Source organism: Scyliorhinus torazame, chromosome 8, assembly GCF_047496885.1.
Source record: "Scyliorhinus torazame isolate Kashiwa2021f chromosome 8, sScyTor2.1, whole genome shotgun sequence".
Classification (NCBI taxonomy): Eukaryota; Metazoa; Chordata; class Chondrichthyes; order Carcharhiniformes; family Scyliorhinidae; genus Scyliorhinus; species Scyliorhinus torazame.
Window position 1 is genome coordinate 115,831,678 of NC_092714.1, and position 576,716 is coordinate 116,408,393.

Sequence of the window (576,716 nt, forward strand, 5' to 3'; positions counted from 1 at the left end):
GACCTCTGCATCGGCAACCTCCCGGTCCTCAGGTCCGCCAGCCAGTTCCAGGGCCCTTTCCTCGTGTACGGTCAGTGGCCTCTCATCAGCGGGCCCTCCTCCAGTCCTCACATGCTCCCTATTGTTGTGTGCGCGCTTCTCCTGTGGGGGGGGGGGGGGGCAGGGGTAAAAGGCAACAGTGTTAGGCAGGTATATGAATGCACGCCATCGGTTGCGCGTGCATTGCAGAGGTTAAGGTTAGGGCTGGATTCACTTGGGGATATGGGGGATATGGGGGATATAGGGGAGGGGGGATATGGGGGAGGGGGGATATGGGGGAGGGGGGTTATATGGGGAGGGGGGATATGGGGGATATGGGGGAGGGGGGATATGGGGGATATGGAGGAGGGGGGATATGGGGGAGGGGGGATATGGGGGATATGGAGGAGAGGGGATATGGGGGAGGGGGGATATGGGGGAGGGGGGATATGGGGGATATGGGGGAGGGGGGATATGGGGGGGATATGGGGGAGGGAGTTATGGGGGAGGGGGGTTATGGGGGATATGGGGGAGGGGGGATATGGGGGGATATGGGGAGGGGGTTATGGGGAGGGGGGATATGGGGGAGGGGGGATATGGGGGATATGGGGGAGGGGGGATATGGATATTGGGCAGGAGGGGGAGGCTCACCCTGCCTGCTCTGACGAGGTCGTTCACCTTCTTGTGGCACTGGGTGCCTGTCCGTGGTGTCAGGGCCACAGCGGTGACGGCCTCTGCCACTTCCCTCCACAGACGCCGGCTGTGGCGTGGGGCAACTCTGCGGCCGTGCCCGGGATACAGGGCGTCCCTCCTCTGCTCCACCGCGTCCAGGAGTGCCTCCACATCGCGTGACTCGAACCTCGGGGCTGAGCGACGGCCAGCCATCCAGTCGGGTGTTGCGGTCGGGTGTTCCGGTCGGGTGGGGGGGAGCAGCGCGGCCTTATGAGCCGTCACGCTGTGCAGCGCGTATGGCGGCGTGAGCCACTGCGCAAGCGCGGATCCCGTAACGTCGCTGCTAGCCCATTTCGGGCCGGAGACTATCGACCCATTTTTCCGACGTGATGCAAGTCGGATTTGCGCCGTTTTTTGCGCCGATCGGCGGACTTTCCGCCGATAACGGAGAATTTCGCCCCAGTTTAGGAGCTGTATTTCAGTCTCCAACACTAAAACTGAATCATTATTTAGCAGCCAGCCAAGGCAATGCTGCAAGATTTATGGCTACAGTCTCCTTCGGTAAAAGGCTTGAAAAGGAATCTAGCACATTTCAATTTTACTCAGACTTCAGGGTTAGTTGAATTCCTATCTGACAATTCCTTTTTGAATCTGAATGGCGAGCTATTCATAATCCATGCAGACTGTGTCTGTAACTCTTTTCCTGAATATAAGTGAGAACATTCTTTGAATCAGTGGCAGATGCAAGATTCTCTGTCAGAAAGCAGTAGCGAGGAAGATTCTATGAGTAAGGCAGTTAGCTGAAGAATCTCAAGGCAGCTTGAAAATCCCAGTACTGAGAAGTTTATATTCCTGAAGAGAGAATTTCAACCAGAGTGGAGAGGGTGTGGTGGGGAGGGGATAGATGTTGTAGAAGGGAGTGGAGTGAGCACCAAACATGTCTAATGTTGGCAGCTTGAACCAAGGGTGAGTTTAGCTCCCAAGCATCATCTGTTACAGGAATTAGTTCAGAAAGCGAAGACGGTTCAAAGTATATAGTGAGCACCAGAACGTGTATGGATAATAATGAGGAAGACAATGATGAAGCAGCAGATTTAAATGGTGAAAGCACAACTCCATTCTGAGTAGCAATTCATTTAGAATAATGTCTCCTTTCTGGGTTCCCTGACTCTGGTGGATTCCTTACTATCAATCTCTCAATGTACTGAATGTTCATTGTTCCCTGGGATAGAGAATTCCAAAGATTCACAACGCTTTGAATGAAGAGATTTCTTGACATTTCTGTCCTAATTTTGAGACTATCAGTCACAGGGAGTGCTTGAATAGTATAGACATAGTTAAGGGGACACTAGGCAAAAATGTGAAGGAGAAGGAAATAGGTGGTTATTTAGATGAGAAATGTTGAGAGGAGGCTTGAGTGGAGCATAAACATCAATATTGACAGGTTGGGCCAAATGGCTTATTTCTGTGCTATATCCAATATGATCCATTATTTTAAAAAACAGTCTTTGATGATATAATTGGATTCTAACTTGTATATTTCAAGAAGGCTTCATCACTTTCAGGCTGCCTGACGAGAAGAGCAGGTCAAAATCAGAACTGTTACAAAATAGGTGGCAAATTGGTGGGTAACTAAAGCTTGTCTCTTCAGTCACACTAAATCTTCTGGTTCAACAGTCAACTGTACTTTGAGGAAGTTGCCAAGTGGAGGACCATAATTGACATTTCCTCACAGGTTTAGGTGTGGATTTGTGCATCAGTGAGTATTATTCTCGCTTTGTGTTGTTCAACTACTCACAACATTAGGCTGAAAGTTTAATGCTGATGTTTTTTGCCTCCACTACCCTGCTTGAAGTCTGACGAGGAAATGAGGGAAGAAAGCTCACTACTAAAGGAAACCGTGAAGGGGATAGTTAAAATAAGTAATACAAAAAAAGAGAGCAAAATAGAAAAAGTATATCATTGTTGCTTTCCAAATACTTTAGCAAATCATAGAATCATAGAAGGAGTGCAGAAGGAGGCCATTCGGCCCATCGAGTCTGCACCGGCCCTTGGAAGGAGCACCCTACCAAGCCCACACCTCAACCCTATCCCCGTAACCCAGTAACCCCACCCCACCCCACTTTTTTGGATACTAAGGGCAATTTAGCATGGCCAATCCACCTAACCTGCACATCTTTGGACAGTGAGAGGAAACCGGAGCACCCGGAGGAAACCCACGCAGACACGGCGAGAACGTGCAGACTCCGCACAGACAGTGACCCAAGTGGGGAATCGAACCTGGGACCCTGGAGCTGTGAAGCAACTGCGCTCACCACTCTTCTACCGTACTGCCCAATGAATTAGAATTGGTAGATGTTCACACTGCCCATTGTCAGTCAGACAACATTCTGATTTAGAACCATTTGTCCAATGTAAACTGTGATCTGGTGGTGCATTGTATTAGATGTCTATCTTGTGCAATCGAATGATCATCGTAGATATGTTCTTTGTATTTTCCTACATAATATGTGTGGTGGTATGTATTAGGGGTAATACGGTACACCAGGAATGCCAAGGAGCTATTGGAGGACAGATGCTGGATCCCGATTGGATCCTCCACCTACTGGGCTCCACCCAGATAGGAGGGGTATAAGAACCTGGGTTTAATCCCCGCAGCTGCATTCTGTGACTGAGCTGCTGGGGAACGTGTCTGAACAAGTCTGCTCAATAAAGCCTCGATTGAAGTTCTTTACGTCTCGCCTCGTGTGTGATCAATGGTGCTACAATTTATTGAGCAGACGTAAAAAGGAATATGGAGCTCCGGATCACCCCGGAGTGCCTGCGAATCAGCCCCCACGCAGCAAACGCAACATCCGCGTTTAAGCACTGGCTGGCGTGCTTTGAGGGATACCTCCGAATGCCCCCGGCAGACCAACAGAAGACCAGAAGATGCAGGTCCTGCATTCCCGGGTGAGTCCCGAAATCTACTCACTCATCGAGGGCGCGGAAGAATTCCCAGAGGCGATCAACTTGCTGAAGGAGATCTACATTAAGCCCGTCAACCAGGTCTACGCACGCTACCAGCTCGCGACGAGACGACAAATCCCCGGGGAATCGCTAGACGATTTCTTCAACGCTCTAACGATCCTGGGACGAAACTGCAACTGCCCAGCGGTTACGGCGAACGAACATACGGACCTCCTGATCAGAGACGCTTACGTAGCAGGTTTGGCATCATCGCAAATTCGCCAGAGACTTTTAGAGAAAGACTCTCTCGGACTCACAGAGGCACGGGCCCTCGCAGCCTCCCTCGACGTGGCCTCCCAAAACGCCCGCACCTATGCCCCCGACCGCGCTGCAGCCCCTTGGGCTCCGTGGACCCCCGCCGCGACCGACCCCCCGGCAACCCCAACCCCTCCGCAAGCGTGCGCAGCCAGAATCCCAGACCACCCGGGGGGTCCCCGCTGCTACTTTTGCGGGCAGTCAAAACACCCCCGCCAGCGCTGCCCGGCCCGCTCGGCCACCTACAAAAGCTGCGGTAAAAAGGGGCACTATGCAGCGGTGTGCCAGTCCCGTGGGGTCGCCGCTATCTCCGGGGAACAAATGGGACCATGGGCTCCACCCCCCCAGCGACCCACGGGTGGCCAACGGGCGCCGCCATTTTGGACCTCGGACACCACGAGCGGGGGACGGGCGCCGCCATCTTCCTACCCACAGGCCGCGTGCGATCCATGGGAGCGGCCATTTTGTCCACCCCCGGCCGCGTGCGACCCATGGGAGCGGCCATTTTGTCCACCCCCAGCGGCGTGCGACTCATGGGAGCGGCCATTTTGTCCACCCCCGACTGCGTGCGATCCATGGACGCCGCCATCTTGGCTGACAGACAAGGACCCCGGCGTGGACGGCTCCACATTGCCTGAAGACAAGGGTCTGATACACCAACCACGTTTGGCATCGGTGACCCTTGACCAGTCGCGGCCCCGGACGCTCCAGACGACAACGACAAAGGTGCTGGTGAACGGCCATGAAACGCCGTGTTTGATCGACTCGGGGAGCATGGAGAGTTTTATTCACCCGGACACGGTAAGACGCTGTTCCCTTGAGGAAGGAGCAGCGCTCCGAAAGCTAGTGACATCGAAACAAACCTGTTGGACTTTAATCTGGTGTTGTAAGACTTCGTACTGTGCTCACCCCAGTCCAACGCCGGCATCTCCACATCATGGCCCTTGTAATTCGGCCAAGCACCCAAAAAATGTTCCTGGCGGCGGGGTCCCACTCCATTGAAATCAAAGGGTTCTGCATCGCAAACCTAACGGTGCAGGGGAGAGAGTTCAAAAATTACCGGCTGTACGTCCTTCCCCACCTCTGCGCTCCCACCCTCCTGGGGTTGGACTTCCAATGCAACCTCCAGAGCTTAACATTCAAATTTGGTGGCCCTATACCCCCACTGACTATCTGCGGCCTCGCGACACTCAAGGTCGAACCGCCCTCCCTGTTTGCGAACCTCACCCCGGATTGCAAACCCGCCGCCACTAGGAGCAGACGGTACAGTACCCAGGACCGGACGTTTATCAGGCCCGAAGTCCAGCGGCTGCTGAAGGAAGGCATAATCCAGGCCAGCAATAGTCCCTGGAGAGCCCAGGTGGTAGTAGTGAAGACAGGGGAGAAGCAAAGGATGGTCGTAGACTACAGTCAGACCATCAACAGGTACACGCAGCTAGATGCGTACCCTCTTCCCCGCATATCCGACATGGTCAATCGGATTGCACAGTACAAGGTCTTCTCCACCGTGGACCTTAAGTCCGCCTACCACCAGCTCCCCATTCGCCCAAGTGACCGCAAGTACACTGCCTTCGAAGCAGACGGGCGGCTATACCACTTCTTAAGGGTTCCATTCGGCGTCACGAACGGAGTCTCGGTCTTCCAACGAGAGATGGACTGAATGGTCGACCAGCACGGTTTACGGGCCACGTTCCCGTACCTCGACAACGTCACCATCTGCGGCCACGATCAGCAGGACCAACCACGACGCCAACCTCCAAAAATTCCTCCAGACCGCTAACGCCCTCAACCTCACCTACAATGAGGAAAAATGTGCGTTTAGCACCGACCGTTTAGCCAACCTGGGCTATGTAGTGCGTAATGGAGTAATAGGCCCCGACCCCGAACGCATGCGCCCCCTTATGGAGTTCCCTCTCCCCCACTGTACCAAAGCCCTGAAACGCTGCCTGGGCTTCTTTTCTTATTATGCCCAGTGGGTCCCCCAGTACGCAGAAAAGGCCCGCACACTAATCCAGTCCACTACTTTTCCCCTGTCGACAGAGGCCCGCCAGGCCTTCAGCCGCATCAAAACGGATATCGCAAAGGCCACGATGCGCGCCATCGACGAGTCCCTCCCCTTCCAAGTCGAGAGCGACGCGTCCGACGTAGCTCTGGCGGCCACGCTCAACCAAGCAGGCAGACCCGTGGCCTTTTTCTCCCGGATCCTACACGCTTCGGAAATTTGCCACTCCTCAGTAGAAAAGGAGGCCCAAGCCATAGTGGAAGCTGTGTGACATTGGAGGCATTACCTAGTCGGTAGGAGATTCACTCTCCTCACTGACCAACGGTCGGTAGCCTTCATGTTCGATAATGCACAGCGGGGCAAGATAAAAAACGACAAGATCCTGCGGTGGAGGATCAAACTCTCCACCTACAACTACGAGAACTACGTCCCGGAAAGCTGAACGAGCCGTCCGATGCCCTATCTCGCGGCACTTGTGCCAACGCACAAGTGGACCGTCTCCAAGCCCTCCACGAGGACCTCTGTCACCCGGTGGTCACTCGTTTCTACCACTTCATAAAGGCTCGCAACCTCCCTTACTCCGTCGAGGACGTCCGAACAGTCACCAGGAACTGCCAAATCTGCGCAGAATGCAAACCGCATTTTTTCAGGCCAGATAGAGCGCACCTGATAAAGGCTTCCCATCCCTTTGAACGCCTCAGTTTGGATTTCAAAGGCCCCCTCCCCTCCACCGATCGCAACACGTACTTTCTTAACGTCGTTGACGAGTACTCCCGCTTCCCCTTCGCCATCCCCTGCCCCGACATGACCGCGGCCACGGTCATTAAAGCCCTCGGCACCATCTTTACCCTGTTCAGTTTCCCCGCCTACATCCATAGCGACAGGGGGTCCTCCTTCATGAGTGACGAGCTGCGTCAATTCCTGCTCAGCAAGGGCATAGCCTCGAGCAGGACGACCAGCTACAACCCCCAGGGGAACGGGCAGGTAGAGAGGGAGAACGGAACGGTCTGGAAGGCTGTCCTACTGGCCCTACGGTCTAGGAGTCTCCCAACTTCCCGCTGGCAGGAAGTCCTCCCGGATGCCCTTCATTCTATCCGGTCCCTGCTGTGTACCACCACTAACCAAACGCCTCACGAGCGCCTCCGTGTCTTCTCTAGGAGGTCCGCTTCTGGAACGTCACTTCCGACCTGGCTGGCGGCCCCGGGACCCATCCTGCTCCGGAAACATGTGTGGGCGCACAAATCAGACCCGCTGGTGGAAAAGGCACATCTACTCCACGCAAACCCGCAGTACGCCTGCGTGGCGTACCCAGACGGCCGACAGGACACGGTCTCTCTGCGGGACCTGGCACCCGCCGGAGCTCCCCACCCCCCCCCCCCAACACAAATCACCTCCCCCTCACTCCCGCCGGTGCACCCCACAGCCACCCCCTTCCTAAGGGGGATCGGTCCTCCTCCCAGGCCCCTCCAGGAGTAAGGAAACAGAAGGGGACAGCGCGATGCTCCCAGAGTCGACCGGACCCGAGACAGCACCACCACCACCACCCGGGCTGAGACGATCGGAAAGGGCGACCAGAGCACCATCTCGACTCATCAAATCGACTTAAGATGTATATAATTCAGTGGCCCAGTGAAGCGGCATTGTTGTAAATAGTTAACGCTGCAAATCGGGTAAAATGTGAATAATTTGGTGGCCCAGTAAAAGCGGCATGATTGTATATAGTTCAATGGTTAAGGCACCGACCCTGTAAACCCCTACCACCATACCACCCACCACCCCGCTGGGTTCTTTTTTAACAAGGGGAGAATGTGGTGGTATGTATTAGGGGTAATACGGTACACCAGGAATGCCGAGATGCTATTGGAGGACAGATGCTGGATCCCGATTGGATCCTCCACCTACTGGGCTCCACCCAGATAGGAGGGATATAAGAACCTGGGTTTAATCCCCGCAGCTGCATTCTGTGACTGAGCTGCTGGGGGAACGTGTCTGAACAAGTCTGCTCAATAAAGCCTCGATTGAAGTTCTTTACGTCTCGCCTCGTGTGTGATCAATGGTGCTACAATATGTTTCTCAAATTAATTGGGCAGTCACAGGGAGGTTCCAGGTGGTTTACACCAAATGGAAACTGTAGACTGAGTGGTCACATGATGATGTGCTGATGTGGTTACTTACGAGGTCATGTGATGGAAGCGAGGGAGTTTTCCCCGGAGAGCAGGCAGAGTACGAACGTGAAGTAGCTGCTTAGCTAGTGAATTAAATATTGTTTGTTACAAATCCTTGGTCGCCAGTCTTTGGAACCCCAGCACTTCTACAGAAATGTTCTTGAGGAGGAAAGGTTAATCAGAAGAAGAGTTTAGCGTTGTATTGTTCACCCACGAATGACTGGCGTTAAAGCTTTCTCTGTGTTCCAATAACTGATGCTCAAGAATGACAACGAAGCCAATGTAATTTGAGAAGCCAAAATGTCTCTGAGTGAAGAAACTATAAATTTTCCCACCACTGTCTCTTTGAGCAATAAAAAGGCTTTTAACGGAATTGAATGATTCAGTGTAATGTAACTACTTTGTGTGATCTCTCAGAAATATGTGTACAATCAGAAGGACATTAATAAAGACTCAGAAGGGCAATTTTCACCTTCACTGGCTCCGTGGTAATCTGACAGAATGAATTGCCACCTTGCTGTAGTATCTTCCTGACTTTCACCCTATTATTTCCATGCACACAGAGTAGACATTCTTCCCTTAACTTCTTGATTAAAAAGTAATTTTACTCCAAAGAAATGTGTCTAAATCGTAGTTAAACATATCATTTTTCTTTTGTTACTGTGGTATTATCAGGTATTACGGTACCTGAGAGGCTGAAGTGCCATTGGTTAAACCTAGGGGTTTTACCATTGGCCGTAGAGTATAGTAGCTCTGTCCCGATAGGTGGGATATAAGAACCCGTGCTGCCCCAACAGCCCTCATTCTGTACCTGAGCTGCTGGGGAACACTTCTAGCTTATTAAAGCCTTCAGTTGTACTACAATCTTGTTTTAGTAGTTATTGATCGTGCATCAATTTAATAAGCTAGATTTAAGTAGAAAGGATGGACCTCCGAATCAAGTCGGAGTGTCTGCAACTCAGTCCCCACGCGACGAACTCAGCGGCGATCTTTAAGCACTGGCTGGCGTGATTTAAAGGCTACCTGGAGACGGCTGAAGGCACACCCTCGGGGGAGCAGAAATTGCACGTCCTGCACTCAAGGGTAAGCCCAGAGATCTACACCCTCATCGAGGAGATGGAAGACTTTGATGCAGCAATCGAACTTTTAAAAGGACACTATATTCGCCCAGTAAACCAGGTCTACACTCGTCACCTGCTTGCAACAAGACGACAAACCCCCGGGGAATCGTCGGAGGAATACTACTGCGCGCTACTGGTGCTGGGCAGAAGCTGTGGCTGCCCGCACGTTTCGGCGAGCGAGCACACGGAACTCCTAGTCCGGGACGCCTTTATAGCAGGTATGAGTTCTTCACTAATCCGCCAGCGTCTTTTAGAAAAAGACACCCTGGAACTGAGGGAGGCACAGGCCCTTTCAGGGTCCATGGATGTGGCCTCCAGGAACGCACGAGCCTACGTGCCCAACCGCACGGCGGCCCCCTGGGCAGCGTGGAATCCCGCAGCGGCCGTCCCAGAGACCTTCCCCGTTTCCCCGCAGGCCTGCACTGTAAGGTGGCCTGCCAACCCCGATAGGCCCCGCTGTTTTTTTTGTGGGCAGGAAAAGCACCCCCGCCAGTGCGGCCCGGCCAGCACATCCATCTGCAAAAAGGACCATTTCGTGGGGGTCTGCCAGGCACGAGCGGTGGCTGCGGTCCCCAGCGGCGAGTCCAGAACACCACAGCGAACATCTCCACGGGCCCCGTGCGGATAGCGTTCGCCGCCACCCCCATATACAAGGGCCACATGCGGACCCCGGGCGCCGCCATCTTGTCCCTCGGACACCACGCTGGAAGGATGGGCACCCCCAATTTTGTGCACCCCCCGGCCACCCTGTGCGATCAATGGGAGACGCCATCTTGGATGGGGCCCCAGGACCCAAGCTCGGCTGACCACGCACTGCCTGAACAAAATCCACAACTACTGCGTCTGGCCTCGGTGACTCTGGACTAAACCCGACCTCGAACACTCTCAACAGCAACGACGACTGTCTTCATCGACGGCCACGAGACGTCCTGCCTGATCGACCCTGGGAGCATGGAGAGCTTTATACACCCCGATACAGTAAGGCGCTGTTCCCTCCTTATCCACCCTGTTAATCAAAGAATCTCACTGGCCTCTGGTTCCCACTCAGTGGAGATAAAGGGGTTCTGTCTAGCAAACCTCACAGTCCAGGGAAGAGAATTCAAAAATTTCCACCTCTATGCACTTCCCCACCTCTGCGCGGCTACACTCCTGGGTTTAGATTTTCAGTGTAACCTGCAAAGTCTGACCTTCCAATTCGGCGGCCCTATACCCCCCCCTTACTGTCTGCGGCCTCACGACCCTTAAGGTCGACCCGCCTTCCCTGTTTGCGAACCTCACCCCGGATTGCAAACCCGTCTCCACCAGGAGCAGACGGTACAGTGCCCAGGACCGGATCTTTATTAGGTCAGAGGTCCAAAGGCTGCTGCGGGAAGGGGTCATTGAAGCCTGTAACAGGCCCTGGAGAGCTCAAGTAGTGGTGGTAAAGACCGGGGAGAAGCATAGGATGGTCATTAACTACAGTCAGACCATCAACAGGTTTACGCAGCTGGACGCGTACCCTCTCCCCCGTATATCCGACCTGGTAAACAGGATTGCGCATTTTAAAGTCTTCTCCACGGTGGATCTCACGTCCGCCTACCACCAGCTCCCCATCTGCACTAGTGGCCGCAAATACACTGCTTTCGAGGCAGACGGGCGGCTCTATCACTTCTTAAGGGTTCCCTTCGGTGTCACTAACGGGGTCTCGGTCTTCCAGCGCGAGATGGCCAAATGGTTGACCGGTACGGTCTACGGGCAACATTCCCGTATCTCGGTAATGTCACCATCTGCAGCCACAACCAGCAGGACCACGACACCAACCTCCAAAAATTTCTCCAGACCTCTAAAATCCTTAACCTAACATACAGTAAGGATAAATGCGTGTTTAGCACCGACCCCCTAGCCATCCTCGACTACGTAGTGCGAAATGGAGTTATAGGCCCGACCCTGAAAGCATGCGCCCCCTTATGGAGTTCCCCCTCCCTCACTGCCCCAAGGCCCTGAAGCGCTGAGTAGGGTTTTTGAGTTACTACGCCCAGTGGGTCCCCAACTATGCAGACAAAGCCCGTCCCCTGATCCAATCCACAACTTTCCCTCTGTCGATAGAGGCCCGCCAGGCCTTCAGCCGCATCAAAGCAGACATTGCAAAGGCCACGATGCGCGCCATCGATGAGTCCCTCCCCTTCCAGGTCGAGAGCGATGCGTCCGACGTAGCTCTGGCGGCCACCCTCAACCAAGCGGGCAGACCCGTGGCCTTCTTCTCACATACCCTCCATGCTTCCGAAATTCGCCACTCCTCAGTCGAGAAGGAGGCCCAGGCCATATTAGAAGCTGTGCGATATTGGAGGCATTACCTGGCCGGCAGGAGATTCACTCTCCACACTGACCAACGGTCGGTGGCCTTCATGTTTGATAATGCACAGCGGGGCAAGATAAAAAACGACAAGATCTTGAGGTGGAGGATCGAACTCTCCGCCTACAACTATGAGATCTTGTACCATCCCGGGAAGCTAAACGAGACCCCTGACGCCCTGTCCCGCGGCACATGTGCCACCGCACAAGTGGACTGCCTCCGAGCCCTCCACGAGGACCTCTGCCACCCGGGGGTCACTCGCTTTTTCCATTTCGTTAAGACCCGGAACCTGCTCTACTATAATATTATCAGGTATTACGGTACCTGAGAGGCTGAAGTGCCATTGGTTAAACCTAGGGGTTTTACCATTGGCTGTAGAGTATAGTAGCTCCGCCCCGATAGGCGGGGTATAAGAACCCGTGCCGTCCCAGCAGCCCTCATTCTGTACCTGAGCTGCTGGGGAACACTTCTAGCTTATTAAAGCCTTCAGTTGTACTACAACCTCGTTTTAGTAATTATTGATCGTGCATCAGTTACATTTCCGACACTTGTTGTTAGCGCTAAATTATACTAACACTGGGAAAATTTACACCGATTTACTCTCTCTTAGGAGCTCCAAACTTACAGGATTGTTTCCTCCAAGATTGTTTCTAATTCACTCTCTGATACAAATGATATGGCTCCTTCCACATTCCAGAGCTAACAGTTAGTGGGTTTCCTAAATTGAATTTTAAGAAGGAGCTATGCAAACTGAATCAATCACAGAGTGATGATATCCCCCTCTCAAACCTCAAACTACATTTGCAAGATGATGTCAAGTTACTTTTGGCACGATAATTTGAATTGCAAAAGAAGCTGCTTATGAACTCTGGCCATTTTTAAAGGACCCCAAAGCCAGTCAGATAAAAATGTTACATTTTTTCTTAGGTACAGTGTGACTTTTAATCAATATTAAATTTTTTAAACCCATACTTTATTCTTGAAGTAGAGTGTAAGGATTGCGTTAATACCAAATTAAGCATCATATCCCCAGAAAACTATCACTTCAGACTAGACAGTTTTCTGGGAAAGGACTCATAAAAGCATAACTTTGTTTGGCCCACACAATGATGGTCCGAGAGTACTCCAGGGCATGCCTTCCCTTTTTAAAGGTGCAGTCCCATACAAGGAGAAGCAAGGCTGTATGCTGCTGGTTAAAGCGTTTGTCCAAACAGGGACAAGGTATGGCATATGGTAGAAAGGAGAGTGCTACCTACTTTAGTGATATCACCCTGAACGTACTGTGTAAAGAGGTCAAAGCCAGCAAAGAGACCATGATCATGTTTTCCAATGTCGGAGGTGGTTCGGCATTGTCTGCCTGCAGGATCTTCTGGTCCCACCGGCTGCCAGGGAACCCACTGCAGGGGGTTACCTTCGATGGGTCCCGGAAATTCCACCAGCGGGAAGCGCATGAAAATCTCACCGGCGGGAAGGGTTGGAAAATCTGGCGCCATGTTTCTGATGTGGGGCAGTCACTGATATTCTGCGCTCTCTTTTGTAGGAGAAAGTTTCTCGAAACAGGAGTGAGAGGCAGATAGCTGCGGAGGAGCACCCTGACTCCAGCCCACAACACCCTCGAGCAGATAGTCCACAGAATCATCGGCACCAATGCCCCGGAACCAGTCATTTTACTAACTGCTTCGATAGTGAGAAAGAAAAGGATGTACTCCTGCTTGAGAAAATATAGGGCCGGATATTGCTTGAAAATATAATGAATTAACCAGAGATTTCAGGGAACTAACTCGTACTTTAATTGGCTCTTGATTAAGCAAAGCCTTGATTTTAAAATTCTCAGCCTTGTTTTCAAATCTTTTCAATCACATGTCCCTCCTTATCTCCGTAATCCCTTCCAGTTCTCACAACCCTCTGAGATATTAGTACTCTCGAATTCTGGCCTCTTGAGCTTTGCCAATTTTAATTGCTCCACCATTGATGGCCATACCTGAAGCTGCCAGGACCTTAAGCACTGGAAATCTCTCCTGTCATAATATACACCAGTATATCATGGTGCAGACACACACTGATGGACATACAGTGGGACCAATCAACATACACAACACCGCAGCCAATCACCAGTGAGAGCACACGCACTATAAAGACAGGGGGATTCAGAGTTCCCGCTCATTCGAGTTGCAGCTAGCTAGGAGGACAGAGCTCACAGCCTGCAACACAGACATTCACCATGTGCTGAGTGCATCGACTGGTTAGGACAAGGCAAAGGTCTTTAGTTAAAGCTAGTATCATATTAACTCACAGTCTAAGTAAGTTTAAACAGTTAATGATTCAATAAAATAGTGTTGCACTATTTCAAGTGTTGGTGACCTGTATGTGATCCAGAACACCCAACACATCATGATACCAGGCGTGTGGGATACTAGCACTTCTTAGACCTACCTGCAAGTGATCTGCCTTCCGCCAGCATTCCGTCATCCTGCGGCATGGACAACATCTGCCCGCTGCCGCCGCTCCGCATCGCCGGCAACCTCGGGCCAACTGGAAGATTTTCAAACAGCACTTCCAGCTCTTCCTCAAATCCACAGCCAGGGAGGGCGCCTCGGACACCAGAAAGATTGCTCTTCTCCTCTCCACGGCCGTGGTCCATGCCATTCACATTTTCAACTCTCTTACCTTTGCAGATGATGAAGACAAGACGAAGTTCAAGACGGTCCTCCTCAAGTTTGACACTCACTGCAGCGTATAGGTGAATGAAAGTTTTGAACGCTACGTGTTCCAGCAGGGTAAGGATGAACCTTTCCAATCCTTTCTTATGCTCCTCCGCATCATAGAACATAGAAAATAGAAAAATACAGCACAGAACAGGCCCTTCGGCCCACGATGTTGTGCCGAACCTTTGTCCTAGATTAATCATAGATTATCATTGCATTTACAGTGCAGAAGGAGGCCATTCGGCCCATTGTGTCTGCACCGGCTCTTGGAAAGAGCACCCTACCCAAAGTCAACACCTCCACCCAACACTATGGGCAGTTTTGGACACTAAGGGCAATTTATCATGGCCAATCCACCTAACCTGCACATCTTTGGACTGTGGGAGGAAACCGGAGCACCCGGAGGAAACCCACGCAGACACGGGGAGGATGTGCAGACTCCGCACAGACAGTGACCCAAGCCGGAATGGAACATGGGACCCTGGAGCTGTGAAGCAATTGTGCTATCCACAATGCTACCGTGCTGCATCCTTGCACAATCTTGCAGCTACGGGCCCACCTTCGACTCCATGATACCCGAGCAGATCGTTTTCGGTCCTCAAAGTAAAGCAACTCGCCCTAGCGACCACCATCGAGACCTGTGTCTTACATGAAAATGCCACGAGTTGGTATTCCCATATACAAGCGGCTGAAAAGGCGCGGCAAGGTCCCCACGAGGTGGAACGGGTCCAAGTGATTGAGCACCTCCAAGGCCTCAGCCTGGATGAAGGCGGCCATTTTGCGCGCTTTTCGCAGACTTCCGCGCTTGTACGCACCAAACGAGGGGACAGCGACGTTGAGGAACGTAATGCGCAGGCGCGCACGGCCGCACCGCACATGCGCGGTGGCATAGTGACCGTGCTGACATTATGACTTGCGGCAACTGTGGCTCCGCCCATTTAAAGCGGCAATGCCCCGCAAAATCTCGACAATGTCTACGATGTGGAAGACTTGGCCACTATGCTGCATGCTGTCGAGCAGCTCAGCCTTCCAATTCATATCGCTTCAGCCAGCCTCGCAGGAATATTCGGGCAATTCAACCCACGGTCACCGAGTCCGATGTGGACCTCCCACACAGCAGTGACACCGAGGACCCGAAGGCGCCTTTTCGAGTCGTCGTCGGAACGTAAAACAGGCTGTCCCTGAAGCAAAGACACCAGCCGCTGTCGGTATACAGCATCGATCCAGACGATGATGGGTGTGCCACCCTGACGGTCAACTGGTCCCAAATACGATTCCGCCTGGACACTGGTGCCTCCGCCAATCTCATGGCGTGGTCTGCTTTCCAAAGCCTTTGTGTCAAACCAGTCATCCTTCCATCGGCCTGCCAGCTATTGGACTACAATGGCAACATCATTCCTGCTACCGGCTCGTGCCAACTTGAAGTGACGCACAAGTCACGGAAAGCCATCCTTCCTTTCGAGATCGTGGGCTCCTCGAAGGACTCCCTGCTTGGCGCACAGGCGTGCAAGCTGTTGAACCTCATTCAAAGAGTTCACTCTCTCTCCTGATGACACGCCCGCCTTCCAGGACGCTGACTTCTGGGCGCAACTCGACGCCATCATCGACCAGCACCGCGACGTCTTCGAAGGCATAGGCACGCTCCCATATACTTACAAGATCCTACTCAAATAGAACGCCACGCCTGTGGTGCTGCACCTCACAGAGTCCCAGCACCTCTCAAGGACCGCCTCAAGCAGCAGCTGCAGGACCTCCAAGAACAAGGAGTGATCTCCAGAGTTACGGAACCAACCGACTGGGTCAGTTCCATGGTGTGCGTAAAAATGCCTTCCGACGGGCTGAAAATTTGCATTGATCCCAAGGATCTGAATCGCAATATCATGAGGGAGCATTATCCAATTCCCAAGCGCAAAGAGATCCCATGCGAGATGGCTCGCCCCAAGCTCTTCACCAAACTTGACGCCTCGAAAGGATTCTGGCAAATACAGCTCGACAAATCCAGCAGGAAACTGTGTACCTTTAACACCCCCTTTGGCAGATATTGTTACAACAGGATGCCGTTTGGGATCATATCGGCTTCAGAAGTGTTCCACAGTATCATGGACCAAATGATGGAAGGCATTAAAAGTAGAACCCTCAAGAGTATTGAAAGTCAAAGAGATCTAGGAGTACAGGTCCACAGGTCATTGAAAGGGGCAACACAGGTGGAGAAGGTAGTCAAGAAGGCATACGGCATGCTTGCCTTCATTGGCCGGGGCATTGAGTATAAGAATTGGCAAGTCATGTTTCAGCTGTATAGAACCTTAGTTAGGCCACACTTGGAGTATAGTGTTCAATTCTGGTCGCCACACTACCAGAAGGATGTGGAGGCTTTAGAGAGGGTGCAGAAGAGATTTACCAGAATGTTGCCTGGTATGGAGGGCATTAGCTATGAGGAGCAGTTGAATAAACTCGGTTTGTTCTCACTGGAACGAAGGAGGTTGAGGGGAGACCTGATAGAGGTCTACAAAATGATGAGGGGCATAGACAGAGTGGATAGTCAGAGGCTATTCCCCAGGGTAGAGGGGTCAATTACGAGGGGGCATAGGTTTAGGGTGAGAGGGGCAAGGTTTAGAGTAGATGTACGAGGCAAGTTTTTTACGCAGAGGGTAGTGGGTGCCTGGAACTCGCAACCGGAGGAGGTGGTGGAAGCAGGGACGATAGTGACATTTAAGGGGCATCTTGACAAATACATGAATAGGATGGGAATAGAGGGATACGGTCCCAGGAAGTGTAGAAGATTGTAGTTTAGTCGGGCAGCATGGTCGGCACGGGCTTGGAGGGCCAAAGGGCCTGTTCCTGTGCTGTACATTTCTTTGTTCTTTGTTCGCGTTTATGTCGACAACATAATCATTTGGCCCGCAGGAGCATGTCAGTCGCCTCCAGCGCGTGTTCAAACGCATACGGGAGCAGGGCCTACGCCTCATCAGAGCCAAATGCTCCTTTGGCCAGACGGAACTCAATTTCCTAGGGGACCACATCTCCCAGTTGGGTGTGCGGCTGGATGCGGACAAGGTGGCCTCGCCTCCAGCGTATTCTGCTCAAGCTCCGGCGATATGACTTCCAGCTGGCACACACCCCGGGCAAAGACCTAATCATCACCGACGCTCTCTCCAAGGCAGTCAACACTCCATGTGACCCAGCGGGATTCATCTGCCAGGTTGACGCCCATGTGGCCTTCGTGGCCTCCAATCTACCTGCCACGGATGAACGCCTCATCCAAATTTGCCGCGAGACAGCGACTGGCCCTTTGCTACAGCATGTCATGCGCCACCTAGCAGGCGGGTGTCTCAAGGGCCAATGCCCGCAGTTTCTACAACATCAGAGATGATCTGGCGGTAGTCGATGGTGTTGTCCTGAAACTGGACAGCATTGTCATCCCGCACAGCATGCGCCAGCTCGTCTTGGAACAGCTACACGAGGGCCATCTTGGCATGGAGAAGTGCCGCCGACGGGCCCAAGAGGCAGTGTACTGGCCCGGCATCAATGAAGAAATCGGCAACACAGTGCTCAACTGCCCCACTTGTCAGCGCTTCCAGCCGGCCCAACCACGTGAGACCCTACAGCCCCATGAGTTGGTCACGTCCCCTTGGTCCAAGGTGGGCATCGACCTGTTCCACGCGCTGAGCAGGGACTATGTCCTGATTGTAGACTATTTTTCAAACCACCCGGAGGTGGTACGTTTACACAACATCACATTGTCTGCAGTCATCCGTGCCTGTAAGGCCACCTTTGCTCGACACGGCATCCCACTCACTGTCATGTCGGACAATGGCCCCTGTTTCGCAAGCCAGGAATGGTCCAACTTTGCCAGGAGGTACAACTTTGTGCATGTGACATCCAGTCCCCTGTAGCCCCAATCCAATGGCAAAGCGTAGAAGGGCGTCCACATAGTCAAACGGCTCCTCTGCAAAGCTGCCGATGCTCGGTCCGATTTCTACCTCGCCCTGCTGGCCTATCGCTCGGCCCCACTGTCCACTGGCCTGTCGCCAGCCCAGCTGCTCATGGGACGTACCCTGAGGACGACGGTGCCGTCCATTCATGTCCCAGACCTTGACCACGTTCCGGTCCTTCAACGAATGTAACTGTCTCGTGCACAGCACAAGGCGGCTCATGACTCCCGTGCAGCTGATCTCCCTGTTCTGGCTCCAGATGACAACGTCCGCATCCATCTTCCGGATGGTGGCTGGTCTGCAACTGCTGTGGTTCTTCGGCAGGTGGCTCCCCGCTTGTTCCTGGTTCGTCTACCGGATGGCTCCATTCTGCGCCGCAATCGACATGCCCTTCGTCTCGTTCCGCACTCGCTACGTGATCCTCCACCATTGCCACGCCCTCCTGTTGACCCTGACCTGGACTATGCAGAGATTCCGGTCACTCTGCATCCTCCTCACTCTGACGCAGTCCAGCCCGCTCCTCAGCCGGCGGCTCCCGACCCACCCTTGAGGCGGTCAACCAGAATTCATCGCCCACCTCAGAGACTTAATTTGTGAACTTTGTGGACTTATGGACTTTCTGATTTGTTCTGTTCTTCCGTTTAATCGTTCAAGTGGTTTGTATGTAGTGTTCATCTCGTTATTCTTGTAACACACTGTTTTTCGGCACCAGGCACCTTCCATGTAAATAGCTTAGTTTTTATGTACATAGTCCTGTAAATATTTTGCACACACATAGTCAGGAACATTCACCATACACTATATATTGCCACGCAGGTACATTTTTTATAAAAGGGGGGATGTCATAATATACACCAGTATATCATGGTGGAGACACACACTGATGGACACACAGTGGGACCAATCAACACACACAACACCACAGCCAATCACCAGTGAGAGGACATGCACTATAAAGACAGGGGGCATCAGAGTTCCCGCTCATTCGAGTTGCAGCTAGCTAGGAGGACAGAGCTCACAGCCTGCAACACAGACATTCACCATGTGCTGAGTGCATCGACTGGTTTGGACAAGGCAAAGTTCTTTAGTTAAAGCTAGTATCGTATTAACCCACAGTCTAAGTAAGTTTAAACAGTTAATGATTCAATAAAATAGTGTTGCACTATTTCAAGTGTTGGTGACCTGTATGTGATCCAGAACACCCAACACATCATCTCCCTAAACATCCTTGCCTTCCTACCACTCTCTCCTTCTTTAAGATCCTTAAATTACAGAATTGTTAGGATGCAGAAGGAGGCAATTTGGCATTTCATATGTGCACCGGCTCTCCAGACAAGCATCATGATTAGTGCTATTCCCCTGCCTTTTCCCCGTGCCCCTGTACATTGTTAAAACCCACCTCTTTGTCCAAGCTTTCCATTATCAGCCTGTGTCTCCTGTGAAATGTTGCCTTATATCTCTTCTGTGAAGTGAATTTGACGGTTTTCTTAGTTTGAAGCTGCTTTATAAATTGTTGTCTTTTTGTATGCTGCAAGTTGCGAATTTGCAGAATTTGCCAGTTGATTAAGAATGCTTTGCTATTTGTTTTGCACAAACGTCATCTCACGTTCACTAAAATAAGACATAACCGTTGCAACACAGAATGCCAATCAACCCAACCAATAACTTGAACTCTGTAACAATGTGAAGAGAAGTAAATGACAATACACGTCAGTAAAAAGAAAGTTATGACATTTATACATTTTCCAGCTCCCCAAACACAGTCCACAGTCTCTCTTCCAGCTCCTCTCCTCACGTCTGTCCCAAGCCTTCCGCCCTCACAAACGCCTCAGCCACTTCCACTGTCTCAAAATAAAAGTCTTTGGCATCATACGTCACCCTCAGCTTTGTCGGGTATACCATACCCCCTTTTTGTACAGTGCCTCCTTCACCCGCCCGAACGCCGCTCGTCTTTTTGCCAACTCCACCATCAAGTCCTGATAGATCCGAACTCCAGCACCGTCCCACTGCACCTCGTGCTTCTGCTTTACCCACCTTAACACCTTCTCCTTCATGCAGTACTTATGGAAGCAGATAATTACTGCTCTTTGTGCCTCATTCACCTTGGGCTTCGGCCTTAATGACCGATGAGCTTGGTCCAGCTCGTACCGGGAGGAGTTCTCACCCTCCCCCATCAGCTCCGCCAGCATCTTAGCGAAGTACTCTGTTGGCCTTGGGCTCTCTGTCCCTTCGGGCAAGCCCACAATTCTCAAATTGTGCCATCTCGAGCAGTTCTCCAAGCCATTGAGCTTTGCTCGGAGTCCTCTGTTGACCTCCACCATGTTTTGTTATGCTCTTGACGTAGCATAAGCTGCTTCCTTGATGTGCACTCTGACAAAGGAAGGTTCAGACTTGGAGATAGCTTTAACACGATTATTAAACTATTAACAATTCTCCTACTTGGATTCAACTCCACTGTTAATCCTTCTATAGCTACTCAGACTGACGAACCAGTCTGCTACAATCTACATGATGGGAGTGATGTGTTTTAAATCAACCCTGTGTACACACTGAGTGTCTCCACTGGAAAGAGGAAGATCATGTGTGCTGTGTCCTTATATATGTTGGTGTAATGCCCTCCTGTGGCAGTGTCACCTCCGTGTGTATCGTGAATGCCCATTGGTCGTGTCCTATCTTACTGACCTATTGGTTGAATGTCTGTGTGTCATGTCTCTGGTGCTCCCTCTGGTGTTTATCTAGTCTACGTGTATTTACATTAACCCCTTGTGTACTTACAGTGATCACCACATCCCCCTTTTTATCGTGTTACATATTTTCTGTACAGTGTTAAAGAAAATTGAACAAAAACAGGTAAATAAGTGATGCTCTGTACAAGTTATGATAACAGTGATCATTAAACAATAAGTCCAGAAGTAACCTGGTGTCACTGGAGTCGCCAGTAGTCTCACTGTGATTGTCGAGTGCCTCTGTACATTCTAGCTGAGGTCTGTCACGTTGCACATCTGGTATGGGAAGTGGGATGCCATCGTCACTTGTCGCACATACAGTGGGTAGAGCCTCAGAATCTTCTTGTCTTTCACTTGAGCTGGTTAGACTGTCAGAGTCTTCTTCTGGTGGCTCAAACAATCTGGGTGGACTGTCATAGTCGCTTTGTTGTTCACTGGAGCATGGTAGACTGTCATAGTCTTCTTGCTGTGCACTTGAGTGTGGCAGACCTGCATCGTCTGCTGCTGGTTGCTCAGAGGAGGTTGCTAGACCCTCATGGTCTTGTTCATGCAAGGACTCGAGTCCTTATTATTTTGACTTTGTCACATTATCCACATGACTTTGGAGTCTTGTGTTCCTTTGATCGTGGAGTCCGTCCACGAGCTCGCTGTGGACGCCTGTGTCACTCCCTCTGTGGAGTCTTGCAGCGTTCCTTGTGTGGAATTGTGCATTGGTCTCGCTGTGGAGACTGTCATCACTTCTTGTTCATGCAAGGACTGTGCCCTGGAGTCTTGTGTTGCTTCTATCGTGGAGTCTGTCCACGAGCTCGTTGTGGAGGCTTGTGTCACTGGAGTCACTTTTTGTGTCTATCTAGTCTACGTGTATTTACATTAACCCCTTGTGTCCTTACAGTGATGCATATCACCACACACCACTCTCCGCAGCTTGTCCCCCATCGAGGTGGTCGCTGTGCTGCGACACGGCCTCCTCCACTTCCTTCATCTTCTCGCCCTGCACTCTCACCTCGGCCGATGTCTTTGCCACAGCTACCCTCACCGGGGCGATTGCCTCCTCCACCAATGACTTCAATGCGACAGCCGTCTCCTTCCTCAAAGCCTCCATGTGCCTCGCAAACTGCTTTTCCAGCTCCACCGCCATCACCTCGGTCATCTTTTCCACCGTAAGTAGTGCGGCCCCACCATGCGATCCAGCATCTGCCATCTTGTCAGCACTTTTGCTGGCCTTCTCATTCAACGGCAAACCCAGGTTTTCTCCCTTCTTCCCAGCTGCTTTTCACATCCTCTAACGACTTATTATTTTTTCTTTCTTTCTTCAATCCGAAAATAAATAAATAAGTATTTTCAAAAAGGTTTTCCAAAAATTCCAAAATCAAAGAATCTCTTCCCACCGGGACCGGACTTCAAACTCCTCAAAGATCCATTTTCAGTGGGAGCCACCCAATGTGCTCTGTCCCCCTCTACATCATGTTCTGGACTCGGGCCTGCCACCTCGATTGCCTCGCCTCGTGTCCCTATTCCTGTTAATCTAATCTTTCTTTCCCTCTCTTTATTTCTCTTTCTTTACATGATTTAACATGAATTCATGCATTCTAATTCAAGCTCCTTTCCCATCATTCCCATGTTTATTCCTCAATCCTTAGGGAAGAATCAATGAAGGTCCTTCTGTTCATTATGACCCTAGATGACTTGTTGTCCTCACTGTGCTGTTATCAGGTACCACTTCCAGAAAGTTATGTAAAAAAGATTTTGGCAGAAGAAGACACATATGTTGGGCTTTGCTGTGGTTAAGAATGGGTTTGTGCATGGAGCCATCTCCTCCTTTTCATTGCCTTCTCTATTACCGTTCCTGAATGTATACGGTAAGGTTACAACAATAACTTAGACAAGCCATGTGGACACACTGGCTAAAGAGCAGCTCAAAAAGCCTTGCTATCATCGACACAGTGTTACAAATACGAAGTGTATAAGTTTGTTATGTTTTGGGATAGTCTGTTTAATTTAAGGTAAAATGGAATACAGCGAGCCCTTGCTTTAAGATATTCAGTTTAAGTCATTTTGCTGTAATGTGTTTTAATGGGGCCGGTATTCGAGTTTTGCCTTGTGGAGTTGCAAGAACATCATTTGGCGCTGGTTGTGTGGTAGACTAGCCTCATCTGATTGGAGTCGTTTTGGAGCAGTGAGGAGAAGAGAAAGAAAGGAAGAGAAAGCCTGGAGAGGTAGAGATGGCCTATCTCTATTGGTCATCAAGCAGGAAGTTCATGAGAATTTAAACAAGACTGAAATGTTTGCCTATGTTTGGTTAGAGGAAGGAATATCCAGGATAACCCTCACAAAGTCACGTTGGGGATTAGAAGTTATCCAACTGGAAAAGTGAAAAGAAAGCAAACCATTGGGTGTTGAAAATGGATTTGAACTAGTCCCTGGAAAATGCAATGTCTACTGAAAGGACTGGATTAAGTACAACTGTGGAGCGGGATTTTTAAAACAAATTTGAATGGGGAAGCTTTTTTGCAGTTTAGATTGCCTGTTGAAATGTTAAGTAAAGGTTGCTTTTAATTTGTTACATTAAAAGTCATGAAACTTGAAATCTTGTCATGTGATCCTTCAGTCAATCACTGAAAATTCAAATTTCTTTTTACAAGTTAGGGAATCATGAGAAAGACACTAGTTAGGAATGAGATGAAATAGTCCCCAATTGCCTGAATCAATGCAGCTCGAACAACACTCAAGCTCAACAACACTCAGGGCAAAGCAGCCCCACTTGATCGACACCCCATTCAGCAGTTTAAGCATTTACTGTTTCTCCTTGCTGCAGTGGGTACCATCTACAGGATACAGTACAGCAAGGATATAGGCCATGGTTTCTTTAACAGCACCTCCCCAATGCACAAACCTGACCATCTAGAAGACACGGAGCAGCAGGTGCATGGAAACATCACCACCTGCAGGTTCCCATGTTACTCACATTTCTGATCACTAGTCCTGTACCATTGCGAGGTCAAAATCCGAACAGCAGGGCCATTGGGAATGGACAATAAATTCTGGCTTTGCCAGAATGCTTTTAAGCTCGTAAAATATCCCAAGGGTTGCTATAAGACAAAACTGGACTTTGAGCTTCGTAAAGAGATCTGAAATCAAGGGACCATAGAGATTTTATGATGTCTTTCACAGAAGAGAAAGGTAGAGAGTTGGAGAGCTTTAAAAATGGAATTCCAAAGATTAGGACTGAGGCAGCTGTAGTGCTTTCCTTTGATTCCTTGAGTACTGGACCATTAAACTAATCTCTGTTTATAACCTACTGTTTTGGTATTTAGTGTGCATGTAGTTCACTGTAGTAACTTCATTAGGTTTGTGCCCAATTCTAAAATATGCCTGCTCTTGCATTCTGCATTAAATCAGAGTGTCTTGGGATTATGGTAATCAAGGACTGAGAGATGTGCCAGATAATAAGGTTAGGTATGAATGTTCATGTACAATTCTGTTTTCCCAAAGTGTGCATGGTTACCTGGTGTTGGGCTGATGATGCATACTTAGTCTGTCTCCTGTTGCAGTTGCTTACATGCCATGACTTTTTTTATTTAGAGAATCAGCTAATGGTATAGTTTGGCTTCATCAGAAGGACCAGCTACTTGTTATTCTCTTTAGCAGCTTAAAAAGTTATCTAGATAAATGTTATTATTTCTTATAATTTTATTTTGCCGAAGAACAGACCTTAAAGTGCAAGTATTTAATAGTGAACAGTAATCTCCATGGCAATGTGAAAATAAAGCTATTATGTTAAAAACTAGAAAAAAATAAACCACATTAAATCAGACTTCGCTGAATCTTCGCAGCCCTGAGGCTTAGATAGTAACAGTGCCATTTGCTTTACCAGTCACTCTTTGAAATCACAAAAGCAGCACCATGGATGAAGTTTTGTGTCTTGTGAGTAATCTCAGATGATAATAATAATATTTTATTGTCACACGTGTGAAGTTACTGTGAGAAGCCCCTAGTCGCCACATTCCGGCGCTTGTTCGGGTAAGCCGATACAGGAATTGAACCCCCGCTGCTGGCCTTGTTCTGCCTTCCAAATCAGCTGTCTAGCCCACTGAGCTAAACCAGTCACCACACACTAGACATCGTTAGAATGCATTCCTGATGTGATTCCAAATTTAAGGGCTATAATACTTCACAGATTTGACGTGGAACATGTAAAAGGAATAAATGATGTTCACACTGGTTCAGGTACTCATCTTCAAGATGTTGAGAATGATCTTCCTGGGCAGCTCTAAGTACATTCCTTCTGGAGTATAAATTCCTTATTCTTTTACAGCATTTTTTACTTTCTGCAGCTTCCTACATGGATTAAGTTCTTATCCACAAAAATGCTCTTCACCGATACTGACTACACTAAGTCAATGATTGAACTTGTATTCCCATGATTAAAGGAGGAGCTATTAGAATGTGTTACAATCTCGTGACAGGCAAGGGATATCTAAATCTTTCCACAATTCAAGTTACACTTTTATAAAACATCACAGGGACAACAGCTCCCTTAGCATCTTGATCAATAGGATTTCACAATGACGTGAAAATGATCTGAGATTTTGGCAGAATTTTAACTGCTGAGAGGAGGTGGGTTTGGGTGTGGGGGTGGGTGGGAATTTGAAGTTCTGAAAATTGATGTTGGGTCAAGGACCTGATATAAGCCCACCTACTTTTGAGTTTAACACAGAAGCACTTTAATTTAATAATCATTATTGTCACAAGTAGGCTTATATTAACACTGCAATGAAGTTACTTGATATACGTGAAAAGCCCCTAGTCACCACATTCCGGCGCCGGTTAAAGTAAACAGAGGGAGAATTCAGAATGTCCAATTCACCGAACAGCACGTCTTTTGGGACTTGTGGGAGGAAACCGAAGCATCCGGAGGAAACCCACGGAGTCACGGGGAGAACGTGCAGACTCCGCACAGACAGCGACCCAAGCCGGGAATCGAACCTGGGACCCTGGAGCTGTGAAGCAACAATGCTAACCACTGTGCACCAAGTGGGGAATCTGTGGGGAACCAATTAACATATTCAAATAAGAATCACTTAGAATTCACTTAGAATTTAACCCAGCATTCTGGCTTTAATAGCTAGCAAGCAACTTCCCGAGCTGTTTGTGCCTTGCCAGGGTCAATGAGATGAGAGCAGAGGAGGGACTCATTAGAAAATAAAACTTGAGCAGTGGGAAGCCTTTAAAAAGTGAAACTGCAAAGCTTATGCTCAGCTTTGGTGAAAGGCTTGTGCTCACAGAACTTGAATGGAGAAATCGATTTCACTGCTTTGTGGATTATTTTCAACTCTTTGGAAGTACTTTCATCTACTTTGGAGGTTACTTACTCTGATCTCACATCCCTGCTGTCAGCCTTCACTACAGACTGGGAGAATTTTATGCAGCACTAGCCCAGATGTTTAATAAGGAGCAGCAGCTACACTAACAGCTCCAGCACACTTAGCTGCACCAACAGTATCAAGAGCCACATCAAAAACTGCAGCAGGAGCAGCAACAACAGCAACCTCAGCTACATTCACATGCTGCACACATGACAAGAGGGGATGGACACAGAGCTGCAGCTCGAAGGAGGTCTTCAAAGAAATGGGCAGGGATTCACTGATATCGCAGCCAAGTTTGATGCCAGCGTCAAAACCGGCGGGAACAACGCCGTCGTCAACGGGCCTTCAGGCCCAGTAATTCTCCTCTTCTTCCTGGGCTAGAACGGTGCCGGAGTGCTGTGCGCTTCTCCGGCGCTGAAAGCCAGCCCTACACGGCCCGAGTGGATCCGTGCATGCGCGCCACTGCCGTCATTGCTTTTGTGATGCTCTGCCCCCTCCAAAGCGGCATTCTTGGAGAGTACACTGCACGCCTTATCGATGGCCTCAGAACGTTGCCTGAGGCCCACACCTCGTGCTCCGCCTCCGACTGGCCGAGATCCCAATGGCGTTGGTCGCGTGTGGTCTCATACGTCGGGAACTCGGCGTGGCGGCTGCGGACTCAGTCCAGGGCCGCCACAGTCGGAGGAGGGCTGGTCCTCGGGCAGGGGGACTTTGTCAGGGACTTGGGGCACTATTGGTGGATGGTCCGGGGCTCATGAGCAGGCCAAGTGGGGGGCTCTATTTTGCAGGCCGGGTCCACGAGCAGCTGGCAAGGCGCAGCCTCTTCAGGCCACCACTGTGCGCATGAGTGGCCACAGACTCGGCAATTCTCTGGGCCATATCGGCAGCTAGACCCGGGTGCTCTACGCTGCCTTGGTCCTAGCCCCCAGCTAAATGGAGGATCGGTGGCCATTTTACACCATTTGTTCTATTCTAAAATGCCACCGTTCCCACGCCAGCCTGCGACATAGCCTCAAAATCGGCGAATCCAGCCCATTTCTTCCAAGACCGCCACTTAATATACACTTTGCCATGGATGAAGCTCGTGAAACATTCAGAGGGTGCCGATTTTGCTGCAACTGTTCCCATAGGTACAGGGAATTATTGATTGCACGCATGGGGCAATTAAAACATTCTGTAATCAATCAGGCATCTTCATCAGTCACAAAGGAGCCCACATCTTCAATGTCCAGTTAGTTTGCAGTCAGTGGAATGGTATCTCATGTATGTGTTGATAACTGAGACGCTTACATGATTAATTTTTTCTGCAGCAGTGATATTTCCATTGCTGTTCACTCCTCTACATAGCCTCAGAGGCTGCCTATGAGGAGACAAGGTAATTGACTCTGATAAGAATCCTACCAGTGTGCCAGAGAAGAGATGCAACATGACCCAGTCACCACAAGGGCAATAATAGAGTACGCTATTCTGTTATTTATGATGTACTGCAGGTGCCGTGACAATTCTGGAGGTGCCCTTCAGTGTACCCGATCAAGGGTCTCCAAGATTATCATTAACTGCTGTGCCCTTCATACTGCAGAGAGCAATGGAACTGAAAGAAGAACAAGTTTCACATCTATTGGCATCCAAGCCAGATGTGGCCGTAGTGCGTGCAGCTGCACATCTGGCTGATAGAGAAGTCTATAACTGCCTGGAGTTCACTTTAGGTCCACTTTACCTAATTAGAGTGCATGAGGTCATTTGACAGTGCCATCAGATCCAGTGCCCCTGCCCTTCCGTCTCCGCTATCTCCCCTCCTCCTCAAAAACAATCCTTTCCAACAGTCAACAATCCAACCATCATATGCATCCACTTCCTTCTCATAAAGACTATTCATACCATTTGGGGTTAGTTAGCTCAGTTGGCTGGAAGACCTTTGTGATGCAGACGACACCAACAATTTTCGTACCTGCTGAGGTTACTCATGAAGGCCCCGACTCCTCAACCTTGCCCCTCACTGAGGTGTGGTGACCCTCTGGTTAAATCATCACCAGCCAGCTTTTCCCCTCAAAGGGGAAAGCAGCCTATGGTCCTCTGGTATGAGAAAGGGGAGTGACTCAAGAAGCGTTGCTGCTTCTATGTTTCCTTTCTTCATCTTCCCTCCCATGGTGCATGTGCACCTGCTGGCCAAAAGCTGGAGGACACTTGGCTGCATTTCACTGAGACCCTGTGGTGCAGCTTCACTCAGTTCGGTGGAAGGTGGCAGGCACAGCATACAATCCATTGGCCTGGGCCAGCATGCCCTTGACCACCTGCCGCATTTGATGTTCTATGCAGGTGTCCACTCTTTCCACAGACATGGATATCAGAGCACGTGCCTGAGACATCATGACACTCATGCAATAGCTGGACTCCTCTAATATCTCTCCAAGGCGTCTGTCCCTGGGAACACTGACAGAAAGGTTGATATTTCCCATTTCTACCTCACATTTTCTCATTTTCACAGATAACCCCCGAGATTCGGCAAATGTGTACAGCTGAGTAGATCTTTCAGAGTCTTGTGCCCTCCAATGGGGTCTTTCCACTGTCATCCATATTTCCCAGCATAAACACCCACTCTCGAGATGTGTGTCTCACCATGTGATAACCTAGCTATCCCTGTTCTAGTACCCACCGAACTGAGTGTACTTGCGCTGATGGAGGACGCCAGGAACAATGTGAGAGGGCATCCTAAGAGTACTCACTCTCCTTTGAGTGTTCCTCAGGTTCTCCTCACAGCCGCTCCTCCATCACCAATGAAAGAGCTGTGGGAAATCAAAGACATGAGTAAGCGCTGACACTGGGAGAGGATTCAAACTCAACATATTCCATATCATGACATTTCAAGTAATGGTGATCTCAATTCAACAGGAGTTACTGCCAACCAGTAGTGTGATATCTAATGCTGTCATCAGCACGTGGGCCGCTGCCACCTCTTCCTTGTCAATGCATAATGTGTATGCCACCCTGCTGATTGCCAAGCACTCTCTTCCAATGTAGTCGGAGTGCCAATGGCTGCAGATCCTTCTCCAGTTACATCTCTTTCTTGTGTTGTGCACTCTCCTCCTGTAATGAGAGAAGGCAGAGAATTAGGAGTGCGAGAGGTGGAAAATGTGTTGAGGATGGAATGAGAACATTTGAGGAGGGTAACTGTGTGGAATGGAAACAAGATGGTAATAGGGTGAGGGCAGGTGTGAGTGTTGGCTGTTGAGGTGGGGAGTTGAGGAGGTGTATAGAAAGAAGCGAGTGTGTGAAACAACATGCTGTGTGAATAGAGGAGTGATGGATGCGAGGGAATTCAGACAGTGATGGACATCACCTGAAAGTTATTTAATACTCATGTTGCTGGACCTAATAAGGTCACTAAATCTATTGCGGCACTGGATCCAGTTCCTGAGCACTCCTGCTACTCATGGTTTTTGCTATCTCTAGCCATGGCTGCTCTGTTTGGGTGGCTGGCCTCATCCTCCCATCTACATCTACTCTCACTGCTCCCAGCAAGACGTCCAGGGAAGAATTAGAGGACTGGTCAGGGCAGGGGCTGGTGGGGATGGCGCGCAGACTTTCCAAACATCTTACTTCCATATCCTTGTCTTGATGCCCTTCACAAACAACGGTCGCGATTTAACAAATGGGAATAAAGTCCCAAAGCGAGCGCGTTTGGACACGTGTTTCCCGGCGCTCGCAGTGCCGAGAAGCACCCCACTATTTAACGCACCTCTGGCTACACAGGGGGCCTCAGCAAGGAACGTACGGCAGAGGTCACACAGCCCCGTTTTCTACACTGAGGAACTCCGCTCGCCGAATCTCCTCCGTGTAGCGAGAGATCGGGACACCATTCTTATATGGCATCCCGATCTCTGGAGACCCTGACGAACCCTGACCAACCCCCACCCCAAAAAAAAACTTACTATGAGGGGGTCCTCAGGCCCCCTGCACCCTCCTCAACACCCACATTTGGCACCCTGGCCCAAGGGCCGCTGCATGAAAAATGCAAGCTTGGCAGCACCAACCTGGCAGTACCCCATGAGCTGACAGTGACACCCAGGCACCTTGGCAGTGCCAGGCTGACAACCAGGTGGCAACAGCAGTCCAGGGTGCCACTCTGCCCAGAGGACAAACACCTGGGGGCCTCCGATCCCCTCGGAGACCCCCACAGGTGCTGTTCCATTTGGTCTCCTTTTGTGGAGACCAGTACTGAACGGCACTTGCCCGAAGTCTCTGAGGCAGAGGGGATCGATCCCAACTCCTGAAGTGTCTCAGGAAAATGCATATTAAAGTGAGACTAGCTGTCTCGCTCTAATGTGCAGATATGCCAAAAGATGATCCCACCCACAATGGGCGGAATTCACAGCACAGCATCTCGTGAGATCTAATGCGATCTTGCGAGGCGTTGGGAGCTGGGTAGATCCTGGGAACAAGTTCTCCCGGCTTCTATTGGCTATGTTGTGCCACAGCTAACTGTTTTTCAGATGCAAATTGGCCATTCGATTATGCCCAAGGGTTTCCTGCAGCTATTTTGAACCCTGACGGAGTATCCTTAAATGGAGGGCCTTTGTTGACAGAGTGTGAGTCACGTCTGCACTTTGTAGTTGGTTGAGAAACCCGGAAGTGGAATACTGTTATATTCCGCATGGGTCTTACAGGGTAGGGATGATTAACTACCCCCATTATCTTGCAGAATACGAGCTCCCCCAATAAGGCGGCGGGGGACTGGTAACAATCTCTGGTTATGTATAAATAGAGTCAGCCAGTAAGGCACTGACTAGAGAAGACCCAGAAGGGAACTACTGGAGCTGTATATAATAGTAATTATAAAATAAAGTAAGTTTTTGTTCTGACCTACTCAGTGTGGACTCTTCGTTGCTCATTATAAAAAATACTAATGCTGTGTCTAAGTAAAAGAGCCGTGCAAAAGTGTCTAAGTAAAAGAGCCGTGCAAAATCCCACTGAGAGAACAAATGAACTCTTGATCCCGTTACTGGTTTCCATACTGTGTGCGGGTCTGTTAATATAAAACTCTGCCCTTTGAGTGGAGTGCCCTCTCAGGCAAAGTTATGTTTCATGAAGCATTGTCAGTTTTTAGTATTATTATGTAAGCATTAAAGCAACATATTTATTTCCCTGGATATGTTGCCCCTTACCACAATGCCCTAGAATAAAAATCAAATGGAGAAAAAAGGAAGATAATTACAGGTAGGTGCCTGTCAATCAAACTTTTTCCATATTTCAGTTCATTACTCGAATGAGCAGTGAAGCTTTGTCCAAGAAACCTGATGTTCTATTTTTAGCTGGTGGAGCTGGGAAAGAAGGAAAGCTGACAATCTCTCCCTCGGCGATAATGAACTGTGCTGCTTCTTGTAAGGTCATTGGAAACAACTTAGAAAGTGTAAGTGCTGGAGCTGAAGATTTTCCCTCCACTTGCTCTTACATTTACAGCTGGATATGAAGACCAAAGAACCAAAGCCTGTGATGTGTTGGGTACTCTGCTACATAGACAAACCAACACGGTTGCGAATGGTACAACTCAGTTTTATTACTAACATTTATTTACAGTGGTAAACTGGTTACTGAGGTTCGATCATAACCCTAGAATGTGGACCTATTCCTAACACTATCTTGTAGTGGCACTCAGCACATGGTGGATGTCTGAGTGGCTTGCTATGAGCTCTGTGCCCTGAGCTGTCTCCTGCTGGAATGCTCAGGAAGTGTCGTGTTCCCTGTTTTGTAGTGTGTATGCTCTTGCCTGTGATTGGCTGTGGTGTTGTGTGTGTGTTGATTGGTCCGTTGATCTGTCCATCAGTATGTATGTGCTGTGATGTTTACCTGAATATCATGACATCCCCCCTTTTGTACAAGAACATGTGCCTATGTGGTTATAAATAGAGATGTGTACTGAGTGCAGCTGAATGTGTGTGTGTGTAATATCTGCAGCATGTACATGGGGCTAAATTATATACAAGGAGCGATGTCGGGTGCGACATAACAACGAGGTTGTACCATAAACAAAGAACGGGGAAATGTTGAACGACAAAAACGAACTCCTGTAACGACAGGGAAGAACAGAAACATATTAACACAGTGGTATTATGAGTTCAATGTACAAACAGGCTCATAAGTCCAATCTAGTAGGTGGGCGACGAATTCGGGTTGACCGCCTCAAGGGTGGGTCTGGATCCACCGGCTGAGGAATGGGCCTGGCCACGGGCGATGACGGAAGGGGCATGGTGGCAGGAAGCTCCACGAAGTCGATATCAGAAACAACAGGAGGGCGCGGTGTCGGTGTAAGTTCCCGTAGCGAGCGTGGAAGTAGGCGAAGAGCCTGGCAATTGCGCCTACGAATGGAGCAATCAAGCATGCGAACCAGGAACGAGCGGGGAGCCACGCGTCGGAGAACTTCGGCAGGTGCTGACCAGCCACCTTCTGGAAGGTGGATGCGGACGTCGTCTCCAGGCGCCAGGGCGGGAAGATCAGTTGTCCGTGTGTCATATGCCATCTTCTGGCGAACGCGCTGCTGTTGCATTCTGTGTAGTACAGGAGCATGGTTGGTTGTGGGTACTAGAATGGATGGCACAGTGGTCCTGAGGGCGCGACCCATCAACAGCTGGGCTGGTGAGAGACCTGTGGCTAGTGGGGCCGAGCGATAGGCCATCAGGGCTAGGCAGAAATCTGATCCGGCAGCAGCAGCCTTGCAGAGGAGCCACTTGACGATGTGAACGCCCTTTTCCGCCTTTCCATTGGACTGGGGATGCAGAGGGCTGGACGTCACGTGTGTGAAGCCATACGAAGCAGCAAAGGATGACCATTCCTGGCTGGCAAAACAGGGCCCACTGTCCGACATGACAGTAATCGGAATGCCGTGGCGAGCGAAGGTGTCTTTGCAGGCCCTTATGACAGCGGACGATGTTAAATCGTGCAGGCGTATGACCTCTGGATAGGTGGAAAAGTAATCAATGATGATTACATAGTCCCTGCCAAGCGCGTGAAAAAGGTCCACACCCACCTTCGCCCAGGGGGACGTCACCAGCTCATGGGGCAGAAGCGTCTCAGGAGGTTGCGCCGGTTGAAACCTTTGGCAGGTGGGGCAGTTGAGCACCATATTGGCAATGTCATCACTGATGCCCGGCCAGTATACCACCTCTCTGGCCCTCCGTCTGTACTTCTCGACCCCCAGATGGCCTTCGTGTAGTTGGTCGAGGACCAGCTTGTGCATGCTGTGCGGAATCACAATCCGGTCCAGCTTTAGAAGGACACCATCAATGACGGCCAAGTCGTCTCGGACATTGTAGAACTGCAGGCACTGTCCTCTGAGCCACCCACCTGTCATGTGGCGCATCACCCGTTGTAGAAGGGGGTCAGCCGCAGTTTCCCGGCGAATACGGGCCAGACTGGGGTCGTCAGCTGGCAGATTTGCCAATGTGAAGGCCACCTGCGCTTCGACCTGACAGACGAACCCCTCTGAATCGGGCGGTGTGCTCACTGCTCTGGATAGTGTTGCGGTCATTGATGGGAACCGGATGTCTCCAGCCAGGACCCACCAGCCGTTGCAAGTGAACACTGTCGCTCCGGGTGATGAATTGATAATATCTGATGCATTGGGTGCTCTGGATCCGTGGAACATATACAGGCCACCAACACTTAAAATAGTGCAACACTATTTTATTAAGTTAGAAACTGTTGAACATACTTTCACTGTGGGTTAACACGATGTTAGATTAAACTAAAGACCTATGCCTGTCCGAACTAGTCTATGCACTCAGCACATGGTGACGATCTGTGCTGTAAGCTGTAAGCTCTGTCCTTGTAGGAGGCTGTATCCCGAATGAGCGGAAACTCTGATGCCCCCTGTCTTTATAGTGCGTGTGCTCTAACTGGTGATTGGCTGCGGTGTTGTGTGTGTTGATTGGTATTGCTGTGTGTCCATCAGTGTGTGTGTATCTGCACCATGATATACTGGTGTATATTATGACAATATCTGGACAGAAGAAGTATAATATTTTGAAAGGCCATAATTCTCCATCCCAAACAAGGATTTTCACATGTCATCATCATTAAAAATCATTGGGCTAATCTTCCTTTGACCATATGCCGGGAAACCAATGCAATTTGGGTCAGGAAGGAGAAAATATGGTAGATTATGCTGATGCATTGTTTCTTAGTTCCTTTTAAAAGGCTGGCTACCCTGGTGACCCTAAAGGTCAGCCCAAGTTCAGGAAAGCATGATTCAAAGTATACGTGGCAACTGAAGAGAAAGGGCAGGTGCTAGAATGTTATGTTGGATGTATATTTAACGTGAAGGATCACCTTTTTATTTTGTGTTCCCTCTTATGGGTATCCCTTTCTCTACTTTTGCCTCTTAAGCAACAAAGGAAGCTAGAGCTTAGTGGGAATTTGGTGACAGAGTTATGCCGTCTCTCAGAGCCAAGGCCTATTATATAATGTGGCAGTTGCCGTCAATCCCACTGTGACTGATGAGTTTCTTCGATCACTGTGGGATCCTTGCACACATGAAGAGAGTGTAGGAGGCTTATAATTCCCTTGGATCAAAGGTAGCATTGGCAGAGGCTAGGGAGCAGGTCAGCCACCTACATATTTAACAAATGAATGATTCATGTTGTACAAGAAAGAGATAGTAAAGAAGAAAAGATTGTAAAATGGGGCGGAGGCATGAATAGAAATAGAAATTAAAATAAGCCTGACATGAAAAACATATCTGTAAATGGGTCTGAGAAGCACATAATTTAAATGACTTGGAATTTCTTGTGGAAGTGAAGCCACCTATTCACCATTAGTCATAGTCTGTATTTTCAATGTTGAACAGATGATGTGACAGCAGACTTAACTAATATTTTTTATAAATGGTGTTGTCATGGTTACAGTTCAACTACATAAATGAACATTAAGCCTTGTGCACATTGCAAACTAATAACATATTGTAGAACATCGGAGCACAAATTTATCATAGCTGATAGCAGCCAGCTGAGCAGGTTTCAAAATGAGTTTAGCCCAAGCTTAATTTGAAATGAAGTGTCTGATACCAGTTTATTCCTGGCGTCACCATTACCAGCACTCATGGTCTTGAGGAAGGCTTTTGGCTTGCAACTGAGGTGTCTGTTTGTGGGTATTGCTATTTATGGACTCTCTTCATTTTGTAAGCATGAACATTGATGAAATCTTACCAGTCAGTCCCATGCTCAACACAATCTACATTCGCAATGTGTAAATGTTACAGTTTACTTCCTCACTGCTTTCTTATGCCTATAAGACCAGAAATATATTGAAAATATCTGTGAATTCAGAGATTCAAAAATCCTGCACAGCTTATAAATAAGTATAACAATTTATTTTCTGCCAAGCTAGGTTATTAATACGCCACAAAAGAATATTTAAAAAATACAGTAACATCTACATCCGGACTGATTTTTGTCAACCATTTCTAAATTATGTAAAGTGTTTCAATGTATTACAGAAAGAAAGAAAGAATATTTTGGGCTGGATTCTCCCGCCCCGCCCACCACAAGAGCGCCATGGGCGAACCGCGTAAATTGGAGAACTCCATTGAGCGCGGGCGTGATTCTCCAGTTGCCGGGCGGACGCGGCCGGAGAATCACGCCCATCATTTTTCATGACTTCAAGATGTTCCAAAGTGCCATCTAACCAATGAAGGTATTCTTTTGAAATGTAGTCACTGGTGTATTGTCGGAAACATGCATTCAATTAGCACATTTCCAACAATACAGTAATGAGCTAATTAACCAGACACTTGTTTGTGATGTTGGTTCAGGAATAAATATTGGTTGGAAAGCTGGGGAAACATCCTTGCCCTTCTTTGAATAATGCCATGGGATATTTCACATGAAAAAGCAGATGTGATCTTGGTTTAATGTCTCACCTGGCAGTGTAGACCTGCACAGTAGAATACTGCACTTGAGTATCAATCTAGGTTGTGTGCTCACATATAGGGAGTGGAGCTTGGATATATAATGCTCTGATTCAGAGATAACAGTGCGACCACTGGGCCCATAACTGAACGGCTCCTTGAGAAATGTAAAACTGTCTTCGGTTTGTCAGTTTTCTATTATTTGCTGAGTGTGGCCCCAGGAGCAGCATGATGACATCAACATGAACCAATTCTTTCACGGGACTATTTTTGGCAGCAATGAGATACACCAGGTGGATTGCTAAAGAAGTGTAAAAAGTAGCTCAGTAATCTAGAAAGCATATCAGCTTAAATAAGTAGGTTATCAAAAAACTTATAAAACAAGAGATACACTCAAAAACCATACTCACATCCACCACACAATCCAAATGCTAGTAATCTTAACCACACGATTTCATCCTTTCTCACTGATGTCCTTTAGCAAAAAATAGATCCATCATTTCTTCACGCTTTCTATCCTTGAACAAAGTTTAAAAATGCAGTGCCATACTTTATTAGTGTTGATCAGTTATAAACACAATATTACAAGATTACAGTGTGGTATCACTTTTGAATAGCTTATGAACCTTATCAAAAATACTAATAAGTGACACAGTTCAGCCCAACTGTTATTTACGCAGAGGTATCAATCTGGACATTTGTACTGACTTCTGTCTCTAAATAAACCTGACCTGAAATATCAACCTTCAGCAACAGACTTCACTATTTATTACGTAACAGGTCAATGCTAAAAAGATAAACTGTGGTAAGAGCCAGTTAAAAAAAAAAGGAATATTTAAATAGTATTAAAATGGCAATCCATGCTTGAATGTGTGTTAGTCACCAGCACGATGAAAGGTCTTTATCTCCCAGCTATTTTCAGTAATTTGCTGAAGGGTTGTAGCGCTCAACGACTGACAAGAGAAATGTTACTGACAAAATTCAGGCATTTGCTATCAATATCGAATACTGTGTAAGAGGCAGCAGAGCTATCATTGGAAAAGCTGTTCTGTAACTTGGATCACAGGGAAATGACTGACAGGAAAAGCTTTGTCATTGCATTAAGCAAACATAACAATATCAAGCAGTTTAATAGTGAGGTAATATACTAACTGCAGGATGTGTTCAGGGCACTGATGTTTCTCTGCACCGTGCAGTATCAAAACATATCCCTGCTCATTATCCACATGGTCATTTCAATTCAGGCGAGGTGCAAAAAGCAACTCGAGCCAGTCATCATTTAGAAACTGGGACTGCCGTGAGTGACAATGTTCTCCTCATACTTTAAGGAACCGGTTAAGGAAAAGATGGAAATAATTGCAGGGCTACCTATGCAGACAATGTGTAACTTCACTTTCAATACTGTCCTGAAGAAAGACCCAGAAAATGTAATTCTGCAGCATTTACCGATACAGAAATTAATTGTTAAGAGTGAAGAGGGAATAAATTGAATGGCTCACAGTTTTCTCAGATCAAATATGACAGCACAGTCACTTGCTTGACACATACACAGTGTATTCTCTATATGTGCCATCCCTCCCACTTTGTGCTCACACTTACACCACCCACACACTTATTCTTCCACTGCCTGCATGTAAATTATCATTCTCATGATAATTACCTGGGTATAATGATTCACACAGGCAGATGACGCACAAAACCCTTTATCATCATGGTAATTGTAGTTCATTGGATTTGCAATCTGGAAGAAGAGCAAACAAATGAGGGTGACCAAAATGCATTTGCCAAAGTGTGCCAGAAACGGCAATATAGATGATTTGTGGACTGCATTTATTTCATTAAAATGTCTTTTTCATGAGTTTAAATGTCGGGTAAGCTATGTCGCATTGTGCACCTCCCACTTGCTTGATTGAAATTGGTATCATGCATATCTGCACTTTCCTGTCAAAGCACTTTTGTCTCAAACAGCACACTGCTGATATTTGCACTCATTCAAGATGAACTATTCATAAATTCTGGCTTCTAATATCAGTGGGAGATTGAGGGAGGGGAGGAGGAAGAGGGGAGGTTACTATTGGCAACTACTACAGAGTTTGCCTTCCATTTTAGTTTCCTTTATATGTTGTGCTTTCAAAATTCCTTCAATAAATACTCAACGACAAGTGTGTCAAATACAATTCCTTCAGTAGCATGACAAGCACTACAAGTACATGAGGAGGAATAAATCAAAGGAAAACGTTTTTGCACTGTTACATTTTGGAAATTATGTAAAGCTGAAACTGTAATGTCTTTACCTGGGGAGAGACAATTTAACGTGGCAATCCACCTACACTGCACATCTTTTTGTCTTGTGGGGGTGAGACCCACGCAGAAACAGGGGAGAATGTGTAAACTCCACATGGACAGTGACCCAGAGCCGGGATCAAACCCAGGTCCTCGATGCCGTGAGGCAGATGTGCTAACCACTGCGCCACCGTGCTGCACCATCCCAGTTATTAGTGATATCCCTGTGAGAATATGTAATGGTGCTGACTGCTGCTCACATTCAGTGTTCTACTGCATAAAATATATTGAGGATGTTTCACTTAACTATTTTTAGTGTCTATTTAGTGTCATGTGACATGGTAAATGCATTGCAGAATGTTCTAAACCATATACTCTGAACCTTTAGCACATTCTGTGTATTTTTAAAGCTGTATTATATTATTTCATAAAATAGAACCAGATATGAATGTGATTTTTGAAATTCGGAAATTTGCCCATAAACGTTCTCGATATCGCAAAGGGGCTCATCTTAAAATGTGTTTTGCATGTGAAAAAGTCAAAAGATGTGTTTATAGAATTTTAGAAAGCCAATTGCTAAGGTGTTACATTTGCAATCAAATTTTTTCCTCTCCTTGCCTCTATTACATGGAATTTACAGTACGGAGCCAAGCCATTTGGCCCCAATGGTCAATGTTCTTCACAGGCTCCTCCCATTTTACTTCAGCTAACTCTACCTCCGCTTTTCATTTCTGAATTAACTTCCCCTTAAATGTATCAATGCTGTTCACTTAATTCCATGAGGTAGCATTTTGCATGTTTTAAGCACACTCTGGATAGAGAGGTTTCTCCTGAATTCCTCATTGGATTTGTCAGTGATCATCTTGTAATTTTGACTCCTATTTTTTGGGATGCATTCATTTATGATTCTGATCTATGGGGCGTGAATCCCGCCCCCGCCGGCTGCTGAATTCTCGGCGTCGGGAATTTGGCGGGGGCAGGAATCGTGCCGCACTGATCTGCGGCTGCTAGCAGCGGCCTCCGTGGTGGTTCCCCGGCCCGCGATGGGCCGAGTGGCCGTTCATTTCCGGCGGGCCCCGCCGGTGTATGTTACGACAGGTACTTACTGGCGGGACCTGCTGGCTCCGCGGCGGCCTCCGGGGTCCTCGGCGGGGGTGCGGGGGATCTGGCCCCGGCCTAGCCCCTGAAGGTGCGGAGGATTCCGCACCTTCGGGGCGGCCTGAATCCTGAATGGTTCACGCCACTCCTTCGCCCGGAGTTGCCCGCCCTGCCGGTTTCCGAAGAATCCCGCCCATGATGTCTCACATCTGTTGTTTACTCTTACTTTCTGTCCTTCAGTGTTTCCCAGTTTTCTAGGACTGCAATATCTGGCGGGGAATGTTATTTTTTTCTAAATATTTTATTCAGACATTTGTATAAACAAACAACAAACAGAACAGATAAGTGCAGAAGTAAAATTGTACAACATAATAAATAAACAATACCTACTCCCCCCCCCCCCCGGCCTTATCCCCTCCTCCCATCCTGCCTGCCCCCTGTTTAATCCCTTTAATCCCCGCCCCCTCTGCTGACACCTCAATCCTCCTCAAAGAGGTCTTCCACCTTCAAGCAAACCCATCGACCGAACCCCTCAAGACGAACTTGACCTTTCCAACCTCAGGAATTCTGCCAGGTCACTCACCCACACTCCCGCTTTTGACAGCTCTGAGTCCCACCACCCAAGCAAAGTCTGTCTCTGGGTTATCAGGGAGGCAAATGCCAAGACATCGGCCTCTCTCACCCCTGGACTCCCGGGTCTTCTGACACCCTGAATATTGCTACCTCTGGACTTGGGGGTCACCTTACCTTCACTCCCAACAACTCAGATATTACATCCGCAAACCCCTGCCAGAACCCCATCAGGTTTGACATGCCCAAAACATGTGGACATGATTCATGGGCCTCCTCACGCACCACCCACACCTGTCCTCTGCTCTCTCAAAGAACCTACTCATCCTTGCCACCAGCTCCTCCTCCCACTTCCATTTAATGTCTCCCCTCGGGGCCCTCTCCCAATCCATCAGTCCCTTGTAAACCTCAACACCTTCCCCTCCCCTACCCCCTCCCTCGACAACACCTTGTTCTGCAGCCCCAAGGGTGGCAACCCAGGAAAAGAAGGCACCTCCCTCCTCACAAAGTCCCGGACATGTAAGTACCGAAAACCATTCCCCCTTGGCAGCTCGTATTCCTTCTCCACATTCTCTAATTTCACAAAGCTGCCCCCTACGAACAGGTCCCCGAATAGCTCGATCCCTGCCTGCCGCCACTCCCAAACCCTTACGCCATCCCTCCCCCTGTGCAAACCTATGATTATCACAGATCGGTGCCCACACTGAAGCACCTCCAGTCTCAAACGCTGCCTCCACTGCCCCCATACCCTCAAGGCCAACACCACCACTGAGCTCACTAAGTATCTGGCTAGTGAGAGCGGCAGAGGCGCTGTTAGCAATATCCTTCAGCTCGTTCCCGTACAAGAAGCTGCCTCCATCCACCCCATACCGACCCCACCCCACTACCCATTTCCTGACCATGACGATATTAGCCGCCCAGTAATAATTCATTATGTTCGGCAGAACCAACCCCACACCCACTCCTCGCCACTGCTCAAAAAAAAAAACTCTTCACCCGTGGGGTCTTCCCCGCTGTTATGGGCCAAGGTTTAGAGAACCCCAAAGTGTATCATGGAGTTCACCTGACCCACAACTTTTAATAGATTGTGGTAAGGGGAGCACACGGCCCACTCTACAGGTGTGGTACAGCAGAAATGGAAAAGTATTTTTTTAAGAAAAACACTGTTTATTCTGTGAATTCAAGTTAACCTTTTTAAAACAAACAGTGAACAACTTAGCAACCATTAATTCAAATACAACCCCCAAAGAATACAACACTAAGTAATCCATAAGCTGTCCTTTTAACATCCAGAGGACTTTTTAAAAAAAATCTTTAAACAGAAGCACATCAGGTTAAAGTCACTACTGAAAACATTTATAATTCTGAATTCACCAAATGATCAAGAGATAGTCTTTTCATGGCAGAGAGATCAACAGTACTGCTGCTCTGTCTGGCTTCAGCTACCACACTGAAACAAAACTAAAACACACCCTGCAGCAAACAGCCTCAAAAGAAAGTAGAAAATTGACAGACTGCCCAGCTCCACCCACACTCTGACATCACTGCAGTAATATGAGCAGCCAAACATTTCTTAAAGGTACTCTCACTACAGATATTTATATACACACGCATTTATAAACACCCATTTCTTAAAGGTACTCTCACATGACACCCGCCCATACAAACCCCAAGTTCAATGCGTTAATCTTCTTAAAGAATGACTTCAGGACAAAGATCAGGAGGTTTTGAAATATAAATAGGAGCCTTGGCAGCACCGTCATCTTTACTGCCTGCACGTGTCCCACCAACACCAGTGGCAGCCCGTCCTACCTCTTAAAGTCCCCCTTCATCTGCTCCACCTGGCGAGTCAAGTTTAACTTAAGTAATTGTGCCCAAACCCGCGTCACCTGGATGCCCAAGTATCTGAAGCTTGCCCCCACCATCTTAAATGGTAGCTCTCCCAAACTCTTCTTCTGGCCTCTGGTCTCAATCAGGAACACTTCGCTCTTTCCCAAGTTCAACTTGTCCTGGAGAGCCGACCAAACTCCTCCAAAATCCTCATAACGCTGCCAATGCCCCCCAATGGGTCTGAAATATAGATAACAGCAGGTCGTCCGCATACAACGAGACCCTGTGCTCAACACCATCCCCCCTGCCCCACATTATCCCTTTCCAATCTTTCAATGTTCTAAGTGCCATAGCTAATGGCTCTATAGCCAAGGCAAAAAAGTAACAGGGAGAGCGGGCAACCCTGCCGTGTCGCAATATATCCCAAACTCACCTGGTTCGCCCGCACACTTGGCAACAGTGCCTTGTACATCAACTGGGTCTGGTCCATAATCCCCTGCCCAAACCCAAACCAGCCCAGCACCTCCCACAGTTATTCCCACTCCACCCAGTCGAAAACCTTCTCCGCATCCCTCGCCACTGCCACTTCCACTTCCTGCTCCTCCGGGGGCATCAGAATGACGTTAAGCAGCCTCCTCACATTTGCAGACAACTGTCTCTCTTTCACAAACCCCATTTGGTCCTCACCTATCACCCCCGGGACTCAGTCCTCAATTCGCAAAGCCAACACCTTCGCCAACAACTTAGCATCCACATTAAGCAACAATATCGGCCGGTACGATCCACACTGCTCCGGATCCTTACCTTTCACAGTTTCAGGGAGATGGATGCCTGCGACAGTGTAAGGGGGAGTTCCCTCCCTCTCCCTAGCCTCATTGTATGCACTCAACAGCAACGGCCCCAGGCCCCCCCCAAACATTTTAATAAACTTCACCAGGAACCCATCCAGGCCCGGGGCCTTCCTTGCCTGCATCACCCCCATACTCTCCACCACCTCCCTCAGCCCAAAAGCAGCCCCCAAACCTTACACCTAAACTCCTGGGAAATTCCAACCCATCCAGGAACCATCACACTTCCTCCCCAACCACCCCTCCCGGCCAGGGGTTCCGACTCACACAACCTCCTGTAAAATTCCTGACACACCCCATTCACCCGACCAGGTCCAGCACCATCCGTCATGTCCCGTCCTTCACTCTAGCAACCTTCCTCACCGCCTCCTGTTTCGTTAGCTGGTGGGTCAGCATCCCACTCGCCTTCTCCACTCGCCTTCTTCCCATACTCGTATATTGGCCCCCCGGCCCTCCTCAACTACCCTACCACCTTCCCCGTGGACCCCAATCCAAACTCCATCTAGAGCCTCTGCTTCTCTCTCAACAACCCTGCCTCTGGGGCCTTCGAGTACCGCCTGTCCACCGTCAAAATCTCTTCCACCAGCCTTGCCACCTCTGCCCATTCCGCCTTCTCCCTTTGTGCCCAAATCGAAGTAAACACCCCCGGACCACCGCCTTGAGTACCTCCCACAGTGTGGCCGCCGTGACCTCCCCCATGTCGTTCGGCTTCATGTATTCCCCGAATGGCGGCACTCACCCACTCACCACCTCCTCATCTGCCAGCAGCCTCATATCCAGCCTCCATGACCAACCTGTGTGAGTCCAGGTCAGGAATCTTTACCAGCACCCACCTCATAAACGCCACATCCTCCCAATTTGGGGCACAAACATTTACTAGGACCACCGGCATCCCCTCCAGCTTCCCACTAACCATCACAAATCCCCCCCCCGCCCCGCTGAATCTGCCTCAATGTTCCCCACCTCGAACGCTATCCGCTTATTCACCAGTACTGCCCCCCCCACCCCCCCGTCTTCATGCCCAGACCCGAGTGAAGCACTTGCCCCATCCATCCTTTCCTCAACCTTGTCTGATCCTCGAACTTTAAATGCTTCTCCTGCAGAAAAGCCATATCCGCCTTCAGTCTCCTCAGGTACATGAAAACATGTGACCGTTTGACCAGCCCATTCAGCCCCCTTACGTTTCACGTAACCAGCCTGGTTGGGGGGGGGGGGGGGGGGGGGGGGGAGAGGCTCCCTGCCCCCCCTCCCCTCCCCTACCAATCAATCATATTCCTTTTTGGACCAGCCCCCAGCCATTGTCACGTGTCACTCCAAGTCCACCCTCGGATGTCCCCCGCTCATCGCTCCCTTTCGAACTGTGCCACACCAACCACCCCCTTGTCAGCAATCCTTCGCCTCCCTCCACCAAACAATACAACAACCCCATCCCCCTCCCATGTACCAACCACCTGACCAACCCCCCACTGTGCTCCTGTTAACTAGCCCACCAGCTAGCACGGCAGCCCCCACCCAAGGCCTCCAAACCTCCTACCCCCCCCCCCCCCCCCCGATTCCCCTCCCCCCGCAATCCACATTCCCCACAAGAAACAAAGAAACAGAAAAAGGTGCACTCACCCTTGCTGCTCCCCAAGCACCCAGCCACCAAACCCAACAAAAGGCTGAAAGGAGAAAAAGCTCTCCAAAAACAACCAACAGAAAACACCTCCTCACACCTCCTCAAAAGTTCAATGTCCTCCTCCTGCCCATCAATTGTCCCTCAAAAACTCCGTCACCTCCTCTGGCATACCAAAATAGTACTCTCGATTCTGGAAAGTCACCCAGAGGCAGGCCGGTTACAGAACTCCAAACTTCATCCCCTCCTTGAAGATGGCAACCTTGACCCGATTATACCCGGTCCTCCTCTTCGCCAGCTCTGCACCCAGGTCTTGGTACACCTGCAGCTCGTTCCCTTCCCATGTCTATCTTCTGGTCTGCCCCGCCCACCGAAGAATCTTCTCCTTCTCCAAGAAGCGGTGCAACCGCACCTCCATCGCCCTCGGCGACTCGCCCACCTGTGGCCTTCTCATCAGCACCATGTGCGCTCGGTCGACCTCCAGGGGCTGGTCAAAGGCCCCATCCCCAATCAGCTTTTCCAGCATTTTGGCCACATAAGTGCCGGCCTCCACTCCTTTGATGCCTTCGGGCATCCCCACGATCCGCACATATTGCCGTCTGGAGCGGTTCTTCAGATCCCCCTTCTTCTCCTTCAGCCTCTTTTGGGTCTACCGCATTACCCCCACCTTGGCCAGCAATGAGACCAACTGCTCCTCATGCTTCCCCATCGCCATCTCCACTTTCTGGATCACCTGACCCTGGGACTCCAGCCTCTGCTCCACTCGGTCAGTAGCTGCTTTGAGCAGCCCCACTACCTTGACCAGGTCCACCAGGTCTCCCCTTCTCTGTTGGCTGACCTTCTCATTTCAGAAGTCCGGCAGCTGTTCTGTTGACCAATGGGTGGGCAGAACTGCCCTTTGCCCTCCACGATTTTGACCTGTGGCGCAAAAAGACTCTCCTTTTCTAGCAGTTCCCTTCTGCTCGACCCACTTCTAGTTCCTGGATCCATCCACCAGCCACACCAGAGGAGGTACACCTTCTCCTGGCACTCTGACACCTCTTTCCATCCAAAATGCCACTCCTCAGATGGGGAAAGGACCGAAAAATTAAACCTTGAGTGGGAGCTACCAAATATGCAGCCATTCACTCCATGGCTGCCACTGGAAGTCCCTGAGGGTGAATGTTAGGCATGGGTGAGGGTATTGCTGCCCTCCCACACCACTTGGTAGAAATGTTGGCTAGCAGTTCACTGATGCACGATCAATGACCACTAAAGTGAGGTTGTAGTCCAACTGAAGGCTTTAATAAGCTAGACGTTTCCCCCAGCAGCTCAGGTACAGAATGAAGGCTGCTGGGGCGGCACGGGCTCTTATACCCTGCCTAGCAGGGCGGAGCTACCATACATCCTAACCAATAGAAAGCATACAGTTTCCACCAATGGCGCTCCAGTCTATCAGGGACTGTAATACCTCTAATACCACATTCACCAACTTAAAAAGGACTGCCTGACAGGGCTAATACACTAGGGAAAGTCTTAATAAGCTGAGAGTGGGACTTCCAACACTGGGGGTCAGGAAGTCCCACTCTCGAGAGTGTCAATCAGCAGTGCCAGAGCATTGTAGTGGCCACTGCTAGGGTGCTAAGGGAGTCCTGAGAAGGAAGATCATGGAAGTTGACCTTAAGTCAAGGGTTTTTGGTGTGGTCTGGGGCCCGAATGATGGAAGAGGTTAGGGGGTCAGATTTGAGGGAAATATCGGGTTACTAGGTGAAGTGAGAGTGACTGCCCTTGACATCAAGGCAGCATCTGACTGGGTATGGTATCAAGGAGCCCGCGCAAAACTGGAGTCGATGGGAATCAGGAAGCAAACCATCCGCTGGTTAGAGTCATACCTGGCACAAAGGAGATGGTTGTGGTAGTTGGACGTCAATCATCTTAGCTCCAGGACATCACTGCAGGAGTTCCTCAGGGTTATGTCCTAGGTTCAACCATCTCAGCTTCTTCATCAATATCCTTCCCTCCATCATAATGGGCAGCACGGTAGCATTGTGGATAGCACGATTGCTTCACAGCTCCAGGGTCCCAGGTTCCATTCCGGCTTGGGTCACTGTCTGTGCGGAGTCTGCACATCCTCCCCGTGTGTGCGTGGGTTTCCTCCGGGTGCTCCGGTTTCCTCCCACAGTCCAAAGATGTGCAGGTTAGGTGGATTGGCCATGATAAATTGCCCTTAGTGTCCAAAATTGCCCTTAGCGTTGGGTGGGGTTACTGGGTTATGGAAATAGGGTGGAGGTGTTGACCTTGGGTAGGGTGCTCTTTCCAAGAGCCGGTGCCGACTCGATGGGCCGAATGGCCTCCTTCTGCACTGTAAATTCTATGATAATCTATGATAAGGTCAGCAGTGGGTATGTTTGCTGATGACTACACAATGTTCAGCATCATTCGGGGCTCCTCAGATACTGAAGCAGCCCATGTTCAAATGATGCAGAACCTGGGCAATATCTAGGCTTGGGCTGGGAAGTGACATGTAACTTCACACCACACAAGTGCCAGGCAATGACCATCTCTAACAAGAGAGGATCTAACCATTGCCGCTTGACATTCAATGGCATTACCATTGCTGAATCCCCCACTAATAACATCCGTTGGGGGATTACCATTGATCAGAAACTGAACTGGACTAGCCATATAAATAATGTGGTTACCAGAGCAGATCAAATGCTGGTATTCCTACCATAAGTAACTCACCTCCTGACCCCCCAAAACCTGTCCACCACCTACAAGGCACAAGTCAGGAGTGTAATGAAATACACCCCACTTTCTTGGATGAGTGCAGCTTCAATAACAGTTAAAAAGCTGGACACCATCCAGGACAAAGCAACCGGCTTGATTGCTTCCCCTTGCACAAACATTCAATCCCTCCACCACCGAAGAACTATGGCAGCAGTGTGTACCATCTTCAAGATGTACTGCAGGAACATACCAAGATTCCTTAGACAGCACCTTAGAAACCAATGACCACAACCATCCAGAAGGACAAGAGCAGCAGATACTGGGTACACCACCACCTAATAATATAATAATAATAATCGCTTATTGTCACAAGTAGCCTTCAAATGAAGTTACTGTGAAAAGCCCCTAGTCGCAACATTCCGGTGCCTGTTCGGGGAGGCCAGTACAGGAATTGAAACCGCGCTGCATTACAAGCCACTGTGCTAAACCAGCCCCTAGAGGTTCACCTCCAAGTCACTCACCACCCTGACTTGGAAATAAATCGCTGTTCCTTCACTATCGATGGGTCAAAACCGTCCCCTCTTTAACAGGACTGTGGGTGTACCTACACCTCAGGGACTGCAGCTGTTCAAGAAGGTAGTGCACCACCACCTTCTGAAGGGCAACTAGGGATGGGCAATAAATGCTGGTCTAGCCAGTGACACCCATATCCCCTAATGAATAAAGAAAATATGGGACAAAATACAGTTCCGTCCACACAGGGATGGAAGAAAGCATATGACCCACACCCAGCGTCAGCTCCGTGCTGGATAAAGTTGGGTGCATTAGCAAGCATGGATACAGTACACCTCGCTGTATCCTTCACTGTATATTTGTAAATAGTTGTCAGAGCCCATAAAGGTTTACTGTTAACCTAAGTAGGCCTACAAAGACTTCTACAGATATACTGAACTGTAGCCAATACCCTACTGCAACAATGGGCATGATTTACCGGCCTCGTCGTGCCTGACTTGGTGATGCAACAAGGCTATTTAATCTTGCGAGAGGCGTCTCGTGTGATTTACGACGCATGAAACGTCTGCCGAGATTCAACAGAATCTTGCAAGACGTTGTGATCTGGATCTCATTCTTGATGGTCGAGCCTAATGACTCATTGAAATATATTTGAATCGGATTGTCCCAGTGCCAGGGAACCAATGGCCATGCCTGGGAGACCTAACCAGGCCGCTGTTAAACATAAAACAAACAGGGACTAGTCATAATGGCACCCTGGGGCGATTCCCAGGCCATTGGCGGCCTCTGGGTGGTCAGGCATTGGGCAAGGTGGCACCCTGAAACTCCTGCTGGCACCTGGGCACCTTGGCACTGTGAGCCTGGGACCTTGACACTACCACTTGGTAATCCTGGCAGTGCAACCCTGGCACTGCCCTAGTGGTGCTGCTGGTAGTCCAGGCGGTCAGGCACCGGAGACAGCGGCAGCAGTAGTGTCTGCAGATGCTCAAAGCGGGGGCCCATGTGCCGGACCCCACCCCACACCCTGGGAACCCAACCGCCCATCAGGCCAGGATGGGATCCAGAGGGGGAGTCCCCCGACAGCCCAGGCTGAATAGGCTTTGCTGGTCATTCGTCCAGATGATGGGAAGCAAGGTAGCACAGTGGTTAGCAAAGTTGCTTCACAGCTCCAGTGTCCCAGGTTCAATTCGGGCTTGGGTCACTGTCTGTGCGGAGTCTGCACATTCTCCCCAAGTCTGCATGAGTTTCCTCCGGGTGCTCTGGTTTCCTCCCACAGTCCAATGATGTGCAGGTTAGGTGGATTGGCCATGATAAATTGCCCTTAGTGTCCAAAAAAAAGGTTAGCTAGGGTTACTGGGTTACGGGGATAGGGTGAAGGTGTGGGCTTGGGTAGGGTGCTCTTTCCAAGAGTCGGTGCAGACTCGATGGGCCGAATGGCCTCCTTCTGCACTGTAAATTTCATGATTCTGTGATGGTCAGTGTAGGTAGACTATCATCAGGTCTTAGTGAGGCCACACCTGGAGTATAGTGTTCAGTTTTGGTCTCCTTACCTGAGAAAGGACGTACTGGCGCTGGATGGTGTGCAGAGGAGATTCACTAGGTTAATCCCAGAGTTGAGGGGGTTGGATTACGAGGAAGGGTAGAGTAGACTGGGACTGCACTTGTTGCAATTTAGAAGGATGCGGGAGGATCTTAATGAAACATATAAAATTATGAAGGGAATAGGTAGGATAGATGCAGGTAGGTTGCTTCCACTGGCGGTTGAAAGCAGAACTAGGGAGCATAGCCTCAAAATAAGGGGAAGTAGATTTAGGAGGAACTTCTTCACCCAAAGGGTTGTGAATCTATGGAATTCCCTGCCCAGTGAAGCAGTTGAGGCTCCTTCATTAAATATTTTCAAGATAAAGATAGTTTTTTGAAGAATAAAGGAATAAAGGGCTATGGTGTTCGGATGGGAAAGTGGAGCTGAGTCCACAAAAAAATCAGCTATGATCTCATTCAATGGCGGAGCAGGCTCAAAGGGCCAGATGGCCTACTCCTGCTCTATGTTCTTATCATCTACATATAATACAATATAATACGTATTAATAATATGTATTATAAACTGTATGTTTTACTGTTGTAGTTCTAGCATCGGACCAGCAGGTGGTGTAAGTATGCAGGCACATGACCCGACATACCATGGGCTGGATTCGCCATTATTGGGACTCTGTCCCCATGCCAGCGCCAAAATGGTAGGGTTTTACTCCTGAAAATCCTGGATTAAAGGGTTACGAATTCCCAGCCCTGCAGGGGGCGGGCAGGGACCCAGAGTAAATCACGCCGCTTTTGCTGCAGATATGAGCCCCCGCACTTCCGGGTCAGAAGCCATGCGAGACAACGGCGGCAGACTCCAGCAGCCATGCCGTGTTCCATGGCGGACCCAGACCGCGGAGCCAGACCCAAGAAAGAGACCCCCCGATCGGCCGTGCGCCCGAGCCTCAAGCCCTGCACAAGCACTCCCTGACTGCCTGTAAGGCCCCCCTTGGCCTCCTATCTGCCCACCACCGAATATCCTGACCGGCTGGAGCACATTAGTTCCATGCCGTCAGGATTTCGGCCAGTCGGGGGCGGAGAATTGCTGAGTGGGCCTCTGGCAATGGTCCCAGGCAGCGCGGTATACTCCCTGAGTACGTCGCTCTTCGGGGCCCGCAGAATTGGTGACCCGGCGCCGGTCCCGATTTTGTGCGGGAACATCGATTCTCCGCCCCGCGCCTGCTGCGATTGGTGCAAAGAATTCAGCCCTCATGTTCCAGAACAAGGTGTTAGTAAGGAGTTAATAGAAGTTGCATATTCGAGTGGCTCTGTAGTATCTTAGCGTAAGTTAGTGTAAGATCATTATTTCCAACTGTATTAATCATAGACATAATAGTAATCCTTCAGTGTAGTGTTAGTAATCAATAATTTTGTTGTAAAACAAAGTCTAATGTTCTTTGTTAACACTACCACATCAAGATTCAACATGAGCCTAATCAAAGAACATTACAGTCAACACGTGCCACAGGAGGCTCCACCTCAAGAAAGTCCTGAGTGGTTCTTCCATCTGCAGGGGGCTGGCAGGGCTCCGGAGTGCTTCTCGCAGCTCTGGCTGTGGATTTGGGGCACCGCACTTCCGGTCAGGAGTCCGCGCATGCGCACGGCGGCTGCCTGCAGCGGCGTCCCCGTGCGACATGATGGACTCGGACTGCGGAACTGCACCAAAAATGTAGGTGTGTGGTTGCCAGATGAAGATCATATACGTGTGTGCCCGCTCCCCGGTGAGTGAGCATGATAGATACATCCTGGGGCAATCGCTCAACCCCGGCCTCTTTGAGGAGCACCCCAGTATGGGCGGCTGGGACTTGGGGGATAAGGGGTACCCGCTGAGGACCTGGCTAATGATGTCAGTATGGAGGCTGGAGACCGAGGCGGAGACCCGGTACAAGGAGGGATATGTGGCCCCCCCAGGCTGTCATTGAGTGGTGCATCGGACTCCTCAAGATACGGTTCCCCCAGGGGGTTGCCCGCTTTGTGGTGGTCTGCTGTGTCCTCCACAGCCTCACACAGTAGCGGGGGCGACAAGCTCGAGGTTGGTGATGAGCAACATGTGACCACCTCCGAGGAGGATGAGGACGAGGAGGACAAGGATGATAAGGTGGCACCAGAGCAGTAGCGGTTAGAGACGAGGCTGGGGAGGAATCTGAGGACCAATCGGAGGCTGCTGGATAGGCGGGAGCAGCGAGGGTCCGGCAAGTCCACTTCACATAGGATGTGGCCTGGTCCGTCACCTCCACTCCCATTTCTCACCCTCCCAGGGTCTGTGTCACCACGCCAGGGTGCTGGGACTGTGTCGGTACCGTCAGTGGGTCACTGTCGAGGGCAGGAGGGTGATGATAACCTGCAGAGATGAGCACCAGTGCTCCTCAATCTATGCTATAGTCTGACCCCTGCCTGTCTCCTGAAGTTGCCGCTACCCTCCCACCCCCTCCCTACACATCCCCGCCCCGTCTCTTCAGTGATCCTCGATGTGCTTTGCCTTCCTAACTCTACCGCTACGTCTGGTTGTGTCTCAGGATACACATCAGAGGTGGAGGCAGCCAGCTGCTACCTCGTCCCGTAGTCTTCGATGCTCCTGGCGGGTGTCCCCTGGGGACTCACTTGTCCCCTGGGCTCACTTGTCGTGCCGCCTTGCCCCGTGTGCTGGCTGCGAGATGCGGCCTCATCAGAGGGGTGGAATCCGGGGTAGCTGATGGCCACGTCGCCACTCCCTGGGAAGGGTGCGGGTTGTCACCCAGCACTCCTTCCTCCCAGTCGGTGCCCATAGGGCCCCGGGGTTCACCTTTGGACAGAAAGGCAGCTGTTTCGAGCCCGGGCTGTCCCTCCCTGCATCATCTGGCTCTGCCAGCCCTGGCGGTTCCCCAATGTCTGCACCATGGTGTCACGCCCTCGCCAAAGTTATTCAGTGATTCGGCCATGCTCTGCAGAGCCTCAGCAATGCCCACCTGCGGCTGGGACAAGCTCCGCAGCACCTCGGCCATTCCCATCTGAGAGTGGGACATGTCCCACAGAACCTCAACAAGGTCAGCCTGGTACTGGGTGACATCCTCCAGCGAGTCGGACATTCTTTCAAGACCCTCAACAATGGCCATTAGCGTCTGGGCGGCGCCTTCACTAATGGTGCCGCGTCATGCACTAGGCTCTCCACTGAGGTTGCAATGTTGGCCTCGGTGCCACGGGTTGGCGGCGACATCTGCTGCGCCCATAGCCTCTGGGACTCCTCTAAGTGGCTATGGATCTGCTCGAGTGTCGCTGACATCTCCCTCTGAATGTCCCTGCTGCACCCTAATGGCTCCATCAGCTCGGGGATGACCTCTTCCACAGGCTCAGCATCAGGCTGGGACCCAGCTAGGTCCTGGGATCCATCAAACCTCTCGCCTGGGGGTTCCTGCCTCCACCTGATGTGCATCAGTAGCTGTGTGGTATTCACCAGATTGTGCCCCAAAATCCTGACCACTAACATTTCCCACCGAGGTGTGTGTATCTGCGCTGGTGGACGGCGGGGATGATAGCTGTGCCGCGACTATTATGATGGCATTCTTGGAATTCTCCTCCGAGGTGGCCTCCTGGGAGGCTGGAGAGGGTGCCTCCCGGGAAGGGCCGGCACTGTATGCTGGATAACCTGTGGGAGAATGGACATGTGGTCAGTGGGAGGGATGGGTCAGTCAGTCAGGCAATAACAACTCACCTTTGACAGGTTCTTCGGGTGGGACCCAGTGGTTCCTCATCTCTGCGACGTCTGCCAGACCCCGTGTTGGTGACCACTCTGTCCTCAACCACATCATTCACCTTCAGGCCCACTCCTCGAAGGAGGTGAGGATTCTTATGTCTAGCACACCACCGCCAGTCTGGGCCCTCTCCTGGCGATTGTGGGAGCGTTTCCTGAGGATACACAGAGAGGGTATCATTAGCCAGAGAAGTGATTTGCAGAGGTTGGGGGGGGGGGGTTAGTGGGAAGGGTTTGGGAGGGTTGAAGGGGGAAGGGGATTGGAGGGAGGGTTGGGGGTAGCCTGGAGAATTGGGGGGTTGTTGCTCACGTGGGGGTGGAAAGGTCTCGGGCGGGGGGGTGTTGTTGGTGGGCATTGGTCTCTACTCACTCGTACCCCTGATGAAGGTTGTTGACCTTTTTCCTGCACTGGAGGCCAGTCCTCCTGGTCACACTCTGGCCCTTACAGCCGCCACCACCTCATCCCAGGCAGCACTGGCTGCCTTGTGGCTGACCCTCCGGGACCCTCGCGTGAACAGGACATCCCTCCAGGCCTCTACTGCACCTAGCAGCCTCCCCAGGTCTACATCCCCGAATCTTGGGGCTGGTGTCCTCGGTGCCATTTTTGCGAGCTGGCTGGGGTTGGCTGAGCAAGTGCAGCTGAAGAGCTGCTCAACCTTGTTAGCGGGGCTGGCGAGCGCGGTGCCGGAAAATCGTCTGGCAAGTCTTCATTTGCGTGAGAAGCCGGTGGGGCCTCGTTAAGTGGATCAATTAACGTCGAATAGCGTTTCCGACCTCGCTGGGCCGAGCGCCAGGAAACCCGCAGCAGTTACCGCTCGGTACCACACTGAGAAATCTTTCAGGATGATCACGCCCTCTATTTGTCAGGGGGATGGGAAAACGAGCTGTAGTCCAGACGCCAGTGTTGAGAGTAGTGAGGTACTGAGGAGGGTATCAAGGTCGCAGGAGTGTACCGGCAGACAGGAAGGCGGGTTGAAGTGTGTCTACTTCAATGCAAGGAGCATCCGGAATAAGGTAGGTGAATGTGGAGCGTCGATTGGTACCTGGGACTACGATGTTTTGGGCATTACGGAGACATGGTTAGATCAGGGACAGGAATGGTTGCTGGAAGTTCTGGGGTATAGATGTTTCAGTAAGAGTAGGGAAGGTGGTAAAAGAGGTGGAGGAGTAGCATTGTTAATCAAGAATAGTTTAACGGCTGCAGAAAGGCAGTTTAAAGGGGATCTACCTACTGAGGTAATATGGGCCAAAGTTAGAAATAGGAAAGGAACGGTCACATTGTTAGGAGTTTTCTATAGACCCCCAAACAGTAATAGAGATGTGGAGGAAGAAATTGCAAAACAGATTATGGATAGGTGTGGAGGTCTCAGGGTAGTTGTCATGGGTGACTTTAACTTTCCAAATATTGATTGGAACCTCTATAGGTCGAACAGTTCGGATGGGGCAGTTTTTGTACGGTGTGTGCAGGTGGGTTTCCTGACACAATATGTGGATAGGCCGACGAGGTGGGGCCTCATTGGGTTTGGTACTGGATAATGAACCGGGCCAAGCGTTAGATTTGTTTGTGGGAGAGCACTTTGGAGATAGTGACCACAATTCGGTGTCTTTCACTATTGCAATGGAGAGGGATAGGGCGATATGGCAGGACAAGGTTTATAATTGGGGGAGGGGTAATTATGAGGTGATTAGGCAAGAATTAGGGAGCATAAGATGTGTACAGAAACTGTCAGGGAAAGGCACAAATGAAAGGTGGAGCTTGTTCAAGGAACAAATATTGTGTGTCCTTGATAGATATGTCTCTGTCAGAAAGGGAGGAAACGGCCGTGTGATGGGATCATGGTTCACAAAAGAGGTTGAATGTCTTGTCAAGAGGAAAAAGGAAGCGTATGTAAAGATGAGAAAACAAGGTTCAGTTGGGTCGTTTGAGAGTTACAAGGTAGCAAGGAATGAGCTCAAAAAAAGGGCTTAGGAGAGCAAGGAGGGGGCATGAGAAGTCCTTGGCGGGTCGGATCAAGGAAAACCCCAAGGCTTTTTACTCTTATGTGAGAAATAAAAGAATGACCATGGTGAGGTTAGGGCCGGTCAAGGACAGTAGTGGGAACTTGTGCATGGAGTCCGAAGAGATAGGAGAGGTGTTGAATGAATACTTTTCTTCAGTGTTCACCAAGGAGAGGGGCCATGTTTTAGAGGATGAGAGTGTGATACAGGCGGGTAGGCTGGAGGAGGTAGATGTTCTGAGGAAACATGTATTAGCAATTTTGAAAAACCTTAGGGTCGACAAGTTCCCTGGGCCAGATGGGATATATACTAGGATTCTTTGGGAGGCAAGGGATGAGATTGCAGAGCCTTTGGCTTTGATCTTTGGGTCCTCACTGTCCACGGGGATAGTGCCAGAGGACTGGAGAGTGGTGAATGTTGTTCCTCTGTTTAAGAAAGGGAATAGGAATGACCCTGGTAATTGTAGGCCGGTTAGTCTTACTTCGGTGGTCGGTAAGTTAATGGAAAAGGTCCTGAAGGATAGGATTTATGACCATTTGGAAAGATGCAGCTTAATCCGGGATAGTCAACACGGATTCGTGAAGGGTAAGTCTTGCTCACAAATTTGATTGAATTCTTTGAGGAGGTAACTAAGTGTGCAGATAAAGGTAGAGCAGTTGATGTCGTATACATGGATTTTAGTAAGGCGTTGGATAAGGTTCCCCATGGTCGGCTCATGAAGAAAGTAAGGAAGTGTGGGAGAGAGGGAAATTTGGCCAACTGGATAAGTAACTGGCTATCACATAGAAGACAGAGGGTGGTGGTGGATTGCAAATTTTCAGAGTGGAGACCAGTTACTGATGTGTTGGGTGTTCTGGATCACACACAGGTCACCAACACTTGAAGTAGCGCAACACTATTTTATTAAATGGTTAACTATTTAAACATACTTGAACTGTGGGTAAATATGATACCAGCTTTAACTAAAGACCTTTGCCTTGTCCTAACCAGTTGATGCACTCAGCACATGGTGAATGTCTGTGTTGCAGGCTGTGAGCTCTGTGCTCCTAGCTAGCTGCTACTCGAATGAGCGGGAACTCAGATGCCCCCTGTCTTTATAGTGTGTGTGCTCTCACTGGTGATTGGCTGTGGTGTTGTGTATGTTGATTGGTCCCACTGTGTGTCCATCAGTGTGTGTCTGCACCATGATATACTGGTGTATATTATGACAGTTACCAGCGGTGTACCACAGGGATCAGTGTTGTGTCCTCTGCTATTTGTGATTTTTATCAATGACTTGGAGGAGGGGGCTGAAGGGTCGGCCAGTAAATTTGCTGATGACACCAAGATTGGTGGAGTAGTGGATGAGGTGGAGGGCTGTTGTAGGCTGCAAAGAGACATTGATAGGATGCAGAGCTGGGCCGAAAAATGGCAGATGGAGTTTAACCCTGATAAGTGCGAGGTGATTAATTTTGGTAGGAAAAATTTGAATGCGGATTACAGGGTCAACGGCAGGGTTCTGAGGAATGTGGAGGAACAGAGAGATCTTGGGGTTCATGTCCACAGATCTCTGAAGGTTGCCATTCAAGTGGATAGAGCCATGAAGAAGATCTATAGTGCGCTAGCGTTTATTAACAGGGGGCTTGAGTTTAAGAGCCGGGGGGTTATGCTGTAACTGTACATGACCCTGGTAAGACCACATTTGGAGTATCGTGTGCAGTTCTGGTCACCTCACTATGGGAAGGATGTGGAAGCATTGGAAAGGGTGCAAAGGAGATTTACCAGGATGCTGCCTGGTTTGGAGGATAGGTCTTATGAGGAAAGGTTGAGGGAGCTAGGGCTTTTCTCTTTGGAGTGGAGGAGGATGAGAGGCGACTTAATAGAGGTTTATAAGATGATGCGGGGGATAGATAGAGTGGATGTTCAGAGACTATTTCCTCGAGTGGATGTAACTGTTACAAGGGGGCATAACTATAAGATTCAGGGTGGGGCATATAGAAGGGATGTCCGAGGTAGGTTCTTTACTCAGAGACTGGTTAGGGTGTGGAATGGACTGCCTGCTGTGATAGTGAAGTTGGACACTTTAGGAACTTTCAAGCGTTTTTTGGATAGGCACATGGAGCACACCAGAATGACAGGGAGTGGGATAGCTTGATCTTGGTTTCGGACAAGGCTCGGCACAACATCGAGGGCCGAAGGACCTGTTGTGTGCTGTACTATTCTGTGTTCTATGTTCTATTTTCTTTGTACTGCTTCATATGCTAAGTGCATTTTAAAATGAATCTTTACACAGGAGTATGCAAGTAGGTTCAATTTAGTTGATGAAAAAGAGAATAAAGTGTAGTGAGAGGACCAGAACAAGGGCATCTGGTGTGGACTATGAACACCTACATGGACTGATATGGCAGAATGGTCAATTTCTCTGAATGCACAGAAAATTCTGTATTAACATAGGTTTTAAATTAATTATCTTCTTGAGAGTTTAAATTATTCTTTAATTCAAAACCAGTGTACAAGCTACATATGCATTTTGTGCTTGAGCATTAATAGAGCAATATTGCATTTTTGTCCACATCACTCGGCTATCTCCCAAATAGCAGTTTTCCTACAATAAGGCACAATCCAGTATGTTACTAGGTAATAATTAATTTAGTCACGAATGAACATTCCTCCATCTTTTTAAAGGAAAAGAAAGACAGAAAGAATTTCAATTCTCTTCTTTCAATGATGCTGCAAAACACTTTGACCGTTAAATTGTTGTTGTTAATGGTTTCTGCCGGAAAATCGGGACAGTCAAATCAGGATTTCGCAAATATCAATGAAATAAATCATTGATTTACCTGCTTTTGTTCAGTGTTGGTGGAGAGATAAAGGTTGTTCAGGACACCAGGAGAATCCCGAGATGAATTTTAATTAGGCAGGTATTTATGAGGTTAATCCAGTATGACCCCATTTATCTCCATTTGCTTAAGTGGGTCTCTGGTCTATTTTTTAACAATGCTATGGAATCTGTGTCCACCTAACCTGATAGGGCTTCAGTTCCTCTGAAAGATAGCACTATTGATAATGAAACACTCTCTCACTGCTCCACTACATTGGCAACCTAGATTATATTCTCAAGTTCTGGAACAGGTCTTAAATTCCACTAACGTCTGAAGCAGATGTTCCACGGGGTGAGCAAAGGGCGAATCCTACTTACTGTGGTTCTGCATTAATTATTCCTTGTTAAAACTGACCTTTTACATTCAGTGGGGCATCATGGTTTGATCTCCTGTTAACAAAGCTGCCGTGCTAAGGATTTCTGCCTGGGTAGTTTGCCATGTTTCCCTGGGACATTTTGCACACTGTTATATTTCTTTGTTGCGGCAAACTCTGTACCCACACTCTGGATTCTGTGGAACACAATGAGAGGTTTATTAAGGGAGTTGCTCAGTACAATCAAAGTGGTGATCTGCTCAAAGCCTGCGCAAACACTCTGCTGACGTCACTATACATCACGTGATGCAGAATCAGCAGGAATGTGTTCGCGGATACATAATCCACACACTCTATCTCTCATTGAAAGTTACTTCAACTGGGAGATAGTGTGAGTTCCCTGGTAAGAAGACCTGAGAGGAAGGTGACTCCCTGGAGAGAATAACGCATTCCCTTTTTAAACAATCCTTGGCTCCCCTCACAGCTGAACCCACTTCTTTTTTATGCCACTTTTTGCCAGATATGCTCCTCCAGTGGAGCTTAATGTGGTTTTGGAGATAGATCAAGACATGTGACACATAAGCACAACACCGGCACAATGCATCCAGCCTAGTCAAGTGAACGACCTCAGGCGCAGGATTTTGGACCAGCACTTTAGCCAGGAACTAGGTTGGGAGCACAGACCATTCCACATCTGTGACATTGAAGGCTGGAGGAAATATTGCAGCCACTGACTCAGGCTGACAGGATGGTAGATCAGCTTACAAGGTGAAGGCAGTGGCATAGTGGTATTGTCACTGGACTAGTAATCCAGACACCAGGGTAATCCTCCAGGGACCCAGGTTCGAATCCCACAAAGGCAGACTGTGAAATTTGAATTCAATAAAAATCTGGAATTAAAAGTCTAATGATGACCATGAAACCATTGTCAATTGTTGTAAAAACCCATCTGGTTTATTAATGTCCTTACCTGGTCTGGCCTGCTGACTCCAGACTCACAGCAATGTGGTTGACTCTTAAATGCCCTCAGGGATGGGCAATAACTGCTGGCCCAGCCAATGATGCCACATCCCATGAATAAAAAAAAAGAGGCTGCTTTTAACCCAGTCTCAATGTGCCTATTGGTAACCTCCTCAGCCCTCAACTAAAGGACCTACACCAATGTAGATTGAAATAGATTAGTTTTTTAAAATAAATTTAGAGTACCTAATTAATTTTTTCCAATTAAGGGCAATTTAGCGTGGCCAATCCACCTAGCCCGCACATCTTTGGGTTGTGGGGGCGAAATCCACGCAAACACGGGGAGAATGTGAAAACTCCACACGGAAAGTGACCCAGAGCCGGGATCGAACCTGGGACCTCAGCGCCGTGAGGCAGCAGTGCTAACCACTGCGCCACCATGCTGCCCAGAAATAGATTAGTTTGCCACCCTCCCAAACTGTGGGCTAGATATGACACTCTCCCACTGGCAAATTTGTAGGTGGCCTACACACCTGTCTGGAATTTTACGGAGGTGCAGGGGGATGGTCCACCCATCCTTGTGGCCACTTAGGGATCTCAGATCTCATCCCGCACCATAAGTATTTTATGCACTAGCTGTGGGTGAGGCCCAGGCCCAGGTTATGAAGTCTGCCTGTCAGCTTTAGCTGCATGGACTGGTGTTGGACAAGGGGAGAGGTGGGGTGTTACCCTTTTTTGTGGTTCCTCTGACCCCATCGGAGGCACCCCTCCACAAATTGCCCTTTTTAATGCCCACCCTCCTTTGTCTCTTGGGTCCCACTTCCAAACCCTTATGAAAGGTAAATCATGCTTGACATATCTACTGGAATTCTTTGAAGATGTAACTTTGAAGAGTTGACCAGGGTAACCGGTAAATGTGGTCTATTTAGACTTTCGGAAGGCTTTTGACAAGGTTTCAATTATCAGATTACTATGTAAAGTTAAAGTGCATGGGATTGCGAGTAGGGTCTTGAGATGGATAGAATGCTGATTAGCAGGTGGAACATAGAAATTTCAGATATATTATATTATATGTATTTGGTGAACTCAAGGTTAAATCCTGGAATAGTATGTGACCGCTGCAGTCATGTTTTGAAAAATCCTGGTTTGAAAGACAGCTAGACTTTTTGGAGATAGGAGTGCAAGTAAAGCATCATAAAAGATTGGGCTAATGTACTTTTATTTATATTGTCTAAGATGGTTCCCTTGCAAATAGGCAATTAGAGACAGTGGGCTGGATTCTCCTTCGGTGGGATCTTCCACTTCGCCGGCAGCGCACTATGAGGGTGCTCACAATGACGGGTGCAGTAGGATTGAGAATGTTCAGCCTCGTAAGATGATGTTGTTAATGGGAGTAGCCAAGGGCTGAAGCAATTTCTGGATTTTCAGTTCAGTGTTGGCTCTGCCTGTGAACAGATTAGTTTCTTTTCTCCCAGCAGTTTAGTTAAAAAAGATTTTTGCCTATGAACAGAACAACAGTTTCTGAAAAGGCAAGACACCGCTAACTGTTTCTTCATGATACAATCTCTTAGCATCTGCCTTTATATTTCTAGCTAGTTTTTCCTCGTACTCTAATTTTTTCCTTCCACATTGAACTTTTGGTCGTTCTTTGTTGTTTTTTCATATTCTGTCCAGTCTTCTGACCTTCCACCCATCTTTGTGCAATTATATGCTTTTTCTTTAAATCTGACACAATATTTAACTTTTTCAAGTAACGACAGATGGTGGGTCCTCCCTTCGGAATTTTTCTTTCTGGTATGCATCTATTCTGTATATTCTGAAATATCCTCTTAAATGTAGGCTAGCACATCGCTATTAACCAATCCCTTAACCTAATTTGCCAGTCCACAATCTTATAATGGGGCAGCATGGTAGTACAGTGGTTAGCACTACTGCCTCACAGTGTAAAGGCACCGGGTTCAATTCCGGCCTTGGGTGACTGTCTGTGTGGAGTTTGCACATTTTCCCCATGTCTGCATGGGTTTCCCCCCACAGTCCAAAGATATGCAGGTCAGGTGGATTGGCCATGCTAAAATGGTCCCTTAATGTCCAGAGATGTGCAGGTTATGTGGGGTTACGGGGGTAGGGTGGGGGAGTGGGCCTAGACAGGGTGTTCTTTCAGAGTGTCACAGCATACTTGATGGACCAAATGGCCTCTTTCTGCACTGCAGGGATTCTATGATAATTGTCCTTCTTCAAGTTTAAAATACTAGTCTTGGACGCACTCTTCTTTCCCTCAAACTGAATATCAATTTCAATCACATTATAATCACTGCTCCCTCGTGGTGCCGTCCCTATGAAGTTATCAATTGATCCTATCTCATTGTACAATACCAGGTCTAGTTTCGCCTGCTGTCTGGTTGACTCCAGAATGTGCTGTTCTATAAAACTATCCCGAAAACATTCTATGAACTCCTCATTGAGGCTACCTTTATCCATCTGATTTTCCCAGTACATATGTAAATTAAAATCCCCCATGATTATCTCTGTACCTTTCTGGTGAGTTCCCATCATTTCCTACTTTATACATGTTCAACCAAATAGTTACTGTCAGGTGGCCTGTACACCACTCCTACAAGTGACTTCTTGCCTGTATCATTTCTCATCCATACCCAAACTGTTTCTACTGAACTTAGGTCATTCTTCTCTATTGCGCAAATCAGCAGACATAGTCTCAGTGAACTTATAAAGAGAGCCTTATTCTTGCAATGACATATTTTTGTTACCATTCTGCCCTGACCTGTGATGATTCCTTGTGAGGCAGAAAGTGGACAGGGATTGGAGGTGCTGACTTGCAACAGCCTGAACCAAAGTCATCTGCTGCATGTGCGAACTGAGGTGCAGAAGCACCTGAACCCCAGGAGGCATATACAAGCATGTGGAAAAGTATCAGAGTGCATCATATTTCAAGATGGATATATACAAACAGGGGGCTTGTTAGTTCAGCTGACCTGATGACTAGTGGGTGGTTCAGAATAATGGCAACAGCATTGGTTCAATTCCCATGCCAACTGCAGTAGACTTTGGTGGTGCCTCCTTGCGCTGCCGCTGAAACAGGAAGGACATGGCAAATCACTACTGACAAAAACTGCCACAGATAAAAAGCACAGGATGAAGCATCAATGGACAATGAGCTAAGGTTGTGCATTCAGGCAGAGTACAGATGAATGAAAACACCAAGCGCGAGCAAAGTAACTTCAAAGGAGGCAGAAGTATGGCAAAGGACAGAAGTATGATGTGTGAAACATTACCCTTCGGCCTCAATGAACTGAAGGAAATTGGCAATTTCACACAGGTTGACTGATGTGGGCACTAAAACACTGTTACTTTGGCACAGTTGTAGCCCTTTTCTGAGAGCGAGGGTGATTTTCTTTTCATTTGTGATGAATATTACACTGACCACAGAGTCTGGTAAAGTAAAAAGTCTATGTAAGAATCAAACTCCTGGCCAGGAGTTGAACCTGGCACACAGTGTATAACACAAGTAAAGTAAAATAAATATAATATAAGTGTCTTTCAGAATCCATCATACCCATTCACATAGAAACATAATAGATAGAATTATGAATAAGTTCAAACTACTCCAAACACCAAATGAAACAAAGAGAATGTATTGTACTCCAGGATCAGGAATATAAAATTCTTCTGAATATCATCAGTAAAAGCTTAAGCGAGAGCCCTACAGAGATAACATGGTGATCAAACCCATTTGCCTTGTCATATTTCAAGATGTATTATACAAACACCGCAATTAAACACTGAGATAACGGGTGGGATTCTCCATTTGGGCGACTAGAAATTTGGCATGTCCTGCACCAGTTTTACGATCCCCTTGCGGTTGTAAAGCAGGATGCAATTAAGTGTTCCATGTCATGCATCAATTTTCATGGCATGGAATACCAGGGATTCCCAGGGAATCCCAATATCGGGCCACCATCTTGAGCGAGCTGATAGCGAGGACCCATGGCTGGCTACCTCACCCCACCACCGCAAATCGGCCCTGACCCCTCCCCTCACCACACAGCAGCCCCCACCCCTAAGATTGCCTGGGTGCCACTCCACCCCCAAGTACAGGGGTGACACAACCCATCCCCTCCCTGTAATAGGGGGACCCCCAGAGACCCCTGAGATATGGGGATCCCCAGGGACCCCTGTAATAGGGGTACCCCCCCAGGGACGCCTGGAATAGGGATTTACCCCCCAGGGTCCCGGTAATAGGTGGATCCTCCAGCGGGAACGCCCACAAGTGTACTGATATGTATATAGGTACACAGTGAAGGGTTAATTATTACATCTCAGTGTAATTCAAACACTAGACGGTACCACCAGTTTGCAGTATAAATATCAGACCTCAGGTAATGCTGGGTAGTTAGCAAAGGAGACAGATTGATCACAGCACAAGGAGTAGTTTAGATTAGACAGAGTTAACACGAGGACGTCATTTGTAATTACTAGATTATAGATTACTGCTAGACAGATTCAACTTTACTTTATTATTAGTTATAGCTCAGTAGTGAGTGTGTGCGAACTTCATTTAATTAATCGTTATCCAATAAATTAATAAATTAGTTTTCATTCAATCTAAAGATTGGTGGTTTCTTTGTCATCAACTCAATGGACCATTCTGGATCAAAAGGCAAAGAATAACGACATATTACCACCAAAGGTAATATAATAACAAGGGGCCCATGCCTGATGGACCCCCTACACAGACGTGCCCCCCGCCCCCCTCCAGAAAAGGGACCCCTATTTGGAAGCTAGAGAGTAGTCCAGACAGGGGCAGTGGGAAGCATTGTAGTTGTAAAGTCTGTGTGTGGGGGGCTGTCTGTGTGTGTGTGTGGGGGGGGGGGGGGTTCTGTGGAGGGGGTTTCTATAGGCAGGGATCCCTGTGGCGGTTCCCCTATTCACAGGGTTCGCTGTGAGGTCCCCGTATTACAGCGGTCCCTGTGGGAGGTCCTCTATTACAGAGGTCCCGGGGGGGGTTCCCTATTAAAGGGTTCCCTGAGTTTATCTCCCAATTATAGGGGCCTCTGTGGGGGGTCCCCTTAATACTTAGGTCCCTGCGGAGTCCCTTTATTACAGGAGTCCCTGTGGGGTGTCCCCTTATTTAACAGGTCTCTGGGGTCCCCGTATTACAGAGGTCCTTGCGGGCTCCCTCTATTACAAGAGTGCCTGTGCGGGGTCCCCCTATTACAGGAGTGCATAGGGGGTCACCCTATTTCAGGGGTTCCTGTGGGGGGGGGAGGGTTTGGCGGGGCCTGTTAGAGAAAGCATGGGCAGGCAGTGCATTGTTAAGGGGTGAGTGGCCCTTGGATGGGCTCAAATGGACCCTACTATTTGTCTACTTGGCCCACCGCAAGGCCCACCATATTAGGGCCACACTGGCAAACACCATAAGTGATCCACGCCCATGGGACGCCCGGCCACAGGGACTGGTGAATCACGAGAGGCCAGAGCACAGGGTGTCAGGCCCGCTAAATAGATGCAAATAGGTCATTAAGATCAATTTGCATTTATTTATATACCCCCGTCAGCATGCATCGTGGACCCTGTTCACGCCGCCAGCAGGGGGTCAGTGTATCACGTTCAGATCGGCACCGGGCGCCAATCCCGAGTTTCTCCCAACCCCATTCCATTGGGGAATGCATTCTGGGTATCCCGGGATGGAGAATATCTATGTTTAAGTACCTTTCTCTCTTAATAATGACAAACTGTTAACAGACTTACATTAAAAGTAAAGTCGCCATAGTTCTAGATGACCGTAGGCTGCTTTCCCCTTCAAGGCGGAATGCTGACTGGTGGTGATTTAACCTGAGGATCATCACACTTCAGGCAAGAGGCAAGATTGAGAAGGCGGGACCTTTGTGAATATCCTCAGCCGATACGGGGATTAAACCTTGTTCTGCATTACAAACCAGCTGCTCAGCCAACTGAGTTAAACTGGCCCCCATTAATGACAAACTATTGACAGTTACCTTTTGTAGACTCTGCAACTCTATTTTATACTTTGAAATGTTTGTAATAAAACCCCAGTAAAAATATAACTGTGGATGTATTACTTTGAAAGTTTAAAGTTCCTAGATGCTCATCAGGAAGAGTCCGAAGCGACAACGCTCCACGTTGAAAAAGTAATGATTTAGATGGAGCGACTTACTTAGCGAATCTCCCCAGAACGTAATTGAAAGCTGCTTAAATGTTTGAAAGCTGGAAGAGTAATCGCCCTCTAGTGAGAGCTGTTCCTATTCTATATTGGAAGATAACTTTCCCTTTTTCGGTGGCTGAATCATAAGTAGACTATTAAGATCAATCATCCAGTTCAGAAATCAGTCACCCATTTGGAAAAATAACTGTTGAGCGTATCCAAAGTTAACAAATAATTGAAGTTATTGTTCGAATGAACATTTTGTACAAAAGCCAGGGGCATTATAGTGTAGCTACTTAAAATGGCTAACTCCCGATTCAAAATGGCGAACGGCAAAGGCTGATGGGAAAGTCAGCCAACAAGACAAAAACGAGCAGCTGCAGGTTGACTGTGTATTTACCTCTGGAAAGACCAGACAAGATCGATACCAGCAACCATCAGCATAACAGAACACCAGACATCTGCATACTAATGAGCAATCCCCGGGAACAATAAGCAACATTTAGACACACAAAGCAAAACCAGACTCTTCGGCGCCAGCAGGAGCCTACACAAAAGGAGGTGAACGAGCACCTCAAGACCGCCCATCGATCAGGGAACCGCTCCAGCATTGGAGAAAATCGAACCAAGCGATTGGGACAAAGTCCAATCACTTGGGACCAGGTACAGGGTCCGCCCCGAAAGGTGGGAAGCCCCTGGGAACTATAAGAATTGAGCCCCAAGTTCAAATCGCTCTCTTCTCCACCGCTTCTCCAGCTCTTCACTCGTCAGCAGCTAATCAAAACTGTAAGTCTTACTTCAATGCTCGCTACGAGATAGGCACTCCTAGCTATCAATCTATACCAACTTTGAATCCCGCAGGCTCAGAACCCGTACAAAAGGCCACTTGTTTCCCTGACCTGGTGGGCCAGTTCCAAGTTAAGTATAGGCCTGTTAGTTGTAGAAGTAGCTTAAACGTAGAATTTGTGCATGAGTAGTGATTACTGTGTATAATAAATGTGCTTTGATTTAAATCTTACTAATCGGTGTAATGGATTATTGATCATTACTCGGACTTGAACCACGTGGCGGTATCATAAAGATACCTGGCGACTCAAGAGCAAAGGTGATAAAACAGAGCAATTAAACTAAGGCAAAGTTAGCAACAATAGTCAATATGGGTTACATCTAATGAAAGGAATCACTTTTTCACAGGTAGAATTGTTCATTTTTAAGCTAGATTGCCAATTGGTAACATGAATATAGGTTCAATTTAAGTTTGTAAAGTAGAGTGTGACAGATTTCAGATTTAGCATTTAAGAGGTTGGGGAAAGGAGGGAGAGAGTGAAAATTTGGAAAAAGAAAGGAGAGAAGTAGCGGTGGATGGTAAGAGAGGGAGAGGAGAGTGGTACAGTAAGATGGATTGAAGCTCAGTGAATGGTACCAAAGTATAGTGCACAATTTGATTCACATTTGCATACATTTAGTGCACAAAATCTGAATACCCTCTGTACTGCTCCGTGCTGCTTGTCTAGATTGGGTGAGCAGTTTTTAGTTTGTTGCTTGATTCATACAATGTGCCATTTTGTGACCAGAAGCTGTTTTCTGTGCAGAGGCTATGTTGACAGCTTCAATAAGTCCCTCAGTTCTAAGCCGACACTCGGAGCAGGTACAACGATAGCTGGAATAGGGAGGGACATTATTCATACTGTGATTGTGGCTGTGAAACATTATTGGCGAAGGGCAGAGTGAACTTTACTCTGCACTCAGCCTTGCTTCACCTGTCCTGGCTGTGAATGATGCTGACACTGTGTGACTGAAGTGGAAACATATTCCATATCCAGCTCTGACATTTCTCACATTTGTCGAAAAATATGAGGTGCAATTGTGGCTTAAATCTAGCAGGTGTGTGCAAAAATGTGTTGATGATTACTTGCTGAGTCAGGGATAATATGTTGAACTATGTAAGCATTAAGCAAGAGTTGTTTTAATGGATAAAAGTGCTTTAAAATTTAAGCTCAAATTAGGAGAGTGACTCAACTTAATACAGTGGTGCAATACGTACTGATGTTAAAATGATCACTTGAACCACCTGCCATGTAATTTTATAAAACTGAAGGAGGCCTGTAAAGGTTTGGTGACTTGGGGCTTGGCGAAGTCTGCTTTAAATAATGAATTTGCTAAAGTCATTGATTTTCTCTTTACAGCACTAATAACATAATAAAACCTTCATGGCTTCAATCGAATGAACATCAAGGGTGATTGCAAGGAAGATCTATATTATACTTTTTAAAAAAATATATTTTACTGAAAATTTTTGGTCAACCAACACAGTACATTGTGCATCCTTTACACAATATTATAACAACACAAATAACAATGACCTATTTTATAAACAGAAAATGAATAAATAATAAATAACAAAAATGAAAACTAACCCTAATTGGCAACTGCCTTATCACAAGTAACACTCTCCAAAAATATAATTTAACAGTCCAATATATAATTATCTGTAGCAACGACCTATTCATATTATACAGTATATATTAACAACCCTGAGAGTCCTTCTGGTTCCTCCTTCCCCTCCCCCCCCCCCCCCCCCCCCCCGATCCTGGGCTGCTGCTGCTGCCTTCTTTTTCCATTCTATCTATCTTTCTGCGAGGTATTCGACGAACGGTTGCCACCGCCTGGTGAACCCTTGAGCCGACCCCCTTAGGACAAACTTAATCCGCTCTAGCTTTATAAACCCTGCCATGTCATTTATCCAGGTCTCCACCCCCGGGGGCCTGGCTTCTTTCCACATTAACAATATCCTGCGCCGGGCTACTAGGGACGCAAAGGCCAAAACATCGGCCTCTCTCGCCTCCTGCACTCCCGGCTCTTGTGCAACCCCAAATATAGCCAACCCCCAGCTTGGTTCGACCCGGACCCCCACTACTTTTGAAAGCACCTTTGTCACCCCCCTCCAAAACCCCTGTAGTGCCGGGCATGACCAAAACATATGGGTATGATTCGCTGGGCTTCTGGAGCACCTCGCACACCTATCCTCCACCCCAAAAAATTTACTGAGCCGTGCTCCAGTCATATGCGCCCTGTGTAATACCTTAAACTGAATCAGGCTTAGCCTGGCACACGAGGACGACGAGTTTACCCTGCTTAGGGCATCTGCCCACAGCCCCTCCTCGATCTCCTCCCCCAGCTCTTCTTCCCATTTCCCTTTTAGTTCATCTACCATAGTCTCCCCTTCGTCCCTCATTTCCCTATATATATCTGACACCTTACCATCCCCCACCCATGTCTTTGAGATCACTCTGTCCTGCACCTCTTGTGTCGGGAGCTGCGGGAATTCCCTCACCTGTTGCCTCGCAAAAGCCCTCAGTTGCATATACCTGAATGCATTCCCTTGGGGCAACCCATATTTCTCGGTCAGCGCTCCCAGACTCGCGAACTTCCCATCCACAAACAGATCTTTCAGTTGCGTTATTCCTGCTCTTTGCCACATTCCATATCCCCCATCCATTCCCCCCCGGGGCAAACCTATGGTTGTTTCTTATCGGGGACCCCCCCAAGGCTCCAGTCTTTCCCCTATGCCGTCTCCACTGTCCCCAAATCTTCAGTGTAGCCACCACCACCGGGCTTGTGGTGTAGTTCCTCGGTGACAACGGCAATGGGGCTGTCACCATAGCCTGTAGGCTAGTCCCCCTACAGGACGCCCTCTCTAATCTCTTCCACGCCGCTCCCTCCTCCTCTCCCATCCACTTACTCACCATTGAAATATTAGCGGCCCAATAATACTCACTTAGGCTCGGTAGTGCCAGCCTCCCCCTATCCCTGCTACGCTGTAAGAATCCCTTCCTCACTCTCGGGGTCTTCCCGGCCCACACAAAACCCATGATGCTCTTTTCAATCCTTTAAAAAAAAGCCTTTGTGATCACCACCGGGAGGCACTGAAACACAAAGAGGAATCTCGGGAGGACCACCATCTTAACCGCCTGCACCCTCCCTGCCAGTGACAGGGATACCATATCCCATCTCTTGAAATCCTCCTCCATTTGTTCCACCAACCGCGTTAAATTTAACCTATGCAATGTGCCCCAATTCTTGGCTATCTAGATCCCCAGGTAACGAAAGTCCCTTGTTACCCTCCTCAATGGTAGGTCCTCTATTTCTCTACTCTGCTCCCCTGGATGCACCACAAACAACTCACTTTTCCCCATATTCAATTTATACCCTGAAAAATCCCCAAACTCCCCAAGTATCCGCATTATTTCTGGCATCCCCGCCGCTGGGTCTGCCACATATAGTAACAAATCGTCCGCATACAAAGATACCCGGTGTTCTTCTCCTCCTCTAAGTACTCCCCTCCACTTCTTGGAACCCCTCAACGCTATCGCCAGGGGCTCAATCGCCAGTGCAAACAATAATGAGGACAGAGGGCATCCCTGCCTTGTCCCTCTATGGAGCCGAAAATATGCAGATCCCCGTCCATTCGTGACCACGCTCGCCATCGGGGCCCTATACAACAGCTGCACCCATCTAACATACCCCTCTCCAAAACCAAATCTCCTCAACACCTCCCACAAATAATCCCACTCCACTCTATCAAATGCTTTCTCGGCATCCATCGCCACTACTATCTCCGTTTCCCCCTCTGGTGGGGGCATCATCATTACCCCTAACAGCCTCCGTATATTTGATTCAGCTGTCTCCCCTTCACAAACCCAGTTTGGTCCTCGTGGACCACCCCCGGGACACATTCCTCTATTCTCATTGCCATTACCTTGGCCAGGATCTTGGCATCTACATTTAGGAGGGAAATAGGTCTATAGGACCCGCATTGTAGCGGGTCCTTTTCCTTCTTTAAGAGAAGCGATATTGTTGCTTCAGACATAGTCGGGGGCAGTTGTCCCCTTTCCTTTGCCTCATTAAAGGTCCTCGTCAATACCGGGGCGAGCAAGTCCACATATTTTCTATAGAATTCGACTGGGAATCCATCCGGTCCCGGGGCCTTTCCCGCCTGCATGCTCGTAATTCCTTTCACCACTTCTTCTACCTCGATCTGTGCTCCCAGTCCCACCCTTTCCTGCTCTTCCACCTTGGGAAATTCCAGCCGATCCAAAAAGCCCATCATTCTCTCCCTCCCATCCGGGGGTTGAGCTTCATATAATTTTTAATAAAATGTCTTGAACACTCCATTCACTCTCTCCGCTCCCCGCTCCATCTCTCCTTCCTCATCCCTCACTCCCCCTATTTCCCTCGCTGCTCCCCTTTTCCTCAATTGGTGTGCCAGCAACCTGCTCGCCTTCTCCCCATATTCGTACTGTACTCCCTGTGCCTTCCTCCATTGTGCCTCTGCAGTGCCCGTAGTCAGCAAGTCAAATTCTACATGTAGCCTTTGCCTTTCCCTGTACAGTCCCTCCTCCGGTGCTTCCGCATATTGTCTGTCCACCCTCAAAAGTTCTTGCAGCAACCGCTCCCGTTCCTTACTCTCCTGCTTCCCTTTATGTGCCCTTATTGATATCAGCTCCCCTCTAACCACCGCCTTCAGCGCCTCCCAGACCACTCCCACCTGGACCTCCCCATTATCATTGAGTTCCAAGTACTTTTCAATGCACCCCCTCACCCTTAGACACACCCCCTCATCTGCCATTAGTCCCATGTCCATTCTCCAGGGTGGGCGCCCTCCTGTTTCCTCCCCTATCTCCAAGTCTACCCAGTGTGGAGCGTGATCTGAAATGGCTATAGCCGTATACTCCGTTCCCCTCACCTTCGGGATCAATGCCCTTCCCAGCACAAAAAAGTCTATTCGCGAGTAGACTTTATGGACATAGGAGAAAAACGAGAACTCCTTACTCCTAGGTCTGCTAAATCTCCACGGGTGTACACCTCCCATCTGCTCCATAAAATCTTTAAGTACCTTGGCTGCTGCCGGCCTCCTTCCAGTCCTGGACTTCGACCTATCCAGCCCTGGTTCCAACACCGTATTAAAATCTCCCCCCATTATCAGCTTTCCCATCTCTAGGTCCGGAATGCGTCCTAGCATCCGCCTCATAAAATTGGCATCATCCCAGTTCGGGGCATATACGTTTACCAAAACCACCGTCTCCCCCTGTAGTTTGCCACTCACCATCACGTATCTGCTCCCGTTATCCGCCACTATAGTCTTTGCCTCGAACATTACCCGCTTACCCACTAATATAGCCACCCTCCTGTTTTTCGCATCTAGCCCCGAATGGAACACCTGCCCCACCCATCCTTTGCGTAGCCTAACCTGGTCTATCAGTTTCAGGTGCGTTTCCTGTAACATAACCACATCTGCCTTAAGTTTCTTAAGGTGTGCGAGTACCCGTGCCCTCTTTATCGGCCCGTTCAGCCCTCTCACGTTCCACGTGATCAGCCGGGTTGGGGGGCTTCCTACTCCCCCCCCCCCCTTGTCGATTAGCCATCCCCTTTTTCCAGCTCCTCACCCGGTTCCCACGCAGCTGTATCTCCCCCAGGCGGTGCCCCCCCGCCCATCCCCTCCCGTACCAGCTCCCCCCTCTCCCCAACAGCAGCAACCCAGTAATTCCCCCCTCCCACCCCCCCGCTAGATCCCCCGCTAGCATAATTACTCCCCCCATGTTGCTCCCAGAAGTCAGCAAACTCTGGCCGACCTCGGCTTCCCCCCGTGACCTCGGCTCGCACCGTGCGACGCCCCCTCCTTCCTGCTTCTCTATTCCCGCCATGATTATCATAGCGCGGGAACCAAGCCCGCGCTTCTCCCTTGGCCCCGCCCCCAATGGCCAACGCCCCATCTCCTCCACCTCCCCTCCTCCCCCCTTCACCACCTGTGGAAGAGAGAAAAGTTACCACATCGCAGGATTAGTACATAAAACTCCTCTTTCCCCCCTCTTCGCCCCCCACATTCGCCCCACCACTTTGTTCAAACGTTCTTTTTAATAACCCGCTCATTCCAGTTTTTCTTCCACAATAAAAGTCCACGCTTCATCCGCCGTCTCAAAGTAGTGGTGCCTCCCTCGATATGTGACCCACAGTCTTGCCGGTTGCAGCATTCCAAATTTTATCTTCTTTTTATGAAGCACCGCCTTGGCCCGATTAAAGCTCGCCCTCCTTCTCGCCACCTCCGCACTCCAGTCTTGATAAACGCGGATCACCGCGTTCTCCCATTTACTGCTCCGAGTTTTCTTTGCCCATCTAAGGACCATTTCTCTATCCTTAAAACGGAGGAATCTCACCACTATGGCTCTGGGAATTTCTCCTGCTCTCGGTCCTCGCGCCATCACTCGGTATGCTCCCTCCACCTCCAACGGACCCGCCGGGGCCTCCGCTCCCATTAACGAGTGCAGCATCGTGCTCACATATGCCCCGACGTCCGCTCCCTCCGCACCTTCAGGAAGACCAAGAATCCTCAGGTTGTTCCTCCTTGCGTTGTTCTCCAGTGCCTCCAACCTTTCCACACATCGTTTCTGATGTGCCTCATGCATCTCCGTCTTCACCACCAGGCCCTGTATGTCGTCCTCATTCTCGGCTGCCTTTGCCTTCACGACCCGAAGCTCCCGCTCCTGGGTCTTTTGTTCCTCCTTTAGCCCTTCGATCGCCTGTAGTATCGGGGCCAACAGCTCTTTCTTCATTTCCTTTTTGAGCTCTTCCACACAGCATTTCAAGAACTCTTGTTGTTCAGGGCCCCATGTTAAACTGCCACCTTCCGACGCCATCTTGGTTTTTGCTTGCCTTCCTTGCCGCTGTTCTAAAGGATCCACTGCAATCCGGCCACTTTCACCTCCTTTTTTCATCCGTATCCAGGGGGTATTCCCTTCTGGTTTACCGCACAGTGTTTTTAGCCGTCAAAATTGCCGTTGGGGCTCCTATCAAGAGCCCATAAGTCCGTTTCACCGGGAGCTGCCGAAACGTGCGACTCAGCTGGTCATCGCCGCACCCGGAAGTCTATCTATATTATACTTAGAATCATAGAATCCCTACAGTGCAGAAGGAGGTCATTCAGCACATCGAGTCTGCACCGAAACTCTGAAAGAGCACCCTACCTAGGGCCCTATCCCCATTACTCCATCGAAGCTTTGGACTCTAAGAGTCAATTTAGCATGCCCAATCCACCCAACTTGCACATCTTTGGACTGTGGGAGGAAACCAGAGCACTCGGAGGAAACCCACGCAGACACGAGGGGAACATACAAACTCCAGACAGACAGTGACCCAAGGTCAGAATTGAACCCGGTGTGTGTGAGGCAGCATTGCTAACCGATGTGCCACCATGTCACCCACCTTGTTATACTTGTAGCACATTCTAGAGTAAATCAGCATAGCAAAGCTCTTAGTAAATTAGGTAGCTTTACTTCAGATCTAAGTTGCAAATTAATCATGTTTTATTACGTTTTGTTTAAATTTTCCAATTAAGTAATAATTTAGCGTGGCCAATCCTCCTAACCTGCACATCTTTGGTTTGTGGGGGTGAGACTCACGCAGACATGGGAAGAATGTGCAAACTCTACAAGGACGATGACCCGGAGCCAGGATCGAACCTGAGTCCTCGTCGTCGTGAGGTAGCAGTGCGCGACCGTTCCACCGATGTATTATTAAATCTCAAATAAAACTGGCATTTAAGGGGCAGCACGGTGGCACAATGGTTAGCATTGCTGCCTCACGGCACCGAGGTCCCAGGTTCGATCCCGGCTCTGGGTCACTGTCCGTGTGGAGTTTGTATATTCTCCCTGTGTTTGCGTGGGTTTCACCCCCGCAACCCAAAGATGTGCAAGGTAGGTCAATTGGCCACAGTAAATTGCCCCTTAATTGGGAAAAATGAATTGGGTGCTCTAAATTTAAAAACTGGCATTTAAGTAAGATGTATCTATCAATCTAATGATTGCCTCTAAATCACTCACTATTCCATCATTTTAGATGATGGCCCTTGGTTATTTAATTCTTTGTAAAACTCTTAATTGTTTTGAATCTCTCTATCAGTCACATCTTTAATACATACGGCAGTGGGCAGCACTTGTGAAAACTCTGTGCTGTTAAACAAAGGAGACACGACCATTGTAATTTCCATTCATTCACAGACAGGATCAAGGTTTTTCAATAAGATCTGGATCGATCTCAAATGCAACTTGTAATTTAGTATATTCTCGTTGCAGGATGTTATCTGGATGTATGGTGCGTTAAGAAATTCAGAAATGCTCATTAACTGAATAGAATCAACAAGCGAGAGATTATTTTGTAACAGAATAGTTTTGGTTGTTGAGAATTGTGTGTGCTATGTAGCCTGTATTATGTCAATAAATTCAGCATATAACATTCTCAAACCTTGCATCAAGTTGCACAATTATTTTACCTGAATATGGAGTTCTTCACATTGTAAAATGAACACACATGCTATAGAGAACATTAATAAAATTCCAGTGTGAAAGGGATAAATGCCATGAACTTATCAAAACCCACTGGGAGATTTTGATTAAAATTATGAAAATGAAATTAAAATCACTTATTGTCACAAGTAGGCTTCAATGAAGTTACTGTGAAAAGCCCCTAGTCGCCACATTCCAGCGCCTGTTCAGGGAGGCTGGTACGGGAATTGAACCGTGCTGCTGGCCTGCCTTGGTCTGCTTTAAAAGCCAGCTATTTAGCCCAGTGTGCTAAACCAGCCCCTGGAAATTACTTCCAATATTTTTGCATGCACATCAATTTATGAAACCACACACTTCGTGTTGTTACATTTTTTTCACACTTCCTACATCCATACTTGTAAATATCTACTCCCGGAGGATTCTTTAGTTCAGCAAAAGAACTATATTTACAAGGTTGCATCATGAGCTGCATGCTTGCAGCTGGTCCATAGTACACTTTGGGTAATATCCATATGCATAGCAATTTACCTAGTTGCCCATACCACCTCCGACCAGGAGATGGCGATAGAGATCCACCATGTGTCGCCAAAGATCCAGCAGTTGGTAGTAAGTCGTACTAGTGGACAGTCACACTTGAAGTTGCTCCAGGAGAATTCACTGAATTCATTTATTTTGTTACCGTTTGTATTGTAGTTTGTTACTTATCTTTCCACATATTTATCTTGTTAATAAAACTATCTTACTAGTCAAAGAACTAGACATTCAGTGTGCATCTATGCTATGGCCACAACACAGAACATAACATGGTACCAAGAGTGTTGAACCGTTGAAAATAACAACGGAGAAGATGGGACGAAACAGGCTGAAGAAAGACAAAAGGAAAGAAAATTATTTCGCCTATTTGGTAAACTATGGCCAACTGGAGCTCAATGCATGGAAAAACTGTGAAGTTAGAGATGCAAGGTTTGAAAGTAGCCCACCAGCTTCAAGTCACCAGTAATGTGGATGAGAATCAATGTGTTTTTAAGCAGCAATTCAGACTCTATGTTGCAGCCCTTGGCTTGCAGGCACAGGCTGACGAGAGGCTCATTGCATTGCTGCTCAGTGTAGCAGGTCCTCAAGCAATAGAAATTGGCAATACCTTCGCGTTCGACAGCGAAGAGGAAAGCAAGAGCATCAATGAAGTAATAAAGTACTTTGATCAGCATTGCTCTCCATAGAAAAATGAAACGTTTGAACGTTATATATTTTGTACGCATACCAAGAAGGCAGGATAATCTTTTGATAGTTTTTGAACCAACTTGCGATTGAAGGCACAGTCGTGCAATTCTAGTACATTAAAGTCATCAATGATCCGCGATCAGATAGCGTTCGGGATATCGAATGATAAAATACGTGTGAGGCTATTGAGGGAAGAAGAGCTTCAATTAGAAAACGCTATCAAGATTTGTCATGCAAGCGAGCTAGCTGCACAGCAGATTAGGAGGCTCAACCTGAAACATGTTGACACCAATCTGGAAGAAGACACCAGCACCATCAGCACTGTGATGCAGTTCAATAAGAAACATGGTCTCAATGCGGGTGGCCATTTTAAGCGGCCACCTGGATCCGCCATATTATGCCAGCGACACGGCAATCGATATGGGCACCGAAAATGTCCAACAGTCGGGAAGGTGTGTTCCAAGTGCGGCAGAAAAAATCACTTTGCCAAGCATTGCTTTTCACATTCAACTGTGGACCAAACAGGATCAGTCAACGCGATTGAAGAGATTTCCATTGAAGACCTGTTTTTCGTTGATCTGATTTCGACTAAGGACACGATGAGTCCAAATATGCAGAACGAAGAAGTCTTCCTGACCAGTTGCGGCAATAGTGATGGTGATGCTGATACCATCGAAGACAGATGGACAATTCCAGTGATGCTGAATGCCGCATTGATTAAATGCAAGCTCGACAAAGGAGCGAGGGTCAACCTTCTCAGTTTGTCCGATTTGAATGGGCTACGGGTTAAACTGAAAATCGTCAATCAAACAAGACTGCCAAAAGACTATAATGGGAGTAAGATTGCGACACTGGGAGCATCTACAACAGAAGTCACATCATACCATTTTCCATTCTGGACATGGAACGTGAGTCCATTATAGGAGCAGACACGTGTGAGGCCCTGAACCTAGTTGAGCGGCTGTACATTCCAGACTGCACTGTGACAGAGGATCATTGCAGCTGGGGATAAGATGACGTGGAGCAGTTATCCGATGAGGTAAGTGCAAAAGTCAAGGTGGAGGAAGATAAACCAGGTGAAGGAGGAGCGAAAGGAAGTTCCAGAATTCTGGCTGACATTCTTAAAAAATGTGGATGGGTTCAGTGACATCATGCAGGAGCATGACGAGCCTATCTTAAAGCATCTACAAGATGTAAAGGTACAATTTTCAGATCGAGGACAGCCAATGTGTTTTACTCTGGAGTTTAAGTTTGAGGTAAATGAGTATTTCACAAATGAACCAGTGACAAAAATATACCAGATGGAGTTGCAGCCTGATGGGTCAGACTTTTTTGTTTTTGAAATCACGGGATGCTCAGGGTGCCAGATCGTCTGGAAGAAAGAAAAAAACATCACATTGAAAACCATTAAAATGAAGCACAAGCATTAGGGTTTGGGCACTGGTAGAACGGTTACGAAAACTGTACTCTTTCTTTCATTTTTTTTAGTCCTCCTGAAGTTCCAGAACATGGAGAGCTGGATGAAGGTTCTGCAGCCAGACTCACTGCTGACTTGGAAATTGGCCACTTCTTCCATGAACACACAATTCCATGAGCAGTGTTACGCTTCACAGGAGAAGCTAATGATTACGATGATCATGATTACGATGAGGAAAGTGAAGAATGAGATGATGAGCCAGAAGGAGAAGACTATGAAAGTTTATGTCGTTTATTTGGTATTGTTGGCGAGGTGGTAACATGTCGCATCCAATCTGTGCAGGACAACAAAATTTAGAGGACCCAATTATTTTTTTCAATTCAGGGGCAATTTAGCGTGGCCAATCCACCTACACTGCACATCTTTGGGTTGTGGGGGCGAAACCCATGCAAACACGGGGAGAATGTGCAAGCTTCACACGGACAGTGACCCAGAGCTGGGATCAAACCTGGGCCCTTGGCACCATGAGGCATCAATGCTAACCACTGTGCCTCCGTGCTGCCCTGATGACCCACTAGTTGAGGCTAAAACACAAAGTGAAGAAGCCATGCCTAATGTTGAGGACATTGATCCAGCTGAGATACCGGAATGCGAGGGTTTGCAGATCATTCCTGAAGTCACAAACTTGCCTGCAACTGTGTAAGTGTCCAAACGTTTGCCGACATTGGATGCCTCACCAGTTGATGGGCATGCAGTACAGCGTTCGAGCGCAAGCACCTTGGAGCAACCAAAACTTTTCACTCCAGCAAAGGCTCCAGCAACAGCCATTACAGCAAAGGATCCCTTGGCTGAGACCAGTAGCAAGAATGATGCTCTAGGTGCACAGGCAGGTGTGAGTGTGATCCGCACCAACTTCACGGATGATGCCACTAAAGCTAAGACGAAAAGGAGAAGGAAAGAGCTGATTATAAAAAAGAGAAGGGAGGGTAAGAAAAGAGTCAAGGATACAGTTGGTCGACCGGGTAGCAGCCGTAACGGTGAAGACACAAGCATCGGCAAAAGGCCAATGTACAAGAACACACACTGAGTATGACGCATCGCTTCAAAAGGCCGAAAGGGCTGGTGACTCAAAGACCAGTCAGAAAACCGGTCTTTCAAAAGATGAAACAAGATCACTTATTCGGTCAAGGTTCAGGAGACCAACAAGAAGATGTCGTCAATCTGAAAGACTGAACGTGTAATGAACTGTGTATAAGGCTCATGTTTGAAATTGTTATGCATATCATGTTTTGTAAAGTAAAATTAGATTTGTATATGTGACATGTTTGAAATTATTATGTATATCATGTTTTGCAAAGCATAGTTATATTTGTGAAACATTCACATTTCCAAAGGGAGGGGGATGTGGTGATATGCATCTGCATAGCAATGAACATAGTTGTCCATCTGACCTCCAATCAGCAGGTAGCGAAAGAGATCCACCATGTGACTCCTTACTTGCAGAAGAATTTGGTGGCATTGAGGCAATTCAGAGGAGGTTCAGCAGATTGATTCTGGGGATGAAAAGGTTACGTATGGAAGAGATTAACCAGTTTGGACTCGCTGGCGTTTAGAAGGATGAGCGGGGATCTGATTGAGGTATATAAGATACTAAATGGGATTGACAAAGTAAACGTAGACCAATTGTAGGGCAATCTAGAATGAGAGGTCACAGATATAGATTGAGAGGTAGTAGATTTAGAACTGAAATGAGGAGGAACTACTTCTCGCAGAGGGTTGTGAATTTGTGGAACTTGCTGCCCATAGTACGGTGGAATCTGAGTCATTAAATGGGTTCAAAAACCAGGAAGAGATTAGCCATTGTCTGACTGAATGGCAGGGCAGGCAGAAAGGGCTGAATTGCTTACATCTGCACCTAATTGCAATGTTCATGACCTCTTACCTTTCCTTTGACCTCTCCTCTGACATCAATCACCTCCCCGGAGGCGGATTTACAATGAAACATACCATGCCGAGACACGGAGTCCTGTCCGGGGAGGGGCCCTGTGCCGGAGCCAGTAAATGTCAGCTTGATATGGCCAGAGTCGACAGTTAGCAGGGCATCCAATTGGAGGCTGATTACTCTGCATTTGTTGCTGATAGGCTCAAACAAATGCACAGCAAAATCAGACTGATTGGATGAGCCTCAAATAGGGGAAAACATAGCAGTTGCTGTCAGCAGTTGCAGTTGCAGCGGAGCAGAGCAGAGTGGACCCCCCCCCCCCCCAGGCTAGTAACAGGCACACGATGACACCCTGAAAACAAGCCACGAGCAGTCGAGCAAATTTGCGCATGCAGCGGAGCGGAACCCCCCATCCACCTGCCCCAGGCCAGCAACAGGCACGCGATGGCACCCTGAGGGGAGGGGGAGGTGCAGTGGTCACAACAAAAACACAGATAGGTGAGACTGCCTTTTAGACCCAGGGCATGAGAATGACGGAGTGTGGGGGTGGGGGGTAGACTGTGAGGGAATGGGCTACTAGGGGGAAGAAGAGCATGAGGATGTGGGGGAGGGAGAGTGTGTGAGGAGGTTGGTTGCAGATTTCCAAGGAGAGAGTGTGCGAGGGCCGGGTTGCCTTGAGGGAGAGTTTGTGATGGGAGTGCAGGATCGACGGGGAGAGTGAGTTTGTAAGGGGGAAATGGGCAGGAAGAAAGTAGAGTGAGTGTTGTTTGAAATCCATGATTAGATTCACATCTTCATAATTGAAAGATGAATCTCATTTTTACAGAGGTTGAACCTGAATGGTGGACTGACAGAACAAAACGCACTTTATTAGCTGCCAAAAATCAAGATCAGTTTCTTTAGCAATATGAAGCATCACTAACAATCTGGCAGTCAAAAATACAGAAAATTGAAGGCGAGGCAAGGGGATGAAGCAAGACAAAAAGACAGTTTGTCATTTTACTTTAAACAGTTGAAAATATTGAACAGTGCACATTCACCGCTGTACTGTACAATTTTTTACTTTGCTCGGAACATGTATGCCTTTTTTTCAGTTTCCAAGCAATTGGTGCAATATCTTGCAGTCAACATTGTGAAAACAAACATTTGACAATGTTAGAGGTGAAAATATTCACACGAAGGCCTGAGTATAAGTAAAAAAAGCAGTTTATTATATCAGAATTCTGGGAGGAAAGGCCTGAGACTCCGCAGCCTTTGACAGCACTTTTTCTCACTTGAGCCATGGCTCACATGGGTTAATATACAGATTCAAGGGGCGGAATTAGTTGTATTCTCATTTACGTACAATCAATCAACTATATTCGCGTCACACTTCATTACATGCAGTCAATCAATTTTCCTAGCATCCCAGTTATCACATATATGGTTAAAGTGGGTGTTGTCTTACCCGCCCCTAACTTCATACAGAAGTCATTCAAAACTAACATAATGATGTCCTATCAGCAACTGGGGTCCTTGATCTTATCAAGGACCCATAGCATTTCTTTATTTGGGAAGCTGTTATCAGCGGGTGTTGAAATACTCCCGAGGTTCTCATGAGGTAGTTTACACAGTTTGTAACTTAACATTAAAGGAAAGTGGCTAGTTCAGCCATTTTGTGTCTTTAGTATTGCTAAAATAGTTAACAGCCATTGTGTGTCCTTTCTGATATTAACAAGCATTGTGTATACACGATCTATTTCTACAAATTACCTCTTCTAAACAGGCATCTAAACCAATGAGTACCTTTTGTCTCATCAGAACTATTCAAAAGTAATATAGGAGCACAAATGTAGTTACCGGCCACCTATAATTTATATCATAGTCCAGTATCACAAAATGCCCTCCAACAACGTATTACCAGGGACTTTATCAGGCAGACCCAGGAGGAGAGGAGGGGGACATGGGGTGGTTTCTGGACGAGCTGAAATTTCCCCAGGTGGAGGAAGCAAAGAGGCAGGCACTGAGGAGCACCTAGGGCTGAGGGAGGTACTGGATTGTATCAGGGGTATTAAGTCGGAGAAGGCCCTTGGGCCGGATGGATACCCAGCAGAAATTTTAAGGAATTTGTGGCGGACATGGCACCACATCTGTTGGGGGTGTTTAATGAAGCACTGGAGAAGGGGGAGTTGCCGGAGGCGATGACGCAGGCAGTAATCACATTAATCCCCAAAAAAGGGAAGGATCCGGTGGAATATGGGTCTTTAAGACCCATATCACTATTGAACACAGATGTGACAGTATTGGCTAAGTTGTCAGCAGGGAGGATGGAGGATTGTGTGCCGGGGGTGGTTGCAGAAGATCAAACAGGCTTTGTGAAGGGCAGGCAGCTCATGAATAATATAAGACGGCTGTTGAATGTGGTGATGAGTCCATCGAGAGCTCTGGTACCGGAGGTGGTGGTGTCCATGGACGCGGAGAAAGCATTTGATCAGGTGGAGTGGCGGTACTTGTTCGAAGTTTTGGGAAGGTTTGGGTTTGGGCCGAGATTTGTGGCATGGGTGCGGTTGCTGTATGTGGCGCCAAGAGCGAGGGTGAGGACAAATGGTATGAGCTCACAAAGCTTTGACTTACACAGGGATACGAGGCAGGGGTGCCCACTGTCGCCGCTGCTGTTTGCGCTGGCCATATAGCCATTGGCGATTGCTCTCAGGGGGTCTGCAGTATGGCAGGGGATAATGAGGGGACAGAGGGAGCATCGGGTGTTGCTCTATGCCGATGACGTCTTGCTGTATGTTTCGGATCCGTTGGAGACTATGGGAAGGGTTATGGGCCTGCTGGGGAGGTTTGGAGGGATCTCAGGATACAAGCTGAATGTAGGGAAAAGCGAGTTATTCCCAGTGAATGAGCTGGCATAGCGGGCTAATTTAGGGGGATGCCATTTACGGTAGCGAGGGATAGGTTTAGGTACTTGGGGATTCAGGGAGCGAGGGAATGGACGGGGCTCCATAAGTGGAACTTAACAAAGCTGGTGGAGGAGGCCAGGGAGGATCTTAAGAGGTGGGATACACTGCACTTAATGTCGGCGAGGAGGGTCCAAGTGGTGAAAATGAATGTTATACCGAGGATCTTGTTTATCTTTCAGGCTCTCCCGATCTTTATACGGAAAGTGGACGCAATCATATCTGACTTTGTATGGGCAGGGAAGGTGCCGAGGGTGGGGAGGACCCTGCTACAGAGGCAGATGCAGCAGGGGTGGTTGGCGTTGTCAAACTTGCTTCATTATTATTGGGTGGCGAATGTGTACACGGTGCGGCGGTGGTGGGAAGGAGAAGGGTAGAGTGGGTTAGGATGGAGGAGGAATCTTGTAAAGGGGTCTAGTTTGAGGGCTATGGTGATGACAGCATTGCCAATGGCTCCGAGTAGGTATTCAGGAAGATATGGAATCAGCTGAGGAGGCATTTTAGGGTGGAAAGGATGTCGGTGCTAACGCCGCTGTGCGAGAATCATGGGTTTGAGCCGGGGGGATGGACAGTGTATACAGGAGGTGGAGGGAAGTGGGGCTGGTCAAGGTGAGGGATTTGGATTTGGAAGAAGAGTTCGCCAGTTTGGAGGAGCTAAGGGAGAGGGTAGAGCTGCCGAGGGGGAGTGAGTTCAAGTATCTACAGGTTAGGGACTTTGCACGAAAGTTCTGGAAGGGGTTTCCTAGATTGCCAGGATACACCTGCTGGAGCGACTACTGCTTCCGGATGTGGAAGAGGAGGGAAGAATTGGGGATATATGTAAGTGGCTGGGGAGCAGGGAGGCGAGTGGGTGGTGAAGATCAAGGAGAAATGGGAAGTGGAGTTGGGAATGGAGATCAATTGGGGAGTATGGAGTGAAGCACTGCGAAGGGTAAACGGGACCTTGTCTTGTGCAAGGATGAGCCTGATATAGTTTAAGGTGGTGCACAGGGTACATATGACTCGGGCGAGAATGAGTGGGTTCTTTCAGGGGCTAGCAGAAGAGTGTGAGAGGTGTGGCCGGGGGCCAGCGAATCATGCGCACATGTTTTGGGGTTGTAAAAAATTGGGAAGATTCTGGGCGGGAGTATTCGCGGTCTTAGCCAGGGTAGTGGAGGAGGGAGTGGACCCGGACCCTTTGGTGGCAATATTTGGGGTTTCAGAGAAGCCAGAGCTCATAGAGAGGAGGAAGGCCGATGTCTTGGCCTTCGCCTCTCTGATTGCACGGCGCCGAATTTTGCTGGAGTGGCGGTCGGCATCGCCACTGGGGGTAGCAGCTTGGTTGGGTGACCTTTATAACTTCCTGCGGTTGGAGAAGATAAAGTATGAGTTAAGGGGCTCAGCAGGGGAGTTTGAGAAAAGGTGGGGGATGTTTGTGACCATGTTTGAGGAGCTGTTCGGCGCAGGTGGGTGATGAGGGGGGGGTGAAAAAGGAGAAAAATCTGTACAAACTGTACAGTTGATTGCTGGGAAGAATGTTTCCCGGGGTGTTTATTTGCTGTAACCTACTTTGATACAAGTTTGAATAAAATGCATTTGGAACAAAAACATTTGACAGTCAAGGATTTGTGACACCAGGGGCGGGGATCATGTCATGTCGGTCGGGGGCCGACAGCGGCCCCCCCCGGCAATTCTCCGGGCCCCGATGGGCTGAGCGGCCGTCGGTTTCTGGCCAGTCCTGCCGGCGTGGATTGGACATGGTCCCACATGGGGGGGAGCACGGGGGGATCCTCCCTGGGGGGGGCCCCCACGATGGCCTGGCCTGCGATTGGGGCCCATCGATCTGCAGGCGGGCCTGTGCTGTGGGGGCACTCCTTCCTTCCGCGCCGGCCCCTGTAGGGCTCCGCCATGGCCGGCGTGGAGAAGAAACCCCCTGCGCATGCAGCAGAATACGCCAGCCGGTCTGCGCATGTGCTAAACCACGCTGGTGGTCCTGCGCATGCGTTGACTCGCGGTGGCCATTTGGCGCCGGCTGGCGCGGCACCAACCCCTCCAGCGCCAGCCTAGCCCCCGGAATTGCGGAGGATTCCACAACTTCCGGTGGCCTGACGCCGGAGTGGTTTGCGCCGTTTTTTTCGCCAGCGTCGGGCCATCACGGGGATTCTGGAGAATCCCGCTGCAGGTGTTTGCTGGTGCAGGTACTGTTTGGCTTTGAAAATGAACTTTGCTGATATAAAGAGAATATTATTCGGCACAGCCACTTGAAATCCACATCTGAAAGCTGAAATAAAATCCTTAGCAGTGATGTTTGAAATGTACAATATTGCTTTTTTACTTATTTGCGCAACCGCTTACTTCAAAGAATTACTGCCTTTAGCGAATCGCTGCAAAATATGGATGCAAATTTATTAAATTTTTCACAATTTCACAAAGTTTTGTCGCAGATGTTCAAAATGACTGTAGCTCATTGGAAGTAGAGGCACTAACATTCACAAAAAATAAAGGTCCTTTTAACAGATCGGATTATATCCGTACAAGAAGCAGAAAATTATTTTTTGATGAAACGAGAGACAATTAAATCAATTTAAAAAGTAAAGTGAAGATCAATATTGAGACTGTCAATAGTATTTATGACACAATAAAATATGCTGCAATTGCAGAGAAGAAGTGAATCTCTGAAGAAAACTTTTGATTTATTTTGAGTGCTTTTTGACAGAGATTTGGCCGAAAATGCGAAAACCATTGCAGTAAGAAATTAATTGAATTCTATTGGGAGGACATAGACACAATTTGTTTTGAGGATGAAGTGAAACAATTCCTTCATTTTATCGATAATGATTAGCTCTGTGCTTTGAGATCACCAGGTGATTTGTGCAGACTTGTACAAGGTGGTATGCAGGCAATCTCTCTAAATGTGGAAACCAGTCTGAAAATATTTTTAACAATACCTGTAAATGTTTTTGGTGACTGTTCTTTTTCTGAATTAACAAGAGTTAAAAATTATTTAAGAAGTACGATGAGTCAGGGACATTTGACAAGTTGAGCACTGTTGATGATTGAAAGTGAGTCTTTACAAGATTTTACTTACGATGATGTAATTGATGATCTTGTAAAGAAAACATGTAGAGACTTCCAATGGTGGCCATGGGGTGAATGGTTTCACATTTGGTGGCTCCCGCTCAAGGTGGATTATTTTGATCTTTTCCTGCCTGAAGGGCATGGCATTTGAGGCCAAAGGATACAGGAGGGCTTGGAGGAAGGTAATAATCCTCTGGCATGGCTGGCAATATGGATCGACAGACAAGGAGTGGTGCAAGAAAGAAAAAGCAGCAGAAGCATGGGAGTCTTTCTGGTGTGCCACAGGTAAAGATGGTGGAGGACAAGGGAGGGTATGCTGCCTGCCCAGTGACGGACAGAGCAGTTGGTAGTGTTCCTGAACAATACGTTCCTGCAACAGAGGAAAGAGGCCCTGGAAGACCTGGCCAAGGTGGTGGAACCGCTGAGACCTGGCATCGAGTGAGTTGAGCAGGCTGGAGTCTCAAAGCCTGCTGATCCAGAAAGTGGAGGAGGTGGGGGGGGGGGGGGAGCACGAGGAGCACTGGGCCTCTTTGGTGGCAGAGGTGGCAGCGATGTGGGAAAGCCAGAAAAGGCTGAGGGAGAAGATGGAGGATTTGGAGAATCGCTCCAGAAGGCAAAATTTAAGGATTGTTGGGATGCCTGAAGGCATTGAAGGTGCGGAGGCGGCTGTGTATGCGGCAATGATGCTGGAGAAATTGATGGGGGAGGGGGCGTTCGATCGGCCCCTGGAGGTGGACCGAGCGCAATGGGTGCTGGGAAGGAGGCCACAGGCAGGCAAGCCTCCAAGGGTGATGGTGGTGTGGTTGCACTGCTTTCTGTACAAGAAGATCCGTTGATGGGCGAGGCAGACCAGGAAATGTACCTGGGAAGGGAGTGAGCTGCATGTGTACCAACACCTAGGAGCAGAGCTGGCAAAGAGGAAGGTTGGGTTTAAGTGGATTAAGGCCACCCTTTTTGAAAAAGGGGTAATGTTTGGGGTAATATACCCGGCCCGTCTGTAGGTGACTTTCCAGAAACGAGAGCTTTATTTCAACGAGCCGGAGGACGTGATGGGATTTATCAGGGACAATGAACTGGGAGGAGTGAGAGGACATTGAACTTTGGAGGAGTTTTGTGTGCTTTTTAAAGTGTTTTGCATCACCAGGTTATAGTCCAACAGGTTTGTTTCGAATCACTAGCTTTTGGAGCGCAGCTCCTTCATCAGGTGCGCTCCAAAAGCTGGTGGGTCAAAACAAACCTGTTGGACTTTAACCTGGTGTGTAAAATTCTTACTGTGCCCTCCCCAGTCCAACGCCAGCATCTCCACATCTATAAAGTGTTTGGTGGTGGGTTCTCCAGCGCAGGTCTTTGCAAGGGAGCACTGATAGTGAGTGTGCCTTTTGGTACTCTTTGGGTGTCGATGGTTGGGATGGTCGGGAGGGGGGATTGAGTTGAATTGGAGGGAGGAGGGGTGGTTGGATTCCTTGGGAGGGAGCCACCATGCTAATTGGTGGGGCTAGTTAATGGGGGTGAAGTGGGGTGTTGCCTAGAGGAAGATGTGGCCGGGGGTGGTGGGGGGGGGGGGATGGGATTGTTTCATTGTTTGAGGGTGGTGGGAGTGAGGGAGGTTTGCTGATATGGGTGCGGTTGGTGTGGCACAGTTGGGAAGAGATGTGACGGTGGACATCTGGGGGTGACCCTGGAGGGTTGCGTGATGCGGGCAGGGGGCTGGCCCAGAAAGTGGCTGATCGGCAGGAGAAGGGGGCGGAAAGTCACGTTCAAAGAACAAAGAACAAAGAAATGTACAGCACAGGAACAGGCCCTTCGGCCCTCCAAGCCCGTGCCGACCATACTGCCCGACTAAACTACAATCTTCTACACTTCCTGGGTCCGTATCCTTCTATTCCCATCCTATTCATATATTTGTCAAGATGCCCCTTAAATGTCCCTATCGTCCCTGCTTCCACTACCTCCTCCGGTAGTGAGTTCCAGGCACCCACTACCCTCTGCGTAAAAAACTTGCCTCGTACATCTACTCTAAACCTTGCCCCTCTCACCTTAAACCTATGCCCCCTAGTAATTGACCCCTCTACCCTGGGGAAAAGCCTCTGACTATCCACTCTGTCTATGCCCCTCATAATTTTGTATACCTCTATCAGGTCGCCCCTCAACCTCCTTCGTTCCAGTGAGAACAAACCGAGTTTATTCAATCGCTCCTCATAGCTTATGCCCTCCATACCAGGCAACATTCTGGTAAATCTCTTCTGCACCCTCTCTGAAGCCTCCACATCCTTCTGGTAGTGTGGCGACCAGAATTGAACACTATACTCCAAGTGTGGCCTAACTAAGGTTCCTGAGGGAACGAAGGATAAGTATGGGAAGTTTAGGGAGCCTTGGATAACGAGAGATATTGTGAACCTCGTCAAAGTTAAAAAGGAGACTTTTGTATGGTCTAGAAGGGTGGGGACAGCCAAAACCCTTGAGGTGTATAAAGAAAGTAGTAAGGTACTGAAGCAGGAAATTTGGAGGGCTAGGAGTGGTCATGAAAAAGTCCTTGGCAAGTAGGTTTAAGGTGAATCCCAAAGCTTTTTATTCATATGTAAAAAGCAAGAGGGTGGCCAGGGAAAGGATTGGACCACTTAAAGACAGTGGGGGGGGGAATCTATGTGGTGAGCCAGAGGAAATGGACAAGGTACTAAATGAGTACTTTGCATCAGTGTTCACCAAAGAAAGGGACTTTATGGAAGATGATTCATGGGTAGGGTGTGTGGATGGTCTGAATCAGTTTAACATCGGAAAGGAGGAGGTATTGGGTCTTTTAAAAGACATAAAGTTAGATAAGTCTCCTGGGCTGGATGGGATTTACCCCAGAATACTGAGGGAAGCAAGAGAGGAAATTGCTGAGGCCTTGACTGACATCTTTGTATCTTCATTGGCTACAGGTGGTGTACCAGAGGGCCGGATAATAGCTAATGTGGTACAGCTGTTTAACAAAGGTAGCAGGGATAATCCTGGAAACTATGGGCCGGTGAGCCTCGCATTGGTAGTGATAAATTATTGGAGAGATTTCTCAGGGACTGGATTTATGCCTATTTGGAAACAAATGGACTCATAAGCGATAGACAGCATGGTTTTGTCAAGGGGAGGTCGTGCCTCACTAACTTGATTGAGTTTTTTGAGGAGGTGATGAAGATAATTGATGAGGGGAGGGTGGTGGATGTTGTTTATATGGACTTCAGTAAAGCCTTCAACAAGGTGCCTCATGGAAGACTGGTGCAAAAGGTGAAGTCACACGGGAACAGAGGTTAGTTGGTAAGATGGATACAGAACTGGCCCGGTCACAGAGGGCAAAGGGTAGCAGTAGAAGGGTGTTTTTATGAATGGAAGGTTGTGACTAGTGGTGTTCCACAGGGATCTGTGTTGGACCTCTGTTGTTTGTCGTGTACATAAACGATTTGGCGGAAGATGTAGCTGGTCAGTAAGTTAGCGGATGACACCAAGGTTGGTGGAGTGGCAGATTGTGTTGAGGATTGTCAGAAGATACAGCAGGACATAGGTTGGAGACTTGGGCAGAGAAATGACAAATGGAGTTTAATCTGGACAAATATGAGGTAATGCATCTTGGTAGGCCTGACATAGAGGGGAAATATACCATAAATGGCATAATTCTGAGGAATGTAGAAAGTCAGAGAGATCTGGGCGTGCAGGTCCACAGATCTTTGAAGGTGGCAACACATGTGGACAAGGTAGTCAAGAAAGCATACGGAATGCTTTTCTTCATTGGGTGGGGCATCAAGTAGAAAGACTGGCAAGTCGCGCTACAGTTGTATAGAACCTTGGTAAGGCCGCACTTGGAAGATGATGCACAATTCTGGTCGCCACACTACTAGAAGGATATGGAGGCTTTGGAGAGGGTGCAGAGGCGGTTTACCAGGATGTTGCCTGGACTGGAGGGTGTTAGCTATGTGGAGAGGTTGTATAGACTTAGACTATTTTCATTAGAAAGACGGAGGTTGAGGGGTGACCTGATTGAGGTCGACAAGATTATGAGGGGCATGGATAGAATGGATGGGTAGGCACTCCTTCCCAGGGTGGAGGGGTCAGTCATCAGGGAGCATAGGTTTAAGGTCCGTGGAGCAAAGTTTAGAGGAGATGTGCAAGGCACGTATTTTACGCAGAGGGTGGTGAGTGCCTGGAACGCGTTGCCAGGGGAGGTTGTGGAAGCAGATACATTAACGGCGTTCAAAAGGCATCTTGACAAACACATGGATAGGTTGGGTATAGAAGGATATGGCACAAGGAAGTGCTGAGGGTTTGGGCAAAGATTGATATCATGACCGGTACAGGCTTGGAGGGTCGAAGGGCCTATTCCTGTGCTGTATTGTTCTTTATTCTTTGGAGCCCCCAACCAGGCTGGTCACATGAAACATGAGGGGATGGAATGGGGGTTAAACGGTCACGTGTGTTCACGCATCCCAGGAGTTTGAAGATGGACGTGGCTTTTTTGCAGGAGCTGCACCTGAATCTGGGGGACCAGACAAGGTTGAGGAAGGGATGGATGGGGCAGGTGTTCCATTTGGGGCTGGACATAAAGATGAGGGGAGTGGCAGTGTTGGTCACTAAGTGGGTTGCATTCCAGATGGGGAACATTGGGCGTTCCGGGGTAACATATGTGATGGTTCGTGGGAAGTTGGAGCGGATGCCAATTGTTCTGTTAAACGTTTATGCCCCGAATTGGAATGACGTAGATTTTATGAGGCGGATGTTGGGGAACGTTTGGGACTTGAACTCGTGTTGGTTGATCATGGGGAATGATTTTAACACGATCATAAATCCGAGCTTGGACTGGTCGAGTCCCAAGTCATCGAGGGTGTTGGCAGTGGCGAAGGAGCTGAGGGAATTTCTGGAGCGTACTGGGGGGGGTGGGGTTGTCCCATGGAGGTTTGGAAGGCCGAGGGCAAAGGCATTTTCATACTTCTCCCATGTGCACCATGTGTACACCCGGATTGACTTTTTTGTGATGGACAAGGCACTGCTGGCTGGGGTGGCCGCTTTGCAGTGCTCAGCGATTGTGGTTTCTGACCAAGCGCCACATTGGGTGGATTTGCCGGTGCTTCAGGGGGAGACCCAACGGCCACAGTGAAGGTTAGATATGGGGATGCTGGCGGGTGAGGAGGTGTGTGAGCCAATTGGGGCTACATGGAACTGAATGACACGGGGGACGTCACAGCCGCCACGATGTGGAAGGCACTCAAGGCGGTAGTCGGAGGGGGTAGTTCATATCAACTCGGGTGCATTAGGAGAAAATGGAACAGGGGGAGAGGGCAAAGTTAGTGGCTGAGATTTTAAGGGAGGACAGGAGATATTCGGCGGCGCCGGAGGTGGGGTTGTTGAAGGAGAGACAGAGGCTCCAGATGGATTTTGGGCTAGTTCTGCGGAGAAGGCGGTGGGGCAGCTGTGGAGCGCTAAAGTGGCTGTGTATGAGTATGGGGATGAGGTGAGTAGGATGTTGGCCCATCAGCTAAGAAAGCAGAAGGTGGGTGAGCGAGATCGCTAGAGTCCAGGATGATAAGGGTGAAGTGATATGGACCCAGAGGGGGTGAATGGGATGTTCGAGCCTTTTTATAGGAGGCTTTACGAGTCAGAGCCCCCTATTGGGAGGAGGGGATGCGGCGTTTCCTGGATGAGTTAGAGTTTCCCAAAGTTGAGGAGGGGCTGGTTCAGGGACTGCGGGCCCCAATTGGGCTGAGGAAGGTGATGGATGGTAGTGGGACGGCGCAGACAGGTAAGGCCCCAGGGTCAGTTGGGTTCCTCATGGAGTTTTATAAGGAATTTGGGGCGGACCTGGGGCCAGTGCTGGTGGGGGCGTATAATGAGCGAGGGAGAGAGGGGGAACTCTCCCTTATATTATAGTAGGTTTCCATCTCTCTGATTTTGAAGAGGGACAAAGACCCGGAGCATTGTGTGTCTTAACCCCTCGATATTGTAAATGTGGACAGCAAGTTATTGGCAAAGGTGCTGGCATCATGAATTGACTGTGTGCCAGAGGTCATAGGTGAGGATCAAATGGGTTTTGTAAAAAGGAGGCAGTTGTCGGCAAATGTGAGGAAGCTGCTCAATGTAATTATGATGCCTTCGGAAGTGGAAGTAGTGGTGGCAATGGTCGCAAAGAAGGCGTTCGCTTGGGTGGGTGGGTGTATTTTTTGGAGGTGCTGTGATGGTTCGGACCAGGGTTTGTGGACTGGGCCCGGCTGCTATATAAGGTGCCACTCGCAAGCATGCGAAAGAACCAAATGAGTTTGGGGTACTTTAGATTACACCGGGGACGAAGCGGGGTGCCCGCTCTCCCCATTGCTCTTCACCTTGGCGATTGAGCCACTGGCAATTGTGCTGAGGGCATCGATGGACTGGAGGGGAATTAAGCAGGGGAGTACTGAGCACAGGGTTTCTTTGTATGTGGATAGCCTGTTATATATTTTGGAACTGGTGTTCAGCATCAGAGGGATCATGGAGATCCTGGGGGAGTTTAGCTGGTTTTCGGTATGCAAATTGAAAGTGGGTAAGAGCGAGGTGTTCCCAATTGAGGCCAGTGGGCAGGAAAGAAGGCTAGGGGAGTTGCCGTTGAGGGTGGTGGGGATGAGTTTCAGGTATTTGGGTGTCCAGATAGTGCGAAGTTCGGCACCGTTGCATTAACTGAATTTGGCTCAGCGGGTGGAGCAGATTTCAGAGGTGGGATGTGCTGCCACTGTCGCTGGCAGGGCGGGTGCTGACAGTGAAAATGATGGTGCTGCCGAGATTTCTGTTTGTATTTCAGAACCTCCCAAATTTTATTCCTGAGTCATTGTTCAGGAAGGCCAATGAGCTGATCTGGGGGTTTGTGTGGGCGGGGAAGACTCCACGGCTCCTGCGGGCTTTCCCGGAGCAGGGGAGGGAGGGGCTGGCATTGCCGAACATGATGAACTATTATTGGGCAGCGAACATTGCATTGATGAGCAAATGGGCCATGCGGGCTGGTGGAGGTGGCATCATGCAGGGGTACGTGTTTGAGGGATTTGTTGTTGGCGCCTTTTTTGTTCTCGCCGACCAGCTACCCCCCGAGCCCAGTGGTGGTGTCGGCCCTCAGGGTGTGGGGACAGGGGAGGCAGCATTTTGGGCTGGAGGGTGTCTCGGTGTTGGCTCCAATCTGTAATAACCATAGGTTTGCGCCAGCGGGGCTGGATGCAAGGTTTCGGGGTGGCGGCAGGCAGGGATTGAGCGCTTCGGTGACTTGTTAATAGGGGGTTAATTTGTGAGGCTGGAGGATCTGTTGGAAGTGTATTAGTTGCTCAGGGGGAATAGCTTTAGGTAACTGCAAGTTCGCATTTTGTAAGGAGAGATGTGCCGTCCTTTCCTGGGCTGCCGCCTCTGGGATTCCAGGACAAGGTGCGGTCGAAGGACGAAATAGGGGAGGGTAAGGTGTCAGATGTCTATTAGGAATTGATGGAGTAGGAGAGAGTCCTAGAGGGGATATAAAACATAAATGGGAGGAGGAGCTGGGCGGGGGGGTGGAGGCCATGACGTCGACGGAGGCATGTGCGAGATTACGCCTCATCCAGTTTAAAGTGGTGCACAGAGCTCATATGACGGTGACATGGATGAATAGATTCTTTGTAGGGGAGAGGATAGGTGAGGGCGGTGTACGTGGGGGGGAGGGGGGGGAGGGGTGGTGGCACATATCACATCCACATGTTCTCTGCATGTCCAAGACTGAGGGTGTTCTGGCAGGGAATCTCGGACATGATGTGGAGGTGGTCCCAAGTACGTAGGTGTCGATATTTGGGGTGTTGGAAGACCCAGGTGTCCAGGAGGCGAGAGAGGCCGATGTCTTGGCCTTTGCCCCCCTGATAGCCCGGAGGAGGGTTTTGATAGGGTGGAGGGACTTGGAGCTGCCGAAAGTGGGAGTGTGGGTGAGCGACCTGGCAGAATTCCTGTGGCTGGAAAAGGGCGAGCTCGCTTTGAGGGGGTCGGCAGAGGGGTTCACCCAGAGGTGGAAGCCGTTTATCGATTTCTTCAAGGCGGATTGAGGGGTCAGCGTGGGGGGGTTTGTGGTGGGGGGGGTGTTTTTTGGGGGGGATCAAGGAGGGTCAAAATTGGGAAGGTGAGGTGGGTGAGGGTTGATGTCAGGGGGCAGGTGGGTATGGTTCTTCATTGAGTTGTGGAAAAAAAGCTATCTAAATTGACATGCCAACAATCTTAAAAATCTGTCCCCCTTCCATGTTCTGTTGTTTAAATTCTGTTTTCAAAATGGACCATTGCTGGTCTGATATAATGTTTGCAGCTGGTCACATGCTGTAGTTGTAACAACCGTCGTTCTTGAAATCGGCCTTCAGAAAGTTTCTCGGACAAAGTACAGAATCCTGCCATACAATGCCACCTGATATTGGACTTGGTGTGGTAGTCACCACTGTTTGTATAATACATTTGATCTGCAAGGCCAGTTTTACATCCAGACAGCAAGTTGAAAAGCTACCCAAAATAAACATAACAAGAATAAGTTCAGCTGAATAAGAAAGTTGGAGGTTCAAATCCTCCTCCAGTACTTGGACCAATAAGCTAAGTTGACGTTTGACTGCAGTGTCAGAGACACTTAGGCCATAAGGCCATAAGACATAGGAGCAGAATTAGGCCATTCGGCCCATCGAGTATAATCTGCCATTCAATCATGGCTGATATGTTTCTGATCCCCATTCCTCTGCCTTCTCCCCTTTACCCCTGATTCCCCTTCCTCCAGATGAAATGCTGAACCATCTGCCCGTTCCCATAAAGCCTTGGTACTATTTGAAGAAGAGCGGGATGTTCGTCCAGTATCCTAGCCAAGATTCTTCCCTTATCCAATAATTTTGTTATCTGTGGGGCAATATAACTGATGTGTTTACCTACTCAGCAACAGTGATTTAATTGCAATGTACTGAACTTGCAACCTTCTGGAAACCATGAGATGGGATCCAAAATCACTTCATTGTTCTTTTTGTGCTAAAAATAGAACATATAGGAAATTAAACTGTTGCCATTAGTTGACTCCTGAACTTCAGATGAAAATGACATCTGTGAATGAAGGAACACAATGGCCCTTCCCGCTTATGGCATCTTCTGGTCTTGCCGAAGTCAACCCACTGTGGCACATACCCCGGCATTGGGACGGGCACTCTACACAAAATATCATAGACATTGGTGGGACTGGAAGATCCCACCGGTGACCAGTGGTGAGCCGCCTCCACCGCCGACCAGTGGTGAGCCGCCTCCACCGCCAGAAATCACACCACGCAGGGTGGGGAGGGTGGAAAATCCTGTCCATTGTCAATTGGAATCTGACAGTGATACTGGGACAAGATTAAAAACTAATAAAAATTACATTTAGAATGAATTTCTGGAAGAATATGTTCATGCAAAGAATTGCCAGTCATATGCCAGGAAGGGTACTAGATAAAAACCTTTGGTTTATTCAGGGTTCAAATGAGTTGTCTCTTGTTTTTTCTTTGAATGGCTAAGGTAAATGGAATGAATGTCTTTGCTCTATATATCTTGTGACGATTTAGCACATAGGACAGAATTAAATACCTCACTCCCCATCCACCCTTTCCCCTATCTCATTTAGTCCTTCCCCTTCCCTCCTCACCCGGCAATGAACAGCTCCTCAAATATAGTCATGAATGGCTTCCAACGCACCTCAAAACCGTCTTCTGACCCTTCAACTCAAACTTAATCTTCTCCAGCCAGAGAAAGTCTGACAAGTCGCCCAGCCAGGCCACTCCCTGCCCCCAGCGGCGTATCCAATCTCCAATTCAACAGGGTCCTTAGCCGAGCAATCAGCGGGGTGAAGGGCACTACATCTGCCTACTTCCCCTCCAGCAGCTCCAGCTCCTCCGAAACCTCAAAGATCATCACCATAGGATCCGGCCTCGCCTCAAACCCCATTATCCTAGATAACGTCCCAAACAACATCTCCCAAAAGCTCTCCAGTTTCTCACACCCATCGGTCACCCCCTGGAAGAACCCACTGATCCTTGCCTGAGTCGTGTGCACCCTGTGCACTACCTTGAACTGAATCAAGCTCATCCTCCCGCTGGGAGAGGTTGAGTTCATCCTCTGCGTCGTCTCACACCAGAGTCCCCGACCTATTTCCCTCCGCAACTCCAGCTTCACTTACACTTTATCCTCACCACCTGTGCCTTGACCTGTTTCCCCAACCACCCATATATGTCCCCAATCATATCCTCCCCGAAATTGTCAGGAAGCAGCATTTGCTCCAGCTACAGTCTATACTCCGGCAACTGGGGAAATATCTGCCACTCCTTTCACGCAAAATCCCACACCTGCATACACATAAACTCGCTACCCCTCGGCAGAGCAAACCTCTCCCTCAGCACGTCAAGTTCCACAAACTTTCCCTCTGAGAACATATCCCTAACCCGCTCCAGCCCCTCCTCCCTCCACTTCCCATATAATCCATCCGGATTAAACCTGTGGTCTGCACACAGCGGCATCAGCACTGACGTTTTATCCAATTTAAAATGCCTCCACAACTGGTTCCATATCCTAATAGTCAACTGTGTTACGTTCTAGTGCGTTGCAATGATTGAAACAGGGCACCAAAGAATGTCTAGTCTGTGACTAGTTAAGACTTATTAAATTACAATAATGTGGGTAGAAAATAATACTAATACTACTAACGAACTGTAAACTGTTAACAGCTAGATTACGGGAGCTAATACTAAACATGACTATCCACGACGACTCCTCACCCAGACTCCTCGAGGACGGCATGGTAACACAGTGATTAGCACTGCTGCTTCACAGCTCCAGGATCCCAGGTTCGATTCCCAGCTTGGGTCACTGTCTGTGCGGAGTCTGCATGTTCTCCCTGTGTCTGCTTGGGTTTCCTCCGGGTGCTCTGGTTTCCTCCCACAGTCCAAAGATGTGCAGGTTAGGTGGATTGACTATGCCAAATTACCCGTGAATGTCTAAAAAGGTTAGGTGGGGTTACTGGGTTACGGGGATAGGGTGGAGGTGTGGGCTTAAGTAGGGTGTTCTTTCCAAGGGCCAGTGCAGACTTGAACTTCATCTTTTTTGGTTTCTGCTACTATTAGTTTTGATTTTTCATCAGACACTGGCAGTGTCTTTGTTAGCAGATTGACACGCACTTGCACATCTTCTTCAATATGATTGTCTTCCCGCACAGCTGTAGCTCTTAATAGTGCATCTGCAATGACAATGTGCTTGCCTGGAGTGTATATTAGATCAAAATCATACCGCTGGAGCTTCATCATCATTCTCTGGATGCGTGGTGACATCTCACTTGTTTTTTTTTTATGATGATGGCTGATGCACGATCAATGACCACAAAAGCGAGGTTGTAGTCCAACTGAAGGCTTTAATACACTAGATGTTTCCCCCAGCAGCTCAGGTACAGAATGAAGGCTGCTGGGATGGCACGGGCTCTTATACCCCGCCTTGCAGGGCGGAGCTACCATACAGCTTGACCAATAAGAAACATACAATATCTATCAATGGTGTTCCAGCATTACCAGGTGCCGTAAGACCTCTGCACAGAATACCACAATGGCTACCAATGGTCTGTGATCTGTTTCTACCAGAAAGGTTGGTAGGCCATACACGTGGCTTTGAAACTTTTCCAAGCCATTAACTAGTCCAAGACATTCCTCCTCAATTTGAGCGTATCGACACTCAGAGTTGATCATGGACCAAGACACATAGTAAACTGGCTTCCAATCCTCTCCAACTGCCTGCTGTAACAAAACTGCACCGAACCCATCCTTCGACGTATCAGTCGAGATTTTTCTTTTCTTGGTCGGGTCGAAAAATGCTACCACTGGAGCTGTTGTCAAAGCTGTCTTCAGAGTAAGCCATTCTTGCTCATGCTTAGCTGTCTAGTCAAAGGCAGCACAGTAGCACAGTGGGTAGCACTGTTGCTTCACAGCACCAGGGTCCCCGGTTCGATTCCCAGTGACTTGGGTCATTGTCTGTGTGGAGTCTGCACGTTCTTCCTATGTCTGCGTGGAATTCCTCTGGGTGCTCCGGTTTCCTCCCACAAGTCCCGAAAGACATGCTGTTCAGTGAATTGGACATTCTGAATTCACACTCTGTGTACCTGAACAGGTGCCGGGATGTAGCGACCAGGGACTTTTCACAGTAACTTCATTGCAATGTTAATGTAATCCTACTTGGGACAATAGAGATTATTTAAAAAATGTAATTAAAAATATTTATCTTCTTGATAACTTCTCTCAGACAAGTTGTTTTGGCTGACAAATTAGGAATAAATTTACCTGTAAAGTTGATCATTCCAAATATCCTCAGCATGGTAGCATTGTGGATAGCACAATTGCTTCACAGCACCAGGGTCCCAGGTTCGATTCCGGCTCGGGTCACTGTCTGTGCGGAGTCTGAACATCCTCCCCGTGTGTGCGTGGGTTTCCTCCCACAGTCCAAAGATGTGCAGGTTAGGTGGATTGGCCATGATAAATTACCCTTAGTGTCCAAAATTTCCCTTAGTGTTGGGTGGGGTTACTGGGTTATGGGGATAGGGTGGGGTGTTGACCTTGAGTAGGGTGCTCTTTCCAAGAGCCGGTGCAGACTCGATGGGCCGAATGGCCTCCTTCTGCACTGTAAATTCTATGATAATCTATGAACTCCTTTCTTGTCTGACAGTTGTGGCATATTCATTATTGCCTGTATTTTCATTTGATCGGATTGTACGCCTTGAGCGTAACAATTTGCTCCCAGAAACGTGATTTCTTTAACTCCAAATTGACACTTGGCTTTGTTCAACCTTAGCCTATATTTCTTAACACTCTGTAGTACTTTGATGAGTCGGTCATTGTGTTCTTCCTTCGGAGAACCCCATACTATTATATCGTCAACATGCACACAAACTCCTTGAATACTTTCCGCAATGTGCTCCATTGCCCTATGAAAGATTTCAGATGCGAATATTATCCCAAAAGGCATTTGATGAAAACAGAAGCTCCCACATGGAGTGGCAAACGTACAATACTTTGTCCTCTCTTCATCCAATTTGAGTTGCCTAAAAACCTGCAATGCATCTACTTTACTGAAACACATCACACCTGACATTTCGCTCGTTATTTCTCCAGGTTTTGGTATTGGATAATGTTCTCATTTGATGTTGGCATTGAGGTCTTTAGGATCCATGCATATTCTTAAATCATTATTGCGTACCTGAACACGCACCATTGAATTTACCCAATCTGTTGGTTCTTCAATTTTCTTAATGACCCCCAGATTCATCATTCTATCAAGTTCAGCTTTCAACCAATCCCTTAATGGTGCTGGCACTCTCTGAGGAGCATGTATTGCGGGTTGCGCGTTATCCTTTAGTTGAATTCGGCAAGTAAATGGCAAGACACCAAAACCTTGAAAAATCTCAGGAAATGCTGGTATCCACCCATCCACCGTGCGCATTCAAAGCATAGTCAGCACTATATATACTGCCTTGACTAACTGAAGAGTTTCACAAGCTTCCACACCGAGTAACGATTCACGATCTTTGGCTACAACTGAAAATTTAACTTTATGGATTCTATCTTTGACTTGAACTTCAAGTTCACACATGCCTAAAGAATTAATCCTTTGAACATTGTAATCTTTAAAAAATATTGGTCTGTTCAAAATCATGGGCTTGATTTTCAACGCTTCTATTCCGTGATACTGATGAGATGCGCTCTCGCGCCTGTGTCGAGTTTGACATTTCTAAACATTTGATTTGTGAGTAAAGAAACTGTCCAGTTATCTTTATTTACAGAATGTATTTCATTATTACTATTTCTTATGTTTGTCAAAGACATTTCATTTTGCTCGGCTACGTTGTCCCTGTCTTCATTAGTAATGACATCAATGAAGAATGTATCCTCTAAATTAATTTCTTCAATAGTGTTTATCGATTTTTCTGAGTCAACTTCTTTGTTGGAAAAACATTGCTTGGCAAATTGGTTTTTGCCTTTGCACTTTGCACAAATGTTCCCAAAGGCAGGACATTGCCTCTGTAAGTGTCTATTTCCACACCGCTTACACAAAATGGTGGCATCTGGCAATCGCTTAAAATGGCCGCCGCTGTTGAGACCACATGAATGAAATGAAAATGAAAATCGCTTATTGTTACAAGTAGGCTTCAAATGAAGTTACTGTGAAAAGCCCCTAGTCGCCACATTCCGGTGCCTGTTCGGGGAGGCTGGTACAGGATTTGAACCGTGCTGCTGGCTTGCCTTGGTCTGCTTTAAAAGCCAGCTCTTTAGCCCTGTGCTAAACCAGTCCCAGAAACATTTTCCTTTTCGATGCACCACAACATCTATGGTGTTGGCTTCATTCTTGATTTATGTGCCTAATCCTCTCATATTTAACGTGTTGATTTGCTGTGCAGTGAACTTGCCGGCATGGCAATTTTTTATTGTGTCTTCGAGCTAGAGCACATTCTCCCTCAAAAGACGTTCATGCACTTTATCGTTTTTTGCGCCAAATACGATTTGATCCCTGATAATTGATGATTTTAATGTGGCAAAATTACAAGTCTGAGCCTTTAATTTTAGATGCATGAGTGAACTGTCGAAAGACTTGCCAGTCTGCTGCGTGCGCGTTCTGAAAATGTACCTTTCAAAAGCTTCGTTCTTCTTTGGGGTACAAAGCTCATCAAACTTTATAACGATGGCATCAAAGTTCTCACTATCTAGGGCAGCACGGTGACGCAGTTGTTAGCCTGCTGCCTCACGGCGCCGAGGTCCCAGGTTCGATCCCGGCTCTGGGTCACTGTCCATGTGGAGTTTGCACGTTTTCCCCGTGTCTGCATGGGTTTCGCCCTCACAACCCAAAGATGTGCAGGGTAGGTGGATTGGCCACGCTAAATTGCCCCTTAATTGGAAAAGAATGAATTGGGCATTCTAAATTCGTTTTAAAAAAAGAAGAAAAAAAAGTTCTCACTATCTGCTTCTCGCTCAAATACAAACGTGTTAAAGATTTCAATCACATGTGGACCTGCTACATTGAGCAGCAAAGCTATTTTTCGTTCATCAGGCTGTGCCTGTAAACCTAGAGCCGCTATGTGCAAGATAAACTGCTACTTAAAAGCATGCCAATTTGCATCTATGTTACCAGTCACACAAAGACTTTGTAGTGTTTTCGAGCTAAGCATCTTTTTCTTCAGTGACCGGTTGGCCGTTGGGATGTGTTTTTTGGTGCTCTTCGTTGATTAGTAGATTTTTTGTTAGTCGTACCATTTCCTAAGTTCTTTACATCAGATCTTCAATTCGTAGATCATGACTTATGACCATGTTACGTTCTAGTGAGTTGCAATGATTGAGTCAGTGCACCAAAGAACTTCTAGTTTGTGACTAGTTAAGATTTATTAAATTAAAATAATGCGGGTAGAAAACAATACTAATACTAGTAACGAACTGTAAACTGTTAACAACTAGAATACGAGAACTAATACGAAACACGCCTATCCACGAAGACTCCTCTCCCAGACTCCTCGAGGTTGCGGTGTCACGTGGTGTAGTTCTACTGCCACCTGCTGGTTGGAGGTCTAACATATTAACATACCAATTGTCCTGGCTTGACACAATTCACACCTCTTTAACCTGGGGTTACCCCATCTCTGGATCTGTAAAGATTTAATCACCTGCTAATGCTCGCATTCCAAGCATTGTCTGGCATCTTTGAATCTGTTCATATATATGTTTCTGGAACATACCTCTTCATTCACCTGAGGAAGGAGCAGCGCTCCGAAAGCTAGTGACATCGAAACAAACCTGTTGGACTTTAACCTGGTGTTGTAAAACTTCTTACTATAATAACATACAGAATTGCTTATGCATATCATTACAGACTGCACCTCCGGACTCTTCGTATACTTCCCCGAGCCCTATTCACCCATATAAACTCTGAAGTCAGTGTCTCCATCTTCTGGAAGAAGGCCGTCAGGAGAAAGATTGGGAGGGTCTGAAAGACAAACAGGCACCTTGGCAGCACATTCATCTTTACCAACTGCACTCTCCCAGCCAACGTCAAGTGCAAATCATCCCACCTCTGAAATTCCCCTTAACCTCCTCTACTAATACTGTCAAGTTTCACATGCGCATCGTGGCCCATTCATGCGTCACCTGAGTCCCCAAAAACCTAAATCGCTCTCTTTCCACCTTAAGTGGTAGTACCCCAAAATTGACCCCCCCCCCCCCCCCGTCGTCGCATTCACCGAGAACACCTTGCTCTTCCCATCGTTCAGCTTATTCCAGGAGAAGCCCCAAACCTCCCAGCAGGCCCATATTTCTGCCCATATTCTTCGGAGGGTCCGACACAAACAACAGCAGGTCACCTGCGTGCAATGACACCCAATTCTCCCTGCCCCCCCCCCCTCACAATTCTGCGAAGGGACATCGCCAAGGGCTCAATCCTCAGCACACACAACAACGGCAATAGCGGGCACCCCTGCCTCATTCCCCTGTGCAGCCCAAAATATCCTGAACTCGTGCCGTTCGTATGCACGCTTGCCACTGGGGACACATATAAAAGATGCACCCATGCCACCAACTTCGGCCCGAACCCAAACCTATCCAGAATTTCGAACAGGCTCCTCCACTCTACCTTCTCCGTGTCCATGGATACAATACCCTCCAGTTCCTGCCCCCCAGACTGAGACATAACTACATTTAACAGCCTCCTAATGTTGCTGGAGAGCTACTTACCCTTCACAAAACCCCTTTGGTCCTTGGAGACCACTTCTGGCACATACCCCTCCAACCTACATGCCAACACCTTTGGCAGTACCTTTACATCTGTGTTCAACAAAAGTGATGGGCCTGTAGGTCCCACACTTCATTGGGTCCTTCCCCTTCTTCGGGGTCAGCGAAATGGACGCCTGAGACAATGATGCTAGAAACTCACCCGTCCGCCTTACTAAACACCCCGTACAGGTGAGGGGCCAACTCTGTCACAAACTGCTTATAAAACTCCATCGGAAAGCCATCCGACCCCGAGGCCTTCCTTAACTGCACTCCCCTGATACTATCCATTACCTCCCTCAGCCCCAACAGCTCCTCCAATGCCTGCCTCTTCCCCTCCTCCAGCTCTGGGAACCCCAAACCCATCCAGAAACTGTCCCGTATCCCCCACCTCTTCCCCCGACTCGGCCTTCTACAACTTCTCGTAGTACCTCCTGAACACCTTTTTTATCTTTTCTGGCTCCGACACCAGCTCCCCCTTCTCTGTGCAAAATATCCCTAGATGCCAACTGCCACCACAATTGGTGGGCCCACATACAGTTTGCATTCTCTCCATACTCATACTGCACCCCCCTCGCCCTCCACAGCTGCCCCACCGCCTTGCCTGTCGTTAACCTATCAAACTGCCCCTGCAACCGCTTCCTCGTGCCAAACAACTCCTTTGTGGGGGCCGCTGAGTATCTCCTATCCACGTCGACTATCTCGTCCAATGGCCGCCAACACCGCCCTCCTTCTCCTATCCCTATTTGCCTTAAAACGGAGCATCCCGCCGGCGGGGTGAAACAGAAATGTGGCGTGGCGGGACAGAGAATCCAGCCCCTTGTCAGTCAGAAGTCCCGAATCCAACCTCCACCCCAGCCTCCGCACCTGCCCCGAACTAAGCCTCACATCCAGCCAATGCGTCACGTGGTCCGAAATCACAATTCCCACATGTTCCGCCCCTACCACCCCCACCAGCACCCCACGACTCACCACGAAAAAATAAATTCTAGATTACACCTTGTACACACGTGAGAAGAAGGAGTACTCCCTCCCTCCCAGGTTTCGGAGCCTCCACGGATCCACAATCCTCATTCCATCCATAAGCCCCCCCAGTCTCTCACCATCCTCAACCTTCCCATCAACCTGGGGCCTGATATATCCACCTTCGGTGCCATCACACAGTTAAAATCCCTTCCCATGATCAACTGCTGCGAATCCCAAATCCGGGATTGCCCATAGTACCCTCTTTACAAACTCCGCATCATCCCAGTTAGGTGCATAAACATTGACTAACACCAGCGGCGTCCCCTCTAACATTCCACTGATGGTCACAAACCTCCCCTGGATCTCACACCTCCCTGACCCCCATAAACCCCATTTTCTTGCTCAACAAAATGGCCACTCCCTTCAACATCGAGTCAAACAGCGAGTGGAATACTTGTCCCACCCATCCCTTCCTCAGCCTGACCTGATCCTTTACCCGGAGATGTGTCTCCTGCAAGAAAATCACCTCCGCTCTCAAACCCCTCAGGTGTGCAAAAACCCGGGACTCCTTGACCGGTCTGTTTCGTCCACAGATAATCCATGTCACAATTCTTACTGGAGGCTTGCACCTCCACTGCCCCTCTATTATCCGTCATCACCCCTCTTCGGCTCTGCCTCGCCCAATATCACTCTGAACCGGGCCCATCATAAACGGCACCCCACGTAGCCCATCAACGCGCTCATCCTCCAAACCTAACATATTGCTCTCCCCCCCTCCCTGATTCCCCCCACCCCTCATACCCCACCGTACCCCCCCCCAAACCTGGCCAACCCTCGCGGCCTGCACCCCACCACACTCCCATTCATTAGCATTGCTTGCTAGCATGGTGACTCCCACCCGAAGGACTCCTTACACACCCCCATCCCTCCCTTCCACCAACCCCACCTTAGCCTGTGCAACAGGCCCCAGCCACCCTACATAATGCCAAAACCATCAACACAACCCAAAGGGCCCCACCACACACACCCCCGACACAAAAAAACACCCAAATTCCAAAGTTCACAAATAAGCCCCTCCCAAAAAGCAAAAGGTGGGAGGGGGGAATGATTGCCCCCCCCTTAAAATCTTACAGCTTCTGAAAATCCTGCCCCCACATTCGTAATCCAGAACAAGAGAAACTCCCAACCTTCATGGACATAACTCCTCCTTTCAATACCATCCCCAGTTCTCCCCAGCTTCTGGTCCCTTATAAAGTCATGCGCCTCCTCCAGATACCCTCGGCCATTATGAGTTACCCAGAGTCCGGCCAGGAACAGCACCCAAACCTAATCTGCCATCTGTACAACACTGTTTTGGCCTTGTTGAACCCCGCACGCCTTTTAGCCAGCTCTGCACACAGAGTCAGAGATGTTTACAGCATGAAAACAGACCCTTTAGCCCAGCTTGTCCATGCCGCCCAGTTTCTATCACTAAGCTAGTCCCACTTGCCTGCATTTGGCCTATATCCCTCTATACCCACCCTGCCCATGTAACTGTCCAACTGTTTTTTAAAGGATAAAATTGTACCCACCTCTACCACTGCCTCTGCCAGCTCGTTCCAGATGCTCACCACCCTCTGTGTGAAGAAATTTCCCCTCTGGTCCCTTTTGTATCTCTTCCCTCTCACCTTAAACCTATGCCTTCTAGTATTAGACTCCTCAACCTTTGGGAAAAGATGTTGATTATCTACCTTATCTATGCCCCTCACTATTTCATAGACCTCTATAAGATCACACCTAAGCCTCCTACGCTCCCGGGGAAAACGTCCCAGCCTATCCAGCCTCTCCTTATAGCTCAGACCATCAAGTCCTGGGAGCATCCTCGTTAATCTCTTCTGCACTCTTTCTAGTTTAATAATATCCTTCCCAAAAGAGGGTGACCAGAACTGAACACAATGTTCCAAGTGTGGTCTTACTACAGTTTTGTACAACTTCAACAAGACGTCCCAACTCCTGTATTCAATATTCTGACCAATAAAACCTAGCATGCCGAATGCCTTCTTCATCACTCTGACCACCTGCGACTCCACCTTCAAGAAGCTATGAACCTGTACTCCTAAATCTCTTTGTCTGTAACTCTCCCCAACTCCCGACCATTAACTGAGTAGGTTCTGGTAGATCTGGGTTCAATTGCCCTCCCATTCACGGACTCACTGCGCTCTGGCCCACCTCAGGATCTTCTCCTTGTCCCAAAACCTTTGGATCTGCGCAATCACCGCCAGAGGTGGCTCCCCTGCACTTGGCTTCTGCCTCAAGGACCTATGGGCCTGGTCCACCTCTTGGACCTTCTCCAGCACCTTATCCTCCACCAACCCAGCTAACAACCTCGAAACATTCTTTGTGGTGCTTGTTCCTTCCACACTCACCGGAAGACACACAATCTGCAATTTCTGTCATCTGGACCTGTTCTCCTGCTCCTCCATCTTCAACCACAGTAACTTGCATAGATCCCCCAGGATCCCCACCTCCACCTCCAAGGATATAATATGTCATTCTGGTTGGACTCCACCTTTTCCACTTCCCGGATCATCGCCCATTGTGCTTCGAGACACATTTCCACCCAATTCAAAGACCCATGACGAGGTGCCACTGCTCCCTCATTCACCTTTGACCAGTCACTGAATATCTTCCTCCGCTGTAAAATTCCTCCTTGATGAAGACCATAAGACCATAAGACATAGGAGCAGAATTAGGCCACTCTGCCCATCAAGTTTGCTCCACCATTCAATCATGGCTGACATATTTCTCATCCCCATTCTGCTGCCTTCTCGCCATAACCACTGATCCCCTTTTTGATCGCTGTCTTAAAGACATTCAATGATTTGGCCTCCACAGCCTTCTGCGATAAAGAGTTCCACAGATTCACCATCCTCCGGCTGAAGAAATTCCTCCTCCTCTCTGTTTTAAAGGGTCATCCGTTTAGTCTGAGATTGTGTCCTCTGCTTCTAGTCTTTCCTACAAGTGGAAATATCCTCTCCACATCCACTCTATCCACTCGCAGTATCCTATAAGTTTCAATAAGATCCCCCCTCATCCCTTCTAAATCCAAAGAGTACAGACCCAGTTTCCTCAACCGTTCCTCATATGATAAGCTCTTCATTCCAGAGATCATTCTTGTGAACCTTCTTTGGACCCTTTCCAAGGCCAGCAGATCCTTCCTTAGAAACGGGGTCCAAAATTGTTCACAAAAACTCCCAATGGGGTCCGACCAGAGTCTTATACAGCCTCAGAAGTACATCCCTGGTCTTGTATTCTAGCCCTCTCGACATGAATGCTAACATTGCATTTGCTTTCCTAACTACCGACTGAACCTGCACGTTAACCGTAAGAGAATCACGAACATGGACTCCCAATTCCCGTTGTGATTCTGATTTCATATGCATTTCCCCATTTAGAAAATAATCTATGCCTCCATTCCTCCTTCCAAAGTGCATAACCTCACACTTTTCCACATTGTATTGCATCTGCCACTTCTTTGCCCACTCCCATAGCCTGTCCAAATCTTTCGGCAGTCCGCCTGCTTCCTCAATACTACCTGTCCCTCTACAGATCTTTGCATCATATGCAAACTAAGCACCAGTGCCTTCAGTTCCTTCTTCCAGTTTATTAATGTATATTGTGAAAATTTGTGGTCCCAGCACAGACCCCTGAGGCACACCATTAGTCACCGGCTGCCATCACGAAAAAGAACCTTTCATCCCCACCCTCTGCCTTCTGCCAGTCAGCCAATCCTCTATCCATGCCAGGATATTACCCTTAACACTATGGGCTTAGAAACTCCAAAGTGTATTATGAAGTTCACCCGACCTACAACCATTATGTTGAATTTGGCGAGGATGAGCACAAAAACTTTCGCTGCAGGTGTGATTCATCAGACTTCCCAGACACTTTAATCCAAACAAGGTTTATTCTAAAAATGTAGTTAACATATATATCTATAATATATATGTATAAAAACACAGCAAGAGATTTTATCAATTACATATGTCATGTGAGAGTACCTTTAAGAAATGGATGTTTATAAATGGGTGTGTATATAAATATCTGTAGTGAGAGTACCTTTAAGAAATGGGTGTTTACTACTGCAGTGATGTCAGAGAGTGGGTGGAGCTGGCCTGACTGTCAGCTTTTTACTTTAGTTTTAGGCTGTTTGCTGCAGGGTGTGTTTTAGTTTTGTTTTCAGTGTTGGAGCCGAATCCAGACCAAGCAGGTGTACTGCTGTTCTCTCTGCCATCAAGAGACTATCTCTTGATCATTTGGTGCATTCAGAATTATAAATGTTTTCAGTAGTGACTTTAACCTGATGTGCTTCTGATAAAGGTTTTGTTTTTAAGTCGAATGGATGTTAATAAGGAAAGCTTAAAGGTTTACTTAGTGTTGTAGTCTTTGGAGATTGTATTTGAATTAATGGTTGCTAAAATGTTCACTGTATGTTTTAAAAAGATTAACTTGAGTTCATAGAATAACCATTGTTTTGCTTTAAAAAAGACTTTTCCATTTCTGCTGTACCACACCTGTAGAGTGGGCCGTGTGCTCCCCATACCACGATCTATTAAAAGTTGTGGGTCAGGTGAACTCCATGATACACTTTGGGGTTCTCTAAACCCTGGCCCATAACACGAACAGAAAGACACCACACAGCTACAGTAATGTATGTATAACACTTAATGAATTCCCCCTTAGCTGTTCCAATTCAATAACAAAATCCAATTAAACCAAAACTCCTTTTCAAGGATGTGGCCCAGCACACTATTCTCGCTTGAATGGGACTGGTCCTTTTCCTGAATATCTGATCCAGTTCCAGACAGCAGATTCAAACTCCATCCGGAAAACAACTATGACTTTAAAGTAAATAAGGCAGTTAACCACACCCAATGTGCTTTTACTGGAACATCTTTTAAAATGAAAACAGAGAGAAACAGGCAAAACATTTCTTTTCACTTTCTGTAGTCCACAGCAGTCAAACTGAAACTCAAACCCCCTCTCACCTCACATGACAGGAGGCACAACATAAATTCATCCCAAGGAGGAGGAGACATGCTAAGGGGAGGACACGGCATCCCTATCTGACGAGGGAAATCAAGGACAGCATAAAAACAAAAGAAAAAGCATATAAAGTGGTGAGGATTAGTGGGAAGCCAGACGATTGGGAAGCCTTTAAAAAAGAGCAGAGGACAGCTAAAAAAAGCAATAAGTGGGGAGAAGATGAAATATGAGTGAAAACTAGCTAGTAATATAAAAGAAGATAGGAAGAGTTTTTTTCAATATATAAAAGGTAAAAGAGAGAGGCAAAAATAGACATTGGACCACTGGAAAATGTGGCAGGCGGTGTAATGATAGGAAACAAATAAATAGCAGAGGAACTGAATAGTTACTTTGCATCAGTCCTCACGGTGGAAGACACCAGTGGGATGCCACAGCTCCAGGAGAACCAGGGGGCAGAGGTGAGTTCAGTGGCCTTTACTATGGAGAAGGTTCTGGGGAAACTGAAGGGTCTGAAGGTGGATAAGTCACCTGGACCAGATGGACAACACCCCAGGATTCTAAAAAAGATAGCTGAGGAGATTGTGGAGGCATTGGTGGTGATCTTTCAGGAGTCACTGGAGGCAGGGAGGGTCCCAGAGGACTGAAAAGTGGCTAATGTAACACCGCTGTTTAAGAAGGGAGGGAGGCAGACGACGGGAAATTAAAGGCCGATTAGCCTGACTTTGGCCATTGCTAAGATTTTAGAGTCCATTATTAAAGATGAGATCGCTGAGTAGTTGGAAGTGCATGATATAGCGATATATCTTGCAAAGGCACATTTCGGCAAAGAGAATACTTCATTAGGTTTTCGTCTCATGATTTGTGGCATCTCAGACCCTTCAGGTGTCTTGTGATTTTATTGCAGACTGCATGTTATCATATTTCACATAAATTTTGTAGGCAAACTCAGAATGGTCGTAACCATTTTCTTTTTCTTAATTTTCTGACAAGTTGACAATATTCAGTTGTTTAACCTTTTAAAAATAGCACAAAATCATGAAGTTGTGGTGCAACATCCAAAGTTGTGAGTAGAAATTGAACATTCTGTCTGTAATTGCAAAATAACCAACTCAACTCCTGATTGAACACTAGAGGGAAAATGTCTAAATACTGCCATTTTTTAAATAAAGAAGAAAACATTAGGGGTCATGTGAAGTTTAACACAGTGACCAAAAACATGTTTGTCAAGTTTTGCTTTGTAAATAGAGGTTAAACATAAATCAGGTGTGGAAGCTTTTTCCTCTCATTTTTGCTGGGCAGAGCTCTGGGGTAAGTGAATCAGGAATGCAATAAACCTCAAATGAAAAGGTATTAGTGGGAGAATAGTGTAAAAAGAGACAAAGCTCACGTACAAATATCACATAACTCTTATCCTTTCTCACAAAGGGGAAAAGACAAAAGGTGTGACATTCTTTTAATGGGCTCCTTGTACTGTAAAATAACTCACCTACTCAACCTGGGAGTTCAACTGTTTACTGAATTTGCCAGATTACTGACACAGGACTTCATATTCCATGACAGATTCTTGATTGATACTAAAGTCCCTGGAGGAAAATATAACAACTGAATGAATAGCAAAAAAAAAAACTGACTTCTTCACTGTTATTGGAAGCTATCAATTATACCACCTTTATAAAAGGGTCATGATTTTTTTTTCATTCACTGTTTTTCTTCACGATTAATGTGATTTCTACCATTTTAATGTAAAGGAATCAACGGTAGATGAATTCTTTTTAAGATCACGGTCTCTGAAAAATCATAACTCCATCATCTCAAAATGTCACCCTCCAAAATCACAATGGTGACTTTGAGTTCCCCAACCTTGTTCTTGAGAAGAAGATCCAATATGACAGCAGTGTCCAGTTAATTATTAACAACGAGTTTGGATTTTTATACTGTCAAGCCAATTTTCAACAATTGCTATCGAAGACTCTATTGTTAGCCAAACGTCCTTCTATCCATGAGTAATTCTGTATGTTGGATATGCAGGTAAAAACAATTTGATTTCAGATCATATTTTAGGTTGCCCAGAATACACTGTTGCATCCAATGTGGAAGTGGTGAGAGCATTTAGCTGATCCGTGAAAGATTTTCGCAGCTTGTCGAAGGGCACCCACCCAGTCAAATAATTTGAAAAATGTAGCTTCCGTTTTAAATGTTCAGTGCTGACAATTGTTTAATCTCCATGATAAGCAGCTATAGTGTTAGGCCTGTGCTTCTCTAGTCAAGGTATCATAGCAGTTCATGTCTAAATGCAGCAAGGTCAAGATACTATTCAGGCTTGGGCTGACAAGTGGCAAGTTACATTTACCCTACACAAGTGCCAGGCAATGACCATCTCCAACAATAGAGGATCTAACCATCGCCCCATGACATCTAATGGCATTACCATCGCTGAATCCCCCACTATCAACATCCTGGGGGTTACCATTGAGCAGAAAATGAACTGGACTAACCATAAATATATTGTGGCAACTAGAGCAGGTCAAAGGCTAGGAATGTTTTGGCAAGTGAGACACTTCCTGACCCCCCCAAAGCCTGCCCGCGATTTACAAGGCACATATCAGGAGCATAATGTAATACTCTCCAATTGCCTGATGTGTGTAGCTCCAAAGACACACAAGAAGCTTGACAAAGCAGCCCACTTGATTCCTACCCATTCCACAAACATTCAATCCCTCCACTACCTATTAACAGTGGTAATCGTGTGTACCATCTCCAAGATTCACTGCAGAAACTCACCAGCGTTCCTTAGATAGCACCTTCTAAACCTCAGACCACTACCATGTAGAAGGAGAACAGCAGCAGATTCCTGGGAACACCACCACCAGGGACGTCCCCTCCAAGCCTCTCACCATCCTGATTTGGAAATATATTATCGTTACTTCACTGTCGCTGGGTCAAAATCCTGGAATTCCCTCTCTGACAGCACTCTGGGTGCACACACACCTCAGCGACAGCAGCAATTCAAGAATTCTGTTCACCACCACCTTCTGAAGGGAAACTAGGGATGGGCAACAAATGCTGACCCATCCAATGACACCCACATTCCGCAAATGAATAATTTAAAAAAAGTTGAATCAGTCTTGCAATAGGTACTGGTACACGTTCAGACGCTCCTGTAGAAAACAATGTAAATTAGGGCCAGGCAATTAAAACCAGGTCAGAGCTCTGTTTTTGCTGCTGCTTTGTTGATGGAAGAAGGTGGACTGTGTTCTTCAGCTTCATGGGGAAATATTGCAGGTTCTAACAATGTTTGGCAGGGAGTGGGTTGGTTCATGTGACATAACTCCCATCTCTTCCCCTTGGTTTGGACAGAGGACATTTTTGTGGTCACAGAGGGGTCAGGTACGAGCGTATAATGGAAACGATTTATTGTTAAAGCAAACTATTTACAGGTCACAATACAGGTTGCAGTCGGGACTTCTCTGCCTACGCTCCTATCAGGGCCAGTTTTTATGTCCGCAGTCAATTCCCCTGCTGATGGCCCCCCCCCCCCCCCTCCCCCCCGCCGCTCATTGTGGGGGGGAGCTCTTATTCCATGAGGCTTACAGGGAGGTTTATAACACACAAGTATTCCTGTCTGGTTTCTTGAGATCTTTAATGTTCATCCAGTAACACGTTTCAGATGGTTTCAGGGCCCCTTTGTCCTCACAGATGCATTGTCTTCATTGGCCATAGCTTTGCCATAGAAATGTAAAGGGTTTTTGTGCATTTCCTTGGAATATGATTTCTGCAGCCACAGGGAACCTTAATACCTCTTTTGAGATAATGAGATCCTTGCTGTGTTCTGAAGGCTGAAAATTCCTTTTGTGTGAATTGTAGCTCGCGAGGCTTTCAGTCAAATGGCCTTTGTCCATTTAAGGAAATAATACTTTATAAAGTAGCAAGGATGATATCGACATATACATATTTTTTTCTTCATATCTTCTGAGCATGATACTTGGTAAGGGAAGGGAGAGTGATATATGGACCACAGCCCACTCCACATTACACCCCATCTGGCAGAGGGCAGTAGAGCAGAGCTGCTGATTGGTCGTTGCGGGGGAAATTTGCATACGTCCGTTGTGGTCACCCTAACTTGAAGGTGGTTTGTGGAGGAGCTGTTGTCAAGTGACACTTAAACCCGAAACACTTCTTCAGTGTTTCCCTCCCTACCCCCTCCTCTAACAAAAAAAAACAACCGCTGTAAAGATCAAGAGGAAGGCTCGAGGGCAGGTAGAAGTAGAAAGAAGTTGAACCGTGATGTCACAGCCTGCAAATAATGGATTGGCTGGTGACTGGTAAATCGTTTTTTTTAATTTTCCCTCAGGTGTTATCGTGCGGGGCGCAGAGGTTGCTGAGTGAGTGCTTGCTGAGAGAGGAGTGAATAACAGGTAAGCTCATTCTTTTTCTTTTTTTATCTCGAGGGGATGGCAGGGAAGGTAGTGCAATGTTCCTTCTGTAGAATGTTCGAGGTGAGGGACGCCATCAGTGTCCCTGCAGATTTCATCTGTGGGAAGTGCACCCATCTCCAGCTCCTCAGAAACCGCGTTAGGGAACTGGAGCTGGAGCTGGATGAACTTCGGATCATTCGGGAGGCAGAAGTGGTCATAGATAGAAGCTTCAGGGATGTAGTTACTCCGAAGAATAAAGATAGATGGGTGACGGTGAGAGGGGCTGGGAGGAAGCAGTCAGTACAGGGATCCCCTGTGGTCATTCCCCTTAGTAACAAGTATACTGCTTTGGATAATGTTGGGGGGGGGCTTACCAGGGATAAGCCATGGGGTGCAGGTCTCTGGCACAGAGTCTGTCCCTGTTCCTCAGAAGGGAAGGGGGGGAGAGGAGTAGACCATTAGCCATTGGAGACTCCATAGTTAGGGGGATAGATAGGAGATTCTGGGGGAACGAGAGAGACCCGTGGTTGGTGTGTTGCCTCCCAGGTGCCAGGGTGCGTGATGTCTTGGATCGTGATTTCAGGATGCTTAAGGGGGAAGGGGAGCAGCCCCAAGTCATGGTCCACATAGGTAATAACGACATAGGTAGGAAAAGGGACAGGGATGTAAGGCATGAATTCAAGGAGCTAGGGTGGAAACATAGATCTAGGACAAACAGAGTTATTATCTCTGGGTTGTTACCTGTGCCACGTGCTAGCGAGACGAGGAATAGGAAGAGAGAGGAGTTGAACATGTGGCTACAGGGATGGTGCAGGAGGGAGGGTTCCGATTTCTGGATAATTGGGGCTCATTCTGGGGTCGGTGGGACCTCTACAAACGGGATGGTCTACACCTGGACCAGAGGGGTACCAATATCCTGGGGGGGAAATTTGCTAATGCTCTTCGAGAGGGTTTAAACTAGTTCAGCAGGGGCTTGGGAACCTAAATTGTAGCTCCAGTATACAGGAGGTTGAGAGTAGTGAGGTCATGAGTAAGGTTTCAAAGTTGCAGGAGTGTACCGGCAGGCAGGAAGGTGGTTTAAAGTGTGTCTTCTTCAATGCCAGGAGCATCCGGAATAAGGTGGGTGAACTTGCGACATGGGTTGGTTCCTGCGACTTCGATGTTGTGGACATTTCGGAGACATGGATAGAGCAGGGACAGGAATGGTTGTTGCAGGTGCCAGGGTTTAGATATTTCAGTAAGCTCAGGGAAGGTGGTAAAAGAGGGGGAGGGGTGGCATTGTTAGTCAAGGACAGTATTACAGTGGCAGAAAGGATGTTTGATGAGGACTCGTCTACTGAGGTAGTATGGGCTGAGGTTAGAAACAGGAAAGGAGAGGTCACCCTGTTAGGGGTTTTCTATAGGCCTCCGAAAAGTTCCAGAGATGTAGAGGAAAGGATTGCAAAGATGATTCTGGATAGGAGCGAATGCAACAGGGTAGTTGTTATGGGGGACTTTAACTTTCCAAATATTGACTGAAAACACTATAGTTCGAGTACTTTAGATGGGTCTGTTTTTTGTCCAATGTGTACAGGAGGGTTTCCTGACACAGTATGTAGATAGGCCAACGAGAGGCGAGGCCATATTGGATTTGGTACTGGGTAATGAACCAGGACAGGTGTTAGATTTGGAGATAGGTGAGCACTTTGGTGATAGTGAACACAATTCGATTACGTTTACTTTAGTGATGGAAAGGGATAGGTATATACCGCAGGGCAAGAGTTATATCTGGGGGGAAAGGCAATTATGATGCGATGAGGCAAGACTTAGGATGCCTCGGATGGAGAGGAAAACTGCAGGAGATGGGCACAATGGAAATGTGGAGCTTGTTCAAGGAACAGCTACTGCGTGTCCTTGATAAGTATGTACCTGTCAGGCAGGGAGGAAGTGGACAAGCAAGGGAACCGTGGTTTACTAAAGCAGTCAAAACACTTGTCAAGAGGAAGAAGGAGGCTTATGTAAAGATGAGACATGAAGGTTCAGTTAGGGCGCTCGAGAGTTACAAGTTAGCTAGGAAGGACCTAAAGAGAGCTAAGAAGAGCCAGGAGGGGACATGAGAAGTATTTGGCAGGTAGGATCAAGGATAACCCTAAAGCTTTCTATAGATATGTCAGGAATAAAAGAATGACTAGGGTAAGAGTAGGGCCAGTCAAGGACAGTAGTGGGAAGTTGTGCTTAGAGTCCGAGGAGATAGGAGAGGTGCTAAATGAATATTTTTTGTCAGTATTCGCACAGGAAAAAGACAATGTTGTCGAGGAGAATACTGAGATTCAGGCTACTAGACTAGAAGGGCTTGAGGTTCATAAGGAGGAGGTGATATCAATTCTGGAAAGTGTGAAAATAGATAAGTCCCCTGGGCCGGATGGGATTTATCCTAGGATTCTTTGGGAAGCTAGGGAGGAGATTGCTGAGCCTTTGGCTTTGATCTTTAAGTCATCTTTGTCTACAGGAATAGTGCCAGAAGACTGGAGGATAGCAAATGTTATCCCCTTGTTCAAGAAGGGGAGTAGAGAGAGCCCCGGTAACTATAGACCAGTGAGCCTTACTTCTGTTGTGGGCAAAATCTTGGAAAGGTTTATAAGAGATCGGATGTGTAATCATCTGGAAAGAAATAATTTGATTAGAGATAGTCAACACGGTTTTGCGAAGGGTAGGTCGTGCCTCACACACCTTATTGAGTTCTTTGAGAAGGTGACCAAACAGGTGGATGAGGGTAAAGCAGTTGATGTGGTGTATATGGATTTCAGTGAAGCGTATGATAAGTTCCCCACGGTAGGCTACTGCAGAAAATATGGAGGCATGGGATTCAGGGTGATTTAGCAGTTTGGATCAGGAATTGGCTAGCTGGAAGAAGACAAAGGGTGGTGGTTGATGGGAAATGTTCAGACTGGAGTCCAGTTACTAGTGGTGTACCACAAGGATCTGTTTTGGGGCCACTGTTGTTTGTCATTTTTATTAATGACCTGGATGGGTGAGTAAATTTGCAGATGGCACTAAAGTCGGTGGAGTTGTGGACAGTGCGGAAGGATGTTACAAGTTACAGACGGACATAGATAAGTTGCAGCGCTGGGCTGAGAGGTGGCAAATGGAATTTAATGCAGAAAAGTGTGAAGTGATTCATTTTGGAAGGAATAACAGGAAGACAGAGTACCGGGCTAATGGTAAGATTCTTGGCAGTGTGGATGAGCAGAGAGATCTCGGTGTCCATGTACATAGATCCCTGAAAATTGCCACCCAGGTTGAGAGGGTTGTTAAGAAGGCGTACGGTGTGTTAGCTTTTATTGGTAGAGGGATTGAGTTTCGGAGCCATGAGGTCATGTTGCAGCTGCACAAAGCTCTGGTGCGGCCGCATTTGGAGTATTGCGTGCAATTCTGGTCGCCGCATTATAGGAAGGATGTGGAAGTATTGGAAAGGGTGCAGAGGAGATTTACCAGGATGTTGGCTGGTATGGAGGGAAGATCTTATGAGGAAAGGCTGCGGGACTTGAGGCTGTATTCATTAGAGAGAAGAAGGTTAAGAGGTGACTTAATTGAGGCATACAAGATGATCAGAGGATTGGATAGGGTGGACAGTGAGAGCCTTTTTCCTCGGATGGTGATGTCTAGCACGAGGGGACATACCTTTAAATTGAGGGGAGATAGATATAAGACAGATGTCAGAGGTAAGTTCGTTACTCAGAGAGTAGTAAGGGCGTGAAATGCCCTGCCTGCAACAGTAATGGACTCGCCAACACTAAGGGCATTCAAATGGTCATTGGATAGACATATGGACAATAAGGGAATAGTGTAGATGGGCTTTGGAGTGGTTTCACAGGTTGGCGCAACATCGAGGGCCGAAGGGCCTGTTCTGCGCTGTAATGTTCTATGTTCTACCTCCAAGCTCCCACTTACTGTATTGATGACTTTGTTTCTGAAAAAGTGTACTTGTTGTCAGGACTTATGCCACCAATACAAGTTTGGGCACCTTTATGATCCCCAATTTATCCGTGTTACTTAGATACAGCTCATCTGACTGGGATGTTACCTCTGGCTCATGCATGTTCTATGAAAGCCCTGTGATATGGGAACTCATGTCATAAGGAATTCCTTTCCACATCCCTGCCTCCTCCTATGTCAATGTTCTTATTTTGGATAAGTAGAGGTGTTCCTCCTCCCCGACACAATTGTCTATGTTTTTTCATGCAAGGCTAGAATCTGCCATATCCAAGTCACAGTTTCCAGCCAGACTAGTATACTTCAGTCAAACAGCACAGAACTGCAGAATGGCAATAGATTTTCATGGTCATTATTTGGCACTGAATTTTGATTAAAAGACTGAAGTAGAATCATTATCACTGTAGAGACATATAACTTTTGAAAAAGAAAGGAATCCCCGCCATGCCAACAGAAATAAAACCACTGGCCAAGATTTCAGTTTTTAAAACTTTTACTGTAATAAACTAACTAAAATCAACATAATCCAATTGGTAAGGCTGTTCCTTTTTACATTTCAGGAGTTTAAATTAATCTAGAATTGTGCAGTGAAGATAAACAAGGGCTGCCCCACCCACCCACATAACTGGTTGGCAGTTAAGTGTCAGTCACCTGAATCTACTTTGATCTAAAAGTAGGTGGGGGGGGGTGGGGGAGTCAACTCAGGCCAATTTAAAAGAGCAACTTGTAACTGAGTTTTCCCAGTGAGCCAGAGAAGACACAGCCAGAGTGAGACAGCAAAGAGTGAGTTTGGGAATTTGAAGCTAGGTGGGAATTCGAAGCTGGGTGGGGAGGAGGTGCTTTTTTACCCTGGTAAGTGACTGGTAAGTCGTTTTTCTTTTCATTGTCTAATTTATTTATTTATTTTTTCTTTTGTTTCTCGGAATTGTAGCTGTATAAGTTAACCTAAGGTTTAAGACATGGCAGGAGATCCCAGACCCATGTCATGCTCCTCGTGTGTGATGTGGGAGCTCAAAGACACGTCCACTGTCCCGGGCTCCTTCACATGCAAAAAGTGTGTCCAGTTGCAGCTCCTGTTAGACGACTTGATGTCTCTGGAGCTGCGGATGGACTCACTTTGGAGCATCCGCAATGCTGAGGATGTCGTGGATAGCACGTTTAGTGTGTTGGTCACACCCGCTAAACGTGAAAGTGAAGGTTTCTGAGGGAGATAGAAAATGGGTGACCAAAAGACAGAGCAAGAGTAGGAAGGCAGTGCAGGTGTCCCCTGCGGCAATCTCCCTGCAAAACAGATATACCGCTTTGGATACTGTTGAGGGAGATGGCTCACCAGGGGAAGGCAGCAGCAACCAGGTTCATGGCACCGTGGCTGGCTTTGCTGCACAGCAGGGCAGGAAGAAGAATGGCAGGGCTATAGTGATAGGGGACTCAATCGTAAGGGGAATAGACAGGCGGTTCTGCGGACGCAATTGAGACTCCAGGATGGTATGTTGCCTCCCTGGTGCAAAGGTCAAGCATATTTCGGAGAGGCTGCAGGACATTCTGGGGGGGAAGGTGAACAGCCAGCTGTCGAGGTGCACATAGGCACCAACTATATAGGTAAAAAACGGGACAAGGTCCTACAAGCTGAATTCAGGGAGTTAGGAGTTAAACTAAAAAGTAGGACCTCAAAGGTAATAATCTCAGGATTGCTACCAGTGCCACGAGCTAGTCAGAGTAGGAATGTCAGGATAGATAGGATGAATGCGTGGCTCGAGAGATGATGCAAGAGGGAGAGATTCAAATTCCTGGGGCATTGGAATCGGTTCTGGGGAGGTGGACCAGTACAAACCGGACGGTCTGCACCTGGGCAGGACTGGAACCGATGTCCTGGGGGGGTGTTTGCTCGGGCTGTTGTGGAGGGTTTAAACTAATGTGGCAGGGGGATGGGAAGCGATGCAGGAAGTTGGAAGGTAGTAAAACAGGGACAGAAACAAAAGGCAGTAAGGGGGAAAGTGCAAGGCAGAGAAGCCATAGTCAAAAATCAAAAAGGGCGACAGTACAAGGTACTGTGACTGAGGGGAGCTCAGTGAATAGGCCCAGTAATACTAAAAGGAATAAAACGGGAAGTAAAACCATAAATGGTAAGCAACGTGGCAGGTTGTTACATGAAGATATGGGTTCAACGACAAGGAAAATTAGGAGAAAAGTTAAGAGGAAATATAACTTAGGAGAGGTTACTGATCGAGGTGTTAAGATTCAAAACAGAAGTATAAAAGCCAACATAAGTGTACTTTACCTGAATGCTCGTAGTATTCAGAATAAGGTAAGAGAGGTGGTGTAGCTCTGTTATTTCAGGATGACATCCGGGCAATAGTAAGGGATGACATCGGTGCTATGGAGGATAAGGTTGAATCCATTTGGGTGGAAATCAGGAATAGTAAGGCGACAAAGTCACTGATAGGAGTAGTCTATAGACCACCAAATAGTAACATTATGGTGGGGCAGGCAATAAACAAAGAAATAACTGGTGCATGTAGAAATGGTACAGCAGTTATCATGGGGAATTTTAATCTACATGTCAATTGGTTTAACCAGGTCGGTCAAGGCAGCTTTGAGGAGGAGTTTATAGAATGTATCTGCGATAGTTTCCTCGAACAGTATGTAATGGAACCTACAAGGGAACAAGCGGTCCTAGATCTGGCCCTGTGTAATGAGACAGGATTGATTGATGATCTCGTGGTTGGGGATCCTCTCGGAAGGAGCAATCACAATATGGTGGGATTTAAAATACAGGTGGGGGTGGGAGGGTGGAATCAAACACTAGTGTTTTGTGCTTAGACAGGGGAGATTGCAATGAGATGAGAGAGGAACTGGCTGGGGTGGACTGGGTGGTGGGGTAGTTGAGGAACGGTGGAGAACCTTCCGGGCGATTTTTCACAGTGCTTAGCAGAGGTTTGTGCCAATGGTGAGGAAGGATGGTAGAAAGAGGGAAAATCGACCGTGGATATCTAAGGAAATAAGGGAGAGTATCAAATTGAAGGAAAAAGCATACAAAGTGGCAAAGATTAGTGGGAGACTAGAGGACTGGGAAATCTTTAGGGGGCAACAGAAAGCTACTAAAAAAGCTATAAAGAAGAGTAAGATAGATTATGAGAGTAAACTTGCTCAGAATATAAAAACAGATAGTAAAAGTTTCTACAAATACATATAACAAAAAAGAGTGGCTCAGGTAAATATTGGTCCTTTAGAGGATGAGAAGGGAGATTTAATAATGGGAGATGAGGAAATGGCTGAGGAACTGAACAGGTTTTTTGGGTCGGCCTTCACAGTGGAAGACACAAATAACATGCCAGTGACTGATGGAAATGAGGCTATGACAGGAGAGGACCTTGAAATGATTGTTATCACGAAGGAGGTAGTGATGGGCAAGCTAATGGGGCTAAAAGTAGACAAGTCTCCTGGCCCTGATGGAATGCATCCCAGAGTGCTAAAGGAGATGGCTAGGGAAATTGCAAATGCACTAGTAATAATTTACCAAAATTCACTAGACCCTGGGGTGGTCCCGGCAGATTGGAAAATAGCAAACGTGACACCACTGTTTAAAAAAGGAGGTAGGCAGAAAGCGGGTAATTATAGGCCAGTGAGCTTAACTTTGGTAGTAGGGAAGATGCTGGAATCTATCATCAAGGAAGAAATAGCAAGGCAAGGATGGAAACTGTCCCATTGGGCAGACGCAGCATGGGTTCACAAAGGGTAGGTCGTGCCTAACTAATTTAGTGGAATTTTTTGAGGGCATTACCAGTGCGGTAGATAACGGGGAGCCAATGGATGTGGTATATCTGGATTTCCAGAAAGCCTTTGACAAGGTGCCACACAAAAGGTTGCTGCATAAGATAAAGATGCATGGCATTAAGGGTAAAGTAGTAGCATGGAGAGAGGATTGGTTAATTAATAGAAAGCAAAGAGTGGGGATTAATGGGTGTTTCTCTGGTTGGCATTCAGTAGCTAGTGGTGTCCCTCACGGATCAGTGTTGGGCCCACAATTGTTCACAATTTACATGGATGATTTGGAGTTGGGGACCAAGGGCAATGTGTCCAAGTTTGTAGAAGACACTAAGATGAGTGGTAAAGCAAAAAGTGCAGAGGATACTGAAAGTCTGCAGAGGGATTTGGATAGGTTAAGTGAATGGGCTAGGGTCTGGCAGATGGAATACAATGTTGACAAACGTGAGGTTATCCATTTTGCTGGGAATAACAGCAAAAGAGATTATTATTTAAATGATAAAATATTAAAACATGCTGCTGTGCAGAGAGACCTGGGTGCGCTAGTGCATGAGTCGCAAAAAGTTGGTTTTCAGGTGTAACAGGTGATTAAGAAGGCAAATGGAATTTTGTCCTTAATTGCTAGAGGGATGGAGTTTAAGACTAGGGAGGTTATGCTGCAATTGTATAAGGTGTTAGTGAGCCCACACCTGGAGTATTGTGTTCAGTTTTGGTCTCCTTACCTGAGAAAGGACGTACTGGTGCTGGAGAGTGTGCAGAGGAGATTCACTAGGTTAATCCCAGAGCTGAAGGGGTTGGATTACGAGGAGAGATTGAGTAGACTGGGACTGTACTCGTCAGAATTTAGAAGAATGAGGGGGGATCTTACAGAAACATATAAAATTATGAAGGGAATGGATAGGATAGAAGCGGGCAGGTTGTTTCCACTGGCAGATGAAAGCAGAACGAGGGGGCATAGCCTCAAAATAAGGGGAAGTAGATTTAGGACTGAGTTTAGGAGGAACTTCTTCACCCAAAGGGTTGGGAATCTATGGAATTCCTTGCCCAGTGAAGCAGTTGAGGCTCCTTCATTCAATGTTTTTAAGATAAAGATAGATAGTTTTTTGAAGAATAAAGGGATTAAGGGTTATGGTGTTCGGGCCGGAAAGTGGAGCTGAGTCCACAAAAGATCACCCATTATCTCATTGAATGGCGGAGCAGGCTCGAGGGGCCAGATGGCCTACTCATGTTCCTAGTTCTTATGTTCTTAGAATTCAAGCATTAATTAACAGGTGACCGAGAGTTCAAATAAAAGGTGAATTTTACTTTAAATAGTTGATGGAACAAAGCTACATCTCACATAATAATCTTTATTAGTTTTACAAATAGACTTACATTAACACTGCATGAAGTTACCGTGAAAATCCCCTAGTCACCACACTCCGGCACCTGTTCGGGTACACAGAGGGAGAATTCAGAATGTCCAATTCACCTAACAAGCACGTCTTTCGGGACTTGTGGGAGGAAACCGGAGCAAACCCACGCAGACAAGGGGAGAACGTGCAGACTCTGCACAGACAGTGACCCAAGCCAGGAATTGAACCCCGGTCCCTGGCACTGTGAAGCAACTCTGCTAACCACTGTGCTACGTGCCGATAAGTATTCACATTACTTCTTGCACAAAAGTGGATCTCTTTCCAACTCAGCCTTCATTTTGTAGGATCTCTCACTCCCCCACCCAAGGTGCCCATCGATAAACGCTCTCTAAATGGTTCATGATGGCACAGAATTACCTGAGATTCTCTTCTCCAATCCTTGTTTCTTCCCTCACTCTTTCTGTCTTCGGCGACAGGGAACATGGCATATTGCAAAATATGGCAGTTAGTGCTCCAATTTTCTTATAGGGAACTCGTGAAATATGCTGATAACTTCAAGGTGTGTTATTGAGTAGTCAATTGGAAATTGAAGTAACTTTTTTCATGTAGTGCTGTTAACTTGGGTGTCTGCGAATTAATTGGGCCAAAGAGCCCAATAATGGAGGAGCCCAGAACATCAATGCAAAGGCTGAACCATTTGTAACCATCTTCAGCTAGAATTATCGAGTGGATAAATTATCTTGGCCTGCTCCTAAGGCCCTCGTATCACAGGTGCCAGTCTTCTGCCAATTTGATTGACTTCACATGATATCAAGAAATGCTGAACGTAGTGGATACGGCAAAGGCTATGGGCCCTGACAGTGTTCCAGCAATAGTAGTCAAAATTTGTGTTCCAAAATGGGTTGTGCCCCTGGCCAAGCTGTTCCAGCACAGTTACAACAATGGCATCTACCTGGCAATATGAAAAATGTCTTGCCCAGAAAAAGCTGGCCAAATTCAACCCAGCCAATTACTGCCCCATCTGTCTATTCTTAGAAAATGATGGAAGGTGTCAAGAGAGTGATATTAAGTGGCACTTACTCAGCAATAACCTGATCAATGATGTTTAGTTTGGGTCCCCCCAGGGCCACTCAGCTCCTGACCTCATTACAGCCGTGTTACAAAAAGAGCTGAACACAGTAGGGGAGTCACTGCTCTTGACATCAAGGTAGAATGGGACCAAGAATGGCATCAAGAAGCCTAAAAAAATTGAAGTCAATTGGAATCAGGAAAAAGTCTCTATGCATTGGAGTCATATCCAGCACAAAGGAGTATGGTTGTTGGAAGTCAATCATCTCAGTTCCAGGACATCACTGCAGTGGTTTCTCAAGGTAGTGTTCTCGGTCCAATCATCTTCCATTACTTCATCAGTGACCTTCCCTCCATCGTAAGATCAGACATGGTGATGTTCATTAATGATTTAGCACCATGTTCAGTCCCATTTGAGACTTTTGAGATACTGAAGCAATTAGCATCCGTGTGGTGCAAGACTTGGACAGCATTCAGGCTTGGGCTGAAAAGTGGCGATTAACATCCACAGCATACAAGTGCCAGACAATAACCACCTTCAGTGAGAGAGAATTTAACCATCTCCCATCGACGTTTAATGTCATTACCATCACAGAATCCCCCACTATCAACATCCTAGGGTTACCATTGACCAGAAACTGAACTGGACCAGCCATTTAAATATTGTGGCTACCAGAACAAGTCAGAGGCTGGGAATTCTGTTGCAAGCAGGGTAGCACATGATAGGCAGGCGGCAGGGTGGCACAGTGGTTAGCACTACTGCCAAACAACGCCAGGGCCCCGGGTTCAAATACTGTTTGGGTGACTGTGTGGAGTTTGCTCTTTCTCGACAGTCATCAAATGTGGCCAACACTTTGTGACTGTATCAATGACATAATCAAAGAGTACAAAAATCATATTATTTCCCTGGTCTGTTTTTAAAATTGATAAATTACTGTACAATACCCAACCAATTGGATGGAGTTGGCTTTGTCAGTAATTACTACTCAGGGTTCAAAATTAATCTTTAATTTATCATTAGAAATGTGAAATCAATAATAGAAAAGTAATGATAATGCTAAGTACAGTTGCGATTTGCAAATGCTCACTGAGGATTGCTCAATTATAAACAACATGCTGGAGATAACAACAAATGCACTTTGACGATTACACAAGGCACTTTGATGTGAGATCATTTCGAAGGTCTGCTGTGTTCTTACATATTATATGGAGGAGCAATGGGATCCCCTTGAATGATGGATGCCATGGCTCCACATGAACCCTGTCCTGGCATACAGTTGACCCACTTCTCAGGTGGAACTATTTCCAAGATATTTGGATTACCACAATTATTATTGTGGCAGTCCCAATGTTCACCATTATTGATGTACACATCAGCCAGCAAGCTCAACAGAGGAGATACACCGTGAGTTGCAGATCTTCAGAACTGCTGTTTGATTTGCTGTTTGCCTCATGGCATTAGCCTCCGCATTATTTTTAAGAACTTGCTGAATTATTACATTATTTGCCTTTAAAGGCAATGCACAAAGTTGGGCTCAAAAATAATTAACGGAAATATCCCATTTATGTTGTTATAATTGTTAATGCAATGCCAATCAATCTTGCCGGTCTATAAAGGGAACAACTTAAACTGTTGACTCACATTCTTTGCCTGTATTAAATACATTGTTGAGATTTTAAAACATTTTAATTTAAATTTATATTATTTTCCCTTTATTGTCACTTGTCTCTCTTTCTTAATCCTTCCTTCTCTGTCACCGGAACTTTCCAGCACCGCCACAGTGGGTTTTCCTGTGGCGGATGCGGCAATCCATTCAAATCCCCTTTGACTTCAGTGGGACCGAATGATCCTTCCAGCAAGAGGACCTGGAAAATTCTACCCTGAGTTTTTCCTCTGAATCTGATTTAACATTGAAGTCACCTACTTTAATTCACCCCCTTTCTCAATCCTCATATCTCATTGGTTAAGGAATTGCACTGTTAGTCCGATTGTTCACTAAATATGCCAGATGCACTGTTGAGCTTGCCGTGCATTGATCAACTCACACTCCCAGCAAGTTATGGTGTGAATTATCTTCAAGCTGAAGCATGCAGGGGAAAGTCTAGCTCAGGACGCATGCCTTGAGGTGCCCTACTTCCTCATGATTTGGCCCAATGTGATTCAGTGTTGGAAGTTCTGTGTCAACACCGGTCTCAGGGAAGCCATCACCAATAACATTGGTGCAGCAAATTACAGGCTAATATCGGCAACTCAAAATAAAAACATGTATCAAATTCTTGTGGGAGATGAAAGGAACACACAAAATGATTTTGGAAAGCTGCTTAGTTGTCAGTGAACGATTGTAGTACATATAAAGATCTTGATGGCAAATTCTATTTGCCTTCTGTGCACTTCCTTATTTCTGCATCTTTTGCAATTTCAAATAAATGTATAAATAACTTCATTGAAATAATGGACAAAGGAACATCATTCAAACACATGAAGTGTTCAGACATTCAGATTGCAAAATGCCATTCTGAATCTCTGTGACAAACAGTAGGTTTGTGTGAGCTGATGACAAATTGTTAAAACTAACAGGAAAATGACAGCAAATGGAGATGACTCAACTCTGGCAAGAAGCATGAGCATTGTGGCAAGGTCTTCCAAATGGTGAAAACATTGTCTGAGTCCTTGTGAAAAATGAGTGTCGCGTCTGCGTGAGAAACAAAAGCTTTGTGGTAGGTTCTTGAACAAGTGACAGTTCCTGTGAATTCTAAGAAAGTAGCGTTGTTGCAAGTCAGACTGAACTGTGAGTCATTGCAAGAAGTGAACACAACACGCTGAAACAAAGGCATTCCAATGAATCACAAAACAAAAAAAGTTTTGCAATGAGTCATTGAGATGGTCGCCCAGCTCTAGATAATATCAGTATTGAGAGAAGGGACCAAACCAAAACAATATGTGGAGCCAAAGGAAGGACCCTTTCAATGAAAGATCATACATAGGCAACAGAAACAGGGCAAATAGTCAGTAAGAACATCACTGCATACAGAAGGAATATATGAAGAATTGTGCGATTTAAATTATATTTTCCATCAACCAATATAATACTAATCTTTATTATTGCCACAAGTAGGCTTACATTAACACTGCAATGAAGTTACTGTGAAAATCCCCTAGTCGCCACATTCTGGATCCTGTTCAGGTACACAGAGTGAGAATTCAGAATGTCTAATTCACCTAACAGCACATCTTTCGGGCCTTGTGGGAGGAAACCCAGGGAGAACATGCAGACTCCGCACAGACAGTGACCCAAGTTGGGAATTGAACCTGGGACCCTGGCGCTGTGAAGCAACAGTGCTAACCACTGTGCTACCGTGCCGCCTATATCACAAGTTATGATTACAGTCACGTGTAGGATATGGATAACAACCCTTAGGTTTCCATTAATTGAAATTTAGCCATAACATTCGAGTAAGACATGATGGCAAGTGCTGTAACATTCATTTGCTGATGAACCTAGGATCCAAATGATGAAAACATTGTCTGAGTCCTTGTGAAAAATGAGTGTTGCGTCTGTGTGAGAAACAAAAGCTTTGTGGAGGGCTGTAAAAATAATAAGAGGGTCATTATATTAGATGATTTCAATTTTCCCAAAATGAATTGGGATAGCCATCACATTAAGGGCTTAGATGGAGTGGAGTTCTTAAAGCGTATACAGCAGAACTTTTTAGTTCAATATGTAGAGGGTCCAACAAGTGATGGTGCAATGCTGGATCTTGTTCTGGGGAATGAAGCCGGACGGGTGGGTGATGTGATTGTAGGGGAGCATTTTAGTGACAGCGACCACAACATGGTGCAATTTAAATTTGTTATGGACAAAGAAATATACAAGTTGCCAAAAAAGGTTTTGGATTGGGAGAGAGTAGATTTTAACAAAATATCGAATCTGGGACCCTGGAGCTGTGAAGCAACTGCGCTAACCACTGTGCTACCATGCCGCCCCTTGTGCTTGTATATATGGACCAGTGCACTGACTTCAAGCAGTCGCGTATGAGCTCTTCTGTTGCCTCGGACCAGCGTTGCACGATCTTCTTGACCAGATACTCATGCTTAAGTTTCTGCTTGTATGCCGGGAGAAGGAGCAACTTCTTATAGTATGAATTTCCGAAGGGTGATCTTGGGATTGATTGGTAGGTGCCCTTGATGTTTGTGTAACAGTGGTCAATGATGTTGGTGCTTCTGGTATGACAGGAGATGGTGGAAATTTGGCAGTACATTCTAGAGATTGAAGTCCCAGGCCATGATGAACAAGGCCTCTGGGTATTCTGTTTCACTGTTATTAATAGCGGTGTACAATTCATCAAGCACCTTCCTCACTTCCACCTGGGGTGGGATGTAGACCGCCGTGATGATGGCAGAAGTGAACTCCCGTGAAAGGGAGTATGTGCAGCACTTCACAGTCAGGTATTCCAGGTTCGGAGGGCGGTAGTTCACCAGGGTCACCACGTCTGAGCACCAGGAGGAGTAGACGAGGAGTTAAACCCCTCAACCCTTCGCTTTGCCCAATGATGCCATGCAGTCCATCCAGTGTATTGAGAAGCCGTCAGGTTCTGTGGTGCAGTCCGGTGAGGCAGGAATGAGCCATGTCTCTGTGAAACAGCACACAGCGGTCTCTTACTTCCCTCTGAGAGGCACGTCTTGTGTAAGCTCATCCAGCTTGATTTCGATCACTTAGACATTTATCAGAAGTATGCTGGAGAGAGGGGACTTGAAGCCCCAATGTTTTACTCCCACCTGCAGACCGCCGTGTTTCCCTTGCTTCCTCGGTTGGCAGCTGTTTCTGGATGGTCCCGGGACCTGATGGGAGGAGTCTGACCTTGCGGAAGGTAAGTGATCGGGTCTGGCGGGGTCTCGGCATTGGTTTCGATTTCAGGGTCACTTCCGGTGGGGTCCTTGGCACTGGCTGTGATTTCAGGGTCGCCGAGGGGGGCATGTTTGCGATCCGATCGGGCCCTGGTGTTCCACGGGGACGGGCCTACCTTTCGGCGCGTTCGGATCCTCGCGTGGGGTCTCTGCCATTTTGGGGTCTTTAGTTTGGGTTTAGGTCACCGGCAGGGGCTTCCTGGGTCAGGTTGGGTCGGGTCTCGTGTTCGGTTGCAGCATTGGTGGTCTGGTCAGGGGTTCCTGAAATCGGGCCTTGAAATTGACCTGGTCGGGCCTTCACGTGGTTTCTCCTTCTTTCCTCAATCTGCTGGTAAGTCGTGGCGCTGGGCGGCCCCCTCTGGCTTGGGTCGGGCAGGGTCTCATAGTCAGGAGCTGGATCGGGTGCTCCGGAGTCACTTCCCAGGCCAGGTTGGCGCTCCGAGAGGCGAGTCGTGCTCTTCGCGAGGTCGGGGTCAGATGTCCGGGTCGGGCCTTATCCGCCTCCAGGTCGATACCAGGGTCGGGTCGTTGGGGGAGTTCTCGCGTGTCTGGTCGGGTCATGTGGCCGGTCCACGGACGTCGAAGGATCTTCAGAACTGCAACAGAACATAAAAGAGAAAGGTTAGAGATAGTGTTAAAATTAAAATTTAAAAGGTCAGTACGGTTATAAGAGATGTAGGAAGATGATCTGTGGGAGAGAGCCCGCAGAGAGTCACTATGCTCCGCCGGCATCTTGGAACTGAGAGAATAGCAAGACCAAGGCCACAATGGGAGTTACATGTGACCCGGACTTCGGTCTAGTGATGGCGAATAATTGAACCTTGCATTAAAAAGGCATTGTGACACTAATCTGAGCACTGGTGCTGCATTGATGTTGTTAACATTCTCCACATCTTCCTCCATCCTCTTTGTAGTGATATCATGGTTGTGTTGTAATTCACTGACTGCCCACCAAGAGTCTCATTATTATATAAGTGAATGTTAGAGTCAGGTGACCTCAGACTGACTGGAGAGCTGGAAGAGAGAAGTTGCTTGTGCATGATCATGCTGTTATTCATCTGTTGTTTTGTATATAGTTGACCCACAGTTACTGTTCATAAATAGTTTATAGCTTTAGCTACAAGTTCTTGCAATATAAATCAGGCCATCTGACAAGAACATTATACTCTTGAAATCATCCAAAGAGGATCTGATTTGTGTGCTTCCTTCCTCCAGCAGCTCCAAGACTTTCTGCTGAGCAATGTCACACAGAATGCAGAACACCACAGTTATCCAGGTTGATATGACTGAAGGTACTTGCAGGTGGTGGTGTTCCCATGCATCTGCTGCCCTCATACTTCTGGCTAATAGATATCACAGGTTTTGAAGGTGCTGTTGAAGAAGACTTGAAGAGTTGATGTAGTGCATCTTGTGTGTGGTATTTAATGCTGCCACTGTTATTGGTGGTAGAGAATTGAATTTACAATGGTGGATTGTGTGCTAATCAAGTGGCCTTTTTGTCCTGGATAGTGTTAAGCTTTTTGAATGTTTTTGAAACACACTCACCCAGCCAAGTGGAGATTATTCCATCACACTCTGGACTTGTGCCTTGTAGCTGAACGGCAGGCTTTGGGAGTCAGGAGATGAATTCCTCACCACAGGATTCCTAGCCTCTGACATGCGCTTGAAGCTATATTATTTATACGGCTATTCCAGTTCAGTTTCTGGGCAACGGTAAACCCAGGATGTTGACAGTGGAGGATTCAGTGATGGTAATACCAATGAACGTCAAGGGGAGATGGTTAGATTCTCACTTGTTGGAAGTGATCATTGCCTTGCCTTGCCATTGTTGGGCTTGAATGTTACTTGCCACTTAGCAGCCTGAATATTATCTCGGCCTTACTGCACTTGGCATGGACTGCTTCAGTATCTTAAGAGCTACAAATGCTGCTTAACACTTCACAATCATCAATGAAACTCCCCACCATTGACTTTATGATGGAGTGATGCTCATTGATGAAACAGCTGAAGATGCTTGGGTCTAGAACGTTATTCCAAGTAACCCCTGTAGCGATGACATGGGACTGAGATGATTGATCTTCAAGAAGCACATCCATCTTCCTTTTTGATAGGCATGACTCCAAAAAGTGGAGAGTTTTCACCCTGATTCCCATTGACTGGAATTTTGATGGGGCTACTTGATGTCACACTCGCTCATATGCAGCCTTGATATCAAGGGCAGTCAATCCCATCATACATCTGGAGTTCAGCCCTTTGCGCATGTTTGGACCAAGACCAAAATGAGGTCAGAACTTAATGGTACACCAGGGATGTACTTCTCAGGCTGTACAAAGCCCCATTTGGAGTATTGTGAGTAGATTTGGGCCCCGTATCTAAGGAAGGATGTACTGGCCTTGGAAAGGGACGAGAGAAGGTTCACAAGAATGACCCCTGGAATGAAGAACTTGTCGTATGAGGAACGGTTGAGAACTCTGGGTCTGTACTCATTGGAGTTTAGAACAATGAGGGGGGATCTTATTGAAACTTACAGGATACTGCGAGGCCTGGATAGAGTGGATGTGGAGAGGATGTTTCCACTTGCAGGAAAAACTGGAACCAGAGGACACCATCTCAGACTAAAGGGACGATCCTTTAAAACTGAGATGAGGAGGAATTCCTTCAGCCAGAGGTGGTAAATCTGTGGAACTCTTTACCGCAGAAGGCTATGGAGGCCAAATCACTAAGTGTCTTTAAGATAGAGATAGATAGGTTCTTGATTAATAAGGGGATCAGGAGTTATGGGGAGAAGGTAGGAGAATGGGGATAAGAAAATGTCAGCCATGATTGAATGGCGGAGCAGATCCAATGGGCCGAGAGGCATAATTCTGCTCCTCTGTCTTCTGGTCTTATAGTCTTAATGATCTTGGCAGAATCCGAATTGGGTGTGTGATTAGGTTATTGTTGTGTAGCTGCAGGTTGATAACACTGTCGACCACACCTTCTATCACTATGCTGATGTTCATGAGTAGACTGAGCAGTAATTAGCCGGGTTGGACTTGTCCTGCATTTTGTGGATAGGACATATGTGAGCAGTTTTCCATATTTTTGGGTAGATGCCAGTGTTATATATGTACTGATGTGGAGATGCCGGCATTGGACTGGGGTGGGCACAGTAAGAAGTATTACAACACCAGGTTAAAGTCCAACAGGTTTGTTTCAAATCACCAGCTTTCCGAGCGCAGCTCCTTCATCAGGTGAGTGAAGAGGTGGGTTCCAGAAACACATGTGAAACTCACGTCTTCACTCACCTGATGAAGGAACTGCACTCCGCAAGCTAGTGATTTGAAACAAACCTGTTGTATTTTAACCTGATGTTGTAAGACTTCTTACTGTATCTGTACTGGAACAACCTGTTTAGAGATGCGGCTAGATCTGGAGCACAAGTTTTCTGTACTATTGCTGGAATATAGTCAGGACCATAGCCTTTTCAGTATCCAGTGCATCCAACTGTTCTTGGTACCACATAGAGTAAATAGAATTGGATGAAGACTGGCAACTGGGGCCCTCAGGAGAAGGCCGAGATAGATCAGATAAGTTAATCCCAGTTGTCCTGTTTGTAGCTTCACCAGGTTGACACCTCACTTATTAGTATGCCTGGTGCTGCTCCTGCACGCTCTCCTCCACTATTCATCAAATGAGGGTTGATCCACCAGCCTGCCTGTTGGTAGAGTGAAGGATATGTCGGGCCATGCGGTGTCAGATTGTGGTTGTATTCAATTCTGCTGGTGCCTCTGACCCACAATGCCTCAATGATACTAGATCAGTTCAAAATTGATCTAATTTAGTACGGTTGTAGTGCTGCATGGCCCGACATATCCTTCACTCTACCAACAGGCAGGCTGGTGGATCAACCCTCATTTGATGAATAGTGGAGGAGAGCGTGCAGGAGCAGCACCAGGCATACTAATAAGTGAGGTGTCAACCTGGTAAAGCTACAAACAGGACAACTGGGATTAACTTATCTGATCTATCTCGGCCTTCTCCTGAGGGCCCCAGTTGCCAGTCTTCATCCAATTCTATTTACTCAATGTGGTACCAAGAACAGTTGGATGCACTGGATACTGAAAAAGCTTGTTCCTAGATCATCGATGGGGCCTCTTCAAGACATTTGCATTCCCTCTGTTCCAGCTCCACCACAGGAGCTCTGGTCCTGCCTGCTAGCTAGAGATTGTGGTCCCCCGGCTTCTCACGTGGCCAACGTGTTTATGTACTGTCCTGCCATTAAATCCGACATGTACGTGACAGGTCCTGACTTGGACACAATTCGGCCTGGTAGCCATAGTGGACCTGTGGTAAAGTTTCTGATGAAAACCATGTTGCCCATTTGGAAAGATCTGTCCACTTTTCGCAAAATATGCTGTTTCCTGTGGAAGGCCTGCCATAGCTCCACCCTCTCCGCCAAATCCAGGAAATCCAAGTCCAAAAGGGTCCAGACGACGGCCCATAAGTAATTCTGCTAGTGTGACACCTCCAGTGGCATGGGGGTTTGTAATATAAGACAAAAGAAAGTTGTCCAACCTAAGACGTAGCGGTCTACTGGATTAGTTTTTCACAGCTGCCTTGAACGTTTGCACAGCTCTTTCCACTAACCCGTTTGAAGCAGGGTGATAGGAGGCTGCCCTTGTATAACGAATGCCATTCATTCTGACAAAGTGCTGAAAGTCCTCACCAGCGAAAGGAGTGCCATTGTCACACACTATTATTTTTGGGAGGCCATGTGTAGCAAAGGCCCTGTGCAGGGCCGCTACTGTGGCCACCGAGGTCATCCTTCCATCTCTTGAACATCAAGCCACTTTGAATGGGAGTCGACCAAAATGAGGAGCATCTTGCCCAGGAAAGGACCAGCAAACTCCACGTGTAGCCTCATCTAAAGGCGGCCAGGTCACTCCCAAATGTGGAGGTTGGTTGTAGGAGCAGTGTCTGCTGTATCTGGCAAGGGCCACACTGGTACACCATGTGTTCAATGTCATTATTTGTAGCTCTGAGCAAACATTTTCTTTTTTGTCTGGCCCAAATGGGCACAAGACAATTCTTGCAACAACGGCACTCGGGCTGGGGTTGGTACTACCACACGGAATCCCCAAAGTATGACTCTATACTCACATCTGAGTTTGTTCTTATGAGTAATGTAAGGTCTTAATTGGTCAGTTTTATTGTGGCACCATCCAGTTAAGATCATGCGTTTCACTTGGGACAGGACTGGATCGCATTGTATCCAGTTCTTTAAGTGGCCAGTCAAAACTGGCATGGTATCCAAAGAACTCAATGCCAAGATGATTCCTTGTTGCAGTGATGGGATTCCCAATTCTTTGGAAGTGGGAACTGACTCAACGCATCATTATGTGAAATTTGTGTACCAAGCCTATGCTGAAAGATGTAGTCATAGGGCGTGATTCTCCGCCCATGGTGCGCTCAAAGAGCATAAAGCGGCTGGAGAATCCCAGGAGAGACTTCCTGCAAGCCTTACGACAGTCTCTGCGCCTTGCTAGATTCTACAAAGTCCGGCGAGACGTCAGGGTCGGAACTCCGCCCCAAATGGGCATGACCGAACACCACTCCCAGAGGTAGGTCATAAACCTACTTATGAGCAACTCACGTGGGATCCACCGGCCTCCCCAGGGAAGCTGCAGCTGGGTGCTAATCAGTGCTGATCCGCACAAACGTGGACCAGGTGGAACAGCACCCTGGGAGTTCTCCTGGGCCATCGGAGACCCCTGGGTTGTCAGGGTCAGTGCAGGGTGGGCCAAGCTGGCAGGAGCACTACCAGTGTGCTAGAGTGGCAGCACAAGGATGCCCGAGTGCCAGGGTTGCACGGCCAAGGGGCGAGGGGGGCCATGCCCATAAAATTATGGGGGGGGGGGAGGAGGAAGTTTTAAAAGTGGAAGAGTGCAGGGCAGGTAAGTAGGGGCCACTGGGAGGTTGGGGAGGTGATGGGTGGGGGCCCTAGAAGAGAGGGGGTGCTGTAAGGGAGCTTGGGGGAGGCCTGAAGAAGGGGAACCCCCAGTGACCTCATTGCAGGGTGTCCTCACTTGGAGGGTGTGGGTTAGTGTCCATGTGTGTGGGGGTGACATTGCCCATGGGTGGGGGGGTGTGGGGGATACTCAAGCTTACTTAGAGATCGGGGCACCCTTTCCAAATGACGGCCCAATCTCTGAATTCAGCTTCCCAGTGCTAAAAAAAAACTAAGTGTGGCCTAAACCAGTGAGAAACTCCCAAGGACCCAGAAAAGTGAATAAGTGTCATTGAATAGTGATGGGGAACTCACTGGCAGAGCCAGCGGAAAACCGTTGTACTCTGGCAGAGGCAGTTTGGTGGTATCAGCTTATCTTCATGAAGGAAGCCCAGCAGGAACTTGTGGTCCGTTATTATTGTGTAGTGTCGCCCATAGACATAGTGGTGACATTTCTTGATGCTGGAGATTATGTTGAGGCCTTCCTTCTCAAATTGCACGTATTTACGCTCAGCATCTGAAAGTGTTCTAGTGGTCAACCTCTCTGAGCCATCCTCCATTTTATGGGATATGACCGCCTCTATCCCATACAGCGATGCATCGCAGTTCAGAATAATGGGTCAAAGTGAATCGATAGGCCCGATGACTGTAAGACCTGCTTAAAGTGTTGGAAGGTATGCTCCTGCGATTCCCTCCAATGCTGGTGTTTTCTTCAAGGCAAGTGTAAATACTGCCAATGTCGTTGCTAGGCTAGGAATAAAACAACAATAATAGATCAGCACCCCTAAGAAATACTTTAATTGTGCCGCTTTCTTAGGCCGGGACTTCTCTTCTGGCTCTTCCTTGTTTTTAAGTGGGTGCAGGCCTTTTGATTCCACTTTGAGCTCTACTTAAGTGACCTCTCGTATTTCAGTCAGATTCCCACCAGGTGCTATTCATGGGGTGCTCATGTTGCTAGGATGTCATCCACAACATTCGGCATGCCCTGGAGTAGATTCTCCATTGTGCGCTGGAATATTACACATGCTGAGGCGATGCCAAAAGGTAGTCTGGTGCAATGAAACTGGTCTTAATGCGTGTTAATTAGCGCAAACTTTAGGAAATCGTGATCCAGTTCTCGCTGCTAGTAAGCATGACTGAGGTCTGAGGTCGGGTTTGATGTACATGAGCCCCCCACCCCCGACCACCAACTTCACATAAAGGTCTTCAATTTATGGAATTGGATATTTATCTCCATGGGCTGCCTGGTGGTTTGTCACAAGTAGGCTTCAAATGAAGTTACTGTGAAAAGCCCTTGTCACCACATTCCGGCGCCTGTTCGGGGAGGTTGGTACGAGGTGGCTCTGCTAATGGTTTCTCCCCCCCCCCTCATTGGGGAAGCTCATACTCACTAAGGATTGTGGGATTGCCATTAATCCCCAGCCAGTGGTAAGCAGGCAGGTTATAACATCTCTCCCCCCCCCCAAAGTCCAAGGAATCCACCGAAGACCCTGGCGAAGGAGGGCATCGGACTCGTTTTGTCACAGGCCGGACACCATTTGCACAAGGCGCAGGATCGGGCGGCGTGTAACGAGAAGGAGAACGGCGCTTCCGCGATGAACGGTGTACCAGGTGTACATCCACTGGCCATGGGACTGAGGACTCCCCCTCAGAGGCATCCTGTGTCTCCATCTCGAAGTCGGAGTCCACTGCCTCCATCACCTTGGCGTCCCTATGTCCACGCGGTTCTGCAAACACCTATGCAAGCTTTGAGTGTGGCATCAGAGGAAGATCGTGAGGATGATCCTCCACTGTGTCTGGTCTCTGTGGCTGTTGTAGAAGTCAGCTCCGGGTACGGGGAATTGTTGACAGAGGCGGCCTTCTGGACTGAACGTGGTCTACATGCTTGCGCTGGAGATCACCCTGGGCTTGCACATGGTAAGAGATGAGGCCCGTTCATCAAAAGATAATGCCAGGGACCCACTGGGCACCACCAGCAAAATTTCGAAAGAATACCGGGTCACCAGGCGCAAACTGCCGAAGTCAAGAAAGGCCATGCCCCTGCCGTTTATGAGTGTGGCGTACTTTTGTGCCAATGTGCGGGAAAATCATGCTAAGCCGGGTGCAAAGTCTCCGGCCCATTAAGAGTTCCATGGGAGCTACCCCAGTCACCACATTGTGACGGATTTAGGTTATTCTGGACCTGATAATACTTTATTATTAACCTATGCTTTAGGTGAACCCACCAAATGAGGGAAATCCGTTTCTCTGCTATTTAGATGTTTCAGGCAGGATAGAGGGGGATGTAAAAGGGCTGGCGGAGTTGCTCTACTGGTTAGGGAGAATATCACAGCTGTTCTATGGGAGGACACCTCAGAGGGCAGTGAGGCTATAAGGGTAGAGATCAGTAATAAGAAGGGTGCAGTCACAATGTTGGGGCTTCACAATGTACAGGCCTCCCAACAGCCAGCAGGAGATAGGTAGACAGATTTTGGAAAAGAGTAAAAACAACAGGGTTGTTGCGATGGGAGACTTAAACTTCCCCAGTATTGACTGGGACTCACTTAGTGCCAGGGGCTTAGACGGGGCAGAGTTTGTAAGGAGCATCCAGGAGGGCTTCTTAAAACAATATGCAGACAGTCCAACTAGGGAAGGGGCTGTACTGGACTTGGTATTGGGGAATGAGCCCAGCCAGGTGGTAGATGTTTCAGTCGGGGAGCATTTCGGGAACAGTGACCACAATTCAGTAAGATTTAAAGTGCTGGTGGACAAGGATAAGAGTGGTCCTAGGGTGAATGTACTAAATTGGAGGAAGGCTAATTATAGCAATATTAGGCGGGAACTGAAGAACCTAGATTGGGGGCGGATGTTTGAGGGTAAATCAACATCTGACATGTGGGAGGCTTTCAAATGTCAGTTGAAACGAATTCAGGACCGGTATGTTCCTGTAAGGAAGAAGGATAAATACGGCAAATTTCGGGAACCTTGGATAACGAGAGATATTGTAGTCCTCGTCAAAAAGAAAAAGGAGGCATTTGTCAGGGCTAGAAGGCTGGGAATAGACAAAGCCTGTGTGGAATATAAGGAAAGTAGGAAGGAACTTAAGCAAGGAGTCAGGACGGCTGGATGGGGTCACGAAAAGTCATTGGCAAATAGAGTTAAGGAGAATCCCAAGGCTTTTTACACGTACATAAAAAGCAAGAGGGTAGCCAGGGAAAGGGTTGGCCCACTGAAGGATAGGCAAGGGAATCTATGTGTGGAGCCAGAGGAAATGGGCGAGGTACTAAATGAATACTTTGCATCAGTATTCACCATAGAGAAGGAATTGGTGGATGTTGAATCTGGAGAAGGGTGTGTAGATAGCCTGGGTCACATTGGGATCCAAAAAGACGAGGTGTTGGGCGTCTTGAAAAATATTAAGGCAGAAAAGTCCCCAGGGCCTGATGGGGTCCATCCCAGAATACTGAAGGAAGCGAGAGAAGAAATTGCTGAGGCCTTGACAGAAATTGTTGGATCATCACTGTCTTCAGGTGATGTCCCGGAGGACTGGAGAATAGCCAATGTTGTTCCTCTGTTTAAGAAGGGTAGCAAGGATAATCCATGGAACTACAGGCCGGTGAGCCTTACGTCAGTGGTAGGGAAATTACTGGAGAGAATTCTTCGAAATAGGATCTACCCCCATTTGGAAGCAAATGGACGTATTAGTGAGAGGCAGCATGGTTTTGTGAAGGGGAGGTCATGTCTCACTAACTTGATAGAGTTTTTCAAAGAAAAAATGAAAATCGCTTATTGTCACGAGTAGGCTTCAATGAAGTTACTATGAAAAGCCCCTAGTCGCCACATTCTGGCGCCTGTTCGGGGAGGCTGGTACGGGAATTATGATTGATGCATGTAGGGCCGTGGATGTTGTCTATATGGACTTCAGTAAGGCCTTTGACAAGGTCCTTCATGGTAGACTGGTACAAAAGGTGAAGTCACACAGGATCAGGGGTGAGCTGGCAAGGTGGATACAGAACTGGCCAAGTCATAGAAGGCAGAGAGTAGCAATGGGAGGATGCTTTTCTAATTGGAGGGCTGTGACAAGAGGTGTTCCGCAGGGATCAGTGCTGGGACCTTTGCTGTTTGTAGTATATATAAATGACTTGGAGGAAAATGTAACTGGTCTGGTTGGTGGAATTGCGGATAGCGATGAGGACTGTCAGAGGATACAGCAGGATTTAGATTGTTTGGAGGCTTGGGCGGAGAGATGGCAGACGGAGTTTAATCCGGACAAATGTGAGGTAATGCATTTTGGAAGGTCTATTGCAGGTAGGGAATGGTAGAACCCTCAAGAGTATTGAAAGTCAGAGAGATCTATGTGTACAGGTCCACAGGTCATTGAAAGGGGCAACACAGATGGAGAAGGTAGTCAAGAAGGCATACGGCATGCTTGCCTTCATTGGCCGGGGCATTGAGTACAAGAATTGGCAAGTCATGTTCCAGCTGTATAGAATCTTAGTTAGGCCACACTTGGAGTATAGTGTTCAATTCTGGTCGCCACACTACCAGAAGGATGTGGAGGCTTTAGAGAGGGTGCAGAAGAGATTTACCAGGATGTTGCCTGGTATGGAGGGCATTAGCTATGAGGAGCGGTTGAATAAACTCAGTTTGTTCTCACTGGAATGACGGAGGTTGAGGGGCGACCTAATAGAGGTCTCCAAAATTATGAGGGGCATAGACAGAGTGGATAGTCGGAGGTTTTTCCCCAGGCTAGAGGGGTCAATTACTAGGGGGCATAGGTTTAAGGTGCGAGGGGCAAAGTTTAGAGGCGATGTACGAGGCAAGTTTTTTTACACAGAAGGTAGTGGGTGCCTGGAACTTGCTGCCGGACGAGGTGGTGGAAGCAGGGACGATAGTGACATTTAAGGGGCATCTTGACAAATACATGAATAGGATGGGAATAGAGGGATATGGACACAGGAAGTGTAGAATATTGTAGTTTAGTCGGGCAGCATGGTCGGCACGGGCTTGAAGGGCCGAAGGGCCTGTTCCTGTGCTGTACTTTTCTTGTTCTTTGTTCTTTGTTATTTGTTCTTTGTTCTTTGCAAGACTCAAAATAGATCTCACGAAGGGAGAATGCATTTCCAGGTCCCAAGACAGTTAAACAGGATCTCAGTTACTTTTTACGTGAAAAGTTCAGATGCGTCACTCATAACTAAATCGTTACCTCTGTCATCGTGGGTCCTAGTCATTTAAGACTTCCTAAATGAGTGTCTAGGATTTTAAACTTTGAGAGTAAGTCTACACAGTATAATTTTAATAAAAGTATTTTTATTGTAAAATACTCTCAATTGGTACATCCAGAATTGCAGAGTTAAAAATGTAAATTGATTAACAGTCTTTAATTATCTGTTAATATAAAAACCTGTTAAAAGTCCTTTGTTATCTGCTAACACACTAACTTCTCTTAAGAGAATGAGATATCTAAAACATGGAAAATCCTAAAGTATCGCCTATCAATTTCTAATATATTTCTAAGAAGTTTAACAGAAACATACTTACAGAACCATGATGGTCTTTGTCTGACGAGACAAGCTTGAAGAACAGAGCTTTGACCCAATCCCGTAGGGGAGTAACAAGGTACCTCTCTGCCAAAATGCCCCTCTTTTTATACATAAAATCTTCTAATTGGTCAAGTACTGTCTCTGTTGGTTTATCATTTATTGTGGTTAATTGCCTATAGCCAAATGGCTAATTTGATGTATTATCATCAATATATGTTTTAAAGATGTTAGTGTCTGCGTGTATGTCAGGTGTCTTAAGATATATTGGCAAAGAGGGACCCGGATAGAGATCTGTCTCTTTTCAGTTTTGCCATGTTTCTTAGATACGTAGATTGTCAAACAGACACTTCTTTCAGGGTATTATTCTAAATGTCAAGAGTTATATAATTAAGGAAGGATTTGTGTATTGTTTATCTGAAGAACGTTCCTGTCCTAATGGTTTGAATAATTATAGGTGTAGGGAAGTGATCTAGAGAATTTAAGGTGTGTCAATGCAAGGATTTACTTATCCTGTATTTGTTTGAAATGTATTAATGATCCTTGAAGTCAGCTAGGAGTTTCTCCCTTCAAATGGTGACTTCTGGACGATCTTTTGCTGAAGTGGTTTTATTCCATTTTGAATTAAAATACTGGTCTTATTAATTTCTGTTGCCTTATTTCAAACCAAATTCTGCAGCGAACGTGATATTCATCACAGCATGTAGAGTGGTCCAATACAAAAACAAAAAACGAGCCAGTCTAGTGTCAATAGACCCAAAAGACTGTTTCTTTATGCCTCGTTTGAACATCAATACTGCGCGCTCCGCCAACCCATTGGAAGCCGGGTGGTATGGAGCGGTGCGGATATGGCATATGCCGTTCATCTTCATGAACCTCGCAAACCCCTCACTTGTGAAAGGAGTGCTGTTGTCGGCGATGAGCACCTCGGGGGAGGCCATGTGTACTGAAAGACAAATGCATCTTCTTGATCATTGCGCAGGACATTGCGCCTACCATCTTATGCTCCTCTAGCCATTTAGATTGGGCATCGATTAATAAAAAGGAACATGGGTCCTTGAAAAGGGCCGGCAAAATCCGCATGCAAGCATGTCCAAGGCCGCCCTGGCCATTCCCAGCGATGTTGGGGTGCAGCCAGCGGAATCTTCTGATGCTCCTGAAAATGGAGCAGTTTTGGGCCACCTTCTCAATGTTGCCGTCAAAGCTTGGCCACCAGACATAGCTCCGGGCCAACATTTTCATTTTGTTCACACCTGGATGCCCATTGTGCAAGTCCTGGAGCATCAGCCCGTGTCCTTTTTCTGGGACGAGCACTCGCGTCCCCCACAAGAGGATACTGTCTTCCACGCTAAATTCTGACAGCTTGGAGGAAAATGCCTGCAACGCGCCTAGGAACTATCTAAATAAAAGCAAATTACTGCAGATGCTGGAATCTGAAAAGAAAGAGAAAATGCTGGAAAATCTCAGCAAGTCTGGCATCATCCGTAGGGAGGGAAAAGAGCTAACGTTTCGAGTCCGATGACTCTTTGTCAAAGCTGTCCACCATACAGGACTATGTGCCGAACCTTTGACAGGAGTGGATCTGCCTGGGTTCACTCACAGATCTGCGATGCTGCGACAGGCAAGGAGTCCATAAAAATTAGGGTTGCGACCACCTCACTGGTCATGGAGGTCGACAAAGGCAATCGGCTCGGTGCATCGGCATTCGCTATCTGGGTCCCTGGTTTATGCTGTAGAGAATACTCGTAGGTAGTGAGCCCAACAAAGCCCAGTGCTGGATCATGTGGAAGCAATAGGCGGAATTTGCTTATCCTCTCGTTAAAGTCCAAGCAGAGGTTTATGATTAGTCACGACAGTGAAGTGGCGGCCATACACATACTAGGTGGAAGCCTTTCACCGCAAAGACCAGCACCAGGCCCTCCTTCTCGATCTGCGTGTACTTCTTTTCCGCTGTACGAATGTGCGGGTGGCGAAAGCGATCGGCTGCTCATCTCCATTCTCCATCTTGTGGGAGAGGATGGCCCCAATACCATATGGGGATACATCACACACGATGAGGAAAGGCTTTTCAGGATCATAGTATGTTAGTAACCCAGATGACGACAATTGTTGTTTTACCTGATGGAAAGCAGTCTTTTGCGGCTGACCCCAAACCCAGGTGTGATTCTTCTTTAACAGAAGATGTAATGGGGCCAGCATAGTTGCAAGATTGGGGAGGAACTTCCCGTAATAGTTTACGAGGCCGAGAAAAGAACAAAGATGCGAAGTGTCAGTCGGGGTGGGGGCCATTCGAACTGCGCGCACCTTCTCTGCGACAGGGTGCAAACCTTCGCGCTCCACCGATAACCCAGGTAGACCACTTCCTTCACCTGAAAGGCACACTTTGTATGACGTAAATGGACTCCAGCCTCTGAGAAGCGTCTAAGGACAGCCTCCAAATTTTCCAAATGTTCCTGCTCCGAAGTCCCTGTAATCAAAACGTCGTCTAAGTAAACAGCGAAAGTGGTAAACCTTTCAAGATGCCCTCCATGACATGTTGAAAGATAGAGCAGGCAGAGGTTACTCCAAAGGGCAATCGTGTATATTCATACAGGCCTCTGTGTGTAATAATAGTTATATATGACCAGGAGGCAGGGTCCAGCTCCAACTGTAGGTAGGCGTGACTCATATCTAATTTCGTGAATGAGAGTCCGCCTGTAAGATTAGCGTAGAGATTTTTTATGCGGGGCATTGGATATCGGTCGAGCTGGGAAGCTGTATTCACTAAGTTTTAGTTGCCCCACAAGCGAACTGTGGTATCTGGCTTCATTACAGGTACAATTGGCGCTGCCCAGTCAGTGAAACAGACTGATAATACCCAAGGACTCTAAACGAGTCAGCTCCACTTCTACCTTCTCGAGCAAGGCGCAAGGCACCGGACGTGCCCGGAAATAGCGCAGCGTGGCTCCCGGTGATGTGTTGGGTACTCTGGATCTGTGGAGACTGCTTTTACCTTAGCAGTAACATAGACAGGCTACCAACACTTGTAATAGTACAACTTTATTTTATTTAACTAAGAGCTGTTAAACATACTTGCACTGTGGGTCGACACTATGGTAGATTGACTGAACACCTATGCCTAACCTGACCAGCCTATACTGCTAGCACATGGTGGATGTTTGTGCTACTGACTGCGGGCTCTGTCTGTCTCAGAGGCTGCATCCCGAATGAGCGGGAAAACTAGTGCCCTCTGTCTTTATTGTGACCGTGCCCTAACTGGTGATTGGCTGCTGTGTTGTGTGTGTTGATTGGTCTTGCAGTGTGTCAGTCAGTGTGTGTCTCTGCACCATCATATACTGATGTGTATATTATGACACCCCGTTCAACCTGGATTCAGGCTATGGCCCCTTTTAACTTCTCCAAACTGGGGTGAAATACATCTGGGTACCGTCCTAGTACCTCCGTCAACCCTCCAGAACCTGTTTGAAGGATGGGCTGCCACTGCAGCTGCAAATGGCGCAACCAGTCCCAACCCAACATGGCTGCGCACCATGATAAGTGGGAAACGCCCCTCCTGGCATCCACAAACAACAGTGGTCATCGTAGTTCCAGCAATGTCCAATGGTCCCCCGTATAGGTGGCCAACCTGACCTGTTAATGTAAGGGTCTATATACTCTGCTTGATCTGGTCGAATATCCTCTGGACAATCACGGAGACCACTGCACCAGTGTCTAACTCCATCTCAAGCGGGTGGCCATTGACCCGTACCGTTACCTTAATAGGGGCCGCACGGGGAGCTGCCACATAATGCAGCTGCAGGCAGTCATCCTCCGTCTCCACTTCCTGGGGAGTAGTCACCGCAGGTTCATCTAAATGGAAGGTGCAGCCGCTGGGATGGCCCCAGTTTCTGTCGAAACGACTGCACTTCTGATGCCCCCAGGACTGGTGTTCCCAATGGGGTCGGCACTGGTGTTCCCAATGGGGTCGGCACTCATATGTCCGACACTGACATGGCTCCTCATCCATCGGTTCTGGAGAAGGCTCCCTTCGGGGAGGAAAGTCCGGCAGCCACTGGCATCGATCCGGACACCGCCCACCCCAAGGTACGGGAGGGGTGCGGGGAGACGCTTTTGAATGGAAGGGGTTGCGCCCCAAGACATGCACCTCCATTCCCTGTAGCTCCTGCACTCCCCGTTCTGCGCTCCCTCAGGACATTATTATCTGAGTGGCCTGTTGAAAAGTCAATGTTGGCTCGGCTAACAACTTTCTCTGGGTGGCCGCGTTGTTCATACCGCAAACCAAATGGTTGCGTAACATTTCTGACAAGGTCTCACCATAGTCACAGTACTCAGCAATCCTGCGTAGCCTGGATAGAAAATCGGCAAGAGATTCTCCTGGGGTCCACCAGCCAGTAATAATCAAGCAGGTTATAACAATTGGCAACTAATAATGGTAGCTTATATACAGGCACAGAGTCTCTATACAGGTGTTCATATTCTGGCTCCCGGGTTCACTTTGACCAGAACATCGCTCCCCAAGTCCCGTACTTTTTCCTCACTGGTCGAGGTTTGTGCGCTCCTACACGATAGGCCCTGAGCCAGTCACATGGACTGCGAGGAAATGCCCTTTAAAGGGGCCGCACTATCACTATAAGGTTTTTGTTCCTCTTGTTCAACACCTGTTCCAGGTCCGGCCTTGCAGTTGTGTCCTTTAGGACGCAGTCAGCTTGGTCAGTAGTGATGCTACCACACCAGCTCATTCCGAATGTTAAAAATCAGCTCGCAACGTTGAACTCCATTGTCTGTGGGCAAAGGGCGGGGGGGCAGATTGCATGGGAGCTGAAGGTGTAAATTGGATCTGCTGTCACTCTGTCACACACAACCAGTTCTGTTCGAGGTTCCTTGCCTGTAATATAACACTTAGCCTAGGGAGTAGACAGGATGAATTATGAAATGATAGCACAAACTGTAAAAGTACCACTTAATTCTCAGTCGCCAGCAACACAGCTTGCTTTAGATTGCAAGTCACATTGTAATTCTTTTCAAATCTCAAGAATTGTCTATTTCCTCAGGGAATATTTCTGGAAGATTTAATGCTTCTGTTTGCCCTAGAAATTAAATTCTAGCCTTTAAACTCACTTTACACATCAATTTTTAATGATCTGGGAGACAATTACTTTAATGTAACTTACTGTAAACATAGCAAGGGCAACCAAGGAAGATCTCTACTCAGAAGTATTTCTTTCTGCTATTTGAGTTCTAACGTATTTAAACTAAATGGGTTAATGTGGTGGAAAGAATAATTTTGGAAATATATGTTGAGCACTTGTGCATTAACACCGGATTCTGTCATTTGAAAGACGGCCATATGAGGACATTTTAACATTTTTCACAGCAAAAGTTACTGCCAAAATTTAACAGATAGAGGTTTTTGAGTTGTGTCATCATGGATGGGTGAGTTACACCATTCGACTTCTCACCTGTGGAGTCCTGATCGCACAGCGCCCTGCCTTTGCAAATTCACAAGGAGAACTTACTGGAATTTCTATGTGCTGCCGCAGTTATTTAAAGGGGTGTATCTTCCATTTACAGGGAAGCACAGCTGGTTTTCCTTCCAACTATAGAGCTAAGTACTAACAGATGCATTACTCATTGAATAAGCTCCCTGCAACTTATTTATTTTGTGAATGTAAAGTTTCTAAGCCAGGCAGTTTCTTCCGGTCCTGTCGTGTTGAGTACAGATAGGCCTCCACTGAGTCTGTGGATTAGACATTCGTCTATAATGTGGTGCATAGTTTGCTCCCTTCAATAGGCTGGCTCTAATGCCCCATCTGTGGAGGTTGGCCAACCAGGGATTATGGCCTGTCCTGAACATGTTCAGCGTGGACCATTCTTTCCTTGGAAGGTTGAAACCTGGCAGCTGTTAGGTTGGGTTTGAGACCAGGTACTTGTTTGTCATGGCAAGTCTGCTCCGACGGGGTGCACAATTCAACCCATAGTTTCTGCTTTAACTATTAATGCTGGAAATAAATTACTCAGTCTCACAGTGCACCATTCCCTCTTGTACCTCATATTGTAGGTGTTATGCTTATGGCTATAATTCTAGGAGGTTTTTTGACAGTCTCACTGAGGATTTGACTTTAATGTCCATGTAATCAATATAACCAAATCCCTTTGATCTTCCACAGCACCAAGCTTACTTATATTCAACGCATACTGCTGCCTCATGCTGCCGAGGACCCGGGTTCGATCCCAGCTGTCCGCGTGGAGTTTACACATTCTCCCCGTGTCTGTGTGGGTCTTACCCCCACAACCCAAAGATGTGTAGGGTAGGTAGATTGGCCACACTAAATTGCCCCTGAATTGGAAAAAAACAATTGGGTACTCTCAATTTATTTTTTTTAGAAATAATAAACATTTTATTGAATTACCAAATATAAAAGTAATACACATATAGCCAAAAATACACACTCAATATAATTTTCATAAACAACCAAATACTAACCTACCCCCTCTCTACTTCCACCGCCCCCCTCCCCCTCCCATCCCCAGCCTTCTAACGAGTCCAGGTCTTTAAAGAAATAAATGAATGGCCTCCATCTCTGGTAGAACCTCCCCATGAGCCTCTGATGTTTACTTGACTTTCTCCAGATGCAAGACCGATATCAACTTTTCCATTCAGGCCTTGGGTGGAGAGGGAGATCTCCAGTTGAGCAACATACGCCTCCTGGCTATACATGAATTTTATTTGTGTCACAGGTAGGCTTACATTAACACTGCAATGAAGTTACTGTGAAAAGCCCCTAGTCGCCACATTCCGGCATCTGTTCGGGTACACAGAGGGAGAATTCAGAATGTCCAATTCACCTAAGAAGCAGGGGCGAAATTCTCCGGTATCGGCGCGATGTCCGCCGACCGGCGCCAAAAATGGCGCAAATCAGTCAGGCATCACGCCGCCCCTCAGGTGCGGAATCCTCTGCATCTTGGGGGGCCGAACCCCAACCTTGAGGGGCTAGGCCCGCCGCGGACTGATTTCCGCCTCGCCAGCTGGCGCGGAAATGACATTGCCGGGCGGCGCATGCGCGGGAGCGTCAGCGGGCGCTCACGGCATCCCCGCGCATGCGCTGTGGAGGGAGTCTCTTCCGCCTCCACTATGGTGGAGACCGTGGCGAAGGCGGAAGGAAAAGAATGCCCCCACGGCACAGGCCCGCCCGCGGATCGGTGGGCCCCGATCGCAGGCCAGGCCACCGTGGGGGCACCCCCCTGGGGCCAGATCGCCCCCCCCCCCCCCAGGACCCCGGAGCCCGCCCGCACCGCCTTGTCCCGCCGGTAAGAGAGGTGGTTTAATCCACGCCGGCGGGACAGGCATCCTAGCAGCGGGACTTCGGCCCATCCGGGCCAGCAAATCGCGGGGGGGGGGGGGGGGGGCCCGCCAACCGGTGCGGCATGATTCCCGCCCCTGCCGATTCTCCGGTGCCGGAGAATTCGGCAACCGGCGGGGGCGGGATTCACGCCAGCCCCAGGCGAATCTCCGACCCGGCGGGGAGGTCGGAGAATCTCGCCCCAGGTCTTTCGGGACTTGTGGGAGGAAACCAGAGCACCCAAAGGAAACTAACACAGACACAGGGAGAACGTGCAGACTCCATACAGACAGTGACACAAGCCAGTTATTCAACCCGGGCGCTGTGAATCAACAGTGCTAACCGCTGTATGACCGTGCCGCACTAAGGAGGCGAAGGCAAGGATATCTGCCCTCACTCCCGAGCAGAAAGACAGGCAGCCGGGTTCCCGTTCCTGAGACTAAGTGAGTGTTGACACCGGGGCAGGATTAGTGATGTCCTGCAACAGCAAAACTGGCGCCACACCTGAACAAATTCAGTGACCATTAAGGGGTTAGCACCTGCACCATGTGGAACACGATCGATTCTAATGAGAAACGATACGGGATTTGCCGGGTTCAGGATTGACACTCAGGAGGCTGACAAGTTGCAGCCACATATACATACTTCACGCCCCACATACACCATCCCAGCCAACAAGATGACAGCAAAATGTGCGACCCCAAGATTAACCAAAGTGGAACTGGAGACCCTGCTGGATGCTGTGGAGGAGAGGTGGGTGGCCCTGTACCCCGGGGTGGGAAGGATGCTGACAGTCGCTGCCGTTCACTGGGCCTGGGCACAGGTGGCAGATGATATCAGCACCGTGGGCAACATGTTTCGGACCAGTCAGCATGCCGGAAAAAACTGCACAACCTCCTCAGGGCGGCCAAGGTGAGTAAGCAGCACTGTGCCCCTGGCACTAACCCCGGTGCCACACACGCGTAACCCAACCCCCGTACCAGGAGGGCGGCCAATCCCCCACTATGCATCGCATGCCGGCATCCATACTGGCCGCCATGACCGGGTGCCCTGGCCACTGAAGCCACCATGTACCCACTCCCTGGGCTGCATGCATCAGACTGTCTAACTGTCGAACGCTGTGCATTTTCTGTTCCACATTTATAAACACCGATTTCTTAAAGGTACTCTCACATGACACCCTAGACCCGGGGCATCTCAGCAATGGCAGCGAACGTCACTGCCCAGGCATCTCGGTGGGCTCGGTCCACATATAAATGGATGTATTGTGCCGACCGGGCATATAGGGTCTCCGTGATGCACGCAGGCACCCAAGCTCTGTGAGATTCTGGCCGGGTTCCCACTCGGCGCCTGCCAGGTCCCCGTGGAGTAAAGATTCAGGGCAACCATCCCCTTGACGGCCACCAGGAGTGGGTGTCCTCCACCATTCCCCCGCAGTGCGAGGTGCGCCACAGTCTGGCGGATATGTCACACTGTCCCCCTTCTCAGCTGAAGCCTTTATCGGGATGCCCGGTCGGGCAGGACCTCGAATGACAGGCGCTGGAGGTATACGCGAGGCCTCATAATAATGCAATCAGTGGGCACGGTTCTAAGGTTGACTGCAAAATCTTGGATATTTTGTCAAAAAGGAGGCTCAGAATCCAGCAAGCTTAGGACAAGATGAAAATGCATGCATGTGGTTAGCCGGTGTAAATGAACAGCTTTCACACTGTGATCCACGTCTTGAAAGAATCCACTCATCCTTGCCTTCGTCCTATCCGTTCTATGTAACACTTTAAACTGAACCAAGCTCAGTCTGGCACAGGATGAAGTGGAATTCACTCTGTAGAGGGTTTCTCTCCAAACCTCCTCAGTAAGCACCCATTTCTCATATAGAATGAGTTTGTACTGATTTGAAATTGACCCTCTCCTCTGCTGTGTCAAGGCCAGCAGGGGAGATGTGGGGGTGGGGGGGAGGGGGGGGGGAGCAGGGGAAAGACGCAAAAAACTTACATGAGAAATCCCAAAATGTTGGGACTGTGATATTATCATAAATGTAAGAATGGCAAGGGTTAATGAAATGTCTAGAGCAGCCAGTAGAGGGAGCTACAATTACAAGTATATAAGACGTTGATGCTAAGCCTTGTGAGAGTTAGGAAGTAATAGAAGATGGTGAGGCACAGAAGCAGTTGTGTATTTGAGAGTTCTGTGGTTAGAGATAGCATCGTTTAACATAGTAACCTTGTACTTTAGGAATGCGTATGGATTCCATCTGACGGCAGAGTGTTGACGCCGTCGGAAAAACTGGAAAGTTTAACGATGGTGTCATCGGACCACGAAGTGTAGTGATCCTCTGCCCTACAGGAGGCCGGCACGGCACTGGAGCGACCTACGCCGCTCCAGCTGCCGATACCAGCGTCAAATGGGCGCCGCCCATCTGCGCATCCGCTTCCTTCTCCGCGCTGGCCCCGACAAAAAAACAAAAAAAGAACAAAAACCTAGGTTACACATTCACCTGAACATTCACTTTGAATCCTGCCTGCTAGAGTCAGGGGGAGGTTATTCCACCTCTACGTCCATTTTGATCTTGCTGATGAAGCTTGAAACGTTCAGTTTGGGTTAAGGCCCAGTTATGGGCCACGTGGATCCCCAGATATCAAAAATTAGAGGGTGAGGGTCAAAACAGCAGCAAACCAAGCTGAGCCCCTCTGCCCTTTTGAGTTCAATGGGAACCATTCACATTTAGTGATGTTTAATTTATAGCCTGAGAATGTGCAAAATATTGTGAGTACCTTCATGATGTCTTCTATTGAGGCGATCGGATCCGTAATATATAAAAGTAGGTCATCTGCGAAAAATAAGTCATCTGCGAATAGGTCAGTGTTCCTCCCCCCTAGGTGTATTCTCCTCCATTTCTCTGAAGACCTCAATGCTATCACCAAAGGCTCAATGGCCATTGCGAAGCGCAATGGAGGAAGGGGACAACCCTGTCTAGTGCCCCGACCTAATGGAAAGTATTCGGAGAAGCTCATATTTGTGCAGATGTTGGCTTTCAGGGAATTGTACATCAAACAAACCCAGGAGGAGAATTTAGGGCCTAAATCGGATCTTTCCAAAATCTCAAAAAGGTAGTTCCACTCCACCCTATCAAACGCCTTTTCTGCATCCAAAGACACAACAACTTCAGGTTCCTGAGCAGATGAGAGGGATAGGACAATATTCAAGAGACGTCGGACATTGGCCGAAATCTCTACCTTTGATAAAGCCTGTCTAATCCTGCAAAATTATATCAGGAAGCCATGATTCCATCCGGGTTGCCAGGACTTTCGCCAGCATCTTAACATCCGTGTTAAGGAGTGAAATGGGTCGGTATGACCCACATTACCCTCTTTCAGGAGCACCAAGATTGTGGCTTAGTCCAAGGACAGGGGTAATGATCCCCCAGACAGTGAATCATTGAGCAAGTCCAAAATTAAAGGTATTAGTTGCTCTGAGAACATCTCATAAAATTTGGGTGGGAAGATGTCAGGACTGGGGGTTTTGCCAATTGCAGCCGACCGATACATTTCTGTATATCTGCTGGTGTTAAGGGGGATTCCAATTCCCATTTCCTGCCTTCCTCAATGGCCGGGATGTGCAAATCATCTAGAAACCTCATCATGTTTGAAGTATCTGAAGGAGGTTCTGACTCATATAGTCACAGTAAAGCTTACTGAAATTTACCTGGAGAGGGGCTGAGACTAGATTACCTTCTTTACTCCGAATCTGAGGAACCTCTTGGGAGGCTGCCTGCTTCGTGAGTAGATGCGTAAGAAGAAAGCCCGCCTTCTCCCCATGTTCTCGAAGGTGTCATGTTCATAGAATGTCTTAACAGATGCACCGCTTTGTTTGTGGAGATCAATTCAAATTGCAGTTGCATGTTTTTTCTGTGCATCAGTAATTCTGGAGTTGGGGCAGAAGAATATTGGAGGGCAACCTCCAAGATGGAGTCCACCAGCCTTTGTCATTCCTCTTTCTCATTTTTCACAATGTGAGCTTTATATGAGATAATTTCCCTCCGTTATGATGGCCTTTAAGTTTTCCCATACTGTTGACTGAGAAATTGATTCTGTTTTGTTGAGTTTGATGAAGTCTGCTATAGCAGCAATCAATTACTCACAAAATTGGCATTAGACTGTAAGGTGGTATCTAGTCTCCAGGGCTGGCACTCAGGCAGGCCAAAATCAAAGCAAAATTCAACAAGATGAGGGGCATGGTCCGAGATGACAATTGCCGAGTATTCAGATGTTCTCTCCGAGGGGAGGAGGGATTTGTCAACAACTAAAAAAAATCAATTCTGGAGTAGGGGCGGTTACCATGTGAAAAAGAAGAAAATTCTTTACTTTTTGGATTTCGAAAACGCCACGGGGTAACTTCTCCAACTGTCTCCATGAAAGAGGTCAATGCCCAAGACATCTCAGTTTGGGACTGGGATTTGGACATGGAGCGGTAGTTAAATCTCCTCCCAGCATCATCTGATGTGAGTCTAAATCTGGGAGGGCATTCACCAGGAAGTTTATGAAACTTGGGACATCCCAATTGGGAGCATAAATATTCACCAAAATATCTGGAGTGTTTTCCAGTGAACCACAGACAATAATGTAGCGACCATTGGGGGTCATCCATAATCTGGGAGGGAGTAATTGTATTTTTTGTGGATTAGTATTGCCGTGCCTCTGACCCTACCAGTAAAGCCTGAGTGAAAGGCTTCTCCCACCCAATTTCTGAAAAGCCTCATTTGGTCCTTCAACCACAAGTGGGTCTCCTGTAGGAACACAACATTCGGGACCAGTCCCTATGCCTGCTTCACTGGTCCATTCAAATCCCCCATGTTCCAATAATAAGGTGGAGAGGAGTAATTCTACTGCCTCTCCCACCATGATCAGCCATTACAACTGTAGTTGAGCAGGCAAGAAACTTTGTAGTGCCACAATGAGGAGATCCTACCAAGACAGTGGACTGTACCGGTCCTAAGGCTGGACAAGTACAATTTAGTGGACAACGTCAGACTACCAGCTGTGCCACTCCACCCCCCCTATCCCCCCACTAATCCCGCAATCCCTAACAAAGACATCAAATTTATATAAAACCTAAACTCTCTAACATGAAAGTCTAAGCTCCCCTCGCCGAATATATGTGAGTGGAAGCTGGAGAATGCCTATGCTTACAATTTCCCTTCTCTAGGCCCATTTCCAGCTTTAGCTGAGAGACTCCCAACCGACCCTATATTAAAAGTTAAGAAACTTCATTAACATTATTCAAAAACTAGAATTTAACATATAACAATCCCGTGGTAACAACCACACTATAGGAACAATGGGCTGGATTCTCCGACTTCCAGACTAAGTGCTGACGCTGGCATGGGAACAATAGTGTTTTACGGCAGAAGAAACAGTGCAAAAGCTGCACCGATCCTCTGTCCGGTGGGAGGCTAGCAGCCGTGCAGCGTAAAGCCCCCTGCTTTACCTACGGATACGGCCAGAGAATGGCCGGGACGTGGCCGGGCTTTTGTGCACGGTGGCGGCCTGCGGTAGCCATGCCGTGCAACATGACGCCGGCCGCGCGAGGACCTGGCCTGCCAAAAACTGACCCCTGTAAATCCCTCGCCATCTCCAGACCACCCCCCACCAGACCCCCAGACCCCACCGAAGCTCCCCCGGCCAGCGTCCCCCCTGACTGTGGCAACGCTGGACATAGTCCGCAGCTGCCACGTGAGGTCCACAAAAAAAAAATCATACTTGTTCCACGCCATCGGGCACTCGGCCCATCGGGTGCGGAGCATCGGGGGAGGGCCGTCCCGACGGCTTGCGGCGTACTCCTCGAGTACGCAATTTCAACGTCGGCGACCGGAGAATCCCGCCCAATATATATAACACTAGCATAATGAGAAAAAAGTAAGGGAACACTTCAAGTATTTACCTCATCTGGGGAATAAAAGAAGTGGTCCTTTCCCTTGACCAAAACTCAAACAAAGAACAAAGAAAAGTACAGCACAGGAACAGGCCCTTCGGCCCTCCAAGCCTGCGCCGACAATGCTGCCCGCCTAAACTAAAATCTTCTACACTTCCGGGTTCGTATCCCTCTATTCCCATCCTATTCATGTATTTGTCAAGATGCCCCTTAAACGTCACTATCGTCCCTGCTTCCACCACCTCCTCCGGCAGCGAGTTTCAGGCACCCACTACCCTCTGTGTAAAAAACTTACCTCGTACATCTCCTCTAAACTTTGCCCCTCGCACCTTAAACTTATGCCCCCTAGTAATTGACCCCTCTACCCTGGGAAAAAGTCTCTAACTATCCACTCTGTAGACCTCTATCAGGTTGCCCCTCAACCTCCTTCATTCCAGTGAGAATAAACCAAGTGAATTCAACCTCTCCTCATAGCTAATGCCCTCCATACCAGGAAACATCCTGGTAAATCTCTTTTGCACCCTCCATAAAGCTTCCACATCCTTCGAGTAGTGTGGCGACCAGAATTGAACACTGTATTCCAAGTGTGGCCTAACTAAGGTTCTATTCAGCTGCAACATGACTTGCCAATTTTTATACTCAATGCCCCAGCCAATGAAGGCAAGCATGCCGTATGCCTTCTTGACTACCTTCTCCACCTGTGTTGCCCCTTTGAGTGACCTGTGGACCTGTACACCTAGATCTCTCTGACTTTCAATACTCTTGAGGGTTCTACCATTCACTGTATATTCCCTACCTGCATTAGACCTTCCAAAATGCATTACCTCACATTTGTCCGGATTAAACTCCATCTGCCATCTCTCCGCCCAAGTCTCCAAACAACCTAAATCCTGCTGTATCCTCTGACAGTCCTCATCGCTATCCGCCCAAGTCTCCAAACGATCGAAGATGGACCGGGTAATGTAGCCCAAACTAGATACCCTTCTTGAAGAGGGCAGATTTTGCCCCATTAAATGCTGCTCTTTTCTTCACTAATTCCACGCTAGATTCCTGGTTAAGCCGGATCAAGTGACCCCCCCCCCCACCATCATTTAATGTTGTGGTGTTCCCTGACCCATCGCAGGATCTGCTTTTTTACTTTGAAGTTATGGGACTTCAAAATCGTCTCTCAAGGATGTTCCTCTGCATGAGGTCTTGGTTGCAGTGTGCAGTGAGCCCGATCCAGCTTCAGGGGGGATTTAAGCACCTTCTTGCCCACCATGTTACAGAGCACGTCGGCTATGAATTCTGTGGGGGTGTTGCTCTCCGTTCCCTCCGGCAGACCCACGAGGCAGATGTTTAGCCTTCGAGACCTGTTCTCCAGGTCAATTACTTTATTCTTTAGAAAATTAGTCACGTCCAGGACTGAAGGCAGTTTTTTTTCCGTCACCGTGATCCGCTCACTGTGAGGCCCACCTCCATATTTTGGACCATACCACCCCACGCTTCCATTTTTATACCCATCCCCTCCACCTTGCTCGAGATTTGGCTAAGGGACTCGTCCACTGACTGTTTTATTTCTCCGGCCAGGTCACAATGGTGTTTTTCCAATTCAGCCGCCACAATGCGGCTGTTGGTCATGCGGGAAGCGGGGAGTGGGGGAGGGGGGGGGACGACACGAGGAGGAGCACATTGTCTGCATTTTGTCTCCTGCCGACTCCAATGAAGCCTTTGAGTCTGGCTTCCCATTCTCTTGCTCCTATTGTTTTGGGATGTGTTGAGGTGCTGTATGAAGCCTCTGAGTCTGGCTCCCCATTCTCTTGCTCCTATTGTTTTGGGGTGTGTTGAGCTGCTGTATGTTTCCCCTGATCTTCTGTTTACATTTTTTTCCCAGCTAGCACTGCTTATTATGCGCTTTGCCAGTCGGGTCAGGTTGGAGCGTCTCCCGGTACGTGTCCTCCGTTCACATCCGCCGTCGGAAGTCACTGCTGGTTTTGTAACGACAATGGGGTGAATCCTCTGCCAGAGGGATGAGGTGGATGAAATGGGAGAACCCCTTGGCCAGCCGCTGGATCAGAGAATCCCCTTGCCAGTGACGGCGCGCTGCCGAGAACCCCACAGCTGGGGAGGCCGAGAATTCACCCCTATGTCTCACCCGTTGACATTGATTTCCCTCTGTCACTTATTTTAGCCCATTTGTCCACCTGATGACTGTCCCTTTGTGCTTCTTTGGACTTCAGCAGAATATTTATTATTTTGGTATCATCTGGAAATTCCCTCTAGGCCTACATCCAAATCATTGATATAGACAGGAAATAGAAGTGTCCCAGGACTGAACCCTCTGGGACACCACTTTTCACTAACCCCCCCCCCCACTCAAAAGAATTGCCATTAACTCCTACTCTGTCTTTCCCCCTCTAATCAATGTTAATCTATTTCCTATCCTCACTCTAATTCTGTACCATTAATCTTCTCCTGTCATTTTGGATGTGGTACCTTGTCAAAAGGTTTTCCTAAATTCCATGCATATAGTACCCATTAAATGTCCCTTATTTACCAATTCTGTTACATCCACAAAGAACTCTATGAAGTTTGCGCAGCACAATTGTCCTCTTTGATTACTTTAAAAGTATTTTACTCTTTATCAAGATAAATGTTAATTTATCCTTAATTATAGACTTTATAAATTTGATTTGTTCCAAATGGAAAACTAGTTGACCTGTAATTATCTCTATTAGCACTGTGTTCCTTTAAAAAAGAGTATGGCAATGTTTATTTTCCAGCCCTCCGCCACATAACCACGCTCAGTGGAGCCTTGAAATAAAAATTATTAAATTGGGCTCTGTAGTGCCGGACTTTTTTGAGGTGCTACAAAGCAACCTATTGCTTGGAAACAGAGTCGAAGGTGTGTGTGTATACAATTGGTTGGAAGTCTGGGGGCTGGTTTAGCACACTGGGCTAAATCGCTGGCTTTTAAAGCAGACCAAGGCGGGCCAGCAGCACGGTTCAAATCCCATACCAGCCCCTCCGAACAGGTGCTGGAATGTAGCGACTAGGGGCTTTTCACAGTAACTTCATTTGAAGCCTACTTGTGACAATAAGCAATTTTCATTCATTTCATTTCAAATGTGTCGGGATTTGTGCGCACAGACCCGGTGACTGCCAGCAGCATGCAGGCTATGATGCCACTCATATTGAAAGGCTGATTTGACATTTGTGTCATTTTCAAATCTCACACTTCAACAGCCAGTAATGCCGAATTCAGCTGAACACAATGTTAAACATTGATCACAATGCCCACGGTGCTACTCCAAGAATTCATCAACTGTTCACAGTTTAGTTTCTGGATTATTTCTTGCAACTCGAAGAAGGAAGAGTGGCCACAGAAAGTAGAACAAGCTGTTGGAAGTTCTGGGGGTTCAGGTGGAGCGGCGGGGAGGGTGGGGGGCAGGGATAAGGGGGAGAAGAGCTCTCAGCATAAGACCATATCCTCTCAATGTCTTTAAAGATAAATTGTCTTACCATATTACCATAGCATCAGTATAAAAACAATGCATGTTCTGGATTCACAAGTAAATTGTGAACGAAATCTGTAACCAAAGTTGCAACCTCAAAGCTGTCAATATACAGCAATGCCCATAGCTGTCAAGGTCATGTATTGCAATGGTCCTGAGCTTTGTGTCCACTTCTAGGCTGGCACTGCAAGTAAAAGCAACCATCTCCCAATGTGCAGTATACTGCTGCATTGAATGTCAATGAGGCTTCCTATGATCAGAGAAACAGCTTAACCTCATTCCCCTAGCCTGAGAAAAGCTGGCTGAGTGAGCACGAGCGTTGGAATGGATTGCAGACTTTCTCATGGTCCAGGCTGCCATTGACAACCTGACCATGGACACATGTGAATGCAGCCATTTTCACAAACAGAATTGGATTCCGCTCCTTCAATGTGGAGCTGGTGTGCGACCACGGGCAGCTCACCATGCAGTTAAATGCTGTTGTCCTGTTAGCAGTCATGATTCTTTCAATCTGTGACATCCGCTGTCTGCGGAATCTAAAAAAAAAAAAATTTTTTAATTTAAAAAAAGTGAATCTATGGAATTCCTTGCCCAGTGAAGCAGTAGAGGCTCCTTCATTAAATGTTTTTAAGATAAAGATAGATAGTTTTTTGAAGAATAAAGGGATTAAGGGTTATGGTGTTCGGGCCGGAAAGTGGAGCTGAGTCCACAAAGATCAGCCATGATCTCATTGAATGGTGGAGCAGGCTCGAGGGGCCAGATGGCCTACTCCTGCTCCTAGTTCTTATGTTCTTATGTTCGTATGTCTGCCAACTGTGTTTGACCCACCATATCTGCCGATGTCGTGCACCAGGCTCACCACTGCGGCCGCCGCCCCAGCAGTGATGGTCTTGGTGCTACGCATTGCCGGCGCCATCTCCTGCACCCGTAGCCTCTGGGACTCTCCAATCGGCCATGCACTTGCTGGAGTGTCTCTGACATCCTGCTCTGAATATTATGGCTGCACCCTATCATCTGCATCAGCTCCGGGTAAACCTGGTCCAGAGGCTCAGCATCTGACTGAGATCCAGCTGGGTCCTAGGATCCAGCAGACCTCTGACTGCTGTCTTGCCTGGACATTCCTGCCTCCACCTGATGTACATCAGCAATTGTGTGGTGCTCACCAGATTGTGATCCAGAGGCCTGACCACTACTATTGCCCACCGACATGCGTGTCTCTGATGATAGCTGTGACACATCGATGGTGGCATTGTCGAAGCTCTCCTCCAAGGTGTTCTCATGGGAGGCTGTTGGGGGTGGGGCGGGGAAATGGGAGCGGGGGTGAGGGGACCATCCCGGATGGGATGGCATCATCGGCTGGAGGTCCTGCGGGAGAATGGACATGTGGTCAGTGGATGGAATGAGTCAGTCTGTATGCATTAACAACTCACGTTTAGCAGTCCATCTTAATGGGGCCTGGTGGATCCTCACCTCTGTGTCATGTGCCAACCACTACGTTGGTGACTGCACTGTCCTCGGCCACACCTGCAACACCCATTCCTCGAAGGTGGTGAGGATTCTGATGCCTGGCACCCGCTGCCCGCCTGGGCCTCTCCTGAAGGTTGTGGATTACAGAGATGGCACTAATAGCTACACGCGTGGTGCATCATGGGGGGAGCTAGGTGGTTGGGGGGCCAGGGGGGAGGGGGCTTCGGATGGGGGGGGGGATCGTTGGCGTTGGAGGCGGGGGAAGGTTTTGGGGGGGGGCAGTGCAGCTGGCATGGGTGGGCCTGGGTGGTCGTCGTGGGCGTGGGTGGGGGCGGTGCCAGGCGCATTCCCATGGCGGAGGTGTGGGGGCTCCGATGACAACTCACTCATGCCTGCGGTATAGGTCATTGACCTTCTGGCGGCACTGAGTGCCGGTCCTCCTGGTTGTGATGATATCCATAAGTAATCATGTATATAATGATGTAAACGACCTCCGACCATGTAGATGAGAATTGGCGTGTATTCAAACAGAAATTCAAACTCTACATTACAGCCCTTGGTCTGCAGGCACAGCCTGACGAGAGGCACAGGACATTGCTGCTCACATAGCAGGTCCACAAATGATACGTTCGTTTTCGATAACAAGGCAGATAGCAAGAACCTCGAGGAAGTTGTAAAGCAATTTGATCAGCATTGCACTCACAATAAAATGGGATGTTCGAGTGCTACATACTTCACACGCGCACCCAGAAGGCAAGCAAATTGTTTGATAGTGTTATGGGCCAGGGTTTAGAGAACCCCAAAGTGTATCATAGAGTTCCCCTGACCCACAACTTTTAATAGATTGTGGTATGGGGAGCATACGGCCCACTCTACAGGTGTGGTACAGCAGAAATGGAAAAGTATTTTTTTAAAGCAAAACAATGTTTATTCTATGAGCTCAAGTTAATCTTTTTAAAACATACAGTGAACATCTTAACAACCATCAATTCAAATACAACCCCCAAAGAATACAACACAAAGTAATCCTTAATAACTTCCCAAACAACATCCAGAAGACAGAAGAAACACCTTTCAACAGAAGCACATTAGGTTTACATTCACTACTGAGAACATTTATAATTCTGAATTCACCAAATGATCAAGAAATTGTCTTTTGATGGCAGAGAGAACAGCAGTATACCTTCTTGGGCTGGTTTCAGCTCCAACACTGAAAACAAAACTAAAACCCACCCTGCAGCAAACAGCCTAAAACGAAAGTAAAAAGCTGACAGATAGCCCAGCTCCACCCACACTCTGACATCACTGCAGTAGTAAACACCCATTTCTTAAAGGTACTCTCACTACAGATATTTATATACACACCCATTTATAAACACCCATTTCTTAAAGGTACTCTCACATGACGATAGTTTTGTGACCGATTTACGATTGAAGGTGCAGTCATGCAATTTTGCTACCCTACAGTCGTTGTTGATCTGCGATCAGATTGTGTTTTGGATTTTTAACGACAAGAGAGTCTGTGAAGAGAAAATGAGCTCCAGCTTGATGATGCTATTAAAATTTGTCATGCCAATGAGCTAGCTGCACAGCAGATTAGCACTTTGAATCTCAATGATTTTGGTGTGAAGATAGGAGAAGCAGCTGACGTCATTAGTGTAGTGACGTACTCGAGTATAAAATGTGGTCCCAGCACCGGCAGCTATTTTAAGCGACCGACCGAATCCACCATTTCATGCAAGCGATGCGGCAAGCGACATTTGCCATGATAATGTCCAGCGTTTGGAAAGGTATGCTCCAAATGTAAAAGTAAAGGTCATTTTGCTAAGAATGCTTTACCAGTTAAATAGTGGAACAAACAAAAATCAATCAACATGGTTGATGAAGTATGCCTCAAAGACACGTTCTTCATTGACATGATTTCTGGTGGGGACAAGGATCGTCCAGATATGCAAAATAATAATGTTTTCATGATGATTTGCAGCAACAGTGAAGTAAATGCAGGAACTCCAAAAGACAAATGGACAGTTCCATTAATGATTAATGACACATTAATTAACTCAAACTCGACATGGGAGCGAGGGCCAACCTTATCAATTTTTCAGATTTAAAAGAACTGAGAATTAAACTGCAAGTGTTAAATAAAGCAGTAATACTGAAAGACTGCAATGGACATTAAATTACTATGCTCGGAGCATGCAAGCTCAATGTAACTGTGAAGAACAAAGTTGACTCAGTGAAGTTTTCCATTGCGAGTCGGACCGTGAGTCTTTACTAGGAGTGGAAGCTAGTTAAGCAAGTTTACAGTGCATGCTATAACCATACAACATACATCAGTAGATTCTATATTTAAGGAATTTCCTGGGATATTTCAAGCCTTTGGCATTTTACCTTTCACATATCATATCCAGTTAAAAGAGAATGCGTAACCAGTAATACAGGCACCAAGACATGTACCAGCGCCATTGAAAGACAGATTGAAGGATGACTAGAAAGGATGATGGCTTTAGGCGTAATCAAATGCACAGAAGAACCTACAGATTGGGTACTCTCGATGGTCTGCGTCAAGAAGAGAGATAACGACCTGCGAATCTGTATGGACCCCAAAGATCTGAACCTCAGCATTAAAAGAGAACATTATATGTTTCCAAAGAGGGAAGAAATCACAAATGAGATGTCAGGAGCAACATGTTTCAGTAAGCTAGATGCTTCACAAGGTTTCTGGCAGCTCAAGTTAGACAAATATAGCATGAAGCAATGTATTTTCAACACTCCATTCGGGCGATATTGTTTCTCAAGGATGCCATTTGGTATAACTTCCTTCGGATAATGGAGCACATCATTGAAGGCATTCCAGGAATCAAAGCTTATATTGATGACATAATCATCTGGGAAGCAATACTGGAAGAACATGACTAATGGCTTCTCAAGGTGCTGAAGAGCATTAAGAAGAATGGCTTAAAGTTGAATAAAGCCAAATGTTAATTTGGTGTTGGCAATATCACGTTCTTGGGAGATAAGCTTTCTGCAAAAGCTTTCTACATCTTGATCAAGTAAAAATGAAGGCAATCTTGAATATGCCACGTCCCAATGTCAAAAAAGGTATACTTAGAACGTTAGGAATGATCAACTTTGTAGTAAAATTTATTCCTGATCTCACAGCAAAAACTTTACACCTCAGAGAAATAATCAAGAAAGACACGATATTCCAATTGTCTACAAGACATGAATAGGAATGGCAAGCATTACAAGAAGCATTGTCGACAGTGCCAGTGCTGCCATTTTTTGACCCAACGAAGAAGATATCGACAGATGTGTTTAAAAATGGGTTAGGAGGGTTCTATTGCAACAAGACAATGAAGAAAATTGGCTTCCGATTGCCGATGTTTCCAGGTCAATGTCGGACACAGAGCGACGTTATGCTCAAATTGTAAAAGAATGCTTAAGTTTAATTAATGGTCTTGCTAAGTTCCATGACTATGTATATGGTCTACCAACTTTTATAGTGGAAACTGACCACAGACCACTGGTCACAATAGTTTTTAAAAAATCTGAATGAGATGTCCCCCAGGATTCAGCGCATGATGATGAAGCTACAAAAATATGATTTTGATCTAATCTACATGCCAGGCAAGCATCTCATCATAGCTGATGCACTATCTCGAGCCACAGGCATGGAAGAGATACACCAAGTGGATGAGGATGTTCAAGTCCATGTGAATCTTGTCACTGAGTATCTTCCAGTATCTGATAACGCATCAAGATTGATAAAGAAAGAAACAACCAAAGACAGTCAAGCAAAAGATCTCCAAGAGGGATGGCCTAAAGGTTCCTGCTCCAGCTATTATAATGAATTAAATGATGTAAATGGTTTTTTGCTTCAACAACAAAGAATTGTAATTCTACAATCATTAAGGTTGATAATCCTTGAAAGAATCCATGAAGGGCACTTGGAAATAGAGAAGTGCATGAGAAGAGCCAAGAACATGGCTTACTGGCCGGGCATCCACCGAGATATTCAAGTAACGGTAAAAAAAACTGCACACAGTGTAAGAAGATGAACAACTGCATACGGTGTAGGAAGCTAAAAAACTGTACACAGTGTCGGAAGCTTTGGTTCATGCTGTCAGAAGAACCAGTTATTCGAAGGTTATAGAGGAAACTAATTTTTCAAAAAAGGAGGCAACAGAGATTTTATGACAAATCTACAAGAAGGCTTCAGCCATTGCAAACAGATGAACACAGTCAGGCTGGAAGATCCAAATGGAAACAGATGGCTAAAGTATACAAAGGTACTGTAACAGGCAGGCCCTCATTCATATCTGATCATCACTGATGACGGAATAGTCTTAAGGAGAAACAGGAGAACTCTGCTGATGGTTCAGCAACCTTTTGTTATGAAACCACAAGAAGACATTCTGAGCAATCCTCAGACAGGTGAAAAAGATACATTTCAGCATACAGATTCAGACCTATGTAAGAATGCACAAATTCAAGAAGAACAACAAGAAAGAACTGCAACAGGGCGGCATGTGACACAGTGGTTAGCACTGCTGCCTATGGTGCTGAGGACCTGGGTTCGAATCCCGGCCCTGTGTCACTGTCCGTGTGGAGTTTACACATTCTCCCCGTGTCTGCATGGGTTTCACCCCACAACCCAAAGATGTGCAGATTAGATGGATTGGCCATGCTTAATTGCCCCTTAATTGAAAAAAATAATAATTGGGTACTCTAAATTTTAAAAAAAAGAAAGAACTGCAACAACAAATGAAGATAAAACATTGTCACAAGTTCAATCACTGCTCAGGATGTTAACAAGATAAAGACGTAAACCTGAGAGTCTGAAATTGTGATGAACTGTAAATAGTTAAATGTTCTAAAGAATGATGAATATCATATTGTATTGTAAAACAAAGACATGAATGTAAATCGTTACATTTCCAAAGGAAAGGGAATGTGATGATAAGCAATCATGTGTATAATGATGTAAATGACCTCTGACCAGCAGGTCACAGTGTAAAACTACCATGTGACTCTGTAGCTCGAGGAGTTGGTAATTAGTCGTGTTAGTAAATAGTAGCTCTAGGATAATTTATCAGTATTAATAGTTTGGAATACATTTCTTATAGTTATATTTACCATGCATTTATTTTATAATAAAATACTTTAACTAGTCAAGAACTAGACGTTCTACTGTGCATCATTCCTACCTGCCAAGCACCAGAATGTAACACTGTCACTCTGCCCGAGCTTATGGCTGCTGCTATTTCCTCCCGGGCAACACTGTCTTCCCTGTGGCTGACCCTCCGGGACGCTCGGGGGAACAGGACATCACTGCTGGCCTCGACCGCCTCTAGGGGCCTCTCCATGTCTGTATTTCCGATACATGGGGCTGGTCACCTCAACATCACGGCTGTGAACTGAGTGGGGTTGGCTGTGCAAGAACAGTTTATGTGCTGCTCTACCTTGTAACCAGGGGGCTGGCGAGTGTGGTCCTGGCGAATCAGCTGGCCAGCTACAATTTTCTAGCATGAAGCCCTTGGGACCTCCTTAAGTGGACCAATTAACATTGGATTGCAGTGCTGGTCTCACCGGGCTGAGCACTGGGAAGCTCATGGCAGTTCCCGCTCACAGCCCCACTAAGGAACCTTTTCATTGAATTGCACTCTTTAGGTCCTCTTCACTACCTGTTTTCCCACCTATTTTAGTATCATCCACAAATTTTGCTATGTTACACTCTGTCCATGCTTGCAAATCATCTATATAGATCATAAACAGTTGAGGTCCGAGGATTGATCCCTGCGGAACCCCTCTAATTTACATCCACAGGTTCCCCATTATTCACCTTGCTGGTTACGTCCTCAAAGATCTCAAGCAAGTTTGTCAAGCATGGCTTACCTTTCATAAAACCAATCTGACAATGGTGGATTGAGCTTTGTCTTTCCAAATGTTCAGTCATCTCCTCCTTAATGATTGATTCCAGTAACTTCCCAACCACAGAGGTCAATCTAACCAGTACATAGTTTCGTTCTTTTTGCCGCTCTCCCTTTTTGTATAGGGGCATGTCATGTGAGAGTACCTTTAAGAAATGGATGTTTAAGCAATGTATCTTTACAAACAAATGAAATGGCCACAGGGCATGTGGGTATTACTGATTCAAACAAAGCTGGTAGGTAGAGCTAGTGAAGTCTTTGCATCACTACCGGGGGAGGTATCTGGGACGTATGAGGGGGTGAAAAAATCCATCTTAGGTGCATATGAACTAGTGCCTGAAGCCTACAGACAAAGGTTTAGAAATTTAAGGAAAGAATTTGGTCAAACATACATGGAGTTTGAAAGGCACAAACAGAGTAATTTTGATAGATGGATAAGGGCTTTGAAAATAGATCAAATGTATGAAGCTCTAAGAGAAATTATACTTTTGGAGGAGTTTAAAAATTCAATTCCTGATGTAGTGATAACTCATATGGAAGAGCAGAGGGTTAAAACTGCGCGATTAGCAGCAGAAATGGCAGATGATTATTAATTAGTTCATAAATCAAAGCTTGGTTTCAGATATCAGTTTCAGCCGGTGAGGGATAGAAACTGGGGACATGAGAAATACTCAAGTGGTAAAGGTAAAGCTGATCTGATGGGAGATAATAAATAGAGTGTACCTCAGGTTAAAAAAGAGATCCAGGAGGGTGGAAAGAAATGAAAAGTTTCAAATGTTTTCACTGTAATAAACTAGGCCATGTAAAGTCACAGTGTTGGTGGTTGAAGAAAAGCACTGGGAAGGCTGATGTGGTAAAACAGGATGAGACAGTGGGGCTTGTAAAAGTGGTAAAGGAAAGCCCAAGTGAAGCGAAGGACGTGCAAAAGATTGTACAGCCTGATCAAGAGGTGATTGATAAGAAGATACCAGATGTCTTTAAAGAATTTACTTGTGTGGGTAAAGTTTACTCATGCGTATCAGGAGGAGCAGGTAAAGAAGTTACAATTTTAAGAGATACAGGAGCTAGTCAATCTTCAATGGTAAGAGGTGAGGAATTATGTAGTTTGGGAAGAATGTTGCCAGAAAAGGTGGTAATCTGTGGAATTCAGAATGAGAGGAGTAGCGTTCCATTATATAAGGTAAGGTTGGAAAGTACAGTGAAGAGTGGTGAAGTGGTATTAGGAGTAATAGATAAACTATCTTGTCCAGGAATACAGTTTATCTTGGGTAATGATATAGCTGGATCACAGGTGGGGGTGATGCCTACTGAGGCTATGGCAGGTGAGGACCTTGAGAGGATTGTTATCACTAAGGAGGTAGTGATGGGCAAGCTAATGGGGCTAAAGGTAGACAAGTCTCCTGGCCCTGATGGAATGCATCCCAGAGTGCTAAAAGAGATGGCTAGGGAAATTGCAAATGCACTAGTGCTAATTTACCAAAATTCACCAGACTCTGGGGTGGTCCCAGCGGATTGGAAATTAGCAAACGTGACACCACTGTTTAAAAAAGGAGGTAGGCAGAAAGCGGGTAATTATAGGCCAGTGAGCTTAACTTCGGTAGTAGGGAAGATGCTGGAATCTATCATCAAGGAAGAAATAGCGAGGCATCTGGATGGAAATTGTCCCATTGGACAGACGCAGCCTGGGTTCATAAAGGGCAGGTCGTGCCTAACTAATTTAGTGGAATTTTTTGAGGACATTAACAGTGCGGTAGATAACGGGAAGCCAATGGATGTGGTATATCTGGATTTCCAGAAAGCCTTTGACAAGGTGCCACACAAAAGGTTGTTGCATAAGATAAAGATGCATGGCATTAAGGGGAAAGTAGTAGCATGGATAGAGGATTGGTTAATTAATAGAAAGCAAAGAGTGGGGATTAATGGGTGTTTCTCTGGTTGGCAATCAGTAGCTAGTGGTGTCCCTCAGGGATCAGTGTTGGGCCCACAACTGTTCACAATTTACATCGATGATTTGGAGTTGGGGACCAAGGGCAATGTGTCCAAGTTTGCAGACGACACTAAGATAAGTGGTAAAGCAAAAAGTGCAGAGGATACTGGAAGTCTGCAGAGGGATTTGGATAGGCTAAGTGAATGGGCTAGGGTCTGGCAGATGGAATACAATGTTGACAAATGTGAGGTTATCCATTTTGGTAGGAATAACAGCAAAAGGGATTATTATTTAAATGATAAAATATTAAAACATGCTGCTGTGCAAAGAGACCTGGGTGTGCTAGTGCATGAGTCGCAAAACGTTAGTTTTCAGGTGCAACAGGTGATTAAGAAGGCAAATGGAATTTTGTCCTTCATTGCTAGAGGGATGGAGTTTAAGACTAGGGAGGTTCTGCTGCAATTGTATAAGGTGTTAGTGAGGCCACACCTGGAGTATTGTGTTCAGTTTTGGTCTCCTTACTTGAGAAAGGACGTACTGGCACTGGAGAGTGTGCAGAGGAGATTCACTAGGTTAATCCCAGAGCTGAAGGGGTTGGATTACGAGGAGAGGTTGAGTAGACTGGGACTGTACTCGTTGGCATTTAGAAGGATGAGGGGGGATCTTATAGAAACATATAAGATTATGAAGGGAATAGATAGGATAGATGCGGGCAGGTTGTTTCCACTGGCGGGTGAAAGCAGAACTAGGGGGCATAGCCTCAAAATAAGGGGAAGTAGATTTAGGGCTGAGTTTAGGAGGAACTTCTTCACCCAAAGGGCTGTGAATCTATGGAATTCCTTGCCCAGTGAAGCAGTAGAGGCTCCTTCATTAAATGTTTTTAAGATAAAGATAGATCGTTTTTTGAAGAATAAAGCGATTAAGGGTTATGGTGTTCGGGCCGGAAAGTGGAGCTGAGCACACAAAAGATCAGCCATGATCTCATTGAATGGTGGAGCAGGCTCGAGGGGCCAGATGGCCTACTCCTGCTCCTAGTTCTTATGTTCTTATGTGATTGATAAGCCAGTGGAAAATCAGACAACTGAAGTGTTGAAGGACGAATATCCTGGAATTTTTCCGGATTGTGTAGTAACAAAGTCGCAAAGTCACAGGTTAAGACAGGAGGGGAAATCAAAGAGTGAAGATGAAGTTGAAGTGCAATTATCAGAAACAATTTTTCATCAGATGGTTGAAAAAGAACAAGAACAGGTGGAGGATGAGGCAGATATTTTTCATTCAGGAAAATTGGCGGAGTTACAACAGAAAGATGTAGAAATAAAACGGATTTTTCAGAAAGCATATAAGGAAGAGGAATCTGAGAGTATACCAGAGTGTTATTACAGTAAAAGTGATGTCTTGATGAGAAAATGGAGACCTGTACATATGCAGGCGGATGAAAAGTGGGCAGAAGTTCATCAAGGAATATTGCCGGTAGGGTATAGAAAGGAGGTGTTGCGAGTGGCACATGAGGTACCAGTGGGAGGTCATTTGGGGATAAGAAAAACTCAAGCTAAAATCCAGAAACATTCTTATTGGCCTGGACTTCATAAAGATGTAGTTAAATTTTGTCAATCATGTCACACATGTCAAGTGATAGGGAAACCTCAAGCAGTGATTAAATCAGCACCCTTAATACCCATTCCAGCGGGAGACTTCCGGTGACGGCGGGCGGGAGGCGGCCGCACAATGGAGGGCTCCCGTCGGGAAAGTCATTTTCGGGGCTTTAAGCCCTGTCCCAGGGTCCACGGAGGCGGCAAAAGCAGGTGGAAGGCACAGAGGCGGCACAGTGCAGAAAAATGTCGAGGGTGAACAAAAAATTGTCTGTAAAGAAAACAGCTGAAGGTCCGTCGGGGAGTGGAAAGGTCACCACGGGGTCACCAAGGAAAATGGAGGCTGGAGCACCAGAGGAGGCCGCATTGCTTACGGCTGAAGAAATAACTAAAGTGATGGCTGCGGAATTCGAAAGGCAGTTTACAAGATACATGGAGACAATGAGGAAGGAGATGAGGGCGGTTTTGAGTGCGTTGGTGGAGGAGGCGATTTCCCCGGTGATGACGGCGGTAGCGAGCGCAGTGGCGGAGGTGCGAGAGCAAGGGGAGGCGCTGAAGGAAGTGGAGGAGACGTTATTGCAGCACGGTGATCAATTTGCCTCGATGGGGAAGGAGATGCGGAAGGTAATGGACATTAACAAGGATCTGCGAGGAAAAATGGAAGACCTGGAAAACAGATCCAGGCGACAGAATTTGAGGATTGTGGGGCTACCCGAAGGAGTTGAAGGACCGAGGCCGATTGAGTATTTTGCCGTGATGCTGGCGAAACTATTGGGGAAGGGGGAGGATCCCTCCTGATATGAACTGGATTGGGCTCATCGGTCGTGGAGGCCTGTACCAATGGTGAGTGAGCCGCCAAGGGTAGTGACTCTGTGCTTCCGTAGGTACAGTGTGAAGGAGAAGGTCCTGAGCTGGGCCAAGCAGAAGCGGGTGGTGCAGTGGGCTGGAGCTGGTATACGTGTATACCAGGACTTTATGGTGGAGCAGACGAGGAGGCGGGCTGCCTTCAACCGGGTGAAGAGGACACTGTACATTAGTAAGGTGCAGTGCGTCATTGTATATCAAGCGAAGCTGAGGGTGACTTACAAGCTCAGGGACATTTATTTTGGAACGGCGGAAGCAGCGGAGGAGTTTGCGAAGGCAGAAGGACTGTGGCAGAACTGAGAAATTGAGAAATGGACATGTGCCGATGTGACCTCATGACTGACTGTATTTTTTTGTTTCACTGCGTGCAGGTGTATGGGCGAAAGGAGCCAATGTTGTATATATTGGGACACGGGAAGTGATGGGACTTTCACTCGAAATGAGGGCTCTTTGGGGTGTAGGTGGATATGCGGGGTTTGTGTGCTAAAAGGGGATTTCTGGGATTTCCTAGGGCCGGGCAAGGGGGAAAGGGACCCGGGCGGGGTCCTCCACGCTGGCCGGTTTAAGCCGGCCAGTGAACAGGGGTGAGGTGGGGGAGGGCTGCGGCCATCGGAGCCTGGCAGAACGGGTCCGAGTGGTCTAGCCGGGGTGGAAAGTTGGGGGGGAAGGAACCGAGGTTGGGGGGAGGAGTTTTACAAGAGGCAGTGGATGGGAGGAGTTGGAGACTGGGGGGGGGGTGGGGTACAACTCTTGGGTATCATGTCCTGTACTCTTTCAGAGGTTGGATGGCGTTGAGTGTAGGGGGGGAGGGGGAGTGGACTCTATAGGTCAATGGTGACCATGGGCGGTCCCGGACTCCTTTTTCTTTTTCTCTTTTGTTTTTTGTTTCCACCGTGGGAGGATTTGTTTTATTGGATGCATATATTGACAGGTGGGCCGTTGTTTGGGATGGTGGGAGGATGGGATCGTTGGTATTGTTAAGGGGATTGATTTTGTATTTGTTACCGTTTACTGTTTGTGGGTGGGGTGTAAATTTTGAAGGAAAATGTGAAAATGGAGAAGAAAAACATTTTAAAAATATATATAATAATACCCATTCCAGCATTGGACGAACCTTTTACAAGGGTCCTAATTGATTGTGTAGGACCGCTTCCTAAAACAAAAAGTGGGAATCAATATCTTGACTATAATGGATGTGTCTACTAGGTTTCCAGAGGCCATTCCAGTACGTAATATTACAGCTAAAAAGATTGTGGAGGAGTTACTTAAATTCTTTACTAGGTATGGACTACCCACAGAAATTCAATCGGATCAAGGATCAAATTTTACCTCAAAGTTATTCAAAGAAGTTATGGATAGCTTAGGAATAAAACAATTTAAATCAATTGCGTACTGTCCAGAATCGCAGGGAGTGTTAGAAAGGTGGCATCAGACATTAAAGACAATGTTGAGGGCTTATTGTCAAGATTATCCAGAGGATTGGGATAAAGGAATTCCATTCGTACTGTTTGCAATTAGGGATGCACCTATGAGTCAACCAAATTTAGTCCTTTTGAACTAATTTTTGGTCATGAGGTAAGAGGACCACTTAAATTGATTAAAGAAAAATTGGTGGGTGAGAAATCGGAAATTACACTATTGGATTACATGTCAAATTTTAGGGAATGATTAAATAGAGCAGGTGAATTGGCTAGACAACATTTAAATGTTGCACAACATGTGATGAAACGGGTCACGGACATGAAATCCAAAGTTCGTAGTTTTGCCAGTGGAGATAAAGTTTTAGTGTTGCTACCAGTGGGAGGTGAACCTTTAAAAGCTAGGTTTTGTGGATGTGATAAGATTGAAAGAAAATTAAGTGAGGTGAATTATGTGGTAAAAATACCAGATAGAAGGAAGACTCACCGAGTGTGTCATGTGAATATGCTTAAAAGATACTTTGAAAGGGAAGGAGAGAAAAAGGAGGTTTTAATGATTCTGACTCAAAGTGACAAACCTAATCCAGATAACTGTGAATTTGACATACCTCAAATTAAATTGGAAAATGTGGATGTTCTTAAAAATTGGGATAAATTGTTGAGTTATCATCCAGAGGAAAAACAAACTGACCTGAAAGAGTTATTGATATCACATGGGCATATTTGTGGCGATAAATTGGGAAGTACTAAAATGGCTATACATGATGTAGATGTGGGAAATGCTGTTCCAATCAAACAACATCCATATCGACTTAATCCTTTAAAATTGGCACAGGTTAACAAAGAGATTGAGAGTATGCTTAAAAATGGCATAATTGAAGTGGGTTGCAGCCAATGGAGCTCACCCATAGTGATAGTACCTAAACCAGACGGTACCCAACGGTTGTGTGTGGACTATAGAAACGTGAATGCAGTTACAAGAACGGACTCTTATCCTATCCCACGTTTGAAGGATTGCATTGAGAAAGTGGGACAATCTGCTTTTATTTTCGACTTCCAGACATGGAAAGAACATTTAAAACATTGTATGCAGTTCTTCGATCGACTTTAGGTGGCGGGTTTGGTGCTGAACCTAGCCGAAAGTGAATTTGGAGAAGCCTGAATCACTTTCCTTGAGGAGTTTCCGATACCCTCAAGACGAAGGGAAATAATGCGATCTCTTAGCATGAATGAATTTGATCGAACCTTTGTGCAAAAGATGTGTAGCGTGTTGCTCCACTGATGGAATTGCTGAAGAAACGTAAAAAATGTAAATGGACAGGGGATTTTCAACAGGCTTTTGTCTGCCTGAAAGCTGTGATCACCAATGTTCCTGTATTGGAGAATTGCAAGGGGCTGTGTGGTCAGATGGAACTACAGTATCTGATTCTAAAGAGAAATGCCGAGGAGTAGAGTAATGGATGGATCGTGCAGAGACTTTCTTGTTCAACGAGACTGTCAATCGAGAAGGTTTTCGGTTAGAGAAAGAAGAACGTGTACAATGGACTATATTATTATGCCTGTTTGTGTGTGTTGGGTTTTGTTTAAACAAAAAAGTATTTTTACTGTGTACATTTCTTAATTGATGGTACAAGGTTAAAAATGAAAGCATCTTGAAGTTGATGGTTTATTTTTTTTCTTGGGGGAGGTGTCATGTGAGAGTACCTTTAAGAAAGGGATGTTTAAGCAATGTACCTTTAAGAAGTGGAGCTGATCATATTACTGAAATGATGTCAGAGGGTGGGGGGAGCTGAGCTGAGCTCACTTCTGCTTTTAGTTTCAGTTTGAGGAGAAAGCTGGGAGTGTCCATGTGTTTTGCTGAGAGCTGCAGGAAGAAAACACAGAGCTTGCTGAGAGCTGCAGGAAAAAAACAGAGCTGGTCTGTTGATGTCTGCAAATCCAAAGACTATAAATATATTGAATGTAACCTCATGTCTGCTTTGAAGGTTTGAAGCCTTTTGGATGTTTAAAGGAACAGTTTGAAGGATTATTTAGTGTTGTAGTCTTTTGGGATTATCTTTGAAGTAATGGGTGTTACGGTTTTCAATGTTTGTTTTTAAAGGTTAAATTGAGTTCATAGAATAAACATTTTTTTGTTTTAAAAACCATTTGTCCATAATTGCTGTATCACGCCTGGAGAGTACGCCGTGTTCTTCCCACACCACAATCTATTACAAGTTGTGTCACATTAATGAGTTTCCAATCCAGTGGGACTCTTCCAGAATCCAGGGAATTCTGAAATATTATAACCAATACATCCACTATTTCCACTGCCACCTCCCTTAATACCCTAGGTTGCAGATTATCAGGTCCCAGAGACTTAACTGCCTTTAATCCCATTAGTTTATTAAAACCATCTCCCTAACGATGGTTATTGCATCAAGTTCCTCTGCATTAAATGCCATTTTTTGACTTTTTTTATTATCCTCTACCATGAAGAAAGAGGCAAAATATTGGTTCAGTGCCTCCACCATCTCGGTGTTCTCCATTATTTCTTCATCTCTAAAGGGCCAACATTTACTTAAGCTATTCTCTTCATCGTTATATACTTATCGAAGCTTTTGGTATCAGTGTTTATGTTTTCTGTGAGTTTCCTTTCATTGTTCGTCTTAGCTCTTTTGATTTTATTTTTAGTAGCCTCTTGCCGAACCCTAAAATTCTCCCAATCCTCCAACTTACAACAAATTTTGCAGTATGGTGTACCCTAGTTTTTGCCTTAATGTCTTCCTTGACTTTCTTGTTTAGCCAGGGAACGTTTTTCTCCCTTTTATAATTTCTCTTCCTCTCAGAAATATTCTTTAATTGAGGCATATTTAATATCTCCCTGAACATCTGCCATTGTTCTTCAACTGTCCTACCCTTAATTATTTGTGCCAAGTCTACTTGGGCCAACCTTTCCTCATTCCTGGACAATGACCTCTGCCAATGCTAAAACCCTTATATGGCTCTCTGTCTTCTCTCGCTCAATCTGAGTTTGAAATTCTAGCATGCTGTGATCACTCCTTCTAAGAGGATCCTTAACGACAAGACTATTTATCAACCCTTCTTCATTACATAATACTAAATCTAAAATAGCCTGTTCCCTGGTTGGTCCATAACATATTGCTCCAATAAACAATCCCTCATATACTCAATGAAATCTCTCTCGAGGCTACCTTTGCCAATTTGATTAATCCAGTCATTACCTTCATTATTTATTGCTTTTTACTATGTCCCAATTTGGAAGCATTGCTCAGAGGCCTGTAAATTACTCCTACCAAGGAGCTGTTCCCCTTGTTTTTTTTATTTCCACCCAGATCGATTTAACATTCTGCCCCTTAGTGCCAATATAAATTCTTAACACAGTCTTGATGTCATCTTTAACCAATAAGGCAACTCCACCTCCTGTCCCATCCTGTCTATCCTTTGAGAATACTGAGTAACCTTGGACATTCAACTCCCAGTCCTGGTCCTCCAGCAACCATGTTTCAGTAATCCCCACCAAATGATACCCTTTGTCTCTATTTGTGCCGTCAGCTCATTGACCTTATTCCAAATACTGTGGGCATTCAGGTACAAGATTTTTAAATATGTCCGACTGATTGACTTTCCCTTGCAAGATTTTCTTGTGCACTATGCTTTTCATACATCCTGACCTCCTTTTACTCTCTGATAACACTCAGCCTCATCCCCAACTTTCACTCCCAAAGTCACCTTGCATTTTGATTTTTTATGTTACCTTTCCCCTCCATAGTCATTGGACTGGCCCTGCCTCTTATATTTCTTTGTTGCCGCAAAGAGAAAAGGTATGGAGGTGCCCACACTCTGGATTCTTGTCAAACATGATGAAAGGTTTATTATGGGTGTTGCTTTTCCAATCAAGATGGAGATCTGCTCATTTGATGCAGAACCAGCAACAACGTATTCCCAGATACATAACATCATTCTCTCTTTATTTTATTAGTGCACTGACAACAATTAACATTTATACAACAGATCCCTTGATATATTGTCCGGGATTCTCCGAGCCCGCGACGGGTTGGAGAATCGCTGGGGGTGCAGGTAATTCCCACCATGCCACTCCAACGCCGGGCTGCCAATTCTCCGGCGACCGGGGAATCGGCGGCAATCGCGCCTGCGCGGTCGCCATGGCGCCGGTCGAGGGAAGCTGAAATAGGCCATCGTGGCGATTCTCCGCAGGCAACGGGCTGAACTCCCACCGAGTTCCGCCGAGTCCGGCCGGCGTGGTTCAAACCTGGTACCACCCAGCGGGAGCTCGGACCCGCGGCCACTGTGGACATCCTGGTGGGGGGATCTGACTACGGGGGGTCCTCCACGGGGTCCAGGCCTGCGATCGTGGGCTTCCGATTGGCGGTTGGCCGCAATCTGGAGGGGGCCTACATCCTTCCGCACGAATGATATGACCAAGGTAATTTGTGGATAGTTTGAAAAAGGCACACTTTCCCTTAACTCTCAGGTAACCACTCTGGGGGAGTTTCCAAATTCCCAAGTGTTCCTGTTCACTCAAACCGGTGATGAGTCTGTCATCGAAATAACATTGTACTCCATTCAATCCACTTAGAATTTGATCCATGGATCTTTGAAAAAGAGCAGGCGCAGATGTTATTCCAAAAGGAAGTCTTCTGTAACAAAACAGAGTTTTGCGTGTTTTGATGGTGACGAGCGGCTGTGATTTGTCAACACATTTATCTGCAGATACACCTGTGAAAGATCAATTTTACTGCATTCCTGTCCTCCAGAATGTGCAGAGAACAAGTCTTCTGTGGGAGTATCTGTGGGAAGTGCTGGGCCGGTTTGGGTTCGGACGGGGGCCCAATTGCTATACAGGGCGGCGGCGGCGAATGTAAGGACAAATCGGGTGAGTTCGGACTACACAGTGGGACCAGGCAAGGGTGCCCTCTCTCCCTGTTGCTTTTTGCCTTGGCGATAGAGCCACTGGCTTAGGGCGTCTGGGAGTTGAAGAGGGATAGTGCAGGAGGTTGGAGCATAAGGTCTCGCTATATGTGGATGATCTGCTGCTTTACATATCGGATCCACTGGGAGGCATTGGGGTTATCATGAATATTTTGGAGGAATATGGCCAGTTTTCCGGATATTAGTTAAACACGGGAAGAGTGAGGTCTTCCCGATCCAGGCAAGGGGGCAGGAGAGGAGGAGGTTGGGTGAGCCTCCGTTTAAAGTGGTGGGGGTGACTTTTAGGTATCTGGGCACCCAGGTGGCGCAGCGATGGGATCAACGACATAAATTGGCATCTGTGGAAATCATAGATACCTAAAGGTCACCCCCACGATTTTAAACGGCAGCTCATCCAACCTCCTCCTCTCCTGTCCCCTTGCCTGGATCGGGAGGACCTCACTCTTCCCGTGTTTAACTTATATCCGGAAAACTGGCCAAATTCCTCCAAAATATTCATGATAACCCCAATGCCTCCCAGTGGATTCCATATGTAAAGCAGCAGATCGTCCACATATAACGAGACCTTATGCTCCAACCTCCTGCACTATCCCTCTCCAACTCCCAGACGCCCTAAGCGCCATTGTCAGTGGCTCTATCGCCAAGGCAAAAAGCAACAGGGAGAGTGGGCACCCTTGCCTGGTCCCACTGTGTAGTCCAAACTCACCCGATTTGTCCTTACATTCGCCGCCGCCCTGTATAGCAATTGGGCCCCCGTCCGAACCCAAACCGTCCAAAGCCGGGAGTGTGGGTGAGCGACCTGGCGGAGTTCCTTCGGTTGGAAAAAGTTAAGTTCGCCTTAAGAGGATCAGTGGATGGGTTTGATCCGGAGGTGGAAACCGTTTATTGACTTCTCCGAGGATAATTAAGATGTCAGCAGAGGAGTGCAGGGAGGGGGGGGGGGGGATAAGGGGGTAACATGGGGAAGGCAGGATGATCTGAAGGGAATGGCGGGGAGGGTGCGGCAGATGGGTGTTATTTGTTTTTTGTTATGAGTTTTCCTTTTTGTTCTCATTCAGATTTTGACTGTGTTCATTGTACAGACAAAATGCCTTAATAAAAATATATACTTTTAAAATTTCATGCGATAAGCAGGAGAACCTCTTTTCTTTTAAAAAAAAAAAATTTGTATTAAGTTTTTAACATTTTATACGTAACTAACAGTCAGACAATAAAGCAGATATCAACAATCCCAACAAACTATAGCAACCAAAAACAATCCCGCCCAACAATTATAACCTCCCCCCTTCCCAACAGAACACACCCCCCAACAGTAACCAGACCCTTGAATTGCAATATAAACGGATGCCATCTGCGGTAGAATCCGTTGATCGCTCCCCTCAACATGAACGTAACTTTCTCGAGATGCAAAAGCTCCATCAAGTCACCCAGCCATGCTGAGGCACTGGCCGTTGCTGCCTACGTCCAACACAGTAGGACCTTCTGCAGAGGGAGAACCCTTTTTCAACCCATGTCTCTAAAGGTCTTCTGCGGGATCCTCTACCAAAGTGTAATGCACTATCTCACTTGATCAATTCCCTTAAATAGCTCATTCACTTTTTTGCATCTAATTTTTTTAAAGTTCCCTTCCTGACTCCTGAACCTCCAGTTCACAGTGGTATTCTGTGGTCACTCAGCCCAAAGGATGCTATGTCTTCAAATCTTCATAAGTTGTCTCGTTTGTTTATAACACCAGATCAAGATCAGCAATGTTTTCCTGACTGACTGGGTCAAGAAACAGCCATGCTGTACAACAGCCAATCTTTAACTGTAAGCTACTTGGGCTTTCTCAATTTATATTCAGTCAATGGAAAAAGCTGATCAAAATACTTTCCTGCTCTGTCAACCTCTTCCTACCTCTTCTTAAAGCAAACTTTCTTCCCTCTTATGTTGACGTGGAGGCTTGTGGAATACCTTTGATGCATTCTTGAATTTTCTTTGCAGTAGAGATGTTTGTCTGGTTAAAATATGCATTGATTATACGTCTTACCAGTACAGGCATTATATTCATGAATATTAGTGTGCAACACTTCAAGAGGATTACACATTTAAAATATATCTGACATGATTATGGTTTGTTGGAAAGTCTGGTTGAACACTTTACATGTTAACCTCACCCACGGGGTCGTTAAATTTGGAAAAATTCCGACTTTACAATTTCATCTCAGCACTGTCTTTTAAAAAGCTTTCTGAATCATTAAGAGGAATTCCTTTAGCCCACATAACCTGTGAACACCCATTTTAGGCTGACAGGAATATTCAGTCGGATAAAAATTGACAAATAAAACTTTTACCTCTTTCAGCTGGTTATTGTCAAGTGCTTATTCACAACTACCTTTTCATTCAAGTTATTACCCAAAGGGAAATAACACCCCATGAGGTTTGTCTGTGTCATGAGTACTGCAGAGCTTTTGACCACGACTCGAACCAGAAAAGCATTCCAAGCAACCGCAGCCTTCAATTTGTGGAGCAACTTTGCTTGTTCGATTTTATGCAAATACAGCTACACTACATTATAGAGATTTCCAAACTCATCTCTTCTTGGGGAAAAAAGAATGAATCCGGTCTTTGTGCAGTGGTATAACAGTGACTCCAAAGGGCATAAAAAGAAAATCAGGAGAGATGTAAAGCAAATCTGCTACCTCACTGTCATCTGTTTGACACCACTGCACAAAGTCAAGAGGCTGGATTCTCCGCACCCCGACGGCGGGGCGGAGAATCCAGTTTAACGTCGAAATCGGCGCCGTGGCGGAGAATCCAGGATCTGATTTTTTTGCAGAAATCAGGATCGGCGCCGGTTCACCGATTCTGCGGGTCGCCAAGAAGCAACGTACTCAGGGAGTACGCTGTGCCTTCTGGGGCCATTGCCAGAGGCCTGCTCAGCAATTCTCCACCCCGCCTGGCCCAAGTCCCGATGGCGTAGAACTAATGTGCTTCAGCCAGTCGGGATACTCGTGTGGCGGCTGCAAACTCAGTCCATGGCCGCCCTGATTGGGGGCGGGCAGATCGGAGGCCAGGCGGGGCCTTATATGCGGCCGGGGAATGTTCGTGCGGGGGTTGAGGGTCGGGTCCGCAGCCGATCGGGGGTTCTCTTTCATGGGTCTGGCTCCGCGGTCCGAGTCCGCCAGGGAGCACAGCGTGGCCGCTGGAGGTCGCCGCCGTGCGCATGTGTGGCCTTTGACCTGGAGGTATGGGGGGGCCATATCTGCAGAAAAAGCTGCGAGATTCACTCCGGGTCCCTGCTAGCCTCCTGCGGGGCTTAGAATTAGTGGTCCATATCACGCCAGTTTTCCTGGCGTGAAACTCCACCGTTTTGATGCTGGCTTCAGCACTTTGTCTCAAAATCGGAGATTCCAGCCCAAGATCTATCTGAAAGTGACGAACACTGAAAGTTAAATCTTTCACAACTCTTTCACAGATGTAAAGACGTTAACTGTAAAAATGAACTAAACAGTAATAAAGACGGTGACACTAAAACCAAAGAGTAATATAATTATTGGAGCAAATCATCACCTTAAGTAATTGCGGTCCAGAATTTCACATGCCAGGAACTCATATCAATAGTTTGGCCAAAGGCTTGCCGTGGGAAATTATTGCTTGATCTCATTAAGGATGAGAACATAACGTTCTTAAGGATTGCCTGGAGAGAAGAGTATTTCAAAAACAGTTATTGAAAACACGATTGGTCTCAAAAGTTCAAAGAACTAAAGATAATGTTGTTTGACTTGTGTTCATGGAAGCCTGTATGCAATAACGTTTGGCAGAAATTTACATGTTGCAGATTTATTAAAAGCTTTTAATTAGTTGAGCTGTACAAATCGGTGTGCAAAAAAAATAATTAGCACCAATTCAATGCTGTTTGGATAAATTGGGTGTAACTATTAATAGGTGCAAAAACAAGCCATGGAGCTTAATTTACAATGTACTTTCTTTATTGGTTCTTTTCGTGTTCTATTGCCATAGAAAATTATTCTTAGATTGAGTATTTTTTTCTTAATTGTAGGCTCAGCACAGGAATAAAGTGATCGGAACTGCTGACATAATTGCTTGGGAGACCAATGGTACTCGAACCAAACTCATTAAAAATCATTTTTAAATCATCTTTAATGTATTTGCACCTTGTGGGATTCAACACTCAGTATTATGATAAAAGTTTAACTATGCTTATTTTTAAAAGAGGTTATTCTGCTTAACCCTCAACTTTCTGAATAAACGGGATGGTTTCACAAGTAGATTCCCCCATGCCCTTGTTCAAAGACAACAAATTAACCGTATTGATAGAAATAGAAATGTTGAGCAACATATTCAGTAATCACACCAAGTAACGTGAAAGGTTGGATCCCATGTTTTAGGTGCTCTATACCTTTATTACCATAAAATATAGCTCCTTTAAATATTATGGCCAGTTAGGGGTTAATTGCAGTCAATGAGAGAAATTTGTAGATTACAGCTGCATGTATACATCAAGTTGGAAGATAGAATATACTCACAAAAATTAAATCAACTTCTTCTGGTTCAAGCTTTCTTTTCACAATTTTAAGTGGGACTCACGTGTATATGATGCAAGATATTTATGTAGATAGATACACAATACCTTTTACGAATCATTCGGGAAAGTCTCCGGAATATGGATATTCAAATTAAATGAAACTCTGGAGCACTTATCCAACACAGTTATTTTTTCTCCTGCCCCACAATTAGTCTTGGCACCAGAGCCAATAGAACAGGCAGTCTCATGTAAAGTTTGTCCCTCCTGAATTCGTGAGATGAAGCGTTGAAAGAGGATGTGAAGAAATTTGACCCATTTTTACTCTGCATTCAATTGGTATGTGGTTCATAGATTGGTGATGATAAAGAGACCGATTTTTCTACTTGTATTCTTGTTGTGAGTAACTTGGTGCCATCTTGAAAAAATCAGCCTGTCATTAGGTTTACATCAGTAACACAACAAAATCTGAAGAAACACAGATTTGAACGCGAGATAAGAAAGTAACTGCCTTTGGCATCAAGATGGTTCCTCACCTGGTTGAATACTGAGGAACTTGAAGCAAAACAGAGGTCATTGGGAAAATGTCACAGCTGCTGATGTTCAGTCTTACACAAAGGACAATGGAAATGGTAGTTGATGTAATTATTGCAGCTTCACAGTATTGCAGCAGCATTCCTCATGACAGTATCCTGAATGCTGCTTCATCTTCAGTTGCTTCATTCATTACCTCCCTTCCATCATAAAGTCAGCGGTGTTCATTGTTGATTCCATCATGCTCATAATTTCTCCAGTAAATGTGTAGCCTATAGCAAGATTAGATCTCATTTTGACAAGTGTGAAATAACCACACAAGTGCTGTGCAATGACCATCATCAATAAGGAAAATTCTATCTGCTGTCTTCTGACCTTCAAAGGCCCCAACAACACGGGGGTCATCAATAGCTAAGTGCTTAATAGGACAAACACCATTACTGCACACACCCTGTGATAACTGGCTGCTGACTTCTCCTGTCTAGCATCTAGAATGCTGAAATCAATAGTGTGATGCAATAACAATCATTCACCTGGACGTGTGCAGCTACATCAATACCCAAGAACCTGAAGAACAGTCAGTCAACTTTTAAAACATTTTTCCAATTAAGGGGCAATTTAGCGTGGCCAGTCCACCTACCTGCATATCTTTGGGTTGTGGGGGTAAGACCCACGCAGACACGGGGAGAATGTGAAAACTCCACAGAGGCCAGGATCGAACCCAGGGTCCTTGGTACCGTGAGGCAACAGTGAATAGTCAGTCAACTTGATTGGTGCTCTGCTACTGGATTCAACATCTACCCTCTGCACTACTGGTGCACTGCAGCTGCAGCATGTGGTGCTATCCACAGAATACATTGCAGCAACTCATTAAGCTAACTTTAGTTTCAGCTCCCAGGCCTGCGTCTCCAGAGCAGCGACATCAAAAACAGCAGGTCAGCAACCATTGCGACTGGAATATATATCACCATTCTTTAACCAGCTTGTTATTTCCTGCCTAATGCAATCAGCTCAAGTAATGCAGGGATTTAATGAGAAAGCACACCATCACCTCTTCAGGGCTATTTTTGCAGGAGAGAATTTCAGAGACCTTTTTGGCCATATGTTTGGTCACCTAACCTAATTACAACAACAACAACAACTACATTTTATAGAGCACCTTTAGCATAATAAATTAACAAAAACATTGCAAAGTGTTTCACGGGAGCATTATCTGATCAATAGCTTTGTGAAATTAGCACAGAAACATGCCATTCAGCCCATCAGCTCTGGCATGTGTCATTGCTCCACATGACCCGCCTCCCAAGTTACTTTACCTCACCCATTCAATATTTCCTTCTATTTTGTTCACCCCATGTTCTTATCTAGCTTCCTGTTCAGTGTCTATTTGCGATTCACCTCAACTACTGCAAGTGGTGAGATCTCACCATGGTTCGAGTAAAGGCATTTCTCCTGAGTTCCTTATTGGATTTATTAGTGACTATTATATATTTATGGCCTCTAGTTTTGGACATCCCCAGAAGTAGAAACTGATGTGTTATATGAGTTGGTTTAACACTGACTGCAACTGGATGCAGTAAGACGAGAAACAGGCTTCCGACACAGGAGATGGTTCAACACTGTTTTATTGAACCTGCTGATTGCTGTACATAATCTGCTGTGGGTTGACACTCTATTAATCTAAACTGATAACCTCTGACTGGCTTGACCAGGCTGGCTCTCTGTCACATGGAGACGGTGCTCACTGCACTGTGCACCCTGACTATCTCTGTAGCTGTATCCAGTAAGAAGAGGCAGAATCTTGATGCCTCGTGTGTTTTATAGTGGTGGTGACCCCTGCAGTGTCCTGTCTGGTGATTGGTTATTCTGTGTGTCAGTCATTGCCTGTCTGTATCTCATTATATACATGAGTGGATATTATGACAGAAACACCTTCTCTACTTTTAACCTATCGAGTCCCAACATATTTTAAAAATTCCTGTCAGGTATCACTCTCTTTTTGAGAAAGGCCTAGCTTGTTTGGATTTCACTGGTAGTTGTAACCTCTCAGTTCTGATATTCTCCTTATAAAAATAGTTTTTTGACATTTTCATCGGTGCTCCTATATCCTTTTTGTAGCATGGAGACCAGAAATATGCACAGTGTTCCGAGGGTGCCCTGACCAAGGCTCCACACAAGTCCAATTTTTGTAGAAACAAACCCCATGGCTTTGGTTGCACTTTTCCAAATGACTTTGATAACCTGTATTGCCACTTTGAATGATTTGTGAATATGGACATCTAGATTCCCTTGCACATGTACAGCATTTATATTCTTATCCTAAAAGGCTAAAGGTGTCTCCTACTCCTCCTACTGCAAAGGTATCCAGATGGCACCAGCAGTGCCAGGACACCACCCTTCCCAAAGGGCATGCAGCTGGGGGGGCTCCGATCCCCTTGGAGCCCCGCATGAGTGTCGTTCTGTCTGGTCTCCCTTTGTGGGGACCAGTACCAAACGTTGCTCGCCCGAGGCCTCGGGAATCTGCTATTAGAATATGGCTTACTGCATCGCTCTAATATGCAAATTTGCTAAAATGTGAACCGGCCAATTGTGGGTAGAATTAACCTTACAACGTTTCGCAAGGTTGCGTTGAATCTCGTCCTGGGAGCCGGGTCTCCCGGCTTTCACTGGCTACGCTGCACCGCAGCGAGAGAGATTCCCTCTTTGGGCGCATTTAGCGCCGAGTTAGAATGAGACCGCTACTTAATGGCACTTTGCCACGGCGAGGAATGCCCCACCGAGGCCACAGTTTACATAATTTCTTGCACTGACAAGCTCAGCTCACAGATGCAGGAAGAGTATTTGCGGATTGTGGCGCCATTTTTAAACGTCGCCCCAATATTTTGACCCCCCCTCAGCCACCCCCTGCAGCCTCTGAACCCCCCCCCCCAATTCACCCACTTTACCGCTTACGGAGTCCTCAAGCCCTCACCACATCTCTTAAGGCAAGGCACCCCCCTGGCCCGAGCCCTGGCATGGGTAGCCTGGTACCTGGGCACCTTGGCACTGTCAGCCTGGCACCCTGCCAGTGCCCCTGTCAGATTGGCACTGCCAAGGGACTGGTTGGCAGTGCGAAGGTGCCTAGGTGTCAGCAGGAATGCGACTGTACTACCCTGCCCAGAGCCTGACCGCCCAAGGGTCCCTGATGACCTGGGAGAGTCCCCAGGAGACGTTATGCCTGCTCCATGCTTGTGTGGACCAGTACGAAACAGGGCAGTGGTGAGGCCATCAGTTCCTGGGCCACAGGGGAATATGGTACAGACATAGCCTAATGACCAAGACGGGTGCGAAAGGCCATTAAATTGCGCCCTATGTTTTGCTGCCGGGACTGAATTAGGAGTCAGAACATGAAAATGGGCGAGCATTCTGCTGACATGAATTCAGAACAATTTCTGGCTCAGCAGTATTCTGACCACTGGGCTGGAGTTAGCAGTGAAGAGGCTGGCAGTTGGAGCTGTTTTTAGACGCTCCACTCACCACACACTCACTGCAGCCATGAAGATGGCTTAAGGAAAACCTCCCCCCCACCCCCTCCAAAGTCGGGGGTCCATGATGGGCCCACAGCTTGAGTGAGGAGAGGAGGGACACCCTCTTCCCCAGGGTGGGCCACAGACTCTTGTGCTATCCTGAATATCGCCTGGGATGTGGAGGCAGAGGATGTCAGCCTCACCAGGAGGAAACAGCTGATGATCTAGAGGGGTGGGGGTCACTGAAATGGCCTTTGACCCCAACACCAGCCCTCCGGCCGAGACTAGGACAACCTGGAGCTTGGGTTGGAGGAGGACACCGACTTTCCGTCACAGCTGTCTCCAACACCCTCCAGCCTCCCAGGGACTATCACCTCGGTTGGGCACATTCGTGAAGAGGCTCCTTAGACACTCTGGTGGGCACCACACATTGCATCCGGTCCAGCAGGTGGAGGTAGGAGAAGCCAAGGGGCTGGACGGTTTGAGGGCAGCCCAGCCCCAGCAACCAGCTACCGTCCAGACGAGTCCCGGGTTTCTGGAACAACCAGTCCCAGCCACAGTGGAGGTGCAGGTAGAGACCATGGGACCACAAGAGGGGATGATGGCGGACATCCAGCACCTGCAGGCGCAGATGGACAAGTCCATCCGCGTGCAGGAGCAGGGGGTGGTGCCGGTCATGCGTGCCACCGCACGGGTGGCATCCGTGGTGGATGCATTGGTGGCGACGTTGCCGGCTATGGGTCAGTGTGTCTAAGGTCTGGGGAATTTTGTGCAGGCGGGGGCCGAGGCCCAGGACAGGGCTGCCCTCTCCCAGGCACCCATGTGCCAGAGCCACCTGGACATTGCAGCAGCGCTCCTCAGCATGGCCCAATCACAGCAGGTCATGATTGAGAGCATCGGCGGCATTGCCTAGGCGTAGGCCAGCATTGTGCAGATACTGAGCGAGGTGGCCCAGTCCCAGACGGAGGTGGCCCAGTCACTGGCTGATGTGGCACAAAACCTCAGGGTGGTGGCACAGTCGCAGTGTGATGTGGCACAGTTCCAAATGCAGAAGGAGATGGTCCACTCCCCGTGCTCCATTGCCGTGAGCGCGCAAGCCCTGATCAAGACCAGAGTTGGCCTCCAGGACTGGCAGCGCCAGGTGGCAGGGGGACCTCAGGGGATGGGTCCGCTCGCACAACCATCCCATGGAGTAGCCCGGGGACTATCGCACATCCGAGGGAGGAGGCGATGATGGGGCCCGTGCCAGTGACTCCCACAGGGGAGGTACCTGAACAGCGCAACACCCTGTATTCCTCCCATCGCATTCCTGGTACATCTGTTGGACAGCGGGCAGAACAGGATGGCACCACACCACCCGGGACACCCGAGCAATGGCCGGGTCCATCCAGACCGGTCGCCTCAGGAGACCCGTGCCAACGGGGACCCATGTCGCGGGTCAGGAGTCACAGAAGGCTGCCCCACTCCTGCTGTACCGAGTGGGGAACCACCCAGGCGTAGTGTTAGGGCCCGTAAGGCCAGAAAATTAGACACCAGTTAAGTTGGCATGGGTGCAGGGCACAGTTTCGTTATAGGGGCTAGGGCATATACTGTATATATTTCCACACAATAATAATAATAAACACCCATAACCACTGTTAAAACCTACCTCGGTGCTCTGTCTGCTGTGTGTGGGGGTGGGCTGGTCAGGGCTGGCCGGGGGGGGCGGGGTGAGGGGGACCAATGCAGGCCCCGTTGATGGGCCATTCTCCCCTCTTTCCTCTCCCCCCCCCCACCCCCGCCACGTGCCCCGACCGTCCCCTGCACCCTCATCCCAGAGATCCAATGGGACAATGTGATGGATTGGCCAGATCGCATGCATGGATCACCCAGGTGGAAGGTGCTGCTGTGGGCATGAGTCAGACATTGTCATATGATGTGGAGCACCAGAGCTTATCACAGAGGGAGTTGTCATCATCCTCCATCTCATGGACCAGATCCGCTGTCACCACCAATCCAGGGCCCCCAGCTCGTAGCGCCGCAGTTATGTATAACGGAGGGGGGGTGCATGCGGGCCGTGTGGTGGTGTGGGGGGTGAGGGGGAGTTTCGGTCTGGGATGTGGTGTCCATGCCGCTGGCCAGCAACGATCACCCCCAGCCCCTCCCTCCCCCTCCCTCCTAGTCGGTGAACCTAGGCGATCAGAGCGTCCCGTGCGGGCTGGTCCTGGTGATAACGTCATGCGGGCTCCCATGCCTGCCTGGGCCCATGTCCTGCATCATACTGGAGGCCCCCTCCAGAGCGGTCCAGGCACCTGATGCGCATCTTCAGGATGCCAAGCACTGCTCGATCACACAGGTCGTTGTATGGGCATCATTGTAGTGGGTATCCGCGTCGGCCTGTGGCCCTCGAATAGATATCATCAGCCACGGCCGCAGAGGATAAACCCTGCCGCCCAGAAGCCAGCCTTCTCAGCCGGGATTGGGGGGGGGGGGGGGGGGGGGGGGCGGAGACCCTCGAACATTTCAGGGATCACTGAGTGTGCCAGGATGAAGGAGTCGTGCACACTGCCCGGGTATCGGGCGCAGAGGTGAATGATGCACAGCTGATGGTCACAGACCAGCTGGAAGTTCATCAAGTGGCAAGTACCCCTTTCAGTTAATGTATGGCCAGCGGCCTGTTGTCGGCCATTTGCGCTTTTTTGGGAGCATCCCGATTTGGCGTCAAACCGCCGTCTACCTCGATTCTCCACCCAATCTCGTTTCGCGATTTGGCCGTCGGCAAGTGGAGAATCCCGCCCATGGTGTCAGAATCTCGATTTTTCAATTCTGCACGACTCTCCACCCAGCCGAATTCACATTTTCAGCAGGGCGAAAGGGAGAACTCAGCCCAAGTTTCTGGAGTGAGATTTTAAACCCACAGCCTGCTGATTCAGAGTGTTGGTACAGCTAAAGCTCATGTCCTACATGTATTCTGTTGAGATTTAGAGTAAATAGATCACGGACGGGATTCTTCGTTGGCTGACACCGAAATCGCGAAATGCGATTGGGTGGATAATAGGTTCCGACACCAAATTCGTGGCGGGCGCCGATTTGACGCCAAAATGCAATTTTCCGTCACCTCGACAATTTCAATGCGTTCCGGAACACATGTACAGTAAACACCATTTGCATGTCATTAGCGGGCCTGACCCGATATTCTCCAGCGCCTCCGTGATGCTCCGCCTACGATGGGCCGAGTTCCCGGTGGCGCGGTTCACTTGTGCTTTTACAAACCATGAGACCGGCATCATGGCTGACAAGGGAGAGAGAGAGAGGAGGTAGGACACAGAGGCGTTACTGTGGGCTGCCAGGTTGAACACTGGCCGGGCTGGTTGGGGTGGGGGGGGCTCTTCCAGGGCTGGGAGGAGGAAGTGACGGTGGAACAGGCCGAGTGGCTGGGGTGACCACCACGGGATGGGGCAGAATCCAGTCGTGGATCGCCATTGCCGCAGCCTGCAAGGCAGCCATCTTGTTGCACAACCCAGTGACCTTGGCCCCTGGTTCTGCAGAGTGACACCGGCCCTATGGGTGCCCCAGCCCCCACAACCCTGCACTCAAGCCTCTGCCATTCCCCTCCCCACACCCAGTCACCACCCCCCCGGGGCCCACCCAGGGCAACTCCCACAGTAGCTCCTATGTGGGGGCGCCAAGAGGGGGCTGCGAGCATACCACTGGCATGGGCAGTGAAACTGATGGTACCCCTGGCATTAGGGACTGCACCAGGGCCAGAGGCCCCCACAATGCTGGCCACTGACTGGGCCAAGGGTACGGATGTGGGATGTGGGGGGGGGGGGGGGCTGGGTTATGCGGGTCAGAGCCTGCAGTGCCAACATGTAGCCCGTTGGACCTGGTTGGGCAACGGGTATGCATCATGCTAACATGTCGATTTTTCACCCCCTGCAGACAATGGATATTGAAATTCAACCAGCAATGGTGGCCTTCCTGCTGGTCGCCATAGCCCTGGGCGATGCTAGGAGGCTGTATGAGCTGGAGCTGTATGAACTGCTCAAGGAGGAGGAATCTGCAGCAGCGGAGCATAAGACCATAAGACATAGGAGCGGAAGTAAGGCCATTCGGCCCATCAAGTCCACTCCACCATTCAATCATGGCTAATTTCAACTCCATTTACCCGCTCTCTCTCCATAGCCCTTAATTCCTCGAGAAATCAAGAATTTATCAACTTCTGTCTTAAAGACACTCAACGTCCCGGCCTCCACCGCCCTCTGTGGCAATGAATTCCACAGACCCACCACACTCTGGCTGAAGAAATTTCTCCTTATCTCTGTTCCAAAGTGACTCCCTTTTATTCTAAGGCTGTGCCCCCGGGTCCTAGTCTCCCCTGCTAATGGAAACAACTTCCCTACGTCCACCCTATCTAAGCCATTCATTATCTTGTGAGTATCTATTAGATCTCCCCTCAACTGCCTAAATTCCAATGAATATAATCCCAGGATCCTCAGATGTTCATCGTATGTTAGGCCTACCATTCCTGGGATCATCCGTGTGAATCTCCGCTGGACCCGCTCCAGTGCCAGTATGTCCTTCCTGAGGTGTGGGGCCCAAAATTGCGCACAGTATTCTAAATGGGGCCTAACTAATGCTTTATAAAGCTTCAGAAGTACATCCCTGCTTTTATAATCCAAGCCTCTTGAGATAAATGACAACATTGCATTTGCTTTCTTAATTACGGACTCAACCTGCAAGTTTACCTTTAGAGAATCCTGGACTAGGACTCCCAAATCCCTTTGCACTTCAGCATTATGAATTTTGTCACCGTTTAGAAAATAGTCCATGCCTCTATTCTTTTTTCCAAAGTGCAAGACCTCGCACTTGCCCACGTTGAATTTCATCAGCCATTTCTTGGACCACTCTCCTAAACTGTCTAAATCTTTCTGCAGCCTCCCCACCTCCTCCATACTACCTACCCCTCCACCTATCTTTGTATCATCGGCAAACCTAGCCAGAATGCCCCCAGTCCCGTCTAGATCGTTAATATATAAAGAGAACAGCTGTGGCCCCAACACTGAACCCTGCGGGACACCACTCGTCACCGGTTGCCATTCCGAAAAAGAACCTTTTATCCCAACTCTCTGCCTTCTGCCTGACAGCCAATTGTCAATCCATGTTAGTACCTTGCCTCGAATACCATGTGCCCTTATTTTACTCAGCAGTCTCCCATGAGGCACCTTATCAAAGGCCTTTTGGAAGTCAAGATAGATAACATCCATTGGCTCTCCTTGGTCTAACCTATTTGTTATCTCTTCAAAGAACTCTAACAGGTTTGTCAGGCACGACCTCCCCTTACTAAATCCATGCTGACTTGTCCTAATCCGACCCTGCACTTCCAAGAATTTAGAAATCTCATCCTTAACAATAGATTCTAGAATCTTGCCAACAACCGAGGTTAGGCTAATTGGCCTATAATTTTCCATCTACTTCCTTGTTCCCTTCTTGAACAGGGGGGTTACAACAGTGATTTTCCAATCCTCTGGGGCTTTCCCTGACTCCAGTGACTTTTGAAAGATCATAACTAATGCCTCCACTATTTCTTCAGCTATCTCCTTTAGAACTCTAGGATGTAGCTCATCTGCGCCCCGAGATTTATCAATTTTTCGACCTCTTAGTTTCTCTAGCACTTTCTCCTTTGTGATGGCTACCATATTCAACTCTGCCCCCTGACTCTCCTGAATTGTTGGGATATTACTCACGTCTTCTACTGTGAAGACTGACACAAAGTACTTATTTAGTTCCTCAGCTATTTCCTTGTCTCCCATCACTAGATTACCAGCGTCATTTTGGAGCGGCCCAATGTCTACCTTTGCCTCCCGTTTGTTTTTAATGTATTTAAATAAACTTTTACTATCATTCCTAATGTTACTGGCTAGCCTACCTTCATAATTGATCCTCTCTTTCCTTAATTCTCTCTTTTTTATCCTCTGTTTGTTTTTGTAGCCTTCCCAATCTTCTGACTTCCCACTACTCTTTGCCACATTATAGGCTTTCTCTTTTGCTTTGATGCATTCCCTAACTTCCTTTGTCAGCCATGGCTGCCTAATCCCCCCTCTGATAACCTTTCTTTTCTTTGGGATGAACCTCTGTACTGTGTCCTCAATTACTCCCAGAAACTCCTGCCATTGCTGTTCTACTGTCTTTCCCACTAGGCTCTGCTCCAAGTCGATTTTCGTCAGTTCCTCCCTCATGCCCCTGTAGTTACCTTTATTTAACTGTAACACCTTTACATCTGATTCTACCTTCTTTCTTTCAAATTGGAGATTGAATTCTACCATATTATGATCAATGCCTCCTAAGTGTTCCCTTACTTTAAGATCCTTAATCAAGTCTGGCTCATTACATAACACTAAGTCCAGAATGGCCTGTTCCCTCGTGGGCTCCATCACAAGTTGTTCCAAAAAGCCCTCCTGTAAACATTCAATTCCCTTTCCTTGGGTCCACTGGCAGCATTATTTACCCAGTCCACCTGCATATTGAAGTCCCCCATGATCACTGTGACCTTGCCTTTCTGACATGCACTTTCTATTTCGTGGTGCATTTTGTGCCCCTGGTCCTGACCACTGTTAGGAGGCCTGTACATAACTCTCATTATGGTTTTTTTGCCTTTGTGGTTCCTCAACTCTACCCACACAGACTCCACATCATCTGACCCTATGTCGTTTAGTGCTATTGATTTAATTTCATTCCTAATTAACAAGGCAACCCCGCCCCCTCTGCCCACCTCTCTGTCTTTTCGATAGGTTGTGAATCCCTGGATGTTTAAATGCCAGTCCTGAACCCCCTGCAACCACGTCTCTCTGATGCCTACCACATCATACCTGCCAGTCACAATCTGGGCCACAAGCTCATCTACCTTGTTCCGTACACTGCGCACATTTAAATATAGCACCTTTAATTCTCTATTGACCGTCCCTTTTTGTTTCCTTAGTGTGGTGGACCTTGGTTTACTGAGCCTTTCCATACACTGAGTCATATTTTGTGGGATGGGGACTATTGTAACCTCTCCTGAGTTCTGTCTTTTCGTGCTTTTTTGTATTCCTAAGCAGCTACGCTTCCCACTGATTACTTCACCTCTTGGTTCCATGACTTTCCCTTCCCCCCCCAATCTCTAGTTTAAAATCCTATTGACCACCCTATTTACTCATTTCGCCAGAACATTGGTCCCAGCTCAGTTCAGGTGGAGACCATCCCAACGGTATAGGTCCCCCCTGTCCCAAAACTGATGCCAGTGTCCCATGAAAAGGAACCCCTCTTTCCCACACCACTCTTTCAGCCACGTGTTAACTTCCCTTCTTCTTGCCTCCCTATGCCAATTTGCATGTGGCTCGGGCAGTAATCCGGAGATTATGACCCTTGAGGACCTGTTTTTTAATTTGAATCCTAGCTCTTTATAATCTCTAAACAGGTCCTCTTTCCTAGACTTGCCTATGTTGTTGGTACCGACATGGACCACAACAACTGGATCCTCCCCCTCCCTCTCCAGTATCCTTTCAAGCCGGTCAGAGATGTCCCGCACCCTAGCACCGGGCAGGCAACATACCATGCGGGACTCTTTATCCTGCTCACAAAGGATACTATCTGTCCCCCTGATAATAGAATCCCCTACAACTACAACTTGCCTATTTACTCCCTCCCCTTGAATGGCCTGCTGAATTATGGTGCCTTGGTCAGCTGACTCATCCTTCCTGCAGCCTTGTTCGCCATCCACACAGGGAGCAAGTGCCTCATACCTGTTGGACAGGGTCAAGGGCTGAGGCTCCTGAGTTCCTGACTGCTGGTTCCCTTTACCTGCCTGACTTGCAGTCACACCCTGCTGTCCCTGGCCACTGGCAGGATTTAAACTACTTACTTTGACAGGTGTGACTGCCTCCTGAAACATAGTGTCCAGGTAAGTCTCCCCCTCCCGGATGCGCTTCAATGTTTGAAGCTCAGACTCCAGCTCATCGACACTGAGCAGGAGCTCTTCGAGCAGCCAACACTTACTGCAGATGTGGTCGCTGCATCTCGCAATGGGATCTGCCAGCTCCCACATCAAGCAGCTCAAGCACATCACCTGACCAGCCATGACTAATTAATTAATTAGGTTAAAGTTTACGAGTTTAGCTGTGTTTTTTTTTAAATTTGGGGCAGATTTGCTATCAACCAATCAGATCACAGCTCTGACATTACTTTTGGGGGGAAAAAATGGAAAACAGGAAGTTACCGTTAGGTTTTTACACTCACAGAGACTGCTCCTCCTCCTCCGAAAGGCTCCCAAAATTAGGTCCGAAGAAAGAGAGAGAACAAAACAGTCGGGAAAAAGCACTTTCTCCCACTCTTCACCGAATTACCTCACTGCACCAAATTACCAAATTCTCACTCTGTCTGTGTCTCACTCACTCAGGCTGTGTCTCCTTGACCAGCATGCCCAAGAGGGACAGGGGGCAGCCTCCCAGGATGGAGAGCTGGTCGCCCAACATGCCGAGGAGGAGGAGATGCCAAGGAGGGTCCGCATGAGGCCTCCTGTGTACCGGCAGCACCTGTCATTCGAGGACCTGCTGGACCGGGCATGCAGTCGAAGACGCCGGCTGAGCAGGGACACAGTACGACATATCTGCCAGATCATGGCACATCTGGCACTGTGGGAGTATGGGGGGATACCCGCTCCCAGTGGCTGTTAAGGAGACGGTCGCCTGAACTTTTACACCACGGGGTCCTTCCAGGCGCCGAGTGGGGACCTGTCCGGGATCTCACAGACCTCGGAGCACAGGGGAATATGTGTCGTTACGGAGGCCCAATATTCCCAGGTGGTTCAACACATCCATTTCATTGTGGACCGAGTCCACCAGGATATCAGGCAGCGGGGTTCGCCCCCATCGCCGAGATTCCCGGGATCCAGGGGGTGATTGATGGGATGCATGTCCCGTCACCAGCTCCTGCAGGTGACAGGCCGCTCTACACAAACTGCTCTAGGGATGCATGGTAGCACAGTGGTTAGCACAGTTGCCTTGCAGCTCCAGGGTCCCAGGTTCGATTCCCGGCTTGGGTCACTGTCTGTGCGAAGTCTGCACGTTCTCTCTGTCTCTGCGTGGGTTTCCTCCGGGTGCTCTGGTTTCTTCCCCCAGTCTAAAGATGTGCAGGTTAGGTGGGCTGGCCTTGATAAATTCCCCTTAGTATCCAAAATGGTTAGGTGGGGTTACTGGGTTATGTGGTAAATGTAAATACAGTTAATTCACCAGTTGTGTTCTATGTTTGTAAATACAGTTAATTCACCAGTTGTGTTCTATGTTTGTAAATACAGTTAATTCACCAGTTGTGTTCTATGTTTGTAAATACAGTTAATTCACCAGTTATGTTCTATGTTATTAACCGTGTGGGTTTTATCTGTGGGCCATTGTATGGCTTCACCCACAGGTGGAGATGTTGGAGGATGTTGGAGCATGTACGGGCTCTGCCCATGGCTCCGCCCCTTTGAAGGAGTATAAGAGGAGCTGGCCTGTGGGACTGTCCTCAGTATGTACCAGTCGCAGGCAGGCAAACTTGATAGTTAATTAAAACCACTGTTTTACTCCGACACGAGTCCTTGAGTGAATTGATGGTCGCATCAATTTAATTAACTATCTGAACAAAAGCGATTATGGAGTCAGCCCTCAAACCTGACAGACTGGAGCTTGATCCACAGGCCGCAGAGGCGAAGGAAATGTTTTCACACTGGCTGCGGTGTTTCAAGGCCTATCTTGCCGCGTCGTCGACGCCATCCATCACGGACGAACAAAAATTGAGTCTCCTCCACACATGTGTAAGTCACCGCATTTCTGTGCAACTCGAAGAGGCCGCCTCATATACCGCCGCTCTCGCAATCCTCGAGCGCATCTACGTGCGGCCTGTGAACGAGGTCTATGCGCGACATATTCTCACTACTTGACGCCAGCGCCCCGGGGAGTCACTCGACGACTATCTGCGCAACCTCAAAGCCCTCGCGCGCAACTGCAACAATCAGGCTGTTACGGCCTCTTAGCACATGGAGCTCGCCGTCCGAGATGTGTACGTTGTGGGGGTCAGATCAAATTACGTGCGGCAGCGACTGCTCGAGAAAGGGGCCCAGGACCTGGATGAGACGGTGAAACTGGCGACTTCACAGGAGGTCGCTTTCCAGAGCCTCACTGCATTTCCGGCTGAACACTCGACCCCCTCGTTGGCTCCCGACCAGAGACTACCCCAGGCCTGTGCTGCCCGCCCACTCTCTCATCATGGGGGATTGCCTTATTATTTTTGCGGCCTGCCTCAACACCCTCGACAGCACTGCCCGGCCTGCAACACGCACTGCAACAGTTGCGGCTGAAAAGGGCACTTCGCCAAGGTCTGCCTAGCCAAGCCTAAGCACGCAAACTCTCAGACCCGGACTACCGACTCTCAGGCCCGCAGACCTCGCAATGTGGCAGTGTGCCTGCCGACTCCGACTCCGCCCAGCACGTGCGACTCACGGGGGCCGCCACTTTGGCTATCCTCCCCCACGGGGCCGGCCATGTGCGATCACCGGGGGCCGCCATCTTGGACACCATCTGCTACGCCACTCGACGCGTACGACCTGCTCGGACAGTCACCGGGGGGCCGCCCCAGCACAGCCGACCACACCGCCGGTTACCCTCAACTCAGCGCAGTCACCTTGGATCAGTCGCGACCCAAGCACCTCAAGAGCTCAAAGATGCTCAGTAAAGGCATCGCCTCGAGCAGGACTACCAGTTACAACCCCCGGGGAAACGGACAGGGGGAGAGGGAGAACGCGACGGTCTGGAAGACCGTCCTACTGACCCTACAGTCCAAGAATCTTCTGGTTTCCCACTGGCAGGAGGTCCTCCCCGATGCGCTCCATGCCATTAGGTCCCTCCTTTGCACGGCCACAAACCAGACTCCTCATGACCGCTTGTTTATTTTCCCTAGGGGGACTACCTCAGGGGCCTCGTTCCCACTCTGGCTGATGACACCGGGTCCGGTTCTCCTCCGGAAATATGTTCGGACCCATAAGACCGATCCCCTGGTAGAGAGGGTCCAGCTCCTACACTCAAACCCGCACTACGCATATGTTGAGCAGGTACCGTCTCCCTCCGAGACCTTGCGCCCGCAGGCTCCGCCACCACTACTTCCACAGTACCCCCCGCGCTGTACCCCGCTCTTTCTCCCATGCCCAGCTCTCCCGCGCCCATTTGGCTCTGGCGCTCCCTTCCACCCGGCACACCAGTCCGTAGGAATGAAGCTCAGGAAGAGCCGCTCCCGGAGTCCACCCCCTGGGGCTGCACCGGACCCACTTCCCCAGCCACCTGAAGTGGCTGCAACACCAGAGCTTCGGCAGTTGCAGCGTACGATCTGGGCGCCGGACCGGCTGAACTTGTGACCCATCACCCCCGCCGGACTTTATTTTTTTACAGGGGGGTGAATGTGGTGAATGTAAATACAGTTAACTCACCAGTTATGTTCTATGTTTGCAAATACAGTTAATTCACCAGTTATGTTCTATGTTATTAACCCTGTGGGTTTTATCTGTGGGCCATTGTATGGCTTCACCCACAGGGGAGATGTTGGAGGATGTTGGAGCATGTATGGGCTCCGTCCATGGCTCCGCCCCTTTGAAGGAGTATAAGAGTAGCAGGCCTGTGGGACCTATGAGCAGAGGGATCTAGGTGTCCATGTACATAGATCCCTGAAAGTTGCCACCCAGGTTGATAGGGTTGTGAAGAAGGCCTATGGAGTGTTGGCCTTTATTGGTAGAGGGATTGAGTTTCGGAGTCATGAGGTCATGTTGCAGCTGTACAAGAGTAGCAAACCTTATCGAGTTCTTTGAGAAGGTGACTGAACAGGTAGACGAGGGTAGAGCAGTTGATGTGGTGTATATGGATTTCAGTAAAGCGTTTGATAAGGTTCCCCACGGTAGGCTATTGCAGAAAATACGGAGGCTGGGGATTGAGGGTGATTTAGAGATGTGGATCAGAAATTGGCTAGCTGAAAGAAGACAGAGGGTGGTGGTTGATGGGAAATGTTCAGAATGGAGTTCAGTTACAAGTGGCGTACCACAAGGATCTGTTCTGGGGCCGTTGCTGTTTGTCATTTTTATCAATGACCTAGAGGAGGGTGCAGAAGGGTGGGTGAGTAAATTTGCAGACGACACTAAAGTCGGTGGTGTTGTCAACAGTGCAGAAGGATGTAGCAGATTAGAGAGGGACATAGATAAGCTGCAGAGCTGGGCTGAGAGGTGGCAAACGGAGTTTAGTGTAGAGAAGTGTGAGGTGATTCACTTTGGAAGGAATAACAGGAATGCGGAATATTTGGTTAATGGTAAAGTTCTTGGAAGTGTGGATGAGCAGAGGGATCTAGGTGTCCATGTACATAGATCCCTGAAAGTTGCCACCCAGGTTGATGGGGTTGTGAAGAAGGCCTATGGAGTGTTGGCCTTTATTGGTAGAGGGATTGAGTTCCGGAGTCATGAGGTCATGTTGCAGCTGTACAAAACTCTGGTACGGCCGCATTTGGAGTATTGCGTACAGTTCTGGTCACCGTATTATAGGAAGGACGTGGAAGCTTTGGAGCGGGTGCAGGGGAGATTTACCAGAATGTTGCCTGGTATGGAGGGAAAATTTTATGAGGAAAGGCTGATGGACTTGAGGTTGTTTTCGTTAGAGAGAAGAAGGTTAAGAGGAGACGTAATAGAGGCATACAAAATGATCAGGGGGTTAGATAGGGTGGACAGTGAGAGCCTTCTCCTGCGGATGGAAATGGCTAGCACGAGGGGACATAGCTTTAAACTGAGGGGTAATAGATATAGGACAGAGGTCAGAGGTAGGTTCTTTACGCAAAGAGTGGTGAGGCCGTGGAATGCCCTACCTGCAACAGTAGTGAACTCGCCAACATTGAGGGCATTTAAAAGTTTATTGGATAAGCATATGGATGATAATGGCATAGAGTAGGCTAGATGGCTTTTGTTTTGGTGCAACATCGTGGGCCGAAGGGCCTGTACTGCGCTGTATCGTTCTATGTTCTATGTTCTATGACTGTCCTCAGTATGTACCAGACGCAGGCAGGCAAAGTTGATAGTTAATTAAAACCACTGTTTTACTCCGACACGAGTCCTTGAGTGAATTCATGGTCGCATCAGGTTACAGGGATAGCGTGGGCTAAAGTGGGGTGCTCTTTCCAAGGACCGGTGCAGACTCGATGGGCTGAATAACCTCCTTCTGCATTGTAAATTCTATGATAAATTCTATGAAAGGGGGTCCACTCGATGAACGTGCAGCTGATATGTGACCATCAGCTTTGCACTGTGACCGATACCCGGGCATTGTGCACGACGCTTTCAACCTGGCACACTCAACGATTCCTGACATGACATGTGTGTGCTCCCCCCCCCCCCCCCTCCACCCCCTAGGGCCTGGCTGAGGAGTTGGCTCCTGGGTGACAGGGGTTATCCGCAGCGGTCGTGGCTGATGACGCCTATCTGGAGGCCACAGACCGACGTGCGACCCGCTACAATGACTCCCATACAGCGGCCAGGAACGTGATCGAGCGGTGCTTCGGCATCTTGAAGATGCAGTTCAAGTGCCTGGACTGCTCTGAAGGGGCCCCCCCAGTATGTTGTTGAGAGGATCGCCAGGATCACAACGGCCTGCTGCGTCCTGCACAACATGGCGCAGCCGAGGGGCGACGTGCTGGAGGAGGAGGGTGAACGGCAGGCCTCCTCTGATGAGGAGGATGTGGGGAGGGGGAGGATGGGCAGGACATGGGGCACAGACGCCGAACCCCAACCCCACACACATGACCACCCACCTCTCCCCTTGGCCGCCACCTCGCCTGCAGCCCCCTCTGTGACACATACCTGCCGCACTACGCAGTGTGGGCCCTGGGTTGGCAGTAACAGTGGGTCTGCTCCATGGGATGGAGGTTGATGACAACCCACTCTGCAATGAGCTCCGGTACTCCACATCATTTGACAATATCTGACTCCTGCCCACGGTAGCACTTTCCATTGTCCACCTGGGTGATCCCTGCATGTGAGCTGGCCATTCCATCACACGGTCCTATCAAATCCCTGGGGTGCTGATGGTGGGGGGGTCGGGAGGGGTGGGTGGGAAGGTCAGGCTACCCACGCCATCCGCCCATTCCTCCCCTCTCTGGCCAGCCCAGACCAGCCCACCCCTCACACTCATCTGACACAGCACGGAGACAGGTTGTAACAGTGTGATCAGGTTTTTAATGTGACAATATTGTTATGGGCGAGATGTTTTCAGAACTCCAAAATGTATCATGGAGTTCAACCAACCTCCCCCTTTAATGGATTGTTGCTTTTGAAGCACACGGCTGGTTCCCCAGGTGTGGTATTACAATTATGGACACGTGGTTTTTAACACAAAACCATGTTTATTCCATGAACTCACCTTAACCTTTTAAATAAACATTGGATCCCTTAACACACCTTACTTCAAAGTTAACCCCAAAAATAATACAACACTAAATAATCCCTCAAAATGTTCCTTCAAACATCCAAAAGGCTTCAAACCTTCAAAACAGTAACACACCAGGTCACAGTTAATATATATTTTCTGTTGGATGGCAGAGATATATCAGCTTGGTTGACTTCAGCTCCAGCACCTTGCTTTTCTTCCTGCAGCTCTCTGGAAACACACAGACACACCCAAACTGCTTTCTCAAACTGGCTTTCTCCCTTCAAGCAGCTCACAGCAAACCAGAACTTCTCAAGCTGCTGTCTCAATCTGGCTTTCTCCGTTTAAGCAGCTCACAGCAAAACAGCCAGGCACTTTTAAGCTGTTCTCAGCAAAACTGAAACCAAAAGCAGAAGTGAGCTCAGCTCCCCCAACCTCTGACATCACTTCAGTGATATGATAAGCTCCATTCCTTAAAGGTACATTGCTTAAACATCCATTTCTTAAAGGTACTCTCACATGACAACATGTATACAGATCTGTGCTTCAGCCCCTATAACTAAACTGTGCCCTGCACCCATGCCAACCTAAAAGGTGTCTAACTTTCTGGCCTTTTGGGCCATAACATAACTTTTGGCCTTATGGGCCCTAACCTATGTCTAGGTGGAGCCTCAGGTGGTACATCAGGCATGGAGGCGGCCTGCTGTGATTTCCGCCTTGAGACCTGGATCTCCGTTGGCGGGTGTCTTCTGGGCAGACCTGGGCTGGATGGGCACGGCCGTTGCTCGGGTGTCCTGGGGGGCGTGGTGCCGCCCTGTTATGTCCACTGCCGACCAGATGCGCCAGGGACAGAGGGGTTGGGGGGAGTCTGAGGTCCTGCGGTATTCTAGCACCTCCCCTGCGGGAGGCACCGGCACAGACCCCATTACTCCTCCGCCCTCCTGGTGCCCGGTGGTGTCATAATATCCACGCATGTATCTAATGAAGTGCAGACAGGCAGTGATTGACACACAGGATGACCAGTAAGCACACAGCACAGTGCAGCCAATCACCAGACAGGACACCACCACTATAAAGCCAAAGGGCATTAGGTTTCCCGTTCTCTCGGGACCCAGCCACTGAGACAGTCAGAGTCCACGAGCTAGCACAGTGCAAACACCATGCGGTAGCTAATAAGTCTGGTCAGGTTAGTACAAGGTCTCCAGTCAGTTCAGTATAGTGTCGGCCCACAGTTAAATATGAATGTTAGTTCTATCGTTCAATAAAACCGTGTTGGATCTTTTACAGTGTTAGAGGTCTGTTTCTCGCATCGCTGCATCAAGTGCAGTCCACACCGAACCAATCTGCCTAACACATCATGGTACCACGGAGTGATACTGAAAATTGATGGACCTACCTCGAGTGAATCAGCATTGACCAGCAAGCAGCCATCTGGTGACATGGAAAACATCCAGCCTCCTCTGCAGCTCCGCATCTCCGGCAACCTCGGCGCAAATTGGAAGCTCTTCAAGCAAAAGTTCCTCTGGTACATCGAGGCCTCCGACCTCGAAGCAGCATCGGATGCCAGAAAGATCGCGTTATTTCTCTCCATCAGGGGGGACCACGCGATCCACATCTACAACTCCCTCACGTTTGCTGACGGTGAAGACAAAATGAAATTCAAAACAGTCCTGCTGAAGATTGACAGCCACTGTGACATTGAGGTAAATGAGAGCTTTGAACGGTACATTTTCCAGCAGAGGCTTCAGGGTAAGGATGAACCTTTTCAGTCCTTCATCACCCATCTCCGCATCCTAGCGCAGTCATGTAACTATGACTCGACGGCTGATTCCATGATCCGGGATCAGATCGTTTTCGGGGTCCACTCCGACTCCCTTCGGCAGCAGCTCCTGACAGTCAAACAGTTGACCCTCTCTGTCGCTATCAAGACGTGCGTTGTCGATGAGCATGCTAAGAATCGTTACTCCCACATCAGGGCGGCAGAAACTGTGAAGCTGGCCTCCCACGAGGCGGAACGGGTGCAGGACATTGCACAAATGCAGGGCCTGAGCATCGAGGAGAGTGGCCGTTTCACACGCTTTTCCCGGGTCCCAACGCATGCACACCACGACCGAGTGGACGACGAACCCGACAACCCGACTGCGCAGGTGCGTACATCGACCGACGGCACTGCGCATGCACGATGGCGCACGGAACACGCTGACGTCGGCGTCATGACATGTCTGAATTGTGGCTCCGCCCACTTAAAGCGGCAATATCCGGCAAAAGGACGCCGGTGTCTACAGTGTGGCGAGCTTGGCCACTACACAGCCCTTTGCAGATCTGCTCCACCGCTCAGCAGCCAGCGATCCCAGCTGAGGCGCAGAAGTGTCCGCTCAATACAACAAGGCATGCCAGATTCCGATCCCGACAGCCCAACTGACCCTGATGCTGAGTGCCTCAAGTCCCCGGGTGGGCATCACAACGACACACGCGCTGCCTTCTACCACACCTACGCAACGCCTCTCGATCCTCAGTGTGGATCCAGACAATGAGTGGTCTGCTGTCCTCACAGTGAACAAGGCCCGCATCCGGTTCAAACTGGACACCGGCGCATCGACGAACTTCATCTCGAAATCTGACCTCGACACCATCCGCACCAAACCAAGCATTCTTCCACCGGCCTGCCAGCTCCTTGACTACAATGTCAACGCTATAGCTGCCAGTGGCTCGTGTCAGCTGTGGGTATCCAATAAGGCGATCAAGGCAACGCTGCGGTTTGAAATCGTCGGGCCTGACAGAACATCTCTGCTCGGTGCTCGTGCCTGCAAGCTCCTGAACCTTGTTCAACACGTCCACACCATGTCATCATCACCGGCGACGGCCTCGCCCGATGGAAACTTGCAAGCCGACATAGATGACATCATCACGCAGTAACACAGCGTATTCGACGGAATGGGCACGCTCCCATACCGATACAAAATCCTGCTCAAGCCGAACGCCACCCCTGTAATTCATGCACCTCGCCAGGTGCCGGCGCCCCTCAAGAAGCAATTACAGGACCTCCAAGACCAGGGGATCATATCAAAAGTTACAGAGCCCACAGACTGGGTCAGCTCCATGGTCTGCGTCAAGAAGCCGTCAGGGGAGCTTCGCATTTGCTTTGACCCTAAGGATCTAAACCGAAATATCATGAGGGAGCATTACCCGATACCAAAACGAGAAGAGTTGACCAGTGAGATGGCTCATGCCAAATTTTTTGCTAAGCTCGACGCCTCCAAGGGTTTTGGGCAAATACAACTGGACGCGTCCAGTCGCAAGTTGTGCACGTTCAACACCCCGTTTGGTCGTTACTGCTACAACCGGATGCCTTTTGGCATCATATCTGCCTCCAAAGTATTTCATCGCATCATGGAACAGATGATGGAGGGCATCGAGGGGGTGCGAGTGTGCGTTGACGATGTCATTATCTGGTCCACAACGCCCCAGGAACACATCGCTCGCCTCAAGAAGGTATTCCAAAGAATCCATGAACATAGTCTTCAGCTCAGCAGGGCCAAGTGCTCATTTGGTCAATCGTAGATCAAATTCCTAGGTGACCACATCTCGCAGCAGGGCGTATGGCCAGACGCCGACAAAGTCTCGGCGATCAACGCCTTGAAGACCCCGGAGGACAAAAAGGCGGTCCTCCGCTTGCTCGGAATGGTCAACTTCCTCGGGAAATTCATTCCCAATGTGGCATCCCACACCACGGCCCTCCGCCATCTCGTAAAAAAGTTGACGGAATTCCAGTGGCTGCCCACCATGAAGAGGAATGGCACGAGCTGAAAGCAAAACTCACGACAGCCCTGGTCCTCGCGTTCTTCGACTCAACCAAGGAAACCAAGATATCAACTGATGCAAGCCAGGACTGCATTGGGGCGGTGCTCCTTCAGCGGGATGACTCCGCGTCCTGGGCTCCACTGGCGTATGCCTCCAGGGCCATGATGCCCACTGAGCAACGGTACGCTCAGATTGAGACGGAGTGCCTGGGCCTCCTAACAGGGATAGTCAAGTTCCACGACTATGTTTATGGCCTGCCGAAATTCATGGTAGAGATGGACCACAGGCCTCTAGTCCACATCATCCAGAAGGATTTAAACGACATGACACCTCGGTTACAGCTTATTCTTCTAAAGCTACGCCGCTACGACTTCGAACTGGTCTACACGCCAGGTAAAGAGCTGATCGTTGCAGATGCCCTGTCCAGGTCCAATACTACACCGCATGAGCAAAGTGACTTCATCTGCCACATAGAAGCCCAAGTGCAGTTGTGTGCCTCGAACCTTCCGGTCTCCGCCGAACGGGTGGTCCAAATTCGTGAGGAGACAGCCAAGGATCCTCTGCTGCAGCGCGTGATGCAGCACCTCAGCAATGGCTGGCAGAAGGGACAATGTCCCCAGTTCTGTAACATAAAAGACGACCTGACGGTGGTGGAGGGAATCCTTCTGAAACTCGACAGAATCGTAATTCCTCAGAGTATGCGTGCTATGGTGCTGGGCCAACTCCATGAGGGTCACCTTGGGGTCGAGAAATGCCGGCGAAGAGCTCAGGAGGCGGTCTATTGGCCGGGCATCAGCCAGGACATTGCTGACACAGTCCTCAATTGCCCTACCTGTCAGAAGTTTCAGCCAACTCAACCCAAAGAAACGTTGCAGCAGCACGAGATCGTGACCTCTCCATGGTCCAAAGTAGGTGTAGACCTTTGCCATGCCAAGGGGCGTGACTACGTACTCCTGGTTGACTACTTCTCCAGTTACCCAGAAGTAGTGAAACTGTCCGACCTCACGTCGAAGGCGATAATCAAAGCCTGCAAAGAAACGTTCGCCAGGCATGGGATACCGCTCACGGTAATGAGCGACAACGGTCCTTGCTTTTACAGCCAGGAATGGTCTGACTTTGCACAGTCCTACATCGTCCGCCATGTTACCTCCAGTCCCCACTACCCGTAGTCAAACGGGAAGCCGAAAAAGGGGTCCACATTGTAAAGCGGCTGCTGTGCAAAGCTGCAGATTCAGGCTCCGATTTTAACCTGGCGATGCTGGCATACAGGGCGACTCCACTGTCCACTGGATTGTCTCCAGCCCAGATGCTCATGAATTGCACTCCGAGGACCACAGTTCCATGCATCCACGTTCCCGACCTTGACCACCTCACGGTCCTACAGAAAGTGCAGCAGTCACGGGACCAACAGAAGGCAACGTACGATGCCCATGCCACGGATCTGCCCGAGCTGGCCCCAACTGATCATGTTCGCGTACAGTTGCCTGAGGGCGGCTGGTCAGCCACAGCTGTTGTGCTCAAACAAGTGGCCCCAAGATCATTCCTTGTCCGCATGGCTGATGGCTCCCTGCTATGGCGCAACAGACGGGCGCTGCGAAGAGTTCCACGCCCGCTACCTGACCGGCGTGCCCCGCCGCCTACGATGCCTCCTCCGGATGTACCCTACCACGAGGCCACCGATCTACCAGCAACCCTGCGGTCCACGCGCCCACCGCGATGCCAGCGATTCCGCCTCTCCAAGCGCAGGCGGCTCCTAATCTGCCTCTGCGGCGATCAACAAGAATTCGTCGCCCGCCACAAAGACTAAATCTATTGACTGAGTTTTTGTACATTTTTGTGACTTCACCAATTGGACCTCTGTAAATATTGTTTTGTTTGCCAGGTATCTGCACTATCGCAACCTTCCTATGTATATACGTTCGTTTAGACATCTTTCTGTATATAGTCAGGTACATATATATATATATATCTACATATATATATATATATATATATTTATAAGCATCCACACCTTAGTTTTTTTTTAAAAGGGGGGAGATGGCATAATATCCACGCATGTATGTAATGAAGTGCAGACAGGCAGTGATTGACACACAGGATGACCAGTAAGCACACAGCACTGTGCAGCCAATCACCAGACAGGACACCACCACTATAAAGCCAGAGGGCACTAGGTTTCCCGCTCTCCCGGGACTCAGCCACTGAGACAGTCAGAGTCCACGAGCTAGCACAGTGCAAGCACCATGCGGTAGCTAGTAAGTCTGGTCAGGCTAGAACAAGGTCTCCAGTCAGTTCAGTATAATGTCGACCCACAGTTAAATATGTATGTTAGTTCTATCGTTCAATAAAACCGTGTTGGATCTTCTACAGTGTTCACAGAATTTACAGTGCAGAAGGAGGCCATTTGGCCCATCGAGTCTGCACCGGCTCTTGGAAAGAGCACCCTACCCAAGGTCCACACCTCCACCCTATCCCCGTAACCCAGTAACCCCACCCAACACTAAGGGCAATTTTGAACACTATGGGCAATTTAGCATGGCCAATCCACCTAACCTGCACATCTTTGGACTGTGGGAGGAAACCGGAGCACCCGGAGGAAACCCACGCACAAATGGGGAGGATGTGCAGACTCCGCACAGACAGTGACCCAAGCCGGAATCGAACCTGGGACCCTGGAGCTGTGAAGTAATTGTGCTATCCACAATGCTACCGTGCTGCCGTCTGTTAGAGGTCTGTTAGTCGCATCGATGCATCAAGTGCAGTCCACACCGAACCGACCTGCCTAACACATCAGGTGGCTCCCATGGGACAGGGGTGTGAGCGGAGCTATCTCCTGAGGCTCCTCTGAGGCTCATCTGGCACTGCCATTCCTGGAGGTTAGCTCTGGTCTCGACCAGGGTCTGCATGCTTGGGGCCATGAAGCACAGGGAGTGGACCATCTCCATCTGCGACTGCGTCACCCATTGACTGTGCCACCACCTTCTGAGTTTGCATCACACCAGCCAGTGACTGGGCGATCTCCCTCTGGGACTGGGCCACCTCCCTCTGTGGCTGTACCACGCAGCCAGCGCCTGGGCAATGCCATTAATGTTCTCAGCCATGGCCTGCGGTGACCGGGCCACGCTCAGAAGTGCCGCTGGATGTCCAGATGGCTCTGGCACATGGTTGCCTGTGAGGCATTGAACCTGTCCTGCGCCTCGGCCAGCATCCGCACAGAATGCCGCAGGCCTTGGACATGCGAACACCGTCATCCCCAATGCCTCCAACGTGGACACCATGCGGTGTTGGCCTGGGTGGCATGCATGGTCGGCGCCACCACCTATTCTTTCACACGGTTGGACTCCTGCAACTGCATCTGGAGTAGCTGGATGCTCGCCGACATGCCCTCATGTCGTCCCTGACTCTGTGACTGCATCTCCATAATCAATGGAGACCCGTCTGGACGGCAGCTAGTCCTGTGGTTAGCCGACTTCCGGTTGCGGCTATGCCTGGGCAGGTCGCACGTTCGGCAGCTCCCGCCCTGAACGGACTTTTGGGATCTTTGAAGGAGCCCCAGCGGCACTTAGATGATGAATCCCGGTGTGGGAAGGCAGCATTGAGGTTCCCCCAGCACTGTATGGGGTGGACCAGGAGCGGAGCAGTCAGAAAAGTGGCATTAGAGAAGAGAGGAGAACGGGCGTGAAAAAGCAAGATGATGGCGGACAGAGACCAGGCAGCGTGGGCTCAGTGGTCGCTGGAGCAGCAGGAGTTTTTGAAAAGCTGCTTTGCGGAATTGAAGGCGGAGATATTGGCCCCTATGACGGCGTCGATCGAGAGGCTGGTGGCGACCCAGAGGATGCAGATTAAGGAGGTGCAGCAGAAGGCCTCAGATAACGAGGATGAGATCCTGGGCCTGGCGGTGAAAGTGGAGGCGCGCGAGGCGCTGCATAAAAAATGGCAGGAGAAATTCGAGGATCTGGAGAACAGTTCGAGGAGGAAGAATCTGCGGATTCTGTGTCTCCCTGAAGGCGTGGAGGGGTTGGATGCTGGGGCGTATGTGGCTGCGATACTGGGTACGCTGATGGGTGCGGGAGCCTTCCCGAGGCCCCTGGAGCTGGATGGGGTGCATAGAGTCCTGGCGAGGAGGCCGAGGGCGAATGAGCCGCCGAGGGCTGTGGTGGTGAGGTTTCACCGTTTCACCGACAGGGAGTGTGTCCTGAGATGGACGAAGAAGAAGCAGAGCAGCAGGTGGGAAAATGCTGAAATCCGCATCTACCAGGACTGGAGTGCAGAGCTGGCCAAGAAAAGGGCAGGATTCAACCGGGCCAAGGCGATTCTCCACCGAAAGGGGGTGAAGTTCGGGCTGTTGCAGCCAGCGCGGTTGTGGGTCACGTATCAGGACCGACACCACGACTTTGATACGCCGGATGAGGCGTGGACCTTTATCAAAAATGAGAAGCTAGACTCAAATTAGTGATTTGTAGCATGTTACAGAGGATGTTGGGGAGTGTGAGGCGGCGATTTTTGTGTTTTCTCGGTATGTGTACTGGTTTGGGAGGGGTCGTTCCCCGCGTTTGATGGGGGAGTGTGGGCCGGAGGCCCTGGGCCTATGGGGATCGGGGCGAGGCTGCAGGAGAAAGGAGCTGCGCGACAGGGGGCGGGGTCGGCCCAGGCAGGGAACGCAGGCTTTTTCCCGCGGAAAGGGGGGGGGTCCTGATGCGGGGGGTGGTACCGGACTGGAGCCCACACTGGTTTGTAGGGGGAGTGGAGGGAGAGACTTGGGCCACCCCACTTTGATGGGGGAGGGTGGGGGACTTTGAGGGGGAATCCAACTTAGGGATCGCCGGCAGAGGCGGGAGCGGCCGGGTCAGCAGTAGTCAGCTGACTTACGGGAGTGCAATGGGGGGAGCAGGGGGGTTAAGCAATTGCTTGGCCGGGGGGGGGGGGGGGGGGGGGTTGGGGGGGGGGGGGGAAGTGGATTGCTGCTGTACTGACTGAGGGGGAGCTGGAGGTAAGAGGGAGAGTCGGGGCGGGGAGCCTTACTGGGGGGCTGGAGAGTGCGGGAGGCGCGGGCACGTGGCTGGCCTAAAAAAGGGGATGGCTTGTCGGCAGTGGGGGGGGGGGGGGGGGGGGGGGGTGGGTAGTCCCCCGATCCGGCTGATCACGTGGAGCGTGAGAGACATGAATGGGCCGGTCAAGAGGGCCCGGGTGTTTGCGCACTTAAAGGGACTAAAGGCAGACGTAGCCATGTTACAGGAGACACACCTGAAGGTGGCGGATCAGACCAGGCTGAGGAAGGGATGGGTTGGGCAGATCTTTCACTGTGGGCTGGATGCGAAGAACAGGGGGGTCACAATCTTGGTGAGCAAGACGGGTGACTTTTGAGGCAGTGGGGGTATCGTGGCGGATAAAGGGGGCTGATATGTGTTGGTGAGTGGTAGGCTGCAGGGGGCCCGGGTGGTGTTGGTGAATGGTTATGCCCCAAATTGGGACGATGCGGGGTTCATGAAGCGCATGTTAAGCCGGATCCCGGATCTGGAGGCATGGAATCTGATATTGGGGGGGGTGGGACTTTAATACGGTACTGGACCCAGCACTGGATCGGTCTAGGTCGAGATCGAGCAAGAGGTCGGCTGCGGCTATGGTCCTGTGGGGGTTTATGGATCAGATGGGGGGAGTAGACCCGTGGAGGTTTGCTAGGCCAAGGGCGAGGGAGTTCTCCTTCTTCTCCCACGTGCACAAGGCCTACTCACGGATAGACTTTATCGTGGTGAGCAGGGCGCTGATCCCGAGAGTGGAGGGGATGGAGTATTCGGCCATTGCGATTTCGGATTATGCCCCACACTGTGTGGAACGGGAGTTGGGGGAAGAGAGGGGCCAGCGCCTGCTGTGGCGCATGGACGTGGGATTGTTGGCGGATGAGGAGGTCTGTGGGTGGGTCTGGAGGTGCATTCAAAGGTATATGAAGGCCAATGATAATGGGGAGGTATCGGTGAGTGTGGTCTGGGAGGCGCTGAAGGCAGTGGTCGGGGGGAGCTAATTTCAATCAGGGCTCACAGGGAGAAGAGGGAGAGGATGGAGAGGGAGAGATTGATGGGGGTGACACTGAGGGTGGATAGGAGATACGCGGAATCCCCTGAAGGGGGGCTGCTGAAGGAGCGCCGGAGCCTCCAAACAGAGTTTGACTTGCTGACTACAGGGAAAGCTGAGGCCCAGTGGAGAAAGGTGCAGGGTGCAGCATACGAGTATGGGGAAAAGGCGAGTCGGATGCTGATGCATCAACTACGAAGGAAGGAGGCGGCTAGGGAAATTGGGGGAATCAGGGACAGGGGGGGGAACACGGTGCAGAGCCCAGCCAAAATAAATGAGGTCATTAGGGACTTCTATGGGAACTTGCACAAGGTCCTGGCCACTAGGATTGAGGATTGTGTCCCGGGGAGTGATACATGAGGATCAGATGGGGTTTTGTGAAGGGCAGGCAGCTGAATGCAAATGTGCGGAGGGCTCCTGAAATGGGATTATGATGCCCTCGGAGGGGGGGGGGGGGGGGAGGCGGAAGTAGTGGCGGCAATGGACGCGGAGAAGATCTTTGATCGGGTGGAGTGGGAGTACCTGTGGGAGGTGGTGGGCAGGTTTGGGTTCGGGGAGGGGTTCATAGGGTGGGTTAAATTGTTGTACCAGGCCCCGGTAGCGAGTGTATCGACGAACCGGCTTGTGATCAGAGTACTTCAGATTGTACCGTGGAACGAGGCAGGGGTGGCCCCCTGTCCCCCCTCCTGTTTGCCCTGGCGATTGAGCCGCTGGCCATGGCGCTGAGGGAGTCCAGAAACTGGAGGGGGTTGATCCTGGAGGAGGGGGGGGGGGGGGGGGAGCACCGTGTCTCACTATACGCGGATGACTTGTTTCTGTACAGCCATCCGGTAGACGAACCAGGAACGAGCGGGGGGCCACCTGCCGAAGGACAACAGCGGTTGCAGACCAGCCACCATCCAGAAGATGGACGCGGATGTTGTCATCTGGAGACAGAGCAGGGAGATCAGCTGCACGGGAGGTCATGAGCCGCCTTGTGCTGTGCACGAGGACAGCTGCATCCGGTGAAGGACTGGAACGTGGTCGAGGTCTGGGAATATGGATGGACGGCACCGTCGTCCTCAGAGTGCGACTCATGTGAGTAACTGGGCTGGCGACTGACCAGTGGACAATGGGGCGGAGCGATAGGCTAGCAAGGCAAGGTATAGAATCAGACCCAGCATCGGCTGCTTTGCATAGGAGCCGTTTGACGATATGTACTCCCTTCACTGCTTTGCCGTTGGATTGGGGGGTACAGGGGACTGGGACGTCACATGGGCAAAATTGTACCGCCTGGCCAAAATTTGGACCATTCTTGGCTTGCGGAGCAGGGGCCATTGTCCGACGTAACCGTGAGTGGGATGCCGTGTCGAGCAAAGGTTTCTTTACATTCACGAATGACTGCAGACGAGGTGAGGTCGTTGCAACCGTATCACCTCCGGGTAATTCGAAAAGTAGTCCATGATCAGGATCATTAGTATCTATCCAGCGCGTTGGAACAGGTCGATGCCACCTTGGTCCATGGTGACGTGACCAACTCATGGGGCTGCAGGGGTCTCAAGTGGTTGGGCCGGTTGGAAGCGCTGACAAGCGGGCAGTTGAGCACTGTGTTGGCTATGTCCTCATTTTTAAAAAAAATATATTTTATTCAAGTTTTTTTGGCCAAACATAACAATACGTAGTGTTTCTTTTACACAACAATAAAGCAATATAAATAACCGTGGCCAGTTTTAAACAAATAAATAAGTAATATATATACAAAAACAAAAAGCAAAACTAAATGGGCAACTGCCTTGTCCAAAATAAATACTCTCCAAAAATACAATCCAACAATCCAATATACAATTATATGTACCAAATACCTATACATATACAATAACATCCCTGAGAGTCCGTCCGATTCCTCCCCCCCGCCCTCGTCGCCCGCCCCCCCCCCCCCCCCCCCCTCCCTGGGTTGCTGCTGTTGTCTACTTCTTTTACATTCCCTCTATCTTTCTGTGAGGTAGTCGACGAACGGTTGCCACGCCTGGTGAAACCCCTGAGCCGAACCCCTTAAGCAACGAACTTAATCCGTTCTAACTTTATAAACCCTGCCATATCGTTTATCCAGGTCTCCACACCCGGGGGGTTTGGCTTCCTTCCACATTAACAATATCCTGCGGCGGGCTACTAGGGACGCAAAGGGCCAACACGTCAGCCTCTCTGTCGTCTCCTGCACTCCCGGCTCTACATGCAACCCCAAATATAGCCAACCCCCAGCTTGGTTCGACCTGGACCCCCACCACCTTCAAAAGCACCTTTGCCACCGCCCACCCAGAACCCCTGTAGTGCCGGGGCATGACCAGAACATGTGGGTTGTGATTCTCTGGGCCTCTCGAGCATCTCGCACACCTATCCTCTACCCCAAAAAATTTACTGAGCCGTGCTCCAGTCATATGCGCCCTGTGTAGCACCTTAAATTGTATCAGGCTTAGCCTGGCACACGAGGACGATGAGTTTACCCTACGTAGGGCATCAGCCCACAGCCCCTCCTCAATCTCCTCCCCCAGTTCTTCTTCCCATTTCCCTTTCAGCTCATCTACCATGATCTCCCTCTCGTCCCTCATCTCCCTGTATATGTCCGCCACCTTACCGTCCCCCACCCATGTCTCTGAGATCACTCTATCTTGCACTTCCTGCGTCGGGAGCTGCGGGAATTCCCTCACCTGTTGCCTCGCATAAGCCCTCAATTGCATATACCGAAATGCATTCCCTTGGGGCAACCCATATTTCTCCGTCAGGCTCCCAGACTCGCAAACGTCCCATCTACAAATAGATCTCTTAGTTGTACTACCCCAGCTCTTTGCCATGCTCCAAATCCCCCATCCATTTCTCCCGGAACGAACCTATGATTGTTTCTTATCGGGGGACCGCACCAAAAGCTCCCATCCCTCCCCTATGCCGTCTCCACTGCCCCCAAATTTTCAATGTAGCCACCACCCACCTGGCTTGTGGTGTATTTCTTTGGTGAGAACGGCAACGGCGCCGTCACCATTGCTTGCAGGCTAGTCCCCCTGCAGGACGCCCTCTCCAATCTCTTCCACGCCGCTTCCCTCCCCTTCTCCCATCCACTTACACACCATTGAAACATTGGCGGCCCAGTAGTACTCACTTAGGCTCGGTAGTGCCAGCCCCCCCCTGTCCCTACTACGCTGCAAGAATCCCCGCCTCACTCTCGGGGTCTTCCAGCCCACACAAAACTCATAATGCTCATCAATTCTTTTGAAAAAAGCCTTCGTGATCACCACCGGGAGGCACTGGAACACAAAAAGGAATCTCGGGAGGACCACCATTTTAACCGCCTGCACCCTACCTGCCAATGACAGGGACACCATGTCCCATCTCTTGAAATCCTCCTCCATCTGTTCCACCAACCGTGTTAAATTAAGCCTATGTAATGTACCCCAATTCTTGGCTATCTGGATCCCCAGGTACCGGAAGTACCTTGTTACCTTCCCCAACGGTAAATCCTCTATCTCTCTGCTCTGCTCCCCCGGATGCACCACAAATAACTCACTTTTCCCCATGTTCAGTTTATACCCAGTGAAAAATCCCCAAACTCCCCAAGTATCCGCATTATCTCTGGCATCCCCTCCGCCGGGTCCGCCACATATAGCAACAAATCATCCACATACAGAGCTACCCGCTGTTCTTCTCCCCCCCTAAGTACTCCCCTCCACTTCCTGGAACCCCTCAGTGCTATGGCCAGGGGTTCAATCGCCAATGCAAACAATAACGGGGACAGAGGACATCCCTGCCTCGTCCCTCTATGGAGCCGAAAATAGTCAGACCCCCGTCCATTCGTGACCACGCTCGCACATCGGGGCCCTATACAGCAACTGTACCCACCTGACATACCCGTCCCCAAAGCCAAATCTCCTCAACACCTCCCCACAAATAATCCCACTCCACTCTATCAAATGCTTTCTCGGCATCCATCGCCACCACTATCTCCGCTTCCCCCTCTGGGTGGGGGCATCATCATTACCCCTAGCAGCCTCCGTATATTTGTATTTAGCTGTCTCCCCTTCACAAACCCAGTTTGGTCCTCATGGACCACCCCCGGGACACAATCCTCTATCCTCATTGCCATTACCTTGGCCAGAATCTTAGCATCCACATTCAGGAGGGAAATGGGCCTGTATGACCCGCATTGTAGCGGGTCTTTTTCCTTCTTTAGGAGGAGCGATATCGTTTGCCTCTGACATAGTCGGGGGCAGCTGCCCCCCTTTCCCTCGCCTCATTAAAGGTTCTCATCAGTAGCGGGGCCAGCAAGTCCAAATATTTCTTATAGAATTCAACTGGGAATCCGTCTGGTCCCGGGGCCTTCCCCGCCTGCATGCTCCCAATCCCTTTCACTACTTCCTCCGTCTCGATCTGTGCTCCCAGCCCCACTCTCTCCTGCTCCTCCACCTTAGGAAATTCCAGCTGATCCAGAAAGCACATCATTCTCTCCTTCCCGTCCGGGAGCTGCGCTTCATATAATCTTTCATAAAATGCCTTGAACACTCCATTCACTCTCTCCGCTCCCCGCTCCATCTCTCCCTCCTCATCTCTCACCCCCCCCTATCTCCCTGGCTGCTCCCCTTTTCTTCAGTTGGTGGGCCAACAACCTACTCGCCTTCTCCCCATATTCGTACTGTACACCCTGTGCCTTCCTCCATTGTGCCTCTGCATTACCCATAGTCAACAAGTCAAATTCTACATGTAGCCTTTGCCTTTCCCTGTACAGTCCCTCCTCCGGTGCCTCCGCGTATTGTCTGTCCACGTCTGTCCACCCTCAGAAGTTCTTTCAACAACCGCTCCCTTTCCCTACACTCCTGCTTTCCTTTATGTGCCCTAATAGATATCAGCTCCCCTCTAACCACTGCCTTCAGTGCCTCCCAGACCACTCCCACCTGTACCTCCCCATTATCATTAAGTTCCAAGTACCTTTCAATACACCCCCTCACCCTTAAACACACCCCCTCATCTGCCAATAATCCCATGTCCATTCTCCAGGGTGGAAGCTGTTGTTTTTCGTCCCCTATCTCCAGGTCCACCCAGTGTGGAGCATGATCCGAAATGGCTATAGCCGTGTACTCCGTCCCCGTCACCTTTGGGATCAGTGCTCTTCCCAAAACAAAAAAATCTATTCGTGAAAATACTTTGTGTACATAGGAGAAAAACGAAAACTCCTTACTCCTAGGTCTACTAAATCTCCAGGGATCTACTCCTCCCATCTGCTCCATAAAATCCTTAAGCACCCTAGCTGCAGCCGGCCTCCTTCCGGTCCTGGACCTCGATCTGTCCAGCCTGGGTACAGCACCGTATTAAAGTCTCCCCCCATTACCAACTTCCCCACTTCTAGGTCCGAGATTCGTCCTAACATACGCCTCATAAAATTGGCATCATCCCAGTTCGGGGCATACACGTTCACTAATACCACCGCCTCCCCTTGCAGTTTGCCACTCACCATCACGTATCTGCCCCCACTTTCCGCCACTATAGTCCTTTGCCTCAAACATTACCCGCTTCCCCACTAGTATGGCCACCCCCCTGTTTTTTGCATCTAGCCCCGAATGAAACACCTGCCCCACCCATCCTTTGCGAAGTCTAACCTGGTCTATCAGCTTCAGATGCGTCTCCTGAAGCATAACCACATCTGCCTTAAGTTTCTTTAGGTGTGCGAGTACCTGTGCCCTCTTAATCGGCCCGTTCAGCCCTCTCACATTCCACGTGATCAACCGGGTTGGGGGGCTCTTTACCCCCCCCCCCCCCTTGACGACTAGTCATTTCCTTTTTCAATCCAGCTCCTCACCCAGTTCCCACGTAGCTGTATCCCCCCCAGGCGGCGCCCCCCCCGCCCCGACCCCCCCCCCTCCCATACCAGCTCCCCCTTCTCCCCAGCAGCAGCAACCCAGTTAACCCCCCCCCCGCAAGATCCCAAACTAGCGTAATTGCACCCCCCCATGTTGCTCCCAGAAGTCAGCAAACTCTGGCCGACCTCGGCTTCCCCCCGTAACCTCGGCTCACACTGTGCAAGGCCCCCTCCTTCCTGCTTTCCTGTTCCCGCCATGATTACCATAACGCGGGAACAAAGCCTGCGCTTCCCTTTTGGCCCCGCCCCCAATGGCTGGCGCCCTCAGCTCCTCATCCTCCCTCACCCCCTCCCCCACGACATGGGGAAGAGAGAGAAGTTACAGGGTCACAGGTTTAACAACTTGGGAAGTCCTCTCTTCCCCCTTTTCCCCCCTTCATCCCACAAGTTCACCCCCCCACTTTTGTCCCAAACGTTCTTTTTCTGGCCCGCTCACTCCAGCTTCTCCTCGACAATAAATGTCCACGCCTCATCTGCCGTTTCGAAGTAGTGGTGTTTCCCTCGATGTGTGACCCACAGTCTTGCCGGTTGCAGCATTCCGAATTTGGCCTTCCTTTTATGCAACACCGCCTTGGCCCGATTAAAGCTTGCCCTCCTTCTCGCCACCTCCGCACTCCAATCTTGATATACGCGGATCACCGCATTCTCCCACCTACTGCTCCGAGTTTTCTTTGACCATCTGAGGACCACCTCTCTGTCCTTATATCGGAGAAATCTCACCACTATTGCTCGAGGAATTTCTCCAGCCCTCGGTCTTCGCGCCATAACCCGATAGGCTCCCTCCACCTCCAGTGGACCCGTCGGGGCCTCCGATCCCATTAACGAGTGCAGCATCGTGCTCACATATGCCCCGACGTCCGCCCCTTCTGCACCTTCGGGAAGACCTAGAATCCTTAGGTTCTTCCTCCTCGCATTATTCTCCAGCACCTCCAGCCTTTCCACACATCTTTTGTGTTGTGCCTCGTGGATCTCCGTTTTCACCACCAGGCCCTGCATGTCGTCCTCATTCTCACCAGCCTTTGCCTTCATGACCCGAAGCTCCTGTTCCTGGGTCTTTTGCTCCTCCTTTAGCCCCTCAATCGCTTGTAATATCGGGGCCAACAGCTCCTTCTTCATCTCCTTTTTGAGTTCATCTACGCAACGCCGCAGGAACTCTTGTTGGTCAGGGCCCCATATTAAACTGCCTCCTTCCGACGCCATCTTGCTTTGTGCCTGCCTTCCTGGCCGCTGCTCTAGAGGATCCACCGCAATCCGGCTACTTTCCTCTCTTTTTTCCATCCGTTTCCAGGGGGGATTCCCTTCTGGATTACCGCACAGTGTTATTTGCCGTTAAAATTGCCGATGGGGCTCCTATTAAGAGCCCAAACGTCCGTTCCACCGGGAGCTGCCGAAACGTGCGACTCAGCTGGTCATCGCCGCACCCGGAAGTCCGGCTATGTCCTCATTAATGCCGGGCCAGTACACTGCCTCTCGTGCCCGTCGGCGGCACTTTTCCACGCCAAGGTGGCCCTCGTGTAGTTGTTCCAGGACAAGCTGGCGCATGCTATGCAGGATGACAATGCAGTCCAGTTTTAGAAGAACCCGGTCTACTACCACCAGATCATCTCTGACATTATAGAATTGAGGGCATTGGCCCTTGAGCCACCCGTCCGTTAGGTGGCGCATGACACGCTGTAGCAAGGGGTCAGCCGCCGTCTCGCGGCAAATTTGGACGAGGCATTCATCCGAGGCAGGTAGATTGGAGGCCGCGAATGCCACATGGGCGTCAACCTGGCAAACAAATCCCGCTGTGTCACATGGAGTGTTGACTGCCCTGGAGAGAGCATCAGCAATGATGAGGTCCTGGCCTGGGGTGTATACCAGCTGGAAGTCGTATCGCCGGAGCTTGAGAAGAATACGCTGGAGGCGAGGCGTCATGTCGTTCAAGTCTTTCTGTATTATATTGACCAGCGGGTGATGGTCGGTCTCGACGGTGAATTGAGTAAGTCCGTAGACATAATCGTGAAACTTAACCACACCGGTCAGAAGGCCCAGGCACTCCTTTTCTATCTGCGCGTAGCGCTGCTCCGTGGGGGTCATCGCACGTGACACATATGCAACTGGGGCCCATGATGAGGTCTCATCACGTTGAAGGAGCACTCACCAATGCCGGATTGACTGGCATTGGTCGAACTTTTGGTCTCCTTTGCTGGATCAAAGAAAGCTAAGACCGGGGCCGTGGTCAGTTTTGCCTTGAGTTCTCTCCATTCACGCTCGCGGGCAGGGAGCCATTGGAAGTCTGTCGTCTTCCTGACCAGGTTCCTGAGAGCCGTGGTATGAGAGGCGAGGTTAATGATGAATTTCCCTAAAAAATTGACCATGCCCAGAAATCGGAGGACCGCCTTCTTGTCCTCTGGTGTTTTCATAGCTGTGATGTCTTGTCCGCATCCAGCTGCACACCCAATTGGGAGATGTGGTCCCCGAGGAACTTAAGTTCTGTCTGACCAAAAGAGCATTTGGCCCTATTGAGGCGGAGGCCATGCTCATGTGTACGTCTGAATATGCGCTGGAGGCGACTAACATGCTCCTGCAGGGTGGTGGACCAAATGATATTTCATCGACATCGACGCGAACGCCTTCAATACCTTCCATCATTTGTTCCATAATCCTATGGAACACTTCTGATGCAGATATGATCCCAAACGGCATCCTGTTGTAACAATATCTTCCAAAGTGGGTGTTCAATGTGCAGAGTTTCCTGCTGGATTTATCGAGCTGGATTTGCCAGAATCCTTTTGAGGCGCGGGTTTGGTAAAGAGCTTGGCGCGAGCCATCTCACATGTGAGCTCTTCGCGCTTGGGAATTGGATAGTGCTCTCTCATAATATGGAGCAGCACGGTAGCATTGTGAATAGTACAATTGCTTCACAGCTCCAGGGTCCCAGGTTCGATTCTGGCTTGGGTCACCGTCTGTGCGGAGTCTGCACGTTCTCCCCTTGTGTGCGTGGGTTTCCTCCGGGTGCTCCGGTTTCCTCCCACAGTCCAAAGATGTACAGGTTAGGTGGATTGGCCATGATAAATTGCCCTTAGTGTCCAGAATTGCCCTTAGTGTTGGGTGGGGTTACTGGGTTATGGGGATAGGGTGGAGGTGTTGACCTTGGGTAGGGTGCTCTTTCCAAGAGCCGGTGCAGACTCGATGGGCCAAATGGCCTCCTTCTGCACTGTAAATTCTATGATAATCTAATATTGCGATTTAGATCCTTGGGATCAATGCAAATTCTCAATTCGCCGGAAGGCTTTTTTACACATGAAAAATGAAAATCGCTTATTGTCACAAGTAGGCTTCAAATGAAGTTACTGTGAAAAGCCATGGAACATGGACATACCATGGAACTGACCCAGTCGGTCGGTTCCGTGACTTTGGAAATCACGCCTTGGTTCCGGAGGTACTGCAGCTGCTGCTTGAGGCGGTCCTTAAGGGGTACTGGGACCCTGCGAGGTGCGTGTACCACAGGCATGGCATTCGGTTTTAATAAAATCTTGTAGGTGTACGGGAGCGTGCCCATGCCCTCGAAGACGTCGTGGTACTGGTTGATAATGGCGTCGAGCTGCGCCCTGAAGTCAGTGTCCTGAAAGGCAGACGCGTCAGCAGGAGAGAGAGAGTGAACTCTCTGAACTAGGTTCAACAGCTTGCATGCCTGCGCGCCAAGCAGGGAGTCTTTCGAGGAGCCCACGATTTCAAAGGGAAGGATGGCTTTGCGTGATCTGTGCGTCACTTCAAGTTGGCACGAGCCGCTGGCAGCATGGCAGGATGGCTGGTTTGACACGAAGGCTTTGGAGGTCAGACCGCACAATGAGATTGGCGGAGGCACCAGTGTCCAGGCGGAATCGTATTTGGGACCGGTTGACCGTAAGCGTGGCACACCACTCATCGTCCGGATCGATGCTGTATACCGATAGAGGCTGGATTCTTTGCTTCGGGGACACCCTGTTTTTTGTAATGATGCCGACTCGAAAAGGTGCCTTCGGGTCCTCGGTGTCAATATCGGGTAGCAGGTCCGAATCGGGCTTGGTGACCGTGGGTTGAATGGACCGGACATTCCTGCAGGGCTGGCTGGAGCGACGAGAGTTGGCAGGCTGAGCTGATCTGCATAAAGCAACATAGTGGCCAAGTTTGCCACATCGCAGGCATCGTCGGGATTTGGCAGGACATTGCCGCTTTAAGTGGGCAGAGCCACAGTTGCCGCACGTTGTAGCGTCAGTACGTTCGCTGCGCCACCGCGCATGCGCAGTGCGGTTGTACGTGGTGCGTGCCTGCGCAGTATGTTCGTCGACGTCCCCTCGTTTGGTGCGCACAAACGCGGGAGTCCACGAAAAGCACGCAAAATGGCCGCCTTCATCCAGGCTGAGGCCCTGGAGTTGCTCGATTGCTTGGACCCGTTCTGTCTCGTGGGGACCTTGCCGTGCCGTTTCAGCCGCTTGGATGTGGGAATACCGACTAGTGGCGTGTTGATGTAGCACGCAGGTCTCGATGGCAATCGCTTGGGTGAGCTGCTTTACCTTAAGGAGCTGCTGACTGAACACCGAAAACTATCTGGTCGCGTATCATGGAGTCGGAGGTGGGCCCGTAATTACAGGACTGCGAAAGGATGCGGAGGTGGGTGAGAAAGGACTGGAAAGATTCATCCTTACCCTGCAAACGCTGTTGGAATACATAGCGCTCAAAACTTTCATTCACCTCGATGTCGCAGTGACTGTCAAACTTAAGGAGGACTGTCTTGAATTTTGATTTATCTTCACCATCAGCAAAGGTGAGAGAATTGAAAATGTGGATGGCATGTTCCCCGGCCGTGGATAGGAAGAGAGCGATCTTCCTGGTGTCTGAGGCATATTCCCGGTCTGTGAATTCAAGGTAGAGCTGGAAGCGTTGTTTGAAAATCTTCCAGTTGGCTCCTAGGTTACCGGTGATGCGGAGCGGCGGCGGCGGGCGGACGCTGTCCATTTTGCAGGATGACTGTATGCTGGTGGAAGGCAGATCACTTGCAGGTAGGTCTAAGAAGTTCTAACATCCCTCAACTACTGGTACCATGATGTGTTGAGTGCTCTGGATCCGTGGAACACATACAGGCCACCAACACTTAAAATAGTACAACATTATTTTATTAAGTTAGAAACTGTTGAACATACTTTCACTGTGGGTTAACACGATGCTAGATTAAACTAAAGACCTATGCCTGTCCTAACCAGTCTATGCACTCAGTACATGGTGAAGATCTGTGCTGTAAGCTGTAAGCTCTGTCTTTCTGAGAGGCTGCATCCCGAATGAGCGGGAACTCTGATGCCCTCTGTCTATACAGTGAGTGTGCCCTAACTGGTGGTTGGCTGCGGTGTGTGTGTGTTGAGTGGTCCCGCTGTGTGTCCATCAGTGTGTGTGTCTGCACCATGATATACTGGTGTATATTATGACAGACATGGCAGGGTTTCTTAGGTTGGAGAAGATAAAGTTTGCCTTGCGAGGATCCTTTCAGGGGTTCTCCAGGCGGTGGCAACCGTTCCTTGACTTTCTCGTGGAACGTTAGGTGGAGGTCAACAGCAGCAGCAACCCCGGGGTGGGTGGGGGGGGGTACTTTTCTTTTTTATGAGGGGCGTATGCCCCATTCTGTTCTGAGTTGGGTGTTAATTTGTTAAACTTTTTATCGTTTAGAGGATTAAGTTGTTTTGTTTTGTTGGCATGTTGCCCTTCTTTCTATGTATTATTTTCCTTTTTGGAGTGTTTTGTAAAATTGTTGAAAAACTTTGAATAAATACATTTTTTTTTTAAATGTCCTGTGGTTATCCTGCCCTGTGACCATCTCCCCCTCTTGGGTGTTCCTACTTCCACCTGCTGTACCGGATCAGCTATATGGTGTAAATCAGAGTGTCCCAGAGCCTCTTCACTCAAGTGCCCAACCGAGGTGAGTGTCTCTGGGATGGTGGAGGGTGTTGGAGACAGCTGTGATGGGAAATCAGTGTCATCCTGAGACTCGAGCCCCGGGGTTTCCTGCATCTCAAGTAGAGGCCTGGCTGCTCTCAGCGTCACTGCTCGGCTCGGGGCGGGGGCTCCGTCTGTGACTGGGGCGGTGGATGCCAGGTAGGCTGCAGCATCTCAGGCAGGTCCTGCCAGACACTAGACAAGACGCATGATTAGACTGCGTGCTGGGATGTGGCGGGAGGCGGGCGATGGAGTGTGGGGGGGGGGGGGGTGAGGCTGGTGTGGGGGTGAGGGTAGTGGGGGGGTGAGGGTGGTGTGGGGGTGAGGGTGGTGGGTGAGGATGAGGGTGGTGTGGGGGAGCATTGTCACACGTGTTATGGGGGGACCGCAACTCAGCGGGGTCTCACTTCCTCCCCGAAGCCGAGCTCCACCCTGGCGATGTCCTTTCCTCAGGCACGCCGGCCACATCCTGGGCACTCTGCTCTGCCATGTTTTCGAGCCGGAGATCTGACGGTCCCCCTCCATTATTTTCCTGCTCCTGGCATTTGTAAGCAGCCTTCACCTGGGCGGGGTCAAACAAAGAACAACAGTGTTAGACAGTCCGACGCATGCAGTCCAGGAGGTGGGTAGCTGGTGGCCCCAGTGTCCTTGGCACCCGGCCATGGTGCTGGTATGTGTGCTGGGTGGGGGGGGTTAGGGTTACAGGTGTGTGGGACGTGGGTTAGAGTCAGGGGCACAGTGCTGTTACTCACCCTGGCCGCAATTTTTTCCGGCACTGCTGGCCGGTCCTGACAGTGTTGCCCACGGTGCTTACCACCCTGCCACCTGTGCCCAGGCATGGTTAACAGCAGAGGCTGGCAGCCTCCTTCCCAGGCCGGGGTACAGGGTCTTCTGTCTCTACTCCACCACATCCAGGAGGGTCTCCAGCTCGGCAACCATGAAACATGGGGCCACACGCCTTGCTGCCACCTTGTTGGCTGGGGTGGAGTGTGTGGGGAGTGCAGTGTGTATACGCAGCTGCAGCTTGTCAACCTCCTGAGTGTCAATTGTGAAACCAGCGAATCCCGCACCATTTCTCATTGGAATCGATTGTGTTCCTCGTGATGCCGGTGCTAGCCCCTTAACAGTAGCGGAATTGGTCCAGGTGCGGCAGCAGTTTTGCTGTCGTGGAAGTCCATGAATCCTGCGCCAGAGTCAACAGAGTCTCAGGAATGGAGAATCCTGCTGCATGGCTTTCAAAACATGTAACTAGTTTAATACCTTGAGGGAGAATATACAAAAATCTCCTTCTGCTGGCTTTTTCTTACTTCTCTTATAAGGCAATTGTATTACTCTGGTTCAAAATTATTTCAGGAGGATAAAGGCTACCTTTACTCAAAAAATACATTTGTGGCAGCCTAGTATTCTCAGCCACTGTCACGTACCTCATTAGAGCTTGAATCTGGATGAGACTTGCAGGATGATAAAGGCTGTGAACCTCAATTCACTGCAGTTTTTGGAATAAAGGATTACTTTTGCTTTGTTCCCACAGCACTGACAGTTTGGAATTTCATCTGTTTCTTAGCTTACTGGGCTTGGTGTGGGTCAAAATCAAATTCACCCAAAGACGATGTTAGGCTCAAATTACCATCTTGGGCAAAGCGACTTATTATGTGTCGAGGGTAATTCAATCGACAAGCTCCCTGTGAAACGCTTTTGTTCAACACAATCATGGCATTTCGCACCTCACAACTATATGCTGTCATTAGCCTTTAACAAATGGCTATCCAATCTATTTTAAGACTGCGATAATATGCCAATTTGGACTTCATGGGCGGGAATCTCGAACCAGTGGCGGCGGAATCGCGAAGCGCGATCGGGTGGAGAATCGCCCATCTGCCGCATATCGAGGCTGGCACCGCTTATCACATGGAATGCCATGTTCTGGTATCTGGTACTTTGACAGTGGCGTGAATGCATTCTCGACCACACACCGGCATGGGCATGCAAGTCATACAGTAAACACAGATGGCATATCATTAATGGGTGCACCCAGGAATTCTCCGGGCCTCCAGCGATGCTCCCCCTCCACGAGGAGGAATTATTGACGGCAAGGATCACTTGTGGTATTTAAAATCGGGAAACAGGCGTCATGGCTGCTGAAGGAGAGAGAGAAGGTAAGGCATGTTCCCAAAGGCGTAGCCGTAGGCTGCCAGCCCTGCTGCCTGCCAGGGGGGCGGATGTGAGACCACCAGGACTGGGGACAGTAGTGGGGGCCAACCAGGTGATGGTCTGTGGGGTCAGTGTGACCCCCGGGATCGGGGTGGTCAAGCACAAACCATCATTGCCATGGCCTGCAGGGCACCGTGTGGCCCACCCAAGGGAGACACCCACAGTAGATCCCAGAGGAGGGTGCAGGACCGGGACCGCAGAGCATACTACTGATGGGGCCAGGTTTGCGGTGCGGAGGGCCATGTGCCCGGGGAATTGCTGGGATGGGGATGGGAGGGGAAGGGAATGGGAGGGGGACATGCGGAGGCAGGACTGCAGTGCAGGACAAGGCCACTGTGCAGCCCGTTGGACCTTGTTGGGCACAGGGGTAACCACCATGCGAACATGTCTTCCTTTCACCTGCTTCAGGCAATGGATTTCGGTATCCAAACAGGAATGGTTGGCATGTGCCTGGCCGCTGCTGCCCTGGCGGATACCATGAGACTGTACAAGTAGGAGCTGCCCAGGAATGACCTTGAAGAACAGGAGCCTGCCCCAGAGGAGCAGGGGCCAGCCAGTGAGGATGGAGAGCCAGCCATCCAACAGGCCGAGGAGTAGGGAAGGAGATATTGCATCAGGCCTCGTGTGCATCGGCAGCGCCTGTCAGTCAAGACCTGCCGGACCGAGCCTATCGCCAAAGACTCTGGCTGAGCAGGGGGACGATGCGACATCTCTGCTGCTTCATGGCACACCTGGAATCAAGGGGATATGGATGAGGACACTCATTCCCAGTGGCCGTTAAGGTGATAGTCGCCTGAATTTTTACCCGACGGGGTCCTTCCGGGCTCCGAGTGGAGACCTGGCTGAGATCTTGCAAACTTCCGTGTGCAGGTGCATCCGCGCCATTACGGAGGTTCTGTAATACGGTAGCGCAATATATCAAGCTGAATATGGCCCGAGCCCAACAGGTTGCCGAGCAGCGATGTTCACCACCCAGGTCCAAGGAGTGATCGACGGGACGCATGTCCCTCTACGAGTGCTGCCGCTTGAGGGGGTGGCCTTCACAAACCGAGAGGGGTTCCACTCAATGAACATGCAGCTGGAGTGTGACCACCAGCTGTTCATCATGCACGTCTGCGCCCGAAAGCCAGACAGTGTGCACAACGCCTTCATCCTGCTACACTCAACGGTACCCAACACCTTTGAGGCGAACCCCTGGGCGAGGGGTTGGCTCTTGGGTGACAGGTGTTATCCGCTATGACCGTTGCTGATGATGCCTGGCCGGAAGTCTCAGATTGACATGGAGATCCCGTTAAAACAATGCCCAAGCAGCGACCAGGGGCATCACGAGCAGTGCATCAGTGTGCTGAAGATGGCTGGTTCAGGTGGCTGGACCGCACTGGATGGGCCGTCAAGTATAGCGTGAGGAGGGTCTCCCACATCGTGGTGGCCTGTTGCGTCCTCCACATGATGAAGGAGAAGGATAAGTGCCAGGCCCAGTCCAATGAGGAGTGTCAGGATGGACAGGGCATGTGGTCTGGGCAGCCACTGGAGGCCGCACAACGTGTGTGCCTGGGCCACCACGCACGGGATGCTCTCATCGTCACCAGGGTCACCGACTAGGGCCCTGGTCACCGGCGACTCGACCGTCCTGTCCCACCCCCATTTAATCGCCCGCTCCCTTGTGCACACACCCTGCACCACCCCCCCCCCCGCCCCCCCCCTTGTCTAAGCACCCCATTCCCTATGCACCTTTCCTACATGGACCCAACCACCCCCCCCCCCCCCCAACCTGCCCCCCCAACCCCTGGCACCTGCACCCCCTCCGTGCTTCCGACCTGCTGAACTACAGGGTGCAGGCCCTGGGTTTGCAGTATCAGTAGGTCCGGTCAATGGTTTGGAGGATGAATATGACCCGCTCCACGATGAGCCTTGGTGTTCCACATTGTGGGAAGCAGTCTGACTCCTGCCCTCGGTAGCACTCTCCACCATCCACCTAGGTGATCCTTGCATGTGTGCTGGCCATTCCATCTCACAGTCTCATCGAACCCCTCGGATGGTGGGGGTGGGAATGGGGTCCGGGGGTGGGCAAGTGGGAGGGGTGGGGCAGGCCGGGTAATGGGCAGAGTGTGGTGGCCACCGTGGGGGCCCTGGCCCATATCCACCTCCAATGCCTGTGCTCTACATCAGCGGGCTCCCACCAGCCACAACCCTCCACCTGGCACCCCCTTTGCTTCTATCCCTCATACCCTTCTGACAGAGCACCGAGGCAGTTTGGAACATGAGTGAACAGGTCTTTATTGTGCTATGTTCAGGGATTGTGCCCTAGCCCATATCGGTAATCTATGTGCTGCACTCATGCCATCTTAACTGGTGTCTACGTTTCTGGCTTTAGGAGCCCTAACGCTCCCTCTAGGTGGTACCCCAGGCGGTACATCAGGAATGGAGGCAGCCTGCTGCAATTCCCGCCCTGTGTCCTGGGCAACCCCGGCCTCTGGGGCGACCGGGCCTGGATGGGCCCGGCTGTCTTCTAGGTGTCACAGGTGGTGTGGTGCCAGCCTGTTCTGCCAGTTGCCCATCGAATGTGGCAAGGACAGGTGGGGCAGGATTCAGAGGGGCTGGGTGTCCCAGCAACTCCTCTGCAGGAGTCACCAGCATGTACCCCATCACCTACTCCCCCCTCGGGGTACCCAATGGCTCCTGGGCTATTCCTTGGTATGGGGGACTTTCCAGAGCGAGGTCTGGGGGCTCTGCCATCACTTGGCGCTGCCAGTCCTGGGGGCCCGTTCTCGTGTCAACCAGGTTCTCCATACTTACGGCCATGGAGAACAAGGACCGTACCATGATTCTCTGGGACTGTGCCACGTCACTCAGGGACCATGCCAGGTCCCACTATGACTGGTTCAGGTTAGCCCCACTCCAGATCAATGCCATGGACGCCCGGAGCTCGTTGTGATTGGGCCAAGCTCTGGAGCACCGTTGCAATGTCCATATGGCCCTGGTACACGGCTGCTTGTGGCAAGGCTGCCCTGTCCTGTGCTTTGGCCACCGCCCTCAGAGAGAGGCCCAGTCCCTGGAAATCCTGACCCATGGCTGATACCATTGCACCCAAAGCCTCTACAACAGATACCACCCGTGCAGCGTTGGCCTGGGTGGCAAGCATGGTTGGCACCACCTCCTGCCCCTGCAGGAGGCTGGACTCCTCCAACTGCACCTGCAGGCACTGAATGGTTGCTGACACCCCCTCATGTAGTCCCCGGCTCTGCGCCTACATCTCCAATGGTGGAGGGGGGTGCCATATGTGCCGTATGGACACCGCAATTCATTGGGGGCTCACTTGCTTCCCCGATTCTGACCTCTGCCTTGGCGACTGTCCGCTGTCCGAGCCCACCGACCAAGTCCAATGACCTCTGCTCTGCAGCGGTGAGGGGCCATAGGTCTGGTGGGCCCCCTCCGGTCTCCTTTCTCTCCCTGCAGTTTTGGTTGCCTTCTCCTGTGGGAGGAGGGTGGGGTGGGGGAAGCAGAAAAATGCACAGTATGAGACACTCGGATACGGGCAGCAGAGGGATCTGCAGCTAATGGCCTGTGTCTGCAGGGCACCCAGCCATCGTGGCATATGATGCAGGGTGAGGTGCGTGCGGACTGCCGGCGGGTGATGTTCAATCGCCTCCTAAGGGGGGGGGGGGGCTACAGGTGTGTCAACGGAGGTTGGTGCCAGGATATGATGGTAGAGGTGGCTCACCCTGTTTGGCCTGGGGGGTTGCTTACCCTCACCCAGCGCTGTCTGCTGGTCCGCCTGGTCCACGGTTTGGGTGTGGGAGATGTGGGACAGGTGTGATACCGGGGGGTACGGAGGTGGTGACTCGCCGGGGTCCCCCTGAGGAGGTCGTGCAGCTTCTTCCTACACTGCTGTCTGGTCCTGGCGGTGGAACCACTGCACTCACAAATTCTGCCACCTGTCCCCAGACCGGTATATGTCCACAGGTTTCAGCCTCCTTCCCACCCTGGGGAACAGTGTGTCTCACCTCTCCTCCATGCCATCCAACAATGTCTCCAGCTTCGCATCTGCAAATCTCGGGGCCACTCTTCTTGGTGGCATAATCTTGGCTGGAATGAGTGTGAGTTTGATGGGGTGCTTATATACCGCTGCAGCCTATCAGGTTCACCAGTGCCACTACCGACCTTGGCAAATTAGGTTATGCATCAGTTATACAGGACATTGGTGAGTCTTGGATTTTGGATGCCAGATACAGGGGGGGCTACACTTTCCTTCATTTGTTGAGAAGATTAAAGCCAACAGCCACGATTCACCCAAAAAATGAAGTGTCATTTTGGGCGGCTTTGGCAGGGTGTTTTGCACTGGCTGTAATGGCGAGATCGCAACCCGTATTCATCCCACGTGAATTTCACCGCGCCTAACCATCTCACCGTCCGATTCATCCAACTCATGCCTCAGTTGCTCACCACTTTCAAGGGGAGTTGCTTTTAAACGCTCCCTCACCACTCACCCAGCGTCAAGATACAAGGATAGCAGTGCGGAGACCTGCTATTGGGGATGCCAATCTGCCTGGCCATGGCAGAAGCTACCACCTCTCTCCTGGCATCAGTCCCACCTGCCACCCTTTAAATTTCCAACCCTCTCCCCACAAATCATCGGCTGACACCTCACCCCCCCCCCCCCCCCCCCCCAGCACAACCTCTTCATGTCTAGATGCGTTGCCCACACATGCCACCTGCCATAGATCCTCCCCCCAGTCCGACCAATCAAGCTCACAGCTCACAATGCCCTCCCTGTATCCCCTAGGAGAAGATAGCTCATAATAAGAGGGAAAGGTTGAAGCCTAGGTCGGGATGCCAATGATCTGAGTCCTCCATCAATGTGAGGAACTGGCCCTGGAGATCATGGGATTGTTGATGAGAGAGCAGTGACCGACAGCGAGGTTGTTCTACAGCAGAGAAGTGGGGATCCACTGTCCCTTCATCGAGTTGACCTGTCCCAAGTGAGTTGTTGATGTCCCACAAAATTATCCTTCCCTCTCATTGGCCACATGTTTATTCTCTAGCAGGATCACCCATCTGATGAGGCCGGGCCATTCAAAGTCAGACCCCCCCCCCCCCACTACCATCCAAGAGACCATCTCGGAGGAGAGCTCAGAGGAGAGCATTGGCAATGCATCACAGCTACCACCAGTACCTTCCACCAGCGCAGAAACATACACCTCAGTGAGCAACATCAGTGGACAGGCCTCGGGGGCACGATGTGATAAGAACCACACAGCTGCAGATGCACATGCACATCATGTGGAGGCTGGAACACAGGTGGACATTGCCGAGTCATTCCAGAGTGTGGGGGGCCCTGTCACTGAGGACCATCACTGAGGCCGTTGACAACATGCTGTCGACGATGGGGAGCGTCCAGGGCTCGCAGAGCCAGATAACACAGAGGCTCCAGAGATGACTTCTGCCGCCCTTCTGACCCATGGAGTCACCCAGTGCCCTACCAGCACTCTCCGGGAGGAGGAAGCGCTGGAGCCCATCACAGGGCCTTCCATCAGGAGACAATTCTTCGGAGTGCCCCATTCCTGACACTAGCGCATCTCAAGGGCAGTGGGCAGAACAGGGTGCACGGAGACGCCTGTGACACCGGCAAGTCAGCTGGGTCCCTTCAGCTCCAGGTCCTCCAGAGGATGTCGGCCAAGATCATCAAAGGCCACAGGGTGTGGAAATTAGCAAGCTGCTTCCATCTCTGATGTGCATTCTGGGGACACACCAGTGTTGACCACGGAGGATCAAGAAGAGTGAGCAGCACTGACTGGGCACTGGTGAGGTCACGATCCATAATTAGGGGGAATGGAAACCTGTCACATTAAAATGTTCACCATTAAAACATTTCACACCTGATACATGTGAGGCCCCTGTCACTTTAGTCTTCACAATGGCCCTGCCCATACCGCCAGACCCGAGACCCCCCTCGCCACCAGCCCCCGGCATAGTGGTCCAAGATCTCAAGTCCCTGATACAGACTTTGCCATGAGGAAGGGTGTGAGCACGCTGTCAGCAGAAACTCAGGAGTCAGACTTAAACATAACCTGAGGAGCACCAGAGCTTTCCTCACAGAAAGATGCTATCACTCCCCTGCCTTGTATAGAGACCCACTGTCAATGCCAACACAGGCCTATCACCCTGGAGTGATGTTATCCAGACCCTTGGAGGGGGGAGAGTGTTGAGCTGACAGACTCAGTCTTGTCTCACGGGAATCTGGAGACAATCAAGGCCTCCCTGGTTCTCCAGACATGCCGGACTCTTGCTGCCACCTGCCTTCCAACCTCCGGCTCCTTCTCAGACTCGTCCTCCAGACCCTTCTGGTCCTCCTCCGCCTCCTCCACCTCATCAGGCGAGGCTGCATTTTTTTCCTCCTCCTCCTCCTCATCCAGTTTGTCGCCCCACTGATGTGCCAGATTGTGGAAGGCACAGCAGATCACCACAAAGAGGAACTCCCTCTAGGGGGTGTCCTGTAGAGCCCCACCAGAGTGATCCAGACAGTAGAACTGAATTTTGAGCAGCTCAAGGCACCGCTCAATGATAGCACGGGTTGCATTGTAACGCATTTCCGCCTCAGTCTCTGCCTCTTGGCATCATCAGCTATGACCTCAGCGTGCATCCCTTGTCCCCACGAGCCAACCTGTCATTTTGGGGTGATCCTCGAAGACACTGGGGATCTCCGAATGCCCCAGGCTGGAGCTGTAATGCATGCTCGCAGGATAGCGCACACACGCGTATATGATTCTGAGACAGTGGTCGCATACGATCTGAAAATTCAGCATGGAACTCCTTCCTGTTAATATAGAGCACTCCCTGATGCCCTGGTGCTCGCAGCGTGACATGCGAGCCGTCTATGGCTTCCTGGACGTACGGCACCCTGGCGCAGGTGGCAAATCCTGCAGCCCAGGGATTTTGATGGGCCTGGTCCAGGTCGCAGTTGATATAGTCAGATGCCTGGGCATGCAGAGCATCTGTCACCTCCAGCAATGCACCTGTGGGCATTTGACTGTGAAATGCCACGCAGGTCCCTGCTTGAGCCCTGGAATGACTCGGTGAAAGTTCGGGCTGCAGTGACCTTCATGGCCACCGGGAGCGGGTGCCCTCCTCCTCCGCGGGTGCCGCACGGTCTCTCTGTTGAGACGTAGTCTTCTGTGGCATATGCCACAGCTCTATCAAGGAGCAAAGACTATTATACACCGAGGTGTGTTGCTGGCCTCCCCTTCTGGCCCCCTGCTCAGCCTATTCGGTAGCCAGGTCTGGAGGGTGTGAAGTGGCCCCCTGCACATGTGGTGCGGTCTCCTGCCTGTGTTGGTTTTACAGCCTTCTTTGGCGTCTGCCTGCCTCGGCTGCGACAAGCCCAGCGAGGGCAGCCTCCGCGGGATCTACACCAGCAAACATTTTTGTATCTGGAAGGAATTGAAGAAGGAGAGAGTCTGACAATCAGTTAGGGCTTCCATCCCTGAACCCTCATATCTCCCAGCCTCCCCCACCCTTACCAAGTCTGTCATACTTTCTCTCAGAGTGCCATTTAGTGAGCCAGTTGTGCTGGCAAACCTTACTCTGCACAGTCACTCCTTGCCAGATCATGAACTTCTAGGCCACAGGCCTCTGCCAGCAACATTAGAGAGGCCATGCTCAGCTGTCCTCTGCTCATCGAGACATTTACCTTTTGGCTGCGAGAGGGGCCTCAGTGGTGAAATCCTGCTCTTTATTGTTTGATTGTTGGCAGCTGCCTCTGACCTCTGACACTCCGATGCTAGAGACGAATTGTTCAGGCACCAAAGGTTGCAGGACATCCAGTCCACTAATCGTCCTCTCAGAAAGGGCACCTGCGGCTTTGAGGAGGCACTTTTGAGCAGCACGGTAGCACAGTGCCTCGCACTGTTGCTTCACAGCTCCAGCGTCCCAGGTTCGATTCCCGGATTGGGTCACTGTCTGTGCGGAGTCTGCATGTTCTCCCCGTGTCTGCGTGGATTTTCTCTGGGTTCTCCAGACTCTTCCATCAGGCAGAAGATACAGAAGTCTGAAGACCCGCACATCCAGACATAGAATCAGCTTCTTCCCCACAGCTACAAGACTCCTCAACAACTCCCCCTCGGACTGATCTGTTCCCTGTAAGAACACTATTCACGACGCCCTATGCTGCTCTTGCTCATGCATTTGCTTTGTTTGGCCCCTTGTTCCGCACTGTAACCAATCACTGTTTGTCGATGTACCATTTGTCAATGTACTCTGTTGATTATTCTTTTGTCTACTATGTACGTACAGTGTACGTTCCCTTGGCCGCAGAAAAATACTTTTCACTGTACTTCGGTACATGTGACAATAAATCAAATCAAATCAAAATCAATATTTCCTATTTTGGCTTGAGGTGCCTGCATTGAAAGATACAATTATTATTTGATGTCCGTTTATTCATATCCTACTTTAGATTATGATTAAATATGTGGATGGTAATGTAGATGTAACTGGAAAAATGCCTTTTTGCTGACTTTGGTAAAAAAGATGCCTTTGCTCCTGTCCCACGCTGATCTTGATACACTGGTGCGCCTTCCCATCGAGAGCAGCAGTCATACCGGAAATGTGCCACTGTTTTGCATTGTGGCTGATTTCTCAAGTCTACAGTGGGGCCATTGAAAAGCCAATGATGCAGAAATTCAGTGCAGCAGTTACTTATATATTAATGATTTGGACGAGGGAACAAAATGTAACATCTCAAAGTTTGCAGATGATACCAGGTTGGGTGGGAGGGTAAACAGTGACCAGGATGCAGAGATCCCTCAGCATGATCTGGACAGGTTGGGCGAGTGGTCAAATCAATGGCAGATGCAGTATAATTTAGATAAGTGTGAGGTTATTCACTTTGGAAGCAAAAACAGGAAGGCAGATTACTACCTGAATGGTTGTAAATTGGGAGAGGGGAGTGTGCAGCGGGACCTGTGTGTCCTTGTGCACCAGTCACCGAAGGTAAGCATGCAGGTGCAGCAGGCAGTAAAGAATATTGTAAGAAGATAGTATATTGGCTTTCATTGCGAGAGGTTTCGAGTACAGGAGCATCGATGTGTTGTTGCAATTATACAGGGCCTTGATGAGGCCATACCTAGAATATTGTGTGCAGTTTTGCTCTCCTTTTCTGCAGAATGATGTTCTTGCTCTCGAGGGAGTGCAGTGAAGGTCACCAGACTGATTCCAGGGATGGCGGACTGTCTTATGAGGAGAGATTGACTAGGTTAGGATTGTTCTCGCTGAAGTTCAGAAGAATGAGGTGGGATCTCATAGAGACTTATAAAATTCTAACAGGACTAGAAAGGTGCACAATGGTGGGTGCATCCAAAACCAAGGGTCACAGTCTGAGGATTCAGGATAAACCATTTCGGACAAAGTTGAGGAGACATTTCTTCACTCAAAGAGTGGTGAGCCTGTGGAATTCATTACCACAGGAGGTAGTTGATGCGAAAACAGTGAATATATTCAAGAGGTGGCTAGATAATGCACTTGGGGCGAATGGGATCAAAGGTTCTGGGGAGAAAGCAGGATTAGGCTATTGAGTTGGATGATCAGCCTGATCGTGATGAATGGCGGAGCAGGCTCGAAGAGCCAAAAGGCCTCCTCCTGCTCCAATCTTCTATGTATATGAATCTTATACTCGGAATGTCCACAGGATTTCTCCTGAACCACCCCTGTAATTTTGGCAGGCATTTGGCAGATAGTCAGTTGTACATAACTGAACCATTTTCTGACAAAGTTGCTGCGGCAGAATGTTAAGCCCCCCACGAAGTTGCCCCCATTAATCTCCATTGGCAGTGTTGTTCCTCACTTTGATCTTGACTGCAGAGCTTCCCATGACACGGGGAATAGGTTCTGTGCTGCCAGTTGAGCTTCAGGTGGTTATGCATGCTTCAGAAACTTCAGGACTTGATGATTGGTAGGCTTTTTACTGAGCTGCAAATGGTTTCCCATTTTGCATTCTCTCTTTATCCACTATTTTAGAGCTCAGAATTGGTCCTGTACCCTTCAGCTTGCTGCCAGCGAGTATGCAGTGGAACATAATGCTGGCACATCATGCACAACACCCATAGCTGCAGCTAGTATATACTTTGCTTACATCCTGAAGAAGTGCCTCAAACATTTTCACGTGCTGAGTACAATTACGTTATTCAAATGAAATGAAATTGTATCTGATACATAATGATATATTGTGTGAAGCAATTTTTAAATTTCATTCGCTCAACTGGATTCAGAAACTTGGCCCTGACGTCATTTGGGTGGCAAAGCTTATATTTGGCATTTAAATCAAGTTGTTGCACTTCTTCGTGAAATTGAACACACAGAATAGTGCAGTGATACATTTTGGTAGGAAGAATGAGGAATATAAACTAATGGTACGATATTTAATGAGGGGTGGGGGAGGGGTCGAGAGACCTGGGATGTATGTACGCAATTGTTGAAGGTGACAGGGCATGCTGAGAAGACTGTTAAAAATGTATATAGGATCCTTGGCTTTATAAATAGAGTAAGAAGTGTTCCAACACCAGGTTAAAGTCCAACAGGTTTGTTTTGAATCACTAGCTTTTGGAGCACAGCTCCTTCCTCAGGTTCCTCCTTCCTCCCACCTGATGAAGGAGCAGTGCTCCGAAAGCTAGTGATTCGAAACAAACCTGTTGGACTTTAACCTGGTGTTGTAAGACTTCTTACTGTGCTCACCCCAGTCCAACGCCGGCATCTCCACATCATTGATAAATAGAGGCAGAGCACAAAAGTTTGGATGTTAAAACCTCTATAAAACTCTGGTTGGGCCTTAGCTGGAGTATTATACTCAATTCTGGACACCACACTTTGGAACAAATGTAAACCCTTGGATTCTGGACGGATTGATACCAAGGGTGGGGGACTTCAATTTTATGGGGAGATTGGGAAAGCTGAGGTTGTTCTCCTTAGAGTACAGAAGATTAATAGAATATTATTAGAGGGGTTTGAAATCTTGATGAGAGTAGGAGATTCTAACTCTTGATATTAAGGTAGGTAACCATGAGGATACCGATTTAAAGTTATCGATAAAAAGACCAGAGGCATCAAAAACGTATTTAAATAACGGCATTGAGTCGGTGGGGCGAAAGAGAAAATGCTGTAAAATCTCAGCAGGTCTGGCAGCATCTGTAGGGAGAGGAAAGAGCTAATGTTTCGAGTCCGATGACTCTTTGTCAAAGCTAACAGACAGAGAAAGTGGGAAATATTTATACTGTGGAGTGAGAATGAAAGATGAGTCACAGCCACAGAAACCCAGGGAAACCGGGTGCTAATGGCCACAGAAACCAAAGGGAAAGAGTGCTAATGGCAGTCCCCAGAGAGGACAAAAGATGTGAAAGGCCAAACAGCGGAGAAATTAACATCACAGGATGATCTGTAAATGTGGGGGGAGGGGAAGGGGAAGCAAAGAGGAGAGAGGCGAAGGAAAGGTGGATATGATTGGGGGGGGGGGGGGGGAATTAAATATATATTACGAAAGAAAGAAATGGTAAAAGACAGTTAAAATGAAATGAAAACAAATGGGTCGAAGTGGAGTAGAGCTGATCATCTGAAGTTGTTGAATTCGATGTTCAGGCCGAAAGGCTGCAACGTGCCTAACCGGAGGATGAGATGTTGTTCCTCCAGTTTGCGTTGCGCTTCACTGGAACATTGCAGCAGGCCAAGCACAGATATGTGGGAATGGGAGCAGGGTCTTTTGTTAAAATGGCAAGCAACAGGAAGGTCCTGAATATGCACAGATCGAAGATGCACAGCAAAGCGATCACCCAGTCTGCATTTGGTCTCTCCGATATAGAGGAGACCACATTGGGAGCAGCGAATGCAGTAGACCAAATTGGAAGAGATGCAAGTGAAACGCTGCTTAACCTGGAATGTGTGTTTTGGGCCTGGAATGTTAAGCATGGAAGAGGTAAAGGGGCAGGTGTTACACCTTCTGCGATTGCATGGGAAGGTGCCATGGGTGATGGGAGAGGTACTGGGTATGCTGGAGGAGTGGACTAGGTTGTCTCGGAGGGAACGGTCTCTGTTGAATGCTGACAGAGGGAGTGAAGGGAAGATGTGTTTGGTGGTGGCATCACGCTGGAGTTGGCGAAAATGGCGGAGGATTATGCTTTGCATATGGAGGCTGGTGGGATGAAATGTGAGAATGAGGGGGACTCTATCCTTGCTCTGGGAGGGAGTGGAGGGGGTGAGGGTAGTGGCGTGGGAGATGGACCGCACTCTGTTGAGGGCCCTGTCCACAACTGTAGGTGGGAAATCACGGTTGAGGAAGAAGGAACACATTTTCGAAGCACCATTTTGGAAAGTGGCGTCATCGGAACAAATGCGACGGAGACAAAAGGGTTGAGAGAAAGAGTTGGAGTCCTTACAGGGTGTAGGATGCGAAGAGCTGTAGTCCAGATAGCTGTGCGAGTCAGTGGGCTTGTAGTGGATATTAGTGGAAAGTCTATTGCCGGAAATGGAGTTAGAAAGATCAAGGAAGGGAAGGGAAGTGTCTGAAATGGACCAGGTGAAAGTGATGGATGGGGTGGAAACTGGAAGCGAAGTTGATGAATTTTTCCAGGTCCGAGCAAGAGCATGACGCGGCACCAAAATAATCATCAATGTATCGGTAAAGGAGTTGTGGGAGGGGGCCCGGATAGGCCTGGAACAAGAAATGCTCCACATACCCCATAAAAAGGCAAGCGTAGCTAGGACCCATGCGGGTACCCATTGCTACACCTTTGATTTGGAGAAAGTGAGATGAGTTAAAGGAGTAGTTGTTGAGGTTTTTGTTCCAGGTTAAGCAGCGTTTCACTTGCATCTCTTCCAATTTGGTCTACTGCATTCGCTGCTCCCAATGTGGTCTCCTCTGTATCGGAGAGACCAAAGGCAGACTGGGTGATCGCTTTGCGGAGCATCTTCGTCTGTGCGCATTCAGGACCTTGACCTTCCTGTTGCTTGCCATTTTAACAAAAGACCCTGCTCCCATGCCCACATGTCTGTTCTTGGCCCACTGCAATGTTCCAGTGAAGCTCAACGCAAACTGGAGGAACAACATCTCATCTTCCGGTTAGGCACGCGACAGCCTTCCGGCCTGAACATCGAATTCAACAACTTCAGGTGATCAGCTCTACCCCACCTCGACCCATTTGTTTTCATTTCATTTTAACTGTCTTTTACCATTTCTTTCTTTCTTAATATATATTTAATTCCCCCCCCCGCAATCATATCCACCTTTCCTTCACCTTTCTCCTTTTTGCTTCCCCCTTCCCCTCCCCCCACATCTACAGTTCATCCTCTGATGTTAGTTTCCCTGCTTTTTGGCCTTTCACATCTTTTGTTCTTTCTGGGGACTGCCATTAGCACTCTTTCCCCTTGGTTTCTGTGGCCATTAGCACCCGGTTTCCCTGGGTTTCTGTGGCTATGGCTCATCTTTCACTCCACAGTATAAATATTCCCACTTTCTCTGTCTGTTAGCTTTGACAAAGAGTCATCGGACTCGAAACATTCGCTCTTTTCTCTCCCTACAGATGCTGCCAGACCTGCTGAGATTTTCCAGCATTTTCTCTTTCGTTTCAGATTCCAGCATCCGCAGTAATTTGCTTTCATTTGAATCGCTGGGAAATGGAATTCATTGAAGAGGGTGGTTGATGTATATTCAATAATGATTTCAAAGGGCAGCACGGTGGTCCAGTGGTTAGCACTGCTGCCTATGGCGCTGAGGACTGTCTGTGTGGCGTTTGCACTTTCTCCCCGTGTCTACGTGGGTTTACCCCCACAACTTAAAGATGTGCAGATTGGGTGGATTGCCCCTTATTTGGAAAAAACAGTAATTGGGTGCTCTAAATTTATTTTAAAAAAAAGAAAAATAATGTTTTCAAAAGGGAATTTGATAAATACATAAAGCGAAAAAGAATTGCAGGTCTATGGGGAAATATCAAAGGATTGGGATGAATTGATAGGTCCACCAAAGATCTGGCACGGATACAATTGGTTGAATATCTGATTGGGAGACTGTGAGGCATGGAACCATTAAATTCTGGGATTTTCCTGTTCCTATTATATATAAATAGCATTTATTGTAATCTCAATGAAAATTAACTAAATTGACAAGATTCACCCAGTGGAACTGCGGCCTCAGAGGAGGTTGAGGAGGTTACTTAAATCTCACAACAAGCAGAGCTCAACTGGGTTTGTATAAATAGGACCTCGTGAAAAACTCATGAAATAGGAGGAACGTCTGTTAAACCCAACTCTCGAACACAAAAAAATACATCTCAGGGAGATCTTTGTTGAGGTGCACATATTCTTCATGGAATAGAAACGCCCCCAAAAAAGCCCTCCAAAATGCTAGAAAGCAGCAAGGCAAAATGGTGCCAGTTTAAGGGTGTGAAGAGAAGATCTAGGACAGGTAGGTATCAGGGAGTATTTCAGTGCACAGAAGCTGTTCAATAATTGTAATGGAAGGCTGGACAAACTCATTTCAGGACAGTGGAGGTATTTATTAAAGAAAACATCTAGATGCTGCAATGGTAAGGCTGTAAAAGATTGCGGTTCTGGATCAAATGGGCAGAGCCTTTTTAATCTGAGACAGTTTTGTTACCAATAATTAGATGACATTAGATTACATATTTCTCTGCTTATTTCCTTTTTGCCAAATGCTGAACTGCTGTTCAATAGCTCTCATTCCACAGCTCTTTAAGCATGCAGAGTTGGCAGTCATTCCTTATCATTCCTACATATGGTGCAATTAGGTCATTCACAGTAATAGAAATTACATTTCTTTAGAATTATCCCAAGATCAGTCATCTTCATCCAAATTTATTTTCTGACTTGGTTACTTCTTGCTCTGCCTCTTGGACACTTTATTTCTGGGTAAGGTGGTTGTCAGTTTTTTTAATTAGGAACCTTCAGTGATTTATGTCAGTGTTTTTCTGTTTTCCCCAGGACCCAGTTTTGCCAACCAGCCGATCTTCGGGACCCACGCCAGCCAACCTTCTTGACCCACGCGGTCGAACTTCAGGACCCACGCCAGCCAACCTTCTTGACCACGCGGCCAACCTTCGAGATCCATGCCGGCCAACCCTCTTGACCCACACGGCTGACCTGTGGTAGCCACACCGGCCACCGTTCCTGAGCCAAGCGGCTGACCTTCGTGACTCACGCTGGCTTACCTTCGCGACAAAATCTGCTGGCGTCCCCAACAATGTCATGTTCGCTCACCTTTAATGCGATGGAGAGCCTGTTGGTTTTCACAATCTCAGTTGAATCAGGGTCACAGGAGGAGAGGGCAATGAACGCAACAGGTGCAGACTTCAGCCAGTCCCTTTGTGCCATCTTCATCTTTCTGAAAATGGAAAATGCAACCTCGCACATGTAATAATAATAATATTCTTTATTGTCACAAGTAGGCTTACATTAACACTGCAATGAAGTTATTGAGAAAAGCCCCAAGTTGCCACATTTTGGCGCCTGTTCGAGTACACAGAGGGAGAATTCAGAATGTCCAAATTATCTAACAGCATGTCTTTCGGGACTTGTGGGAGGAAACCGGAGCACCCGGAAGAAACCCACGCAGACACGGGGAGAATGTGCAGACTCCACACAGACAGTGACCCAAATCAGGAATCAAACCTGGACCCTGGAGCTGTGAAGCAACAGTGTTACCGACTGTGCTACCATGCTGCCCCACATGTAGGTAATTGTGAAGCGTACTAGCAACAATGCATGTTTTACTCAGCATTGGATACTTCTCAGAGATGGTACTCCAGAATGTTGAAAACCTCATGGGCTTTTGGTGTGTTTTTAATGTGATTATCATAGAATTTACAGTGCAGAAGGAGGCCATTCGGCCCATCGAGTCTGCACCAGCTCTTGGAAAGAGCACCCCACCCAAGGTCAACACCTCCACTCTATCCCCATAACCCAGCCCACCCAACACTAAGGGCAATTTTGGACACTAAGGGCAATTTATCATGGCCAATCCACCTAACCTGCACATCTTTGGACTGTGGGAGGAAACCGGAGCACCCGGAGGAAACCCACGCACACACGGGGAGGATGTGCAGACTCCGCACAGACAGTGACCCAAGCTGGAATCGAACCTGGGACCCTGGAGCTGTGAAGCAATTGTGCTATCCACAATGCTACCGTGCTGCCCAGGTCACAGGTCAGGTACAGCAGCACTGTCTTTTAATTTGGAGTCAGCTGTAAGTTGATAACTGACTCTGGGGTCTCAATGTCAAAAGGAATTTGTAACCTGTGGTAGTCTGTGTAGAGGTATTATGGTACCTGGTAATGCTGGAACACCATTGGTAGATATTGTATGTTTCCTTTTGGTCAAGCTGTATGGTAGCTCCGCCCTGAAAGGCAGGGTATAAGAGCCCGTGCCACCCCAGCAGCCTTCATTCTGTACCTGAGCTGCTGGAGGAAACATCTAGCTTATTAAAGCCTTCAGTTGGACTACAACCTCGCTTTAGTGGTCATTGATTGTGCATCAATTTAATAAGCTAGATTTAAAAGGATGGAAATCCGAATCAAGCCGGAGTGTCTGCAACTCAGCCCACACGTGGCGAACTCAGCGGCAATCTTCAAGCACGGGCTGGCGTGTTTTAAAGGACATCTCGGAACAGCCGAAAACACACCCACGGGAGAACAGAAATGCAAGTCCTACACTCGAGGGTGAGCCCGGAAATTTAAACCCTCATCGAGGATGCGGAAGACTTCGATGCAGCACTAGAGCTGCTAAAAGGACATTATATTCGCCCGGTAAATCAGGTCTACACCCGACACCTGCTAGCAACGAGGTGACAAATCCCTGGGGAATTGCTGGAAGAATTCTACCGTGCGCTCTTGGTGTTGGGGAGAAACTGCAGCCCGCAAGTTTCGTCGGGCGACCACACAGAACTCTTGATCCGGGACGCTTTTGTGGCAGGTATGCTGTCTTCCCAAATCCACCAGTGATTGCTGGAAAAAGACACCCTAGGCCTCAAGGAGGCACGGACCATTGCAGGTTCCCTGGATGTGGCCTCCAGAAACGCCCGCGCTTATGTTCCCGACCGTTCGGCAGCCCACTGGGCATCGTGGAACCACTCCGCAGCCGACCCCGAGACATCCCCCATCCCCCCACAAGCTTGTGCTGCAAGGTGGCCTGGCAAAGCCGGGGGGCCCCGCTGCTACTTTTGCGGGCAGGCCAAGCACCCCCGGCAGCGCTGCCCGGCCCGCCCATCCACCTGCAAGGGATACGGTAAAAAGGGCCATTTCGTGGTGGTATGCCAGCCCCGTGCGGTCGCTGTGGCCTCCGGCAGCGAATGCGGACCGCCACCACAAACCTCTCCACAGTCCCTGTGCGGCCCCAAGCCATCCTCGGCTATGTAGTGCGAAATGGAGTTATAGGCCCCGACCCTGAATGCATGCGCCACCTTATGGAGTTCCCCCTCCCTCACTGCTCCAAAGCCCTGAAGCGCTGCCTAGGGTTTTCTCTTACTATGCCCAGTGGGTCCCCAACTATGCGGACAAGGCCCGTCACCTGATCCAATCCACAGCTTTTCCCCTGTCGATAGAGGCCCGCCAGGCCTTCAACTGCATCAAAGCACCACGATGCACGCCATCGACGAATCCCTCCCCTTCCAGGTCGAGAGCGACGCGTCTGACGTAGCTCTGGCGGTCACCCTCACCAAGCGGGCAGACCCGTGGCCTTCTTCTCATGTACCCTCCATGCTTCCGAAATCCGCCACCCCTCAGTCGAAAAGGAGGCCCAGGCCATAGTAGAAGTTGAGTAGAAGGAGGCATTACCTGGCCGGCAGGAGATTCACTCTCCTCACTGACCAACGGTCGGTTGCTTTCCTGTTCGATAATGCACAGCGGGGCAAGATAAAAAACGATAAGATCTTGCGGTGGAAGATCGAACTCTCCACCTACAACTACGAGATCTTGTATCGTCCCGGGAAGCTAAACGAGCCTCCTGATGCCCTGTCCCGCGGCACATGTGCCAACACACAAGTGGACCGCCTCCGAGCCCTCCACGAGGACCTCTGCCACCCGGGGGTCACTCGCTTTTTCCACTTTATCAAGATCCGCAACCTGCCCTACTCCATCGAGGAGGTCAGGACAGCCACCAGGGACTGCCAAATCTGCGCGGAGTGTAAACCGCACTTCTACCGGCCAGAGAAAGCGCACCTGATAAAGGCTTCCCGTCCCTTTGAACGCCTCTGCATGGACTTCAAAGGACCCCTCCGCTCCACCGACCGCAACACGTACTCCCTGAAATTGATTGACGAGTACTCTATTCACCATCCCCTGGCCCGACATGACCGCAACCACCGTCATCAAGGCCCTCCATAGTATCTTTGCACTGTTTGGGTTCCCCACTTACATACATAGTGATAGGGGGTCCTCCTTTATGAGCGACAAACTGTCAATTCCAGCTCAGCAAGGGCATCGCCTCGAGCAGGACGACCAGTTACAACCCCCAGGGTAACGGACAGGTAGAGAGGGAGAATGGAACGGTCTGGAAGACCATCCTACAGGCCCTACGGTCCAGGAATCTCCCAGTCTCCTGCTGGCAGGAAGTCTTCCCGGATGCCCTCCACTCCATCCGGTCACTGCTTTGTACCACAACCAACCAAACAACTCACGAACATCTCCTTCCCCAGGAAGTCCTCCTCTGGGACCTCGCTCCCAACCTGGCTGGAGGCTCCTGGACACATCCTGCACCGAAAACACGTGCGGGCACACAAGAGAGTCGAGAGGGTCCATCTTCTCCACGCCAACCCCCAGTACGTCTACGTGGCGTACCCCGACGGCAGACAAGATATGGTCTCCCTACGAGACCTGGCGCCCGCTGGAGCCCCACGCACACCCCAGCCACCAGTCCCACCCTCCCACCACCAGTGCACCTTACAGGAGGATCGGTCCTTCCGCCGGCCCCGTCTAGGCCCCCCCACCCACCGACGCACCCCGCAGACGCTCCCTTCCCAGGTCAACCGTTTTTCCCACCAGCGCCGTCTAGGGGTGTTGAAGCTGCCACAGAGATCGACGTCACGCTCCCGGAGTCACAGACGCCCGAGCCTCCACCGGAGTCACCACCGAAGCTTCGACAATCACAGAGGGCGACCAGGGCCCCCGATCGACCGATTGCTTCATTTTAAAGTGTATAGTTAATTATGAATCATAAATTATAAATAGTAAATAGAATTGTAAATAGTTACAAATTGCTGTACGGAGGTATTACGGTACCTCCATAACTATAATTTCTACCACGTAACCATGTGGTAATGTCAGGCCACCACCCCCGTCGGACTCTTTTTTAACAGGGGGTGAATGTGGTAGTCTGTGTAGAGGTATTACGGTACCTGGTAATGCTGGAACACCATTGGTAGATATTGTATGTTTCCTATTGGTCAAGCTGTAAGGTAGCTCCTCCCTGAAAGGTGGGGTATAAGAGCCCGTGCCGCCCTAGCAGCCTTCGTTCTGTACCTGAGCTGCTGGGGGAAACATCTAGCTTATTAAAGCCTTCAGTTGGACTACAACCTCGCTTTAGTGGTCATTAATTGTGCATCATAACCCAATTTCTCTTTCAAAATTGAAACTTCTCCTCTCATTTGCCAATACTTCCCTGCATATAACACGCATGGGGTTTGCATCCTTATTTGCATTGGCTCAATTGACAAAACCGTACTTCAAGAAATCATCTTTATACTGCTTTGTTTCCAAGTTATGTTTCTTCTTTGTTAACCAGAGATTCTGGAGCTCTATACAGAGCTAACACTAGCACTGGTCTGTCCTGCTCTGGACTCTCCTGATCAACTCTCTCTAGCAGATTCTGTTTTGAGATCCTGTCGTTGCTGTATGTCACCGGGCCAAGGGTTGCTATAAAGCTTCCCCCAATAATCTGTGGCAGTTTAGAGCAAGCAAAATAGCTGTGGCTGTGCTGCACCACAGTGAGGTGAGCTTAACCCCACAGAGAATAATTTTCTTCACATGCTGGCTTAGATGTGATAACTCAGGATACGACTGCCCAAGAACAGCCTTAATTGTTAAAGCTGAGGCTCGCCCCCACTTAACTAAAATGGCAAATACGTACTTCAGGCATGGTGCAGTTTGCAATTTTGTGCCAACGCTTGGATCTTTGCACAGCTGTCATTCGGACAAGGGGGAAATGTCCTTGACCCACTCGAATGGTCATGAAGAAAGGAAACTCGATGAACATCTATCAAGAGCCTTACATCCCTCAAGGGTGGTATGACAGATGGAAGTTGGTGTCCCTTCCAGTTCCATGGAGGCTGTTCTGCAGTGGAATTTCTGGCGATGAGCACAGGAATTGGTTCACAGGAAAAAAAAGACTTTTTCCAGACATGACAGAGATGGTCTTGATCCCCATGTGTGTTGTGCGGATTTGTTTACCTTACTTAGAATTTTGGTGGTTCTTGTTGTCACTTGAGTGCTGTTGCATGCATAACTAGTAAAATATCATGATTAGATAATGTGATTATGCCACAGCCCAACCCTGCACACGGTTGTGGTTATTCCTGGACATAGTTTGAACAGCGACAAGCGACATTAAAACTCAGATTGGGCACCTCCAGGCATAGTAAAATATCAGCTTTGTTGCATTATCACAGCTGTATTCTAATTGTTTATTTTGTTCTTCCTAATAACTCAGTGTTATAAAGAATTATTTTGGGCACAATGTTATCAGAAACTGCTTGATCATGATAAAACACAAATAGCAAACATTACACATCTGAGTGAAAACATTGGCCAAGATTCCTTTTTCAATTGCTGAGACATTAGTCTTTTTGACTGCAACTCTGAAGATAATTATAGCAAGTGTTTTTAAAAACTTTTATTCTCTCTCTCCCTCTCAATCCAGTCTTTCTTTCCCATGCTTTATTTTATTTTCGAAGCCTGATTTTACCTGGAACTCAATAATCCAGTTTCTGGTTCAGGTTCTGAATCATTTCCCCTGTTAACACAGGTCCCTGATACTCTGTAGAACACACTGTTCTTTTTGAATGGCTCACAAGTACTTGTCATGTAAACATACATAGAGGGCGTGATTTAATGGAAAAGTTTCTAAGTGTGGTAGTGAGCGGGAACTGCTGGGAGTTTCCCGACACTTGACCCGGCAAGGCCATCACTGGTATGAAACATTAATTGGTCCACTTAAAAAGGCCCATGGGCTTCACACCAAAATTGATGGTCCCGCCTGCCAGCTCCGCGCTAACATGGGTGAGCTGCACTTAAACCGACCCTGCAGAGCAAGCCCCACACAGCTTGCAGCCAAGCCAAAGAGGAGACCAGTATCACAATTCAGGGTGCCGACATTGGATGCGGACGAGACCGGACGGGATGCCCTGTTCCCCAAGGGGCTCGGAGGGTCAGCCACAGGACACCCAGTGCCGCCAGGGAGGAAGTAGCAGCAACTGTCAGCTCCCAGGGACGGTCACCAGGGGGACCGCCACCCAGTGCCATAAGATCAATGCCCTTCACCAGGCCGCAGGGGCGGGTTGACACCCCATCCAGATGACCTATCACACATAAGTTGTTAATGCCATACAGACTGACCCATCCATCCCACTGACCAGATGTCCATTCTCCCGCAGGATCTCCATCCGATGGCCCATTCAGGGTGGTCCCCTCCCCTGCCTCTAATGAGAACACCTTGGAGGGGAGCTCCGAGGAGACCACTGTATTCACCATTGGGGGCTAGAGGCAGTACGGGACATATATGTACAGTATTAATAAACGTTGTACTCGAGAAATATGATGCCTCTGGCACTTCCTTCTGCAATGCGGGCTGACCATCAATCCACTGCCCTTAGCCCCTGGGCATGCAGGTCCTGGACACAGTCCCATCACCCTGGAGTGATGTTGCGCAGACCCTGGGAGGGTGGAGGGGGAAGTGAGAGGAAGGGGGGAGGGGGAAATGGAAGGTGTGAGATAGAAGAAGGCAAGGATGAGGGCTTCCTTTGCACTCCGGGCTTGCTGGACCCTCGCTGCAGCCACGTGCCCTCCATCCTCCGGCTGGTCCCATGGGTCCTCCTTGTCCTCCTCCTCAGTGGTGGACACATGTTCCATCCCCTCCGCCTCCAGCGTTTCTCCCCACTGCTGTGCCAGGCGGTGGAGGGCAGAGCAGACCACCATAAAGCGAGCAACCCTCTGGGATGTGTCCTGCAGTGCACCACTAGAGCGGTCGAGGCATCGGAACCCCATTTTGAGGAGCCCAATGCACCGCTCAATGACAGCCTGAGTAGCCGAATGGGCCTTGTTGTATTGGGTCTCCACATCATTCACCAGCCTCCACACCAGTGTCATTAGCCAGGTCCTCAGCTGGTACTCGTTATTCCTGAAGAGCCAACCTGCCATCCTGGGTAGTTTCTCGAAGAGGCCGGGAATGTCCAACTGCCCCAGGATGTAGCTGTCTTGCACACTTCCTGGGAAGCGTGCACACAGGTGCATGATCTTCAGGTGGCGGTTGCACACAAGTTGGACATTCATGGAGTGGAATCCTTTCCTGTTGATCCCTGATGGCCCAGTGAGTGCATGGCGACATGCGTGCCATCTATTACCCACTGGGCCTGGGGTCCTGACGATAGCGGAGAATTCTGCTGCCCGGGCATCTTGTTGGGCCTGGTCCATGTCAAAGTTTACATAGTTAGCTGCCCGGACAAACAGAGCATCCATGACCTCATGGATGCACTTGTGGGCTGTAGCTTGTGAAATGGTGCACAAGTCCCCCGCTCGAGCCCTGGAATGACACTGAGACCTAGAAGTTCAGGGTTGCGGTGACCTTGACGGCCACCAGGAGCGGGTATCCTCCTCCTCCACGTAGTGCCACATCCATAAGGACATGGCACAGGAACTGCACCATCTCCTTGTTGAGGCCTCCTGCGGCACACGCTATCCGTCATCTGTTCGAAAGACCAGCGACGCCTGGACAACTTGGGCTGTCTCCCCCTTTGGGTCCCTCTGGGTACTCAGTGCCATGGGCATGGCCCTGCGCATAGGCCGCCAACTTGAGCCTCTGTCGACACTGCTGCCTCCCTCAGGGGTTTCCCCACCATTTCCCCACCCCCCCTCATGCCAGCACCAGGGCAGCAACCCCAATGCCCTGGGCTCATTGCCTAGGAGTGGAAATGGCTCCTCACCTCCTCAAATCCCAACAGCAGCCATTCTGCCAGTATCACGTTTTTAAAAGGGTGCACTAATCGGCACCACGTGACCACTTGCTGGGGAGGCAGTTAGATCACTGGAGGCCATTGGATGGGTGGTTGTTCCCTTTAATTATATTGTGATTATTGGTTTCTCGCCATGCCTAAGCAGGATCCTGATTTCACCAAGGGAGCGGCTGGTTTGATCGCAAATCAATCAGCGCCCAGCATGGTTCCTGATTTTGATCTCTCCCATGAGCTAATGACTTTGTCATGCTCTCGCTCAAGCACAACGTGGCCATTAAATCGATTCCAGAAAGTCTGTGGACAGGTGCATATCCAACCAACAACTAGCACCATTTGATTGCTGTTCACCACAAAACCCACCCCATTATCCTTTCAAACAGTACACAATCTAACTTGCTGTTATTCCTAGATTACTCAACGCCGCTTTAACAATATGCCTTCAGATGGAACCAAGTACAAAGAGGAAGACAGGAGAAATTATTTTGAACGAAGCTTAATAGAACTGACTGACGTTTGATAACAAATCAATGTTTATTGTGAACCCCTCCCCAACAAACATTGTAACTTTAATGCAACATATTAAAAGTTAAAATGAACAAGTGCAGAGAAATGTCATGCCCATCCACATATTCTGCTCCACCTAATTGTCTATCAGCACTATTTCATTTCATTAAGACAATATAATTTCTAATTAGACAACCAAATCCCTGAACTACTATCCAATCTGATATCTTGAGCCTTACCCTGTAGTCATTTTACTGCCTGAAATAAATTAAGAAATATTAATAACTGAATGGGCAGCCAATGTAGCTTCAAACCCTGAGCAATGATTCTCACTTTGTGTGAATATAATTATAATAAGAAAAAATATATTCTGAAACTGATAACTCAGAAAATGTATCTATCACCTTGTTTAGTACTGAGGCAGAGACCAAGATTTGACCTGATTTGATTCCCTGCCTACTGCTAAATTAGCTAATCTTATCTTGAATAGTTGATAATGACACAATTAACTGGAATGCCCTTAGATAGGGAAGAGGGAGGGAGGGAAACAACAGCCAATTATCCAGTGACTCCTCCTGGAAACCGCATATGGACATCAACAAGGGTCAGGATTTGGCTCAGCTGTGGCATTTTTCATGTTGAATTGGTCTTTTTCTCTGTCCAAAGGCAGGTCTCACCCATAGTGCCGTGATCTTCTCCATGGATAGAGCAAGGGGGCAGGTCCCAAATCCGCCCAGCCAGAATGGGGAGCGAACCCCATGGTGTTGGCAGCCCAATCTGATCTACACTGGTCATCCAGCTGACTCAGCCAGTTGGCCCCTCCGAGCTTACTTGCATGTTGTGGTTTGGAGCTATGAATACTGATGGTAGAGGCTCCAACTTTCCTTTCCATCAGGTAGCTGACCTCGATGACCCGCTCTTACCGCCTTCCATTGGTGTGTATTGGAAGGATTTACAGATTGATTCTCAACTTGTTTGGCCACGTTATGAATGCACTTTCCTTGGCCATGAAGTCTGGGAGTGGAACTTGAACTTGGAGCTCAGAAGCAGGAACGTTACCCACTGCAACACAAGACCTCTCCAACAGGTCCACTAACATTAATTTTAGAAGCTGCCACATGAAGAGCAGCTATTTGGTGAAATACAAAAGGGCTACCAACACCCCAAGTGTTTAATTAAGGGGGGAAGGAGAGAACAGAAATGTAAAAAGCTCTTGAGAAAATTAAACATCACCATTATATTTACAGATCAGTTGACATCATTTATAATAGAAATGTGTGAATGTGTTTGCTACTGCCAGAGACAGGAAACTGCCAGTTGTGCAACAGCTATTGCAAATAATGAAAGAAAGACTCACTTTATGTAGCGTCATTCGTGGTATAAGGATGTCTCAAAGTGATACACAGCCAATGAAATACTTTTGAAATGTTGTTATAATGTATGAAATGTGGCAATCAATATGCCCACAATAAGGGTTCACAAATAGGAATGAGATAAATGAGCAGATTATCTGTTTTAGTGGTTCTGGCTGAGAGGTAAATATTGTCCGGAACACTGGCGAGAACTCTCCTGCTCTTTCAAACCACGCCATGGAATTGTTCACAACTACCTGAGGGGAGTAACTGGGCTGTGATTTAACATCATGTCTGAAAGAGAGTGCGTCGGAGTGCTGCACTGAGCCTAGAATTTGTGATCAAGGCTCTGGAGTGGGATTTGAATCTGCAACTATCTGAGTCAGAGATGAGAGCTGTTACCAATGAAGTAATCATTGCATTCAGTTAAAACATATACTTTTTTGGCGATGCCTTTAATCAGAGCACTGTCTCGGCCTTGAATATTGGCAGACAAATAGCATGCGAACTGAGACAAAAGCAACCAAAAGAAATGCCTGCCAAGGGTTGAAGTTCTCTTTTCTGCCTTGTTGCAGGAAGTGGACAGACTATCCCCAGAAATTGGGGGAAATGGTGCCATGACATATAAACAGCAGTTTTCAAGCATGCTTAGGATAGCTTGTGAATTAAGTGGCTTAAATCTGATTTGATGAAAAGCTTCCCTGCGAGATAAATAGGACAGACTATCACAACACCAAGAGCTGGCAAAAAACAATGACTTTAGGAAACCCTTCTCCAATATTTAAGGGCCATTGCATTCTTATTGAAGCATGTCTTTCTCAAATGGCTGGTGCAGTAGCAGCTGTTTACCAATAAAGAGAACTTAGAAGGCCTGGGTGAAATGGGAAGCTGTAAATGAAAGTCATGATTAACGTACTTGGAGTTGAATAGATAAATCCTGAAAATATTATGCCAGGGAGCATAGAATGAATTATCCCCATTGATAAAAATTTGACATACAGTATTTCCTTTATTCATTGATGGGATGTGGCATCGTTGGCTAGGCCAGCATTTATTGCCCATCCTTGAGGGCATCTAAGAGTCAACCACATTGCTGTGGATCTGGAGTCACATGTAGGCCAGACAGGGTAAGGATGGCAAGTTTCCTTCCCTAAAGGATATTACTGAACCAGGTGGGTTTTTACAACAATCGACCTTGGTTTCATGGCCATCTTTAGACTTTGAATTCCAGATTTTTGTTGAATTCAAATCTCACCACCTACCATGGCAGGATTCAAACCCCAGTTCCCAGAGCATGATTATGGGTCTCTGGATTATGCACCCAGTGACAATACCACCATGCCAATGCTTGTTGGATTTTGGAGATGCTGTCTGGTGGCAGGAAGGCCAAAGGAATTTTCTGCCCTCTGAAGATAAAGCTTGCTTGAGTTATGGTGACTATAGTTGCAGTCCCTCTTGGGCTTCAACATGACAGGGATGTCATAATATACACCAATATATCATGGTGCAGGTACACACACACTGATGGACACACAGCGGGACCAATCAACACACACAACACCGCAGCCAATCACCAGTTAGAGCACACGCACTATAAAGACAGGGGGCATCAGAGTTCCCGCTCATTCGAGATGCAGCCTCCTAGTAGTACAGAGCTTACAGCTTGCAGCACAGATCTTCACCATGTGCTGAGTGCATAGATTGGTTAGGACAAGGCGTAGGTCTTTAGTTCAATCTAATATCATGTTAACCCACAGTGAAAGTATGTTCAACAGTTTCTGACTTAATAAAATCGTGTTGCACTATTTTAAGTGTTGGTGGCCTGTATGTGTTCCACGGATCCCGAGCACCCAACACATCATGATATCAGGAGTTGAGGGATATTAGAACTTCTTAGACCTACCTGCAAGTGATCTGCCTTCCACCAGCATACAGTCATCCTGCAAAATGGACAGCGTCTGCCCGCAGCAGCTTTATGCAGAGCAGCTCAGCCTGCCATCTCATATCGCTTCCGCCAGCCTCGCAGGAATGTCCGGGCCATTCAACCCATGGTCACCAAATCCGATGCGGATCTGCTACCCAACATTGACACCGAGGACCCGAAGGCGCCTTTTCGAGTCGGTATCGTTACAAAAAACAGGGTGTCCCCGAAGCAAAGAATCCAGCCTCTATCGGTATACAGCATCGATCCAGATGATGTGTGGTGTGCCACCCTTACGGTCAACCGGTCCCAAATACGATTCCGCCTGGACACTGGTGCCTCCGCCAATCTCATTGTCTGACCTCCAAAGCCTTCGTGTCAAACCAGCCACCCTTCCATCAGCCTGCCAGCTATTAGATTACAATGGCAATGCCATTGCTGCCAGCGGCTCATGCCAACTTGAAGTGACGCACAGGTGACGCAAAGCCATCCTTCCCTTTGAAATCGTGGGCTCCTCGAATACCTCCCTGCTTGGCACGCAGGCATGCAAGCTGTTGAACCTAGTTCAGAGAGTTCACTCCCTCTCTCCTGCTGACACGTCTGCCTTTCAGGACACTGACTTCAGGGCGCAACTCGACGCCATTATCAACCAGCACCACGATGTCTTCGAGGGCATGGGCACGCTCCCATACACCTACAATATCTTATTAAAACAGAATGCCATGCCTGTGGTGCACGCACCTCGCAGGGTCCCAGCACCCCTTAAGGACCGCCTCAAGCAGCAGCTGCAGGACCTCCAGAACCAAGGAGTGATTTCCAAAGTCACGGAACCAACCGACTGGGTCAATTCCATGGTATGTGTAAAAAAGCCTTCCGGCGAATTGAGAATTTGCACTGATCCCAAGGATCTAAATCGCAATATCGTGAGGGAGCATTATCCAATTCCCAAGCGCGAAGAGCTCACTTGTGAGATGGCTCACGCCAAGCTCGTCACCAAACTCGATGCCTCAAAAGGATTCTGGCAAATCCAGCAGGAAACTTTGCACATTCAATACCCCCTTTGGCAGATATTGTTACAACAGGATGCCGTTTGGGTTCATCTCTGCATCAGAAGTGTTCCATAGGATTATGGAACAAATAATGGAAGGCATTGAAGGTGTTCGCGTCTATGTCGACGACATAATCATTTGGTCCACCACCCCGCAGGAGCATGTTAGTCGCCTCCAGCACGTATTTGGCCTCAACAGGGCCAAATGCTCTTTTGGTCAGATGGAACTTAAGTTCCTCAGGGACCACATCTACCAATTGGGTGTGCAGCCGGATGCGGACAAGGTAGCTGCTATAACAGCTATGAAAACACCAGAGGACAAGAAGGCGGTCCTCCGATTTCTGGGCATGGTCAATTTTTTAGGGAAATTTATCCCTAACCTCACCTCTCATACCACGGCTCTCAGGAACCTGGTCAGGAACTCAACAGACTTCCAGTGGCTCCCTGCCCACGAGCGCGAATGGAGAGAACTCAAAGCAAAACTGACCACGGCCCCGGTCTTAGCCTTCTTTGATCCAGCAAAGGAGACCAAAATTTCGACCGATGCCAGTCAATCCGGCATTGGGGCAGTGCTCCTGCAACATGATGAGGCCTCAGCATGGGCCCCCGTTGCATATGCATCACGGGCCATGACCCCCACGAAGCAGCGCTATGCGCAGATAGAAAAGGAGTGCCTGGGCCTTCTGACCGGTGTGGTTAAGTTTCACGATTATGTCTTCGGACTTCCTCAATTCACCGTCGAGACCGACCATCTCACGCTGGTCAAAATAATACAGATAGGCTTGAACGACATGACGCCTCGCCTCCAGCGTATTCTTCTCAAGCTCCGGCGATATGACTTCCAGCTGGTATACACCCCAGGCAAAGACCTCATCATTGCTGACGCTCTCCAGGGCAGTCAACACTCCATGTGACCCAGCGGGATTTGTCTGCCAGGTTGACGCCCATGTGGCATTCGCGGCCTCCAATTTACCTGCCACGGATGAACGCCTCGTCCAAATTCGCCGCGAGACGGCGGCTGACCCTTTGCTACAGCGTGTCATGCGCCACCTAACAGACGGGTGGCTCAAAGGCCAATGCCCTCAGTTCTATAATGTCAGAGATGATCTGGCGGTAGTAGACGGGATTCTTCTAAAACTGGACTGCATTGTCATCCCGCATAGCATGCGCCAGCTTGTCCTGGAACAACTACATGAGGGCCACCTTGGCGTAGAAAAGTGCCGCCGACTGGCCCGAGAGGCAGTGTAGTGGCCCGGCATTAATGAGGACATAGCCAACACAGTGGCAAATGTGGCAAACTGGGTAAAAAGTTGGCTTAGTAACAGGAAACAAAGTGTAATGGCCGATGGATGCCCTTGCAATTGGAAAGTTGTGTCAAGTAGTGTTCCACAGGGCTCGGTATTGGGACTCTTTCTGTTTCTGTTATATATTAATGATTTGGATATGAATGTGGGAGGCACAATTGGGAAATTTGCAGATGACACAAATATTGTCTGAGGAGTAGATAGTGTAGAGGATAGCTATAATCTCCAAAATGATATAGATTTGTTGGTGGAGTAGGCGATAAAGTGGCAGATCAATTTTAACACAAAAGTTTGAGGTCATGCAGTTAGAGAGGTCAAACTTCTAGGGAGTGCACAATAAATACTAAGAGGGATAGATGAAGTGAGCGATCTTGGCATATAGTTACACAGGTCCCTAAAGGCAACAGTTCAAGTAGACAAGGTTGTAAAGAAGACGTATGGAATGCTCTCCTTCATTGGCAGAGGTATAGAATATCAAAGTAAGGATATAATGTTGGAATTGTGTAAAACACTGGCGAGGCAACAACTAGGGTATTGTGTGCAGTTCTGGTCACTACATTACAGGAAGGATGTAATTTATCTGGAAAGAGTGAAGAGGAGGCTTACAAGAGAGCTGTCAGGGCTAGAAAAGTGTGTCGACGAAGAGCGATTGGATAGGTTGTGATTATTTTCCTTGGAACATAAAAGACTGAGGGGTGACTTGATTGTACAAAATTATGAGGGGAATAGGGCAGCATGATGTTGCAGTGGTTAGCACAGCTGCCTCATGGCGCCGATGTCCCAGGTTCTATCCCGGCTCTGGGTCACTGTCCGTGTGGAATTTGCACATTCTTCCCGTGTTTCTGTGGATTTCGCCCCCACAACCCAAGGATGTGCAGGGTAGGTGGATTGGACACGCTAAATTGCCCCTTAGTTGGAAAAAATGAATTGGCAACTCGAAATTTAAAAAAAATAAAAATTTAAAATTTAAAAAATTATGAGGGGAAGAGATAGAGTGGACAGGATAAAAATGTTTCCCTTGGCAGAGAATTCTCAAACCAGGCGACATTATATGCATTTTAGAGTCCATTATTAAAGATGAGATTGCGAAGTACTTGGAAGTGCATGATAAAATAGGATTGAGTCAGCACGACTTTCTCAAAGGCAGGTCATGTCTGACAAATTTGTTAGAGTTCTTTGAGGAGGTAACAGAAAGTTAGACAAAGAAGCACCAATGGATGCGATTTATTTAGATTTCCAGATGCCTTTGACAAGGTGCCGCATAGGAGACTGTCAAATAAGTTAAGAGCCCATGGTGTTAAGGGTAAGAGCCTGGCATGGATAGAGGATTGGCTGACTGGCAGAAGGCAGACGGTGGGAATAAAGGGGTCTTTTTCAGGATGGCAGCTGGTGACTAGTGGTGTGCCTCAGGGGTCTGTGCTGGGACCACAACTTTTCACAATATACGTTAATGATCTGGAAGAAGGAACTGAAGGTACTGTTGCTAAGTTTGCAGATGATACAAAGATCTGTCGAGGGACAGGTAGTATTGAGGAAGCAGGGGGACTGCAGAAGAATTTGGACAAGCTAAGAGAGTGAGCAAAGAAGTGGGAGATGGAATACAATGTGGAAAAGTGCGAGGTCATGCACTTTGGAAAGAGGAATGGAGACATAGACTATTTTCTAAACGCTTATGAAATCAGAATCACAAAGGGACTTGGAAGTCCTTGTTGATGATTCTCTGAAGGTTAACGTACAGGTTCAGTCGGCAGTTAAGAAGGCAAATGCAATGTTAGCATTCATGTCGAGAGGTCTAGACTACAATACCAGGGATGTACTTCTGAGGCTGTATACGGCTTTGGTCAGTCCCCATTTGGAGTATTGTGAGAGGTTTTGGGCCCCGTCTCTAAGGAAGGATGTTCTGGCCTTGAAAAGGGTCCAGAGGAGGTTCACAAGAATAATCCTTGGAATGAAGAGCTTGTCGTAGGAGGAATGGTGGAGGACTCTGGGTCTGTACTCGTTGGAGTTTAGAAGGGATGAGGGGGGATCTTATTGAAACTTACAGGATACTGCGAGGGCTGGATTGAGTGGGCATGGAGAGGATGTTTCCACTTGTAGGAAAAACTAGAACCAGAGGACACCATCTCAGACAAAAGGGACGATCCTTTAAAACAGGGAGGAGGAGGACTTTCTTCAGCCAGAGGGTGGTTAACCTGTGAAACACTTTGCCACAGAAGGCTGTGGAGGCCAAATCACTGAGTGTCTTTAAGACAGAGGTAGATAGCTTCTTGATTAATAAGGGGATCAGAGGTTATGGGAGAAGGCAGGAGAATGGGGATGAGAAAAATATTAGCCATGATTGAATGGCGGAGCAGACTTGATGGGCCAAGTGGCCTCATTCTGCTCCTATGTCTAATGGTCTTATGGTCTTATAGATAAAGATAAGTGGCAGAAGGTGTTGAGGGGACATGAGGAAGAATCTTTTTATGCAGAGGGTAGTTGGAGTCTGGAATTCGCTGGCCGCATTGGTGGTGGAGGCAAGACTCTAAACTTTTTTTTAAAGTACTTGGATCTGCATCTTAGGTTCTGCAGTTGCAGGGCTATGGGCTGGATGCAGCAAGGTAGAATGAGAAAGGACACCTGGGTGTCCTCTGGGCTGACATGGACAAGATGGGCCAAATCTGTCTCCTCCTGTGCTGCAACCTTTTTATGATTCGATGTAAAACTGAAACTTCGATGTGATCTCTAAATGACTTTCTCCACTTGCATTCCTGCTTTTCAGTCTTGACTACCCGCAGTCCCAGATCTCTCTTTTCCTCCTCCACCATAGGCATTGTACCATTTAGAATATATTTTCATTGTCTGTTCATCTCCTCAAACTATCTATCTGCATTGAACTACATTTCTTCCATGTCTGCCTGCTCTCTGATTCTCCATGATGTTCCTCATAGATCCTTATAGATCGGTGTGTCATGCCACTTTGGGGAATGTTCTGAGTCCAACAAAGCTAAACAAATCATGCTCATCATACTCATCTATTGGGTATTCAGTGAATCTTATGTAATTCTTTGCCATTGATTACCCATGTAACTGCTGTTGACAGACTAATCTCGCAGCAGATTGTAAATACAGTGCAAAGCAATTCTTTCAGAAAACTCTGCAATTTTGTGGACTTGCGCTTTGTGTTATTTCTGAGAAGACCTGCTATTTTGGGGTTTGGTGTAAACCCTAAAATTTGGCGTGGAAAATTTCAACCTCCACCTAAAATGGGCAAGACTTTGGTAGTATGGTTGCTCTGTGTTGTAGCATGCCCCTTTAAGGGGGTGAGTTCTTGGAGGACCATGTGACCCATTCAGGCTGGAGTGCGCGAATCCTGGGGCTAAGCGCGAGTTTTACTGTTAGTTAGGAGTTTAGAGTCGTGGCGTGTGGTAGTCTTTATCTCACTCTCTACAAATAGCAATCTGCCTCAATAAGTTGCTTATTTGTTAATCTATTTGCACATCACCATTCTTTCAAGATACTACATTCAGCGATGACTATCAATTGGAGTGCCTTCCTACTGTTCGAGAAATCAGGAGAGCAGATTTCATGTGGAAGCTTTTCCTTTAAAGCAAACTCGTTCAGCAGCCTGTGAGTCAAGGTGCCCTTTTTGGGAAACTTGAGGCATTCGGTCCGAACATGGAGCAATGGATTCTTGATGCACGATCAATTGCACAGAGACGAGAGTTGAATACAACGGAGGCTTAATTACTCTAAGATGTGTGGCCTCCTACAGCAGCTGGCGAAATGGCTGCTGTATGTGGAGCACACATATTTATACTCCGCCTACTGGGCAGAGCCAGGAGGCAGGGACTACCACCGTATCTGTAGTACAGGGTCTTACCACACATCTTCTAATATGTACAACAGTGGTGATTACCACATTCACCCACTGTTAAAATTGAGTCCGGCAGGGGTGGTGGAGAACAATAAACAGAGCAAATTTAATATACAGAAGCAAAAAAAAATTTTTATTTCTGAAGTCCAGTTTAAGGTGGTTTGATAGTCCTGAACCAATTATAGATTTAGCCGGAGCTCGATCCTCCACCTCAAGATTTTATCATTTTTGATCTTACCCCGTTGTGTGTTATTGAACATGAAGGCTACTGACCGTTGGTCAGTGAGGAGAGTGAATCTCCTGCCGGCCAGGTAATGCCTCCAATGCCGCACAGCTTTAATGATGGCTTGGGCCTCTTTTTCGATGGAGGAGTGCCGAATTTCAGAGGCATGAAGGGTTCGTGGAAAGAATGCCACGGGCCTGCCTGCCTGATTGAGCGTGGCGGCTAGGGCGACGTCTGATGCATCGCTCTCCACTTGAAAGGGCAGCGTCTCGTCTACTGCATGCATCGCGGCCTTGGCGATATAGGCTCTAATACGGTTGAAGGCCTGTTGAGCCTTGGCTGTCAGGGGGATAAGGGTGGACTGGATAAGTGGGCGGGCCTTGTCCACATAGTTTGGGACCCACTGGGCGTAGTATGAAAAGAACCCCAGGCAGCATTTGAGGGCCTTAGGGCAGTGGGGAAGGGGGAGCTCCATGAGGGGGCGCATGCGGTCGGGATCGGGCCCCAGAACTCCGTTCTGGACCACATAGCCTAGGATGGCTAAGCGGTTCGTGCTGAATATGCACTTCTCCTTGTTATAGGTGAGGTTTAGGAGAGTAGCGGTGTGGAGAAATTTGGCAAGATTGGCATTGTGGTCCTGCTGATTGTGACCGCAGATGGTGACATTGTCTAGGTACGAGAAGGTGGCCCGCAACCCGTACCGGTCGACCATTCAGTCCATCTCCCTTTGGAAGACCGAGACCTCGTTGGTGACGCCGAAGGGAACCCTGAGAAAATGGTAGAGGCGGCCATCTGCCTTGAAGGCAGTGTATGGGCGGTCCGCCTTACGGATGGGGAGCTGGTGGTAGGCAGATTTGAGGTCCACAGTTGAGAAGACCCGGTACTGTGCAATCTGATTGACTATATCAGATATGCGTGGGAGGGGGTACGCTTCGAGCTGCCTGTACCTATTGATGGTCTGGCTGTAGTCTACGACCATTCTGTGTTTCTCCCCAGTTTTCACCGCAACCACTTGGGCTCTCCTTGGCTGTTGCTGGCCTCGATGATGCCTTCCCGAAGCAGCCGCTGGACCTTGGACCTGATGAAGGTCCTGTCCTGGGTGCTGTACCGTCTGCTCCTGGTGGCGACAGGTTTGCAATCCGGGGTTAGGTTTGCGAATACGGAAGGTGGGTCGACCTTTAGGGTCGCGAGGCCGCACACAGTAAGGGGTGGTAGGTGCCCGCCGAATTTAAAGGTTAGGCTCTGGAGGTTACACTGGAAGTCCAGGCTGAGTAGCAGGGCAGCGCAGAGGTTGGGGAGGACATAGAGGTGGAAGCCACTGAATTCTACGCCCTGGACCATGAGTATGACTATACAGTACCCCCGGATCACCACAGAATGGGATCCCGAGGCCAGGGAGATTCTTTGATTGGCGGGGTGTATCTCAGGGGAGCAGGGCAATACAATATCTGGATGGATGAAGCTTTCGGTGCTCCCGGAGTCCAGCAGGCAAGAGGTCTCGTGCCCATCGATCTTCACGCTTGTCGAGGCTGTGGCTAGATTGTGCGGGCGAGACTGGTCGATCGTGACCGAGGCGAGTCGTGGCTGGTCGTCGCTATTGTCGAACGATGGAGTGCCCGGGGGGCACGGGTCCTGGAACAATGGTGGTGCCCATGTGCCGTGGGGAAGACAAGATGGCGGCGCCTGATGATCTTGGGGTGGACAAGATGGTGGCGCACGTGGCGGGTGTTGAAAAAGATGGCGGCACCATGGGCTGCACGTGGTCCGAGAAGGGGAAGATGGCGGCACCCATTGGCCGCGCGTGGTCTGAGGGGGAGAAGATGGCGGCGCCCACTGGCCGCGCGTGGTCTGGGGAGGTGAAGATGGCGGTGCCCACTAGCCGTACACGAGGGGGTCGGGGCAATAGCGGCGACTGAGCGGGCCTGGCACACCGCAGCGAAGTGCCCCTTCTTGCCACAGGTCTTGCAAAGGGCAGTGCGAGCTGGGCAGCGTAGATGGGGGTGTTTCTGTTGCCCACAGAAGTAACATCGGGGGCCCCCAGGGTTGGCTGGCTTGCGCGTGGCACAGGCGTATTGGCTGGGTGAGGCACCCGGTGGGGCGGCCGTCTGCGGAGTCCACGATGTGTAGGAGGGGTGGGTCCCGCGGCTGGGGGTGTAGGCCTGAATATTGCGCGAGGCAACCATCATCGATAGCGCCAGTTTTTCTGTTGCTGCGAGGTCAAGCATGCCCCCTCTAAAAGTCGCTGGCGTATGAGGTCTGACCCTATCCCTGTAATGAAGGAGGTTTGAATGTTCCATGGCCGTGATGGCCTGACAGTCACAGTCTCTGACCAGGGGAATTAAAGCACGCCAGTAATCTTCTACGGACTCACCAGGGAGTTGACTGCGAGTAGAGAGTACGTTTCTGGCGAAGAGCGTGTTCGTCTGCTGGGCGTAATTCTCTTTCAGTTGCGCCATGGCTTTGTCGTAGTTCGGCGCGTCCTGGATCAGAGGAAAGACGTTGGAGCTCAGCCGCGAGTAGAGTATCTGGATCTTCTGAGCTTCCGGGATTGGGTCTGGTGTAGACCTGATGTAAGCTTCGAAACAAGCTAGCCAGTGTTGAAAGTCTTTTTTGGCGTCGCTTGATTGTGGATCCAGTTGCAGGCGATCCGGCTTGATGTAGAGGTCCATCTTCTGAAAATCTTAGAGTAATAAATTGATGCACGATCAATTACACAGAGACGAGAGTTGAATACAACTGAGGCTCTATTAGTCTAAGATGTGTGGCCTCCTACAGCAGCTGGTGAAATGGCTGCTGTATAGGGAGCATGCATATTTATACTCCACTTACTGGGCAGAGGCAGAAGGCAGGGACTACCCCCGTACCTGTAGTACAGGGTCTTACCACACATCTTCTCTTATATACAACAGTGGTGATTACCACAATTCTATACGTTGAACGCTTGCACTCTTTCTTTAAGGCCACTGAAATTGGGGGGAAAGAGAAGTAGTCGGTAATCCTTTTAATAGCCCTGACCTATAATCTGATTAGCAGTCTGACTTCTCCAGATTCCCCCATCTTCAAAACGTTTTAGGAGCTTGTGAAATTAGCCAAAGGGCATTATCACCCAAAGAACCTCGGTGATAATGCAATGATACAAATTTAATTTGACGACTGGAGCCCCAAGAGAAATGGTCATGGCTTGCCTGAAACAAACAGCTGAGTATTGTGAGTTCAGACTGCACTCAGTGACGTGTTGAGAGACAGGATAGTCTGCGGTGCTAATGGCATGGCTGTACAAAATAAATTTTTACCAGAGGCAGGGATTAACTTAAAGGTGGCATTAGAGGTCGCCCAGGCTATGGAAAGTGCTGAATGGGCAATGGAACTGCAGGGCGTGCAAACAGTCGAGGGCCACCAAATTTGTTGGGAAGCTGCTGGCAGTTGTGGTCCCACAGACGGAGGCAGAGACAGTAATGAGCAAAGAGGCTCAGAGCAAAAGAGAGTGCAGAGATAAAAGGGATTTGGTCCACAGATCAGGAGCTATGACGAATGCCACTGGTGTGGGGGAAATCATCCCACAGGAGAGGTGTAAATTCTGGGAAGCTACTTGTTATGCCTGCAATAGGAAGGGGCATATTAGGAGGAAGTGCAAGGCTAGGCAGAGCCTACAGGGGGCCAACAAAAAAACACTCAGACTCCAGTACACAGTGTTGAGAATATTCATGAAAATGGATATGAAGTATACAGTTTAAACAACACTAAGCTGGGCAAGGTGGCTCCAATTACAATTGTTAATGGTAAACGGTTAGCCAGTTAGAATAGAGGTGGACATGGGTGCCTCTGCTCGAGTTGTAGTTGAACAAATGTATCGTTATTTACAAGGTGGGGTCCAGCTCCTGAGGTTATGAAGCATGATGGCCAGATGTATACTGAGGAAGCTTTAAGGATCCTGGGAACAACCACTACGCCCATGAGCTACTGTCACCAGTCAGCTCAACTGCCTCTAATAGTAGTGGGGGGCCAAGGGCCAAGATTGGTTTTGCCAAATTTGATTAATTTGGCTATAAATCTTCAAAATTAATGACTGAGTTCTTCATGATATCAGCAGTTTTTCCAAGATGAATTAGGCAAGATACTGTGCCGAAAAGAAAATATTTGCCTGGATCCTGAGGCCGTGCCCAAGTCTAACAGAGCGTGGCCCATCCCTTATCCCTTCCATGAGAAGGTTATGTCTTAAATCAAGTGGCTATAAATATTAGGCATCATCAAGCCTCTATAGTTTTCGGAGTGGGCAGCTCCAATTGTGCCAGTGGTCAAGTCAGATGGAACCATTAGGATATGTGGGGACTACAGATTAATTGTAAATCAGATGGCAAAATTGGACCGATACCCTATATAAAGAATTGAAGATTTATACGCACAAATAGCAGGAGATATAATTTACACTAAACTTAATATGAGCTATGCGTATCAACAATTAGAATTAGATGATGCTTCTAGAGAATTTTTAACTGTGAATACCAACAGAAACCTATACCAGTATACCTGGCTATCCTTCAGGGTCTCATCGTCATGAACAATCTTCCAGCACACAATGTAAAGCTTGCTACAGGACCTACTCAAGGTGGTACCCTACCTAGACAATACACAGAAAACAGGGGATTCCGAAGAGGAGCATCAAGCAAATCTCAAAGAACTTAAAAATGTCAGAGTAAGGCTGAAAAGAGAGAAATGTAGGTTCCAAGCTCAGGAAGTAATGTACTTATGATTTAGGGTAGACGCCAAAGGGCTGCACCCTATGGAGGAGAAGAGAAAAGAAATTCAGGAAGCATGGCCCCCATAAATATGTCAGAATTGAAATCCTTTTTAGGAATGGTGAATTATTCCTGAAGATTAATTCCTAATCTTTCTACAATGTTGATACCCCTACACACACTACTCAAGAAGCACCAGAGGTGGTATTTGAGAGAGCATCAGAAAGAAGCCTCTAAACAGGTCAAACTAACTTTGCAATCATCCAGTCTCTTGATTAATTTTGACCCCTCAAAAGAGATAATTCTTACCTGCAATGTCTCTCCGTATGGAATCGGAGTGGTTTTAACGTAAAAGATTGAAGATTCTGCAGCAAGGCCTATTGCCTATCCCTTGAGGACCTTGACTGATGCTGAACAAGATTATTTTCAAATCAGAAAAGAGGGACTAGCCGTAATCTTTGAGGTGAAAAGTTCCACCAGCACGTCTTTAGACATTTCATAATAGTGACCAAAAACAAACACCTGTTGGGCTTACCTAAGGACGATAAGGCCATTCCTCCACAGCTTCAGCTAGCGTCCAACACTTGGCTCTATCGTTGGGCTCTATTGTAGGCTGCCTACAAGTATACGTTCAACATAGGCTGGGTACATATTTCAAATGCAGACGCTTTCAGCTGCCTTCCCCGATCCAAAAATATACTACCTCCGCCCGTCCCACAAGAAATCATTCTTGCTTTGAACCTTCTCAATACGTTGCCGGTGTCAGCGCAACAGGTCACATTTTGGACCCAAAAAGGCACCATTTATCTTGAATAAAACATATGGTCCTCCATGACTGGCATCATGATAACAGGTCTGAGCAGTTACGACCCTTTCAGATAAGAAAAGATGAGTTAAGTTGTGAAGACAGTATATTATTAAAGGGAACAAGGGTGGACATTCCCTCCCACTAAAAAGCTGTTATTGCAAGAGCTACACTGTGCCCATCTTGGGATGACAAAGATGACATTGCTCGCATGCAGTTATGTGTGGTCATTCGGGATGGATATCGACATAGAGAATCTGGTCAAATAAGTGACCAGTTTGAAATAGAGCAAAACCTGCCATCTGTATCCCAAATGCATTCTGAGGAGTGGCCAGGTCGATCTTGGGTGTGACTGCACAGCGATTTTGCAGACCCATTCATGGGCTCCATGTTCTTGCTCATCATAGATGCTCACTCCAAGTAGCTGGACATCCACAAAATAAAGTCAATGACCTAATCAGCAACGGTAGAGAAATTGTGACAGGCATTAATCACCCATAGGTTGCCCAAGGTACTGGTTTCAGATTTTGGGACTGCTTTTACTGCTGACGAGTTCCAACACTCCATGAGAACCAATGGCATTCAATATATTTGAACCGTTCTTTACCACCCTGCTTCAAATAATCTGGCTGAGAGAGCTGTTGAAGCATTCAAAGCCACCACAAAGAAACAGTCATCAGCTCCTCTACAAACCAGATTGGCCCGTTTCCTGCTCACCTATACAACAACACCTCATGTCACTACAAGTGTTATTCCTGCCGAGTTGCTAATGGGCAGACGTATTAGAACACGGTTGGATCTGATATTTCCGAATTTGACAGGGAGGGTGGAGGCAAAACAGAGGGCATAGAACAAACAACACAACTCAAGAAAACCTGAGAGAACATTTGAGGTGGACGACTTGATATATGTAAAGAATATTGATGCGGGTCCAAATTAAAACCCATGGAACAGTCATGGCCAGAACAGGTTCAGCGACATATGAGATAGACATCCAAGGAAAAAGGATGACGAAACACGTGCACCATTTGAGAAATAGAGAATTGCACACTGAACCAGTGGGGCAACCCACCCTAGTATGCCTGTTGGTGATATTGCTGTGGCGAGCGGCAGGATAGCACAGTGGTTAGCACTGCTGCCTCACAGCCATGGACCCGGGTTCAATTCTGATCTTGGATCACTCTCTGTGTAGAGTTTTCACTTTTTCCCCGTGTCTGCGTGTGTTTCCTCTGGGTGGTCCAGTTTCCTCCCACTGTCCAAAGATGTGCAGGTTAGGACGGGTTACAGGAATAGGACGGGGTAGTGGGCCAGATAGGATGCTCTTTCAAAGGGGTGGTGCAGACTCGATGGGCTGAATGTTGATTAGTGCTAATAGTTTGAATCATTATGAGACTGGGCAAAAGTATCTTTGCCCACAATGTGACTGCAGAACAAAATGGCAGTGTTGTATATTGTAGGGTCCTGCTGTACTGAAAGCAGGGAAGAATTGCTTACTTTTGTCCCATTCCAGATAAAACAGCAGATAATGTGCCAGCTGGCAATAACAGAAATCTGGTAGAGCATATGCTTCTCAACAGGAAATCGCACAGTTCCTTGATGGAAGTAGTCACAGGAGCAAGCACAAACTCTCGGTAACAAGAATGTACTTCACACTGAAGATAATGGAAGCAATGAAAAATGCACTCATATGTATGAGGTGAAACCGTGGCACGAAATCCAGGAGAATTACAAACATGAAGCAGAATAACTTCTGGTTTAGTCCGGCCAGGAAGCTGACATTAAATAATTAATAAATGAGTTATTGATGTGCTCAGACTATTAATAAGGGACACAAGTAAAATTGCTAAATGTTTCATGATCAGAAGATTTAAAAATAATATTAAATTCAGCAATGTTTCTGGTCAGTGAAATTAAACAATCTGACAAAAAAAAATTGTTTTGGGGAAAGTGTTGAACACAAGTTCTGTGGTGATTTGGAAGACTGACAATACAAGAGCAAAAAGACTTTCAGGACAATTTAAAGTCTGCATAATGGCCCCTATTTGTGGCTAGAGGTATGGAACATTAATAGATAGGAACAGGTCAGAAAGCCTTGGTTCTCATCAGACAGATGAAAAATGTTCACCTTAAGAAGTTGCTTATCTCAATTTTTTTCACGCATTGGGATGAATTCAAATGACCTGGTTGACACTTTTTAAACGAGGACATTGAAATTTTATTTTGGTTCCGCAGCTGAGGAAGAATGATGCTGGAATGTAAAAGGCAGTTCACTTGGATGTGATGCAGCACGTCATTACTTTACTTCAGATTGGTATTTTGGAAAATACTTTGCACTTTCATTTCCTCATGGACATCCAGTTCCTGGAGGAGGAAGAAGAGAACAAAAATGTGAGGAGCACCTGACAACCTGGGAAGCTGGGCTCAGGAGGCAGCACTGCAAAAAGTTTAGAGATACCCGGCCACATAGAATACTCCGCAATATATTCAGTATGGAGTTATTTGTCGGAAGGCCTCTGTGTTCTATGTGTCATATTCCAAGCTTCTCCAAGCTGGCATTCATTCCAAAAGCATCTGCATGGTGAAGAAGCCCTTGATGGTTTCACAAGGGATGGCATTGAACTTCTACTAACAACTTACCAACAGCTGCACATTTTCAGACAATATTTGCAAGGAATTCATATGGTACGTGTGCTCTGTAATCATTTGTCCATTGGCTGTGAATTCAAATCTTCAGGAGCCAGAATCACCTCCTACTCAGCTACATCACACTCTATCTCCAAAACCATGTTCTCTGGCTTCCTAATGAATAGTATCACCCTGGGTCACTTCCTCAACAGGACTATTTGTATCATTCTCAGGAGACTATTCACAGTTCTCAGGTATGGAAACAGTCCTTGCTCACATGTAGAATGACTTGGCTCTCTACTTGCCTGGATGAGTACAGCTCCAACAACGCTCAAGAAGCTTGACACCATCGAGGACAAAACAGCCCACATGATCAGCACCCCATCCGCCCGCCACCTTAAATATTTCCTCCCATCCTCACCAGCACACAATGTGTACCATCTCGAAGCTGCACTACAGCAAGTCACCAAGAATCCATTCCAATCCCAAGATCTCCACCACCTAGGATAAAGGCAGCAGATGCATGGGAACACCACATGCTTTTCTCCAAGTCACACACAACCCTGGATTGGAACCATATTGCGGTTCCTTCACTGTCGATGGATCAAAATCCTGGAACTTTTTCCCTAACAACATTGTTGGTCTACCTACATCACATGGACTGCAGGTTCAAGAAGTGACTCACACCATCTTATCAAGGGTTATTAGGGATGGGCAACAAATAGAGGCCTAGCTAGCAAAGCCACATCCTGTGGCCGAATGTTTAAAAAACTCGAGCTAGTGAGTGCAAATGAGAGGGAGCAACATGGAGTAGACGAGTTTCTGTTTGCAGTGCCAATTACTGAAGATTTGGACATTACTTCCTTTTCTCTTTCTGTAGCATTTTCGTGTTTCTGGTTTTTATAATGATGAGAAGTTCAATTTATTTCCTGGTGCCCACTTTTTCCTTCCTGTATGGCTTAGCTAAAGCATCTTTGAAGTATGAGCCTCAAAAAGTGAAACCATGGTGGGATTTTCCAGACCCGCCAAAATGAATGGAGTTTTGAATGGTTCACCACATTTTACGGACCCATCCTCCACATGACGGGGCTGTAAAATCCCATGGCATATCTGATCTTAGCAGTCGGCGGGCTACAAGGTATCTCTAGGCCCTCCTATGACTCCATATCCTACAACATTAGCTGGATACGGTGTCAGGATTTGCCGTGCTCCCTCCCCTGTACCTTTTCCTCTTGAGAATTGTGTGCAATCTTTTTCCCACAAGACAAAGAAGAATAAAAATGAAATACCATAGACAGCGACACACTACAAGTTACCAGAAAAATACCAACAAATGGTACTTCCACATAGGCAATATGCTATAAGACTAGACATGGGGCAGCACAGTGACACAATGGTTAGCACTGCTGCATCACAGCGCCAGGGTCCCAGACACAAATCCGGCCGCAGGTTACTGTCTGTGTGGAGTTTTCATACACTCCCTATGTTTGCATGGGTTTCCTTTGGGTGCCCTGGTTTCCTCCCCCAGTCCAAAGATGTGCAGGTCACGTGGATTGGCCATGTTAAATTGCTGCTTAATGTCCAGGGTTGTGTGGTTAGGTTGGTTTTGTGAGGGTCATGAAGAGTCCAGCATGGGTTTGTAGAGTCAAACAGAAAGTAACTTTTATTTACAACAATATTTACATAGCACCAGTAGTTCACTACTGGTTCTCCTTCTCTAGCCAGTATCACACTGGCCATTTATACAGCCAAAAGGTTAATGATTGCCTCACCCCTCTCATCGGGGGAGCTCATATTCCCCAAGAGTCTTGGGGTAACCAATTGACCCCAGCCAATAGGATCCAGGCAGGTTATAAGAGGTGGGTTTTGGGGTTACAGGGAGAGGGCCGGGGAGCCTGATTAGAATGCTCTTTCAGAGGGTTGGTGCAGGCTTGATGGGCTGAATGGCCTCCTTCTGCACTAAGGATTCTAGGTTTCTATTCTGTGCTATTAAGCTGTCAACAATCTTCGATCAGAACTGTGCTACGAAATTTGCTAAACCGCATGGCCAGCTGTAATTCTGAATTACTACTTTCTACTGCGATGCAGGAAACTCAGCTATTGTTGAGCATGTTTTCTACTGGTGGAAAATCAGATATTCAGTGAGAAATCAGTGCTAATGATTGAAAATTATTGCTTTTCCGCTGGAGGTAAACCACTTGACATATGCAAATGGTTTTTTTCCAACTCCACACTAATGTTAAAGTGCAGAATGTGCTGGAATCGCAAGAAGAGTACTTGTAAATCAATTTACAAATAGCAACATTGGCCTGAATTTTTATGTGCAGGAGCACAAGGGTTTGGGCGTGGGTGGGCGGGGGAAGGTGGCGTGGTGTCGGGGTGTCAAAACGAGGAGATTCACAGCACGTTGTGAAGCCAATTTTAACCCACCAACTTCCAGGTTTCATTCAGGCCTGTTAGGCTCTGTGTGTGCAATACCCTTGGGAGAAATGTGCTATCTATTAACATATGTTAATTTTTCAGAGCAATTTTGGTATAAGCCTTTGCCTCTTATGTTGCGTCCACCTGTTTTCCGGGCTTCCTGAAAGCCAGCAGTGAAAGCAAGGTGAGTACATGGCAGCAATAGGGAGGGCTAAACCAATCTCGGGGAAGTATGACAATAAATACTGTTACTCACAGCTGCAATCTGACCTGATAGTGTAAAGTATTTTAGCTGAGAATCGACTCCCTGCACCTTGGATCTTGAATAACTTTGGAAGTTTGCTCTATCGCATCAAGACGAGTTCTGCTGATGTTGCATTTGGTTATACCTTAGATCTAGATGATCAGCACCTGCAGTGCTGGTCACAGACCTGTGTGGCACACTCTAGAGGGACTCAGCATGAGGGGCTCACCTTGCATGAGGCAGTACCTCCAACATAGGATATACAGGCCATTAGGCTCAGTTTCCTTGACTTGTCTCAACATTAGTCTCTTACAAGGCTCAGAAGGTGGCAGACAACCACTCACTGGTGACCACGTGTTACCAATGGCTGAAAATGGCAATAGTGCCCGTAACATTTTTGCCACTTGATCTGACCACAACCCTACAACTGGAACCATATCTAGGATCACCTAGTTGACGGCACACAAATGAATAAGAAAGGTGACTGCTGGTTTGCTCGCCAGAAATTATGCCAGTGGAGAGAACAATCAGAACCACCAGGCACATGTGTTTACAGCTCGGGTTGGCTCCAACTGCACAACCATGGCAATCTGGGCACCCCTAGAACAACCAGGAGTATGTGTCAACTGCAAGGGCTCCCAATCCATCATATGCATCTAGTGTGTACCATAAAAGGATCTTTATGCAGGCGTGTGCAAGGTTCCTGGGAAGTTTCCATGATGCTTTCATCCTACGACAGCTCAAGCTCCTGGATGTGTTTTTTTGGAATTGCAAGCAGACCTAAGCTGCTAGGAGACAAGGGATACCCACTTCAAGCTTGGCTCAACACACTCACCAAAAACCCCAACACGGAAGCAATGAGCATCATGCCACCAACTGATACATTGATCAAAGAGGCCTTTTGTCATGTTGAAGATGTGCTTCGCATGCTTTTGAGATTGTGATGCCATTCAGGATGCACCAACCAGGGTCTCCAGCCTTGTTGTGCTTTGTTGTGTTCTTCCTAACATTGCATTGCAGTGAAGCTTGGGCCTGCAGGAGGAACAAGGCAAAAAGCTTAAATCCCGCTCGGAAGATTCGGAACACGAAAAAGGGCAGGAGCGTGAACAGCAAAATCTGCCCCAAGCCACTTACATAGGTGTGCAGGAAGCAAGAGATGGCCATATTCGTGTAAAGTTCATTGTGTGTGGAGTCTGAAGAGATAGGCGAGATACTAAATGAATATTTTTCGTCAGTATTCACTCAGGAAAAAGAGAATGTTGTGGAGGAGAATGCTGAGACCCAGGCTATTAGAATAGATGGCATTGAGGTACGTAGGGAAGAGGTGTTGGCAATTCTGGACAGGCTGAAAATAGATAAGTCCCCGGGGCCTGATGGGATTTATCCTAAGATTCTCTGGGAAGCCAGGGAAGAGATTGCTGGGCCTTTGGCTTTGATTTTTATGTCATCATTGGCTACAGGAATAGTGCCAGAGGACTGGAGGATAGCAAATGTGGTCCCTTTGTTCAAGAAGGGGGATAGAGACAACCCCGGCAATGAGAGACCGGTGAGCCTCACGTCTGTTGTGGGTAAAGTCTTGGAGGGGATTATAAGAGACAAGATTTATAATCATCTAGATAGGAATAATATGATTAGGGATAGTCAGCATGGCTTTGTGAAGGGTAGGTCATGCCTCACAAACCTTATCGAGTTCTTTGAGAAGGTGTCTGAACAGGTAGACGAGGGTAGAGCAGTTGATGTGGTGTATATGGATTTCAGTAAAGCGTTTGATAAGGTTCCCCACGGTAGGCTATTGCAGAAAATACGGAGGCTGGGGATTGAGGGTGATTTAGAGATGTGGATCAGAAATTGGCTAGCTGAAAGAAGACAGAGGGTTGTGGTTGATGGGAAATGTTCAGAATGGAGTTCAGTTACAAGTGGCGTACCACAAGGATCTGTTCTGGGGCCGTTGCTGTTTGTCATTTTTATCAATGACCTAGAGGAGGGCGCAGAAGGGTGGGTGAGTAAATTTTCAGACAACACTAAAGTCGGTGGTGTTGTCGACCGTGCGGAAGGGTGTAGCAGGTTACAGAGGGACATAGATAAGCTGCAGAGCTGGGCTGAGAGCTGGCAAATGGAGTTTAATGTAGAGAAATGTGAGGTGATTCACTTTGGAAGGAATAACAGGAATGCAGAATATTTGGCTAATGGTAAAGTTCTTGGAAGTGTGGATGAGCAGAGGGATCTAGGTGTCCACGTACATAGATCCCTGAAAGTTGCCACCCAGGTTGATAGGGTTGTGAAGAAGGCCTATGGAGTGTTGGCCTTTATTGGTAGAGGGATTGAGTTCCGGAGTCATGAGGTCACGTTGCAGCTGTACAAAACTCTGGTACGGCTGCATTTGGAGTATTGCGTACAGTTCTGGTCACCGCATTATAGGAAGGACGTGGAAGCTTTGGAGCGGGTGCAGAGGAGATTTACCAGGATGTTGCCTGGTATGGAGGGAAAATCTTATGAGGAAAGGCTGATGGACTTGAGGTTGTTTTCGTTAGAGAGAAGAAGGTTAAGAGGAGACGTAATAGAGGCATACAAAATGATCAGGGGGTTAGATAGGGTGGACAGTGAGAGCCTTCTCCCGCGGATGGAAATGGCTAGCACGAGGGGACATAGCCTTAAACTGAGGGGTAATAGATATAGGACAGAGGTCAGAGGTAGGTTCTTTACACAAAGAGTGGTGAGGCCGTGGAATGCCCTACCTGCAACAGTAGTGAACTCGCCAACATTGAGGGCATTTAAAAGTTTATTGGATAAGCATATGGATGATAATGGCATAGTGTAGGTTAGATGGCTTTTGTTTTTTGACTTCCCATGTCAGTGCAACATCGTGGGCCGAAGGGCCTGTACTGCGCTGTATCGTTCTATGTTCTATGACTGTACTAATGCACCCATGTCACTGGAAAATGCAATGCCACTTTTTCCTCACCCCATGCCACTGATACAAAGTAGTACTGCAAACAATAACAACCTCTTGAACACTTCCCTGCTGCCTGCCATCAATCCATGTCTTCAAAGTCATCATCAAAAATAGTTGAAAGCAGCTTACCACCAAAGATGGAGAAGACAGAATAATATTCATGTGAGCTAAGAAACAAAAGAATCTTATGGAAAGACAATTTTCTCAGATTCTCTTACACGACTGCAAAGTTTTACTCTCCCTTTTTCTGCTACTCCGAAAAGATGAAATACCCGTGGCTTCAGCAGAGGTAGAGACAGGCTGCTCAGAACCTTGCCCTGAGCCCTCAGATGGTGCTTGATCCTTTGAGGTTGTGATGTCCCGCCAAAGACTTCTCCACCAATATCCGCAAGGGCAGGTTTGGCTATTAGGAGATAAGTCAGTATGTGGACTATATTCTGAGAGAGGAGTCATGGGTGAGAATTCAAAGTGCTTTGATTGGAGTGCTCAATCCCATGTCCCCCTTCACAATCATCTGTCACATGGTCCAGCCGCAATTTACTACTGCTGTGAAGGGTTCTTTGGTGCAGATCAGTGCGGCTCTGTAAGGCCAAGGCTAAGACAGCTCGTCAGCCTATTTAAGGTGGCAACACATTGGCATCTAGAACACGCAAGTGGCCATTGCCAAGACCTGCATGGAACCATGGTGCTGGTTTCTCTATCCATGGAAGAACACATCATCTCATTGATTGATCAAGTTTAGGTAAGATATTCTATAGAGTAGAGTCAAGTGAGGCTGTTAATGGTTTCCATTCGGGGGGGTTGGAGCTGTGTGCGGACAGAGTTGGGGCGGTGCGAGGAGTCTGGTGGATGTTGGTCTGGGTGTTTATAATAATCACCCAGACATTAGAAGAGGTTTTAATTCTTCTAACTTTTTCAAGGTAACGATTGCTGTAACCCAGACAGATCCACCCAAAGTTTGTGATTTATGTCACATTTCCGGATGGTTCCCTGCACGGGGTAATTTTCCAGAGGAAGTTAGCACTTTAGGACATTTGCCATGCAAACCCATTGTTATAGGCCAGGGTTTAGAGAACCCCAAAGTGTATCATGGAGTTCACCTGACCCACAACTTTTAATAGATTGTGGTATGGGGAGCACACGGCCCACTCTACAGGTGTGGCACAGCAGAAATGGAAAAGTAATTTTTAAAGCAAAACAATGTTTATTCTATGAACTCAAGTTAACCTTTTTAAAACAAACAGTGAACATCTTAGCAACAATTAATTCAAATACAACCCCCAAAGAGTACAACACTAAGTAATCCTTTAAGTTTTCCTTTTAACATCCATACGACTTAAAATAAAAACATTAACAAAAGCACATCAGGTTAAAGTCACGACTGAAAACATTTATAATTCTGAATTCACCAAATGATCAAGAGATAGTCTTTTGATGGCAGAGAGAAAAGCAGTACACCTGCTTGGTCTGGCTTCAGCTCCAAAACTGAAAACTAAACTAAAACACATCCTGCAGCCTGCTCAAAAACTAAAGTAAAAAGCTGACAGACAGCCCAGCTCCACCCACACTCTGACATCACTGATAATACCCGTTTCTTAAAGGTACATTTCTTAAACACCCATTTCTTGAAGGTACTCTCACATGGCACCTCCCCCCAAGAAAAAAAAAACCATCTACTTCAAGATGGTTTCATTTTTCACCTTTTCACTATCCTTTAAGAAATGCACACAGTAAATATATTTTGTTGTTTCAAAAAAAAAAACAACACACGCAATCAGGTACAATAATATAGTCCTTTTTGTTCTTCTTCCTCCAACTGAAATCCTTCCTGATTGACAGTCTCTTTGAACAAGAAGGTCTCTGCCCAATCCATCCATTTCTCTACACCTCGGCATTGCTCTTTAAAGTCAAATACTTTTGTTCTATTTGATCACAGAGTCTTTTGTAATTCTCCAACACATGAGCATTGGTTATCACAGCTTTCAGGCAGTCAAATGCCTGTTGAAACTTCGCTGTCCATTGGAATTTTCGACGTTTCTTCAGCAAGTCTATTAATGGAGCAATCACGCTACAAAGCTTTTGCACAATTGTTCGATCATATCCACTCATGCCAAGAATTCGCATTATTTCCCTTCGTCTTGAAGGTATTGGAAACGCCTCATTAACTGTTGGTTTCACATCCCGTGTGACCATTCGACCCTGTCCAATTGTATGACCAAGGAAAGTGACCTGGGCTTTTCCAAATTCACTTTTGGCTAGGTTTACCACCAAACCCGCCTCCTGAAGTTGATCGAATAACTCCATCAGATGTTTTAAATGTTCTTTCCATGTCTGGCTCAAAATTACCAGATCGTCGATGTATACCGCACAATTGGGTAATCCTGATTAAAGATTTGTTAGTTAACCGTTGAAATGTGGCTGGGGCGTTCTACATGCCAAATGACATAACTTTGAATTGGTATATACCTTCTGGAATCACAAAAGCTGAAATCTCCTTCGCCCTTTCGGATAAAGGTACCTGCCAGTAACCTTTAAGTAAATCCAGTTTGGAAATAAAAGCTGATTATCCCACTTTCTCAATGCAATCTTCCAAACGTGGGATAGGATAAGAGTCCGTTCTTGTAACTGTATTCACCTTTCTATAGTCCACACACAACCGTTGGGTACCATCTGGTTTAGGTACCATCACTATGGGTGAGCTCCATTGGCTGCAACCCACTTCAATTATGTCATTTTTAAGCATACTCTCAATCTCTTTGTTAACCTGTGCCAATTTTAAAGGGTTAAGTCTGTATGGATGTTGTTTGATTGGAACAGCATTTCCCACATCTACATCATGTATAGCCATTTTAGTACTTCCCAATTTATCTCCACAAAGTTGCCCACGTGATATCAATAACTCTTTCAGGTCAGTTCGTTTTCCCTCTGGAAGGTAACTCAACAATTTATTCCAATTTTTAAGAACATCCTCATTTTCCAATTTAATTTAAGGTATGTCAAATTCACAGTCATCTGGATTTGGTTCATCACTTTGAGTTAGAATCATTAAAACCTCCTCCTTTTTCTCTCCTTCCCTTTCAAAGTACCTTTTAAGCATATTCACATGACACACTCAGTGAGTCTTCCTTTTATCTGGTGTTTTTACCACATAATTCACCTCACTTAATTTCCTTTCAATCTGATAAGGTCCACAAAACCTAGCTTTTAAAGGCTCACCTACCACTGGTAACAATATTAAAACTTTATCACCACTGGCAAAACTACGAACTTTGGATTTCTTGTCCGCTACCCATTTCATCACATTTTGTGCAACTTTTAAATGTTGTCTAGCCAATTCGCCAATTCTATTTAATCATTCCCTAAAGTTTGACATATAATCCAATAATGTAATTTTTGATTTTTCACTCACCAATTTTTCCTTAATCAATTTAAGTGGTCCTCTTACCTCATGACCAAAAATTAGTTCAAAAGGACTAAATTTGGTTGACTCATTAGGTGCATCCCTAATTGCAAATGGTACACATGAAATTCCTTTATTCCAATCCTCTGGTTAATCGTGACAATAAGCCATCAATATTGTCTTTAATGTCTGATGCCACCTTTCTAACGCTCCCTGAGATTCTGGATGGTATGCAGTTGATTTAAATTGTTTTATTCCGAAGCTATCCATAACTTCTTTGAATAACCTTCAGGTAAAATCTGATCCTTGATCCGATTCTATTTCTGTGGGTAGTCCATATCTAATAAAGAATTTAAGTAACTCCTCCACAATCTTTTTAGCTGTAATATTACGTACTGGAATGGCCTCTGGAAACCTAGTAGACACATCCATTATAGTCAAAAGATATTGATTCCCACTTTTTGTTTTAGGAAGCGGTCCTATGCAATCAATTTGGACCCTTGTCAAAGGTTCCTCAAATGCTGGAATGGGTATTAAGGGCGCTGGTTTTATCACTGCTTGAGGTTTCCCTATCACTTGACATGTGTGATATGATTGACAACATTTAACTACATCTTTATGTAGTCCAGACCAATAAAAATGTTTTTGTATTTTAGCTTGAGTTTTCCTTGTTCCCAAATGACTTCCCAATGGTACCTCATGCGCAACTCGCAACACCTCCTTTCTATACCCTACCGGCAACATTACTTGATGAACTTCTGTCCACTTTTCATCTGCCTTCATATATAAAGGTTTCCATTTTCTCATCAAGACATCGCTTTTACGGTAATAACACTGGTATACACGCAGATTCCTCTTCCGTGTATGCTTTCTGATACATCCGTTTTATTTCTACATCTTTTTGTTGTAACTCCGCCAATTTTCCTGAATTAAAAATATCCACCTCATCCTCCACCTGTTCTATTCCAATCATCTGATCAAAAATCGTTTCTGATAATTGTACTTCACCTTTATCTTCACTCTCTGATTTCTCCTCTTGTCTTAACCTGTGACTTTGCGACCTTGTTACTACACAATCCGGAAAAATCCCAGGATATTCGTCCTTCAACACTTCATAAGACCATAAGACCATAAGACATAGGAGCGGAAGTAAGGCCATTCGGCCCATCGAGTCCACTCCGCCATTCAATCATGGCTGATTTCAACTCCATTTACCTGCTCTCTCTCCATAGCCCTTAATTCCTCGAGAAATCAAGAATTTATCAACTTCTGTCTTAAAGACACTCAACGTCCCGGCCTCCACCGCCCTCTGTGGCAATGAATTCCACAGACCCACCACTCTCTGGCTGAAGAAATTTCTCCTCATCTCTGTTCTAAAGTGACTCCCTTTTATTCTAAGGCTATGCCCCCGGGTCCTAGTCTCCCCTGCTAATGGAAACAACTTCCCTACATCCACCCTATCTAAGCCATTCATTATCTTGTAAGTTTCTATTAGATCTCCCCTCAACCTCCTAAACTCCAATGAATATAATCCCAGGATCCTCAGACGTTCATCGTATGTTAGGCCTACCATTCCTGGGATCATCCGTGTGAATCTTCGCTGGACCCGCTCCAGTGCCAGTATGTCCTTCCTGAGGTGTGGGGCCCAAAATTGCTCACAGTATTCTAAATGGGGCCTAACTAATGCTTTATAAAGCTTCAGAAGTACATCCCTGCTTTTATATTCCAAGCCTCTTGAGATGAATGACAACATTGCATTTGCTTTCTTAATTACGGACTGAACCTGCAAGTTTACCTTTAGAGAATCCTGGACTAGGACTCCCACGTCCCTTTGCACTTCAGCATTATGAATTTTGTCACCGTTTAGAAAATAGTCCATGCCTCTATTCTTTTTTCCAAAGTGCAAGACCTCGCACTTGCCCACATTGAATTTCATCAGCCATTTCTTGGACCACTCTCCTAAACTGTCTAAATCTTTCTGCAGCCACCCCACCTCCTCCATACTACCTGCCCCTCCACCTATCTTTGTATCATCGGCAAACTTAGCCAGAATGCCCCCAGTCCCGTCATCTAGAACAACCGAGGTTAGGCTAATTGGCCTATAATTTTCCATCTTTTTCCTTGTTCCCTTCTTGAACAGGGGGGTTACAACAGCGATTTTCCAATCCTCTGGGACTTTCCCGGACTCCAGTGACTTTTGAAAGATCATATTTCCTTGTCTCCCATCACAAAATTACCAGCGTCATTTTGGAGCGGCCCAATGTCAACTTTTGCCTCCCGTTTGTTTTTAATGTATTTAAAGAAACTTTTACTATCATTCCTAATGTTACTGGCTAGCCTACCTTCATATTTGATCCTCTCTTTCCTTATTTCTCTCTTTGTTATCCTCTGTTTGTTTTTCTTCAGTTGTCTGATTCTCCACTGGCTTATCAACCACAGTAGGCATCACCCCCACCTGTGATCCAGCTATATCATTACCCAAGATAAACTGTATTCTTGGACAAGATAGTTTGTCTATTACTCCTACTACCACTTCACCACTCTTCACTGGACTTTCCAATCTTACCTTATATAATTGAACACTACTCCTCTCACCCTTGAATTCCACATATTACCACCTTTTCTGGCAACATTCTTCCCAAACTACATAACTCCTCAACTCTTACCATTAAAGATTGACTAGCTCCCGTATCTTTTAAAATTGTGACTTCTTTACCTGCTCCTCCTGATACACATGAGTAAACTTTATCCACACAAATAAATTCTTTAAAGAGATCTGGCATCTTCTTATCAATCGCCACTTGATCAGGCTGTACAATGTTTTGCACCTCCTTCACTTCACTTGGGCTTTCCTTGACCACTTTAACAAACCCCCCCTGTCTTATCCTGTTTTGCTACATCAGCCATCCCAATGCTTTTCTTCAACCACCAACACTGTGATTTTACATGGCCTAGTTTATTACGGTGAAAACATTTGAAACTTTCCATTTCTTTTCCACCCTCCTGGATTTCTTTTTTAATTGGAGGTACACCCTCCTTATTATCTCCCATCAGATCCCCTTTACCTTTACCACTTGAGTATTTCTCATGTCCCCAGTTTCTATCCCTCACAGGCTGAAACTTATGTCGGAAATCAAGATTTGATTTATGAACTAATTCATAATCATCTGCCATTTCTGGTGCTAAATTCACAGTTTTAACCCTCTGCACTTCCACATTAATTCTCACTACATCAGGAATTGAATTTTTAAACTCCTCCAAAAGTATAATTTCTCTGAGAGCTTCATACGTTTGGTCTATTTTCAAAGCCCTTATCCACATATCAAAATTACTCTGAGCCTTTCAAAATCCATGTATGTTTGACCAAATTCTTTCCTTAAATTTCTAAACCTTTGTCTGTAGGCTTCAGGCACTCGTTCATATGCACCTAAGGTGGATTTTTTCACCTCTTCATACGTCCCAGATACCTCCTCCAGTAGTGATGTAAACACTTCACTAGCTCTACCTACCAGCTTTGTTTGAATCAGTAATACCCACATGTCCTGTGGCCATTTCATTTGTTTAGCTACCTTCTCAAATGAAATGAAAAACATTTCCACCTCCTTCTCCTCAAACCTTGGCAATGCTTGGACATATTTAAATAGATCCCCACCAAGCCTTCGACTATGACACTCTTTCTCACTATCCTCATCACTATCATCCAACTGTACGTTTCCCTTTACGTCTGCCAATTGTAACTGACTGTCATGTTTCATGGCCATTTTCTGAAGTTCGAGCTCTCTCTCTTTATCTTTTTCCCTGATCTGAATCTCCCTTTCTCTTTCTTTTTCTTCTGCTAGGGCTATTCTTTCTTTTCTCCTTTCTTCTCTCTCCTTATCTTTTTCCTCTCGCTCTCTTTCCTTTTCCTCTCTCTCTCTTTCTCCTCTCTCTCTCTTTTGTATTCAAGCTGCTTTAATTCTTTCTCATGTTCCATTTGTTTAATTTGCAACTGAATTTTTGCCATTTCCAATGAGTCAAACTGTATATCAGGCAACTTTAAATGCTTAGCCACCGCCATAATTGCTTCATCTTTTTGCATTTTGTATTGTAATGTTAACTGCAATGTTTTTGCCAAATCTCACAGTCTGCTTTTAGTCTCTGTCCGTAAGGTACTGCGTGTGACCGTCTCCACCCCCAAAAACTTCTGAACCTCTGAAAGAGCCAGGCTGGGATTCTCCGACCCCCCACCTTGTCGGAGAATCACCGGGCGGCGGCATGAATCCCGCCCCTGCCGGCTGCCAAATTCTCCGGTGCCGTGGATTTGGCGGGGGTGGGAATTGCGGCGCGCCGGTCGGCGGCCGCTTGCAGCGCTCCCCCGGCGATTCTCTGGCCTGCGATGGGCCGAGTGGCCGCCTGTTTTTTTGCCGGCCTGCCGCCGTAAATTAGAGTAGGTCCTTACCGGCGGGACCTGGCAGCGCAGGTGGCCTCCGGGGTTCTTGGAGTGGCACGCGGGTATCTGGCCCTGGGGGGTTCCCCCACGGTGGCCTGGCCCGTGATCAGGGCCCACCGATCCGCAGGCGAGCCTGTGCTGTGGGGGCACTCTATTCTTCCGCACCGGCGGCTGTAGTGGTCCGCCATGGCCGGTGCGGAGACAAAGCCCTCTGCGCATGCGCTGGGATGACGCCAGCACACGCTGGCATCCCGCGCATGCACCAACTCGCACCGGCCGGCGGAGGCCTTCAGCGGCGGCCGGCGTGGCGCAAACCACTCTGGGGCCAGCCTCGCCCCTGAAGGTGCGGAGGATTCCGCACCTTTGGGGCGGCCGACGCCAGAGTGGTTCACGCTACTCCTTCGCGTCGGAGTTGCCCGCCCCTGCCGATTACGGCAGATTCCTGCCCCCATTGTCCACAACACACTCCCTACTTAAACTGGAATACCTCACCTGAAAAGCAACCACAATATGCTCACCCCTCACTGTCTTAAAGTTCACTAAGCCAATCCAATAGATAGACTTTTATCCCCGACGAGCCCCCAATTTGTTATAGGCCAGGGATTAGAGAACCCCAAAGTGTATCATGGAGTTCACCTGACCCACAACTTTTACTAGATTGTGGTATGGGGAGCACACAACCCACTCTACAGGTGTGGTACAGCAGAAATGGAAAAGTAATTTTTAAGCAAAACAATGTTTATTCTATGAACTCAAGTTAACCTTTTTGAAACAAACTGTGAACATCTTAGCAACCATTAATTCAAATACAACCCCCAAAGAATACAACACTAAGCAATTCTTTAAGCTTTCCTTTTAACATCCATACTGTCGTGTTTGGTGTTCCGATACACAAACGAACCAACACGGTTGTGGATGGTACAACTCTGTTTTATTATTCTGTACAATAATAACTATTAACTTCTGGCTGTGGTTCGTACTTCACCAGCTAACCTGTGGACCCAGCCCTAGCACTATCTTAGAGAGGCACTCAGCACATGGTGTATGTCTGAGTGGCACGCTGTGAGCTCTGTGCTCTGAGCTATCTCCTGGTAGAATGAGCGGGAACTGTGGTGTTCCCTGTTTTATAGTGCGTGTGCTCTAACTGGTGATTGGCTGTGATGTTGTGTGTGTGTTGGTTGGTCCATCTACCTGTCCATCAGTGTGTGTGTGATTGCACCATGATATGTTAATATGGATATCATGACATCCCCCCTTTTCACAAACATACGTGCCGACATGGTAATAAATATTGGTGTGTACTGAGTACATCTGAGTATGTGTGTGCAATATTTACAGCATGTACATGAGGCTAAACTATATACATAGGAAGGTGTCAGGTGCAACAGAGCAATGAAGTTGTACCACAAACAAAACAAGTGCAATCATCAAATATCGAAAGAGAACTCCTGGAACAACAAGAAAGAAACACGTTAACATTATTGCAGAACAAGTCAGTGAGTCCAATGTGCAAACAGGCTCATAAGTTCAGTCTATTAGGTGGGCGACGAATTTGGGTTGACCGCATCAAGGGTGGGTCAGGATCCGCCGGCTGAGGAATGGGCCTGGACACGGGCGAGAGAGGAGTAGGCAGAGTAGCAGGAAGCTCCACGAAGTCGACATCAGGGACAACAGGAGGGCGTGGCACCGGTGCATGATCACGTAGTGAGCGTGGAAGCAGCTGAAGGGCCCGCCGATTATGCCGGCGAATGGAGCCATCAGGCATGCGAACCAGGAACGAGCGGTGAGCCACGCGGCGGAGAATCTCGGCGGTTGCTGACCAGCCACCCTCCGGTAGGTGTATGCGAACGTTGTCTCCAGGCGCCAGGGCAGGAAGATCAGTTGCCCGAGTGTCATGTGCCACCTTCTGCTGAGCACGCTGCTGTCGCATCCTTTGCAGTACTGGAGCATGGTCGGGTTTAGGAACATGAATGGACGGCACAGTGGTCCTGAGGGTGCGACCCATCATCAGCTGGGCTGGCGAGACGCCTGTGGACAGTGGGGCCGAACGATAGGCTAGCAGGGCTAAACAGAAGTCAGATCCAGCATCAGCAGCCTTGCAGAGGAGCCACTTCACGATATGGATGCCCTTTTCCGCCTTGCCATTTGACTGGGGATGCAACGGGCTGGACGTCACGTGTGTGAAGCCGTATGAAGCGGCAAAAGAAGACCATTTTTGGCTCGTAAAACAGGGCCCGTTGTCCGACACGACGGTAAGCTCAATGCCATGGCGAGCGAAGGTTTCTTTGCATGCTCTGGTGACAGCTGATGATGTCACGTCGTGCAGGCGTATGACCTCATGGAGTCGGAGGTGGCCTCATAGCCGCAAGACTGCGCGAGGATACGGAGGTGTGTCAAATAAGATTGAAAAGGCTCACCCTTACCCTGCAGACGCTGTTGGAAGAGGTACCTCTCGAAGCTTTCATTCACTTCCACGCTGAAGTGTTCCTCAAATTTTAGAAGGACCGCCTTGTACTTCGTCTTGTCATCGCCTTCCACGAATGCCAGGGAGTTGTAGATGTTGATGGCGTGTTGCCCCACCGTCGAGAGGAGGAGGGCGATTTTCCTGGTGTCCGATGCATTCTCCCTGTCTGTGGCTTCTAGGAAGAACTGGAAGCACTGTTTAAACAGCTTCCAGTTGACGCGAGATTTCCAGCGATTTGGAGCGGCTGCGGCGGGCTGATGGTGTCCATGGCGCAGGATGGCGGATCTCTGAAGAGGTGCAGGTAGGTCTCACAGTCGCTGGCGAGTTTCCAATCCTGGTATCATGTCATGTTGGGTGTTCCGATATACAAACAAACCAACACGGTTGTGGATGGTACAACTCTGTTTTATTATTCTGTACAATAATAACTATTAACTTCTGGCTGTGGTTCGTACTTCACCAGCTAACCTGTGGACCCAGCCCTAGCACTATCTTAGTGAGGCACTCAGCACATGGTGTGTGTCTGAGTGGCACGCTGTGAGCTCTGTGCTCTGAGCTATCTCCTGGTAGAATGAGCGGGAACTGTGGTGTTCTCTGTTTTATAGTGCGTGTGCTCTCACTGGTGATTGGCTGTGATGTTGTGTGTGTGTTGGTTGGTCCATCTACCTGTCCATCAGTGTGTGTGTGATTGCACCATGATATGTTAATATGGATATCATGACACAGATGACTTAAAAACAAAACCTTTAACAGAAGCACATCAGGTTAAAGTCACTGCTGAAAACATTTATAATTCTGAATTCACCAAATGATCAAGAGATAGTCTCTTGATGGCAGAGGGAACAGCAGTACACCTGCTTGGTCTGGCTTCAGCTCCAACACTGAAAACGAAACTAAAACACACCCTGCAGCCTGCTCAAAAACGAAAGTAAAAAGCTGACAGACAGCCCAGCTCCTCCCACACTCTGACATCACTGATAATACCCATTTCTTAAAAGTACATTTCTTAAACATCCATTTCTTGAAGGTACTCTCACATGATACCGTACCTGGGGCAGACCTTTGGGGTACCCACCAAATCCAATGCTGGCCAGCTCGGAAGGTACAGGGCTTTATTTTATACCCAAGAGCATTATTTTACTGTTTCACAATTGTGTGGAGTGGAGGGATTTTTTTACACCAATTAAGTGCTGGTGGGACCACATCAAAACAGTGCTGACCTTGCATGATTCTGGAAGATCAGCTCATTGTATTAACACATGTGTGGACACAGCTCACTGAACAAAGTGCTGCCTGTATGGCAAGGATAGCGACTGAGCTGACACACTTGCTTGCATTTAAATATGGTCTGTACTGAACAGTTGCTGCAGTTTTGGCATTCTGACAGAACAGAGGCTAGAAGAAGCAGCAAAGGAAACTGAACTGCTTCATTTGAAGATTCTGTCCTCACGTTGTTGATCCATGAGTTGCAACCAAAGAAGGTTGTCCTTTTCACAAAAGTGAAGCAGCTTCCCATCATGGTGTTGTATCTGTCCAATACTTCAACCAGCTCTTTAATTAAAGTTTACCCTGGTGTCTTTATTTATGAGTAGATCAAAGTAGGACACAGATATAATGCAACACACTTTATTCAATATAGTTAACCCATAAATTACCCACTATACGTACAAGAACCAGCCAGGATTCGACTATACTACCCGCAAAGGTGGTTTGGTAAACTGCAGATTCAATCCCTGAGTCCCTCTGGTTCCTCTTTGTAAAGGTGATTCTCGCTGGCTGTTGCTTGCTTGCTTGCTTCCTTCAGTCTGGTCAAGGTCACCTCAAACACCAAGCTTCGAGTCTTTGCTTCGAGTCTTTGCTTCGAGTCTTTTGCTCCCAGTCTTTGCTTTCAGTCTCTGCTCCCTATATGTCTGGAATGCCTATTTTTATCCCCCTGTCGCCACCCACCTTCTTTCTCCAGCTGACCTTGGCCTTCTGCCAATGGAGTTTCAGGAGGCAGGGTCTTAGTGCCCAATGGTCTGGTTGATGACCTGTTGACAGGGCACCTGACCCACCCTGGGAGGAGTGATGATTGCTTAATGACTAATCAGGAAGTGTGGACAGTAGGCCAATACATCTCAAGTAGGAGCGGTAATCATTTGATGGGGTATCAGCAACTGTGGACAACAGGCCAATGCATCTCAAATAGGAGCATCTCAAATAGGAGCGATAATCACTTGATGGGTCACCAGGGGCTGCTCCAGATATGCCCCCGGCAGCCTGTCCGAGTTCTGTATATTCGGATTCTCCAGGCGTCTTTTTGGAGCAGACTGTGCCCAATTCTTTAATTTAAGATATCCAATTTAATCGGCCTTAAAACTAGGCCCTGATTAAATTATCACAAGGGCAATGTAAACATATATAGTTAGAGGGGGCAGAGTAAGTAACAGTATTCCCTATCCAATGATCGTGGAAGCAAATATGCAAACATGTTTTCAGGGCACAATAAGCTCATTATGGTCAGAGTAACCAAACTTTAAGCCATTGTCTTTTATCTCATTGCTTTAAAGATTACGACTAACTTCACCATGACAGCACATACATAGTGATGATACTGTGAAGTACTTTAGGATCTCCTGACGTCATGAAAATTGCTACAGAAATACATATTCTTCTTCATCTTCTTATTAAGGCAGCATACAGCCAAATATTCAGCTCATCTCTTGCAATGCAAACATGATGCCAGACAAACTTTGGCCTCGATATTAATTCCAAGCTAAGTTGGGAATAGCGGCGTGAAGGAAAGGGGTGGAGGTCTGATTTCACATGGGAAACTCAGAATTCAGCTTAGCACATTTCTCTGTGGCATTTTAATGCTGGCGTTATCATTTAGCCTCCGGGTTTGCTGCTGATTGTGTTGCAGTGGAATCTCAACTGGAGTATTTAAAAGTCGGATTTGAAGTTTGAATTTCATAGAATCATAGAATTTACAGTGCAGAAGGAGGCCATTTGGCCCATCGAGTCTGCACCGGCCCCTGGAAAGAGCACCCAACCTAAGCCCAAGCCTCCACCCTATCCCCGTAACCCCACCCAATCTTTTTATTTGGACACTAAGGGCAATTTATCATGGCTAATCCACCTAACCTGCACATCTTTGGACTGTGGGAGGAAACCGGAGCACCCGGACGAAATCCACGCAGACATGGGGAAAACGTGCAGACTCCGCACAGACAGTGACCGAAGGCGGAAATCGAACCTGGGACCCTGGAGCTGTGAAGCAACTGTGCTAACCACTGTGCTACCATGCTGCCCATGTGGAGGAATAATAATAGTAATCTTTATGAGTGTCACAAGTAGGCTTACGTTAACACTGCAGTTACGTTAATGTGAAAATCCCCAACTCGTCACACACCGGGGCCTGTTCGGGTACACTGAGGGAGAATTCAGAATGTCCAATTCACGTCTTTCGGGACTTGTGGGAGGAAACCGGAGCACCCGGAGGAAACCCATGCAGACACAGTGATTTTGCAAGCAAAGTGGAAGTGCTTTGACAATGGTTTCAAAGGCTGAGTCTCACTTTAAAAATGCCTCCCTTGATGTACTGCTGCAGACAATGAGGAGTCAGAGAGAGATACTCTTTCCCAACAATGAGAGAAAGACACCTAAGCTGCTGCTACAAAGAAGGTGTGGCTGCAGGTAGCTTCTGGATTCTGTGCAAGAACAGCTATAACAATCTAACTAGGTCAAGAAAGGTGTTTAGATTTGTACATTCACCTGAATGTATACATGCCGCTGTACATATCATTCCGGTCCCTCACTCTGCCTTGTCAAGACGTCTCTGTCATGTAACTCCTCACTGATATATTTCATCCCATCCCCATCTATCGATCATCACTGTCACTTACCCTCCTCTCTTGTGTTTTCTGACTGATATTTATGCAGGGACGGCACCAGCTTCTATGTATGCAGGAGATATATTTACAATCCTTCCAAAATCTCTCTACTCTCATGTTTCCTGCTTCTTGATCAAATATGCACTGGCCTGAGCCAAGAAGATGTATGAATATAATCTTGTACAGGTCACTGCTGTATCCATACGATCCATCCCCAAAGCTAGTAAGTAGATCTTGAACCCCAAAATCCATCAATCCACAGCCTGAATAAAACTCCTGTTGTAGAAAGGAACTGTATGAGAGCCAATAAATCTTACTCTTCTTCATCTCATTGCCAATTGTTGTGTTTTATGCCCCCGAGATATGCAGTGATGGCACCAGTTTCTATGTGTACAGGAGACTTATTTCCAAGACTTCTAAAATATCTGCACTCTCATGTTTCCAGCTTCTTGTTTCAGCCGAGTTTCAGGTTCTCGGTCACAGTCACCACACCCATGCTTGACAAACAGCACACAGAACAGAAAAGAAGGAACAGACACACACAATCACTCAAGCTCAGATTGGGTTCCATCCCTGAGCTCATTACAGCCTTAAAAGTCCAAATATGGGCAAAGGACCTGAACTCAAGAGATGAGATGAGAGTGACTGCCCCAAGAAAGCATCTGACTGAGTGTGGCATCAAGGAACCCATCCAAAAGTTAAGTCAATGGGAATCAGAGGGAAACTCTCCATTGTTTGGAATTATACTGAGCACAGTGAAAGATGGTTGTGGTTGTTGGAGGTCAATCATCTCAGCCCCAGGCCATAACTGCAGGAGTTCTTCAGGATAGTGTCCTAGGTTCATCCATCATCAACAGCTTTATTATTGACCCTCCCGCCATCATAAGATCAGAGATTGATTGTTCATTGATGATTGCACAATGTTAAGTACCACTTTCAACTCCTCTGGTACTAAAATAGTCTGTCTCCAAATGTACTAAGACCTGGACAGCATTTGCGCTTGGGTGAATAAGTGGCAAATAATATTTATGCTACGCCAGTTCCAGGCAATGACCGTATCCAACAAGAGATAATCTCACCACCTTCCCTTGACATTCAATGGCATTACCATCGTTGAATCCCCCACATCAATATCTTGGTGGTTACCATTGACCAGAAACTGATCTGGACCAGTCACTGTGGTGACAAGAGCAAGTCAGACTGGGAATTATGTAGAGAGTAACTCACCTCCTGCCTCCCCAAAACCTGTTCATCATCTACAAGGCACAAGTCAGGAGTGTGATGGAATACCATCCATTTGTCTGGATGAGTGCAGCTCCAACAACACTCATGAAACTCAATACCATCTAGGACAAAGCAGGCCACTTGATTGGCACCCCATCCACCATCTTAAACATTCACTGTTTCTGCCACCAATACACAATGGCAACTGTCTGTACCATCTACAAGGTGCACTGCAGCAACTCACCAGAGCTCCATCTGCAGCACATTCCAAACCCATGATTTCTACACCTTGAAGGACAAGGGCAGCAGTAGCAATGGATAACCACGACCTGCAAGTCCAAACCACGTGCCATCTTAATGCGGAACTATATTGTTGTTCCTTCACTGGATCAAAATGCTGGGACTCCCTTCCTAACAGCACTCTAGGTATACCTACACCTCATCAATTGCAGAAGTTCAAGAAAGTGGGTCACCACCACTTTCTCAAGGGCAATTAGAGTTGGACAATAAATACTGGCCTAGCCAGCACACCCACATCCTGTGTACATTTTTTTCAAAAGTCAAACACCAAAGGATTGAATAATTGAGCACTATTTGCCATTATTCAACTGCCCTCACCCTCCATCAGATAAACACGAAACATTGCTGTCACTCTCAACTTTACTTTATCCCCCATTGCAAGGCCATAGAACATGATGGGGATACTGAACTGAAGGTGAACCTGCTTCGACCTTGCAACTGACAACTGATTTGGAGGAAGTGCCTGAAATCAGTGGGACGTGCAGGACCTGGTAATAGAATTAAAAATCATTGACCACAAATCAAACAACATTCAATCATGTTGAATTGATTTCATCAATGAGTGAATTATGGTCTTCTTCATAATGATAAATTGCAACATTCCGACGAATTATTATCTTTTCTCTCAGACAGGGATTTCCTGTGTGCAGCAGGAAGACCACACAGAATAATCTGCAAAAGGGCAGATTCTTGCTGAATGTACACCTTCTCAAGAGTCATGCTTACTATTGTTACGTACCTGAGAGGGAGTTGGATTGAATTCTTATTACTCTTCCATTCTTCTGCGCGTGAAAGCGGTAGTTTTAATTTCTAATTTAAACAGTATCCTTCCCTTGTTGAAAGGAGCCATGATGTGTTTTGCAATCCCTGGCTTGTGAGGTCCAATGTTAAAAACAGCACGACAGCGAATTTGTTCAGGTGAAAAAATAGCTAGGATTTATTAACACGTTCAAAGCCCAAGGGTTGGATCATGCCACACATTCACATTTATCAGCATATAAGGTAGAAAGGCAGAAAAAGAAAGGGGAAGAAGGAACAAATTGTGAGTTACTTAAAAATAAACATAAAAAAGGTACTGGCATTAATCCACATGAATAGGATCCAGTAAATAAATGTTCAGTGAAGGCTCTTTCAGGTGGCTTTATCTTGCAGAATTCCTGGTTTTGATCCTAGGAACTCGGGTGCAGGTTGAAAATGCAGCAAAGTATTCTTGTATTCTGGGAAATTGGTCACTCTGTAGGTGAATTAGAGGATTCTATCCAGAGATCAGGCTTTGAGAGAGACGGAGGTCAGAGGCAAGCTGCTAATCTGGTTCAAAACCCATTGCAGGTTGAGCAGATTGACTGTGGAATCATTAGCACAACGTTGGAGATGAGGCGTCCCAGTTAGCTGCCTTTGTCCAGAGCTGGCTGATGCAGACGTTTTGTCTCCTGGTCATTTGTGTTGGATGGCTGGAATGTTTGTACAATACAAGTTACATTCCAGAAAGTGGATGAGTTAGCCTTTGTCCATTTGAAGGGATGAGAATATTCCAGAACTACCAGCATGTGACCAGCTGAGGCATTTTATCAGCCCAGCAATTGTCCATTTTTTAATAAGAATATAAAGAAGAGAATATGGAAGAGAAACAAATGTTGAAGTTTCTTTTTCTGCATGCCTTCTCAACTTGACACTAGACTCTAGTTCAGAGATCAGTGGGATCGGTAAGATGGGCTTTCACTCGGTGTCTCAACTTCACTTTGCATGAGGGATAGCTGAGGAGGGACTGATCATTTTGACATAGATGCTGTTATTTATGTAGCCAGCCCTACAGCAAGAATACATTCAGGGAGCTGACATTAAAGGTGAAGCAAATTTGCTGCAAAGACTTCGTTTTGTGAGGGCCACGAAGAATCCAGCACGAGTTTTAAGGATACAAAGTAATAACATTTATTTACAATAATATATGTATATAACAGCAGCAGCAACTTCCCTTGCTGCACACTCCTTCCTGCTGGTTCCAAACTGGCCAGCTTTATTTATACATGGAGTTTACTAATGGTTTCTCCGCCCCCCCCCCTCATTGGGGAAGCTCAAACTCCCACAGGATTGTGGGATAGTCATTAGTCCCCAGCCAATGGTAAGCAGGCAGGTTATAACATCCCTCCCCGCCAAAGTCCAAGGAATCCACCGAAGACTCTGGCGAAGGAGGGCGTCGGACTCGTTTTGCCGCAGGCCGGACACCATTTGCACGCGGCGCTGGATCAGGCGGCGTGTAACGAGACGGAGACCGGCGCTTCCGTGATGAACGGCATAACGGTTGGACATCCACGGCCCGTGGGCCCGAGGATTCCCCCTCTGATGCGTCCTGTGTCTCCATCTCGGAGTCAAAGCCTGCTGCCTCTGTCATCTCGGCGTCTCTATCTCCGCGCGGTTCAGTAACGACCTGCGCAGGCTTTGAGTGAGGCACCAGAGGAAGATTGTGAGGACTACCTTCCATGGTCTCTGGTCTCTGTGGCAGTAGCAATGAGCTCCGGGGGCGGGGAATCTTTGGAAGGGATAGTCTTCTGGACCGAACTTGGTCTACATGTTTACGTTGGAGACGACCCTGGGCTTGTACCTGGTAAGATATAGGGCCCGTTTGTCGAAAGATTACGCCAGGAACCCACTGGGCACCAGCAGCAAAATTCCGAACGAACACTGGGTCACCGGGCACAAACTGCCGAATCGGCCGATGCCGAGAAAAACCCTGTCCCTGCCGTTCTTGTGTGCGGCGTACTTTTGCGCCAATGTCCGGGAAAACCATACTAAGGTGGGTGCGAAGTCTCCGGCCCATTAGGAGTTCTGCGGGAGCTACCCCAGTCACCGCATGGGGGGTGTCCTATACAAAAACAAAAAGCGAGCCAGCCTCGTGTCCATTGATCCGGAAGACTGCTTCTTTAGGCCTTGTTTGAATGTCTGCACTGCGCGCTCTGCCAACCCATTTGAAGCCGGGTGGTAAGGGAAAGTGCGTATATGGCATATGCCGTTCATCTTCATGAATCTCGCAAACTCCTCACTTGTGAATGGAGTGCCGTTATCCGTGACCAGCACCTCGGGGAGGCCATGCGTACTAAAAGACAAACGCATCTTCTCAATTGTTGCGCAGGACGTTGTGCCCAGCATCTTATGCACCTCTAGCCATTTAGACTGGGCGTCGATTAATAGAAGGAACATGGATCCTTGAAAAGGGACTGCGAAATCCGCATGCAAGCGCGCCCAAGGCAGCCCTGGCCATTCCCAGTGATGTAGGGGCACGGCCGGCGGAAGCTTCTGATGCTCCTGGCAAATGGAGCAGTTTTGGGCCAGCTTCTCAATGTCGGTGTCGAGGCCTGGCCACCAGACATAACTCCCGGCCAACATTTTCATTTTGGTCGCACCTGGATGCCCATTGTGCAAGTCTCTTAGTATCAGCTCCTGTCCTTTTTCCGGGACAATCACACGCGTCCCCCACAAGAGGATGCCGTCTTCCACCCTGAATTCTGACAGCTTGGAGGAAAATGGCCAAGAATCGCCTGGGAGCTATCTATGCTGCCCACCATACAGGACTATGTGCCGAACCTTTGACAGGACTGGCTCCGTCTGGGTCCACTCACGGATCTGGGATTCCGGGACAGGCAAGGTGTCCATAAAATTTAGGGTTGCAACCACCTCACCGGTCGTGGGGGTCGACATGGGACCGGTCGATAAAGGCAATCGGTTCAGTGCGTCGGCATTTGCTATCTGCATTCCTGGTTTGTGCTCCAGAGAATACTCGTATGCAGCAAGCAACAAAGCCCAGCGCTGGATCCGTGCGGAAGCAATGGGCGGTATTGGCCTATCCTCTCTGAAAAGTCCCAGCAGAGGCTTATGATCAGTCACGATAGTGAAATGGCGGCCATACACGTACTGGTGGAAGCGTTTCACCACAAAAACCACTGCCAGGCCCTCCTTCTCGATCTGCGCGTACTTTTTCTCCGCTGCAGTCAATGTGCGGGAGGCGAAAGCTATCGGCCGTTCGGCCCCGTTCTCCATCTTGTGGGACAGGACGGCCCCAAATACCATACGGGGATGCATCACATGTGACGAGCAAAGGCTTTCCAGGATCATAGTGGGTTAGTAACCCAGACGACGACAACTGTTGCTTTACCCGCCGGAAAGCGGTTTCTTGCGGCTGACCCCAAACCCAGGTGTGATTTTTCTTTAGCAGAAGGTGCAACGGGGCCAGCGTAGTTGCCAGATTGGGGAGGAACTTCCCGTCATAGTTTACGAGACCGAGAAAAGAACGAAGATGCAAAGTGTCAGTCGGGGCGGGGGCATGTTGAATTGCACGCACCTTCTCTGTGACGGGGTGCAAACCTTCGCGGTCCACCTGGTAACCTAGGTAGACTACTTCCTTTGCCTGAAATACGCACTTTGTGCGACGTAAATGGACTCCAGCCTCCGAAAAGCGTCTGAGGACAGCCTCCAGATTTTCCAAATGTTCCTGCTCCGACGTCCCTGTAATCAAAACGTCATCTAAGTAGACAGCGACACACGGTAAACCTCTCAAAATGCCCTCCATAACACGTTGAAAAATAGCGCAGGCAGAGGATACTCCAAAGGGCAACCGTGTATATTCATACAGGCCCCGGTGTGTATTAATCGTTACATATGGTCGGGAGGCAGGGTCCAGCTCCAAATGTAGGTAGGCGTGACTCATATCTAATTTTGTGAACGAGAGTCCGCCTGCAAGCTTCGCGTAGAGATCCTCTATGCGAGGCATTGGATATCGGTCGAGTCTGGAAGCTGTACTCACTGTAAGTTTATAGTCGCCACACAAGCGAACTGTGGCATCTGGCTTCATTACAGGTACAATTGGTGCTGCCCAGTCAGCGAAACGGATGGGCCTGATAATACCCAAACTCTCCAAACGAGTGAGCTCCCTTTCTACCTTCTCGAGCAAGGCGTAAGGCACCGGGCGCGCCCGGAAATAGCGCAGCGTGGCTCCTGGTTCGACTTGGATACGGGCTACGGCCCCTTTTATTTTCCCCAAACCGGGCTGGAATACATCTGGGTATCGTCCTAGCACCTCAGTCAACCCTCCAGAAACTGTTTGGAGAATGTGCTGCCATTGCATCCGCAAATGGCGCAACCAGTCCCGACCCAACAGGCTGGGCCCATGACCGTGCACCACGATAAGTGGGAAACGCCCCTCCTGGCATCCATAAACAACAGGGAGCATTGTAGTTCCTGCAATGTCCAATGGTTCCCCCGTGTAGGTGGCCAACCTGGCCTGTGAGTCGGTTAATGTAAGAGTCTGTATACTCTGCTTGATGCGGTCGAATGTCCTCTGGGCGATCACGGAGACCGCTGCACCAGTGTGCAACTCCATCTCAAGCGGGTGACCATTGATCCGTACTGTCACCTTAATGGGGGCCACACGGGGAGCTGCCACACAATGCAGCTGCAGGCAGTCGTCCTCCGTCTCCACGTCCCCAGGAGCAGTTGCCGCAGGTTCATCCACATGGAAGGTAAGGCCCCTGGGCTGGTCCCAGTTTCGGTCGAAATGACGGCGCCTCTGGCGCTCCCAGGACCGGTGTCCGCGACGGGGTCGGGCCTACAAGTCTGACATGGACATGGCTCCTCATCCATTGGTTCTGGAGAAGGCTCCCTTCGGGGAGGAACGTCCGACGGCCACTGGCGTCGATCCAGACGTCGCCTCGCCCAAGGTACCGCTGGAGTGCGGGGGATGTTTTTGGACGGAAGGGGTTGCGCCCCAAGGCATGCACCTCCATTCCCTGTAGCTCCTGCACTCCTCGTTCTGCGCTCTCTCGGGACAATACTATTTGAATGGCCTGTTGAAAAGTCAATGTTGGTTCAGCAAACAACTTTCTCTGGGTGGCCGCATTGTTAATACCGCAAACCAAACGGTCGCGTAACATTTCTGACAAGGTCTCACCATAGTCACAGTATTCCGCAATCCTGCGTAGCCTGGATAGAAAGTCGGCAAGGGATTCTCCTGGGGTCCTCTCAGCAGTATTAAACCGGTAACGCTGGACTATCGTGGACGGGGTTGGGTTAAAATGTTGCCCCACTAAATTCACAAGTTCATCAAACGTTTTGGTGTCCGGCGCAGCTGGGTACGTAAGGCTCCTAATCACCCCAAACATATGCGGGCCACAGGCGGTGAGCAATATGACCACCTGGCGCTCGTTTTCGGTGATATTGTTTGCCCGGAAATAGTATCACATCCGTTGTGCGTACTGGTTCCAGCTTTCCAGCACAGCATCAAAAACATTCAAACGTTCATACAGAGGCACGGTATAATAGAAAACAACTTCCAACCTGTATCCAACAAAAATCCAGGGAGGTGGCTTCAGCAGTGTAGACAGCTATTCACTTTAACCCTCGTCGCCAGTTTTGCGAGGGCCACGAAGAATCCAGCACGAGTTTTAAGGATACAAAGTAATAACATTTATTTACAATAACATATATATATAACAGCAGCAGCAACTTCCCTTGCTGCACACTCCTTCCTGCTGGTTCCAAACTGGCCAGCTTTATTTATACATGGAGTTTACTAATGGTTTCTCCGCCCCCCTCATTGGGGAAGCTCAAACTCCCACAGTATTGTGGGATTGTCATTAGTCCCCAGCCAATGGTAAGCAGGCAGGTTATAACACTTTGTAAATGGACAATCGTCAGAAATGGGCCAAGTTTCATATCCCAAGAACCAATGACGGGCGGCACGGTGGTGCAGTGGTTAGCACTACTGCCTCATGTCGCCGATGATTCGGGTTTGATCCCGGCCCCAGGTCACTATCCATGTGGCGTTTGTACATGGACCCCGTGTCTGCGTGGGTCTCAGCCGCACAACCCAAAGATGTGCAGGATAGGTGGATTGGCCATGCTAAATTGCCCCTTAATTGAAAATAAAATAATTGGGTCCTCTAAATTTGTTCTAAAAAAAAGAACCAATGATACTTGCAACTGAAATTTTTTTTAAAAGATGTGAACTAAAAAGAAAATTCAAACGCAGTGAAATCATTTCATGAAGATGTTAACCGAAATATAGTTGATGCAGTCAGACTATACAAGGGTATCCGTTTGTCCAGATTGACCATTGAACTCATTCTTAATCATTGAACTAACTCTCGACCATTGAACTCCTGTGGTCAAGCTGTAAATAAAACTTACAAGCTGACGTAAGGGGGCGCAGTGGTAACGCCCCATATGGTTCTGAGTCCAATGCCAGGATTTGTTGGCCACGGGAGGAGCATTCAATGTGGTTCAATGACCTGACATTCAGTTCGGAAATACTTTACCAATTCCACCCCCCCATTCCCCAAAGGGTAAAAAAACATATGGGTGTGAAGATATGAACAACAAGTTAACCGCTCTGATTTCATTACATCTGGGTCAACACCCACATCTCTTGGAACTGTTAGTTCCCAAACTATTTCCAAGGTTAAAATAAATTCACCAATCTGGAGATGCCGATAAAACTAGAATATTCCACATCGAAACACCTTTATATATTAATGGCCTATTCATGAACCCAGGATATGGAATTGAAACAAGATTTAAGATGTTACAACATAAGAGGTGGGGGGCTGGGTGGGGAGGGGGGTGTTGAGTCAATCATTGTCACGGGTGTGATATTTGTACAATAAACTGATGCATTTAGTGATAGAGGATAAGACTTGCAAAGATAACCGTGGGTGGAATTAATCATCTGCACAGATGGAAACATATTTCCTCGACTGATCGTCAGGGTGAGCACTTTCTCAAAATTAAAGAGAGTAAAAGGGAACAACATTTGTGAGTATTGATCAAAATTAAAAAATGGCAGGACACTGATATTTATATATAATTGGTGATACAATAATCAGTTTAAAAAGTGTCGAGTTGTACCAAATTGAGCCTTGGCCATTTTCCCCCACCTGATGGGTCCAGATCAGACTCTGGAATTGGAATGTGTGTGTGGGTTGGGGAGGTAGGGAATGGGGTATGATGCAGTGGGTTCACCTACTTACACGTTGGAGCCATCAATGTAAACAACTAGCATTGAGAAACAGCCAAGAACACATAAGCCTGGATTTTCCGACCCCCCCTCTGGATCGGAGAATCCCTGTGGGGAGGCGCGAATCCCGCCCCGCCTACCCAACACTGGCTGCCCTATTCTCCGGCGCCGTTTTTTGGGCGGCGGCGGGATTCCCGCTACGCCAGTCGGGGGCCATTGGCAGCGACCCCCTCCCCCCCCCCCCGCCCCCCCGCCCCGGCGATTCACCGGGCCCCGATGGCCCGAGCAGCCATCCAGTTTTGACCAGTCCCGCCGGCGTGAATTACTCACCTCACGCACGGCGAGACCTGGCAGATGAGTATGCGGGGGCAGTCCTCGGGAGGGCGCAGGGGGATGCGGCCCCGGGGGGAGCCCCCACGGTGGCCTGGCCTGCGATCGGGGCTTACCGATCTGCGGGCGGGCTTGTTCCATGGGGGGACTTCTTTCCTCCATGCCGGGCCCCTGTAGGCCTCCGCCGTATTGCCCGGGGGCCAGAGCGGAGAACAGAACGCCCCGCGCATGCACGTAAATATGCCGGCCGGTTGGAGCGACGCCAACACCTCCGACGTCCACCTAGCCCCCGAAAGTTCAGAAAATTTCAGCGGCTGTTGACGCCGGAGTGGTTGGCGCCGGTTTTCCCGCTGGCATGGGGACTTAGTGTCCAGAAGGGAGAATCCCGGCCATGATGTACTGACAGGCATTCTCATCACATTGATTATGCTGACAGAGATAATGGGCAAAGGCATCTCAAACCTGAATGGGTTGAAGTCAATGGTTATAGTGGCCAAATCCGTGGGTATCAAATATGCAATCAAGGCCACTGGGGCCTTGACCACAGCGAACAGCAGTTGCAGGCACCCAAAGTAATAATAACTAATTGAAATTGTTGCTACGTGAAAGCTGGGAAAGGAGAGCCAAACAACAGTTGCAGCTATTGGAGGAACCAAAAAAATCACCGAAAAATCCGAAGGAAACAACCTTGAAGTGAAGCCCGCCATATACCCTCCCGGAAATGAAGTTGGTAGTCAAAAGTAGCAAGTACCCAGCAACAACAAATTTAGCGCTGGGGTATTGCAAAACACAAAGGGAAACAGGCTGAGCTCAGATTGTGCCTTCTTTTGCGGAGAAAGGAAGCAAGGTGCTAAAAATTCATAGCACATTGTGCACACGCAGGTCCTCCCATGGAGAAAAATAGCAGGAAGTTTTGGCATCATGGAACCATTTGATAAGAATACAGAGCAATGGAGTTTGTATACATAATGATTCGACTATATTGTTTAAGTGAACGAGATAGCAGTCGTAAAAGTCCCAACATTCCTGAACATAATACGAGGGAAAACATTTAACCTTCTTAGAAGTCTGGAACAGTCCGAAAAGTCGGGCAAGAAAACATGCAAAGAAATAGTGAAACCTTGCTGTGCCACTATTCACTAAAACATTTAGTCATCACAGAAAGGTTTTAGTTTAATAAGCTTAACCAAGAAGAAGGTAATTTGATTGCACAGTTTACAGCTGCCCAAAAAGACTGGTTGAACACTGCGAATTCGGGGATGTTTTAAATTATACCATCAGAGATAGATTAGGCTATCCTATTCTATTGGTTTAAGGAACAAAGTTATTCAAAAGCAGTTGTTAACTGAAAGCAACCTGACCTTAAAGAAAGCTTTAGAAGTTGTTGCAATTGGCAGCCAAAGAAGCTCAACAGTTGAGTTCAAGCACAATAATTCACAAGATATTGGCTGAAAAGCGAATGCAAACACAGACCGGGAATCGCGCCCGCCGCCCTGACGCCAGCTTCCCGATTCCCCCCGCCGATTCCCAGGCTCCGATTCCCATCGCGCCGGTCGGAGGCCATTGATAGCGGTCCCCCGCCAATTCTCCGGGCTCCGATGGGCCAAGTGGCCGACGAGTTTGGCCAAGTCCCGCCGTGGGTTACTCATGTCCCACACGGCGGGACCTGGAAGGTGAGTCTGCGGGGACTGTCCTGGAGGGGGTGCTGGAGCCCCCATGGTGGTCTGGCCCGTGATCGGGGCCTACCGATCGGCGGGCGGACTGGTTCTGTGGGGGCCTATTTTACTCTGTGCCGGGCCCCTGTAGGGCTCGGCCATATTGCCCAGGGGCCGGCGCGGTGATGGGAACCCCTGCACATGTGCAGAAATACGCTGGCCGTAGCACGCGTATGCATAGATTTACATAGAATTTACAGTGCAGAAGGAGGCCATTCGGCCCGTCGAGTCTTCACCGGCTCTTGGAAAGAGCACCCGACCCAAGGTCAACACCTCCACCCTATCACCGTAACCCAGTAACCCCACCCAACACTAAGGGCAATTTTGGACACTAAGGGCAATTTATCATGGCCAATCCACCTAACCTGCACATCTTTGGACTGTGGGAGGAAACCGGAGCACCCGGAGGAAACCCACGCACACACGGGGAGGATGTGCAGACTCCGCACAGACAATGACCCAAGCCGGAATCGAACCTGGGACCCTGGAGCTGTGAAGCAATTGTGCTATCCACAATGCTACCGTGCTGCCCGATGCGGAAAGATGCCGGCCATTCCGCGCATGCGTGAACTCGCGCGGGCCATTCCACGCCAGTTAGAGCTGCGGGGACCACTCCGACACCAATTTAGCCCCCTAGGAAGGGGGGCATTGCCCATTATCGGGGACCGTTGACGCCGGAGTAGTTGGCGCCGCTTTTCACGCAGACGTGGGGACATAGCCCCATTATTGAAGAATCATGCCCACAGACTCTCACTTGCCATAGGTATGCTCAAGCCGAGCACTCAGCAGCAGAGTGTTGGTGCAAACACATTGGGCGGGACTGGGTTGGAGAATCGCCGGGGGAGGGGCATGAATCATGCGATGCCGCTCCGACGCCAGTCCACTGATTCTCTGAGTGGACCTGAGAATTGCCGCCAATGGCACCAGCACGGTCGGCGCAGCGCCGGTCGGGGGCTGCTCAACGCGCCCCCCCGCCCCCCCCCGCTGGCGATTCTCCCCGCGCGATGGGTCGAGTGCAGGCCGAGTTCGGCTGAGTCCCGCCGGGGTCGCTCTCGTGTGATCCTACCCGGCGGGACCTAGGCATTCATGCAGCGGGTGCGGCCTGGTGGGGGGGTGAGGTGGGAGGGGGGAATCGGACTCCCGGGGGAGCCTCCACGGTGGCCTGGCCCACGATCGGGGCCTACCGATCGGCAGGCGGGCTTATCCCGGTGGGGGCCTATGTTCCTCCATGCTGGGCCCCTGTAGGTCTCTGCAATGTTGCGTCGGGGCCGGCGTGGAGACGGCAAACCACATGCATGCGCGGACCCGCGCTGCTCGTGCTGACGCCCATATCGGCAGCTGGAGGAGCGTGAGGCTCTCCAGAGCCATGCTGGCCCCCTGTGTGGCGCAGGATCGCTGATCCTAGGGGCCAGATGACGCCGTCATAAAACGCTCCTGCATTTATGACGGCGTCAACACTTAGCCCCAGGATCGGAGAATCCCGCCCATTATGTGCATTGATTGTGGGAGAAAGGGCCACATTGCACGCACTTGTTGCAAAAAGAAACAAACTTCAGGCAAAAGTTGCTGGAAGCAAGAGCCAAATGAATCAAATGGCAAGCTGAATCAAGGAACAGGTGTCCACGTGGCACAAAAAGAACATGAGAAGGAACTCAATTCACAGTCCGAAGATGAACTGTCATTAAATGTACTAGCTGTTGCTGGTGCAACAAATGTATATTGGGTCACTCCATTACTGCCAGTGAATGTGGTGGTGGACACTGGCAGCCATCACCTTGGTGCCAGGGACCATTTGTTAAGAAGAGCTCCAACATATTTTAACACAAGTTAGTGTTAAAATCCTACACTAGAGAAGTGGATCAGTTGAGGGGTTGCATTAATGCAATAGTGCAGTTCTCTGGCTGGACGGCAGATTTGCCCTTGCACATAGTCAGAGGAAACTATCCCCCACTAACGGAAAGAATTTGGCTGGAAAAGATCAGAGTAAACTGGGCCGAGGTAAATCACAAGACAGATTCCGAATCAGGCTAACCCAAAATCTTGAAAAAACATGCCATTTTCTTCAACGGTGAACATGAAGGGAATCTCAGCAAAGCTGAAGATCAAGGAAGAAAGTCAGGCGCTATGCCAAGACACAATCTGGACCTTCCATAGAACCTGACATGAACCTAATTGGGGAAAACATCACCTCAATTGCAAATCAAACGTCGAGTCAACCTTAGATCACTACTTTGACGCTGGTTAAGATAACAACTGATGATGCTCACACCAAGCCAAAGATACCAGAGGTTGCAGAAAATTCTAAAAAGTAGCCACCTGAGGTTTGCTGACAACCACACAGAGAATGACGATCTCCGAAACATCTTACGCATTGGCTGTTGTTGTTAATTGATTGTTCATGTTGCAAATTGATTGTAAATGTTCTACTGTTTATTCTGTCAGGGATCTTTGATTTAACGGAGGGAGGGAATGTTGTGTATTCAATGTTTATAGTGTTTCCTCACAAGCAGCCGTGTAGCTGAACAGCGGTACTTTAAGAGAATGATGGTATGACATTGGCTGTTTGCACGGGCAAATGGGCAGTCTAAAATTGCAGCCTGTAGTGTTAACGTCTTCTAAGTAAAGCTCTGTACTTTAGTTGTGATGCGACCATCAATGCACACGAAACCAGGAGTAGAAGTAAACTGTGGCTTTAATCAACTAGAACAGTGCCTGCCTGCGACTGAACTGTTAGTGGGAGCCGCCTACAGGGCGACTGCTCTTTATACCTCCCCTCAAGGGGTGGAGCCAGGGGCAGAGCCCACACAGGCCCCAACATGCTACATCATAGGTAATACCTTACAATGGTCCATAGGTGGAGCCCACATGGGCAACAGCGTAATACAGATATGCACATGGTGAATTGTTACAGCAATACATTCACCACATTCACCCCCTGTTAAAAAATGAAGTCCGGCAGGAGTGAAGGGTTCATAAGTTCAGCCTGTCCGGCGCACAGATTGTGCGCTGTGATCGCTGAAGCTCTGGTATCGCAGCTGGCCCGGGCGTCGAGCTCAGCCGTGCTGGCATTGGTAGTGAAGTCGCCGGTGCGGGCACAGACGTGGACTCCGGGAGCGTATCTTCTGGGGCTTCATTCCTGTGGGTCGGTGAAGGGGGAATGGTGGGTGGGAGGGGGTGCGGGTGCCATGTAGGGGCGGGGGCGCTGGTCAGCGTAGGTTGGGCAGGGTAAGATGGGGTGGTGGTGGTAGTGGAACCTGCCGGTGCCAGGTCCCGGAGGGAGACCGTATCCTGTCGGCCGTTGGGGTGTTCGATGTATGCATACTGGGGGTTGGAGTGTAGGAGCTGGACCCTCTCGACCAGGGGGTCGGATTCATGGCTCCTGACACGTTTGCGGAGCAGGATGGGTCCCGGAGGTGACTTTCTTCAGCCAGGACGGAAGCGAGGCCTCTGAGGTGGATTTCCTGGGGAAAATGAATAGGCGGTCATGAGACGTCTGGTTTGTGGCCGTGCAAAGTAGGGACCTAATAGACTGGAGTGCGTCGGGGAGGACCTCCTGCCAGTGGGGAACTGGGAGATTCCTAGACCGTAGGGCCAGGAGGACGGTCTTCCAGACCATCGCATTCTCCCTCTCCACCTGTCCGTTTCCCCTGGTGTTATTACTAGTAGTCCTGCTCGAGGCGATGCCCTTGCTGAGCAGGTACTGACGCAGTTCATCGCTCATGAATGACGAGCCCCGGTCACTGCGAACGTAAGTGGGGAAACCAAACAGGGTGAAGACACTATGTAGGGCTTTAATGACGGTGGCCGTGCTCATGTTGGGGCAAGGGATTGCAAAGGGGAAGCGGGAGAACTCGTCGATGATGTTGAGGAAATATTTGTTGCAGTTGTTGGAGGGGAGGGGCCCTTTGAAATCGATACTGAGGCGCTCAAAGGGCCGGGATGCCTTTACCAGGTGGGCCTTATCCGGTCGATAGAAGTGCGGCTTACACTCCGCACAGATTTGGCAGTCCCTGGTCATGGCCCTGGCCTCCTCGGTGGAGTAGGGCAGGTTGCGGGCCTTGATGTAGTGGAGAAGCCGGGTGACCCCCGGGTGGCAGAGGTCATCGTGGATAGCACTAGTCGGTCATCTAGTGCGCTGGCGCATGTGCCGTGGGACAGGGCATCTGGGGGTTGTTGAGCTTCCCAGGACGATATACTATATCGTAATTATAGGTGGAGAGTCCGATCCTCTACCTCAAGATCTTATCATTCTTGATCTTGCCCCGCAGCGTATAATCGAACATGAAGGCTACCGATCGTTGTTCGGTGACGAGGGCAAACCTCCTACCAGAGAGGTAGGAGGTTCTCCAGTGCCACACGGCTTCCACGATGGCTTGGGTTTCCTTTTCGACTGAGGAGCGTCGGGTTTCGGATGTGGTGAGGGTTCGTGAAAAAAACGCTACTGGCCTGCCTGCCTGATTGAGGGTAGGGCCGAGGGCGACCTCTGATGCGTCGCTCTCCACCTGGAAGGGGGCGGACTCGTCCACCGCGTGCATCGCGGCCTTAATGCAGCTCAAGCCTGGCGGGCCTCAGCCGCCAGTGGGAAGATGGTGGCCTTGATTAGTGGGCGGGCTTTGTCCACAAAGTTGGGGACCCACTGGGCGTAATATGAAAAGAACCCGAGCACCTTTTCAGGGCCTTGGGGCAGTGGGGAAGGGAGAGTTGCAGGAGGGGGCGCATACGGTCGGGGTCGGATCCTAGAACCCAATTTCCATGACATAGCCGAGGATGGCGAGTCTGGTTGTGCGGAAAACGCATTTCTCCTTGGTATAAGTGAGGTTAAGGGTTTGGGCGGTTTGGAGAAATCTCTGGAGATTGGCATCGTGGTCCTGCTGATCATGGCCGCAGATGGTGTCATTGTCCAAGTACGAAAATGTGGCCCGCAGCCCATACTGGTCCATCATTCTTTGGAAGACCGAGACCCCGTTCGTGACGCCAAAGGGGACCTGGAGGAAGTGGAAGAGGCGGCCGTCTGCCTCAAAAGCCATGTAGTGGCGGTCCCCCGGGCGGATTGGGAGCTGGTGGTATGCAGACTTCAGATCCACTGTGGAGAACACCCGGTAGTGCGTGATCTGATCAATCATGTCTGCGATCCGGGGAAGGGGGTACGCATTGAGGTGCGTGTACCGGTTTATGGTTTGGCTGTAATCTACAACCATCTGGTTCTTTTCCCCGGTCCTGACGACCACAACCTGGGCTCTCCAGGGGCTATTACTGGCCTCGATGATTCCCTCCCGCAAGAGTCGCTGGACCTCGGACCTGATAAAAGTGCTATCCTGGATTCTGTACCGCCTGCTTCTGGTGGCGACTGGTTTGCAGTCGGCGGTGAGATTTGTGAAGAGCAGGGGAGGGTCGACCCTTTAGGGTCGCGAGGCTACATATGGTGAATGGGGGTAGGGGTCCACCGAACTTCAGGGTTGGGCTCCTGAGGTTACATTGGAAATCCAGTCCCAATAGAAGAGGAGCGCAGAGGTTGGGGAGTACATATAATTTAAAGTTGGCGTACTCGGCGCCCTGTATTGCGAGTGTTGCAGTAGTGCACCCCCGGACCTGCACCGAGTGCGATCCGGAGGCGAGAGAGATTGTTTGATGCGCCGGGAAGATTGGGAGCAAGCAGTGTCTTACCATGTCTGGATGAATGAAGCTCTCCATGCTCCCAGAGTCGAAGAGGCAGGGCGTTTCATGTCTGTTTACCCGGACGGTCATCATAGAGCTCCGGAGGTGTTTGGGTCGCAACTGGTCAAGGGTGACCGCGCTGAGTTGCGGGTAGCCGGCGTGGTCGGAGGTGCTGGGGCGGTTCCAAGATGGCTGCCCCCGATGGTCGCACGTGTCGGGCGGCGTTGCAGATGGCGGCCAAGATGGCGCCCCCCGTCGGTCGCATATGTCGGGCGGTGAGGAAGATGGCGGCCCCCATGAATCGCACATGGCGGGCCGCGTGCGCGAGATGGCCAAGATGGCGACCCCCGTGAGTCGCACACGCTGTGTGGGCTGGAAGATGGCTGCCCCCACGGACAACACGAGGCGATGATGCGTCCGGGGGGGGGCGGAGCCGGCAGACACGCTGCCACGCTGCGGGATCTATGGACCTGTGAGTCTGAGGGTCGGGCCTGCGATTTAGAGTTTTTGGACCTGGCCAGGCAAACTTTAGCAAAATGTCCTTTTCTCCCGCAGTCGCTGCAGTTCGCGTTCCGGGCTGGGCAGCACTGCCGGGGGTGTTGAGGCTGACCGCAGAAATAACAGGGTAGCTCCCCCATGGTGGGTGAGCAGCCGCGCGGCACATGCCTGGGGTATTCTTTGGTCGGGGGTCCATGAGGGGGTCGCGTGATCGGACGGGAACACGTTTATGCTTTGGAACGCTGCTTCCAGAGAGCTAATTTTACCGTCTCTTCCAGGTCTAGGGCACCCTTTTCGAGTAGGCGCTGTCTCACGTAGTTGGACCTGACTCCAGCCACGTAGGTGTCCCGGATGGCAAGGTCCATATGTTGAGTGGCTGTAACGGCCTGGTAATTGCAGCTTCGTGCAAGGACTTTGAGGTCATGTAGGTACTCTTCCAGCGATTTCCCGGGACGCTGGCGGCGAGTGGTGAGGAGATGCCGCGCGTATACCTCGTTCACGGGCCTTACGTAGAGGCGCTCTAGCATCGCGAGGGCGTCTGCGTAGGTGGAGGCTTCCTCGAGTTGAACAGAAATTCGCTGGCTCACCTGTGCGTGGAGGAGACTCAGCTTCTGTTTGTCGGTGACGGAAGGTGAGGAGGAGGCGGCGAGGTAGGCCTTGAAACAGCAGAGCCAGTGCGAAAAAATCTATTTCGCCTCCACAGTCTGCGGATCGAGTTCCAGTCGGCCAGGTTTGAGGGCCGATTCCATAGTGACGTTGTAGTTGATTAAATTGATGCGACCATCAATTCACATGAAATCAGGAGTCAAAGTAAACTGTGGCTTTAATCAACTAGAACAGTGCCTGCCTGCGACTGATCCGTTCGTGGGAGCGGCCTACAGGGCGACTGCTCTTTATACCTCCCCTCAATGGGTGGAGCCAGGGGCGGAGCCCACACAGGCCCCAATATGCTACATCATAGATAATACCTTACAATGGTCCATAGGTGGAGCCCACATGGGCAACAGCGTAATACAGATATGCACATGGTGAATTGTTACAGCAATACATTCACCACAAGTTGAACGTCCAAGGCCTGCACTCTCAGGGTGGGATTGCTCAGCCATGCCCACCCTCCGACCGGAAATTCACGTCCGAGGTCAACGGACCTTTACATGGTCCCCGTCCATGGCGATCTTGTGGCAGGCGCATGAACCCATCACATGTATGAGCTCAAAATCAGAGAGCACATCAGCCAACAGCACCTTAGCATTCAGATCTCAGCAGCTTGGCTCTACTATCTGCTGAGGCATGATCAATTTGGCTGGCGACGAAGTTGAATTTAAACTGAGGCTTTGCTAGTATCAGATGTGTGGCCTCCCACAGCAGCTGACAAAATGGCTGTGAGCTGGAGGCCACGCATATTTATAACCTAGCTCCTGGGTGGAGCTAGCAGCAGGGGCCCAGGTGAACCTGTAGTGCAGGTTCTACCGTACAACCCTTAATATAAGAACACAGTGGTTTACCACATTCACCCCCTGTTAAAATTGAGTCCGGCGGGGGTGGTGGATAACTATATACAATTAGCAATCTTTAATATTTACAGAACAGTTAAAAAAAATGTCTCTGGTCATCCGGTGGGCCGGTCCGGCGCCTTGATCGTCCTCTGGGATCGACGAAGTGGAGCCGGCGATGTTGGTGCTGTCGTGGTCGAAGTTGACTCTGGGAGTGTGCCAAAATCATCTTCATCAACGGGGGTGGGCAGGGGGAGGACGGACAGTCCTCGGGGGGGGGGGTGATGGGGGCGGCGAAGGGGAGGGTGGAGCCGGGGGGTGGGGATGGTGTGGGGGTGGAACCTGCTGGTGCCAGGTCCCTGAGGGAGACGGGGAACACCACGTAGGCGTACTGTGGGTTTGCATGGAGCAGGTGCACCCTTTCCACCAATGGATCCGCCTTGTGGAGCTGCACATGTTTACGGAGAAGCACGGTTCCTGGAGCTGTGAGCCAAGTTGGGAGCGATACCCTCGATGTGGACTTCCGTATTTGGATGTACAAAGCTCTTGGTGCTCCCGGAGTCCAGTAGGCAGAAGGTCACATGGCCGTTGACTTTCACGCTGGTGGATGCATTGGTCAGATTATGTGGTCGGGACTGGTCGATTGCCATGGATGTGAGTCGTGGTTGATCGTTGGATAGTGAGGCAGCCGTTGAGTTGGGGTCCTGAAACGCCATTGGTCTCCATGTGCTGTGGGGTGGACAAGGTGGTGGTGCCCAGAGGTCCTGGGGATCACAAAATGGCGGTGACCACGGAACCCAAGTTGCGGGGGTGGAGCAAGATGGCGGCATCCATGAAACGCACGTGTTGTGCGGGGGAGAAATGGCGGCGCCCATTGCTCGCACATGGCCTGGGGAGGAGGGGAGGATAGCGGCACCCATTGTCCGTGACTGGCGGTGGGGGGGGGCGACCGCTGCCGCTGAGTGGGCCTGGCACACCGCTGCGTAGTGGCCCTTCTTCCCGCAGGCCTTACAAAGGGCAGCGTGGGCCGGGCAGCGTTGGCGGGGGTGTTTTTGCAGGCTGCAAAAATAGCATCTGGGCCCCCCGAAGATCACTGGCTGGCGTGTAGCGCAGGCGTACTGGGTGGGTAGCGCCCCCGCTGGGGCGGCTGCCTTTGGGGCCCATGAAACGTAGGAGGAGTGGGCCGCGCGGTTGGGGGCGTAGGACTGGACTTTGCGCAGGGCGACCGTCATGGAAAGCGCTAGTGTTTTAGTCTCTGCGAGGCCGTATGTGGCCCCTTCTAGGAGCCGCTGCCTGATAACATCAGACCCAATCCCAGTTACAAAAGCATCCCACATAAGGAGATCCGAATGCTCCTTAGCTGTAACGTCCTGGCAGTCACAGTCCCGCACTAGTGGGATCAGGGCCCTCCAGAAGTCCTCGAGTGACACTAGGTAGGTGAGTACGCGTTGCGAGCGCGTGTCTGGCGAAGAGCGTGTTCGTCTTCTGCTCTTAATTGTCTTTGAGTCGAGTCATGGCATCAGCGTAATTGGGCGCATCCTGGATCAGCGGGAAGACTTTGGAGCTGTGTCTGGAGTACAATATTTGAATCTTCTGAGCCTCTGGAACAGGGGTCAGCACCGCGTTGATATACGCTTCGAAACAAGCTCGCGAGTGCTGGAAGTCCTTTCTGGCATCGCTTGCGGGTGGATCCAGCTGCAGTCGATCTGGTTTAATCCGGAGGTCCATCTTCTGAATCAGATACTAATAAATTGAGGCACGATCAATTTGGCTGGAGACGAAGTTGAATTCAAACTGAGGCTTTATTAGTATCAGTTGTGTGGCCTCCTACAGCAGCTGACGAAATGGCTGCGAGTTGGAGGCCATGCATATTTATAACCCGGCTCCTGGGCGGAGCTAGCATGCAGGGGCCCAGGTGAACCTCTAGTGCAGGTTCTACCGTACAACCCTTAACATAAGAACACAGTGGTTTACCACATCTGCTAAAGGTGCAGAGGCTGTACCACATTGGAACAGTAGGAAATGAAGGGAAAAACCATCTCATTCACCAAGAGTATGGTATAATCCTGCATGTAGTTGCCAGCAGCTGGATCAATTCCCACATGGAGTGTCTCCAAAATTATTGATAAATGCTCGACAGCAGTTTTTTTTTAAAGTCAGGAGAAAGTATCCAAATTCCCAAAGTGGTTTGTTAATTTTTAAATCGCTGAAAAATTTGTGACCAGCTGTTGAATTGGACCAGACAGGAGGCCCAGATATCCTGGGCCAGTTTTACAGCAGCAAAATAAACAATTTCCAAAGCTGTCACATAAGGAAATATTTCAGTGTTTATCCAGTTTGACTTCAACCAGTCATTACATTTAAATCTTTTTTTAAACAATAACAGGCATCAAAATAGACACAACAGCACACAACATTACAGCAGGTCTGTCTAACAGTGGTCCCTGCCACAATCCTGCCTGTAGTTGCCATCAGCTGGATCAATTCCCACGTGTGTCATTAGGCACTTTACGCAGCGATGAATTCATCCGCTTTTGCCGCTTGATGTATGTTCCATGTCAGGTCCTGACCACTCGTGCATGGCCTTACAGGAATGTTGCAGCTGCACTGCCAACAACCTGGACTCAGCCTGCGTGAGCTGACAGGCGAGTGACATTGTAGAAAGTTGTGATACTCCTGACTTCTGCTCTCGATCTTTATTGGTTACTCTGAGTTGTCTTCCCGTAATGCCATCCTTTTAAAATATAAGAGTGAAATAAAAAAGGGCATCGCTGCCAATCCATGATGAGAGCAGGTGCTGGGTGATGATCACAAGGACCCCTAGGAAACCATGGATTTCCCAGGTGAGAGTCTCTGATCCACTTAACAAGTTGCAAGGTAGGGCCGATGTGTGTGACTGTCAGAGGCATCGGGGAAATCATCTTTCAGCAATGGTTTGAGTGCAGAACCAGGAATGGGAATAGTTTCCTGTCTCTCACATGTCAGCCGGGATGGAACAAGTAGCGAGGGAGGTTATTTGGTTTGAAATTAAGAGCTCAATGTGTCAGTTGTAGATGAGTCTGCTATCCCTTAATGTTTCCTCCATTTTAAGTGAGCACGGTTAAGAGCTATAAACCTTCAATTAGTGAATAGTTCAGGCTTTAAACACACGCACACACATACGCACACACAATGAAATACAGTTTACAGGTATTATTACGAAACGAATCACTGCTGTTGGCAGTCACTATATGCACATTGGAAAATATTTTTGAGTGTGGATATAGACTTAAAGAAAAAGCTCCCGTGAAAAATGTCTTTAATAAAAGCTTTCTTTTTTATTGGTCAGCAATGGATCATTCGCTGTTTACAATGCATCCATTTCAGATTTCTTTTGGCATGGAATATCAGCCACAAAACATGAGACATATCCACCAGCATTATTATTTCTTCAAAAAAACAATGAATATTTTTTATTCATATTCATATTAATACTAATAAAACATCCATAGAATCCCTACAGTGCAGAAAGAAGCTATTCAGCCCATTGAGCCAGCACCAACCCTCTGAAAGAATGAAAATGAATGAATGAAAATGAAAATCGCTTATTGTCACAAGTAGGCTTCAATGAAGTTACTGTGAGAAGCCCCTAGTCGCCACGTTCCGGCGCCTGTTCGGGGAGGCTGTTACGGGAATCGGACCGTGTTGCTGGGTGCCTTGGTCTGCTTTCAAAGCCAGCGATTTAGCCCTGTGACCAGTTAGTTGAAACAGTGTGCGACCCATCACAATCTGTGCCGATAATCGGTCAATCATACTGAAAAGTGGGATCAGGCTGGGTGGCCGCAATTTCAGCAGGGCAGACACAATAGGCCAGTGAACGCCTTCCGTGCCATCAACATTCTATGATTGCGTACAGAGTGGCAGTGACAGTGGATGATGAACTGTCAGATGCATTGAGATGTTGCCTGCTCAAATCTAAAAGGACTTCATTGAGATGGAGTTTGCGGCCACAATCACCATTACAGCCATTGGCAATGCTTTCCTTGCCCTGCTCCAAGGCTGCAGGTCTTTCAGTAATGTTTCACTGAGCACCTCCTTCGTGAAACAGAGATGTCACACACTGTTCCTGGCTTAGATTGATGTCGGAAAATTGCTCCCTGAAGATCCTGGTAGTTATGATCGGCGACACAATACTCATCTCCTGCCCTCTTCCTCCCTCTGTAAGAAGCTTATCCTATTCTGTGTCACCCCTACTCATCCTTCCCTGTCATGGTACAGGAAAAAAGGGAATAGAAACTACTGCAGCTACGACTGGGAGCAAGTGGTCTGAACATAACACTTGAAGTTAGGAACATGACCTTCACCACATCACACCTATTCGATGTAGACATCAGCAACTTTACGTTGCAATACAGCCTACAGGCCCTTCTACTAAATCTTCCGCGTCTAGTAGATACCAAAACGGCAACTAACTAGGTTGTCTTTAAATGACGCTGGTGGCGATGGGGTGTCCTTCCTGTTGTTAAATGTGTATGCAACCGTGCAGGATTAAGAGAGGGCATTCACTGGAGCTGGAGTGAAATCAATGTTACACACTCAGATCAAGATCCATCTACTTTGCTTACTTATGAAACACATTCCAAGCACCTATGTTAATGACATATCTAAAATGGCATCCAATGCAGCCCATTCCCGAAGTGCGTGCAGAGTGCAGATGCCATTTTGAACTTGAAACAACACAAAGAAAAAAAAACAGTCACAGTAACAGGTGCCCTTCATTAACAATATCCAAAAGTTTCTGTGAGCTAGCCCCTCTTTTTGTAAAACAGTCTGACAATTGATAGCTACTGTCAACCCATTTAATTTTTGCTATCTCCCCTCTGTCCAACATCTGCTTCAAACTTACGATGCCTATCCTTAACCTTTTTTCATTGACACATTTTGTAAAGTCCACATTTTCCCACAGAGATTTATTGTCAATGTGACATTCAATAGATATATTACCCAAATCACCGAATCCCAAAATTTCTGTCAATATCTGAGATATATAAAACGCCATATCCACCGCCTCTACATGGCTTAACATCTCAGCAGCCAAAGTGCTTTTGATCACTCTCCTTATTTTCTTTTGTTTCCCACACAAGAGGGCAACATTTATCATTGTTCCTCAAAAGGAAAATTATAAAATCTCCTGCGCTTGAAACCCCATCACATAAATTTGCATAGGACGCATCATTATAAACTATGAGTTTCAAGTGCCTACGGTCACCTAAAACCGGGATCCTCAAAACACACTCCTGCATTTTTAGTTTGACCAACGCTTTATTTGCTCTTATTATGTCTTCCACTTTGGGATCATTCATTTTTGTACTCAACCCTAAGACCACAAAACTCACGTCCGGTCTAGTCTGTCTACCTAACCAATTCAGTTGCCTAATTAAACTTCGCAGTTGCTCTTTTTCCATCTTTGAAACCATTGTGTCTTTTTGTGAAACCTGGCCATGACTAATTGCTATTGGGCTGATGCTTTCCAAATACGATTGCTGACGTAAAGTTGCCCCTAACTTAATCTGACTGATTTCCAGTCCAATATATTTAAATGCACCGGAAGCCTGACTTCCAACCCGGAATTCTTTCCTCAAACCAGAGATTACAATAGCTTTGAAATCACAAGTCCCACCCCACAAAAAATCATCGACATGCATCATAAAGATGCCAGAAAGATTTCCTTTATCGTGCCAGTAAAACATTGCAGGATCTGCTTTCAACTGGCAACAGCCTAACTTTAACAAAAAGAAACATACCAGATTCCAGACGCATCATTCAATCCATATACACATTTGTTCAACTTCCAGAGTACCTTTTCTGTCTTAGCTGGTTAGCTAAGGGACTGGTTAGCCCAGGGCTAAATCACTGGCTTTGAAAGCAGACCAAGGCAGGCCAGCAGCACGGTTCAATTCCCGTACCAGCCTCCCTGAACAGGTGCTGGAATGTGGCGACTAGGGGCTTTTTACAGTAACTTAATTTGAAGCCTACTTGTGACAATAAGTGATTTTCATTCATTTAGGAGGACAGAGAAAAATGTCTCTCTGGAGCTGATGCCCTGCAAAAAGGCAGCTTTTATATCCATAGATTTGCATTCCCAAGCCTTTGTGGCTAATAGAGCCAAGATGATCTTTAAAATAACCTTTCCTGCCGTAGGTGAATCTACCCTTAAATCCTGATCTTCTGTGGGATAGAGCTCTTTGTCCCCTATCCAGTACATCCGTGTATACCCCAAATTCACTCCAACTATGCAATTCTTGCTGTTTGGCATCTTTGATAACTTTTTCATCTAATTTATTGGAAGCCACCAAAATCTCACGAGCATGTGGGCTTCTACTCCTATTATTATTCGTAGTCTTACTCATGTTCCGAGATTTTGATAAACTACGTCCCCTCTCCCGCCTGGTATCTCGTTCTGTACTGCTACTGCTTGATCTTTCCCTTCTGCTGTGGGATGTCGTTTCAATAGTTCTCGACCTTTTCCTGCGGACCTGTTCACTATCCGATGTACTATCTGAACTGGCTCTACACTTCTGCGACCTCCATTTTTGAACTTAGCATTCCCAATCCATTGTCTTGACTCCCTCCCCTGAATGCTGTTCATTCAACCAATGTTTAAGCTTTCCAGTGGCCTTCCCTGTCTCCTTGCTGAGAAACAGTATCTGATGGCCGTACATTATGTCTTAAAGCTCTGCGAATTCTTTCAGAGACTTCTGCTTCCAAAAAAGCTTTTTTACTGCTATGTAATGCATTTAGATGCTCAACAAAGGCACAGCTAATTGTAGTCCCTAACCAAGCTGGAGGCTGGTCATCTAAAATGGACGGAATTTTAGGATTTCTACCAAAAATTGATAGGGACTATAGCCCCCAATCATCTGCAATGAATTCTTTGCATGTACCGCCCATTCTAAAGCTGAATTTAGCTTGTAGTTTGGTCTATCTGCCAAAATGTTCCTGGAGCATGTCATCCATTACCGCATGGTTTCTTTCACACACACCATTACTACATGGGCTTTCCGCAGCCGTATTCATAACTGTGATATTCACGTTTTCACACATATCCCTAAACTCATCATTAGCAAATTCCCCCCCATTGTCCGTTAGGAATTTTACCGGTGTGCCCATTCCTGTCCCTATCCATTTTTCCATGATTTGATCCAAAATTACTCTCTTTTCTTTACTTTGTAGTATTGTTGATTGACTAAATCAGGTTGCTAAATCTACAAAGTTCAAAATAAATATATTATTGGCTTTATCCCAGATCTTAAGGTCCATGGCCACAATGTTGTTAAAATCCCTGGCCAAAGGTAGGGTTACTATGTTGGTCGTGCTGGTGTCCTTCTGTACTTCCTACAAACTTCACAGCGATCACCTGTTCTATCAGTTTAGTATAGTCTTCATCCCTTACCCCTGCAACCTTTAATAAATTTTTCAGCCTCTGAGGAGACGGATGCGCAAATTTCCGATGCAGTTTTAATACAACAAGCTTTTTATCAGCGAAAGTCCCATTTTCAACTGCCATTAACACATCCTTAACAACTGTACTTGAAATATTATTTGTCAGTAATGGAATGCAATAGTGTCCCGATTGTGTAAATTGTAAGTCCACCGTCTTTCCAAAAACTGTTGCCTTATCCTGTTCCATATCCAGTTACATGTGTGCTTTCTTCATCGACGGTCTGCTCAGAAGTAAAGGTATCTCACTTGATACAATATCCGTGCTAATGAAATGATTCACTCCGGCAATATTGCAAGGGATCACCACTCTTTTCACGACTTCAGAGTATTATCATCCCCAAACCTGAAACTTGTGGAACTTTCAAATTCCTTAACCTTGTTACGATTTTCAGCATTCAAGGAGTCCAGGTAACACTTTAACCAGTCAATTCCACACACAGTAGATGTGCAGCCACTGTCCAATACGCACAATTGAAGGATTCTGCAACCAACACCCTCATTACTGGCGTAAAACTGCTTGTTAATAGGACAATGCCTTCTTTCTGGTCAATATCTTTTTCTGCTTCTGACTCTTCCCTGTCATGTGTTGCTTCAAACACTCTATTATAATGTGTTGGACTGTTGAAAGCATAATGGTATTGAGAGTCACATCAAAAACATCAAATTATCATACCTCGGGCATTTCTGAGGTTCATCTTCCTATTGTCGGTTCTAACTGGGTTTCTGTCTTCATAATTTCCGGGTCCCGATCTCCTTCTATAGTCTTGTAACCTGTTTGTAGCTGTGCTATTTCGCCATCCTGTTAGTAGTGTATCTTCCATATTCTGCTTTATTGCAGACTGACCTATTTGGGTCATCAGAGCCTTTTTAAAGCTTCTGTCATCTGATCGAATAAGGTATCGTTATCCGCAAACATAACTCCTGGCAAAACCAGGAGCCTATCCATGTTGCTCACTCTAGCACAGTCAAATAATTTAATGGCCAACACAGACTGTGGAAATTCCAGGTTGTGTTTCTGCAACCTTATATGTAGTCTGCCAAATTCCATTATATAGTCTTCCATGGAGAATTCCTCTATTTTCCAGAACCTATCAACATCTGACCATGCTTCATATGCACTTGACAAGTCATCCTTTTTATAAATCTTATCCATATAATGTAATAGAGTCTCCAGACCTTCTTCTGAGTCTAACACTTACAATTCCAGCTCAAAAAACACTATGCTTTGGATTTTACTGTCATAAGGTAGGGAAAGAGCCAATGCCATACTTTGTTTTCTCTTTCCCAAGGCAGTTACCTTTAGTCCACATAACTACTGCACTTCTCCATTGGTCGTATGATCCCTTTTCCGAAAATAAGGGGGTTTAGTCATATCCGGCCATCTTTATCCGAGGTTCAGCCATATATCTTTTTTTTTTCTTCTCACTCACTCCTTGGTTTGTTCTGTAAAAGTTATATCTTTCAACCCTTCTCATTTGCACAGCAACCATCCTCTGCTACCATTTGTTAGACATTTAGCTGCTGTTGTATAAAGAGTCAAAGTTTCTGCTCCTTTTCACAAACACCTTTATTTCACTTTAACAGACTCTGCACAAAACTCTATCTTCACATCACCTGACACAAAGGCCACCTGAAGCCTCTTTACATATCAGTGTCAATTATTGGACACTTAACATAAATGAGACAACTAATTGGAATGTCTCTTAAACCATTACTTAACAGGTCACACACCAATTCAGTGAGTGGAACTCTTTGCTGTTGCAGTACATCTCTGCATTTAGATGGGGCACTTGCAAAGATCAGTATCTGCAGTCATTTGGGCACTGTGCACAGATAAGCTAATTGGACAATGCCACATTTCCTCTCTTGGCAAAATAGCGTCAGTCACTCCCTTATGCAGCAGTGGACGGCAAACAGGGAGATATTAGAGATGTCGCCTGTTCCAGCCTAGAAGGATCCGAATGTGAAGAACTTCATCACCTCGACAAACATTTACCAACAGTCTGTCCCTGCCTAGCATGTCAGCCTGCTGGATCGGAGTGGCATATTTCAGTGATCACGTCCTTCGTAAAATGGAAATGTCTCATGCAGAGTTCCTTGCTGAAGCAGAGGTAAGAGAAATGCTCTCTCTATACTCTGGAAAAGGCCTCCGGCTAAAAATCCCGCTCCCTCTTCTTGTCCCTCTGTAGCAGATGTCTTATCTCTTGTGTTGTCCCTGCCTAATCTTCCTTTCATGCTGCAGGCCCAGGAAATGGAAATTGAACCCATGACTGGGTCAAGCAAGTGGTCTGTCCAGAATCCTTGAAATCAGAACTAAGGTCTTCACCATATGTAGCATTACTCCCTGACAATTCCAAAGGGGCAGCACGGTAGCCTTGTTGATAGCACAATTGCTTCACAGCTCCAGGGTCCCAGGTTCGATTCTGGCTTGGGTCACTGTCTGTGCGGAGTCTGCACATCCTCCCCGTGTGTGCGTGGGTTTCCTTTGATGCTCCGGTTTCCTCCCACAGTCCAAAGATGTGCGGGTTAGGTGGATTGGCCATGATAAATTGCCCTTAGTGTCCAAAATTGCACTTAGTGTTGGGTGGGGTTACTGGGTTATGGGGATAGGGTGGTGGTGTTGACCTTGGGTGGGGTGCTCTTTCCAAGAGCCGGTGCAGACTCGATGGGCTGAATGGCCTCCTTCTGCACTGTAAATTCTATGATAAACTTTAAACTGCCCTAAAAACGTACAGCACTTCGATAACCTCAACTAGAGCCATTAAAAATCAATCAGGAACTAACCTGAAAATGGTTGATTATCCTTTAAACAGCACTACTGTGGAACTGTTCCTGCCACTGAATGGGTTTGTCTGTGAAGAGAAGATATTAGCTGGAATAGCGAGGTTAAAACTGACAGTGTAGACATTAAATCAATGTTACTCACTGACTCGAGTTTGCAATCTGCTTACTCTGCATCCCTCTGATGTACGCTCTAACATCCATGCTAACACCTAACCAAAATTGCACCTGGAAGAATTTGTGCACATCAGGGACACCATTTTGGTACCACAACAGTACAGATGGCACCAAAACTATGGGAGCTAGGCAGCCACATTGAGGCCTTTAAGTACATTTTTAAGTTTGCTGTTTAAGCTAAATTCGAATGGGTTGGGGAACATAAGTTAGATCTATATTAACAAATGTTCTGCTGAAGTATGGAAATACATACGGAACAGGAGGATAAATATGGTGGAAGCAACTTTGTTTATGACCACACTGGGTGCTAATTAGGGAAATTACATTCCTTGGGCAAAGAGACTGGTGCTAGATTACATATTATGGTCAAGCACTGCCTCATTAGCTGTTTGGGATGCTGTCTTCAGTTTAAAGTTTCATGGAAATGAGAAGGTCTGTGCCAAAGGGACCAGAGTGAGATGTTAATATGAATGGTTCACATATGAAGGTACCTGACCTGCCACCAGCAGAAATGGGAAAATGCTGGCCAATGTACCGCGATTATCTAATACAGGCTGGCACGTTCCATTGGCTGAGTGTGGGAAACGCTTGGCTGGATGCGACACAGTATGTAAATGCCAACTACTAATACATCAGCAGCTGGGTCCAGTACAAGAAATTGATTACTTTACCAGTAATGCGAAGATAAAGAATCCCCTTCATTTACCTCATTCTTCTGCTCAGTGATAGTTGCTTTGTAAAATGAAGACTCCAGAGGCATTGCTTCTTATGCCAATTTGAGGTCGGAGAGTCTCTGTCTCTGATGGGTGGGAAGAGTGCACTTCAGTGCAGCCTCATCTGCCTGGCATCCTTCCATTGTGCTATAACTTACAAAAAGCCATCGGAGCCTGGTAGACATCGGAGCCTGTTAGACATCGGACCCTGGTAGAACAGGTTTTGATGGGCCCAGGAGGTGTGAAAGGTTGGGGGAGGGGACCGATACTGGGTGAGGTGTTTTCGAGAGGAAGTGGATGGGAGGATTCTGTGAGGAGGGAGGGACTCGATGGTAACAATGAGACGGGTGGGCCAAGCCCAGTGGGCAGGGCCTGGAGTTATGATGATGGTGGATAGGATGTGCGCCGGGGGCGGGGGGGGGAGGGGGGGGGGCGGGGGGGGGGGGGTGAGAGACCCCCGTTAAGATAGTTATGTGGAATGTGAGTGGTTTGTTCGAGAGAGGTTTTCACTGTCATCTCGGGGGTAGTGCTCGTGAATTTGGAACTAGAAGCCTTTTTCGGGAGGTCAGGCTGGCTCGGGCGCAGACGGGTGCGGGGGAACATGCTAACCTTTGTCTTGCTGATTGCCCGGAGGCGGGTCCTGTTGTGGTGGAGGTCGGCTTCTCCCCCTGTGACATGGCTTGGCGGGGGGAGCTACTTAAATTTCTTTGACTCTCGGGAAGGTGAAGCCTCAGCTGAAGGAAGTGTTTCGCAATTCATGGGGGCTGTTTATTATACACTTCCGAGAATTGGTTGCCATTGAACATTAGCGGGGGGAGGGGGGTTTGGCGGTACTGTTGTTTTTGGTTACACTGTTTACGGATTGATTGTTAATTTGTGTTTTTTAACCAGGAATGTACGGGTGGATGTTTTGGTCTGTATATTGCACAGGGGGTGGCTTGTGTGTGGGGGATTGTTATTGCATTTGTTTTTGTTTGTTTTTTCTTTGGTTGTTTCTTGATGAAAATGAGGAGAATAAAAAGATTTATTTTTTTAAAACTTACAAAATGCGGGGCTGGGTTTCTCCGAAATCCCAGCCAAGGGTTGACGCCGAAGTCAAAACTGGCACAAGCGATGCCAGTGTCAACGGGCCTCCAAGCCCAGTCATTCTTCCCTTCCTCGGGGGCTTGCACGGCGCCGGGGTGCTGTGTGCTGCTCCGGCGCCGAAAGCCGGCCCTACACAGCCGGCGCGGGTCCGCACATGCGCGCCAAGGCCGGCGCAGGTCCGCGCATGCGCGCCATGGCCGTCTCGGTGCCGGCCCCTGGGCGAAATGGCGGAGTACTACAGGGACCTGGCGCGGAGGAACATAGGTCCCCCCTGGAATGAGCACGCCCGCCGATCGGTGCCCCTGATCGCGGGCCTGGCCACCGTGGAGGGCCCCCCCCCCCCCACCCGGAGTCGGCTCACCCCCGCCTCCCCACCAGCCCCTGCAGTCAGAGCGCTGAGATCCCACCGGGTAGGACCACACATGAACGACGCCGGCGGGACTCGGCCCCCGACCGCGCCGGCGCAATTGACGCCGATTCTCCGGCGACTCAGTTATATCAGCTGAGTTCCTTAGATTGGCTGCTATCTCTCCAGCAACCCTGGATGCCGATTTTATGATGGGTTTGAACATGAGCTAATGAGTGAAAATTCGTTTAGAGGCATCAAGTCAGGATAAAAGAGGGTGGAGATGTAGCAGGATAGCACTTTGCCCCATTTTCTATTCGAACTGGTCATTTTACACTGATGCAATGAACAGCAATCTAGGCTTGTGCACCCTTGCCGCCGAGAATGCTGGCTGGGGCTATGAACCAATACTGGTGTTTTCCTTATCCATGGTGAGTTTGAGCTTGTATAGCCTCAGCATTTGTGAAAAATGCCAATTCCAAAGTCAAGTTCTGTTCCACTTGTAGTAAGTTTAGTCATATATATGGTTTTAGTGTAGAAATGAATCTATTTTATCAGTTGCAAAAGAATGAATGACAATTCAACTCTAAACTGGGAGAATAGGGAAGTTATTATGTGGTGTATTGTCATAAAATCTCATAATTGTTGTTTAAGATGACCTCAACTACTGAACTAAAGAGACTATCTCACATTTTTTGTTTTTGCTATGATTCAGGAGCAGCATTCTAACCTGACCCAAGTATAGAGTTTGCCCACATTCAGCTGAGAATAGCACATAAGATGAATGTAAAACAGTTGAGGTCTTAACTTCAATATTTCCTGTACAAAAATGTAATCATACACATTAATCATGGAATATGAAACTATTACTCTCATTAGGCTCTTGGCCCAATTTGATTCATGGACTAAGTGGTGGTAAATTACATTTTGCATGCATTCATTAACTGTTGAATAGGTGATTTAATTAACTACATATTTCAATGCACCAAAACATGCAGCAATGGAGACAATAAATTGGTTCTGGTTCCAAGATTTGGCTCCAAGTATTATACATTCCTATATAGAGTGTCAGTCCACTAACTAAACTGTAATCACATGGACAGTCGGTCTCTTGACCTCACTTGCTCTTGATCACAGATTTCAATGTCTGGGCTAATCCCGAGCTTTACTTTTGATTGCCAACGTTGTTGCAGTTTAGTGTACACGTCCTGTGCTGTGTCATTGCTTCATACAAACTTTGCGTAACTAATTTTAAAAATTAAACAATTCAATTGTTGCTGGAGACTTTTTAAATGTAGCGTGATTCAAGTGCCATTTGGATGAACACGCAAGAGACCAACTTTCTATCTGATTGTTTTCTTGATGAATTGATATTTGTAGATAGGGATGTGCAATATAGGTTTAACTTTAATATTGGAACCAAAGCCAATTTATGGGAGAAAGTCTTCTTGGTCTGCCAACAGCTGGAATCATAGCGGGTGGACTGGGGAACTTCATTCAGCAGGAGGGAAAAAAATCTGTTACCCGACAGCTGGGTAAACAATAAACTTTCAAGGCAGGCCAACTTTCCTGGCGAACAATGTCGGGAACCCCATTTGCATGTATTAGGATCATCCTGATTAAAAGGTCACCTCGCTGGAATGAACATCACCCTCCAAATTAAGATCTTGAGGGTAGTGCAGAAAGCAGAATAGCGTCATAAGGAGACTCCTTCCACATGGCTCTCATCGCCCTGGTCAAAGACCAGTGTCCTCATACTGTTAGAATTCTTCAACCCCCCCCCCCCACATAGACTCTCCCCCACGGACTGCTTTAATAGGGGGACCTCTCACAGGGACCCCTGTAATAGGGGGACCCTTCCACAGTGTTCCCTGCCTAAAGGAGCCCCCTCTACAGACCCACCCCATACACAAACCCCACCCCCCCACACACACAGACCCCCCCAACCCCAGAAAAGGAACCTCTGTCTGGAAGTTAAAGAGCAGTTTAGACAGGGGCAGTGGGAAGCATTATAGCTATAATATTTACCTGGCGGCTCCATATGTCCATTCCTCAAAAGAGACCAGTTGTGCCTCCGTCTGGCTCCCACAGATTCATTAGGCGGGATTCTCCAACCCCCTGCCGGGGGCCGTATTCTCTGGCGCAGTTTTTCGGGCGGGGTTCATGCCACGCCGGTCAGGAGCAGTTGGCAGCGGCCCCCCAGCAATTCTCCGGGCCCCAATGGGCCGAGCGGCCGTTCGTTTTTGGCCAGTCCCGCCGGCGTGGGTTACGTATGGTCCCACACGGCGGGACCTGGATGGTAAGTCGGCTGGGGTGGTCCCGGGGAGTGCCCCCACAGTGGCCTAGCCCACGATCGGGGCCCGCCGATCTGCAGGCGGGCCTGTGTTGTGGGGGCACTCCTTCCTTCCGCGCGACCCCTGTAGGGCTCCGCCATGGCCGGCGCGGAGAAGAGAACCCCCGCGCATGCACCAAATCACGCTGGCGGTTTCACGCATGCATGAGATCACGGTGGCCCTTTGGCGCCGGCTGGAGCAGCGCCAAGCCCTCCAACGCCCACCTAGCCCCCGAGATAGGTGAGAATTCCTCACCTTGGGGGCCCGTTGATGCCGGGGCCATTGCCGCTGTTTTTCCTGCCGGCGTGGGGGCTTAGTCCCTGGAAAGGAGAATCCCGGCCATTATCTGCATGCCATTCGTAGCTTTCAAGTAGTGGTCTGTGATTGATAGCTCATAAAAAACATCTGCAGCATTGATCCATTCATATCCCTTCACACTTTAGTGGCCTATGTGGTGAAACCCTGGGCGGGATTCTCTCAGCCCGTGACCGGGCCACGCCGCGGCGACACCGGCACATGATTCCCCGAAAGAGCGGAGAATCGGTGCCATTGGCGCCGCTGTGTTTGGCGCGGTGCTGGTTGCAGGCCGCTCTACGTAGTCGGGCCACCGATTCTCAGCCCGGGATGGGCAGAGCGGCCGCAGTGAAAATGCAGAGTGCTGCCGGCTCCGTCCACACCTGCTCGCAGCCGGCGGGAACTCTGCGTGCAAGCGTCGGGTGGTGGCCTGTGGGGGAGGGAGGTGGCTCCGACCCCAGGGGGGGGCCTCCGATGTGGCCAGGCCCGCGATCGGGGCCCACCAATTGGTGGGCCAGCCTCTCTGCCTCCGGCCTCTTTTCCTACGCGCCGGCCCCTGTACTCCTGCACCATGATGCGTCGGGGCCGGCGCGTTGAAGGAGGCCAGAATTGGCAGCTGGAGCGGCACAAATCCCTCCAGCGCCCTGCTGGCCCCCTGTAGGGGCGTTTACGGCGGCGTGGACATTCTGCCGCTGGATGGGAGAATCCCGCCCCCAATATTTGTAAACATTGACCATAACAAAGAGAAGCAAGTGCAGTGAAAGAACACTCTGAGTGATTGGAATGTACTTACATCTCTTTGATGTTGTCAATGTTTGCCCTTTACCCGGAAGGGTGGGGTGAAGGACTTAACACTAACGGCTGGCTTTGAGATTGAGGGAAACCTGTAAAAGGACATGCTCACTAAATCTATCACTTCAACATGTACACACATCCACTGAGATGTTGATGCTGCCGGCTTCAATCAACCCTGTCTTGGTTACGGCTCTCAGTCAGATGAGGACCCATTGCTGGTTGGCATGGAGCCAGGAGGAGCAAGGGGGTAACAGCAAGAGGCAGTGGGGCCTCTGGAAAGTCAAGATGCTGGTGAATATGGACCACTGCAATGGTGAGCATTGTCGACCAGGGGCGTATAATTGGGAGTGCTTTTACCTACAGATGAGTGAAATATATTGCCAGAGGCACCCTTGAATGTCCCAAGTTGTGGTTGCTTACATCTGACAGCTTCTCCAGCATAAGCTGCTGCCTCAAAGACTCTGGAGGAGTAGTGTGAATCTCCTGGTCTGTATTGAGTGAATGTCAGTCTGGATGCCCTTTAAATATGGTGCCAGGACCTTGGACCCCATGAGGTAATGGCACGGCTGATGACTTCCTGTCCACCTGCCGTGTGATTTGCCAAACTACTTGCGTGTGCACAATTAATTCACTGGCCAACACAGGATCTTGCGTGTTCAACCATCCCATCGCCTGCGCCGTAACCATTCTGTGATTCTGTAATCTTTGGGATCCTATTTCACAGAGAGCAGTGGGGGCTGGCTCATTGAATACATTCAAGGCTGAGTTTGACGGATTTTTGATCTACAAGGGAGTCAATGGTGTTGGCAACAGCCGGGAAAATAGGCCACAAGCACATCATCTATGAACTTATCGAATAGCGGAACAGGTTTGAGGGGCTGAATGGCCTACTACTGCTCCTACTACTTATGTTCTTAAATTCCAAACCCTGAATGGGTGAGACACAGTTAATTTTCAGTGCTCTAGAGGTGGGCTGGAGGTAAATTAACACTTATCACGTTGTTAAAAGGATACGTGGACTCAAATCTTTCCGTGGCAAGTTTACTTTGTACCTAGTATACAAATATAGCAACTTGAAGCCATTCAATGCATTTCAATACTGAGCCAAATTTGAAGTGCAATTTTTTGCAAAGCTAGCAGCAGAGTGATGCATCTCGGACAGCAACTTTTGGAAAGTTGAGTTTATTTGTGCATTTTCTTTCAGCTGAGAATGCTATTCCATTTGAGTATAAATAACGGGGAGCATCATTAACCATAGCACTACTTTGACTGTAATTATTACAGTCACATGTTGGAATGTTAAGACAAAAAGTAATCTGAAAGACTAATGGGATGTTGGCCTTTTCCGCAAGGGAATTGGAATTCGTTAATGTTTCCAACATCGAGAGTCTTGCTCAGGTCAAAATGCTGCGATCATTTCTTGATACTCAATCTGAAAAGAGTTGGCCTAGGACAGCACGAGATTCACCAGAATGATGCCAGGGCTTAGAGGATTGGATTATGAGGACATTAACTTGGCTTCTACTCCCTTGAATTTAGAAGGCTGAGGGGTGATCCAATCAATCGGACTCATAATGATGAAATGATTCAATTGTACAGATACTGAGAAACTATTTCTTTTGGCAAGGGAGACAAAATGGAAAGAGGGCACAGTGTCAAAATTAGATTTCGGAGATTTAGGAGTGAAACAAGGAAGCATTTTTCCCCCGCAAGGTGTAGGTTTAATTCTGTAACTCATTCATCCAAAAGGATGTGCTGTTGTGGTCAACTGTAATTTTCAAGTCTGAGATCATGAGATTTTTGTTAGTTCAATGTTTCAAGGGATATGGATCAAAGTTGATCAAATTGTAAGTGATGAGATACCGGGCCAGGCCCCAACATTTGTTAGGATACCGAACGAGAACGCCAAACAATGTTTTTCATTTGTAAAACTGTGAGGAAAGTTGAGGAGTATTTATCTAAGATCTTCCCGATTAGTCGAGGTTGTAAGCTACCAGACAAGGTCTTGTGAATATCTAAAGTAAGACTCGCTGTATGGGAGATCTAATTATGGTATACACAATGTGCCTTGCATTCACTACCTTCAGTGTACAGGATAGACTGTGACTTAGATAACTATCTTTTCCTTAATGTCGACTAAATATTTCTAATTCTTGAGAGCTAGGCATGGGCAAGTGACCCTCCAGATAGCCTCAAGGTGAGAATATGATCAGTCTTAGTTAAATGTCACTCTTATTTATTAAAATAGACATGGATCTGTATGGTAAAATATATACTGGGCAGCACGGTAGCATAGTGATTAGCACAATTGCTTCACAGCTCCAGGGTCCCAGGTTCGATTCCCGGCTTGGGTCACTGTCTGTGCGGAGTCTGCACATCCTCCCCGTGTGTGTGTGGGTTTCCTCCGGGTGCTCCGGTTTCCTCCCACAGCCCAAAGATGTGCAGGTTAGGTGGATTGGCCATGATAAATTGCCCTTAGTGTCCAAAATTACCCTTAGTTGGGTGGGGTTACTGGGTTATGGGGATAGGGTGGAGGTGTGCGGTTGGGTGGGGTGCTCTTTCCAAGAGCTGGTGCAGACTCGATGGGCCGAATGGCCTCCTTCTGCACTGTAAATTCTATGTAAATACGCAATTTATTTAAATTAAAAAGGGTAATACAAGTGTTTTGATAAATGATACAGTTTGACAATTACAGGATACGTGATGAGTTAGCCTGTGAACTCCTTAACTACATAATTGCTTAAGCTACAAGCATTTCATACTTACAATGGCTAGCAGTCTCGGAGTTTGATACTCAATCAAGAGCAGAATTCTACAAGTCGAGATAGCAGTTTAAACACCCAGTAATCTCCTAAACAGCTCTCCAAGCGAAACTCTAACTTTTGCAGCTTTTGCTTGAATATTTATATTGTTTTTACACTCAGGGAGAGCTAGGGGGGTTCGAGGGGAGCTTTAGCATTGCCCCTGCTTCTGAAAAACAAGTTAACTCCCCACAGTTATTTTGAGACAAAGAACAGTCTCTCTCTTAGTTGGCAAGGCCTTAGTTTCAGGGAGGCCTAACAGGGCACCTGTTTCTAAAAATACGATGTTGATACCTCCGGTAGCTATCTCCAGAAAATCACCAGCCTCTCTTCTTGGCAGGGTCTCTTGCCAAGCAGTAGCCCCCATAGTGGCAAGGCCACTCTACAAGTGATATCCTCCCTTAGTTGGCAGAGCTTATTTCTAGACAAGGCCACAAGACTTAATGAGTTTACTGCATTTGGACTCTTACAAAGATAATGTCTGTAATACATATTAAGAAAAAACATTGTTGTGATAAATAATGGTTTACATTGATAATGGACTCATCAGTCATCAGTTTTTAATATAGGGTTAAATACATGATTTAATATAAAATCAGCTCTGATCAGCTATTAATATAGAGTGAATATATGATTTAATATAAAATCAGCTCTGATCAGCCTTTAATATAGGTGAATGCCGCCACAATAGTTCACCCCAGGAGTGATGACTCTATCCGATAGATATCTTTTATGTGTGACTTTTATGTGTGGTGTGACTGCAAGGGAGGCAGGTAGGGGGATCCTGAGTTTAGGAGTTGAGGAGCCTCAGCCCTTGACCTTGTCCAACAGGTATGAGGTACTTGCTACCTGTGTGAATGAGGAAGAGGGCTGTAGGGAGGATGCGTTGACTGACCACTGCACCGTGGTACAGGAAGCCATTCAAGAGGGGGGAGCAAAAAGACAAGTGGTAGTTGTAGGGGATTCTATAATTAGGGGGATTGATGGCATCCTTCGTAAGCCAGATCGAGAGTCCCGCATGGTATGTTGCCTGCCCGGTGCCAGGGTGAGGGACATCTCTGATCTGCTTGAAAGGATTTTGGAGAGGGAGGGGGAGGATCCAGTTGTTGTGGTCCACGTTAGGACTAACAACATAGGTAAGACAAGGAAAGAGGACCTGTTTGGGGATTATCAAACACTAGGGACTAAATTAAAGAACAGGTCCTCCAGGATTATAATCTCGGGATTACTACCTGAGCCACGTGCCAATTGGCATAGGGTTGAGAAAATTAGGGAAGTTAACACGTGGCTAAAGGAGTGGTGCGGGAAAGAGGGATTCCATTTCATGGGGCATTGGCATCAGTACTGGGGCAGGAGGGACCTGTACCCTTGGGACAGTTTTCACCTGAACCATTCTGGGACCAGTGTTCTAGCGAATAGGATAAATAGGTTGGTCACAAGGACTTTAAACTAGCAAGTTGGGGGGAAGGGAAGTGTAAAGCTATGGACAGTATAATGGTTACTGGAGATCAAGGCAGCAAGTTACGTGACAGGTTATTATGTAGAGATATGGGTTCAAAGACAAGGAAAATTAGGAGAAAGGGTAAGAGGAAAAATAATTTGCGAAAAGTTACTGATCAAGGTGTTAGGATTCATAACAAAGACATAAAAAACAGCATAAGTGTACTTTACCTGAATGCTCGTAGTATACGAAATAAGGTAAATGAGTTGATGGCGCAAATCATCGTGAATGACTATGATTTAGTGGCCATTACTGAAACATGGTTAAAAGATGGTCACGACTGGGAGTTAAATATCCAAGGGTATCAGACTATACGAAAGGATAGAATGGACGGTAAGGGCGGTGGTGTAGCTTTGTTGTTTAAGGATGGCATCCGGGCAATAGTAAGGGACTATTGGTGCAATGGAGGACAAGGTTGAATCAATTTGGGTGGAAATCAGGAATAGTAAGGCGAAAAGGTCACTGATAGGAGTAGTCTATAGGCCACCAAATAGTAACAGGATGGTAGGGCAGGCAATAAGCAAAGAAATAACGGATGCATGTAGAAATGGTACAGCGGTTATCATGGGAGATTTTAATCTGCATATCGATTGGTTTAACCAGGTTGGTAAAGGCAGCCTTGAGGAGGAGTTTATAGAATGTGCCCGGGATAATTTCCTGGAACAGTATGTAATGGGACCTACAAAGGTACAAGCGGTCCTAGAGCTGGTCCTGTGTAATGAGGCAGGATTGATTAATGATCTCATAGTTCGGGATCCTCTTGGAAGGAGCGACCACAATATGGTGGAATTTAAAATACAGTTGGAGGATGACAAGGTAAAATCAAACACTAGTGTTTTGTGCTTAAACAAAGGCGATTACAATGGGATGAGAGAAGAACTAGCTAAGGTAGACTGGGAGCAAAGACTTCATGGTGAAGCAGTTGAGGAACAGTGGAGAACCTGCCGAGCGATCTTTCACAGTGTTCAGAAAAGGTTCATGCCGACAAAAAAGAAAGACGGTAGAAAGGGGAAAAATTGACACATTGCACGTGGATATCTAAGGAGGTGAGGGAGAGTATCAAATTGAAGGAAAAAACATACAAAGTGGCAAAAAATTAGTGGGAGACGAGAGGACTGGGAAGTCTTTAGGGGACAACAGAAAGCTACTAAACAAGCTATAAAGAAGAGTAAGGTAGACTATGAAAGTAAACTGGCTCAGAACATAAAAGCAGATAGCAAAAGCTTCTACAAATATATAAAACAAAAAAGAGTGGCTAAGGTAAATATTGGTCCTTTGGAAGATGAGAAGGGAGATTTAATAATAGGAGACGGGGAAATGGCTGAGGAGCTGAACAGGTTTTTTGGGTCAGTCTTTACAGTGGAGGACACAAATAACATGCCAGTGACTGATGGAAATAAAGATATGATAGGTGAGGACCTTGAGATGATTGTAATCATTAAGGAGGCAGTATTGGGCAAGCTAATGGGGCTAAAGGTAGACAAGTCTCCTGGCACTGATGGGATGCATCCCAGAGTGTTAAAAGAGATGGCTCGGGAAATTGTAAACGCACTAGTGATAATTTATCAAAATTCACTAGACTCTGGGGTGGTCCCAAAGGATTGGAAAGTAGCAAACGTGACACCACTGTTTAAAAAAGGAGGTCGGCAGAAAGCGGGTAATTATAGGCCGGTAAGCTTAACTTCGGTTGTCGGGAAAATGCTGGAATCTATCATTAAGGAGGAAATAGCGGGGCACCTGGAGGGAAATTGTCCCATTGGGCAGACGCAGCATGGGTTCACAAAGTGTAGGTTGTGTCTGACTAATTTGGTAGAATTTTTTGAGGACGTTACCAGTGCAGTAGATAACGGGGAGCCAATGGATGTGGTATATCTGGATTTCCAGAAAGCTTTTGACAAGGTGCCACACAAAAGGTTGCTGCATAAACTAAAGATGCATGGCATTGAGGGTAAAGTGATAGCATGGGTAGAGGATTGGTTAACTAACAGAAAGCAGAGAGTGGGGATAAATGGGTGTTTCTCTGGTTGGCAACCTGTAACTAGTGGGGTCCCTCAAGGATCAGTGTTGGGCCCGCAGTTGTTCACAATTTACATAGACGATTTGGAGTTGGGGACCAAGTGCAATGTGTCAAAGTTTGCAGACGACACTAAGATGAGTGGTAAAGCAAAAAGTGCAGAGGATACCGGCAGTCTGCAGAAGGATTTGAATAGGTTAGGTGAATGGGCTAGGGTCTGGCAGATGGAATTCAATGTTGCCAAGTATGAGGCTATCCATTTTGGGAGGAATAACAGCAGAATGGATTATTATTTAAACAGTAAGATGTTAAAACATGCTGCTGTGCAGAGGGACCTGGGTGTGCTGGCGCACGAGTCGCAAAAAGTTGGTGTGCAGGTGCAACAGGTGATTAAGAAGGCTAATCGAGTTTTGTCTTTCGTTGCTAGAGGAATGGAGTTCAAGACTAGGGAGATTATGCTGCAATTGTATAGGGTGTTGGTGAGACCGCATCTGGAGTATTGTGTTCAGTTTTGGTTTCCTTACCTGAGAAAGGACATATTGGCACTGGAGGGAGTGCAGAGGAGATTCACTAGGTTGATCCCAGGGTTGAGGGGATTAGATTATGACGAGAGGTTGAATAGACTGGGACTGTACTCATCGGAGTTTAGAAGGATGTGGGGGGATCTTATTGAAACATATAAAATTATGAAGGGAATAGATAGGATAGATGCGGGCAGGTTGTTTCCACTGGTCGGGGAAAGCAGAACTATGGGGCATAGCCTCAAAATAAGGGGAAGTAGATTTAGGACGGAGTGTAGGAAAAACTTCTTCACCCAAAGGGTTGTGAATCCCTGGAATTCCTTGCCCAGTGAAGCAGTTGAGGCTCCTTCTTTAAACGTTTTTAAGAAAAAGATAGATACCTTTCTAAAGAATAAAAGGATTCGGGGATATGGTGTACGGGCCGGAGAGTGGAGCTGAGTCCACAAAGATCAGCCATGATCTCATTAAATGGCGGAGCAGGCTCGAGGGGCCAGATGGCCTACTCCTGTTCCTAGTTCTTATGTTCTTATGTTAAAACAAGCTGAATTTAAACACAGAGTTAATCACATTAACGTGAAAAAAATAGCTTTACAATTATCGGTTCTTAAACACAAGGAAAAACTGAAACTTACAATCAATACCTGCTGCTAACTCCAATTAAGCAACCCGATACAGTTCAAATGCTACTTATAAATAAAGTTAACAAAACAGTTTTACTTGCTTAGCTGTGTGGAGACTTTTAGAGAGCGTCCCTTTCAAGACCAGATTCAGTATACTTCTGCTCAACCTAACAGCATTTGGCAAAACTGCTGTTCAACTTAAAATCCTATTACAGACTGCAAAGCTAAAGACAGACCTGGATCCTCCCATTAATTGCATCAGGTGTATCCCACTAAGTTCCATAATATGCAAAGCTAGGACTAAATCCCACTCTCTCATAAATTATCTACATGCCAGGGAATCTCCAGCAATCAAAATACAATTCCATTTGCCCTTTATCTGTTACCAAGTAAGCAGTTAAAATCAATAATTACCTCACTCTTTTACGACTCCTTAATTACAGTCTGGATACCTTGACCTAGGTTATTTTTATCAATATCACTGCAGCAAATGTATACCTTAACCTCAGCTTTTAAAAAAATTACTGCAACATATGTAAAATATAATGTATAACAATTTCTACATTTATCGCAGTAAATAAGAACATGTTTGAAGGCTGGATATCCAACTCCTGTCCTTATGATGATTCACGTCAAAAATATCACTGTGTCATAAACAGTAGTGCTGCTGTTGTAAAGCAATGAATTGTGTCTGTGGGATTACCCTTTAACTCTTTTGCATTTTCACTCACCTCTAAATGGAAATTCTGCTCCTTCTTCTTTCTCATTTCTTTCTTTCGTTCTGACCACCCTGCTCCTTTCTTTTCCCTATTTCATTGGATTCCTCCTTCCCCTTTAATCACCATTCAGGAGATTAACATATTTTCGCCCATTTAATTTCATCCTTTCAGGATAAACATACGAGATTCTGAAATAAATCCAGTAACCCAACCGCCTGTCAACTGTTGATCACCCTCTGTGGAAAGAAATATTTCTAGACATCTCTCTGAAATTTGCCCTGGCTGTGGTGAATGGATGATGGAGGGTGGGGGGGAGGAGGGCTGCTCGCCCTCTGGTGGCACATATTGAAATCCGAGCCGACTGCTCATGATTTTCTGACCATCATACACACAATGCTGCTGAGGGGGAGGCTTCCTGCTGGTAATTGGGATCCATAAAAAGTATTGGATCTAATATAATACCTTTATTGTCACAAGTAGGTTTATATTAACACTGCAATGAAGTTACTGTGAAAATGTCTGTTCGGGTACACTGAGGGAGAAGTTAGAATGTCCAAATTACCTAACAGCACGTCTTTTGGGACTTGTGGGAGGAAACCGGAGCACCCGGAGAAAACGCACGCAGACACAGGGAGAATGTGCAGACTCCACACAGACAGTGACCCAAGCTGGGAATCAAACCTGGGTCCCTGGCGCTGTGAAGCAACAGTACTAACCACTGTGCTACCGTGCCTAATATCTCCCCCCAACATAAAATTTCTCCCCTTACAGCTACCCTCTACTTCTCTTTGACCTGTTACTAATTCACATTTGTGTTCTACTCTTCTACAGCACTGACAGTGGTTTGTAAAGGAATCTCTCATGATGTTTCAGCAAAGACCTTTTGAAACTTAATGCCTCTTCGGTCTTATGGCTGCCCCTTCTACCTGGGGTGTCATCTTCTGAATAAAGTCCAAGAGATCAGTCAGGCCAGGTTTTCCCTTTGTGAAACTAATGTTATTTGCTTTTTATTAGCTAGTTTTCAACCGGTGATGTCCCATTTTTCTTCCAGTGATTGATTCCACTGCGTTTCCATTTATTGAAGGCAGGTTAATAGACCTGGCATCTTTCCTTTGAGTAATGCCGGAAACTACAGTGTTCATTGACTCCAGTCAGTGCTTCGCCAATCTTCTACCTTGTCTCTTTAAATACGAAGACCATATTTCATCAGTCTTCGGAGATCTATTGGTTTTCGGACTCTTCAAGCTCTCCGGCAGCCCTGTTACACTAAACTCAAACGTTCGGAGCCCACTTGGTATGAGTTTGATGTTTAAAAGTACTTGGTAACTGTCTGGTTACATTGCAGAATTTAATCACGTGTTCACTTCTATCTTTGATTTTAACATATTGCCTGACTCTCCCTTATTGTCTAAGTATCTGAGTAAAGTTATATACTTTTGATTTTATCACAATTTTTGACCAATGTTGTATACTTTTGTAAAAGGCCCAATGTTCCCCCTCGCCTTTCTCCTGAAGACCAGTGCAAATCATTTATTTCTCTAATTCTCCCATTTCAGTGCATTTTTAAAATCAATTTTATATTTGCTACATTTAGGTTTGTACCTGTCCTGCATTTCTCACATCATATTATTGAAATATGTCGCTTTGTACTGAAAGATTTATGCATGATTTTCCCCATGTTTGTTATTAAGCCCAGATGGCCTTTTACTCCTGAAATTGGATACTAGAGTTGGTTACATGTTTGTGCTCTTTCCCAAAAAGATTGGAAACTATTGTACGGGTCATTCTAGTTTATTCTCTGTTTATTCTCTTATTTCCCCTTTCTTTTATGTTTGCCGTTACATTTTGGATCCATGGATGACTTATGGATACATGTCTTTAAGGCAGCCTGTTCAGCTCGCTTGATTAGAGAGCTGGTTCGTGATGCAAAGCAAGGCCATCAGCAGGGGTTCAATTCCCATACCGGCTGAGGTTATTCATGAAGGTTCCGCCTTCTCAACTTTGCCTCTCGCCTCAGGTGTGGTGATCCTCAGGTTAAATCATCACCAGTCAGCTCTTCCCCTCAAAGGGGAAAGCAGCCTAAGCTCACCTGGGACTATGGTGACTTTACCTTTGTCTTGCCTTTAATTCAAGCAGAAGGGCAGCACGGTAGCATTGTGGATAGCACAATTGCTTCACAGCTCCAGGGTCCCAGGTTCGATTCCGGCTTGGGTCACTGTCTGTGCGGAGACTGCACATCCTCCTCGTGTGTGCGTGGGTTTCCTCCGGGTGCTCCGGTTTCCTCCCACAGTCCAAAGATGTGCAGGTTAGGTGGATTGGCCATGATAAATTGCCCTTAGTGTCCAAAATTGCCCTTAGTGTTGGGTGGGGTTACTGGGTTATGGGGATCGGGTGGCGGTGTTGACCTTGGGAAGGGTGCTCTTTCCAAGAGCAGGTGCAGTCTCGATCTATGAAACAGTGACCTGTGTCTTTAATTCAAACAGAAGCCTGTGCTGTTTCAGACTGGTGACTGCCAACTGGCCGGCATCAGGGACGATTGATTTAGCTCATGACCAATAAGTTAGCCCAAAAGGCTGTGCTCTGCCCAGTAACAGATGGTGATTGGATACTATCCAACTGGAACGTTTTTCAGAGCCACAAGGTTCCATTTATGCTTTAATTTTTGATTTTGGTAGCATAAGAGGCAAAAAAAACCCCCAGCTAAATCCTCTCCAGAAAGCGGTTTCTAAGTGTCTCCAAAATGATCCAGCTAACTTTCTTTCCAACAAGCCTGTGTTGGATTCCTGAAAACAGGGCTTGGAGGCAGGCGATGAACTAAGAGCAAAGTTTGATGAAACAGGAGCTCTGTCTCTCCAAGAAAAATGTGAGTACAGGCTGCAAAAAAAGGAGTGTGATTTACAGGCTTACTGTGGAGACCCTGCAAGGAACCATCAATTGAAGCAAAGACTCTTTTCTCTTCCATTTATGTTTTTTCCTCCTCCCCTCCCCCTGTTCTTTTCTGTCTTGCGTGGGTGCATAGAGGGTGGGGAGGCAAATTACAATAGGAATTAGGTACTTATCAATATTTAACAATCTGTATTTGCTGTGTATGTCACCACTATTCTTGTTTTCAATCAACAGTAATTGTGTTTCAACTTACAAACCTGGTGACTGTAATTATTGAGCAGTCAAGGACCAAAGACTTCAGCATTTTTTATAAGCATTATTAGTTAATTCATTTGTGTTGTTACTCTGGGGCACATAGGGCTGGAATTAACTGTGCACTTGCCCAGGGTGGTATAACACTATTTTATTGCAGTCTGTACTAACGAACATTCACCGTAACCAAGTCTAGAAGACAGCTACCTCCTTTGGCTTGGACAGCCAGAAAGCAGCCAGAAAGCAGTACGTTGAGTCCGTTTCCATTTTTTTTTCTTTCTTGCTATCTATCCTTTCCATTCCTATCCTCCTACCCCTCTCCTATCTCAGTTCCCTCCCATTCTGTTTCCCATATCTCGTCACACGTGCTTTGCCCTTTTATTCTCCACTTGTCCTTTCTTCATCCATCCTCAATACCTCCTCCGACATCCCCTTCCTCAATTTTCACTACTCCTCTCTCGGCATTTTTCCTTTCCCTCATTTTCTTTTTCCCTTCCTTTTCTTTTTTCCATCTTCATCTCCTCCTTTCCTACTTCCTCCTCCCACTATCTCAATCCCTCTTCTCTTGCCATTCCTTGTCCCCACTCTCCTTTCTTCTCCTCCCCTTATCTGACTTCTATCTTCAATTCCCACTCCACATCACATCCAACTTCTTTACTCTTCCTCTCCCCTACCATCACCCCAACAACCTTTCTCCACCTCTCCTAACTCCCTTACTCCATTTATACTGACTCCTACCCTTTTACTCCCCGAATTCCACCAACCTTTTCCTTCCTCTACTTCTCTTCTATGCCACTCTTCCTTATCCCTCCTACTCCTGCATTCATCTCCCATTTCTCCTCCTCATCCTATTGTTAGTCCTCCTTTATACTCCTCCCCTGCTCCTATTCCTCAATCCATTGTTGCTTCTTTTATTTCTTCCTAACTCCTCCTCCTATCCCCCACTATTCCCCTCAATCCTTCTCCCCTTATGGCACAACCACATGAAGGGCATTTTAAGTGGAATTTAAGTAGTCCATGAAGTACGAACCTATGTGTGTATGTTTATGTAACCCACACCACCCCATTTAATTTAGGAGTGCTTACACTTGAAAATAACCTACCAGACAAACTTAAATAAGACAGAGCTTAACTTATTACAAAACACTACTGCTGAAAGTTACGCAGGTAAAAGTGATAAAGTAATTAACTAAAATACAGGTACAAAGATTAAAAGTAGATCAAGATATTTTTTAAATGCTCGGGCAAATGGGGCATGGCATGGCTGATAGATGCTTGGTATCTACCCTGCACACCACGCCTCGCGAGATCTAACGGGATAGAAACATAGGAATTAGGAGCAGAAGTAGGCAATTCAGCGCTTTGAACCTGCTCCGCCATTCAATCAGATCATGGCTGATCTCTTCCTGGTCTCAAATCCACCTCCCTATCTGTTCCCCAGATCCCTTTAACCTTTTTTAAAAATCAGAAATATATCTAGCTCCCTCTTGAACTATTTAATGTTGGACTCCACCGCACTATGGGGCAGCAAGTTTCACAAATTCACCACCCTCTACGAGAAGTAGTGCCTCCTCAACTCATTTTTAAATTTACCACATCTCAACCTATACCTGTGACCTGTTGTTCTAGATTGTCCCACAAGTGGGAACATTGGCCTAGATTTACTTTATCAATCCCTTTTAGTATTTTATATACATTGATCAGATCCCCTCTCATCCTTCTGAACTCCAGTAAGCCCAAACTGTTTAATCTCTCCTCATACCTCAACCCCTATCCCCGGAATCAACATGGTGAATCTCCTCTGAACTACCGCCAATGCCACCACATTCTTCACCAAATAAGGGGACCCAAAACTGGACACAATACTCCAGATGTGGTCTCAACAACACCCTATATACAATTGCAACAACACTTCTGTACTTTTATACTCCAGTACTTTTGCAATAAACGCTAACGTTCCATTTACCCTTCTTGTTACATTTTGTACCTGCATACAGACTTTGTGATTTATGGACAAAGACACTCAGATTCCTCTGCTAGATGCACTTTGAATCTGCTTTCCATTTGGATAATAATTTGTCTGATTATTTTTTCAGCCAAAATGTTCAGCCAAAGTGTTATCACCTCACACTTACCCACATTAAAATCCATCAGCCAAATGTTGGTCCAATCTCCTAGCTTATCTATACCTGTAAAATATGTATCTCCTCTTCATTGCCTGCTTTCCCACCTATTTTAGTATCATCCACAAATTTTGCTTTGTTACACTCTGTCCCTGATTGCAGATCATTTATATAGATTGAAAACAGTTGAGATCTGTTGGGATCCTAGGCACCCCACTACGTACTGTTCTCCAGCCAAAGAAGGACCCATTTAACCCGACCCTATGCGTTCTGTCAGTCAACCAATCCTCAATTCAATCTAGTATTCTACGCCCAACCTCCTGCAATCTCACCTTCTTGATCAATCTTATATGCGGCACCTTGTCAAACACCTTCTGGAAGTCGAGATTTGCCACATTCACAAGTTCCCTATTATCCACCTTGCTGGTCACATCCAAAAAGAACTCAAACAAGTTTGACAAGCATGACTTATCCTTCATAAAACCTTCACAAAATATTTGCGTCACACACTCTTACTATCGCAGAAATGAATTAAGCTCAGCTAGAAAACAAAGCTTTGAGCATCATTTTCAAAAGAAGAAGGTTCCACTATTACCTTCATGGGTGTCATTTTGTCCTTTTGACGATATCGACCCTTGACTACAGTCTTTGGGCCGTATAAAGGTATACCTTCTTTGGTAGCTGGTAGATTACAAAGATGGTCATTGATATTGTTGGCACACATTAACGATATCCAGTATTGCAACATGGAAATGCTGATGCTTTATCACAAGTGCCATTACAAGTCACGCATGACCCAGAAGAAAATTCTGTCAATATTTGGTATTTCTTGCTCGTGGGCAGTGTACCTCTAACTTCAACTCAAGTTCAAAGATGTACAAGAATGGATCCAGTTAAAGAAAAAGCATACAAAGTGGCGAGGATTAGTGGGAAACCAGAGGATTGGAAAGTCTTCAAAAGCAAACAGAGGACAACTAAAAAAGCAATAAGGGGGAAGAAGATGAAATATGAGTGCAAACTAGCTAGTAATATAAAGGGAGATAGGAAGAGATTTTTTCAAGGTGAGAGAGGCAAAAATAGACATTGGACCACTGGAAAATGTAGCGGGAGAAGTAATAATAGGAAACAAAGAAATGGCAGGTGAACTGAATAGTTACTTTGCATCAGTCTTCACGGTGGAAGACACCAGTGGGATGCCAGAGCTCCAGGAGAACCAGGGGCCAGACGTGAGTGCAGCGACCATTACGAAGGAGATGGTTCTGGGGAACCTGAAAGGTCTGAAGGTGGATAAGTCACCTGGACCAGATGGATTACACCCCAGGGTCCTAAAAGAGATAGCTGAGGAAATTGTGGAAGCATTAGTGATGATCTTTCAGGAATCGCTGGAGGCAGGAAGGGTCCCAGAGGACTGGAAGGTGGCTAATGTAACACCAACTGTTTAAGAAGGGAGGGAGGCAGAAGACGGGAAATTATAGGCCGGCTAGCCGGACTTCGGTTATTGGTAAGATTTTAGAGTCTGTTATTAAAGATTAGATCGCGAAGCACTTGGAAGTGCATGGTAAAATAGGACTGCGTCAGTACGGCTTTGTCAAAGGGAGGTCGTGTCTGACAAATCTGTTCGAGTTCTTTGAGGAGGTAACAAGAAAGTTAGACAAAGGAGAACCGGTAGACGTGATTTATTTCGATTTTCAGAAGGCCTTTGACAAGGTGTCGCAGAGAAGACTGTTAAATAAGTTAAGAGCTCATGGTGTTCAGGGTAAGGTCCTGGCATGGATAGAGGATTGGCTGACTGGCATAAGGCAGAGAATGGGGATAAAGGGGTCTTTTTCAGGATGGCAGCCGGTGATTAGTGGTGTGCCTCAGGGGTCTGTGCTGGGACCACAACTTTTTACAATATACATTAAATGATCTGGAAGAAGGTACTGAAGGCACTGTTGCTAAGTTTGCAGATGATACAAAGATTTTCAGAGAGACAGGTAGTATTGAGGAAACAAGGGGGCTGCAGAAGGACTTGGACAAGCTAGGAGAGTGGGCAATGAAGTGGTAAATGAAATACAATGTGGAAAAGTGTGAAGTTATGCACTTTGGAAGGAGGAATTTAGGCATAGACTATTTTCTAAATGTGGAAATGCTTTGGAAAGCAGAAGCACAAAAGGACTTGGGAGTCCTTGTTCATGATTCTCTTAAGGTTAATGTGCAGGTTCATTCGGCAGTTAAGAAGCTAAATGCAATGTTAACATTCATGTCAAGAGGGTTGGAATACAAGACCAGGGATGTACTTCTGAGGCTATATAAGACCTGGTCAGACCACATTTGGAGTATTGTGAGCAGTTTTGGGCCCCGTATCTAAGGAAGAATGTGCTGGCCTTGGAAAGGGTCCAGAGGAGGCTCACAAGAATGATCCCTGGAATGAAGAACTTGTTGTATGGGGAACGTTTGAGGACTCTGGGTCTGTACTCGTTGGAGTTTAGAAGGATGAGAGGGGATCTTATTGAAACTTACAAGATACTGCGAGGCCTGGATAGAGTGGACGTGGAGAGGATGTTTCCACTTGGAGGAAAAACTAGAACCAGAGGACATTATCTCAGACTAAAACAGAGATAAGGAGGAATTTCTTCAGCCAGAGGGTGGTGAATCTGTGGAACTCCTTGCTGCAGAAGGCGGTGGAGGCCAAATCACTGAGTGTCTTTAAGACAGAGATAGATAGGTTCTTGATTAATAAGGGGATCGGGGGTTATGGGGAGAAGACAGGAGAATGGGGATGAGAAAATATCAGCCATGATTGAATGGTGGAGCAAACTCGATGGGCCAAGTGGCTGAATTCTGCTCCTATGTCTTATGGTCTTAATGCACGCAGTTTTCGGAATAAGGTCAATGAGCTGGCGGTCCAATTGGAGACAAATGATTTGGTGGGGATTACTGAAACATGGTTGCAGGAGGATCAGGCTGGGAGTTGAATGTCCAAGGTTACTCAGTATTCCGAAAGGATAGACAGGATGGGACAGGAGGTGGAATTGTTTTATTGAGTAAAGGTGACATCGAGGCTGTATTCAGAAATTATATTGGCACTTAGGGCCAAAATGTTGAATCGATCTGGGTGGAAATAAAAAAACAAGGGCAAAACTCCTTAGCAGGAGTAATTTACAGGCCCCTGAGCAATACTTCCAAAGTGGGACACAGTATAAAGCAATAAATAATGAGGGCTTGTGAGAAGGGCACAATGGTAAACATGGGTGATTTTAACATGCATATTGACTGGATCAATCAAATTGGCAAAGGTAACCTCGAGAGAGATTTCATTGAGTGTATGAGGGATTCTTTCTTGGAGCAATATGTTATGGAGCCATTTTATTTTAGATTTAATATTATGTAACAAAGACGGGTTGATAAATAATCTTGTCGTTAAGGATCCTCTTGGGAGAAGTAATCACTGCTTGTTAGAATTTCAAATTCAGATTGAGTGAGAGAAGACAGAGTGTCATACTAGAGTTTTAGTGTTGGACAGAGGTAATTATACAGGCCGGAGAAAGAGTTGGCCCAAGTAGACTGGACACAAATAATTGAGGGTAGAACAACTGAAAAACATCACGGATGCTCAGGGAGATATTAAATACCTCTCAATTAAAGTACATTCCTGAGAGGAAGAGGAATTGTAAAAGGGAGAAAAACATTCCCTGTCTAAACAATGAAGTCAAGGAAGACATAAAGGCAAAAATTAGTGTGGTGTTGGGCGTTCTGACACACAGATGAGCCAACACAGTTGTATATGGTACAACGCTATTTTATTTAAACCTTCTATGTACAGTTTTGTCTTGATACTCTGCACGTGGGGATTCCCTGTTTGTGATGTTAAAACAGGTCGTGTCCGTGTCCTTTTCCCCAGACCTACCGTCCACCAGGTGTCGTGTTCGTGCTTTTATATGGTTCCTGTCTTTGTGTGTGATTGGTTGTGGTGTTGTGTGTTCTGATTTGTCTGTTGGTGTGTCCATCATGATGTGTGTGTTTGAATATCATGACATCCTCCCTTTTTACAAAGATATGTGCCTACGTGGTAATAAATATAATCGTGTCGTGAGTGCATCTAAGAGTGTGTGTGTGTTGTGTAACAGCATGTGCATGTGACGTAACTATTTACATGGGGCGATGTCGGGTGCGTCACATCAACAAGGTTGTACCATAACAGAACATGAATGCGAACGAGAAAAAAAACTTGAACAGTGGTCCAGTCAGACGATATCTGGAACGATAAACAACAACAGGTTATAATACAGAAGTGTGTAACTTTTTGAACATATGAACGGTGTTATAAGTCCAGTCTAATGGGCTTGCGACGAGTTCGGGTTGACCGTCAGGGTGGCACACCACTCATCGGCTGGATTGATGGCATTGACCTTGTTGACATCGATGACGGAAACGCGGAAGGCATCCTGGTCATCTGCATCACTTAACTGGAAGTCTTGATGCGTGGGCTGGACGGTCCTGACTTGTCTGCGAGATTGTTGGGGATGTGCAGGATCCATGGGTTGAGCCGCACGACAGTGGGCAGCATAGTGGCCCATCTTGCCACATCTGAGGCACTGTCGGTTTTTAGCAGGACATTGCCCTTTTAAGTGTACAGCTCCACAATTGCCGCACGTCATGACGTCACGGCGTTCGTTGCGCCACTGCGCATGCGCAGTGCGATCTTGCGGTGGGCGCGCCTGCGCAGTGCGTCCCTCGATGTGGCCGTTATTTTTGGCGTGCACCAGCGCGGGAGACCGCGAAAAGAGCGGGAAGCGGCCGCTCTCGTCGGGGCCGCGGGTCGGGAAGTAACCAACGGCCTGGATGCGTTCGGCGTTGTGGGCGGCCTGTCTTGCCGATTCAACGGCAGGGGACCCCCTCTGTGCCAATTCGGACACCTGAAATCGGCAAAACGGCTGGTTGCATTCTCGTGGAGGACACAGGCTTCCACAGCAGACGCTAAGGTGAGGCCTTTTATTTTACGAAGCTGCCGGCGTAGGCCACTGGAGGCAACGCCAAAAACAATCTGGTCCCTGATCATGGACTCTGTGGTGCTGCCGTAACCGCAGAGCTGCGCTAGAATTCGGAGGTGCGTCAAAAAGGGTTGAAAAAGCTCCTCCTTACCTTGCAGGCGTTGCTGAAAGAGGTATCTTTCAAAACTTTCATTCACTTCAACATTAAAGTGCTGGTCCAGTTTGAGGATGACCAATCATACTTGGATTGGTTTTCCCCTTCTTCGAACACCAGTGAGTTGAAGACGTCGAGGGCGTGCTGCCCTGCGTAGAAGAGGAGCAGTGCAATCTTCGTTTCATCCGAGGCACTCTGTTTCTCGTTGGCTAGGATGTACAGGTCAAATCGCTGCCTGAAGAGCTTCCAATTGGTACCTAGGTTCCCCGCGACTTGCAACGGCTGCGGTTTGTCGGTGCGGTCCATGTCCAGAATGGCAGGTTAGTTGGCAGGTATCGATCCACTCCTGTACCATGTGGTGTTGGGTGTTCTGACACACAGATGAGTCAACACAGTTGTATATGGTACAACGCTATTTTATTTAAACCTTCTATGTACAGTTTTGTCCTGATACTCTGCACGTGGGGATTCCCTGTTTGTGATGTTAAAACAGGTCGTGTCCGTGTCCTTGTCCCCAGACCTACTGTCCACCAGGTGTCGTGTTCGTGCTTTTATATGGTTTCTGTCTTTGTGTGTGATTGGTTGTGGTGTTGTGTGTTCTGATTTGTCTGTTGGTGTGTCCATCATGATGTGTGTGTTTGAATATCATGACAACTAGGATATACCATACTGCAAAAGCCAGTGGTAAACTGGAGCTATACGAGAACTTTGAGGTTCAGCAAAAGGCTACTGAAAATAAAATCAGAAGAGTCAAGGTGAACTATAAAAGGAAACTAGCAGAAAACATAAACACTGATACCAAAGGCTTCTACACGTATATAAAGAGGAAGAGAATAGCTAAAGTAAATGTTGGCCCTTTAGAGGACAATACTGGTGAGGTAATAATGGGGAAGACAGGTGGCAGAGGCACTGAACCAATATTTTGCCTTTGTCTTCACGTGAGACGATAATAAAAATGTTCCAAAAACGGCAGTTAATACAGAAGAACTTGGTGCAATAACCATCACTAGGGAGACGGTTTTGAATAAACTAATGGGATTAAAGGCAGATAAGTCTCTGGGACCTGATAGCCTGCACCCTAGGGTATTAAGGAAGGTGGCAGCGTAGCTAGGAGATACATTGGTTATGATATTTCAGAATTCACTGGAAGAGTCCCGGTGGATTGGAAGCACACTAGTGTACCAACCCTATTCAAAAAGGTGAGTGGCAAAAAGTAGGAAACTATAGATTGGTTAGATTGACCTCTGTTGTGGGGAAGTTACTGGAATCAATCATTAAGGAGGAGATGACTGAACATTTGGAAAGACAAAGCTCAATCACCATTGTCTGCATGATTTTATGAAGGGTAAGTCAAGCTTGACAAACTTGCTTGAGTTCTTTGAGGACATAACCAGCAAGGTGGATAATGGGAAACCTGTCGATGTGATATAGCTAGACTTCTAGAAGGCATTTGACAAGGTGCCACATAAAAGTATGATCCAGAAGGTGAGATTGCAGGGGATTGGGGGTAAAGTACTAGATTGGATTGAGAATTAGCTGACTGACAGAAAGCAGAGGGTCAGGATAAATGGGTCCTTCTCTGGCTGGCAATGTGTAACTACTACGGGACCTCAACTGTTTACAATCTATATAAAGATCTGCAGGCAGGGACAGAGTGTAGCATAGCAAAATTTGCCGATGATACTAAAATAGGTGGGAAAGCAGGCAGTGAAGAGGCGATAAAGGGCGGATTCAATGAGAAAGTTTCTAAGTGTGGTAGCGAGTGGGAACTGCCGCGAGCTTCCCGTACTCAGCCCGGCGAGACATCGTGATGTGAATCACGCCCATTGTGGGCGGGAATGTATTTGGCAAATCTGCATATTAGAGTGAGGCAGCTAGTGCTGTTCCGTAGTGGTCCCCACAAATGGGGACCAGATGGAACAGATTTGGGGTGGTCACTCAGGGGATCAGAGGCCCCATGGTAGTTGCCCTCTGTACCGGATGGAACCCTGGCACTTCTGGTGCCACCTGGCACTGCCAGCCTGGCACTTCCAGCCTGGCATCCTGAAAGCGCCACCTGCATGCCAGCTTGGCACTGCTAAGGTGCCCAGGCAGCAGTGCCAGACTGGCACTGCCAGCTTGCAGGGGCACTGCCATGGTGCCAGGCTGGGACTTTGCCTGTGCTGGGATACCTTGCCCATGTGGGGTGCGGGTGGGGGGGGACCCAGGACCCCCTTATTGCATTCGGGCTTTGGGGTGGTATGGTCTGCGGGTTACATAGAACATACAGTGCAGAAGGAGGCCATTCGGCCCATCGAGTCTGCACCGACCCACATTAATCCCTCACTTCCACCTTATCCCCGCAACCCAATAACCCCTCCCAACCCTTATGGACACTACGGGTAATTTAGCATGGTCAATCCACCTAACCTGCACGTCTTTGGACTGTGGGAGGAAACCGGAGCACCCGGAGGAAACCCACGCGGACACGGGGAGAACGTGCAAACTCCGCACAGACAGTGACCCAGCGGGGAATCGAACCTGGGACCCTGGCGCTGTGAAGCCACAGTGCTAATCACTTGTGCTACCGTGCTGCCCCTAGGTTGCTTTGGGATGTTGAGAGATCAGTGGCACCTAAATGTAGGGACTAAGTGTGGCCTCACCGGGGCATTCTCAACTGAGGCCCCGGATTGCTACAAATTGCTGTTAGATGGCATGGTTTTTCTCAATGCAGTGAGTGCCAGGAAACACATGGCTAAACTCACTCGACACAGGACTCTGTTGCTATATGGTTAGATTGTGCCTTTAGTCTCTGTGCAACATCACTGTGACCCATTGTTTCTTTCCAAAGTGAAGGAGTAGAAACTTGATGGGCTTGATTCTCCATTTCAGCGGCTAAATGCCGGTGCCAACGGAGCATGTGTGATCTTTTACCACCCAAAAGATCGGCGGGAAACCTTCACCGATTCCGGGACCAGTGAAACTCCCGTCTCCCGTACCAAAAACGGCCGGAGAATGGCCGGGTCCCGGGCCGTCCATGCTCAAGGCTGACGACCTGCTGTCAATACAACATGGCACTGGCTATGTGCGGACCCGACCCACCAGCCGCGACCCCACAGCCCATCCCCTGGCCATCCCCCACCAGTCCCCCCAGCGCAGAAGCCCCCCCGGCCAGCGGCACGGATCCCGGCCGAGTGTGGCGGCGCAGGACACAGTCCGCAGCCACCATGTGTTGTTCCTGCAAGGCTGAGACCACACGTGTCCCGCGCCATCGGCAACTCGGCCCATCGGGGGAGGAGCATCGCGGGAGGGCCGGCCGATGACACGCCAACACCGTTGCAACGGGGCAATGCACGTGAACCGCTGACGCCTTTTCGGAGGGGCCGAGCATGCATGGCTGACCTGCATCAAACTGGCGGGACCCCGATTTGGGTGTCGGAGCCCATTCTCCGTCCGATCGCTGAACACAATTTTGGAGAATCCCGCCCGATGTTTGTTTTTGCATTTGCGATTGCTTCCACAGTTGACTAATCAGTATTTGCACTTTTCAGGTGGACTCAGCAGGTCAAGCAGGTTCTAGGAGACAAGAGAAGGTTTCTTGTTTCTCATTAGTTCTGCCATTGCAACACTTGAAGATTGCCCAGACTCTTTCGGCAGAACAGCATTTGTTTTCTTAGAACCTTCCTCCTTTATTCACGGTGGCAGAGAGAAAACCCCTCTGATGTCTCTGAGTTTTTCTTGGAGATTCCTGGCCGTCCCCGCTGAGAACTGTGCGCTGCTATTTGCTCTCACACTGCCACACAAGATTGCTTCTTACAAACTTGTTACTGTTCAAAAATAATACAATGGCTGCTATGCTAATCTTCAAATCGTTATTTCACTGAGAAAATAAGTGAATTATGTGGTGGCACTTTGAAGTCCCTTCCTTCCTGTTCTATCAGAGCCAAGGAGGTTCCACACATTTTTAGAGCATACAGCAGACATCCCTGGAAGTCTTTTTTATTTTACTGACTGTTTGTAGACAGTTCTAAAGCCTCGAGTTTGATGAGATTTGAGAAACATAGAAAAGGGGCTGATTCTCCGGTTTTGGGACCATGTCCTCACGCCGTCGTAAAAACTGTGGTCTTTTACGCCAGGGAAACTGGCGTCAAAAGGCCACAGATTCACCGTCTTGCAGGGGTCTAGTAGGCAGCTACCGTAGAGCTCGCATTTCCAGCTGCCGATACCGCCCCCCGCACTTCCGGGTCAGAGGTTGCTCATGCACACACCGGCGGCCTCCAGCGGCAGCACCGTGATCCTTGGCAGACTCAGCACACGGACTTGGACCGCCCGCACACATAGCCCCGAGTCCTGAATGAAGCCCCCCCCGCCCACCCCCCCTGCCCTCTGATCGGTCCACCCCCGACTGTGGTGGCAGCCGCCACGCGAGGTTCCCGAACAGCAGGACCATGTTAGAACCATGCCGTCGGGAATTCGGCCGGTCGGGGATGGAGAATAGCGGGGCGGGCTTCAGGCAATGGCCTGAGGCGGTGGATACTCAGTACGAGTACACCGTTTTTCGGACGCGGAGTATAGCGAAAGCGGCACTGGTCCCAATTTTGTGCGCAAATACGGATTCTCCGCCCCTTCGCCAAACGCGATTTTGGCATCAGGGTGTGGAGAATCCAGGCCAAGGTCCCCTGTTGTCTGTCCATTCTTCCATCATGAAAAAAGGTTTTTAAACTCAGTGTCAAGTTTTGAAAACAAAAGTGAGCCTTTAAAAGTGAGCCTTTAGGGGCTGGTTTAGCACAGGGCTAAAGAGCTGGCTTTTAAAGCAGACATAGGCAGGCCAGCAGCACGGTTCAATTCCCGCACCAGCACCGCCGTACAGGTGCCAGAATGTGGCGACTAGGGGCTTTTCACAGTAACTTCATTTGAAGCCTACTCGTGACGATAAGCGATTTTCATTTCATTTCATTTTTCAAAACAAAGAACAAAAGAACAAAGAAATGTACAGCACAGGAACAGGCCCTTCGGCCCTCCAAGCCCGTGCCGACCATGCTGCCCGACTAAACTACAATCTTCTACACTTCCTGGGTCCGTATCCCTCTATTCCCATCCTATTCATGTATTTGTCAAGATGCCCCTTAAATGTCACTATCGTCCCGGCTTCCACCACCTCCTCCGGTAGCGAGTTCCAGGCACCCACTACCCTCTGCGTAAAAAACTTGCCTCGTACATCTACTCTAAACCTTGCCCCTCTCACCTTAAACCTATGCCCCCTAGTAATTGACCCCTCTACCCTGGGGAAAAGCCTCTGACTATCCACTCTGCCTATGCCCCTCATAATTTTGTAGACCTCTATCAGGTCTCCCCTCAACCTCCTTCATTCCAGTGAGAACAAACCGAGTTTATTCAACCGCTCCTCATAGCTAATGCCCTGCATACCAGGCAACATTCTGGTAAATCTCTTCTGCACCCTCTCTAAAGCCTCCACATCCTTCTGGTAGTGTGGCGACCAGAATTGAACACTATACTCCAAGTGTGGCCTAACTAAGGTTCTATACAGCTGCAACATGACTTGCCAATTCTTATACTCAATGCCCCGGCCAATGAAGGCAAGCATGCCGTATGCCTGCTTGACTACCTTCTCTACCTGTGTTACCCCTTTCAATGACCTGTGGACCTATACTCCTAGATCTCTTTGACTTTCAATACTCTTGAGGGTTCTACCATTCACTGTATATTCCCTACCTGCATTAGACCTTCCAAAATGCATTACCTCACATTTGTCCGGATTAAACTCCATCTGCCATCTCTCCGCCCAAGTCTCCAAACAATCTAAATCCTGCTGTATCCTCCGACAGTCCTCATCGCTATCCGCAATTCCACCAACCTTTGTGTCGTCTGCAAACTTACTAATCAGACCAATTACATTATCCTCCAAATCATTTATATATACTACAAAGAGCAAAGGTCCCAGCACTGATCCCTGTGGAACACCACTGGTCACAGCCCTCCAATTAGAAAAGCATCCTTCCATTGCTACTCTCTCCCTTCTATGGCCTAGCCAGTTCTGTATCCACCTTGCCAGCTCACCCCTGATCCCGTGTGACTTCACCTTTTGTACTAGTCTACCATGAGGGACCTTGTCAAAGGCCTTACTGAAGTCCATATAGACAACATCCACTGCCCTACCTGCATCAATCATCTTAGTGACCGCCTCGAAAACTCTATCAAGTTAGTGAGACACGACCTTCCCTTCACAAAACCGTGCTGCCTCTCACTAATACGTCCATTTGCTTCCAAATGGGAGTAGATCCTGTCTCGAAGAATTCTCTCCAGTAATTTCCCTACCACTGAAGTAAGGCTCACCGGCCTGTAGTTCCCGGGATTATCCTTGCTACCCTTCTTAAACAGAGGAACAACATTGGCTATTCTCCAGTCCTCCGGGTCATCCCCTGAAGACAGCGAGGATCCAAAGATTTCTGTCAAGGCCTCAGCAATTTCCTCTCCAGCCTCCTTCAGTATTCTGGGGTAGATCCCATCAGGCCCTGGGGACTTATCTACCTTAATATTTTTTAAGAAACCCAACACCTCGTCTTTTTGGATCTCAATGTGACCCAGGCTATCTACACACCCTTCTCCAGACTCAACATCTCCCAATTTCTTCTCTTTGGTGAATACTGATGCAAAGTATTCATTTAGTACCTCGCCCATTTCCTCTGGCTCCACACATAGATTCCCTTGCCTATCCTTCAGTGGGCCAACCCTTTCCCTGGCTACCCTCTTGCTTTTTATGTATGTGTAAAAAGCCTTGGGATTTTCCTTAACCCTATGTGCCAATGACTTTTCGTGACCCCTTCTAGCCCTCCTGACTCCTTGCTTAAGTTCCTTCCTACTTTCCTTATATTCCACGCAGGCTTCGTCTGTTCCCAGCCTTTTAGCCCTGACAAATGCCTCCTTTTTCTTTTTGACGAGGCCTACAATATCTCTCGTCATCCAAGGTTCCCGAAAATTGCCGTATTTATCCTTCTTCCTCACAGGAACATGCCGGTCCTGAATTCCTTTCAACTGACACTTGAAAGCCTCCCACATGTCAGATGTTGATTTGCCCTCAAACATCCGCCCCCAATCTATGTTCTTCAGTTCCCACCTAATATTGTTATAATTAGCCTTCCCCCAATTTAGCACATTCATCCTAGGACCACTCTTATCCTTGTCCACCAGTACTTTAAAACTTACTGAATTGTGGTCACTGTTACCGAAATGCTCCCCTACTGAAACATCTACCACCTGGCCGGGCTCATTCCCCAATACCAGGTCCAGTACCGCCCCTTCCCTAGTTGGACTGTCTACATATTGTTTTAAGAAGCCCTCCTGGATGCTCCTTACAAACTCTGCCCCGTCTAAGCCCCTGGCACTAAGTGAGTCCCAGTCAATATTGGGGAAGTTGAAGTCTCCCATCACCACAACCCTGTTGTTTTTACTCTTTTCCAAAATCTGTCTACCTATCTGCTCCTCTATCTCCCGCTGGCTGTTGGGAGGCCTGTAGTAAACCCCCAACATTGTGACTGCACCCTTCTTATTCCTGATCTCCACCCATATAGCCTCACTGCCCTCTGAGGTGTCCTCCCGCAGTACAGCTGTGATATTCTCCCGAACCAGTAGCACAACTCCGCCTCCCCTTTTACATCCCCCTCTATCCCGCCTGAAACATCTAAATCCTGGAACGTTTAGCTGCCAATCCTGCCCTTCCCTCAACCAGGTCTCTGTAATGGCAACAACATCATAGTTCCAAGTACTAATCCAAGCTCTAAGTTCATCTTCCTTACCCGTAATACTTCTTGCATTAAAACATATGCACTTCAGGCCACCAGACCCGCTGTGTTCAGCAACTTCTCCCTGTCTGCTCTGCCTCAGAGCCACACTGTCCCTATTCCCTAGTTCTCCCTCAATGCTCTCACCTTCTGACCTATTGCTCCCGTGCCCACCCCCCTGCCATACTAGTTTAAACCCTCCCGTGTGACACTAGCAAACCTCGCGGCCAGGATATTTATGCCTCTCCGGTTTAGATGCAACCCGTCCTTCTTATACAGGTCACACCTGCCCCGGAAGAGCTCCCAGTGGTCCAGATAATGGAAACCCTCCCTCCTACACCAGCTGTTTAGCCACGTGTTTAGCTGCTCTATCTTCCTATTTCTAGCCTCACTGGCACGTGGCACAGGGAGTAATCCTGAGATTACAACCCTCGAGGTCCTGTCTTTTAACTTTCTGCCTAGCTCCCTGAACTCCTGCTGCAGGACCTCATGCCCCTTCCTGCCTATGTCGTTAGTACCAATATGTACAACGACCTCTGCCTGTTTGACCTCCCCCTTCAGGATGCCCTCTACCCGTTCGGAGACATCCTGGACCCTGGCACCAGTTGTCCTTAAAATCTGTAATGTCGTAATTACACATGTGTCACCATCACCGTTCTCCCCGACAGTTCCTCCGATCTCTCATTCCTCCCCCTCTTTGTTCTCTGTCACTCCACCCATCCTCCACCTTCCACTTCACTCCTTCCACATTCTTTATCTTTTCCTGTCTGCTCCTGTCCATTGACTTACTCTCTTTTCCCCATCAGAAATGAGTATTTGTTACAATGAAGGTGGACATCTGCAGTCGATAGGCCTGCTGACAGTGAGTGCCGAGACTCAAGTATAGGAATGATGGTTACTAAAGCGCTGAAGCATGATAAGGGATAAACATTGAAGTGTACCCTAGCGGGGAGTCAATGGATTCAGAACACAGCAGGTGAGAAGCATGAAGGTGAATAATGATTGGAAGATATATGTTGACTTGGAGTTAGAATGACTCATTATAATCAGAACATATATTATGTGACTGATTTTAAAGCCCTTTACTCCTGCCCCATGGGAACGTTACATAGGAGGCCTAAAATCTGCGAATCTACTTACCAGTGGACTCCATGGAAGGCTGCACTCTTCATTTTTTCTTTTTCAGTGGCTTTGAAGTTGGCCAAGGCTTCCACAGCAGGGGGCGGGGTGGGGAGGGAGGGGGAGGTGGGCGCGGGTGCTGAATTTAAATCTTCAAACTTCTGCCCGATAACGTATTCATTTGAACTTCTATTTTTGGGAGGTCCAGATGGGGTTAACCCTCTTAACCTTAGCGGGAGTAGCCAGTGACAGCCAAAATCCAATTAAGGTGAGATTGAGTGAATGATGTCTAAAGATAAAAGAACAGGTTAAATCTACTTTATGAGACCATGCTATTTATACTTTGCATAATTGGAAAGGAAGACTGTTTAGGGATTTAATTGAAATCAAACTCACAGGAAATAATGTTATAAACAGGGAAGGAGATAAGGAATAAATTATATTTGGAATATCGTCACTAATCATTTCAGTTAATACTAATTTGCATCTCATTGCTGGGAACGATTGTTCTGAGGTATAAATGTCCTACAGATGTACCAAGTCAAAGGAGTTGATGAATGGGGCTTGCTATTGATATTTATTACTCACCCCTAATGGCCCTTGAGTGGTGAGTGATAATTGAATTTTAATTTTGTTTAATTGTATGTGGGTGGGTGGGCATTTACTAGACTCTCATCTTAGCCCCTTATAAATGGGCAGAAGACTGGTTGTCACGTAAGGAAATGTATGCTTGTAGCTCTGCAAATAAATATAACATGTTGTAAAGCTTGGCTCCGGGTATAATCCAAACATACTGGCAGGAGGCTGTGGTCACTGGACTTATGCTGGCAAGCCTTAAGACTTGCTCAACCTAGTAGAGGATTCAAATATAAAGGTCCTCAATTTGACTGGGGCCATGGGAAGGCAAGACCCCCTTTTCTCCCTCTCTGACTTTGATGCCGGCATTACTGGTGCTAGGGATGGAGCATTGCCCTGAGTTGTCTGAGGGAGAACTGCTACTGTCCTCTGGGCCAGACACTCAGAGGATCACGGGGAGGACCCCATTGCTGTTGATCCTGGGACAGCTCTGTGCAGTGGGCGACTTTGTCGCTAGTGGCGAAAAGCTGTAGGAGAATGGTGGCTTGTAGAGGACACCAGGGATGATTTGGATTCCATTTCCATTGTCAGTGAGGCAGTGGATGCCCTCGTTCCCTCCATCGAGTCTCCTCTCATCCTCCTTGCAAAACTCTAGTTATTCCTGGCCAATAGCATAGATCCCCATGACAAACACCAGCTGCGGGTTGACCAGTGGTTGGATCTGGCACTGCCCGTCATGTCCATCTGCTCAGCTGTAATAGCTGTGGGTATGAACAAGGATGTGAGCCAATTCAAGCTGGGCTGGCTCAAGGCAATCTTCATTAGGCTCCCTCCCGGAGTAGGATGTAACTGGTGGTTGCTCCATTCTCTTGCCATGAAAACAACCATTGCGAGCCTCAACATCAAAGCAGCAGAGAAGCACGTCAAAGAGATCTTGGGTGGGATTCTCTGTGAATTGGCGCGATGGCCTGAAACCGGCGCCAAAAACGGCGCGAATCACTCCAGCGTTGGGCCCCCCGAACCGTCGCGAATTCTCGGGCCAGGAATGGGTTAGTAGCGGCGTGACGCCATTCGCGATGGCGTTACCCATCATGAATGCGCGCACTGTTAGTGACGATGAGCGTCATCACTGCACGAAAGACGCCCCCCCCGGAGACCCGGCAAAATGGCCACCCTCCGCGCAGCACCAAGTGAGACCCCCAACTGCCTGCCCCCCTTTCCCCCGACACATCCCCCTTCCCCCATATCCCCCATATCCCCCACTCCCACATATCCCCCTTCCTCCATATCCCCTTCCCCCATATCCACCTTCCCCCATATCCCCCTTCCTCCATATCCCCCCTTCCCCCACATCCCCCCATATGAAATGAAATGAATGAAAAATGAAAATCGCTTATTGTCACAAGTAGGCTTCAAATGAAGTTACTGCGTAAAGCACCTAGTCGCCACATTCAGGCGCCTGTTCGGGGAGGCTGGCACGGGAATTGAACCGTGCTGCTGGCCTGCCTTGGTCTGCTTTAAAAGCCAGCTATTTAGCCCAGTGTGTTAAACCAACCCCTGCCATGTCCTCCCTTCCCCCATATTCCCCCATATCCCCCCCTTCCCCACTGCTATCTCCGACACCCTCCACCATCGCAGCGACACTGACCTCGGTTGGACACTTTAGCGATGAGGCATTTGGGACACTAACTGGTGAAAACAACACTGCCGTCCCGGTACAGCAGGTGAAGGCAGGAGCAGCTGAGGGGTTGGGCAGTTGGAGGGTAGCCCGGCGCAGGCAACCATCTGCCGCCCAGATGGGTCCGGGTTCCTGGAGTCGCCACACCTACCCATAGACCCGATGCAGTCACGGACCAAGGGACGATCGAAGGGGGTGACGGCTGGCTTGCGGCAGCTATAGACGAAGGTGGAGGAGTCCACCCGCGTGCAGGAGCAGGGAGTGGTGCCGGTCATGCGTGCCACCCAAGCTGACAGCGCATGGGTGGCGTCCACGATGGAGGCAATGGGTGTGACGGTGTCAGACATGGGTCGCAGTATGCAATGTGTGGGGCTTTCCATGCAGGCGGCATCCGTGGCCCAGGACATGGCTGCCCGCTCAACGCCGTGGCCCAGTCTCAGCAGGCAATGGCCCAGTCTCTGCAGGCCATCGCTGAGGGCATCGGCGCCATTACCCAGGTGCTGGCCGACATCGCCCAGACACAGACAGGGATGGCCAACCCCCTGAGCTCCACGTCTGCAAACTTGCAGACCCTTGTTGATACCACGGCGGGCCTCCAGGGCTGGCAGCGCCGGTGTCGGGGGGGCGTCGAGTGCTCGGTCCGTTCGCATCCCCGACCCATGTAGAGGCCCTGTGGCCATCGGGCACCCCGTGGAAGGAGGAGGTGCTACGGTCTGTTCTGGGTCCCCCTGCAGGGGAGGTCCTGGAACAACGCGACACCTCGGACTCCCCCCCCCACCCCCCCCCCCCGCCCCTCCGTCCCAGGTGCATCTGGTGGGCAACGGGCAGGACAGGCTGGCAGCTCGCCATCCCAGTCGCAGCCTGGCCCATCTAGGCCGGGCCGCCCCAGGAAACGGCCGCCAAAGGGGTCCCTAGTCACAGGGCAGGAATCACAGGAGTCCACCTCCAGTTCTGCTGCACCGTCTGGGAAGCCACCTAGACGTAGTCATAGGGCCCGTAAGGCCAAAAAATTAGACACTGAGTAAGTTGCCATGGGTGCAGGGCACAGATTAGTTATAGGGGCTAGGGCACGTGTATGAACTGTTTGTTATTGAAATCACTTTCACACCTACAGAAGCTGCCTTTGTGCTCTGTCCGATGCGTGCGGGGGTGCGGTGTGAGGTGAGCGCCAGTGGGATTATGAGGGGTGATAGAACGTCGGCTTCAAGTGAGTGTACCCCCCCTCCCCCCGAGTCACCCTTGCCATCCCCCCCCCCCCCCCACCGGGCAGACGACGGGACCGTGCGCTGCAGTGTCACAGCCGCATGCAGGGACGGTCTGGGTGGAGGGTGGTACTGTGGCCATGGGTCAGATATTGTCCAACGATGTGGAGTCCAGAGCTCATCGCCGAGTGGGTTGTCATCATCCTCCATGGCCTGCAATAGACACGCTTCCACCGGCGACCGAGCAGGATCCTCATGCGGTGATCGCAGACCACCTGCACGTTCATGGAATAGGTCCCCTTCCTATTCGTGAACACGGCCCTGTTACCCGCAGGTGGCCGCATGGCGACATGCATCCCATCGATTGCCCCCTGGACCATGGGCATCTTAGCCACGGCAGCGAAGCCCACTGCCCGGGCATCCTGGCTGGCCAGGTGCACAGGGAACTGGATGTAGCGGTCCGCAATGGCATATAGGGCGTCTATCACTGCGCGGATGCACCGGTGCACCGATGCCTGCGAGATGCCAGACAGGTCCCCATTTGGCACCTGGAATGATCCCGTGGCATAGAAGTTCAGGGCCACCGTAATCTTGACGGCCACAAGCAGAGGGTGTCCCCCCGCAGTGCCACGCAATGCCAGGTGTGCCATGGCTTCCCGGCTCAACCGGAGCCTCCTCCTGCATGTCCGGTCTGTGAGGTCCTGGTACGACGAGCGGGGCCGGTACACATGGGGCCTCATCGGGCGTCTCCGTCGCCATGGCACCATCACCACCTCCTCCTCCTCCTCCTCCTTCTCCACGTTCTGTCGTGCAGGCAGCCCTCCAGCCTGGGCGGCTGCCTGCCTCCCTGCGGCACGCTCCTCTGCGGCAGCTTCCACCGCCTTCCTGGCACGCTCCTGCTCCAGCTCCCCCAGGGCAACATGTAGAAGTGCGGCTCCCGCCACAGCGGCCAACATCGCCGGGTGATGACCAAACATAATGGCCTGCAGGGGGTGGGGGGCATAGACGACATGTCACCATTGTACATACCGCCCCCCCCCCCCCCCGAACCGCAGCCAGGTGCCATGGGCTGCATCATCGCGACTGTTGCCAGCAGATAGCCAGGAGGACCCTCCCCCTTCCCGACACGCACCGTCCCCAAACCACCCCCCCCCCCCCCCCCCGCCACACACCCTCTCCATCACTTGTCCTCCCCGGCCCCCCCCCTCCTCCCCGGCACGCACCGTCCCCAACCCCCCCCCCCGCCACTCACCCTCTCCATCACTCGTCCTCCCCAGCACGCACCGTTCCCAAACCCCCCCCCCCCGGCACTCACCCTCTCCATCACTCGCCCTCCCCGGCCCCCCCCTCGCCTCCTCGGCACGCACCCTCCCCAAGCCCACCCCCTCTCCTCCCCGGCACGCATCCTCCCCAACCCTCACCCCCTCTCCTCCCCGGCACGCACCCTCTCCATCACTCGCCCTCATCAGCCCCCTCCCCTCTCCTCCCCTGGCACGCACACTCCAACGGCTCCTGCGACCCCCCCCCCCCACCTGCAGCCATGCCGTCACTTCTCCGGCGGCCGCCCCATTCTGACCCCTACCTCCGCGCTGGCCGGCGTCAACCAGCCCGACTGGTTGACGCCGTTACATAGGTGGTTTGATTTACGCCGACGTGACCCATCCGGCCCGGAGAATTGGGGCGGCCCCGGGGCCTGTTGCATCGTGCCGGTCCTCGACATTCTCTGAGGCGCACGGTGCGATTCACGTCGACGGGATTTGGGGGGGGCCAGAGAATATCGCGGGGTGGCCGGGCGGGATTTACGGGGGGTCGGAGAATCCTGCCCCTTACCTTCTTGCTCTTTAAGGAAGGGCATCATCCTCGGGAGATTTTAACTGTATCCCTGAGGTGGGGTCTGCTCCAGTGCCACTTATCGGCAAGTGGTGATGGAGAAGTTGAGGGACCTGGTTAAGGCCTATAGCTGATGGACATCTTGTGAAATCTCCTCCCCAATCCAGTGTTTTTACATTCATGAAATCTGAAGGAGGATGGCCCAGAATTGACTGCTTTTACAATCCTCCAACATACATCTGTGTTTCAATGTCTTCCTTGCAGCCAATGCCATGCTCGGATCATCTAGTGTGGGCAGAACTAGTTCTACTCTGTATGTAGTTGGGGCCCATGTACTGGAATTTTAACAACCTGCTGCTGGAAGATGAGTAGTTCCAGGACTCGTTCCATTGATTCTGAATTGACTGGGGGAGGAAGCATGGAGGTTTCGATGAAAAACAAGCGAAGGTCCAGGCCGAGGATAACAAATCAGATGAAGAGATGGAAAAGCCAAAGGGAATTCCAGACTCTGATTAAGTCTTCAAGAAAGTGTATATATTCATTGCTATGATGCAGGAGCATGATGAGCCTATATATATATATTTTTAAAAATAAATTTAGAGTACCCAATTCATTTTCCAATTAAGGGGCAATAGGGGCAATTTAACATGGCCAATCCACCTACCCTGCACATCTTTGGCTTGTGGGGGCGAAACTCACGCAAACACGGGGAGAATGTGCAAACTCCACACGGACAGTGACCCAGAGCCGGGATCAAACCTGGGACCTCGCCGCCATAAGGCAGCATTGCTAACCACTGCGCCACCGTGCTGCACTATGATGAGCCTCTATTAAAGCATCTACAAGATGTGAACATTAATGTGGTAGTCACCACTGTTGTATTATATTGTATATATGGGAATTACGGTAAGGCCCCTGTACTACAGGTACGTGGGGTAGATCCCTGCCTGCTGGCTCCGCCCAGTAGGCAGAGTATAAATGTGTGTGCTCTCCGAACAGCAGCCATTTCGTCAGCTGCTGCTTTATTACATCTCTGTGTAATAAAGCCTCGATTACTCTCTACTCTCGTCTCGTCGTAATTGATAGTGCATCAATTTATGACACAGAGAATTTTCAGAGATAGACCTCCGCATCAAGCCGGATCGCCTGCAGCTGCATCCTCAAGCAGACAACGCCAAAAAGGACTTTGAACATTGGCTAGCTTGCTTTGAAGCATACATCGGCTTTGCGCCAGACCCAATCTCAGAAGCACAGAAGCTCCAGATACTGTACATGCGGCAGAACTCCAATGTCTTTCCCCTCATCCAGGACGCGCCTACCGATGCAGAGGCCATGGCGCTACTGAAGGAGAATTACGCTCAGCAGACCAACAAGATCTATACCAGGCACCTCCTATCCACACGGCACCAACTTCCCGGTGAGTCTGTGGAAGATTTCTGGAGTGCCCTGCTCGCCCTGGTGAGAGACTGTGACTGCCAGGCCATTTTGGCCACTGAACATTCGAACCTGCTAATGAGAGACCTGTTCGTTAGGGGCATAGGGTCTGACTATATCCGCCAGCGCCTCTGAGAAGGGGCCACGCTTGACCTCACGGCGACCAGGAAACTAGCGCTCTCGCTCACGGTCGCCTCACGCAAAGTACAGGCTTATGCCCCCGACTGCACGGCCCACCGCCCCTGTGCATCGTGGACCCCGCCAGCGCCACCCCATCGTGGACCCCATCAGCGACCGCCCTCAGTCAACCCCACGCCTGAGCCGCGCGGCAGCCAACCAACCCTGGTGGACCCAAGTGCTACTTCTGTGGACAGACAAAACACCCCCGGCAGCGCTGCCGGCATGGAGCCGCTCTGCAAGGCCTGTGGCAAGAAGGGACATTTCGCTGCAGAGTGCCAGGCCCGCTCAATCGCCGCTATTTTCCCGGCACCCCCCACGTGCAGCCAGTGGGCACCGGCATCTTCCTCTCCACAGACCACGTGCGGCCTGTGGGCACCGCCATCTTGCTCCACTCACAACATGTGCGGCTCGTGGGCGCTGCCATCTTGCTTGCCTCAGAACCAATGGGCACCGCCATCTTGCCTGCCCCAGGACACGTGCGGCCCGAGGGCACCGCCATCTTGCCTGCCTCAGGACACGTGCGGCCCATGGGCGCCACCATCTTACCCGCCTCAGGACCCTGCTTGTTGGCCACTTCATCGGGCCGCTCATCACCTCCAGCCACCGACGACCAGCCAAGTCTCGCCTCGGTCACAATCAACCAGTCTCGACCGCACAACCTCGCGACCGCTTCGACAAAGGTGAAGGTCAACGGGCACGAGAAATCCTGTCTTCTGGACTCCGGGAGCACTGAGAGCTTCATCCACCCCGATACGGTAAGGCGCTGCTCCCTCACGGTACACTCCCTCAACCAAAGAATCTCCCTGGCCTCCGGATCCCACTCCGTGGCGATCTGGGGGTACTGCATCGCCACTCACACCATCCAGGGCATAGAGTTCAGCGGCTTCCGGCTCTACGTCCTCCCCAACCTCTGCGCTGCCTTGCTACTCGACCTGGAAGTCCAGTGCAACCTCCAGAGCCTAACCCTGAAATTTGGCGGGCCCCTACCACCCCTTACTGTTTGCGGCCTCGCGACCTTTAAGGTCGACCCGCCTTCCCTGTTTGCAAACCTTACCCCGGATTGCAAACCCGTCGCCACCAGGAGCAGACAGTACAGCGCCCAGGACAGGACCTTCATCAGGTCTGAGGTCCAGCGGCTGTTGCGGGAAGGTATCATCAAGGCCAGCAACAGCCCCTGGACAGCCCAAGTGGTAGTGGTGAAAACCAGGGAGAAAAACAGGATGGTCGTTGACTACAGTCAGACCATCAATCGGTACACGCAGCTCGACGCATACCCCCTCCCACGCATATCTGACATGGTCAATCAGATTGCACAGTACCGAGTCTGCGTTTGAAGCAGACGGCCGCCTTTACCATTTCCTTAGGGTTCCCTTCGGCGTCACCAACGGGGTCTCGGTCTTCCAACGGGAGGTGGACCGAATGGTTGACCAGTACGGGCTGCGGGCCACTTTCCTGTACCTGGACAATGTCACCATCTGCGGCCACGACCAACAGGACCATGACGCTAACCTTTCCAAATTTCTCCACACCGCCACACTCCTCAACCTAACTTACAACAAGGAGAAGTGTGTGTTCAGCACAAACCGATTAGCCAATATCGGCTATGTGGTTCAGGACGGAGTTCTAGGGCCCGACCCCGATCGCATGCGCCCCTCATGGAACTCCCCCTCCCCCACTGCCCCAAGGCCCTCAAATGATGCCTGGGGTTCTTTTCGTATTACGCCCAGTGTGTCCCAAACTATGCGGACAAGTCCTGCTCGATCATTCAATCCACCGCTTTGCCACTGATGGCCGAGGCTCACCAGGCCTTCAACCATATCGAGGCCGACATCGCCAAGGCCGCCTTGCACACGGTCAACGAGACGCTCCCCTTCCAAGTCGAGAGCGATGCACCAGATGTCACTCTAGCCGCCACCCTCAACCAGGCAGGCAGGCCCGTGGCATTCTATTCCCGCACCCTCCATGCCACCGAAATTCAGCACCTCTCCGTCGAAAAGGAGGCGCAAGCGATCGTTGGTGGCTGTGCGACATTGGAGGCATTACCTGGCCGGCAGGAGATTCACTCTCTTCTCTGACCAACGGTCGGTTGCCTTCATGTTTAACAACACACAGCGGGGTAAGATCAAAAATGATAAAATCTTGAGGTGGAGGATCGAGCTCTCCACCTACAATTTTGTATCGCCCTGGTAAGCTCAACGAGCCCCCCGATGCCCTGTCCCGAGGTACATGTGCCAGCGCACAAGTGGACCGACACCGGACCCTGCACGACGATCTCTGTCACCCAGGAGTCACCCGCTTTTACCACTTCATTAAGGCCCGCAATCTGCCCTACTCCATCGAGGAAGTCAGGGCTATCACCAGAGACTGCCAGGTCTGTGCGGAGTGTAGACCACACTTCTACTGGCCAGACCGTGCACGCCTGGTGAAGGCCTCCCGCCCCTTTGAACGCCTCAGCATGGACTTCAAAGGGCCCCTCCCCTCCACCGACCGCAACACGTACTTTCTTAATGTGGTCGACGCGTATTCCCTCGGTGGGCAGCACGGTAGCATTGTGGATAGCACAATTGCTTCACAGCTCCAGGGTCCCAGGTTCGATTCCGGCTTGGGTTACTGTCTGTGCGGAGTCTGCACATCCTCCCCGTGTGTGTGTGTGGGTTTCCTCCGGGGGCTCCGGTATCCTCCCACAGACCAAAAGATGTGCAGGTTAGGTGGATTGGCCACGATAAATTGCCCTTTGTGTCCACAATTGCCCTTAGTGTTGGGTGGGGTTACTGGGTTGTGGGGATAGGGTGGAAGTGTTGACCTTGGGTGGGGTGCTCTTTCCAAGAGCCGGTGCAGACTCGATGGGCCGAATGGCTTCCTTCTGCAATGTAAATTCTATGAATTCCCGATTTCCCTTCGCCATCCCATGCCCCAATATGACGTCTGCCACTGTCATCAAAGCCCTCAACACCATCTTCGCTCTGTTCGGTTTCCACGCCGACGTCCACAGCGAGCGGGGATCTTCATTTATGAGCGATGAGCTGCGCCAGTACCTGCTCAACAGGGGCATTGCCTCGAGCAGGACAACCAGCTACAACCCCAGGGGAAAGGTGCAGGTGGAGCGGGAGAATGGGACGGTTTGGAGGGCTGTCCAACTGGCCCTACGGTCCAAACATCTCCCGGCCTCCCGCTGGCAGGAGGTCCTCCCCGACGCACTTCACTCCATTCGGTCGCTCCTGTGCACCGCGACCAACGAAACCCCCCATGAACGTTTCTTTGCCTTCCCCAGGAAGTCCACCTCTGGGGTTTCGCTCCCAACCATGGCTGGCAGCTCCAGGACCCGTTCTCCTCCGCAAGTATGTGCGGCTCCACAAGGCGGACCCGTTGGTTGAGAGAGTACAGCTACTCCATGCGAACCCGCAGTACGACTACGTAGTGTACCCCTAAGGCCGCCAAGACACAGTCTCATCTGGCACCAGCTGGGTCCCCACACGCACCCCTCCCCACCCCGGCACCACCCTGCCCTCACCTGGCGCACCCCACCGCAGTCCCCGCTCCAGGACAATCCGTCCTCCCCTTGCTCCCACCCGGGGATGAAGAGGATTTCGACAGATCAACGACAGATCAAGGCGCCCAATCGTCTAAATTTGTAATCTTCTCTGTAAATTTTAAAACCAATCTGTATGTATATAGTTTTCCACCACCCCCGCTGGACTCATTTTTAACAGGGGGTGAATGTGGTAGTCACCACTGTTGTATTATATTGTATATATGGGTATTACTGTAAGGCCCCTGTACTAAAGGTACGGGGGTAGATCCCTGCCTGTTGGCTCTTCCCAGTAGGCGGAGTATAAATGTGTGTGCTCTCCGAACAGCAGCCATTTCGTCAGCTGCTGTAGGAGGCCACACATCTCTGTGTAATAAAGCCTTGATTACATTCTACTCTCGTCTCATCGTAATTGATAGTGCATCAATTAAATATTCAGAGCACGAACAGCCAATGAGCTTTACCCTGGAGCTTAAGTTTGAACCAAATGAGTATTTTATGAATGAGGTCATGATGAAAGTATACCAGCTGGAATCGCGGCCTGACAATCCCAGCCGGAAAAAGTGCGCCCGCCGATCGGTAACCCCCGATCGCAGGCCTGGCCACCGTGGAGGCCCTCCCCGGAGTCGGCTCCCCCTGCTCCCCCCCCCTACCAGAACGGCCCCCGCAGCCATAACGCCGAGGTCCCGCTGGGTAGGACCATACGTTTGAATTCTTTGATGAACCAGAAATCATGGGATGCACAGGGTGCCAGATCGACTGGAAGAAAGAAAAAAATGTCACACAAAAAACCATTGAACCATTAAAACGAAGCCGAAGCATAAGGGTCGGGGTACTCGTCAAATGTTTCGAGAACTGTACTATAGGGCTCATTCTTCAATTTCTGCAGTCCTCCTGATGTTCCACAGCATGGAGTTTCAAATAAAAGTTCTTCATCAAACCTCACCGCTGACTTTGAAATTGGTCACCTCCTGAGTGATCACATAATTCCGTGTGCAATGTCATGTTTTACAGGAGAAGCCTTTGAAGATAATACTGATTCCGATGGTGAGTACTTCGATGTATGAAGAAGAAAGTAGAGGTTCAGAGGGTGAACCAGATGAGGATGACTATGAAACACCAGTAAGGTTGTTTCACAGGAGTGATGGTAAACTAGATGAGGGGTGGGATTCTCCAAGCCGATCGGTAACCCTCGATCGCAGAGAACCGGCGGGGGGCGCGCGCGAATCCCGCCACTCGGCTTCGACGACGGGACACCGATTCTCCGGGTCACTAATCTTGCCGGCACGGTTGCCGCGGCGCCGGTCGGGGATGTTGAAAGCAGCCCCGTGGCGATTCTCCACGCTCGACGGGCCGAATGCCCGCCATGCTCCGTCGAATCCCGCTGGCGGCGTTCGCGTATGATCCTACCCAGCGGTGCCTCGGCGTTATGGCTGCGGGGGCCGTTCTGGTGGGGGGGGCAGGGGGAGCCGACTCCGGGGAGGGCCTCCACGGTGGCCAGGCCTGCGATCGGGGGTTACCGATCAGCGGGCGTGCTTTTTCCGGTTGGGGGGGGGCCTATGTTCCTCCGCGCCGAGCCCCTGTAGTGCTCCACCATGTTGCCCGGGGGCCGGCGCAGTGGACGCCGCGACGCGCCTGCGCGGACCCGTGCTGGCCGTGCAGGGCTGGCTTTCGGCGCCAGCGCAGCACACAGCACTCAAACCGCCATTCTAGCCCCTGAGGAAGGGGCGAATGACTGGGCCTGGAGGCCCATTGACGCCGGCGTTGCTCGCGCCGGTTTTGACGCCGGCATCAACACTTGGCCGGGATTTCGGAGAATCCCGACCATGGAATCCTGTGAAGCGCTACTCCGATGGTTTGGCGGGAATGACGAGCTGATCACAAGGCCATGAAACCGAGAAGTGCGAAAGCTGTAAGATGGCATATGCAAAGATTGAAAGTGAGATTGCAGTAGCAGACACTGATGTGTTGGGTACTCTGAATCTGTGGAGACTGCGTTTACCTCTTCAGTAACATAGACAGGCTACCAACACTTGTAATAGTACAACTCTGTTTTACTTAACTAAGAGCTGTTAAACATACTTGCACTATGGGTCGACACTATGTTAGATTGACTGAAGACCTATGCCTAACCTGACCAGCCTATACTGCTAGCACATGGTGGATGTTTGTGCTACTGACTGTGGGCTCTGTCTGTCTCAGAGGCTGCATCCCAAATGAGCGGGAAAACTAGTGCCCTCTGTCTTTATAGTGACTGTGCCCGAACTGGTGATTGGCTGCTGTGTTGTGTGTGTTGATTGGTCTTGCAGTGTGTCAGTCAGTGTGTGTCTCTGCACCATCATATACTGATGTGTATATTATGACAGACACTTCAGATTAAAACAACTCAGCTGCAAACAAACTAATAATGGAAGATATAGTACCATTCTGGAGAAACTAGCTCCTGAGGTATCTGGTGAATTATCTCAGGCCTATAAAATGGTTACGGTAGTGGACCCCCCAATACTCAAGGTCATTCCACCGAAAGATGAATTAGAGGAGCAAATGGCTGTATTTGTATACAGCTGCATAACAACAGATGATTCTTACATCATGTTACCAGATGTGGCTGCATCTGTGTACAGTTCCACAACAACGGATGCCACGTATATAATATTACAAAACGAGGATGAGCCATTACTTGGTTCTTCAGAAAAAGATAACTTATGCATCGTAATTTCGAGTGACGAGGAGCCATCACTTGGGGCTCAAACACAGGATGTAGGGAGAGCACCCAACGTTGGGGATGTGGATCCAACCCAGACACCAGAGTACGAGGCTCTGCAGCCAACGGCTGAAGGCAGAGACTTGACCATAACCGTACAGACCCTGGGAAGTATGCCAACACGAGACGTCTCAGCAGACGATCCACATACGACTGCCCCCATGGCGCAGGTCAGCCGCAATAGGGGTGCTATCATACAAAGCGGAAAAAGAGGAGCAGTCACAAAATCAGGCATAAAATAGCTCTTGTGAAAAAAAAGAGGAAGTGAAAGAGAGTGGGGAATACCGTGAGTCCTACCGGTGACACCAAACAAGAAGACATTGGCAATGTGGCCGTCAGGCCAGAGAGTGCACGACACCGCAGCAGCAAAAAGCATCGCTTAAAGACACTAAAGAAGCTGGTGAAGCAGAGGCTGGTGACGCAGGCGTGGTCAGCAAGGATACCGGTCTTCAGGGCGCATCACATCAAAAGGCTAAGGCACAAAAGACCTGGGGCGAAATTCTCCGGTATCGGCGCGATGTCCGCCGACCGGTGCCAAAAACGGCGCAAATCGGTCCGGCATCGCGCCGCCCCAAAGGTGCGGAATCCTCCGCATCTTGGGGGGCCGAGCCCTAAACTTGCGGGGCTAGGCCCGAGCCGGACTGATTTCCGCCCCGCCAGCTGGCGGAAAAGGCCTTTGTTGCCCCGCCAGCTGGCGCGGAAATGACATTGCCAGGTGGCGCATGCGCGGGAGCGTTAGCGGCTGCTCACGGCACCCCCGCACATGCGCTGTGTAGGGAGTCTCTTCTGCCTTCGCCATGGTGGAGACCGTGGCGAAGGCGGAAGGAAAAGCGTGCCCCCACGGCACAGGCCCGCCCGCGGATCGGTGGACCCCGATCGCGAGCCAGGCCACCGTGGGGGCACCCCACGGGGCCAGATCGCCCCGCGATCAGGACAGCGATTCAGGACACCGGAGCCTGCCCGCGCCGCCTTGTCCCGCCGGTAAGAGAGGTGGTTTAATCCACGCCGGCGGGACAGGCATTCTAGCAGTGGGACTTCGGCCCATCCGGGCCAGAGAATCGCGGGGGGGGGGGCGCCAACCGGCGCAGCGCGATTCCCGCCCCCGCCAAATCTCCGGTGCCGGAGAATTCGGCAACCGGCGGGGGCGGGATTCACGCCAGCCCCTGGCGATTCTCCGACCCGGCGGGGGGTCGGAGAATCTCGCCCCTGCACGGAAACCAGTCTTCCAGAAGCAAATGTGAGGTTGGAAAGCTGACAAGAGCCCTGATGTTCAGCGGGATGATCCTGTCGGAGATGCTTAATGAGATTTAACTGAAGCACAGTTGAATCTGTATAATCATATGTCACATGTGTTAAATGATAATACAAATCATGGGCTGGATTCTCCGCCGGCGGGATGCTCTATTTTGCCGGCAGCCCGGGTTTCCCGACAGTGTGGGGCTGCCTCTCAATGGGAAACTCCATTGACTAGCTGGCATAATGGAGCATCCCGCCAGCGGGGTTAAATAGAAATGTGGCACGGCGGGGTGGAGAATCCAGTCCCCTGTTTTTGTACTGTTTTTATATAAATGTTAACATCTTCAAAGGAAGGGGGATGTGGTGATATGCCTGTGAATAGTATTGTATACAGTTAGCAATGTGACGTCCAACCAGCTGTGATGCCCAGACATCGGTCACATGATGTGGAACACTCGCCAGTTGGTAGTAAGGCATACAACAGGACAGTCGCACATAGGGTAGTTCCAGGAGAGTTCACGGAACTCAGATAGTAACTTAGTTTGTATAGTAATCTGTTTGTTATCTTTCCAAGTGTTCATCAATAAATCATCATTCTAGTTCAGTGTACATAATTGCAAAGGCAAGGTCACAGAACTCAACAGGAAGCAAAAGGGTGATGGATGTTTTTGTTTCCAGTGGGATTCATTGGGTTCAATACTGAGTCTCTTACCTTTTACATGGGAGTCGGCCATTCAGCCCTTCAAGACTGCTCTGTCTAGTAGTTTATATTAATGATTTAGAATTAAGTTTTGGGGTATGATTAATAATTTTGCAGATGATACAAAAATTATTCAACTTGTTAGATAAGGAAGAAGACTGTGGACTGCAAGAACATATCAACAGACAGGTAAGGTCGGAAGAAAGGTGACAGATGGAATTTAACCTAGAGATATGTGAAGTAAGGCATTTAGGGAGCACAAACAAGGTGAGGAGATACAGAATAAATGGTAGGAATCTGAGAAGTGTAGAGGACGAGTCGAGGAATACAGGGTCCTTGGAGTGCATGTACACAGGTCCCTCAAAGTTACAGGAATGGTGAATAAAATGGTTAAAATGCCATTCGGTATCTATTCGTTTATTAACTGTGGTTTAGGGTAGGATTTACACACCAACTCGCCGCATGTTTTTTGGCGATGGATGTGGCTCGCCAGTGGGATATTCTGGCCCCGCCGTTGTCAGCGGGATTTCCCTTTGACTGCATCCCTCATTCCTGGGAAACCCATGCGCTGTTGGTGGAACCGGAATATCCTGCCGGTGTGAACAGCAGGTAAATTCCGCCCATAGAATATAAAGGTAGGGAGATTATACTCTGACTGTACAATACACCGATTAGGCTGCAGCCAGTGTATTGCATACAGCTCTGGTCACTGGATGTGATTGCACAAAATGAGGTACGCAGGGGATTTATGAGCATGTTGCCAGAATTGTAGTATTTTAACCATGAACAAAGATTGGATAGACTAGTACTATCTTCTTTGTCTGAGAGACAATTTAATATCAAACTATGAGTGTCCTGGATAGAGTGGATAGGAAGGATCTATTCCCCCACGCTGAGAGGAAAATAATCTGGAGTCTTGATTAAAAGCAATTGGCAGGAAGGATTCGAAAGAAGTAAGGGAATTTTTCGCCCAGAGGGTGGTAGAAGCTGAGTACTCACTCCCAAAATAGGCGGTATAGGCAGAAATCCTCATCACATTTAAAAAGTACTTGATTGTGCACTTCAAATGCTGTCAGGTAGGCTAGGCTGGAGAGCTGTTTTTAGGCCAGCATAGACACAAAGAACAAAGTGGCCTCCTTCTGTGCTGTTAATATCTATAGTGGACTCGCCAACACTGAGGGCATTCAAATGGTCATTGGATAGACATATGGATGATAAGGGAATAGTGTAGATGGGCTTTAGAGTGGTTTTACAGGTCGGTGCAACATCGAGGGCCGAAGAGCCTGTACTGCGCTGTAATGTTCTATGTTCTATGACTTTATTATTCTTAATGGGTAGAAGTTTGGAAACACCAGTGCATTGGTATCGTTGAGCGAGTCCACAAGTGGCATGCTGTAGATTTCTAACCTTGCCATAGCTTTCGGAGGGGTAGTGAATGGTGGTTTGGAGGCCTTGAATGAAGGTTGTCGGGCACCCTTGCACTCTTGTGCCCACCCCAATGACTGCCATACAAGATTAGCAAAGATTGGTTTCTCTCCATCTGAAGAGAAACCCGTTGGTGCAAAAGGAAGTAACATGTAAAAGGAAACATATTTTTAGGCACCCTGTCTACACAAGCTCAATAAGCATTTCAATGAATCATAATGTAATATTTCACTGTGCATCAATAAATCTGTAAGAACGTTACAAAAAAATTTACTTGAGTGGTTGTTAAAGAAATTTTGTTAAGGGAACAATAGAGTTAGCTCTAGCGAACTTCACCAGAATATCCCCACTGAGAACAATTAGGTGACAAAACTGAAGTTTTAAAAGCTTTTGCATGGAGAATTTCTTCATGCTGTTATGGCAATTAATCAGCTGTCATTGTTCATCACTGCTGAAAGTGCTCATTTGGAAATGACTGGAAAACACTCATAGCTCCTTAAATGAGACACGGTGCTATTATGTTATAACCGTGATGGAATGTATTTTTCTTACATTTTTTTCTGCTTTTGTTCGCCTTTAATTTGCTTATCTTAGGGAATTATAATTGAAATAGCTGAAGACAAAGAAATGATCATATAACAAAAACAGCAAGTGCAAGGAAAGCTCAACAGGCTTGGCAGCATCTTTAGAGAGATGTTTCAGGTCAATGACCTTTCATCAGAACCCAGTTAATCCAGCACAGCATTAGTGCTCACTTTTGTTGACAATATTCAGCTCTACTTCGCCACCATGCACCCCTCTCGACTTCCCCACCTTTGCTAAATTTTAAGACTGCATATCTGGCATCCAGCACTAGATGAGCAAAATTATCCTTCAAGTGACTGAAACCAATGTCTTTGGTTCCCCCCTCCAATCTTTGTTCCCTCGCTGTATATCTCCCTGACAACTATCTGGCACTAACCAGAATATTTGCAAACTTACTGTCATATCTAATGCTATGTTGAGCGTCTGACCACATTTTTGCATCATCACTAAGGCCACCTATTTCCACTTCCGAAACATTGCTCAACTCTGCCCCTGCCCCAGCTCTTCTGCTGCTGAAACCCTCATTGATATATTTGTTATCCCTTAAACTTGACTATTTCAATGCAAGCCTGATTAGTCTCTTAGATGCTACCCTCTGTGCACTTGAGGTCATTCAAAGCTCTGTTGCAATGCCCCTCACAGTAAGTCCCTTTCACCATAAAACCTACGACATAGGAGCTGAAGTAGGGCATTTGGCACATTGGGTTTGCTCCACCATTTGATGAGATCATGACGGATCTGATGTGATAAACCTCAACTCCACTTTCTACCTTATCCCCATAACCCAGAAATCTGTCTGTCTCAGCCTTGATTGTTTTGTGCTGACCGATCTATGTTGGTGCCCAGACAAATAGCACCTTGACTTTACAATTCTCATCCGTGTTTCCAAATCCTTCCATCATCTCAGCCCTCCCAATCTCTGTAATCTACTCCAATCCCGAAACCCTTTTGAGGTAGATACACTCCTCCTAATTGCAGCCGCTTGTGCACTCTAATTTTAATCACTCCAGCATTGGACGCTGCATCATTAGTTTCCTATCCCTCCTTACACCACTCCACCTCTCTATCTCATTCTCCTCATTTAAGATGTACTTTAAAACATAGCTCTTTGACAACACTTTTGGCCAGCAACTCTGATTTCGCCTTATCAGGTCCAATGCTTAATTTTGCTTTTCAAACCTCTGTGAAGTGCCCTGGAACCTTTTACTACATTGAAGGGGCTATACAAATTTGTAAGTTGGTGTTTTAATGTGCCAGCTACCTTCCTTGGAACATCACAGCTGAGAAGTATTAGGTATCAAAAATGAAATTTAAAAGCCTTTGCTGAGGCTTTGTCAATGGACGGAGAGAGCCAGGTGGTTCTGTTTTAGATTGCAATGCTTACAATCAATCAAATGTTTCATCCCTTTTTATTTTCTTCCCTATCAGTAGATTATCACCAGATATCTCTGAAGCTGTAATGCTGGATTTTGAATTTGCTTTTTATTGGACGGCATGAACAAATCTTCTGGAGAATGTTTTGCTTTGATCAATTTGAGCTCTTGATTCTAGATTCAACTATGATTTATGGACACGATCGAATTAATCCAAGCTCTCAAATTAAACTGAATTGTTTAAGGAAACAAGAAAAGCAGCATTCAAAATGTTTACTCTACAATCTGATTCAATGGCCGCGATTAACTAAATGGGAACAAAGTCCCAGAGTGGGTTTAGCTGCGTGTTTCCCAGCCCTTGCCGCGCCGAGAAACACAACTTTGTTGAACGGCACGAGGGTGAGATGGGGGCCTCAGCGGGGAATGCACGGCCGCAGCCACACATAGAACACAAGAACACATGAACTAGGAGCAGGAGGAGGCCACCTGGCCCCTCGAGCCTGCTCCCCCATTCAATAAGATCATGGCTGAACTTTTTGTGGACTCAGCTCCATTTACCCACTAACTCTCCATAATCCTTAATTCCTTTACTGTTCAAAAATCTAACTATTTTTGTCATAAAAACATTCAATGAGGTAGCCTCAACTACTTCAATGGGCAGCGGATTCCACAGATTTACATCCCTTCAGATGAAGAGGTTCCTCCTCAACTCAGTCCTAGCCCCATCTTCTTCACTGCGGAGCTCTGCTTGCTGGAACTCCTCAGCGTAAATGGCGTCCTGATCTCTAGAACCCCGACGTGATGCCCGACCTCCCCCAAGCCCCAATCCATTATGAGGAAGTCCCAGGGCCTGCCCAGCACTCCCACAACACCTGCACAGAGCACAGCTGGCCCGATTGCCACCGCATGAAAAATGCTAGGGTGTCAGTCTGGCACTGTCAGGATGCCAGACGAGCACTAGCTGTGGCAGGTTACCCCCCTGCCCACCTGCAATGTCTCACGAGATCGCGTTAGATCTTGCGAGGCGTTGCGACCATGGTAGATCCTGGGAGAGGCCACTTTGTGCTGGGGCCTGCTACTTTTTGGGCGCAGTGGGGTTGTTTGATCATTGATAATAGTAATTTAAAGGCCAAAATGTCACTAAAATTTTTAAACTTGCCATATATTCCATCATAGACGTTGTTAATGCAATGATAATCGCATACCACAAAAATCAGGTGCTCTATGAACTATTTATTATTTGCAAATAATGACAATAATGGTTCTTCTTCATAATAATGAACATGAAGTGTTTCTCGTAGCCTCTTGTGTGGCGGCAGTAACCGCAACTTGCGTTTGTATACATATAAAGACAGGTTGGGGACAATTTCCATCGACCTATAACCCCTTGTTTGTGTTTATGGGGCAGAGGGACGGACAAAAAAAAATTCTAAAACCGACTACCCACTTTCCACCCAAGGCCCACTTGACTTGATTTTTGAGTCGGGTGCAATCAATCAGCCACACTCCTGGCAAAACTAGGCAAGAGACTTTGTAACATTAAATTGAGGTCCTGAGTCTATTTCAGTCCCTGCTGTAGGTTTCTATTTCTGGACAGATGGGTATGCAGTTTTTATGCTCCACATGATGTAACCAAGAACTAGCTGTCCTTAAAATGGGGATGACAGCAACCGATTAAAATGAGCATTCTAGCTGAGCCACAGATATTTAATGGCCCACGACTGTTCCCTTCACCCCCCCAGTCAGCTCCCTCCCATGCCTAATGGGAAGGTCATGAGATGGAAACATACAAACATAGAAAATAGGAGCAGGAATAAGCCATTTAGCCTTTTGAGCCTGCTCCGCCATTCAATATGATCATGGCCGATTTTCTATCTCAACATCATACTCCCAGTTCTTCCCAAAAACCCATGACACCCAAAAACCCATGACACCCCTAAAGTCAAGTAATCTACCTATTTCCTTCTTAAATATATTCAGTGACTTGGCCCCCACACCCTTATATGGCTGAGAATTCCACAGGTTCACCACCCTCTGAGTGAAGAAATGTCTCCTCATCCCAGTCGTAAGTCGCCTATCCCATGTCCTGAGACTGTGACTTCTTGTTCTAGTCTCCACAGTGAGAGAAAACAGCATCCCTTTATCCAATGGGTCCAACTCTGTCAGTGAGATCCCCTCTCATTCCTCTACATTTCAGTAAATACAGGCCCAGTCAACCCAATCTCTCTTCATACAACAATCCTGCCATCCCAGGAGTCAGTCTGGTGAACCTTTGCTGCATTCTCTTTGTGGCAAGTATATTCTTTCTTAGATAAGGAGGCCAAAACTGCACACAGTACTCCAGGTATTGTCTCACCAAGGCCCTGTATTGCTGCAGTAAGACATCATTGCTCCAGTACCCAAGTCCTCTTGCAATGAACGCCAACATAGCATATGCCTTCTTAACTGCTTGCTGTGCCCACATACTTGTTTTCAGTGACTGGTGTACACGGACACCCAAACTGTTTTGTATGTCAACATTTCCCAATCTATCAGCATTTAAATAATACTCTGCCATTCTGTTTCACCATCCATATTCACATTTACTCACATTATTGAAATGGAGACTTTACATTTTTCCATATTATACTGCATCTACCACGTATTTGCCCATTCACTCTAATTGCCTTCATTACTTTGAAGCATCTTAATATCCTTTAACATCCTTACCAACTTTTACAGATGCAGCATAGAAAGCATCCTCTCTGGCTGCATCACAGCCTGGTATGGCAACTGCTCAGTGCAAGACCGCAAGAAACTTCAGAGTCGTGAACACAGCCCAGTCCATCACACGAACTTGCCTCCCATCCATTGACTCCATCTACACCTCCCGCTGCCTGGGGAAACGGCAGCATAATCATAGGCCCCTCCCACCCGGCTTACTTACTCTTCCAACTTTTTCCATCAGGCTGGAGATACAGAAGTCTGAGAACACGCACGAACAGACTCAAAAAAAGCTTCTTCCCCGCTGTCACCAGACCCGCTTGTGGACTGACCTGATTAACACTACACCCTGTGTGCTTCACCCGATGCCGGTGTTATGTAGTTACATTGTGTACCTTGTGTTGCCCTATTATGTATTTTCTATTATTTCGTGTTCTTTTCATGTACTTATTGATCTGTTGAGCTGCTCACAGAAAAATACTTTTCACTGTAGCTTGGTACACGTGACAATAAACAAAATCCAAATCCAAATCCTCCTCACCACTCCCATTCCCACCATGTTTGGTTTAAGAATAGAGAAAGAAGCAGGAATTATGGAAAAGGAAATAGAGTGAATTCAAGTCAAATGCAGAACAGCAAACAAAAAGCATACATACAGCAATTTTCTGAAACTAATAGAGAGGTGGATGATGAGCTGCTGCTTTTCCAAGGCTAAGGACAGAGCGGAGGGGTGCAAATAACCCATCAATTTGTTGTGATTTGCAACTCAGGGGTTATCTCTTGGTCGCAGATGATTTACACATCAATAACATATGTACCTTCCCTCACTTCCCAGCACATTCTGGGTGATTAACTTAACTGGGATTCCCCCTAATGTTATATAACCATCAAGTAATTGCTTTTATGAACTTCTAGTGCAATTCCCAAACATGACCATTGTGAAACATGACCATTTGTTACCTTTCCTGCTAATGTGTTTGCGGAAAGCCCCCTCTCTTTCTTAAATCTTTCTCTCCCTCTCCTTCAGTAGTCTTTGTCCTGTGCCCTCCCCTCCTCTTCTTCACCCCGAAGCGCCAACCTTTACCTTTCCTGTCCTGTAGCCCTGCTTGTTATAATTTCCCACTTGCGATGAATGTAGGAATTTCAGGAGTATTGTATAATGTGTAAGAGTTAAAAGCTTGGAATAGTATGTGACTGCCGCAATCATGTTCTTAAAAATCCTGGTGTGAAAGACAAGCAGATGTTTTCGCTACAGAGGTGCAATTAACGCATCATAAAAATGAAACCATCATTCACTCGAACCATGTATATTGTTTACCTGAGGTTGGGTTAGTAGAATTTTGTTTATATAAAGAAGGCGCCCTGTGGGTAAACAATTAGAAACATTGTATTTAGCTTTCGTAAGATGATAGAGTTAATGGAAAGAGCCAGGGGCTGAAGCAGTCAGGTCTTGAGTTTGAATTCAATTAAAGATCTGACTGAACAGATCAGAAGCTTCTCTCAAAACAAGTTTAGTTAAATATTTGCCTGTGAACAGGAGGGGAATTTTTGTCAAAGACTAGCAGCGAAAACAGTAGTCTGAGACAGGTATAAATCTGCAGGCTGTTTCCTTACTAGATTTCTCTGTCTCCAATCAGTCTTTTAAAAGGAACACCTTTCAACAGTACAACAGGTAACCCTGTGTCTGTTAACTGTATTTAAAAGTGGGGTTTGACCTGAGATGGGTTTTACTTGAGCGGAGGTAAAAGTTAGCAGTTGGGAGTTAGTGCTTCATTTTATTGTTTAACATTGTTAAACTGGTAATTATAAACTCTTTTTTTTATTATGTTAAAATTAGTAATACTGGACGAAATTCTCCCCCAACGGCGGGGTGTCCGCCGACTGGCGCCCAAAACGGCGCAAATCAGACGGGCATCGCGCCGCCCCTAAGGTGCGGAATGCTCCGCATCTTTGGGGGCCGAGCCCCAACATTGAGGGGCTAGGTCGGCGCCGGACGAATTTCCGCCCCGCCAGCTGGCGGAAAAGGCCTTTGGTGCTCCGCCAGCTGGCGCGGAAATGACATCTCCGGGCGGTGCATGCGCAGAAGCGTCAGCGGCCGCTGACGGCATTCCCGCGCATGCGCAGTGGAGGGAGTCGCTTCCGCCTCCGCCATGGTGGAGACCGTGGCGAAGGCAGAAGGGAAAGAGTGCCCCCACGGCACAGGCCTGCCCGCGGATCGGTGGGCCCCGATCGCGGGCCAGGCCACCGTGGGGGCACCCCCCGGGGCCAGATCGGCCCGCGCCCCCCCCAGTACCCCGGAGCCCGCCCGCGCCGCCTTGTCCCGCCGGTAAGGTAGGTGGTTTAATTTACGCCGGCGGGACAGGCATTTTAGCAGCGGCACTTCGGCCTGCCAACCGGCGCGGCGCGATACCCGCCCCCGCCGAATATCCGGTGGTGGAGACTTCGGCAGCCGGCGGGGGCGGGATTCACGCCAGCCCCCAGCGATTCTCCGACCCGGCGGGGGTCGGAGAATCTCGCCCACTGTCTTGTTAATAATGTTTGCTTTAATATACCATATCCCTATTTGTGTGTGGAATCACTCCTGGAGTGAAGTATTCTTCCTCACAGCCTGACAAATTAAATAAAGTATTGGGGTTTCTGTGCGGTATCCTAGCAACTGTTGGAATTTGGTCCAAGATCAGAACACACTCCCCATTTTCCCTTGTAACTTTCTCCTGCACATTTCCGAACTCAGTTCGTTCTCCACCTCTCTCTCTCTGTCCTCCTTTTTGTCTCAGAACAAACATAAAGAAAACTTTAGAAATGGGAGTAGGAGCAGACCATTTGGCGCCTCAAGCCTGTTCCACCATTTAGTCTACTTATGGCTTTCACGTTCCTGTCTTTTTCCATAATCATTGTCTCCTTTGTAGATCAAGCATCTGTCTAAGTCTGTCATGAACACTTTCAGTGACCCAACCTCAACTGCTATCTGGGCTAGTGATTTTCAAAGTTTAACAACTCTGTGAAAGAAGAAATTCCTCCTCACCTCTATCATTAATGGGCGGGATTCTCCATTCCTGCAGCTAAGTACACGCTCAAACGGAGAATCCGTGGGAGGTTCACGGCGAAAATATCGGCACAAACCCCTCACCGATTCTGGTACTGGTGAGGGCCTAGCACCAGCGCGACCAAAACTCCCGCCACCCGTCCCAAAAACGGCTGGAGAATGGCTTGGTCCCGGGCTGCACATGCGTACAGCTGATGACCTGCAGCGGTCGCGCTTACAACATGGCTCTGGCCGTGTGCGGACCCGACCCGCCATCTGCGACCCCACAGCCCATCCCCTGGCCACTCCCACCTGTCCCCCCCAGCCCTCACAGAAGCCCCCCCCCGGCCAGCGGCAGGGATCCCGGCGATGCTGGACTTGGTCCGTAGCAGCCACGACGGGTTCACGATTTGTGTGAGGTCACGTGTCCCGCGCCGCCAGGAACTCAGCCCATCGGGGGCACAGCATCGCGGGTGGGCCGGCCGATGAGGCACCAATGGCATTGTGACTGTGCGTGGTGTGCGTCACAATGATGCCATTTTGGAGGGGGTGGAGAATTGCAAACCGGAGTCAAACCGGCGCCGGCCCCGATTCTGGCATTGGAATCAATTCTCCGCCGATTACGATAGCAGCGTCAGACAATGGAGAATCACGCCCCTTATCTTTAAATTTGTGCCACTTAGTTCTAGATCATTCCACAAGGGGAAACATCCTATCAATATCATTGGTCTCACCAATGCCCTGCACAATATAACTCGACCTCCCTACTTTGTATTCGTTCCCCCTTGCAATAAAAGCTAACTTTCCATTTGCCTTCATAATTACTTGCAGTACCTGCATGCGGACTTTGGGTGATACATTATTTTTTTTTAAAATTTAGAGTACCCAATTTTTTTTTCCAATTAAGAGCCAACTTAGCATGTTCAATCCACCTACTCTGCACATCTTTGGGTTGTGGGGACGAAACCCACGCAAACACGGGGAGAATGTGCAAACTCCACACGGATAGTGACCCTGAGCCGGGTTCGAACCTGGGACCTCGGCGCCGTGAGAGTGCAGTGCTACCACTGCGCCATCATGCTGCCCTACTTTGTGTGATTCATATACAAGGACACCCAGATCCCTTTGTACAAGAACATTCTGCAGTCTCTCTCCAAATAATAATATTCTGCTTTTCTATTTTTCCTGCCAAAGTGGACAGTCTCATATTTTCCCACATTACTCTGTTAAACTTTTGCCCACTCATTTAACATATGTGTGTATATACCGTTGCAGATTCTTTGTATTTTCTTCACAACTTGTTTTCCTAATTATTTTTGTCTCAATGGCAAATTTGGCTAAATAATCTTAGTCCCTTCAATAAATTCATTAATATAGATTGTATATTAATGACTGATCCCTGCGGCACCTCACTAGTTACAGTGTGCCAACTTGAAAACAACCATGGGTTGGATTCTCCAATTGGCAACGGCAAAATCATGTTCGGTGATCGTCCGGAGAATCCCATTTTATGCTGAAATTAGGGGGGGTGCCATTTTTCAGACACTCTGCCTCCTTAAAACGGCGTACTCCATGCCGCATGCCATTGGGACGGCCAGAGGTCATTACCTGAGGCCCGCCCCAGATGGGCCGACTTCCCGACGGCGTCTATCGCGTGTCCTCTCAACCTTCATGAACCTGGGGCGAAATTCTCCCCCAACGGCGGGATGTCCGCCGGCTGGCACCCAAAACGGCGCAAATCAGACGGGCATCGCGCCGCCCCAAAGGTGCGGAATGCTCCGTATCTTTGGGGGCCGAGCCCCAACATTGAGGGGCTAGGCCGACGCCGGAGGGATTTCCGCCCCGCCAGCTGGCGGAAATGGCGTTTGTTGCCCCGCCAGCTGGCGCGGAAATGCGGCGCATGCGCGGGAGCGTCAGCGGCCGCTGTCAGTTTCCCGGCGCATGCGCGGGAGCGTCAGCGGCCGCTGTCAGTTTCCCGCGCATGCGCAGTGGGGAGAGTCTCTTCCGCCTCCGCCATGGTGGAGGCCGTGGCGGAGGCGGAAGGGAAAGAGTGCCCCCACGGCACAGGCCCGCCCGCGGATCGGTGGGCCCCGATCGCGGGCCAGGCCACCGTGGGGGCTCCCCCCGGGGTCAGATCACCCGCGCCCCCTCCCAGGACCCCGGAGCCCACCCATGCCGCCCGGTCCCGCCGGTAAATACCAGGTTTGATTTACGCCGGCGGGACAGGCAATTTCTGGGCGGGACTTCGGCCCATCCGGGCCGGAGAATTGAACGGCAACCGGCGCGGCCCGATTCCCGCCCCCGCCCAATCTCCGGTACCGGAGACTTCGGCGGGGGCGTGATTCACGGCGGCCAACGGCCATTCTCCGACCCGGCAGGGGGTCGGAGAATGACACCCCTGGTGTGGCGGTTGTGGACTGTGCCCAGTGGTGCCACAGTTGAGGGGGAGCAGTTCGCTGGCAGGGGGGCTTCGTCAGGGGCTGGGGGGACTGGTGGGCGGTGGTCCGGTGTGCCAAGGGGGGTTACAGGGGGCAGTATTTGGCAGGACGGGTTCGTGCGTGGCCAGCACCATGTTGTACGGCACAGCCCCCGCAGGCCACCGCATGCGCGGCCACGGACCCGGCCATTCTGTGTCCGCATCACAGGTAAAGCCGGGGCTTTATGTGGCATAGCTGCTAGCCCCCCACCGGGTGGAAAATCATTGCGGGGGTGGTGCCGATGTTTGGTCATAAGACTAGACGCATCTTCCGGACATAGCCGCAGACCGGAGAATCCAGCCCCATGTGACTCAATCCTCTGTTTCCCTGCTAATATATTACTCCCAACACCACATGCTCTTCTCTGACTATTAACTATTTATGTGACAAGTTATCCAATGCCTGTGGAAATACAAATACACTGCATATACTAATCTACATATAATATCCACCCTTTTCCATGGGCTCTAATAAATTTGTCAAACCTGGGCGAAATTCTCCGTAAACGGTGCGATGTCCACCGACTGGCGCCCAAAACGGCGCCAATTAGCCGGGCATCGCGCCGCCCCAAAGGGCCGAGCCCCAACATTGAGGGGCTAGGCCGGCGCCGGACGAATTTCCGCCCCGCCAGCTGGCGGAAAAGGCCTTTGGTGGCCCGCCAGCTGGCGCGGAAATGACATCTCCTGGCGGCGCATGCGCGGGAGCGTTAGCGGCCGCTCACGGCATCCCCGCACATGCGCAGTGGAGGGAGTCTCTTCTGCCTCCGCCATAGTGGAGATCGTGGCGGAGGCGGAAGGGAAAGAGTGCCCCCACGGCACAGGCCCGCCCACGGATTGGTGGGCCCCGATAGCGGGCCAGGCCACCGTGGGGGCACCCCCTGGGGCCAGATCGCCCTGCCCAGGACCCCGGAGCCCGACCGCGCCGCCTTGTCCCGCCGGTAAGGTAGGTGATTTAATTTACGCCGGCGGGACAGGCATTTTAGCGGCAGAACTTCGGCCCATCCGGGCCGGAGAATCGAGCGGGGGGGGGCCCGCCAACCGGCGCAGCGTGATTCCCGCCCCTGCCGAATATCCGGTGCCGGAGACTTCGGCAACCGGCGGGGGCGGGATTCACGTCAGCCCCCAGCGATTCTCCAACCCGACGGGGGGTCGGAGAATTTCGCCCCTAGACGGGGTTCTGCCGGGTCGGAGAATCAGCGGGGGGGGCGGCGTTAATCCCGCCCCCGCCGGCTGCCGAATTCTCCGGCGCTGGGGATTTGGAAGGGGCGGGAATTGCGACGCACCGGTCGCCGGCCGCTGGCAGGGGCCCCCCTGGCGATTCTCTGGCCCGCGAGGGGCCGAGTGGCCGCCCGTTTTCGGCCGGTCCCGCCGGCGTAAATTAGAGTAGGTACTTACCAGCGGGACCTGGCTGCGCGGGCAGCCTCCGGGGTCCTCGGGGGGCGTGGGGAGATCTGGTCCCGGGGGGTGCCCATATGGTGGTTTGGACCGCCGATCCGCGGGCGGGCCTGTGCCGTGGCGGCACTCTATTCCTCCGCGTCGGCTGGTGTAAAAGTCCACGATGGCTGACGCGGAGATGAACCCCCCCTGCACATGCGCTGGGATGACGCCAGTACACGCTGGTGCTCCCATGCATGCACCACCTTGCGCCGGTTGGCGAGGCACCAAGCCCCTTCCGTGCTGGCCGGCGGGGCGCAAACTACTCCGCCTCTGGCTGTAAGGTTTTCGGGCAATTCGGCCCTTTTGGAGAAACTCAGAGACTGTAAACTGACTTTCCAGCCAAGGGAACAGAACCAGTTTTCCCAGCAGGCTTGGTCCGCTGAGCTGAGTGGGGACATAAGCACATAAATATTTACAAACACCCCCCTAGGAGCTACAAGGAAGAAGGAGCCAGACAACCAGATAACATCAAGACACAGACAAAGGGGCACGGGAATACACAGGAGGCTTGCATGCAAGCAGGACAATGGGATGGTCATAGCCCCATGCAAATGTAAATGACCTGGCCTCCACCAGAGCAGAATCCAATTAACACCCCATCAACATAGCGAGGTGAGAATAGCAGCCATCTCCGGAGCAGCTGGAAGACACTGAAATTCTCCACAGAAGAGCCTAACCTCGTTAAACTAGAAATCAGACTGTCTGAGTCCAGCATATTGCGCTGGAAAAGCCCCTAGAAAATCAGCGGTAGAGAAAAACCAAGTTGGAGGCGGACCTGGGGGAGGTACTCCAATCTTGACAGGAGCTACCGGCAGAAACTCACTGGGAGGAGGGGGGCGGAGCCAGCGCCAAATTCAAATCGCGCAGGTCTGAAAAAAAACCAAGTTGGAGGCGGACCTGGGGGAGGTACTCCAAGCTTGACAGAAGCTGCCGGCAGAAAAACCAAGTTGGAGGCGGACCTGGGGGAGGTACTCCAAGCTTGACAGAAGCTGCCGGCAGAAACTCACTGAAAGAAGGGGGCGGAGCCAGCGCCAAATTCAAATCGCGCAGGTCTGCCTAGCTGGAAGAAGCGGACCTGCAAGGAATACCCGGAAACATACAGCTCTGACCGGCTCAAAGGGGGCGGGACCAGCGGGAACTTTAAAACTTACCTTTTTCAATGCAAAAGGGGCTGGCCGATCACAGAACAAAGCCAGGTAAAGCAATATAAAAGGGGCTGTGTTTTCAATTGGGGGTCTCTTCGTTCTTGGCTCGACCTCTGCACCCCTGACTTGACCTCTGCAGCCTGTGACCGTAAGTACTCTGCAGCAGCTTGCGAAACTCCCTTGACTTTAATAGTGGTTGAGGCTTTGGGGAAGGGAACTTGTTTTGTGCCTTGTGATATTGCTAAAACCTGTGTAATCATAAGAATTTTCGTTGTGTCCGCTATATTACTTTTGAATAGACTTAGTTGTATTAGAGCATAAGATTTTATTGTGTTTCTTCTGTTGATGATTTTGACCTGGGTTTTACAATAAACCTTGATTTGATGATAATTGGAGTCGTTTAAATTCTTCAATCCTTCACCAGCGATCTCTGACCAAGTCATTGTTAAAATACTCCTCACCTTAATTCCGGGTTCAAGAATCGAGGGTCATCTTGAGCGATTCACTCAGGACAGACTGCTGGTTAGGAAATAAACAGCAGTGTCCTATTCTCTCTCTTGGGAAAGCTACTCTAGTGGAGTAGGAACCGGGTGGGTGTTGCCCCACCGGCAAGAGAGAGAATCACCTGGGTATTGGTAGGGGTCTGGAGATCTGTGCGATATAAGTCTCAGGCTGTCGGTTAGGAATAAACGGCAGGCTTGAATCAGTGCTCTCTTCAGTGGAAGTGTCCCAGTGCGACATCCCCTGGCCTCTGAAGTTTCAGTGCCAGCTGGAGAGAGACACACACAGACATCCAAACCCCAGATATCGGCCCAGTAGTGGAGTAGCGGAGATGGCACCCTCTACAATGGCGACCGCGGCAGGACCCCGGTGGTTTGGAGTATGTGACTTGGCAGAGGGGGTGAGGGAACGAAGCAAAATGGAGGAGAGAATATCCTCATATTTGTGGCAAAAGGTCAACCTCACCAAACCTTGGGTCTCAGAATTGATCAATGCGGAGCAACCGGTAATGGCAGCTGCTGCATGGACAGAAAGCAAGGCGCACAAAAGGCACTTGGAGAAGGCAGTTTGGCTGGTTTGCCTGTCTGAGCAGGTAGTCAAGACAGAGGATAGGGTCGAAGAGTTAGAGCAGGAGTTGAGAGAAGTGAGGGCCAGCGCAGGGGACAGCGCTAGCGCAGCGGAACGACTGCGGGAAGAAATGGCAGAAATTAAACAGGACAGCGCGAGTGTAGCAGAACGACTGCGGGAAGAAATGGCAGAAATGAAACAGGAAAGCGAGTCTAACCGGTGTGAGAAGGACTATCTCCACTGCCAGATAGTGGAGGGGAAAGAAAAGGAACGGAGGCTCCAGGAACTCTATGCTCGGAGTACAGAGCAGTGTAGGAAGCTGGAGGGGAAGTTCCGGGACATCCAGGCAGCATACCGAGTGGCTCGCGAGGAAGTAGGGGACTGTGCCCATGGGCCGTGCCAGGCACGAATAACGGAGTTAGAGGAGGCCTTGTCCAAGGTCAGGGGACAGATACACCTGGTAGGTCCAGGGGGGGTCCCAAAGGGCAAGGTGCTCCTCGCAGCGGATGATTCCCCACAGGCCAAGGGGAATAGACCGCCTCCGGAGGCACCGGGACCGTGCCCGGGTCGGCAAGCGGGGAACGGACTGCACGTTCAAGGGCAAGGCCAAGGGGGGTCGGCGGGGTACCCCCAGCTGGCGGCGTGTCCGCCTGGTTTCGTATGTGGGTCCCCATGGGATGGGGACAGACCGCTGCCTGGGATGCCGGTGATGGGGCCGGGTCAGCAGGCAGGGTTTGGACCGCCCGGTCAGGGGCAGGTCCAAGGGGGGTCAGTGGTGTATCCCCAGATAGCGGCGTCTCCTATATGGGTAGCTAGCCCGGGGACAGGGGGGCTACCCAACGAGGCAGGAGAACTGGACAGTGGGGAGGAGGAGCAGGAACCCCAGGTAGGGCAGATGTGCCCTGTCAGGCAAAGGAGGTATGGTCCCCCGGCGGGAATGGCAAATAGGGGACCGGTTGAGGGCGACATTATCGTTCCTCATGGGGCATCCGCGCTCAGGGGAATGGTGGCCCACGTTCCCAGACTAACTCAAAAGGGGGATCCGTCGCTGCATTTTATGGAGGTGGAACAGGCAGCCCACATCAATGACTGCGACGAAGGGGAGCAAATAAAGATGCTCCTGATAACCCTAGATGCCCAGCTATGCAGGACAGTGACCTCTGGGAATGGGGGAAGACCTGACACCTGGGCGGCAGCACAGACTGCTGTTCTGGAGGCAATGGGCTTGAATCTGGGGAGCCCTTTCATGAGGGTGGGGGAAACCAAGCAGCAACCAGGGGAATCTCCCACCATGTTCGCAGACAGACTGTGGACTGTCTATATGGAGGCATGCGGGGTTCCCGCGGATAGACGAAATCTAGGGGAAAGAACCGCCCACTGGCTGAAAACGTTAGTTGCCAATTGCCTCCCCAACGTTAGGGCAAAAGCCGAACACTGGTTCGACCCGCAGACCCCGGCCCTTAACGAGGAAGAGGTCCTCAGGAAACTTACCCTCGCCTATCGTAATGGGGAGAGGGGTGAGGACAAGCCCCTTAAGGGTAAAGTGCACGAAATCGTGCCAGCAGCCCCTAAGAGAGAGTGGAAGCATGAGGGCACTCGAACCTCCGACAAGAAACCGGTATGCTACGGGTGTGGGAAAGCCGGGCATTTCAAGAGGGAATGCAAAAACCCCAGCAAACCGGAGAGGGCTCCCGCAGTAGAGAGTCAGACCCCGGTGGCAGGAGCAGCTGCCCCGGGGACCATCGAGATAAGTAAAATCTTAGCCCTTTTGCAAGGCTCAGGACAGGTGGCTATGGCAACGGGCCAGGGGCAGCCCGCCCCCGCACCCAGAGAAGCCTCCGAATGACTAGCCCCTCAGCAACCCACCTTTCTATGCCCATTAGAGTATGGCCCATGCGGGAGACCCTGGGTAAAAATGGAGGTCCAGGATACGGTCGGGAGTTACCTACTGGACACAGGGGCTTCCAGTACTATAGTCCACACAGACAATCCCCGGGAATCCCCTCTGTCTAGCGGGGTACCCTATAGCCTCATTGGATTTACCGGGAACGAAAAAATGGTTTTTTTCTCTGTTCCCCTGTCTATCAGGTTAGGGGCACTCCAGGCGCACTGGAAATGCGTCCTGATGAGATGGGAACAGGAGGGGAAAGGGATCCTAGGAGCTGACTTCATAGTGGCTCATCAGATCCTGGTGGACCTAAGAAATCACTGCCTGTGGGGTGCAGCTACGGAAGGGGCTGAAAGGGAGTTGAGGGTAATAGACAGAGCCCAGGAGAAGGGGGCTTTGTGCGTGGTACAGCCAAAGGAAGGGTACGATCTAGAAGCCCTGGAGAGGAATACCCCGGAAGAATTCAGGGAGTATGTCCGCAAGAATCTGGCTGCTTTTGCCACCCACAAGCATGATTGTGGGAGAGTTACTGGGACAGAGGTCAGGGTAGATGGGGACCCCATGTCCCAGCCCCAGAAACAGTACCGCTTCCCCCGGGAAGCAGAGGCAGACTTGGAGGTGGCCCTAAACTCACTGGTGCGGCAAGGAGTGTTGAGGACAATTGCCACCCATGTAAACTCCCCGCTCTGGCCGGTGAGGAAGCCGGACAACTCCTGGAGGGCCACCGTGGACTACAGAGTCCTGAATAAACACATTCCAGCCTGCGCCCCAACGGTGGCGGCCGTGGCCGACTTGCTAGGAGAAATTCCAGCATCCGCCTCAATTTTTACGGTGCTGGATATTTCGAATGGATTTTGGTCAGTCCCGGTCAGAAGGGAAGACCAATACAAGTTTGCATTTACTTTTAAGGGGCAACAATACACCTGGACCTGTCTCCCGCAGGGATTCCACAACAGCCCGAGCATTTTCCATCAATGTATGGCAGAATGCTTAAAGGGCTTCAGTGAGCCACACAAGCTGGTGCAGTATGTGGACGACATCCTGTTGTTCACCAGTACTAGGGAGGAGCATGGGCCCCTAGTGGACGAGCTGTTGGGGATGTTACACAAAGGAGGGCTGAAAGTTAACCCTAAAAAGGCACAGATCGGGCTAGGAGAGGTGAAGTTCCTGGGGTTAACCCTGAGAGCTGGGGAGAGAGGGATTGACACCGCCAGGAGACAAACAGTGCAGGAACTCCCAGTCCCCGTAGATGTAAAGGGGATACGGTCCTTTTTAGGAATCACCGGCTACTGCAGGGATTTCATTGAGGACTATGCCACCACAGCAGCGCCTCTGCTTAGGCTGCTGCACAAGGGGGTGGAGTGGGACTGGGACAGCAAATGTGAGACGGCGTTCGTCCAACTCAAGCAGGACTTGCAGAAAGCCCCAGCCCTGGGAGCCATTAACCCCCGGGAGGAGTTTTTCCTGGAGGTGGCCGCAGGCAGCGATGGCCTGAGTGCTGTGCTCCTCCAGACCCGACATGGCAAATTGAGGCCGGTGGTGTACTCCTCTCGGGTCCTCACAGACGTGGAGCGGGCATACTCCAACTGTGAGAGACATCTGCTGGCCACCCACTGGGCGGTAAAGCGAATGCAGGTATTTGTTAGGATGGGCCCCATCACTCTCCTGACACATCACACCCCGACCCAGATGCTGCTGGACGGCCGGATTAAGGACGGCACGGTCAGCAGCGCCAGGATCACCAGGTGGACCCTCCTGCTGTCTCAGATGGCCCTTCAGGTAAAAGGGCTGAATGAGCCGCAGCTCGCAGCCAACCTGATATACCCCGGGGAGCCACACCACTGTTCCGTAGAAGGGGTATGGGAGGTAGGGTTCGGACTCCGGGCAGGGCTGCACCCGACAGGGAGAGAGATCTATGTGGATGGGTCCAGTACGGTAGCGGAGGGCGTCAGGCTCACGGGCTGCGGGATCTGGGACCCCGATGCCGACATAGCCCTGGCCCTTAAACTCCCCCATACACTCAGCGCCCAGCAGGCAGAGCTGGCTGCAGTGATGTATGTGGTGACCCACCCCGACCGTTTTCCCACGCCGTATACCATCTGCTCAGATAGCATGTTTACATGCAACTCCTGCACGGAGTACCTGGCTATCTGGTCCCGTCGAGGATACACCTCCTCGGATGGAAAGCCACTGGCCACAAAACCCCTCCTCGAGAAAATCGTGGCGGCAGTTGGGCAGGGGGAGGACAGGTATATCTTCAAGGTGAAAGCTCACTCCAAAACAGAGCCACGGGGCGAGGGGAACCAGAAAGCAGACGGCCTGGCTCGAGAGGGGGCTAAGAATGGGATAGCGTGGGACCCGTACGAAGAGGGACAAGTAGCGGCCGTTACGAGACAGCCCCAGAGGGGGGATGGGACGAGTTTGGCCCCAGATCTGGCCACTGCCCAGGGACAGGACCCCGAGCTGAAAAAAGTCATAACGGCCATGGGTAAACAGGAAAGGATAGAGGGGCCCTATGGGGGAAAGGACATCACACTGAAGGAGGGCATGCTCTTCAGGGGGGACCAGTGGATAGTGCCTTCCCAGCATCATAGGGAATTTATCGAAATGGCCCATGAAAGCCCCGGAGCGGGCCATCCCGGCCCTGAGACCACCTGGCAACGGGTGGAGAGGGTGGGGTGGTGGCCGAGCCTCCGGGAGGATGCTCGCGATTTTTGTGCGAGCTGCCTGGTGTGTGCTACCAATAACCCGGATCCCAAGAAGAGAAAGGTCTCGTTGGGGCACATCCGCAGGGTGGAGGGGCCCTGGCAGTCGATACAGATCGACTATATTGGACCCCTTCCCCCAGCGGCGGGGGGTTACAAGTACTGTCTGGTGTTGGTGGATATTTTCACCAAGTGGGTGGAAGCCTTCCCCTGCCGAACAGCCACCGCAGCAGGCACAGCCAGGATACTGGTCAGGGAGGTATTCTCGAGGTGGGGACTCCCACAGTTTGTGGAGTCAGATCAGGGGAGTCACTTCACGGGACAAGTGATGCAAGCGACCCTGAAAGTCCTGGGGATTAAGGCAAAATGGCATGTGGCTTATAACCCTCAATCCTCAGGTCCTGTGGAAAGGTTAAACAGGACCATAAAGGAAAGGATCAGGAAAGAAACAGGCAGCTCGCCCAACCGGTGGGTAGAAATCTTACCCTTAGTTTTAATGGGGATCCGGGCAAGCCAGTCCAGAAGCACAGGGTACTCCCCGCACGAGCTCATGACAGGGAGAGTCATGAGAACCCCGATCCATGTCAGGGTACCTTCCCTGACAGAGGGGCAGCTTAGGGAGGTAAATCGAGACAAGTTTGCTAAGAAGCTGATGGAGCAGCTAAAGGAAATTAACTGGCAGGCAGCGTTTAATATGGGGACCCAGCACCGGAGGAACAAGCTGCTACTCGAGCCCCACACTACCCAGGAATGGGCCATAGGGGACCAAGTAATGGTCCGGAATTTCGCACGGGTAGGAGCCTTTGAGCCACTGTACGCGGGACCGTACAGTATAGTGGACAAGGCCAGCCCCATGGTTTACGCAGTACAGCTCCCCCGGAAGATTAAATGGTTCCACGTGAATCAGTGCAAACTTTTCGACCCCACCAGGGCCGGTAAGAGCAAGTTGGGGGGGGGGCTGGGGGTGATAGTGGAGAAGCCGCCTGCAGAATTGACGACGGTGGGGGAGGCCCCTGACCCCACGACCACACAACCGGTGGCAAGGTACTGTCCCCAAGGGGCAGTCCCAAAGAGACCGACAGTGCTGCAAACACCCAACCCAGGGACAGTGATGGTTCCCAAGCCCTTCCCTGTGGGTCAGGTAGCCTGCCTTAGTATAGAGGCCAAGGAGGCGGAGGAAGTGGAGGTATCACCGTGGGTTTGGGAACCAGTCAGGGGACGAAGGAGCAATCGGGTATCCAAGCCCCCGGTAAGATGGTCCCCATCCCATCTTCCTGTCACCCGGTCCCGCAGTAAGGGGGCCCGAGTAGAAGGGAGCGATGAGGGATCACCGAACCCTGTTGGGAAAGGAGAGGCAAGGGGCAGCCCGAACCCCCGGGAGGGGACGGTCTGGCCCGAGCCGTTGGACCAAACAGGCGGACTGCCCCAGTTTAGCGGGACACAGTTTTAATTTGGCCACCCGGAGACGGGTGGCATTGTATATAACATATTCCCTTTCCTTTCCCCCTGCTAGTACTAAATTAGTGTGTAGTTGTGTGTGAGGTATTTGGGATCGTGGGGACACAGAAGCGCCTGGTGAAATTGTAAAATGATGAAGCACCAGGCACTAGGACCCTGGTGCAGCCGGGCTGTAAACACAGAATCCCAGACAGGCTGCGGCAACTTCAAAGCAGGAGCTGCTGCTGCCACCGGATAGCGGCAGGCACTAGGACCCTGGGGAGCCGGGCTGTACAGGCTGCGGCAACTTCAAAGCAGGAGCTGCTGCCGCCACCGGATAGCACCCATGCACTTCAAGGTAGGTAGTTCTGTGGAGGCAAGGATGTGTTTTGTTTGTCTTACAGATGGGGCACCCGACGATGTGGAGTTTGCTGATCCTGGCGATGGTGGGACCGGGAGAACTCCGCAGAGGAGAGACAGAAGAGTCCTTTGTCTATGGGTGTTCTGGCGACAGAGCCCCACTGGTCACTACCGGACAGGGAAACCAGGTGGCCATAGAACAGGCCCGCTACTCACACCTAGGGAGGTGGCCTGGGTGGCTGGGGTCGAACTCGACCAGGTACTCCAGCCACCAGAGCTTCACCTATGGAGAGGCCTCGGTACTCTGCGAGGAGATACAGGTGGCGACTGACCGGGTTAGGGTGACTGAGGGCAGGCGGGTGTGTTTAACCTGTGAGGGGGACGTTCCTGTGGGGAGATGGTGGTGGCTCAGGAAGCTGAGCCCGGACATGAGGGATCGATCCTCGGACTGGGAACGAATGGACAATAACACCTACCGAACCATCACGGGGTCACCGGGCAAGATCACCGTTTGCTGGGATAAGTGGTGGGCTTCCGACCAGGGCATGTATCTATGTTTGTGGGGGTCGGCCAAGGCATGTCCACAAGGGGCATCAATCACCTTTGTAAGGTGGTGGCAAGACACCGGACATGGGATAAATTGGGATCATAATGGGAAAGGATGTGTAACACCCGGAGGGGAAGGAACCGTGAGAGCTACCGAACTGCTGGTTCAGGTAAAGAGGCCCCTACCCACAGCCCAACCAATCGACCCTCACAACTGTCCAATCACCACCCGGGGGCCCGAAAATGGTTTGCTGCTCGTCCCAACAAAGAAACTATTATACCAGGGGGTACATTACGCGGTTGCCTCGGTGGTGCTAAACCTAACCGAGGTGAAGTTACCAGAGTGGTGCCCTCGCAAGACTGAACTATTGTACCAGGCGCTGCTGAAAGACATGTTCCAGAAATTCCACAATTTGGATTTTGGGGACGTTGAAGTGGAAGATTTGTACAATAGGGCAGGGGAATTTAATGGGGACTCCAGTCGACAACGTAGAGGGCTAGTCAATGATGGGTTCACTGCCTTCAATACGGGGACATCCATTGTCAACAGTATGGATACTGTAGATCTGGCCTTGCAGATCAATCAGCTAAAAGGCCAGCTGAGAAAGGTATTGAAGGATGAGAACACAGTAGTGCGGTCGGGTTTGCACGAGGAGGTGGCAATGACCCTACATCTAAAAGAAATAATCGCGCAATTGGAAGAGCATGCAAAAGTCATTAACGCGCTAATTAAAGAAGACCGAAATTCATCGGATCAGGCTGCCCAGAATGAAGTGTGTGGGCTGTATGGTGCCTGGTTGCTAGGAGAGGGGAGGAGTAATCTGGAGGACCTGAGACAGGGTCAGGTCCCCTCGTGGATTAGCAACAGGCACTTGGCAGCGCTGCACCCATTCCACAGGGTTTTGAGTCCTTGCCAGCTCCGTGCAGCCTCAGAGGCATACCCGGTACCGGTCGATTGTGGGAGGTCAAACCACACAATCTTGGGGGTCATCGTGAGAATCCCAATCTTGGGAGATTCAGCACAGCCGGTGCCGCTGTACCGAGTGGAGAATGTGGGGGTCATTCGTGGGGGAGTACACATTCGGTTTGGAAAGGTCCCGCCGTATGTCATAGTGCGGGAGCGAGCTGTGGCAGGCATTGACCTCTCGGGCTGCCGGAGCCGGGGAGCGCAGGTAATCCTGTGCCCTCAGCACATGGGCACTGAGGCGCGACCCCAGTGCGGGTTCAGGACTGTTGGGGCGGAACCTATTAACTGCACCATGGAGGCAATGGCAGCGAGCCATGTCCAGCCCCAGGTAGCATATATAGGAAGTGGGACATACTGTGTCACCACTGGAGCCCAGCAGTATCAACATGGACCACAGCAGTGGTGTCCGATACTGCACAGCAGCTTCTGTTTTAAACCCAAAGCAGAGGTCCAGGTAGCACAGCAACGAATACTGCCCATTCCACGACCCTCCTCAGTTCACCTCTCGGTACGGGAAAACATTACTAACATACAAGAATATGTGGCCCGTTTTGGGTACGATATTCCCCCGGTTAAGGAAGACCTAAGGGTATTACTGCAAGCTGTGGAAGTCTCACAAAGACACTTTTTCTCCTTAGAGCAAAAAGCCCAAAACATTGATCGTGAAATTACAGATCTCAAAGCCCCGGACTGGTGGAACATGGGATCATGGATTGTGATCCCAGCCTGGATCCGAATAGCCTCACATTTGTTAGTAGTGTTACAAGTTTTCGTAGTGTTATATTTATGTTGCCTCAGCTGCAGGTACCGACAACTGAGGAAAATGAAGAGCCTTCATCGGGTCCTCGGGAAGACGCGGAGTGCAGCCCACAAAAGAAAAGTCGTAGTGTAAATAGTTGTGTGCAGCGCGGGTTTCAGTTATCTGATTGTAATATATGTACAGGGACCCTTACGTTTGGGGTTCCGGTGAAATGTGTATATGTTACTGTGTGTTTAAATTAGATATGGTGTTTCTTTCCCTTTCATTGAAACCAGGGGTAGCCTAGATTAAGGGAACTGTCTTGGGAATTGTAATTTCGCATGTTGCTGAGGGGGGGACCTACGGTCCACACAAAGGCACACAATTGCCCTTCACCTGTGTCGATACGATCCAAGCAGGTAGGGACGTATCGAAGGGGCATCTGTAAGGTTTTCGGGCAATTCGGCCCTTTTGGAGAAACTCAGAGACTGTAAACTGACTTTCCAGCCAAGGGAACAGAACCAGTTTTCCCAGCAGGCTTGGTCCGCTGAGCTGAGTGGGGACATAAGCACATAAATATTTACAAACACCCCCCTAGGAGCTACAAGGAAGAAGGAGCCAGACAACCAGATAACATCAAGACACAGACAAAGGGGCACGGGAATACACAGGAGGCTTGCATGCAAGCAGGACAATGGGATGGTCATAGCCCCATGCAAATGTAAATGACCTGGCCTCCACCAGAGCAGAATCCAATTAACACCCCATCAACATAGCGAGGTGAGAATAGCAGCCATCTCCGGAGCAGCTGGAAGACACTGAAATTCTCCACAGAAGAGCCTAACCTCGTTAAACTAGAAATCAGACTGTCTGAGTCCAGCATATTGCGCTGGAAAAGCCCCTAGAAAATCAGCGGTAGAGAAAAACCAAGTTGGAGGCGGACCTGGGGGAGGTACTCCAATCTTGACAGGAGCTACCGGCAGAAACTCACTGGGAGGAGGGGGGCGGAGCCAGCGCCAAATTCAAATCGCGCAGGTCTGAAAAAAAACCAAGTTGGAGGCGGACCTGGGGGAGGTACTCCAAGCTTGACAGAAGCTGCCGGCAGAAAAACCAAGTTGGAGGCGGACCTGGGGGAGGTACTCCAAGCTTGACAGAAGCTGCCGGCAGAAACTCACTGAAAGAAGGGGGCGGAGCCAGCGCCAAATTCAAATCGCGCAGGTCTGCCTAGCTGGAAGAAGCGGACCTGCAAGGAATACCCGGAAACATACAGCTCTGACCGGCTCAAAGGGGGCGGGACCAGCGGGAACTTTAAAACTTACCTTTTTCAATGCAAAAGGGGCTGGCCGATCACAGAACAAAGCCAGGTAAAGCAATATAAAAGGGGCTGTGTTTTCAATTGGGGGTCTCTTCGTTCTTGGCTCGACCTCTGCACCCCTGACTTGACCTCTGCAGCCTGTGACCGTAAGTACTCTGCAGCAGCTTGCGAAACTCCCTTGACTTTAATAGTGGTTGAGGCTTTGGGGAAGGGAACTTGTTTTGTGCCTTGTGATATTGCTAAAACCTGTGTAATCATAAGAATTTTCGTTGTGTCCGCTATATTACTTTTGAATAGACTTAGTTGTATTAGAGCATAAGATTTTATTGTGTTTCTTCTGTTGATGATTTTGACCTGGGTTTTACAATAAACCTTGATTTGATGATAATTGGAGTCGTTTAAATTCTTCAATCCTTCACCAGCGATCTCTGACCAAGTCATTGTTAAAATACTCCTCACCTTAATTCCGGGTTCAAGAATCGAGGGTCATCTTGAGCGATTCACTCAGGACAGACTGCTGGTTAGGAAATAAACAGCAGTGTCCTATTCTCTCTCTTGGGAAAGCTACTCTAGTGGAGTAGGAACCGGGTGGGTGTTGCCCCACCGGCAAGAGAGAGAATCACCTGGGTATTGGTAGGGGTCTGGAGATCTGTGCGATATAAGTCTCAGGCTGTCGGTTAGGAATAAACGGCAGGCTTGAATCAGTGCTCTCTTCAGTGGAAGTGTCCCAGTGCGACATCCCCTGGCCTCTGAAGTTTCAGTGCCAGCTGGAGAGAGACACACACAGACATCCAAACCCCAGATATCGGCCCAGTAGTGGAGTAGCGGAGATGGCACCCTCTACAATGGCGACCGCGGCAGGACCCCGGTGGTTTGGAGTATGTGACTTGGCAGAGGGGGTGAGGGAACGAAGCAAAATGGAGGAGAGAATATCCTCATATTTGTGGCAAAAGGTCAACCTCACCAAACCTTGGGTCTCAGAATTGATCAATGCGGAGCAACCGGTAATGGCAGCTGCTGCATGGACAGAAAGCAAGGCGCACAAAAGGCACTTGGAGAAGGCAGTTTGGCTGGTTTGCCTGTCTGAGCAGGTAGTCAAGACAGAGGATAGGGTCGAAGAGTTAGAGCAGGAGTTGAGAGAAGTGAGGGCCAGCGCAGGGGACAGCGCTAGCGCAGCGGAACGACTGCGGGAAGAAATGGCAGAAATTAAACAGGACAGCGCGAGTGTAGCAGAACGACTGCGGGAAGAAATGGCAGAAATGAAACAGGAAAGCGAGTCTAACCGGTGTGAGAAGGACTATCTCCACTGCCAGATAGTGGAGGGGAAAGAAAAGGAACGGAGGCTCCAGGAACTCTATGCTCGGAGTACAGAGCAGTGTAGGAAGCTGGAGGGGAAGTTCCGGGACATCCAGGCAGCATACCGAGTGGCTCGCGAGGAAGTAGGGGACTGTGCCCATGGGCCGTGCCAGGCACGAATAACGGAGTTAGAGGAGGCCTTGTCCAAGGTCAGGGGACAGATACACCTGGTAGGTCCAGGGGGGGTCCCAAAGGGCAAGGTGCTCCTCGCAGCGGATGATTCCCCACAGGCCAAGGGGAATAGACCGCCTCCGGAGGCACCGGGACCGTGCCCGGGTCGGCAAGCGGGGAACGGACTGCACGTTCAAGGGCAAGGCCAAGGGGGGTCGGCGGGGTACCCCCAGCTGGCGGCGTGTCCGCCTGGTTTCGTATGTGGGTCCCCATGGGATGGGGACAGACCGCTGCCTGGGATGCCGGTGATGGGGCCGGGTCAGCAGGCAGGGTTTGGACCGCCCGGTCAGGGGCAGGTCCAAGGGGGGTCAGTGGTGTATCCCCAGATAGCGGCGTCTCCTATATGGGTAGCTAGCCCGGGGACAGGGGGGCTACCCAACGAGGCAGGAGAACTGGACAGTGGGGAGGAGGAGCAGGAACCCCAGGTAGGGCAGATGTGCCCTGTCAGGCAAAGGAGGTATGGTCCCCCGGCGGGAATGGCAAATAGGGGACCGGTTGAGGGCGACATTATCGTTCCTCATGGGGCATCCGCGCTCAGGGGAATGGTGGCCCACGTTCCCAGACTAACTCAAAAGGGGGATCCGTCGCTGCATTTTATGGAGGTGGAACAGGCAGCCCACATCAATGACTGCGACGAAGGGGAGCAAATAAAGATGCTCCTGATAACCCTAGATGCCCAGCTATGCAGGACAGTGACCTCTGGGAATGGGGGAAGACCTGACACCTGGGCGGCAGCACAGACTGCTGTTCTGGAGGCAATGGGCTTGAATCTGGGGAGCCCTTTCATGAGGGTGGGGGAAACCAAGCAGCAACCAGGGGAATCTCCCACCATGTTCGCAGACAGACTGTGGACTGTCTATATGGAGGCATGCGGGGTTCCCGCGGATAGACGAAATCTAGGGGAAAGAACCGCCCACTGGCTGAAAACGTTAGTTGCCAATTGCCTCCCCAACGTTAGGGCAAAAGCCGAACACTGGTTCGACCCGCAGACCCCGGCCCTTAACGAGGAAGAGGTCCTCAGGAAACTTACCCTCGCCTATCGTAATGGGGAGAGGGGTGAGGACAAGCCCCTTAAGGGTAAAGTGCACGAAATCGTGCCAGCAGCCCCTAAGAGAGAGTGGAAGCATGAGGGCACTCGAACCTCCGACAAGAAACCGGTATGCTACGGGTGTGGGAAAGCCGGGCATTTCAAGAGGGAATGCAAAAACCCCAGCAAACCGGAGAGGGCTCCCGCAGTAGAGAGTCAGACCCCGGTGGCAGGAGCAGCTGCCCCGGGGACCATCGAGATAAGTAAAATCTTAGCCCTTTTGCAAGGCTCAGGACAGGTGGCTATGGCAACGGGCCAGGGGCAGCCCGCCCCCGCACCCAGAGAAGCCTCCGAATGACTAGCCCCTCAGCAACCCACCTTTCTATGCCCATTAGAGTATGGCCCATGCGGGAGACCCTGGGTAAAAATGGAGGTCCAGGATACGGTCGGGAGTTACCTACTGGACACAGGGGCTTCCAGTACTATAGTCCACACAGACAATCCCCGGGAATCCCCTCTGTCTAGCGGGGTACCCTATAGCCTCATTGGATTTACCGGGAACGAAAAAATGGTTTTTTTCTCTGTTCCCCTGTCTATCAGGTTAGGGGCACTCCAGGCGCACTGGAAATGCGTCCTGATGAGATGGGAACAGGAGGGGAAAGGGATCCTAGGAGCTGACTTCATAGTGGCTCATCAGATCCTGGTGGACCTAAGAAATCACTGCCTGTGGGGTGCAGCTACGGAAGGGGCTGAAAGGGAGTTGAGGGTAATAGACAGAGCCCAGGAGAAGGGGGCTTTGTGCGTGGTACAGCCAAAGGAAGGGTACGATCTAGAAGCCCTGGAGAGGAATACCCCGGAAGAATTCAGGGAGTATGTCCGCAAGAATCTGGCTGCTTTTGCCACCCACAAGCATGATTGTGGGAGAGTTACTGGGACAGAGGTCAGGGTAGATGGGGACCCCATGTCCCAGCCCCAGAAACAGTACCGCTTCCCCCGGGAAGCAGAGGCAGACTTGGAGGTGGCCCTAAACTCACTGGTGCGGCAAGGAGTGTTGAGGACAATTGCCACCCATGTAAACTCCCCGCTCTGGCCGGTGAGGAAGCCGGACAACTCCTGGAGGGCCACCGTGGACTACAGAGTCCTGAATAAACACATTCCAGCCTGCGCCCCAACGGTGGCGGCCGTGGCCGACTTGCTAGGAGAAATTCCAGCATCCGCCTCAATTTTTACGGTGCTGGATATTTCGAATGGATTTTGGTCAGTCCCGGTCAGAAGGGAAGACCAATACAAGTTTGCATTTACTTTTAAGGGGCAACAATACACCTGGACCTGTCTCCCGCAGGGATTCCACAACAGCCCGAGCATTTTCCATCAATGTATGGCAGAATGCTTAAAGGGCTTCAGTGAGCCACACAAGCTGGTGCAGTATGTGGACGACATCCTGTTGTTCACCAGTACTAGGGAGGAGCATGGGCCCCTAGTGGACGAGCTGTTGGGGATGTTACACAAAGGAGGGCTGAAAGTTAACCCTAAAAAGGCACAGATCGGGCTAGGAGAGGTGAAGTTCCTGGGGTTAACCCTGAGAGCTGGGGAGAGAGGGATTGACACCGCCAGGAGACAAACAGTGCAGGAACTCCCAGTCCCCGTAGATGTAAAGGGGATACGGTCCTTTTTAGGAATCACCGGCTACTGCAGGGATTTCATTGAGGACTATGCCACCACAGCAGCGCCTCTGCTTAGGCTGCTGCACAAGGGGGTGGAGTGGGACTGGGACAGCAAATGTGAGACGGCGTTCGTCCAACTCAAGCAGGACTTGCAGAAAGCCCCAGCCCTGGGAGCCATTAACCCCCGGGAGGAGTTTTTCCTGGAGGTGGCCGCAGGCAGCGATGGCCTGAGTGCTGTGCTCCTCCAGACCCAACATGGCAAATTGAGGCCGGTGGTGTACTCCTCTCGGGTCCTCACAGACGTGGAGCGGGCATACTCCAACTGTGAGAGACATCTGCTGGCCACCCACTCGGCGGTAAAGCGAATGCAGGTATTTGTTAGGATGGGCCCCATCACTCTCCTGACACATCACACCCCGACCCAGATGCTGCTGGACGGCCGGATTAAGGACGGCACGGTCAGCAGCGCCAGGATCACCAGGTGGACCCTCCTGCTGTCTCAGATGGCCCTTCAGGTAAAAGGGCTGAATGAGCCGCAGCTCGCAGCCAACCTGATATACCCCGGGGAGCCACACCACTGTTCCGTAGAAGGGGTATGGGAGGTAGGGTTCGGACTCCGGGCAGGGCTGCACCCGACAGGGAGAGAGATCTATGTGGATGGGTCCAGTACGGTAGCGGAGGGCGTCAGGCTCACGGGCTGCGGGATCTGGGACCCCGATGCCGACATAGCCCTGGCCCTTAAACTCCCCCATACACTCAGCGCCCAGCAGGCAGAGCTGGCTGCAGTGATGTATGTGGTGACCCACCCCGACCGTTTTCCCACGCCGTATACCATCTGCTCAGATAGCATGTTTACATGCAACTCCTGCACGGAGTACCTGGCTATCTGGTCCCGCCGAGGATACACCTCCTCGGATGGAAAGCCACTGGCCACAAAACCCCTCCTCGAGAAAATCGTGGCGGCAGTTGGGCAGGGGGAGGACAGGTATATCTTCAAGGTGAAAGCTCACTCCAAAACAGAGCCACGGGGCGAGGGGAACCAGAAAGCAGACGGCCTGGCTCGAGAGGGGGCTAAGAATGGGATAGCGTGGGACCCGTACGAAGAGGGACAAGTAGCGGCCGTTACGAGACAGCCCCAGAGGGGGGATGGGACGAGTTTGGCCCCAGATCTGGCCACTGCCCAGGGACAGGACCCCGAGCTGAAAAAAGTCATAACGGCCATGGGTAAACAGGAAAGGATAGAGGGGCCCTATGGGGGAAAGGACATCACACTGAAGGAGGGCATGCTCTTCAGGGGGGACCAGTGGATAGTGCCTTCCCAGCATCATAGGGAATTTATCGAAATGGCCCATGAAAGCCCCGGAGCGGGCCATCCCGGCCCTGAGACCACCTGGCAACGGGTGGAGAGGGTGGGGTGGTGGCCGAGCCTCCGGGAGGATGCTCGCGATTTTTGTGCGAGCTGCCTGGTGTGTGCTACCAATAACCCGGATCCCAAGAAGAGAAAGGTCTCGTTGGGGCACATCCGCAGGGTGGAGGGGCCCTGGCAGTCGATACAGATCGACTATATTGGACCCCTTCCCCCAGCGGCGGGGGGTTACAAGTACTGTCTGGTGTTGGTGGATATTTTCACCAAGTGGGTGGAAGCCTTCCCCTGCCGAACAGCCACCGCAGCAGGCACAGCCAGGATACTGGTCAGGGAGGTATTCTCGAGGTGGGGACTCCCACAGTTTGTGGAGTCAGATCAGGGGAGTCACTTCACGGGACAAGTGATGCAAGCGACCCTGAAAGTCCTGGGGATTAAGGCAAAATGGCATGTGGCTTATAACCCTCAATCCTCAGGTCCTGTGGAAAGGTTAAACAGGACCATAAAGGAAAGGATCAGGAAAGAAACAGGCAGCTCGCCCAACCGGTGGGTAGAAATCTTACCCTTAGTTTTAATGGGGATCCGGGCAAGCCAGTCCAGAAGCACAGGGTACTCCCCGCACGAGCTCATGACAGGGAGAGTCATGAGAACCCCGATCCATGTCAGGGTACCTTCCCTGACAGAGGGGCAGCTTAGGGAGGTAAATCGAGACAAGTTTGCTAAGAAGCTGATGGAGCAGCTAAAGGAAATTAACTGGCAGGCAGCGTTTAATATGGGGACCCAGCACCGGAGGAACAAGCTGCTACTCGAGCCCCACACTACCCAGGAATGGGCCATAGGGGACCAAGTAATGGTCCGGAATTTCGCACGGGTAGGAGCCTTTGAGCCACTGTACGCGGGACCGTACAGTATAGTGGACAAGGCCAGCCCCATGGTTTACGCAGTACAGCTCCCCCGGAAGATTAAATGGTTCCACGTGAATCAGTGCAAACTTTTCGACCCCACCAGGGCCGGTAAGAGCAAGTTGGGGGGGGGGCTGGGGGTGATAGTGGAGAAGCCGCCTGCAGAATTGACGACGGTGGGGGAGGCCCCTGACCCCACGACCACACAACCGGTGGCAAGGTACTGTCCCCAAGGGGCAGTCCCAAAGAGACCGACAGTGCTGCAAACACCCAACCCAGGGACAGTGATGGTTCCCAAGCCCTTCCCTGTGGGTCAGGTAGCCTGCCTTAGTATAGAGGCCAAGGAGGCGGAGGAAGTGGAGGTATCACCGTGGGTTTGGGAACCAGTCAGGGGACGAAGGAGCAATCGGGTATCCAAGCCCCCGGTAAGATGGTCCCCATCCCATCTTCCTGTCACCCGGTCCCGCAGTAAGGGGGCCCGAGTAGAAGGGAGCGATGAGGGATCACCGAACCCTGTTGGGAAAGGAGAGGCAAGGGGCAGCCCGAACCCCCGGGAGGGGACGGTCTGGCCCGAGCCGTTGGACCAAACAGGCGGACTGCCCCAGTTTAGCGGGACACAGTTTTAATTTGGCCACCCGGAGACGGGTGGCATTGTATATAACATATTCCCTTTCCTTTCCCCCTGCTAGTACTAAATTAGTGTGTAGTTGTGTGTGAGGTATTTGGGATCGTGGGGACACAGAAGCGCCTGGTGAAATTGTAAAATGATGAAGCACCAGGCACTAGGACCCTGGTGCAGCCGGGCTGTAAACACAGAATCCCAGACAGGCTGCGGCAACTTCAAAGCAGGAGCTGCTGCTGCCACCGGATAGCGGCAGGCACTAGGACCCTGGGGAGCCGGGCTGTACAGGCTGCGGCAACTTCAAAGCAGGAGCTGCTGCCGCCACCGGATAGCACCCATGCACTTCAAGGTAGGTAGTTCTGTGGAGGCAAGGATGTGTTTTGTTTGTCTTACAGATGGGGCACCCGACGATGTGGAGTTTGCTGATCCTGGCGATGGTGGGACCGGGAGAACTCCGCAGAGGAGAGACAGAAGAGTCCTTTGTCTATGGGTGTTCTGGCGACAGAGCCCCACTGGTCACTACCGGACAGGGAAACCAGGTGGCCATAGAACAGGCCCGCTACTCACACCTAGGGAGGTGGCCTGGGTGGCTGGGGTCGAACTCGACCAGGTACTCCAGCCACCAGAGCTTCACCTATGGAGAGGCCTCGGTACTCTGCGAGGAGATACAGGTGGCGACTGACCGGGTTAGGGTGACTGAGGGCAGGCGGGTGTGTTTAACCTGTGAGGGGGACGTTCCTGTGGGGAGATGGTGGTGGCTCAGGAAGCTGAGCCCGGACATGAGGGATCGATCCTCGGACTGGGAACGAATGGACAATAACACCTACCGAACCATCACGGGGTCACCGGGCAAGATCACCGTTTGCTGGGATAAGTGGTGGGCTTCCGACCAGGGCATGTATCTATGTTTGTGGGGGTCGGCCAAGGCATGTCCACAAGGGGCATCAATCACCTTTGTAAGGTGGTGGCAAGACACCGGACATGGGATAAATTGGGATCATAATGGGAAAGGATGTGTAACACCCGGAGGGGAAGGAACCGTGAGAGCTACCGAACTGCTGGTTCAGGTAAAGAGGCCCCTACCCACAGCCCAACCAATCGACCCTCACAACTGTCCAATCACCACCCGGGGGCCCGAAAATGGTTTGCTGCTCGTCCCAACAAAGAAACTATTATACCAGGGGGTACATTACGCGGTTGCCTCGGTGGTGCTAAACCTAACCGAGGTGAAGTTACCAGAGTGGTGCCCTCGCAAGACTGAACTATTGTACCAGGCGCTGCTGAAAGACATGTTCCAGAAATTCCACAATTTGGATTTTGGGGACGTTGAAGTGGAAGATTTGTACAATAGGGCAGGGGAATTTAATGGGGACTCCAGTCGACAACGTAGAGGGCTAGTCAATGATGGGTTCACTGCCTTCAATACGGGGACATCCATTGTCAACAGTATGGATACTGTAGATCTGGCCTTGCAGATCAATCAGCTAAAAGGCCAGCTGAGAAAGGTATTGAAGGATGAGAACACAGTAGTGCGGTCGGGTTTGCACGAGGAGGTGGCAATGACCCTACATCTAAAAGAAATAATCGCGCAATTGGAAGAGCATGCAAAAGTCATTAACGCGCTAATTAAAGAAGACCGAAATTCATCGGATCAGGCTGCCCAGAATGAAGTGTGTGGGCTGTATGGTGCCTGGTTGCTAGGAGAGGGGAGGAGTAATCTGGAGGACCTGAGACAGGGTCAGGTCCCCTCGTGGATTAGCAACAGGCACTTGGCAGCGCTGCACCCATTCCACAGGGTTTTGAGTCCTTGCCAGCTCCGTGCAGCCTCAGAGGCATACCCGGTACCGGTCGATTGTGGGAGGTCAAACCACACAATCTTGGGGGTCATCGTGAGAATCCCAATCTTGGGAGATTCAGCACAGCCGGTGCCGCTGTACCGAGTGGAGAATGTGGGGGTCATTCGTGGGGGAGTACACATTCGGTTTGGAAAGGTCCCGCCGTATGTCATAGTGCGGGAGCGAGCTGTGGCAGGCATTGACCTCTCGGGCTGCCGGAGCCGGGGAGCGCAGGTAATCCTGTGCCCTCAGCACATGGGCACTGAGGCGCGACCCCAGTGCGGGTTCAGGACTGTTGGGGCGGAACCTATTAACTGCACCATGGAGGCAATGGCAGCGAGCCATGTCCAGCCCCAGGTAGCATATATAGGAAGTGGGACATACTGTGTCACCACTGGAGCCCAGCAGTATCAACATGGACCACAGCAGTGGTGTCCGATACTGCACAGCAGCTTCTGTTTTAAACCCAAAGCAGAGGTCCAGGTAGCACAGCAACGAATACTGCCCATTCCACGACCCTCCTCAGTTCACCTCTCGGTACGGGAAAACATTACTAACATACAAGAATATGTGGCCCGTTTTGGGTACGATATTCCCCCGGTTAAGGAAGACCTAAGGGTATTACTGCAAGCTGTGGAAGTCTCACAAAGACACTTTTTCTCCTTAGAGCAAAAAGCCCAAAACATTGATCGTGAAATTACAGATCTCAAAGCCCCGGACTGGTGGAACATGGGATCATGGATTGTGATCCCAGCCTGGATCCGAATAGCCTCACATTTGTTAGTAGTGTTACAAGTTTTCGTAGTGTTATATTTATGTTGCCTCAGCTGCAGGTACCGACAACTGAGGAAAATGAAGAGCCTTCATCGGGTCCTCGGGAAGACGCGGAGTGCAGCCCACAAAAGAAAAGTCGTAGTGTAAATAGTTGTGTGCAGCGCGGGTTTCAGTTATCTGATTGTAATATATGTACAGGGACCCTTACGTTTGGGGTTCCGGTGAAATGTGTATATGTTACTGTGTGTTTAAATTAGATATGGTGTTTCTTTCCCTTTCATTGAAACCAGGGGTAGCCTAGATTAAGGGAACTGTCTTGGGAATTGTAATTTCGCATGTTGCTGAGGGGGGGACCTACGGTCCACACAAAGGCACACAATTGCCCTTCACCTGTGTCGATACGATCCAAGCAGGTAGGGACGTATCGAAGGGGCATCTGTAAGGTTTTCGGGCAATTCGGCCCTTTTGGAGAAACTCAGAGACTGTAAACTGACTTTCCAGCCAAGGGAACAGAACCAGTTTTCCCAGCAGGCTTGGTCCGCTGAGCTGAGTGGGGACATAAGCACATAAATATTTACAAACACCCCCCTAGGAGCTACAAGGAAGAAGGAGCCAGACAACCAGATAACATCAAGACACAGACAAAGGGGCACGGGAATACACAGGAGGCTTGCATGCAAGCAGGACAATGGGATGGTCATAGCCCCATGCAAATGTAAATGACCTGGCCTCCACCAGAGCAGAATCCAATTAACACCCCATCAACATAGCGAGGTGAGAATAGCAGCCATCTCCGGAGCAGCTGGAAGACACTGAAATTCTCCACAGAAGAGCCTAACCTCGTTAAACTAGAAATCAGACTGTCTGAGTCCAGCATATTGCGCTGGAAAAGCCCCTAGAAAATCAGCGGTAGAGAAAAACCAAGTTGGAGGCGGACCTGGGGGAGGTACTCCAATCTTGACAGGAGCTACCGGCAGAAACTCACTGGGAGGAGGGGGGCGGAGCCAGCGCCAAATTCAAATCGCGCAGGTCTGAAAAAAAACCAAGTTGGAGGCGGACCTGGGGGAGGTACTCTAAGCTTGACAGAAGCTGCCGGCAGAAAAACCAAGTTGGAGGCGGACCTGGGGGAGGTACTCCAAGCTTGACAGAAGCTGCCGGCAGAAACTCACTGAAAGAAGGGGGCGGAGCCAGCGCCAAATTCAAATCGCGCAGGTCTGCCTAGCTGGAAGAAGCGGACCTGCAAGGAATACCCGGAAACATACAGCTCTGACCGGCTCAAAGGGGGCGGGACCAGCGGGAACTTTAAAACTTACCTTTTTCAATGCAAAAGGGGCTGGCCGATCACAGAACAAAGCCAGGTAAAGCAATATAAAAGGGGCTGTGTTTTCAATTGGGGGTCTCTTCGTTCTTGGCTCGACCTCTGCACCCCTGACTTGACCTCTGCAGCCTGTGACCGTAAGTACTCTGCAGCAGCTTGCGAAACTCCCTTGACTTTAATAGTGGTTGAGGCTTTGGGGAAGGGAACTTGTTTTGTGCCTTGTGATATTGCTAAAACCTGTGTAATCATAAGAATTTTCGTTGTGTCCGCTATATTACTTTTGAATAGACTTAGTTGTATTAGAGCATAAGATTTTATTGTGTTTCTTCTGTTGATGATTTTGACCTGGGTTTTACAATAAACCTTGATTTGATGATAATTGGAGTCGTTTAAATTCTTCAATCCTTCACCAGCGATCTCTGACCAAGTCATTGTTAAAATACTCCTCACCTTAATTCCGGGTTCAAGAATCGAGGGTCATCTTGAGCGATTCACTCAGGACAGACTGCTGGTTAGGAAATAAACAGCAGTGTCCTATTCTCTCTCTTGGGAAAGCTACTCTAGTGGAGTAGGAACCGGGTGGGTGTTGCCCCACCGGCAAGAGAGAGAATCACCTGGGTATTGGTAGGGGTCTGGAGATCTGTGCGATATAAGTCTCAGGCTGTCGGTTAGGAATAAACGGCAGGCTTGAATCAGTGCTCTCTTCAGTGGAAGTGTCCCAGTGCGACATCCCCTGGCCTCTGAAGTTTCAGTGCCAGCTGGAGAGAGACACACACAGACATCCAAACCCCAGATATCGGCCCAGTAGTGGAGTAGCAGAGATGGCACCCTCTACATGGCCTAACCCCTGAAGGTGCCGAGGATTCCGCACCTTCGGGCAGCCCAATGCCAGATTGGTTCAAGCCACTCCTCGGCGCCGGGACCGCCCACCCCGCCGGGTAGGGGAGAATCCCGCCCATGATTTCCCATTCACAAAACCATGTTGACTCTGCCTGATAGTGTTATGATTTTCTAAATGGCATGTTGCTACCTCCTTAATAATGGATTCCACAATATTACCAATTAGAGGGTAGGCTCATTGGTCTATAGTTTTCTCCTTTCTACCTCCCTCCTTTCTTGAATTAAAGTTTTATATTTACATTTTTCGAATCTACTGCTATCGTTTCCATAATTTAAGGCTCAGATAAATACAGACCTAGAAATCTAAAGAGAAAAGTCAAAGGAGCAAACATAGTACAGTGATGTGGGTAAAGACAAGCAGAGTGGGGCAGGAATGGGCAGAGAGTTCAACAAAAAAAAATACATCAATGAATAAGATCATTGCAGGGATTAGAAGTAAAATAATTAAATGAAAGGTTCTGCAACTGACTGCACAAAGCATTTGCATTAAGACAGATTAGTTAGTAACACGAATAGAGGTAAATGGTTTTGATCTAATCGCCATTACAGAGACATGATGGGCGGGATTCTCCGACCCCCCGCCGGGTCGGAGAATCGCCGGGGGGCTGGCATGAATTCCGCCCAAGCCGGTTGCCGAATTCTCCGGCATCGGATATTCGGCGGGGGCGGGAATCGCGCCGTGCGGGTCGGCAAGCGCGCCCCCCGGCGATTCTCCGGCCCACGATGAGCCGAAGTCGCACTGCTGGAATGCCTGTCCCGCCGGTGAGAATCAAACCACCTCTCTTCCCGGTGGGACTATGCGGCGCGGGCGGGCTCAGGGGTCCTGGGGGTGGCCTGGCCCGCGATCGGAGCCCACCGATCCGCGGGCGGGCCTGTGCTGTGCGGGCACTCTTTTCCCTCCGCCTCGGCCACAGTCTTCACCATGGCCGACGCGGAAGAGACACCTCCCCTGCGCATGCGCGCAGGGAAGACGTCAGCAGCCGCTGATGCTCCCACGCATGCGCGGATTTCCGCCGCCCGGCGCAGTCCTTTCGGCCCCGGCTGGCGTAGCGCCAAAGGCCTTCCACGCCAGTCGGTGGCGCGCCAACCACTCCGCCGTGCGCCTAGCCCCTCACGGTGAGGGCCTGGCCCCTAAAGGTGCGGAGAAATCCGCACCTTTGGGGCGGCCCGACGCCGGAGTGGTTCACGCCACTCCATCCCACCGGGAACCCCCGCCCCGCCGGGTAGGGGAGAATCCTGGCCATGGTTACAAGGTGATCAAGATTGAGAAATAAATATTTCAGGGTACACAATATTTTGGTAAGTCAGACAGAATGGCAAAGGAGGTGGGGTAGTTCTGATAGTAAAGGATGACATAAGGACATTAGTGAGAAATCATCTGGCCTCTGAACATCATGAAGTAGAATCAGTATAGGTGGAAATTAGGAATAGCAAGTGCCTGAAAACACTTGTGGGAGTAGTTTATGGAGCTTCGAACAGTAGTTATACCATGGGCAGAGCATGAAATAAGACATTATTGAAGCCTGTAACAAAGGAAGTGTAATAATTATGGGGGATTTCAATATTTATATTGATGGAGACAATTAAATTGGCAAGAATGGTCTGCAAGATGAGTTTGTAGAATATTTTTCTGATAGTTTCTTGGAGTGGGATGTAGCGGAACTGACTTGGGTTAAAACCAACTTAGACCCAATAGTGTAATGAAGCAGGGTTAATTAACAACATCATAGTAAAATATCCACTGGGAAGTAATGACCATAATACTATTCAATTCCAAAGAAAGTTGCATAGATATGAGAGGGAACTTGTTAAGGGTAATTGGGTAAAGAGACTGAAAGGTATGGAGGTAAATGAACAATGGGAAACATGTAAAGAAACAATTCAATATACATTTCACCAAAGAACAAAAACTCAGAAAGAAGGATCCATCTGTTGCTCACTCAGGAAGTTGCGGATAGTATTAGATTAAAAGAAGAAGCTTACAGTGTTTCATACAATAGTGGCAAGTCTGAGGATTGGGAGTGTTCTAGAAATCAGCAAAGGGGCACCAAAATGTTCATAAAGAGGGGGAAAATAGAATTTGAGAGTAAACTAGCCAGGAATATAAAAAACGATTATAAGAGCTTTTATAATTATATAAAGAGAAAGAGTAAAGCAAACATTGGTGCCTTAGAAGCAGTAACAGCATAAATTACCATGAGGAAGACAAAATGATAGGGGCAATGAACAAATACTTTGCATCTGTCTTCACAGCAGACGATAGAAGTTCTGTATCAGAAACAAATTTAAGTATTTAAAAAAGTGAGGAAATTAGACAAATTAATGTAGTTTACCAGTAGTATACCTGGATTTCCAAAAGCTGTTCAATAAGCTGCCGGACAAAAGATTAACAGGCAAAATAAGGACAAATAGAGTTGAGGCATGGATACAGGATTGGTTAATGAGTATACAACTAGGAGTGGGCACAAATGTGTCTTTTTCAGTTTGGCAGGCAGTGAATCGTGGAGTGTCACAAGGATCAGTTTTGGGGCCTCAGCTATTTACAATCGATATTAATGAATTAGATGAACAGAGAGTAATCTATCTAAGCTTGCAGTTGATATCAAACCAAATGGAAAGGTATGCTGTGGGGAGGACACAGAGTGGCTGCAAAACTATATAGACGTGGTTAGGTGTTATAAACTGCCCGGATCCTATTTGCTGGGGACAATTGGGTTCCCCATATTACTTGATGTATATGAGCTCCCGCAATGAGAGGGGTGTGGGGCAATCATTTGCAGTACAGCTGTATCAATAGAGCTGGCCAGTGTGGTACCGGGCCCGGGGAACCAGTCGTGAACTATTGGCCCTGTGAACATATTCTTGGAAATAGAGTTACTTTCTGCTTGACGCTCTAAACGCGTACAAAGAACAAAGAACAAAGAAATGTACAGCACAGGAACAGGCCCTTCGGCCCTCCAAACCCGTGCCGACCATGCTACCCGACTAAACTACAATCTTCTACACTTCCTGGGTCCGTATCCCTCTATTCCCATCCTATTCATGTATTTGTCAAGATGCCCCTTAAATGTCACTATCGTCCCTGCTTCCACCACCTCCTCCGGTAGCGAGTTCCAGGCACCCACTACCCTCTGTGTAAAAAAACTTGCCTCGTACATCTACTCTAAACCTTGCCCATCTCACCTTCAACCTATGCCCCCTAGTAATTGACCCCTCTACCCCGGGGAAAAGCCTCTGACTATCCACTCAACTTCCCCTTCACAAAACCATGCCTCTCACTAATACATCCATTTGCTTCCAAATGGGAGTAGATCCTGTCTCGAAGAATTCTCTCCAGTAATTTCCCTACCACTGAAGTAAGGCTCACCGGCCTGTAGTTCCCTGGATTATCCTTGCTACCCTTCTTAAACAGAGGAACAACATTGGCTATTCTCCAGTCCTCCGGGACATCACCTGAAGACAGTGAGGATCCAAAGATTTCTGTCAAGGCCTCAGCAATTTCCTCTCCAGCCTCCTTCAGTATTCTGGGGTAGATCCCATCAGGCCCTGGGGACTTATCTACCTTAATATTTTTTAAGACACCCAACACCTCGTCTTTTTGGATCTCAATGTGACCCAGGCTATCTACACACCCTTCTCCAGACTCAACATCTACCAATTTCTTCTCTTTGGTGAATACTGATGCAAAGTATTCATTTCGTACCTCGCCCATTTCCTCTGGCTCCACACATAGATTCCCTTGCCTATCCTTCAATGGGCCAACCCTTTCCCTGGCTACCCTCTTGCTGCATACTGGATTCGTCGTGGCCCTCACAAAATCAGGTGAACGGGCAACAAAATGGAAGATGGAGTATTATATAGGGAAATGTGAAATTATTCATTACAGTCATAAGAGTAAAAAAATAACATTTTTTAAAAGGTGAGAAATGGGTTGATGTTTAAAAAACGTGGGTGTGCTTATACAGGGAACACAGAAAGTTAGCAAGCAGGTGCAGGAAGCAATTAGGAAGCTTAATGGTATGTTGGCCTTTATTGCAAGGGAATTGGAGTGCAGGAATAAAGACATCTTTCTAAAGTTGTACAGTGTTTTTGTGAGACCGCATCTGAAGTACTGTGTGCAGCTTTGGTCTCCATATTTAGGAAAGGATATAATTGCATTGAAAACGGTACAGTGAAGGCTCGTTAAATTGGTACCTCGTTTGAAGGGGTTGTCCTATGATGAGAGGTAGAGTAAATTGCTCTTATATTCTCTGGAGTTTGGAAGAGTGATGGATCTCATTGAAATCTACAACATCTGAAGGGGCTAGAAAGGGCTAGGATTCCTTATTTGGGAGCTGAATTGCACCTGATTTGTGCTCATGCTGGGAATGCAAATCAGGAAGCGATTCCCAATCCTTAGCCAGGCAAATCAATGCATGGCACCGATTGTGTGGGATCCCGCTATCAGGCCACCTGGGCCCCCTCCTCCTGCAATGCAATTCAGCACTGCTCCCCCACCCCGCCCCCGCAGCTTTTCTGAGTCACTCCCCATAGTACGGGGGTGACCTGACCCCCTCCTCCCACCACCCCCCAAAAGAGACCCCCTAATTAAAGAGACGCCCACCAGTGAACCGTCATAGAGAGACTAATGTCTGAAAGCCCCCTAGGAGTGTAACCTCTGACTGGAAGTCCCCCAAAAGAGAGACCCATGCCTGGCGGCTAGATAGCAGTCCAGGCAGTCAGTGAAAAAAAATCACTGCTTTAAAACTCATCAATGCAACACACCTGCTGTCTCAGGCACAGGAAGCAATTCCTGGAAAGAGAAAACCAGTCAGCTGGGTTTAAATCCCCTCCGATCTTTGACCAGCAAGCCATTCATTTATTTCTGTGATATCGATTTTACTGGGCTGTGTTTGACAGCTGTGGTGCTGGCATGGGGTGTGAACCTCGATCCCGATGCCAGCTGGAGACCTGAGCATCGGAACAAAGTTCTTTTTCGCCCGACACTGGATTCTCCATCTCCCGCTGCCGGTATCAAAGTTCCCGATGAGTCAGAGAATCCAGCCCTAGGGTGGATGCTGAGAGATTGTTTATATTGGTTGGGGAATTTAAAACACAGGGGCCCAGTTTAGGGATAAGGGACCAATCATTTAGGACTGTGATGCGGAGAAATTTCTTCGCAATAAGTGTTGTGAATCTTTGGAATTCTTTACAAACAAACAAAGAACAAAGAAAAGTACAGCACAGGACCAGGCCCTTCGGCCCTCCAAGCCCGTGCCGACCATGCTGCCCGACTAAACTACAATCTTCTACACTTCCTGGGTCCGTATTCCTCCATTCCCATCCTATTCATGTATTTGTCAAGATGCCCCTTAAATGTCACTATCGTCCCTGATTCCACTACCTCCTCCGCTAGCGAGTTCCAGGCACCCACTACCCTCTGTGTAAAAAACTTGCCTCGTACATCTACTCTAAACCTTGCCCCTCGCACCTTAAACCTATGCCCCCTAGTAATTGACCCCTCTGCCCTGGAGAAAAGCCTCTGACTATCCACTCTGTCTATGCCCCTCATAATTTTGTAGACCTCTATCAGGTCGCCCCTCAACCTCCGTCGTTCCAGTGAGAACAAACCGAGTTTATTCAACCGCTCCTCATAGCTAATGCCCTCCATACCAGGCAACATTCTGGTAAATCTCTTCTGCACCCTCTCTAAAGCCTCCACATCCTTCTGGTAATGTGGCGACCAGAATTGAACACTATACTCCAAGTGTGGCCTAACTAAGGTTCTATACAGCTGCAACATGACTTGCCAATTCTTATACTCAATGCCCCGGCCAATGAAGGCAAGCATGCCGTATGCCTTCTTGACTACCTTCTCCACCTGTGTTGCCCCTTTCAGTGACCTGTGGGCCTGTACACCGAGATCTCTCTGACTTTCAATACTCTTGAGGGTTCTACCATTCACTGTATATTCCCTACCTGCATTAGACCTTCCAAAATGCATTACCTCACATTTGTCCGGATTAAACTTCATCTGCCATCTCTCCGCCCATGTCACCAAACAATCTAAATCCTGCTGTATCCTCTGACAGTCCTCAACGCTATCCGCAATTCCACCAACCTTTGTGTCGTCTGCAAACTTACTAATCAGACCAGTTACATTTTCCTCCAAATCATTTATATATACTACAAACAGAAAAGGTCCCAGCACTGATCCCTGTGGAACAACACTGGTCACAGCCCTCCAATTAGAAAAGCATCCTTCCATTGCTACTCCCAGCACTGATCCCAGCGGAACAGAGAGTTACTCCAGAGGGTTGTGGATTTTCCAGCGTTGAATGGAATTAAGGCTGGGTGGACACATTTTTGATCTCTCTGGGAATTGAGGGATATGGGGAATGGATGGGAAAATAGACTTGAAGCCTAAGATCAGCCACGGCCACATTGAATGGTGCAGCGGGCCCGATGGACTGTGTGATCTACTCCTCCTATTTCTTAGCGGGCTCGATGGACTGTGTGATCTACTCCTCCTGTTTCTTATGTTCTTGTTATGAAATTAAAATAAAAAGGAACGCTACTATTTTAAAAATCATGGAATTTTTTAATCATTTCCTGTAGTGTAAATCTGCACAACTATTCAGCTCTCATATTTTAATTACTCCTTTTTTTGTCATCTTTTACTGACTTCTAACAATTGCTCAACTTTCTAGGCTACTGTAAGGTTTTCGGGCAATTCGGCCCTTTTGGAACTGCCCAAGCATAAAAACTCAGAGACTGTAAACTGACTTTTCAGCCAAGAGAACAGAACCAGTTTTCCCAGCAGGCTTGGTCCGCTGAGCTGAGTAGGGACATAAGTACATAAATATTTACAAACACCCCCCTAGGAGCTACAAGGAAGAAGGAGCCAGACAACAAGATAACATCAAAACACAGACAAAGGGGCACGGGAATACACAGGAGGCTTGCATGCAAGCAGGACAATGGGATGGTCATAGCCCCATGCAAATGTAAATGACCTGGCCTCCACCAGAGCAGAATCCAATCAACACCCCATCAACATAGCAGCTATCTCCGGAGCAGATGGAAGTCTTTGAAAATCTTCAAGGGAGCTCAACCTCGTTATCTCAAAAAAACTGACTGGAGGCGGACCTAGGGGAGGTACTCCCATCTCGACAGGTCTGACCGGCTCAAAGGGAGCGGGACCAGCGGGAACTTTAAATCTTACCTTTTTCAATGCAAAAGGGGCTGGCCGATCACAGGACAAAGCCAGGTAAAACAATATAAAAGGGGCTGTGTTTTCGATTGGGGGTCTCTTCGTTCTTGGCTCGACCTCTGCACCCCTGACTTGACCTCTGCAGCCTGTGACCGTAAGTATCCTGCAGCAGCTTGCGAAACTCCCTTGACTTTAATAGTGGTTGAGGCTTTGGGGAAGGGAACTTGTTTTGTGCCTTGTGATATTGCTAAAAACTGTGTAATCATAAGAATTTTCGTTGTGTCCGCTATATTACCTTTGAATAGACTTAGTGTGTATTAGAGCATAAGATTTTATTGTGTTTCTTCTGTTGATGATTTTGACCTGGGTTTTGTAATAAACCTTGATTTGATGATAATTGGAGTCGTTTAAATTCTTCAATCTTTCACCAGCGATCTCTGACCAAGTCATTGTTAAAATACTCCTCACCTTAATTCCGGGTTCAAGAATCGAGGGTCATCTTGAGCGATTCACTCAGGACAGACTGCTGGTTAGGAAATAAACAGCAGTGTCCTATTCTCTCTCTTGGGAAAGCTACTCTAGTGGAGTAGGAACCGGGTGGGTGTTGTACCACCGGCAAGAGAGAGAATCACCTGGGTATTGGTAGGGGTCTGGAGATCTGTGTGCTATAAGTCTCAGGCTGTCGGTTAGGAATAAACGGCAGGCTTGAATCAGTGCTCTCTTCAGTGGAAGTGTCCCAGTGCGACATCCCCTGGCCTCTGAAGTTTCAGTGCCAGCTGGAGAGAGACACACACAGATATTCAAACCCCAGATATCGGCCCAGTAGTGGAGTAGCGGAGATGGCACCCTCTACACTACCACTAATTTTGCAGCATTGGATGCCTTTTCTTTCTATTTGATACCATCCCTAACTTTCTTTATTAGCCATGGATGGTGCAACCTTCTCGTAGAGTCTTTCTTTTCCAGTGGAATTGATCTTTGGTGAGAGTTTTGAGATATCTCCATATACACCTTCCACTGTATCTCTACTGACTAACTTTGAACCTATTTTCCCAGTCCACTATAGCCAACTCTGTCTGCATACATTTGTAATTGCTTTTATGTGAGAGTTACTGCCCTTGACACATTAAGGCAGTGCTCGACTGAGTGTGGCATCAAAGAGCCCGAACAAAACTGAAGTCAATTGAATTCAGGGGCATAACTCTTCATTGGTTGGAGTCAGACAGGCAGACAGATTTAATGAGGACTGCATGACTGCAATTTTTATCACTTGAGATTCTTTGCAGCATGGTCAGTCTGCACCTCTTGGCCAGACAGTCGGCAAATCCCTTAGAGCTGTCACAGCAAAGGCAACACAGAAGCAGAACAGTATTTACTTCCTCCGTATGGGGGATAAGAGATACTACAGAAGTAAACTGTGGTTACAGCACACAAATGAGGGCACTTTTCGCCACTTGTCGTGTTAATGTTGGTTGTGACTGGCTAAGCAATGATTGTAAGACATCGGCCCGAATTTTAAGCTACTCCCCTAATGAGTTCTGAGGTGGCGAGGGAGCATGAAATTGCATAGACGGGTTCATGCCCACCCAACCTAACAGCGGTTTTACGCTGGGCTGGACAGAGCTTTGGATGGGTAGAAACCCTTTCCTGCACTTAATGGCCACTTAAGGACTGTTTCCCACTAAGACTCAATATAGGCTGGTGGGCGGATGACAGCTCAGTAGGGGGAACCCAGAAATGAAGACAGTTAGCTCCTGGGCAGGAGGAGGTGGGGGTAGCCTCCGTCAGAAGCCCCCTTCTGACTGAAAGCGCCCTTCCCTTAACAGGGATGACCTATGTACCCCTGATACTTACCTTTTTCTCCAGTTCCCAGGATTTATGATTAGGAATCTCCATGCAGTGCCTCTCTCAGCCACTGCAGCGCTGTATGTGGAGGAACTGGAGAGCCACTGGCCAATCAATGCTCATTAAAGTAACATGGTAGCAGGGCTGTAAAGGTTGGTGAGGATGTGTTCCCCACAGACTCTTCGGATGGCGGGGTATGAGTCCCCACCATCGTAAAATTCAGGTCACAGATATGTATGGGCAATAACTATTTATTGTATGAACATACCTATTTACAGATGTACAAGACTACAAGTATTACTAAGTCGAAGGCATGAACTTTCTCCTTCTGGATTCTGAGTCAAAGGGCTCTCTCTTATGTGGATGGTACTGTTTTTCCAGTCCCATGCAGTAGCCCTTTCTGCCCTGAACACCCAAATATTACATGTATTGACCTTTATTTTTCAACAATGACCGTGTCACTTGTAGCATTGAAAATGGTCTCACCGCTTCAGTCACCTTGCACAGCCTGTTGTCAGTGAAATTCATGCATAGAAAAGCAAAAGTACATAACAGAGCTATAAATTGCAACGGTTACCTTCAACAAAATAGACATAATGTAAATATGCTTTGCTCGTTGTCAAAATATTATACACACTGTTGATTTTAATATTACAATAATGGACACTGGCTAAATATGCCAGAAGGCATGGACAGAGGACAAAGAGGACATTATTAACTGTGATAAAGATGGATGGATGACAACAAAGATAAGGCAGAATAAACAAAAATTAGCAACAACAGAAGATGACGAGCCAACAGATGGCAGCATGGCCAGGGATCTCGGCCCAGCAAGGCAGAATCATGAACTAACCCCAGTTCCGACACAAAACAAACTGAAAATACCATTTCCCAGCATTGTTGATTTCTTTTGTGTTTGCATTCCTATACATAGTATACTTTGGGAAAAAGGAGTGTTTCTGGGATTGTTAATTACATAGCAGTAATTAAACATAGCCTATAAAATCAAGCAAATATAGAAATGAATGCAAGCAGCAACACAGCGCTATCCTACAGAATAGCAGTAATGCAACAATAACAGATTTAAGCGCCGGGTTGTTAGCTGAGGCAAGATAAAGCAAACACCAGTAACATTGAAAGATCATATCAACTAGTGCAGTACATTGCTCCAGGCCTCATGTGAGGCAAAAGAACAATTACCATTGTTGAGTTTACTTTTCTGGCAATAAAAAAATGAAGATATTGGAATTACTCAGCAGGTCAGGCAGCATCTGTGGAAAGAGAGAGAAACAGATTTAGCAGGAGGAAAGTTTATCCCAACTCACCTAGTTGGGAAACTCAAGGGGATCAGGTATAATTCCCATTTCACACCCGGCTCAATGGGCAGATTTTTACTCGCTCCGGGTGGTTGGCTGGGAGCTGGGGGAGGGGGCCAGTAAAACAGTGAGGAACTGCAACAGGCTGATGCCCGGATGTGATCTCACCGTCAGGGCTTTTTCCCAGTGGTGCGACCATATGTTCAGTTAACTGCCCACCTCCTTGGCATAATAAAAAGGCACATACTGGACCATTTTATGGGGCTTAGGGCAAAAAGAGGACATGAAAGGGTACTGGCAGGTAAAATAAAGGAAAATCCTAAATTGTTTTACAAGTACATTAAGGGTAAAGGGCTAACTAGGGAAATAGTTAGGCCCATTAAGGATCACAGTGGTAATTTGTGTGTGGAGCTGGAGGACGTAGCTGGTTTCTAAATAAATACTTTGTGTCGGTGCTCACTAGTGAGAGGGTTGATGTGGTATAGAAATCAGGAAGGACTGTGATAAAATTAAAGAAATTAACATAGACAGAGAGGAGATTTTGAATGGGCTGGCAGGCTTAAAAGTAGACAAATGTCCAGGGCCCGAATAAAATTATCCCAGGCTTTTGCATAAGGCAAGGGATGAAATAGCTGTGGCGCTGACAACAATTTTCAATTCCTCTCTGGACACAAGAGGTGCCGAAAGACTGGAGGATAGCCAATGTGGTACCATTATTCAAGAATGGAGGAACGGATAAATCAGGAAACTACAGACCAGTCAGTCTAAACTCAGTATAGAATTGGCTGAGTGGTAGGAAGCAGAGGGTGATGGTTGATGGGTGTTTTTATGGCTGTACGCCTGGATCTAGTGCGGTCCCGCAGGGATCAACATTGGGGCCCTTGCTGTCTGTGGTTTACATAAATGATTTAGATGTGAATGTAGGAGGGTTGATCCGTAGGTTGGTAGATGATACAAAAATTGATGGGGTAGCAAATAGCGAGAAGGAGCATTATGGGGGACACAAATAGAGTCGACAGAAATAAACTTTTTCCCTTGGTGGAGGGATCAATGACCATGGGGTATAGATTTAGGTTTAGGGGCAGGAGGTTTAGAGGGGATGTGAGGAAAAACATTTTCACCCAGAGGGTGATGAGAGCCTGGAACTCACTGTCTAAAAGGGTGGTGGAGGCAGAGACCCTCATAACATCATTTAAGAAGTATTTAGATGTACATTTGTGATGCAAGGCTATGAACCAAGTGCTGGAAAATAGGATGAGATAGTTGGTTGTTTTTGACAAGTACAGGTGCGATGGGCCAAAGGGCCTTTTCTGTGCTGCAGACCTCTATGACTTTAAGTTGCCAAGACTTATTATTGTGCCTTTTTATTATGCCAAGGAGGTGGGCAGTTAACTGAACATATGGTCGCACCACTGGGAAGTTGCCTGCTGCATGGCAAAGCTGCTTACTTAATGGAGGCCTCCCTGCAGCAGCCCAGGGATCCATCAGATTTGAAGACTTGGTAGCCTCAAGAGGGGACTGTAGACAGGAAAGAATGTCTCCAGGCCCCAGTGACCTTCCTATAGGGTTCTCCCCACTGACCCTCAGCTCCTTGAACTTTTTAAAAAACTTATCTGGCCAGCCTCTCAAAAATCCCTGATTTCGCCCATTGGCGCTGTTGGGGCTTCAGAGATGCCAGCCTTCTGATTAGGTTAGTGATATCAGGGGCGTCATTCTCCGACCCCCCGCCGGGTCGGAGAATGGCCGTTTGCCGCCGTGAATCCCGCCCCCGCCCCCGCCGAAGTCTCCGGTACCGGAGATTGGTCAGGGGCGGGAATCGGGCCGCGCCGGTTGGCGGGACCTCCCGCTCAATTCTCCAGCCCGGATGGGCCGAAGTCCCAGCCAGAAATTGCCTGTCCCGCCGGTGTAAATCAAAGCTGGTATTTACCGGCGGGACCAGGCGGCGTGGGCGGGCTCCGGGGTCCTGGGGGGGGCGCGGGGCGATCTGACCCCGGGGGGTGCCCCCACGGTGACCTGGCCCGCGATCGGGGCCCACCGATCCGCGGGCGGGCCTGTGCCGTGGGGGCACTCTTTCCCTTCCACCTCCGCCACGGCCTCCACCATGGCAGAGGCGGAAGAGACTCTCCCCACTGCGCATGCGCGGGAAACTGTCGGTGGCCTCTGTAGCTCCCGCGCATGCGCCGCATTTCCGTGCCAGCTGGCAGGGCAGCAAACGTCATTTCCGCCAGCTGGCGGGGCAACAAACGCCATTTCCGCCAGCTGGCGGGGCGGATATCACTCCGCTGCCGGCCTAGCCCCTCAATGTTGGGGCTTGGCCCCCAAAGATGCGGAGCATTCAGCACCTTTGGGCCGGCCCGTCTGATTGGCGCCGTTTTTTGCACCAGTCTACGGACATCGCGCCTTTGGGGGAGAATTTCGCCCCAGGAGTCTGTACTTCTTTAGTTTGATAATGGGGCCCAAAGGCTGCCAGCTAGAGGATGCCTGTAGTAAAATTGCTGAGGTGGTTCCACGGACGGTAAGCGCGAGCTCAGGAACTGGTTTTTGCTTCAACGTAAGGACTGCAACACTTAGGGTAAAACACGTGACAATGGGGCCCTTTTAACCTATCTTGCCAGTTGGGGAATTGACTAGATTGGGTGCAATGTTCGTTTTATGTCACACCTCGATCTACTTTCCAACTTGCCTACAAGAGCAGATCAGGGGCGAAATTCTCCATTATCGGCAGAAAGTCCGCCGATCGGCGCAAAAAACGGCGCAAATCCCACTTGCGTCACGTCATAAAAATGGGCCGATAGTCTGCGGCCCGAAATGGGCTAGCAGCGACGTAACGGGATCCGCGCTTGCGCAGTGGTTCATGCCATGCAGCGTCATACGCGCTGCACGGCGTGACGGCTCATAAGGCCGCGCAGACCCCCCCCACCCGACCGGAACAGCCGACCGCAACACCCGACTTGATGGCTGGACGTCGCTCAGCCCCGAGGTTCGAGTCACGCGATGTGGAGGCGCTCCTGGACGCGGTGGAGCAGAGGAGGGACGCCATGTATCCCGGGCACGGCCGCAGAGTTGCCCCACGCCACAGCCGGGGTCTGTGGAGGGAAGTGGCAGAGGCCGTCACCGCTGTGGCCCTGACACCACGGACAGGCACCCAGTGCCACAAGAAGGTGAACAACCTCGTCAGAGCAGGCAGGGTGAGCCTCCCCCATATCCCCCCTCCCCCATATCCCCCCCTCCCCCATATCCCCCTCCCCCATATCCCCCCTCCCCCATATCCCCCCTCCCCCATATCCCCCCCTCCCCCATATCCCCCCTCCCCCATATCCCCCCTCCCCCATATCCCCCCTCCCCCATATCCCCCCTCCCCCATATCCCCCCCATATCCCCCCATATCCCCCCTCCCCCATATCCCCCCTCCCCCATATCCCCCATCCCCCATATCCCCAAGTGAATCCAGCCCTAACCTTAACCTCTGCAATACACGCGCAACCGATGGCGTGCAGTGATATACCTGCCTAACACTGTTGCCTTTTACCCCTGCCACCCCCCACCCCCCCCCCCCCCACAGGAGAAGTGCGCACACAACAATAGGGAGCATGTGAGGACTGGAGGAGGGCCCGCTGATGAGAGGCCACTGACCGTACACGAGGAAAGGGCCCTGGAACTGGCTGGCGGACCTGAGGACCGGGAGGTTGCTGATGCAGAGGTCGGGGGCCCACGAGCAAGTGAGCCATCAACAGCCCGTCCCCATATCCCCCCTCCCCTATATCCCCCTCCCCCGTATCACCTGATCACTGCCTGATGTCTAACCATGCATGCTTCATTGTGTATCGCAGGACCAAACGTCCAGGCACCCAGCCCCGCAGATGCACACCGCCCGCAGGATACCCCTCGGAGACCGCAGGAGACGGAGAGACCCGCACCCTCCAGCATGCGACGCCCGCAGGATGCCCCTCGCACACCACGGGAGACGGAGAGACCCGGACCCTCCAGCATGCGACGCCCGCAGGATGCCCCTCGCACACCACGGGAGACGGAGAGACCCGGACCCTCCAGCATGCGACGCCCGCAGGATGCCCCTCGCACACCACGGGAGACGGAGAGACCCGGACCCTCCAGCATGCGACGCCCGCAGGATGCCCCTCGGAGACCACAGGAGACGGAGAGACCCGCACCCTCCAGCATGCGACGCCCGCAGGATGCCCCTCGCACACCACGGGAGACGGAGAGACCCGGACCCTCCAGCATGCGACGCCCGCAGGATGCCCCTCGGAGACCACAGGAGACGGAGAGACCCGCACCCTCCAGCATGCGACGCCCGCAGGATGCCCCTCGCACACCACGGGAGACGGAGAGACCTGGAGCAACAGGGAGACGACACCCCCGTCACGTGCGGGAGCGACCACCCAGCGATGAGGGGGGCAGCCACAGGCCCCCGTCACACCCGAGCCAGGACACCACTACCCAGGACACCACTATCCAGGACACCCCTACCCGGGACACCACTACCCAAAACACCCCTACCCGGGACACCACTACCCAGGACACCCCTACCCGGGACAGCACTACCCAGGACACCCCTACCCGGGAAGACGAAATACCGGACAGTGACTCAGAGTGGATGGGTGGAGACGAACCCCCACCCCAAAGTGCCATGGAGTCAGAGTGGGACGAAGAGCACGACACAACGCCACTTCTGTCACCAACACCCTCTACCATCGCAGAAACACTCACCACGGTTGGGCACTTTAGTGATGAGGCGTCTGGTACACTCACTGGTGCGCACAACACAGCCGTCCCGGTACAGCAGGTGGAGGTAGGAGCAGCAGAGGGACCGGGCGGTCGGAGGGCAGCCCAGGCCAAGCGAACATCTGCCGCCCAGATGGATCCCGGGTTCCTGCAGTTACCACACCCACACATAGATCCGATGCAACCACCGACACGGAGACGAGTGAATAGGGTGACGGGTGGATTGCGGCGGCTGCGGTCGCAGGTGGAGGAGTCCACCCGCGTCCAGGAGCTGGGAGTGGTCCCGGTCATGCGTGCCACCCAGGCTGACACCGCACGGGTGGCGTCCGCGGTGGAGGCAATGGGTGCGACGGTGTCAGACATGGGGAACGGTTTGCGAGGCCTGGGGCCTTCCGTGCAGGCGGCGTCTGTGGCCCAGGAAATGGCTGCCCTCTCACAGGAGGCCATGAGCCAGTGCCAGCGCCAGATGGCAGAGGCGCTCAACGCCATAGCCCAGTCTCTGCAGGCCATGGCCCAGTCTCAGCAGGCCATGGCCCAGTCTCAGCAGGCCATGGCCCAGTCTCAGCAGGCCATGGCCCAGTCTCAGCAGGCCATGGCCCAGTCTCAGCAGGCCATGGCCCAGTCTCAGCAGGCCATGGCCCAGTCTCAGCAGGCCATCGCTGAGGACATCGGCGCCAGTGGCCATGTGCGAGCCGGCGTCGCACTGTCACAGACAGGGTTTGACAACCCCCTGGGCTCCATGGCTCCAAACCTGCAGACCCCTGTCGATACCAGCACGGACCTCCAGGACTGGCAGCGCCAGATGTCAGGGGCGCGTCGGATGGCCAGTCCGTTCGCATCCCCCACCCGTGTAGAGGCCTGGGGGCCATCGGGCACCCCGAGGGAGGAGGAGGTGGTGTGGTCCGTCCCGGCTCCCCCTGTAGGGGAGGTCCCGGTACACCGCGACACCTCGGACTCCCCCCCTTCCGTCTCAGGTGCATCGGGTGGGCAACGGGCACGACAGGCTGGCAGCTCGCCATCCCAGTCGCCCAGGCCGCAGCCTGGCCCATCTAGGCCAGGACGCCCCAGGAAACGGCCGCCAAAGGGATCCAGTGTCAGAGGGCAGGAATCACAGGAGTCCACCTCCAGTTCTGCTGTACCGTCTGGGGAACCACGTAGACGTAGTCAAAGGGCCCATAAGGCCAAACAATTAGACACTGAGTAAGTTGGCACGGGTGCAGGGCACAGATGAGTTTTAGGGGCTAGGGCACGTGCATGAACTCCTTTGGTTATTAAAGTCAATGTTATACCTACCGAAGCTGCCTTTGTGCTCTGTCCAAAGTGTGCGGGCGTGTCATGTACGTTGAGCGCAAGTGTGTGTGTGACAGGTGGTCTTACCTCAGCCCCAGGTGAGTCTGCCCCCTTCCCCCTGGGCCGCCATCAACATCCCCCGGGCAGAGGAAGGGACCGTGCGCTGCAGTGTCACAGCCGCATGCAGGGATGGTCCGGGTGGATGGTGGTACTGTGGCCATGGGTCAGACATAGTCCAACGATGTAGAGCCAGGAGCTCATCGGAGGCGGGTTGTCATCATCCTCCATGGCCTGCGATAGACACGCGTCCACCCGCAACTGGGTGAGCCCGGCCCGTTGTGCTCCTCTGCTGGGCTATGTTGTGCAGGACGCAGCACACCACAATGATGCGGCCGACCCTATCTGACCGATACTGGAGGGCGCCCCCAGAGAGGTCCAGGCACCTGAAACGCATCTTCAGCACGCCAAAGAACCTCTCGATCACTCCCCTTGTCGCTACATGGGCATCATTGTAGCGGTTCTCCGCCTCATTGCGTGGCCTCCGTATAGGCGTCATCAGCCACAATCGCAATGGGTAGCCCCTGTTGCCCAGCAACCAGCCCCTCAGCCGGGGATGGCGTCGCTCGTACATGCCGGGGATGGATGACCGCGACAACACGAATGAGTCGTGTACACTGCCTGGGTGACGGGCGCAGACGTGCAGGATCATCATGCGGTGGTCGCAGACCACCTGTACGTTCATCGAATAGGTCCCCTTCCTATTAGTGAACACGGCCCTGTTCTCTGCAGGTGGCCGCACCGCGACGTGCATCCCATCGATCGCGCCCTGGACCATGGGGAACCCGGCAACGGCAGAGAAGCCCACGGCCCGGGCATCTTGGCTGGCCCGGTACACGGGGAAGCGGATGTAGCGGTGCGCCATGGCATAAAGGGCATCTGTCACTGCCCGGATGCACCGATGCACCGATGTCTGCGATATGCCGGACAGGTCCCCACTCAGTGCCTGGAATGACCCCGTTGCATAAAGGTTCAGGGCCACCGTAACCTTGACGGACACGGGGAGAGGGTGTCCCCCGCCAGTGCCACGCGGTGAGAGGTGTGCCAGCAGGTGGCAGATGTGTGCCACGGTTTCCCGGCTCATCCGGAGTCTCCTCCTGCATTCCCGGTCCGTGAGGTCCTGGTATGACTGCCGAGACCGGTACACACGGGGCGCCCTCGGGTGCCTCCGTTGCCGTGGGGCCGCGACGTCCTCCTCCCCCTCCTCGTCCTGTCGGTCGGTGTCCCTCCAGCCTGGGCGGCTGCCGCCTGCCCCTCTGCGGCAGCCTGCGCCGCCTCTCTGGCACGCTCCTCCTCCTCCTCCTCCTCATCCAGGGCAACATAGACATGAGCGGCTGCCACCACGGCGGCCAACATCGCTGGATGGTCTGAAAACATGACGGCCTGGTGGGGGGGGAGGGGAACGACGACATGTCATCATTGCCCATATCCCCTCCTCCCCCCAGCCAGGTGGCATGGACCGCATGGGTCCAACTGATGGAGGCTGGCACCTGGCCAGGTGGACCAACTCATTTGCCCTCCCATCACCCACCCCGGCACGGACCCCCCCCCCCCCAACCTCCACCCCAGCACGGACCCCCCCCCCCCAACCTCCACCCCGGCACGGACCCCACACCCCAACCTCCATCCCCCAACCTCCACCCCGGCACGGACCCCCTCCCCAACCCCCAACCTCCACCCAAGCACGGACCCCCCCCACCCCCAACCTCCACCCCAGCACGGACCCCCCCCAACCTCCACCCCGGCACGGACCCCACCCCCCAACCTCCACCCCCCCAACCTCCACCCTGGCACGGACCCCCTCCCCAACCCCCAACCTCCACCCCAGCACGGACCCCCCCCCCCAACCTCCACCCCGGCACGGACCCCACCCCCCAACCTCCACCCCCCAACCTCCACCCCGGCACGGACCCCCTCCTCAACTCCCAACCTCCACCCCAGCACGGACCCCCCCCAACCCCCAACCTCCACCCCAGCACGGACCCCCCCCCCCAACCTCCACCCCAGCACGAACCCCCCCCCCCAACCTCCACCCCGGCACGGACTCCACCCCCAACCTCCACCCCAGCACGGACCCCCCCCCAACCTCCACCCCAGCACGGACCCCCCCCCCCAACCTCCACCCCAGCACGGACCCCCCCCACCCCCAACCTCCACCCCAGCACGGACCCCCCCCAACCTCCACCCCAGCACGGACCCCCCCCCCCCAACCTCCACCCCGGCACGGACCCCACCCCCAACCTCCACCCCAGCACGGACCCCCCCCCCAACCTCCACCCCAGCACGGACCCCCTCCCGGCACTCCCCTGGAGCCCAGCCTTCTCTAACCACCCCCCCCCCCGCTGCACACACACACACACAAGCCGAGACACACCTCTCCTCACGCAATCAGTCTGCGGCAACGCCATTTCCTGCCCAGAGCCAACCCCCCAGGCCGTCACTCACCTCCTCGCTGGTCGGCGTGAGCCTGGAGCACCGGGTCACGCCGATGAAAAGGAGGTTTAATTCACGTCGACGTGAACGGTCATCACGTCGACGGGACTTCGGCCCATCCGGAAGGGAGAATATCGGCAGGCCGAAAATCGGCTGCCTTGCCAGACCCGTGACATTCTCCGCGGCAGTGGCGCCATTAACGCCCCGCCGACTTTTCTCCCTTCGGAGACTTCGGCGGGGGCGGGTGCGGGATTCACGGCGGCCAACGGCCATTCTCCGACCCGGCGGGGGGTCGGAGAATGACGCCCCAGATTCCAGGAATTCTGCGGCCAATCACTCATCTCCTGACTCCCTAAAGCCTGTCCATCATCTGCAACACACAAGGAGCGTGATGGAATACTCCCCACTTGCCTGGCTGAGTGCAGCTCCAACGACACTCAAGAAGCTGCACACCATTACGACAAAGCAGCTCGCTTGATTAGCATCCCTAACACAAGCATTCACTCCCTTCACATCATGGCAGCAATGAGTCCCACCTTGAGGTACCCTCAATAATGATGCTTAGAGATTAAACTGTAAAGAAGGCTTTATTAGGCTAATAACTATGCTACAGATTTGGACGAGAGCTGACTGCTATACAGACCATGAGGCAGGCCTTTATGTATGGCTCCCAGATGGGCGGAGCCAGAGGCAGAGTCCCCAGGGTTCCAAGCCTGGTCTTAAAGGGTACATCACCTTACATGATGATAAGGCAGTAACCGTTCATCACATTCACCCCCTGTTTAAAAAGGAGTCCGGCGGGGGGTGAAGTGCCATCATAGGTCCATCCGTCTCGGCGGCCGGATCGTCCTCCTCGATCTCCTCAGTTCGGGCGGTGGTGCGGCGGGCACGGACGTCCCGGTTGAGGGCACATCCGGGAGCACAGCGGTCGGAGCTTCGGCCCGGGTCGGGGCAGAGGAACTAGGCAGGGCCGGGGGTAGCGGAGCCGGCGCCGGCGGGGTGTGTAAAGGGGGGGCGCAAGGGGGGGCGCACGGTAGGAGCTCACCAACGGGTGGTAGGGCCGGAAGGGGGTGTGTTGTAGGGGGCAACGGGTCCTGCAGGGGAGCAGCGCGGGAAGGGGCGTCTGTGGTGGAGGATCCAGTGGGCGCCAGATCCCGGAGGGAAACCGTATCCTGCCTGCCGTCGGAGTACTCCACGTAGGCGTAACTGGGGTTGGCGTGGAGCAGTCGGACCTTTTCAACTAGCGGGTCCGTTTTATGGCTCCTCGCGTGCCTCCGGAGAAGATGAGGTCCCGGAGTCATCAGCCAAGGTGGAAGCGAAACCCCGGAGGTAGACTTCCTGGGGAAGAGAAACAATCGGTCGTGAGGGGTCTCATTCGTGGCCGTGCAGAGGAGTGACCTAATGGAGTGTAGGGCATCGGGTAGTATCTCCTGCCAGCATGTGGTTGGGAGATTTCTCGACCGCAGGGCCAGAAGGACAGCCTTCCACACGGTCGCGTTCTCCCTCTCCACCTGCCCGTTTCCCCGTGGGTTATAACTGGTCGTTCTGCTTGAGGCGATGCCTTTGCTGAGCAGATACTGACGCAGTTCATCGCTCATGAACGATGTACCCCGGTCGCTGTGGATATAAGCAGGGAAACCGAACAGGGTGAAGATGCTGTGCAGTGCCTTAATCACCGTGGCTGAGGTCATGTCGGTGCAGGGAATGGCGAATGGGAAATGGGAGAACTCATCGATCACGGTGAGGAAATAGGCATAACGGTTGGTGGATGGGAGGGGCCCCTTGAAGTCCACGCTCAGTCGCTCAAAGGGGCCCGAGGCCTTCACGAGCCGAACCTTGTCTGGCCGATAGAAGTGCGATTTGCACTCCGCACAGACCTGGCAGGCCCTGACCATGGCCTTGACCTCCTTGGTTGAGTAAGGTAGGTTGCGGGACTTGATGAAATGGATGAGCCGGGTAACCCCCGGGTGGCAGAGGTCATTGTGGATGGCTTGCAGGCGGTCCTCCTGCGCGTTGGCGCATGTGCCGCGGGACAGGGCATCTGGGGGCTCGTTGAGCTCCCCTGGACGATACTTGATATCATACGAGTGGGTGGAGAGTTCGATCCTCCACCTCAAAATTTTATCATTTTTTATTTTGCCCCGTTGCGTGTTATCGAACATATAGGCGACCGACCGTTGGTCGGTGACGAGGGTAAACCTCCTCCCGGCGAGGTAGTGTCTCCAGCGCCGCACAGCCTCCACAATGGCTTGTGCCTCCTTTTCGACTGCAGAGTGTCGAATCTCGGAGGCGGTGAGGGTTCGGGAGAAGAACGCTACTGGTCTGCCTCCTTGATTGAGGGTAGCAGCCAGGGCGATGTCTGATGCATCGCTCTCTACCTGGAAAGGGATGGTTTCGTCCACCGCGTGCATGGCGGCCTTGATGATGTCGGCCTTGATGCGGTTGAAGGCCAATTGGGCCTCAGCCGAGAGGGGAAAAGTGGTGGTCTTTAGGAGTGGGCGGGCTTTGTCCGCATACTTGGGGACCCACTGGGCGTAATAGGAGAAAAGCCCCAAGCACCGTTTAGGGCCTTGAGGCTGCGGGGGAGAGGGAGTTCCTTAAGGGGGCGCATGCGGTCGGGGTCGGGACCTAGGACCCCGTCTTCCACGACATAGCCGAGGATGGTCAGCCGGGTGGTGTGGAAAATGCATTTGCCCTCGTTATAGGTCAGATTAAGGGCTCGGGCGGTCTGGAGGAACTTTTTGAGGTTAGTGTCATGGTCCTGCTGATCATGGCCGCAGATGGTGACATTGTCGGGTATGTAGCCCGCAAACCGTACTGGTCCACCATTTGGTCCATTGCCCTTTGAAAGACGGAGACCCCATTTGTGACACCAAAGGGGACCTGAGGAAGTGGAAGAGCCGGCCGGCTGCTTCGAAGGCAGTATAGGGGCGGTCTTTTGGTCGGATGGGGAGCTGGTGGTAGGCAGATTTGAGGTCGACCGTGGAAAAGACTCGGTATTGGGCGATCCGATTTACCATTTCCGCATCAAGCTGCGTGAATCGGTTTATGGTCTGGCTATAATCCACGACCATCCGTTTCTTCTCCCCGGACCGGACTACCACCACTTGCGCTCTCCAAGGGCTGTTGCTAGCCTCGATGACCCCCTCTCCCAGTAAACGCTGGACCTCTGACTTGATAAAAGCCATACCTTGGGCACTGTAGCGCCGGCTCCTGGTGGCGACGGGCTTACAGTCGGGAGTGAGGTGAGCGAATAGCGAGGGGGGTGCAACTTTCAGTGTCGCACACCGTGAGGGGGGGCAAGGGTCCGCCGAACTTCAGTGTCAGGCTTCGGTGGCTGCACTGGAAATCCAGTCCGAGCAGCAGGGGGGCACAAAGGTGAGGGAGGATATAAAATTTGAAACGGGTGTATTTGGCACCCTGGATCGAGAGATCCGCAATCCAGTACCCCGTGATTTGTACCGAGTGGGACCCAGATGCGAGGGCTATGGTTTGGGATGCGGGATGGGTGCGTAGGGAGCAGCGCCTTACCGTTTCAGGGTGGATAAAGCTCTCCGTGCTCCCGGAGTCGAAGAGGCATGCAGTGTCGTGCCCGTTGACCTGGACCTGCATCATGGAGTTCTGCAGGTGTTTTGGCCGAGTTTGATCGAGGGTGATCGCACCCAGTCGCGGGTAGTCGGAGTCGTCAGCCGAGTCGGACTCGTAAAATGGCCGCTGCCGTCGGTCGCACGTGTCGGGTCGAGAAGATGGCCGCCAACAAGATGGCCGCTCCCATGATTCGCACGAGGCTGATGACGCGTCAGAAGAGGGCGTGTCGGGTCGGTGCGCAGCAGCATTGCGAGGCCTGCGGGCCTGAGAGCCTGATTTTCGGGCCGGCTCTTCTTTGTTTTTCTGGCCCCTGGGTCTGGTCAGGCAGACGCTCGCAAAGTGCCCTTTCTTCCTGCAGTCGCTGCAGATCGCGGAGCGGGCTGGGCAACGTGAGCGTGGGTGCTGGCCCTGCCCGCAGAAGTAGCATGGTGTGCCCCCATGGTGAGCGGGTCGCCGCGTGGCGCAGGCCTGTAATACGGTTGAGTCTGAGGAAGTCCGGGGGGGCTGGCAGAGTCCGCGGGGTACGTACCCAAGTTATGTCGGGCCACCTCCAGCGAGGAGGCGAGCATTAGCATCTCCTGGAGGTCTTTTGCCCCGTTTTTGAGCAGCCGCTGCCAGATGTAGGTCGAGCGGATGCCGGACACGAAAGCATCCCTGAGGTGCAGGTTCATATAGACTTCCCCTGTCACATCCTGATGATCACAGTCCCTGGCAAGCGCGGTGAGTTTTTCAACAAACTCGTCGAGCGATTCCCCCGAGCGCTGCCGGCAGGTAGAGAGCAGATGCCGGGCGTGCACCTCATTGACGGGTTTGACAAACCGCTTGAGGAGCAACTCAATCGCTTCCTCATAAGTCGTCGCCTTTTCGAGCGTGGCGGAGATTCTGTGACTCACCCGGGCGTGGAGTAGACGCAGCTTGCGTGGCCCCAGGATGGGAGTCTCTGCGGAGTCCAGGTAGGCCTCGAAGCACCGCAGCCAGTATTTTAAAATGTCCTTTGCCTCCGGCGTTCGTGCTTCCAGATTGAGCTTCTCGGGTTTTAGGCCTGCGTCCATCCTGAATCTAGTTTAGTCTAATAAATTGAGGTACCCTCAATAATGATGCTTAGAGATTAAACTGTAAAGAAGGCTTTATTAGACTAATAACTATACTACAGCTAGAGACGAGAGCTGACTGTTACACAGACCATGAGGCAGGCCTTTATGTATGGCTCCTAGATGGGCGGAGCCAGAGGTGGAGTCCCCAGGGTTCCAAGTCCGGTCTTAAAGGGGACATCACCTTACATGATGATAAGGCAGTAACCGTTCATCACAAATGTAAATTCAGTGTTCCACCTTATCCTGTCCCTGGGTTTCCCCATCCAACTAGTTAGCTTAAAATTGCCCCTAGTGTTTCAGGTCAATGACCATTGATTAGAACTTTCATCTCAAGCAGTTCTGATGAAAGACCATCAGCCTGAAATTTGGGCTGGATTTCTGTCCTGAAGGTCGGTAGCAGAAATCGAGAGATTTCCTGGCTCTGCATGCCTGCCTTGGGAGGAGGTTCCTGAAAAGGTGGGATTTTTGTTCATGGGGGGGTAGCAGGCTAGAACTTGAGTCTAGCCTTCCTCTTCTGGAAAAAGTGCAGAAGGAGCCATCGTGATACCAGCTGCTGAAGCGGGCTGGTAAAGAGCTGCCTCAGTGCTCTGAGGACTTTGACCCAGTTACAATGAAATCAGTAAAACAAAGAAAAGCCCTCTAGCCTTCACCTCTAAACCCACACTCGCATGTCTGCCCCATGCCAACTCATGCCACCTCATGCCCCTCCAACCATGCCCATTGCCTCTTGTCCTCATATCATTTTTTACAGATCCATGCTAAATTTGGCTTTGTAACACTCCTGTGAAGTTCCTTGTCATATTTTATTATGTTAAACGTGCTCTGTACATACAAATGTTGTTGTTGCTCCTGCCACTGTGCACTTTTATTTTAAGAGCAGTGTCATAGTGAATAAAGGCATGTCCTATTTATAACTTCAAATGTTGTTTCTGTTCCTTTGGAAGCTGCTGGAACATTCTTATATTTTTAAAAATGGACGCCCACAAGGTGGCTAAGATGGCTGCCAAAGCATCAGGTTATCTCAATCTTCCGAAAGTTCCTGAGTCATCATGGGTCGGAGATCCATGGACATACCTAGACAGCATCCCGTTGTGAAATTCATGCCTGCCATCGTTCGAGGAAGACTCCAAATGCAGAATTAATGGCTGTTATAACCTGCCCGGATCCTATTGGCTGAGGACAATTGGTTACCCCATGCTACTTGAGAAACATGAGCTACCCAATGAGAGGGGGTTGCATTATTAGCACAACAGCTGTATAAATAGAGCTGGCCAGTGTGGTACTGGCTCGAGAGGGAACCAATACTTGTCCTATGTACATATTATTGTAAATAAAGTTACTTTCTGTTTGACTGTACAAATTCTTGCTGGATTCTTCATGGCCCTCGTAAAATATGGCCGTCTAGATTCCACAGGTGGGATGTTTCAGCCCCTCCCACTGGCGGAATCTTCCGGTCCTGCCAAAGTGGATGGGGGTTTCAATGGATCTCTGCATCTGCTGTGGGAAGACACATCATGACAAGTCCAGAACGTCTCAATGTGTGTCTCTAAGTTTGCAAGGAAACAATAGGGAGCTGACAAGACCAGTTACCCACATGTTAAGTGTGAAAAACCAACATTTATCTCCCATTATATCGTGATATCTTTGAACTTCAAAACCATTCTGGTCAGATAATCCCGGTATTGGTATTGTGACCGAAACTGGATGGAGATAACAAGCTTTGATCCAAAGACCCATAGAAGATCTGGGTGCAGAAAATAACACTGAAAAAGCAGCAACTGCAGAAAAAGGCAATGTCATCTTTCCCTTTTAAGAACTTTGAGACTGCAAAGTTTATAAAAAAGATCTCCCAGCCTAATTCTTAAATCTAAGTTCACTTGTAAAGAATTTGGACCACCTGATATGAAAGTCACAAATGCTTAGCTTCATGACCTACTGAATATTCAACTCTTTGGCGGTATTTTCCAGCCTTTTCCATTGGTGGGAGCTTCCAATCCTGCTGACGATGACCCTCCTGTTGGTTTCCTGGCAGTGGAGGGTGCGAACAACAAGAAACCCTGATGGCAATGGCAGGACTTGAAGATCCACTGCAAAACATGCTGGGGGGGTCGGGGGGGGCGGGGGGGGGGGGGGGGGGGGGGGGTGAAGATGGGGGGGGGGGGGGGCGGGGGGGAGCTGGATCCTGCCATCGAAATCTTTCAGAGTTTCCTTCTTCGCCGGGCCTACAATGAGCTCAATATGTGAACTATGAACAATTATTTTGTTTGCAACTTGTAAAAGTGCTCTCTTCTCTTTAACTGTATTTTTCTCGAGTGTGTGTGTGTGTATATGTGTGCCTGTCAGTGTTAAGCGATTGATGTGGCCTTTAGACTTGAGGTGAGTGTGTGAATAAATAACCTTCTTCATTTTTAAAGTCTGCTGCTGTTTTTTTTATTTGACAACATGTTAACAAGGACTTAGAAACACACATATCTACCTTTCCAACAAACCACACTGATTATGCACAGGAATGGAAGGGAATTGGAGTTTTCTCTCCTTTCCTAATCTACCTCAGGAGTTGTAGGCTAGCATTAAGCAGTGCTCGCAAGTTCCACGTTTTGGCCCCCTGTTGATGCATGCAGACAATTAACGGCGCAGTTAGCCTTGAATGCATGCAGTTATCATGATATTGAATAGGCAGCACAAAGATGATGTGCTGACAACCCGCCTACCTGCTTTCACGGACTTTCCATTTAGCAGCCCCTTCCCTCCCTATTCCCCATCCTCGCTCATTATATCAATATATTTCAAATACGTATGTGAAAAATGATCTCACACTATATGATTTGTGTATTACACTTAGGGATCCTTTCTTCATTTCCCTTATTCACTTTTATATTTTTAGACCCTTTATATTGTTTTGTATTTCTCAAGGTAAAGTGCCATTTCGGAATCATGTTTATTGCTGAATCCTCTCAAATTTCTTCCAAGCACTCTGCTTTCTCCCACACATGTGACTACTGGCGCTGTCTTGTCAAGCAGTACATTCTATTAAAGCAATAGCTTTAATAATGATCATGCAGTGAACGTCGGAGATCCTTTAAAAAATTTGTGGGGTACTTCAATCTGAAGTAATTAATCCTCACCATTTTTCCAATACCTTTAAGCTAATATTAATACATTATTTCCTTGTATCCCAAGAGATTATAACCAAGAAGCTCCAGTGACACCATATCAAACAGTCTGAAAATCCATATAACAAAGGGAATGTCCACTTCATTACAATCAACCACCAATTCTATTGCATCAAAAAAGTCTTAAAAAAAGCAAACTCTTCTGCAAACCTATCATTATTTAAAATTCAGAGTAAATTTATTTGAATTGTTCTCTTTATACTAGGCTTCAAAGCTTTCAATGAAGAGACAATGACAGGACTTCCTTTCAAAGTGTATAATTTTAAAGAACACTTTACACCAATAGTTGTTTTCTAACCTTCGACATCAGTCAGGTTTATTGATTTTCAGAAACTTTTAGCCACTGATTTCCTACTTCTGCATTCAGTCTATTAAGATCCTAGACCAGACCTGAACATTTGTTCGGATAGCGGACAAGAACCCCAACACTTTAATTTTATTTGTAAAACTGTGAGGAAAGAATACTTTGCTCCAGGGGTGATTCCACTGATAAATAGGGATATGGGGCGAGATTCTCCGAGCCTCCGCCGGGTCGGAGAATCACCGGGGGCTGGCGTGGGGCATCATTCTCCGACCCGCCACCGGGTCGGAGAATGGCCGTAGGCCGCCGTGAATCCCGCCCCCGCCCCTGCCGAAGTCTCCGGTACCGGAGATTGGGCTGGGGCGGGAATCGGGCCGCGCCAGTTGGCGGGACCCCCCGCTGGATTCTCCGGCCCGGATGGGCCGAAGTCCCGCCCAGAAATTGCCTGTCCCGCCGGCGTAAATCAAAACTGGTATTTACCAGCGGGACCAGGCGGCGTGGGCGGGCTCTGGGGTCCTGGGGGGGGCGCGGGGCGATCTGACCCCGGGGGGTGCCCCCACGGTGGCTTGGCCCGCGATCGGGGCCCACCGATCCGCGGGCGGGCCTGTGCCGTGGGGGCACTCTTTCCCTTCCGCCTCCGCCACGGTCTCCACCATGGCAGAGGCGGAAGAGACTCTCCCCACTGCGCATGCGCGGGAAACTGACAGCGGCCGCTGATGCTCCCGCGCATGCGCCGCATTTCCGCGCAAGCTGGCGGGGCAACAAACGCCATTTCCGCCAGCTGGCGGGGCGGAAATCCCTCCGGCGTCGGCCTAGCCCCTCAATGTTGGGGCTAGGCCGCCAAAGATGCGGAGCATTCCGCACCTTTGGGCCGGCGCGATGCCCGGCTGATTGGCGCCATGTTTGGCGCCAGTCGGCAGACATCGCGCCGTTGGGGAGAATTTCGCCCGTGAATCCCGCCCCCGCCGGTTGCCAAATTCTCCGGCACCGGATATTCGGCGGGGGTGGGAATCGCGCCACGCCAGTTGGCGGGCCCCCTCCCGCGATTCTCCGGCCCAGATGGGCCGATGTCCCGCCGCTAAAATGCCTGTCCCGCCGGCGTAGATTAAACCACCTACCTTACCGGCGGGACAAGGCAGCACGGGCGGGCTCCGGGGTCCTGTGGGGGGGCGCGGGGCGATCTGGCCCCGGGGGGTGCCCCCACGGTGGCCTGGCCCGCGATCGGGGCCCACCGATCCGCGGGCGGGCCTGTGCCATGGGGGCACTCTTTCCCTTCCGCCTTCGCCACGGTCTCCACCATGGCGGAGGCAGAAGAGACTCCCTCCACTGCGCATGCGCGGGAATGCCGTCAGCGGCCGCTAACTCTCCCGCGCATGCGCCGCCCGGAGATGTCATTTCCGCGACAGCTGGCGGGGCACCAAAGGCCTTTTGCGCCAGCTGGCGGGGTGGAAATTCATCCGGCGCGGGCCTAGCCCCTTAAGGTTGGGGCTCGGCCCCCCCACGATGCGGAGCATTCCGCACCTTTGGAGCGGCGCAATGCCCGACTGATTTGCGCCATTTTGGGCGCCAGTCGGCGGACATCGCGCCGATAACGGAGAAATTCGCCCCTGGTATATTAAAACAAATGTCATTATCAACACAGGATAAAACTGCGTTAACATCACAGAAAATAGCTTACAACTAACAGTTAAACAGTTCTTATCAATAGTAGAAAACCCCTTTATTACTAAAAATGCATACCTTATCTACTTCCAATTAAGCAAAGCCCATCACAGGTCAAAAGCCACTTATAATTAAAATTAGCAAACACAGGGTTACTTGCTGTACACTTGAATAAGGATTTCTTGGAAATGCTGCTTGAAGACAGAGAGAGATTCTTTTTGGAAACAGTCTGCAGATCCCTCTGTCTGTGTCAGACTACTGCTTACCCTGACTGCCTTTTGCAAAAGCTGCTGCTCAGCTTAAAGTTCCTGACAGACTCAGCTGAATTGTGGGCCCTCACATTAATTATATCACCTCCGTCCCACTCAGATCCCCTGACCAGCTTACCTAAGTATAGACACAGTGGCTCAAATTATCTACTCTCCAGGGAATCTCCAGCAATTGTAATAAAATTCCACGAGACATTGTATCGGTAAACAAATACATTGCTGGAATGCTAATCAGTATTGTACCAATTCATAACTGATACACACTTTTAAATGCCAATGCGTTAATGTTGTGGTTGTGAAATAATTATTTGCTCTGCTCTTAAACGTTTAAAATAAATTATATACCATCATTACTTGATTGGCTGATGGTCATTCCAATAAATTTACCTCTTCTAGTGTACATTTCCTTTGTTGGCTAAAGACTACATAGCAGAATACCCATCAAGGTTGAAAAACATTATAGAGTTGACAGGACACTTTAAAATATTTATTGAGCATTGGGAAGCTTGTGTTTTAAAACATCAATAGGGGCTTATGAAATGATAGCTGCTGCTCTATATCATCAGGTGCAGAGCCCTGAAGGTTTCAATGATTTCAGAAGGATCAGCACAGCCAAATGTGCCGAACAAGCATGAAGGACAGTGGGAGCCTGCACGAAAGCTACAAAACTGCCTCACCTGGCCCATAAATTGATTCAATTTGGGGCTTTCTCTTAATGCAACTGCAGTGCCTTCATAGCTAGCTAGTCTCACACATTGGTTTTTGGTACTGAAGGGATTAAAGCCCCAATAAAAATGGAAAATTGTTTCTTCCTCTCCATCTTTATTCTGCTTCTACTGCCTATTGCCTATTCCCCATTCTCTTAAATAGACTCAGAATTAAGTGTTTTCCAATCACCTCCCATCACGATTGAGTGACTTTGAAGTAGTCAGCTAGAAACTAACAGAACTTAACTCTGTTTGAAGTGGTCGAGAAGTTGTCAATCAAAGTTTGATATTTATAACCATTGCGATTAGTTTCTTAGCCAACTGCAAACATATGCAACTGTGAAGGGAGATGAATGGAACAATGCTGACAGCTGGGGGGGGGGTGGAAACTGTCAATAACAGCCGAGTAAAATCAATATCAAAGAGAAATTAACGAATGACTTGAAAATCAAATATCTGAGGGTGTTTAAACTCAGCTGACTGTTTTTTTCTTTCCAGGATTGACAGGGGCTAGCTACCTCCTGTGTCTGAGTCAGCAGGTGTCTTATCCAGATGAATGTTAATGCAATTTTTTTTTCTCTGTCTCTGTCTGGACTTCCCTCGATCTTCTCTTCTGGGGGGTCTGGAGGGGTCTCCTTATTTAATGGGTCTCTGCGGGGAGTGGGGTAATGGAGGGTGGGGTGGGAAAGTCTTGCATTGAGGGGAGGAAGTGTGGCCCTCTGATGGACTTTGGGGGCAACTCCCTTAAAGAGTTACCCCCTTGGCCCAATGCGAGGTGTCACCACGTCAGGGCCACCTTTGGCAGGATCAGTAGTAATTCTCGCCCAGAGGACCGGGGAATCACGAAGGCTCGGAGAATATGGTGCCCGGGCTGCTAAATGGATACAAATGGGTGTGAATGGGCGTGAACCTCGATCCCAATGCCAGCGGGGGCCGGAGCAACAGAAACAGATCCCATTTTCTCCCAGCCGCTGGATTCTCAGGCTGACCGGTAACTCCAGTACTGGGGGTGCGAGGTGGAGAATTCAGCCGCCCATCTCAAATACTGCGTGCGGTTTTGGTTTACTGTTTTAAGGAAGGATACAAATGTATTGGAGGCAGTTCAGAGGAGGTTTACTGGATTGATACCTAGAATAAGTTGATTCTTTTATGAGGATAGTTTGGAAAAGACTGGGCTTGTTCCCAACAGGGTTTAGAAGATTGAGGGGCGATTTGATTGAAGTGTATAAGATCCTGAATGGTTTTGACAAGGTGCTTATTGATAATCCAGAACCAGAAGGCACTGTTTTAAAATTAGGGATTACCCTTCTAGGATAGAGATGAGATGAGGAGGAATGTTTTCTCTCAGAGGGTTGTGCGACTTTGGAACTCTCTGCTTCAGAAAGTGGGTGAAGCGGGATCACTGAACATTTTTAAGGCAGAGGTAGATAGATTCTTAAACCAAATCCGAGGATTCTGGAAAAACTCAGCCGGCCTGGCTGTATCCGTCGGGAGAGGAAACAGAGCCAAGATTTCAAGTCTGTTCGTCACTTCATCAGGAATAAAGAAAAGGAAAATGAATTGGATATTATTCTGAAGCTGGGAGAGATTGCAACAGGATGTAGCAACCTTAAGAACAAGAGACAGATAGCCTGGTGTAGGAGATGGAGATGGATTTATGTTGTGGAGCTCCAGACAAACAGGTCAGCCATTGACTGGTGGGGTAGGATCGTGCGGCAGAATGGCCTACTCCTGCTCCTGTTTCATTTGTTCGCAGTGAACAGAACGACGATACAATAATTTTTAAAAATAGAACCAACAGGTTGCAAATGCTCCAACGATTGCAGCATTCTTCTTGTCAAATTTAGAGACTTCGGGACCTTGACATGAGTTAAAATGCTGGCAGATTCTCGTAACCAGGAGAGCTGAAACTTTAATCAGCGAAAAGTCAGGCCGCATATGAAATCTCAGTGCAACCAGAGTCTAGCATGGTAGGAATCGATTACTCTTGTTTGTTTCTTGGAAATGATTTATTGCAGGGTCACAAAGATGTAGTCAATAATTCACCTTGTAGTGATCTTTGCTGACACGAGATTTATAAGATTCTGCTCTTCTCTCATGGTCAGCAGGACAAATTGATTTTTCCCATTCTGGAGCCCATATTCCTTTAGCATATTGGTGACTGAATACGCTGAATGGCCTCTTTTGTCCCGCACTCACCATCAGTTCCGGAAATCTTGAAAGCATTCCGATCTTCAAACGAATCTTAGCAAAAACCATTTTAAAAAGTTATGGCCAAAATAAATGTTTACTTTGCTCAACCTGAGGTGACCCTATTAGTCTAACAAACTGGATTGTGTGCTGAAAGATCTTTTATTTATTTTTGAACCATTCTTTGATTTGTCCACTGACTTGATGTATCCTCTCGTGTGATAGTGGTGGTAGCCTGTAGGGGGATAACGTAACCTGATCCGAGACATCTGCCATTGCTGTTCCTTGAGCTCACTCTGGGAAGATGTGCGAGTGACCCAGAGGGGCTCATCCTTTTGTTATTTTCTCTCGTCCTAGTGTGTAAAAACCCTTGGAGCATATTGTTCTCTGTTTATCAATGTTAGTGAAAAGGTCATAGTAAGTATTAAGTGCATTTCCCCAACCATTAACTAATGGAGGAAAATATACATATATGTCTCTTTGTGCTTTCCCCAATGGCAATTTGAGAGTTGCATTTTTTTGTCTGCAACTTTAAGGCAGCATTGTGCTCCAAGGAAAATATTTGACACCAGGACAGGGAAGGAGATATTAGGAATCGTGCCCAAAAGCTTCCTCAAAGTCGTGGGCTTTAAGGAATATTAAAAGATCAAAGGTAGAGAGTTTTAGGGAGAGAGTTCTAGATCCTCGAGTTTAGGTTGCTGAAGGTGTTGCTATCAATGGAGTGAACAACATCCGGGATGGGCAAGGTGACAAAATTGGAGGAGCACAGGAAGCTCTGATTGAGCCTGCCCCACCGACAACTTCAGTTTTAAAAGATCGTTATAAAGGGCGCTCCCATGCAAAAAAAATTAAAATAGAATGCCCCACCCTGAGCACCCCTCCAAGGGAACTCTCCCCCCAACACAACATTCCCTTCCCCCCACCAGAATACTCTCCCCTTCCCAGAACACATCCCAATGCAACACGTCCCCTCCTGGAACACCCTCCTCCTCCAGAATACTCCACGCAATAACATCCCGCCACATCCACGGAACACCACCCATGCACTGTCCCTGGCACTGCCCCCTAGCATTGCCTATGAAAATGCCAGCAGACAGTGACTGGGCAGTGCCTGGGCATGACCAACTTTCCCCTGAGCGATGCACTCAGCTGAACTCCACTGGCGAGTTCTGCTTGCCAGGTATACGCCATGGGAGACTGGTCATAATTCTCATGCTAACGTGAATGTATTAGGTAACGGGGGAGATTATCAGGAAAAGAGGGCTGATAATGAGATGTAATGTTCAACATTGGATTGCCGTTTGTAATGTTCAACGTTGGATTTCCGTTATGTCATTGTCCACGGGCGGGAACAATCGCGATGGAAATTCCGTCGGCATAAAATGCATTTTGGGCCTCTCGCAAGATTTTGTGCTCCCATTGCTATTCATGCCAACTGGGAGCATAAAACTCCAGCCTTCGTGTGAGTTGGAACATGGGAAGCAAAGCTTGGATGAACTCGAGTGAACTGCATGTGCAAGGAGGGAGGTGAGCCAGGCAGATGGTGGAATATCACATCCAGAGGCAAAGTTATGGGTGAGGGTTTCAACAGGAGATGAGCTGAGGCACGGGTAGCGATGATCAATGTTGCAAAAGCAGCAATGGATGGTCTTGATGATAGCGAGGTTATGGGAAATTCAGCTCAGGGTCAGATAGGATGCCAAGGTTCCAAACAGTCTGGTTCCGTATCAGACATTGACCACGAAGAGGGATGGCACCACTGACTGGGGAACAGAGTCTATGGTGAAGATTGCATTACCAATATCCTGAAGCAAGAATATGGTGCACCCAGTGTAGATGAATGCAGATTAGTCAGGTCTGTGAGAACTTGGCATCTTTGTAATTTATTAGGAGTTTATAGAAATGAGATCAACAACTACAAAAACAGTTGGAAAAGTAGATTTAGTTATTGAATTCATTCATTCCAGAATAATGTTGTGGTTCCTCAAGGTATACATTGGAGGTTTCCAGTAATAAACAAAGGGTTAAGTTGATCTTTTCTCTACACCTTGCTATAACTGTAACATTATATTCTGCAGTCTCTCCTTCCTTCCCTATGTACGGTATGCATTGTTTGTCCAGCATGCAAGAAACAATACTTTTCACTGTATACTAATACATGTGACAATAATAAATCAAATCAAATCAAAGGGTTTACTGATAAAAGGCAAAGGCATTGTGATAATTGGCACAGAGCACTATGCACAAGTCTTTATATTTCAGCTCCCTGGTCCACTGCCCGGGGTCCTGCTCCAAACTCCCATTGGCTGGGGTTGGAGTGCTCCCACTCGATTGGCCTTGAGCTGGTCATGTGTTCAGTGGAGCTTGCCCTCTTAAAGGGACCACACTATCACAAATGTTTTAAAAGATTTTAAATGAAGGACAAAAAATATAAGCATCTATTTGGGAATAGCTTTCAGTTCAATTGTATTAAAACCTCTGTTAAGGATCCTTTACCTTGTATTTACTTACAGAGGTAATTGTGTAACAGATTGTAGTTATTAACTGTGCATTAGATAATTTCACATGAATTACATCAACTCCCTGTTTATATTCGTCTTTTGCCACGTTTGTCTGAAAGCGCAGAACATGTAGTCGTGGTGAAGCAGCTTCAGTACTAATGCCGCACAAAATAGAAGGAAAGCCAAAAAGGTCAACATAAGTAAAAAAGACAAATTGTAGAATAACTAATCAAATTAAATGATGTCTGTAGTTCAGTCAAACATATTAACAGATTTTATTTTGGGGAAAGTAGCTATAACATCTAAATTTGTAATTTGCAATTGCCAAACACACAAGCCTGGATTCTCCATTTCTGAAACTAAGGGCTGGGTTCTCTGATTTTGAGGCAATGTCCGGAGGAAGTGTCTGGTTTTAGGGTGAAAAAGTAGGCGCCGCCCCTGCACCTACGCTCCGCCTGGTGGGGGGCTAGCAGCCACGCCACGTGAAGCCTCCGGCTTTGCCTGCAGATATGGATGGAGAATTGACGAGTCTGTGGCCACGTATGTGCAGGGCGGCGACTTGCGGCGGTCGCACCGTACAACATGGCATCGGCCGCACGCAGACCCAGCCTGCCAGATACTGCTCCCCACCAGTCCCTTCAGCCCGTGCCAAAGTCCCCCCACCAGGCGGAATGGCTCCCCCCCACCCCGACATTGGCAGCGCTGGACACAGTCCACAGCCTCCATGCAAGGACCCCAAAAACTGTGAGGACATGCAACTGACGCCATCGGGAAGTCAGCCCAAAGGTGATGGGAGCAATTCATGATCTGTTAATTGTCTAGCACCGGTGCCACATGGACTCGAGCAATTCCGATGACAAACGGTGTCTGCCCGCATCCCACCCCTCACCACAGGCCAACACCCATAATGTGCCATGACTGGGTGCCCTGGCCACAAAGGCCACCAGCTGCCCACCACCTGCACGCGTCCGACTGCCTAGCGCTGTGTGCTTACTGTCTCCCCCCCACCCAGGAGAAGGTGGCACACAACTGCAGGGAGAGAGAGAAGACCGGACGAGGACCGCAAGCCTGTGGCCCTTCACAGTCATGGAGTACCAGGCACTGGGCCTGGTTGATGGGCCCAGGAGAGAGGGCAGTCGCCGATGTGGAGGTCAGCATCGGGCAAACAAGAGAGCCCCGCAGAGTTGAGGTATCCCTATGGCACCCATGGAACAACCCATACCAACCCCACACCAACCCACTACCCCACACCGCCGACACACCACCCACTACTCCCACACCACTCCAATCCGCGAACCAACTTGTGTTTTGCAGGATCACCTGGCAACGAGGCGGGCCCTTCTGGAGTCCCCTGCCACGACCCCAAGACAATATCAGTGACACAGTGGAAACAGACAGCGAGGTGAGGCCCCAGACGCAAGCCCACCCCACCCCAGAGCACCAGTCCAGGCTCGACACCGACTTTCCATCACAGCTGTCTCCAACTCCCTCCATCATCGTAGAGACACTCACCTCGGTTGGGCATTTTAGTGAAGAGGCTACTGGGGCACAAACTGGTGCACACCACACACATGCAGCGTTATATCAGGTGGAGTTCGGAAACCCAAGGGGGTGGATGGTCAGAGTGCGGCCCTACGCCAGGGACTAGCTACTGTGCAGATGGGTACCGGGCTTCTGGAAAAGGCGGTCCCATCGATGCTGGAAATGGAGACACAGAACCAGGGACTACATAAAGGGTTGTCAGCAACCATAAAGTGTCTGCAAGTGCAATTGGAGGAGTCCAACCACCTGCAGGAGCAGGAGGTGTTGCTGACTATGTATGATAGCCAGGTCAACGCTGCACGGGTGGCATCCACGGTGGAGACCTTGGGGCGAAGGTATCGGCCATGGTTCAGGATGTCCAAGGCCTGGGGCACACTGTGCAGGCGATGACTGAGGCACAGGCAGCTATGCACTAGGGATACCTGGACATTGCAGCAACGCTCCAGTGCTTGGCCCAATCACAATGGGCCATGGCCCCAGGCATCAACGGCATTGTTTGGGCGCTGGCTGACCTGAGCCAGCCCAGAGGGAGGTGGCCCAGTCTCTGTGTTCCTTGGCTGCAAGCATGGAGACCCTGGTCAAGACGAGAGCTGGCCTCCAGGACTAGCAATGGCAGGTGGCGCGGGAGCCCCTTGAGCTTGCTCCGGCCGAATCCCGATCCCAAGGAGTAGCCCGATGGCCATCGGGCAACTCGAGGGAGGAGGTGTTGATGGGGCCCGTGCTGGAGACCCCAGCAGGGAGGGTGCCGGAACGTGGGAATGCCACAGTGCCTCAGACTCCGTAACCATCATTTTCTTCAGGCCTCAAATGCACCCTGAGCCATCATCTGTTCCTCTTAACCACCATCTGCCCCTTGCTCCACTATGTCCCACCCTCACCATGATTACATGAACCCAGTGACCACCATCCACCCTCCTGTCCCTGACCAACATCTGCCCACCACTCCACAATCAGAACCGTCCACCCCCGCAGCTGCCAATGGACCTGCCCCAACCAACACCAACAATTGCTCCCCTCAGTGATTGGAACGTCCACACTTAAATTGCGGCTCAACTCACCAAATTCCATCCACCCCAACCCTGCACTGGACCTGCCTGATCTCAGTTCAACTGTGGCCTTGTGTTGTAGGCTTTGCTGCCCACCAGGCAACAAACCTGTCAGTCAGGTTGGAACTGGGTGGGAACCTGCAGAAAAAAATTAAAATGCACTGCTCAGGAAACATATATTTCTGGATTTTCCAATACCTACTTCAGTCCCTGCGTGGGAAACGAGCCTCTGAGGTAAGACTGGAGACTGAGTATCTTACACTGCAGAAGGAAGCTCGGATCTTTGAAGGACCTGCCCAGTTAGTCCCAGTCCCAGCTCTATTCTAATAGCGATGCATTTTTTCCTTTTGAAGGAGATATACAATACGCTTTTGATAGTTATGATTGAATCCACTTCAATTACCTTTTCAGGAAGTGTGGGTGAAATTCGCCCCAAACGGCGCGATGTCCGCCGATTGGCGCCCAAAACGGCGCCAATCAGACGGGCATCGCGCCGCCCCAAAGGTGCGGAATGCTCCGCATCTTTGGGGGCCGAGCCCCAACATTGAGGGGCTAGGCCGGCGCCGAAGGGATTTCCGCCCCGCCAGCTGGCGGAAACGGCCTTTGTTGCCCCACCAGCTCGCGCGGAAATGACATGTCGGGGCGGCGCATGCGCAGGAGCGTCAGCGGCCGCTGACAGTTTCCCGCGCATGCGCAGTGGGGAGAGTCTCTTCCGCCTCCGCCATGGTGGAGACCGTTGCGGAGGCAGAAGGGAAAGAGTGCCCCCACGGCACAGGCCCGCCCGCAGATCGGTGGGCCGCGATCGCGGGCCAGGCCACCGTGGGGGCACCCCCCGGGGTCAGATCGCCCCCCCCCCGCCCCCCCCCAGGACCCCGGAGCCCACCCATGCCGCCTTGTCCCGCCGGTAAATAGGTACTCTAATTTACACCGGCGGGACAGGCAATTTCTCGGCGGGACTTCGGCCCATCCGGGCCGGAGAATCCAGCGGGGGGGGCCCGCCAACCGGCGCGGCCCGATTCCCGCCCCCGCCGAATATCCGGTACCGGAGACTTCGGCAACTGGCGGGGGCGGGATTCACGGCGGCCAGCGGCCATTCTCCGACCCACTTGGGAGTCGGAGAATGACGCCCTGTATGCCTAAAAAAGGAACTTCTCGTCTCTTCCCTGTGTCTTTTTGCTATTTGTCTGGAAAAGCTTCTGGAGTTGGGGCCCAATCAGATCAAGCATGATCTTATTGAATGACAGAAAAGGCTTGAGGAACCCCCAGGCTATCCAGTCTCTCTTCATAGTTCAAATGCCCCATACCAGGCAACATCCTGGTGAATCTCCTCTGCACCCGCTCCAGTGCAATCACATCCTTCCTATAATGAAGCAACCAGAACTGCATACAGTAATCTAGCTGTGGCCTTACCAAAGTTTTGTACAGCTCCAACATAACCTCCCTGCTCTAATAATCTGTACCACGACTGATAAAGACAAATGTCCCGTGTGCCTTCTTAACTACCCTATTCATTTGTCCTGCCACTTTCAGGGATCTGTAGACAAGCACCCAAGATCCCTCTGTTCCTCTGAGTTTCCTGCCATTCATTGAGTACTCCCGTGTCTTGTTACTCCTTCCAAAGTGCATCACCTCACACTTTTCAGAGTTAAATTCCATCTGCCACTGATCTGCACATCTGACCAGCCCATCTATCCTTCAACCTAAGACCTTCTTCCTCACTATTAACCACCCTGTCAATCTCTGTGTCATTCGTAAACTCACTTATCATTCCCCCACATTTTCATCTGTATCGTTTATATTTAATCACAAACAATAAGGGGCCCAGCACTGATTCTTGTGATAAGCCACCGGACATTGGCCTCCAGCACACAAACAGTCTTCTACTACGACCCTCTGTGTCCTACCACTAAACCAGTTTGGATCCAACTTGCCAAGTTACCCTGGATCCTATTTGCTTTTCCTTTCGTTATCAGTCTCACATGTGGGACCTTGTCAAAGGTTCCACTTTGCTGAAATCCATACAAATTATGGAAGGCACGATAGCACAGTGGGTAGCACTGTTACTTCACAGCTCTAGGGTCCCAGGTTCGATTCCCAGCTTGGGTCATTGTCTGTGTGAGTCTGTACGTTTTTTACCATGTCTGCGTGGGTTTCCTCCGGGTGCTCAGGTTTCCTCCCACAAGTCCCGAAAGACATGCTGTTAAGTAATTTGGACATTCTGAATTCTTCCTCTGTGTACCCGAACATGCGTCGGAATGTGGCAACAAGGGGATTTTCACCGTAACTTCATTGCAGTGTTAATGTAAGCCTAGTTGTGACAATAAAGATTATTATTATTAAATTACATCAAATGCCATCATCTACATACCCGATCACCCCTTGGAAAAATTCACCCAAATTCATTATGGGTGGCACAGTGGTTAGCACTGCTGCCTCACAGTGCCAGGGACCCAGGTTCAATTCCAATTTTTGGTGACTGTGTGGAGTTTGCACTCCCCCCCCCCCCCCCCACCCCACCGTGTCAGTTTTCTCCCACAGTCCAAAGATGTGTAAGTTAGGTGGATTGGTCATGATAGATTGCCCCTCAGTGTCCAAGGCTGTGCAGTTTGGGTGTGATTACGGGGATAGAGCCTGAGTGGGCCTGAGTAGCATGCTCCTTCAGAGGGTCAGTGCAGATTCGATGGGCTGAATGGCCTCCTTCTGCACTATCGCAATTGTATGATTGGGCATGACCTCCCTCTGACAAAGCCGTGCTGACTGTCCCTGGTCAAACCTTGCCTCTCCACACGGAGATTAATTTTTTCCTTCAGAATTTTCTCCAATATTTTCCCAACTACTGTTTTGAGATTCACTGGTCTGTAGTTCCCTGGGTTATCACGATGATGAAAAGGTGGGAAATGTTTCCTTTTTATTAGGTTTTAGTTTTTCCATAGCGTTACAAAAATATTTCAGCCCATAAATGATGCATTGTGTATTTAATTGAGGAGCTGCCTTTGTGCATTATGGTCTTCACATAGTTATGGAACAGCTCTCTTTTGGAATTGAAATTGTGAGCCTGGGGGCAGCACGGTGGCGCAGTGGGCAGCACTGCAGCTTCACGGCGCCGAGATCCCTGGTTCGATCCCAGCAATGGGTCACTATCCATGTGGAGTTAGCACTTTGTCTCCGTGTTTGGGTGGGTTTTGCCCCCACAACCCAAAGATGTGCAGAGTAGGTGGATTGGCTACGCTAAATTGCCCCTTAATTGGAAAAATTAATTGGGTACTATAAATTTATTTATTTTTTAAATTGTGTGTCTACATGTGCATGCCGGGCAAATAATGAGAATTGTGAGCAGTGTAAAATGGGCTGCTGATTTGCTCTCACTCATTCAACTCTGTCACACAAAGTCAAAGTTAGCCCCATTGTGCAAGAAGATGTGAATATGAAATGGATTCTCCTGCAATGTCAGAGATTTAAAGCTCTAGAAAGTTACTTCTAAAATGTTATTTCTGACCAAGTGATGACAGTGGTGATTTCCAACATGGCATAGTTTAAAAACCCTGGCTTAGGCAATTCATTGCACCATTTAAGCCAGGGCGCCGGGTTTGATTCCAACCTCGGTAAATGTCTGTGTGGAGTTTGCACATTCTCCCCGTGTATGCCTAGGTTTCCTCCATGTGCTCCAGTTTCCTCCCACAGTCTAAAGATGTGCAGGTTAGGTGAATTGGCCATCATGACAATTACCTTTTGGGGTGGGGTTACAGGATGGGGGATTGGGCCTAGGTAGGTGGTCTTTTGAAGTGATGGTGCAGACCCAATGGGCCGAATGACCTCTTTCTGCACTGTTGGGATTCTATGTATCTATGAAGAGACAAGAGAGTAATGTATCTAAATTTGCAGACAATACCAAACTAGGTGGAAAGGTAAGCTGTGGGAAGGACACAGAGAGGCTGCAAAAATATAGCGACAGGTCAAGTGAGTGGGCAACAAGATGGAAGATGGAGTATAATATAAGAAAATGTAGGCTGGAACATTCCATCCGTTTAAGTTTAACCCACCAAAAGCATACACCTGTCGTAGGTTTCCCAGCGGCGAGGGATGCATTCAATAAGTAACCCAATTGACAATGGTGGGCCACCTCCAGGCGCCACGAAACATGTGGTGGTTTGTACGGTAAATCCAGCCCGTGAAGTTTTCACATTGGTCACAAGAATAAAAAAGCATTATATTTTTTTAAAGGTGAGAAACTTGTAAGTGTTGATGTTCAAAGTGACATGGATCTACTGTTTCAAGGAACGCAGAAAGTTAGCATGCAGATGAAGCAAGCAGTTAGGAAGATAAATGGCATGTTGATCTTTATTGCACAGAGATTAGGGTACAAGTATAAAGAAGTCTTGCTACCTTTGTACAGGGTCTTGGTCAAACCATACATGGTGCACTGTGTGCAGTTTTGGTCTTCACATTTAAGAAAGGATGCATTAGCATTGGAGACAGTAGAGCAAAGGTTCACTAAATTGCTACCTGAAACGAAGGGTTGTCCTATGATGAGAGGCTGAGTAAATTGCCTTATATTCTCTGGAATTGGAAGAATGGGAGGCAGTGTCATTGAAGCCTACAAAATTCTGAAGGGGCTAAATAGGATGAATGCTGAGTGATTGTTTACATTGGTTGAGGAAGTTAAAACACAGGGACACAGTTTCAGGATAAGGGGCCAATAATTTGGGATTGAGGTTCAGAGAAATGTCTTCACTCAAATGGTTGTGAATCTTTGGATTTATTTACCTCAGAGGGTTGTGAATGCTCCATTATTTAATACCTTTAAGCCTGGGATAGGCAGATATTTGGGACACGATTCTCCCGATTGGTGACCAAGTACTCCCGCCAGGGGGAAAACCAAGTGAATCCCATTAGTGCTGGAGCAACCCTGATATGCCATGCAATGGCACTTAGAATTATTTTTACTCTCAATCAAGTTTTCAGTGCCATTCCATGCACACCAAGTTTCTCACTGGAAGTGAAAAGGACAGGGCCTCTCTGACATGCCCCACTCCTCTGAGATCGGAGAACCCTTTATAAAGGGCGTCCAATCTCAGAATGCTGCTGCAACCACCACATCCGCTCTTTCTAGGAAGTACTTGAGAGAAAAGGGACAGCCACTTTGAAAAAACTATGGTTAGAAAACCACCTGCTCCCAAGTTAATGGATTCCTGCAGAGTTATATAAATAAACAATCTGAATTCCCCCTTTGAGATTGCCTTGACCTGTCAATCAAAAACCTGTAGGAGGTAATGGTGAATGAAATTAATGTAAACAATGCAGTTCAAAGCTTTTAGCCTGCTGGGCACACAAACAGTCTTCAATACTTTAAATGGCAATGAAATTGACTGTGCGAAAATTACTTAAATGGTTTACTTTTACCTTCATCTCACAGATCTTTGAACTTGGTATACTGACAGACTTTTGAAAATGATTAGGGGTCCAGATGGGAACATTTTCACTTCATTATGAGAGAACTTTAATTTCTATATACTGACTGGCTGTTTAAAAAAATCAAAGGCTGAAGATGGGAAGAGCAGCAAGGCAACCCCCATCCCAGGAGAAAACCGCCGACCTGAGCCCCTCCAGCCCAGCACGAGCCCCTTTGACCCACCAATTCCCATGGAGGACCCCCTCTGCACTCTGCAGACAATTGTAGTGAGGGTACTCACCACCTTGCCACCCCTCAGACTGCAAGCTACCAACAACCCATTTTTAAATACTTGCACCAAATCCCTTGCGTGACTCCCATCTGGGAGGGGGGAAAGCAACACAGGCAGCGTTGAATCGGTCTTCCAACCTGATAATAGCATTTTGTATGTTCCTGCCAGCGTAGGGCGGGAAACCGGTTATGGCCAGCAGGGCGAGCCGGGAAACTCGCAGTGGGTCTGACGACTGTTGCAAATCGCAATTTTGGCCTGATGCGGGATTCAATGGGCCATCGCAAATCCCGTGGCTAGTGGGTGGCCCTGGAGAATCCTGGCCTTGGTTTATCAGGGACTTAAGGATTAGGGGAAAGGGCAGGAAAATTAAGTTTAAATTAAGCCCAAGATCGGCCATGACAGTATTGAATTGTGGAACAATTTTGTTGGGCTGTACACCTGCTCCTAGTTCTTCTGCCCTTATCATGAAATTTAAAGAATAGAAATGCTATTATTTAAACATTATGGCATTTCTGAATGGTTTCCTGATGGGCATAAAAGTACACCTCTATAAAAATAGTTTTTCTGGGCTAGAGAGGTTGTTCATCAATAATTAGTACATCAATTCAATTGCACCTTTTTCATTAAAGCTTAACATTTTAAATTTATTTTACAACAAATGGAGTGTGTAAAAATCCATTATTTATCTCTTGATTACATTTTCAAAGACTGCATTCGTGCAACTTGTGGGGAGAAAGTTTTTTTTGACAATAATATTTGGAATTCTGCATTTCACTACATATGTACGGATGTCCGAGATTTCTATTAAGGGCTAGTTTAGCACAGTGGACTAAACAGCTGGCTTGTAATGCAGAACAATGCCAGCAGTGCAGGTTCAGTTCCCGTACTAGCCTCCCCGAACAGGTGCCGGAATGTGGCGACTAGGGGCTTTTCACAGTAACTTCATTTGAAGCCTACTTGTGACAATAAGCTGCTATTATTAGTTTTATGCAATAAAGGCAGCGAGTACGGACTGATCCACTAGCTTTACAACAGCAAATGCTAGGCAATAGAATTTGACAATAGGTTTCATCTGTGTACTCTGTGTAACAAAATCCAGATTGATTTGCAAAGAACAGGGGCGGAATTCTCCGTTGGCTGATGCCGAAATCGCGAAACGCGATTGGGTGGATATGTCAGAGAGATTAGGCCCCGCCTTTTTCACTTCCAGTGAGAATCCCGGTGTGCATGGAATGGCACTGAAAACTTGATTGAAAGTAAAGAAAATTCTAAATGCCATTGCATGGCATATCAGGGTTGCTCCTAGCACCAATAGGATTCACTCTGGTTTTCCCCCTGGCGGGAGCACTTGGTCACCAATTGGGAGAATCGTGTCCCAAATATTTGCCTATCCCAGCCTTCAATGATGGAGCATTCACCATTGGGTGGGCACTGATTTGACGCTAAATTGCAATTCTCTGTCGCCTCGACAGCGGCGTCAATGCGGTCCGGAACACACATACAGTACACACCGTTTACATGTCATTAGCGGGCCCAACCCAGTATTCTCCAGGGCCTCCATGATTCTCCGCCTCCGATGGGCTGAATTCCCGAGTGCGCGGATCACTTATGCTTTTAAAAATCATGAAAGTGCCATTGTTTCTGCTGAGGGAGATAGAGAAGGAAAGGAAAGTGTCCAACATTGCCATAGTTTGCTGACAGTTGTGCTGCTGGCTGGGGGCTTCTTCCAAAGCCAGGGGGAGTAGCAGAGCGTGGCCAGGAGGTGGGCTGTGGAGTCATGGTGGATGGGCATGGAATACCATTGCCGCAACCGGCAAGGCAGCCATGTAGCTTTGCATGCTACTAACAGCCCACTTTGAACTTAATGCCATGGATTGTATAGGTGCCACCCAGCCCCGTAGATGCCCTCTGGCCTCAGCTGACCCATCAGCTCTATTCACAACCAGTGCCATCTTGTTGGCTGGGTTCAGTGTGTGTGGCGATTGTAATGTGTATATGCAGCTGCAGCTTGTCAGCCAATCGAGTGTCGGTCACGGAACCGGCGAATCCCGCACCATTTTTCATTGGAAACACAGAACATAGAATTTACAGTGCAGAAGGAGGCCATTTGGCCCATCGAGTCTGCACTGACTCTTGGAAAGACCACCCCACTTAAGCCCACACTTCTACCCTATCCCCGTAACCCAGTAACCCCTCCTAACCTTTTTGGACACAAGGGCAATTTAGCATGGCCAATCCACCTAACCTGCACATCTTTGGACTCGATTGTGTTCCATGTGGCGCCTGTACTAGCCCCTCCACAGTTGCTGAATTGATCCAGGTTCGACGTCAGTTTTTTTGTCTAGAAAGTCCACAAATTCTGCCCCGGCGTCAACACTTAGGAATGGAGAATCCAGACCGAAGTTTATAATTTCATTACGCATTACACGGAAAAATTAATTCCCCTCATATTTAGTTCTGATTGTTTGAACCATGACATGCTGAGTTCTCTGTATATGGAGTTGCTCCTCTTGAGGGGCAATTCTAGAACTAGAGGTCATCGGTTTCGGATAAGGGGTAGCAGATTTAATACAGAGATGAGGAGAAATTACTTCCCTCATTCACTACCCCAGAGTACAGTGGATGTTGGTTCATTGAGTAAATTTAAGGAGGAGATAGACAGATTTTTAATTAGTAATGGGTTGAAGGAGAATGGGCAGGAAAGTGGAGCTGAGACTGAAAGGAGATCAGATCATATTGAATCATGGAGCAGTCTCGGGGGGCTGTAAATTCTATGATTCTATGAATTGCCTCCTCCTGCTTCTAGTTCTTATGTCCTAATGTTTAACAAGCCATCACGATGTGTGATATTAAAAATAGTTTGAATCTCTGAGCATAAGTTTTGTGACATTCCACATTGTACATTGCACTCGCCAAATGGTGGCGAAAGAAAATGTTAAGAATACAAACTTTTAAAAATTCTACCATGTCACTTCTTCAAATGGCTAGATGGCTGCTCAGGAATGTGCTACCTTCAGAATACGCTTTACAAACATACTCACAATTCCTGCATGGACCAGCTGTAATGGAAAGCCCCAGAGTGCATCCTTGCATAGGATGTAACATTGTTATCCACATTTTGGCTGTTTGGTTGTCTTTTCTACAGTCTACTCCCTGCAATTATACGGCTGCGGGGAGTCTAGTTTTAATTGGGTGGTGGTATTTTGACTCTGTGTTAGCATATGCAGTTTTCACAGGTCTGAGCTATGAATATTTATTCAGGTTGATTCAAATGTTCTGCATTACACGACTTAATAGTACCCTCTGCTGCTCCATTTTGGAGTGACAGCTGCAAGTAGAAAACATCTGCCAAAAGCAAATCTGTACCAGTTATCCAGGTTTGCTTTCAGTGTTTTCAAAATGTGGTATTGTCTTGCTTGAAAAAAGGCAAACTTTAAATCAATCTGGCCACAATTAATAAGTGTGGCTATTGAGTTCTTCAAATCATACCATGATGCTTCTACATTTTTTATTTGTTCATGGGATGTGGGCATCGCAGACTAGGCCAGCATTTATTGCCCATCCTTAATTGCCCTTGAGAAGATGGTGGTGATCTGCCTTCTTGAACCAATGCCACAGTTCTGATAGAAAGGGACTTCCAGGACATTTACGCAGCCAGAGTGAAGGAACACTGATGTAGTTCCAAGTCAGGAAAGTGTGTGACTTCCAGGGAGTACATGCAGGTGGTGATTTTCTCATGAACCCACGGCCCTTGTCCTTTTTGGAGGTAGAGGTGTTGCTTTTGGAAAATGCTGCCAAAGCAGCGTTGGTGTATTTTTGCTGTGCATCTTATAGAGCAGACATGCACACTGCTGCCATTGTGTATTGGTAGTGGAGGGAGTGAATATTTAATGTGATGGATGAGGTGAGATTCTGAAAAGTGGGCTGCTTTTTCCTGGATGCTGTCAAGCTTCTTGAGTGTCATTGAGAGGCATGACTGATCCAAGCAAATGGAGAATATTTTATCACACTCCTGACTTGTACCTTGTAGTTGGTGGACATGCTTTGGGGAGGCTGGAAGTGAGTTACTCACTGCTGAATATGACACTGACTGTTTCAGTATCGAAGGAGTCGGGAATGGTACTGAACATTGTGCAATCATCAGCGAATATCTCCACTTCTGATCTTTTGATGGAGGGAAGGTATTTTATGAAGCAACTTGTGATGAACGGTTACTGCCTTATCATCATGTAAGGTGATGTCCCCTTTAAGACTAGGCTTGGAACCCTGGGGACTCCGCCTCTGGCTCCGCCCATCTGGGAGCCATACATAAAGGCCTGCCTCATGGTCTGTATAGCAGTCAGCTCTCGTCCAAATCTGTAGCATAGTTATTAGCCTAATAAAGCCTTCTTTACAGTTTAATCTCTAAGCATCATTATTGAGGGTACCTCAATACTGAAGATGGCTGGACCTAAAACGTGACCCTGAGGAACTACTGCAGTGATGCCCCTGGACTGAGATGATTGATCTCCAACAACCACAACATTCCTCCCTTTGTGCGAAGTATGATTTCAATCAGTAAAGGGTTTTCACCACGATTCCCATTGACTTCACTTTTTCCAGGGCTCCTTGATGACACACTTGGGCAATGGCTGTCTTCATGTCAAGGGCAGTCACCCCCACCTCACCTCTTGAATTCAACTTTTTTGTTTATGTTTGGACCAAGGCTTTAATGAAGTCAGGAGCTGAGTGGTTCTGCTGAATCCTAAATTGAGCATCAGTGAGCAGGTTGCGCCCAACTGTAAGGATATTTTTAAAAATTAATTCATCGGATGTGAGCATTGCTGGCTGGGCCAGCATTTATTGCCCATTCCTGAATGCCCTTGAACTGAGTGGCTTGCTAGGCCATTTCAGAAGGCATATAAGAGTCAACTAAAATGCTGTAGATCCGGAATTACATGTAGACTGGACCAGATAAGGGTGGCAGATTTCCTTCCCTAAAGGACATTAGTGAACCAGATGGGGTTTTTTCGCCAGTTGTTTAATGGTCATCATTAGATCTTTAATTCCAGATGTTTATTAAATTCAAATTTTACCATTTGCCATGACAGGATTTGAATCCAGATCACCAGAGCATTACCCAGGGTCTCTAGAGTACCAGTTGAGTGAAAATTTCACTTCATCACCTCATTCCCAAAGAGACTCAGATCAAAATTCATTACACCTGGGCAGCACGGTGACGCAGTGGATTAGCCCTGCTGCCTCACAACGCCAAGGTCCCAGGTTCGATCCTGGCTCTGGGTCACTGTCCGTGTGGAGTTTGCACATTCTCCTCGTGTTTGCGTGGGTTTCACCCCAACAACACAAAGATGTGCAAGGTTGGTCGATTGAACACGCTAACTTACCCCTTAATTGGAAAAAAATGAATTGGGTACACTAAGATAAAAATAAAAATTCATTACACCTGAAGAGCTGTTAATAGACTCATCTCAGATCTGGGACTGTCTGTGTCCATTTCAAAAGTGAACCATCAAAGGGACAATATAAGTCATTAGCATATTGATAAGATTACCTCTCTAGCGGAGTCAAAGTGTCTGCCTGGACAATGGCTTCCCGACACGAGATGTGCAATATAGATGGTAACTCTTTCAAAAGCTAATGGCTGGAATGTAATCAACCCTCAAGTCAATGTCAGTTCTGGATAAGCATTCCTTTTGAATTCCTTGTGGAGGAAGAAGGTCATATAACTTCAGTGACCATTTGAAATCTCAGTATTACTTTGAAAATTGAGAAATCCTCAGTCTGCTGTTTAAGATCCAAGTGGTGAACACCAAGAAGCAGACCACCAGGCTGAACAACAACCTACTCCTCGGAGCCTGTCTCTGCTGGAAGATTTTCTACCAGTGCCTGCAGAACTGACCCAGTCTCTGTGTACCAACTTCATTTTGTAGTATCAGCAAAGAGAACTATACAGTTCCAGTCTTCAACCAGATTAACTTGAGTTGTGTGTGTAAGAACTCCTCCTTGGCTATTGACTCTGGACTCTTATAATCACATGGACTAATATTCATGTTTGCTGATCTTTTACTGTTACTATCCATAATGGTAAAATAACATAGAACATAGAAAGATACAGCACAGAACAGGCCCTTCGGCCCACGATGTTGTGCCGAACCTTTGTCCTAGATTAATCATAGATTGAATTGACAGTGCAGAAGGAGGCCATTCAGCCCATTGAGTCTGCACCGGCTCTTGGAAAGAGCACCCTACCCAAAGTCAACACCTCCACCCAACACTAAGGGCAATTTTGGACACTAAGGGCAATTTATCATGGCCAATCCATCTAACCTGCACATCTTTGGACTGTGGAAGGAAACCGGAGCACCCGGAGGAAACCCACGCAGACACGGGGAGGATGTGCAGACTCCGCACAGACAGTGACCCAAGCCGGAATCGAACCTGGGACCCTGGAGCTGTGAAGCAATTGTGCTATCCACAATGCTACCGTGCTGCCCTTAAGAACAAATAAATCTACACTATATAATTTACCTATACATGTACCTATCCAATAGCTGCTTGAAGGTCCCTAATGTTTCCGACTCAACTACTTCTACAGGCAGTGCATTCCATGCCCCCACTACTCTCTGGGAAAAGAACCTACCTCTGACATCCCCCCTATATCTTCCACCATTCACCTTAAATTTATGTCCCCTTGTAATGGTTTGTTCCACCCGGGGAAAAAGTTTCTGACTGTCTACTCTATCTATTCTCCTGATCATTTTATAAACCTCTATCAAGTCACCCCTCACCCTTCTCCGTTCAAATGAGAAAAGGCCTAGCACCCTCAACCTTTCCTCGTAAGACCTACTCTCCATTCCAGGCAACGTCCTGGTAAATCTCCTTTGCACCTTTTCCAAAGCTTCCACATCCTTCCTAAAATGAGGCGACCAGAACTGTACACAGTACTCCAAATGTGGCCTTACCAAAGTTTTGTACAGCTGCATCATCACCTCACGGCTCTTAAATTCAATCCCTCTGTTAATGAACGCTAGCACACCATAGGCCTTCTTCACAGCTCTATCCACTTGAGTGGCAACTTTCAAAGATGTATGAACATAGACCCCAAGATCTCTCTGCTCCTCCACATTGCCAAGAACTCTACCGTTAACCCTGTATTCCGCATTCATATTTGTCCTTCCAAAATGGACAACCTCACACTTTTCAGGGTTAAACTCCATCTGCCTCTTCTCAGCCCAGCTCTGCATCCTATCTATGTCTCTTTGCAGCCGACAACAGCCCTCCTCACTATCCACAACTCCACCAATCTTCGTATCGTCTGCAAATTTACTGACCCACCCTTCAACTCCCTCATCCAAGTCATTAATGAAAATCGCAAACAGCAGAGGACCCAGAACTGATCCCTGCGGTACGCCACTGGTAACTGGGATCTGGGCTGAATATTTGCCATCCACCACCACTCTCTGACTTCTATCGGTTAGCCAGTTCTTTATCCAACTGGCCAAATTTCCCACTATCCCATGCCTCCTTACTTTCTGCAGAAGCCTACCATGGAATATCTTATCAAATGCCTTACTAAAATCCATGTACACTACATCCACTGCTTTACCTTCATCCACATGCTTGGTCACCTCCTCAAAGAATTCAATAAGACTTGTAAGGCACGACCTACCCCTCACAAATCCGTGCTGACTATCCCTAATCAAGCAGTGTCTTTCCAGATGCTCAGAAATCCTATCCTTCAGTATCCTTTCCATGACTTTGCCTACCACCGAAGTAAGACTAACTGGCCTGTAATTCCCAGGGTTATCCCTAGTCCCTTTTTTGAACAGGGGCATGACATTCGCCACCCTCCAATCCCCTGGTACCACTCCTGTTGACAGTGAGGACGAAAAGATCATTGCCAACGGCTCTGCAATTTCATCTCTTGCTTCCCATAGAATCCTTGGATATATCCCGTCAGACCCGGGGGACTTGTCTATCCTCAAGTTTTTCAAAATGCCCAACACATCTTCTTTCCTAACAAGTATTTCCTCGAGCTTACCAGTCTGTTTTACACTGTCCTCTCCAACAATATGGCCCCTCTCATTTGTAAATACAGAAGAAAAGTACTCGTTCAAGACCTCTCCTATCTCTTCAGACTCAATACACAATCTCCCGCTTCTGTCCTTGATCGGACCTACCCTCGCTCTAGTCATTCTCATATTTCTCACATATGTGTAAAAGGCATTGGGGTTTTCCATGATCCTACCCGCCAAAGATTGTTCATGCCCTCTCTTAGCTCTCCTAATCCCTTTCTTCAGTTCCCTCCTGGCTATCTTGTATCCCTCCAACGCCCTGTCTGAACCTTGTTTCCTCAGGCTTATATAAGTCTCCTTTTTCCTCTTAACAAGACATTCAACCTCTCTTGTCAACCATGGTTCCCTCACTCGACCATCTCTTCCCTGCCTGACAGGGACATACATATTAGTGGGCAGCACGGTAGCATTGTGGATAGCACAATTGCTTCACAGCTCCAGGGTCCCAGGTTCGATTCCGGCTTGGGTCACTGCCTGTGCGGAGTCTGCACGTCCTCCCCGTGTGTGCGTGGGTTTCCTCCGGGTGCTCCGGTTTCCTCCCACAGTCCAAAGATGTGCAGGTTAGGTAGATTCGCCATGCTAAATTGCCCTTAGTGTCCAAAATTGCCCTTAGTGTTGGGTGGGGTTACTGGGTTATGGGGATAGGGTGGAGGTGTTGACCTTGGGTAGGGTGCTTTTTCCAAGAGCCGGTGCAGACTCGATGGGCTGAATGGCCTCCTTCTGCGCTGTAAATTCTATGTCTATGTCTAAGGACACCTAGTACCTGTTCCTTGAACAAGTTCCACATTCCACTTGTGTCCTTCCCTGACAGCCTATGTTCTCAACTTATGCACGTCGATTCTTGTCTGACAACATCGTATTTACCCTTCCCCCAATTGTAAACCTTGCCCTATTGCACGCACCTATCCCTCTCCATTACGAAAATGAAAGTCACAGAATTGTGGTCACTATCTCCAAAATGCTCCCCCACTAACAAATCTATCACTTGCCCTGGTTCATTACCAAGTACTAAATCCAATATTGCCCCTCCTCTGGTCAGACAATCTACATACTGTGTTAGAAAAGCTTCCTGGACACACTGCACAAACACCACCCCATCCAAACTATTTGATCTAAAGAGTTTCCACTCAATGTTTGGGAAGTTAAAGTCGCCCATGACTACTACCCTGTGACTTCTGCACCTTTCCAAAATCTGTTTCCCAATCTGTTCCTCCACATTTCTGCTACTATTGGGGGGCCTATAGAAAACTCCTAACAAGGTGACTGCTCCTTTCCTATTTCTGACTTCAACCCATACTACCTCAGTAGGCTGATACTCCTCGAACTGCCTTTCTGCAGCTGTTATACTATCTCTAATTAACAATGCCACCCCCCCCCCCCCCTCACCTCTTTTACCACCCTCCCTAACCTTATTGAAACATCTATAACCAGGGACCTCCAACAACCATTTCTGCCCCTCTTCTATCCAAGTTTCCGTGATGGCCACCACATCGTAGTCCCAAGTACCGATCCATGCCTTACGTTCACCCACCTTATTCCTGATGCTTCTTGCGTTGAAGTATACACACTTCAACCCATCTCCATGCCTGCAAGTACTCTCCTTTGTCAGTGTTCCCTTCCCCACTGCCTCATTACATGCTTTGGCATCCTGAATATCGGCTACCTTAGTTGCTGGACTACAAATCCGGTTCCCATTCCCCTGCCAAATTAGTTTAAACCCTCCCGAAGAGTACTAGAAAACCTCCCTCCCAGGATATTGATGCCCCTCTGGTTCAGATGCAACCCGTCCTGCTTGTACAGGTCCCACCTTCCCCAGAATGCGCTCCAATTATCCAAATACCTGAAGCCCTCCCTCCTACACCATTCCTGCAGCCACGAGTTCAGCTGCATTCTCTCCCTATTCCTAGCCTCGCTATCACGTGGCACCGGCAACAAACCAGAGATGACAACTCTGTCAGTCCTGGCTTTTAACTTCCAGCCTAACTCCCTAAACTCGTTTATTACCTCCACACCCCTTTTCCTACCTACGTTGTTGGTACCAATGTGCACCACGACTTCTGGCTGCTCCCCCTTAAGGATCCTGAAGACACGATCCGAGACATCCCTGGCCCTGGCACCCGGGAGGCAACATACCTTCCGGGAGTCTCGCTCGCGACCACGGAATCTCCTATCTATTCCCCTAACCATTGAATCTCTTACAACTATTGCTTTTCTATTCTCCCCCCTTCCCTTCTGAGCCCCAGAGCCAGATTCAGTGCCAGAGACTTGGCTGCTAGGGCCTTCCCCCGGTAGGTCATCCCCCCCAACAGCATCCAAAACGGTATACTTGTTTTGAAGGGGAACGGCCACGAGGGATACCTGCACTGTCGGACTGTTTGTTTTCTTTCCCCTGACTGTAACCCAGCTACTCTTGTCCTGTACCTTGGGTGTGGTTACCTCCCTGTAACTCTTCTCAATCACCCCCTCTGCCCCCCGGATGATCCGAAGTTCATCCAGCTTCAGCTCCAGTTCCCTAACACGGTCTTTGTGGAGCTGGAGTTGGGTGCACTTCCCGCAGGTATAGTCAGCGGGGACACCGGTGGTATCCCTCACCACCCACATCCTACAGGAGGAGCATGCAACTGGTCTAGCCTCCATCCCCTCTTACCTTACAGAATATAGCTGCCCTGTGGACCAACTGGATCTCCGCCCTCCGACTCTGCTCCCAGTCAGCTGCACTCTCTGTAAACTCCTGGCTCTCTTCTCACTCTTTGCGGAAATGTAGGAAACAAAATGAAAGGAGCACCTTACTCCCTCCTCACCTAACTCCCTCAGTCACCAAACTCTCACTGTAGCACTCAAATGCACCAAATTCAACACTCAGTGCAAACCTTTACTTTTTTCTATCACCCCCTCACTTGAGCGGTGGAGTGGGACACTTTCAAACCTCATGCCCCAGGTTTGCATGTTGTGGTATTATCAGATATTGCAGTACCCGAGAGGCTGAAGACCATTGGTTAAACCTAGGAGTTTACCATTGGCTGTTTGGTATGTAGCTCCGCCCTGACAGGCGGGGTATAAGAACCAGTGCCATCCCAGCAGCCCTCATTCTGTACTGAAGCTGCTGGGGAACAGTTCTAGTCCATTAAAGCCTTCAGTTATGTTACTACTTCGTCTTTGATTGTAATTGAGCGCGCATCAATTTAATCGACTAGATTTAAGCTGAAAGGATGGATCTCCGAATCAAACCGGAGTGTCTACAACTCAGCCCCCATGCGGAGAACTCGGCGGTGATATTTAAGCACTGGCTGGCATGGTTTGAAGGCTACCTCGAGACGGCCGGAGGCACCCACTCAGGAGAACAGAAACTGCATCTCCTGCACTCAAGGGTAAGCCCTGGGATCTACACCCTCATCGAGGAGGCGGAGGACTTTGACGCTGCGATCGAACTGTTAAAAGGACATTATATCCACCCTGTAAATTGGGTCTACGCACATCACCTGCTTGCAACTAGACGGCAAAGCCCCGGGGAATCGTTGGAGCAGTTCTATCGTGGGCTACTGGTGCTGGGCAGAAACTGTGGCTGCCCACAGGTTTCGGGGAGCGAGCACACAGAACTTCTAATCCGGGATGCCTTCATAGCAGGTATGAGCTCCTCAGAGATCCGCCAAAGGCAGGAAATTCAACAAGTTCCGCCTTTATGTCCTGCGCACCTCTGCGCGACTACACTCCTGGGGTTGGACTTCCAATGTAACTTGCAAAGCCTGATCATTAAATTTGGCGGCCCTATACCACCCCTTACTGTCTGTGGCCTCGCGACCCTTAGGTCGACCCGCCTTCTCTGTTTGCGAACCTCACCCCGGATTGCAAACCCGTCGCCACCAGGAGCAGACGGTACAGTGCCCAGGACCGGACCTTCATCAGGTCAGAGGTCCAAAGGCTACTGAGGGAAGGGGTCATTGAAGATAGCAACAGTCCCTGGAGAGCTCAAGTAGTGGTGGTAAAGACCGGGGAGAAACATAGGATGGTCATTGACTACAGTCAGACCATCAACAGGTTAACGCAGCTGGAGGCGTACCCTCTCCCCCGCATATCCGAACTGGTAAACAAGATCGCGCATTATAAGGTCTTCTCCATGGTGGATCTCAAGTCCGCCTACCATCAGCTGCCCCTCCGTACTAGTGACCGCAAATACACTGCCTTCGAAGCAGATGGACGGCTCTATCATTTTTTAAGGGTTCCCTTTGGTGTCACTAACGGTGTCTCGGTCTTCCAGCGAGAGATGGACCGAATGGTTGACCGGTATGGCTTACGCGCAACGTTCCCGTATCTTGATAACGTCACCATCTGCGGCCATGACCAGCAGGACCACGACACTAAACTCCGAAAATTTCTCCAGACCGCGAAAATCCTTAATTTAACGTACAATAAGGATAAATGCGTATTTAGCACCGACCGCCTAGCTATCCTCAGCTACATGGTGCGAAATGGAGTTATAGGCCCCGACCCTGAACGCATGCGCCCCGTTATGGAATTCCCCATCCTTCACTGCTCCAAGGCCCTGAAGCGCTGCCTCGGGTTTTTCAGTTATTACGCCCAGTGGGTCCCTAACTACGCAGACAAAGCCCGGCCCCTAATCCAGTCCACAACCTTCCCCCTGTCGACGGAGGCCCGCCAGGCCTTCAGCTGCATCAAAGCAGACATTGCAAAGGCCACGATGCGCGCCATCGACGAGTCCCTCCCCTTCCAGGTTGAGAGCGATGCGTCCGACGTAGCTCTGGCCGCCACCCTCAACCAAACGGACAGACCCGTGGCCTTCTTCTCCCGCACCCTCCATGCTTCCGAAATTCGCCACTCCTCGGTCGAAAAAGAGGCACAAGCCATAGTAGAAGCTGTGCGACATTGGAGGCATTACCTGGCCGGCAGGAGATTCACTCTCCTCACTGACCAAAGGTCGGTGGCGTTCATGTTCGATAATGCACAGTGGGGCAAGATAAAAAACGACAAGATCTTGCGGTGGAGGATAGAACTCTCCACCTACAACTGCGAGATCTTGTATCGTCCAGAGAAGCTAAACGAGCCTCCTGATGCCCTGTCCCGCGGCACATGTGCCACCACACAAGTGGACCGCCTCCGAGCCCTCCACGAGGACCTCTGCCACCCGGTGGTCACTCGTTTTTTCCACTTCATTAAGACCCGCAACCTGCCCGACTCCATCGAGGAGGTCAGGACAGCCACCAGGGACTGCCAAATCTGCGTGGAATGCAAACCGCACTTCTACCGGCCAGAGAAAGCGCACCTGATAAAGGCTTCCCGTCCTTTTGAACGCCTCAGCATGGACTTCAAAGGCCCCCTCCCCTCCACTGGCCGCAACACGTACTTCCTGAACGTGATTGACGAGTACTCCCGGTTTCCATTCGCATTCCCCTACCCAGACATGACCGCAACCACCGTCATCAAGGCCCTCCAGGGTATCTTTACACTGTTCGGTTTCCCCGCGTACATACACAGTGATAGGAGGTCCTCCTTTATGAGCAATGAACTGTGTCAATTCCTGCTCAACAGGGGCATTGCCTCAAGCAGGACGACCAGTTACAACCCCAGGGGAAACGGACAGGTAGAGAGGGAGAACAGAACGGTTCTACTGGCCCTACGATCCAGGAATCTCCCAGTCTCCCGCTGCAAAGAGTCCACCCGGAGGCCCTACACGCCATCCGGTCACTGCTCTGTACAACTACCAACCAGACACCTCATGAACGTCTCCTCGTCTTCCCCAGGAAGTCCTCCTATGGGACCTCGCTCCCAACCTGGCTAGCAACACCCGGACCCATCCTGCTCCGGAAGTACGTGCAGGCGCACAAGTCGGACCCGTTGGTCGAGAGGGTCCACCTGCTGCACTCAAACCCCCAGTACGCTTAAGTGGCGTTCCCTGACGGCCGGCAAGATACAGTCTCCCTTCGGGACCTGGCACCCGCCGGAAGCCCACGTGCACCCAAACTATTACCCCCCCCCCTCCTCCCCTTCACAGCACCTCACAGGAGGGTCAATCCACCCGCCGCTCCTGCCTAGGCCCTCCCACCCACCGACGCCCCCTACATGCCCCTCTCGGGTCAACCGTTTGTCCCACCAGCGCCGTCTAGGGGTGACAAAGCTGCCATGGAGGACAAAGCCATGCTCCCGGAGTCGCAGACGCCCGGACCCCCACCAGAATCACTACCGAAGCTGAGACGATCCAGGAGGATGACCAGGCCACCCGACCGACTGATTGCTTCACTGTAACTAACTGTAAATGAACACTGAATGTATATATCTTCCACGCTTGTAAATATTCTCGACAACCCTGGAAGGAGGTATCACGGTACCTCCATATCTGATCATACCATGTTAAATGCAATTGTAACCACTGGCCACCACCCCCGCCGGACTCTTTTTTAACAGGGGTGAATGTGGTATTATCAGGTATTGCAGTACCCAAGAGGCTGAAGACCATTGGTTAAACCTAGGAGTTTACCATTGGCTGTTTGGTATGTAGCTCCGCCCTGACAGGCCGGGTATAAGAACCGGTGCCGTCCCAGCAGCCCTCATTCTGTCCCGAAGCTGCTGGGGAACAGTTCTAGTCCATTAAAGCCTTCAGTTATGTTACTACTTGGTCTTTGATTGTAATTGATCGCGCATCACAGAAACTAACCTGGATTAATCATAACTTGAGTTTGCTGCAGTTTATTCATAAATTGGATCACACAAACCGAGGTCTGAGGAGAACATGCCATTGCATACTTTGAAAATAATTCAAAACATCTTCTGCTTACGGACAGTCGGTGTAGGGAAAGAAATGCACTTCCCCATCTGTAACAAAAGGTAAACCTATGCCCCGATTGGCACAACACACACTTTCAAGCATGCAAAAATACCAAGTTACAAAGTAGAGGAGTTTAACTTAAAATTCAACAATAAAAGGCAAAGGTATAACTAATTCATTGATTGAGTCCATCACTGTTGTTCATGGCTGAGACAGTTCTTAAACCTGTCGTCCTTTGGAATTTGAAGTCTTCTTTAGTATTTCTCTGTCTGCTGTCCATAGTACGATATAAGAAGACAGGGTTCACTCGTGTTGAGAGAGATATAAGGAAAGCAGCTTTTTTTCTGCCATCAGATATTCCTTCTTCAGATTTCCCCAAAGCCAGCACGTGATGACTGACCATTGATATGCAACAATCGATGGTCTATTCATATTAACAAAGGAGTTCCTACCTCATATAGTCAAACCAATTTGCATAAAATAGAGGCAAACAGAGCACTTGTGCATTATCATTTTCATCAGTTCTCCTTGGTAACCTGGTAATCTTGGTAACTGAAAATCTGAGGTCTTATTGTCTTTGCTGTTTTGGGGCAAATCCGTACAAATGTTGGTGCGACATTCTGGAAATATTGGTCTAGGCACATTCATTCACCTTGGAGATGGTTCCGGAAGCTTGGCCAACTTGTGGCCCCAAATGTCAGGTTAGCATCTTAAGTCAGTGGGCTGGATTCTCCGTTTGAGAGACTATGGGCTGGATTCTCCGCCCTGCCGCGCGATATTTCTGCCCCGACTCGCCGGCGGGATTCTCCGTTACGCCGGCCGGTCAATGGGGTTTCCCATTGTTGGGCTAAAGCTTGGGGCTGCTGGCCCCCCACCAGACGGAGGATCGGTGCAGCTTTTGCTGACGGCGGCATGGGAACAGTGTTGTTTTACGCCCGAAAAAACAGCGCAAACGCTGCACCGTTTCTCCATCTGGTGGAGGGCTAGCAGCCCCAAGCTTTAGCTGCAGATACGGCTGGAGAATTGCTGGATCGTGGCCACGCATGCAATCGGCGGCTGCCTGCAGCGTGCGGACACGGCCTGCCAAATAATGCCCCCTTTTGACCAGGCTCGCCAACCCCGGAGCACCCCCCACATGTCCCCAGCCCGCACCAAAGCCCAGCCTGCCCACGGATCAGCTCCCCCCCCCCCCCCCCCCCCCCACCCGCGACTGTGGCGGCGCTGGACTCAGTCCGCATCCGCTATGCCGGGTTCCCGAAACAAAAGAGGACACGTGTCCCACACCGTCGGGAACTCAGCCCATCGGCAGCAGAGCATCGGGGGAGGGCCTCAGGTGACGTCCTGAGCCCTTCCCGACGGCGTGCGCCGTACTTTCGACGGGGCAGAGCACCGCAAAAGCGGCGCCACCCCCATTTCTGGCGTCAACGGTGATTCTCCGGCCTATCGATGAACACGATTTTGGCATTGTAGACCGGAGAATCCCACCCAGTGTCTTTGTTTTTAACCATTTAAACTTCCTTTTTCAAGTCCCATACCCCAGTCTGGAAGATAAAACTGAAATTTAATGTTTAACATGAACATCTGTAACACCTCATTTAAAATACACACCTGGTTCACATAGTGAGTGGAAAGGGAATGTGATCCAAGCAGTAGTTATTTCAATCTTTACCTTAAATCAACAAATTGATCTTTGGAAGTGGTTCTACCACTTTATTCAGCTATTTTCATTCCTTCTCAAGAGATTTTAAACTTTGTTTTTATGGAATCATCTGAAACACAAGAATGATATTTTGATTCAATTAGAGCTCAGTCTCCATGATAAAGAAGTGCACAAAGATAAAATTGCAACCATGAGCCTATTCATTGGTAGAGCTACCTCCAGCTGTTCTGCTGGCTGTTCACATGATAGTTTTTTCCCCCCTCATTGCAATAACAAAGGAATTAGAAATTCCCAGGCACAGGGGTAAAATGAATAGGAGACCTGCAATTTTAAGTCTTTCCCTTCTCCAACAGAGCTCAATCTGAAATTCCTGGTATGTTCCCTTATGAGGTAATCGAGCCTTAACTTGTAATAGGAGCAAGCACAGTGTTCATCATTTAATCAGTCCTGGCCTTCCGTCTCATTATCTGTGAATTTTCTTCTATTCATTCATGGTATGGTGGCATTCATGGAAGGGCCAATATGTATTGTTCATTCCTAATTTCCCTTGGTCTTTTTGAAATGCTGTGTTCTATGCGTAGAAGGTGCACTCACAACACTCAAAGGGAGGGAGTTTCTGCATTTTGACCTGAAACAACTTCATTCCTCCAATTCAGAATGGTGTGTGAGTTGGAGGGCAAAACATGAGATGGTGCTCCCATGAGCCTATTCTGATGTTCTTCTAGGAGGTGGGGGGTCACAGAATTGGGAGGTGCTGGCATGTTCACACAATACATCTCGCAGATGGTACATACACATTGCAGCCATGAAGGCAGTGAATATTTCAAGACGGTGGATGGGTGCCAATTCAACAGATTGCTTTATTTCTTGAATGTTGTTGGAGCTGAACTTATCCAGGCAAGTGGAGAGTATTCCATCACCCTCCTGACTTTTTTGCCTTTTGAATGGTAGAAAGGCTTTACGATGCAGGGGGCAGGGGGGAGGGGGGCTTTGGGGGAGGGGGTGATGTTGCTTGGTGGCCAGGAGATTAGTCACTTGTTCCAGAATTTCCAACTCCTGACCCCTGTTCTTGCGGCCGCAGTATTTATATGGCCGGTATGGTTCCGTTTTTGGTAAATAGTGGGATGTTGACGTTGGAGAATTTGGCAATGGCAGTGCTTTGAATGTCAAGCAGAGGCAGTTAAGCTTTCTCTTATTGGTGATAGTCATTGTCTGATGCAAATGTTACTTGCATTGAGGTTGTCCAGGTCTTGTTGCATGTGGGCACAGATTGTTTCTTTATCTGAGGGGCTGCCAATAGAATTGACCCAGTAGCACAGTGGTTAGCACAGTCGCTTCACAGCGCCAGGGTCCCGGGGTCGATTCCCGCTTGGGTCAAAGTCTGTGCAGCGTCTGCACGTTCTCCTTGTGTCTGTGTGGGTTTCCTCTGGGTGCTCCGGTTTCCACCCAGAAGTCCCGAAAGACGTGCCGTTAGGTGAATTGACATTCTGAATTCTCCCTCTGTGTATCCGAACAAGCGCCGGAATGTGGCGACTGGAGGTTTTTCACAGTAACTTCATTGCAGTGTTAATGTAAGCCTACTTGTGACAATAAAGATTATGAAATGTATATTTATATGGCATATAAAGCCAGCCGGTAAGGCATCGGCAAGGCAGACCCAGTTGGAATCTGCAGCATGATGCATATCATTGTTATTGTAAATAAAGTTTTTTTTAAATACTCGGTGTGGACTCCTTTGTGACCATAAAAATCTGGTGATAAGGGTCAAACTGCATAGCTATCAAAGCTGCTCCAACATTGCATAAGTCATCTCCCGGTCCCTGGTGCATAAAGGTTGGTTTTCTCTTTTCATTATGCCTCTGTTCGGGTGGTTAGATGACTTTGACGCCAGCTTGGAAGACTGGAATCAGTATGGAGGGCGAATGCGCTACTTTTTCAGGGCCAACAATATCATGCAGGATCTCTGCCAGACAGTCGTCTTGTTGACTGCCTATGGGCGCACATACATTCGGAGTGACACCCAACAGCGCCCGACACGCAAACCTTGGACCAACTAGTAACTCTAGTGGGGCAGCACTTTAACCCAACTCCATCCGTTAATGTACAGTGGTATCTTTTTAATACCGCGGAGTGGACCCCGGGTGAGTCCATCACCGAGTATTTGTCACAGTTGTAAAAGGTTGAGAAGGTTTTGCGAATATGGCACTGCCCTGCAGGAAATGCTCCAAGACCATTTAGTATGCGGCATTAAAAATGCCACCACCGAAAATAAGTTATTGGCCAAACCTTCACTGAAACAAGCCATAACATTGCTGTCCAGGGAAACTGAAGAGCGAGTGGTGCAGGAAATACAAGGCATAGAAATAAACGCCTTGGGGTACGCCACCTCCCAGAGCAGGACCCCTCCCCAGCTGGCTACTCTGCCCTGCACCGAACGCCGCCAAGGCCCATCCTGTTGGCTGAAGGCCAAGTTGTCCCAACGGGAAACTTCCCCAGGAACCGCTGAGGGTGAGACAGGTCATTGAGGGGAGTGTGGCTGCCGACCCAGGCGAGAGTGCAGACCGTAGACCAACCAGAGATCCAGGTGCACTGATAGACGTAGGCGTCAGGCTAAAGCCCGTAACTCCCACTTGGAAAAACCTGACGAAAATTACTGAATTCAGTTAAATTGCATGGCAGTGTCCCTGGTGGTCCCTATAAAGGTGCAGGTAAATGGGCATTTTCTAGACATGGAACTGGATACTGGCGCTGGGTTTCCATTGTGGGATCGAAGACGTTCGACTGCATTACACAGGGCATATAGAACTTGGACCTGACCGATACCAAGACTAGGTTGGCCACCTACACTAGTGAGCCATTGGACATTGCAAGTATCACCATAACCCCGGTCGTTTATCATCACCTCCCGCTTATTGTGGTCGGAGTGTAAGGCCCCAGCTTGTTGGGCCATGATTGGTTGAGCCATTTACAACAAAATTGGCAACACGTCCTCCAGATGGGGTTGCCTTGAGCAGAATGTTGGCCAAGTACACCAGCATCTTTCTGCCGGACTAGGGAAAATCAAAGGGCCTCAGCTTGCACTGATGTAGACTCGGGCGCCCAACCTCAGTGTTTCCGGGCATTTCCATCCAGTCCCCTATGCGTTGTTAGAAAAAGTAGAAACTGAACTCAGTCGACTAGAAAATCTGGGTATCATCACATTAGGCAGCGGCAGTGGTGCCGGTATTAAAACTAGACAAGACAGTCTGGTTATAGGGAACTTTAAGCTCACCTTGAATAAGACTTCAAAATTACATCACTACGCCATGCCTCATGTTGAGGATCATTACGCGAAGTGGCGGGTGGATGTTTGTTCACTAAACTCGATGTGAGCCACGCGTATTTAGAACTTGAGTTGGATGGGGCCTCCCGAAAATATGTCACAGTAAATATGTACGGAAGACTTTACGAATACACCCAGTTACCTTTTGGAGTGTCCTCTTCCTGTGCCATATTTCAACGACTAATGAATAACATCCTGAGCGGGATGCCGCACGTGGCGGTCTATTTAGATGATGTGCTCGTCACAGTAGAGACCGAACAAGAGCACCTGGAAAATCTTGAGGCAGCTTCTCTGAGTCTGGTGTCCACTTCTGGTGAGAGAAATGTGTCTTCAATGCAAGGGAGGTTGGTCGTCCTTGGTTACCGGGTGGACCGCGATGACCTACACCCCATCATAGACAAGGGGCTGGATTCTCCGAGCCTCCACGCCGAAATCGGGTTCGGCGCGGGGGCGGGGGGGAGAATGGAACGCCGCCGCTCCCGGACAATCGCTCAGGAGTCTCCCACGTGCGAACTACGCGGGTAGAAGGCTATTGACGGAGGACACCACCGTGATTTTCCATGCAAAACTGGCCGAGTTCCCGACGGCGTGGTTCTAGCCACCTATCGGTCGTCGGGAATGTCAGGTGACGGCTGCGGACTCAGTCCGCGGCCGCCCTGGTGGGGGGCGGAGGGATCGATCACTGTGGGGGGGGGGGGGGGCCTCATGGAAGGGCAGGAGAGCCATTGGGTGTCACGGACATGTGGGTGCGCTCGATCTCGGGGAGGCCTATAATTTTGGTGCCGCTCTGTGGTCCGGGTCCGCCATGTCCCACGGGGCGGCCGCTGCAGGCCACCGCCGTCCGCATGCCCGGACTTCCGACCGGAAGTGCAGGGTCCCTTATCTGCAGCCAGAGCTGTGAGGAGCACTCCGGGGTCCTGCCAGCCCCCTGCAGGTAAGAGAATCGCTCAGGTCTTTCTTAAGGAAAGTCCAGAGTTGGCGTGGGGACATAGCCCCATTATTGGAGAATCCAGCCCAAGATGCATGCCATCCAGCAGGCCCCCATCCTGGCGGGCGCTTCGGAGCTTTGTTTTTTTTAGGACTTTTTTTTAGTACTTGTTAACTATTACGACAAGTTTATTCCGAACCTTGCCCCCTTACGTCTCCTTTTGAAGTGGATGAAATCCCAGGCAACGGCTTTTCTGCAGGTCAAGAGATAGTTTGGGTCTTCTGGGTTACTGATCCACTACAATCCTACCAAATCCTACCAACGCTTTACAGTATTGGGGCCATCCTGTCACATCGGATGGGAATGGTGGAGAATGGCCAATTGCTTTCGCCTATCGGACGCTGGCTGCGGCGGAATGAAAATATGAGCAGATCGAAAAAGAGGGTCTGGCGGTGGCCTATGCAGTGAAAAAATTTCACCAGTGCTTTTATGGCCGCCATAAGCCTTTACTCGATCTTTTTAAGGAGGACAAGGCAATCCTTCCCATTGTCTCCGAGAGGACCAAGCGCTGGGCTCTGCTCTTGGCCGCCTACGAATATTCTTTCCAGTATTGGCTGGGGACCCAGGTAGCGAACGCCGAAGCACTAAGCTGTTTGCCTTGCCAACTAGCCCCACATCACTCCCCAGCAAACAAAGTGGTCGCCACTCTTAACTTCATGGATTTTTTGAAAGTCACGATGTCTCGGATCCTTGAATAGACTCAGAGAGACCCGGTTCTCACAAAGGTTCCACATATTGTGTTATATGGAGGTCAGCATTGACAGCTACCAGGCGAGTTACGGGCATTTTGGGCCAAACTGTGGTTAGCACTTCTGCCTCACAGCGCCGAGGACCTGGGTTCAATTCCTGCCTCAGGGCGACTGCCTGTATGAAGTTTGTACTTTCTCCCTGTGCTTGCATGGGTTTCCTCCGGGTGCTCCGGTTTCCTCCCACAGTCCAAAGATGTGCAGGTTAGATACATTGACCATTATCAATTGCCCCTTAGTGTCCAAAAAAGGTTAGGAGGGATTACTGGGTTATGGGGATAGGGTGTGGGCCTGACCCTAGTTGGGGTGCCCTTTCAGAGGGTTGGTGCAGACTCAATGGACCAAATGGCCTCCTTCTTCACTGTCGGAATTCTTAAAATCTATGAAGTCTGGTGTGGAAGATGGCACACTGCTATGGGATTGCCCGGCATCATTCCTGACAAAGGCCAGGAGTTGACATTGAAGGACATCCACAATGGAGATCCAGGGCTGTCCAAAATGAAGATGTTGCCGCACAGCTATATCTGGTGGCTGGGCCTAGATCCGGATATTGAGAAGATGGCCCAGCAATATTCCGTCTGTCAGGAGCGTCAGAAGCTCCCACCGGCTGCGCCTCTTCACCCTTGGGAACGGCCAGGACTGCCATGGACCTGACTTTGCCAGCCCATTTCAGGATTCAATGTTCCTCCTCTTAATTCAAAATGGCTGGAGTACCACAAGCTGGCAGCGATCACCACCTGGGCGATCATGAAGAAGTTACAATTGCCGCTTTGGACGCTTGGGATCCCTGAAGTGCTTGTTACAGATAATGAGACCCCTTTCACAAGTGAGGAATTCTCGGGGTTTTGAAGGAGAATGGGGTACGGCACATTCATACTGCCCCATACTACCCGGCTTCTAATGATTTTGCAGAGCTGGCAGTACAGACATTCAAAAGAAGCCTCAAGAAGCAGTCTTGAGGTCCGATGGACACTAGGCTGGTTCGTATCTTATTTTGCTTCAGGACCACTCTGCATGCCATGTCCAGGGTAGCCTGGTTGAAATGCAGATGGGGCAAAGGCTTCAAACCCACCTTAGTATGATTTTTCTGGACATAGGTGTGAACGTGCGCCACAACCAAGAGCTGCAAGGGGGCCGTCCCATTCGGCATCAACCACCATGGGGGTCAATACGCTGAGATGACTGAGGTTGTGGACTTATTCAGATGGAAATTCAAGCATCAGAAATCTCTGACGGAGGGTAAATAGTTCAGCAGCCACTGGCAGAGAAAACACCGCAGCGTTCAAAGTGGAAGTGACGTCCACCTTCCAGATTCACGTCGTCTGATTTGCCGCCTCGGGTGCACATCCAGGCACTAAGAGAGTCCGGCACCCTCTTTCCCCACTCACATCGGCGGATTCTTCAGGCTTGGGGGGAGGGGGAGGGAGGCGGTAGGGGAGGGATATTATAAACCACAGGTATCTTACGAGGTGGGAACAATTAACTTCCCCGTGAACCTTGCAGAATACGAGCTCCCGTTAAGGGGGCGCGGGACCTCTAACCAATGTATAGCTATATGGTATATAAAGCCGACCAGTTTGGCACCGGCAAGGCAGACCCAGTTGCTTTCTACCGTGTGTTGCATATAATAGTTATTGTAAATAAACTAGGTTTCTTTGAACGACTCTGTGTGGAACCCTTTGTGGCCTTATGAAAGGATGTCCACAGAGTCTCCTCCTCCCATTAGTTGCTTTATTCTCCATCAACATCCAGGACTGGATGAGATAGAACAGCAGAACTTTGATCTAATCCATTGATTGTTGTATTACTTAGCTCTGGCTACAGCATGCTGCTTCTTCTATATAGAATGCATGTAGTCCTCCTGTGTTGCAGTTCACCACTTCATTATCAACAATGCTTGATGATGCTGGCATGCTTTCCTGCACCCTTCATTGATCAGTGTTGATCCTCTGGCTTGATGATAATTATTGAGTGAGGGATATGGCAGCCCATCAGGTTACACATTGCGGTGAAATGCAATTCTGCTGCTATTGATGGCCAACGATGCATCATGCCTAGTTTTGAGTTTCTGATCTCTTCTGAATCTATCCCATTTAGGACACTGGTAGTGCCACACAACATGAATTGTGTGCTGGTCACTCCTATCAATGCAGTCATGGACGGATGCTCCTGTGACATCCTGGTGAGGATGAGGTTGTTTCCTTCAGGATATAACCAGCTACATTGGTGGTGGTGCAATTAAGTTACTCTTGGTGATGGATATTGAAGACCCCTCCAAAAGTGCATCCTGTACCCTTGCCACTCTTAGGGCTGGATTCTCCGATTTTGAGTCTAAGTGCCAATGCCGGCGTGGGAACCGTGGCGTTTTACGACAGAAAGAACGGCGCAACAGCTACACCGATTCAGCTACTTTAAATGGGCAAGCACCATCACTATGTGGAATGCAATCAATTCCATGGAAAAGGGAGCCAGATTCGCAGGTTCATGGTTGGTGCACATGAGGCTCACACGCCGCAGCCGTACTTAAATGATCCATCCCCCCACACACACCGTCCCTGTCAACAAGGTGGCTGGAAGGAGAGCAGCGCCATGGTTCAGGGACACTGAGCTGGACACCCTCATGGACGCCGCGGAGGAGAGGCGGATGACTCTGTACCCCGCCCGGGAACAAGGCCGCCAGGCACCACCGTTCGCCGTGCCTGGACGCAGATGGCAGAGGCGGTCAGCGCGTGGGCAACGTCGCCTGGACTGGCATGCAGTGCCGGAAGACACTGCACGAGCTACTCAGGGCGGCTCGGGTGAGTAGGCAGCGCTGTACAGAATCATTCGCCTCTCCTCCATAGCGTCCATCAGCGCTGAGCCCATGGCACTAACCCTGCCCTGCCCACATACCCGTAACCCGGCCCTTCCCTCCCCGGGGGACAACCAAACCCCCATGCTGCCCCATGTGCCAGCGCCATGACCGGGTGCCCTGGCCACTTAGGCCACCAACTACCCAACCCCTGGGCTGCATGCATCGGAATGTCAAATGGTTGTGCTGTTTGTGTTTCCCGCCTCCAGGAGAAGGCTGCGCATACCCACCGGGAGCGAGAGAAGACCGGAGGGGGAACTACCTGAACTGCTCCATGGCCGCGAACATGCAGACACTTGTCGAGACCAGAGTGGGCCTCCTGGACTTGCAGCGCCGGGTGGTGGTGAGGCTTCAGGGGATGGCTCCACTCGCACCCCCATCCAATGGAGTAGCCCGTGAGCCATCGGGCACCCCAAGGGAGGAGGAGGTGCTGGGGCCCATGCCGGTGACACCCGTAGGGGAGGTGGCGGAACACCCCAGCACTTCAGGCTACCCCCCACCCCCCCAACCCTGTCCCTGGTGCATCTGGTTGACAGCGGGAAGAACAGCATGGCAACTTCCCACCCGGGTCACCCGATCGTCTCGGCCAGGTCGCCCCAGAAGACGCACGGTAACAGGGAGGTTTGTTGCAGGGCAGGAATCATTGCAGGCCGCCCCCAATTCTGCTGTACCGTCTGGAGAACCAGCTAGGTGTAGTGTTAGGGCCCATAATGGCAGAACATTAAACACCAGTTAGGTTGGCAGGGCACAGTTTAGTCATAGGGGTAAGGGCATAGACTGCATATATTCCTTCACAATAAACACCTGTTAGCACCGTTAAATCCTGCCTCGGTGGTCTATCTGATGGTTGTGGGGGTGGGCTGGACCGGGACGGCCGGGGTGGAGGGGGGGGTGGTGGCCTAGGCTAGGGGACCAGTGCAGGCTCTGTGGGAGGACCATGCTCAACTGGCCCCTCCCCCCCCCCCCCCCCCGGTGCCCCAACTGTCCCCAGCAACCCCAGCCCAGTGATTCGACAGGGCCAGCTCGTATGCAGGGATCACCCAGGTGGAAGGGCATACTATGGGCATGAGTCAAATGTTGTCATACGACATGGAGCACCAGAGCTCATCGCAGAGCGGGTTGCCATCATCCTCCATCCCATGGGCCAAACCCGCTATATCAGGGTCCCCAGCTCATAGTGCCGCAGGTATGTATAATGGAGGGGTGTGCAAGCGGGCGGTTTGGTGGTGTGAGAGGTGAGGTGGGGGGTGGGTCCGGATGTGGTGTCCGTGAGCCTGGCCAGCCACTGCCCCCCCCACCCCCCCTCCACCCCCTCGCTCCTAGTCAGTGAACCAGGAGGCGTTCAGAGCGTCCCGTGCGCATTGGCCCTGACGATGACATCATGCGGCCTTCCCTGGCCCCATGTCCCGTTCATTGTCCCCCTCCCCCCCCCATCCTCCTCCTCGGACGAGCCCTGCCCTTCCTCCTCATCCTTCTCCAGCACATCGCCCCTCTGCTGTGCGATGTTTTGGAGGATGCAGCAGGCCACCACAATGCAGGCGACCCTCCCAGCATCATACTGGAGGGCCCCTCCAGAGCAGTCCAGGCACCGTTAGCGCATCTTCAGGAGGCCGAAGCACTGCTCAATCACACTCCTTGTCGCTTAATGGGCATCATTGTAGCGGGTCTCCGCATCGGTCCGTGGCCTCCGGATAGGTGTCATCACTCACGCAGCGAGTAACCCATGTCACCAGGAGCCAAGTCCTCAGCTGTAAGGGGATGGCCTTCAAACATGTCAGGAATCACCGAGTGTGCCAGGATGAAGGTGTTGTGCACAGTGCCCGGGTTTCGGGTACACAGGTGCACGATGCGCAGCTGATGGTCACAGACTAGCTGGATGTTCATCGAGTGGTCTCCACTTTGGTTTGTGTACAGCGGCCTGTTATATGCAGGTGCCAGAAGGGCGACATGTATCCTGTCTAGCGTCCCCTGGACCCGGGGCATCCCGGCGATGGCAGCAAACCCTGCTGCCCGGCACCCTGGTGGGTTTGGCACACATGGAACTGGACGTATTAAGGCGCCTGGGCATATAGGGCCTCTGTGACAGAGCAGGTGCACCTGCACGCCGAGTTCTGTGAGATCCCAGACAAGTCCCCACTCGGCGACTGGAAGGACCCCGTCACATAGAGGTTCAGAGCGACCGTCACCTTGATAGTCACCGGGAGTGGGTGTCCTCCCCCATTCCCCACGGTGCCAGGTGTGCCATCATCTGGCAGGTGTCGCACTGTCTTTCTTCTCGTCCGGAGTCTCCGACGGTATGCCTGGTCCGGCAGGTCCTCGAATGACAGGTGCTGCCGGTACACAGGAGGCCTCATGCGGCGCCTGCTTGGCATCTCCTCCTCCTCCCTCTGTTGGGCTGCCGGCTCTCCCGCCACCTGCCACTCTGCAGGCAGGTCCTCTGTAGCCCGGTCCTCTGCTCACCATTCGGCTGCTGCCCGCTCTGCGTCTGCAGCTTCCCATCCTCTCCGAGCGGCTCCCGTTCACTCTGCCGCAGGGCATCTCGGAGATCTGCGACCATCACCATGGCGGCCAGCATCGCTGGTTGAACTCCAAACGCCATTCTCTGCAGGGGGTAGAAGGCCAACATGTTAGCATGATTCATAATCCCGTGCCCAGCCAGGTTCCATGGGCTACACAGTGGCCCAAGTTGGCACTGTGAGCCCCGCCCATGCATATACCTCCCCCGCACCTGCACCCCTGCCCCGTCAGTATCCGGCACCGTGGAGGCTCCTGGTCCTAGCACCTGTTCCTACTGCCAGGGGTACCATTGGCAGGCACAGCCCTCACTGAGGCTGCCGTAGGTGTGACCCGAGATGGTCAGCCGGTGGGTGGTGACCGGTGGGTGGGGTGTTCGGGGGCGGGGGGACGACACTCCATGGCGGGGGTAGGGTGCGAGTTTGGGTGCACCAATACGTCCAGTGTAGAACCAGAGGCCGAGGTGGGTGGTCAGTTGGTGCGCAGTAAGCTGGCTGCCGTAATGGCGGTCGGTGCCCGAGCACCGCCCAAGCCTTAGGGGAGGCATACCGGCTGCTCGGCCTGTTCCCCCCACCTCCCCCAGCCCTGGCAGGGGCGCCCCCGCCCACAGCCAGCACGGCCGGTTTCCGGGCCGGCAGTCGCAGTCACTCCACAACATTTCCTACCTCCTCTCTCTCGCTCAGCAGACACGACGCCAAGTTCACTACTTTTGAGACCATAAGTGAACCACACCGTCGGGATCCCGGAGGCCCCAGAGAATAGGGGCTGGATTCTCCGATTCGGGGGCTATGCACCAGAACAAATGGTGCAAAGCGGCCACCGATTCCTGGTTTTGCTGGGGGCTAGCAGGACAGCAGCGTAGAGCACCCGTCTGTAGCTGCCAATATGCCCCGGAGAATTGTCGGGTCCGTGGCCGCGCATGCTCATGGCGGCGGCCTGCACCTACCGCGCCGTGCTACATGGCGGCGGCCGCTCGCGGACCCGGCCCATGAAATAGTCCCTCCTTCAGCCGGCTTGCGTGCCTCGGTCACCCCCCCTCCCCCGATCCACAGTGCTCCCAGCCACGAATAATGTCCCCCTCCCTGCCTGCGGATCGGCTCTCCCCCGACTGTGGTGGCGCTGGGCTGAATCCGCAGCCACCACGCCAAGTTCCCGACGGTGAGACCACACGTGACCCACGCCCTCGGGAACACGGCCGGTCAGGGGCGGAGCATTGGGGGGGTGGGCCTCAGGCAACGTCCTGAGGCTATCAATACGTGGTGTGGCATACTCTCCGAGGACGCTGCCTTGGAGGGGACGGAGATCACTAAAGCGGTGCCAGCCCCGATTTGGCCGGATTTGGGTATTCTCCGGCCAATCGCCGAACGCAATTTCGGCGTTCCCAACCGGAGAATCCCGCCCAGGGTGTCAGGCCCGCTAATGAAATGCCGACTGTACTATTACCCCGCGTGGCAAGCGACGCATTTATGCCATTTTCGGGGTGCTGGAGCATCGCGATTTGCCGTCATACCTGCGCCTACCGCGGTTTGCCGTTGCATGCTATTCTGCGCCCAATAGATTTTCGCAATTTTGGCATCGGCAAACGGAGAATCCCGCCCTTAGTGTTCCTTCCGAGTGGTGTTCAATATGGAGGAATGCTGATTCATTAGTTAAGGAAGGAGGTAGATGGTAATCAGCAATGGATTTTCTTGCCCAAGCTTAATCCGAAGCCATGAGACTTCATGGGCCCAGCCTCAAGATTGCGTCCTCCCAGGGCCACTCTCTCATGACTGTACACCACTGAGCTGCCACCTCTATTGAATCTCTCCTGCTGGACAGGACACACCTAGGGATAGTGATGGAGAAACTATTGTTAAATAGGTTTAATTGTATGCTCCACCAGAGAGCTGCCTGTAGGGAGCTGAACTGCAGGGCCTTTCCACAGATCCTGCAGATATGAGAGTCTTTAGGCCACGAGGGGCAGATTAAGCCCAACAGAAAAGAAAGATAATTATTTAATACCTCACCCAGCAAGATCAGAGACACTAAGGTCTATTGGTTGCTAAATTCCAGCAATAGTCAGAGGTCCTTATGTCAGGAGCCTCTCAGGCTGATTCACCAATTCCCTGACAAATTACCTGAGTCAGTCCACCATGACACCCACAAAGAAAAATCTGCACTAATAATTTGACTGTAAAAATAAAATATTCCAAACTTTTCAACAAATGGGTCGGAGAATGGCCGTTGGCCGCCGTGAATCCCGCCCTCGCCGGTTGCCGAAGTCTCCGAAGGGAGAAAAGTCGGCGGGGCGTTAATGTCGCCGCTGCCGTCGGAGAATGTCACGGGTCTGCGCAAGGCAGCCGATTTTGGGCCTGCCGATATTCTCCCGTCCGGATGGGCCGAAGTCCCGTCGACGTGATGACCGGTCACGTCGACGTAAATCAAACCTCCTTTTCATCGGCGTGAACCTGTGCTCCAAGTTTACGCCGACCAGCGTGGAGGTGGGTGACGGCCTGGGGGGGTGGTTAGAGTGGGCTGGGCTCCGGGGGAGTGCCGGGAGGGGGGGCCCGTGCCGGGGAGGAGGATGGGGTGGGTCCGTGCCGGGGAGGGGGATGGGGGGGGTCCGTGCCGGGGAGGAGGATGGGGGGGGTCTGTGCCGGGGAGGGGGATGGGGGGGTGTCCGTGCCGGGGAGGAGGATGGGGTGGGTCCGTGCCGGGGAGGGGGATGGGGGGGGGTCCGTGCCGGGGAGGAGGATGGGGGGGGGTCCGTGCCGGGGAGGGGGATGGGGGGGTGTCCGTGCCGGGGAGGAGGATGTGGGGGTCCGTTCCGGGGAGGGGGATGGGGGGGGTCCGTGCCGGGGAGGGGGATGGGGGGGGTCCGTGCCGGGGAGGAGGATGGGGGCGGTCCGTGCCGGGGAGGAGGATGGGGTCCGTGCCGGGGAGGAGGATGGGGTCCGTGCCGGGGAGGAGGATGGGGGGCCCGTGCCGGGGAGGGGGATGGGGGGGGGGTCCGTGCCGGGGAGGAGGATGGGGTCCGAGCCGGGGAGGAGGGTGGGGTCCGTGCCGGGGAGGAGGATGGGGTCCGTGCCGGGGAGGAGGATGGGGGGGGTCCGTGCAGGGGAGGAGGATGGGGGCGTCCGTGCCTAGGAGGAGGATGGGGTCCATGCCGGGGAGGAGGATGGGGGGCCCGTGCCGGGGAGGAGGATGGGGGGGGGGGGTCCGTGCCGGGGAGGAGGATGGGGTCCGTGCCGGGGAGGAGGATGGGGTCCATGCCGGGTAGGGGGATGGGGGGGGTCCGTGCCGGGGAGGAGGATGGGGGGGTCCATGCCGGGTAGGGGGATGGGGGGGGTCCGTGCCGGGGAGGAGGATGGGGGGGTCCGTGCCGGGGAGGGGGATGGGGGGGGTCCGTGCCGGGGAGGGGGTTGGGGGGGTCCGTGCCGGGGAGGAGGATGGGGGGGTCCGTGCAGGGGAGGAGGATGGGGGCGTCCGTGCCTAGGAGGAGGATGGGGTCCGTGCCGGGGAGGAGGATGGGGGGCCCGTGCCGGGGAGGAGGATGGGGGGGGGTCCGTGCCGGGGAGGAGGATGGGGTCCGTGCTGGGGAGGAGGATGGGGTCCGTGCCGGGGAGGAGGGTGGGGTCGGTGCCGGGGAGGAGGATGGGGGGCCCGTGCCAGGGTGGAGGATGGGGGGGTCCGTGCAGGGGAGGAGGATGGGGGGGTCCGTGCCGGGGAGGAGGATGGGGTCCGTGCCGGGGAGGAGGATGGGGGGCCCGTGCCGGGGAAGAGGATGGGGGGGCTCCGTGCCGGGGAGGGCCGGGGACGGGGATGGGGGGGTCCGTGCCGGGGAGGGGGCTGGGGTCCGTGCCGGGGAGGAGGATGGGGGGCCCGTGCCGGGGAGGAGGATGGGGGGGTCCGTGCAGGGGAGGAGGATGGGGTCCGTGCCTGGGAGGAGGATGGGGTCCGTGCCGGGAAGGAGGATGGGGTCCGTACCGGGGAGGAGGATGGGGGGCCCGTGCCGGGGGGCAGGATGGGGGGGGGGGTCCGTGCCGGGGAGGAGGATGGGGTCCGTGCCGGGGAGGAGAATGGGGTCCGTGCCGGGGAGGAGGATAGGGGGGGTCCGTGCAGGAGGAGGATGGGGGGATCCGTGCCGGGGAGGAGGATGGGGTCCGTGCCGGGGAGGAGGATGGGGGGCCCGTGCCGGGGAAGAGGATGGGGGGGGTCCGTGCCGGGGAGGGGGATGGGGGGGGGGTCCCTGCCGGGGAGGAGGATGGGGGGGTTCGTGCCGGGGAGAAGGATGGGGTCCATGCCGGGTAGGGGGATGGGGTCCGTGCCGGGGAGGAGGATGGGATCCGTGCAGGGGGAGGAGCATGGGGTCCGTGCCGGGGAGGAGGATGGGGGGCCCGTGCCGGGGAGGAGGATGGGGTGGTCCGTGCCGGGGAGGGGGATGGGGGGGTCCGTGCCGGGGAGGAGGATGGGGGGGTCCGTGCCGGGGAGGGGGATGGGGGGGTCCGTGCCGGGGAGGAGGATGGGGGGGTCCGTGCCGGGGAGGGGGATTGGGGGGGGTCCGTGCCGGGGAGGGGGTTGGGGGGGGGTCCGTGCCGGGGAGGAGGATGGGGGGGTCCGTGCCGGGGAGGAGGATTGGGGGGGGGGGTCCGTTCCGGGGAGGAGGATGGGGGGCCCGTGCCGGGGAGGAGGATGGGGTCCGTGCCGGGGAGGAGGATGGGGGGCCCGTGCCGGGGAGGAGGATGGGGGGTGGGTCCGTGCCAGGGAGGAGGATGGGGTCCGTGCCGGGGAGGAGGATGGGGTCCGTGTCGGGGAGGAGGATGGGGGGTCCGTGCCGGGGAGGAGGATGGGGGGCCCGTGCCGGGGAGTGGGATGGGGGGGGGGGGGGTCCGTGCCGGGGAGGAGGATGGGGTCCTTGCCGGGGAGGAGGATGGGGGGCCCGTGCCGGGGAGGAGGATGGGGGGGGGTTCCGTGCCGGGGAGGAGGATGGGGTCCGTGCCGGGGAGGAGGATGGGGTCGGTGCCGGGGAGGTGGATGGGGGGCCCGTGCCGGGGAGGAGGATGGGGGAGGGTCCGTGCAGGGGAGGAGTATGGGGGGGTCCGTGCCGGGGAGGAGGATGGGGTCCGTGCCGGGGAGGAGGATGGGGGGCCCGTGCCGGGGAAGAGGATGGGGTCCGTGCCGGGGAGGAGGATGGGGTCCGTGCCGGGGAGGAGGATGGGGGGCCTGTGCCGGGGAAGAGGATGGGGGGGGGTCCGTGCCGGGGAGGGCCGGGGACGGGGATGGGGGGGGCCCGTGCCGGGGAGGAGGATGGGGGGGTCCGTGCCGGGGAGGAGGATGGGGGGGTCCGTGCAGGGGAGGAGGATGGGGGGGTCCGTGCAGGGGAGAGGATGGGGTCCGTGCCAGGGGGGAGGATGGGAAGCCCGTGCCGGGGAGGATGATGGGGGGGTCCATGCCGGGGAGGAGGATGGGGTGGTTCCGTGCCGGGGAGGGGGATGGGGGGAGGGGGTTCCCTGCCGGGGAGGAGGATGGGGGGGTCCGTGCCGGGGAGGAGGATGGGGTCCATGCCGGGGAGGAGGACGGGGTCCATGCCGTGGAGGGGGATGGGGTCCGTGCTGGGGAGGAGGATGGGGTCCGTGTCGGGGAGGAGGATGGGGGGCCCGTGCCGGGGAGGAGGATGGGGGGGTCCGTGCCGGGGAGGAGGATGGGGGGGTCCGTGCCGGGGAGGAGGATGGGGTCCGTGCCGGGGAGGAGGATGGGGTCCGTGCCGGGGAGGAGGATGGGGGGGGGTCCATGCTGGGGACGAGGATGGGGGGCCCGTGCCGGGGAGGAGGATGGGGGGGTCCGTGCAGGGGAGGAGGATGGGGTCCGTGCTGGGGAGGGGGGGTGCGAGGGCAAGTGAGTTGTTCCACCTGGCCATGTGCCAGCCTCCATCAGTTGGACCCATGCGGTCCGTGCAACCTGGCTGGGGGTAGGAGGGGGTATGGGCAATGATGACATGTCGTCGTCGCCCCCCCCCCCCCCCCCCCCCTAACCAGGCCGTCATGTTTTCCGATCATCCAGCGATTTTGGCCGCCGTGGCGGCAGCCGCTCATGTCTATGTTGCCCTGGATGCGGAGGAGAAGGAGGAGCGTGCCAGAGAGGCAGCGCAGGCTGCCGCAGAGGGGCAGGCGGCAGCCGGCCAGGCTGGAGGGACACCTGACCAACAGGACGAGGAGGGGGAGGAGGACGTCGCGGCCCCACGGCAACGGAGGCACCCGAGGGCGCCCCGTGTGTACCGGCCCCGGCAGTCATACCAGGACCTCACGGATCGGGAATGCAGGAGGAGACTCCGGATGAGGCGGGAAACCGTGGCACACATCTGCCACCTGCTGGCACACCTGTCACCGCGTGGCACTGGCAGGGGACACCCTCTCCCCGTGTTCGTCAAGGTTACGGTGTCCCTGAACTTTTATGCAACGGGGTCATTCCAGGCACCGAGTGGGGACCTGTCCGGCATATCGCAGACATTGGTGCATCGGTGCATCCGGGCAGTGACAGATGCCCTATATGCCATGGCGCACCGCTACATCCGCTTCCCTGTGGACCGGGTCAGCCAAGATGCCCGGGCCGTGGGCTTCTCTGCCGTGGCCGGGTTCCCCATGGTCCAGGGCGCGATTGATGGGATGCACGTCGCCGTGCGGCCACCTGCAGATAACAGGGCCGTGTTCACCAATAAGAAGGGGACCTATTCGATGAACATACAGGTGGTCTGCGACCACCGCATGATGATCCTGCACGTCTGCGCCCGTTATCCAGGCAGTGTACACGACTAATACGTGTTGTCGCGGTCATCCATCACCGGCAGGAATGAGGGACGCCATCCCCGGCTGAGGGGCTGGTTGCTGGGCAACAGGGGCTACCCATTGCAATCGTGGCTGATGACGCCTATACGGAGGCCACGCAATGAGGTGGAGAACCGCTACAATGATGCCCATGTAGTGACAAGGGGAGTGATAGAGAGGTGCTTTGGCGTGCTGAAGATGCGTTTCAGGTGCCTGGACCTCTCTGGGAGCACCCTCCAGTATCGGTCAGATAGGGTCGGTCGCATCATTGTGGTGTGCTGCGTCCTGCACAACATAGCCCAGCAGCGGGGCGATGCGCCGCAGGCAGAGGAGGGTAGAGTGGAGGAGCAGCAGGAAGAGGCGCAGTCCTCCTCAGATGAGGGGGATGGGGGCAATGGTCAGGGAAGACGGGCTAGACACAGGCGGGTGGCTGTCCACCGTTACCGGCTGGCCCAGCGGGCACGGGACAGGCTGATAGCCGCCCGCTTCACTGACTAGATGGTCGTGGGAATCGGGTAGTACGGCCACAGACCGCACACCATGGCAACAGCCGACCACCCACACCCCCCACCCATCCACCCACCCAGCACCCTCACCCCCCTCCCCAACCCCACCCACCCCACCCGCATGCACACCACCCCCCCATTGCCGATCCACCTGCGGCACAACGGCCGGGCTCACACAGTTGCGGGTGGACGCGTGGATGATGACAACCCGCCCTGCGATGAGCTCCTGGCTCCACATCGTTGGACTATGTCTGACTAATGGCCACAGTACCACCATCCACCCGGACCATCCCTGCATGCGGCTGTGACACTGCAGCGCACGGTCCCGTCCTCTGCCCGGGGGGATGTTGATGGCGGCCCAGGGGGAAGGGGCAGACTCACCTGGGGCTGAGGTAAGACCACCCCTCACATACACACACTTGCGCTCAAAGTACAAGACACCCCCGCACGCTTTGGACAGAGCACAAAGGCAGCTTCTGTAGGTGTAACATTGACTTTAATAACCAAAGGAGTTCATGCACGTGCCCTAGCCCCTAAAACTCATCTGTGCCCTGCACCCGTGCCAACTTACTCAGTGGCTAATTGTTTGGCCTTACGGGCCCTTTGACTACGTCTACGTGGTTCCCCAGACGATACAGCAGAACTGGAGGTGGACTCCTGTGATTCCTGCCCTCTGACACGGGATCCCTTTGGCGGCCGTTTCCTGGGGCGTCCTGGCCTAGATGGGCCAGGCTGCGGCCCGGGCGACTGGGATGGCGAGCTGCCAGCCTGTCCTGCCCGTTGCCCACCCGATGCACCTGGGACGGAAGGGGGGGGAGTCCGAGGTGTCGCGGTGTTCCGGGACCTCCCCTACAGGGGGACCCGGGACGGACCACACCTCCTCCTCCCTCGGGGTGCCCGATGGCCCCCAGGCTTCTACATGGGTGGGGGATGCGAACGGACTGGCCATCCGACGGCCCCCGACATCTGGCGCTGCCAGTCCTGTAGGCCCGTGCTGGTATCGACAGGGGTCTGCAGGTTTGCAGCCATGGAGCCCAGGGGATTGGCAGACCCTGTCTGTGACTGTGCGACGCCGGCTCGCACATGGCCAATGGCGCCGATGCCCCTCAGCGATGGCCTGCAGAGACTGGGCTATGGCCTGCTGAGACTGGGCCATGGCCTGCAGAGACTGGGCTATGGCCTGCTGAGACTGGGCCATGGCCTGCAGAGACTGGGCTATGGCCTGCTGAGACTGGGCCATGGCCTGCAGAGACTGGGCCATGGCGTTGAGCGCCTCTGCCATCTGGCGCTGGCACTGGCTCATGGCCTCCTGTGAGAGGGCAGCCATGTCCTGGGCCACAGACGCCGCCTACACGGAAAGCCCCAGGCCTCGCAAACCGTTCCCCATGTCTGACACCGTCGCACCCATTGCCTCCACCGCGGACACCACCCGTGCGGTGTCGGCTTGGGTGGCACGTATGACCGGCACCACTCCCAGCTCCTGGACGCGGGTGGACTCCTCCACCTGCGACTGCAGCCGCCGTAAGCCGGCCGTCACCCTCTTCGCTCGTCTCCGGGTCTGTGGGTGGGTGTGGTAACTCCAGGAACCCGGGATCCATCTGGGCGGCAGACGTTCGCTTGGGCTGGGCTGCCCTCCGAGTGCCCGGCCCCTCTGCTGCTCCTACCTCCACCTGCTGTACCGGGACGGCTGTGTTGTGCGCACCAGTGAGTGTACCAGACGCCTCATCACTAAAGTGCCCAACCGAGGTGAGTGTTTCTGCGATGGTGGAGGGTGTTGGTGACAGCAGTGGCGTTGTGTCGTGCTCTTCGTGCTCTTCGTCCCACTCTGAGTCCATGGCACTTTGGGGTGGGGGTTCGTCTCCACCCATCCACCCTGTGTCACTGTCCGGTATTTCATCTTCCTTGGTAGTTCTGTCCCGGGTAGAGGTGTCCCGGGTAGGGGTGTCCTGGGTAGGGGTGTCCAGGGTAGTAGTGTCCTGGCTCGGCTGTGACGGGGGCCTGTGGCTGCCCCTCTCATCGTTGGGTGGCACACGCCTGCGTCGTCGCACCCGCACGTGACGGGGGCATCGTCTCCCTGTTGCTCCAGGTCTCTCCGTCTCCCGTGGTCTCCGAGGGACATCCTGCGGGCGTCGCATGCCGGAGGGTCCGGGTCTCTCCGTCTCCCATGGTGTGCGAGGGGCATCCTGCGGGCGTCGCATGCCGGAGGGTCCGGGTCTCTCCGTCTCCCGTGGTGTGCGAGGGGCATCCTGCGGGCGTCGCATGCCGGAGGGTCCGGGTCTCTCCGTCTCCCATGGCCTCCGAGGGGCATCCTGCGGGCGGTCTGCATCTGCGGGGATGGGTGCCTCGACGTTTGCTCCTGCGATACACAATGAAGCATGCATGGTTAGACACTGTAGCGCACAAAGACTCAGTAGTAGACTGGCCTGCGGGGGAGGACTCCTGGATCTTATACTCCGCCTTCAGGGCGGAGCTAGAGGTCAACGGCCAACCATGAGCCGGGATCTGTCAGCCAATGACATCACGGCTTCACAGTCCCACATGACCCCTAATGCATACTACCACATTCACCCCTTGTTAAAAATGAACCCGGCGGGGTGATGCTTCGCATGGTGGTAAGGGTTTACAAGGCTGGTCCTGGGAGGAAAACTTTCGCATGTTATTACAGTATGTACATGTTTTTTTTTTGTTTCGAACTATTTACAGTAATCGTCAGGAGAAAAAGACAAAATGTTCTCGTTTAAAGTCCATTTATTGTAGTGTTAGATCGACGCCACGAGTCGGTCGGGCGGTCTGGTCGTCCGTGTCGATCGCCTCGGCCCCGGTGGTGGTGGTGGTGCTTGTTCCGGTGTTGTCGTCTCCGGGAGCCTTACGGTTTCAGCTTGGGCCTCACTCCTGTTCGGGCCTGGGAGGAGGACCGATCCTCCTGGGAAGGGGGCGGTCGCGGGGTGCGGCGGTGGCAGGGAGGGGGTGATTGGTGTCGGGGGGGGGGGGTGTGTGTTGCCGGCGGGCGCCAGATCTCGCAGGGAGACCGTGTCCTGTCGGCCGTCGGGGTACTCCACGTAAGCGTACTACGGGTTCGCGTGAAGGAGGTGAACCCTTTCGACCAACGGGTCCGACTTGTGCGCCCGCACATGTTTTCGGAGCAAGATGAATTCTGGGGCCGCCAGCCAGGTCGGCAGCGACGTTCCAGAGGAGGACTTCCTGGGGAAGACAAGGAGGCGCTCATGAGGCATTTGGTTAGTGCTAGTACACAGTAGTGACCGGATGGAGTGGAGGGCGTCCGGGAGGACCTCCTTCCACCGTGAAACTGGGAGGTCCCTGGACCGTAGGGCCAGTAGGACGGTCTTCCAGACCGTGCCGTTCTCCCTCTCTACTTGCCCGTTCCCCCGGGGGTTGTAGCTGGTCGTCCTGCTCGAGGCTATACCGTTGCTGAGCAGGAACTGGCGCAGCTCGTCACTCATGAAGGAGGACCCCCTGTCGCTGTGGACGTATGCGGGGCAACCGAACAGTGTGAATATGGTGTTCAGGGCTTTAATGACTGTGGCCGCGGTCATGTCAGGGCAGGGGATGGCGAATGGGAAGCGGGAGTACTCGTCCACCACATTAAGGAAGTATGTGTTGTGGTCGGTGGAGGGGTGGGGTCCTTTGAAATCCAGACTAAGGCGTTCAAAGGGGCGGGAAGCCTTAATCAGGTGTGCACCATCCGGCCTGAAAAAATGCGGTTTGCACTCTGCGCAGATGTGGCAGTTCCTTGTGACTGTACGGACCTCCTCCAAAGAGTATGGGAGGTTGCGGGACTTAAGAAAGTGGTGGAACCGAGTGACCCCCGGGTGGCAGAGGTCCTCGTGGAGGGTTTGGAGGCGGTTAATTTGTGCGTTGGCACATGTGCCGCGGGATAGGGCATCGGACGGCTCGTTCAGCTTTCCGGGACGATACAAGATCTCGTAGTTGAAGGTGGAGAGCTCGATCCTCCACCTTAAGATCTTGTCGTTTTTGATTTTGCCCCGCTGTGCATTATCGAACATGAAGGCTACCGACCGTTGGTCCGTGAGGAGAGTGAATCTCCTACCGGCCAGGTAATGCCTCCTATGTCGCACCGCTTCCACTATGGCTTGGGCTCCCTTTTCCACTGAGGAGTGGCGGATTTCTGAAGCGTGGAGGGTTCGGGAGAAAAAGGCCACGGGTCTGCCCGCTTGGTTAAGGGTGGCCGCTAGAGCTATGTCGGAGGCGTCGCTCTCGACCTGGAAGGGGAGGTACTCGTCGATGGCGCGCATCGTGGCCTTTGCGATATCCGCTTTGATGCGGTTAAAGGCCTGGCAAGCCTCTGTCGACAGTGGGAAGGTCGTGGTCTGTATTAGGGGGCGGGCCTTGTCTGCATACTGGGGGACCCACTGGGCGTAGTATGAAAAGAACCCCAGGCAGCGTTTTAGGGCTTTTGAGCAGTGCGCGAGGGGAAATTCCATGAGGGGGCGCATACGTTCGGGGTCGGGGCCTATTATCCCATTGCGCACTACGTAGCCCAGGATGGCTAGCCGGTTTGTGCTAAAAACGCACTTGTCCTCGTTGTACGTGAGGTTCAAGGCTTTAGCAGTCTGGAGGAATTTTTGGAGGTTGGCGTCGTGGTCCTGCTGATCGTGGCCGCAGATGGTTACATTGTCGAGATACGGGAACGTGGCCCGCAACCCGTGTTGATCAACCATTCGGCCCATCTCTCGTTGGAAGACCGAGACCCCGTTTGTGACACCAAATGGGACCCTTAGGAAGTGGTATAATCGCCCGTCTGCCTCGAAGGCTGTGTACTTGCGGTCACTTGGGCGGATGGGGAGATGATGGTAGGCGGACTTGAGGTCCATGGTGGAGAAGACCTTATATTGGGCAATCTGATTGACCCTGTCGGATATGCGGGGGAGAGGGTACGCGTCTAGTTGTGTGTACCTGTTGATGGTCTGGCTATAGTCTATGACCATCCTTTGCTTCTCCCCTGTCTTTACTACTACCACCTGTGCTCTCCAGGGACTATTGCTGGCCTGGATTATGCCTTCCTTCAGTAGCCGCTGGACTTCGGACCGAATGAAGGTCAGGTCCTGGGCGCTGTACCGTCTGCTCCTAGTGGCGACGGGTTTGCAATCCGGGGTGAGGTTTGCAAACAAGGATGGGGGTCGAACCTTGAGGGTTGCGAGGCCGCAGATAGTGAGTGGGGGTATTGGGCCGCCGAATTTGAAGGTTCAGCTCTGCAAATTGCACTGGAAGTCTAATCCCTGTAATGTGGGGGCGCAGAGTTGGGGAAGGACCTAGAGCCTGGAGTTTTTGAACTCCCTCCCTTGCACCGTTAGGGTAACTATGCAGAAGCCTTTGATCTGTACGGAGTGGGATCCTGCAGCTAGGGAAATCTTTTGTGCGCTGGGACGGATGGTCAAAGAACAGCGTCTTACCGTGTCGGGGTGGATAAAGCTCTCCATGCTCCCGGAGTCGACCAGGCATGGTGTCTCGTGCCCGTTTATCAGCACCGTTGTCGTCGTCGTCTGGAGCGTCCGGGGCCGTGCTTGGTCCAGCGTCATTGAAGCCAGACGTGATCGTAATGGTTGAGATCCTCTTCGAACCTCGTGGAGCCGTCGACACTGGGGTCCGTTGTTGCCGTCCAAGATGGCGTCGGGGGTGAACAAGATGGCTGCCCCCATGCATCGCACATGGCTGGGGGGTCACAAGATGGCGGCGGGGTGGACAAAATAGCCGCCCCCATGCGTCGCACAGGTCTGGGGTGGTCCAAGATGGCGGCGCCCCTCCTCCCCTCGTGGTGGCCAGGATCCAAAATGGCGGCACCTGCGGGTCGCACATGGGGCGCTGGGGGGGGTTGGGGAGCGTTAGGAACACGCAGGACTCCCTCTTCTCTGGGGACAGCGGTGGCCGGGACCCAAAGTGGTAGCGCCGGCGGGTCATACATGGGGCGCGGGGGGGGGGGGTTGGGGAGCGTAAAAGACGTGCAGGGCTCCCTGTTCTCCTGGGAACAGCGGCGACCTCCCGGGACCGGCACACAGCCGCGAAATGGCCCTTTTTCCCGCAGCTCTTACAGATCGCTGCGCGGGCCAGGCAGCGCTGCCGGGGGTGTTTCGCCTGGCCGCAGAAATAGCAGCGGGCTCCCCCGGTGCGACTTGGCGTTTGAACCGCGCAAGCCTGTGGGGTGTCCAGGGGGGGGGGGGTTTGTCGCGACGGGTGCGTACGGTGCCCAATGGGCTGCCGCGCGGTCGGGACCGTAGGCGCGGGCGTTTCGCGCGGCCACGTCCAGGGAGGCTGCTAGGGTCCGTGCCTCTGAGAGTCCTAGCGACTCTTTTTCTAAAAGTCTTTGGCGGATTTGGGAGGAGTTCATACCTGCCACAAAAGCATCGCGCATTAACATGTCCGTGTGTTCATTTGCGTTCACCGGCGGGCAGCTGCAGGCCCGTCCCAAAATTAGTAGCACGGCATAGAATTCATCTATCGATTCTCCGGGACTTTGCCGTCTCGTTGCGAGTTGATAGCGAGCGTAGATCTGGTTTACTGGGCGAACATAGATGCTTTTGAGTGCTGCGAACGTCGTCTGGAAATCCTCTGCGTCTTCGATGAGAGAGAAAATCTCCGTGCTTAACCTCGAGTGCAGGACCTGTAGTTTTTGGTCTTCTGTGACCCGGCCGGGGGCCGTTCTGAGGTAGGCCTCGAAACAAGTCTGCCAGTGCTTGAAAGCTGCTGCTGCGTTCACTGCGTGGGGGCTGATCCTCAGGCATTCCGGGATGATCCTGAGCTCCATAGTCCTTTAGTCACGCTTAATAAATTGTAGCGCACAAAGACTCCGAGAGACGAATAGAGTGAAGTCGATGAGGCTTTATTAAGCGTGACTGTTCCCCCGCAGTTCAGTAGTAGACTGGCCTGCGGGGGAGGACTCCTGGTTCTTGTACTCCGCCTTCAGGGCGGAGCTAGAGGTCAACGGCCAACCAGGACCCGGGATCTGTCAGCCAATGACATCACGGCTTCACAGTCCCACATGACCCCTAATGCATACGACCACAGACACGCAGGCAGTGATCAGGTGATATGGGGGAGGGGGATATAGGGGAGGGGGGATATGGTGACGGGCTGTCGGTGGCTCACTTGCTAGTACGCCCCCGACCTCTGCATCAGCAACCTCCCGGTCCTCAGGTCCGCCAGCCAGTTCCAGGGCCCTTTCCTCGCGTTTGGTCAGTGGCCTCTCATCAGCGGGTCCTCCTCCAGTCCTCACATGCTCCCTGGTGTTGTGTGCGCGTTTCTCCTGTGGCGGGGGAGGGGGGGAGGGGGGGTGGCGGTGGCAGGGGTAAAAGGCAACAGTGTTAGACAGGTATATGAATGCACGCCATCGGTTGCGCGTGTATTGCAGAGGTTAAGGTTACGGCTGGATTCACTTGGGGATATGGGGTATATGGGGGAGGGGGGATATGGAGGAGGGGGAAATGGGGGATATGGGGGAGACGGGGATATGGGGGATATGGGGGAGGGATGATATGGGGGATATGGGGAGGGGGGATATGGGGGATATGGGGGAGGGGGGATATGGGGAGGGGGGATATGGGGGATATGGGGATATGGGGAGGGGTGATATGGGGGAGGGGGAGATGGGGGAGGGGGATATGGGGGAAATGGGGGAGGGGGATATGGGTGATATGGGGGAGGGAGGATATGGGGAGGGGGATAGGGGGGATATGGGGGAAGGGGGATATGGGGGAAGGGGGATATGGGGGATATGGGGAGGAGGGATATGGGGGATATGGGGGAGGGGGGATATGGGGAGGGGGATAAAGGGGATATGGGGAGGGGGATATGGGGGATGTGGGGAGGGGGGATATGGGGAGGGGGATATGGGGATATGGGGAGGGGGGATATGGGGATATGGGGAGCGGGATATGGGGGAGGGGGGATATGGGGAGGGGGGATATGGGGTATATGGGAGGGGGGATATGGGGGAGGGGAGATATGGGGAGGGGGATATGGGAGGGGGATATGGGGGAGGGGGGATATGGGGGATATGGGGGAGGGGGGATATGGGGATATGGGGGAGGGGTGATATGGGGGATATGGGGGAGGGGGGTATGGGGGATATGCGGGAGGGGGGATATGGGGGAGGGGGGATATGGGGAGGGGGGATATGGGGGAGGGGGGATATGGGGGATATGGGGGAGGGGGGATCTGGGGGAGGGCGGATATGGGGGATATGGGGGAGGGGGGGTATGAGGGAGGGGGGATATGGGGGATATGGGGGATATGGATATCGGGTAGGGGGGGCAGGCTCACCCTGCCTGCTCTGTCGAGGTCGTTCACCTTCTTGTGGCACTGGGTGCCTGTCCGTGGTGTCAGGGCCGCAGCGGTGACGGCCTCTGCCACCTCCCTCCACAGACGCTGGCTGTGGCATGGGGCAACTTCTGCGGCCATGCCCGGGATACAGGGCCTCCCTCCTCTGCTCCACTGCGTCCAGGAGCGCCTCCACATCCCGTGACTGGAACCTCGGGGCTGAGCGCCGGCCGGCCATCTGGTCCGGTGTTCCGGTCGGGTGTTCCGGTCGGGTGGGGGGAGCTGCGCGTCCTTATGAGCCGTCACGCCGTGCGGCGTGTATGACGCTGCACGGCATGAACCACGTGAGCAAGAGCGGATCCCGTCACGTCGCTGCTAGCCCATTTCGGGCCGGAGACTTCGCGACGATTTTTGCGGCGTGACGTAAGTCGGATTTGCGCCGTTTTTTGCGCCGATCGGCGGACTTTGCACCGATAACGGAGAATTTCGCCCCTTGTTTGTAAAAAGGACTTTGATTCTTTGTCCCTTCATGGCAGCGGGATTCTTCGTTGCCGCTGCAGTGAATGGAGATTTGGTTGAGTGCCAAAATCTCTGTCCTCGTTGGCAGCAGTAGAAAGGCAAACTCGCAATGAAGAATCCTGCCTAGAAAGAAGGATTTAGAAAAAAACACTTTAAAAAAAAAAAAAAGATTTGAACTCTTTGTCCTTCTGAAAATAGATAACAAACCTTAAGATAGTTAAGTTTGTGGAGAAGAAGTAGCTAGATGTTATCGAAGCCTGTTGAATTGATTCAACACCACAATAACCACAGCTAATCATGATTCTTCTGTTAAGATTTTTAAACCGAGTCTCATTGCTCCGCTTCCTATTTTGCTCAATGATTTCCAAAGTTCCCTTGCAAACTTGAACCTTCGCCATCTCTCACAACCTAAAAGCTTTAAAATCTGAGCCTTACATCATTCAAACACTACTTTATGATTTATGCAATGGTTATTCTCATGTTTTTAACATGTGGGAGCTCTCTGCAATGAGCCTTGATCATGCACTGATAATTTTCAATTTATAACATGGAGCCCTCAGTAAGTGCCATTACATTCTCAATTGTTGAAATATGGGTTACGTCCAACAGTTACTCTTTGGTGTCAAAATTAAATGTTTACTTGATTTTGTATTCATATAAGTGAGAGCTCGTGGTTTTATAGACAATTTTTCTACAATTTGTCATCTTACCAGTTGCCTTTTATTTGGAAGATTTTGTTTTTGAATGTGAATCTTTTCTTTGCATTTTCACTGCCTTATTTCCATGCTCCTTGTATTTTGATGAAAATTCATTGCTTTTCCAATGCGAGTTCTTTCTTTATCCATGAGTTTTCATCTCTTTCCACAAAATCTATTTCTCGATAATTAACTCCTGAATTACTTCTCAGTCAACATTCTTGGCTCTATTTCTATCTCTGGTGCTCATTTCATTTAATTCAGTCCTTTCTCAAGGCTTGCTTATCTTCCACTTTTCAGATCAAAAGAATGTACAGTCAGACGAGCATAAATAATGCAGCTCTACTGCTAGTATGGCACAGAAACAGGGCTACAATGAACCTCTAACCTGTACTCACATCGAGCAATGATCTGCTGCTATTTCTCCCCTGGAACACACTAGATGCTGCTGGAGTTGGCATCCAGTGGCAGCATTTTCTGTTCTTATTTCTGGCAGAGCCATTTGGTGTAAGGATTAAGCAACACCAGATGACTTACCACAGGGTTAGATGCAAGATAAATGTTTCCTTTACACTGGGACAAACGTTGCATTTCAATCACAACCTTCACTTTCAACACTAACAATTCCTTTGCTTTTGAGTCAGACGACAAGTTACAGTCAGTTTGAGATTAATTGTGTGCACTTTTGTGCATTGTTCTTGGTTCCACTAACAAACATAGGACAATTGGGAGGTGTAATGTATATAACTTTGTCCTCATGGACTGTCACTCTCATTTCTTACTCTTCTTCTCAGTATGCCCACCCCTTTTTCTCCATCTTTATTTCCATTCCTTTTGTATTACATTGAATACTCACAATCTATTAATTGAAGTCTCCGATTGCCATTAATAGGATCGAGGATCACAACATTTTTATAAAACAGCTATTAGGTATATCCATTCATCAGTTATTGCCTAACGGCATACACATTCTCCCACCTATGCTTTCAAATGGTTCAAAATGAGTTTAATCAGTTAACTAATACGGCATAATCAGAAGTCATCCAAAATATCTGGTTATAAGTGAAATATCTTCATTTGCGCACATCTGTCAATGAAAAGAACCTCTCACACCACCAAATTGGATAGGTATCAAGGGACACAGATTCTCACCGTGGAGTTAACATCAGCGTGTGCATGCACTAAAAACAGCAGATACAAATTGCCAGTGTTTCGGGGAGCCATGGTAACGGATGAAGCAGCTCCCTGGAGTGCAGGAAATTTGAATCCGCTAATTGACTTCAAACACAAACAAATGGCTTGCTGGCTGCAGGTTCCAACAATAAGCCTAGCCTGATCCAAGTAAGACAAGCAGTCATCCTGGCTTGCATAGCGTTTCAACACTAACACTTATGATCGTCCTTTCACCTTGTCTTAAGTAACTAGGAATTGAATGAATGTTAATTGCCCAACTTAATTTCTGGCGAGAAATAATAGGAAGAGGATTTTATTATGTTAAGCTATTAACAAAAACACTAAGAAAATAATAAAATGTATTGTGAAGAGATTTAACTAATAAACTTATAAAATTAGATGATCAAGAATTTCCTAATACATGGTGGTTCACATGTTGCTGGGACTGGGGCCAGGAAAGGAGATGGGGTATCATCGAAGGAGATTCATGTTGAATAGTGAAAATGTGGGATGGATGAATACTATGGGACTGAAGGCTCTTGAATCTACTCCATTGCCATATGTGTGACAAAGTAGGCCTTCTGCTACAATGTGGACCTTTGCTTCTCAGGAGCATCCAAGGCCAGGCATGTGTCAATGAAAAGAACCTCTCCACCACCAAATTGGATAGGTATCAAGGGACACGGACCTATTATGGACCTAATTTGGGCACCAGCTAAAGGCACTGGAACGCTAGGGGAGCAACAGCCAACAAAATGGACACAATTGTCTAAATGTTGGCTCTCAAGTGGGCCACTTTGCTTGATCTAGTTTGAAATATCCTAATGTACACTGGTGGGTCTTCTGTCTGTCCACTTACTTGAAGGCCAATAACTTGCTCAAATCTGGATCTCTCAGTGCATAGCAAATGGGATCCACAGAAACTCTGGCCGGGAAAGTGTCCTGCAGCCCTCACTTCCTGTGGTTCTTGTTGAGAATTTTGCTCTTTCTTGGAGCTAGTGTCTCTTGGTCTTTCCTATGTTCATGTCTATTTTAAGCCTGCAGCGTGTCCCATTCCTGAAAAAAATGCAGGCCATTTGAGTTTTCTCAGATACTTTGAGAAAATAGGGAATTGTTATACTGAATTATGTTAGGCTAGATTCTCCGTTTTCGGGGCTATGTCCCCACGCCGTCGTGAAAACTGTGGTCTTTTACCTCAGAGAAACTGGTATCAAAAGGCCACAGATTCACAGCCTTGCAGGGGGCTAGCATCTCCAGCTGCCAATATGGTTCCCTGCACTTCTGAGTCCATGTGCGGCCTCCAGTGGCCACGCCGTGCTCCATAGCGGACTCAGCCCGTGGACCTGGACCGCCGAATTAGTGCCCCCGACCGGCCGCTCGCCCGACTAGGATCCACCCACACACATAGCCCCCAGTCATGAATGAGGCCCCCCTGCCCATGATCGACCGGTCCCGCCTCGCAAGTTTCCTGAACGGTAGGACCACATTAGGAATACACGATCGGGAATTTGGCCGGCCGGGGGCGGAGAATAGCGGGCCGGGCCTAAGGCAACGGCATCAGGTGGTGGACACTCGGTGTGGCGTACTTCCCGAGTACGCCGCTTTTCAGGGGGGGCGGAGAATCACGGAACCGCTACCGGTACCGATTTCATGAGGGAGAACGGATTCACCACCGAATGCGATTTCGGCGTCGGGGTGCGGAGAATCCAGCTCATTGTTTTACTCCATCAATTGAGTTGAGAAGTTCCAAATTACAAATTCAGCATTGACAGGATTACTATGCAAACTAAAGTTAAAGATTTTCCATTCACTAATATTTACTGTATCAAAGGCCCATAGAGAATCATGAGGTGACCTGTGATGGGTCCCAGGTCACCTTTGTTCCTCTTGAGACCAGCTAAATGTGGATTATTGATAGAGTTTCATTGATTACATCAAGTTTCCTCTGTTTTCTATATTTGCATTTTGTAAAATGTCTGTTACTTAGTAGTTGGTGCCTTTGTCTTATATTGATGTCTCTGCTGGGTGCTTTTCTGTGCTAAATTTCTAGCCTATCTGAAGATCAGCAATTTCATTTTATTTATTGACCTTTACTGGTTAATTCCAGTTATAAATAATGAGTTAGTGCACAGTGAAGAACAGTAAAACATCATGGGATTCTCCGGTCCGCCAGCCGCTTTTTCCAGCATGGCGCGCCCTGCCGGCAGCGGGATTCTCCGTTCCCGCAACCGGCCAATAAGGTTTCCCATTGTGACTACCCCATGCCGTCTGGAAACCAGCGGGCATGGATGCGGTTGCTCTCTTTGGTGTTGTCTCTTAATTTGGCTCTGTTTAATCACGTGTGCTCATGAGTTGCCAGGTATCGTTCGACACCGCCACAAGGTTTAAAACCGAATACTGATCAATGACTCGATATACCTGTTAGTAAGTTCAAAATCAATGCTCATTTATTTACACACATAGTCAGATGTACTTATGCATAATCTATACAAACTAAACTAACACTACTGCTAAAAGCCTATACTTAACTTTTGGGTGCCCACTCAGTCAGAGGAACAATGGCAGTTGCTCGGTTCTGAGGCTGCTGGGTTGAGCTGTTTACAGGATAGCAACTAAGAGCGTCTATCTCGTAGAGTGCGTTGACTCAGAACTTACTTGGTCTGCTGTAGCAACTCGGCAGGTCTCTCTTCATTGAGAGCCAAGGCCAAAGAAGAAAGATTCTCTCTTGGGGACTACCTTTTATACCTAAAAGGGTTTTGCGTGCTTTTGGGCGGGCCTTGAACTTGGCCTCAATTAATTGGGCCTTTCCCAATCATTCGTATCGATCTTCCTCCAATAGAGGAGTGGGTTCCCTGGTTGCTGGGTGTGTCCTAGGTGGCCATTGGTTTGCTTTGTTTGAGTCTCCTCTGGCGCCGGGGTGTCTGCCTTAACATTGTTTATCTAAATGTTTCCCTTTTGTCCCCGGAGATGGCTCATTAGTATGTAGATGGCTCAGCAGTTTCTGTCCTGTCTGAGAGCTAAGGCTCTAATCAACAGACAGACTTTGCATCTGCTTGTTTCTCAGTATTGTCCAAATTTCCCTGCATTCTTAGCAAGTGTCCATTTTGTAATCAGGACGTGGCCATCCCAGATGGCTACAAGCCCTCCTTGCGATCCTCAACGTGAAGCGTGAAGGATCACACTACCAAGTTGTCTTCATCCTCTGACCAAACGGGGCACCCATACTTAAGCTCTACACTGTCCTATCCTAAGCAACACAATTTTACCTAAACCATTTTAAATGCATTCATTATCATAAAACTCTACAGGGCGCTATGACATTAATACAGAAAAATAAAAAATTGGAACCTCTAACTATTCTCAATAAACTATCCTCATTCAAACAATCCAAAAATCTGTACATCTTAACCTGTACAAAATAGCAGCACACAAATTTCTCTGGCCTGGCAGTCAGACACAGAGGTTTACATCTCTTTTTTCCACAGAATACATAAGGAAAAATGGTTGCACTTTAATCCATCCCAAGGGGTTCGGGGGTCTGGTGAAATCCGAAAATGGGGGTCCTAAACCTGTATACCGGGGTGCGAGAGCGATATGCTCTCGTATGCCTGTCTGTCTGTCCTTTATTGCCAATTTCCCTTTATAATTGCTCACAAACTGTGACTCCCTCATTTTTTTTTTAAACCGAATGTTGGGACAAGACATCTAAGAAAAATACTGCCATACTGCGAGTCGCCTCGCAGCCTGTGTGATTTACCATCCAGTGTTTGAGGATGTAAATAGCATACGGAAGCAACCTAACGGTTGCCAAAACTAAACAAAAGAATTTTGAAATTAACGAGCCAAAATGGGGTGGTACAGGGGTATGGGCTGTGGCGGGCAAGAAATGGGTGGAATCCCCGGGTAGGATGGTGATCAATGCCGTATGTGCTCTACCCGAGCGTAGCTGACCAGAGGGGGGTCGTCAGGCAGGGCAGGGACCAATGACGTTTCTCCACTGCCTGAGCAACCGGCAAGAACGGGTAAGAATGTGGTCGTCGTGGGGGGCTGCCTCTCGAATCAGGAGAGTTGCTATGAGTCCTGTTCTGTCGACAAACTAGTTCCTCTGAACGGTTGTCTGGCAACAAACTTGTACCTTTAAACTGGTTTCTGTTGACAAACTAGTTCCTCTGAACTATTGTCAGGGGACAAACTTGTTCCATTGACAGGCATTGGGAGTCAAAGGAGTGGTGACGTGGGGCCATGAAAACTTTCGAGTTTACGAACAACACTTAATGTTAACACTAACGAACAAACATACAACGAAAATGGTGCAGGTTCCATCAGAAAGGACACCGTATCTCTCCATCGGTTCCTTTTTTCCGTCATCTGGACACCTCACTGCTCAATAGTGAACAGGGTCGCAAAGGGATTCGTTTGGTGGGAGTCAGACTCTAAGTCACCATCTTCTCCCGGCTGCCAAACTCTTGACTGTAGTAACCGTGCTAAAGCTGCTTTGGGCGAATTGGGGTCCATCTCATCATTCCGGATGAGCTGAACGAATTGTCTCGGTGCCAGATTTGTGTGTCAAGGTTGGAGCAACTATGCTTCAATCCGTAATCGTCGGGCGGTGGGTCTGGGTCAGGGGCTTTGATATATATAATCTCAAGGGGGTCAGTGGAATCATGCTCAGAGTCGCTGGGAGTGGGGCCTGGTACAGGGGTATAGTCATAACGTGGTGTGCTGTGGCTGTCGTCATCGTGATCGCTATCACTGTCGCTGTCGGTTGAGGGAAGGGAGAGGCGGAGCCGTGCCTCTGGGGGTGGAGTTGAAGTTGTGTCTGAGGACGGGCTGGACTGAGTAGGGGAGGGTAGGAAAACATCATCTGTGGGCGGGGCGTGCTCGTCTGCTGCTGTGAGCGAGATGTGGTGTGTGTGGTTATTCTGCGAGCCATAAGCCTTGAGCTGGTTTATGTGAAACCACGCAGACTTACCATTGGGATCGGTTATTTTGTATACTGAGGGGCTGACTTTGTCCAAAATTGTCGAAACAAGCCTTGCTCCGTTTCTTCCTGGTTCCAAGTCTCACAGCTGCTGCGAGTTGGGCTGCCTTTATGTTCTCTAACAATTGTTTAACCGCATTTTCATGCGTGAGGGCTGTAACTGCGGGGCTGGCCAAATCCAGTCCTAATAAATACTCAGTGCCTTTCATGGGGCGTCCGGACATGAGGGTGTGGGGGGGTGTATCCTGTGGATGTGGATACCGTGTTTCTTATAAACATTAAAGCAAATGGGAGAACTGAATCCCAGGTGCTGTTATTCTGCTGAACCATTTTCCTGAGGGTGGCTTTTAATGTCCTTTTCATTCTCTCTACAACACCACTTGACTGGGGGTGGTATGTGATATAAAACTTTTGTCGAATGCCGAAAATCGAGAGAACGTTTTTCATTACACATCCTGTGAAATGGGAGCCTTGGTCAGACTCTATACTGCGTGGGAGGCCCCATCTTGTAAATATGTGGTGTGTTAATATTTTAGCCGTTGTCTTGGCCGTATTAGTTCTTGATGGAAAAGCTTCCACCCATTTTATGAAGGTGTCTATGACCACCAACACATACTAATAACCATTTCTGCAAGGGGATAGTGGTCCGATATAATCTATCTGGAGATTTGTCCAGGGTCCATTAACGGGGCGGGTATGACTTTGAGCCTTTTTCGCATATCTGCCCGGATTGTCCTGGGCACAGATCAAGCAATTCTCTATGTAGTGCGTTACATCGGTTTTTAAATCAGGCCACCAGCAGAGCGGTCTGAGGTGGGCTAGGGTGGGTTCAATTCCTTGGTGTCCATGATTGTCATGGAACTGACAAATGATCTGGTTCCTGTCCTGGCTGGGAACTATATAAATGCCATCCTTTAAAATCACACCGTCATGTGTGGTGATTGAGTTTTTAAACTTGTCGCACGGGGCTGGGAAGGTTCCCTTGAAAACCTCCCTGAGTTTCTCATCCTCTTTCTGGGCCTTCACTAAATCCTGAATATTGGTCTGTGAGACCTGAATTGCGTGTACTGGGGTGCTTTCGGCGGGGTTCCAAAAATAACCATGCCTGGAGCCTGCCTTCGCTAGGGCGTCTGCTTTAACGTTACCAGGGGGGGAGAACGGTGATGACTGCGAACCTTAATTATTCCATATTTTCGATCCTTCGCTGTCTCTAAGATATGGCACAGTAATGGGGCTGAGAGTAGGAGTTTACCGTCCGCAGAAACAAATCCTCATGTTTCCAGAGTGGTAGGAACTCTGTCAAACTATTACAGACATACAAGCTGTCCGAATAGATGTCTGCTGGGGTCGGGAATGAGTCTGGGTGGTCTACAAAGTATGCAATCGCTGCCAGCTCTGCTGCCTGCGAGCCTAAGTGTCCTGGCAACTGTAATGAAATTTCATCTAGGGTGCGTCCCTGCGCGTCCTCTACGTAAATACCGCAACGGGTAATTCTCTCTCCATTTAACACTGTGGAGGAGCCATCCACATATATCTTCAGGGGCACGCACGTATCTGTGGGCTGGGGTCTCTGGGGTGTACTACCTGTTTTCCTGGGAGGTGTTTTGGGAATAAATGGGCCTGTGTTCTGTTTTGTGGTGAGGACCTCACATTCATGAGGGGTGCCTGCATACTGCAAATTATCGGCAAGGAAGGTGTGGGTCTTGGTTCTTTTTACTGTGATGTCCCGTCCCTGTAAAAGAAGGGTCCAACGGGCTGCGCGGATTTGGCTGACTGTGCCATCCTTAAGTCGGCCGTCTAACAATAACTGTGCTGGGGTGTGTCCTGTGAGGATGGTGATGGGGTTGAGTCCTGCAATGTAGGCGAAGTATTGTACTGCCCAAAAAACTGTGAGCAGGTGCCTTTCACAGGCAGAAAATCCTTGCTCTACGGGGTCTAACACGCATGAGGCGTATGCTACAGGGCGTCATTGGTCATGGCGTTCCTGGAGGAGCACGGCCGGTACTTCGATAGCATATGGGAAAAGTGGATCTGGGACCTGTAGTGCGGGGGCTGTGTTGAGTGCTCTTTTTAAAGCATCCACGGCATCTGTATGCTGTGGAAGCCATTCCCAAGGTGCCTGCTTCTTGAGAAGTTCAGAAAGGGGCGTTGCTTTAGTAGCGAAACCGTCAATATGGTTCGGCAGTAGCCAACCAGTCCGAGAAATGACCGGAGGGCTGAGATGTTGTGGGGAAGGGGCAATTTGACGATCGAGTCAATTCTCTTTTGCTCGATCTTGCGTTTACCATGTGTGATCACTGTTCCCAAGTAAATCACCTTTTTCTTTCAAAATCTGGGCCTTCTTGGGGTTGACTTTGCAACCAATTTCTTTTAGGAGTGCTAGGAATTCGGCGAGAAGCGAAATGTGCTCTCCCTTTGTGTCTGTCTGTAGTAGCAAGTCATCTACATACTGGACCAGACAATCGGGTCGGGAAAACTTTGCTAATCCATTTGCCAGCTGTCGGTGGAACATGGAGGGGGAGTTGTGGAACCTTGTGGAAGGCAAGTCCACGTGTACTGTTGCCCTTGGAATGTAAAGGCGAATTTGTACTGGCACGCTTTAGCCAATGGAATGGACCAAAAGCCATTACTAATGTCGAAAACCGAAAAAAAGTTTGACTGGAGTCCCTGTTTGAGCATAGTCTCGGGACTTGTGGCTACGGTGGGGGCTGCTGCTAGGGTTACTTTTTTCAGTTCCCAGTAATCAATGGTGAGTCACCATGATCTATCCAGTTTCCTGACGGGCCAAATCAGTGCGTTGTTTGTGGAGGCTACTGATCTGAGTACGCCTTGATCCAACAAACTCGCTATTACTTTGGAGATTTCTCCCTCTGCTTCCTGGGGAAATCCGTACTGCTTCTGGGGTTTGGGGTCGGGACCTGTAATGTTCACAAAGCCAGCCAAATTGCCACAGTCATGCTTGTGCTGTGCAAATGCTGCTTTATGTTCCTGCAGCACTGCCCTAACTTGTCTGTCTGCACTAATGGTTTGAGGGTTGAACCAGAAGTCTCCTACTGAGCTAATCCTGTTTATGTACTGGGAGCGTGGTGGGAGCTCGTGCTGCCTTTGCCATTTTCCAAACAGACTTGTTAACTGGGTCAAAAGAAAGGTTATGGGAGCTCATGAAATCGATCCCAAGGATATGTTCTGCTGTCTCGGGCAGATCAACCAAAATTACGGGGTGCTTAGTCATGATGTTCCCTATCTGTATCGCTACAGGGGCTGTGATGTGTCCCTGTTGTAAATGGCCTGTAAAACCGCTGAGTGCGATGGTGTCTGTTGTGGGCCACGTGTCTCGCTGGAACATCGTGGAGGAATTGAGTGTGATGCGGGACCCTCCTGTGTCCCAAAGAAATTCTACGGGGTATCCCCGAACTTTGCCTGCCACTACCGGTCTATCGGACTTGTCCCAAAGGGTGTCGCAGACACAAGTTGGGGAGCCCGACCACAGTCAGTCGGTGCCGTTCATGTCTGCATTCTCTGAGCGGGCGCTAATGCTATGGAGCGGCTTTGCCTTATTCTTGTTTAGGGTGCCTGTCTGTTGGTTTCTCTGCTGCTTTTGGGGTGCGTTGCACTCTCGTGCAAAGTGTCCTAGCTGTCCACAGTTGTAACACTCCTGAGCTTTGGGCTGGGGTGGGCTATTTCTGCCCTCATTTACCCATGCGGGGTTCTGGTGCGCTTTAACTGGGTTCATCTCTGCCTGCTCTTCATCGGGTGTTATAAATGCGGTTTTGCCTGCAATTGATTGCTCCCAAGCGCGGGACAATCTCTTCAAAACCCATTTTTCATTGTGGGCCTCATCTGAGGGGTCATAATTTGCGCAAGCTTTTCGTCCTGCTTCTGTGGCGTGGGAGACTAGAATTCGGGTCCATTTGGCCATAGTATCTGGGGACATATGGGCGCGGGTTAACTCTCCGAAAACTGATGTGAAGTGTATCCACAAGCGTCCAGCAAACGCTGTGTGGTGCTCTGTCTTCTTTTGCCTGCACTTATTTAGGCCTTCTACGGAGTCTCCTCTGTTAAAGCCGATCTCATCAAGGATCGCTGTGTGCATCTCTTGGAGTGTGCCACCTCCTACATTCTGTGGGTCGGGAAGGGCTGCCACGACTGAAGGGTCGAGGCTTAGAACTGTGAGCTTCATTTGCTCCTTTTCGTCCAGGCCGTACATGGTAGCCTGTTGTTTGACTTTTGCGAAAAATTGGTGGGGGTCTGAAGTGGGAAGGAACGGTGTAATTTTTCCACACGCGTCCCGTAATTGGGTCACGGTTAACGGGGTTGTGTAAAGGAAATCTGCTTCTCCTTCTGCTGTGGCCCTGCGGTGTGTGGTTACAGGGTTCATGGGGGTGTGTTCTGCCTGTTCGGTTGGGCATTGGGGCGCTTTCCTTTTCTGGGGTTTTTCCTGCATACATGTCCCATGTACGTATCTATGGGCAGCCTCGCTCAATTCCTGCCAGTCGGGGCTGTTTTCTTGATCTAATTGGGGCCCAAATGTGCTTTGAAACCCATTTTGAACGGAAAGCAGAGATTGCAATTCTGCAATTTGCTTCCGGCACTTTGCGTGGTCTACGGAGCTCTGCCTTTGTTCCATCGTGGAAGTATGGAGTACTCGTAGGGCTGCTTTCAAATCATTGTACTGTTTCTGCAATTTCTCAACTTGCTGTTCTGTCTCTTGTCTTACCAAGACCGCACGTTGCATGTCCTGGTAGGCCTTATCATATTGCGTCTGAAAACTGTTCAAATGCGTGAGACAAGACTGATGTGCCCTCTTGGCATCATCCACCTCTCTGTCCCTTGCTGCTAACTGCTCTTTTAAATCTCTATTCTCCTTCTCTATCTCGTTCACGTCCACCTCACCACTTCTGTCTCTCTCCTTTACCTCTCTATGGAGCGTCCTAACGACCTCCTCTGTGCCTCGCAATTGTGCCAAACAGGACACGATTGCTATCGGCTTGCGAGCTTTCCCTGAGCTCTTCTAGTGTATCTCTGACAGGTTCTCCCACCAAGTATGTCCTATACTCCTGGGACCTGTTTCCTCATTAGCGCAGAATTCACTCCAAAGGGGCCATCCTTTCCCTTTGAGATATTTCCTGATCTCATCTTCTCGAACGGGACACTGTCCTACTCTACTGGTCGCTGCGACCTCAAATTCCTGGGGGTTAATAAGCCGTTCCATTGCCTTCATTGGCATTTTCTCTATCTAGGTTCTCTACTGAATTTGGAACAGGGATGATAAAGTGGTGATGTAAACACGGGTACGGCTTACGCTAATTTCCGGCCTACAAAGCTCCCGACAGTTTTACGCAATAAAATCTCTCAGGTTTACCTCATATCCCTGTTAGTACGCATGCTTAACACACTTCTGAATCTCAGAGGCTTGATCAGTGCTGTTCTTACGCTTGTGGTTTTTCTGTTTCCAATTGAATTCTCAATTCAAATTTTGGGTTTTCTCGGAGTGGTTAGGCCACTTCTAAGTCAAGTCATGGCAGAGTCGCCAATAAATAATGCTCTCTTTGGTATTGTCTCTTAATTTGGCTCTGTTTAATCATCTGTGCTCATGAGTTGCCAGATATCGTTCGACCCCGCCTCAACATTTAAAACCGAATACTGATCAATGACTCGATATACCAGTTAGTAAGTTCAAAATCAATGCTCATTTATTTACACACGCAGTCAGATATACTTATGCATAATCTATACAAACTAAACTAACACGACTGCTAAAAGCCTATACTTAGCTTTCGGGTGCCCACTCAGTCAGAGGAACAACGGCAGTTGCTCGGTTCTGAGGCTGCTGGGTTGAGCTGTTTACAGGATAGCAACTAAGAGCGTCTATCTCGTAGCGTGCGTTGACTCAGAACTTACTTGGTTTGCTGTAGCAACTCGGCAGGTCTCTCTTCGCTGAGAGCCAAGGCCAAAGAAGAAAGATTCTCTCTTGGGGAATACCTTTTATACCTAAAAGGGCTTTGCGTGCTTTTGGGCGGGCCTTGAACTTGGCCTCGATTAATTGGGCCTTTCCCAATCATTCGTATCGATCTTCCTCCAATAGAGGAGTGGGTTCCCTGGTTGCTGGGCGTGTCCTAGGTGGCCATTGGTTTGCTTTGTTTGAGTCTCCTCTGGCGCCGGGGTGTCTGCCTTAACATTGTTTATCTAAATGTTTCCCTTTTGTCCCCGGAGATGGCTCATTAGTATGTAGATGGCTTAGCAGTTTCTGTCCTGTCTGAGAGCTAAGGCTCTAATCAACAGACAGACCTTGCACCTGCTTGTTTCTCAGTATTGTCCAAATTTCCCTGCACTCTTTGCAAGTGTCCATTTTGTAATCGGGACGTGGCCATCCCAGATGGCTACTGTGCGCTGCCGGCGGATCGGAGGATCCCGCCAATGTACAAGCAAAGTATCACCATTGAAGTCACATCTGAATTGAGCAAGTTGAGTACTTCCCAGCTCCTTAAATCATCCCTGTTTCTTTCAAATTTGTAAGTCACAAAAAACGTTTGTTGTTCAAAAGAAATGAGCTATCCAGAGATACAACAAAATTATGCCAGTGACTTCTCTCCATACACGCAAATTGGAGGAATGTGTCACTAATAATTAAAGTGTCAGCATTGGGAAGAACAGGCTGGCTCAGCGTACCAAGTTAAAGAGTGCATTTTACTGATTTTGGAATGGTCTGTTCATCTTCTGTTGCCTGTAAAATGATCAATAAACATGTCAAATTCCCTCTGGGCACTACATATAATGCAATTGTACAGCTGTCCATTGTAAATGAATGACTCACATTTTGTTATCCATGGCCTTACAGGCAGCCAGGTTTTTTGAAAGGCATGAGCTAAATGCAACCCATGTATCTTCTCTTCAATTCAATGCGACCAAGGTTGAACTGTTGCTTTAGCTTGCTTTTCAGCCCACTCCCCATACCCTTCGATTCCCCGAAAGGTCAAACATCTCCCTCAGCCTTGAATATACTCACGATCGAGCATCCACAAACCTCTGGAATAGAGAATTCAAAGATTCATGATCTTCGGAGTGAAGAAATCTTTCCAACGTAATCCCAAATGATCAATCACACATCCTGTGTTCGAGATTCCCCAGCCAGAGGAAAATATCCTCTTTGCTGTGTCAAGCCTCTTCAGAATTATGTATGCTCAAATGAGCATACTTCGTTCTAACCTTCAGAGAGTCGAGTTTAAGCTTAATTTATTCAGCCTCTTATTGTAAGGCAACCCTTGTCAATCCCAGGATCTAGTGAACCTTAACTGTACCAATTCCAAGGCAAGGATATTCTTCCTTAGATGGAGACCAAAACTGCACTGTACTCCAGGTATGGTCTCACAAAAGCCACAAAATATTGCCAGCAAAACTTGGTGAACGTTTGTCTAACTTAGTTTGCCTCTTCAGCAATTATCTTTACATCCATGCTGTACTGAAGAAACCCCAGTATAAATTACTGCTCTCATGCTGCTCTCCGATTATACAATTGCATAGTAGATCTGGAATTTTGTAATTTACTTGCCTCCAGAACTCTGGAAAACTTCACTTGTTCATTCGCGGGTTTTAGCTGACAATTTTAAGAACTTCTATTCAACCTTTTTTCTCCCAATTTTTCACACGTCTTTACCTCTTCAGATGACTCATGACCTAAGCAGTGGATAGTGTAGGTGCAGTAAGAAGTCTCACAACACCAGACTTCTTTCTGTGCCCACCCAAGTCCAGCGCCGGTATCTCCACATCATAATGAAGGTGAGCAGAGGAGTTATGAAGGGCAGGATTTTTCCTTGCCCTGGGCATTAGCAGGGGAGGTGGAACTGGAAGGGTCCGAGGAAATAGTGGGAAGCCACTTTGGGATGGTTGCATGGAAGCAAGCAGCCTACTGATATTTGTGCCTGGTGGTAATTCTTCACCTGCAAACCCAAGTTGTGAGTATTGGCTTGATATTATATTGGACATTGTCATTTCCCACTTGAATACTTGGTGAGCTTGAAAATACATAGCTTCATAATACATTTTTTAAAATGAAGTCAGATTTGAAAGCTTGTGCTTCTAGTCATTAGTGAGACTGATTTATTGGCCAGAATCCTCCATTTGGGAGACTAAGGGTGCGATTGAGTCACCATGTTGCGCACAGCGTGCAGCCAAACAGAATGGGTGAATCCCGTGAGAGACCGAAATTGGGATTCGTGGCAGGCGCTCGCCTGGATCACCCGACTGGCTCCGCGCGGATGATCTGGATCTCGCCTCGCTGGGTGTGATCCAGATCTGCATATTTAAATAACCCATTAGGCTCAAGTAAATACCCGGACACCACTTTCACCCAGCGCCCGGGAGTCAATAGCTGTGCCGGCAAGACCACAACAGGGTGCCGTTTAACACTGGTTTCCCCAAATGCAAACTAGGCAAGATGGCACCTTGGGGTCTCACAGACCATTAGAGACCCCCGGATGGTCAGGGTCAGGGCAGGGTAGTACACTGGCACTCCACCTACCACCCAGGCACTGCCAGTGTGATACCCTAGTGGTGCCATCCAGGGTGCCTGGGGCAATATCCAGAGTGCCAGGCTGGCACTGCCAGTATCAGCCCGGGGAACTTTCCCATATGAGGGGGTTTGAGAAGGTTGATGGGGTGAAGGGGGAGAGGGTCCTGAAAGCCGGGTGGGGGCTGAAAGGGGGGTCTAGAGATCGAGCAGCCTTCCAAAATTGTGCCCTGATCTGTGATGAGCCTAGGTGGGGCCTCAACGGGTAGAAACTCCCCGAGGCCAAAAAAACGGCAAAGTGCAGTTAAATAGCCGGGTTATTTTCGATGCTGCAGCCGGAACTAGCAGCAAAGAGCCTGACAGCTGGAGCTGATTTTCAGCACTTCACTTGCCACACACTCACTGCATCCACAAAGATGGCCCAGAGAAGGCTTGCCCCTCGAGTTTGAGAGTCCGAGGTGGACCCACAGCCCCATGCCAGTGAGGAGTGGAGGGTTCCTCTTCACCAGGATGGCCGCAGACCTGAGCCCGCCCTCCTGAACAGCACTTGGGAGATGGTGGACGAAGAAGTCAGTGTTGCCAGAATTATCAGAAGGAGACAGCATGTGATCCTGAGGGGGTGGGGGTCACTGGGGCAGATAAACCAGGAGGGTTCCAAATCCCATGGTGCTGATATCCTTTTGGTTGGGGTGAGCTCTGGTGATATTTTGCTTCCTCTGCAGTATGGTAGCGCTTCTGAGGAGTGCCAACACCTGGTGGGGCCCTGATTGAGCTTGGCCACACCCATTCCCTTGATAAGAGTGTGTCCAGATGGGCTGCCGTGTGGGCTCCCAGATGACCAGAGGCTGGTTGAGCATGCAAAGTACACAGGCAGCACTCAGCAGTGGGAACAGCCAGGAGCCTGTAAGTAGCACCAGAGATGTGCCTTTAAAACACGGACTGCAGCAATGCTGATCTGAGCCACGCCACCCCGATCCCGAGGGGTGCATCCCGAGTACACGCACTTGTCACCAAGTTGTTCCCCATTGCATCCCCCAGCCCAGGCAGCCACTACCCAGCAAGCCGGAAAAGGTTGGAGACTTTTTTAGTGTTTTTTTAGCCTCCTGCTCCCCCTCCGCAGCCATGGCACCCAGGTCCCACTTGTAAATACTTGCACTAATTGGCACCTGCGAAATCTCCGCCGAAGAGGGAAGGAGCACCGCAGAGGGGTGGGAGCATAAAGTTAGCAAGCTGTTAATGATGTTAAAATCCATGCAAGTGATGGCTTTGCATGGATCCGCCAACACGGCGACGCAAACCTCGATATCGCCGCCAGCGAGGGACCAAAGCATAGGGTCGGAATCGGGGCCCAGAGCAAAACGGATTTTTTTCCATTTCACGCGATTTTCCGCTCAAGCGCAATTCTTACTTCCGGTGTTGCGAAGCGGAGAATCCTGCCCATTATCTTTGTTGTTTCAGAAAGTTAGACAACTTAAAAAGGTGGAACTGAGGGACTATCATGAATATTTGACGTGACCTGTATCATTTTGCCAAGATGCCACTTTATTAGATCTTCTTGTATCCGACTTCCGGTAGCGGCCATGGAGTGAGTGGTCGCACATTTAGCACATTTGGAAAGGTATTTAGGACCTTTTTTCTGTTCCTAGGGTGGAAGTTTGGATGGGAAATGATGCGGGCGTGATTGGAGAAAGTGAAACTCCTCTAGTGTGGTTGGTGAATGGATCCACGGACCAGAGATGGGTCGAAAAGAAGGGAGCAGTTGGAGCAGGAGAATCTTTGTGCACCACAGGTCAAGTTGGCGGAGGATAAAGGACCTGTACTGCCCGACCAGTGGTTGGCAGAGCAACTGGTGGACTTCTTTAATGAGATGTTCTGCCAGCAGAGGAGGACCTCGCCAGGGCGGTAGAGTCGCTGAAAGCGGGAATTGACCACGTGAAGCAGAGGCTGGAGTCCCAGGGCCAGCCAATTCGGAGCGTGGAGGAGTCAGTGGGGGAGTACGAGGAGCAGCTCTCCTTGTTGGTAGCCGAGATGGGTGTGATGCAGGAGACCCAAAATTAACTGAAGGAGAAGGTGGAGGACCTGGAGAATCATTTGGGACAGGAGACAAAACCTACGCCTCATGGGGATGCCCGAAGGTATCAAGAGAGCTTACGCCGTCATGTATGTGACTAAGATGTTGGAAAATTGAGGGGGAGGGGCCTTCGATTGATCCCTGGAGATTGACTGAGCGCACAGGGCGCTGATGAGGCCACAGGTTGGCGAGCCACCGAGGGCGATGGTGGTGCGGCTGCACCGGTTCCTGGATAAGGAAAGGATTTTATAATGGGCGAGGCAGACAAGGAGGTGCACCTGGGAAGGGAACAAACTGCGGGTATACCAGGATCAGGGAGCAGCTCTGGTGAGGAGGAGGGCCAGGTTTATCCGGGTTAAGGATGCCCACTTTAAGAAGGGGGTGAAGTTTGGGATGTTGTACCTGCTTCTGGGTGACCTTCCGCAACCAAGAACATTATTTTGTAATGCCAGAGGAGGTGATGGAATTTTTGAGGGACAATGAACTGGCAGGAGATGGAGGACATTGAACTTTGGAGGAGATGTGAGGAGGTGTTTGATTCTCTTTCGATGGTTTTTGGAAAACCTTTCTCCTTTGAGACATTTTGTTGGCTTGGTGGCAGGATGGGGAGCATCAAGGGTGAGTGCACCTTTTTAAAATTTCTTTGTTTTTTGTTTCATGTGAGAGTGCAAGCGGCAGGGGGGAGGGGAAACAGCAAGGGGAAGGAGGCTCTGAGGTCTTGGGCAGGGTCTGCCAGGCTAGCTCAGCGGGCTAGTTAATGGGAGCAAAGTTGGGGGTGGTCAGGCGGCCGGTGCAGGGGAAGGGGATGGGGTTGTTTTTTCGTTTGAGGGAGGGGGTAGTGGGTAAGGAGGGTCACTGACAAAGGTGTAGCTGCTGTGGCGCATCAAGAAAGGAAGTGATGATGGTGGGCATCCGAGGTTGGGCCTGGATGGTCACGTGACACGGGCCGGGGGCTGGCCTAAAAAGTGATATGGTTGATCGGCAGGGGAGGGAGGGCCTGGTGCCCCTCCAATCAGGCTGGCCACGTGGAATGTGAGAGGGCTGAATGAGCTGGTCAAATGGTCATGAGTGTCTGCACACCTGAGGAGTTTGAAGCGGACGTGTCTTTTTTACAAGAGATCGGGGATCAGACAAGGTTGAGGAAGGCTGGGTAGGACAGGTCTTTCATTCGAGATTGGACATGGAGATGATTGGCGGTGCTGATAAACAAGCAGGTGGCGTTCGAGATGGGGAACATTGTGGCAGATCCGGGGGGGGGGATTCGTGATGGTGAGTGGGAAGCTGGACGGGATGCCGGTGGTTTCGGTGAATATTTATGCCCCAAACTGGGACAACATGGCATTTATGAGGCGGGTTCTGTGGAAGATCTCAACTCTGGACTCGCAGCGGTTGATCATGTGGGAGGATTTTAACACGGGAATTGAGCCAGAATTGGACCAGTCAAGCGCGAGGTCAAGGAGGGTGTCGGCAGTGGTGAAGGAGCTGAAAGGGTCTATGGCGCACATGAGGGGGGGTGGACCCGAGGAGGTTTGGGAGGCCGTGTTCAAGCTTCTGAGTTACTGTCGAGTAAGGGAGACAAGCGTTCTGCTTGTCCACAAAAAACCTTTATTTCTTTGATCCACTTCACACACAAATCCCCACCAACAAATCATACTTCCTGTAACCCCTTTATATATCAGGGACTTCTATTGGGTAATTGACATTAAATTAGTATTTAATTGGAAAGTCTGTTAACCCATTCCTAACAGGCGAGGGCGAAGGAGTTTTTGTACTTTTCCTATTTGCACCTGGTGTACTCCCGGATTTATTCATTTGTGGTCGTCTCAGGGCACTCGCCGATCGTGGTTTCAGACAACGTGCCGTACTGGGTGGATTTGTGGGTGGGCCGGGGGGGGGGGGGGGGCTAGTGCCCGCAGTGGAGACTGGACGTGGGGTTGTTAGCAGATGTGGAGGTGTGCGAGTGGATGAGGGCTGCCATCAATAAACCTTCGTAAATTAAGCAATTATGATGAAAGGAAAATGCCAAATTTAATTTGTACCTTTACTTGTAGACCTTGATTGCTTTTGTGTGTGAACAATGTGCACTGATGATATTAAAAGGGAAAATTAACTTATTTGGAGTCAGCCTGTGATATTTTGATGACACCATTTCAACTTTCTAAGTCAATTATTTTTCAAAGACAGTTTTCAACAATCATGTATTGTTATTTACAAATCTGAAAAAGTCTTTTGTTGATGTGTATATTTTAAAGAGCTGATAAAATTTAGTACTTGATCCTCCAGAGATAATTGTATTAACTAGTTACATTCAGTTGTGTTCTTACCCAAGACAAATTTGTATAGTTAATTTTAATAAATTGAACCCCTGCCTTCAGTTATTAAACAAAAGAGGGTCCATAGATCAACTGTTGAACACTCATTGCAAATTCTTCAGGATTTGCTTTCTCGAGTTGCTGTCCATCACTTGAAATAAGAACACGGTAGTCGCTCGTGCAGACATTTGATTTCATTTAAATGTTTTGACATTCCTGTCCATAACAAGCTCAAAGTGTGGCCAATACTGGGATTCTGGTGGAATCTGGCGAGCTCTCCGTGAGGCATACATTTAGCATGGTAAAGGAGAGAGACTCGCATACCGGGCCCTGTTCCTAACGCCAGCGGAGACTGGTGGTGATTTTTTGCAGGCAGGAGCACTTAGGTACCAGAACAGAGAATCCCGGCCATTATGTTTTAAAACTTTAATTGCGACAAATGACGTTGCATTGGGCGCGAAAACGAGCAAACCGGTTAGATAGTGGGAGAGGCCAAATTTGGGAGCCATGCCGGGCGCCGATGGGTTTCTGATCTAACCGACCCGCTCCCGGTGGCGAGATGCAGTGAGAAACCAATAATCACCAATTAAACCAATCTCCATCCCATTAACGGGAAGGAGCCCCAATCGAGTGGCCTCCCATGAACTAACCAGCTCCCCAACGAGCAGTCACACGGACGCCCTTTAGTACAACTAAAGGCGGCACGTGGCGCAGTGGTTAGCACTGGGGCTACGGCGCTGAGGACCTAGGTTCGAATCCCAGCCCTGGGTCATTGTCCGTGTGGAGTTTGCACATTCTTCCCGTGTCTGCGTAGGTTTCGCCCCCACAACACAAAGATGTGCAGGTTAGGTGGATTGGCCACACTAAATTGCCCCTTAATTGGAAAAAAAATTAATTGGGTACTCTAAATTTTTAAAAAATCTACACAATGCAATAGAAGCAACGCAATGGCTGCTGTGGGGACCGAAGGAGGTGAGTAGCCAGCTTCAAAATTGGGCAGTCAGTCCAGTGCTTGGGGTGGGGGGAGAGAGTGGCAGTGAATGAGACCCCAGGGAGTGTACGGACTGGGTCAGGGGTGGGGTGGGGTGTGGACCACCATCGCAGGGGGTGAGGCTCTTGTGCTTGAGGGGGGTGAGGGGGCTCAGCATCCATCGGTCCACCATGCCACGCCTCCCAGGTCGTGTATATAAATACCAGGGGCAGCTCCAGCTGCTGACTCTCTGTCCCACTGTACACCCTCTGTTATTTCTTATGTCCGAATAAAGCTTCTAGTCTTCCAGTTGAAGTAAATGCTTTATTAAGTAAGTTTGTTCTCTCTCCAGTGCTTATACTAGATGTTACATCTGAGCTGTCTGTCTGTGTCCTGCTCACTAGCTGCCTTTCCTGTGAAGAATGGGTTCCTGGATCCCGTCCGTCTATTTTATACCTCTCTAGTGCTCCCTCTAGTGATTATTTAGCTGTATGTATTTACATTAACCCCTTGTATACATGCAGATGTGCAGATCACTCCATCCACCCTTTTCTCTTTTTACATATTTTCTGTACGGTGTTAAAGAAAATTGTACAAAACCGGTAGATAAATGATGGTATGTACAAGTTGGGATGATATTGAGAATTACACAAAGCCAATTAATATTTATGAGACCAATAATTATAAAAAATTTATGAGTTGAGTTTCTTTCTTCTTCTGTTGTTGAGGTGGTGATGTTGATATTGTAATTTCTTTGTGAACATCGTCAGTGTTCTTGTTTTTAAGTAACCAACAAGTCATCATGAGGTGTTTGAATGGTCGAATCACTTTTGTTGTCTGACCTAGACATTTTCCTGTGCTTGCGGTATTGATTCTGTATGTCATCTGCCTTGTTTGACCTGGACTTTTTCCTGTGCTTGCAGCGTTGATTCTGTATGGCATCTGCCTTTAAAACTGGTTTGCTTGTTTGTGTGGAGCAGATATGAATTTGTGAGATTCGTTGTCATGCCATGTTATGTTTGTACTCTTGCCATTGTTTTGGACTATGCTGTTACATTGTCCTTCATGTACAGAGTTGTACCATATTGTACAGGTCATTGTGGCATTGTTGTTGTTTTTGTTGATTCTGTTGTTTCTGTCTTTCTTGTGTTCGTTGTTGTTCTTGTTGTTTTTGTCATGCTTGTTGTTTCTGTTTTTGTTGTTTTTGTCATGCTTGTTGTTTCTGTTGTTATCTTTGTTATGCTTCTTGTTGTTTTTGTTGTTGTTGAGCTTGTTGTTTCTGTTGTTGTCTTTGTTGTGCTTCTTCTTGTTGCTTTTGTTGTTGTTCTTGAAGTTTTTGTTGTTGTTATTGTCGTTTTTGTTGTTGTTCTTGTTGCGCTCAATGACTATGCCATGTGGATAATTTGAGTCATTCTCATAGTTATTGGTATCCTTTGTGGTATCTGATGTTTCATTGAACGTTTTGACTTGAGGATTGTGAGAATGATCTGATGTTGCATTGATCCTGGTGGCATCAGTCATTTGTGGTTCATGTGATTCCTCTTTGATTCCTTGGTGCTCCTCTTCTGGAGTCATTTCTGCGTGATTTGCTTCATCATTAATTTCTTGGTGCTCCTCTTCTGGAGTCATTTGTGGTTGATTTGCTTCATCGTTGGTCTCTTGGTGCTCCTCTTCTGGAGTCATTTCAAGTTGATTTGCTTCTGTACAGACGAGCTGAGATCTGTCAGACTCACTGTGATTTTGCACATCGTGTATACTGACTGTGATCACTGTGTCACTATTCGTACATACAGTGGGCAGACATTCATTGTCTTCTTGTTGATTAAATGAGCTGGGTAGACTTTCATAGTCTTCTTTTAGTTGCTCAAATAAGGTGGCTAGACCTTCATACTCTTCTTCATGCATGGTTATCACTCTGGAGCCTTTAATTGCTTCCATTCTGGAGTCTGTCAACGAGCTCTCTGTGGAGGCTTGCGTCGCTCTCTCTGTGGAGGCTTGCGTCGCTCTCTCTGTGGAGTCTTTCATCGCTCTCTGTGTGGAGTCGTGCAGTGTTCTCTCTGTGGAGTCAAGCTGTGCTCTCTCAATGGAGTCGGTCAGTACTCTCCGTGTGGTGTCATTTTCTTCTTGGATATTTGACAGGTTGCTGTTACCCAATGTATCAATGATCTGCCATTGCATCAGGATATTGGATTCATCTACCATGAGTAGAGTCATGTTGAGCTTTTCAACCATGTTGCTGATGTTATTATGATCATATCCGAGCAACGCAGCCAAGTCTGAGTAGTATTTTTTGATAAACAAATCATCTTCTGTGGTTTTGGATTTGTTTATGTACTCTTCCCATTTAATTAACAAATCCTCTTCTTTGCCTTCGGGTTTGTTATTGAGCTCTTCACTTTTTATGAACAAATCATCTTCATCAGTTTTGGATTTGTTAATTTGCTCTTCATTATTTATGCTGCAAATTGCTAGTTCCGTGGTGCTGCAAAAGTTTTTTTCAACTTTTTGTTGGAGTTTAGGCAATGTTGTGTCTTTTGAGGTTAAAGTTTTGGGTTTTGTACCTTTAAGAGTCTTAATTGTGATTTCCATTTTACGTGGGCGTGGTTCAGAGTCTTCTGACATCACGACGCTTGTGACATCATGCGTGCTGATCGATTGCGCATGCGCAAATCGATCATCGGGTGTTGTGCGCGTTTTCTTGAACTGTGCATTTGCGGCTTGCGCATGCGCACTTTGATCTTCGAACGGTGTCCGATCTTTTCCCAACTGCGCATGCACAGCTTGCGCATGCGCAGATCAATCTTCGAACGATGTCCGATCTTTTTTCAACTGCGCATGTGCGGCTTGCGCATGCGCAAAACGATCTTCAACCAATGCGTCTTTTCTCAACTGCGCATTCGCAGCTTCAATTTCCTGCACATGCACTGAACGGAATTTTGCCAGTTTGCGTTTTTTGGTGATGTGCGCATGAGTGGACAGTTTTGGATCAGAGGCGCCATGATGAAGAAGCTGGTTTGAATACTGAGACTCCATTTTAAGTTTCTCAGCCTCGTGGAGAGCGTTCTTTGTTGGTGAAAACTCAAGGGACTGATTATTCTTTTTTTTTTGCGATTTGCACTTTTCAATCGCGAATTCCAGCATTAAACCTTTCTGTTTTAATAATGATTGTTTGAGTTTCGCATCACTTATTCCCTGTACAATTTGGTCTCTGAGCATTGAATGTCTTAAAGCAGCATAGTTACAGGTGTTACCGTGATCTTCACATTTTCCGAGTATCACTTTCAATTTAGTTCTGTCTTCACCTTCCAAGTAATTAAAGAAGGTATAGATTTCTCTACCTTGATGTCCTGCTAGTAGCAGTGCTATTTTTGTTTCTTCAGAGGTCGTGTCAAATCATTAGCTACGATATATATTTCGAACATTTGTTTAAACATTTTCCACTTATAACTTAAATTACCGGTTGTTTCCAGCTGCGGTGGAGTTCCAACGAGTTCCATCGAATCAGCGAAGCCACCCCACGTCGAATGTCCAGTACGAGTTTTCATCTCTTTTCGATCTTTCTTGGTCTGATTCTTGTGTAATCTGTCTAGTAAGCGTTCTGAAGCTAGTCCTGGTACCATATATTATTTCTTATGTCCGAATAAAGCTTGTAGTCTTTCAATTGTAGTAAATGCTTTATTGAGTAAGTTTGTTCTCTCTCCAGAGCTTATACTAGATGTTACATGAGAGCGGTCTGTCTGTGTCCTGCTCACTCGCTGCCGTTCCTGTGAAGAGTGGGATCCTGGATCCCGTCTGTCTATTTTATACCTCTCTAGGGCTCCCTCTAGTGATTACTTAGTTGTAGTTTATTTACATTAACCCCTTGTATACATGCAGATGTGCAGATCACTACACACCCCATGACAAAGCCTCGACCGTGGTAATATGGTGAAGGTCACTTTAACCCCCAATAACATTTCGGACTGCTGGCCACACAACTGAAAGCTATTGCAAATGGGAAATTGGTAATTCGAGGAATGGGAGCGCTTCACAGTTCTCAAGTGGATCCCCATGGGTACACGTGCCTTGAAGCAGGTGGTTGCTACTGCATAGCATCCCAATTAGGCTTTGATATTACAATATGAAATGAAATGAAATTTGTTTATTGTCACAAAGCTGCCCTCGCAGTGAGGTTGACAGGCCAGGTGGCCAGACGTCGGAGTAGGCTGTGGCAGCAATATCAAATGGGGCTCTGATGCACTATCAATTACGACGAGGCGAGAGTAGAGAGTAATCGAGGCTTTATTATGCAGAGATGTGTTGCCTCCTACAGCTGCTGCCAAAATGGATGCAGCTTGGCGAGCACACACATTTATACTCCGCCTAGTGGGCGGAGCCAGCAGGCAGGGATCTACCCCCGTACCTGTAGTACCGTACCGTTAGCCTTACCGTATTACATCTCATATGTGTACTATATACAAACAGTGGTGACTACTACATTCACCCCCTGTTAAAAAAGAGTCCAGCGGGGATGGTGGAAAACTATTTACATGTAAGTGAGCATTTTTAAAGTGTACAGTTCTGGAAAAGTTCACAAATTCTGCCGGTCGGGTGCTTTGATCCTCCGATGTGGGCACCGCAGTCCTGGTGGCGATGCAGGCGCCGGCTTGGTCGTCGGTGACTCCGGGAGCGTGTAGGCCTCATCTTCATCCCCGGGTGGAACCAATGGGAGGACGGTTCATCCAGGAGCGGGGGCTGTGGTGAGGTGCACTGGGGGGAGGGTGGGTGGCGTCGGGGCAGATGGGAGGGGGGAGGGGGAGACCCAGCCGTGCGTCGGGGGCGTACGCTTGTACATTACGGGAGTCTACCGTTAGCGAGGTCGCGAGTTTCTTGATTGCCGCGAGGTCGAATGTACCCCCTTCTAAGAGGCGGTGGCGGATGTCGCTGACTCTATGCCCGTAACAAAAGCGTGGCATTGTCTGCTTGAGGGTGCAGCTGCAGGCGATCTTCCTTGATTCGAAGGTCCATCGCTGTAAAATCTCTGCGTAATAAATTGATGCACTAGCAATTACGACGAGACGAGAGTAGAGAGTAATCGAGGCTTTATGACACAGAGATGTGTTGCTTCCAACAGTTGCTGCCGAAATGGCTGCAGCTTGGTGAGCACACACATTTATACTCTGCCATCTGGGCGGAGCCAGCAGGCAGGGATCTACCCCCGTACCTGTAGTACAAGAGCTTTACCATATTACATCTCATATGTGTACTATATACAAACACAGGCTCGAAGCGGCGGCCCATGTGCAGGGCTCCTGAGGACACGGCCGCCCATCAGGTCAGGGTGAGATCCAGAGGCGGAGGCCAGCGACGGTCCGCGGTGTAAAGGTGCTGCTGGTCCTTCGAACAGATAACAGACAGCATGTGCCGCAGGAGGATCTGCCTCAACAAAGGAACAGTGTGGCACCAGTGCCATGGTCACGCGGACTTTGCACCACGTGGAACAGGAGGATACCCCTCCTCGTGGTCATCAAGGACTCTGCAGCTCTGAGCTTCTACGCCTCAGGATCATTCCAGGGCTTGAGCAGGACTTGTGTTGGTATATCCCAACCAACAGCCCACAGGCAGTGGCTTCAAGGGTTCGGCAAGCTCAGAGAACAAGGGAGGTTCCTGAGACTGGGACATGCTCCGCAGTGCCCTGGCAAGCTCCACCTGAGACTGGGACACGTCCCCCAGCACCTAGGACATGCCCTGCAGAACCTCAGAAAGGTCCACCAGTGTCAGGGGCATTTCCCCCAGTGACTCGGACATGCTGTCAGGGTTCTCAGTCATGGCCTTTGACTGAGCTACTCCTTAGACACCATCACTCATGATGCTGACGTCGTGCTCAAGGCTTTCCATTGCGGTCGCTACCCATCAGTGTGGGCGTCGGTGACACACATTGCCGGCGCAAACTCCTGTGTCTGTAGCCTTTGGGACTCCTACCATCGGTTATGGAACCGCTAGAGTGTCTCTGCCATCCACCTCTAAATCTCACGGTCACAGCCTATTGATTGTATCAGCTCTGGGAAAGCTGGTCCAGAGGCTCAGCATCTGACTGGGACTCACCTGGGTCCTGGGATCCAGTAGACCTCCGACTGCTGTCTCCCCTGGGTGTCCCATCCTCCACCTGAGGTGCATCTACAACTGTGCGGTGCTCACCAGATTATGCCCCATAAACCTTTCCACTCCTTTTTCCCACTGAGGTGTGTGTCTCCGCGCTAGTGGAGGGTGGGGATGGCAGCTATTATGCATCGATGGTGGCATCCTTGGAGCTCTCCTCTGAGGTTTTCTCATGGGCGGTGTAGGCCAACTGTCCTCGCCCACCCCTGTGACCTCTAGGGCCCATTCCTCATGTGGGGGTACAAACCCTGAGGTCCGTCACCCCGTCACCCGTCTAGGCCCTTTTCCATCTGTTGTGGGCCAACTTCTCCTTCGGGGACACAGACGGGGCATCATGAGCCACACACTTCATCCATCGTGCGTTGGGGACCATGGTGGGGTACAGGCGAATGCACACTGCTGGGCATGGGTGGGATGGGCTGGTTGATGCCAGGTACATTGCGGTATTGTGCTGTGGGGATGAAAATGGTGCCAAGGGGTGGGCTGTCAGGGGTGGTGCCTCTGTGGGTGACCAGTGCCAGGGGACCGATGCCAACTCACCCGAGCAGCTTGGTAGAGATTGTTGAGCTTCTTGTGACACTAGGTAGCAGTACCCCTGGTGACACTCCCTGAGCTGGGGACCAATGCCACTGCCTCCCAGGCGACAGTGGCTGCCCTGTGGCTGACCCTGAGCCCTTCGGGGAACAGGGGGCTGGATTGTCCATCGTTTCGCCGGCAGCGCACTCACGTCTGCGGATTTCCCGACAGGGGGTGGCCACAATGGGAAACCCCATTGACTGGCTGCTGGGACGGAGGATCCTGCCCAGGGTACCCCATGTGGACTTGACCATGTCCATCAGTCTGGCAGGTCGGCATGCCCGAGTCTTGGAGCTGGTCTGAGCAGTGGCATGGTTGTGTGCTGTCTCGGATGTGCTCTGCGGGATCGGTTTAAGTGCAGCTCACCCTCGTTAACGGGGTCTGACACAGTTTTGGCGGGACAGCCATTTGCTGTATGAAGCCCGTGGGCATCATTAAGAGCCCTACTTAACGTCAGATAGCAGTGACAGCCTCGCCAGGTCAGCCATCAGGAAAATATCTGGCATTTCCAGTTCGCTACCACACTTAGACATATTTTCGTTAGATCATGCCCACTGGGCTGGATTCTCCGACTCTGAGATTAAGTGCTGACGCCGGCGTGGGAACGGTGGGGTTTCACGACCGATAAAACGGCGCAAAATGGCCACTGATCCCCTGTCTGGTGGGGTGGGGGGGGAGGGGTGGCTAGCAGGCACGCAGTGTAGAGCACCCGACTCTAGCTGCGGATACGGCCGGAGAATTGCCGGGTCCGTGGCCGCGTATGCGCACGGCGGCGGCCTGCAGCGGCCACGCTGTGCAACATAGCGCCGGCCGCGTGCGGACCCGGCTTGCCAAATAGTGACCCCCTATATAGCTCACCACTCCCACACCACCCCTCATCAGTGACCCCATCCCACGCCAAAGCCCCCGCTGCCCACGGATCGGCTCCCCACCGCCCAACTATGGCCGTGCTGGACTTAGTCCCGCAGCCGCCCCGCCGAGTTCCTCAAAATAAATACCACACATGACCGATGCCATCGGGAACTCGGTCCATCGGGGGCAGAGTGTCGGGGGGAGGGCCTCAGGTAATGTCCTGAGGCCATCCCGACGGTGTGCGGCGGACTCCGAGAGTACTTATTGGATTTTGGCACCAACGTGGAAACTCCGGTCGATCGCCAAACGTGATTTCGGCATCGGAGACCGGAGAATCCCGCCCATTATTTTTGTAGTCAACTTATACTTTAAAACACTAAACTAAAACATCCCCTTGTTTCTTTTACGACAACCAAAAACACATTTCACTTCACACTGTCCTGTAAGTAGTCATTCAATTCTCCCGGAACCAGTCGAAGGTGATGTTTAGCTCCAGAGGGTTTACTTCTGTTGTTTTCCTTTTTCTTTCTCATTCTGAGAGCTTTTAACCTCAGACTGTCTTTCACAATGAGGTTTTTTTCCCCTGGAGATTGTTCCTCTGGCACAAGTTAAGTTAAATTTTCATCCTTGTTTTAACTTCTCATGAATTCGATCCTAGCGTGACTCCCACCCACATACCTGCATCTCCTAGCCCCCTTCAATTTCTGTGGAGGTGGGCTAGCATCTCTCAGACTCAGTTCATGGTCCCTCAAATAAATCATAAACCATTGACTGGATGCAGGAACAGTTTGAAAGATAACTTCAAAGGTATTACCCATGCAACCCATGCCAACTCATGCTCCCTTGTACCCTCATATTCTCTATGCCAACTCATAGCATTTCCATGACCAGTCACCCAGTTTACACTCTGGATAGTGAATCCTATGGTAACAATGATATGTGTGAAAATGTTTGAAAAGGACAGCCATTCACAACTTTCTTTACAACAATTGCTGCTACAACAATGCTATAAATGTGTTAACAAATCAGACTTTTAAAGTATCAATAACACAAACTATAAGCATTTGACCCTCATAATCTTGTGTAAACATTGAGCCTGTGACAAAATAGTTTAAAAAAATGCTTGTACAGATATTAATCAAGCAAAGTTTTTCCTTCTGTGCACTTGCTTTTAGCCGAGCCTCATTATGTATGCTTACTCTTTATGTTTATGTTTATTTAAAGATCACATGAACCTTTGTGTTTTACTCTAAATTAAAGACACAGTCCGAAAACTTAACAATCTTATAAAATGCATTGTCATTACTGTACTGTATATCTATCTTGGTCCATCGACTCAAAGTAAATTCAACGCCCATTTCTACATACAATTTTAATTTCACTTTTTCAGCTCCAGCAGGAAGGAAACAATTTCCATAGGACAAATGGTGTATCACACGGTACAACACCTTGTTCATCATAATGTGCATTAGTTTACTTAGAATTCTTCACATGCGCTGCACCATATGGCTAATATGAAATTGTGGTGAGGTTGTTATCCTCTATTCCTTTAACAGGCATATTACATATTATAAATAGGTTCTCATACACACTTGTCACACAGGGACAAGGGTTGTAGTCACCAATTTGCTTCACCATCGGGGAGCATTATTTTAGTCACTATGTTCTTTGCAAAAATTGTTTTGATGAGCTACTGCTTGCCCTTTATTCAAAAGTCTCTTAAATAGAGCTATTTCTTTCATGTTTCCAGCTTGGGATCCTCCTCGTCCATTCATAAAACACTCTGAGACATTGTTCTCCGTTGGGATTGTGACATAAATGCAAGTTAATGGAAGTTGTTATTTATTGCATGATCATTTTCATTGGTTCATAGGAACAAGAGGAAATTTAGCCCCTCAAGTTCCTTTCTGCCATTTAATAAGATCATTGTTGATCTGTGGCCTAACCCCATATTTCCACCTTATCTCTTTTTGTTACCAAAACTCTATCAATCTCAGATTTCAAATTAACAATTGACTTAGCATTTATTGCATTTGAGGAAAACAGTTCCAAACCTCCACCACATATTTACGGGTCTTCATAATTTCACTCTTTATTGTTCTGGCTCTACCTTTTAGCCAATGTCCTCATTTCAAGACTCCTCAATCAGTAAAAATAGTTTCTCTCCACACCCTACACTGAAGACAAAGGTAGGATTTTCCTCCCCCTCCCTTGTGGTGTGTTTTGAGGTGGCAGAGACATTCTGCCTTTGGCTGTCAGCAAGATTTATTTCCCATTTTTCACACCCTCCGCTCTACCTTGGCTGGACTGGAAGCTCACGCTGGCAGGAATGGCTGGAAAATCCCACCCAAAGTCTTGGCCTTTGCATTACTTAATTGGAGGAATTTCAGCTCATCGATTGAACATTGAACAAACAGTCTGACAATTTAGAGACAGTGGGATGCAGCGGGGATTCGAAGAGATGGTGTTGAGATAGATCTGGGTGTTGTCCATGTACTTGTGGAAACTGACACATTTTTTTCAATTAATATATTGCTGAATTATAAATTTTACATTATCCTGTGGTTTTTATGAGATAAGCCTTCCAGTTATGTCAGTTGCCTAATTTCAATCCTGGCTTATTAACATGATTAGTTCACGACACTTTAAAGATGAAATAGGTTGGTGATATTCAAGAGAACTTGTATAATTAACAGGCTGACATGAGAGAAAGTTATCTTCTCCTCTGAAACATATTCAATTATGCAGTTCTTTTAAAAAATGCCTGAATAAAGCAATGGGCGGATTCTCTAGCCGCTTTCGCCCGGCGACTGGAGAATCCCGCCCGAGGTCAATGGAGTTCTCCATTGTCCGCCTCTTGTCCCTGGCGTTCTTGTGGCTGGCGGGGCGGGAAAATCCAGTCCAATATGTTCTGGGAGAATATTAGTTTGCAGAGCTGCATACTTGAGATAACTGCTGTTTACAGATTAGAGAGAAAACAAAATTGTTTGGTGCTGCATTGCATACAGTAAGGGCGGGATTCTTTGGTGCCCCAGCCGTATATTTCTCGACGACGCGCCATTTGCTGGTGGTGAAATTCTCTAATCCCGCCGCCTGTCAATGGGGTTTCCTATAGAAGCTACCCATGTCGCCAGGAGACCCGTGGGTGTGGTGTGTTGCCGGTGGGAACAGAGAATCTCAAAGGCCTGAGAATTCCGGCCTGGATCATCATATATTTGTTATTGACATATGCTGCTTTATTTTTAAACTGCATTTTTGTCACATCATTGTCATTGGCAGTAGACTGAACTTCAAAGCAAATGAAACCAAGCAGTGCTGTTGGTTCCAGGAATACTGAATTGCATCTGAAGATGTGCCTTTCCCCACATTGGGAGAAAGCAGAACAAGAACAATATAAAATGATTGCCTCCTCCACTGCCCACCAGGGTTTCCATGGGGCTGTCCAGCAATGGGCAAACTTACGCAGTTGTTTTTGTATTCTTATTTATGCTATGGAATCAGACCTCTGACGCAAACAGGATGCATGCCCATTGCAGCAGAAGTCCTGGCATATAACAATTATTAGATGAATCATGTAGTACGTGATTTCATGAAAATGGGTTTTGAGGGTACTACAAAGATAAAAGGTCACACTTATTTTCTTGGATTGAAATCCATTATTTGACATGATGGTCTGAATGGAAGTTTAAAAAAATAATCATTTCAATAATGTTCTTCAGAAAATGAATCAATGCAACCTCCAATTGTATTTTACAATTTGTGTCATCCATTATCTTTGAACTTAATTCAATTGATCTAATAATAAAAGAGATGAGTGGAGTTACTCTGAATGGTTTATTAGGTTGTGTAGCTGGTGAGTACACTACCCTTTGCACTCTAAGACTGAAGTTATAATCGACACAAATAAATGAGCTCAAAGATTGCTCTCCATGTTTGCTTTATGTTTCTGCTTCAGACTGATTTCTGAATAGTTAGTCTCCAATGAAAGTGTGTTACCAGTACAGATCTGTTTATTGTGCTGTACTAATTAGGCAATCATACTCATAGGAAGCTTGAGAAGATTTTTGGAAATGCAATGTCAGAATAGGGCAGTCGTGGGTGGTCTTGGAAGCAACCACTAAACCACAATGAGACTAATTTTCAAAAATTAACACAGGTGCATGTGCTTGAGATTTATATTTTCATTATTTTATTTCCACCATTCAGCAAAACTTTTAAAAGTTGTATTTGAACTTTGGTAGCAAATGCTGGAAATCTGAAATTTAAGTTTTCCCCAATGTTTGACGTAGACATAAAATTCATTGCCAATCAGAGGTATTTCCTTGCACTGTTAGCATTTTTAATTAAGCAAATAAAGACCATTCTATTTGGTCAATTGATGCTATATTTGTCATGATAAGCATGAGATCAATCACTAATATTATTTACCAATACAGTTTGTTATGAATACACAAACACACTATTCAGTTTAATTTCTGTAGACAATGTACTTTGTTCTGTAGACAAAGTAAATACCTTTACATTGTAATTATGTCTGCGAGAAAATGCAGATCCAAACAAATGCTTTCGTGGATTTCATGCATAATTTCAATGTTATTGGCGTATTACGTACCCAGAGCCATTTAAATTCATAACCATTGTAAAATGACCTTTCAATAATCTGAGTATTGTTCAGCAGTGAATTTAATTCTTGCTTAAAAAGCCAAAAGCGTTTGCATTAAAATCATGATTTTATAGGTACTGCTGATAAAAGACATGTGTTAATACACAAGGCCCTGTTCTTTGCAGACAGAAAAAACATGTATGGGCATTGTGCCTATTTCAGCTGAACAAAATAAGTGATAGTCATTTGTCAGTTCATTCCACAGAGCGATACTTTGACCAATCTGAGTCAAGCGGCCTGGCTTAAATTTTGAACAATGCTTGGCTGTTAACTGTCAGTCCCAATAAACTGATGCATTCTCCATGGCAACACCTCTACCAATCTGAATTCACTTGCCAACTAATCAGCACTCCCTTCTCATACAATACAATGTTGTTTCCCCTGATATTGGTATTTTTGCAATTGTCCTGATGAGATGATGATAGTCTAGTTTTATTCAGTTTTATTCATATAGGGGCTAGTTGAATGCATATAACTAAAGAGTGCTAAATATTAAACGTGTCTTGACTGTGGTAACTCAGTCAGTGCCTAATATAATGGATTAACCATTGTATTCAGTGTATTCAGCACTGAGAATGTATTGTTCTCTGTCTCATCAACTGATCAATTCTTAAGGTCTCTGCGAAGCTATGAGACATAGCAAAATGTGGGAAAACATACTCAATAATTTTCCTAAGACTGCGTACGCAGACGCTAAGCTAGTTTTGATAGGCATCAGTCAATTTTAAGTAATGTCCAATGTTTAATTAACAAGTCATTCTCTAGGTAAAAGATATTTATTTGAACAAACCAGGAGGTCTCAGCTGAGAATTAGAAGCCAATTAAAGTAAATGAGGGGTTAAACCAGAGATAAGAATTCCCTTAAAAGTAAGACCTCATGGTCGCATTCTTTGTTCCTGAATTCTTGAATAATCTATCTGTTTGTTTGTGTTCAGAGTGATTTCCTTTTGGGCTTTTTGCCATGTGCTTGACTTTTTTATATATTGTTTGATGATTTGTTTCTAAGCTTTCATTCAATTCTTATTCAAGTGAGTAATTAACAATAATAAAGTTTTATTTTTGACACCTGCCACTGATTCTTCTTAGAAGGTAAAATAAGTGTCCAACAGATGGGAACTGGAACAGCAGACCAGTAAGTGTAGGGACTGGGGGAAAAAGTGAGACTGTTATAAACATAGTGCAGAGTAAGAGCAGCAGAGGGAAGCCACAGGGCTCAGGGGGACTGTAGGCCTGGAGTGTGTTTGCTTTAATGCAAGAAGTATAACAGGTAAGGGAGATGAACTGAGAGCCTGGATTACTGCATAAAACTATGATGTAATTGCAATTATGGAGACATGGAAAGAGGGACAGAACTGGCAGCTTAACATTCCAAGGTATCATTGTTTTAGATGGGAAGAAGGGAAACAGAAGAGGTGGGTGAGTTGCATTGCTGATTAGGGAGCTGTGTTGAGGGAGGACACATTGGAGGGATCTTGTAGTGAGGAAGTATGGCTGGAGCTCAGGAATAAGAAGAGTGAAATCACGATGTTGGGAGTGTACTATAGAGCTCTCAACAGCCCACAGGAGACAGAGGAGCGGTTGTGTAGTCAGATACTGAAAAGGTGTGAAAAAAGCAGGGTAATTGTGATGGGTGACTTTAACTTACACCATATTGACTGGGAATCCCTTACAGCCAGGGGCTCGAATGGAGAGCAATTTGTTAGATGTGTCCAGGAGGGCTTTTTGATACAGTATGTTGACAATCCAACCAGGGAAGAGGCTGTACTAGACTTGGAATTGGGGAATGAGCTAGGTCAGGTGATTGATGTTTCAGTGCGGGAGCATTTTGGGTTTAGCGACCATAGTTCCATAAGATTTCGGGTAGTCATGGATGAGGACAAGAGTGGCCCGCGCATGAGGGAGCTTCATTTGGCGAGGGCCAATTACATTCAAATTAGACAGGAACTGGGGGAATGTGGATTGGGAGCGGTTATTTGAAGGCAAATCCAAGCCTGACATGTGGGAGGCTTTTAAAGGTCAGTTGATTGAAGTGCAGAACGGGCATGACCCCACAAAAATGAAGGATAGAAATGGCAGGATTCGGGAAGCATGGATGACAAGGGAAATTGTTGGCTGAGTCAAAAGGAAAAAGGAAGCGTACAATAGGTCGAAGCATCTAAAAAATGATGAAACCCTTGAGGAGTACAGTGAAAGTAGGAAGGAACTTAAATGTGGAATTAGGAGGGCTAATAGGGGCCATGAAATGTCTAGCAAACATGGTCAAGGAGAATCTCAAGGCTTTGTATGTATATATTAGGAGCAATAGGGTAGCAAGAAAAAGAGTAGGCCTACTCAAGGACAATGGAAGAAAGTTATGTGTGGAACCACAGGAAGTGGGTGAAATCCTTAATGAGTACTTTGTATCAGTATTCACCAGGAAGAAGGACATGACAGATGTTGAGGTCAGGAATAGATGTGTGGACGCTCTTGAGAAAGTAAATATATCAAAGGAGAAAGTGTTGAGTATCCTAAATTGCATTAAGGTAGACAAGTCCTTGAGGCCAGATGGGATCTATTCCAGGTTACTGTGGGAGGCAAGGGGAGAAATAGCTGGGGCCTTAACAGCTATCTTCACATCCTCTTTGACCACAGATGATGGTCCAGAGGACTGCAGAATAGCCAATGTTGTTCCCTTGTTTAAGAAAGGAAGCAGGGATAATCCAGAAAATTATAGGCTGGTGAGCCTGCCATCAGTGGTGGGGAAAAGGTACTGAGGGACTGGATATATGCACATTTGGAGGAAAATGGATTAGTTAGTGACAGGCAGCATGGTTTTGTCCTGGGAAGGTCATGTCTCACCAACTTGATTGAGCTTTTTGAAAAGGTGACAAAGATAATTGTTGAGGGAAGGGCTGTGGATATAGTTTATATGGACTTTAGTAAGGCGTTTGACAAAATCCCATATGGCAGACTGATACAAAAACTAAAATCAAATGGGATTTGGGGTGGGCTGGCTAAATGGATACAGAACTGACTTGATTGACAGAGAGTAGTGGTGGACGGGTGTTTTTCAGAATGGAGATCTGGAGCTCATGGTGTTCCACAGAGATCTGTGCTGGGACCTCTGTTGTTTGTAATATATATAAATGATCTGGAGGAAAATGTGGATGGTCTGATTTGTAAATTTGCAGATGACACTAAGATTGGCAGAGTTGCTGATAGTGCCGCGGATTGTCAGAGGATACAATAGTATCCTAGATTGGGGAATTGGGCACAGAAGTGGCAGATGGAGTTTAAGCCAGACAAATGTAAGATGATGCATTTTAGAAGATCAAATTTAGGTATGAATTATATTGTAAATGGCAGAGCCCTAAGTAATATTAACATACAGAGGGATCTGGGCGTGCAGGTCCACAGTTCCCTAAAAGTGGCAACACAGGTGGCCAGGGTGATTAAGAAGGTATATGGCATGCTTGCCTTCATCAGTCGGGGCATTGAGTACAGCAGTTGGGAAATAATGATGCAACTATATAAAACCTTGGAGAGGCTGCATTTGGAATCTTGCGTGCAGTTCTGGTCCACGTGATTGCACATAAATACTGCGATCCATGGACACATGTTGTTCACCACTCCCTAGATCCCCTCTTTCTAGGTTTGCCTTCCTTCCTTCTGAAGCTACGTGGGTTATACTAAAATGGAGATCAGAAAACAGATGAGGCATTCCCAATTGCTAATAAGAAAGAATTTCAAAGGCCTGGACTTCTGTTTTTTTAAGGACATTCCCATGTTGTTTATTTTGATTATGTGAGGTGGTAATTTGATTAAAAATGCTTCACATTTTGGTCATTTAAATCCCATACATTTACAATTTCCTTTTGAACTGTTTCTGATTCTACAATCTTCATTAATCAGCTTCATGCAGCTTGAAAATCAGGTAATTCTTCCAGTTGGTACCAATAGTGCTTCAATTCACAATTTTAACTTAATTAGTTACTTGGAAAGTTATCTTAATCAGTTACAAGGAACCTGATTGGACCTTTTATTTTGATGATATGAAGTATGAAGCTAATACAGTTGTTATTTGCTTCAGATAGGGTCTACAACACAAGAAGAACTGCTGTTCTCCTTAAATCTTTAGCATCTGAAATATGATGAGAGGAAGTTCAGTTTCCAGAATCTGTCAGGACTCAACGTTGCGTTTGGCAACTTTAGATGTTGAGTTTCTCCTCCATCTTAAAACCCCTTTTCTTCTCTTTTTACTTACATGTATTGCCCCCCACCCCGCACCCCCCATCGCAACCCCCAATCCCCTCACACCAGAGCACCTGTCGTTTGTTCTTAAAGTTGTTACTTTTTGTTGCAGTTTCTTTTTCTCTAAAATTCTCCCTCCTTTCAGTTCCGATGAAGGGCCTTTGACTCAAAACGCCAACTCTGTTTCTCTCCCGACAGATGGTGGCCGACCTGCTGAGCTTTTCCAGCGTCCACTGTTCTCGTGGAACTACAGATGGCACTGCAGGCAACTCAGACTACTGATTATCAGAATGAGCACTGGGGGATTATACAGCATACTGAGGAAGTACCGATGGCCTGAGTAAAATCAAAGGTGCCATGCCCAAGATTCACGTAGACCCTGAGGCCCAACTGAAGTACTTCAGGGACAGCCCAGTTCCCTGCGCATTGTTGACAAAGGTAGAGGATGGACTCAACCGCTTGGAAAGCTGAGGACTCATCCAGCTGGTACAATTTGCAGATTGGGCAGCTCCTGTAGTCCCGGTACTGAAAGCAGACAAAACCGTCTGCCTGTGTGGGGATAATAAACTAACAGTGAACAAAGCCTCTTGTTTAGACACATACCTGATGCCGCGAATAGGAGACTTCTACACATATTTGGCAGGACACTCTTTTCCTAAACTCGATATGAGTCATGCGTACCTCCAATTGGAACGAGAAGCAATTTCCATAAAATTTGTGACCATTAACACCCACAGAAGCTTCTATGAATGTACAAGGTTGCCATTTAGCATGTCAATGACTTGCGCTATTTTCAAGAGAGTCATGAAGAACATCCTCCAAGGACTACCGTGAGTGGCAGTCTACTTGGATGACATCCTGGTTACCAAAGCCACCGAGAAGGAGCATCTGAGCAACTTGGAGGAAGTCCCCCGCTGATCTTCAGAGTCAGGCATCTGCCTTAAAAGAGGAAAATGCATTTTCTTCATCAAAGATGTCATGTATTTAGGGTATTGTATCGACCAAGATGGCTTGCAACTGGTAGACGAGAAAGTGCGAGCAATCAAACAAACTCCCATGTCGGAGATTGCGACTGAATTGCGGTTGTTCTTATCCCTAACATGCCGACCACCCTCGCACCACTGCACGCGCCACTGAAGAAACATCAAGAATGGGCGTGGAGAGCGCTGCAAGAAGTAGCCTTTGCCAGGGTGAAGTGGCGGTTTTCATTGTCAGGGTTGTTGACCTATTAGAACATAGAACATTACAGCGCAGTACAGGCCCTTCGGCCCTCGATGTTGCACCGACCTGTGAAACCACTCTAAAGCCCATCTACACTATTCCCTTATCGTCCATATGTCTATCCAATGACCATTTGAATGCCCTTAGTGTTGGCGAGTCCACTACTGTTGCAGGCAGGGCATTCCACGCCCTTACTACTCTCTGAGTAAAGACCCTACCTCTGTCATCTGTCTTATATCTATCTCCCCTCAATTTAAAGCTATGTCCCCTCGTGCTAGACATCACCATCCGAGGAAAAAGGCTCTCACTGTCCACCCTATCCAATCCTCTGATCATCTTGTATGCCTCAATTAAGTCACCTCTTAACCTTCTTCTCTCTAACGAAAACAGCCTCAAGTCCCTCAGCCTTTCCTCATAAGATCGTCCCTCCATAGCAGGCAACATTCTGGTAAATCTCCTCTGCACTCTTTCCAATGCTTCCCATCCTTCCTATAATGTGGCGACCAGAATTGCATGCAATACTCCAAATGCGGCCGCACCAGAGTTTTGTACAGCTGCAACATGACATCATGGCTCCGAAACTCAATCCCTCTACCAATAAAAGCTAATACACCGTATGCCTTCTTAACAGCCCTCTCAACCTGAGTGGCAACTTTCAGGGATCTATGTACATGGACACCGTGATCACTCTACTCATCCACACTGCCAAGAATCTTACCATTCGCCCAGTACTCTGTCTTCCTTTTATTCCTTCCAAAATGAATCACCTCACACTTTTCTGCATTAAACTCCATTTGCTACCTCTCAGCCCAGCGCTGCAGCTTATCTATGTCCCTCTGTAACTTGTAACATCCTTCCGCACTGTCCACAACTCCACCGACTTTAGTGTCATCTGCAAATTTAGTCACCCATCCTTCTACGCCCTCCTCCAGGTCATTTATAAAAATAACAAACAGCAGTGGCCCAAAACAGATCCTTGTGGTACACCACTAGTAACTGGACTCCAGTCTGAATACTTCCCATCAACCAGCACCCTTTGTCTTCTTCCAGCTAGCCAATGTCTGATCCAAACTACTAAATCTCCCTGAATCCCATGCTTCCATATTTTCTGCAGTAGCCTACCGTGGAGAACCTTATCTTTACTGAAATCCATATCTTAGAATTTACAGTGCAGAAGGAGGCCATTCGGCCCATCGAGTCTGTACCGGCTCTTGGAAAGAGCACCCTACCCAAGGTCAGCACCTCCACCCTATCCCTATAACCCAGTAACCCCACCCAATACTAAGGGCAATTTTGGACACTAAGGGCAATTTATCACGGCCAATCCACCTAACCTGCACATCTTTGGACTGTGGGAGAAAACCGGAGCACCCGGAGGAAACCCACGCACACATGGGGAGGATGTGCAGACTCCGCACCGACAGTGACCCAAGCCAGAATCGAACCTGGGATCCTGGAGCTGTGAAGCATTTGTGCTATCCACAATGCTACCGTGCTGCCCTATATACACCAAATCAACTGCTTTACCCTCATCCACCTGTTTGGTCACCTTCTCAAAGAACTCAATAAAGTTTGTGAGGCACGACCTACCCTTCACAAAACCGTGTTGACTATGTCTAATCAAATTATTCCTTTCCAGATGATTATACACCCTATCTCTTATAAACCTTTCCAAGATTTTGCCCACAACAGAAGTAAGGCTCACTGGTCTATAGTTATCGGGGTTGTCTCTACTCCCCTTCTTGAACAAGGGGACGACATTTGCTATCCTCCAGTCTTCTGGCACTACTCCTGTAGACAAAGATGACTTAAAGATAAAAGCCAAAGGCTCAGCAATCTCCTTCCTAGCTTCCCAGAGAATCCTAGGATAAACCCCATCCGGCCCAGGGGACTTATCTATTTTCACCCTTTCCAGAATTGTTAATACCTCCTCCTTATGAACCTCAAGCCCTTCTAGTCTAGTAGCCAGAATCTCAGTATTCTCCTCGACAACATCATCTTTTTCCTGTGTGAATACTGACGAAAAATATTCATTTAGCACCTCTCCTATCTCCTCAGACTCCAAGTACAACTTCCCACTACTGTTCTTGACTGGCCATACTCTTACCCTAGTCATTCTTTTATTCCTGACATATCTATAGAAAGCTTGAGGGTTATCCTTGATCCTACCTGTCAAAGACTTCTCATGTCCCCTCCTGGCTCTTCTTAGCTCTCTCTTTAGGTCCTTCCTAGCTAACTTGTAACTCTCGAGCGCCCTAACTGAACCTTCATGTCTCATCTTTACATAAGCCTCCTTCTTCCTCTTGACAAGTGTTTCGACTGCCTTAGTAAACCACGGTTACCTTGCTCGACCACTTCCTCCCTGCCTGACAGGTGCATACTTATCAAGGACACGCAGTAGCTGTTCCTTGAACAAGCTCCACATTTTCATTGTGCCCATCCCCTGTAGTTTTCCTCTCCATCCGATGCATCCTAAGTCTTGCCTTATCGCATCATAATTGCCTTTCCCCAGATATAACTCTTATCCTGCGGTATATACCTATATAGATAAATGATTTGGAGGAAAATGTAACTGGTCTGATTAGTAAGTTTGCAGACGACACAAAGGTTGGTGGAATTGCGGATAGCGATGAGGACTGTCGGAGGATACAGCAGGATTTAGATTGTTTGGAGACTTGGGCGGAGAGATGGCAGATGGAGTTTAATCCGGACAAATGTGAGGTAATGCATTTTGGAAGTTCTAATGCAGGTAGGGAATATACAGTGAATGGTAGAACCCTCAAGAGTATTGAAAGTCAAAGAGATCTCGGAGTGCAGGTCCACAGGTCATTGAAAGGGGCAACACAGGTGGAGAAGGTAGTCATGAAGGCATATGGCATGCTTGCCTTCATTGGCCGGGGCATTGAGTATAAGAATTGGCAAGTCATGTTGCAGCTGTATTGAATCTTAGTTAGGCCACACTTGGAGTATAGTGTTCAATTCTGGTCGCCACACTACCAGAAGGATGTGGAGGCTTTAGAGAGGGTGCAGAAGAGATTTACCAGAATGTTGCCTGGTATGGAGGGCATTAGCTATGAGGAGCGGTTGAATAAACTCGGTTTGTTCTCACTGGAACGAAGGAGGTTGAGGGGAGACCTGATAGAGGTATACAAAATTATGAGGGGCATAGACAGAGTGGATAGTCAGAGGCTTTTCCCCAGGGTAGAGGGGTCAATTACTAGGGGGCATAGGTTTAAGGTGAGAGGGGCAAGGTTTAGAGTAGATGTACGAGGCAAGTTTTTTACGCAGAGGGTAGTGGGTGCCTGGAACTCGCTACCGGAGGAGGTGGTGGAAGCAGGGACGATAGTGACATTTAAGGGGCATCTTGACAAATACATGAATAGGATGGGAATAGAGGGATACGGACCCAGGAAGTGTAGAAGATTGTAGTTTAGTCGGGTAGCATGGTCGGCACGGGCTTGGAGGGCCGAAGGGCCTGTTCCTGTGCTGTACATTTCTTTGTTCTTTGTTTGTTCTTTGTTATCCCTTTCCATCACTAAAGTAAACGTAATCGAATTGTGGTCACTATCACCAAAGTGCTCACCTACCTCAAAATCTAACACCTGTCCTGGTTCATTACCCAGTACCAAATCCAATACGGCCTCGCCTCTCGTTGGCCTATCTACATACTGTGTCAGGAAACCCTCCTGCACATATTGAACAAAATCGGACCCATCTAAAGTACTCGAACTATCGCGTTTCCAGTCAATATTTGGAAAGTTAAAGTCCCCCAGAACAACTACCCTGTGCTTTCGCTCCTATCCAGAATCATCTTTGCAATCCTTTCCTCTACATCTCTGGAACTTTTTGGAGGCCTATAGAAAACCCCTAACAGGGTGATCTCTCCTTTCCTGTTTCTAACCTCAGCCCATACTACCACAGTAGACGAGTCCTCATCAAACATCCTTTCTGCCACCGTAATACTGTCCTTGACTAACAATGCCACCCCTCCCCTTTTACCTCTCCCTTCTGAGCAACAGGGACAGACTCTGTGCCAGAGACCTGCACCCCATGGCTTACCCCTGGTAAGTCCCCCCCCCCAACAGTATCCAAAGCGGTATACTTGTTACTAAGGGGAATGACCACCTCTGCCTCCCAAATGATCCAAAGTTCATCCAGTGCCAGCTCCAGTTCCCTAACGCGGTTCCTGAGGAGCTGAAGATGGGTGCACTTCCCACAGATGAAATCAGCAGGGACACTGACGACATCCCTCACCTCAAACATTCTGCAGGAGAAACATTGCACTACCTTCCCTGCCATCCCCTCTAGATAAAAAAAAGAAAAAGAAAGAAAGAGCTTACTTGTTATTCACTCTCCTTCTCAGCAAGCACTCACTCAGCAACCTCTGCGCCCTGCATGATAACACCTGAGGGAAAATAAAAGAAAACTACTTACCAGTCACCAGCCAATCCCTTACCTGCAGGCTGTGATGTCACGGTTCAACTTCTTTCTACTTCTACCTGCCCTCGAGCCTTCCTCTTGATCTTTACAGCGGTTGTTCTTTTTTGGTTAGAGGAGGGGGTAGGGAGCGAAACACTGAAGAAGTGTTTCGGGTTTAAGTGTCACTTGACAACATCTCCTCCTCAAACCACCTTCAAGTTCGGGTGACCACGACGGAGGTATGCACATTTCCCTTGCAACAGCCAATCAGCAGCTCTGCTCTACTGCCCTCTGCTGGATCTACAACCCCTCAAAGCCCCTTTTGTTCACTTGTGATGCCTCGCCATACGGAATAGAGACGGTGTTATCCCACCGCATGAACAACCGACAGGAGGGACCGATAGCCTATAACATCATGGACTTCGGCTGCTGCAGAGCACAACAATGCCCAGATTGAGAAAGAAGGATGGCTGCCGTACTTGCGGTGAAGAAATTTCACCACTAAGTGTTTGGACGTTAATTCACCATCATGTTGGACCACAAGCAATTGCTCAGATTGTTTAAAAAGTACGAGGTGATTCCGCTAATAGCATCTGTCCAGATACAGCGATGGGACCTATTCTTAGCAGCGTACAAGTATGTGTTTGAGTATTGCCCAGGCACGTAGATGGCAAATGCGGATGTTCTGAGCCAGCGGCTCCCGTTGCCAACATGCCTCACAGCTGCACCAATGACTGACGAGGTTGTATCGACCTTAAATTTTTAGATACCTTGCGGGTCACCGCTGCACAAATACGCGATTGGACACAGAAGGACACAGTTTTGGCAGTTACGCCACATTGTCTTACACACTGGTCAGCAAGGGAAACTGCCTAAGGAGCTGCGGGCTTTTGAGATTAAGCTGCATGAGCTCAGCATGGAGGATGGCATCCTTCTAAAGGGGGCTCGCATTGTGATTCCAAGCCAGAGCAGACAGGCCATACTCCAAGATCTACACAATGGACCCCTAGTGGTGTCAAAGATGAAATTGTTAGCCAGGAACTACGTATGGTGAACAGGCATGGACGGCGAGATCGGTTAACTGGTCCAGCAATGCACCACATGCCAGGAGCATCAGAAGCTCTCACCAGCTGCACTATTCCACCCATTGGAATGGCCGGGCCAGCCTTCAGTGCACCTATATGCAAATTTTGCCTGACCTTTTCAAGGCTCAATGTTCTTGCTGATAGTTGACTCCCATTATAGAAGTTCATAGAAGTTCATAGAATTTACAGTGCAGAAGGAGGCCATTCGGCCCATCGAGTCTGCACCTGCTCTTGGAAAGAGCACCCTACCCAAGGTCAACACCTCCACCCTATCCCCATAACCCAGTAACCCCACCCAACACTAAGGGCAATTTTGGACACTAAGGGCAATTTATCATGGCCAATCCACCTAACCTGCACATCTTTGGACTGTGGGAGGAAACCGGAGCACCCGGAGGACATGGGGAGGATGTGCAGAATCCGCACAGACAGTGACCCAAGCCGGAATCGAACCTAGGACTCTGGAGCTGTGAAGCAATTGTGCTATCCACAATGCTACCGTGCTGCCCCATTATAAATGGCTAGACGTCCATCAAATGTCATCCACTATTTCAAAGACCACCATCGGGAAACTATGACTCTTTGTCAGTACCCATGGCATCCCAGAGGTGTTAATCACAGGCACCGGTACCCTTTTCACCAGTGAGGAGTTTGCACACTTCATGAAGAGAAATGGGGTGAAGCACATCCGGACGGCCCCATACCACCCTTCCTCAAATGGTTTGGCTGAACGAACAGTGTAGACTTTCAAGAAGGGTATGAGGAAACAGACCACCGGATCTGTGGAGACGAGGCTCACGCGCTTTTTGTTCAGCTACAGTACCACATCGCATGATATGACTGGAGTGGCACTGGCTGAACTGTTAATGGGCCGGAGGCTCAGAACCCGCGTAACATTCCCTGATAATAGTTGGAAAAAAGAATGGAGAGAAGACCTTCAGACGCAGTACCAAAGCAGACGGACAGAGGACAGAAGATTCTGACTGGGGCTGCAGTGTTCATCCACAATTTTGAAGATGGTGCCTGGGTGGACTCCAGGACTGTGCTGAACCTGGCTGGACCAGTATCTTAATCGATAAAAATGCGAGGACGGGGGGTACGTAAACACCTGGACTACCTCCGGAGCAGGGGGCCAGCATCAGGATAAACCGACCGGAGGAACTGTCTTCCAACCCCGCCAACCCGGCACTAGGGTACATCACCTCCTCGGGATCCCAACACTGAGAGGTGTGAAGTGGTGGATTCAGGATCCGACATGACAACCAAGTTTTTGGGCGATGGTCTTGTCAGGGACAGTCGCTGATGGTGCCCCCCAAACAATCGATTGAGAAACAACACTTCCCGACATGCAACATGCCTTCTGACCTGGCCCCACAACAGCCGGAGGCGCAATCATGGGAAAGCGGAGAGGATAACCTCCTCCAAATCCTATAACAGAGGAACTTACTGGCCTTCGAAGGGGGGGATGTTATAACCCCTACAAGACCTATGGGAACAACCTGATTGATCTCCACATGGGGATCGTGGAGTACGAGCTCCCCCACTGAGGGGCGGAGACCCAATCGCAAGCTCATTCATTGCCCGAGATAAAAGTTGGCCCAGGAAGGAGTCAGCATCTCAGGATGGACCCGGCTGGGGCTTAGAGTATTGCTTAATTGCTGTGAGTAGGAAATAAATTTTGTTTCACTCGCCTTTTCGAGACTCCTTATTGACTGCAGTATTGGATAAACTCAACACATCTGGCAACATCTATGGAGAGACAGGGTTAATATTTTGGGTCCATTAATGCTTCTATAAAACCCTGCCAGCACTGCAGTATTTTGTTTCTCCTTCGTGTGATCATGTCTCGTATTTTCAGTCCTGTGAAAAGCCTTGGTGCATTGCGTAAAGGTGCCATATAAATGCTGCTGTTGTCGTTGTTATCATTCAGTCCCACTGCACTGAATTCTGAACGCGTGGATGTGCAATCTCCATTTCTTTTTAAGTAATAGGTGTCCAAATGTTTCTGTCTTCATGGGCCACTTAGATTTCTCCCATTGAGGAAGTGATGCTAAAATCAGTCCCTACCAAACCACAAAAGAGTTGAGTCCAGCAAGAAATGGCGCAACTAAGATCTTTTTAAGCAGAGTTTTGTCACTAAATGGCGAAGACTTGCAGGTTATCGTGGGTATGCAGGATGCAGATTTGAAGGTACTATCAGATCTGCAGCTCATGGAGCTAAATGGCCTACTCCTGCTTCTTGTTCGAATTCAGAATGTAATGTGGAAGCTCCCAATATAAGCAGAGGAATAACTCTGAAACAGCACATGGCCACCCCTGTTTCTATCATCATTCCATCATCGGGGCTTCAATAATATGATCAGATAATTGAAAGGGTAGAGTACACAATACAAATCAGATCTATGGGAGGAAACTAGTCCAATTTTATTTTATTGGCATTTTTCCTCCTACACAACATTTAATACACTGTTGGTCGTCCCAACACAAGGATAATGACATGCAAGAATAGCCTGTAGGTTCACCACTTAGGTCAAAATAAAGAAAGCACATCCTTTTTCTTTTGAACTGGAGCATAGAACATACAGCCACTGGGCACACATTTTACCATAGGGCACGAGGAAAGAGTCTTTTCTGGAAAGAAAATAATTGTAATTCATGTTCATGCTCTGAAACAATTTAAAAATTAAGGCTCAATGACTGTACCTTTTCAATCAGATGCAAGAAGCAGAATGAAGATATTTTGAATGCACTAAAAACACAATCATTTGAGACAAAGCTATTTCAATTATTTATGGTTGCTACTATATATATTCTAATACAAAAAATACACATGAGCCAGAATTTTACCTCCCTCCCAGGTGGACTCTCAAGTGGAGGAAAGCAATTGCATGGACGGGCTTCCCTCTGGGATCCTGCTCACCACGACCCAGATGCAATTTTACAGTGGAGTAGGCAGGGCCTCGGATGGGAAGCCTGCCCATGCCCCTATTAAGGCCCTAAGGTAGCCACATAGTGGTAACTTAGAGGCCTTTTCCAGCCCAGCCTCAGTTTTTAGGCTGGTGGACCCGGTTGGATCAGGGTATGAAACAGAAGAAGTTTTCACTTTTAATCTCAGGCAGGAAGAGTTGGGGGGGGGGGGGGGGGGGGAGGTACACGCCGCCACAATCGGAAGGCCCCTTCAGATTTAGGAGCCTTCTGCTCAGGGACCTGGGAGCTCCAGCCCTCCCTCCTGGCCTACCCTTGACACAAAGATAACCCCACTCCAGACCTCCCAGGGCAAACTTGACCCTCCTGCCCCCAGGATCCCTGCTACTTATCTGAAGTGCAGTTGTAGTGATATCATGGTTGTGTTGTAATTCGTGACTAACCACTAAGAGTCTCATTAGTATATAAGTGAATGTTAGAATCAGCTGACCTCAGACTGGCTAGGGAACCAGAAGAGAGAGGTTGCTTGTGCATGTTCATACTGTGACTCATCTGTTGTTTTGTACATATTTAACCCACAGTCAATATTAATAAATCCTTTATAGCTTTAGCTTCAAGTGTTCTTGTAATATAAGTCAGGCCATCTGGCAAGAACATTACGTGGTATCAGGGTTGGATGGTATTAAACACTGCGAAAAATCTATCAGCCTGCCACGAGGTCAACAGAGATTTGAAGATTTTGCAGACTGCATGAATGAACCACATGGAGTCATTGAAGCCACCAATGAATCTCAGATTTCATGGTAATGTGGACAGCAACTGGCATGTGTTTAAACAGCAAATTCATCTGTTTCTTACTGCAGTAAATTTAGATCAATCAGATTTGCATAAGATAGCGATGCTCCTAACAGCAGCAGGGCCCGAAGCAATTGCTGTGTTTAATACATTTAAATTTGCAAACGGTGAAGTTAGTAAAAATTTTAACAAAGTAATTTGAAGATTTGATGCACAATGCACCCCAGAAAGAATGAAATTTCTGAACACTATGTGTTTAGATTACATTTACGAAGACAGAAGAGTCCAGAGATCATTTAATCAAAGATTTAAAGTTAAAAGTTAAAACCTGTTATCTTTATACGGCGGAATATTCCATGATTTGGGACCTAATTGTGTTTGGTGTGAATGAAAATAAGCTGAGGGAACGGTTGCTGAGGGAACTGGATCTGACCTTGGAAGGAACAGTTAAGATGTGTCAGGCTCACAAGCTAGAAGCACAGCATTCTGAAATGTTTCTCAGTAATTTTGGCGTCTTCATGGAGGAAAGCACTCCGGTTGCTGCCCTGTTACCAAAAAGGAGGGGAACTTCCTGCAGCTCCTCTCACACCAACAAACAGATTAAAGATCAGGACAACATATTTCTGTGTAAAAGATGTGGTCAAAGGCACAAATTAAGGCAGAGCCCAGCGTTTGGCAAGTTTTGTTCCAGATGCAAAGGAAAAAAAACACTTTGCTCAGAATTGTTACTCTGAGCTCAGCCCCAGATCAGTCAGCACAGTGGAAGGCACAGTCTCCAGTGATGAAACATCATTGTTTGGAGTAATAACAGAGAAGAATACTTTTCTGGAGACATCAAAAAATTCTCCAGCACTTAGAAAAATGCAAACTGTTACTCCATTTAAAATAAATTAGGTTGATAAGGACAAACGGCTGCTGCCACTTGAAGTGAACGGTACAGTGGTCCAATTGAAATTATACACTGGTGCCAAAGCCAATTTAATCAGAATGACTGATTTTAAAAATCCAGTCGATTAAAAGAATTCACAAAATATCTCTGAGAAAATATAATGGTTCAAGCATTAAATGTTATGGTGCTTTTGACCTGAGTGTGGCGATGAAGAGCAATTTATTCTGTCCCATTCTGTATTGTTTTCGAGGGCTTAATTCATTTTTTGGTGATCAGTCCTGTGAAGAATTAGGTCTTGTGCGGTTGATATATAGCATCCACAAAGCATTGGATCAACACGCCAATGCTTCTGAGAACATTATCAGCAAATTCAGCGATGTCCTCACTGATTTTACTGCACTACCATTCGCCAACGAGATACAATTTAAGGAAAATGCATTATCTAAAGCATCGATACAAACTATTCGTAGTGAAACCTCTGAAGATGTAGGTCTGCATGCCAATTTCATTTCTACCCTACTACCCATATCAGATACGAAATCACAAGTTATCAAGAAGATAGAAGAACCTACCAGTGGGGTAAATTCCATGGTATGTGTGAAACAAAAAGATAGAGATGCTCGTATAGGCATGGATCCCAAAGATCTTAACGAAAAAAGTGTATATATTGTAAAACAATCATTATAGAAAGCAATGGGCAGCCAATCTGATCCATATCTTGTGAAATCATGTAACAAAGCGTTACCATTGTCACATGTAGATCACCAGCAGAGTTACTCATGAATAGAAGGTTACGTACCACACTTCCATACTTGGAAAAGTAGGAGGAGAATGCAATGGTACTGCAGGAAATGTAAAACATTAAAGCAAAACAAAAGCAGTTCTATGATAGAGTGTCTAAAACTTTACCACCAGTTGAGTAGTGATGACATTGTGAGAGTAGAAGATTCAGGCAATTGGTCGAGAAAAGCCATTGTACTTGAAGACGTAGCGCCGCGTCCCTACAATGTACAGACACAGGATGGGTTGGTTTTAAGAAGAAAGCATCGCAACTCTTGAAAATCAGAGAAGATTTTCACAACAACATGATGGATGACGAATCTACGTCAGAATCAACGTCAGCTGCAGTGTCAGATAGTTCAGTAGTTTCTGAGAATGATAATGTCTGAGCATCAAAATCAAACTTAAGATCAACCAGAATCAGAAGAAAACCTGATCAAATCAATTTGTAGATCTGGATTATTTGTACATACTATGCTCGCTGTTCTTGTATATATATATATATATTTGTTAAACCAGTTTTTAAAAATTTAAAGAAAAAAATTAATACTGTTAGACTCACAGGCTAATGATATCACATGTAAATATACTGATGATAATGTATAAATTTATTCCATCAAAGCAAAGAGGATGTGGTGATATCATGGTTGTGTTGTAATTCACTGACTGACCACTAAGAGTTTCATTAGTATATAAGTGAATGTTAGAGTCAAGTGACCTCAGACTGACTAGGGAGTTGGAAGAGAGAGATTGCTTGTGCATGTTCATACTGTTGTTCACCTGTTGTTTTGTATATATTTGACCCACAGTTAATGTTAATAAATTGTTTATAGTTTTAGCTGCAAGTGTTCTTGTAATATAAATCAGGCCATCTGACAAGAACATTATACGGTTCTGGGACCTGGGCTCAGAAACTGCAGTGCAGTATCTCTGCTGGCCGTTTTAGCATTGTGCCAGGACGGGCTGGAAAGCTGTCAGCCAATCAGATTGAACGTATAGCCTCTGTGCACACATTGTACCATAGATCACAAGCAAACAGTCTTTTATGGAAATAAAATATTTGCATCCCCTGCTCATGGCAGTGGGCCTGTCAGAAGTGAAAGGGATGCGTTCCCTGCCAACTCTAAGGCCCCTAAAGGATCAGGTCATGGTGCCCTTGGAAAGAGGTTGGTCTGAAGTATGAAATCTGGAACAAGTCTGTAAAGTCTTAGGCAAGCGACCACTCAGAAGTGATGTCTGTAGAGAAATCCGGTTTTATTCAGGTTACTATACACTCCTCCCACTCCCCGAAGTGTCTCCCCCACTCGGCCCACACCTGGGCTGGGGTATTTATATCCCAGCAGTCCTAGGAAAAGGGGAGTTAGCTCCGCTCCCTCATCTGGGTAGATCATATTCAGATGAGGCCACAGGGACTCTGATGTTGTAGATCCCTGGGCCTCCTGCATGGTTACAACAATGGCACTCTCTACTTTCATGAGTGTGGTGTTGGGTGCTCTGAGGTACAGATGAACCAACACGGTTGCGATTGGTACAACGCAGTTTTATTCCAACTTGTTATTTACAGATCTGTCTTGGTACTCAGCACGTGGTGACTGTGTGGGTGTCTTGTTAATCAGGTCCTGTCCTTGTCCTTGTCTCCAGATGGACTGGCTACCAGGTGTCGTGTTTCTTGTCTTATATTGTGTGTCTGCTCTTGTCTGTGATTGGCTGTCGTGTTATGTGTGCTAATTGGTCTGTTGGTCTATCTATCATGATGTGTGTGTTTGAATATCATGACAATGAGAGCCGGACTGGAGTAGGGCATGGGTTTCTGCGTACATTGTTTACAGAGGGTCCCGATTTCAGTTTCTTCTTAATGGGTTGTTCACCAGAGGCCCGAGAGATCTGCATACAGCTCACACCAGTACTGCTTTGTCCTGCCGTGGACTCTCCTGAACAGCTCACTCCAGCAGATTCAGTTGTGAGATTCTCGCCTGTTTGTGTATTTGACCCTCTCTTACTTATTACAAAATTAACCATCTTCAGTTCTTCACACAGTGCTGTTGTTTGCTTGCTGGCAGCTACAAAATGGAGGAATTGCTCCTCTGATTTCACACTGAAAGCACGGGCGTACATTGTGTGTGGCATCAGTGTACATGCCGGGAAGGTGACCTGCTCTCTGCTGCCACTTCTGGTGGGATGACTCCATTGTTTGTATTTAAAACCCTGTTGGGCTATTCTTCCACAATCGGGAACGCCATGACCCTCCCGATAACCCTGTGGGTCGCGAACCTGAGCTTTAAAAACCCTTTATTTTTCCAATTAAGGGGCAATTTAGCGTGGTCAATCCACTATCCTATGCATCTTTGTGTTGTGAGGATGATATTGATGTAGATACAGGGAGAATGTACAAACTCCACAAGGCAGTCACCCGGGGTCGGGATTGAACCCGGGTCCGCGGTGCTGTGACGCAGCAGTGCTATCACTGCGACACAGTGCCGCCAGAAAAACCATGATCCAAGACACAAATGCAGAAGCAATCAGGGCCAGCCTAGTATAAGCAGAGCAAATAATCAAGCTGTAATAAGTCCACAGTGGCAGAAGTCCCTTCACCAGAATTCCTTTCATTTACAAAACCAACAGCCGAACAACCAGGTGCATTCAGCTTGCTGTCTACACTAGGAGTGCAGAGGATCTGACACTCCCTGTTATATACAGAGAAAGGGGTTCCCTGATTAAGCCACTAATCATGGAACTTAGATTCTAATTGGCCAATCTCAAAGACCTGGCCTAAGTCATTACACAAGCATTGGTAAATAACATGGTGGATTGTCCAGTGGGAGAATGTAATGCCATGTCCTTGAACAATGTGTAAGAGGGCAAGGTAACCCCCTCACCCAAGTGCTGAAACCGGAGTACCCGGAGGAAATCCACAGGGAGAAGATACAAACTCCACACAGACGGTGACCCAAGGCCAGAATTGAACCCAGGTCCCTAGAGCTGTGAGGCAACAGTGCTAACCACTGTGCCGGTAACAGTGAATCAAGCTGCAAAGTTAGACAGGTACACCATATCCAAGGTAGAGGAGCTGTATGCCAAGTTGGCTGGGCCTGACATATACTAAATTGGACATGAGCCAGGCCTACCAACAATTGGAACTAGATGAGGCACCATAAACACCCACAAAGAACTGTATCAATATACATGTTTACTCTTTGGGGTTTCACCAACATGTGCCATCTTCCAGTGGACTGTGGAGAGTTTACTGATGATGCCTGATTACAGGGCCCACTGAGGATGAACGTCTGGCAAATCTGGATAAAGTTTTAACGAGTTTGCAGGAGGCAGATGTCTGCCTGAAGAATGAAGAGTGTACCTTTCAGGCGAATGAAATGGCTTATTTTGGATACGGGGTGGATGTTCAAGGGGTTACACCCAATTGAAGATAAAGTGAAAGCCATTAAAGAGGCACCAGCCCCTAAGAACATCTCAGAGCTCAGAGGTGGGATTCGCCGTCAGCCGATGCCGGCATTTAAAAGTTTATTGGATAAGCATATGGATGATAATGGCATAGTGTAGGTTAGATGGCTTTTGTTTTTTGACTTCCCATGTCGGTGCAACATCGTGGGCCGAAGGGCCTGTACTGCGCTGTATCGTTCTATGTTCTATGTTCTATCTCACAGCTGTTAGTAATTAGATGGTTTACATTTTTAAAAATTATCTCCAAAAGACAGGTCATAATTCGAGATTTCATATTGGCTTTCAAAATCCAAAGCATCCTTTTTAACTCGAGGAAAGAACAGAATGTTCTGGACAATCATTGTGCATCTTCTACCAGTCAGCTATGCAGCCAAAATGCCACAGTTTGTTTCTCAACAACAGCAGTTGCAGATTGACTATCATCTGAGAATGGCTGAGCCATGAGGAAGAATTGAAAAAATGGATAAAACAATAATAGAACAGTGGAAAGGAAAATATGGAAAGGAAATGCAGAAGCAAAGAGATACAATTAAAAAGGAAAGTGAATGGGGACAAGGGAAAAATATTTTTTAAAGCTATATGGAGAGCATCTGAAATTATTGATTGCAATAAAACACAAGAATATGCTTACGCCGTGTCCGAGGGTTTGTTGTCAGTGGTAAAGTAAGGATTGGATTGGATTTGGGTTTATTGTCACGTGTACTGAGGTAGAGTGAAAAGTATTGTTCTGCGTACAGTCCAGACAGATCTTTCCATACATGAAAAACATAGGACATGCGATGGATACACAATGTAAATACATAGACACAGGCATCAGGTGAAGCATACAAAGTACAGTACTACTGTCATGTGAGAGTACCTTTAAGAAATGGGTGTTTATAAATAGGTGTGTATATAAATATCTGTAGTGAGAGTACCTTTAAGAAATGGGTGTTTACTGCTGTGATGTCAGAGAGTGGGTGGAGCTGGGCTGCCTGTCAGCTTTTTACTTTCGCTTTAGGCTTTTTGCTGCAGGGTGGGTTTGGTTTCATTTTAGTTTTGGAGAAGCTGCATCACAGCAGGATGTGTGTGAATCTCTGCAAGCTTATGAATGTCCATTTGCTGATTTCAACGTGGTAACTGTTCTCAGTAGTGAGTTAAGCCTGATGTCTTTCTGTTAAAAGGTGTTTTTAAGTCTTATGGATGTTAAAAGGAAAGCTCAAGGATTACTTAGTGTTGTATTCTTTGGGTGTATTTGAATTGATGGTTGCTAAGATGTTCACAGTATGTTTTAAAAAAGGTTAACTGGAGTTCATAGAATAAACATTGTTTTGCTTTCAAAAATACTTTTCTATTTCTGCTGTTCCATACCCGTAGAGTGGGCCGTGTGCTCCCCATACCACAATCTATTAAAATTTGTGGGTCAGGTGAACTCCATGATACACTTTGGGGTTCTCTAAACCCTGGCCCATAACACTACTCAGTAGAGAAGACGTATGGAGAGATAAGTTCAGTCCATAAAAGGGCCATTCAAGAGTCTGGTAACAGTGGGGAAGAAGTTGTTTTTGAATCTGTTAGTGCGTTTTCTCAGACTTTTGTATCTCCTGCCCATTGGAAGAGAGAATAACCCAGGTGGGAGGGGTCTTTGATTATGCTGCCCGCTTTCCCAAGACAATGGCCAAGGGCACTCGCTGCTGCAAGTCTTGCTGAGAGATCCCAGCAATTTCTCCTGGAAGAATTTTACCTCCATCATCACCATGCAGTGTTTCTGTACCTACTGCAACGTTCCTCACTGCGCATTCTCAGTGTAGGCCTGGAGTGATGCCATCAGGCTGTCTAACAGCCAATCAAATTCAAGGATTTTCACAGTGTCTCAAGTAGGAAACTAAAAGAGGTAAAATCAAATCACTTAAAAAAATTTTTAGACAGCAAATAAAATTTTGAGACATACATATGGGCTGAAGATAGAAGCTAAAATATTCAGAAAAAATTAGCTTAAAGAAAATCTACCAATTAATCGGTTCGCACTCCACGTTTATAAAATTAATTTCTCAGGGCCAATTCTGTTCAGCAAATTTTATTAATCACGTTGCTGTTAAAAACCCATTTACACCAGATTAAACACCAGGTGTTAAAACAGAAGGTGCTGCAAAAACGTAGCAGGACTGGCAGCATCTGTGGCGAGAGGAACAGTTTCAAATCTAATAGGATCCGTCTTCAGAACTGAACTCCTCATATAACTGGGAGTAGGTATTTCAAGCAGAACCCTTCTTGTCCCCTGTTATGGATACTGCTCAATCATAATAATATCGTCAGTCATGCTACCATAACAGATAATAGTGTAAAAATGTCTTCTTCCATGTCACCTTTGAAGTTTAAATGATAGGAACCTGGAAAAATTTAACGAAATGGTTAAAAATTTAAATAGCTTTCATTATAATAATTAGGGCTTTGTGTAATAAAACATACTTCCTTTCTAAATACAATTGTATTTAGATTATGTTGAGATTAAATTAGTCTGACATTTTTTTTCATTTATGGGATGTGGGTGTGGCTGGCTAGACCAGCATTTATTATCTATCCGCAGTTGCTCTTGAGAAGGTGGTGGTGAGCTGCCTTCATGAGCCGCTGTAGTCCCTTCATTGTAGGTACACCCAGTGTGCTGTTAGGGAGAGAGTTCCAGGATTTTGACCCAGGTACAGTGAAGGAACAGCGATATATTTTCAAGTCAGGATGATGAGTGACTTGGGCGAAACTTCCAGGTGGTAGAGTTCCCAGGTATCTGCTGCCCTTGCCCTTCCAGATGGTAATTGGCGTGGGTTTGGAAGGTCCTGCCTAAGGATGGTACACATGGTTGCCACTGTTCAATGATGGTGGAGGGATTGAATATTTGTGGAAGGGGTAGCAATCAAGTGGGCTGCTTTGTCCTCGATGGTGTCAAACGTCCTTGAGTGTTGTTGGAGCTGCACTCATCCAGGCAAATGGAGAGTATTCCATTATACTCCTGACTTGCGCCTTGTAGATGGTGGACATGCTTTGGGGAGTCAAGAAGTGAGTCATTCATTACAGGATTCCTAGCCTTTGACCTGCTCTGGTCGCCACAGTATTTATGTGGCTAGTCCACTTCAGTTTCTCGTCAATGGTAACCCCCAAGAAGTTGATAGTGGGGGATTCAGCGATGGTAATGCCATTGAACATCAAGGGGTGATGGTTAGATCCTCTCTTGTTGGAGTTGTCATTGCTTGGAACTTGTGTGGCATGAATGTTGCTACTGGGCATAGGAAATCAACTATAAACAGACCTGGTCAATTTGTTGACATCGCCAATACCCCACTATCCTGGAACGTGGATGTTTCAACCAACTAGATCCGTGTTTTACAAACTTTTTTCCCAAGGAACTTACTTTTGCCAATTGACAGATCTTCGGGACTCATGCCAGTCGACTTTTGTGACCCAAGACAGCCGACCTTCGCAACACACACCACGTTTTCTTACCTTTAATGCAAAAGGGGAGCCTGCTTAGTCCTCACATGAATCAGGTTCAAAGGAGCAGAGGGCAATATGCATATCAGGTGCAGACTTCAGCCAGTTCCTTGATGTTGTCTTCATCTTTATGACAATGGAAAATCCAACCTCGTAGGTCATCGTGAAGGGCAATAGCAACAAAATGCGTGTTTTATCCAGCACTGGATTGTAGCCACCTAAATTGGCCAACTCCCAATTTAAAATGGCGAACGGCAAAGGCTGATTGGAAAGTCAGCCAACATAGACAGAAACCAGCAGCTGCAGGTTTATTTACCTCTGCAAAGGCCAGACAACATCGATACCAGCGACCATCACCATAACAATGTAGCAGCCATCTGCATACTGATGAGCAATCCCCGGGAACAATAAGTAACACTTTGGACACACAAAGCAAAGCCAGACTCCTCGGCGCCAGCAGGAGCCAACACAAAGGAGGTGAACGAGCACCTCAAGACTGCCCTTCGATCAGGGAACCGCTCCAGTATTGGAGAAAATCGAACCAAGCGATTGGGACAAAGTCCAATCACTTGGGTCCAGGTACAGGGTCCGCCCCAAAAGGCGGGAAGCCCCTGGGGACTATAAGAGTTAAGCCCCAAATTCAAATTGCTCTCTCTTCACTCTCTTCACCTCTGCGTCCTGCCCGGGTCACCCAGCAACACGAACCAACATTGACCGTGACCGGTGCAGTGACTCCCGACAAAGTAAGTCTTCATTCAACGCTCGCTACGAGATAGGTGCTCCTAGCTACCAATCCGTACCAACTTCGAATCCCGCAGACTCAGAACCCGAACGAAAGGCCATTTGTTCCCCTGACCTGGTGGGCCAGTCCGAAGTTAAGAAAAGGCCTGTTAGTTGTAGAAGTAGCTTAGACGTAGAATTTGTGCATGAGTAGCGATTACTGTGTATAATAAATGTGCTTTGATTTGAATCTTACTAATCGGTGTACTGGGTTATTGATCATTACTCGGACTTGAACCTCGTGGCGGTATCATAAAGATATCTGGCGACTCGAGAGCAAAGGTAATAAAACAGAGCAATTGAACCAAGGAGAAAATCAGCAACAGGATACTCCTGGGATTTTCTGCACCAGAATATTGAGAGCCTCATGGGCTTCTGGCATGTTTTTAAATGTGGTATTACAGGTCAGCTACAACAGTGTAGTCTTTTAATTTGGAGTCAGCTGTAAGTCAAAAACTGACGCTGGCGTCTCAATCTCAAAAGGTCACTTTCAAAATCTGAAACTTCTCCTCTCATTTTCCAGTACTTCCCTGCAAATAACACACATGGGCTTTGCATCTTTATTTGCACTGGATCAATTGACAAAACCACACTTCAAGAAATCATCGTTACACTGCTTTGTATGCAAGTTAAGTTTCTTCTTTATAGGCTATTAACCAGAGGCCCAGGAGCGCTGTACAGACCTAACACTAGCACTGCTCTGGCCTGCCATGCACTTTCCTGAGCTGCTCTTTCCATAAAATTCTGATGTGAGATCCTGTCCAGTAGGTACACAGCCTATTTTAGTCTCTGGCTGTCTCTTACTTTTGAGGAAATGATCCATCTTTTTATTTAAATATTTATTGTCACAAGGAGGCTTACATTAATACTGCAATGAAGTTACTGTGAAAAGCCCCTAGTCACCACAATCCGACGCCTGTTCGGCGACACAGAGGGAGAATTCAGAATGTCCAAATTACCTAACAGCACGTCTTTTGGGACTTGTGGGAGGAAACCGGAGCACCCGGAGGAAACCCACGCAGACACGGGAAGGACGTGCCGACTTTGCACAGACAGTGACCCAAGCCGGGAATCGAACCTGGGACCCTGATGCAGTGAAACAACAATGCTAACCACTGCGCTACCGTGAGTCTTCTTGTCTTGTTTGCTAGCAGTTAGGAATTGGAAGCAGATCTCCTCTGTGATTTGGCGGCAAAAGCACGTACGTAGTGGGCGCTTGACGTCAAGTGTATGTGCCGGACAGGTGACTTGCTCACTGCTGCCACTTCTGGCCGGAAGACTGCACAAGATTTTCATTTTTAAAATGTCGGCAGCGACAGCCATTCCCAATTTAAAAGCCGCTAGTGACCATTGGGGTGTTTCTCCCGTGATCAGCACCATCGCAGGAACATTGTGACCGATCGCTCCGCCTGAACTGGAAAACACTAAATTGTGCAATGTTTGAAGAACACAAATGTCATTGCATTGCTGTAAAAAATATACTTATCGTAATTGGAAGCAATGAAGCGATATGAAAGACTTTGTTGTGTATGGAATGATAGAATTAGATCTCATTTATAACAGTGGGAAGTATGGAATAATAAAGGAATTCTGTTGTATAATTGGATGCTAATAGTAGATTCATTGTTGTTCAGAGTATAGTGGATAGTACGTATAGAGAGGTGGTCAGACCGCAGGCTAAGACTCCACACACAGGAAGGAATGGGTGACCACCAGGCAGAGCAAGAGGACTTGGCAGGCAGTGCAGGAACCTCCCGTGTCCATTCCCCTGCAAAACTGGTATACCGCCTTGGATACTGTTGAGCGGAATGGCCTCTCAGGGGAAAGAAACAACAGCCAAATTTGTTGCACTATGGTTGGCTCGGCTGCATGGAGGAGGAGTAAAAATATGGGGATGCAATAGTCATAGGGGATTCAACTGTAAAGGGAATAGACAGGCGTTTCTGTGGCCAAGAACAAGACTACAGGATGGTATGTTCCCTTTCTGGTGTTAGGGTCAAGAATGTTTCAGAGAGGCTACAGGGCATTCTGGAGGGGGAGGGTGATCAGCCAGTGATCATAGTACATTTTGGTACAACCAATATTGGTTAAAAAAAAGGTGAGGTCCACAAAGCAGAATATATGGCAGTGGTGGGCAACCTGAGTCCTAGACCCACATGCAGCTCATCAGGGTTCAAAGTGGCAATGAATACATGACTGAAGAGATGGTGCGAGGTGGAGAGTTTCAGATTCCTGGGACATTGCAGCATGATAGCATAATGGTTAGCACAGTTGCTTCACAGCTCCAGGGTCCCAGGTTCAATTCCCGGCTAAGTCACTGTCTGTGCGGCGCCTGCGCGTTCTCCCCGTATCTGCGTGGGCTCCCTCAGGATGCTCCGGTTTCCTCCAACAGTCCAAAGATGTGTGGGTTAGGTGGATGGCCATGCTAAATTGCCCTTAGTGTACAAAAAATGGTATGTGGGGGTTACTGGGTTACAGAGATAGGGTGGATATGTAGGCTTCAGTAGGGTGCTCTTTGTACAGGCCGGTGCAGACTCGATGGGCCGAATGGCCTCCTTCTGCACTGTAACTTCTATGATTCTATGATTGGGGGAGGTAAGACCAGTACAAACTGGACAGGACCAGGACTGATGTCCTTGGGGAAATATTTGCAAAAGTGGTTGGGGATGGGAACTTATGCAAGGAGTCAGAAGAGGGGGAAATACAGAAAAGAACAAAAGAAAGAAAAGTGATAGGCAGACACATCAAGGGCCAGAATAAAATAGGGCAACAGTAAAAAATGATGGAAACGGGACATGTAATGTAAAAAGGACAAGCTTTAAGGCTTTGTGCCTTAATGTGTGGAGTATTTGCAATAACGTGGATGAAGTAATAGTGCAAATAGGTGTAAATGTGTATGACATAGTCCTAATTACGGAGACATAGGGCTGGATTCTCCGATTCTGGAGCTATGCCCCCACGCCGGCATTTTACTGGGGGCTAGCAGGATGGCAGCATAGAGCACCTGGCTCTAGCTGCCAATACGGCCTGGAGAATTGCCTTGTCCGTGGCCGCGCATGCGTACGGCAGCAGCCTGCAGCGGCCGTGCCGTGCAACGTGGCCACATCACGAAAAAGTCCCCCAATTCGGCTGCTCACGTGCCCCAGACCACACCCCACAGTGCCCCCAGCCCCGAAAAGTGTCACCCCTGCCCGCGGATTGGCCATCGCCCGACTGTGGCGGCACTGGACTGAGTCTGCAGCTGCCACGCCGAGTTCCCGACGGGTGAGACCATGAGAGACCCACGCCATCAGCAACTCGGCCGGTCGGGGGCGGAGCATCGAGGAGCAGGCCTCAGGCGATGTCCTGAGACCGTCGATCCGAGTACACCGCCCCCGATACCGTCGGAAATTTGGATTCTCCGGCCGGTCACCGAACGCAATTCCGTCGTCAGCGACCGGAGGATCCAGCCCATGGTTGCAGTTGACCAGGGATGCAAATTGAACATCCAGAGGTATTCAGTATTTGGGAAGGTCAGACAAAAAGAAAAAGGCGGTGGAGTTGCATTGCTGGTTAAAGAGGAAATTAATGCAATAGCGAGGAAGGATGTTAGCTCCGACAATGTGGAATCTGTATGGGTAGAGCCGAGGAGCACCAAAGGGCAAAAATATGATGTTGGAATTGGGGTATTAAACAGGAAATTGGAGACGCATGTTATAAAGAAACATCTGTAATTATGGGTGACTTTAATCTGCATACTAAATAAAATTAGTAACAATACCGTAGAGGAGGAATTCCTGGAGTGTATACGGGATGGTTTTCTGGACCAATAAGCCACCCAATGGGTATTGTGTAATGAGAAAGGAATAATTGGCAATCTAGTTGTGCGAGGCCTCTTGGGGTTGACAATCATAATATGATTGCGTTCTTTGGTGAATTGTCCTACTAAATTGCTCCTTAGTGTCATGATCAATAGGTGGTGTTATTGGGATAGGGCGAGGGAGTACGCCTGGGGTAGAGTGCTCTTTCGGAGGATTGGTGCAGTCTCAATGGTCCGATAAGGTCTCCTTCTGCACTGGAGGGATTCTGTGGATTCTATGAATTCGTCAAGATGGCGAGCGACATAGTTGATTCTGAGACTATGGTCCTGAATCTTAACAAAGGAAACTACAATGAGAGGTATAAGGTGGTTCTGGTGGATTGGGGGATGTTATTTGAAGGGATGACAGTGGATAGACAATGGCAAATATTCAAAGAATGCATGGATGAACTGCAAAAGTAGTTTATTCTTGTCTGGCACAAAAATGAAATGAAAAAGGCGACCAAACCATGGCTTACAAGGGAAATTTGAGATAGTATTTGATCCATGGAATAGGCATATAAATTGGCCAGAAGAAAACAACAGACTTGAGGATTGGAAGCAGTTTAGAATTCAGCAAAGGAGAACAAATGGATTGAGGAAGAAGGGGGAAATAGATTATGAGAGTAAGTTTGCAAGGATCATAAATACTGACTGTAATAGCTCCTACAGGTATGTGAAGAGAAAAAGATTGGTGGAGACAAATGTAGGTCTCTTACAATCAGAAACAGGGGAATTTAAAATGGGGAACAAAGAAATGGCTGACCAACTAAAATACATACTTTATTTCTGAAATCACAAAGGAGGACACAAATAATGTACCAGAAATGTTGGGGAACACAGGGTTTAGTGAGAGGAAGTAGGGAAATGGCATTGGGGAAATTGATGGGATTGAAGGTCGATAAATCCTCAGGATCTGATAATCTACATCCCCAGTACTTATGGAAGTGGCCCTAGAAATAGTGGATGCATTGGGGGTCATCTTCCAAGCTTCGATAGACTCTGGAGCAGTTACTACAGATTGGAGGGTAACTAATGTAACCACACTATTTAAAAAGGGAAGTAGAGAGGAAACAGGGAATTATAGACCAGTCAACCTGACATCAGTAGTGAGGAAATGCTAGAGCCTGTTATAAAAGATTTAATAGCAGAGCACTTGGAAAACAGTGGCAGGATCGGACGGAGTCAGCATAGATTTATGAAAGGGAAATCATGATTCACAAAATACTGGAATTCTTCATGAATGTAACTAGTAGAGTTGATGAGGGGGAACCAGTGAATGTGGTTTATTTGGACTTTCAGAAGAGCTTTGACAAAGTCCGATGTAAACGGTTAGCATGTAAAATTAAAGCCTATGGGATTGAAGTAGTGTATTGAGATGGATAGAAAACTGGTTGGCAGACAGGAAACAAAGAGGAAGTATAAACAGGACTTTATCCAAATAGCAGGCAGTGCCTAGTCGGGTACCGCAGGGATCGGTGCTAGGACCACAACTATTCATAATATATATTAATGATTTAGATGAGGGAACTAAATGTGATATCTCCAAATTTGCAGATGCCATAAAGCTGGGTGGGAGGGTGAGCTGTGAAGATGATTCAGTGTGATTTGGACAAGTTGATTGAGTGGGCAACGCAAGGGAGATGCAGAATAATATGGATAAGTGTGAGGTTATCCACATTGGTAGCAAAAACAGAAAGGCAGATTATTATCTGAATACCTATAGATTGAGTGAGAGGAATGTGCAAACAGACCTGGGTGTTTTGTACACCAGTCGCTGAAAGTAAGCATGCAGTTGCAGCAGGCGGTAAAGAAGGCAAATGGTATGTTGGCCGTCATTGCGAAAGGATTCAAGTACAGGAGCAGGGATGTCTTGCTGCAATTATACAGGGCCTTGGTGAGACCCACCTGGAATATTGTGTGCAGTTTTGGTGTCTTTATCTGAGGAAGAAAATTCTTGCTACAGAGAGAGTGCAGCGAAGGAAAGTCCAGCGAAGGACTATCAGACTGATCCCCGGGATGGCGGGACTGACATATAAGGAGAGATTTTGATTTGATTTGATTTATTGTCACATGTACCGAAGTACAGTGAAAAGTATTTTTCTGTGGCCGAGGGAACGTACACAGTATGTACATAGTAGACAAAAGAATAATCAACAGACAACATTGACAAATGGTACATCGACAAACAGTGATGGGTTACAGTGTGGAACATGGGGCCAAACAAAGCAAATACATGAGCAAGAGCAACATAGGGCGTCGTGAATAGTGTTCTTACAGGGAACAGATCAGTCTGAGGGGGTGTCGTTGAGGAGTCTTGTAGCTGTGGGGAAGAAGCTGTTCAGATTGATCTTCATGTGGAGGGCTCACTAGAGCTGTAAGTTCATGGAGTGGAACCCCTTTCTGTTAATGTGGGGCAATCCCAAATGGGCCTGTGAGCACAGGGCAACATGCATGCCAACCACTACCCCCTGGACCTGGGGCATCCCGGCGATGGAGGAGAAACCTGTTGCCTGGGCATCTTGTTGGGCTTAATCCATGTCAAAGATGATGTAGTCTTTCGCCCAGGCATACAGGGCATCCGTGACCTGTTGGATGCACCTGTGGGCTGTGGCCAGTGAGATGCCACACAGGTCCCCACTCGAGCCCAGGAATGATCCTGAGGCATAAAAGTTCCAGGCTGCGGAGCAGTGGGTGTCCTCCTCCTCTATGTGGTGCCAACTCCGCAAGGGCATGGCACAGATGCCGCACCTTCTCCTTGTTGAGGTGGAGCCTCCTGAGGCACACGCTGACCATCATCTGTTCAAACGACCAGCGATGCCTGTACACCCTGGGTCGTCGCAGACCTCCCCCTCTGGGTCCCTCTTTGGCCTGATGGGTGGCTGGATCCTCAGGGTGTGGGGTAGGGTCTGGCACATGGGCCACTCCCTCGAGCATCTGCTGACTCTGCTGCCACCACCGTCTCTGGTGTCTGGCCGCCCGGCTTAGCGGCAGCACACTAGGGCAAGTTCTGCTGGGTCCAAAATCCCTGCCGTAGCATTCAATATTTATAAGGCAGGGGGAGAGGGTGTTAGACTGACAAACAGCGGTGGCTCCTAACCCGGAACCCTCCATTCCCCCATTGATTCCCACCCCCCCCCCCCCCTCCACCCGGAATGCTCTGCCAATGCCTCCCTCACCAGACCCCAGACCCTGTATCCCGGACACACGCTCATAACATCACCTGGACCTGGCACTGGTCCCCTCCCCATTGCACTCACCCACCCTCCTGCCTTGGACATATCCCCAGAGCTGTGTCCCATTCTCTGGGTGTTCGGATCGTGGCTGCTGTGTGTGTGGTGTTGCCTCTTGCAGTGTTCAGGCACAGTGTCTAGGCATCATGGTCTGATTGGGATGCTACGCAATGACTCCCTCATGCTACATGGCCCGCCCACCTACGGGAATCCACTTGGGTTGTATGGAGTGCTCACTTAACCATGATTGCCAATTCTCTATTAGCAATAGCTTTCAGCCGGATGGCCAGAGGCCTCAGCAATCGGTGGGGGTTATGGGTGGTTGGTATGTCCAGAACGGATACACATGATCCAAGGGTTGGCATGGTGATGCAACACATGGTTGCACCCCCCCCCCCCCCCCCCCCCCCAACCAAGCACTGGGTTGGCAAGCCCAGCGCCTCGGGCTCTTTGCCTGTGAGCAAAAAATGGCTACTCACCTCCTCGGCTCCCCTCAGAAGCCTTTCCACCAAGTTCATGTTTTTAAAAAGAAGTACTAATCGGCGCCAGTGTGACCACTTGCTGGGGAGGCCGCTGAATGACGGGAGCCCATTGGATATGGGGTGGCTCCCGTTAATTGTATGGAAATATGGCTTAAGTGGTGATAATTGGTTTCTCGTCGCGCTACGGTGAGATCCCGATTTGAGAGCAGGCTGGTTGCATCACAAACTGTTTGGCACCTGGCGCGGTTCTTGTTTTCGGCCTCTCCCGCTGTTCACTGGCCTCGTTTTGCTCGAGCGAGAGCGCAACGAGGCCTGAGAATCGTGCCCTGTATGTTTCAACGAGCAGTTAGATATACCTCATGGAGCTAAAGGGATCAAAGGATATGAGAAGAAAGTGGGAACTGAGTTAGATGATCATCCATGATCATAATGAATGACGGAGCAGGCTCACAGGGGAAATAGCCTTCTCGCACTCCTATTTTCTATGTTTCTATAGCTAATACCTACTCTTCCACTATTTGCAATCTGTTTTTTCTCTAGTCTGTCCAATGTATTTTGCAATAGGATCATTGGAGAATGTCATTTTAAGAGACCAATAAAGCTGAGAATATTATTACTAGCTAGTTTGTACTCATACTTCATCTTCTTCCCCCTTATTGCTTTTTTAGTTGTCCTCTCCTCGCTTTTAAAGGCTTCCCAATCGTCTGGCTTCCCACTAACCCTCACCACTTTGTATGCTTTTTCTTTAGCTTTCATGCTGTCCTTGACCTCCCTTGTCAGACATGGATGAGGAGGAATTTCTTCTCTCCAGAGAGTGGTAAATCTGTGGGATTCTTTACTGCAAAGAGTTGTAAACGCTGGGTTGTAAGCATTTTCAAGGCTGAGATAGACAGATTTTTAAACCGTAAGGGAATCAAAGATATGGGGATCAGGTATGAAAGTGGAGTTGAGGATTATCGTATCAGATCAGCAATAATCTCATTGAATGGGGTAGCAGAGGAGATGGGCTGAACGTGGCCTACTTCTGTTCCTACATCTCATGGTCTTACGGTCTAACAGTGACAACACTTCACTGGTACTTAATTGGATCATCAAGATGTCATGAAGGGAACGATATATATATTTTATCACGCCATCAGCTCTTAAAGGCAGTCTGTCCCTCTTAAAGGGAAGCTTCACTAGGTTACGGAATACAAATTGGTTGCCATGTTTCCTACATTACAATAGTGATGTCCTTTAAAGGTTCTTCAACTGTGGTTGTGAAAGGTGCTATACAAATGTAACTGCTTTTCACAACTTAGCGAGTTAAGAACAAAAGAGTTGATGATGGACCCATCTCTCTCCAGGGTGAAAGTGGACAATACTGTTCATTTTTCTATACAAACAGTGTTTGATACATTGAGGACTAGACATTCGTTAACATGCAGAGTGCTGACAATCCGTGTTCAAATGGGGAGGACCAAAGAACCGAGGATCTTTCGCTCCGCATCTCAATGTCATGTCAATTACACAACTGTGGCTGCTTGCCCAGGTTTGTGTACCAATTTTCAGATAAGTGACTTGAGTGCAACTGTGGGGTCAGGAGGAGGATCTGGAGTGTGAATGGAGGGCTGTAGGGGGTTGGCGAAGATCAAGATGCACAGAATTCTGTATATTGCAGGGAAAGTAGTCAAAATAAAGCATGACTATTTTCCGCTCCACAGGCAATGACTGATCCGTCCCATGTTGTCCAACTCAAAGGGGGATTTTAAAAAGCATTATTCAGTCACAGTAAATAAATCTTTCAATCTTGAGTAGAAAGTCGACCAACAGGAGTACAGCTTTTCTATTTGAAAACATTTTCACAGATTCAATAAATAATTCTATCTGTGCCCATGGGAGAGGGTCAGCAAATTGATGACATACTCAGTTGCTTCCATTATTAATTTCTAACCAATTGGAATTAAATCTGCGGGAACAAATTTACAAAGTTCTGGACAACAGTGCCCTCTTGTGTACACATAAACTAAACATTTTACTCATTGCATTTTGTAGGTTTTTGGTTCTGATGTACCATCAATGACGACAGACGAGAGTCGGAAGAGTAAACTGTGGCTTTAATCAGCTAAAAGACACCTGCTGGCAGCCGGTCCCAAAATGAGGGCAGGGCTGGAGGTTAGCTACCTTTATACTTGAGCCCGGGGGCGGAGCCAGCAGGGACAAACCCAGACATGTAACAAACAGTAAGAACAGTAAGTACCATAAATAAGAACAGTGTGTACAATATAATACAGTGGTTCACCACAGGTTCACATTAAATATAAAACAGAAATAAGGGGCGGGATGCTCCGCCCCGCCACAATTCTGCCTCACCACGCCGGCGGGATTCTCTGTTACAATTCTCCGGTCAATGGGGTTTCCCATTGTGGGGCAGCCCCACGCCGTCGGGAAACACCCGGGCGCCGGCAAAACAGAGCCCAAGGTTTTAGCGAGGAGTTGGAAATTGTATCTCCAGGATTCATTAACAATGGTCAGGTTGGCTTATCAAAGTATTAAACTTTAGTTTCATAGAACTAGTAGGTTAATGCAGAGTGTGAAGTGGTGTTGCCATTATAGAATGCACTTCTGACAGGGTTTAAAGGGACTTTAAAGACAAACATTTGGGATTCAATTTTATAACCTGAAACTATGCCCCATAATGTAATGGCTCTCCCTTCCCAAATACAAAACTTAAGAACACGGTGATCCAGTAAGCAAGCTGTTTGAAACTTTGAATCCTCTACTTCCTCCACTTGACTTAACAGTATATCTCAATTATAATAATAATCTTCATTGTCAGAAGTAGGCTTACATTAACACTGCAATGAAGTTACTGTGAAAAGTCCCTAGTTGCCACACTCCAGCACCTGCTCGGGCACAAGGAGGGAGAATTCAGAATGTCCAAATGACCTAACAGCACATCTTTCGGGACTTGTGGGTGGAAACCAGAGCACTTGATCCCTGGACCAAAAATAATACTGATGATATAGTAAGTACCAGAAGTAAGTAAGAACAGTATGTACAATATAATACAGTGGTTCATCACATTCACCCCCTGTTAAAAAAGAGTCCGGCGGGGGTGAAGCGGACGGGTTGAATTAGAGATCAAGTCTGTCGGGGGCTCTGACCTTCCGCTGTGATCGCCTCAGTCCCGGCTGTGGTGAGGACACTGGTGTCGGATGAAGTGCTGAGGCCTGCGTATCCAGGAGCGTGTCATCTTCCGGATAAGTAGCAATGGAGGGAGACGGTGTAGAGTCGTGAGTAGCAGTGGAGGGAGACAGTGTAGAGTCGGGGGTAGAGGTGATGGTCGCTGGGGAACCTGCGGGTGCCAAGTCCCGAAGGGAGACTGTGTCCTCCCGCCCGTCATTGTGTGCATGTAGGCATATTGGGGGTTAGCATGGAGGCGAAGGACCCGTTCGACCAGGGGATCCGACTTGTGACTCCTCGCACGCTTCCGGAGGAGGACGGGCCCTGGAACCGTCAGCCAGGATGGGAGCGAGACCCCTGAGGTGGACTTCCTGGGGAAGTCAAACATCCTCTCATGAGGGGTCAAATTCGTGGCGGTACACAGGAGCAACCGGATGGAATGGAACGCATCGGGAAGGACCTCCTGCCAGCGGAAGACAGGGAGACGTCCAGACCGTAGGGCAAGAAGGACGGCCTTCCAGACCATCGCGTTCTCCCTCTTCACCTGTCCATTTCCCCAGGGGTTGTAGCTGGTAGTCCTGCTTGAGGCGATGCCCTTGCTAAGCAGGAACTGACGCAGCTCATCACTCATGAAGGAGGAACCCCAATCGCTATGGATGTAAGTGGGGAAACTGACCAAGGTGAAGAGACCGTGCAGGGCCTTGATGACTGTGGCAGAGGTCATGTCAGGGCATGGGATGGCGAAAGGGAAGCGTGAGTACTCATCAATGATGTTGAGTAAGTACACATTATGGTCAGTGGAGGGGAGCGGCCCTTTGAAATCGATGCTGTGGCGCTCAAAGAGGCGGGAGGCCTTAACCAGGTGTGCTCTATCCGGCCGATAGAAGCGTTTGCACTCCTCACAGACCTGGCAGTCCCTGGTCATGGTCCTGACCTCCTCGATGGAGTAAGGCAGGTTGCGGGCTTTGATAAAATGGAAAAAACGTGTGACCCTCGGGTGACAGAGGTCATTGTGGAGGGCCCGAAGTCGGTCTACCTGTACGCTGGCACATGTACCGCGGGATAGGGCATCTGGGGGCTCATTGAGCTTCCCAGGTCGATACAAGACATCATAATTATAGGTGGAGAGTTCGATCCTCCACCATAGGATCTTGTCATTCTTGATCTTGTCCCGCTACGTATTGTTAAACGTGAAGGCAACCGACCGTGGTCAGAGAGGAGAGTGAATCGCCTGCCGGCCAGGTAATGCCTCCAATGTCGCACAGCTTTCACAATTTCACAATGGCCTGGGCTTCCTTTTCGACGGAGGAGTGTTGAATTTCGGAGCCCTGGAGGGTACGGGAGAAGAAAGCCACGGGCCTGCCCGCCTGGTTGAGGGTAGCGGCCAGAGCAAAGTCAGACATATCGCTCTCCACTTGGAACGGATGGACTCGTGATGCACAATCAATAACTATTAAAACGAGGTTGTAACATAACTGAAGGCTTTAATAGACTAGACCTGTTCCCCAGCAGCTTTGGTACAGAATGTGGGCCAAAGCACCGGTTCTTATACCCCGCCTGTCAGGGCGGAGCTACATACTATACAGCCAATGGTAAACTCCTGGGTTTAACCAATGGGCTTCAGCCTCTCGGGTACTGCAATACCTGATAATACCACATTCACCCCCTGTTAAAAAAGAGTCCGCAGGGGTGGTGGCCAGTGGTTACAATTGCATTCAACACGGTATGATCAGATATGGAGGTAACGTGATACCTCCTTACAGAGTGTAGAGAATATTTACAATCGTGGAAGATATATACAGTCAGTGTTTATTTACAGTTACCGATCGGTTATACTGAAGCAATCAGTCGGCCGGGTGGCCTGGTCGTCCTCCTGGATTGTCTGAGCCTCGGTGGTGATTCTGGTGGGGGTCCGGGTGTCTGCGATTCCGGGAGCATGGCTTCGGCCTCCATGGCAGCCTCGTCACCCCTAGACGGCGCTGGTGGGGCAAACGGTTGACCTGAGAGGGGGGCGCCTGTAGGGGGCGTCGGTAGGTGGGAGGGCCTAGGCAGGGGCGGCGGGAAGACTGACCCTCCTGTGAGGTGCTGTGGAGGGGGGGGTGGGGGTGGGGGGGTGGTTTGGGTGCTCGTGGTGTTCTGGCGGGCGGCAGGTCCCGTAGGGAGACCGTATCTTGCCGGCCATCAGGGAACGCCAAGTAGGCGTACTGGGGGTTAGCGTGCAGCAGGTGGACCCTCTCGACCAACGAGTCCGACCTGTGCGCCCGCACGTGTTTTCGGAGCAGGATGGGCCCGAGTGTTGCTAGCCAGGTCGGGAGCACGGTCCCGGAGGAGGACTTCCTGGGGAAAACAAGGAGACGTTCGTGAGGTGTCTGGTTGGTGGTTGCACAGAGCAGTGACCGGATGGCGTGGAGGACTTCTTGCCAGCGGGTGACTGGGAGGTTCCTGGTCCGTAAGGCCAGTAGGACGGTCTTCCAGACCGTTCCGTTCTCCCTCTCTACCTGCCCATTTCCCCGGGGGTTGTAACTGGTCGTCCTGCATGAGGCGATGCCCTTGCTGAGCAGGAATTGACGTAGTTCGGCGCTCATAAAGGAGGACCTCCTATCACTGTGTATGTACGCGGGGAAACCGAACAGTGCAAAAATACCATGGAGGGCCTTGATGATGGTGGTTGCGGTCATGTCTGGGCAGGGGATGGCGAATGGGAGCTGGGAGTACTCGTCAATCACGTTCAGGAAGTACGTGTTGCCGTCGGTGGAGGGGAGGGGGCCTTTGAAGTCCATGCTGAGGCGTTGAAAGGGACGGGAAGCCTTTACCAGGTGCGCCCTCTCTGGCCGGTAGAAGTGTGGTTTGCACACCGCGCAGATTTGGCAGTCCCTGGTGACTGTCCTGACCTCCTCGATGGAGTAGGGCAGGTTGCGGGTCTTGATAAAGTGGAAAAAGCGAGTGACCCCCAGGTGGCAGAGGTCCTCGTGGAGGGCTCGGAGGCGGTCCACTTGTGCGGTGGCACATGTGCCGCGGGACAGGGCATCAGGAGGCTCGTTTAGCTTCCCGGGACTGTACTAGATCTCATAGTTGTAGGTGGAGAGTTCTATCCTCCACCGCAAGATCTTGTCGTTTTTTTATCTTGCCCCGCTGGCATTATCAAACATGAATGCCACCGACCGTTGTCAGTGAGGAGAGTGAGTCTCCTGCCGGCCAGGTTATGCCTCCAATGTCGCACAGCTTCTACTATGGCTTGTGCCTTCTTTTTGACCGAGGAATGGCGAATTTCGGAAGCATGTAGGGTGCGGGAGAAGAAGGCCACGGGCCTGCCCGCTTGGTTGAGTGTGGCGGCCAGAGCTACGTCGGACGCGTCGCTCTCGACCTGGAAGGGGAGGGACTCGTCGATGGCGCGCATCGTGGCCTTTGCAATGTCTGCTTTGATGCGGCTGAAGGCCTGGCGGGCCTCCATCGACAGGGGGAAGGTCGTGGATTGGATTAGGGGACGGGCTTTGTCTGCATAGTTAGGGACCCACTGGGCGTAATAACTGAAAAACCCGAGGCAGCGCTTCAGAGCCTTGGGGCAGTAAGGGAGGGGGAACTCCATGAGGGGGCGCATGCGTTCAGGGTCGGGGCCTATAACTCCATTTCACACTACATAGCCGAGAATGGCTAGCCGGTCAGTGCTAAATACGCATTTATCATTATTATACGTTAAGTTAAGGATTTTAGCGGTCTGTAGAAATTTTCGGAGGTTGGTGTCGTGGTCCTGCTGGTCATGGCCGCAGATGGTGACGTTATCCAGATACGGAAACGTTGCGCATAAGCCGAACCGGTCAACCATTCGGTCCATCTCGCGTTGGAAGACCGAGACCCCATTAGTGACACCAACGGAACCCTTACAAAATGATAGAGCCGCCCATCTGCTTCGAAGGCAGTGTGCTTGTGGTCACTATTACGGAGGGGTAGCTGGTGGTAGGCGGACTTGAGATCCACCATGGAGAAGACTTTATAATGCGCGATCTTGTTTACCAGGTCGGATATGCGGGGGAGAGGGTACGCCTCCAGCTGCGTAAACCTGTTGATGGTCTGACTGTAGTCAATGACCATCCTATGTTTCTCCCCGGTCTTTACCACCCTACCTGGGCTCTCCAGGGACTGTTGCTAGCTTCAATGACCCCTTCCCTCAGTAGCCTTTGGACCACATACCTAATGAAGGTCCGGTCCTGGGCACTGTACCGTCTGCTCCTTGTGGCGACGGGTTTGCAATCCGTGGTGTGGTTCGCAAACAGGGAAGGCGGGTCGACCTTAAGGGTCGCGAGGCCGCAGACAGTCAGGGGGAGTATAGGGCCGCCGAATTTGAAGGTCAGACTTAGCAAGTTACATTTGAAGTCCAACCCCAGGAGTGTAGCCGCGCAGAGGTGCGGAAGGACATAAAGGTGGAAATTGTTGAATTTTCTGCCTTGGACTGTGAGGTTTGCTAGGCAGAACCCCTTTATCTCCACTGAGTGTGAACCGTCGGCCAGGGAGATTCTTTGATTTACAGGGTGAGTAACAAGTGAACAGTGCCTTACCGTGTCGGGGTGTATAAAGCTCTCCGTGCTCCCAGAGTCGATCAGGCAGGACGTCTCGTGGCCGTTGATGAAGACCGTCGTCGTTGCTGTTGAGAGTGTCCGAGGTCGATTTTGGTCCAGAGTCACCGAGGCCAGATGCAGTAGTTGCGGATTTTGATCGGGCAGTGTGTAGTCGGCTGTGCTGGGGTCCTGGGGCCCCATCCAAGATGGCGTCTCCCATGGGTCGCACATGGTGGTCGGGGATGGACAAAATGGCGACGCCAATCCGTCCAGCGTGGTCTCCGAGGAATAGTCAAGTTTCATGACTACGTATACGGCCTGCCGAAGTTCATGGTGGAAACAGACCACAGGCCTTTAGTCCACATAATCCAGAAGAATTTAAATGACATGACACCTCGGCTGTAACAAATTCTTCTTCGTCTCCGCCGAAATGACTTCGAACTCGTCTACACACCGGTGTGTAGACGAGTTCGAAGTCATTTCGGCGGAGACGAAGAAGAATTTGTTACAGCCGAGGTGTCATGTCATTTAAATTCTTCTGGATTATGTGGACTAAAGGCCTGTGGTCTGTTTCCACCATGAACTTCGGCAGACCGTATACGTAGTCATGAAACTTGACTATTCCTGTCAGGAGAACCAGACACTCCTTTTTGATCTGGGCATACCATTGTTCGGTCGGAGTCATGGCCCTGGAGGCATATGCCACTGGAGCCCAGGACGAGGAATCGTCTCGCTGGTGGAGCATCGCCCCAATGCCGCCCTGGCTTGCGTCTGTGGATATCTTGGTATCCTTGGTTGGGTCAAAGAACGCCAGTACTGGGGCTGTGGTGAGCTACGCCTTCAGCTCAAGCCACTCCGCTTGATGTGCGGGAAGCCACTGGAACACTGTCGACTTTTTAACAAGATGCCGGAGGGCCATGGTGTGGGATGCCATGTCGGGAATGAATTTTCCGAGAAAATTTACCATTCCGAGGAAGCGGAGGACCGCCTTTTTGTCCTCTGGTGTCTTCATGGCATTGATTGCCAGCACCTTGTCGGCGTCAGGTTGCACACCTTGCTGTGAAATGTGGTCACCTAAAAACTTGATAGCGGACCGCCCAAATGAGCATTTGGCCCTGTTGAGCTGGAGACCATTTTCATGAATCCTCTGGAAAACCTGTTTGAGGCGAGCAATGTGATCCTCGGGTGTCGTGGACCAGATAATCACGTCGTCCACATAGACTCGCACCCCCCCGATGCCCTCCATCATTTGCTCCATTATTCGATTAAATACTTCGGAAGCTGATATGATACCAAAAGGCATGTGGTTGCAGCAATACCTGCCGAACGGAGAGTGCGTGAAACGGCCACTCTCCTCGATGCTCAGGCCCTGCATTTGTGCAATGGCCTGCACCCATTCCACCTCGTGGAAGGCCAGCTTTGCAGTTTCTGTCGCCCTGATGTGGGAGTAACGATTCTTAGCATGCTCATGGACAACGCACGTTTCGATGGCGATGGAGAGGGTTAACTGTTTGATTTTGAGGAGCTGCTCCCGCAGTGAGTCGGACTGGGCCCTGAAAACGATCTGATCCCGGATCATGGAATCAATCATCGAGTCATAATTACATGACTGCGCTAGGATGCGGAGATGGATCAAGAAGGACTGAAAAGGTTCATCCTTACCCTGAAGCCTCTGTTGGAAGATGTACCATTCAAAGCTCTCATTCCCTCAATGTTGCAGTGGCTGTTGAATTTCAGCAGAGCTGTCTTGAACTTTGTCTTGTCTTCGCCATCGGCAAACGTAAGTGAGTTATAGATGTGGATGGCGTGATCCCCCGCAGTCGACAGGAACAGCGCGATCTTTCTGGCATCCGATGCTGCCTCAAGGTCAGAGGCTTCGATGTACAGAAGGAACTTTTGTTTGAAGACTTTCCAGTTGGCGCCGAGGTTGCCGGAGATCCGGAGTTGCGAAGGAGGATGGATGTTTTCCATGCCGCTGGATGGCTGCTTGCTGGTCATTGCAGATGCACTCGAGGTAGGTTCGTTAGGATTAATAGCACTCTGGTACCATGATGTGTAAGTAAGTTGGTTCAACGTTGACTGCAACTGGATGCAGTGAAACTAGAAACAGGCTTCTGACACAGGAGATGGTCCAACACTGTTTTATTGAACTTCCTGATTGCTGTACAAAGTCTGCTGTGGGTTGACACTCTATCAATCTAACTGATAACCTCCTACTGGCTTGGCCAGACTAACTCTACCTCATGGTGATAGTGCTCACTGGCGTGTGCACTCTTACTATCTCAGTATCTGTGTCCTGTAGAGAGAGAGAGAGTCTTGATGCCCTGTGTGCTTTATAGTGGTGGTGTCCTGTCTGGTGATTGGTTGTTATGTGTTGTGTGTGTTCATTGGTTATCCTGTGTGTCAATCACTGCCTGTCTGCATCTCATTATATCCATGAGTGGCTATTATGACATTTCCCTTAACCCGAGTGAAAGTAAAGCTCTGGAAAGGAGGGTTTGGAATTCCTGGCAATTAGGTCATTTCTGAGAAGTGATCCAGTGACTTCAGATTGGCATGAAAATGAAAGCTAGGTAACCAAAAAATAACCAAAATGTTATAACCTGCCTGCTTACCATTGGCTGGGGACTAATGACAATCCCACAATCCTGTGGGTGTATGAGCTTCCCCAATGAGGGGGGGCGGAGAAATCATTAGCAGACTCCTTGTATAAATAACGCTGGCCAGTTTGGAACCAGCCAGGAAGGGATGAGCAGCAAGCGAAATTGCTGCTGCTATTGTGTATATATATGTTATTGTAAATAAATGTTATTTCTTTGTCTCCTTTAAACTCGTGCTGGATTCTTCATGGTCCTCACAAAACTGGCGATGAGGGTTAAAGTGAATAGCTGTCTACACTGCTGAAGCCACCTCCCTGGATTTTTGTTGGAAGTTGTTTTCTATTACACCATGCCTCTGCACGGACGTTTGGATGTTTTTGATGCTGCGCTGGAAAGCTGGAACCAGTACGCACAACGGATGCGTTACTATTTCCGGGCAAACAACATCACCGAAAACGAGCGCCAGGTGGTCATATTGCTCACCGCCTGCGGCCTGCATATGTTTGGGGTGATTCGGAGCCTTACGGACCCAGCTGCGCCGGACAGCAAAACGTTTGATGAACTTATGAACTTAGTGGGACAACATTTTAACCCAATCCCGTCCACGATAGTCCAACGTTATCGGTTTAATACAGCTGAGAGGACCACAGGAGAATCCCTTGCTGACGTTCTATCCAGGCTACGCAGGATTGCGGAGTACTGTGACTATGGTGAGACCTTGTCAGAAATGTTACGTGACCGTTTGGTTTGAGGTATTAACAATGCGGCCACCCAGAGAACGTTGTTAGCTCGTTGTTAGCTAAGCCAACATTGACTTTTCAACAGGCCATTCAAATAGTATTGTCCCGCGAGTGCGCAGAACGAGGAGTGCAGGAGCTACAGGGAATGGAGGTGCATGCCTTGGGGTGCAACCTCTTCCATCCGAAAACATTCCCCCGCACTCCTGCGGTACCTTGGGTGAGGCGGCGTCCAGATCGACGCCAGTGGCCGTCGGACATTCCTCCCCGAAGGGAGCCTTCTCCAGAACCAATGGATGAGGAGCCATATCCGTGTCAGACTTGTAGGCGCCGACCTCGTCGCGGACGCCGGTCCTGGGGGCGCCAGAGGCGCCCTCGTTCCAACCGAAACTGGGACCAGCCCAGGGGCCGTACCTTCCATGTGGATGAAGCTGCGGCGACTACTCCTGTGGACGTGGAGACGGAGGACGACTGCTTGCAGCTGCATTGTGTGGCAGCTCCCCGTGTGGCCCCCATTAAGGTGACAGTACCGGTCAATGGTCACCCGCTTGAGATGGAGTTGGACACTGGCGCAGCGGTCTCCGTGATCGGCCAGAGGACATTCGACCGCATCAAGCAGGGTATACAGACCCTTACATTAACCGACTCACAGGCCAGGTTGGCCACCTCCATGGGGGAACCATTGAACATTACAAGAACTACGATGACCCCTGTTGTTTATGGACGCCAGGAGGGGCGTTTCCCACTTATCGTGGTGCGCGGCCATGGGCCCAGACTGTTGGGTCGGGACTGGTTGCGCCATTTGCGGTTGCAGTGGCAGCACATCCTCCAAACAGTTTCTGGAGGGTTGACTGAGGTGCCAGGACAATACCCAGATGTATTCCAGCCCGGTTTGGGGAAAGTAGCCCGTGTCCAAGTCGAACCAGGAGCCACGCCGCGCTATTTCCGGGTGCACCCGGTGCCTTACGCCTTGCTCGAGAAGGTAGAAGGGGAGCTCACTCGTTTGGAGACTTAGGATATTATCAGGCCCGTCCGTTTCGCTGACTGGGCAGCACCAATTGTACCTGTAATGAAGCCAGATGCCACAGTTTGCTTGTGCGGCGACTATAAACTTACAGTGAATACGGCTTCCCAACTCGACCGATATCCAATGCCTTGCATAGAGACCTCTACGCGAAGCTTTCAGGCCGACTCTCGTTCACAAAATTAGATATGAGTCACACCTACCTACAGTTGGACCTGGACCCTGCCTCCCGACCATATGTAATGATTAATACACACCGGGGCCTGTATGAATATACACGTTTGCCCTTTGGAGTATCCTCTGCCTGCGCTATTTTTCAACGCGTTATGGAGGGCATTTTGAGAGGTTTACCGTGTGTCGCTGTCTATTTAGATGACGTTTTGATCACAGGGACGCCGGAGCAGGAACATTTGGAAAATCTGGAGGCTGTCCTTAGATGCTTTTCGGAGGCTGGAGTCCATTTACGTCACACAAAGTGCGTCTTTCAGGCGAAGGAAGTAGTCTACCTGGGTTATCGGGTGGGCCGCGAAGGTTTGCACCCTGTCGCAGAGAAGGTGCGCGCGATTCAACAGGCCCCCGCCACGGCTGACACTTCGCATCTTCGTTCTTTTCTCGGCCTCGTAAACTATTACAGGAAGTTCCTCCCCAATCTGGCAACTACGCTGGCCCCGCTGCACCTCCTGCTAAAGAAAAATCACCCCTGGGTTTGGGGTCAGCCGCAAGAAACCACTTTCCGGCGGGTAAAACAACAATTGTCATTGCCTGGGTTATTAACCCACTCTGACCCTGGAAAGCCTTTGCTCGTCACATGTGATGCATCCCTGTATGGTATTGGGGCCGTCCTGTCCCACAAGATGGAGAACGGGGCAGAGCGGCCGATAGCTTTCGCCTCCCGCACATTGACTGCAGCGGAAAAAAAGTACGCGCAGATCGAGAAGGAGGGCCTGGCAATGGTCTTTGCGGTGAAACGTTTCCACCAGTACGTGTATGGTCGCCGCTTCACTATCGTGACTGATCATAAGCCTCTGCTGGGACTTTTCAGAGAGGATAAGCCAATACCGCCCATTGCTTCCACACAGATCCAGCGCTGGGCTTTGTTGCTCACTGCCTACGAGTAATCTCTGGAGCACAAACCAGGATCGCAGATAGCGAATGCCGACGCACTGAGCCGATTGCCTTTATCGACCGGTCCCATGTCGACCCCCACGACCGGTGAGGTGGTTGCAACCCTAAATTTTATGACACCTTGCCTGTCACGGCATCACAGATCCGTGAGTGGACCCAGACGGAGCCAGTCCTGTCAAAGGTTCGGCACATAGTCCTGTATGGTGGGCAGCATAGACAGCTCCCAGGCGAGTTGCGAGCATTTTCCTCCAAGCTTTCAGAATTCAGCGTGGAAGACGGCATCCTCTTGTGGGGGACATGTGTGATTGTCCCGGAAAAAGGACTGGAGCTGATACTAAGAGAGTTGCACAATGGGCATCCAGGTGTGACCAAAATGAAAATGTTGGCCCAGAGTTATGTCTGGTGGCCAGGCCTCGACACCGACATTGAGAAGGTGGCCCAAAACTGCTCCATTTGCCAGGAGCATCAGAAGCTTCCGCCGGCCGCGCCCCTACATCACTGGGAATGGCCAGGGTGGCCTTGGGCGCGCTTGCATGCGGATTTCGCCGGCCCTTTTCAAGGATCCATGTTCCTTCTATTAATCAATGCCCAGTCTAAATGGCTAGAGGTGCATAAGATGCTAGGCACAACGTCCTGCGCAACAATTGAGAAGATGCGTTTGTCTTTCAGTACGCATGGCCTCCCCGAGGTGCTGGTCACGGATAATGGCACTCCATTCACAAGTGAGGAGTTTGAGAGGTTCATGAAGATGAACGGCATACGCCATATCCGCACTGCACCTTACCACCCGGCTTCAAATGGGTTGGCAGAGCACGCAGTGCAGACATTCAAACGAGGCCTAAAGAAACAGTCTTCCGGGTCAATGGACACGAGACTGGCTCGCTTTTTGTTTTCGTATAGGACCACCCCCCATGCGGTGACTGGGGTAGCACCCACAGAACTCCTAATGGGCCGGAGACTTCACACCTGCCTTAGCATGGTTTTCCCGGACATTGGCGCAAAAGTACGCCACACACAAGAACGGCAGGGACATGGTTTTTCTCGGCATCGGACGATTCGGCAGTTTGCGCCCGGTGACCCAGTGGTTCGTTCGGAATTTTGCTGGTGGTGCCCAGTGGGTCCCTGGCGTAATCGTTCGCGAAACGGGCCCTATATCTTACCAGGTGCAAGCCCAGGGTCATCTCCAGCGCAAGCATGTAGACCACGTTCGGTCCAGAAGACTATCCCTTCCTAAGATTCCCCGCCCCCGGAGCTCATTTCTACAGCCACAGAAACCAGACACAATGGAAAGTAGTCCTCACAATCTTCCTCTGGTGCCTCACTCAAAGCCTGCGCAGGTCGTTACAGAACCGAGTGGAGATAGAGATGCCGAGATGACGGAGGCAGCAGACCCTGACTCCGAGATGGAGACACAGGACGCATCAGAGGGGGAATCCTCGGGTCCACGGGCCGTGGATGTACAACTGTTATGCAGTTCATCACGGAAGCGCCGGTCTCCGTCTCATACTCGCCGCCCGATCCAGCGCCTCGTGCAAATGGTGTCCGGCCTGCGGTAAAAAGAGTCCTACGCCCTCCTTCGCCAGGGTCTTCGGTGGATTCCTTGGACTTTGGGGGGGAGGGATGTTATAACCTGCCTGCTTACCATTGGCTGGGGACTAATGACAATCCCACAATCCTGTGGGAGTATGAGCTTCCCCAATGAAGGGGACGGAGAAATCATTTGCAGACTCTCTGTATAAATAAAGCTGGCCAGTTTGGAACCCGCCAGGGAGTGAGCAGCAAGCGAAGTTGCTGCTGCTGTTGTATATATATGTTATTGTAAATAAATTTTATTTCTTTGTATCCTTAAAACTCGTGCTGGATTCTTCGTGGCCCTCACAAAACCAAATAGTACCAAATTGAGAGTATCAAGTTTCAACCTGTTGCGCTGCAGAACATAGAGAGCTCCTGGTGTTCAGAGTAAGCAAGCAGAGCTCCTTAAGGAAAAGATCAATTTTCTTTTTGGCAGAAGAGGGCTGGCAGGAGCTCTTGGTGAAGCAATATGCAAGGGATTAAAACCTAAATGTTGTATAAGTAATTCACACATGCTAAAGAGCTGTGTGTTTTTTCCAGACGTGACCAGCTTGTGAACCGGGGTATTATTGGGAAGTAACCCTGGAAAGCTATGCTATCAGTCCTGTTGTGACCCAAGGGAGAGTGTGCCTAGAAGTGTGCCATCTTGGTGTTAATCGTATCCTGGTAACGCAGATGGAATATGTCATAATATACACCAGTATATCATGGTGCATGTACACACTGATGGACACACAGTGGGACCAATCAACACACACAACACCGCAGCCAATCACCAGTGAGAGCACACGCACTATAAAGACAGGTGGCATCAGAGTTCCCGCTCATTCGAGTTGCAGCTAGCTAGGAGGTCAGAGCTCCCAGCCTGTAACACAGACATTCACCATGTGCTGAGTGCATCGACTGGTTAGGACAAGGCAAAGGTCTTTAGTTAAAGCTAGTATCATATTAACCCACAGTCTGAGTATGTTTAAACAGTTAATGATTCAATAAAATAGTGTTGCACTATTTCAAGTGTTGGTAACCTGTATGTGATCCAGAACACCCAACACATCATGATACCAGGAGTGGTGGGATATTAGCACTTCTTAGACCTACCTGCAAGTGATCTGCCTTCTGCCAGCATTCCGTCATCCTGCAATATGGACAACATCAGCCCGCCGCTCTGCATCGCCGGCAACCTCGGGGCCAATTAGAAGATTTTCAAACAGCGTTTCCAGCTCTTCCCCGAAGCCGCAGACAGGGAGGGCGCTTCGGATACCAGAAAGATTGCTCTTCTCCTCTCCACGGCCGGGGACCATGCCATCCACATTTTCAACTCTCTCACCTTTGCAGATAATGAAGATAAAACAAAGGTTCGTGACGATCCTCCTCAAGTTTGACACTCACTGCAGCGTAGAGGTGAATGAAAGTTTCGAGCGCTACGTGTTCCAGCAGCGTTTGCAGCATAAGGATGAACCTTTCCAATCCTTTCTCACGCACCTCCGCATCCTCGCGCAGTCTTGCAGCTACGGACCAACCTCCGACTCCATGATATGCGACCAGATCGTTTTCGGCGTTCAGTCGGACCTCCTACGTCAGCAGCTCCTCAAAGTAGAGCAACTCACCCTAGGAACCGCCATCGAGACCTGTGTCCTACATGAAAACGCCATGAGTCGGTATTCCCATATACAAGCGGCTGAAACGGCGCGGCAAAGTCCCCACGAGGCGGAACGGGTCCAAGTGATTGAGCACCTCCGGGGCCTCAACCTGAATAAGGGCGGCCATTTTGCTTGCTTTTCGAGGACTCCCGCGCTTGTACGCACCAAACGCGGGGACGACGACGTTGATGAACATAATGCGCAGGCACGCACCATGCACTACCATACCGCACATGCGCGGTGGCGCAGCGAACTTGCTGACGTCACGACGTGCAGCAACTGTGGCTCCAACCATTTACAGCGGCAATGCCCCACAAAATCTCGACAATGTCTACCATGTGGCAGACTTGGCCACTATGTTGCCTTCTGCCGAGCAGCTCAGCCTGCCAATTCATATCGCTTCAGCCAGCCTCGCAGGAATGTTCGGGCAAATCAACCCAAGGTCACCGAGTCCGATGCGGACCTTCCGCACAGCAGTGACACTGAGGACCCGAAGGCGCCTTTTCGAGTCGGTGTCGTAACGAAAAACAGGCTGTCCCCGAAGCAAAGACACCAGCCGCTGTCGGTATACAGCATCGATCCAGACAATGAGTGGCGTGCCACCCTAACGGTCAACCAGAATTCGTCGCCCACCTCAGAGACTTAATTTGTTGACTTATGGACTTTCTGATTTGTTCTGTTCTTCCGTTTATTCGTTCAAGTAGTTTGTATATAGTGTTCATCCCGTTATTCTTGTGACACTGTTTTTCTGCACCAGGCACTTTCCCATGTAAATAGCTTAGTTTTCATGCACATAGTCCTGAAAACATTTCGCACACAAGTAGTCAGGAACATTCACCATACACTATTTATTGCCATGCAGGTACATTTTTTATAAAAGGGGGGATGTCATAATATACACCAGTATATCATGGTGCAGACACACACTGATGGACACACAGTGGGACCAATCAACACACACAACACCGTAGCCAGTCACCAGTGAGAGCACACGCACTATAAAGACAGGGGGCATCAGATTTCCCGCTCATTCGAGTTGCAGCTAGCTAGGAGGACAGAGCTCACAGCCTGTAACACAGACATTCCCCATGTGCTGAGTGCATCGACTGGTTAGGACAAGGCAAAGGTCTTTAGTTAAAGCTAGTATCATATTAACCCACAGTCTGAATATGTTTAAACAGTTAATGATTCAATAAAATAGTGTTGCACTATTTCAAGTGTTGGTGACCTGTATGTGATCCAGAACACCCAACACATCAGAATAGAGCTCCCAAAGAAAGGTCCAATGCGTTGTTAGATTGTGCGATTCCACCTTCAGGAGTCAAAGTTTTTTAAAATTCAGACTGCATGTGGTTCCACATTTGAGCTGAGAATGATGCTGAGAAATTTGTGAGAGTTACGAGTCTCAACTATTTAAAAGTGAATTCATCGTTTCTATTGAAATTCCATTTATCTGTTAATGTGTGCTTAATTTATGCTGATGTTGGATTTGATTGTTAAAGTAAAAGTTTTAAAAAGTGAAATCTTGGTCTGTCAGCTCTTTCCATGGGGATTTTTGAGGATTCCTTTCTTTTAAGGTTATTGGTCCCTACAAGCATCGAATCAACAGGAAGTAAAAGGCCATCATGGTTGCAGGAAGAGTGGGTGAATTAGATTGTCCCGAGCCTCCCCTGCACATCTCTTAATGGCTCTTGCTTTTGGATAAGGGGGCTATCATTCTGTCCTGTCCCCTCTGCTCCTTCCTTCACATATTCTTGTTGGATAAAAAGTGATGTTTATCTAAATCCTCCAGATGCAAAGTGGTGCAGAGCACTAAAGACCATGTTGATTCAAGAGACCGTCACTGGGTAAACTGCAGAGAACATTGGATTGGTCGAGGCAATGGAATTTCAATTTTTGGAGGCCAACAGCCTGCTTGATGCTTGCTGGGGGTAACCCATGTAAGACATTATAACTTTCATTGGTTGCAGTGTGAACGTTCCGCGCTGACGCCAGCAGCTACATCTTCAGTCCCAGAGGATCCACTCTTAAAGACGCATGGTGATGGTGTGGGTGGGTTGGAAGGATATTTTTGAAGTAAGCTGGCTGGTCAGGAAAGCCTTGATGGCCACATGGGTGCAACCGGTGACATCTTGCATCTTGGGAATCCTGTGATGGCCCTGAAGCTGGTGGCCGTTTCTTTTTTTAAATATATATTTTTATTCAATTTTTCACATTTATTTTAACAATAAATGCAACAAAGTAACAAACAAAATCAGTGCAAAACAGGTACAGAACAAATAATGATTTATTGCCACCATAAATACAAGCAAAACAGAACAGAATAAATTTGGAACAAGATACTTCAGGAACCAGTGCCTCTCGGTTAAATGCCAGATCAAACCAACAACGAGTCGGGAAGAAGGATAAGATTATATAAGTACAGAAGAAAAACAATTCAGGTTGCATAAGACCATAAGATGTAGGAACAAATGTAGGCCACTCAGCTCATCAGGTCTGCTCCGCCATGCAATGAGATCATGGCTGATCGGATTTTCCTCAGCTCCTCTTTTTTGCCTTATCCCAATAACCCTCAATTCCCTTCCTGATTAAAATCTGTCTCTCTCAGCTTCGAACAAACTTAACAACCCAGCCTCCACAGCTCTCTGTGGTAAAGAATTCTGAAGGTTTACTACCCTCTAAGAGAAGAAATTCCTCTTCATCTCTGTCTTAAATATACAACCCCTTACTCTGAGATTATGCCCTTTGGTCCTAGACTCACCCACAAGAGGAAACATCCTCTCAGCATCTACCTTGTCAAGACCCTTGAGAATCTGATATGTCTCAATAAGGTCATCTCTCATTCTTCTAAATGCCAATGAGGACATGCCCAATCTACTCAACCTCTCCTCATAAGAAAATCCCTCCATACCCGGGATCAACTTTGTGAACCTCCTCTGGACTTCCTCCAATGCCAGTATATCTTTACTTAGGTGAGGGGGCCAAAACTGTTCACAGTATTCTTGGTGTGGTCTAACTATGCCTTGTATAGTTTTAGCTGGACTTACCAATGTTTATACTCCATTCCCTTTGAAATAAAGACCAACATTCCATTTGCCTGCCCAATTATTTGCTGAACTTGCATGCTACCTTTTTTGTGAGTTATGCACGAGAACCCTCAAATCCCTCTGCGTTGCAGTTTTTTGCCATTTAAATAATATTCAGCTCCTTTATTCGTCTTACCAGAGTACATAACTGAACATTTTCCTCCATTATATTCCATCTGCCAAGTTTTTACCCACTCACCGAACCTGTCTATAGCTTACTTGGCTCGATAGCTGGTTCATGATGCAAAGCCTGCAGCATGGGTTCAATTGCAGTACCAACTGAGGTTATTCATGAAGGCCTACCTTGCCCCTTGCCTGAGGTGTGGTGATCCTCAGGTTAAATCACCACCAGTCAGTCTCCCCCTCAAAGGGGAAAACAGCCTATGGTCATCTGGGACTATGCTGACTTTACCTTACCTTTACTTTACCTTGATCCCTCTTTGTGTCCTCATCACCACTTGCTTTCCCACCTATTTTTGTGTCATCCACAAACTTGGCAATAGTACATTCACTTCCCCCGTCCAAGTCATTAGTATATATTGTGACTAATTTTGGCCCCAGCACGTGTCCGTGTGGCACTCCACTAGTTGCAGGTTGCCCTGAAAAGCACCTCTTATCCCAGTTCTTTGTCTTCTTTCAGTGAGGCAAACCTCTGTCCATGCCTTACTGTATGGCAAAATCAAGATTAACAAAATGAATTAGCTTATGGAAAGCCCATCAGGAGTCTGTTGGCCAAGGTGCAGTCTATGGCTGGGATTCTCCGACCCGGCGCCGGGTCTGAGAATCCCCGGGGGGTCGTGGGAATCGCACTACACCGCCCCAATGACAGTTCACCGATTCTCCACCGCTGGTTTTCGGGCGCCCGCGGGATCGCCACCAGCCGGTCGGGGGCAGTTGAAAGCGCACCCCAACCCCCCCCCCCCCCCCCCCGGTCGATTCTCCGGGCCTCAACGGGTCGAATGGCTGCCGGGTTCGTCTGAGTCCTGCCGGCGTGGGTTACTCAGGTCCCACATGGCGGGCGGGAACTAGAAGGTGTGTCTGCGGGGGCTGTCCTGGTAGGGGGGGCGGCCCGCAATCGGGGCCTAAACGATTACAATAAAGTTAAGGAGCTGGTTCTGTGGGGGCCTATGTTCCTCCGCGCCGGGCCCCTGTAGGGCTCCGGCATATTGCCCAGGGGCTGGCACAGAGACGGGAACACACGCGCATGCGCGGAATCACGGCGGCCGTTCTGCGCATGCGCGGAATCGCGCCGGCTGTAGCGACTCGTGCCGGCCGTTATGTGCCGTCTGGAGCTGCGGGGACCACTCCGGCGCTGACCTAGCTCCCTAGAAAGGGGAGCATTCCTGATTATCAGGGGGGACCGTTGATGCCGGAGTGGTTGACGCTGCTTTTCACACCGGCGTCAGAACTTGACCGCGGAATTGAAGAATCCCGGCCTATGAATTTAAGATACGGGTCCCATACTTTATGGAATGAATCGGACTTAGAACGGATTACAGCTGTTAGGAATTACATAGGGATGCATTCCATAATTAGCCTATGCCAATTTTGGAATGAAGGTTATTTATCCCTGAACCAGGAGCATTGGGTATTTTTACAAGCAACAAAGGTTATATACAATATCCTTTGACACGATATTGTATATCCTTTTTTTGTTAAAATCAGTAATTCTCCCACCTGGAAGACACAGAATCAGGAATACAGGATTAGACTCTAAGGCTCTACCAAAGATCCTCTCCAGTTCTCTAACCACACCAGATTAATAGGATTGCAACTTGACACAGGCCCACAGACAGAGTCTATTGTCACCCTCGACTACCAGGCACTTTAGGCACATCGAGGATAAAGCAGGATCAAACCAGTGTCTAAGACTAGACGTAATATGAAGAGGGTGCAGTATCTTGAACTGGATCTCCTTAACTTTATTGCAAACTGAACGTTTACCGGCATAGTCCCATATTTAATGCATGCCTCCTCATCGATACTGATTGTCAAGTCATTTTTCCGTGACCCCAAGGCACTCGACGTGTTAATGCTGAATCTGGAATTTGAAGAATCGTAGAACTTGATACTTCATTGTTTAGGCTCCACAGAGCTCAGGATTCTTTCCACTGGGAAAATTGTGGAGTCAAGATACAAGGTTTGTTAAGGATACAGTCTCTAAGTTGTAAATACTTAAAAATGGAGTGCCTCAGGATGTCAAATTGCTGACATAGCTGCTCAAAGGATGACAAGGAAGCATCTCTGATCATGTCTCCCAGCCCACAATTGCCTCTATCTCTCCAGGTATTGAATCCATGGTCCATTAGACTGGGTGGAAAGTCTGGGCTGCCCTGGAGGATAGGAGAGAGAGCGGAAGTTAATTGAGATCTCTCTTCCAGTTGATGCTCCAACTCTGAGTATTAATAATAATAGGATTGTCACACTTAGCAGAATCTACCTTAAAGTCACCATAAAACAACAAGACCTGCAAAGGATAAACTGACTGGTCTGCATCAATAGTGAGCTAAATAAATGTGAGGTCCTTCCTTACCCAATCCCTTATGAATCTTAAATGAGAGGCCAGTTGATATAGCATAATATTCAGGAGACCGTACTCTCCCTTAACTCTTGGTAGCTGGAACTTAACAAACTTGAGGCGCGGCTTCTTCTTGTTCCAGATCAATGTACTAACCATTTCATTAATTTCCCTGACAACTCTAGGCGGCAATAGTATAGGCGGAATCTGCAGGGGGTATAACAATCTAGGGAACACGTTCATTTTAATTAAGGCATTCCTTCCTAGCCAAGTAATGGGTAGACCAATGAGCTAGGTCCCACATAATAGTCGCGATCAACTGAGGAAAGTTAGCCCCATACAACTGTCTATAGGAGAGGGTAATTGAAACCCCCAGATATTTAAATCCTAGGGGAGATTAATGGGGAAATTAGGCAGAGGAGATGGTTTACCCATCAAATCCCCACCGGCAAGACTTCAAATTTAATAAAGTTAATGTTATAACCAGGGAAGGCACGAAATGTATCCAGTACCCCAATAATGGAGGGTATAGAAATGCCCTGGTTTGTCACAAACACCAGCACAGCATCCACATAAAGCATGATCTTGAGCTGCTTCTCCCCACATTCTGGCCCCGATATCAAGAGATCTGTTCTAATGGCCTCTGCCAATGGCTCAATGCCAAACACAAACAACAAGAGGGATAGAGGTTAGCCCTGCCTTGTCCCTCTTTGAAGCACAAAATTCATCGACTTTAAACCGGTTGTGAGCACAGCTGCCACAGGTCTGTGACACAATAGTTGAATCCACTTAATATAATCTTCACCCAACCCAAAACCTCAGCGTATGCCCTGGATAATTCCATTCAACTCGATCAAAAGCCTTTTCTGCATCTTTTGAAATCACCGGACCATCCAGTGCCTGCTTCTGAAAAATCTGAATCTCATTCAGCAGTCGTCCAACATTGTTACTGTAAAATCTTTCCCTGATAAACCCAGTCGGGTCCTCCCAAACGATTGTCAGAAGGACATCCTCCAATCTTCTTGCCAGAACCTTAGACAATAATTTCAAGTCAACATTCAGGAGAGAAACTGGCATCTAAGAGGAACATTCTTCAGGATCCTATCCACCTTCAAAATCAAGGAAATATTAGCCTCATGAAGTGTCAGGAGCAATAGTCCTACCTCAAAAGAGTGGTAATGCACACCCACCAAAGAATCCAACAGCAAATCCTTAAACTCCCGGTAAAACTCACACCCAAAGCCTTCTGGTCCTGGAGCCTCATCCAGCTGAAGTTACTTAATGGCCGTAGCTACCACCTTTTTAGAGAGAGGAGCATTAAAACCAAACATTGGCTCCGAAGCCTCTGGAAGCCCAAGACAAGAGAAAAATGCTCCATATCCCCCATCACATCACAAGAGTGGTCTGACTTATATAATCCCGCATCAAATTCGTTAAAAGCAGCTCTGTCTTCATAATCCTCTTTCTCCCTAAAGACACACAGAGCGAATCGCCCTAGAATCAGCCTTTTTCTTAGTTAAACAGGCCAGATACTTGCTCAGCTTATTTCCAAACTCGTACAACTTCTGTCTCACAAACTTAAAGTTTGTCCCGGCTTGCGGAGTCAATCAGGAATCAAAAGCCATCCTTGCAGCATTAACTTCCTTCAACAGTTGCCTATTGGGGGCCTTCTTATACCTCTGCTCTGCTTCTGCCAGATAAACCCAACTGGAGCTGGTTCTCCAACATCTTACGTTTTTTTGTGGAAGAGATAATCTGTCCTCCAGCATAAGCCTTGCACATCTCCCACAAAATGGAAGGGGGAATACAAGGGAGACATCAAACTACCATGTTCTCGATGAGAGGAGGGGCGGTGACGGTGAGCCCTCATGCAAAGATTATAAGAAAATGGGGGCATGGTCTGAGATTACAATGCTACTGATAGAGCAGGAAGGTAACAGACGTAGGATCGCCCTTGGCACAAAGAAGTAGCCAATTCTAGTACAGCACTAATGAGGAGCTGAAAAGAAAGTGAAGTCTCTACCCCTAGCATGTAGGGTCCTTTAAGCATCCACATACCCCACCTCCTCACATGCTTGTCATGATATTCAGATAAACATCATGGTGCCAACATACATATACACTGATGGACAGATCAACGGACAAATCAATACACACACAACATCACAGCCAATCACAGGCAAGAGCATACACACTATAAAACGGGGAACACGACACTTCCCGCTCATTCCAGCAGGAGACAGCTTAGGGCACAGAGCTCACAGCAAGCCACCCAGACATTCACCATGTGCTGAGTGCTTCTCCAAGATAGTGTTAGGGCTAGGTCCACAGGTTAGAGGGTAATGAACGAACCACAGTAACCAGTTTACAGATGTTGTTATTGTTAGTAATAAAACTGAGTTGTACCATCCGCAACAGTGTTGGTTTGTCTATGTAGCAGAGCACCCAACACGACAATGCTGAGGCTAAAGCCCTAGCTTTTAGAGTAGGAAAGTTCCTAGTAACAAGCAGCTTATCTATCAGGGGGTTCAGGTTGCAGTTAACGTCACCAGCCACAAAGGAGTTAGTTCAAGCCAACTCCGCAAAATCCATAAAAGCCTTAATAATGAACTCTGGAGAGTAATTCAGAGGTCCGTACACTTTCATTATTGAAACAATATTACCATACACCAAGTCTCTAATGATCAGACATCTCTGCCCTTGTCCTTAGTACAAGTCTCTCCCTTAAGGGGGATATTTTTGTTTATCAGGATTGCCACCCCCCCCCCCCCCCCTACTACTCGATGAAAAGTAAGCGAAGAAGACCCATTCCCACTTCAATTTAAATGCTCCTTATTATCCATCTGATTTCCTTGGAACAAGTCTATGTCTTAGGAAAGGAGGGAATCTTTTTCCTTTGATTAGGGTGATGCCCATAGATTCCATTAGCAAATTTTAAGATTAACTGCCACCATTACATAGGCCACAGTAAAAGAATAGGGCTGGATTTGCGCGTCATATTCCGGCATGCGTCATTACATCTCTCCCCCATCTCACTTTACATCAGAGACACCAAAGTAACCCCAGTCTGCTCCTTCCATGTATAAAAGACCTGTCAGTGCCAATGTAGGATAAAACCAACAACACAAAGACCCCCACAAAGCAAGAAAATACAAACTAATCATGACCACAATAGTCCTAAGGGAACATTTCTCAGTAAGACTGAGGAATCGTAGGCTTAACCTCAGGGTCATAGTGTTGTTACCACCAGGATACCTTCTCCACAATGAGGATAAGAGTAAAAAGGCTAGCAAGGGAATGGGAGTCGAATCCCCCTCCCGCATTTTAAACCCACCCATGAAGATCTGTATCCCTATTGGCCCTTTCTGACTGGGTCTGAGGGTCGGTATATTAGCATACATAGTTGCTAGCTCTCTTAAATAAAGCATTGATCACATCCTTGGTACAGAAATGTGCTACTGCCTAGGGAACCTGCAGATGTCTCCAGTCAATCCCGAGAAAGAGCCTATCTTTATCACTTCCCTTTGGCCCCACAGCTTGATGAGAAACACCACAACCTGCTCTCGTTGCTCATGCAAGCCCAACTGCAGACTACTGCCCCACTGGTCCAATGAACCCAAAGGCATACTTTGTGTCTGTTATAACCTGCCTACTGACGATTGGCTGGGGACTAATGACTATCCCACAATCCTATGGGAGTATGAACTTCCCCAATGAGGGGGGCGGAGAAACTCCTACTATAAATAAGCTGGCCAGTCCAGGAACCAGGAGGAAGGAGAAGGTAGCAAGGGAAGTTACTGCTACTGTTATGTATATATTGTTATAGTAAATAAACGTTATTATTTTGTATCCTTAAAGCTCGTGCTGGATTCTTCGGGGCCCTTACAAAACTGGCGACGAGGATGGGATAGAGACGCTGACATGACGGAGGCAGCAGACTCTGACTCCGAGATGGAGACACAGGTTGAATCAGAGGGGGAATCCTCAGGTCCACAGGCCGTGAATGTACAACCGCGCCGTTCATCACGGAAGCGCCGGTCTCCGTCTCGTTATACGCCGCCTGATCCAGCGCCGCCTGCAAATGGCGTCCGGCCTGCGGCCAAACGAGTTTGACGCCTTCCTTCGCCAGGGCCTACGGTGGATTCCTTGGACTTTGGGGGGGAGGGATGTTATAACCTGCCTACTGACGATTGGCTGGGGACTAATGACTATCCCACAATCCTATGGGAGTATGAACTGCCCCAATGAGGGGGGCGGAGAAACTCCTACTATAAATAAGCTGGCCAGTCCAGGAACCAGGAGGAAGGAGAAGGTAGCAAGGGAAGTTACTGCTACTGTTATGTATATATTGTTATAGTAAATAAACATTATTATTTTGTACCCTTGAAACTCGTGCTGGATTCTTCGGGGCCCTTACAAAAGTGTCCCTCTCTTAGAGGCCTGCCACCACATGCAGCAATGTCTTCTTGTCCTCTTTCTTCCAACTAATTTGAATGATGAATTAAGGCAACAACACTGAGGCTGACCTTACAGGCGAACCTGAAGCTACTGCCAGCCTTAAGCAGTCAGGGGTGTGGCAGATCACGATTCCCATGCTCTGCTCATTGAATTCCAAACCTTTTGCAAAATTGCAGACAACTGCATGTAAATAAGAGCAAACTACCTCATCAACAAGCTCAAGTGCTTTCCATAGAAACATAGAAAATGGGAGCAGGAATATTCAGCCCTTCGAGCCTGCTCCACCATTCAATGTGATCAAGGCTAATCTTCTATCTCAACGCCCTCCTCATACTCCTTGATTCCTTTAGCATCTAGAAATCTATGTATTTCCTTCTTAAATGTATTCAGTGACTTGGTCTCCACACCCTTCTGTGGTAGAGAATGCCACAGGTTAACGCCATCTGAGTGTGGAATTTTGTCCTCATCTAAGTCTTAAATGACCTACCCCATAACCTGAGACTGTGACTCATGTTCTAGATTTCCCAGTCAGAGGAAACAACAATTCTGCATCCAGTCTGTTGGCCATGGTATGGCCAACATATCATTTGCCTTCTTAATAGCTTGCGGCATCCACATGCTTGTTTTCAGTGACTGGGGTACAAGGACACCCAAGCCGTTTTGTCAACATTTTCCAATCGATCACCATTTAAATAATACTCGGCCATTTTGTTTTTCCTTCTGAAGTGGATACCCTCACATTTATCAACGTTATATTGTATCTGCAATATATTTGCCCACTCACTCAATTTGTCTCAATCATTCTGAAGCCTCTTACCATCCTCCTCACCACTGGAGTTTGCACATTCTGCCGGTGTTTGCGTGGATCTCACCCCCACAACCCAAAGATGTGCAGGGTAGGTGAATTAGCCATGCTAAATTGCCCCTTAATTGGAAAAAAAAAGAATTCGGTAGTTTAAATTTTCAACAAAATAACATCCTCCTCACCACTCACATTCCTACCAAGTTTTGTGTCATCAGCAAACTTGGAAATATTACATTTGGTTCCCTCATCCAAATCATTTATGCATATTGCAAATAGCTGGGGCCCAAGCACCGACCCCAATAGTCACTGCCTGCAACTCCATAAAAGATCCATTTATTCCTACTCTCTGTTTTCTGTCTGCTAATCAATTCTCAATCTATGTCAGTATATTACCGCCATGCCATATGCTTTAGTTTTGCACACTAACGTCTAATGTGCAACTTTATTAAAAGCTTCCTGAAAGTCCAAATACATCACAGGCACTGGTTTTCCATTATCGATTCCATTAGTTATGTCCACGAAGATCTCCAGTAGGTTTGTCAAATATGATTTCCCTCTCATAAATCCATGCTGACTTTGTCGAATCCCGTTCATATTTTCTAAATGTCTTGTTATCATATCCTTTACAGTAGACTCCAGCATTTTCCCTACTACTAATGTTCAGCTAACCAGTCTGTAATCCCTTGTTTTCCCCCTAGCTTTGACAAAGAGCCATCCAGACTCGAAATGCTAGCTCCATTCTCTCTCCATAGATGCTGTCAGACTTGCAGAGATTGTGCAGCATTTTCTGTTTTTGTTTCAGATTCCAGCATCCGCAGTAATTTGCTTTTACTCTGGTTGTTTAATTGCTCTGCCAATTCCTTGTCCTCTATTTTAAATTTTCCTGTTTCGGACTGTAAAGGATCTACATTTCTCTTCACTAATCTTTTTCTTTTTACATACTTACAGAAACTTTTACATAAGACCATAAGACATAGGAGCAGAATTAGGCCATTCGGCCCATCGAGTCTGCTCTGCCATCCAGTCATGGCTGATATGTTTCTCATCTGTATTCTCCTGCTGTCTCCCCATACCAGCTGTTCCTCTTATTAATCAAGAACCTATCTATCTCTATCTTAAAGACATTCAGTGACTTGGCCTTTATGGCCTTCTGCGGCAATGAGTTCCATGGATTCACCACCTTCTGGCTGAAGAAATTCCTCCTCATCTCTGTTTTAAAGGACTGTCCCTTCAGTCTGAGGCTGTGCCCTCGGGCTCTAGTTTCTCCTACTAGTGGAAATATCCTCTCCACATTCACTCTATCTAGGCCTCTCAGTATTCTGTAATGATGTACCGTTAATTACCACGAGACGAGAACGGTGGAACAATCGAGGCTTTATTGAACAAGATGTTGTGCCTTCTGTAGCTGGAACCAGAATGGCTGCAGCGCAGGAGAGTACACACATTTATACGCCGCCTACTGGGCGGAGCCAGCAGGCAGGGATTTACCATCGTACCTATAATATATGGGCAGTGCCATAATACATACAATATACCACTAGTGGTGTTTACCACATTCACCTCCTGTTAAAAAAAGAGTCCGGAGGGGGTGACGGAAACATTACAAATTAAGTCTGTCGGGGGCTTTGACCCACCGCCACGATCGCCTCAGTCCTGGTGGTGATGTGGGCGCTGACCTGGTCACCTGCAACTCCGGGAGCGTGTTGTCCTCGTCTTCGTCACCCGAGTGGATCCAGTGGGAGGACGGATCCTGCTGGGGTGGGGGCTGCAGTGAGGTTCGCTGGAGGGAGGGTGAGTGGCGCAGGGGTGAATGATGCAACCGGGGGTGGGAGGAGTGGTGTCAGGTCGGGGGTCGTGGGTGGGGACCGAGCGGGTGCAAGGTCCCGGAGGGAGACGGTGTCTTGGCGCCCGTCGGGGTGTGCCAGGTAGGCGTATTGCGGGTTTCATGTAGGAGTGGACTTTCTTGACCAGGGGGTCCAATTTATGGTGCCGCACATGCTTCTGGAGGAGGACGTGTCCAGGAACTGTCAGCCATGTTGGGAGCAAGACCCCGGAGGTGGACTTCCTGGGGAAGGCAAACACACGTGCATGAGGGGTCTCATTAGTGGCGGTGCAGAGCGGTGACCGGATGGAGTGGA

General features: G+C 49.1%; 3 long non-coding RNA genes across 3 annotated transcripts; 1 reads left to right on the top strand and 2 right to left on the bottom strand.

The window, feature by feature from the left end:
• Window positions 1-29,182: 29,182 nt before the first annotated feature.
• LOC140428061 (uncharacterized) lies at window positions 29,183-53,006 on the bottom strand. The gene is made up of 5 exons (XR_011948688.1): window positions 52,931-53,006; window positions 37,862-37,942; window positions 36,612-36,719; window positions 35,501-36,502; window positions 29,183-29,387 (listed from the first exon to the last, which is right to left on the bottom strand). It is a non-coding gene; the product is annotated as an uncharacterized lncRNA (long non-coding RNA).
• On the top strand, window positions 31,438-237,269 carry LOC140428063 (uncharacterized). Its single transcript, XR_011948689.1, has 3 exons — window positions 31,438-31,517; window positions 112,311-112,374; window positions 235,749-237,269. It is a non-coding gene; the product is annotated as an uncharacterized lncRNA (long non-coding RNA).
• Window positions 236,032-312,792, bottom strand: LOC140428060 (uncharacterized). The gene is made up of 3 exons (XR_011948687.1): window positions 312,503-312,792; window positions 311,623-311,690; window positions 236,032-236,148 (listed from the first exon to the last, which is right to left on the bottom strand). It is a non-coding gene; the product is annotated as an uncharacterized lncRNA (long non-coding RNA).
• Window positions 312,793-576,716: the final 263,924 nt, after the last annotated feature.